The sequence below is a fragment of the Thalassophryne amazonica genome, chromosome 14 (genome assembly GCF_902500255.1).
Source record: "Thalassophryne amazonica chromosome 14, fThaAma1.1, whole genome shotgun sequence".
In the NCBI taxonomy this organism is placed as follows: Eukaryota; Metazoa; Chordata; class Actinopteri; order Batrachoidiformes; family Batrachoididae; genus Thalassophryne; species Thalassophryne amazonica.
The window spans coordinates 50,133,963-50,710,678 of record NC_047116.1 but is presented as its reverse complement, the minus strand read 5'-3'; the positions used below and the strand labels follow the sequence as shown (position 1 = coordinate 50,710,678).

General features: G+C 42.1%; 2 protein-coding genes and 1 long non-coding RNA gene across 6 annotated transcripts; 1 reads left to right on the top strand and 2 right to left on the bottom strand.

The window, feature by feature from the left end:
- The first annotated feature begins 168,922 nt into the window (after positions 1–168,922).
- slc39a10 (solute carrier family 39 member 10) lies at positions 168,923–254,154 on the top strand. 4 transcript variants are annotated; one of them, XM_034186141.1, is made up of 11 exons: positions 168,923–169,096; positions 223,986–225,047; positions 225,123–225,236; positions 230,066–230,243; positions 241,790–241,965; positions 242,243–242,425; positions 245,301–245,409; positions 245,512–245,823; positions 247,328–247,408; positions 250,086–250,276; positions 252,476–252,628. In XM_034186141.1, exons 1-11 carry the CDS (start codon positions 169,010–169,012, stop codon positions 252,626–252,628), a joined length of 2,646 nt encoding a protein of 881 aa, XP_034042032.1. In that variant the 5' UTR covers positions 168,923–169,009. The 4 variants fall into 4 exon arrangements, with proteins under 4 accessions (XP_034042032.1, XP_034042031.1, XP_034042033.1 ...); XM_034186142.1 differs by adding an exon at positions 202,971–203,052 and having other exon boundaries at positions 168,997–169,096; positions 223,986–225,236; XM_034186143.1 differs by lacking the exon at positions 168,923–169,096 and adding exons at positions 195,731–195,741; positions 202,971–203,052 and having other exon boundaries at positions 223,986–225,236.
- On the bottom strand, positions 240,038–240,897 carry LOC117524382. The gene is made up of 2 exons (XR_004564759.1): positions 240,824–240,897; positions 240,038–240,217 (listed from the first exon to the last, which is right to left on the bottom strand). It is a non-coding gene; the product is annotated as an uncharacterized LOC117524382 (long non-coding RNA).
- A 17,398-nt stretch (positions 254,155–271,552) lies between the features above and the next one.
- On the bottom strand, positions 271,553–560,811 carry LOC117524084 (dynein heavy chain 7, axonemal-like). The gene is given in 66 exon segments (XM_034185816.1): positions 271,553–271,768; positions 280,624–280,727; positions 281,016–281,193; positions 294,498–294,650; positions 299,562–299,792; positions 308,891–309,028; positions 315,969–316,154; positions 316,810–316,971; positions 319,814–320,014; positions 329,945–330,106; positions 330,299–330,475; positions 330,635–330,727; positions 349,567–349,761; positions 350,031–350,157; positions 350,352–350,687; positions 350,795–350,928; positions 353,247–353,437; positions 372,696–372,850; positions 376,112–376,275; positions 377,990–378,175; positions 379,705–379,885; positions 381,977–382,323; positions 382,654–382,984; positions 388,971–389,200; positions 389,480–389,725; positions 390,346–390,578; positions 390,581–390,971; positions 391,962–392,181; positions 397,499–397,625; positions 398,528–398,696; positions 398,838–398,993; positions 402,195–402,392; positions 407,036–407,257; positions 413,791–413,922; positions 416,512–416,688; positions 424,629–424,811; positions 429,278–429,427; positions 430,293–430,541; positions 431,560–431,658; positions 434,716–434,928; positions 439,671–439,798; positions 440,833–440,935; positions 445,133–445,301; positions 448,419–448,528; positions 448,737–448,949; positions 454,472–454,612; positions 457,222–457,420; positions 461,218–461,411; positions 474,347–474,533; positions 480,149–480,516; positions 490,042–490,182; positions 492,460–492,639; positions 492,761–492,907; positions 493,028–493,252; positions 501,835–501,913; positions 505,432–505,550; positions 523,036–523,041; positions 532,538–532,810; positions 536,961–537,119; positions 537,250–537,430; positions 543,561–543,680; positions 554,156–554,281; positions 554,776–554,848; positions 556,183–556,363; positions 558,294–558,345; positions 560,504–560,811. Coding segments are annotated over 66 exon segments (11,811 nt in total). The 5' UTR covers positions 560,707–560,811; the 3' UTR covers positions 271,553–271,561.
- Between the last annotated feature and the right edge of the window lie 15,905 nt (positions 560,812–576,716).

Sequence of the window (576,716 nt, the reverse complement as noted above, 5' to 3'; positions counted from 1 at the left end):
CGCCAGATGCCTGAAATACTTCATCTGGTTCCTTTTGATGGGAAGAAGCATCCCCTCTATTCCCAGTCCCTCCTGGATATTCAAGCTTCTCACCCTGTCCCTGAGTGTAAGCCCAGATACCCAATGCAGGAAGTTCATGTCTGCCGCTTGTATCCGTAACCTTGTTCTTTCAGTCTTTACCCAAAGTTTATGACTATAGGTGAGGATAGGAGCATAAATTGACAGGTAAACAGAGTCTTGCCTTCTGGTTGATGTCTTGCATCACCACAACAGTCCAGTACAGCATCCACAGGATATCAGAGGCAGCCCCAATCCATCTACTAATTTCACATGCCAACTTATCCCCTCTCATGAACAAGACCCAAAGATACCTGAACTCCTCTATTTGAGTCAATAATTCTTGAGTGACCAAGAGAACAATCCACCCTTTTTTGACAGAGGACCATGGTCTCTGATTTGGAAATGTTGATGCTTATCCCAGTCATTTCACACTCTGCTTCCAACCCACCCAGTGTGTATCGGAGGTCACTGATGAAGCACGCTGAATCGACACTTTATCATGCTGGAGAGATTTGTGTGATCCTGGGAGCTATGTTGGCTGGAGCATTAGTTTCTGGTATTGCCTCTCTTGGGCAATTCAAAATGGATACAACACCTTGCCTGGATTGTGGAAACAGGGGCCTCTTCCTGGAGCCACACCTGGAAGAGGAGCTTGCAGTTGAGTGCCTGGTGGCTGCCGTGAGCCTTGGTTGAGCTCAGCCTGAAAAAACTACATTGTATCACCTCCATATGAGCTCCATGTGGGCTCGCCATCTGCAAGGATAGAGTAAAGGGTCTGGTGCGCTCTTCTACTAGCAGTGGGCAGGGACAAATCCCACACATTCAGACAAATCTAAATTTCTCCAGTCTAAATGTACAGTAATGTACAGTAATGGAATGCCAAGATTAGAAGAAGTAGTACGTTCAATGTATGTAGGCCCTGACTCCCATTCTACCCGTGCTTATCCATGAAGGGGATGAGAGTCTACAACTCCCCTGGATGGGACACCAGTCCATCATAGGTTACTCCCCCAGCCAAAGGTGATACCCATTTGCAGTTGGCAGGACAGGGAATATGAACTGTCTTGTCCAAAGGCAGAGACAGCTAGTGTGAAGTACACAGTAGGAATTAAACCCAGGTCTACACTTTTGTTGTACAACTCCTACCCCACAAAGTCACTTCTGCAACAGGGATACAGTTAGACAAGTTGATAAATATCAAAGGAACCTTCAGGACACTGACATTAAAATTCACAATCACTCTACTCTTGTACAAGGTGATCGAATAGGTTAAATCACAAGGACAGGCAATAAATGAACAGGGTGTCAGAGTTAGCAACCATCAAACCAGTTACTGGGACAATGGCATAGACCGACTGTCAAGGCTGACACACAAGACTGGCAAGACACCAAGGTTCTGAAGTGAAAGTATAAATAGTGAGGGGGTGAGCTGATTGATAGCAGGTGTGGCAGTCAGGTAACTGTAATTGAATGAGGCAGAGGGTAAATCTGAACAATTTTGCAGAGGGGGGGAAACTTCAAAGAGAAAGACACAGGCATGTAAATTAGGATTTCAAACATGAGTGTACCTACAACTCACATCATACTTAGAAATAGCTTTGCTGTTGCTAATTAATGTACCTGGCAAAGCATCAATGAGATATTGCTTTCTGTTTGTTGAGTACACAATTACAACAATTAGAGACACAGTATCATATATGATCTCTTGGTCTTATTTTTATTTCTGGGTTTTTATTTATTTATTTATTTATTTATTTATTTATTTGACATTTATTATTTCAGACAACAAGCTTTGACTCAGACCTGGTTTGTGATTAATGACCTTGGCAGCACTATTAATGGCACATTACTACTTGTGCCAGCTGGGAGGCATCACTGCACAACACTAAGAGAATGGAGAAGGTTCGGGGGAGTGAGGTTGAAGAAAATTAAGTCTCCAGACTGTGGTCTGCAATGCATTATGGGACTCTCGGTCACTGCGCACTGCCAGGAGAGGCATTAATCAAAGAGATGCCAGAGAGCAGGAGAGCAGCCTTACTTGCTACATATTCCCACCTTCCCCACCAGTGATTGATTGGTATTCATTATCCATTGATTTGAGCTTTTTCTTTATAATCTCTTGTCTCTAGTCACATCAATGGCTTCAAATACAATCGTTAATGTGAGTCAGGGACAGGAATCCTAAGAGTGAAGTGGAACAAGTTTGACGAAGAGCAGGAGTGGGCATGACAACATCACTTCAAAAAGGGTAATAGAAGCTCTCATGAATCAAACAACTGAATGCTATCTTATGAATCACATCTATGTCATAGTACAGCTGAAAAGGCAAGTAAAAATGTTGAAGACCTGGTCTGAAGCTCAGACTGGACTGTTTCAAATATCTCCATCTCTACAGTGACTTATCAGTCTAAATCCTACAGACAAAATTGGCAGACTGGGTGATGGTTTTCATCACAGGTGTCTGTAATAATAATTATTTAAATTTTTTCAATAACCATGCAGTAACAGTAGAGACACCCTCACCACGCTATCAATACCTGCTAATTCATGTAACTAAATGTAATTCAAATACATTTGTGCTAATACATACAAATTAAATAATAATAAAGTTTCTCTCAATGGAAATACTGGAGCACAGATTTCTTAGGGCCCCTTCACACATAGTGCGAATTTGGTCAAAGTGTGCATGAACAAACAGTTGCCCCAAGGCGCTTTATATTGTAAGGCAAGGCCATACAATAATTATGTAAAACCCCAACGGTCAAAACGACCCCCTGTGAGCAAGCACTTGGCTACAGTGGGAAGGAAAAACTCCCTTTTAACAGGAAGAAACCTCCAGCAGAACCAGGCTCAGGGAGGGGCAGTCTTCTGCTGGGACTGGTTGGGGCTGAGGGAGAGAACCAGGAACAAGACATGCTGTGGAGGGGAGCAGAGATCGATCACTAATGATTAATGCAGAGTGGTGCATACAGAGCAAAAAGAGAAAGAAACAGTGCATCATGGGAACCCCCCAGCAGTCTACGTCTATAGCAGCATAACTAAGGGATGGTTCAGGGTCACCTGATCCAGCCCTAACTATAAGCTTTAGCAAAAAGGAAAGTTTTAAGCCTAATCTTAAAAGTAGAGAGGGTGTCTGTCTCCCTGATCTGAATGGGAGCTGGTTCCACAGGAGAGGAGCCTGAAAGCTGAAGGCTCTGCCTCCCATTCTACTCTTACAAACCCTAGGAACTACAAGTAAGCCTGCAGTCTGAGAGCGAAGCGCTCTATTGGGGTGATTATTCAAAACCTTATAAGTAAGAAGAAGAATTTTAAATTCTATTCTAGAATTAACAGGAAGCCAATGAAGAGAGGCCAATATGGGTGAGATATGCTCTCTCCTTCTAGTCCCCGTCAGTACTCTAGCTGCAGCATTTTGAATTAACGAAGGCTTTTTAGGGAACTTTTAGGACAACCTGATAATAATGAATTACAATAGTCCAGCCTAGAGGAAATAAATGCATGAATTAGTTTTTCAGCATCACTCTGAGACAAGACCTTTCTGATTTTAGAGATATTGCGTAAATGCAAAAAAGCAGTCCTACATATTTGTTTAATATGCGCTTTGAATGACATATCCTGATCAAAAATGACTCCAAGATTTCTCCCAGTATTACTAGAGGTCAGGGTAATGCCATCCACAGTAAGGATCTGGTTAGACACCATGTTTCTAAGATTTGTGGGGCCAAGTACAATAACTTCAGTTTATCTGAGTTTAAAAGCAGGAAATTAGAGGTCATCCATGTCTTTATGTCTGTAAGACAGTCCTGCAGTTTAGCTAATTGGTGTGTGTCCTCTGGCTTCATGGATAGATAAAGCTGGGTATCATCTGCGTAACAATGAAAATTTAAGCAATACCGTCTAATAATACTGCCTAAGGGAAGCATGTATAAAGTGAATAAAATTGGTCCTAGCACAGAACCTTGTGGAACTCCATAATTAACTTTAGTCTGTGAAGAAGATTCCCCATTTACATGAACAAATTGTAATCTATTAGACAAATATGATTCAAACCACCGCAGCGCAGTGCCTTAATACCTATGGCATGCTCTAATCTCTGTAATAAAATTTTATGGTCAACAGTATCAAAAGCAGCATTGAGGTCTAACAGAACAAGCACAGAGATGAGTCCACTGTCCGAGGCCATAAGAAGATCATTTGTAACCTTCACTAATGCTGTTTCTGTACTATGATGAATTCTAAAACCTGACTGAAACTCTTCAAATAGACCATTCCTCTGCAGATGATCAGTTAGCTGTTTTACAACTACCCTTTCAAGAATTTTTGAGAGAAAAGGAAGGTTGGAGATTGGCCTATAATTAGCTAAGATAGCTGGGTCAAGTGATGGCTTTTTAAGTAATGGTTTAATTACTGCCACCTTAAAAGCCTGTGTAATGAAAATAACTCCGACAGAACAATCGGAGAGAAAGAGTCTAACCAAATACAGGCATCACTGAAAGCAGCCAAAGATAACGATACGTCTTTGGGATGGTTATGAGTAATTTTTTCTCTAATAGTTAAAATTTTGTTAGCAAAGAAAGTCATGAAGTCATTACTAGTTAAAGTTAATGGAATACTCAGCTCAATAGAGCTCTGACTCTTTGTCAGCCTGGCTACAGTGCTGAAAAGAAACCTGGGGTTGTTCTTATTTTCTTCAATTAGTGATGAGTAGAAAGATGTCCTAGCTTTACGGAGGGCTTTTTTATAGAGCAACAGACTCTTTTTCCAGGCTAAGTGAAGATCTTCTAAATTAGTGAGACACCATTTCCTCTCCAACTTACGGGTTATCTGCTTTAAGCTACGAGTTTGTGAGTTATACCACGGAGTCAGGCACTTCTGATTTAAAGCTCTCTTTTTTAGAGGAGCTACAGCATCCAAAGTTGTCTTCAATGAGGATGTAAAACTATTGACGAGATACTCTATCTCACTTACAGAGTTTAGGTAGCTACTCTGCACTGTGTTGGTATATGGCATTAGAGAACATAAAGAAGGAATCATATCCTTAAACCTAGTTACAGCGCTTTCTGAAAGACTTCTAGTGTAATGAAACTTATTCCCCACTGCTGGGTAGTCCATCAGAGTAAATGTAAATGTTATTAAGAAATGATCAGACAGAAGGGAGTTGTCAGGGAATACTGTTAAGTCTTCTATTTCCATACCATAAGTCAGAACAAGATCTAAGATATGATTAAAGTGGTGGGTGGACTCATTTACTTTTTGAGCAAAGCCAATAGAGTCTAATAATAGATTAAATGCAGTGTTGAGGCTGTCATTCTCAGCATCTGTGTGGATGTTAAAATCGCCCACTATAATTATCTTATCTGAGCTAAGCACTAAGTCAGACAAAAGGTCTGAAAATTCACAGAGAAACTCACAGTAACAACCAGGTGGACGATAGATAATAACAAATAAAACTGTTTTTTGGGACTTCCAATTTGGATGGACAAGACTAAGAGTCAAGCTTTCAAATGAATTAAAGCTCTGTCTGGGTTTTTGATTAATTAATAAGCTGGAATGGAAGATTGCTGCTAATCCTCCGCCCCGGCCCGTGCTACGAGCATTCTGACAGTTAGTGTGACTCGGGGGTGTTGACTCATTTAAACTAACATATTCATCCTGCTGTAACCAGGTTTCTGTAAGGCAGAATAAATCAATATGTTGATCAATTATTATATCATTTACCAACAGGGACTTAGAAGAGAGAGACCTAATGTTTAATAGACCACATTTAACTGTTTTAGTCTGTGGTGCAGTTGAAGGTGCTATATTATTTTTTCTTTTTGAATTTTTATGCTTAAATAGATTTTTGCTGGTTATTGGTGGTCTGGGAGCAGGCACCGTCTCTACGGGAATGGGGTAATTGTTGGGAAGGTGTCGTAGCACGGACCCACAACAGGGGGCGCAAATGAACGGACAATGAGTAAGCCAAAGGTAACAATTTAATGTTGTGACAACACACAACTTAACACACAAAATTTGAAAAGTCAATCCACACCAGGTGACGTGTGGGCAGGCTCGAAGATAGGAGACCCCCAACGAGAGAGAAGCCGCGTCCCACACGGCTTCCACCACCAACGGCCTGAAGAACACCGGAGCCGCCAAGTCCCGTATCCCCAGGTGTCCTCTGTCTTCGGCTGTCGACCCTGGTACTGCTGGCAAAAAACAGAGACAAGATGAATGAGTGTAAGTCCGTACACTCAGTGGTCCACGGTCCGTACACAAGCAGGAGGGGGAGCCTCCACCTCCGAATCACACACTCGTGCAGCTCTTGAGTAACCACTTATCTGTTCAGGGAGTGAGGCGCAGTCGTCGTCGTCACGCCAAACGCCGAAGTCCCAGATAAGGCAATGTCCACAAGACTATGGCTGCAAATGAGATCACAATGTGTCAGTTAGCAGAGAAAGTACCTCTCGGTAGTCGATTTCTCAGTGGGGAGGTGGAGTTGCAGTCCGGCTTAAGTAGTGGTGTAGATGAGTGACAGCTGGGGTGATGAGTGACAGCTGTCACTTCCTCTGGGTCTGGCGCCCTCTCGTGCTTGGAGCCCGCACTCCAAGCAGGGCGCCCTCTGGTGGTGGTGGGCCAGCAGTACCTCCTCTTCAGCGGCCCACACAACAGTAATGAGGGGATGGCAGGGGGAGAGAAGCTGCAGAGAGGTGTGTAAGACTACAACTCTGCTTCCTGGTCCCAACCCTGGATAGTCACGGTTTGGAGGATTTAAGAAAATTGGCCAGATTTCTAGAAATGAGAGCTGCTCCATCCAAAGTGGGATGGATGCCGTCTCTCCTAACAAGACCAGGTTTTCCCCAGAAGCTTTGCCAATTATCTATGAAGCCCACCTCATTTTTTGGACACCACTCAGACAGCCAGCAATTCAAGGAGAACATGCGGCTAAACATGTCACTCCCGGTCTGATTGGGGAGGGGCCCAGAGAAAACTACAGAGTCCGACATTGTTTTTGCAAAGTTACACACCGATTTAATGTTAATTTTAGTGACCTCCGATTGGCGTAACCGGGTGTCATTACTGCCGACGTGAATTACAATCTTACCAAATTTACGCTTAGCCTTAGCCAGCAGTTTCAAATTTCCTTCAATGTCGCCTGCTCTGGCCCCCGGAAGACAATTGACTATGGTTGCTGGTGTCGCTAACTTCACATTTCGCAAAACAGAGTCGCCAATAACCAGAGTTTGATCCTCGGCGGGTGTGTCGTCGAGTGGGGAAAAACGGTTAGAGATGTGAACGGGTTGGCGGTGTACACGGGGCTTCTGTTTAGGGCTACGCTTCCTCCTCACAGTCACCCAGTCAGCCTGCTTTCCCGGCTGCTCGGGATCTGCCAGGGGGTAACTAACGGCGGCTAAGCTACCTTGGTCCGCACCGACTACAGGGGCCTGGCTAGCTGTAGAATTTTCCACGGTGCGGAGCCGAGTCTCCAATTCGCCCAGCCTGGCCTCCAAAGCTACGAATAAGCTACACTTATTACAAGTACCGTTACTGCTAAAGGAGGCCGAGGAATAACTAAACATTTCACACCCAGAGCAGAAAAGTGCGGGAGAGACAGGAGAAGCCGCCATGCTAAATCGGCTAAGAGCTAGTAGTTACGCTAAGCTAGCGGATTCCTAAAAACACGCAAAGTGAATAATGTGTAAATAATTTAGAGGTGATTCAGCAGAAGGAGTGCTTTAGTTAAGGCACGTAAAGATTACACTGGGAAACAAATCGTAATCTAGATAACTAGATCAATCTAACTGCGCAGATTAAACAGCTAACAGATACAGAAAAACACCGCTGTGCTCCGGAACAGGAAGTGACACAATACCGCAGTGAGAGCCAACCACCAGTAGAGGTGACTGCATATAGCTCATAAACCCCCAGTGTCACTACATTTATCCTATACTCATTTAAACCACAGCTGATTTTGGATGTCTCAAATCTCTCATCATGTGTAATTACGTATATGTCATAGTTAAGGATGATTAGTCCAATTTTATGTGAAACATCACCAGGAGAAAGAAAAAAAATGTGTCAAAACCGTGCTCATGTCTGGTGAGCATCTTCTGTAATTATATCATCCTGATCCCTGTCGATAATATTAATATCAGTTCCACACCTGCTGCTCTTATGGTTCTAATTCCAGCTTTTAGAAATAAGTTATTACAAATGTTTACCATGGATATTTTATCATGGCAAATATAAAATGTAAATATTAGAACTACACATTTTTAAAATGGTGAAACAACTAATTACACTGGGTTTTTAATGTTACATTCCCCAAGGCAGACAAATTACATTTCTCTCTGCAGCTTCCATATGCTTCCTGCATGAATTCCAAACTAAGTGGACCACAAAGGTCAAAGAGAAATGCATGATGCATCCAAATTATAGAAAATTCTTGCTTGTTCATTTGCTATAGAAGCCCACAAAAGCTGTGCTTGTCTTTCCAACACCAATTAAAAATCAATCATTTCTCTAATCAGCATTTGCTCATAAATCCTCCAGAAGGAACAACAGATTTATTTCTGTGTAAATAAAAACAGTACTTTTTATTATTGGAAAGCAGCGTAGCAGCAGATTGCAGATTTCTGTTGAACTTGTGTGTGGCTGGTCACTGGAGGGCGCTAGGGTGCGGCCCCCTCAAAAGATCAACAAAAGGCAATACAGCTGGCAAAATAAGCATTTAACAAGTCATCACACTGTTAAAAAAATTAAGTCTGTGAAACTAATAAGGAAAAACATAAAAAAAAATGTAAAAAGAAACCAATGGATTAGTGTTTAATTGGCAGCATAATTTGTAAAATGTGAAATAAAACTGAACTGTGAATTTAACAGTACAAATATGTTAAATAATCATATACCATTGTACAGTTTACAAATGACTGTAGAAAAACCATAATACAATAAACTGTACAACACAGTTTACGAGACATTCTTGTTAAAAAAATCTACTGTCATCTCCCAGGATGGTGAAGATGAAATGAGGGTGGACAATTGAACCAGACAATGATCCCAAACACACAGCCAAGGAAACTCTCAATTGGTTTCAGAGAATGAAGATAAAGCTGCTAGAATGGCCCAGCCAATTACCTGACTTGAATCCAATAGCAAATCTATGGAAAGAACTAAAGAACAGAGATCATAGAATGGGTCCACAGAACCTTCAGGAATTGAATATTGTTTGTGTGTCAGAATAGGCTTTCATTTAACACTTGAACACTTCTGTTTAACTTTGGTTAGCGAGAGTAAAGCCCACTTCCTGTTTTTGTCACAGGTCATATGAAAGTCTGTGGAATGTTGTAAACTTGATCTGAGGCTGAACTTTAATTTCCACATTAAACTTTCCATCAGAGATGCAGCTCTGTGCATCCTGGACCAATTGACACAGTTTTTCATGTTTTGTGATCTACTGTAAATGGACTATGGACAAATCACTCAGTAGAGGAGTTTCACTCGCCCACCGTCGTTCTACACGGAAAAACTACTGGTGCACGAACAGCCACCATGGCTTTTGTGTTCCAAGTCCAACTTCCATCTACTTTTGTCTTATTTCATCTGTGTGCTTTTGTGATCATTTCACTACTTGATACAAAGCAAAGATCAGCAGGAAGCACTCTTTGGAATCTTTATGGACGCTTCGAAGCTCTGAATCAAAAGGTTTTACTGGTTGAATTCAAAACAAGAAGTTGACTGTGAAGTAACTAAGATATGATACCTAGTAATTGATTGATAATGTGGTATATCACATAATCTGAAGACAAGATTGCAGCCAAAGCACTCTGGAGTAAAGAAAAGCTTTGAATTGAAGCTTTGAATCGTAGTTTCTCTTGCAGGCTGAATTTTCCCTGTCGTATATAGTAAAAATTGACCCAGAATGCATTGCTTCTTCAACAATCTTTTTGTTTGCTTGTTTGTTTGTTCATATTATTCCATCAGCCTAATTTATGGCCCCTAATTATTTACAATGCTAGGTGTCAATATGTCTAGGAGAAAGCTGTTTAAGTGATTTGCAAGAGTGGGACCATGAAGACTTGTACAAGAAGCTACGTCAAATTAGCAATCTCAACAGAACAGCTGTGGTGTGGACACAAGATTTGCTGTATGTTTGTGAGACTTAGGCACTAATCAGTGAACAAAGGCACCAAAGATGTCTTTGGTACCAGGTCTCTTCAAAGGATCCTTGGGTACCACAGGAATGACTTTGTATCAAAATAGTGGTTACTTTGAGACACCAAGATGAGGATGCACATGCATTCAGACTTGACTTGCCAAAATTAATTCTTTCAAGTCAATACTGGGATCAACATTCATGGTCATACCAAGTTTGGTAAAAATCAACAAAAAGACCCGGGAGGAGTAGGCCAACAGACAGGCAGACATGACCTCGACCTCAGTGATTGACATTTGGTAAGTCTGATTTTCCTTGTAAGTTTGACTTTCCTGTGTGCCACATTTGGTACAAATTAGAGTGAAAATTTTACTTTTTGACTTTTGACTCATAAACCTTGAACCCAGTGATTAAGCTTTGGCAAATTTGACATTGTCTGGGGAATTCCAGAACTCCCCCCATATGTTGACCAAATCTGGCGCAAGTCAGAAAGATCTTTTGGTCTTTGACTCCAATGACCTTGACCTTTTCTGAAACTAATCTTTTGAATACAATTTGGAGATTAAACTTTATCCACATACCAAGTTTGGTGGAAATCAGACAAAGTACCTGGGAGGAGGGGGAACAAACAGACAGCCAGAGAAATGTTGCTCAAATTATAGTATGATTTATGGTACTTTTTTGGTTTACATGAATGTATGAGGGACGACTGAAATGTTCTGTCTCCACTGCGATTATTTTAATAACAAACAAGATATTGAAGTGAAACTGGTACTATAATCATCCTTTACTAGACTATCACTACATCAAATGATTTTTGCATGCAATTTCAGGCATGTACAGAATCGTCTTCGATGCAACACATGCACACAGTAGTCGGTAAAAAATTGTGATGTACATGGACTTGCACTTAACCAATGTGCTGTAAATGAATTCTGCAGAGGGTTGTGCACCTGTGGACATTCAATGACAAATGAGTGTTGTCTATGGTTTTGTAATGGGGCAGTAGCAGCAGCGTGCTGTACAACCTCTGTCACCAGCATGGTGTACTGTCCTAAGGGTAAGGGAAACTGAAGCCTCAGAAATCCCTGAAGGTGGCTGTGGCATTGGGACAAAATCATTCAAAGAGGGAGCAGTGCAAAGGGGGAATAATAGGCACTGGCACAGCGAGCAAAATCACAGTGGTTATAACCAACCTGGTGAGTGTCTTTGCCACTAAATTCTCTCCTGATCTTGTTGCTGACACTCTGTGTGCCTACTTAACTGAGAAACTGGGCAAATCTGTGACGTGTTGAAAGATTGAGTCTACGCGCAACAGATTTAGTTTGTTTCATATCACTGCAGAGTGCAGTGAAGTTGCAGACATACTATCCACAATTCTGGCCATGGGGTGTGTACTGTAGGTGCACCGTTACTTTGAGGCACATAGACCAAAAATTAACGGCGTCCGCTCAGCCGTGGACCAGAGGCTGGTAACGCTACCCAGAGGAAGTGCTCTGAGAACATGTTTGTACCTGTAGCTTCACAGGAGAGTAATGGCCATGCAGATCTTGATGAATAAATGACTGGGATTAATATTGTATCATATAATGCACGAGGTCTGTGTGTTGGACACAGTGAAGCAGACAAAGCGCACCGCTTTGTGGTGGATAAACTGTTGGAGTCTTGTGATGTACTGTGTGTGCAAGAGACTTTTTTACTAGGCAGGATTTGGAGAGACTGAACAACCTACATAAAGTAGGTGCAGGTGAATCCTCTACCGACCTGAGCACCAGGATAATAAGGGGGAGGATAGCCGGTGGTGTTGAGATATTATGGCACAAAAACAAGATCAGCTGGTTAGTGTGGTCAGATTGGATGTGGACTGGGCAATGGGGATAAAGTTCACCTGCAGAGATAGGAACTTTATTGTCCTGAATATATACACACCATATGCGTGTCGTGAAAATGAAGATGAATTTCTTAATAGACTATCCTTTATTATGTCCTTCATACAAGATAAAACATCTACCTGTTTCTTTATTGTGGGTGATTTAAATGCAGATGTCTCTGACAACTCCTCTGTATTTGCCAAAACATTTACTACAGTTCTGTTGTAACAATCGTGTGATTCACTATAGTAAAACGCTTCTGCCTGATGGCAGTTACACCTATATCAGTGATGCATGGCACACTACCTCATGGTTAGATCATTGCATCTGTACAGCTGATGCTCATGATTCTATACAGGCCATTAAGGTCAATTATGAATTTGCCATCACTGATTATGTACCTTTCTCTTTTTCTGTGAACATGAACAGCATACCTGCCCTTTTGCCTGTAGATAATAATATAGATATGAGTAGAATAGCATGGCCTAACCTGTCTGAGAAAGAGCTGTTTGATTACTGTGAACAGACAAACACGCTCAGCAATGTGTATTTACCTAGAGATGCCATCTCATGCCTTGATATGAATTGTAAGGACCCTCAACATGGTGTTGAGTTATGTGCTATGTATGAGAGTGTTGTGAAGGCCCTCCTTACCTCTAGCAGGCCACTGTATGGAACTAGCTCACACAGTATCAAGCGAGGCTGGAATGGCTGTGTGGGAGAGCTGTATGCAGAGGCCAGAAGTGTTTTTAAAGCACAGGTTGACTCAGGTAAACCTAGATATGGTCCTTTATTTGAGTGTAAAAAACAGGCAAATGCAAACTTTAAATATGCTTTAAGATATATAGGAGAAATGAAAATACCATGAGGTCTGGCTCACTTGCAAGGAAGTTACAAGATAAGAATGCCAAGGATTTTTGGTAAGAAATTAAGAAAATAAATAACTGCAAAACATCACTTGATGGTGTTAAGCCCCTTTCACACCGGGCCCACTTCGAGGTGCGTCATGCGGTGTCATGACGACATACACTCAACAAAAATATAAACGCAACACTTTTGGTTTTGCTCCCATTTTGTATGAGATGAACTCAAAGATCTAAATCTTTTTCCACATACACAATATCACCATTTCCCTCAAATATTGTTCACAAACCAGTCTAAATCTGTGATACTGAGTACTTCTCCTTTGCTGAGATAATCCATCCCACCTCACAGGTGTGCCATATCAAGATGCTGATTAGACACCATGATTAGTGCACAGGTGTGCCTTAGACTGCCCACAATAAAAAGCCACTCTGAAAGGTGCAGTTTTATCACACAGCACAATACCACAGATGTCGTAAGATTTGAGGGAGTGTGCAATTGGCATGCTGACAGCAGGAATGTCAACCAGAGCTGTTGCTCCTGTATTGAATGTTCATTTCTCTACCATAAGCCATCTCCAAAGGCGTTTCATCCAAGCAGCCTCACAACTGCAGACCACATGTAACCACACCAGACCAGGACCTCCACATCCAGCATGTTCACCTCCAAGATCGTCTGAGACCAGCCACTCGGACAGCTGCTGAAACAATCGGTTTGCATAACCAAAGAATTTCTGCACAAACTGTCAGAAACCGTCTCAGGGAAGCTCATCTGCATGCTCGTCGTCCTCATCGGGGTCTCAACCTGACTCCAGTTCGTCGTCGTAACCGACTTGAGTGGGCAAATGCTCACATTCGCTGGCGTTTGGCACGTTGGAGAGGTGTTCTCTTCACAGATGAATCCCGGTTCACACTGTTCAGGGCAGATGGCAGACAGCGTGTGTGGTGTCGTGTGGGTGAGCGGTTTTCTGATGTCAATGTTGTGGATCAAGTGGCCCATGGTGGCGGTGGGGTTATGGTATGGGCAGGCGTCTGTTATGGACAAAGAACACAGGTGCATTTTATTGATGGCATTTTGAATGCACAGAGATACCGTGACGAGATCCTGAGGCCCATTGTTGTGCCACATCCAAGAACATCACCTCATGTTGCAGCAGGATGATGCACAGCCCCATGTCGCAAGGATCTGTACACAATTCTTGGAAGCTGAAAATGTCCCAGTTCTTGCATGGCCGGCATACTCACCGGACATGTCACCCATTGAGCATGTTTGGGATGCTCTGGACTGGCGTATACGACAGCGTGTACCCATTCCTGCCAATATCCAGCAACTTCGCACAGCCATTGAAGAGGAGTGGACCAACATTCCACAGGCCACAATTGACAACCTGATCAACTCTATGCGAAGGAGATGTGTTGCACTAAATGAGGCAAATGGTGGTCACACCAGATACTGACTGGTATCCCCCCCAATAAAACAAAACTGCACCTTTCAGAGTGGCCTTTTATTGTGGACAGTCTAAGGCACACCTGTGCACTAATCATGGTGTCTAATCAGCATCTTGATATGGCACACCTGTGAGGTGGGATGGATTATCTCAGCAAAGGAGAAGTGCTCACTATCACAGATTTAGACTGGTTTGTGAACAATATTTGAGGGAAATGGTGATATTGTGTATGTGGAAAAAGTTTTAGATCTTTGAGTTCATCTCGTACAAAATGGGAGCAAAACCAAAAGTGTTGCGTTTATATTTTTGTAGGAATGTCTGAATCGTGTGCGCAGCAGGGGGGCAGAGAGGAGGTGAGGACGCAGAGGAGAACCTGTAGACAGACTGTGTGCACTCTGATTTCTCTTCGAGTTTGTATGTCTTGTGCTGAGCTGCAGGTCTGCGCTCTGAGTTCTGTCATAGTTTATCTTCTCTGACCGTGAGTTGCGTCCAGGCGCGCGTGTGAACGAACCGTCCGTGAGAAAATGTGATGTCTGTATTTTGTGGACATGTCCTGTCTCTGGCAATCAGTCTGTTAGCAGGACTTTGGGCTTTATTCAAAAACAACTGTGAGAGAATTTAAGTTAAGAGAGAGCAGCTGCCTGCAGCCAGGCTGCAATCAGCATTTTTTTTTCATGCTTTTTGAGCATGTAGTTTTACTGCATTGTGTACACAGTAAAAAACAATCCTGCGTGATTTATACTCAGGAACGTGGAACACAGCAAGCGTTGGGTAACGTATTGTGAGGGTGTGGCTTCCAGTTGTGTTAAGTACTGTTGCTTTGCCCTGATTGTGTTGAAACTACTTCCTTTCTGTGTCGAGCACAGGACGCAGAAAAAATTAAACATGTATTAATGTAACATGTATTCATTTTTGGCGTCTGATTGGCTTCGTCCTTTACGTCCCTCGCGGTGTTCTGGGGTTGAGCTACATTGTTTCAGCACTAGGTTGCATCCATGTGGCGTTGTCATGACGCCACACGACGCAACTTGAAGTGGGCCCGGTGTGAAAGGGGCCGTAGTGATGTGAAAGGAATCACTAAGTAATGGCAGGAGCACAATGGTGAGCTATTCAACTGTGTCAAAAGTAACACCTTTGTAGAGGGTAACATACATAGTAGTGAGGATGTGATTGTCTCCCCACAAGAAATACACAATGCAATTATGATACTGAAGGACAACAAGGCATATGGTATTTGAAATATGCCAATAGGAAACTCTGTCCATTACTTTTTACGTGTTTCACTGTTTTTTTAATTCATGGTCTTTTACCTAATTCAGTGTTATCTATCACACTAGTACCCATCATTAAAGATAAAGCTGTTAAGATCAACTCTATGGAGAACTACTGACCTATAGCTTTAGCTAGTCCTGTCAAAGGTCTTACAAAGGATCTTACTGAATAGGTTGGAGGAGTTTGCTTTGACCTCTGACAACCAATTTGGTTTTAAACTTACACATGGCACTGACGTGCATTTTTGCATTAAATGAGATTTTAGACCTGTATAATAGACACAACACCACAATATATATTTGTTTTATTGATGCCTCTAAGGCATTTGATCATGTAAATCATGAGAAGTTGTTTTATAAGCTACACAACAAAAGAGTACCAAAGTATGGGCATCAGTCAATGTATGTGAAATGGGGTAACACTATGTCTGATGCATTTAATGTTGGTAATGGAGTCAGGCAGGGAAGTATACTGTCCCCTTACCTCTTTAACATCTATATGAATGAACTGTCAAAGCTGTTAAACAGTTGTAAAACAGGATGTATGGTTGGTGACCGCATAATCAGTCACCTGATGTATGCAAATGATTTGGTGGGCCTCTGTCCATACAGTGCTGGCCTTCAGCAGTTATTAAGGATATGTTCCTAGTATGGGTATGACTGACATTAAATATAAGGCCAAAAAGAGTAACATCACGATTGTTAGAAGTAAAGCCCCTTTCACATTGGCGTATTCGTAGAGCTACTCATTGTGGCGTATCGTCTATGCAGAGTTGAGCAGCTCTACACCCACTTTTAGCAGCTCTACATGAAGTTTTTGCTCCCTGCGCAGCAGTATGTTGAGGGCTACGCACGTAGGATGGAAGAAATTAAACATGTTTAATTTTCTTCGGCGTAGCACACTGGACACAGTTTTAAGCTGGTCTGCGCAGCACAGCATTACTGCATGCAAGTCTGTGCAACACAGCGCTTCTGTACACAACCAAAAACTGAGTGCGTCAGCTGGAGAACATGAGAACATGAGCACACAGCCCACAGCACCTGTGTGTTCAGAACAGGGAATCGAACCTCAACTCAGAAATCCAGAAACACAACGGAAACAGCAAGTCAGTCGCTCGCGCGCTCTCTCTCTCTCTCTCTCTCTCTCTCTCTCTCTCTCTCTCTCTCGCTCTCTCTCTCTCGCTCTCTCTGTGTGTGTCTGATCAGACCTGTGACTAAAATAAAAGCGCACTCTCTGCATGTCGGTGCACTCATCAAACGCCCTGATCGATCAGGTCTGATCAGACCTGTGACTTTAAAATAAAAGATCAAGATCAAGATTAGTTTATTGCCATTTGTAGTTAAAAAAAAAACACATAGGAAATGGTTGTGCAAAATGCTCAGTGCATCCCACACAAGAAAAACGACATTAGACAGACATGAAACAAATTATCACATAAAGACACGTTAACATAACACTAACACTGTGAAATACAAGATACAGAGATCAAGTTAAGTTAAAAAGTTAAGATCAAATAAATAAAATTAAATAAGGTGCTGTAGACTTAAGGTGCACTATTCAGGCTAATCACAGCTTGTGGGAAAAAGCTCCTAGCATACCGAGACGTCTTACACCTAATGGTGCAGTACCTTCTTCCAGAGGGAAGAAGCTCAAACATGACTCTTCCAGGATGGCCAGAAGGATCATTTATGATCTGAGAAGCTCGGTTTGAGAGTCTGCTTTTGTACAGAGCCTCCAGCACAGACAGATCACAGTTCACAATTTTTTGGGCTGAGCGGACCACCTTATATAACGCTCTCTTGTCATTGGCAGTAACGTTTCCAAACCAGACTGTGATGGAGCTAACAAGAAGACTTTCAATCGTGCACCGCTAAAAATTCACAAGGATTTTAGAGTTGATGGTGAATTCTCTAAGTTTCCTCAGGAAGAAGAGACGCTGACGAGCCTTTTTAACAATATTTGTGGTGTTTTTGTTCCAACTGAGATCATTGGACAACGTCAGCCCCAGAAATTTACATTCTTCCACAATTTCGACTTTTGAGTCCTCAATAACGAGAGGTGAATGGTTGTTATTTCGACCGAAGTCAACAACAAGTTCGCAAGTTTTAGAAGTGTTCAGGAGCAAATTATTTTCTTTGCTCCAATCCACAACTTTCTGTACCTCAGCTCTGTAACGAGAATCATCATTTGCACTGAACAACCCAATGATAGTTGTGTCATCAGCGTATTTAACTATGTGAATACTGTCATGGGAAGCCACACAGTTGTAAGTGTACAGAGTAAAAAGGATGGGACTAAGGATACATCCTTGAGGGGAACCAGTGCTCACAAACGTTTCATCAGAAAAACGGCCATTAATTTTCACTCTCTGAGATCTGTTGGTTAAAAAACCAAAAGCGCACTCGCTGCATGTCGGTGCGCTCATCAAATGCCCTGATCGATCAGGTCTGATCAAATCAGCTGACCTGATCGGAGCAACCGGAGGTTTAAGAGTTTAAGGAGTCACAGTGTTTCGTTTAGGGCAGCCTTTACCACAGCCAGACTCAGCATCTGTACACAAAGAAAGTGATCCACCAAGACAAAAAATAAATAAATAAATAAATAATAATAATGTTAAATGACACTGTTTTTGAGCCGCACCACACCTGCAGTAGAGAACAGAGCGCACTTCCACAGAGGCAGAAAATAGCACTGAATTGGTTTAATAGCAGCACGGTACACGCGACTGTGTGCACACATTAAAAAGCGAACACACGCAGCTGCAAGTATGAAATGAACACTGAAAAAAGTTGAGTATGCGTGCATTTCGGGCGTATTTAAATGAAACACAACGCTGCAATACGCAGCTCTACGAATACAGTGGTCCCTCCCTATATCGTGGTTCACCTTTCGCAGCCTCGCAGTTTCGCGGAATTTTTTTTTTTGTGTGCAATTTTGCATGCTTCTTTTTTTTTAAGAGCGCATTGTGTTCTGCGTCCTCATCAGGCGGGCCGGTCAGCATCACCGTGATTGCTCTCACTGCATCCGATACGCTTACCGAGCCCACAGACTCGGTACTGTGCTGCAGCGGGCCACTCACACCACCCCACCATCTGCTGTGCTTAGTTGCAGCCAAAATCTGGCAACAGGTCCAGAGACTACGCTCGCTGTTTTGATGCAGAGCGCTCCAGCAGCCCGCAAGGACAGAATTCAGCAGCGCTGCATGGTCTCGGTAACCGCAGCCGCAGAGCTCTGTGGCCACTGAGCGAAGTTTGCATCTCTTTAATGACTTGGATTCTTTGCAGGTTCCGCATCCGTCCCGCAATGGTACACCGGAGGCAGTGAGCGAAGGGAGAGCATGCGCATTGTGTTCTGCGTGTGTCTGTTTATAAGAATCTTCTCACCCAGAAGAACAAAAAAGCGCCAACAACTACCCATAACTGTGTTCTTCACTCGGAAAAAGACACCTGCACTGAGGTGTCTCTCAGTGGAAAAACACGCTGTGGAGCGGCGCCAGGATGAAGACGCACAATCAGAGGAACTGTGAAATACTGGTCAGTCACTATTAATAATTTCTTATGTGTCCAACCTCGTAGGTTGATCGTTAAAATTAAATTTGTTCGTTCTAAAAGCCATCATAATTATTTATAGGAAAACATTCTATTTTTATTTCTCAAACAAATGTTTGGGCCTGAAAACAGGTTTTGATCTTTGGTTTCATTCTATAATACTGGTCTTATTTTTCTACTAAGGTTTGAACTTTCAGAGTGTTTACACAGGAGAGAAAAGTGAGAAAATGTGTGTAGTGAGGGGTTTTACAGCCTTAAACATCTATAATAATTGTAAAAAAATAATGCTGACTACTTCGCGGATTTCACCTATTTTTAGAATGTAACTCCCGCGATAAATGAGGGAACACTGTACACCAATGTGAAAGGGGCTTAAGGCAGATAAGAAGTTGATGACTCCTGACTTCTCCCTGGCATAGTTGGGGCATTTTATACAAGATGACCTGTCTGATGACCGTGACGTTTATAGGTAGTATTGTATGATGTATTCAAGCAAATATGCTGATCAGAAAACTTGGTATGTGTTCGCCTTCTGTAAAAATAGCATTTTTTAGAGCTTTCTGTATCCAAATGTACACTGCCCATCTGTGGCAGCGATATAAAAGAAGCAGTTTACAGAAACTCAGAAACTCTATGTGGCATACAATGATGGTATGAGGTTACTGCTCAAAGTGCCCAGATGGAGTAGCACTAGCCATTTGTTTGTAAATGCTGATGTACCCACATGTGATGTTGTGCTCAGGAATCTTATGTATAGATGTATGAGTAGACTTACTGTGTCATGCAACAACATAACTGCAATGTTAGTGAATCCTGCAATGAGTACAGTCAGATTCACCTCAAGATTATGGAATCTCTGGCGTCATAGCTTATATGTGACTCTATGAATAATGTCACGTACTGTGTGGTCTCTTAGATCCTATTAACTTATTTATATTTTTGTATGTTTGTATATGTTTTTATTGTCCTTCTGTGTGTCTGGAATAAAGACTGATTTGATTTGATTTGATTCTATGGAGACGCCTGTGTGAATGTCAGTACAGTCGGGAGGTGGGCGAGGAGTTTCAAGGGTGAAAAGCCAGCAACAATGAGTCTGCAAGACCATGATCATAGTGGGGCACCCAGTAACAGCCACAGATGCATAGTATCAGGTGCAGATGTGATGGCATAGTCTTTGCATAATTGCTGGAACATGGTAACACTGTTAACTCCGACTGATGCTTTAAGCAGGTTTGTCGTGAAAATTCTTCTACATCGCAATGTTCATCCACACACAAGTCAACAAACACAAGATGCATTGCAGTGGTTCGAATCTTACCACACACACCACACAGTCCAAACCCATGGCCCGCCATCATTTTACTTTTTCCCAAACCGAAAGAAAACTTGAAGGGAACCATTATGCATCGCTCGTACCAGGAGAGGAGAAGACACCCAAAGTCTTTGTGACAAGATGCAAAAAATTGTGTCAGACTTGGCGTAAGTGTATGGAAACGGAAGGTGACGACATGGAAAAGTAATGACACTGCATGATAGTGAATATTCCAGGCTTTGAGCAGATATGCCATTCATGTATCTTTCTTGTTATTGAAATAATTGTGAAGGAGGCAGAACTTTTCTGCTGACCATCGGACCAAAATTTAAGGAATTCTTCTTGAACCTATGGCCCACCGCTTAAGCAAGGGTCTTGGAAGGCTGTTCTTTCATCTTCTGAGCCCTCCGATTAGCACACAAATGTGAAAATAAAAATATAACGCAATAATAAAATACCCTCAGCCGTATGAGCATTGTGTTCTTTACAGTTTGCAGCTGTTTAATTATTAAGATCCTATTGTTTTGCGTACAGTTTGTACATGTTCAATAAAGCCCTTCTATCAATCAATCAATCAATCAAAAACAATATTTACGTTTTCACGGAGTCTGCAGGAGGCCTTACAATGCATGAAAGGAAGTTGTGCAAATCATGGAATATTTGTAGATCACCCTGTATGCATTTGCTGGTAATAATGAGACAAATTTAACTCCATAGGAAGTTAGCTTTGAGTTAGCTTTGAGTTAGCAAAAGTTAGCGTGCACGCTAACAGCCGCGATTTTGCTTCAGAGGTGTTATTAGGTTCCAAAAACAGCATTTTCAATTTTAGAAATGTTTATTTCTCGCTAGCTTTTACATAATACATGAGATATATGTTACATAAATGCTATATATTATATGCTATATGAACACATAAAGAGATTTTAGACAGACCTGCCATTGATGTCATGGCACAGCTCTATTCTGTCACCCCCGCCGCTCAAAAAAAAAAAAAAAAAAATGAACAGATTGAAACAGAATGTGACTTTTTAACCTCTTAAAATAGGTCAAGGTTAGCAATCTTTGAACTTATCAAAGGTCTGTGTCCCAAGAATGTTCCCTGTGAATTTGAAGACTTTGGCAGAAATAGGACTGGACCAATGCTGAGCACAGACAGACGGACAGGCAGACGCAAAGCCTTCGCAATACCCAATGGCCATATTTGATGGCCTCGGGTAAAAAATAAAATAAAATTGTTTCTCCTTTTCAACAACCTGATTCGAACTGGCCTCCAGCAAAGCACTACCATAAGATACTTGTCAAGGAGTTTGTGAAGTGGAAATCAGATTGTCATGGAAACATTGATGACCCATTCATCAGATGTTATCAGTGGCACCATATCTTCTTTGTCTTGTTGAGTCAATACGAAAAAACAGCAGTGACATAGTAGCTGATTGATTTCACAGTTTTAAGAAAGACCAGCAACGGCTTTGTTCTGGCACACTTTTGTCAGGCTCCTGCTTTATGCAAGGGAGGTTCAGTCAGGATTTATTTCTCTCAGATTTTCTATTTTATAGCACCAAATTTTAATTTCAGATAAAACAATAATAAAAATCACAACTTCAAGAAAACATCTCTGGAGGAAGTGTTTGCTACTTGACATACACCTGAAATTTTACAGTTATTTGCTCAAAGTGGTCTCTTCTGTCATTTGATTATCATTTTTATTGCCACAGCACACCCTCCAACTCCATTAAAGTCAACTGCAATTGTCAGAAACCCACTTGGAATGAAATGAGTGGAACACATACAGGCATGAATTAAACATTATGGTGCACACCGAGTTAGCTGTGGGATGCCGCCTTCTAAACTGGAGATTCTGAGCACATAAATACCCACATTTACAGACATATTAGTAAATTAGAGCCACAGGCCCACATTTGAAAGAGCTTATTTTGAAATGCATGAGCTAACACTTTTGACATCTTGGTTGGGATGTGAGAGTCTTGCAGTGGCACTGTTCAAAAACAAACACTTGCTACAAAGCCTATGACGTGGATAAATTTAAATGACAGGCAGTTTAAAAAAAACAACATGAGCCTGAACTGGGTTTGTGATAAGGTTATAAGATGCTTATATTCATTAGTGTTTGCTCTGAAAATGAGCTCGCTACAGCATGTGATTCACTTTAAAAAAAATTGTAGTCATAGTGATGAGAAATCTTGGCTGCATCTCAAGGCTCATTTAATGTCTCCCTGGATGACAGAAGATTCAGGTAAATTAAATTACATTGTCGAATCCCAGATCTTGGTGGTTTTCAATGAATGTTTTTCAATTTAATCCTTTTATATAGCACCAAATCATAACATAAGTTGCCCCAAGGTGCTTCAAAAGGGTAAAGCTTATACTCCATCACACATAGCTGGAATGAGGCCCATTGGCGTCTGAATGACGACTCGATGCACATCTGAAAAGTGCCCAACTGCAGTACGAAAACGTTCTGACAGCCATCTGCTAGAGTCCACACAGTTGGTCAAAATCGACAGCCCCGAGTGTGATGCACATGTTTAAAAACCTCATATCTGATGGTGGTCCATGTGCAATCTGATTACCATCTGACCACAATATTCTGATGGCAGCAAAACAGGATCTGAAACTATTTGAGCACGTATGGGGGAACCTCAAGATGGATCTGGCACGACAAAGCCTGCCGGTATGTCCTGCATGCGCCACGTATAATAATGTCCACCTCCAATGACTCCAGAGAATCAGACTGTTTTATCTCAGCAGGCAGATTGTTCCACAGAACAGATGCATGATAGGAGAAAGCTCTTTGACCTGCTGCCTTCTTTTTAATGTTTGGGACACATAAGAATCCTGTGCCCTGAGAACACAGAACATAGGCAGGTACATAAGGTTTAATAAGGTCGGTGAGATAGGGAGGTGCTAGTCCATGAAGGATTTTGTATGTTAGTAACAAAATCTTAAAATGTGACCTTGCAGGGACAGGAAGACAGTGAAGGTCAAAATCAGGTCAAACTTCCTGTTTTTTAGTTGTGTATGTATAGTAAGTTGTTGTGACATCATACACGTAGATGTTTGTGATATAACATTCTGTGAAATTAAATCAAATGAAACAATAAAAGCTCTCTTTACATATAACATGTAAAGAGACTATAAGGAAACTGGTCAAAGAAAAGTGATCAACAGGCTTGTGAAATCATATTTAGAACTTTGTCATGTCACAACACCAGTTCTCAAACTACTGCCAAAAGAAATAGGGTCAAAGGAAGAATAAAGAATACTAAATCTGTTGTCCTTGTATACACCTTAGCAATCCCATAAGTCCACTTCTTCAAATATTTGAAAAGGATAAAAGGAACAAAAGTGATTAAAAGAAAAACATGATAAAATTAAAATGAAAGGGTTAGGAAAAGAAAAAGTAAAATAAAAGATCATTGTCATCAAAAGTCAAAGTAACCTGTTCTAAATTAAAGTGCTGGTTTTAGTATTTTTGTTTGTTTGTTTGCCTTAGTATTTACAAAGCTACATGATTAATTTCACACCAAATATTGGTGTGGAAGAATTATTTTGTTCTGTAAGAAGCAGAATAACATACTAACAGTGAGTTTTCTGCATTCCCCATAAACATACCTCAATAATAATGAATATGTATATGTATAGCCTGTATATGAACGAGCAAAGCTCTTCACCATCTAACCATGTCATTTAAATCCTTCACACTTTATTTTCAGTAAATGCTTCTGAGGAGCATTAGCATGACTAAAAACTTTCAGCTTCTGGGGCGTTGCCCCCAGAGCCCCATACTTACAGCCCTCTTAACCACCTGCTGCTTTAAGCATTTTTTAAAATGTAGATGTAAATTAATGTGCAAACATTTTTGCTGCTTTAATTTCATTTCATTAGTTTATAATGCTCCAAATCACAGCAAAAGCCATCTCAAGGCACCTTACACAAAACAATACAACATAAAATTTAAATAAATAATTAAAAATGAATTAAAAAATTCAAATACATAATTAAAAGCAGACGTAAAAGAATAAAACAGATTTAAAAACTATTCATAAGAAAGAGAATAAAGATGGGTATTCAGTCTTGACTTAAAAATGTGGACGGACTCTGACTGCCTCACGGTCGCAGTGAGGCAGTTGCTAGTTGACAGTAGGGCTGTACAATATGGCCAAATTAACAGATCCCGATATTTTCATATCAGTATGATATACAATATGACTATGATTTCACACAAAGTGCAGCAACAGTGAAAATTAAACATTCTTAAACAAAACAGTAATAATACCACACTCATTTTGCACTCATCATAAGGTTAGAATACAGTGCCCTCCAAAAGTATTGGAACACTTGGTATTTCATACATTTTACTTTGTTTATGCCATTTAAAATACAAGAAATAAAAAATATATAAAGAACAAAATTTTCTAAAAGTATCTTCCTCACACTCAAACTGAAAGCAAATCTCTAAAACTTGATAATACCTGTAAATACAGTAATAAGTTTTATTGCCAGTTTTCTTCAGACAAGTCAGGGGATGGAAACATGAACATTTCCAAGCCACTGAATATGTCTTGGACTTTATTTACATCAGTTATGAAGAAATACAAAAGTTTCTTTCACCAAAACATCAAATCTAGGCTTTAGGCATGTGAATCTCATCACTGACAACGATTTGATATGCACCTCGATACACTACCAGCGATACGATACATATAGCGATACATGACGATACTGACAGATACGATGCGAGACGATACACCCATTCCCGATTTGATGTGATTTGATGTATTGGATGGCAATTCAGTTCCTCACAATGCGCTACGATGCGATTTGGTGTGATACGATTGACGGGTACTGATAAGATTTTATCAATATTGATGCCATTATCAATTCTGCTTATTGATCCAATTCTTTCTTAATTCCCTTATCAATACCTCGTGAATTTTCTGTGTACCAAAAGCCTACTTTTAGTACACAGAAATTGTTGTTGACACAGGTTTTCTATGTCAACAACATTTTATTGAGTCTTAAAGTAAATAAATATGAAATTGGTAACTGGATACTTCATTTCTGGACATAAATACAAATCAATAAAATCTGTACATGGTCACTGGATCCTTGATCTCTGGATATAAATGAAAACTGTACATGATGGATCCTAGATCTCTGGACAGAAACAGAAATAAACAAAATCTGTAGTTTTTGTCAGAAGCATTTCCTTTCAGATATTATTGACACAAATGGTAGTTTGTTTGTATTATAACATTTGGAAGGAGGTGTCATTTGATTTAAAACAGTGATTCCCTCTGAAGTTATTAACTCAGACCGAACTTTGTGTGGCTCTTTTGAGCTGTGCACTTAGTCCCACAAAACAGAGGAAATTATTATTATTATTATTACTATTATTATTATTATTATTTCCTTTACCCGGTCGGCAACTTCTGGCTGAGCTCCTCAAACCGGCTCATGCCAGAGAACCATCACGTAAACCTCTGGTGTGGAACAGAGGACGATTCACGTTTCTTGCCCACAACAAGACAAGAGTCCCAGTTCGTGACTTTAATCCACACAAAGCTGACTCACAGTTGATGGCTTTAACTGGCTTTGAGATGGGTTAATGAAGACATTGCGGACCTGCCGCTGGAATTTAAGCAGAGAACCAGCGAACAGTGAGTTGAAGCGCTGCTTCCTTGCTTCAAGCTTCAAGCAGCCCCACTGCAGTCTGCAATCAACATAGAGAAATGATAATTTCCCAATAAATGTTAGGGATGAGCGAGGACACCATCTGTCTCTGTTCAACCATCTAAATTATCTGTATCCGTATCTGTACTCAGAGTGGGTGGTGCCTAAACCGGAAGTGGGTGTGATTTAGCCAGAAATGGGTGGAGCTTAAATTAGTACATTATTATCACTATAGAGAAATGATCATTTCTAGATAAACACTGGGGATGAGCGAGTACACACTATCTGTATCTGTGTCTGTTCAACCATCTAAATTATCTGTATCCGTATCTGTACTCGCAGTGCACGGTGCCTAAACCAGAAATGGGCGTGGTTTGCCCAGAAATGGGTGTGGTTTAAATTGATACATTATTTTAAGTCTGAAATGGATATAGATTGATCAGAATTTGCTATATTTATTTGAAAACTATTTACAGAACAGCCTCAAAATTGAGATTCAATGTTTTTGATCACAATAGTATGAATGAATGAAGGAAAGAATGGTTTATACGGACCACAGAAACACAAAACAAAGGAAAAACAAAAAAGAAAAGAAAAAATAACATAATATGCATACAACTTAAAATACAAGCTGCCATAAACCTACAGCATTCAAAACAAATATGCGGCTCAATACTTTGACAACTTGTATCTGGATTATACATCCAGTTTAATCTAGTCCAAAAAGGAGTGGGGATCTTTCTTCATCAGACCCATATGTATCTAGAGGACATCATTTCTTTATATTGATATGTAAACTGATTAATATTTAGACATTGTTTGAGTTCCTCTGTCAGATTATTCCATATTTTAGGGCCACAAATGGAGACACAGAAACCTTTCCTGATAAAACTCACAGTCTTGCCTCCAAGGCCGAAAACTGTGATAACCTTCAGTGCAGCTGCAAAACTGCAACGTTACATAAAGAGAATGAATAGAGTTTAGAGTTTAGGCAGGCTATCTGTAAGGCAAAAATGAATAATTTTGACATGACAATTAACATTGATAAAAAACATCAAGACAAAATAAGGAGTCATGATTGATGGGATGGGGTTGATCAAGTCCTTTTAGGTTGTTAGGGGAAAGGAATCAGGAACAGGGGTGCAAGTTGCATGTTTGCACCTTGATGGCGGTGTGTGTTGTTAACTGAACTTGGAAAGGGCCAATCCATCAATGTTCATAAGCTTCTTTCACAAGAGACCTCCACACAGAAAGAACTTGTGAAAGCTTGATGCAAATAAGATTATGATGAACAAACACAGTGTCTTCCCTCATCAACACCTTGGAATGGAGTCGTGTGAGGAAGTTGTCAAAACAGGATCTCAAAGGGTGATAGGTTGTGTTTCTCTCGTGTGCAAAATCTCATTTGCATCAGAACTACAGTAGAGGCAAGCATTTTACCCAGTTCAGGCTTGTTTCAGCAGTGCATTTTGCCAATTTGTTTTTCAGTGTGCCATTATCAGAGGATAATTTTTGTGGCACTCCCCATCTGGAAACAATGTCTGTCATTAAAGCCTTTGCCACTGCTTACATGTCCACTATCACAAGGCAGTATCTCTCCTCCTGCAGGGGTCATTTCAGTGAAATCTATCATAAGGTGTTGAAAGGGGCCTTGGGGGTGGGGGGGGGGGGGGGGTGATGCGTCCATGCAGAGATCAATGGAGTAGTCGCCTGAATTGTTTTGTGCACTGAATAAATATATTTTGCAAAAATCAGTTGCATAGGCCACAAAGCCTTCCGTAAACCAGATTTTTTGAACAAACTAGAATTTTTGAACATCAGCACACATCATTCCCCCTTGATGCTTAGATGTGTTTGCATCTAAACTCTGTTCATTTTCTTTATGTAATATTGCAGTTTTGCAGCTGCACTGATAAAACTCAGAGTCTCTCCTCCAAGGCCAAAAGCTATGATAACATTCATTGTTCAGCAAGAGTTTTCATGGGAAACTCAGTTTCATTTACTGGCAAATGTGTACGTGACTCGTTGCTGTACCACCCGCCTTTCTCTAAGGGTGGAATTGACATGACATGACACCATGAACAGCCAGATAACATCACCTTGCCTTTCTACACTCTGAATGGCTGCCACCATGTGCTTCCCAGCATTTCTCGCGTAAGTCGGAGGAAGCCACCGTGATCTATGGTGCCGATATGGTCGCTACCATAAACTGTATGGGTCAGTACCGAAAGTATTTCATGGCTGTCTGTTCATTTGAGCATTTTTCCTTCTGGGGAACTATTTTTTTTCCAGACAGCCTGAATTTTGATCATATTGGCAATGTCATCTTACACTCAACAAAAATATAAACGCAACACTTTTGGTTTTGCTCCCATTTTGTATGAGATGAACTCAAAGATCTAAAACTTTTTCCACATACACAATATCACCATTTCCCTCAAATATTGTTCACAAACCAGTCTAAATCTGATAGTGAGCACTTCTCCTTTGCTGAGATAATCCATCCCACCTCACAGGTGTGCCATATCAAGATGCTGATTAGACACCATGATTAGTGCACAGGTGTGCCTTAGACTGCCCACAATAAAAGGCCACTCTGAAAGGTGCAGTTTTATCACACAGCACAATGCCACAGATGTCGCAAGATTTGAGGGAGCGTGCAATTGGCATGCTGACAGCAGGAATGTCAACCAGAGCTGTTGCTCCTGTATTGAATGTTCATTTCTCTACCCTAAGCCGTCTCCAAAGGCGTTTCAGAGAATTTGGCAGTACATCCAACCAGCCTCACAACCACAGACCACGTGTAACCACACCAGCCCAGGACCTCCACATCCAGCATGTTCACCTCCAAGATCGTCTGAGACCAGCCACTCGGACAGCTGCTGAAACAATCGGTTTGCATAACCAAAGAATTTCTGCACAAACTGTCAGAAACTGTCTCAGGGAAGCTCATCTGCATGCTCGTCGTCCTCATCGGGGTCTCGACCTGACTTCAGTTCATCGTCGTAACCGAGTTGAGTGGGCAAATGCTCACATTCGCTGGCATTTGGCACGTTGGAGAGGTGTTCTCTTCACGGATGAATCCTGGTTCACACTGTCCAGGGCAGATGGCAGACAGCATGTGTGGCATCGTGTGGGTGAGCGGTTTTCTGATGTCAATGTTGTGGATCGAGTGGCCCATGGTGGCGGTGGGGTTATGGTATGGGCAGGCGTCTGTTATGGACGAAGAACACAGGTGCATTTTATTGATGGCATTTTGAATGCACAGAGATACTGTGACGAGATCCTGAGGCCCATTGTTGTGCCATACATCCAAGAACATCACCTCATGTTGCAGCAGGATAATGCACGGCCCCATGTTGCAAGGATCTGTACACAATTCTTGGAAGCTGAAAATGTCCCAGTTCTTGCATGGCCGGCATACTCACCGGACATGTCACCCATTGAGCATGTTTGGGATGCTCTGGACTGGCGTATACGACAGCGTGTACCAGTTCCTGCCAATATCCAGCAACTTCACACAGCCATTGAAGAGGAGTGGACCAACATTCCACAGGCCACAATTGACAACCTGATCAACTCTATGCGAAGGAGATGTGTTGCACTGCATGAGGCAAATGGTGGTCACACCAGATACTGACTGGTATCCCCCCCCCCCCCCCCCCCCAATAAAACAAAACTGCACCTTTCAGAGTGGCCTTTTATTGTGGACAGTCTAAGGCACACCTGTGCACTAATCATGGTGTCTAATCAGCATCTTGATATGGCACACCTGTGAGGTGGGATGGATTATCTCAGCAAAGGAGAAGTGCTCACTATCACAGATTTAGACTGGTTTGCGAACAGTATTTGAGGGAAATGGTGATATTGTGTATGTGGAAAAAGTTTTAGATCTTTGAGTTCATCTCATACAAAATGGGAGCAAAACCAAAAGTGTTGCCTTTATATTTTTGTTGAGTGTATGAATCCCTTATTTAAGGAGTGAGGAATAAGATTATAGTGATGACAAAGAAAATTATTTTTATGACTTAAATCTTTTTTTTTTTTTTTTTTTAACAGTGGTGGTACATCTTTCAGCAATGAGAAATTCTTCATAAAACTGAAATAACACCAATTTATTTTCTTGAAGGCTTGGTGTCTTATTTATGTGGTACAGTATTCATGCAACTTGTGAGACAGGAACATGGTGACTGTAGGCTCAGGGTTAAAGGAGCATAAGTGGGGATTTTCATGTTATGTTTTATATATATATATATATATATACATACACACACACACACACACACACACATTTCAGTAAATAAAATAAAATCACATCTTCAAACTTGCATGGGATACAGGTACAGTTACTAAAATGCCATGTAATAGTAATGAATAGTAAAATACTTCTGCTCAATTAAAATTAATTTTAAAAGTAATAGTCTAACAAAGGTATATTAAATATTAATATTAACTAAATATTGAGCTTTGGAAAGCTTTCTCATTTAAATTTTTTTCTCTCATCTCATACATGTGCAGTGGATGCTGCAGCTGGCCACATACAGCAATTGGAGCATTTGTATTAAGGTTTTTAAAATGTGCAGACAATTGTACTTGAAATTATATAGATGAATTCATTTCAATCCTAACTACAGCAAAGCTCAGCAAAAAAATGCTCTGAAAACCCAAGCAATCACCCAACTTTGAATCCTTGTGGAAGGAGCCACTCGCAGAATGAAGGAGTATCACATCTTGGAACACACTCTGACTTTGTCTGGGAACACACTCTTCCTCTGACCTTGTCTGGGACAGTCAACCAGCTGTGGACCAAATGCTGTGTGATGCCTAACTTCCAGGGACCACATATTTTTTTGTCTTCATTCAAATATTACAGTGTGCTACCATATCTCACAGCATTTCATGATTCAGCATCAGAAAATATACATTAATCTACTGGTTCATGATATCGCCACATTTTAAAACCGGGAGCACAAATTGTCTGATTCATATTGATTAGGCTTGCATCTCGGATGTGCTTTCTGGTAAATTGTAGCTGAACAATCGGGTCTTCTTTTTAAGAAAATCCTCCTCTATACCATTTCATCAGGAAGGTGGATTTTATATTGTTAATTAATTTATGTCAAGCTCTAGAGATTTGCTTTCAGTTTGAGTTTAAGGAAGATAACTTTAGATTTATTTATCTAGTTATGTCACTGATGTGTCACTCAGACAGCAAAATTAAGAGGTTATTTAAAAATAAATCATTCAGACAGCAATTTTAAGAGGTTACACAATGGCATGTTGGTGAAGGGAACAGAGGTGATGAGGAAGTAATGGGTAGATATGGTATCAAGGATAGGAATGGGGAAGGACAGATGGTAGTTGATTTTGCAAAAAGGATGGAAATGGCTGTGGTGAATACCTACTTTAAGAAAAGGGAGGAGCACAGGGTAACATATAAGAGTGGAGGAAGGTGCACACAGGTGGACTACATTCTTTATAGGAGATGCAAGCTAAAAAATCACAGACTGTAAGGTGGTAGCAGGAGAGAGTGTCACTAGACAGCATAGGATGGTTGTTTGTAGGATGACTTTAGAGGTCAAGAAGAAGAAGAGAGTGAGAGCTCAACAAAGGATCAGATGGTGGAAGCTGAAGGAGGAAGACTGTTGTGTGAAATTTAGCGAGCAGGTGAGAGAAGCACTAGTTGGAGGGGAAGCAATTTTGGACAACTGGAAAAGTACTGCAGATGTGGTGAGGGAGACAGCTAGGGCAGTACTGGGTATGACATCTGGACAGTGGAAGGAAGACAAGGAGACTTGGTGGTGGAATGAAGAGGTCCAGGAAAGCATAAGGAGAAAGAGGTTGGCAAAAAAGTTTTGGGATAGTCGGAGAGATGAAGAAAGTAGACAGAAGTACAAGGAGATGCGGCGTAAGGCGAGAAGAAAAGTGGCAAAAGCAAAGGAAAAGGCATATTACGAGCTGTACAAGAAGTTGAATAGTAAGGAAGGAGAAAAGGACTTGTACCGATTGGCCAGACAAAGGGACAGAGCTGGAAAGGATGTGCAGCAGGTTAGGGTGGTAAAAGATGCACATGGTAATGTGCTGACAAGTGAGGACTGTGTGCTGAGAAGGTGGAGGGAATATTTTGAAGAGTTGATGAATAAAGAAAATGAGCGAGAGAAAAGGCTGGATGATGTGGTGAGAGTAAATCAGGAAGTAAAAGAGATTAGCAAGGACGAAGTGAGGGCTGCTATGAAGAGGATGAAGAGTGGAAAGGCAGTTGGTCCAGATGACATTCCAATGGAGGCATGGAAATGTCTAGGAGAGATGGCAGTAGAGTTTCTAACCAGATTGTTTAATAAAATCTTGGAAAGTGAGAGGATGCCTGCGGAGTGGAGACGAAGTGTGCTGGTTCCTATTTTCAAGAACAAGGGTGATGTGCAGAGCTGCAGTAACTACAGAGGCATAAAGCTGATCAGCCACAGCATGAAGTTATGGGAAAGAGTAGTAGAAGCTAGGCTTAGAAAACAGGTGAAGATCTGTGAGCAGCAATATGGTTTCATGCCGAGAAAGAGCACTACAGATGTAATGTTTGCTCTGAGAATACTGTTGGAAAAGTACAGAGAAGGACAGAAAGAGTTACATTGTGTGTTTGTGGACTTAGAAAAAGCTTATGATAGGGTGCCAAGAGAAGAATGGTGGCATTGTATGAGGAAGTCTGGAGTAGCAGAGAAGTACGTTAGGGGAGTGCAGGACATGTACAAGAATAGTGTGACAGCGGTGAGATGCGCAGTCGGAATGACAGACTCATTCAAGGTGGAGGTGGGATTACACTAAGGATCAGCTCTGAGTCCTTTCTTGTTTGCAGTGATGATGGACAGGTTGACAAATGAGATCAGACAAGAGTCCCCATGGACTATGATGTTTGCAGATGACATTGTGATCTGTAGTGAGAGTAGAGAGCAAGTTGAGTCTAGTCTGGAGAGGTGGAGATATGCTTTGGAGAGAAGGGGAATGAAAGTCAGTAGAAGCAAGACTGAGTACATGTGTGTGAATGGGAGGGAGCCCAGTGGAATAGTGCAGTTACAAGGAGTAGAAGTGGTGAAAGTAGATGAGTTTAAATATTTGGGGTCAACTGTTCAAAGTAATGGAGAGTGTGGTACAGAGGTGAAGAAGAGAGTGCAGGCAGGGTGGAGTGGGTGGAGAAAGGTGGCAGGAGTGATTTGAGACTGAAGAATATCAGCAAGAGTGAAGGGGAAAGTTTACAAAACAGTAGTGAGACCAGCTATGTTGTATGGTTTAGAGACAGTGGCACTAACAAAAAGACAGGAGGCAGAGCTGGAGGTGGCAGAGCTGAAGATGTTGAGATTCTCTTTGGGAGTGACAAGAATGGACAAGATTAGGAATGAACATATCAGAGGGACAGCTCAGGTGGGACGGTTTGGAGACAAAGTCAGACAGGCGAGATTGAGATGGTGTGGACATGTGCAGAGGAGGGACCCAGGGTATATAGGGAGAAGGATGCTGAGGATGGAGCCACCAGGCAGGAGGAGAAGAGGGAGACCAAAGAGGAGGTTCATGGATGTGCTGAGAGAGGACATGCAGCTGGTTGGTGTGACAGAGGAAGATACAGAGGACAGGGTGAGATGGAAACGATTGATCTGCTGTGGCGACCCCTAACGGGAACAGCCGAAAGACAAAGAAGAAGACACAGGTTTTATACAGAACAGAGGAGTAAATTACCTGTATTTCTTTCAGCGCGAGTGTCTTCACGTTATATCTCATGAATTAACAGCTGCCTGCTCGCTTAAAATCACTGAGACACGTATATATAAGGCAACCCAAATTAAACGAGAAATGTTGCTTTTAACAACCTGGACCTCATTTCTGGCATAAAATACGGTTGTTTACTCACCGATATAACTTTGATGTCATTTGGAGTCTGTGGTTCAGACGATGTTGCAGTTTACAATCTTAGTCAAACATTTTTCTTCTTCTACTAAGGTGGATTAGAACGTCTTGTGGTGGTACACAGCACCAACTACTGTACAGGAGAGACCTAGTAGTCAATATGGGCCACCGATTTCAAAATGCAGCTCTCTTCAACCAGACGTGCAGTGCTGTGACATGTCAGTCATCTGTGTCCAATCAGATTTCAGGGGAGTCCAGTGCAACGCTGGCCTCCACTCTAGCTCCACCCAAGCCAGGAAGTGTTCAACATTTGACATTTCCTGTTTCAGTGTGGACCCCAAAATTTGGCACGTTTCAGTGTGAACTTGCCACTGAGTTCCCGAGAGATTCCGTGAGATCTCATCTGTCAATCCAGGAAGTGTCGATCCAGGAAGTGTTTGACATTTGACATTTCCTGTTTCACTGTGGACCCCAAAATTTGGCACTTTCTGTTTGGGACTCCCTGTACCATGAGCGAGCTTTGCGCCGGCGCGCGGTGCTTCACTCATTTTAGTGTGAAAGCATTCAAACCATTTTATTATTCTCATCAGTAGGAGAGTCTTATGCTGTACTAATGCATTGATACTGCAACCCACCAAACATGATGATGAATGTTAGCTGTAAGAATCGCCTATAATGCACAGTGATGAATTATAAGTTAGAGCCCAGATGTGTTCTCGGTATGAATTTAAACCTCTCAACAGAATCACAGTCTTATCTCAGCAGGCAGGTTATTCCAGAGGAAAGTAGTATGATAAGAGAAAGCCCTGCAACCTGCTGATTTCCTTTTCACCTTTGGAATGCAAAGTAGGCATGCATTTTGAGAACTCACAACAGAGAAATTGAGCCAGTTCACATTTGCAATGGATGTTCCAATTTGACCACCAACAATCGAGGCTTAAAAATTCATGGATATGACATAAGCAAGTACATTTATTAATAACCCTAATTTCACATAACATCTGGATGGGGGTAGATAGGTAGTATTCAGGAGGTATGGATGGGGTGCCTGGGTGGTCACCAGGTGGTGGTACCCAAAGCAGATCTATGAGGTACTAAACTTTTATGACTTCCTAAACATTCATATTTTACAAAAAATAAAAAATAAATAAATAATCAAAATAAATAAATTATTCCCATGGTCCTATTTAACACATTTTACACAGTTATTCATGTTACTCATATGGATACTTCATTTTCAGTACAGTGACACTTTAGATGGCCCCCAGTGTTGATACAGAAATGAGTTCAGAAATGGAATCGTTTGCTGTTTCCTCAAAATGTGGCAGCTTTTATTAGCCTTTACAACCCCAAATTATGTAAACTTAGTACAGTAGGGGAAAAAATGCATTGGTGCTTAATTTATTTTTACTTCTATTTCATTGCAGGGGGTATGTACCTAAGATACTTCATGTTTTGTTTGGTCAACTTCATTTCATTTGTTAATATGCATCCATTACTGCATTTCAGGCCTGCAACACATTCCAAAAAAGTTTGGATGGAGGTAGTTTGGGGCTATTAAAGAGGAAAAAGAAAAAGAAGAAGAGGACAAGGAAGACAAAGAGAGATACGTGGACAAGGACAAAGAAGAGCAAGAAGGACAAATGTTTCAAATGAAATTCAAGCAAATTTGGTGGACCATGTGATCAACCACGGCCTCACACTGAGGGAAGCTGCACTCTAAAAAAGGTGCTGTCAATGAGAAAAACTGATGTAACAATTTGCATATATATTTTTTCTTTTGTTATTTCAATTTAGTTATTTCATAATACCACAAGACGTCTCTAGTTACGTAAGTTGAAATAACTTTACGTAGTGAAGTTACAGTAAAATAACTTAAGAAACTCTATGCAAATTGTTTCATCACTTTTTCTCATTGAGACAGCGGTTCATTTTTTAGAGTGTGGAACAAAGGCTCAACTCAAACCTCACCCACCACACAGTGGGTAGTACTGTCAAGTGCAATAATATGTATATGTCACTGACATGTCATTTAGGTCTTTCGGACTTTTTTGGAGTAAATGCTTCAGGGGAGCACGACCATCCGCACCTTTTTATAATACTAATACAGTTTTTTTTTTTCATTGCTAAAACACTAAACCCTGTTGTGTAACAAAATACTCAGTTGTCTAAACCCACTGATTGAATCAGTCACTCTTTTGGCAAAACCATAAGCACTTTTCACCTGTTTAAACACAACTTACCAACACATTTTCATTGTGATGCACCTGTTTTGCATAATGGTCAGCACAGAGTTAAAAGTCAAACATAGTTAAAGCACTGGTATTACCGGTTGAAAACAGCAACACAAAATTGATCACACTTGTGTCCAATGATGTGAGGAACATACAGGATAAGCCAGTTCAGAGAGAACTGGTTTGTGAGGCACCACAATGGCTAGGAATCTGACAGGAGGAGTTCGTGGTTGAGGTGGTCGAGGTGGTCAACGAAGACAAAGAACAGTAATATCTGATGAAATCAGAGCTACTGTGATTGACCATGTTCTTGTCTACAGTACGAGCATGAGGGAGGCCAGACACAGGGTCCAACAAACATCAGTAGATTCATTGTGTCCACCAACAGATAATTACCTTTTCTGACATTATATGTAAATGTTGACAGGAATTACTGTATGACTATACTATATACTGTACCACTATAAGTAAATACAAGTTTCTTTACATCACTGTGCCAATGTACTGTAGTATTGTAATGGAGGGTTAGTCTAACTGTTTGTACGCCTAGTAATCCATGTATATTTTTGTACTTTATTTTTACGCAGGCTTACCATATACATTTGTTTGTTTTTGTACTGTATATTTGCTACGTGTAAATTCACAGGATTTCTGTTATTTGTACTTTTTTTTACTATGTACAGTACAAGTGCTAAATGCACAGGTTTTTTTGTTTTGCAACATGCATTTAGCCTACGGTGAATAATAAACATTTATTTCTACAGTTTCATGTCCTAAGCATTGTAGTTTCTATTTTTCTATGTCGTGTTTAGAGACTGCTGAGTAGTGTTTTTAATTTTGATCGACTCGGGACATGATTTGACAACATAGTTCCATTTTGAGCATAGATTGAACTATTTTCAGGTGAAAGTTTGATTTTGCAAGAAGGGTCTGGGGTTTTATGTTCACAGTTTAGAGAAAAGGAGAGCGGCTTTCGTTTTTTGTGTCTTAGCAATTGAGAAAAACTGTAATAATAATGCATTTTATTTATATAACACTTTACACAGTGCTAAAAGACACTTTACAGAACAGAGAAAATAAAGAACAAAGCAATTTATTATAGAAGGATAAAAAAAAATAAAATAAAATAAACAAAATTATGAAATCATATCTTGGACAATGACCGGTCCAAGATGGCAGCTGTATTTCTTGCACCTCAACAACCAGTGCAGCATCTACTCTTCATAAAATCTTTGTTCGTCTACCATCGGTTTGTGGCTTTTTACGGCATTTTACGACAATTTTGTCCGGTCTGTGGCTTTTTCCCCACTGGGCAGATTTTTTTTTTGTGCCATTTCCGGATTGTTTTGTACCATTTCCAGTTAGTGCCTTCATCTACTCCAGTTTGTGCCTTTTTGTTTCTACCTATCCAAGATGGCGCCACGTGAAGGCACCCTGGTATTCTGGTGCTCCCTGTTTTGTCTGTTTTTGTGCGTAAATCGAGTGTCATCGTGCTCCTACACCCGCGAGGAGCTTCTAAACTTCAGATCATCAACACCCAAGGACATTACGCCAGTTTTTTTAGTGCCTGCAGCTGAACTGGTTCACTTTTTGGCCAAAAGAGTGAGACGCCGGCGGAGAGGAAAAACGAGCTGGAGCTCTCGTGCGCCTCAGACGAAGGGGCACGTGCACGCCCCTACCTGGGATATTTCTCTCCAACGTCTGCTCACTCCACAACAAGATGAATGAGCTGGCACTGCTGATGAAGAATAGAGATTTCTCCTCATCTTGTGTACTGTGCTTCACGGAGACGTGGTTAAATGCACAGACACCGGACTGCGCGCTCCAACTAGAGGGATTCCAACTCCTCCGCGCAGACAGAGACCGAGCACTCTCTGGTAGAAAAACTAGAGTGGGAGGACTCTGCTTCTATATCAACAACGCCTGGTGCTCACATGTGACTGTGATCTCCCAACATTGCTGTCCCTCTCTGGAATATCTCCTCATAAACTGCAGACCGTTCTACTCTCCACGTGAGTTTAACTCTTTCATACTTTGCTCTGTGTATATTCCACCGAGCTAAAGTGTGGAGCAATGAAGCTGTGGAGGAGCTATGCGCGTGCTTGGCCACCACGGATTGGGATATGTTTGAGGCTTCAACAGACAGTCTAGATGACTACACGGACACTGTGACGTCATATATTCATTTCTGCGAAGACAGCATCATCCCACAGCGCACCAGGGTGAGATATAACAATGACAAGAACTGGTTCACACCTAAACTCCGGCAGCTCCGGCAGCAGAAAGAGGTGGCTTTCAGAGAAGGAGGCAGAGACAGCTATAGAGGTGCAAAGTACAGATTTAGCAAGGAGGTGGCAAAGGCTAAATCCATGTACAGTTCATGTCTGCAGCAAAGGTTCTCTGCCAATGACTCAGCCTCTGTGTGGAGGGTGTTGAAAGCGATTACCAGCTACAAGCCCAAAGCACCTCGTTCTATTGACGACCTGAAGCTGGCCAATGACCTGAACGTCTTCTATTCACACTTTGAAGACAAGGACTCACACCTCCCCACCCCCCACACAACTGGATATTCAAACACCCTGGACCTCCCCCCTCTCACCGCTGCCCTCCCCCCTCCCCCCGTTGCCCTCTCCATCCAAGAGGAGGACGTGAGAAGACACTTCAAAAGGCTGAATCCACGTAAGGCCCCGAGCCCAGACTGTGTCTCTCCTGCCACCCTGAGACACTGTGCTGATGAGCTGCCCCCAGTCTTCACGGGGATCTTCAACACCTCCCTGTAGTCATGCCATGTTCCAGTCTGCTTTAAGTCCTCCATTATAGTTCCAGTCCCCAAGAAACCATGCATCACTGGACTTAATGACTACAGGCCTGTGGCTCTCACGTCTGTAGTCATGAAGACCTTCGAACGCCTGGTTTTATCCCACCTGAAGTCCATCACCAACCCCCTCCTGGACCCCCTGCAGTTTGCCTACAGAGCCAACAGGTCTGTAGACGACGCCATAAACCTGGCCCTGCACTCCATCCTGCAGCACCTGGACTCCCCAGGAACCTATGCTAGGATCCTGTTTGTGGACTTCAGCTCTGCATTCAACACCATCCTTCCGGCTTTGCTCCAGGACAAGCTTTCTCTGCTCCACGTGCCTGACTCCACCTGCAGGTGGATCACAGACTTCCTGACGGACCGGAGTAAGCATGTGAGGCTGGGAAAGAATGTCTCGGACACTCGGGCTCTCAGCACAGGATCTCCACAGGGCTGTGTCCTTTCCCCTCTGCTCTTCTCCCTGTACACTAACTGCTGCACCTCCAGCCACGACTCCGTAAAGCTCATCAAGTTTGCGGACGACACCACCCTCATCGGACTCATTACGGATGGGGATGACTCTGCCTACAGGAGGGAGGTGGACCGGCTGGTGACCTGGTGTAGCAGCAACAACTTGGAGCTCGACGCCCAGAAAACAGTGGAGATGATCGTGGACTTCAGGAAAGCCACAGCCCCCCAATGTACTTTGGTTTTAATTGCACTCCTCCCACTGCACTGTTTTTTTCTGTTCCTCTTTCTTTCTGTTTTTCTGTTGCACACAGCCTTTCATATTTCATATGTAATTTTTTATCTTATATTTTGTCTTAGTTTGGCACATATTGTATATTTTATCTTAGCATTTTATATTGCTCTCTGTTTAATGTTGCACCATTATATCGAAGCAAATTCCTAGTCTGTGAATCCTGTTCATTGGCAATGGCAATAAACTTCTTCTGATTCTGATTCTGATTCTGATAAGAGCGAGCTTCAAGGCCGTTCGCTCGTACCATTCTGATGTTACTGTACCATGTATGTAAACTATGGTACTGTAAACACTTGTTTTCAATGTTTAGAATTTGAACTATGCAGTGCACTATCTTTCTTTAGATATTTGTAAGAAATTTCAATTTGTAAAAAATAAATAAATAAATAAATAAATAAAAACAGGGAAAGAACACTTTTGTTCCAAACTACTGTAACTTTCAGCTCTTGTTTGAGAAAAAGTAAATAAAAATATATTGACTTCAGTGTTTTGTGTAAAACACATCAGTGTGTTGCTGTTGATTTGAAAGTGTTTCAAAGTGGTGCATGTGCATCTCATTTTGTTGCTAGAATGACATTTTTAGAAGAGACTTTTAGGTTTTGATTGTAGGGTTTCATTTTGACAGAGCTGTGAGGGGTTTTACAAGTGTTGTGTCTTATCTTGCTTGTGTGTAGAGTGTTGACACAGTGAGCCAGATTTTGCAAAATGTGTGTAAAGCCTCTGTCCCACTGAATAATGAAGACTGAAGAAGGAGCCACGCATGGGTGTGGGGTGATTATTTGAAGAATGACCCACGTTTTCATCTTAACACGTATCCACTATGAAGGCGCCACTATGTGCCTCTCTGTACCCCGCATGTGCCGCGTAGCAGCCTCTAGTGAGCCACGACCGACTTGTCATTACAGCCTCGAATGGCTCACATCAGCCACACTAAGCCACGTAGTGCCATGATTGCGCCATGATAGCGCCATGATAACGCCATGTTGGCGCACGTTTAGGCATGAGTTTGGTCCAAACCTCCAGCCCTCCCACACCTGGTCCCTTCAAAGTGTGGGTTTTCAATTCACAGATTCACAGCAGCATTTAAAGATGTCCCTTCTTTTTCTTTTTTTTTACGCAGTCCAAAAATAGACACTCCATCACAGTTCCGCAGTTGTGTGCTGTGCGCCAGGCTGCAGTCCACCTGTAATGCACCAGAACAGCTAGACCCGAACCATGGGTTCCTGGAGAGCCGCCTCTGTGCTCCTCGCTGGCTTCGCGGCTCTCTGGCTTTTTTTTTTTTTTTTTTTTTTTTTTGCGGCTTTAAACACACAAAACTTTATGTTTGTCCGTTTATTTCTGCAAAAGCGCTCTTTTGCGCGCGCGCGCGCTGCTGTTGTCCTTTCATGGACAACCGCCTCGCTGCTCTTTCTGGCTTCCGTTCCATCCATGGCTTGCTGGCTTTATTTTTTCCCTGGCTTTAAACACAATCATTTTTACAACGTGATTCCACTTTTGACTTTGTGTTCGTCTGTTTATTTCTGCAAAAGCGCTCTTTTGCGCGCGGTGCCGTTCTGCATATAGAATGAGGTGACCGTTTTATTATATACACCTGTGGATCATTTTCAATATATATATTTCTTTATTTCTTCCGCAGCTTACAAGTCACCATGATACAACTTTTAACTTTGTGTTATGTCTTCAAAATCGCTCTTTTGCGCGCTCTCCACCTGTGTTGCCGCACAGCTCCTGCTCTTAGCTGCTCCACTGGAGTTATCATCTTCCATGGCTTTAAACACACATCCACTTTCACGCAGTCACCCAAATTTTAACTTTGTGTTCATCTAATATTGACTTTTGTGAGCTGTCGTTCTGCCTAAATGCTCGTTTGAAGCGTGATGAGGAGTCACTACTGCCTCAGTGCGCACACACAGCGGAGCTCATGTGATACATTAATTCCAGAAGTGATTACAGGTATTTTCGGCATCCAAGGTTTGACAGAAAATGATTAATCCGCTACAAAATAATTATTTTATATAGAGTCCAGCGCACAGAGCAGATGGAATTTGGTGCGCAAAGAGGAGACCCGCTCCAAAAATAGCCTCTCAGGTCTTGCCTCAGTGCGCACACACAGTGATCCATTAACAAGATACTAAATCAACATACTTTTACATACAACAGACATCAACATACAGACATACTTTTATAGCAAGGAACTGTTTTATCAAGCTATAAAAAACATTAAAAATAATTACCTTAAGCTGCTCAAAATACATCCCACATGGAGCAGGAAAGAGAGGAAAAAAAGTGTCCAGATGAAACAGTCCTCTGTGATGCCAGAAGTGATTAGAAGTGTTTTCAACATCCAAGGTTTGGCAGAAAATGATTAATCCACTACAAAATATATAGAGTCCAGTGCACAGAGCAGGTGCGAGCCGCTCCAAAAATAGCCTCTCATGTCCTGCGAAGGTGCCAGGCGCACGGATAATGGACTTTTAGCAGACTCGTAAGCACCACGCAAATGCCTCTAAGCCGTCGCAGTAACTCGGAACACAAACTGCGCCACGCTGTTGTTGCTAAATTTTGAACATCTTGAAATTAGCGCCACGCTCAGAGAGGAGCCTCATTAACTGAAGATAATGCCTCTAAGAGCCACTCTGAGCCACTATACTGCCACGATAGCTCACGAAACAAAAAAAAAAACAGGGTGCGTGACTCCTTCTTCACTCCTTCTTCACTCGGCGGGACCAAGGCTTAAGCAATCGGCAAAAACTGGAATCAGATCTGGAATAGGAGCCCTCCTGAAATTTACCCTGTATTCATCATGTTACAGTTTTTCTCAAATGCTAAAACACAAAAGCCAATCCTCTAAACCAAATGACCAGTTGTCTAAACACATGTACTAAATCTAGCCATCATTTGCCAATATCATAAACACATTTCACATGAAGACACAATTCACAAAACACAATCCCCCGTTCTCATAAATCTAAACACATTTTTCCTTGCTAAAACACAAGCTGCAAAAGAACTCTGCTCATATTCTCAAATGAAAGCTCATGTGATGCAAAATGCTTGCCACAGTCAGCAATATTTGAACACAATGAACACACCTGGTGTCATTCATTACACACAATGACTCAAAATTGAAGACACATGTTGCCAATGCTGTGACCACATGTATAAAAGCAAGTTCAGAGTGCACAGTTTGCCGAAGATTCCAAACAAACACAATGGATGAAGGCAGAGTCAGGGGAAGAGGAATTCAAGTCACAGGAGGGAGAGGAGCTGGCCAACGAGGAAGAGGAGTTCAAATCAGAGAAGGAAGAGGAGCAGGCCAACGAGGAAGAGGAGTTCAAATCAGAAAAGGAAGAGGAGCAGGCCAATGAGGAAGAGGAGTTCAAATCAGAGGAGGAAGAGGAGCAGGCCAACAAGGGAGAGGAGAAGGTCCAGGAGGGAGAGGAGAAGGTCCAGGAGGAAGAGCAAGACAACCTCGCACCATCATTACGGACGAGATGCGAGCAACAGTCATTGACCATGTCATTGTCCATGGCATGACAATGGGTGAAGCAGGACTAAGAGTCCGTCCAAACCTGAGTAGGTTCACCGTGGCCACCATTATCAGGGCATTCAGACAACACAACAGGTGTTGTACTCTATTGCTTTCTTTGTCACAATACAGTTTTACAAGCCTGTGAAAGTAGTCTATTGGTTCCAAATCAGTTGTTATTGTAAAACATGTCAATTGACAACACATGTTCCTTTCTTTAGAGTTGAAAGAATGCCACATAGAGGTGGAAGGGTTGCCATATTTACAGCGGCACAAGAAACCCTCAATGTGGATATGGTTCATGAGAATAACCTCATCAGACTCCGGGAGATCAGAGACAAAGTCATTGCCGACAATGTCAACTTCGAGAGCATTGATGATGTCAGCTTGGCCACAATAGACCGAGTTCTCCGGCGCCAAAAGATGCAGATGAAACAGGTCTATAGGGTTCCCTTTGAGCGCAACTCTGCGCGACACAAAGACCTACGTTACGAGTATGTGCAAGTAAGTATACATCCATGTTCACAGTACAGTTAGTGGACATACTGTGTTGCTCAGTGGCCTACAGTACTTCTGGACAATACTGCGCTACCTGATTGACTGTTGTTCTGAACACCTGTGCACTTTCACATTTTCACAGAGGATATTACAGTTGGACGCGATGGCCAGACCTCATGAGTACCTCTTCCTGGATGAGGCTGGCTTCAACCTGCAGAAACGAAGGCAAAGAGGCCGTAACATCATTGGCCAAAGAGCCATCACTGAGGTTCCTGGCCAACGGGGGAGTAATATTACTCTTTGTGCGGCCATGAGTTCGGAGGGGTTTGTCCATCGGCATGCTGTCCTTGGGTCTTACAACACCCAACGTCTCCTCACCTTCCTAGAGGAGCTAAGAGACATCCTCCTGGACCGCCACCAACACCATCCTGTGCCCACACATCCCATTTATGTGATCATTTGGGACAATGTCAGCTTCCACAGAACAAACCAAATCAGAGATTGGTTCACCACCAACAGTAACCAGTTTTTAAACGTCTGTCTGCCACCCTACTCCCCTTACCTGAACCCTATAGAGGAGTTCTTCTCATCATGGAGATGGAAGGTTTATGACAGACAACCATACACTAGAGCAGGGGTAGGCAACCTGTTCCAGAAAGAGCCATGAGGGTGCAGGTTTTCTTTGCAGCCACTGACTCCACCAGGTGATTTCACTGATTAACTGATTCCATCTGCTCAAAGTGATATTAATCAGTAAAATCACCTGGTGGAGTCAGTGGCTGCAAAGAAAACCTGCACCCTCATGGCTCTTTCTGGAACAGGTTGCCTACCCCTGCACTAGAGAGAACCTCCTAAGGGCAATGGAGCTGGCCTGTGTTGACATCCCAGTGGAGGCCTTCCAAGGATGGATTTGCCATTCCAGGGCGTTTTTCCCGCTGTGCCTGGCAAGAGAGAATATAGCCTGCGATGTGGATGAGGTGATGTGGCCCGATGCAGCTCAGCGACATGATGCCGCACAGTGATTGTGGTGTGTGTGGTGTGAATAAAGTAAATAAAACAACTTCACACCCTGAACATGTTTTCAAGGGTACTGTTGTGTGCAATAGATTCTGTTTTTGCATTGAGTTGTGTTACAGTAGTGTACATGCAGTATTTTCTATAGATTTATACTCTTCATATGAAACTCACAAATCTAAATGCCTAATCCTCTACAGAGATTTAAGAAGATCCGTTACTGTAAAGTTTCTAGAAATATGCATTGGCAATTATGAAACAAAGAACCTTCTCACAAACTGAACATTGTGTTTTTAATTGTTTTGCTGTAGTGTGTAATGATGTGTATAGTGTTTACATTTTTGAAAGCTTCGAGCTGCTCTTTTGATGTGAAAGTTTGAGTTTTGAAGTGCGAAGGTGTGGTTGTGTTTGTGTAGCTTTAGAAAAGGGTGTTGTGTTTAGACATTGGGGGGCATGGAGGAAACGTTTGTGAAATGTGTTTTAGCATTTGAGAAAAACTGTAATTGAAAAAATTCAAAATGGCAGACGTCCGATTGAAAATATCATATACAGTAGTGTTCAGAAAAATAATAGAGCTATGTGACTAAAAAGATTAATCCAGATTTTGAGTATATTTCCTATTGTTACATGGGAAACAAGGTACCAGTAGATTCAGTAGATTCTCACAAATCCAACAAGACCAAGCATTCATGATATGCACACTCTTAAGGCTATGAAATTGGGATATTAGTAAAAAAAGTAGAAAAGGGGGTGTTCACAATAATAGTAGCATCTGCTGTTGATGCTACAAACTCAAAACTGTTATGTTCAAACTGCTTTTTAGCAATCCTGCGAATCACTAAACTAGTATTTAGTTGTATAACCACAATTTTTCATGATTTCCTCACATCTGCGAGGCATTAATTTTGTTGGTTTGGAACCAAGATTTTGCTCATTTACTAGTGTGCTTGGGGTCATTGTCTTGTTGAAACATCCATTTCAAGGGCATGTCCTCTTCAGCATAAGGCAACATGACCTCTTCAAGTATTTTGACATATCCAAACTGATCCATGATACCTGGTATGCGATATATAGGCCCAACACCATAGTAGGAGAAACATGCCCATATCATGATGCTTGCACCACCATGCTTCACTGTCTTGACTGTGACTGTGGCTTGAATTCAGAGTTTGGGGGTCATCTCACAAACTGTCTTGCCCTTGGACCCAAAAAGAACAGTTTTACTCTCATTAGTCTACAAAATATTCCTCCATTTCTCTTTAGGCCAGTTGATGTGTTCTTTGGCAAATTGTAACCTCTTCTGCACATGTCTTTTATTTAACAGAGGGACTTTGCAGGGGATTCTTGCAAATAAATTAGCTTCAGACAGGCATCTTCTAACTGTCACAGCACTTACAGGTAACTCCAGACTCTCTTTGATCATCCTGGAGCTGATCAATGGGTGAGCCTTTGCCATTCTGGTTATTCTTCTATCCATTTTGATGGTTGTTTTCCATTTTCTTCCACACGTCTATGGTTTTTTGTCCATTTTAAAGCATTGGAGATCATTGTAGATGAACAGCTGGTCAACTTGAGAAATTGGTACCGGAGTCTCACCGGAAAGTCGAATGAAGAACAGCCAAACACAGATGAGAAAATGACAGAGCCTAGAGTCTTCGTAGATCAGGTCAGCTACATTGTCAAAGCTGTCAATTGTGGTACTTGCCTTTTCAGACTGTCTGATGTCCATTCTCTGTATGTGACTCCTGACATCCTTGTAGGTATGTTCCATGATCTGGCTGTGTTCCATCCCTTAGCAGACATCTGGGTTGCCTTTGGCATAGGCAAACATTTCTGTTTTTACAGCATCAACACTATATGCGCCAGCCTTGTAGAGCAATGGTCACGCTCACTGGCAGTCTTTCATGCATTGTCGGGATGCGATACCACATCTGCCTTCAGTGAAAAGGGCAAGAAGTAAGTCTGGCAGGTCTGGCAGGCTTACCCAGATGTCACAGAGACATTATCCTATCTGGCTGGTCATCCCTTCGAGCTGTTCACTGTGGACTTGGTACATTTACTACATACTCTGTTTGGGACTCCGGCGAGGCGGTCGCATCTCCTCCTCTCTCCTCTATCTCTGCTCCAACCTTCAAGTCCCCTACTTCACCAGACTGTGAATTCTTCACACTATATTGGATTAACAATGGAATTGATCAGCTGGTCTCTGAATGCTACTGACACCATTTTTTCAACAAGGAAATCAGGGCCGGGGGACCCTGCATGCCCAGATGGAACCTACCCTGCGGTCTATGTTCTTGACTCCTGGGAGACATGGTGTGTCACATGTTTTGTGCCATTCTCTGTGGAGGACATCAAGGATTTATTTATATTTAGTTTCATTGTTCCTACAATGAAACCAAACTGGTACTTATTGGTTTATGTGCTGCCCTGACCTACCGGAAAATTGGCAAGACAGCTGCCACCAGAACCACGATCCCTCACTTGTCCGTCATGATTAATGAGTTGGGCCAGGCGATACATTCTAAGACTGCATTAACCTTTGAACTCAGAGGCAAAATGGATAACATCTCGGAGCAAATGCACACCTTGCAAAGGAAGATGTCGGAGACCAGGGAATTGGATCTGGTTGTTTACGTTGAAGCTGTAAAGGTGTTTTTCAACCATAAACATGGCAGGCTTATCAGCCGCTGAAGGACAAAATGTCCCGTTGTTTTCCTCCAGAAGAATTTCTATGGCCTTGGTGAACATTCTGCTGCCTTCTTCTTATCTTTTCCAACTTACACACGGACAGAAACTGACTCATTTGACTCACACATGGACAGAGACTGAAGGCATGCTTCCACCTCCCCCCTTCTGTCCTCATCCCACACTCCATCCCGGCCTCCACTCACGCCACTCCTTTCCCCCTCCGGGGTGCTGCGCAGTTTTAGCTGCTGTAGCCCCCCCAAGCTGTTGGCGGCGCAACTACATATTGCTGTGGCTCCCCCACACTCACATCGTGTCAATTCGGATAATGGACTGTTTCAAGTTTAGTGCACATAAACAATGTCAAATGCATATGTGTTGTCTTAATTCTGATGTGTGCCATTATTATGGTAAACAAGTAATAATTGTGGATTAATTGCTGTACCTTGTCTGTGGTAATTTGAGTGTGGACGTAATCTTGTTGCACTCATGTAATGACAATGACTACAAATCTCATCCATCCATCCATCCATTTCCAGAAGCTTGAGTGACTGATGATTCTTCTCTACAACAAAACCAGTCCACTCAGCAGCGTGAATGAGCTAAGGAAAGAACTATTCTGCCAGAAGAATAGATCAATGGAGAAGCTACCACCAACCCAAAATGCTGTTTAAGCATGTCCAATGGGCAGTGTCCCAGGCTGGTATATGGACAACAGGTACAATGACAGAACAAGATGTACCATCTCCAGAGGGGTTTGCCTGAACCAAGGCTGACGAATTGTGGATGCCAGTCTGGCTAACAATTCCTGAAGTCTCTAGAGTTTTCAGAGAGTTGATCAAATGCTCATGCAAAGGGGACTGTTCTCAAATGTGGGAAAGCTAATCTGGACTGCTCACCATATTACAAGTGCAACTCGTAGTGCTAAAAACTCACCCAAGATTTCGAACATTTGGGGAAGATATTCAATTCAAGATTCGCCAACATCGATAATATGTAGAGTGTGTGCATGCAGCGACCAACATTTTGTTTATGGACTTTAGTATATTTGCTGCTGTGTACCATTCTCAAGTTCATTTGACATGTTAAACAACATAAGCAAGGTTCCATGAGGTCCAAGATAAAGGTTATAAATGAAAGTTCCTGTTCCCTGACATCAAAGGTCAAGTTTTTGAATAAAAGTTCACACCTGACAGCATTCCAATGCCCAAAATCAGAATCCTTGCCTCCATCCACCCCCACCCCCATTTTGACACCAGTCTGACTTTCTTAGGACTTCTGTGAGTGGAAATATATGATATTTTCAGTTGAGTGTCGGCCATTTTGAATTTTTTTGATTTACATTAATGCTGGGCAAAATTCACGAGGGCTCCTATTCCAGATTTGATTAACAGGTCCCAACGAAGCCTCATGCCAAATTTGGTGCTTTTATCCACCACGTAATGATTATTTAATTTAGCCACCAGACTATTAAACTACGTCCTGTGTGAGTTAGTGGGTCATTGCCAAATGTCGAACTTCATCAGTACAATGGTGCACTCTGCTGAGCTACGTTGACCTGTGATGGAAACAGGAAATTAGGACCCCTGTCAGCCAGTCATCCACTTCATGTCATAGTGTGAATGGGTCCTTCCTTACTTTGGAAAACCTTTGCCAGGTACTACAATATAGAGTTACATTCACAAATGCCACTTAAATCTTTACTGTGCAACAAAAAAAAGCCTTATGTTAATGTTTGGAGCCCAACTTCTCTGGAATCTGGGGTATCTGGGTTGGACCATCGCACAGTGAAAATGTGTGTTGTGGTAAGATGAATCAGTATTCCAGAAGAAAATGGATGCAGTGTTCTCCAGAAAAGACGAAGAGGACCATCTAGCTGTTACCAGCAACAAGTTCAAAAGCCAGGCTTTGTCATGGTATGGGGTTTTGTCAGTGCCTTTGGCAAAAGTAGTTTCAACTTCTGTGATGATAGCATTAATGACATATTAACTGGGATATTAGTGTAACATATGATGCCTTAAAGACAACAGCTTTTCACGCGACACCCATGCGTTTTTCAACAAGACAATGCATAACCACATTCGGCACACATTACAAAGGCATGACTGTGGAAGTAATGAATAAAAAGTGGTGTGAGAAGGAATGGCAACATTACAAAGTGTTAAATGCCTTTGGTTCACACCTTTTTTGAAATATGTTGCAGGCTTTAAATGCAGGAATGGATGTAAACAAGCAAATTAAATTTTGTTTACCACACAAAGCATGAAATAACTTGAGTTCATACTGTCTGCAATGAAACTGTCAAAGTAAATGTAATAATCACTGCCATATTTATTATTATTAGTAGTAGTAGTAGTAGTAGTAGTAGTAGTAGTAGTAGTAGTAGTAGTATTTCCATACTGGCATTCCATACTGGCACTGAAAATGGCATAAATATGTCAATTTGTAACATTTGTTAAGCTTTGTATCTTTTTTTCTGAGCACATCTTGCTCATTTTACCAGAAAAAAAATCTTTTATAAGCAGTTGTTTCTCTGTTCAAATGCATTTGCCGGTGCAGATTCTCTCTCTGGCTCTGAACACACATCTTTACATCTTTTCTGGCATGCTGCCCACAGGGTGCTAAATAATTGCCATCTAGTTGTTCCTATAAATTTTTGCACTGAAGTGTGTGCTGCAATAAAAGCATCCATGTTGTTAGCCAGAGCTAATCTGTTTCCCTATAATTTAATCCTACCAAAGACAGCAAACATTGAAATATAGCTAAGACAGGACAGGCAAAGTGTGTCACACAGACCCAGGTTGGCAGTTTGCCGCTTAATGAAGTCATTACCCTGACACAGCCATATTTGATACCAACAAAATAACGGCTTCATTAGAGGAAAACATTACAGCCTTGTAAGCAAGAATTTCCATGCACATGTTGGTGAATATTGTCCGACCATACAACGCAGCAAAGCTTCAGCAGCAGTAACAACCATAAATACCCAGTTTGTGTTAATGTCAAAACACAAATGAGGGCACATCTGCACACAGCTTTAATGCTGCCACATTTTCAGATGAGAAAGGAAGGAATTACCATCACATTATTCACTGACTTTTAATCGAAATTTATAATCATTACTCCAAAAACTAGGCATTTGTCTCTATGGTAGCATGATTATTTGAAACCTTTTTACCCAATCTTCACAAAATGTAATGGCATCTTATCAAGAGAAAAAAAAACCTCGCTTTTGTTGTTGACCGATTGACCTTAAGGTGCATTTTACCAAATTTTATGCAATTTCAGGAAAAGGTTGCTGGCTTGAAACCCTACCTCCTCCGCCCTGCCACTGCCAGTTGGCCTCTGTTTGACCAGGGGTAGGCTCCACCCCTGCCTTCTTCCAATGGCAGGATTCGAGACACCATTCTTACTGGGACCTCCCTGACAGACTGTTCTAACATTCTGTACAACAACACTATGATTAAATCTTTGTTTCTAGTCTCTTGAGTCTTAATGACAGAACTATCAATTTTGTCCAGTGAAAAAGTCAGTTTAGTTTTGGTGCTGATTGGGTTCTGAAAAAAGTTTGTTGATTTTTTTTTTTCAATATGTAATGGTAATTGCAAAACTAGAGACCTCTAACAGCACTAAGACCTCTAAGAGCACTGATGAAAGTAACAGCAGACCAGTCTCTGTGTTTGGGTTGAAGAAACTGGCGACATGGTCGGTAACACAGGAGTGGGTTTGGTACACCATTAATCATATCAATTAGCAACAGTAAAGCAACAACAAAATGAGAATCCAATGAGGCCAAAATGCTGAAGAGTAAAATGCTGGGAATAAACGTAAGAAACTTGTATACAGGAGACAATCTGGCAGTAAAGTGAGAAAAATGTGATGGTTCAATAGCGTGTAATCCACTCACTCACTCATCTTCAACTGCTTACTCCAACCAACGGTCGAGGGGGCTGAAGCCTATCCCAGTAGTCGTAGGGCATGAGGTGAGATACACCCTGGACAGGATGCTGTCGAGGCTGTCGCAGGGCCACATGTAGACAAACAACCACATTCATACCCGCATGCACACTTACGGACAATTTAAAGTTTCCAGTCCACCTAACCTGCATGTCTTTGGATATGGGAGGAAGCCGGAGCACCCAGTGGGAACCCACGCAAACACGGTCAGAGCATGTAAACTCCACACAGAAAGGTCACAGGTGGGAATCGATCCTATGACCTTCTTGCTGCGAAGCAACAGTGCTAACTGCAAATCCACCGTGCTGCCCGTGTGTAATTCAGTTAATCTGGAAATAAGCATGCACATGAACCCAGAAACCAAGTGCCCAGGAAGGAAGCTAACGACATATGCTAGGAGCAGGACCGTCAAAATAAATGCATGAGGAGAATAACAACATAGAGGAGATATCAATAGGAGTCAGAGATAACTAACACCAGAACATGCATCATGAGACAGTATAGAGCAGTATCATGATCTAATGCTTGTGCATTCAGTTTCCATGGTTTTTGAACTCACCACACCACTCCCTTCGTAGTTTCCATGGGAACCCCATGCAACTCATTACTGACGTATTCTGTGAAGTTACTTGCACTCTGTTAACTAGTAAATTCTTCCTCTGCCTCTTGTGACAATATCATAAGGACGACAATGGAAATAAGTTTTAAGCCTTCTTGTTATCCTCTGTAATTTTTGTTTCATGTACATTTTATATGTACTTGTTATTTTTATTGGCAAAAATTTTAAATAAATTCAAAATCATTACCATCTCCCACCCCCCACCCACACACCCAAAGTTCATCCAGATTTGATGTCATATGTTCCTGTTGTCTAGTCAGATCATTACTGTCCTTATTTTAGGGTGGGGTGGTGGTGGGGGGGGGGTCATTGTTATTTTCTATTATCCACCTAGGCATTGTGCATTTAAGTCCACCTTTCTTAAAATCTGTCATTAAGATGCTGCTTTTTCCCCATTTTAAAAAATTTCTGAAAAGATTTCAGCCACCTGTCATGGGTCATGTTTTGTCTCTGGTCCTGTTGAATAATGTTCTAAGTTATTTCTGCTGATTTCTCCTCCCTGTTACCTGTTAGTTTCCTCTCGTGGTATTTGTTGGTGTGTTCTTATTGTGATCACTCTCTTGTATTAGTTTGACTACTGTGATGGGTCATGTTTTACCTCTAGTCCCGTTTTTGTCCACATTAAAGTCACTTTGAGTTATTTCTGATCGTTTTCTCTCCATGTCATTTGGCTGCTTTCACCTCTTGTGCTCTTATTTTGATGAATTAATTCACTGTTAGTTTTTACTTCTGGGGTGTTGGTCTTTGTGTTCGAAGGCCCTCTTCCTTCTGGGTGCAATTGCTGTGCATGTTTTAAATATGCTGTGAAAGTGTCTCCGAGGTGCCAGATTGTAGTATTAAGTTCTGCTTTGCTCTCTCGTCTTCTCAGTCTTGGTGGTTAATGACTCTGTGTTCCTGACCTTGCTATCTTTCTGGAGCTCTGTTTTTGCTTACTGTCTTTGTGACTGTGTTTTAGTGTTTCTGGACTCCACATTATCAAACCTTGCTGCCATTCCAGACTCCTGTTTTTGTCTGCTGTGTCAACTGTGTGAAATAAAATCTCCTGCTTCAGAGCGTCATTCCTTCCCATCTAATCCCGAATAGCAAATTGGGGCATGTTTTTGAAGCATCATAGTAACTTCTTGATCCATCATCATTAATTTTGAAGAAACTTGGTATCTGTAGTAGTTGTGGCCATCATCAGCACCAGATTTTAAATCGGAAGCCAATTGTTGAACATTTCAAAAATTTAATCCCGATTCTCGAAATCGTTGATAGTACGCAGTAACTTCCAGGTATTCATAGTCTTAACAGTTTCAATCATGTTCGAACTCCTTTAAATGGGGTATTTATAGTGAATATGTCTTGAAGCTTATTTGATCATTGTCCATTGGGGTAAAAAATTGAAGCCAAAGCAGTGTTTGTTGCAATTTTTTTCAAAGTTGAGCAGCTCAATCACGTTTGGCCAACGGCGCAGCACCTTTCTTTCATTTAGTGGCCTCTTTAGTGGTGCTGATACCTTGTTCTCCTTTACTGCTGAAACTGAATAGGTTGCCAGGTCTGCACTTTATAAGCCCACCTGTCAGGAGGGTAGCCTGCAGCTGCTAGTATGGGGGGATTAAGCCTTTTCATCCCGTTTTTGCACTTTCTTGGATCGTGAACTTTGCCCTGTGACTGAGATTAGCAGCGGGGAGGGCTGGTGTGCGGCGACCGAACCTGTGGTGGTGGAGGCTACAGGTGAGAATTGTTTGGTAATTCATAGTGGCCATACTGGGCCACGATAATCAACATGGCACCACCCAAGAAAACAGATAAACTTGAGGAAAATATAGAGGAGATAAAGACCTCAATAAACCGGATATCAAAAGACATGTCTAATTTAGACAAGCTGACGGTGGAGATTAAAGAACTCCAAAAGTTGGTTAAAGAGAAGGACAACATCATTAAGAAACTTCAACAACGTGTAGATGAACTTGAACAATTCACTAGAAAAGATTATGTTATAATATCTGGACTAGAAACTAAATATCGGACATATGCAAGGGTAGTGGATTTTGGTGGAGCCAATGGGGAGGATGCACCACCTGAAGAACGACAATCATTGGAACAACAATTAACAAACTTTTTATATCAAAAAGGTGTTGTCATCCATCAAGACACGATATCAGACTGTTATACTATTCCATCTAAAGATAGAAAAAATAAACTATCTAACATTGTTATACGATTTACAAGCAGAAAATATAAAAATGAATTATTAAGACAGGCAAAGAATTTGAAAGGAACGAGTGTCTATATAAATGAGCATCTAATGAAAAAAATGCAGATATTGCTAGGGAAGCAAGACTACTAAAAAAAACAGAAACACGTTGTTGGTACATGGGTCTGGAATTGTAGGGTGTGGATTAGAGTGAAAGAAGGAACAAACGGCATACAAATCAAAAACATGGAGGACCTTACCAAATTCAGACCTGAATAGACAATCAAATATGACGTCTGTTGGTAATTTGACCAACAAAAAATCAGATTAAACATGGAAACAGATGATAACATATATGACATAGACATTAATATTGACGAAAGTATATTTGACTTAAAAACGATTGGTTGCGAGTATTATACGGAAGAACAGCTAAATAGTGAAAAAATTGCAGAAGATACCCTGTCACTCATACATATAAACAGCCGAAGCATGTATTGTAAAATGTCACAAATAAAAGATTATTTAAATCAGTTTAAAAATAAATTTATTATTGTTGCAGTCACTGAATCTTGGCTTAAAGATGATCTCATGGCTGATGTTCAAATGGAGGGATATGAGCTGTATTTTGTAAACAGAGGAGATAAAAAAAGGCAGAGGTATTGCTCTGTACATAAAAACAGATCTGATATGTACAATTGTAGAAGAAATGACAATTATGGATGATGTCATAGAAATTGTAACAGTGGAACTTATACATGAAACATCTAAGAATATTCTAATCAGTTGTGTATACAGAGCACCTGACTCATGTGTTGTGAAATTTACAGATAAAATAATAGAGTTATTCCATCCAATGAAAAACAAAATGCTTTATATGTGTGAAGACTTTAACATTAACATAGAAAACTCCAGTTGCCAAAGAATAAGTGATTTTGTGAATTCAATGTATAGTTTGGGGTTATTCCCCTTGATAACAAAACCAACCAGAATTACATCGCAAAGTGCAACAGTAATCGACAATATATTTACAAATAGAACAGATGAAATTATCAAGAATGGGATCTTGATGACAGATGTTAGCGATCATTTACCAGTTTTTTCAATATTTAAATATAAAAATAGGTACAAGAAAAAAACTGTTATAAACTTTAAAAGAGATAAGTCAGTAAAAGCTTTAGAGGCATTAAAATATGACCTTAAAAATCAAAATTGGGAAGAAGTTTATGTCAGTGATGTTAATAAAGCATATAATTCATTTATGAAAATATTGATGAAATCATATAATAAAAACTGTAAATTAATAGAAATTAGTAAGAAAAGAGTAAATAAACCATGGCTGACAAAGGGAATAAAAAATGCTTGTGCAAAGAAAAACTATTTATACAGGTGCTTTTTAAAAATGCAAACAAAGAAAACAGAACACAGATACAAAAAAAATATAAAAATAAACTATTGACAATAATTAGGAAACAAAAAAAAAGATTACTATAGTGAACAATTAAATAAGAGTAAAGATAATATGAGGGCAACATGGGGAATTATAAAAAGTGTGATTGAAAGTGATGGAGCGAAAGCAACTTTTCCAAATTACTTTGTCAAGGAAAATAAAAAAATATATGACATAAAAGAAGTTGCAAATGGGTTTAATGATTATTTTTCAAATGTAGGATCAAGTCTGGTGGGAAATAAACCAATAGTAGAAGATAAATTACATACACTTGTAAATACGGTCAATAGTATTTTCCTGGACAGTGTGGAAAAAGATGAACTAAGAAATGTTGTAAAAAAAAAACTGTGTAAGCAAAATATCCACTGACCATGAAGATTTAGACATGATGACTGTAAAAAGTATAATAGAAACTGTTATTGAACCATTTACTTACATTTGTAATCTGTCTCTGTCAACAGGGATTTTTCCAGACGACATGAAAATTGCCAAGGTAGTCCCATTATATAAAAATGGAGACAAACATAATTTTTCTAATTACAGGCCAGTATCATTGCTTCCACAGTTTTCTAAAATTATGGAAAAAGTTTTTGTGACAAGGTTGGATAAATTCATTGAGAAACATCATATTTTAAATAATGCTCAGTATGCTCAGTAGTTCGACAGCTATGGCAATTATGGAATTAATAGAGAAAATATCAACAACAATAGAAAATAATGATTATTTTGTAAGTATTTTTATTGACCTGAAAACGGCTTTTGATGTTATCGACCACTCAAGATTGCTTTACAAGTTACAACAATATGGAATAAGAAGTATTGCACATCAGTGGGTAAAAAGCTACTTAGAAAATAGAAAACAGTTTGTTCAGATAAATAATACCAAATCTGAATTGTGTAACATTATTTATGGAGTACCACAAGGATTGGTACTTGGACCCAAACTGTTTATTTTGTATATTAATGATTTTGTGAATGTATCTAATGTGCTTGGCAGCATTTTATTTGCTGACGATACAACACTGTTTTACTCTGGATCAGATATACAGGAAGTAGCACAAGTGATAAATACAGAGTTTAAAAAAGTTAAATATTGGTTTGATATAAACAGATTGTCACTAAATATTAATAAGACATTTTATATTGTTTAATGACAGAGTGAAAAAAAATAATGTGTCATTACAAATAGATGGAATGGATATACAAAGGGTAAAAGAAATGAAATTTTTAGGAGTCATGATTGATGAAGATCTTACATGGAAGTCACACATAAATTACATAAAAGGGAAAATAGCGAAAGCCATTGCTGTTTTGCATAAAGTAAAATATTCATTAAATAGTTATGGTTTAACATTGTACAATTCATTGATTGTTCCATATTTAACTTATTGTGCAAAAATCTGGGGATCAACATATACAACTTATACACAACCTTTATTTATTCTGCAGAAAAGAGCTTTAAAAGTGATTAGCAACAGTGGTTTTAGAGATCCATCTAATCCATTGTTCATTAAGTATAGGTTACTTAAATTTCATGATTTAGTCGATTTGAAAATATTACAAACAATGCACCAAGCTAATAAAAATACTTTACCAACAAACATTCAAATTATGTTTGAAAAAAGAGTAAGTAGTTATAAATTGAAAGGAATAGAAGTCTTTATAAAACCAAGATACAGAACCAAAGTAAAGGAACGGAGTATTGCAGTAAATGGTGTAAAATTATGGAACAATCTCAACAAAGAAATTAAAGAATTAAGGTTGCTTAAGTTATTTATAAAACGTATTAAACTAGATGTATTAAGTAAGTATGAAACTATGAAATAAGTCAGTGGGCTGTGAGAAAGTCAAAAAATTGTAATCTGTTAATAATGTTTAAAATGTTTTAAGTTTAAAATGTAACCTGTCAGAGATGTAATCTACTAATTAATGGTCATAATTATGAAATAAGTCAGTGGTATGTGACAAGTCAAAGAAATGCAATCTGTTAAATAATGTCGAATAATGACGCTGGATATTGAAAGATTGTATTGTAGAAAGGGGCAGAAAACATAAGACTTGTTCTTCTCTCTGCTCCTTTTCATTCAGGTGATTTGTGATGCTTTATTTCTGCTTTTCTGTTTTGTTTTGTTTTTTCTTTTAAATGAATGAAATAAATATTAAAGAAAGAAAGAATAGCCCTGTTACTGAACTTATTCTGTATGTTTCACAGTTCTGCTGCCTAGGTCCTTGAAATCATTAACTGAAGTCTTCCTGGTTCCTGATTAAGTTTTTCTGCATCTCCAACCATTCCCTCTCAGAGTAGCTGAGGATATTTCGGACTGATTTCTGTGTACCGGGCCCAAGCCAAATTGCCCAACGTTTTCTGCCTGTTGTTTGCTACTGTAGCTAGAGGTGGCGCCTCTGGAATGAGCTTCCCTGTGCCCTTCGTTCTCTGGATTGTATAGATACTTTTAGAAGGCAACTAAAGATGCATTTCTTTAAGTTAGCTTTTTAGCCTAATATTGTATTTTATTGTTTTCGTATGTTATTTTTAGATTATTTTTGTATGCCATGTGCAGCGCTTTGTGACCCTGGTCTGTGAAAGGCGCTTTATAAATAAAGCTTACTTACTTACTTACTTAGCTAACAACTCTGCTGGACAGTAAAACCTTTTCAAACTGTATACATTGTGGTTCACTGCATTAGGGTCCTTGACTAGAACATTACACTTTCTACCAGAGGTGGGAGTAAGTCACTGTCAAGTCATTCTCAAGCATTCACTCTGCAAGTTTCAAGTCAGTTTGCAAACAATTAGTGATCATTATGACTTGAGACTTGACTTGGGATTTGCTGATTCCTGACTTGACAGTGACTTTGTCCCACCTCTGCTCTCTACCAAATGAATGCTAGTTTTGATCAGGATTCATATTGAGAACCTGGGTTCTTCTTTTTTTTAAAATGTTGACATACAATATCAAGATCGGGTGCACATCTGGATTTTGATAACTTTTTCAAAAATTAATTAGCTTGGTGAAACCGCTTTAAATCTCAACTAAAAACAGAGGTGATGTTTACGAAGTTGCTGTATTGGAGGAAAAATGTATAAACAAACAATGATTATTAACCCAATGCAAAGGTCTTCTTGTTGACCCCAGTAGAGGTATACTCTCTGAGTGCCCCATGACTTATTACTGGGATTCTACATTTATCTTGTCACACTGCTCATTATAGATAGCTGTATAATTGTGTATAATTTTTTTATTTATAATGCAATGATTAATAACGTCAATTATGTATCATCTTACTAACATACATGACTGATTAGCGGACCCATTTTACTGTAATTAAGATGCGTTAATTAACAATAGACAGGAGTTGCCTTTGCAGTCCAACAAAAGCTTGCCATAAAAGAACACATGAATCCGCTCTGCTCATTCAGAAGATGTAAACAACATACCACTCATACCTCTCTCTAATGGTCACGATTTTGCCCACTAAATTTCAGGCTGTGATTTTTGTGTGCATCTCACATCTCATATTATTCCTCCACTTCTCCAAGGTTCCCACCTTGGTTTAATACATCATTCATTAAATTATAAAAAGCCATTAGTGTCAAATTTGGAACCTGCAAACTCTTTCTGGTGTCTCCTTTTGCATATAAAGCACAGAGCACCGGCTTTTATGCACAACTAAATATCAATGACAGCCCTTGTTACGCTTGATGGATGAGCTTTATAATTAGATGGTGCCACTGCATTTGAATATTAATGAAGGTTGTGAATCAAGTCCTGCCTCTGCACTGCCAATTTTTGAGTTGTCTCAGATTGGTCGGTGCTGTGACTGAAAGAAGACCTTCACACAAGAATAAACGTTGTGGTCCCTGATGCTGAAAATAAAGTCCTAAGTATCTATCTCACATTCTCATGAATGTTCTTTTTGCTCAGCCTTGTGAAAAACTATATCGTCACCAAGATTATCCCCAGGACCCATCACCATTCATAGACTTGGTGGTATTGTAGTCACAAATGATTTATGTGGGAGTGGGGATTAAAATTATCATTAACAGTTGTGAAGAAGATGCATCTTGAAGGCAAGTCTGGGCATTCGTGAAGATTTGGGTCCAGTCATGCAAGAAGACTATACGCAACTGGACCACAATGGAGTCTTGATGGTGTCCTGCTAAATTGTGAACCCTATTCCAAAAGTCATTGTCTGAGAGGTGGGGTACACCCTGGATAGGACACCAGTCTCTCACAGGGCTGACATGTGCGCAGACAATACATTCAGACCTATGGCTAGTTTATAGTCACCAGTTCATCTAACCTGTATTAGTACAGGACCTACAACCCCATTTCCAATGAAGTTGGGACGTTGTGTAAAATGTAAATAAAAACAGAATACAATGATTTGCAAATCCTCTTCAACCTATATTTAATTGAATACACCACAAAGACAAGATATTTAATGTTCAAACTGATAAACTTTATTGTTTTTGTGCAAATATTTGCTCATTTTGAAATGGATGCCTGTTCTGCTCTACTCACATAGTGGTAATTTAAATTTATTGTTTCCCAGTTCTTGGTAGGGCGAGCACCCAAATTAGATCAACAGCTATGGGTGGAGCCCGGACAGTGAGACAATGCCCTTCAGGAACAGTTCATTTAAAAAAAAAGCCCAAATTAAATGTTTTGTGATGTGTTTAAAATTACACCTGTGTAACACCTGTTCACAATAAATAAATCAAGACAAAAATATAAAAAAAGAGAAAAAAACAGATTATCAAACAGGTATTCAGTTCCAGATTTGCATTTAGAAACACATGTACAAAAATCAGATAACAGATCTTTTGTTTGTTCGTCTCTTTGCTGTTTTCTATTATCAAAGCCAAATGAGGAAAACATCCATTTAACATTTTTATGTTCACCTACATCAAAACCAAAAACAGAAATTGATTAATTTAATATTCTCAAAAATCTGTTCTCCACAAGGTAATGTACCCTGTACGGGTAGACACTAAGGTATTTAAAGGTGTACGACCATTCAAAATTGAGTTTCTATGGAAGAGAGAAAACTGACCCACCTTTCGTCAAAAAAGTGACAGCTGCCAATCAAAATCGGCCACGTCACTAAGCCCCGCCCCCTCTATGACGTCATAGCCAATCAGAATCGATGACGTCACTATGTCCCGCCCCTAAGCCCCTCCCCTAGTCCCGCCTCCAAGCCCCGCCCCTTATGACGTCACAGCCAATCATAATCGATGACGTCATTATGCCCCGCCCCTAAGCCCCGCCCCTGATCCCGCCTCCGAGCCCCCGCCCCTTATGACGTCACATCCAATCAGAGTCGATGACGTCAGTATGCCCCGCCCCTAAGCCCCGCCCCCAGCTCCTCCCCTAGTTCCGCCCCTGGCTCCTCCCCTAGCCCCACCCCCAAGCTCCTCCCCTAACCCCGGCCAAGCACCGCCTCCAAGCCATACCTCCCCTCCCACCCAGGGTCTAATATTTTAATGTCATTTTATTTCATGAATTAAAGAACGATTAAAAATACCTAGATCTTTTTAATGTATTAAAGAATTAACTAATTCTGAAATAATTAAACATAAATCACTGTCTATTATTTAATGACCCTTTAATATCTTTAATTCTTAAATTATTACGTTTCCTTTTCTGTTTTTTAATTCGTAAATTAAAGAATACCCGTCTCTCTCGGCTGTAAGTCTTTGCAGCAAGACGGTCAAATACCCACGCATAGAGCCGCTCGCGGAAACATGACCCCACGGCTGTAAAACCTGTTGCAGACGCTGTGTCTGTGTGAGTGCGTGTGTGTGTGCGTGTGTGTGTGTGTGTGTGTGTGTGTGTGTGTGTGTGTGTGTGTGTGTGTGGCGGGACACCCGCTGAGCGGAGATGCTGCCCCGAGGTGATGAACCCGAAGAACAATAAACAATGCTCCTTATCACTCACGCCAGATGATGTTTTCTTTTAAGATATTAGCCGATCGATCATGGGGCGCGGGACACCCGCTGAGCGGAGATGCTGCCCCGAGCCCGAACAATAAACAATGCTCCTTATCACTTACGTCCCTGGGAACGAGTCAGTGAGCATTTCCACTACGACCGGTGAAGAGTGAAGATGCCTGGACCCCCAGCTATGGGTATAAAATAGAATAAATTTGCGGAAAAAATCCTGGAAAACCATGTTGTTTAATTAAGTTTTCTTGTCTTCGAGCAGAGTGCGAAAACCGCATCAGCTTTCAGGGTAAGTGATTTAAGTAATCTGTTTGATAGAAATGAGTGTTTTTAAATGATGCACGCCGTCTGAAACTGTTTTTTTTTATTTTTTTTTAGACAAAACCACGCAGACGGTCCAGAGCGCGTTCGGACCCGTCCTCGGTAATATATTTGAAATAGTACAGAATATCCGCTTGCGAGGGTGATGCTTTGTATTCATTTATTTATGTTAATTCTAGAAATCAAGTCAGAGCCCCCTGAAGAAGTTCGAAGGCTGGAAGCCCCGACTTCACCACGCAGATGTAAGTACAGCGATCGAGATTAAATCACGATTAAAACTCTGGAATAACCCGATTTTTTCTGTCACAGCCCATGGAGAAGCGGGTCAGTGGGAGAGACCCGTAAAACGATCCGCGGATGTACACGGTAAGGAGTCGGAGTTTATGTATTTATTTATTTTAAATATTTAATAACTAACGATTTTCTCTTTTTTCAGCACGCGGTGGAGGGAGACCGTCTATTTTCCACAGAGACGCAAGGCTCGAAGATATTCTGAGCTGGGATTAACCTCATCACGCAACTTTCTTGAAAATGTGTAGTCTGTTTTTATTTTTTTATTTTTTCTCTTATTCCGATGGAACGGGAGAATTCATTTTGAAGAGGTATATTAACTGAATTTCTTGAGGTAGATTCTTCCTGCTACAGATTTTAAAAGATGGAAGGAGAGAATTCACATCGGGAAAATAACTTCGGACGTGTATTGGATTTAAACGCTTCAATAATCGACTCAGCAGGGAGCGCTCCTGGAGCAGATGGTCCATTACCCGAGGCGTTAAATTCGCCGCCTCAAAATAACATCGAGTCCGGAGAGAGACTTTTAAGCCGTGTTCGTTTAACACCGTTAAATGAGGCTCTTAACAATTTAGCGGCTGAACGAGAATCGGAAGAAATTAACCCCTACATCATTTCTGCGATTAACGCTATAAATTCGACGGTCCAGTCTGATACTGAAGAGCCCCCTGACCCCCCGCACACCTCACCTCCAGACGAGTCCGGTCCCGCGGCGTTGAACCAGGTACGTCTGACTCCGTTAAATAACGCCGTAAACCTCCTCGCGTGTGAAGTTAATCCTCACGTCCAATCCGCGGTGGATGAATTAAATCAAACGCCTAACGACGCTCGCGCTTTTTCACCTTTAAGAAGTCCCTCCCCGCGCAATGCGCGCGGAGAAGAGATTTTAAACAGAGCTCGTTTAACCCCGATAAACGCGGCGATCTCTGTTTTGATGGAAGACGGAGATGATGCACGACCGGGACCCAGCCGACACTCTCCCATGACGGGTGGTGGGGCTGCTAACGTCATCAGGAGACCTGCTTTTAACAATATCGAAATCAGGCTGCCTCTCAATTTCCAGCGCGCCGACGAAATTCCCGACTACGCGGAATTTTACCGTAACGTCGTTGGGGCTCTTCATAACTCGGTCGAAAAGGCTTTAACACACGCCAGGGCCGGGGACTTTATCCAAATGGAGATTCGTGGGGACTCAGTCTACAACGAGGCCGCTTTGATCAGCTCATATAACGACGCTGGCGATGTGACGGGCTTCCAAAATCTGTTAGAACGATTGATACAATCAAATTCCAACGTTTTAGCCGACGAGTCTCTGGAATTAGTGGTTCAAGTCATCCGCAACCAGAACGGCGCGGGGAAGCGCAGAATAGATGACCTCCTCCATCACGAGGTTCTGAGGAAAAAATCCAAATGCCTTAATATCGTGTATAATCCTGACAACAGTTTATGTTTCGCGATAAACCTCGTTCAGTTATTGAATCCTCATCTGAGTACGCACGAGGCGGAGCAGCGCGGACTGGCGTTACAAATAGCGTCGGATTAACGGAAGCTACGCCGGTATCTTTAGAGCAGGTGGGAAAATTTGAAAACGCTCTGGGTTGTAAAATTGTGGTGTTTTTCAGAGCCGAAGGGGAGAGAAAGCTGACAAAATTCCAGACAGGAATACCGGCGCAGCAGAAAACTCTTTTCGTTTTTCTGTTTAATAATCATTTTTACGGAATCATCGATTTAAAGAGATTTTTGGGAGTGAAATATGTATGTAAGTTTTGCTTTGAGGGGTACAATAACCACGCCTCCCATAATTGTCCGTCATATTGTAAAATTTGTGAATCCACGCAGTGTTATGAGAAAAATAACCCTGTATTCTGCAGCGAATGTAACAAGGAGTGTCGCTCTCCCACCTGTTACAGCCTGCATAAACAGCCGAAGTATCGTCCTTCCGCCGGTAAGTTCGTTAATGTGTGTGATAACAGAAAAAAATGCTCTCGATGTAAACGTGAGTATTACATAGCGTTTTCTAAAAACAGCGCTCCGCACGTGTGTAAGCAGAAGAGGTGTCATATATGCGGCGAGGCTCTCCAGGAGCCGAGCGAGGGTCACCTCTGCTATATGACCCCGCTCAAAGCTGAAGAGACGCATTCAGAGAAATACGTTTTTTATGATTTTGAAACGTATGTCGATAATAACGGGGAACACGTACCGTTTTACGTCAGCGCTGTAACAAAGACGGGTGATTTTTGGAGCGCATGGGGGACAGACTGCGTAGCCCGCTTCTTTAAACATTTTAGAACGAGAAAATTCAAAGAATACGTGTTCATCGCTCACAACTCAAAAGGTTTTGACGGCTATTTGCTTCTAAAGTATTTAGTCCAGCAGGGCGTAACCCCCGCTGTGATTATGACCGGGAGTAAACTATTACTCATGACAGACGCCGCCTTTAAACAGAAATATATAGATTCGTTATCTTTCCTTACAATGCGCTTATCTCAGATGCCTAAAGCCCTGGGGATCCGGCTGAAAGACGAAATCATCCGCAAAGGTTACTTTCCGCACCTGTTCAGTTCAGAAAAAAATCTGAACTATGTCGGTCCGTACCCTGACTCAGCGGCTTACGGGGTCGCAAATATGTCAGAGGGAGAAAGAGAGGAATTTAACGCGTGGTACGTGCGGAAAAAAAATGCAATTTTCGATTTTAAAGCCGAGGCCGTTATGTATTGTGATAACGACACAAAAATCTTGGCTGCAGCCTGCTCCAAATTTATGTCTGAATTCATCGCTGAAACACTCGTGGATCCTTTTACCTGCGTTACAATCGCCTCGGCGTGTATGAAAGTCTTCCAAACTAACTTTCTTGCTCCAAAAACGCTGGCGATCCCCTCCGCCGACAATTATAGAACGAGGCATAAAAAATATTCGGACGTGGCCGTGCAATGGTTAGAATGGGTTGCTGAGACGCAAAACATTATCATCGATCATGCTCTAAACAGGGGCGAGAAAAAAATAGGAGGTTATTATGTTGATGGGTATGCTCAGATTGACGGCCGGATAAAAGTGTGGGAGTTTCTCGGATGTTTTTACCACGGGTGTGCAAGGTGTTTTACACAGCATGAAATAAACCCTCTCACAAACACCTCATTTGGAGAGCTCCACGCAGCGTGTCAGAAAAAAATAGCCTTTCTGCGGGCTATGCCGGGCGTCACCCTCAACGTAATTTGGGAGCATCAATGGCTTGAAATGAGGCTGAGGGATGAGAGCGTTCGGTGTTTCCTCGCCCGCAGGGGGTTACCGCCGCCCCTCGAACCTCGCGACGCTTTATACGGCGGTCGGACTTGCGCGGCCCGTCTGAGGTACACGGCTGAGCAAGATGAGACGGTCTATTACGTCGACGTGACCTCGCTGTATCCTTACGTTAACGTAAATTTCACATATCCCACGGGGCATCCGGAAATTATAGAGAGAAATTTCAGAGACCCCAGGACTTATTTCGGGCTCATCAAAGCCATCGTGTACCCGCCCCAGGGGCTAAAATTCCCCGTCCTCCCACACAGAACTCCTCACGGTAAACTGGTGTTTACTCTGTGTCGCACCTGCGCTGATGAAAATAATCAAGCTGCAGCGTGCACACACAGTCAGCAGCAGAGAGCTCTGTCTGGGACTTGGACGACCCCGGAATTCCACAAAGCTCTGGATACAGGCTATGCTGTAGCTAAGATTTTTGTGTCGTTATCACAATACATAACGGCCTCGGCTTTAAAATCGAAAATTGCATTTTTTTTCCGCACGTACCACGCGTTAAATTCCTCTCTTTCTCCCTCTGACATATTTGCGACCCCGTAAGCCGCTGAGTCAGGGTACGGACCGACATAGTTCAGATTTTTTTCTGAACTGAACAGGTGCGGAAAGTAACCTTTGCGGATGATTTCGTCTTTCAGCCGGATCCCCAGGGCTTTAGGCATCTGAGATAAGCGCATTGTAAGGAAAGATAACGAATCTATATATTTCTGTTTAAAGGCGGCGTCTGTCATGAGTAATAGTTTACTCCCGGTCATAATCACAGCGGGGGTTACGCCCTGCTGGACTAAATACTTTAGAAGCAAATAGCCGTCAAAACCTTTTGAGTTGTGAGCGATGAACACGTATTCTTTGAATTTTCTCGTTCTAAAATGTTTAAAGAAGCGGGCTACGCAGTCTGTCCCCCATGCGCTCCAAAAATCACCCGTCTTTGTTACAGCGCTGACGTAAAACGGTACGTGTTCCCCGTTATTATCGACATACGTTTCAAAATCATAAAAAACGTATTTCTCTGAATGCGTCTCTTCAGCTTTGAGCGGGGTCATATAGCAGAGGTGACCCTCGCTCGGCTCCTGGAGAGCCTCGCCGCATATATGACACCTCTTCTGCTTACACACGTGCGGAGCGCTGTTTTTAGAAAACGCTATGTAATACTCACGTTTACATCGAGAGCATTTTTTTCTGTTATCACACACATTAACGAACTTACCGGCGGAAGGACGATACTTCGGCTGTTTATGCAGGCTGTAACAGGTGGGAGAGCGACACTCCTTGTTACATTCGCTGCAGAATACAGGGTTATTTTTCTCATAACACTGCGTGGATTCACAAATTTTACAATATGACGGACAATTATGGGAGGCGTGGTTATTGTACCCCTCAAAGCAAAACTTACATACATATTTCACTCCCAAAAATCTCTTTAAATCGATGATTCCGTAAAAATGATTATTAAACAGAAAAACGAAAAGAGTTTTCTGCTGCGCCGGTATTCCTGTCTGGAATTTTGTCAGCTTTCTCTCCCCTTCGGCTCTGAAAAACACCACAATTTTACAACCCAGAGCGTTTTCAAATTTTCCCACCTGCTCTAAAGATACCGGCGTAGCTTCCGTTAATCCGACGCTATTTTGTAACGCCAGTCCGCGCTGCTCCGCCTCGTGCGTACTCAGATGAGGATTCAATAACTGAACGAGGTTTATCGCGAAACATAAACTGTTGTCAGGATTATACACGATATTAAGGCATTTGGATTTTTTCCTCAGAACCTCGTGATGGAGGAGGTCATCTATTCTGCGCTTCCCCGCGCCGTTCTGGTTGCGGATGACTTGAACCACTAATTCCAGAGACTCGTCGGCTAAAACGTTGGAATTTGATTGTATCAATCGTTCTAACAGATTTTGGAAGCCCGTCACATCGCCAGCGTCGTTATATGAGCTGATCAAAGCGGCCTCGTTGTAGACTGAGTCCCCACGAATCTCCATTTGGATAAAGTCCCCGGCCCTGGCGTGTGTTAAAGCCTTTTCGACCGAGTTATGAAGAGCCCCAACGACGTTACGGTAAAATTCCGCGTAGTCGGGAATTTCGTCGGCGCGCTGGAAATTGAGAGGCAGCCTGATTTCGATATTGTTAAAAGCAGGTCTCCTGATGACGTTAGCAGCCCCACCACCCGTCATGGGAGAGTGTCGGCTGGGTCCCGGTCGTGCATCATCTCCGTCTTCCATCAAAACAGAGATCGCCGCGTTTATCGGGGTTAAACGAGCTCTGTTTAAAATCTCTTCTCCGCGCGCATTGCGCGGGGAGGGACTTCTTAAAGGTGAAAAAGCGCGAGCGTCGTTAGGCGTTTGATTTAATTCATCCACCGCGGATTGGACGTGAGGATTAACTTCACACGCGAGGAGGTTTACGGCGTTATTTAACGGAGTCAGACGTACCTGGTTCAACGCCGCGGGACCGGACTCGTCTGGAGGTGAGGTGTGCGGGGGGTCAGGGGGCTCTTCAGTATCAGACTGGACCGTCGAATTTATAGCGTTAATCGCAGAAATGATGTAGGGGTTAATTTCTTCCGATTCTCGTTCAGCCGCTAAATTGTTAAGAGCCTCATTTAACGGTGTTAAACGAACACGGCTTAAAAGTCTCTCTCCGGACTCGATGTTATTTTGAGGCGGCGAATTTAACGCCTCGGGTAATGGACCATCTGCTCCAGGAGCGCTCCCTGCTGAGTCGATTATTGAAGCGTTTAAATCCAATACACGTCCGAAGTTATTTTCCCGATGTGAATTCTCTCCTTCCATCTTTTAAAATCTGTAGCAGGAAGAATCTACCTCAAGAAATTCAGTTAATATACCTCTTCAAAATGAATTCTCCCGTTCCATCGGAATAAGAGAAAAAATAAAAAAATAAAAACAGACTACACATTTTCAAGAAAGTTGCGTGATGAGGTTAATCCCAGCTCAGAATATCTTCGAGCCTTGCGTCTCTGTGGAAAATAGACGGTCTCCCTCCACCGCGTGCTGAAAAAAGAGAAAATCGTTAGTTATTAAATATTTAAAATAAATAAATACATAAACTCCGACTCCTTACCGTGTACATCCGCGGATCGTTTTACGGGTCTCTCCCACTGACCCGCTTCTCCATGGGCTGTGACAGAAAAAATCGGGTTATTCCAGAGTTTTAATCGTGATTTAATCTCGATCGCTGTACTTACATCTGCGTGGTGAAGTCGGGGCTTCCAGCCTTCGAACTTCTTCAGGGGGCTCTGACTTGATTTCTAGAATTAACATAAATAAATGAATACAAAGCATCACCCTCGCAAGCGGATATTCTGTACTATTTCAAATATATTACCGAGGACGGGTCCGAACGCGCTCTGGACCGTCTGCGTGGTTTTGTCTAAAAAAAATAAAAAAAAACAGTTTCAGACGGCGTGCATCATTTAAAAACACTCATTTCTATCAAAACAGATTACTTAAATCACTTACCCTGAAAGCTGATGCGGTTTTCGCACTCTGCTCGAAGACAAGAAAACTTAATTAAACAACATGGTTTTCCAGGATTTTTTCCGCAAATTTATTCTATTTTATACCCATAGCTGGGGGTCCAGGCATCTTCACTCTTCACCGGTCGTAGTGGAAATGCTCGCTGACTCGTTCCCAGGGACGTAAGTGATAAGGAGCATTGTTTATTGTTCGGGCTCGGGGCAGCATCTCCGCTCAGCGGGTGTCCCGCGCCCCATGATCGATCGGCTAATATCTTAAAAGAAAACATCATCTGGCGTGAGTGATAAGGAGCATTGTTTATTGTTCTTCGGGTTCATCACCTCGGGGCAGCATCTCCGCTCAGCGGGTGTCCCGCCACACACACACACACACACACACACACACACACACACACACACACACACGCACACACACACGCACTCACACAGACACAGCGTCTGCAACAGGTTTTACAGCCGTGGGGTCATGTTTCCGCGAGCGGCTCTATGCGTGGGTATTTGACCGTCTTGCTGCAAAGACTTACAGCCGAGAGAGACGGGTATTCTTTAATTTACGAATTAAAAAACAGAAAAGGAAACGTAATAATTTAAGAATTAAAGATATTAAAGGGTCATTAAATAATAGACAGTGATTTATGTTTAATTATTTCAGAATTAGTTAATTCTTTAATACATTAAAAAGATCTAGGTATTTTTAATCGTTCTTTAATTCATGAAATAAAATGACATTAAAATATTAGACCCTGGGTGGGAGGGGAGGTATGGCTTGGAGGCGGTGCTTGGCCGGGGTTAGGGGAGGAGCTTGGGGGTGGGGCTAGGGGAGGAGCCAGGGGCGGAACTAGGGGAGGAGCTGGGGGCGGGGCTTAGGGGCGGGGCATACTGACGTCATCGACTCTGATTGGATGTGACGTCATAAGGGGCGGGGGCTCGGAGGCGGGATCAGGGGCGGGGCTTAGGGGCGGGGCATAATGACGTCATCGATTATGATTGGCTGTGACGTCATAAGGGGCGGGGCTTGGAGGCGGGACTAGGGGAGGGGCTTAGGGGCGGGACATAGTGACGTCATCGATTCTGATTGGCTATGACGTCATAGAGGGGGCGGGGCTTAGTGACGTGGCCGATTTTGATTGGCAGCTGTCACTTTTTTGACGAAAGGTGGGTCAGTTTTCTCTCTTATGGAAATCCAAGAATTCTAATAGTTTACAGTGCATCCAGAAAGTATTCATAGTGCTGCAGTTTTCCACATTTTACGTGACACCCTTATTCCAAAATGGGTAAAATTCTCTCTTTTTTCCTCAAAATTCTACACACAATGCCTCATAACAACAATGTGAAAAGGTTTTTCAAAGATTTTTTAAATTAATTAAATTTTAAAAAACTAAGAAATTGCAGCATGTTGGCTTAGTGGTTAGCACTGTTGCCTCACAGCAAGAAGGTCATGGGTTCGATTCCCTCCTGTGGCCTTTCTGTGTGGAGTTTGCATATTTTCCCCATGTTTGTGTGGGTTCTCGCCAGGTGCCCCGTCTTTCTCCTGCATCCAATGACATGCTGTTATCTGTTTACAAAAACAATGTTTTTAGATTTGGAAGTGTTTATTTCTTGCTAACTTTTACAAAATATATTTAGATTTATAAAGACATGCAGCCATTTAACAAGTGTTTTCTGCCATGTTGGATTATTTTGTTAAACGGGGCAACCAGGACACATCACCATGCATCTCATATCTATTGGCTTGTGTTATGTGCTTCTCGGCATGCCTCTCACAAGTCAGGGGAAGCCCCAATGTGGTCTATGATGTCACTATCATAGACTGTTTGGGTGACTACCATAAGTAGTTCAAGGCCATCTGTTCATTTGAAATGTTCCCCTTCAGGGGAACTTTTTTTTTTTTCTAGACAACATGAATTTTGATTATATTGGCAATGTCATATTATGAATCCCCTATTTAAAGGCTAATTAATAAAATCATAGTGGCACCAATGAAAATTCTTTTTGTAAATTAAAATCTTAAAAATCTGAAAGGCCGTACAGCTTTAATAGAGGAATATGTGTCCTCAGCCTATGACACGAATAACTTTACTTATTTACTGTCTCCTCTTGATACAGTTAATTGGGAAAAACTTTTTTTTTCCAATTACTTTGTCTTTGAAATTTTTAAATTCATATCATGCTGGAGAAATTTGTTTTCACTCTGAGTTTTAAGGGCACAATTTTAGAAATTCTAACATAGAGAAGCCTTTTCAAAAATTTATTGTCACAAAAAATAGGCTCAAAAATTCCCAAACCCTTGTGTGTCACTGTGTATTTTTATAGCAGCTTATTTAAAAAAAATACTTTCATTTCAATCTTTGTTGTTTGTTTGTTTGTATATTTGTTTGTTTTTTCCTGTAGATCCAAAAAGCTGTGCTAACCACCAAGCCACTGTGTTGTCCCACAAAGAAACAGTCAGATGGAAATTAACTGCATTTCTATAGCGCATTTCCATCGAATGCAGACATTCAAATTACTTTGCGGTGATCCATTCACCCATTCATACACACACTCACACACTGATGTCATGATTTCATTCAAAGTGCTCAACTGCACACCGAGACAACTTTGGGATCAGAGAAAGCTGACTCGACTCACTTTAGGGATTCAAGTCCTTATGAGTCACTTGCTGATTTTAAAGTTTTACAAACTGTTTGAGTCACTTGTGATAATCTACTGCCTATGATTTGTACTGTACTTTGTGTTTGAATTAATGGTGTAATAGTGCACAGTGTAACTAGTGATTATTCAACACTGAAATCAAAACACTAGGACAAATAATTCACTGCGATGCTCAAAATATTTAACTCTCTGACATGACGTGAAAAGTACAGTACAAGTAAAGGAGGCGTGATGAAAAGAAAAATATGAACATACATCGACCTGCAGTTACAATAAACAAGCATCAGCTAATCAGAAAAGACAACTGGGTGTTTCTTGAACTACAGCAAGTTCATCAATCCTCACTTCTCTGAACAAAACTGATTAAAGGAGCTGAGGCCTCTTTCATGGTGGTGAACCGGAAAGTTGTCTGGGTCACCCGAGAAGTATGAAGCAAGCAAATCTAAAATCAGGAGACTAAAACATGGCCTTTTTTTTTCCAAAGAGTTGTCTGTGCTTATTAAACTCTCGCCACCTTCCTGTATTGAAGGACTGACCCGAGGGGCAACAGTTACCTGAACTTTGGAGACAGAGAGGATGTGTTTTATGTTCAAAATGTAACGTTATTCCTTCCACGTAACCATGCTAAAGTGGAAATAATTCCACTCTTGAGAGAACGATCACATTCGTTTTTATGATACATATATCAGACATTCCACAGAGTTAGTGCAGTCCAAATTTTAGGTCACAGCACAGAGCTGGAGGGATAAAATATTTAGCCGGTTTGTTCTCGCCTCCTCTGTATTCATTACTTATTTATTCTGGCCAAAAATGGTTGCATGACTTACAATGTGCAGAGAAGACAGTTGCCTCCCAATGGGCCAAAACATATTGTGGGTTAGAGAAGCCATATCTTTCTGCCTTGTTGTGTTCACCAGGGACATGCTGGAACTATTCTTTGCCAAACTTGGTTCATACATAATAAATAGAGTATATCTTTATCTGGAACTTGCATTTATCAAGCATGATACACATTTTTTTTCATCATAAGAGCTATGATGGAGTTTTAAGAAACTTCTGTTTGTCAAGGTTTGAAATTCCAACTCAGGAAAAGGATGGTACACTGATTTTTACCTGAGGCCATCAAATATGGCCATCGGGTACTGTGAAGGTTTTTCGTCTGTCTGTCTGTCTGTGCTCAGCATAAGTCCAGTCCTATTTACTGCCAGACTCTTGAAATTCACAGGGAACATTTGTGGGGCACAGACTTTGGACAAGTTCAAAGATGGCTCAACTTGATGTATTTTAACGGGTTAAAAAGTCACATTCTGTTTCAATCTGATCCCTTTTGGTTTTGAGTGACGCAGGTGACAGCCAATCATAGTAGAGCTGTACCATGACGTCAGTCGCTGGTCTCTTCAAAACCGCTTTGTTTTCTGTGTTTATATTAGAGGTGGGTGATACCGGGAATTTTGGTATTGATCCGATACCAAGTAAATACAGGCCCAGTAGCGCCGATATCGATACTGATACCAATACTATTTAAGCTTCATACATCCAAAAGATCCAAAAGACCTAGGATAGAATTTCGCCAAACATTGTACGTGACAACAAAATACTTTATTATCACAATCAACATTTTTGTTTAATAAATATCACTCAACACAACTGAGTGGGCGGGCCAGGCTGAGCCTACCTGCATGGCTGTTGACTGGCGCCACTGAGCCACGTGACGGTGCAACAACAAAAGATCAGAGGGGGGAGGGTGTGCTGCTCTGTGTTGTGTGACACAGCGCAGCGCTGCTCTTACAGAGTGTAGACTTTGATAAATCTGCGTGCGCAGCAGTCAGTGCGTGCGGGAGAGAAAAAAGCTTGAGTATCGATCTTTTTACACAAGGATCGTTCAGTATCAATACCAGCTTTGGTATCGACATTATCGATATTAGGATCGATCTGCCCACTTTGAGTTTATATACGTGTTTCTCATATATTATGTAAAAGCTAGCGAGAAATAAACACTTCTAAAACTGAAAACACTGTTTTTGGAACCTAATAACACCTCTGAATTTATTTATAAAACGTTAGCATGGTGACATCAGTTCCTGGTGTAGCTGCTTGCTAACAGCTTAGTTTCTGGTATATTATGTAAAAGCTAGCAAGAAATAAACACTTCTAAAACTGAAAACACTGTTTTTGGAACCTGATAACACCTCTGAATTTATTTACAATATGTTAGCATGGTGACGTCAGTTTGTAGTGTAGCTACTTACTAAAGGTTTTGTTTCTGGTATATTATGTAAAAGCTAGCAAGAAATAAACACTTCTAAAACTGAAAATGCTGTTTCTGTAACCTGATAAGACCTCTGGAGTCATTTACAAGACATTTTGCAGATGTTAGCTTGCACGCTAACTTTCACTAACTCAAAGCTAACTTCCTATGGAGTTAAATCTGTCTCATTACCCCTCTGGGGCCGACGCCATCGTATATGACGGCTTAGATCAAGCTTTACTAAATTATGAATAACTTTTTAATGATATGAGATAGAAACTTACTTTTTTGCTGAAAAGTTAACTCTGCTGACTTTTGACCATCCATCGGCCATCTTTGTATTCCTCACAGAAGCTGTGTGATGACGTGTGCAATGTGAGTGTCCAATCGGAATTGGTTCACCGTCACATGGTTTTCCAAAATCCAATCGTAGGGTAGATTTACCTCACGTGAAAAGCCAAAGATCGTTTCAGGCATGATATGTTACTAGTTGACCTATTTGAATAGCCCCCTGGGTGCTCCAATGAGTACATACTATTGAGCTCCAATGTGCCCTGTGCCATTACACACAGCAATCAGTGAAAGCAGACGGAGAGCCTCTGATGACAGTCTCACGTGCTCACACAAAGAGTGTGTAACCATCAGGATTTCGCCACTAGTTTGCATGTGAATGTTACTGGATAACTCTGTTGCTTTCTCAGCATAAAGCACTATTTACCATATCAATGGAGCAAGGGGAGGGCTGCTCCTCAGACTGTAAGGAGCCAAAGTGGGCCAAAGTGTGAATGAAAGCTGCTTTAGGAGCAGCACAGAACACTCCAAAACACAGCAGAAGTAGAAGTTTGTGATGTAACCTTTGTGTAATAGCAGACAGAAATTGCTTTGAGATGAAGACAAACAAAATGCATAGACCATTTTGTATATATTGTTCAAAATGTGCATTTGTGTCTATTGTTTGAACCTTTTTGTTGTACAGTCTTTCACACAAGACCTCAAATTACCTTTATAAAGTGTCAAAAACAGTTGTTTATTATAGTTTGCTATGTATTTTGAATAAATGTGTGTGGAAAATTATTTTTCCGCTTTACTTTGTCCTTTCTTATTTCTGATTGTAACCCTGTATTACACTTATAAAACACAACAAAAGCATACATATTATGAAAGCACAGGTTGTCCTGAAAAAAAAGAGACATAAAATGTGATTGTGGGATGCAGGGAGAGCTGTTAACAGCAATAATAGATTATTTATGCCAGGCGAATGAACTGTCCAAAAAATGCCCTCAGACCCCAGAGGGTTAATAACTGCAAATACAGAGGGTGACTACAAATATTCCTTGATTTGCACAACATGAACAAATGATTATTTGCAAATCTGCAAATTATAAAGAACACAATAGTCATAAGGCCAAAGGTATTTTAGCACTGCGTTATATTAGAGTCTATCATTACTTGCTCTGTTTATTTATTTTTTGTTGTTGTTTTTAAGTTTCTGGCACTTAGTCAAAACTCAGTCTTTTCATTGCAATGCAATAATCCAGTGCAGCTATATATTTTATTAAAAGGTGGTCGAGAGGTGGGACTTTGGTCAACAAATTATCCATTACAAATTTGGGTGAGTTTGTACTGTTGCCCCACCGCCAGAAGTTCTGAATCTGACCTGGCACTTCCTGTGTGGAGTTTGCTTTTTCTCCCTGCGTATATATGGTTCCCCTCTGTTCCTTCCATCTCCAAAGACATGCAGGTTAGGTGAATTGCAAACTCTTAAATTGAGCTTAGGTGTGAGTGAGTGTCTGAATGGATTGTGAGTGCATGTGAATGGATGGATGGATGTGAGGCATCATTGTAAAGCACTTTGAGCTTCTGTTTCAAATGGAAAAGCCCTATATAATTGCAGTCCATTTATCTGATAAGTATAAACAAAAGATCATTTGTTTGAAAAGCCTGTAGGTGCACATCGGCAAATGTGTACGGAGTGATACCTGAACATCAAACAAAGCTGTCCATCAACTACATTAGTATCTTAACCATCCAAGATCCGAAGTGTTGGAGGAAAAAACTAGCTCTGCCTTTGTAGAAAGAATCCCAGTCTTGCTTGTGTCATTATTATGTTTCTGCTTTAGGCATTATCATTTCTGACATACTGTGATGTGCATCGTCCTTAAAGATCTGTTCACTCAGACAGTTTCTTTGGTGGATGGCAGATAACAGGATAAGCAGCCAAACAGAGACAGAATGGGTGCAGGACAGCTTTAGATACAACAGACCAAAGTAAAGTGAAGAATTAAAGTTCACCATAAATTGGGATACATCATAAATTAGGCGTTGACTTGCTGTGAAGTGTGCACTTCTGACCCAGGGATGATTTAATGAAGTCTACCCACTCTGCAGTCCCCTTCAAGCTGTCCTTTATTCTCACGCACACAAAACAATAATGACAAAAGATGCCCACACACAGAAGAAAGATGGAGGTCATAAAGAATGTAGCTGCAGACTGAGCTCAATTAAAATGCTTTTTCGTGTTAAATTTACTGGACTAATTTGATGGAAATAAGGCAGTTAGAATGTGTCACAATTCAATGCGGACCTGATGACACTGAACACAACACAACTGCATGTGTATCTACAGTTTTAATGTGAGGTTTTTCACACTGCTGCCGTCACTATAGCTGTGTGTTCTCTGGTTTGTACTGCAGAATGTGCGCTAAGTATCTAAAGTTGTGTAAAAGAATTTTAACATACAGTAGGATTTACCATGTTTTCTAGAATATGTCACGTTTTTGTACTAGTTTGGGAGGCCCTACAACGCATATGTATATGTAACAAAATAATGCTGAATTATTGTACTATATTGCATTCTCATCTGTAGCCACAAGGTGCAAACTAATATTCCAGAGTGATTTATAGTCCAGAACATATGGGAGTGTGAGAAGCTGACAGTGCCATTGTGAGGTTTTGCTAATGTTATCGAAGTGATAAGATGCACCTAAAAACAATTTGATTGATTTAGTGTAATAACATACACATAATGGTGTCGGCTAAAAAAAAAAAAAAAAAAAAAAAAAAAAAAAAGCTGAATAACTTCTCTTTCATGTGCACAGAAATGGCCACTGCAGCCAAACTGTACCAGGGTGAAACAATGAGAACCTGCCTGTGTGATGTCATGTATCTTAATATCTTGTCAAACATGTCATCACTTTATCACTTCCCATCTGTATGCTTGTGAGACTTGGATGCTACCCAGTGACCAAAGGTGAAACTGGGTGTGTTTGATACTGGGTCTCTTCACAGTATCCCTTGGTATTGCTGCAATGACGTGTGTCACTTTGGGAGGCTCTGATAATCACTTGGATTATGGGTGAATATCAGCTATGCCATTTTGGCCTTGTGGTGCATTTCTCTGGACAGATATTTTAAGGTCTAGGACTCCAGCAACTGGAGAAGGCCAAGGGATGCACATTTCACCTGGCGGAAGCAGATGAGTGGCTACTTTCAAGAGCTGGAGATGGGACAGTTGTATGTCTTGGTGACTTCCCTTGCTCATGTCCTTCTTGCATGGGCATTCAGTTTTTGAGAACTGCCTATTCCAGACACATTTACTATACAGTACTATACTGTAACATTTTATTTATTTATTTTATCTAAAGTAAACTACTGGCAGCTAGACGTGCCAGTGTGAAACTGTTATTCTACACTGTTATTGTCAGTGGCTTCTGGTGCTAAAAATGTTAGCACCAGGAAACAAAATAAAAAAGCACTTCATACATGTATGAAAATATGTGTTTCCATTATGGTCCATTTAAAAATCAAATGACAAAAAAAGTAATAATAAAATAAACTAATAATAATAACAACAACAACAACAACAATAATAATAATAATAATAATAATAATAGTGTGTAAGAGTATATGATCGTATAGTATATCATCGTATATGATCCCCAGGACCCTTGATTGGACTAAGCAGTTGACGATGAGTGTGTGTGTGTGTGTGTGTGTGTGTGTGTGTGTGTGTGTGTGTGTGTGTGTGTGTGTGTGTGTGTGTGTGTGTGTGTGTGTGTGTGTGTGTGTGTGTGTGATAACAAGAACCTAAACAATTTATAAATATATCAAGACAGCAAATTAACATTTTAAATAATTACATAATTAACAGGAAATGATAGCATTTTCTTCTTCTAAAACCTGTTGAGGTCTAAGGTTCTAAAAACATTCTGGTCTCGCACACCATTCCAACTCATTATAGAAACTTTGCATAGTTGCTAGTATATATGGATATAGATAGATAGATGGATACAGTAGTATTCAGAATAATAGTAGTGCTATGTGACTAAAAAGATTAATACAGGTTTTGAGTATATTTCTTATTGTTACATGGGAAACAAGGTACCAGTAGATTCTCACAAATTCAACAAGACCAAGCATTCATGATATGCACACTCTTAAGGCTATGAAATTGGGCTATTAGAAAAAAAAAATAGAAAAGGGGGTGTTCTCAATAATAGTTGCATCTGCTGTTGATGCTACAACCTCAAAACTATTATGTTCAAACTGCTATTTTAGCAATCCTGTGAATCACTAAACTAGTATTTAGTTGTATAACCACAGTTTTTCATGATTCTTTAACAACATTGCACAATTCATTCACATTTCTTGGTTTTGCTTCATAAACAGCTTTTTTGATGTCACTCCAAAACATTAATTTTGTTGGTTTGGAACTAAGATTTTGCTCGTTTAGTAGTGTGCTTGGGGTCATTGTCTTGTTGAAACACCCATGTCAAGGGCATGTCCTCTTCAGCATAAGGCAACATGACCTCTTCAAGTATTTTGACATATCAAAACTGATCCATGATACCTGGAATACAATATATAGGCCCAACACCATAGTAGGAGAAACATGCCCATATCATGATGCTTGCACCACCATGCTTCACTGTCTTCACTGTGAACTGTGGCATGAATTCAGAGTTTGGGGGTTGTCTCACAAACTGTCTGTGGCCCTTGGACCCAAAAAGAACAATTTTACTCTCATCAGTCCACAAAATATTCCTCCATTTCTCTTTAGGCTAGTTGATGTGTTCTTTGGCAAATTGTAACCTTTTCTGCACATGTCTTTTATTTAACAGAGGGACTTTGCAGTGGATTCTTGCAAATAAATTAGCTTCACACAGGCATCTTCTAACTGTCACAGCACTTACAGGTAACTCCAGACTGGCTTTGATCATCCTGGAGCTGATCAATGGGTGAGCTTTTGCCATTCTGGTTATTCTTCTATCCATTTTGATGGTTGTTTTCCATTTTCTTCCATGCGTCTCTGTTTTTTTTTTTTTTTGTCCATTTTAAAGCATTGGAGATCATTGTAGATGAACAGCCTATAATTTTTTGCACCTGCGTATGTTTTCCCCTCCCCAATCAACTTTTTATTCAAACTACACTGTTCTTCTGAACAATGTATTGAACGTCCCATTTCCCTCAGGCTTTCAAAGAGAAAAGCAAGTTCAACAGGTGCTGGCTTCATCCTTACATAGGGGACACCTAATTCACACCTGTTTGTTCCACAAAATTGACGAACTCACTGACTGAATGCCACACTACTATTATTGTGAACACCCCTTTTCTACTTTTTTTTACTAATAGCCCAATTTCATAGCCTTAAGAGTGTTATGTGGGCTGCTGAAGAGGAGGTACTGCTGGCCCACCACCATCAGAGGGCGCCCTGCTTGGAGTGCGGGCTCCAAGCACGAGAGGGCGCCAGACCCAGAAGAAGTGACAGCCGAAGACAGAGGCCACCTGGGGACTCGGGACTTGGCGGCTCCAGTGTTCTTCAGGCCATTGGTGGTGTTGTGTGTTTAGTTGTGTGTTGTCACAACATTAAATTGTTACTTATTGGCTTATTCATTGTCCGTTCCTTTGCGCCCCCTGTTGTGGGTCCGTGCTACGACACCTTCCCAGCAGGATTTCTCGGCCATTCGTCATGGATTCCGAGGGGCGTCAACCCGAGCTTGAACGGCCAATGGAAGAGCCAGGAGCGCAGGCGTCAGCAGGAGGCGTGTTGAGTGAGCTGCAGCAGATTTTAACCGCCTTCACGGCTCGGCTAGATTTGGTGACCGAGCAGAATGTTCTCCTTAACCGGAGGGTGGAGGCTCTCACCGCCAGGGTGGAAGCACGCGATCAGGGCACTGCTGCAGCCACTCCTCTTGCTGGTCCTGGGGCCCGTAACAGACGTTCCACTGGTCATTCAACGACCCCCCCCGACCGTCCCCTGAAGCATACATAAGCCCTCCGGAACCGTATGGACGCTGTGTTGAGACGTGCGCAGACTTCCTCATGCAGTGTTCGCTCATCTTTTCACAGCGTCCTGTCATGTATGAGTCAGACGCCAGCCGGGTGGCTTATGTTATTAATCTGCTTCGAGGAGAGGCACGCGCCTGGGCTACGGTGCTTTGGGAGCAGAATTCACGGCTCCTAACGTCTTATGCTGGGTTTGTACGGGAGTTCAAACAGGTTTTTGACCATCCGAACAGAGGCGAGACCGCTTCGAGCGTGCTGCTGTCAATGAGACAGGGGCGTCGCAGCGCAGCCGAGTATGCAGTCGACTTCCGCATCGCGGCAGCGAGGTCCGGCTGGAATAACATTGCGCTCCGCGCCGCCTTCGTAAATGGACTGTCTCCGGTCCTGAAGGAGCACCTGCTGGCTAAGGAGGAACCGCGGGATTTTGACGGGCTTGTCGATTTGGTTATACGCTTAGACAACCGTTTGAATGAGCATCGTCGGGAGCAGGCCGGGGGGCGTGACCGGGCACGAGCCGTCCCTCCCCCTTCCGGTTCCGAAAGGGTGACGTCGTCCCCACGCTTCACTGCCAGAGAGCTCCGTGTGGCTACAGCTCCCCCTGCTGAGGAAGCTATGGACACGAGCAGGGCCAAAGTAAAGACAAACGTCAGACAAAGGAGGCTGGCCCGCGGGGAGTGTTTTGTCTGCGGCTCTTGTGAGCATATGCAGAAGGACTGCCCCAAACGGTCAAAACTACAACGCCCGTCCTTAGAAACTGGGCTAAGGGTGGGCCATAACACGCACGCGGGGAAACCCCGCAAATCTGCACGAATCCCAGTAACGATCCTTTGTGAGGATTTAACCCTTCATGCCCCAGCACTGGTAGACACGGGGTCGGAAGGGAATCTGCTGGATAGCAGATGGGCAAAGGAAGTAGGGCTCCCCCTGGTGGCTCTGCCGTCACCATTGCAGGTGCGAGCACTAGATGGCACCCTGCTTTCGTTAATCACACATCAGACACAGCCTGTGACCTTGGTTGTGTCTGGAAATCACAGGGAGGAGATCGTGTTCCATGTAACACCTTCTACCTCCCAAGTGATTTTGGGATTTCCATGGATGGTGAAGCACAATCCCCGGATAGATTGGCCGTCCGGGGTTGTGAGGCAGTGGAGCGAAACCTGCCACCTGTAGTGTTGAGGATCCTCGGTTCCTCCCGGCATGACGGCTAATGAGGAGGTTAAAGTCCCCCCCAATCTATCGGCGGTGCCAAAGGAGTACCACGATCTTGCTGACGTCTTCAGCAAAGATCTGGCACTCACTCTTCCCCCGCACCGACCGTACGATTGTGCCATCGATTTGGTCCCGGATGCTGAGTACCCGTCCAGTAGGTTGTACAACCTCTCACGTCCGGAACGCGAATCAATGGAGACCTACATCCGGGACTCTAGCTGCCGGGCTGATCCGGAACTCCACCTCCCCGATGGGTGCTGGTTTCTTTTTTGTGGGCAAAAAGGACGGCGGACTCCGTCCATGCATTGATTACAGAGGGCTGAACGAAATCACGGTTCGCAACCGATACCCGTTACCTCTGTTGGATTCAGTGTTCACGCCCCTGCATGGAGCCCAAATTTTCACAAAATTGGATCTTAGAAACGCGTACCACCTGGTTCGGATCCGGAAGGGAGACGAGTGGAAGACGGCATTTAACACCCCGTTAGGTCACTTTGAGTACCTGGTCATGCCGTTCGGCCTCACTAACGCCCCCGCGATGTTCCAAGCTTTGGTAAATGACGTCTTGCGGGACTTCCTGCATCGGTTCGTCTTCGTATATCTGGACGATATACTCATCTTTTCCCCGGACCCTGAGACCCATGTCCAGCATGTACGTCAGGTCCTACAGCGGTTGTTGGAGAACCGGCTGTTTGTGAAGGGCGAGAAGTGCGAGTTCCACCGCACTTCTTTGTCCTTCCTGGGGTTCATCATCTCCTCCAACTCCGTCTCCCCTGATCCGGCCAAGGTTGCGGCGGTGAGAGATTGGCCCCAACCAACAAGCCGCAGGAAACTACAGCAGTTCCTCTGCTTTGCAAATTTCTACAGGAGGTTCATTAAAGGCTACAGTCAGGTAGTTAGCCCCCTGACTGCCCTGACCTCCACCAAGGTCCCCTTCACCTGGACGGATCGGTGCGAAGCCGCGTTCAAGGAGTTGAAACGCCGGTTCTCGACTGCACCAGTTCTGGTGCAGCCTGATCCTGATCGCCAGTACATAGTGGAAGTGGACGCCTCTGACTCAGGGATAGGAGCCATGCTGTCCCAGAGCGTGGAGGCTGATAAGGTTCTCCATCCTTGTGCCTATTTTTCCCGCAGGTTGACCCCAGCTGAACCGAACTATGACGTCGGCAATCGGGAGCTCCTCGCGGTGAAGGAGGCTCTTGAAGAGTGGAGACACCTGCTGGAGGGGGCGTCGTTGCCTTTCATGGTTTTCACGGACCATCGGAACCTGGAGTACATCCGGACCGCCAAGTGGCTGAACCCCAGGCAAGCCTGCTGGTCTCTGTTCTTTGGGTGCTTTGACTTCCGGATCACATACCGCCCCGGGACCAAAAACCAAAAATCGGATGCATTGTCCCGGGTGCACGAAGAAGAAGCCAAGGCGGGGCTGTCAAACCCCACCGAGACCATCATCCCCGAGTCCACTGTCGTGGCCTCCCTCACCTGGGACGTGGAGAAGACCATCCGGGAGGCCCTGGCAAGGAGCCCGGACCCGGGGACCGGCCCCAAGAACAGAATGCACGTCCCACCAGAGGCCAGAGCTGCCGTATTGGACTTCTGTCACGGATCCAAGCTCTCCTGTCATCCCGGAGTGCGTAGGACCGTGGCAGTGGTCCAGCAGCGCATCTGGTGGGCGTCACTGGAAACCGACGTTCGGGACTACGTCCAGGCCTGTACCATCTGCGCCAGGGGCAAGGCAGACCATCGGAAGACCTCGGGACTCCTCCAACCCCTGCCGGTGCCTCACCGCCCCTGGTCTCACATCGGCCTGGACTTCATCACGGGCCTCCCGCCGTCCCAGGGCAACACCATCATTCTCACGATAGTGGACCAGTTCTCCAAGGCGGCCCACTTCGTGGCCCTCCCGAAGCTCCCGACGGTCCAGGAGATGGCGGACCTCCTGGTCCACCACGTCATGCGGCTGCATGGGATACCATCGGACATCGTATCAGATCGTGGTCCCCAGTTCTCTTCACAAGTTTGGAGGAGCTTCTGTAAGGAGCTGGGGGCCACTGTGAGCCTCTCGTCCGGGTACCACCCCCAGACAAACGGCCAGGCAGAGCGGGCTAACCAGGAGTTGGAGCAGGCCCTTCGCTGCGTCACCTCCGCGCGCCCGGCGGACTGGAGTCACCATCTGGCCTGGATCGAGTATGCCCATAACAGCCAAGTCTCGTCTGCTACCGGCCTCTCCCCTTTTGAGGCATGTTTGGGGTACCAGCCCCCATTGTTCCTGCTGGTGGAGGGAGAGGTCGGTGTGCCCTCGGTCCAGGCCCACCTCAGGAGGTGCCGCCGGGTGTGGCGGACCGCCCGCTCTGCCCTGTTAAAGGCCCGGACGAGGGCCAAGACCCATGCGGACCGCCGGCGTTCCCCGGCCCCCACATACCAGCCCGGGCAGGAGGTGTGGCTCTCGACAAAGGACATCCCTCTCTGTGTGGACTCCCCTAAGTTGAAAGACAGATACATAGGACCATTCAAAATCCTCAAAATCATCAACCCGGCCGCAGTGAAGCTCCAACTCCCAGCTTCACTGCGGATCCACCCTGTGTTCCATGTGTCCCGCATCAAGCCACACTACACCTCGCCCCTCTGTGCACCTGGACCTACGCCGCCTCCTGCCCGGCTCATCGACGGGGAGCCTGCTTGGACAGTCCGCAGGCTCCTGGACGTCCGTCGTAAGGGCCGAGGGTTCCAATATCTGGTGGACTGGGAGGGCTATGGACCTGAAGAATGCTCCTGGGTGAAGAGGAGCTTCATCCTGGACCCGGCCCTCCTGGCCGATTTCTACAAAAGACACCCGGACAAGCCAGGTCGGGCGCCAGCAGGCGCCCGTTGAGGGGGGGGGTCCTGTTATGTGGGCCGCTGAAGAGGAGGTACTGCTGGCCCACCACCACCAGAGGGCGCCCTGCTTGGAGTGCGGGCTCCAAGCACGAGAGGGCGCCAGACCCAGAAGAAGTGACAGCCGAAGACAAAGGCCACCTGGGGACTCGGGACTTGGCGACTCTGGTGTTCTTCAGGCTGTTGGTGGTGGAAGCCGTGTGGGACACGGCTCATCTCTCGTCGGGGATCTTCTATCTTCGAGCCTGTCCACACGTCACCTGGAGTTAATTGACTATATATATTTTGTGTGTTTAGTTGTGTGTTGTCACAACATTAAATTGTTACGTATTGGCTTATTCATTGTCCGTTCCTTTGCGCCCCCTGTTGTGGGTCTGTGCTACGACACCTTCCCAACAAAGCGTGTGCATATCATGAATGCTTGGTCTTGTTGGATTTGTGAGAATCTACTGATACCTTGCTTCCCATGTAACAATAAGAAATATACTCAATACCTGGGTTAATCTTTTTAGTCACACAGCACTACTGTTATTCTGGACACTACTGTGGATGGATGGATGGATGGATGGATGGATAGATAGATAGATAGATAGATAGATAGATAGATAGATAGATAGATAGATAGATAGATAGATAGATAGATAGATAGATAGATAGATAGATAGATAGATAGATAGATAGACGGACGGACGGACGGACGGACGGACGGACGGACGGACGGACGGACGGACGGACGGACGGACGGACGGACGGACGGACGGACGGACGGACGGACGGACGGACGGACGGACGGACGGACGGACGGACGGACGGACGGACGGACGGACGGACGGACGGACAGACAGACAGATGTCTATCTCGGCTTTCAGTGCTTACCAGTCGAGTGAGTATAAAAGAACTTGTGGAGAGCTGAACATGTCCCAACTTGTCCTCTAACACTCTGAAACGGAGGTGTTCCTTTGTCTCGCTTCATCAGCGAATCGGTCGTGACGCGCGAAGCCTCCGCGCGGCTTTCCATGACAAAATCTCTTGTTAAAAGTGAAATCTGCCGGAAAATGGCTGATGTCCAGGTCTTGTGATAACCACAGAAAGAGCACACGACGGTCTCGTATCCACAGAGCCATCAGCTTAGAAATGATCCAGTGGTTTGTGCCGCATCGTCGCAGCTCGCAGCGCGGCGCACCGACTGTCCTTTAAAGGGGTCCTTAAACCTGTAGTTAAAGTCCTTATTCTCTGTGAAACCCGTAAAATTTTCACTGAAAGCCAGATAAATTTTTCGAATGGTTTCCAGGTGGCAGTCTCTAACAGCTTCTGAAAAAATTCTGATGGAAAAAAAGTCCTTTTCATTCCGCCATTTCCAGACAATGAAAATCCGACGAGGGGGCGGGACCACTCCTTCCACAAGGCGTGCTTACAGGCGAATGACGTCACCGACAGGCGTGGAAAAACTCACGCATGCGCACGAGGGTTCAAGCATGTCTGACGTAAAAACATATGAATGAAATCCATATAGTTTTTGAAAAAAATAAAAAGGTACGATACTTTACGGACAGACTTCGTAGATAGATCGATTGATTGATCGATCGATCATGGGAATGTTGTTGCACACTGACACACAGTCTTTGAAAGATCCTTAGTCTGGTTTGATGGCTGGGAAATCCTAGATCAGGGGTAGGCAACCTGTTCCAGAAAGAGCCATGAGGGCGCAGGTTTTCTTTGCAGCCACTGACTCCACCAGGTGATTTCACTGATTAACTGATTCCATCTGCTCAAAGTGATATTAATCAGTAAAATCACCTGGTGGAGTCAGTGGCTGCAAAGAAAACCTGCACCCTCATGGCTCTTTCTGGAACAGGTTGCCTACCCCTGTCCTAGATGATTGCGGGCCAAGGACCTGATGCAGCTTTCATGCTCTTTCATAGCCGTTGGGTTATAAGACATCCCCTCCTCTGCCTGATTCACCACTGAGGACTGCTTGTTTCACAAAACGGCTAAAGGGCTCACGTTCAGGGTTCCTGTTGGGCCTTCATAGCAGCCACAAGGCAGACAATTTCCCAAACGTATTTCACCCCAACAGGCAATCCAACTACTGTTCAGAAATCTGTCTAAATCTGTGTTAGTGAGCACTTCTCTTTTGCCAAGATAATACATCCCACCTCATAGGTGTGGCATATCAAGATGCGGTTTAAATCAATTCACTTCAATTTATTTCATTTATATAGCACCAAATCACAACAAAGTTGCCTCAAAGCGCTTCACACAAGTAAGATCTAACCTTACTAACCCCTAGAGCAAGCACACAGGTGACAGTCGTAAGGAAAAACTCCCTCTGATGATTTGAGGAAGAAACCTCAAGCACACCAGACTCAAAGGGGTGACCCCCCGCTTGGGCCATGCCACTGACACAGTAGAAAATCCAAATATACAGGAAATTTTGGGAGTCCATCCTGGTGCACAGGACAGGAGGCCTGCAGAAGAAGACACCCACTCTCACCTCTGGATGGAGTCGCACCTCAAACAGAGAGAAAAAAACAGAATCAGGTGGCAGAAAGACAACAAAAACATTATAAGTTGTCAGCATTAAGCAACAAGAAAAACAGAAGAAATACTAAGGTGATCGCCGGCCACTAGCCCTAAGCTTCACTAAAACACCCAGACTTTAAGGTGCATTTACACATAACCAAGACACGTTACGAATGTCATTTTTCTGTCATTCGTGACACATTCCTGACATTCTTAATGTGACTTAACGCATCTGAATATGTTTCTTAATAGTGCGTGTTGGTGCATGATATTCTTGATATTCGTGGAGCATGTTTTTGCCTGTCAAAAAATCTTCCACGAATGTCACACACCACCCTCATTTCGTCTCATGTCGTGGAGGTCGCAACTAAGCATATTGATCCGTCTTGATGAGTAGTGATCCTTAATAGAACGTGACAACATTTGTAGTGGTTCCTGTGATGGTTCTTGGAGCCCAAACTGTCACGCGTTATTACAAAGTGACACGGGAACTGTCAAGTTTTGACACGACTTGTAACGCGGCGTCGCATTTCACTGCGCACCACGACGAATCAGTTTTCTGTCACGTGCGCACAATTAAACTCAGCTCCAAATGTCGTTCCACAGTTCCTGCTGAAGCTCCTCAGGATGCTCCTGAAGGTGTTCCACCTGCTGTTGTTCCACCTGCTGAGCAGGAGAACAAGTCTGAACCAGAGGGGCGAGAAGAGCCTCACGTGCAGCCAGACATCTCTGCACCTCCTCCAGTCCGGCGGAGGAAGAAGCGCACGCACAATTAAACCCTGCTGCACCACATTTAGTTTGATTGCTGACACCAAGTTGGCTAAAAGTCTAATTTCAGTGCTCTTCAGCGCGCTCCTGCAGGTGTTCCACCTGCTGCATGTGCCTGATGTTTGGGAAAATACACGAGACGAGAGCCGCATGAAGCCACACATCTGGCTCTGTCCTCCTCCTCCTCTCTGCGCCACTCCATGGCACAGAGCCCAACTACGCATGCAGTCACAAAGTTCTTCTGAAAAACTGGAGCGATCTGAATTCGGTTGGATGAATATGGGTGTGTGTGTGTGGAGACAATTCACCTCGTTCACAACGTGACAGAACTTAACGATGCGCTGTTACGCGCAATAGCGCGCAACAAAGCGGAACACTATTGTTGACCGTGTATAATGGTTCCTGATAATTCTCCAGCAACACGTCCCATTAATCGAACGTGTGGTAACAGGTTGCAGCAGTTCCTGAGGACAGCTGACGCCTCTGCCCCGAATCATCACATTCGTGATCAGCGGCCAAGAATGTATACTTCGTGGCATTCGTGACTTGTTGTTGTTATGTGTAAACGCAGCATTAGATAAATTTGAGGTGGCTTAAGTGTGGCTTAAATCTGGTCTCTACAGAATCTGTCTGTTTTATTGATGCAGGGAGATCATTCCACAAAGCAGGTACACGATAAGAGAAAGCTCTGTGACCCGCAAACTTTTTATTCGCCCTAGGGACAGAAAGTAGTCCTGCACCCTGAGAAAACAGAGCCCGGGCCAGTACGTAGGGTTTAATTAGGTCAGCTAAGTAGGGAGGTGCTAGTCCGTGAATAATTTTCTAGGTTAATAGCAGAACCTTAGAATCTGATCTCACAGAGTCAGGAAGCCAGTGAAGAGAAGCCAAAATGGGTGTAATGTGTTCAAACTTTCTACTTCCTGTCAAAAGTCTGGCAGCAGCACTTTGAACCAATTGGAGACCTCTAACGCTGGACTGTGTTAAACCAGAAAATAGAACATTGCAATAGCCCAATCTAGAAGAAATAAATACATGAATCAGGGTCTCAGCATCAGCCATAGACAGGATGGGACAAATCTTCGCTATATTTCGCAGGTGGATGAAAGCTCTTGTCATAATTTCTCTAATGTGGAGGTCAAAGGACAACATCAGATCAAAAATTATCCCAAGGTTCTTGACTTTGGCAGTGTGATGTATGACACACGAGCATAGGCTAAATGTTAGCTGGTCAAATTAATGTTAATGTCTCAGTGGACCAAGAACCATCATTTCAGTCTTGTCAGAGTTTAAAAGTAGGAAATTGCTAGACATCCAGCTTTTCACTGATGCAAGGCAATCTTCTAAGGATTTTATGTGGATGAGATTGCCAGTAGTTATCGGCATGTATAACTGAGTATCATCAGCATAGCAATGAAAGGCAATTCCACAACCCCACAATATGTGCCCAAGGGGTGCTGTATAAAGGGAGAAAAGCAGGGGGCCAAAGACAGACCCCTGTGGAACACCAAATTTCATGTCACTAAAGGTTAGAGGTCGTGTTATTGGACAAAACACAGTGAGAACGACTGGTCAGGTATGATGTCAACCATGCAAAGGCATTTCCAGTAATCCTAAAATGATTCTCCAGCCTAGAATATGTTAATCCACAGTATCAAATGCAGCACTGAGATCTAACAGCACGAGAACCGTAGTGGCATCTGGATCCATTGCATTCAGAAGATCATTCACCACTTTAGTGAGAGATGTCTCTGTGGAATGATATTTTCTAAAACCAGACTGCCGTGGCTCAAAACAATTATTCTCAGTCAGGTGGTCCACAAGCTGCTGTGAAACCACCTTTTCCAGAATTTTAGAGCAAAATGATCGGTTTGATATCGGCCTATAGTTTTTCAATATACTAGGGTCAAGATTAGATTTCTTTAGTAATGGTTTAATCACTGCAGATTTGAAACATGTAGCAACAGAACCAGAGGTTAATGAGAGATTAATCAAGATGATTCTATCATTATTATGATGATGATTATTTTTATCCTTACAATGATGATGATGATGATTATTATTATTATTATTATTATTATTATTGATATTAGTGTCATTATGATGATGATGATCATTATTATTATTAATATTATTATTGTCATTATTGTTGTTGTTGTCTACACTTTCTTGATGTGTTGACGTGTACACAAGCAAAATTACTACAACAACAAAAGGTCACTGTTCAAATACTTATGGACTTGACTGTATGAATGAAAGGCACTGCAGTGGTGTTTACATCTGTAAATGTGACAACAAAATTGATTACTGAAATCCAAATGGCATACGACGTAATTTCCGGTAATGTCTCAAGGTTTTTTAATTTACAGAGATGGCACGTGCACTTTTCCTCTTTCTACACTTACTGCTTTCTTTTATTCCCCCACTTTTCTTTCCTGACTTTGTGCACATTTTAGATTGGGCCGATCACTCTGTATTTGTATGCGATCCACTTGACCTTTCAGTGAAATAACTGAGTTATCTGTCTTCACTTTGTGTTTTGGACTTTTATTAATTAACTCAGAGGGCCTGTTGCCTCCAATCTAAATGTCATCTGACATCATCAAAAAGGAAGGAAATTCCATTGTATGCTTGAGGACCTTTAAAACAGGTTTTTGTTTTCTTTTCTTTTTTTTCCATTTCCAACTGTGGTGAAGCAGCTTTTTCTTTGGAGGGTACTTTGGCACAGCCTGCCTGAGGCAAAGCCGCTTCTCTGGACCAACGAGAAAATTACAATATGAACTCTCTTTGACATCTCCTGGCTCCTGTTGGGCGAGCTTCCTAGAAAGGGATTAAGCCTCCCTCCAGACTAAAGGGGTCTTTGAACCCTTATTAAGGCAAATATTCCAGGTTTAACCTCAGATTAACATTGTTTTACAATGGAGACTTGAACTATTTACTCTTTTTTTTAGTCATCGCCAGCCAGAGAATGACTTATTGGCAAAAAGAGGGGGAGAAAAGTTTCACTTAATCAAACAACACAAATTAGATGCAGAAGAATAATTGCACCACAGAAGGTCTTAACACCAATACATTGTTTCTTCTATGAGTTACAATTTGGCAGCTTTGGAGAACAACAATGGTGTCTAGTTTCCTTTTTGTGACTTCAAATGTATTCTTACTGTATCCATCAAAACCTCAAAACCAGTTTCAGTTTTTGTTTTCTTGTTCTACATCTTTATCCCATGTTTGAGTGGAGTCATGAATAACAACTTAATGTAAGATTGAACTGTTTTGGGGAACTGTGTCTTGCTCAACAAGTGGCCTTTTACTTATTGTGTCAAAGGGCCATAGTTGATCAGTCATCTGTCTGGTTTGAGTAAAGCCCCGTTTAAACATAGACGGTTTTGTCGGCGGGTAGTATGTAGACCGAAGTTCGCGGTAGTTCCGGCTGTTTTCACGGTGGAAAGGGGCAGAGCATTTCGCCGGTGTTTTGACCGCCGTACTAGCCGCAAATACGCGGATAAAACGCCGCTAAATCCGCCGAATAAAGCGGTGTTTTGACACCGCAGCATCCGGCACACGTCAGGCAATGGAGGTTAATACACAGTTCTATCCTTTACAATCGCAGGTTAAGACGCGCGTGAGAATGGTGGTGTTCTGCTGCCGCCGATAATGCCCTGTGTACCGCTGGATTTATCCAGGCAAATCCTGCGTAACTCCAGGAACCTTTGCATATAGGCACCGCCCCCAGAGTATAATAGGCTGAAGCCTCTGTCACTGCAGGGGGAGGGAGATTATACTCAGCCTTTTCTTCTCCTTCCTTTTTCCCCTCCTCAACGTGTTGCTCCGTCTCCACCACAGGGCTACCCTCTGCTTCTGAACCAGACCTCTTGGTAAGTCCTTGCCGCTGCCAGTTTTCTTTTAGGAGGCATACTGGAGCTTCTCTGCAAAAATATCTGGAGTTGGCCGCGAGTGGGAGGCCTGCATGCAGCGCGATAGCGTTTTTATATTGACCGCCGCCTATCGTCCGTTTGGAACGTCGTTAACTGGGAGGTGGCATTTAGAACAGCGTACTGTCCGCTAGCGCCGCCATTTTGTCTGCCTCTGTCACCGGTTAAAACGCCCTTGAGGACGCAGATGTGGGCTCTATCGCCGTTTTACACGCCGTTGATTAGGGATACAACGCCGGCCGCCAATTACGGCAGTGTAAACTGCGGCACTACAGGAAGGGGCAGGATGAAACGGCGATTAAAAAGTATCAAACGCCGTTGTTCACATTGTCTCCGTCATCACGCGAATTCTCCAGGAGCGCTCCCGGAATTATTTGACATGTTGAATAATTTTTTCGACGATTCCCGGTAAAGCCAGAACTAAGCCACGACCTCCAGAGCCGGCGTTAACAATGGTGTGTGATCCTTAAGATGGCCAAAAACTCTTACCGTCTATGTGTAAACGGGGCTTAACGCTTTACTTGAAGGTATGAGTACTGCAGTCCCTTGCATGTTTGTGCATATATATATATATATATATATATATATATATATATATATATATATATATATATATATATATATATAGCCACAGTAATTAAGCAATCGACACCTAACTTGCTATGGTGAGTTGGGGAGTCACTGGGGCCCTTAGGTTGAAAGTGTACGTGTGTGAACACACACACACACACACACACACACACACACACACACACACACACACACGGTCAGCCTTGTAATATTAGATCACGACCCGCTCAGTGGAGCCCTTATTTTCGCAGTTCACATGGTACTCAGGTCAGGTAGCAAGTGTCACACTTTACTTAATAAGTAGTAGTGGCTAGCTAGGGTGCACTTTAATTATAATCCAAACAAGCCAACGCGCGCTGCATGCAAATTAAGGCACAGGTTTTTTCAGTTAAAATGTACCTGCTGTGTACAGCATACCAGTGATATGACATGCTATCACCTTTTATCATCATTCACTTGAGTCCCGTGAATGTCACAAATTGTTCTATGAAAATTAATGATGACAACATACACACAATGCAGTGCAACTTACTACACCTTAACCAAAGTGATAAGAAATATACAATGACATGGCTAAAATTCTTGTTTAGTACCCATCCGAATAACTGGTTGTCAAGGTTTGAGTTTTTGTTTGATTTCCTGTTTTATTTTGTTCTTTTGTTCTGTTTATGTTTGCATTTCATTGGTTTTGGTTTGTTTATTCTCTTGCTGGGAGTTTTCTGCTTGGTTCTGTCTGTCTCTGTTTCTCTTGTCTTTCTCTTGGCTCTTGGTGATGGGATTTTGCTCTCTCTCTGGCCACATCCTTGTTCTGGTGCTTTCCTTGCACACCTGTTTCTGATTTGCAAATTATCACCTGAGGTTATATAAGCTCACTGGGCGTGTTTGTCCCTCACCAGTTTGTCATGCCTTGTACCTTCATACCAGCTTTGTTCCTGCGTTCGTGTTCCTGCCTGCCTCATAGTGTGTACCTGACCTCCAGCCTGTTGCCTCGACCACGCCATTTGCCTGATGTTTTTTGTACTGCTGCTTTTTATGGACTGTTATTCGTGTACCAACCTCTGCTATCCACCTCAATAAAGCCTTCTAAAAACCAGAGCTGTTTGCACGAGTCGTGCATTTGTGTCCAGCAATTCCTGACCATCCAGCCTGATATTGGTAACTCTGCTAATATAATATAAAGCTGACCATGTGTGTGTGTGTGTGTGTGTGTGTGTGTGTGTGTGTGTGTGTGTGTGTTCGCTATGCACAACCACATTAATTAAGCAATTGACACCTAACTTGCTATGGTGTCTGGGGCTCTTATGTTGAAGGCGTACGTGCATGAACACACACTCATGGTCAGCCTTATATATTAGAGCTACTCGCTCACTGGAGCCCTTATTTTCTCAGTTCACGTGATACTCAGGTCAGGTACCAAGCATCACACTTTACTTACCATGTAGTAATTGCTTGCTAGGGTGCACTTTAATTACAATCCGACCAGGCCAACATGTGCCACATGCTAGTCAAAGCACGCATACGTATGTGCGCTTTAATTACACACAACCCACTCACTGCAGTCCTTATTTTTGCAGTTCATGTGCTACTCAGGTCAGGTACCAAGCATCACACTTTAATTACTATATAGTACCAGCTGGCTAGGGTACACTTTAATTACAATCCAAACAGACCAGAGCGCACCATGTGCCAATTAAATCGTGTGTTGTTTTTTTTATGAAAATACACCTGCTGTGTATGGGATGCCAGAGTATTGCAGTGATATGACATGCTATCACCTTTTATCATCATTTACTTGAGTCTCATAAATGTCACAAATTGCTCTTTGATGATGACAACATACACACAATGAAATGCAACTGACTACACCTTAATTAAAATATATAATGACATGGCTAAAATTCTTCTTTATTACCCATGAGTAGAACGGGTAACTCAGCTAGTGTATATCTGAAAACCTTTCAGTGAAATAACTCGGCTACACCTCGTCCAATATAACTTTTCTTCATCCAATATTTCTCTATGTTGGACGACTTGCCATCCATCAATTGTTATGTTCTCCACCCCCCTCCCAAATTAAGCAAACAACAAAGACTCAAGTAAATTAGATCAATTTATTTTGCTGTGAACAGCATATGAATGCTTCTAAAACATCAGTAGCGTGCTTGTCTACCTTCTTAGTGTTTCTGGCATCCTTGGAGTTCAATATTTCCACCAGTTCCTCCTCTGTGAACTCAGCAAACCTCGCTGGCAGACGATTTTCTGCTGTTGTTGACATGTTTGTTGCCATTTTTTCAACCAGCGTCTGTCAGCAAGTTCCTGACCTCCACTATGTCATTAGTGATGCCATGCCATGCTCTGATTGGCTAGATGTTGGCAGTAAGCATGACAAAATACAGGTAAATGATGGACAGAAAGACTAATCTGTGATTGGCTATTGCAATCTGAGTGGAGAACAATATATATATACACACTCAACAAAAATATAAACACAACACTTTTGGTTTTGCTCCCATTTTGTATGAGATGAACTCAAAGATCTAAATCTTTTTCCACATACACAATATCACCATTTATCTCAAATATTGTTCACAAACCAGTCTAAATCTGTGATAGGGAGCACTTCTCCTTTGCTGAGATAATCCATCCCACCTCACAGGTGTGCCATATCAAGATGCTGATTAGACACCATGATTAGTGCACAGGTGTGCCTTAGACTGCCCACAATAAAAGGACACTCTGAAAGGTGCAGTTTTGTCACACAGCACAATGCCACAGATGTCGCAAGATTTGAGGGAGCGTGCAGTTGGCATGCTGACAGCAGGAATGTCGACCAGAGCTGTTGATCGTGTATTGAATGTTCATGTCTCTACCATAAGCCGTCTCCAAAGTTGTTTCAGAGAATTTGGCAGTACATCCAACCAGCCTCACAACCGCAGACCACATGTAACCACACCAGCCCAGGACCTCCACATCCAGCATGTTCACCTCCAAGACGTCTGAGACCAGCCACTTGTACAGCTGCTGAAACAATCGGTTTGCATAACCAAAGAATTTCTGCACAAACTGTCAGAAACCGTCTCAGGGAAGCTCATCTGCATGCTCGTCGTCCTCATCGGGGTCTCGACCTGACTCCAGTTCGTCGTCGTAACCGACTTGAGTGGGCAAATGCTCACATTCGCTGGCATTTGGCACGTTGGAGAGGTGTTCTCTTCACGGATGATGCCAAGGAGATGTGTTGCACTGCATGAGGCAAATGGTGGTCACACCAGATACTGCCTGGTATCCCCCCCCAATTAAACAAAATTGCACCTTTCAGAGTGGCCTTTTATTGTGGGCAGTCTAAGGCACACCTGTGCACTAATCATGGTGTCTAATCAGCATCTTGATATGGCACACCTGTGAGGTGGGATGGATTATCTCAGCAAAGGAGAAGTGCTCACTATCACAGATTTAGACTGGTTTGTGAACAATATTTGAGGGAAATGGTGATATTGTGTATGTGGAAAAAGTTTTAGATCTTTGAGTTCATCTCATACAAAATGGGAGCAAAACCAAAAGTGTTGCGTTTATATTTTTGTTGAGTATATATATATACGTATATATATATAGTTGATCTCTTTGATAGTGCCTATTCGCTCTTCGGTTTCACCGCCAACATTGCAAAGACTAAGATCCTTCCGCAAGACGCCCAGGGTCATCGCTCTCCAGACACCAGCATTGTACGAATTTGTGATAAAGTTCTGAAAACCATGGAAGCTTTCCCCGATCTGGGAAGCTACCTGTCCAGTGATTACAGTGTCCAGAAAGACATCGACAATGGGATTTGTGCCACACATGCTGCATTTGGGAGCACCTGAAGGATTCTGAGACCATGAGAAAGACATTTCTTTGGTCTGATGAGACAAAGATTGAACTCTATGGTGTGAATGCCAGGCATCATGTTTGGAGGAAAAGGCACCATCCCTACAGTGAAGCATGGTGGTGGCAACATCATGTTGCAATGTATAGAGACATATATAGAGAGATAGAGAGAGAGAGAGAGAGAGAGAGAGAGAGCTAGTGTTATGTAGTGAAAAAAAATAACAGTTGTGAGAGACTTCGGGCCACATGTTGTTTTTGTTCCTCTTGGGGTTTTATAGGTGCAGACCAAATTTGAACTCAATCAGATAAGATTTAGAGGTCCCCCAGAGTGATACATTTTCCTCTCCCTTCACTGGCAAGGCAACGTCACCCTAATGGGAGAAGACTCTGATGCCATTATTTTTCTTATACAGGTATATGTGATGGTTTCTAATCACAAAAGGTGGTGGTTGATTGGTCACCCAGAGGAGAACATGACTGGAATTATTGGATTACTACATTGCTGGTTTGGGGAAAATTGTTGCTAAACAATGTCTAGTTACAATAAAATTTGGCACAGATCTTTTATTTTATTAGTGGAACAAGAACAATATGTGGCACAAACATTTTGAACAGGTCTAATACAGTAGTGTTCAGACTAATAGTAGTGATTAGTAGTAAAAAGATTAATCCAGGTTTTGAGTATATTTCTTATTGTTACATGGGAAACAAGGTACCATTAGATTCAGTAGATTCTCACAAATCCAACAAGACCAAGCATTCATGATATGCACACTCTTAAGGCTATGAAATAGGGCTATTAGTAAAAAAAAGTAGACAAGGGGTGTTCACAATAATAGTAGTGTGGCATTCAGTCAGTGAGTTCGTCAAGTTTGTGGAACAAACAGGTGTGAATTAGGTGTCCCCTATGTAAGGATGAAGCCAGCACCTGTTGAACTTGCTTTTCTCTTTGAAAGCCTGAGGGAAATGGGACGTTCAAAAAGTAGAAAAGGGGGTGTTCACAATAATGGTAGCATCTGCTGTTGACGCTACAACTCAAAACTGTTATGTTCAAACTGCGTTTTTAGCAATCCTGTGAATCACTAAACTAGTATTTAGTTGTATAGCCACAGTTTTTCATGATTTCTTCACATCTGCGAGGCATTAATTTTGTTGGATTGGAACCAAGATTTTGCTTGTTTGCTAGTGTGCTTGGGGTCATTGTCTTGTTGAAACACCCATTTCAAGGGCATGACCTCTAACAGCATAAGGCAACATGACCTCTTCAAGTATTTTGACATATCCAAACTGATCCATGATACCTGGTATGCGATATATAGGGCCAACACCATAGTAGGAGAAACATGCCCATATTATGATGCTTGCACCACCATGCTTCACTGTCTTCACTGTGAACTGTGGCTTGAATTCAGAGTTTGGGGGTCATCTCACAAACTGGACCCAAAAAGAATAATTTTACTCTCATCAGTCCACAAAATATTCCTCCATTTCTCTTTAGGCCAGTTGATGTGTTCTTTGGCAAATTGTAACCTTTTCTGCACATGTCTTTTATTTAACAGAGGGACTTTGCGGGGGATTCTTGCAAATAAATTAGCTTCACACAGGCGTCTTCTAACTGTCACAGCACTTACAGATAACTCCAGACTGTCTTTGATCATCCTGGAGCTGATCAATGGGTGAGCTTTTGCCATTGTGGTTATTCTTCTATCCATTTTGATGGTTGTTTTCCATTTTCTTCCACACGTCTCTGTTTTTTTTTGTCCATTTTAAAGCATTGGAGATCATTGTAGATGAACAGCCTATAATTTTTTGCACCTGCGTATAAGTTTTCCCCTCTCCAATCAAGTTTTTAATCAAACTATGCTGTTTTTCTGAACAATGTCTTGAATGTCCCATTTTCCTCAGGCTTCAAAGAGAAAAGCATATTCAACAGGTGCTGGCTTCATCTTTAAATAGGGGACACCTGATTCACACCTGTTTGTTCCACAAAATTGACGAACTCACTGACTGAATGCCACTACTATATTGTTAACACCCCCTTTTCTACTTTTTTTTACTAATAGCCCAATTTCATAGCCTTAAGAGTGTGCATATCATGAATGCTTGGTCTTGTTGGATATGTGAGAATCTACTAAATCTACTGGTACCTTGTTTCCCATGTAACAATAACAAATATACTCAAAACCTGGATTAATCTTTTTAGTCACATAGCACTGCTGTTATTCTGAACACTACTGTATATATATTCTCAATTGCTTCTCATGTTCCTGTTCCTGCCCTTGACTGTTGGACTGCTCCCTGTTTTTGGACTGAACTGTATTATTTGGTAAAATGTGGTTAAAAAAAAAAAACATTACATTCTGTGTGTTCACTGTCTGCATTTTGGGTTTAGTTGATACAAATCATGACAGGGAACAGCTGAAAACACACATATGAACTGAAGGTCTACACCTCTGTATAGCTATTATTATGATTTTGAAATGCTGTGTTCAAAGGACAATTTTGTAGATGTAAATTGTTTAGCTTAATGAGATAATTTTAAATTTTGTTGCTATAGTGGTAACAATTTATCACACTTGTTCTTCAACATTCACCTTTCTTTTAATTTTCTTAAATATTGACAACAAATGATCCCCTTTGTAAAATCTACTTGAAATGAATGGAATTCATCTTCATTTAGTGTGCCTTATGGATGTGAGTGTGGCAGGAAAAAAATAACTGGAGCAAAAGAGCTGAACAAAAATGGAAATACGATAATAAGATGGAAAATCATTTTCAGATTTTTTATTTGCTTGGTACATGTTCGAAAAATTATTTGTGTGTGTCCGCCCACGCATAAGAGTTTCATGTCTCGAGTTGGTCACCATCTTCCGTCCGCTTCATCATAATTCCCCTCTCATCTTAAATGGCATTCTTGGACCTATCTTCTTACGCGTTAGAAGTTTAGCTTTGACCTTTTGGAAATTATTGATGCCTCCATGCTGACATCTCCACTCTCCTTCTGAATCAAAGTGAATAAGTATTCCCCTAGCATTTTTATGCCTGGCTGCACATCACATGAAGAATGAAATATGATCTTCTTATTCAATAACAGCATTGATGCTTGTGGCCAAATACGCTTGTGATCTTTTCAAATTAAACTAATGAATTGTGACAGCACGTGGCAAAACGGATTTGAGATGTCACGGTAAAGGCGAGTCATGGCCATCTGAGCAACATTTTCTGTAACAAATGTGACAACAGACTCGTAAAATTATGATAATGATTGGGTAGTGCAATAAAAACTGTATGTATCAAATCAGCTTTTGTGCTGCTATGCTGCACTGCAGGCAATCAGTAACGATGAGAAAGAGAAGAGCCTCTACAACAGCAGCAGTGTATGAGGAGGGCTTTTTTTTCCTGCAAACAAAAGAAAGATAAAGATGAAATTTTCCAAAATGTGAACGATTATTCTGTCATGGTTGCTGAGCTGCAATCTGTCCTCCTTGTGAAGACTGTCACACCTGTAAGATGAGAATGAAACTGCAAAGAGACCTTTAGTGCCTTACATCATGTGAACATTTATACGATTATGACGGCGGTAATACAAAAAGTATGTTTGATAAATTCAAGAAGGACCCATGAGAATGCTTTGTGTGTAGTTTGTATTATGTGCGATGAACGTGTATGTTTTGGGATGTGCGCATGCCGCAAAGGACAACAAGAATGCCAGCACACATGAAATCAAAGAGGAAGAATAGAGAGCAAATGAACAAGGGATAAAGAATGGCACTCCGAGTGACACATCTCATAAATAATTCTGTTTGATCTCCTGAGAAACCTGGTCGAGGCGGGTGTCAGGAAAAATAAGTGCTTCGGATTGAAGTGGTGAGAGGTCGATGTAAAAGGAAACGGAGCGCAGAAATGTTCCTGAGAGTTACTTGGATTCCTCATAGAAATGACACAATGATCAGCTCAGATTAACGTCTGTGCAGCACTAATTAACTTGGACATATCCACAGCACCAATGGGCAGTGATGCCGGCAACGCATTACTTATTAACTTACTTTGTAACGTGTTACTATTATTTTTGTATTGCGGGTCAATTTCAGCATTAAACTTGGCCCGTGGGCAGGGGGTCGGGTTTGACTGAACTGCCCACTTTCAGCGAGCTACAAGCTTTGCAGCCGCGGTTTTCTGCAGCAATGACGACAAGTGCTCATCTTTCAAAACGCAATGACAACAGCACACCTGCACTGAGCTTTACAAAGACATTTTCATGCTTTTTCCCCTTTATTTAGAACTCTGAGCTCCTCCATGTCTGCTCGCTAAAAACAGTTGATCCGCGATGCGTCAACAACTAACACTTTTTTCCACTCAAATGTGCCTAAACTCTCTGAGGACATGATGTAAGAAAGCACGATAATTCTTTCTTACCTGTCAATCTTGTTGTGTTTTCTGTATAAACGTTATCCATTCTCTGTGCTCAAACGTCAAAGAAGGGGTGAATCCAGATGGGAAGGGGGCGTGGGGCTGGGCAGGGATGCGCACCCCCCCACCACCACCACCACAACACCCCTTGATTAAAGGTCCAGTTTTGAAGCCTTTTTTTACTACTACTAATAATAATACTATAATAATAATTTCAACTACTAAAATGTTAGAAAGAATTTAATAGTTACATTTATAAACAATGTACTGCAGGTTAGAAATTGGAAGTTTTACTGTTACAGTGCCGTCAACAGTTAAATATGAGGTCTTTATTTTACAGAGTAAAATCAAGTATTTATATTCATTGAAGTCAAGAAAGGGTGACTATAAAGTGACTATTGGAAAAACTGTTTTTTTTTTTTTTTTCAATTTTCAATTTATTTTCATTTATATAGTGCCAAATCACAACAGAGTTGCCTCAAGGCGCTTCACACAAGTAAGGTCTAACCCAGGGGTGCCCAAATTCAGTCCTCAAGATCAACCTTCCTGACACTCTTAAGCCCAGGTTACACATAGACGGTTTTGTCGGCGGGTAGTATGTAGACCGAAGTTTGTGGTAGTTCCGGCTGTTTTCGTGGTGGAAAGGGGCAAAGCATTTCGCCGGCATTTTAAGCGCCGTACTAGCCGCAAATATGCGGATAAAACGCCACTAAATCCGCCGAATAAAGCGGCGTTTTGATGCCGTAGCATCCGGCACACGTCAGGCAACGGGCGTTAATACCCAGTTCTGTCCTTTACAATCACAGGTTAAGACGCGCGTGAGAATGGCGGTGTTCTGCTGCCGCCGATAATGCCCTGTGTACCGCTGGATTTATCCAGGCAAATCCTGCGTTACTCCAGGAACGTTTGCATATAGGCACCGCCCCCAGAGTATAATAGGCTGAAGCAGCTGTCACTGCCTCAGCCTTTTCTTCTCCTTTCTTTTTCCCCTCCTCAACGTGTTGCTCGTCTCCACCACAGGCCTCTCCTCTGCTTCTGAACCAGACCTCTTGGTAAGTCCTTGCCGCTGCCAATTTTCTTTTAGGAGGCATACTGGAGCTTCTCTGCAAAAATATCTGGAGCTGGCCACAAGTGAGAGGCCTGCATGCAGCGCACTAGCGTTTTTATACTGACGGCCGCCTATCGGCCGTTTGGAACACCATTAACCGGGAGGTGGCGTTTAGAATGGCGTACTGTCCGCTAGCGCCGCCGTTTTGTCTGCCTCTGTCGCCGGTTAAAACGCCTTTGAGGACGCCGATGTGGGCTCTATCGCCGTTTTACACACCGTTCGTTAGGGATACAACGCCGGCCACCAATTATGGCGGTGTAAACTGCGGCACTACAGGAAGGGGCAGGATGAAACGCCGATTAAAAAGTATCAAACGCCATTGTTCGCGTTGTCTCTGTCGTCACGCGAATTCTCCCGGGCTCCCGGAATTATTAGACATATTGAAGAATTTTTTCGACGATTCCCAGTAAAGCCGGAACTAAGCCACGCCCCCTAGTGCCGGCGTTGACAAAGGCGTTTGATCCTTAAGACGGCCAAAAACTCTTCCGGGACGCTTCCAGGAGCTCTTACCGTCTATGTGCAAATGGGGATTTAGTTGTCTCCCTGTTCCAACACACCTGAATCCAATGAAAGACTCGTTAGCAGGCTTTTAATGAACCTTTCATTGGATTCAGGTGTGTTGGAGCAGGGAGACAACTAAGAGTGTCATCAGGTAGATCTCAAGGACCGAACTTGGGCACCCCTTGCCTAACCTTACTAACCCCCAGAGAAGCAGTGGCAAGGAAAAACTCCCTCTGAGGAAAAAAACCTCAAGCAGACCAGACTCAAAGGGTTGACCCTCTGCTTGGGCCATGCTACAGACAAAAATTACAAAACAATTCACAAAATGAATATACAGGAAATGCTGTTGGTGCATAGGACAGGAGGGTCTCCAGCACAAATACCACACCCATGTCTGGATGGAGCTGCACCTTAAACAGAGAGAAAAAAAAAACAGAATCAGGCATCAGAAAGACAAGAAATACAGTATAATTTGTCAGCATTAAACAACAAGAAAAACAGGAAATACTAAGGTGATCACCGGCCACTCATCCTAAGCTTCACTAAAAGACCCAGAATTTAGGTAAAGTTGTTTCCTAATAAAATGAATTAAAGTGTTAAGAAGATGGATAATTTAAACACGTTCCCACCGCACGCATAGTCTCTTCTTAAACTACACGCGCATCTTAACTCACTTACATTCGTTACACTCACTCAATATGCACAGGTGTAATTTATGTTTTATGTATGTCGTACTTGTGTCTGTCTTTTCAGAGAGCCTTTTCAATATGTAGTATCAGAATTCTTTTTTCTTTAATATGCATCCTCTAAAACTGGTGTCATGGAATGTACGTGGCATTCGCTCACAGGCAAAGAAGGTAAAAATCATGAATCACGTCACAAAACTAAATGCAGATATTTGTCATCTACAAGAAAGACATCTATATCTAAAGCAGAGGAAAATTTACTGACTAGCCCAATATTTATGCAGTGTTTTTCAGCTTGTTATAACAGCAGACAAAGAGGAGTAAGAATATTAGTTCATCGAAGAGTTCCATTCATTCTTAATAACTCTGTGATGGATTCTGAAGGTCGGTATCTAATAACCCAGGCAACTATTTCCAGTGAAATATTTACAATTGTTAATTTATATGCTCCCAACAATGATGACCCAACCTTTTTTCATACATTGTTTTCACAGATCTCTAATTTAATGGCCAACTCGGCAGTCATCATTGGAGGGGACTTTAACGTCGCTTTAAACCAACTTTGGTTTGGTGGATAGTTGGCGAATCAAACATACATTGACAAAGGAATACACATTTTTCTCTCCTGTATATCAGTCTGATTCTAGAATTGACTTGTTCCTCTCTAGAGAAGCTTGAATCTTCGACTGGACTGGGTTGCTTGACGCAAGGATGTTTCACTTCTAATCACAGAAGTTTCCTCAGCAAAATTTCTTGCTCTGGTAGTCTGACTTCTATCTTGACTCTTGTAGAGAAGAATAACAGAAGCCAGCAAAGCTGGAGTTTTAAACCTAACCAGACCCCTACTACCGAGAGGCAGACTGCTATTGGCTAGTGGCTAACAATTACCTAGTTAGCACCCTCCTAATGGCAGGGAAGCTGTCCCTCCTAATGATGGGATTGACACCTCTCCTGACGCCTCTACTGACGACATGAATGACTCATTACCATGAACAAAAGACTGTGTCACTTAAAAAAGCAGTAATTAGAGGGAAAATTATTTCATATTCTTCTTACAAAAATAAAATAGAGCATTAATTAGAAAATGGTTTTGAAGAAAAACCATTGGACCTTGAAGAAAAAATTAAACATTTAACAAATAAATATGCTGCGGATGCAAGTGATCTTGTCTGAATTAAATAATGAAAAATTCCAACTTGGCTATATTATATAAAAATACAGTTCCTCATTCAACGACTTAGATATAATAATTTCAACATAATAATAAATCAGGTAAATTTCTGGCAAATCAACTACAATGCAATAAGGAAAAATCAAGGATAACATCTATCAGGGATGAAGCTGGAAACTATACACAGTCGCCACAGAAAATTAATCAGATATTTAAGAACTACTACAGTAATCTATATTCATCGGAGAATACACCTAATCCAGTAGATATCCAGTCATTCCTTGACAATCTAAACCTACCTCAGCTATCTAAAGAGCACACAGATACATTAGACACACCTGTAACTATCATAGAACTACATGCAGCTTTGAACAAAATGTATAATGGCAGGGCTCCGGGCCCAGATGGCTTTCCTCCTGAGATCCTGAAACATTTTTGGCAGATACTCTTTAGGACTGTTTCAGAAATTTGGACTAAATGTCAGATTCCCACTCATATGAATACTGCAGCAATAAAACTTACATTGAAACCAGAAAAAGACCCTACTCTGACCTCTAATTACCGCCCGCTATCAGTAATAAATACTGATATAAAAATCATTGCTAAGGCATTGGCATCCCGCTTAGAAAACATATTGCCATCAATAATACATAATGAACAAACTGGGTTTATTAAGGGTCGACATTCTACCGATAACATCAGAAGACTTCTCAATCTCATTGACAAATTAGAGTCCTTCATAAATTTGATTTTGGAGAATTATTCATTGGATCACAACTGTTGTGTGGGCCGCTGAAGAGGAGGTACTGCTGGCCCACCACCACCAGATGGTGCCCTGCTTGGAGTGCGGGCTCCAAGCACGAGAGGGCGTCGGAGCCGCTGGAGGTGACAGCTGTCATCCATCAACACCAGCTGTCACCCATCACCACCACTATAAAGACCGGACTGCAACTCCACCTCCTCGCCGAGAAATCTTCTACCATACAGGTAATTTTCTCTGCTGACTTAAATTCGAGTATTAGTCTGATCTCTGTTTGCAGCCGTTTTCCTGGGACGGATACCCTGTCTGCGGAGTTGGCGTTTGGTGTGGACTGCGACGGCTTCGCCTCACACCCCACCCAGATAAGTGGTTATCTCAGGAGCTGCATGAGTGTGTGATTGGAGGTGGAGGTTCTCCCTCCTTAACTGAACACAGACTGTGGGATTACTGAGTGTGCGGACTCACACTCATCCAGAACTGTTTGTTTTCTGCCAGCAGTACCGGGTCTGACTGCTGAAGACAGTGGCCACCTGGGGCGTAGGGCTTGGCGGCTCCGGTGTTCTTCAGGTCCGTTGGTGGTGAGGCTTGTGTGGGTTCCGGCTTTTCTCTCACCGGACGTCTCCTATCTTCGAGCCTGCCACACGTCACCTTTTGTCGGATTGATATAACACATATTTGTATCTGTCTATATTACGTTGTGCACCTTCACAACATTAAATTGTTACCTTTTGGCTATTCCATTGTCCCTTCATTAACGCCCCCTGTTGTGGGTCCGTGTCACGACATTTCCCCAACAACAACTCTATATAACTCACCAAAGGCCACAGTCACAACTAATGAGATTACCTCTCAAAGTTTCACATTGCAAAGAGGGACTAGACAAGGCTGCCCACTCTCACCACTATTATTTGCAATATTTATTGAACCACTTGCAGCTGCAATATGTCAGAATGCTAACATCAAGGGTATCAACTCTTCAATATCTGACCACAAAATCAATTTACAGTGAGGAAAATAAGTATTTGAACACCCTGCAATTTTGCAAGTTCGCCCACTTAGAAATCATGGAGGGGTCTGAAATTTTCATTTTAGGTGCATTTCCACTGTGAGAGACATAATCTAAAAAAAAAAAAAATCCGGAAATCACAATGTATAATTTTTTAATCACTTATTTGTATGTTACTGCTGCAAATAAGTATTTGAACACCCACCAACCAGCAAGAATTCTGGCTCACAGAGACCTGTTAATTTTTCTTTAAGAAGCCCTCTTATTCTCCACTCTTTACCTGTATTAATTGCACCTGTTTGAACTTGTTACCTGTATAAAAGACACCTGTTCACACACTCAATCAATCACACTCCAACCTGTCCACCATAGCCAAGACCAAAGAGCTGTCTAAGGACACCAGGGACAAAACTGTAGACCTGCACAAGGCTGGGATGGACTACAGGACAACAGGCAAGCAGCTTGTTAGAAGACAACAACTGTTATGATTATTTATTAGAAAGTGGAAGAAACACAAGATGACTGTCAATCTCCCTCAGTCTGGGATTCCATGCAAGATCTCACTTTGTGGGGTAAGGATGACTGTGAGAAAGCTCAGAACTACACAGGAGGACCTGGTCAATGACCCGAACAGAGCTGGGACCACAGTCACAAAGATTACATTAATAACACATGATGCTGTCATGGTTTAAAATCCTGCAGGGTCCCCCTGCTCAAGTCAGCACATGTCCAGATCCATTTGAAGCTCACCAGTGACCATCTGGATGATCCAGGGGAGACATGGGAGAAGGTCATGTGGTCAGATGAGACCAGAATAGAGCTTTTAGGAATCAACTCCACTTTCCATGTTTAGAGGATGAGAACAACCGCAAGAAAACCATCCCAACCGTGAAGCATGGGGGTGGAAACATCATACTCTGGGGGTGCTCTTCTGCAAAGGGGACAGGACGACTGCACCGTATTGAAGGGAGGATGGATGGGGTCATGTATTGTGAGATTTTGGCAAACAACCTCCTTCCCTCAGTAAGAGCATTGAAGATGGGTCATGGCTGAGTCTTCCAGCATGACAATGACCCCAAACACACAGCCAGGGCAACTAAGGAGGTGCTCTGTAAGAAGCATTTCAAGGTCCTGGAGTGGCCTGGCCAGTCTCCAGACCTGAACTCAGTAGAAAATCTTTGGAGGGAGCTGAAACTCCAAACCTGAAAAATCTAGAGAAGATCTGTATGGAGGAGTGGACCAAAATCCCTGCTGTAGTGTGTGCAAACCTGGTGAAAAACTACAGGAAACATTTGACCTCTGTAATTTCAAACAAAGATTACTGTACCAAATATTAACATTGACTTTCACAGGTGTTCAAATACTTATTTGCAGCAGTAACATACAAATAAATTATTTAAAAAATTGTACATTGTGATTTCCGGATTTTTTTTTTTTTTTTTTAGATTATGTCTCTCACAGTGGACATGCACCTAAGATGAAAATTTCAGACCCCTCCATGATTTCTAAGTGGGAGAACTTGCAAAATTGCAGAGTGTTCAAATACTTATTTTCCTCACTGTATATCAATCAATCAATCAATCAACTTTTTTCTTATATAGCGCCAAATCACAACAAACAGTTGCCCCAAGGCGCTCCACATTGCAAGGCAAGGCCATACAATAATTATGAAAAACCCCAACGGTCAAAACGACCCCCTATGAGCAAGCACTTGGCCACAGTGGGAAGGAAAAACTCCCTTTTAACAGGAAGAAACCTCCAGCAGAACCAGGCTCAGGGAGGGGCAGTCTTCTGCTGAGACTGGTTGGGGCTGAGGGAAAGAACCAGGAAAAAGAGATCGATCACTAATGATTAAATGCAGAGTGATGCATACGGAGCAAAAAGAGAAAGAAACAGTGCATCATGGGAACCCCCCCACAGTCTACGTCTAAAGCAACATAACCAAGGGATGGTCCAGGGTCACCCGATCCAGCCCTAACTATAAGCCTTAGCGAAAAGGAAAGTTTTAAGCCTAATCTTAAAAGTAGAGAGGGTATCTGTCTCCCTGATCTGAATTGGGAGCTGGTTCCACAGGAGAGGAGCCTGAAAGCTGAAGGCTCTGCCTCCCATTCTACTCTTACAAACCCTAGGAACTACAAGTAAGCCCGCAGTCTGAGAGCGAAGCGCTCTAATGGGGTAATATGGTACTACGAGGTCCCTAAGATAAGATGGGACCTGATTATTCAAAACCTTATAAGTAAGAAGAAGAATTTTAAATTCTATTCTAGCATTAACAGGAAGCCAATGAAGGGAGGCCAACACGGGTGAGATATACTCTCTCCTGCTAGTCCCCGTCAGTACTCTAGCTGCAGCATTCTGAACCAATTGAAGGCTTTTTAGGGAACTTTTAGGACAACCTGATAATAATGAATTACAATAGTCCAGCCTAGAGGAAATAAATGCATGAATTAGTTTTTCAGCATCACTCTGAGACAAGACCTTTCTGATTTTAGAGATATTGCGTAAATGCAAAAAGGCAGTCCTACATATTTGTTTAATATGCGCTTTGAATGACATATCCTGATCAAAAATAACTCCAAGATTTCTCACAGTATTACTAGAGATCAGGGAAATGCCATCCAGAGTAACGATCTGGTTAGACACCATGCTTCTAAGATTTGTGGGGCCAAGTACAATAACTTCAGTTTTATCTGAGTTTAAAAGCAGGAAATTAGAGGTCATCCATGTCTTTATGTCTGTAAGACAATCCTGCAGTTTAGCTAATTGGTGTGTATCCTCTGGCTTCATGGATAGATAAAGCTGGGTATCATCTGCGTAACAATGAAAATTTAAGCAATACCGTCTAATAATACTGCCCAAGGGAAGCATGTATAAAGTGAATAAAATTGGTCCTAGCACAGAACCTTGTGGAACTCCATAATTAACTTTAGTCTGTGAAGAAGATTCCCCATTTACATGAACAAACTGTAATCTATTAGACAAATATGATTCAAACCACCGCAGCGCAATGCCTTTAATACCTATGACATGCTCTAATCTCTGTAATAAAATTTTATGGTCAACAGTATCAAAAGCAGCACTGAGGTCCAACAGAACAAGCACAGAGATAAGTCCACTGTCCGAAGCCATAAGAAGATCATTTGTAACCTTCACTAATGCTGTTTCTGTACTATGATGAATTCTAAAACCTGACTGAAACTCTTCAAATAGACCATTCCTCTGCAGGTGATCAGTTAGCTGTTTTACAACTACCCTCTCAAGAATCTTTGAGAGAAAAGGAAGGTTGGAGATTGGCCTATAATTAGCTAAGATAGCTGGGTCAAGTGATGGCTTTTTAAGTAATGGTTTAATTACTGCCACCTTAAAGGCCTGTGGTACATAACCAACTAACAAAGATAGATTGATCATATTTAAGATTGAAGCATTAAATAATGGTAGGACTTCCTTGAGCAGCCTGGCAGGAATGGGGTCTAATAAGCATGTTGATGGTTTGGATGAAGTAACTAATGAAAATAACTCAGACAGAACAATCGGAGAGAAAGAGTCTAACCAAATACCGGCATCACTGAAAGCAGCCAAAGATAACGATACATCTTTGGGATGGTTATGAGTAATTTTTTCTCTAATAGTCAAAATTTTGTTAGCAAAGAAAGTCATGAAGTCATTACTAGTTAAAGTTAATGGAATACTCAGCTCAATAGAGCTCTGACTCTTTGTCAGCCTGGCTACAGTGCTGAAAAGAAACCTGGGGTTGTTCTGATTTTCTTCAATTAGTGATGAGTAGAAAGACGTCCTAGCTTCACGAAGGGCTTTCTTATAGAGCAACAAACTCTTTTTCCAGGCTAAGTGAAGATCTTCTAAATTAGTGAGACGCCATTTCCTCTCCAACTTACGGGTTATCTGCTTTAAGCTACAAGTTTGTGAGTTATACCACGGAGTCAGACACTTCTGATTTAAAGCTCTCTTTTTCAGAGGAGCTACAGCATCCAAAGTTGTCTTCAATGAGGATGTAAAACTATTGACAAGATACTCTAACTCCCTTACAGAGTTTAGGTAGCTACTCTGCTCTGTGTTGGTATATGACATTAGAGAACATAAAGAAGGAATCATATCCTTAAACCTAGTTACAGCGCTTTCTGAAAGACTTCTAGTGTAATGAAACTTATTCCCCACTGCAGGGTAGTCCATCAGGGTAAATGTAAATGTTATTAAAAAATGATCAGACAAAAGGGAGTTTTCAGGGAATACTGTTAAGTCTTCTATTTCCATACCATAAGTCAGAACAAGATCTAAAATATGATTAAAGTGGTGGGTGGACTCATTTACTTTTTGAGCAAAGCCGATAGAGTCTAATAATAGATTAAATGCAGTGTTGAGGCTGTCATTCTCAGCATCTGTGTGGATGTTAAAATCGCCCACTATAATTATCTTATCTGAGCTAAGCACTAAGTCAGACAAAAGGTCTGAAAATTCACAGAGAAACTCACAGTAACGACCAGGTGGACGATAGATAATAACAAATAAAACTGTTTTTTGGGACTTCCAATTTGGATGGACAAGACTAAGAGACAAGCTTTCAAATGAATTAAAGCTCTGTCTAGGTTTTTGATTAATTAATAAGCTGGAATGGAAGATTGCTGCTAATCCTCCGCCCCGGCCCGTGCTACGGGCATTCTGACAGTTAGTGTGACTCGGGGGTGTTGACTCATTTAAACTAACATATTCATCCTGCTGTAACCAAGTTTCTGTTAGGCAGAATAAATCAATACGTTGATCAATTATTATATCATTTACCAACAGGGACTTAGAAGAAAGAGACCTAATGTTTAATAGACCACATTTAACTGTTTTAGTCTGTGGTGCAATTGAAGGTGCTATATTATTTTTTCTTTTTGAATTTTTATGCTTAAATAGATTTTTGCTAGTTATTGGTGGTCTGGGAGCAGGCACCGTCTCTACGGGGATGGGGTAATAAGGGGATGGCAGGGGGAGAGAAGCTGCAGAGAGGTGTATAAGACCACAGCTCTGCCTCCTGGTCCCAACGCTAGACAGTCACAGTTTGGAGGATCCCAAAAAATTGGCCAGATTTCTAGAAATGAGAGCTGCTCCCTCTAAAGTGGGATGGATGCCGTCTCTCCTAACAAGACCAGGTTTTCCCCAGAAGCTTTGCCAATTATCAATGAAGCCCACCTCATTTTTGGACACCACTCAGACAGCCAGCAATTCAAGGAGAACATGCGGCTAAACATGTCACTCCCGGTCCGATTGGGGAGGGGCCCAGAGAAAACTACAGAGTCCGACATTGTTTTTGCAAAGTTACACACCGATTCAATGTTAATTTTAGTGACCTCCGATTGGCGTAACCGAGTGTCATTACTGCCGACGTGAATTACAATCTTACCAAATTTACGCTTAGCCTTAGCCAGCAATTTCAAATGTCCTTCGATGTCGCCTGCTCTGGCCCCCGGAAGACAATTGACAATGGTTGCTGGTGTCGCTAACTTCACATTTCTCAAAACAGAGTCGCCAATAACCAGAGTTTGATCCTCGGCGAGTGTATCGTCGAGTGGGGAAAAACGGTTAGAGATGTGAACGGGTTGACGGTGTACACGGGGCTTCTGTTTAGGGCTACGCTTCCTCCTCACAGTCACCCAGTCAGCCTGCCTTCCCGACTGCACGGGGTCTGCCAGGGGGGAACTAACGGCGGCTAAGCTACCTTGGTCCGCACCGACTACAGGGGCCTGGCTAGCTGTAGAATTTTCCACGGTGCGGAGCCAAGCCTCCAATTTGCCCAGCCTGGCCTCCAAAGCTACGAATAAGCTGCACTTATTACAAGTACCGTTACTGCTAAAAGAGGCCGAGGAATAACTAAACATTTCACACCCAGAGCAGAAAAGTACGGGAGAGACAGGAGAAGCCGCCATGCTAAAACGGCTAAGAGCTAGTAGCTACGCTAAGCTAGCGGATTCCCAAACAGGGAATCCGACACTAGACAGGCTGTGGAGCAGCACAGGTAACGCACGACAACAGTGCTAAAATAAAATAAAAATCCACTAGACAGGCTGTGGAGCAGCACAGGTAACGCACAACAACAGTGCTAAAAAATAAAATAAAATAAAAATAAAAATCCACTGGACAGGCTGTGGAGCAGCACAGGTAACGCACGACAACAGTGCTAAATAAAAATCCACTGGACAGGCTGTGGAGCAGCACAGGTAACGCACGACAACAGTGCTAAAAAAAATTAAATCAAAATCAAAATCCACTGGACAGGCTGTGGAGCAGCACAGGTAACGCACGACAACGGTGCCAAAACAAAACAAAAAACCACTAGACAGGCTGTGGAGCAGCACAGGTAACGCACGACAACAGTGGTAAAAAATAAAATAAAAATCCACTGGACAGGCTGTGGAGCAGCACAGGTAACGCACGACAACAGTGCTAAAAAAAATAAAATAAAAATCCACTGGACAGGCTGTGGAGCAGCACAGGTAACACACGACAACAGTGGTAAAAAATAAAATAGAAATCCACTGGACAGGCTGTGGAGCAGCACAGATAACACACGACAACAGTGCTAAAAAATAAAATAAAAATCCACTGGACAGGCTGTGGAGCAGCACAGGTAACACACGACAACAGTGGTAAAAAATAAAATAAAAATCCACTGGACAGGCTGTGGAACAGCACAGGTAACGCACGACAACAGTGGTAAAAAATAAAATAAAAATCCACTAGACAGGCTGTGGAGCAGCACAGGTAACACATGACAACAGTGGTAAAAAATAAAATAGAAATCCACTGGACAGGCTGTGGAGCAGCACAGGTAACACACGACAACAGTGCTAAAAAATAAAATAAAAATCCACTGGACAGGCTGTGGAGCAGCACAGGTAACACACGACAACAGTGGTAAAAAATAAAATAAAAATCCACTGGACAGGCTGTGGAACAGCACAGGTAACACACGACAACAGTGGTAAAAAATAAAATAAAAATCCACTAGACAGGCTGTGGAGCAGCACAGGTAACACACGACAACAGTGCTAAAAAAATAAAATAAAAATCCACTAGACAGGCTGTGGAGCAGCACAGGTAACACACGACAACAGTGGTAAAAAATAAAATAAAAATCCACTGAACAGGCTGTGGAGCAGCACAGGTAACACACGACAACAGTGGCAAAAAATAAAATAGAAATCCACTGGACAGGCTGTGGAGCAGCACAGATAACACACGACAACAGTGCTAAAAAATAAAATAAAAATCCACTGGACAGGCTGTGGAACAGCACAGGTAACACACGACAACAGTGGTAAAAAATAAAATAAAAATCCACTGGACAGGCTGTGGAGCAGCACAGGTAACACACGACAACAGTGGTAAAAAATAAAATAAAAACCCACTGGACAGGCTGTGGAGCAGCACAGGTAACACACGACAACAGTGGTAAAAAATAAAATAAAAATCCACTGGACAGGCTGTGGAACAGCACAGGTAACACACGACAACAGTGGTAAAAAATAAAATAAAAATCCACTGGACAGGCTGTGGAACAGCACAGGTAACACACGACAACAGTGGTAAAAAATAAAATAAAAATCCACTGGACAGGCTGTGGAGCAGCACAGGTAAAAATCCACTGAACAGGCTGTGGAGCAGCACAGGTAACACACGACAACAGTGCCAAAAAACAAAACAAAAATCCACTGAACAGACTGTGGAGCAGCACAGGTAACGCACGACAACAGTGCTAAAAAATAAAATAAAAATCCACTGAACAGGCTGTGGAGCAGCACAGGTAACGCACGACAACAGTGCTAAAAAATAAAATAAAAATCCACTGAACAGGCTGTGGAGCAGCACAGGTAACACACGACAACAGTGCTAAAAAATAAAATAAAAATCCACTGAACAGGCTGTGGAGCAGCACAGGTAACACACGACAACAGTGCTAAAAAATAAAATAAAAATCCACTGAACAGGCTGTGGAGCAGCACAGGTAACACACGACAACAGTGCTAAAAAATAAAATAAAAATCCACTGAACAGACTGTGGAGCAGCACAGGTAACACACGACAACAGTGCTAAAAAATAAAATAAAAATCCACTAGGCAGGCTGTGGAGCAGCACGACAACAGTGCTAAAAAATAAAATAAAAATCCACTAGGCAGGCTGTGGAGCAGCACGACAACAGTGCTAAAAAATAAAATAAAAATCCACTAGGCAGGCTGTGGAGCAGCACGACAACAGTGCTAAAAAATAAAATAAAAATAAAAACGAAAGCGTTAGCAAGCTAGTTAGCTTGCCAACGCTGATGAAGGTTAGCTGATAAAAGTGCTCCGTCGCGATGCTTCGACCGTTAGAGGTCTTCTTTAGGCGTTGGAGCACGGTGAAAAAGTAAAAAAAAGTTAAAAAAAAGTCTTGAAAAAGACTGTTAATTCAAAGAACTCAAACAGCTCAGTTCAAACAGCTAACAGATACAGCAGAACACCGCTGTGCTCCGGAACAGGAAGTCAAACTGTATCATACTGTATCTCCTAGAACCCCCAAAATCACTACAAGAAGTATTTAAACTGATCACTACTTTCTCACAAGTATCAGATTACTCTATTAATTGGTCAAAATCAATGATACTTCCTTTAACCGAGGATTCATGGAATCCTTCACCCCAAGACCTTCAACCCAGACTTCAAGATCAATAAAACAACTCTGTGTCAGCACATGGGAGCAGAAAGGAATCACACACTTTCATCACCTCTTTCAAAAGAACAGGTTTGTGTCATTAAATAAGTTTATTTTAATAACTCCGAAGAGGTTTGGAATTATAGGAGGAAATTTTATTCATTACCATCAAGTAAAGTATGCAGTGATGACAAAATTTCAGATGTATCAGTGCCCACCACAAACACCTACATTAGTGACAGACATTAAGAACCTCCTCCCAATAAAGAAAACCTTATATAAGGTATATAAGTTAATATCATGCGTGGACACTGCTTTACATTTATCCAGTTTAAAATGGGAGATGGACTTCCTCCTCACCTCTGACCCTGACCACTGGACACAGATTTGTAAAAACACATTTTCAATGACAAAAAATACCAACCTACATCTCATCCAATACAAAATTCTTCAAAGAACACACATTACACAATATCACATGTATAAAATGGGCTTCTCAGACTCTGATGTTTGCTCACAGTGTGAGCTAAATGCCACCGATACCTTTTTTCATGCCCTTTGACTTTTTGCACCTGTTCAGTGTTTTTGGTCAAAAGTCACTGAAAATTATCCTCCATCTCGGGATATAGAATCACAATCAGAATCGCCTTTATTGTCATTGTAATTTGCATTACAACGAGATTTGAGTGCAACTCCAAAAAGGTGCTTTCCGTGGTGCGAGTAATTTTTAGCCAAATAAAAGATAATAAAATTTAACAATAAACTGTTCAGAGTATATGTACAACTAAATAAACATAAGATAAGGTAAAATAAAATAAAGTCTGGACCAAGTAAAATAAACGTGTCTGCTGCTCAGCACCCCCCCCCCGTGCCACGCTGTGATGCAATACATCAGGATGCTCTCAATGGTGGCTCTGTAGAACAACACCAGCAGCTTCTCCTCCAGATTGTTTCTCCTGAGCACCCTCAGGAAGTGGAGTCGCTGCTGGGCTTTCTTCACCACCACTGTGGTGTTGGCAGTCCAGGAGAGGCTGTCAGAGAGCTGCACTCCCAGGAACCTGATGGAGCTGACCCCTTCCGCACAGTCCCCTTGGATGTAGAGCAGAGCTGGGTCAGCCCTGTCCTTCTTGAAATCCAGGATTATTTCTTTTGTTTTTGTGGTGTTCAGCGGCAGGTTGTTAGCCATGCCTGTATATAGAGGGGGTTCAACCGAAAACCCCGAGAATTATGCTGATTTTTTTCTGATCTGGATATCAGCGTTATTTTCTTTTCATTGAAAATAAGCAACAAGCACTAACTGTTACACAGCTGTTATCACACACCCTCAAGTTTCAATTTCCTCTGCCAGAGTAATCTCTTAAGTGATGAAAGGGGAAACTGCTAGATAAACTTTTCCCATGGGGGTTGAGAATTTTTGCTCCCTGGTCCCTATCCTCCTCTGATATCAAACAGATTAGTAGGCTTGTAAATACCCATGTAGACACACAATTACACTTGTCTGGTTTGTAAAAACATGTTTGTATGTATAAGATGAGAAATAAAGGGAGCTTCTCCTTCCTGTTGCAAATACTGTAAAGGTGCAAATATTCGCGTGGGATTTATTATGCGAATTTCATGAGTTAAACATGGTCGCCAAATTAAATATCGCTATTTTAATACATAACGTACATATACGTACATATTCATAATGTAAACGTGAATATTAATACCGCTAAATACGAGGTCTGTTAGAAAACTATCCGACCTTTTAATTTTTTGCAAAAACTATATGGATTTGAATCATGTGTGCTTGCATCAGCCAAGCTTGAACCTTCGTGCGCATGCATGAGCAACCGACAGGCAGGTATAAAGTTTGCATTAATGTTATCTTGGTTCTTCCTGGGTGGTTCTTATGGCAACTGATCCAATCCCAAGCAAGGACTACTTGTATATAAAAATGTATTTCCTAAAATGATACATTTGGGGGTTTCAATTGAAATTTATGTAGCTTTTTACCCCTAGAAATCCTCAAAAAGCTTCTGCTTCGGGCCCCTGAGCCCCCCACAAGGGCATTGCCCCTCGACCCCACCAGGGGTCCTGCGGCCCACTGGACCCCCAACTCAAGGATTTGAACCCCCCCTTTCACATTCCTATATATGGCCCTGTTAGCTGAAGACCACACTGACAGTTGATTGACCTCGTCTCTGTAATCAGACTCATCCCCCCTGAGATGAGCCCAATCACGGTGGTGTCATCCGCAAACTTAATGATGGTGTTTGTGGGATGGGTCGGAGAGCAGTCGTGCATGTAAAGGGTGAACAGGAGGGGGCTCAGTACACATCCTTGAGGGGAACCGGTGCTAAGTGTGATGGTGGAGGAAAGTTGGGGGCCAAGTTTGCCAAGTTTCATGGACTGTGGGCGGTTTGTGAGGAAGTCCTTGATCCACTGGCAGATGGGGTTGGAGATGGACAGATGTGTCTGTTTCTGGACCAGGATCTCTGGGATGATGTGGTTGAAGGCTGAGCTGAAGTCCAGGAAGAGCATCCACACATAGCTCCCCTGGTGCTCCAGGTGGCTCAGCGTGGTGTGGAGAGCTGTGGTGATAGCGTCCTCTGTGGAGCGGTTTGCCCTGTAGGCAAACTGGTGGGGGTCTAGAGTGGGAGGCAGACAGGCTCTGATGTGCTGAGAGACCAGTCTTTCAAAGCACTTCATTCCCTTATCTCCTAATTTATGTTTACTTGGAGACACTACAGTTACTGAACTGCCAACCAAACAATCTAAAACTATACTTGTAGCACTGACTTGCCCGCACTCCCTTCCAGCTCCTCCCTTGTGGGGCGTGGGTGCGCATCTGTGCTGGGGGGGGTGCTGGGCAGCTGGTCGGCCTGCCTGTGGGGGCCCCGGTGCCACGTCGCAGGGCTTCTGGTCCTACTGGGTGGTGGGGGTGGTAGTGGCGGGGGGGGGGGGGGGGGGGAATTGGGCAGCCATCGTTCCTTTTCATGTTGGGTCTGAGTTGGGGCCACTAGGCGGTGGTGGGTGAGTTTTGGAGGCTCCTGCTGGCTGTGCTGGGGGAGTCTTGGGTGTTGGGGGAGCCTCATCTGCTTCCTGGCCTGGGGGATTGGGTCTCACCTCTTGTTTCACCCTCATATGGCTCGGTGGTCCCTGCCCGCATTTTGGGTTCAGTTGCAGTGGCTCCTTTGCCCCCCCATCCCCGCCGCTGCTCGCTCCTCCCTTTGGGGGCCGTGGTCCAGGTGGTGTGGTTCGGGCCCCCACCCTTTTGATGGGCCCATGCCGGCGCCCTGTGTGCTTTCCTTGGGTATAGGGTTGCTTCCTGTGCCTCCATGGGGGGAAGTGGGGAGTGGTGTGGGGGGGGTAGGTTCCAGCACTGCCGGGTCATACCCCTGGTGGTTCGTCATGTTGCTCCATGACCCTTTTCTGTTGTTGCGTGCAGTCAGCCGTATGGCTTCTGACATGCTGAAGTGGTCCATGTCATATGGTAAGGTTCTGTACTTTTGTCTAGGCCCAACACACCAACCACAGTAGTGATCGGATATTTAGGTGTCATTTGGGTGTCTGTGTATGGATGGTTGTGTGTTTGTGGCCGTCACCACAATTCGGTTTTGGGTGCTCACAAGGGGACCAAGACTCTGGTGTCCTAGATTAGGGTATGGATGCTGACTAATTACACAACAGACTGTTGCTGTCATTACTTGTTCATGTGTGGTTGTTTGTCCCCGTAAGGTTTATGGTTAGGGCCAAAACTCCTCTGTGTCTCACTTCTCATCACTTCACAGCTATTGCCTTCACCACTTGTCTTTCGTTCTTGTCTGTCTTCCTGTTTTTTTGGTGGTTGGCCCTTCCTGATAGAAGTTGTCGGTTGGCTTTGAGTAGGATGGAGTAGGCTGATCGGGACGGGTGGATGGGGGTCACACCCACACACCACGTTCACTCACGCACTACATACCTTCTGTCTTGCAGGAATAAATTGCATATATGTGTATTAATGTACATAAATGGTTCTGCCAGTGTGGCATTTACCATTACTATATATGCAGACAGGGGAGGAAAAATAAATAAATAAATAAAATGTATTTAAATAGTAAAAAGCGTAGAACTATACTGTCAAGACTCGAGGATGTATGGCACAAAAATGTGGGAGGGTACAAAATGCAGACTTGAGGGCCAGATGTTATAAGTAAAAAGATAATTTTTATCATATTGTCAAGCAGGGATACGGTACACGGGAAGGCAGGCAGCGAAGCAGAGGTACAGATAAGTGCTAGCCAAAAACATGGTCGAGAGACAGGCTGGGTTCAAAAACACTGAGATACTGTATCAAAGACAGAGGCAAAAACAAGGTCCGGTAAACAAAGAAAGGTTGATGTTATGTGTCGGACGCGGGCGGAGAACCGACCAGCGTTTGAAGGACCCAGTATAAAATAAGCAGAGCACGGTACAAAGGATAACAGAATTTAATAACATAACAGTGAGTGCTGAATAATCACAAATGAGTGCGCGGTCTGGCGAGGTGGAATTACGGTGCGCTCCCAGCAGCACAAACGGTCCGGAGCCAGAACAGTTCAGACCCAAGGACCCCGCCGACACCCCCCAGGTGGCCGCGACCAACCGAGTTTGTGAAAGAAGAAACCATCATGTGAGTGCACCACTCCACACACAGAGAGACCACTCAAAGGTGTACATAAACAGCAAACACTTCCTGGCTTAATCACCAATCAGCTTCCCACCCTGCAGGCATGGAACACCCAGTTCAATTCTCCACTGCAGTGGAAGCTGATTAAACGACTAACATAACAGCTCAATATAATAAGGTGTGAGGGACACCACATTTACTGACTGTACTCATGTTTGTCACAAAACCTAAAGTACCTCAGGAAGTGTGCTGACGAGCATGAGACCTCACCCCCTCCTCTTTCACAGACCATGGCATCAAACCTGGTACGGTCTCTGCATCCATGATGATGAGATGGCTCTCTAGACGACGATCTCACCCGTCTGGTCACAAGGTCGAGTCTCTGGCAAATACACACTGTGTACTCCAAACTTAAATGCAACCATGCCCCAATCCATAAAGATGCACCACAGCTGTGAGTCCTGACGAGCTGCACATGACCAGCCTCAGGTGATCAGGGTGAGGTCCTAATAATTCAGCCACAGTCCTGAACGCATGCCACCTGGAAGGAAAAACAAAAGACAGAGAACAGAAGACAGAAACAAAAGGCAGCCAGGCACCCCAGCCATACAACAGCACCCCACCCTCACGGGAAACCTCCCGGCGACCACACAAACCTGGCCCAGGAAAAACACCCCCCTCCAGGGGCCATGGCTGGAAACAGTATCTGCATTCATCTTCCAACTGAATCTTCATTTAACAGAACTGTTGACATCTTCACCTCTGACTGCATCTTTGCCTTTGTTTCTGTCATTCAATTTGCACAGGTATGGCCAGGAGATCTTGAACCTGTGCGGTCAGCCTTTGTCCGACCATGTTTAAAGTCTGATTAGTCATAAAACAAAAAAGACAAACACAAACAACCAAACCACCACCCCCCTCCCCAGAGGACCGTCCCATCAAACCCCGGGAAGAGGAGAAAAGAAAAACACCACCCAAACTTAAGCTTGCAAACAAAAAACGCTAACACCCCCCCCCCCCCCCCCCCCGGACGACATGTAGGGACCAACACGGCCCCGGCCGTCTATGGCTAGATGGACCCACAGCCCTTTCCCCCCCAGAGGACACCACAGTCACACCCTGAGGGCGGAAACTGGGGGGAAAAACAAAAGAAAAAAAAACATACAAACAAAACAACCCCAACCCCACCCCCTCGGCGCAGTGGAAACTGGAAGTACGTCCAGTGTCACCAACCATGACTATACCCCAGAAGTCAACCGGGAGGAGTGGAACAGCGGTAATGGCAGACGGCACAAAACGGCGCCACCCCTCCGACTTCCAAACCAGCCACCAGCTGTGGGTATATTCCACTGCCCCAAACCTCAGCTACGCCGATGGCATACGGCTCAAAGGCGCGCTGAAGCCGGAGGTGGAACAGGGAATCAACAACAAAAAAAAAACTACACCCCGAAACCCCCTCCCGGGTGCAGAGGTTATCTGGGAAACGCCCAGCATAACCAAACTGCACCACTCCAGCAACGCCGACAACCTACGGCTCACACGGCTGGAGCCAGAGGAGAAGAGAGGGCACAACAAAAACAAAAAAAAAAAACAAAGAAAAAAGAAAAAACAACCCAATTACCCCCCCCATCACCCCCCAGAGGACCGTCCCATCAAACCCTGGGAGGTGAAACCAAAAGAAACAAAAAGAAAGACTAACAGACCAACACAAGGTCACCTGAGTCCTGTCCATACTCCAGACAGCCTGCAAGGTCACGACCCCAGAACACTAAAAGTGCAGAACATCCCACACAAAAACCTACTCAAAAAACCCCCACAAAAAATAAACCAACACAAAACTAATAAGTGAATTATACCGTCAAGCTCAAACAAATGGAACACACCTGTTCCACCTTAAGAGCTATGACGGTAATGTGACTCAGTCACCAACAGGGGGAGCCAAAGTGCTAAAAATAAAAAACCCCTTTGGTAACCGAGAAAACAACTCATGCTGCTTTCCCTGTGCGCAGCTACGTGTAACACACAACCAAAATGTGCTTCAACTAAATTACGCTGGAGCTGACACAACAGACGCAGTAGCTATCTTCACCCGGGGAGACGGGGCTACAACTGTAACAACAGGAAGCCCAGCGACCCGTGCCACAGAACTCCGCCGTGCACGTTCACCCATTACAGACACACTCATGCAGCTCCCGTTTTACCTCTTATCCGGTCGAAGTGTGACGCGAAGCCGTCGCTATTCACACTCCACAACAACCCACGGATAAGGCAACAACACAGGAACACGGCTGCAAGAGAGCTCAAATCACTATTCAATAATGGGTTCTCCGACACGCACCATCCGGGCGGAGAGCACCCGAAAACTGATCCGGATAACTTCTGATGTCTGCTGCCGCCTTCCCGGCGCAGTACCGCCTCTGCTACCGCTGGGTCCGTGATGTTTTGGCCAGAGACTACTGTTATGTGTTGGACACGGGCGGAGAACCGACCAGCGTTTGAAGGACCCAGTATAAAATAAGCAGAGCACGGTACAAAGGATAACAGAATTTAATAACATAACAGTGAGTGCTGAATAATCACAAATGAGTGCGCGGTCTGGCGAGGTGGAATTATGGTGCGCTCCCAGCAGCACAAACGGTCCAGAGCCAGAACAGTTCAGACCCAAGGACCCCGCCGACACCCCCCAGGTGGCCGCGACCAACCGAGTCTGTGAAAGAAGAAACCATCATGTGAGTGCACCACTCCACACACAGAGAGACCACTCAAAGGTGTACATAAACAGCAAACACTTCCTGGCTTAATCACCAATCAGCTTCCCACCCTGCAGGCATGGAACACCCAGTTCAATTCTCCACTGCAGTGGAAGCTGATTAAACGACTAACATAACAGCTCAATATAATAAGGTGTGAGGGACACCACATTTACTGACTGTACTCATGTTAGTCACAAAACCTAAAGTACCTCAGGAAGTGTGCTGACGAGCGTGAGACCTCACCCCCTCCTCTTTCACAGACCATGGCATCAAACCTGGTACGGTCTCTGCATCCATGATGATGAGATGGCTCTCTAGACGACGATCTCACCCGTCTGGTCACAAGGTTGAGTCTCTAGCAAATACACACTGTGTACTCCAGACTTAAATGCAACCATGCCCCAATCCATAAAGATGCACCACAGCTGTGAGTCCTGACGAGCTGCACATGACCAGCCTCAGGTGATCAGGGTGAGGTCCTAATAACTCAGCCACACAGCCACTCAGTCCTGAACGCATGCCACCTGGAAGGAAAAACAAAAGACAGAGAACAGAAGACAGAAACAAAAGGCAGCCAGGCACCCCAGCCATACAACAGTTGAAACACACTGAGGCAAAAACAAGACAAAATCAAGAGGCTGGAACATGGATACATGGATCGCAATGAACTGGCAGGGGAATGGAGAAAGTGAAGGAAGATACACAGCTGGGGTAATTAGGTTAACAAGGTGCACATGTGGAAGAAAATTCTAGAAGGGGGGTGTGGTCGGTGAAACCAAGAGGAGGGAGGAGATGCAAGAGAGTGAGGGAGTGATCAAGGCAGACAGACAAAGATGAAACAGGTAGGTGCAAGAGTGTAAGTGAACACACAGGGAAAACAGAGACAAAGATGAAACAGGTAGGTGCAAGAGTGTAAGTGAACACATGGGGGGAAAACAGAGACAAAGATGAAACAGTCAGGTGCAAGAGTATAAGTGAAGGACATACAGTGGGGGTAAAAAGTATTTAGTCAGTCCCTGATTGTGTAAGTTCTCCTACTTAGAAAGATGAGAGGTCTCTAATTTCAACATACGTACACTTCAACTATGAGAGACAAAATTGGAAAAAAAAAAATCAAGGAAATCACATTGTAGGATTTTTTTTACAAATTTATTTGTAAATTATGGTTGAAAATAAGTATTTGGTCAATAATAAAAGTTCATCTCAATACTTTGTAACATAATCTTTGTTGGCAATGACAGAGGTCAAACGTTTCCTGTAAGTCTTCGCCAGGTTTGCAGACACTGCAGCTGGTATTTTGGCCCATTCCTCCACGCAGATCTCTAGAGCAGTGATGTTTTGGGGCTGTCGCTGGGCAACATGGACTTTCAACTCCCTCAACAAATTTTCTATGGGGTTGAGGCCTGGAGCCTGGCTAGGCCACTCCAGGACCTTGAAATGCTTTTTACGGAGCCACTCCTTCGTTGCCCAAGCGATGTGTTTGGGATCATTGTCATTCTGAAAAACCCAGCCATGTTGCATCTTCAATGCTGTCACTGATGGAAGGAGGTTTTGGCTTAAAATCTCATGATACAAGGCCCTATTCATTCTTCCCTTAACACAGATCAGTCATCCTGTCCCCTTTGCTTAAAAACAGCCCCAAAGCATGATGTTTCCACCCCCATGCACATGTCACAGTAGGTATGGTGTTCTTGGGATGCAACTCAGCATTCTTGTTCCTCCAAACACGACGAGTTGAGTTTTTACCAAAATGTTCTATTTTGGTTTCATCTGACCACATGATATTCTCCCAGTCCTCTTCTGGATCATCCATATGCTCTCTGGCAAACTTCAGACGGGCCTGGACATGTACTGGCTTAAGCAGGGGGACACACCTGGCACTGCAGGATTTAAGTCCCTCTCTGCATAGTGTGTAGCCTTTGTTACTTTGGTCCCAGCTCTCTGCAGGTCATTCATCAGGTCCCTCCGTGTAGTTCTGGGATTTTTGTTCACCATTCTCATGATCATTTTGACCCCACGGGATGACATCTTGCTTGGAGCCCCAGATCGAGGGAGATTATCAATGGTCTTGTATGTCTTCTATTTTCCTACAATTGCTCCCAGAGTTGATTTATTCACACCAACATGCTTGACTATTGTGGATTCACTCTTCCCAGGCTGGTGCACATCTAAAATTTTCTTCCTGGTGTCCTTTGACAGCTCTTTGGTCTTGGCCATGGTTGAGTTTGGAGTCTGACTGTTTGAGGCTGTGGATAGGTGTCTTTTATACAGATAACATGTTCCAACAGATGCCATTAATACAGGTAACAGGTGGCGGACAGAAGAGCTACTTAAAGAAGAAGTTACAGGTCTGTGAGAGCCAGAAATCTTGCTTGTTTGTGGTTGACCAAATACTTTTTTTTTTTTTCTCATTTTGTCTCTCATAGTTGAAGTGTACCTATGATGAAAATTACAGACCTCTCACATTTTTCTAAGTAGGAGAACTTGCACAATCAGGAACTGACGGAGAACAAAATCACTTACTACTAAGGTAACAAACTAAACACATGGCTGAAGTCTAAAAGATAATTAACATAGCAAAGTAACCTATAGATAAACAGCATAATTGCATAACAGAAAACAAATCCAAGACAACCGTATAAAGTATAGCACAAAAAAAAGAACAAAACAACGAAAGACTACATAATCAGAAGCAGAAAATAAACCCAGAAACAAAAGCATAATACAATGGAAAAAATAATAACTGGACAGAGACTACAACTGAATGAATCACATGACTAAAGTATGAAAAACAGAAAACACAAAATACACAGGAAACAAAACCAGAGACTACAGAATACTGATCAGAAAATAAATAATGAACTTAGAATGAAACTAAGGACTAGAAAATCATACTGTGGAGAGTGGAAATAAGAGGAGTGACCACCCCTAGCGGCCGAAATATGACATACTATGCCAGTATGCTAGCCATACGAGAGGGAAAATAAGTGCATCTAAAGTCTGGACTTGAAAGACTCCACAGAATCTGACTGCTTTATTGATGCAGGGAGATCATTCCACAGAACAGGGGCACGATAAGAGAAAGCTCTATGACCCACAGCACAGACTTCTTATTCACCCAAGGGACACAAAGTAGTTCTGCACTCTGAGAACGCAAAGCGCGGGCCGGTACATAATGTTTAATTAGGTCAGCTAGGTAGGGAGATGCCAGTCTGTGAACAATTTTATAGACTAGTAGCAGAACCTTAAATCTGATGTCACTGGGACAGGAAGCCAGTGAAGGGATGCCAAAATGAGTGTAATGTGGTCGAACTTTCTGCTTCGTGTCAAATGGCTGCAGCATTTTGAACCAATTGGAGAGCCCTAATGCTGGACTGCGGTAAACCAGAAAACAGAACATTGCAGTAGTCCAATCTAGAAGAGATAAACGCATGGATCAGGGACTCAGCATCAGCCATAGACAGGATGGGATAAATCTTATCTATATTTTGCAGGTGGAAGAAAGCAGTCTTCATAATATTTGTAATGTGGAGGTCAAAGGACAATGTAGGATCAAAAATTACCCCAAGGTTCCTCACTTTGTCAGTGTGATGTATGATACACGAGCCTAGGCTAAGCGTTAACTGGTTAAATTGATGCCGATGTCTCACTGGACCAAGGATGATCATTTCAGTCTTATCAGAGTTTAAAAGTCGGACATTTCTAGACATCCAACTTCTCACTGATGCAAGGCAATCTTCTAAGGATTTTATGTGGATGAGATTACCAGCAGTTATTGGCATGTATAATTGAGTATCATCAGCATAGCAGTGAAAGGTAATATTGCCCAATATGTGCCCAAGGGGTGCTATATAAAGGGAGAAAAGCAGGGGGCGTAAGACAGACCCCTGTGGAACCCCAAATTTCATGTCACTAAGGTTAGAGGTAGTGTTACTGTACAAAACACAGTGAGAATGACTGGTCAAGTATGATGTCAACCATGCAAGGGCAATCCCAGTAATCCCAAAATGATTTTCCAGCCTATCAAGTAGAATATGATGATCCATGGTATCAAATGCAGCACTGAGATCTAACAGCACAAGAACCATAGTGGTGTCCGAATCCATTGCAAGCAGAAGATCATTCACCACTTTAGTGAGAGCTGTCTCTGTGGAATGATATTTTCTAAAAGCAGACTGCAGTGGCTCAGAGAGATTATTCTCAGTAAGATAGTCCACGAGCTGCCGTGACACCACTTTTTCCAGAATTTTAGAGCAAAATGACAGATTTGATATTGTCCAATAGGTTTTCAATACACTAAGGTCAAGATTAGGTTTCTTAAGCAATGGTTTAATCCCTGCAGATTTGAAATATTTAGGAACAGATCCAGAAGTTAAAGAAAGATTAATAATTTCCAGCACAGTCAGCCCAAGAGTAGGCCACAGTTTTGTTTAACAGTTTTGTTGGTATAGGATCAAATAAACAGGTTGTGCTTTATGTTGACATTACGATTTTCATCAGCATGCCTAGAAAGATACTCTCAAATTCTATAAGTCTAGGTAATACCTCGGTAATGGCGCCCACCTCAATAGTAGGGTGTAGTGGCTGGGTTAAGGCATGCTGGGGTATGTTTAACTTAATGTCTTCTACTTTCTTCTCAAAGTAATTCAGGAAATCTTGTGCTGTAAAAGGAGAGTGAACTACAGGTGGTTGTCCATGAATAAGTGTTGCCACCGTGTCGAACAAGAACTTTGAGATATGCTTGATTTTGTTGATCAAATCAGAGTAATAGGGCCGCTTTGTAGCCAGTAATGCATGCTTATAATCTAAGACAGCATCACGCCACGTAAGGTGGAATACTTCTAATTTTGAACTATGCCATTTCCGTTCTAGACCTCTAGCCTTATGCTTGAGGTCATGCAGGTAATCACTGAACCAAGGTGAGTTTAAACTATCTGAGTTTAAACTATCCACAAGACTGATTGGGTATTTGCCAAATGTGAAGCTAAGACATCAGGCAATCTAGCTTCGAGTTCAGTCTTAGTTGAGTTGATGCATCGCCGTAGTTGTTGTTTCACTAAACACGGCAGCAAAACTGTAAACTTAATAAGTGAGTCAGAGACCACTGATGTAAGAGGCATGATGTCCCCATTACCATCACAGATGCTGGCTTTTGAACTTTGGGCTGGTAACGATCTGGATGGTCATTTTCCTCTTTTGTCCAGAGGACACAATGCCCATGATTTCCAAAAACAATTTGAAATGTGGACTCATCAGACCACAACACACTTTTCCACTTTGCGTCTGTCCATTTCAAATGAGCTCGGGCCCAGAGAAAGCAGCAGCATTTCTGGATGTTGTTGATTTATGGCTTTTGCTTTGCATGGTAAAGTTTTAACTTGCACTTGTAGATGTAGCGACGAATTGTGTTGTGAATTGTGAATTGTGTTAACTGACAGTGGTTTTCTGAAGTGTTCCTGAGCCCACGTGGTAAGATCCTTTACACAATGACGTTGGTTTTTAATGCAGTGTCGCCTGAGGGATTAAAGTTCACGGGCATTCAAAATTGGTAAATTTTTTAACTTTTGGCAAAAAAAATATCTATTTGTAAAAAAAAACAAATTGTTTTCATATCTCAAAAACGTGATGTGACTTGCAAAAACTAACATCAGATTCATATTCGGTGCCCCAAAATTAACCAAAATCCATTCAAAAACCCAAGAAAGATCTCAGAAAAATCGTGTTGTCCAGTATAATGCATACATCTTTTGTTGTCTGTCTTTCACAGGGCTCTTTGTTTGATGTGACCTTGAGTACCCTGCTGCCAGCCTGCAAATGCCATGACAGTTTCACTGCCTACGAGTGAGTGATAAACACTCTTGAATTTTAAATCCTTTCTGCAGCATCCTCCTTAAGACCAAGTGAGCAACATACTGCGTAGTCATCATTTATTTTATTCAAGGCTCCAGAATATAAAGGGATATTGTTCAGTACAATAGTATTATTAAGGGCTTGTATGTTTATATGTATTTCAACGGGGGACGAGTTGTCACAGTATCTGTATGCAGATTATAGTGGTGGGCCAGTCTGGACTAAAAGGTCCAGGGCTGAATTTTTGTATCAGACCAGCCCTGTATCCACAGGCACATTAACTTTCATGACAAATGTATACAGTCTTTCAGGGACCCATAATGCAACACACATCTGGAGTAGTTCCAGTGGTTACAGTCTCATTTTTGGCTGCATCAACTGGAGTTAACATTAAAATTAGCATTGTTTTAACATAAAATTTAAGTGTAAAAAAAACAGTACTTGAAAAAAACATAAGTAAAGTCACTAGCAGATTTTGTCAACGAATTGTATGAATGAATTTAACTCTGTATAAGTCTTTCATTATATTGAAGTTGTCTTTTCCTTTTTGATTATTGCACACAGCAACACCTGTATTGTTTTGGAAAGCTTTTAAAGACACAACAAAGTGAATGCTTGCTGAGACAGGAACTATTCCTCGCACACAAGGAATTACAAATCTTCTAAAGACTTCGTGGGGGAACTAGCTACAGAGACCAAAACTGTTCTTTATTTTTGTTTTGTTTTTTGTTTGTTGTTTTTTGTCCCAGGCTGTAAACATGTTTATTTTTGCTATAAAGTTGTACCTTTTACCCATAGGCGTAGGAGGTGGGGTCTATTTGGGGGGGGCGACACCAAATTTGCCCGAATTTCAGAAACCCCCATGACTGTTTAAATTACCATATACTATATATATACCCATATTTATATTTATATTGGTGACCCAATAGCAGTTTGATTGTTTACATTAATTGCGAAAATAAGTCTGACAATATTTTAGGTCATTCTATTCTGTATTCAGAGTCTACATGGCCCATGCCCGAATTTCCCAGCCTATGTGCTCGAATCTGAGCATTTTGCAGAGCCCGCGAGTGCAGTTGCCCCCCCCCCCACACACACACACCTCCTACGCCTATGCATTTACCATCTCTGGAGAGTGACATTTTTAGAGCCAATCTCTAGCTGCCATTCAGTGACCTGCAAGATTTGGCATTTCTTACTGAGCTCTTGCTTGCCTCTACTGGTGGTTGGCTCTCACTGCGGTATTGTATCACTTCCTGTTCCGGAGCACAGCAGTGTTTTGCTGTATCTGTTAGCTGTTTAATCTGCGCAGTTAGATTGATCTAGTTACCTAGATAACGATTTGTTTCACAGTGTAATCTTCATGTGCCTTAACTAAAGCACTCCCTCTGCTGAATCACCTCTAAATTATTTACACATTATTCACTTTGTGTGTTTTTAGGAATCCGCTAGCTTAGCGCAGCTACTAGCTCTTAGCCGGTTTAGCATGGCGGCTTCTCCTGTCTCTCCCGCACTTTTCTGCTCTGGGTGTGAAATGTTTAGTTATTCCTCGGCCTCCTTTAGCAGTAATGGTACTTGTAATAAGTGTAGCTTATACGTAGCTTTGGAGGCCAGGCTGGGCGAACTGGAGACTCGGCTCCGCACCGTGGAAAATTCTACAGCTAGCCAGGCCCCTGTAGTTGGTGCGGACCAAGGTAGCTTAGCCGCCGTTAGTTTCCCTTTGGCAGATCCTGAGCAGCCAGGAAAGCAGGCCGACTGGGTGACTATGAGGAGGAAGCGTAGCCCTAAACAGAAGCCCCGTGTACACCGCCAACCTGTTCACATTTCTAACCGTTTTTCCCCACTCGACGACACACCCGCAGAGGATCAAACTCTGGTTATTGGCGACTCTGTTTTGAGAAATGTGAAGTTAGCGACACCAGCAACCATAGTCAATTGTCTTCCGGGGGCCAGAGCAGGCGACACTGAAGGAAATTTGAAACTGCTGGCTAAGGCTAAGCGTAAATTTGGTAAGATTGTAATTCACGTCGGCAGTAATGACACCCGGTTACGCCAATCGGAGGTCACTAAAATTAACATTGAATCGGTGTGTAACTTTGCAAAAACAATGTCGGACTCTGTAGTTTTCTCTGGGCCCCTCCCCAATCGGACCGGGAGTGACATGTTTAGCCGCATGTTCTCCTTGAATTGCTGGCTGTCTGAGTGGTGTCCAAAAGTGGGCGATTTTAACATCCACACAGATGCTGAGAATGACAGCCTCAACACTGCATTCGTTACAATGGGTGGAGCAATTCTCACAACTGGAACCGGGTCCACACATATCGCGTGAATACCACATGATCTAGATTGTATCGTGGTGTTTGTGTTAGGCCATGTAGCTAAACTAATTCAAAATGGAACAAACAAAAACAGATCCTTGCCGTTGATGGTTTGCCCTATTTTTCTTTATCCACCCTGTTGATTCACCACAATGGCATCCTGTTGCTGTGCCTTCTCGTGCTGATAAGAAATGTGGAGACTTACTGGCAGTTACAAGAAGATAAGAGTGGTGTGAACACCATTCCTGGAAAATGGAAACTTAACCTTATATAGCCTTAGCATAGCACAGTGACACATTAACAGTACCTCAAACTGTTAAATCAATTTGAACCATTTAAAAGCTTTTCATATCAATGGATCTGAAATTTAAATGCACAAGAAGGTGCCAGCTTTTCCTCACACTGATTCAGAACTGATTCACAGTCTTGAAAAAAGTATTTTCCTGTTCTTGCACAACATAATAGATTGTACACTTTTACCCAAAAATACCTTCTTCACCATGCAACAGAAATGAAACTTGATTCGCTTTGATCAGCCCTGGTATGTGCAAACCTGAGAGTTTTGAGCACCTATGATTATGATGTTTCTCTGCAGGGAGTCTTTGAACGTGTGTTTGTTCTTCCCTGAAAGACCTGTGAGAGAGATACAGCAACACCTTTGGTATTGACAGAATGGGCTGTGGCTGGATTGAAGAAAATGTCAGCAATGTGAGGAATGAAACACACTCCTATGTAGGAAATCATCTTGTTTCGTGTGAAGATTCTGCAAAATAAACACATTGCAGGACCAGTTCATCTATTTTATGGTTAATAAAGAAAAGCTATTGTGCTATCTTTTAGGATTTTATTACCAGTTAAGGGTTTAAAACCCCTAAGGATGTTGAATTCTTGTAAATCTTACTGGCAACATTAAGTAACACTCTCCAGAACATCCCCTGACATTAGCTCAGTCAAGCAGACCCTGCTATAATTTACTGGTAATTAACTATACTCTCTTTACCTTACACGAAACATATCCATGTCTGTAAGGGATTAAAAATTTATATGGCAAGTTATTAGGTTTGGAACTTTCATAAGCCTAAATCTCACTGGCTCAAGCAGTAGGTGATATACAGATAATTAGTGACATTAATGATGATATAAATATTAAATGAAGCTCACATACACACACAGCCAAACAATATTACAGTAACCTGCAAGGAAAATCCAATGAGACAAGTTAAGCCATCAGATGTGTAATTTAAAGATTGAACATCTAACCAAGGCCTTTATCAATATTATATGAGTGATATTGCAATTAATATAACTACTAATGTAAGTGCTCGTGCACGTGCAGACCCTGCACCGATTTTCAATATGAACTTGATCATTTTAAATAAATGCACATTTCTAAACCATCCAGCAGGTAGCAGAAGAGCACACACAATCTGTTCCTTTTCATGCAGAGTCCATTTTTTTTTTTTCAAAACATGGGTGTTTGAAAGTTTTCTGAACTGTGTGGTGGAAAAGGTTCAAAGAAGAGCTACTAAGCTGGTACACAGCAAATTTTGCAGAGTAAAATATACTCTGCCAGGTTAACATTTGGTACCAGTCTAAAGAGAGTAAAATACACTCTATTACAGAGTGAAATCAGCTCCACCATCTTGTCAAATCAAGTGTTTCTACTGCAATAGCAGACTGCAGTCTCATTTGAACCCTCCATGATATTGTGGGATTTGACCACTTACGGAGACAGCTTAACTTCACACGGATAAATGGTGTACGGTTTAGTTTTCGACTGCAATCACCGAAGCAGTCGCGAAAAGGTTTTTTTTTTCGGTTCCCGGTGGAGAAGAAAAGGCGAGGAGGTGGGAGATGTCATGTTGGTAAGTGTTAGCCTGGCTACTTAAAAAGATGGCAACCTAGGATGTAAGTAATTAATTTAATAGTTTTCTGCAGTTTACTGTGCGTTCAAAGTATTCACAGCGCTTCACTTTTCCACATTTTGTTTTATTACAACCTTATTCCAAAATGGAGTCAATTCATTTTTCCCTCAAAATTTTACTCACTACACCCCATAATGACAACATGAGAAGAGTTGGGTTTTTTTTTTATTTAGCAAATTTATTAAAAATAAAAATCATATGTACATAAGTATTCACACCCTTGTTGATGCTCCTTTGGCAGCAATTACAGCCTCAAGTCTTTTTGAATATGAAGTCAAAAGCTTGGCGCACCCATCTTTGGGCAGTTTTGCCCATTTCTCTTTGCAGCACCTCTCAAGCTCCATCCGGTTGGATGGGGAGTGTCAGTGCACAGCCATTTTCAGATCTGTCCAGAAATGCTCAATCAGATTCAGGTCTGGGCTCTGGCTGGGCCACTCAAGGACATTCACATTGCTGTCCTGAAGCTACTCCTTTGATATCTTGGCTGTGTGCGTAGGGTCATTGTCCTCCTGAAACATCACCCCAGTCTGAGGTCAGGAGCGCTCTGGAGCAGGTTTTCATCAAGGATGTCTCTGTACATTCCTGCATTCCCTTAATCCTGACTCATCTCCCTGTTCCTGCTGCTGAAAAACATCCCCACAGCATGATGCTGCCACCACCATGTGTCACTGTAGGGATGGTGCCTGGTTTCCTCCACAAATGATGCCTGGCATTCATGCCCAAGTGTTCAATCTTTGTATCATCAGACCAGAGAATTTTGTTTCTCGTGGTCTGAGAGTCCTTCAGGTGCCTTTTGGCAAACTCCAGGTGGGCTGCCATGTGCCTTTTACTAAGGAGAGACTTCCATGTGGCCACTTTACCATACAAGCCTGATTGGGGGGATTGCTGCAGAGATGGTTGTCCTTCTGGAAGGTTCTCCTTTCTCCACAGAGGAATGCTGGAGCTCTGACAGAATGACCATTGGGTTCTTGGTCACCTCCCTGGCTAAGGCCCTTCTCATCTGATCGCTCAGTTTAGATGGGCACTCAGCTCTAGGAAAAGTCCTTGTGGACTCGAACTTCTTCCATTTACAGATGATGGAGGTCACTGTGCTCATTGGAACCTTCAAAGCAGCAGAAATGTTTCTGTATAGGGTCTACAGACAATTCCTTTGACTTCATGCTTTGTTTTCACTCTGACATGTACTGTCAGCTGTGGAACCTTATGTGTAAACAGGTGTGTGTCTTTCTAAATCATGTCCAATAAACTGAATTTACCCCAGGTGGACTCCAGTTAAGCTAGAGAAACATCTCAAGTATGATCAGTGCAAACAGGATGCACCTGAGTTCAATTTTGAGCTTCGTGGCAAATGCTGTGAATACATGTGATTTCTTTGTTTGTTTTTATAATTTAGATCTCATAAAACGTTTTTCACAGTGTCATTATGGGGTGTCATGTGTAGAATTGTGAGTGAAAGAAATTAATTTCATCCATTATGGAATAAGGCTGTAACATTAAAAAAAATGTGGAAAAACTGTAGCGCTGTGAATACTTTCCAGATGCACTGTATTTAAAATAGTGGTATAAAGTGATAGTTGTGAATGAGGCTAAACTTGCTTTTTTCCTTTTCAATTCAGAATTTCCCATGAGCCAAACAGACTTAAAACCCATAAAAATTGAGCAACTGAGTCTAGCAAGATATAACTCACAAGGACATGTACGCAGGAAACTCCAATTCCGCATGTCGTTGAACATTAATATGTAGATAACGTGATTACAGTTTGGTTTGTCTTGTCATACTCAATCAGGACATTTTGATTAATTATTATCCCTATTTCTGTGTTTTAGGGGAAACCATAAATGCAGAATAATACTTATGTGAAGGAATCCTGATGACTGATGAATGTCGGATAGACAAATCACTGCCCGAAATGTATTCAGTACTGTGCACCAATGGTTCATATCACACTCTAATGCAGTTACCACAGTTAGTTAGTAATATTAGTTAGGATCAGAGTTTGACAGCCTCTTTCTTTAAAGTTCTGCACTGTGCACTCGCAAAGTTCTGTGATGCCCACTGTACAGTGTGATTTCACAGAATCAACCAAGGGATTCAATTTTCCAAATTATCTTAAATGAAACATTCTTGTAACATTTAAATTTATGATATGTTTCGATTTACAGATTGATACTGAGGAGCAACTTTTAATAATACTTTTGATGAGGCCAAATCGTTTATACAGACATGATCACATTGACTACTACAGGAAAGAAAACAACCAACAAATGGATGTTGACGACAGTATCATGACCATGTAGTGAAAATACCTAACTGCTGGTGTAATGTTGCCCATTTGTTGCGCTCCTCGATCGATCGAAGACGTCTCCGAGTCGAGGTTTGGTGTTGTTTGGAAATTGGAATAGTGTGTGTGTGTTATCACCTTAGCACATACAGCAGCAAACCAGAAGGGAAACAAGCAAGTGCACTACTTTCCCCAACCTCAACCCCATTAAAGGAAATGAAAAATCCCCGACCATTCCTTAGGTAGGTTTACAGGTGGCTAATGAGCTGATATATAAAACTTGTCACTGACCCTCTCACTCACTTCCAACCATTTCCCTCCAGTTTTTTTTCCCTCCATCTCTGGCTGTGATCCAGGATGGAGAACAGCCAGGTCTGCTGAGGTGCCAACAACGCTCTATCAGCCAGCCGCACAAATACACACCATAGACTGTGTGATGTCACTATATGGTGTGTGACGTTACCCATAGGTTTTCTATAGACGTTCAGAATACCCGATTTGAAGCCCATATCCGGGCGTCACCATCTTGGCAGCAATGGCAGCGCTAAATTTGGCTCCATCACGGCAAACCCATAAATGACAAAAAGGTGGCTTTGTTGTGTGAAAAAAGAAGCAGCAGTGACAAAGTGAAAAATCTTGGGGTGATTGTCAATGCCATATTGTCCTACACATTACAGAAATCACCAGGGCTGCTTTTATCCACCTCCGTAATATTGTGAGGCGTATTCCTATCCTGCTACAACTGACTCTTGGCTCACCAAGACTGGATTACTTTATTTTCCTGTTCTCTGGCTTTCCGCAGTCCAGCATTCGTGGTCTCCAACTGGTTTAAAATGCCACTGCTAAAACTTTGACAAGAAACTGAAAGTTTGACCATATTAGCCTGATTCTGGCCTTCCTTCATTGCCTTCCTATCTCTATAAATTTAAAGTTTTGTTATTAACTTACAAAATCCTTCATGGACCTCTCTCCCTAGCCGACTTAATTAAATCTTACGTACCAGTCTGCGTTCTGTGCTCTCAGGATGCAGGATTATTATATGGCTCTAAAGTTAAAAAGAAGTCAGCAGGCCACAAAGCTTTTTGTTATCCTGCAGCTGTTCTGTGGAACAATCTGCCTGCTGAGATATAACAGTCTGATTCTCTGGAGCCATTCAAGTCTAGATTAAAGACTCATCTATTTTCCCTATCGTAAGACTAGCATACTTGTGTAGTATTGAACCATTTTTCCTCTCCCTTTAAACTGTGTCATTAACAACTAGCTGATTACCTGCCCCAGCGTGGGTTTGATTCAGAGAGTGAAATGAAAGCTTCATCTTCACCAACAAAGCTCTCACCTCCCTCCTATCCCGGATTCCAGAGAACTGTTAGGGTGAGACTAAACCTGCCTGAAGAAGAGACAGTTCATTTACAGCACCTCATGATACACCATGTTTGTCTGTCCATCTGGTGTGAAAAGAAAGACACTCTCAGGGGTTCCAATTTGTGAGGCTGCTACAAAGAACATGCCCTCTGAAAAACAAGGTTCAGAGAGATCCATGCCAATGACTTTGGGAGTCTGGCCTTGAGCTTTGTTGATGGTCATGGCAAAGTACGGTTTGACAGGAAACTGAAGCCTTCTGAACTGGAAAGGTAGGTTGGATGGACTCGTTGGTACTCGAGGGACAACAACTTCACCTTTGTATGGGCAACAGGAAATGCTGCTTTGATGACGTTCTGGTGCAACTGCTGAATTGCACTGGGGCGTCAATAGCCTATGTCATCCCCGTTGAAGTATATGTGTGCCATGTTTGGCTCAATTCCAAGGTCCTGTTTGGACAGGAGAGGGGCACACACACACACACACACACACACACACACTTAAACCTGTCAAGAATGTGTACATGTGATACATGTGATTCACTTGTGCACATGTGTATCTCAGGAGCAATCTGTCCTATGCTTCCCAACATGGCTAATGATATTTTAGTGTATTCAGTCGTGACTTTTTTTATTGGGATGATTTCAGGTTGCCCTACATGCTAACATTATATAACTCTTTAGCCTGTGACAGTTTTAATGTTCAAACTAATTACACGAGCGATTAAAATATTTTTTGTCCTAAGTGAAAAGTTAAACCCTAAAATATCTAAAAAACAGGCCCCACCTTCAAAAATGTCAGACTTCCCTTTTAATTTGACTCTTGTTATACACATTTTTAACATGTTGTATAACTCCAGTAGGCTTTTTTATCAAATCAAAACATTTGGGACAGTATGGAAAATGTTCATAAAAAGCCTGCAGTGATTGTTACTTGCACCAGCCTTTCAGCCAGTCCATTTGAAGCCAACAAAGTTGGGGCAGAGGTTATTTTTCACCCCCGTTTGTCTGTCTGTCTGTTTGTAAACAACCCGGAACCCACAGTTTTTTATATATCGTTATGAACTTTTTACTGAAGCTTCATATCCTGATAGGCAAGAACTGATTCAATTTTCAAGGTCATAGGTCAAAACTGGGAAAATTCTTGGAAAATTGAAAAAAAAAAAATCCCTATCTTTAGCACTGAATGAATATTCAAAAATTCATAATTCTGTCAAAAAAAAAAATCAAATTTCTTTCATATTTTTTTGTGGAATTGTAAACTAGTGTTGGTGGAGGTTTGCGCTCTACAAACGTGGAGCTCTCATTTAGGTCTGTAATTATGCACGATAGCTGAGCAAACCCTGATGGCCTCTGGGTGCTACAAAAGATATACTTGTTGTCGTCATAAAAAAATAAATAAAGCCTCACCTTTTTAACTACCTTGTGATAAAAAGTGGTAATTCTATCATGAGCACCACATCTTTCATCTTTCATGTTAGGCCATAGCTGTGTGAGCCAAAGCTGTGTCAGGTAGATCGCCTCTGGACTATAACTGCTGTAGCTCCTGTGTGGGAAATATTACCTCAGTAATCTGCAGCAGGAGGCATTTCAGCAGGAAATGGCTCCCTGTGCTGGGTAATATATATATATACACCAGGGCTGAGTCAAAGCCATAAGTCAGTGCAGTCGTTCTCACTGTTCATCCCCTCTGCTGGAGCTGGGTACCGGCTAAATGACAGCGAAAGCCACAGTGGCACTGCTTTATGACCAGCTGAGACCCTTGGGGCACCATGACCTGAGTGCTAAGTGCGAACATGGCTGCCAATCACCGTATATTAATCTGGCTGTGATCGGGACAGACTGCCTGGATGACAGGGAAAGGTGGAGTGCAGCTGGACAGTAGAAAATAGTGGTGGTTCAGACAAATCACACTCAGCCATACAAACAATGAGTAAAGGTGAATGTTCAACAGACTGTTCTCTTCCATATGGGTTAAGATATAATGCATAATTAAACACATTTATCACTTGGAGCAGTATGCATAAAATTGACTACTTTGAGATCCAAATAAAAATTAAAGATGGGCTTATGTGGAAAGGTCAAAAGTTAATCCAGCAGTTATCAGCACGACTTTCTCCACTGCACAAATATGTTACTTAGGGTGCTTTAATACCAGAGCTGCACCAACTATTAAATTAATCAACAACTTTTAGAACTGATTAATCATTTTAAGTATTTTTTAAATGCTAATTCTTTGATTTCAGCATCTTATATGTGAATATTTTCCAGTTTATGTTATTAGCGGTTTTACTCCTATCTGGCAATAAACTGAATATCTTTGGGCTGTGGACAAAACAAGACATTTGAAGAATCTGAATACGAATGTCTCCTTATTGTCAGTGCAAAGTACATTGAAATTACGTGAGCAGCTCTCCTAAGGCCAAAAAATCTAACAGTTGAAGACGTTACCTCAGGCGCCGACTTTTTCACCTTTTTTTTTTTTTTATTTTATTTTATGGACCTAACAACTTGTTGTCTAATCGGGAAAGTAATGAATCAATTGTGAAAATAATTATTATTTGCACCCTCATTTCACACAGACCTTGTTTGGCCAAAACCATTTTGGACTTTTCAGTTTGTTGCAAAGCAAAATAGCTGATGTGAGCAAAAGGCGTGGTCTTCATCTGGATCAAAGTGAACCATGGTTGGTTTGTTTGCAGTGTGAAAACACCTTTTTGGTCTTTTCAACCAATTACAGGAATTTGAAGTTGGTTATCATCACACATTAAACAGCAGAAGAGGGACAGACCCAGAATTAGCAAGAATGAGCTGTTGTGTCTGAGTGTGACCACTAGAGGCGGTCACACACTGGGGCTGCCATGCAGAGAGCAGGCAGATGGGGCTGACGGGGCAGATGAAAGCAAGTGAGTGGGTAACACCATTCAGTTGTTCTTATACTGACCGGTAATAAAGTTGCTTGGTCCTAGGCAGCCTTTGTCATTCTTCACCCAGACATTTAAACCTGTTTTCATGGCGGAGAAGAGTCCACCCTTAGCAAAAAGTAGTATATTTAAAGTTCATTTTATTAAGTATGTTTCAGTATAAGTATAGCAAGTATACTACAGATCGTGTACTGTTAGTATACTAGAAAGTACACAAATTTAATACTTTTTGGACTAAATTGGAACATTTCAAGTTTATAAAAGTATATTTTAAAGTTTGTTTTAAGTTTACAAAAGTACACAACAAGTACACTCATCTATATACTATCAATGTACTTGGTATATCCCTCTTGTATGCTTAAAGTATACCACACGTACACTTATCAATGTACTTGATATATCCCTCTCCTATGCTTAAAGTATACCACAAGTGCACTTATCAATATACTGCCATTGTACTAGTTGTATACTTTGAGTCCCTATTTTTAGTTTATTATCATATACTTAAAGTATACTGTTATACACATTGGTTATTTCACTATTTTACTTTTTATACTTTAATTTTGCTTGGCATATTACTTGTAGCTTACTATTTATATACTGAAAATATACTCCTTAAAGTATTCTTAAAGTTTACTCATACTGTATGTACACAAGACTGTGATGCATTTAAAAAAAAATCACAAGACAGAATGTTGAAAACAAGTTTGATATATTTTCAAACATTTCAAAAACAAAGACCTATGAAATCAAGTTCTTCCTTTGTGGAGAAAATTAAAGGAAAAAGTACATGTAAAATGTAAACATAATGGTCTCTCCAAGATCAAGTCCTTATTTGTAAAAATGTAAACATAGTGTCTTCAACTGAGAACTAAAGTCCTTTCTTGTCAAAAAAGGTAAAAGCAAAGTGCAAACATTTGGAACCAAAAATAAATAACTACATAGAAAAAAAAACTGTACTTTTATGACTTTCAGTTACTTGAGTCAATGGCTTGACAGTATATCTTGCTCCAAGTGCATAATAGTGTTAGTACTTTGTGGCAGAAGACATAAAAAGTATACTAAGTATATAGTTTTAGTATTAAAGTATAAGTGTAAGTCTTAGTATGAATGTACTTGGACTTAGACTTTTGTTTATACTTTCAGTATAAGCAAGTATACTTCACTATACTATTGCTAAGTATATAAAATATAGTTTATAACAAGTCACCTTCAAGTATACTTCCTCAATTTTAGTAAAAATAAGTTACTACTCAGTCTACACTTGAATAAACTTCTTTTTGCTAAGGGCAGCTGAAACACTGAACTCCGTTTGAGACAAAAAAGGAGCACAGTTTCGCCCCAGCTTTGTTTGGGCAAGACTGTGCTCCTTTTTCGGTTATCGGAAAAAAGGAGCACAGACTGGATAAACAGGCTCACACTAAACTGGTCTTCAGCAGACAGAGTTGTACCAGAGAGCGTGGAAGAACTGTGTGAGAGATACACAGAAGTTGTTCAAACCTACCCTGGGGAAGGTAAAAGGTATGAAGGCAAAACTACATGTGACACAAGGGTTTACTCCAAAGTTTTGTAAGCCATGACCCGTGCCTTATGCACTTAAAGATTCAATGTAAAAGCAGATGAACAAAATGGAATCAGAAGGGATTCTAACACAAGTGAACTACAGTGAGTGGGCTTCACCCACCGTAAACATACCGAAAATGGACAATTCTGTAAGTATATGTGGTGACTACAAAAATCAATAAACCCTTGGTTGGACGTAGATCAGTACCCCATTCTAAAATCACAAGATTTATTCACAAAGTTGGCAAATTCTCCAAACTTGATTTGTCACAAGCATATCAGCAGGTGGACCTCGAAGAGTCAAAACAATATTTAACTATTAACACAGATAAGGGCTTATACAAACTGAACAAACCTTATGCCATGGCATAAGGGAAGCTAGCGCACCTACCATTTTTCAAAAAACTAATAGATCAAGTTTTGCAAGCTTTAGACGGATTGATATGTTACCTAGATGACACACTGATTAAAGGCTGGAACCACGAGCAGCACATGAGAACTTTGGAAGAAGTGTTAAAAAGGTGACAAAGTCACAACCTTTGAGTGAACATGAACAAATGCACTTTCTTCCAGCATAGTGTGTCGTATTTGGACACGTGATTAATGCAGAGGGACGTGTGAGGCTATTTCCAAGGCCGCGACCCCAAGTAACATGACTGAGTTGAGAGCCTTCCTCTCATTAAGTTATTAAAGGAATTTCATACCAAACTTGTGTACCGTGATAGCACCCATGACAGAGTTGCTATGTAAAGATGTCAAATGGGAGTGGTCAGACTTGTGTAACAAGGCTTTTGAGGAAGCAAAGAAAGAGCTAATTTCAAATAAAGTCTTTGTACATTTCAACTCAGAGCTACCAGTCACATTGGCTTGTGATGCATCACCCATAGGGGTTGGTGCAGCAATTTCTCACCAAATGCCAGACGGAGGGGAGAAACCAATTGCTTTTGCTTCACGTAAGCAGAGAAAATTTACTCGCAGATTGAAAAAGAAGCATTAGGTCTAGTTTTTGGGGTAATGAAATTTAATGAATACTTGTTCCAACACAAGTTTACTTTGATCACAAACCATTACTGAAAATCTTAGATCCAAAAACAGGAGTTACTCTGTTAGCAGCAGCTAGGATGCAAAGATGGTCATTCAATTTAGCTGCCTACTCTTATCAGATCCAGTACAAACCATCAGAACAACATGGAAATGTAGATGCATTATCCAGATTGCCAACTGCAGATGATGGTTTTCCAAGGTCCAAATCCTAGTCTAGTTTCATCCCTGGATAGTCTGCCTATCACAGCAAAGCAGACTGCATGTGAAACTGAAAAAGTTTCAATACTGGCGAAAGTGAAACAGTATGTTTTGTCAGGATGGCCAAAACATGTGGAAACTTCAAAAGCAGTGCATAAGTGCTGAAAGGCAGCAGAAAACTGAGCAGCAATAGAGGAGTTCATAACCCGACGACGCCAAGCACGGGCACAGGGCTGCACTGCAGCCTGTACCAAATCAATAGAAAATAAAAAAGGAAAGTGATCCAAGAGTCCACGATCACAAATTTCCAGATCAGTTACCAACAGACCACAGGAAAGGCCCAGATCCAGCGTGTGGCCACAATCACGTGAGGAACCAATTACAGACTGAACCAAATTAAAAGAATCAACAAGACTTAAAAAGTCTCTTACCTGTGCCCTATCAGGACAACATAAGTGAATATTAAAATCTCCAAAAATTAAAACGTGATCATAATTAGGCATGACCTCAGCTAAAAGACCAAAAAGTCATTAAGAAAATTCTGATTATACTTGGGAGGATGATAGACAAGAGCACAGAGAACAGGATTAGTCTGACCCAGCTCAAATGAAATACATTCAATCCTGGGAAAGGAGGACTGTAACAAACACTGCTTGCATTCATAAACCTTTTTAAACACAGCCGCTGTGCCTCCACCTCTCCCAGAAATCCGGGGAGGTTAAAATAGCAACAATCCACTGGTAAAAGCTCAACGAGAGCACCACAATCCCCAGTGCTTAGCCACGTCTCAGTTAAACATAAAAAATCCAGATCACAGGAGCTAAAAAAGTCCAAAAGAATAAAAGTTTTGTTTGCCAGTGATCTGGCATTTACCAGGCCAACCCTGGCTTAAGCTGGGACTGGAATTGAAGCATTGATGTCAACGAGCTGAGGAACCTGGCAAAGCAGACCCAGATTCCAAGAGCGCCGCTGACGTAAATCAATCTGGGGAAGATGCGGACAGCCATGCCGACAGTCCTCGAAGCCAACCACAGGCACCATGCAGGCTTCGACCGGATCCACAAGGCGCCAGGACAGCACAGATCCCACCAGAATTCTGCGCACGGATCGTCCAGATGCCAAACAAGCCAAACAAAACTTCAGCTTCACCAGCCGGCCACTTTGTCTCCTGCGGCGGCGACTGTGCTTTCGGCCCAAAGGCAGTGCAGGACCCCGGCACAGAAAACCCGGAACCTCCGATAAGAATGGGAGCAGAAACTTCTGGCTACCTGCTGACGACAGCACCGCAACCTGGACCGAGGATTGGAGATGCATCAACGTTTGGTGACCATACACCAGCAGACACTCAGTTTCATAAATCACATAAGTTAAAAACAATAAAATAACAAACATGCTGGAGAGCAACAGACGAGCAGCCACACACAACGGCTCCATCTTGCCATCCCCAGGATGAAACACCCATTTAAATCTGTTATAACATGACAAGCCACAGGAGCATATGAGGAGAGAAAGAGAAAAAAAAGTTTTTAATTGCAATTTGGACAGACCAAGAATAAAAGTCAACTTGAAAAGATGCATAATACTAATGGTAGTTACCTGCCAAATTGACAGCAACCCTACATCAGATGCATGCACGTCTCCAAACCAGTCAATGTCAGCATAGAGAGAATGGCATTTCAACTGGCTGTGGCAGATAGGTGGTTACTTTTAAGAGGTGGGGATAGATGGGTTGTCTGTCTAGGTACAGTTGTATGCAATAGTTTGGGCACCCCTGATGATTTCCATTATTTTCCTTTATAAATCATTGGTTGTTTGGATCAGCAGTTTCAGTTAAATATATCATATAGCAGACAAACACTGATATTTGAGAAGTGAAATTAAGGTTATGGGATTTACAGAAAGTGTGCAATAATTATTTAAACAAAATAAGGCAGGTGCATAAATTTGGGCACCCCAACAGAAAGAAATGCTTCCTATAACTTCCAATAAGAGTCTGGATTCTGGTTGAAGGTATTTTGGACCATTCTTCTTTACAAAACATCTCAGGTCTGTTGGTTTCCGAGCATGGACAGCCCTTAAAATCACACCACAGATTTTCAATAATATTCAGGTCTGGGGACTGAGATGGCCATTCCAGAATGTTGTACTTGTTCCTCTGCATGAATGCCTTAGTAGATTTTGAGCAGTGTTTAGGGTCATTGTCTTGTTGAAAGATCCAGCCCTGGCGCAACTTCACCTTTGTCACTGATTCATGAACAATTGTTCTCAACAATCTGCTGATATTGACTGGAATCTATGTGACCCTCAACTTTAACAAGATTCCCAGTACCTGCACTGGCCACACAGCATGATGGAACCACCTCCAAATTTTACTGCAGGTAGCAAGCATTTTTTTCTTGGAATGCTGTGTTCTTTTGTATCAGCCATGCATACCACCCCAAATAACTCAATTTTGGTTTCATCTGTCCACAGCACCTTATTCTAAAATGAAGCCGGCTTTCCAAATGTGCTTAGCATACCTCAAGCGACTTTGTGGTGTGTGCACAGAAAAGGCTTCCTCTGCATTACAGCATCATACAGCATCTCTTTGTGCAAAGTGCGCTGTACAGTTGATCGATGCACAGTGACACTATCTGCAGCATGATCATGTTGTAGGTCTTGGGAGCAGATCTGTGGGTTGACTATGACTGTTCTAGCCATCCTTCACTTCAGCTTATCTGAGATTTTTCTTGGCCTGCCACTTAACTAGTATTGTGCCTGCAGTCTTCCATTTCTGCACTATGTTCCTCATAGTGGAAACTGACAGCTGAAATCTCTGAAATAGCTTTTTGTATCCTTCCCCTAAACCATGATGTTGAAGAATCTTTGTTTTTCAGGTCATTTGAGAGTTGTTGCCACGCATTAGAAGAGATGCAAAGAGGGGAAACATTTGCAAATGGCCACCTTAAATAACCTTTCTTGTCAGGTCTGGATGACGGATTTGGCTGGATGCAAATGCAGGACTCAAACAACTGGCTCTGTAGGTAAAAGCAGTTTACTAGAAGAGTAAGCAGGGTCTGGTACACAGTAAAGCAGTCCAACAAGAGTAACACAAACAGAATCATCAGGTAGAAGGTGTGGTCTAGGATACAGGCCAGTAGTTGAACACACTTGAGGCTAGCAGGTCGAGAATACACAACAGAGCTGGAGAGAAGGCACTAGGCGCATCAATCTGGTGAAAAAATGAGGCAAACTGAAGAGCTTATATACACCCAGGTCATGAGGTGCAGATTGAGAGCAGGTGTTTGTGGAACACCCCAGAAAGAGGGTGTGGCCAGGGAGAAGGAAATGCCCACCACCAGCAGACAGAGACAGACAATAGAGAAAGTGACAGACAGACCCAAGCAGGAAAAACCCCAGCAAGAGACAAAACAAAACAATCAAACCAAAACCAGGAAAACAGCAAACAGAACCCAAAGCCTGACAGTATCCCCCCCTTAAGGGCCGACCCCAGACGGCCCAGGAGCTGCAGGATTAGCCACATGAAAGGCATGAACAAGATCAGGGTCCAACACAAAACGGGAGGGAACCCAGGACTGCAACTCTCCTAGTCCACCAAATATTGGAAGCCACGGCCCTGGCCGCGTGAAGCAAGCAGCCGGCAAACCGTAAAAACCAGACCTCCATCCACGCACCGGGTGGCAGGAGGGGGGAAAGCCGGAAGGCACAGCAGACTGGACCGATACCGCTTAATATGGCTAACATGAAGCGTGGGGTGAATGCGCATTGAAGCAGGTAACCAGAGCCGAACTGAAACAGGATTGATGACTTTAGCTACGGGGAAGGGACCAACGAACCTGGGAGCCAATTTACGAGGAATCCCATGGAGCAGGAGGTGATGCATCGACAACCACACTTTCTGACGAATAGTATAGGCCGGAGCGACCGTTTGCCGACCATCCACCGCGGCTTTATAAAGAGCCAAAGATCAGGCGAGCGCCCGCCAAGCCCACTCCCAGGTCCGTTGGCACCTAATGATCAAACTGAAGGCAGATAGGACCGGAGATCACAGAACTGCAGGGGTAAACAAAGAAGGTTGATGACCAAAAACCACATAAAAAGGCGAATACCCAGAAGAAGCTGACGGTAAACTATTGTGTGCTAATTCAATCCAAGCTAATTGTGAGGACCAGGTAGACGGGTGTTGTGAGCACAAAATACGCAAACCTTTTTCCAGCTCCTGATTAAAATGTTCTGTCTGACCGTTGGCCTGGGGATGGTAACCGGATGTGAGACTGGAGGTGGCCCCAAGGAGATGGCAGAGTTCCCTCCAAAACCCCGAGATGTACTGCAGACCCAGGTCAGAGACAATGTCCTGTGGAAATCTATGAATATGAAAAACATGACTAAGCATCAGTTCAGCCAATTCCTTGGCAGTAGGCAACTTAGGTAATGGCACAAAGTGACACATCTTGGACAGTCTATCAACAACAGTAAGGATTACTGTGTGTCCTCTTGAGGGAGGCAGTCCAGTGACAAAGTCCAGGGAAATATGTGTCCATGGCCGTCTAGGGATTGATAAAGGCAGTAACAATCCGGCGGGAGAACGAGTGGAGGACTTGTGCATGGCACAAGTCTGACAGGCATTGACAAATTCAGTTATATCTTTCACCATACAAGGCCACCAGAACCGCTGTTGCAAAACAAATATTGTCTTCTTAATACCTGGATGACACGAGAAACGACTACAGTGGCCCCACTCGATAACTTACCCCCTAAGGAGGGCTGGAACAAATAACCTATCAGCTGGACAATTGGTAGGTATGGTTTCATTTTCTAGTGTGGCCCGCACACGAGATTCAATTTCCCAAGTGACCGCAGAAACTAAACAAGTGGATGGTAGAATATTTCCCGGGTCTGCAAGTGTATTGGGGTCATCATATTGTCTTGACAACACATCGGGTTTGCCGTTTTTCGACCCAGGATGATAAGTGATAATGAAATCAAACCTGCTGAAGAATATTGCCCAACGGGCCTGACGGGCATTCAATCGCTTGGCAGAACGCAAATAAGCCAAATTCTTGTTGATCGATATAAACGATAAATGGCATCTGTGCCCCCTCTAGCCAGTGTCCCCACTCCTCCAAGGCCACTTTGACCGCAAGCAGTTCCCGGTCACCGATGCAATAATTACGTTCCGAGGCAGACAACTTGGGAGATAGAAAGGCACAAGGGTGTAATCATCTGTCTGTAGGACACATCTGTGAAAGGATTGCTTCCAGACCAATATCCGATGCATCGACCTCAGCCACAAACTGGTGTGGGGGGTTCAGGGAGGAGTAGCATGGGGGCGGTAGTGAACCGTTGCTTTAGGACCCTAAAAGCCTCATCACATTCCGGAGTCCACTTGAACGCCCATAGTGACGAGGTCACATTGTACAGCGGAGTGGCTACAGAACTGAAATTTCGAATAAATTTCCAATAGAAATTTGCAAATCCCAGAAATCTCTGGATGTCCTTACGGCTTCCGGGCACTGGCCAATCCCGTACCGCAGCCACTTTATCGGGTTCCATTTGAATCTTTCCCTCTGATGATGAAACCCAGAAAGGTCACGTAGACTTATGGAAATCGCAATTCTCAGCCTTGACATACAGCTCATTCTGCAAAAGGGCTTGTAATACAGCCCGTACGTTTGGTATGAGTCTCAAGGTCAGGAGAAAAAAAAAAATCTAAGTATCATCTAAGTACACAAATAGTACAAACTTATTCAAAAATTCCCATAGCACATCATTAACAAGGTTTTGGAAGATGGCTGGCATATTAGTGAGCCCAAACGGCATTACCAGATATTCGTAGTGCCCAGACGGAGTGTTAAACGCCATCTTCCATTCGTCGCCCTGTCTGATCCGAACCAAATGGTATGCATCACAGAGGTCCAATTTAGTGAATATTTTGGCTCCCTCTAATGATTCGAAAGCAGAAGACATCAATGGTAATGGGTAACAGTTCTTTACAGTTACGTCATTTAAACCACGATAGTCAATACAGGGCTGAAGTGTTTTATCCTTTTTCGCCACAAAGAAAAACCCCGCCCCTGCTGGTGATGATGAGGGCCGAACTAAGCCTGCGTTCAACGATTCCTGTATGTACTCCTGCATGGTGGTGCATTCAGGTGCGGACAGAGTACAACTTCCCTTGAGGCGGACTAGCCCCAGATAAATCAATGGTGCAATCATACGCATGATGAGGTGGGAGTGACTTAGCTTTCGCTTTACTAAACACAGGTGCTAAATCGTGATAACAAGGTGGGACCCCGGCTAGGTCCGACTGAACGGGTGCAGGCTGTGGCTTGTGGCTGGTTAAACACTTTCCAGGACAAGAGGGTCCCCATTCAACAATCGTACCATTAACCCAATCGAAATTGGGGCTGTGCTGTTGCAGCCAGGGGTGCCCTAGTATAACAGAGTGAGTCATATTATCCAATACGAGAAAGCTGATTGTTTCTACATGGTTCTTATTGACTGTTAGACAGACTGACAGAGTACGACAAGAGATCTGGCCAAGCTCATGTCCATCCACCGCCCTGACCACCAGAGGTCGCGATAGGCAAAATAATTTAAGGTGCAGGGATCTGGCGAGAGAAAGTAACATCAGATTAGCATCAGATCCAGAATCCACGAATGCTTGCACCATCTTAGTGTCTTGATCAGATTGCAATTTAGCAGGGATTACATTCTGAGAGCTTGAAGCAAAAATAGAGCTGTGACTCACCCGCACTGAGGCTTGAGGCTTAGCCGAAGCACCCCTGATTGGACAACATGCAATTAGGTGACCGGATTGGCCACAATAAAAACAGAGTCCGTCGTTTCGTCTCCGCTGTTGTTCCTCCTGGGTCAGATGCATGCAGTCAAGCTGCATTGGTTCGTCGGTCCTGTGATGAGTGGAGGTGGCGTCAGAGTGCTGACCCGGTGTGGAACTTGGGTGCGAGATGAAGGCACGCCGGGGCAGGTGATGTGGCTTGTGATGAGGACGTTCTGCCAGGCGTCAGTCGATCTGGATTGCCAGGGCGATCAACTCGTCCAAATCCTTGGGCAACTTGGCGGCGATAAGCTGGTCTCGAATCTCGGCTGCCAGTCCCTGAAAAAACACATCTAGAAGGGCGGCTGAGTTCCACTCACTCTTGGTGGCCAGGATCTGGAAATCCACAGTGTAATCAGCCACTCTGCGAGTTCCCTGCTTGAGCCTCAATAGAGAGCGCACCGCCTCGTGCCCTGGTGAAGTGTGCTGAAATACCTGCAGGAGTGCTGTGGTGAATGCACTAAGGGAGAAGCAAGATGGCGAATGACGGCTCCACTCCGCAGTAACCCACGCCGCAGCCCAGCCCGACAGATGAGAGATTATGTATGCTATCTTCGTCCAATTGGACGGAAACATACTGGGCATAAGTTCAAAATGTAACTCACACTGCGTGATGAAAGGCATTACGTCACCTGTCTCTCCGGAGAATTGTTCAGGGCGGGAAAGCTGAGTACAGATGGGCGCTTCTGGTGCAGAGGTCGAGATGGCGGCGGGCAGACGTGACGCCGGGGAGCTGGTGTTACCCTTTGCTGGGTCCGGGCTGGTCTGAGTTTCAAACTTCAATAGGAGGAGGTTTAGCTGAGAGCTCACGGAGGACATAAAAGCGTCCTGTCGCTGAGTTAGCTCACCGAGACCAGCGCTGAGAGCGGTGAGCCAATCCCTTTGCTGGACAAGCTGCTTATTATGGTGGTGTACCGCAAGCTGAAAAGGCATCCAGTCCGCTGCGTCCATTGTTGGCCAGATTGATCTGTCAGGTCTGGACGACGGATTCAGCTGGACGCAAATGCAGGACTCAAACAACTGGCTCTGTAGGTAAAAGCAGTTTACTAGAATAGTAAACGGGGTCCGGTAAAGCAGTCCAACAAGAGTAACACAAACAGAATCATGAGGCAGAAGGCGTGGTCTAGGATACAGGCCAGTAGTTGAACACACTTGAGGCTAGCAGGTCGAGAATATACAACAGAGCTGGAGAGAAGGCACTAGGCGCATCAATCTGGTGAAGAAATGAGGCAAACTGAAGAGCTTATATACACCCAGGTGATGAGGTGCAGATTGAGAGCAGGCGTGTGTGGAACGCCCCAGAAAGAGGGTGTGGCCAGGGAGAAGGAAACGCCCACCACCAGTAGACAGAGACAGACAATAGAGAAAGCGACAGACAGACCCAAGCAGGAAAAACCCCAGCAAAAGACAAAACAAAACAAAATAATCAACCCAAAGCAAACAGTACAGCAAACAGTGCCCCCCCCCGCCCCCCGCCTTAAGGGCTGACCCCAGACAGCCCAGGAGATTGGATTAGATTCACCTGTGTAAGGAGGTCAAGGGTCAATGAGCTTACAAACTAATTTTGTGTTCCATTAATTAGTGCTAAATGTATTCAAATCAATAAAATGACGAGGGTGCCCAAATTTATGCACCTGCCTAATTTTGTTTAAAGAATTATTGCACACTTTCTGTAAATACTAGAAACTTCATTTCACCTCTCAAATATTTATAAAGGAAAATCATGAAAATTATCAGGGGTGCCCAAACTTTTGCATACAACTGTATCTGCCATCCTGGTCCAAAAGTGGTTCTGTAGTGTTGTGGACGCAGCAAGGTGTGGCACGGACACATGCCCAGACCTGACCTGTTAAATCTGTGCTAAAGAAAAGAAGACACTTCTTAAGTCAAAAGGTGATCTAATACTAACAAAATGTACATAAAAATGAACATGTGAATATAATTCTTCACAAAATCATGTGCAAGTTGGTGATGAAGATTGGCATAGAACACTTCTCTTGGGGTTTCGAAAGAAAAAAATTGTGGAGACAATTTGTTTGTGGGTTGAATTCAAGATTGTGATGACAAAACACCACATTCATTCAAAAATAATTCACCCAACTATCTGAACTGAAACCATGAGTTCTCTTCATCTTTAGGCTTTGTGATTGCCCAGTGTGTTTTTCAGCATCAGGAACCTCACCCTCTTTACCCAGCCTGTACCACACAAAAATCCTGATTAACAAACAACCTCCAGCATGAACTGCTCAGATACACACACCCCTGCTCAGATACATATCACACACAGCCTACACACATTGGGCTGTGGATGGAACCATACAGACTAAAGACTAAACTATACATTACACCTGCCTACTTCAACTGCACTAGGTATTTAGATTTAACATTGTGGATACTTTTTTGCATATTGTATTTTTGTATATTTAATAAGGAGAAGTCAAGGGCAATGTCATGATACATTGTATCATGACAATAAAGTGATTCTGATTTTGATTCTTTATACAACAAAACCTCATTGGAGCAATCCAGTTTGCAGCATTAAAAGAAAATAGTATACAAATAATGAATGATTATGAGTTCAAGGGTATGAATATTTCATGAGGTGAAAGATGGAATGTACCATTCAACTCGGCTTCGTCTCATTGAATGGTACGTTCCAGCTTTCAGCCTTTGAAAGAATGTAAAAACATTCATTATTTGTTTTATATACTCGCTAAAATAGATCCTTGTCATTTGATATTATATTAATTTATACACAACAGAAAAGGGACTTACATTTTGATGTGCATCACTTTTGCTTTCACATCAACCGTCCAACACAAATTTTACATAGGAGTCCAAAATTCTTCTCAGTTGGTTTGTGTGTGTGTGTGTATGTTTTCGAAGAATTAGCACCGTCAATTAACTCGTTCAAATCATTGTCCGTCAGCCAAACAGACACCACCATGTTTAGCTAGTGTGGGTGGGGTTTGCAGCATGCAATGGTACAAAATGTATGGAAGAGTAAGATATGTACATGACAGTTTGTTATTGCACAGAGTCTTTATTGCACTGGTTGCTGGTGTTGTGATTTTCTGCAGTCTGCCCACAGCTTTGGGGAAGAAGCTTTTTCGTAACCTGTTTGTGCGTGTGCTGGGAGTTCTCGATCTACCTGAGGAAGGAGGTGTAGAGGGGGTTTCCATGGTCTGAAGGATGCCGTCTGATGTCTGTGGCCCATATGAGGAGGTGCCTCAAGTGGATGTGGCTCATCTTTTGGAAGGGAAAGCCACCAATCCTCTCAGCATCTCAGGGTCTGTTGTGTCTAGAGGTCCTCAGGAACAACAGTCTTTGCTGGGTTTTCTTGATGATGCAGGTGGTTTTCAGGCTTCAGATCAGGTCCCCAGTGATCTGCACTCCCAGAAACTCCAGACCCACTCCACCTCCTCCTATTGATACACAGCCCAGTGTGGTGTGTTTGTTGTTCTTCCTGAAGTATATTGTGATTTTTGTTTTCTTTGTGTTGAGGATGAGGTCACTGTCCTTGCACCAGACTGTCAGCATCTTGACTTCCTCTCTGTAGGCAGTTTCATTATTTTTGGTTATATGTCTCCCTATGGTTGTCGTCAGCAAATTTGATGAGGGTGTTGGAGTTGTGTGAGGAAATACAGTCATGTATGAAGCGAGAGTATAAGACTGGACTGAGAATGCAGCTTTGAGGAACACAAATGTTGAGAGTGACGATGGAGGAGGAGTGGTGGCCAATCTTGATATACTGGGGTCTGCTGAAGAGAAAATCTTTAATCCAGTGGCATGAAATGGGTCCCAGACCCCAGACAGAGGGCCAAAACTGAACTGCCGGAGGTAGTTGTTGTAAAATAAGCTCACCTTGAGGTAACACTATCGGGTGAATCATGTACAGATCAGCAACGTCTGTCACAATTGTATTTTGAGACTCACCCACCGTAGATCATAGTCTGGCACTGTAACACCATCATGCCCACTCTATGAAGTTTAGGTTCAGAACCTGTTAAAACAGCCACAGTTACATGATTTTGATCCAATTCATTTGGAGGGTTAAAAGCTAGAGTTGTTTTAGAAATCAAGTAACCATTTGAACACTTGAACAGCCAGCATGGTTTTTCATCAGGATTGCAAACAATCCAGCTATGAATGGTTGTATTCAACTAACATAACAACAGATTAATAGAACTGTTATTAGTAATTAGGAAATAAATGTCTAATTCAGAGCCTATCAACATCGGTTCTGCCACAGGGCCCCCTTAAATTTCAACTGCAGTTATCTGTAGAGTGGTTAACATCTTTTGAATCTAACAGAAGCTGGTGCCTGGTGAGACTCATCTCTTTAGAAGAGTTATGAGTGGAAAAAGTTTTCTCTTTATACATGGTCATTAACTCTGAACAGTGTTCCATGATTTTCCTTCGATGCTCTAACAGCTATTAAACAGGTATTTCTAATGTTAATCTTACATTTTGCAGAAATCTGTGAATGATAAAGAGCTTGTTACCATCTGCGGATAGGCCTGCGTGGTTGTCCCATAGAGTTGTAAACCAGTGATTAAACTGTAGGGAGTGACTCTTTGCTGCATGCAGGGAACAATTTGTGAAAAGTTATTGCATTGCCTAGCACATTTATATAGTGATACCATCTTTAGCTTCACCTTCAATCCATACAGTCATTACAGCCAAATCATGTAATCAAATAGATGTTTGACGTGATCTGATGCATTCTGTAATCCTCTCCTTCGTAAATACACATTTTAGGCTGTAGTCTGTGGCTTAGGTTCACCTTTGAGTTACGGTTTGTTTTTCTTTCTGCTTGCCTGCCGGTGAGTCTCTTATCTGCCTTATTCACAGACATAGTCAGACACAGGAATCGCGTCTCTTCTACACTGTACAAATTATCAGGTTGACTCAACTTAAAACTTCAGTTCAACTGCTGCCTTAAAACATAAGGAATTCAACTTCAAGAAGATTCGACAACCATTTGAAAATGCACATTGTTAAGGGCCCCTTCACATATAGCGCAAAGTTTGATTGACATCTGGTCGATTACGGCGTAACAGCGCAAAACAGTTCAAAATTACTGCACAATGAAACATTGCGCCGATGGGCAGACATGCACGAACCCAGTGCAAGAGTTCGTGCACGCACCGGTGTCTTATGAGCAGGAACAGTGCGAGGTGCAGCACATGGCGCGGCTTATGTGGAAGAAATAAAAACCAGCTGGTATGTGTGGAACCACATCGCGCCACTTATGTGGTATAATTTTTAAAAAATGAAGAAAAAAAACACACCACCCAAGATGTGAACTTGTGCCTTTCAAAAGCTCTGATTCCTAGTCAGTGACTTTACCACTGAGCTACAGAGCTGTTCTTTGAAAACTGCGGGAAGCTGCCTCATTTCAGGAAGGACATGGAAGTATTACAAAAAAAAAAAAAAATCCAACACCATATAAAAAACAGCGCATTTATCAAGCGAGTAATACAAATTTGATCCGTCTGTTCCTCTGGTGATGACCCATGCATGGTCACAGACATACAGTCATGAAATGACATGAATAAGAAGCAGTGTGCTTTGATCATGTCCACATCTACTGGTCAGGTGCATCCAGTCGGCCGCGGGCGTGTCCTGCCTGATACACGTCTTGTGGACGCCGCGCCACAGCACAGACACTGCATCATGTGGAACAAAGCTCATGTGAGTGACGATCAGAACACGTCCACTGCATGTTCTGATCTGATAGTCCGTTTCAACCTGGCAGACTGTCAATGTCCGCTCCATGTGCACGCTTGCTGGTTGCAGCTTGTCAGCACCGCGATATATGTTATTTATGTCCACGGAAATACAGCAATCAGACACACGTGCCTCACAGAAGACAGTTGTTAGTCCATGACTGTCCAAACACAGTAGGTGTTTTCTAGCTGTTATGTCCATAATGACAGATCACCACAGCTGCTTCTGTCATACCCACACCTCCTGTCAGTCTCAGTGCACACACCGAAGCCACAGTTGTGTGGAACTTGACAAATTTCTCTGCCAGTATGACAGTGGTTGTCTGCAGTCTGCTGTCATGTGAAGAGTGCGACTGGCCACACATTTTCTAAGTGCCATGCAAGCGGTATTAGATGTTCGTGCGTGCCACCTGGACACCTGACACGAGAGGGCGCATGGGTTCGCACAGCGCACACTTTGTCTTTCAGGTGCTTGTGTGCGCAAATAGTTATAGCAACAGCTGTACGAGGCTTTGGATGCAGCTACGAAATTACACGGTTTGGATACAATTCCTACTTCATGCGCACTTAATGCGCGATTCGAAAAAATTTGCACTGTGTGTGAAGGGGCCCTAAGTTATGCTGACACATTTACACTGACATTTAAACTTACATTTCACTGAAGTGGCTACAACCTTGAGTTGAAATGCAGATACTTCATGACATTAAGGTGAATGAAGTTATGGGAACTCATTATGCTAACTGGAAGTAAATGATAGAAACAAGTTATAGTAACTAATTGAGCTTATCACTTTTACAGTGTAGAGTTTCCAGCAGAATGTGTCTGTTTTCTCTAACTGTCTTTTCTCTTCTCTAGACCTCTGCTTGTTAGGTTTATCTACACAGTTATGGATACTGTCAAAAGGAAAATCCTGAAAATCCTCATTACATACGCACACGCTCAAACAACACCCTCTCATTGCACATTCACTCTCACATACTACCAGCTTTCCAGTCTGCCAGCTGAACTCGCCGGAGCTGAGGGTCCAAAAACATTCTCATGTCTCTTAGTCGGCTATCTGCCTTTCTCTGTTTTCTGCAGCTGCTGTATTTACATTTTCCACAAAACCATCTACCTCCTTGCTGGATTTCTCCTTCTCTGTCTATCTTTAATAGTTTCAACATTGCTGTTCACACTAAACACACACTCTCACTGTTAGTCAGACACTCAACAACAACAACGGACAAGCCGCTTTAATAAGTCTCACAGCATTGTCTGAAATCTTTTATTATCATTAAAATTTCACCAGTGACCACACAGTTTAAAAGACCAAGTGAATAATCTTATTTCACTCGTAATAGGCGCCAACGGTTCTGTGCCAGAAGCAAAACAGAAACCAGCTCTCCCCACTTGTTTGTACTCATCGGGCAGGTCTTGAATAACAGAAGCAAGAATTTTTCATCTCACCCTGAGAAGTTCCCCTAGTGTGAACCTTACATCGGGCAGGTCTTTATTAACAGACATAAGAATTTTTCACGTCACCCTGAGACATTCCCCTCGCGTGAACCTCATTTCAGACTGCTGTATTCATGTGGCCACCTCTTAGTTACGTTCTGTGTAGCCCCCCTCACTTGACTGCTATCTGATCTTTCGCAGACTCATTTGAAATCACTATTCTGCACAAATATCCCCATAGAACCATCATAATCTGCGTAGCCCCCCTCATCTGACTTCATCAGGCTACTATCTGATCGTTGTCAAACACATCTGAAATTGGTGACTGTTTTCTGTTTCGTTGAAACAGAAAACAGGTGCACCTGGAGAAGTCCCAACAGGTACCGCATGCAAATATACCTAGAGAGCCTTCTAGCTTTCCACACTCAGAGAGTCGTGTTAAGGACCTCTCCATAATTTAAACATAATCAAAATACAAACATGGCCTTTGGCTAGTCCAGGCCATGATCAGATGTTTAGTTGTGAATTTGGAGAAATACAACGTGTTATATCAACAAAGACAAATGCTAGTAGGGGATGACCCTGGCCAGGTACTTTCAGTACTTTCTGCCCTGACAATATGAGGCAAACATCAAATATTCCTCTACAGGGAGGTTCTAGAGGTTTTTGTCACAAGGCTCACAAGAGTCCCCTCCAATGAACCAAATATTTTTTCAGGAAACTTGGGGTATCTTAATAATCTGACTGTGGTGGGTTGTATGCCACTTCCCTGTTTGATCACTGCTGTGTGCCAGTTTCACAGGGGGTCTGTGTTTTTCAGGCACCTTAACACTTGCGCAAATTTGATCCTCGCATTGCTGTGCAATTCGTCGTGCCAATGCATCCCGCTTTGTTCAGATGGACGCTGTGCTTTGTCCTGCTTGATGCCACGCTATATAAAATAATCATTTTGTAGCCAATGATGCATTTGCTCTCAGAACTTGGCTGATGAAACCATTCCCTCATCGCTCCCAGAATGACAGAGAAATTATCTACAGCTGCAGGTTGTCTTGTATGCATTGTGCGGTGGAGAACGCATTTGGAATCTTGTCTCAAAGGTAAATTATTTACAATATTTATTTTGTAATAGATTGGTACAACAGTTGCATTTTCATTCCTTCTTATGGGTTAGATAATGTATTTGTAAAGTTATGATTATTAAAGATGTAACATCTACATGTGGCTCATCTCTATGTAGCTCTACTGGTGGTTGGCTCTCACTGCGGTATTGTATCACTTCCTGTTCCGGAGCACAGCGGTGTTTTGCTGTATCTGTTAGCTGTTTAATCTGCGCAGTTAGATTGATCTAGTTAACTAGATAACGATTTGTTTCACAGTGTAATCTTCACGTGCCTTAACTAAAGTACTCCCTCTGCTGAATCACCTCTAAATTATTTACACATTATTCACTTTGTGTGTTTTTAGGAATCCGCTAGCTTAGCGCAGCTACTAGCTCTTAGCCGGTTTAGCATGGCGGCTTCTCCTGTCTCTCCTGCACTTTTCTGCTCTGGGTGTGAAATGTTTAGTTATTCCTCGGCCTCCTTTAGCAGTAATGGTACTTGTAATAAGTGTAGCTTATTCGTAGCTTTGGAGGCCAGGCTGGGCGAACTGGAGACTTGGCTCCGCACCGTGGAAAATTCTACAGCTAGCCAGGCCCCTGTAGTTGGTGCGGACCAAGGTAGCTTAGCCGCCGTTAGTTTCCCTCTGGCAGATCCTGAGCAGCTGGGAAAGCAGGCCGACTGGGTGACTGTGAGGAGGAAGTGTAGTCCTAAACAGAAGCCCCGTGTACACCACCAACCCGTTCACATTTCTAACCGTTTTTCCCCACTCGACGACACACCCGCCGAGGATCAAACTCTGGTTATTGGCGACTCTGTTTTGAGAAATGTGAAGTTAGCGACACCAGCAACCATAGTCAATTGTCTTCCGGGGGCCAGAGCAGGCGACATTGAAGGAAATTTGAAACTGCTGGCTAAGGCTAAGCGTAAATTTGGTAAGATTGTAATTCACGTCGGCAGTAATGACACCCGGTTACGCCAATCGGAGGTCACTAAAATTAACATTGAATCGGTGTGTAACTGTGCAAAACAATGTCGGACTCTGTAGTTTTCTCTGGGCCCCTCCCCAATCGGACCGGGAGTGACATGTTTAGCCGCATGTTCTCCTTGAATTGCTGGCTGTCTGAGTGGTGTCCAAAAAGTTAGGTGGGCTTCATAGATAATTGCCAAAGCTTCTGGGGAAAACCTGGTCTTGTTAGGAGAGACGGCATCCATCCCACTTTGGATGGAGCAGCTCTCATTTCTAGAAATCTGGCCAATTTTCTTAAATCCTCCAAACCGTGACTACCCAGGGTTGGGACCAGGAAGCAGAGTTGTAGTCTTACACACCTCTCTGCAGCTTCTCTCCCCCTGCCATCCCCTCATTACCCCATCCCCGTAGAGACGGTGCCTGCTCCCAGACCACCAATAACCAGCAAAAATCTATTTAAGCATAAAAATTCAAAAAGAAAAAATAATATAGCACCTTCAACTGCACCACAGACTAAAACAGTTAAATGTGGTCTATTAAACATTAGGTCTCTCTCTTCTAAGTCCCTGTTAGTAAATGATATAATAATTGATCAACATATTGATTTATTCTGCCTTACAGAAACCTGGTTACAGCAGGATGAATATGTTAGTTTAAATGAGTCAACACCCCCGAGTCACACTAACTGCCAGAATGCTCGTAGCACGGGCCAAGGCGGAGGATTAGCAGCAATCTTCCATTCCAGCTTATTAATTAATCAAAAACCCAGACAGAGCTTTAATTCATTTGAAAGCTTGACTGTTAGTCTTGTCCATCCAAATTGGAAGTCCCAAAAACCAGTTTTATTTGTTATTATCTATCGTCCACCTGGTCATTACTATGAGTTTCTCTGTGAATTTTCAGACCTTTTGTCTGACTTAGTGCTTAGCTCAGATAAGATAATTATAGTGGGCGAGTTTAACATCCACACAGATGCTGAGAATGACAGCCTCAACACTGCATTTAATCTATTATTAGACTCAACTGGCTTTGCTCAAGGTTGCTTGCTAGGTTTAAGGATATGATTCCTTCTTTATGTTCTCTAATGCCATATACCAACACAGTGCAGAGTAGCTACCTAAACTCTAAGTGAGATAGAGTATCTCGTCAGTAGTTTTACATCCTCATTGAAGACAACTTTGGATGCTGTAGCTCCTCTGAAAAAGAGAGCTTTAAATCAGAAGTGCCTGACTCCGTGGTATAACTCACAAACTCGCAGCTTAAAGCAGATAACCCGTAAGTTGGAGAGGAAATGGTGTCTCACTAATTTAGAAGATCTTCACTTAGCCTGGAAAAAGAGTCTGTTGCTCTATAAAAAAGCCCTCCGTAAAGCTAGGACATCTTACTACTCATCACTAATTGAAGAAAATAAGAACAACCCCAGGTTTCTTTTCAGCACTGTAGCCAGGCTGACAAAGAGTCAGAGCTCTATTGAGCCGAGTATTCCTTTAACTTTAACTAGTAATGACTTCATGACTTTCTTTGCTAATAAAATTTTAACTATTAGAGAAAAAATTACTCATAACCATCCCAAAGACGTATCGTTATCTTTGGCTGCTTTCAGTGATGCCGGTATTTGGTTAGACTCTTTCTCTCCGATTGTTCTGTCTGGGTTATTTTCATTAGTTACTTCATCCAAACCATCAACATGTCTATTAGACCCCATTCCTACCAGGCTGCTCAAGGAAGCCCTACCATTATTTAATGCTTCGATCTTAAATATGATCAATCTATCTTTATTAGTTGGCTATGTACCACAGGCTTTTAAGGTGGCAGTAATTAAACCATTACTTAAAAAGCCATCACTTGACCCAGCTATCTTAGCTAATTATAGGCCAATCTCCAACCTTCCTTTTCTCTCAAAAATTCTTGAAAGGGTAGTTGTAAAACAGCCAACTGATCATCTGCAGAGGAATGGTCTATTTGAAGAGTTTCAGTCAGGTTTTAGAATTCATCATAGTACAGAAACAGCATTAGTGAAGGTTACAAATGATCTTCTTATGGCCTCAGACAGTGGACTCATCTCTATGCTTGTTCTGTTAGACCTCAGTGCTGCTTTTGATACTGTTGACCATAAAATTTTATTACAGAGATTAGAGCATGCCATAGGTATTAAAGGCACTGCGCTGCGGTGGTTTGAATCATATTTATCTAATAGATTACAATTTGTTCATGTAAATGGGGAATCTTCTTCACAGACTAAGGTTAATTATGGAGTTCCACAAGGTTCTGTGCTAGGACCAATTTTATTCACTTTATACATGCTTCCCTTAGGCAGTATTATTAGACGGCATTGCTTAAATTTTCATTGTTACGCAGATGATACCCAGCTTTATCTATCCATGAAGCCAGAGGACACACACCAATTAGCTAAACTGCAGGATTGTCTTACAGACATAAAGACATGGATGACCTCTAATTTCCTGCTTTTAAACTCAGATAAAACTGAAGTTATTGTACTTGGCCCCACAAATCTTAGAAACATGGTGTCTAACCAGATCCTTACTCTGGATGGCATTACCCTGACCTCTAGTAATACTGTGAGAAATCTTGGAGTCATTTTTGATCAGGATATGTCATTCAATGCGCATATTAAACAAATATGTAGGACTGCTTTTTTGCATTTACGCAATATCTCTAAAATTAGAAAGGTCTTGTCTCAGAGTGATGCTGAAAAACTAATTCATGCATTTATTTCCTCTAGGCTGGACTATTGTAATTCATTATTATCAGGTTGTCGTAAAAGTTCCCTGAAAAGCCTTCAGTTAATTCAGAATGCTGCAGCTAGAGTACTAACGGGGACTAGAAGGAGAGAGCATATCTCACCCATACTGGCCTCTCTTCATTGGCTTCCTGTTAATTCTAGAATAGAATTTAAAATTCTTCTTCTTACTTATAAGGTTTTTAATAATCAGGTCCCATCTTATCTTAGGGACCTCATAGTACCATATCACCCCAATAGAGCGCTTCGCTCTCAGACTGCAGGCTTACTTGTAGTTCCTAGGGTTTGTAAGAGTAGAGTGGGAGGCAGAGCCTTCAGCTTTCAGGCTCCTCTCCTGTGGAACCAGCTCCCAATTCAGATCAGGGAGACAGACACCCTCTCTACTTTTAAGATTAGGCTTAAAACTTTCCTTTTTGTTAAAGCTTATAGTTAGGGCTGGATCAGGTGACCCTGAACCATCCCTTAGTTATGCTGCTATAGACTTAGACTGCTGGGGGGTTCCCATGATGCACTGAGTGTTTCTTTCTCTTTTGCTCTGTATGCACCACTCTGCATTTAATCATTAGTGATTGATCTCTGATCCCCTCCACAGCATGTCTTTTTCCTGGTTCTCTCCCTCAGCCCCAACCAGTCCTATCAGAAGACTGCCCCTCCCTGAGCCTGGTTCTGCTGGAGGTTTCTTCCTGTTAAAAGGGAGTTTTTCCTTCCCACTGTCGCCAAGTGCTTGCTCACAGGGGGTCGTTTTGACCGCTGGGGTTTTTACGTAATTATTGTATGGCCTTGCCTTACAATATAAAGTGCCTTGGGGCAACTTTTTGTTGTGATTTGGTGCTATATAAATAAAATTGATTGATTGAACATCTCATCATAATCTCAATTTCAAATTCAGATGCAGAACATGCAGTAACACATGGTGTTTTTGAATAGGTTGCGCAATGTTCATGACTAGTTCACAAAATTAATGTGTGCCAGAAGTTTTGAACATTTCAAAATTTTCTTTGCGCACTGGCACGCAGCTGCGCCCAGTTTACACAGTTTATGATGGGTTTACTCATCGGCAGGCCAGATTGCATGCCAGTGCAGGGATCAAATTCATGCAAGTGTCAAGGTGTTTAAATAAAGTGTTAAAAAAATATCTCTCTTCTGTCTTGTCATGCTATAGGCTTCATTTTATTATCATCTCTTTTTGCCTTAAGTTTTATCATGTAGGGGTGCACTCTTGACTTTGCAAGAAAAATGACTTATAGTCATTTCAGCACCGCCATGAATTAGACAGCTGCTCCCATCCTTCTGAGACGATGATGAGGTTTGTTGGCTGCAGACTATGGTGCACATGCGATTCAGAGCTGGGGTGTTAAATCTAGATTCTTGATCTCCTAAAAAAAAAAAAAAATTAATACAATAGCCCAAGTCATTTAATTGATTCTAAAATCCAACACACTGTTGGAAAATATCTATATAGACTAAACCTGTTCAAAATGTCAAATGTTACAAAATCTTTTGGGCCATATGTTGTTCTTGTTCCACTAATAAAATACAGTTGTATGCAAAAGTTTGGGCACCCCTGATAATTTTCATGATTTTCCTTTATAAATCATTGGTTGTCTGGATCAGCAATTTCAGTTAAATATATCATATAGCAGACAAACACAGTGATATTTGAGAAGTGAAATGAAGTTTATAGGATTTACATAATGTGTGCATAATGTGTGCAATAATTATTTAAACAAATTTAGGCAGGTGCATAAATTTGGGCACCCCAACAGAAAAAATACATCAATATTTAGTAGATCCTCCTTTTGCAGAAATAACAGCCTCTAAATGGTTCTTATAGCTTCCAAAGAGAGTCTGGATTCTGGTTGAAGGTATTTTGGACCATTCTTCTTTACAAAGCATCTCCAGTTCAGTCAGGTTTGTTGGTTACCGAGCATGGACAGCCCGCTTAAAATCATACCACAGATTTTCAATAATATTCAGGTCTGGGGACTGAGATGGCCATTCCAGAATGTTGTACTTGTTCCTCTGCATGAATGCCTTAGTAGATGTTGAGCAGTGTTTAGGGTTGTAGTCTTGTTGAGAGATCCAGTCCCGGCGCAACTTCAACTTTGTCACTGATTCATGAAGATTGTTCTCAAGAATCTGCTGATATTGACTGGAATCCATGTGACCCTCAACTTTAACAAGATTCCCAGTACCTGCACTGGCCACACAGCCCCAAAGCATGATGGAACCACCTCCAAATTTTACTGTAGGTAGCAAGTGTTTTTCTTGGAATGCTGTGTTCTTTTTCAGCCATGCATATGTCCAAATAACTCTATTTTAGTTTCATCAGTCCACAGCACCTTATTCCAAAATGAAGCTGGCTTGTCCAAATGTGCTTTAGCATACCTCAAGCAACTCTGTTTGTGACGTGTACGCAGAAAAGGCTTCCTCTGCATTACAGCATCATACAGCATCTCCTTGTGCAAAGTGCGCTGTATAGTTGAACGATGCACAGCGACACTATCTGCAGCAAGATCATGTTGTAGGTCTTTGGAGGAGGTCTGTGGGTTGACTATGACTGTTGTCACCATCCTTCACTTCAGCTCATCTGAGATTTTTCTTGGCCTGCCACTTCGGGCCTTAACTAGTACTGTGCCTGCGGGCTTCCATTTCCTCACTATGTTCCTCACAGTGGAACTGACTGCTGAAATGTCTGAGATAGCTTTTTGTATCCTTCCCCTAAACCATGATGTTGAACAATCTTTGTTTTCAGGTCATTTGGGAGTTGTTTAGAGGCTCCCATGTTGCCACTCATTAGAAAAGGCCACAAATGCAAATGGTTGCAAATGGCCACCTTAAATACCTTTTCTCATGACTGGATTCACCTGTGTAAGGAGGTCAAGGGTCAATGAGCTTACCAAACTAATTTTGTGTTCCAATTAGTGGTAAATGTATTCAAATCAATAAAATGACAAGGGTGCCCAAATTTGTGCACATGCCTAATTTTGTTTAAAGAATTATTGCAGTTTCTGTAAATACTACAAACTTCATTTCACGTCTCAAAAATATCAGTGTGTTCATCTGCTATATGATATATTTAACTTAAATTTCTGATCCAGACAACCAATGATTTATAAAGGAAAATCATGAAAATTATCAGGGGTGCCAAAACTTTTACATACAACTGTAAAAGATCTGTGCCACATTTTACTGTAATCGGACATTGTTTAGGGGTCCCCCACAAAGCAGCAGTTTTCCCCAAACAATCAATGTAGTAATCCAGTAATTCCAGTCATGTTCTCCTCTGGGTGACCAATCGACCACTACTTTTTGCTATTAGAAGCCATCACATGTACCTGTAAAAGAAAAATAATGGCAGAGTCTTCTCCCTTTAGGGTGACGTTGCCTTGCCAGTGGAGGAAGAGGAAAATGTGTCACTCTGGGGGACCTCTAAATCTTATCTGATTGAGTTCAAATTTAGTCTGCACCTATAAAACCCCAAGTGGAACTAAAAGATGTGGTCCGAAGTCTCTCAGAACTTTTATTTTTATTTTTTCTATTTTATCTGTCTGTGGGTGGTCATGTGCACGTGCATGATTGCGCACAGATCCAAACCGGTGTCAACAACCGAACGGTCCCCCCCCCAAAAAATTGGTCCACCCTGACTTCATGGCGCATGCGTATGCATCACTGACCGCGATGGGCTTCATATAGGCTTTTCCAAACATCCCCCCAAAAAAACAGTCCCCCTGCCTTCACTGTGCAACATCACTTTGGAGCGTCAGCAGCGATTCACCGATTAGCGCCTCGCTTCTGCTTAAAATTGCACTCCAGTCATCATCTATCTCAGCAACAGATATCTGAAGCTTTTGTACAGCAATCATTTCCACCTAAATTTAGCATTATTTCATCATAAAAGATGGGGGAGCAATCAGAGCGCCACAGCAGTGCATCTGAGACTCTCTACACCCAAAGTGATCAAATGGAATAATGTGATTATTAACCATCAGATGACAAAGTAAAACCCCTTAAATCATTCTGAAGTCAGTTTTAAGCAGAAACGAGGCAGTTTTAAACAGAAATGAGGCGATAATCAGCGAATCGCTGCTGACACTCCGAAATGACGCATGCGCAGTGAAGGCGGGACGGGGCGATTTTTAGGGGGAATGTTCGGTTTGTGACACCGGGTCTCTGTATAAAGCCTATGACGCAGGCTTTTTCCAGTATATATGCAGTGGGTGCAATCTGCGTTGTCTTGTTATGACTCTGCCCATTTGCTCCCCTCAGAATGCGAACTCACGATCCTTGGCATGGGAGTCGGACTCTCTAACCAGAAGGCTAAAACCCAGGGCTCCCACCTTGTGGCCAGAGAAACCTTTTGAACTGTTGGGAGTGAGGTTTACTAACTACATATGCACAGCGGCACCTGCTGGCCTCCGTTACATATATACAGTCTATGAACATTGTACAGCCCCCCCCCCCAGCAGCTCTTATTTGAGGGTTCTGCAACAGAAAATGCACCTCCACCTCATTCAGCATAGGTCTGGTCTACTTTGGCCACATGTGAGTGTGTCACTACCCCTTCACAGTGTTGTAGTTGGACAGAGAAGCATTTTAATCAAAAGATAAACAAGCATTAAGCGTTCCACTGAAAGTCACAGAAAATCATTCACAGTCCTCAAACTCTATCTCATCAGCACTCCCTTTTATGCCACTCAAATGAGTAATAACAACTTGCATGCAGCTGTTCAAACAGGTCTTCTACTGTCATAATGTATAATATATTGATTGTATGTGCAATATTATCAACACTATTTGGTTCAATAATTCCGGCTAAGCTGCTACCCCATATTACTAGTTGTATATTCTCTGGGTCACGGCAATGTCACTGAAGTGCCTCGCTGGCGTAAAAATACACAGCTGGCATCTTGGAGATCCCATGTATATTTGCGAGTGTTATTTGCTGTTGAATTGAAACATTGGCTACAATGTAAGAAAAGAGCATCAAACAGACGCCACTTAAACAATCCACCCCAGTTTGACTGTTTTCATGCCAGCTGCCGTTGTGCCCGGATGTGCAGAATAGAGGCTTATATTTCATTTTCTTCTTGTATCTTAATTTTCTTATGAACTGCTGTTCATGTTAACTTCTGTCGTTGTTTCTATTTTCCTTTGGTATTAATAAAGTCTTCTAATTGTTTATATAACACACACACACACACACATATATACATATATGTGTGTGTGTGTTCTTGAGGTCCGTCATCCAGACATATAACCTCTCGGGGCAGGTTTTGTCAGTGAACACATCGCCAAACTCAGTACAAGTTGATGTAATTTGGTCACTTATCAAAGGGGTCAGACTTGTCAATGAAGTCAATTTAATGTACAATGGGTTCATTTCAGGTCAGCTTGGTGTATAAATCTCACCTTTCCAGGCAATGATAGCTATCAGCTGGATGACAAAAGAAAGTCAGAGACAAAACCAAACCAGCAGATTTCAATAGAACAGCATACAGCCCGAGCTAAATATACATACATATATAACCTTAGGAACGATTAAGCTCCATAAAAACAAAATAGCTTATCATCCTTGACGTCATAAAAAAGTGATGAGGCAGGCATTTTATTATTATTATTTTGTTAGAAACATCTTGCACACATAAGCGACAGTAGCCTAAAAGTTTCACTGCAAAGCAGCCTTCAGAACAATTAGCCCCCACCCCCCAAAAAAAAAAAAAAAAAAAAAATCGACATTAATGAGGGATTTTACTGCCATAATTTTGGTTTATGTATTTTATTTTACATTATGCATATTTTACATGGCATTTTGGAGATATTTTTTTGCCACCTAGCACTCGGTAAACTTCAGCCGTCGTCGGCCACAGCATACTTGCCACCTAGCACTGACATCCCATTTTCCGAATGGTTTGTGCTGACACTGCGCACTCAACCCATGCGTTAGTCTCACCCCACTACAACTCGAACCCAACACTTGGTCCTAGCAAGCACTGAAGACACTCTGAAGCCCCCGTCACATATAGCAAGGATGTGCAGGAACCAGCCCGACAGCAAATAGTCCCATAATCCGCCGCAGTCGGGAGGAAAAAAGCCATGGTCAGCAGTGTCAGAACGCATTCAGATTCCCTCGTCCACACCTGCACAATGGCGTCCAAAGTGCATGTAGACAACAGGTAGATGACACAGACTGCTGTCAGGCGGCCATAAAAGGTGCTGAAGACTGCCCGATGTCCAAACGCCTGGATGGCAAATACGGACCGGAGTGGGAGGGAGCGCTGTGTTCCTCACACACGTGCGCAGTGCGCATGTGTGGGTGGTGCAGATCCACCCCGTGCACATGCGTGGGGCTGCAATTATCACTCAGCCATGTGTGTGTGTGTGTGTGTGCATAACGATGCATGAGCCACTAAGTGTGCGCGCGCCACTGGAGAGCTTTGCTGAAAGTTTGCTGGCAGTGGGCCAAGCAGTCCCATGCGTCAGATTGAGCTTTTTCCAGCGAACTTTAATTTATTTTTTCTTTTTTGCTCACTTTAGGAGCACAACACAATTTTGGACACCGCAATGGCTGGATTATCACATGGGATTTATTTTTGCATGGTTCATTCCAGCACGCAGCAGCTGGGTGCGAGGATTTTAACCACAGGCTGCGGTCCGCCTCCACGTCCGCCCTGTGAAACACTCCTGGGCCATTGTTGGAGGTGAGATTCATGTTTATTAATGCTGTCATGGCCTGGCACACCAGTTCCATATCATATCTCCTACAGAGTTAGAAGTTGATCATATATTTTTGCGGTCAGATCTGTTCAGCAACGAGCCTGACACGTGCAATGATGCGTTACTGCACACCACGGAGAGGCACAGCTGCTCCTGTTGGAGACAGTAGTTCACATTATTTAAGTCACCCATGGGAAGAAATGGACAAATATCTGTACTGTACGATCTGCTGTGGATATAACAGCCTGTTCAGATTTGTGGCAGTGTGCGCAATTAGCACACGGTGCTTTCAGTTTCATAGCTGCTGTTCACATTCACTGAACATAATAAACATTCATAATTATTGTCATGATGAAGTGTGCCACACACATTTTAAGAGTTCCTTTGCATGCTCCTGGGGGTGGACATTATTATACGTGGCACATGCAGGTTATACCACTATGCTTTTCCGTGCCACATCCATGTCGAGGTTAAATGGACTGCATTTATATAGCTTTTTTCCATCTGCATCAGACATTCAAAGCACTTTACAATTATGCCTCATATTCACCCCAGTGTCAGGGTGCTGCCATACAAGGCGCTCACTACACACCGGGAGCAATAGGGAGCCTTGCCCAAGGGCCCTTGGTGAATTTCCAGTCCGGCAGGGATTTGAACCCATGATCTTCTGGACTCAACACCTTAACCACTAGACCATCACCTGGCATCGCCAGCTGCCGCTTATTTACATATATATGTATATAAACGATTTGAGCGCATATGAGGGCTCAAATCATTTTGGATCCTGTTTTTTCCACCATCGGAATCCATAAATTGCAGTCAGATGGTCCTCAGATTGCACATGGACCGCTGTCGGGTAGGTGTCCGATTTTGACGGCACCCAGAGGGTTTTGAACATGTGTATCAACGATTTTGACCAACTGTGTGGACTTCCGCAGATGGCTGTCAGAACGTTTTTCTGAAACCCGACACTTTTCAGATCGATTTGTCATTCTGACGCCATTCTGCCTGATTCTGGCTGTGTGATGGGGGTATGACAAACATAAGAATTCACTTGGATGAATCCAGACTCTGCATATAAATATGGAGCACAATCTCTGATTGTTTCCCCCACCATATTAGAGCTATGCAGTGAAGAATGAAACCAGTTAAAGTCCAATGATCCCTGTGACAGGTGTAGAGCCTGACCGATATATCGGCCGGCCGATATTATCGGCCGATATAAGCCCTTTTCAAAGTACTCACTATTGGCTGAAATTTTGCGGACAGAACGCCGATAATTTCTCATAAACAGAACAGTTACTGAAATAATGTTTGTGTCTGCAATGTAAAATGTCCATGCACCGTTTGTCCAGTAGATGGAGCTCTGACTCCATTCAACTGACTGCTGCTTACACCCCTGCTTAAATATGTTCATCACCGGCCCCCGTAGCTCACCATCACACTGCACTGATTGGCTGACAAAAGCATACAAGTAAGTTTATAAGGATCTATATCCTTATCCTGAACCTATATGTAAGTTGCAGCAACAAGAGGTACAAGATCAGATGTATTTCACAACTCTTTTTTAGGATATGTATTTGCTAATTTCACAAAGGTTTAATTCTTGAACTTGAATTTTTGAACTTGAAAATTCTTCTGTTATAAAGTTAATCAATATGAGGACAAAGCTTCAGCTTTTAGCTCATACCTTTTTGTTAAGGGTCAAAAAAGAACATTTTATTCATTTAAAAAAATAAATAAATAATATCGGCTGATTTATCGGCTATCGGCAAATCAGCCAATTTATCGATTATCGCATTTTCTTTCATCCAAATATCGTTATCGGCATCGGCCTCAAAAAATCCATATCAGTCGGGCTCTAGATAGGTGTGCCTAATAAAGTGGATGGTGAGCGTGTATCGTTTGACACAGACTAAAAACGTCATAAAAATGAAGCCCCCAAACGCTGACGTAGTTTATTATTACCACGTTCTGCATATATCCTGCTCTGACGGTGGTTTTTCCGTGTTCTGTGTGAAGGGGAAGTTTTTCTTCCTGCTGCTGAGACCTCGTCACTTCACACACAGCTGGTCATGTGACAAACCAGACACAATGTGGCGCAAAGAAGCTGCTTTCAGCACACTGCGCACATAGCGCAGACAGTGCGCGCATCTGTGCCCGCAGTGTGCAGAATGTTCGTAGCAGCCGTTGGTGAATGCCTGATCTGTGTACGTCGGACGTAAGCGGCACGGCAGCATTTTGGTACCGAGCGGAGAGGAGCTGCACACGGCACTCGAGTGAGGTAACGCTTTAAAAAAAAAAAAAAAACAAAACAAAAAAAACCCTCATTTGTTTTCATTCACTCCCACAACATGGACCTGAGTGGCGGTACCGACAACATATCCATGATATTAGCGGCTATTTTGTGGTTTGAGACGGCGGGTGCTGTCGTAGTGCTTTGCGAGGCTGGAAGCTAATTTACCTCGGCGGCGTGTTGAGGCAGTTAGCCTCACGGATTGTAGCTTCTTCTTTTTGTAGCTAGCCTTAGCATTAGCACGTGTCAGAGGGGCGGATGCGAGGGGACAAGCACGCTAAGTAGTTACTTAGTTTGTGATTAAGTGGCTTTACCGAGGCCCGTTTGGTGCTTGTGTGCTGGTTTGTAGGAACGGTTCAGTGTCGGGGAACTGACCTTTTCACGGATAACCGCGAGCAATGCATTGTGGGGCTGTTCGAGGACGAACAATCCAAACTGGCTTCTTTAAAAAATATATAAAAGTGTTTAAAGTTGACTTTCTGTTGAAAAATTAGTGATCTTCAGTCGGTTTCTCCACCTCTTGTAGTAAGAAATGTTTTTGTCAGTGAGTAAACCATGTAGTGTTGCTCTATCTGTTGGGGGGAAAAGTGTTTCAGTGACCCCATTGTTACAGATAAACCACACAAACTCAAACTGTGTGTGTGTGTGTATGTATGTGTGTGTATATATATATATATATATATACACACACACACAAGGTCTGTCAATAAAGCAACGGTCCTTTTTATTTTTTTCAAAAACTATATGGATTTTATTCATATGTTTTTACGTCAGACATGCTTGAACCCTCGTGCGCATGCGTGAGTTTTTCCACGCCTGTCGGTGACGTCATTCGCCTGTGAGCACTCCTTGTGGGAGGAGTCGTCCAGCCCCTCGTCGAAATTCCTTTGTCTGAGAAGTTGCTGAGAGACTGGCGCGTTGTTTGATCAAAATTTTTTCTAAACCTGTGAGACACATCGAAGTGGACACGGTTCGAAAAATTAAGCTGGTTTTTAGTGAAAATTTTAACGGCTGATGAGAGATTTTGAGGTGATTCTGTTGCTTTAAGGACTTCCCACGGTGCGAGACGTCGCTCAGCGCTCTCAGCCGCCGTCGTCAGCCTGTTCAAGCTGAAAACCTCCACATTTCAGGCTCTATTGATCCAGGACGTCGTGAGAGAACAGAGAAGTTTCAGAAGGAGTCGGTTTCAGCATTTATCCGGATATTCCACTGTTAAGGAGATTTTTTTAATGAAAGACGTGCGGACGGGTCCGCGCGTCGGCTCGCAGCCGCCGCGACGCTCTTCCACAGGAAAAACACCTCTGTTGAAAGCCTTAAGGACAAGTTGGAACATGTCCTGCTGTTAAATAATTTCTCATATACTCACTCCACTGAAAGCCGTCAAAAGCTGCCTGGATTTTACAAATGGTTATCAACACGGAGGTGTTTTTCCTGTGCCGCCGCACCGCGTCGGCTGCGTCCCGACGCGCGGACCCGTCCGCACGTCTTTCATTAAAAAAATCTCCTTTAACAGTGGAATATCCGGATAAAATACTGAAACCGACTTCTTCTGAAACTTCTCTGTTCTATCACGACGTCCTGGATCAATAGAGCCTGAAATGTGGAGGTTTTCAGCTTGAACAGGCTGACGACGGCGCCTGGGAGCGCTGAGCGACGTCTCGCACCGTGGGAAGTCCTTAAAGCGACAGAATCACCTCAAAATCTCTCATCAGCCGTTAAAATTTTCACTGAAAACCAGCTTAATTTTTCGAACCGTGTCCACTTCGATGTGTCTCACAGGTTTAGAAAAAATTTTGATCAAACAACGCGCCAGTCTCTCAGCAACTTCTCAGACAAAGGAATTCCGACGAGGGGCTGGACGACTCCTCCCACAAGGAGTGCTCACAGGCGAATGACGTCACCGACAGGCGTGGAAAAACTCACGCATGCGCACGAGGGTTCAAGCATGTCTGACGTAAAAACATATGAATGAAATCCATATAGTTTTGAAAAAAATAAAAAGGACCGTTACTTTATTGACAGCCCTCGTATATGTGTGTGTATATATACACATACATACATACATATATATACACATACATACATACATATATATACACATACATACATATATAAAATCATTCATCTTTAACTGCTTACTCCAAGTAACGCCAGTCTGTCGCAGGGCCATATAGACGAACATTCACACCTACACGCACACAAACGGGTAAATTTCTAGTTCACCTAACCTGCATGTCAGGATGTGGGAGGAAACTGGCGCACACGTGTTGTGGGTGTGTGTATAAATTTGACCCAATCTGAACCAGCAGTAAGGATCTAAAGCGTCGCATCCAAAAACTTATCACAAATTGTCCACCCTCATCACTGCCCTGCAGCAGCTGGTGGAGGAAGAAGAAATTATTTTCTGCACTGACTATTCCTGGCCCATAAAAAAGTGGACTGGCTATATACACCACGGATGGTGCATATTGCACGATACGGATGCGTAATTTGCACCCTCTGGTGTATATTATGCATCCGTGTCGTGCAATTACACCACCTGAGGCAGCATATTGCCTTTTGGGACGGTGTGGGCAGTTCATGTGGTAAGAAACTTCAAAATACTGCAAGTTTGGATACAATATTGAGCTGTGACATCTGATTTTATCAGAAGGCTTTTCGAATTTGACCCAGGAAGAGCACAGGTAACCATATTGCATTTAATATTATACATTAAATTTGTGTAGATGAGGGTGGCGCAAATAGGAGTGTACTAAGTCCTAATTTACACGTCAGTAGTCTATATAGCCTTTGCCCCCAAGAACTGTCAAATCAAAATTTTCAGGGCTCACCTGTAATATTTTGTGGCAATTGTTTTTTCAAAGCTGAAGAAATAGATCTACTAATGTTGTGTAGGGCTGAAACGATTAATCGAGTAATTCGATTACAAAAAAATGTGAGGCGAATTCTTTGCTTCGCTTTGTTTAAAGCTGTAGTACACACGCCAGGCCTGTGGTTGGCGCTGTAACGCTCCCACAAAAAACCGAGAAGGTGGCTGTAGAGCATGCCCATAATGTATGCGCTAATCAATGTAGCAGGCAACACTACAAGATTACAAAACCAGACAATGAGTAAAATAAAGCCTTTTATGAGAAAGGGTCTGTGCTGATTGTCTGAAATGGACTTATGTATTTAAAGTGAAGCAGTGTGTTTATACTTTTTTTTTTTTTAAACACTGTTTGCTCCACTGGCTGCTCTCCACCTCCGCAGATGAAGTGAAAGGAAGTGCACTTTAAATGAATCATATTTAACTATTCAAAAAAAAAGCCTATATTTAGATTTGATAAGAGTTTATCAACAGGCTGTAGAGTTAAGTTATCAGTGTAGCTGTTGTGGAAACGTAGCACTCCACAGCTGTTTTTTCAAAGGCTTTGTTATTCGCCAAGTATCCACAGAAAACAAGGAATTCAGTTGACTTCAGTTTGAGCTGTACTCTGTACAGCATGTATAAATATACACTAAACACTGAATAAATCACAGTAATAAAAAGTGCAAATGAAATGTGCAATAAGAGAAAACAAAAAGAATGTCCTGTCCGCAGAATGAAGATTTCACAGAGCACCTGGGCTTATGGTTTGGCAAAGCTCCAAAACTCTTAATGTGAGAAAAAATTAATTACCTGGGAAAACCGAGAGAGAGGGAAAATAAACATAAAAATCTGCATGATGACACAGCAACATTGTGCCATTGCTGAGGGAGAGCCCTGCCACTACTGATATTGTTTAAAAATACAAAAGTACATTTAACCAATCAATAGAATACTCAATTACAAAAATATTCGATAGCTGCAGCCCGAATGTTGTGCTTCCTTTGCTTCATTTAATGACATGAATTTTAAACTGTGCGTACCTTGCTATTTTTTCGGCAAACGCAACAGGTTGCAGCTTATGTCAACAGTGTAGGAACTATTTCCTTTTTGTGACATCACTGGTAGAAGCAGTCGCTCCCTCAGCAGTCAAATTACTGGTATATTGTCCGTCGGCAAGTGACCCGGCCTGTAAACAAGGCAGGTGTTTATTTTTTTCCGGTGGAGTTTTGACCCGATAATTAAATGAGGCAGGCCTGTATTAATGGGCAGGCGTATATATGAGGTCTGTCCATAAAGTATAGGTCCTTTTTATTTTTTTCAAAAACTATATGGATTTCATTCATATGTTTTTATGTCAGACATGCTTGAACCCTCGTGCGCATGCGTGAGTTTTTCCACGCCTGTCGGTGACGTCATTCGCCTGTGAGCACCTCCGTGTTGATAACCATTTGTAAAATCCAGGCGGCTTTTGATGGCTTTCAGTGGAGTGAGTATATGAGAAATTGTTTAACAGCTGGACATGTTCCAACTTGTCCTTAAGGCTTCCAACAGAGGTGTTTTTCCTGTGGCGGAGCGTCGCGGCGGCTACGAGCCGTCGCGCGGACCCATCCGCACGTCTTTCATTAAAAAAAATCTCCTTTAACAGTGGAATATCCGGATAAAATGCTGAAACCGACTTCTTCTGAAACGTCTCGCACTGTGGGAAGTCCTTAAAGCGAGTGTCACCTCAAAATCTCTCATCAGCCGTTAAAATTTTCACTGAAAACCAGCTTAATTTTTCGAACCATGTCCACTTCGATGTGTCTCACAGGTTTAGAAAAAATTTTGATCAAACAAAGCGCCAGTCTCTCAGCAACTTCTCAGACAAAAGAATTCCGACGAGGGGCTGGACGACTCCTCCCACAAGGAGTGCTCACAGGCTAATGACGTCACCGACAGGCGTGGAAAAACTCACGCATGCGCACGAGGGTTCAAGCATGTCTGACGTAAAAACATATGAATGAAATCCATATAGTTTTTGAAAAATTAAAAGGACCTATACTTTATGGACAGCCCTCGCATGTGTGTGTAGCCCACCACCAAGAAAGGAAAAAGTTTCAGTTCCTTGAGTGGCCACTTGAGGGTGGTTCCAAAAATAAGCAGGTTCCCATTCAAGTCCATTTTAAAATGAGGATGTTGACATCATCTACAGAGAGGATAACAGTTTTATTTATAACCCTTGCAGGGTACTTTTGTTAGTCCTACCCTCTGGTCCAAATTCATTGGATCAGCAGTGACGCAGCAGACTCTGGAAAAAAATCCAGAATACTTATTTTCCAAAGCTGAGGGCATTCGGCAAGCTCAGCTGTGCACTTGGAGCGCACCGCTCTGTTCAGTAGGCTCAACGCTGCACAGGGAAGAGATGACTGCTTTAGTTTTTGAGCGTTTTCTGTCAGTTGTTTGGGTCCAGAAGTGTGGTGAGCTACAGGAAGCAGAGCACAAGGGTGTTTTAACAGGCTGCAAGTCATGCAAGTGCTTTTACCTCCACTCAGACTGATTTTACTGTTACTGCATCAAAATGAACACAGTTGTCACTTAAAACAAGTCAGCACAGCATGACATGAAATCACAATTAAGCTGCGGTTCGCATGTGTGCTGAACTGTGGGAGCCAGTAGAGATCAGCTATGACCCGTTACACCACTAGTTTTCGCCAGTGTGGGCAGTCAGTATTACGGACGATGACAAAAACAAAGTTTCATAAAGATAAGACTTTGCAGAAATGCCGAAAAGCTTGTAAACATCAAATCATTTACTCTAGTGTGGCCAGCATTAAAGACAAAAAAGTATCTCATGTTATTACCCATTACCTAAAATTGAATTATTTGGGGTAAACTATCCCATGCTTTTACAATAACATGGGTGAAATTATTCTTGTATCAAAATATCTTTAGATCAGGCATTGGTCTATAAACCTACAAAATAATCAGATTTTAAGTTTTTCTTAATATGAAAAAAGTCTGCTCCTTTCTTAAATCCACTACTTAAAAAAAAGAAAAGAAATCAAATAATCAGGGTTTGCATTAGAATTTGTGGCCACTGAGTCCTGGGACACACTAGGTATTGGAAATGTGAGTCCCAAGGCCGAGCACTGAGTCCCAGCACCCCGAGATAGCCGTAAAAGCAACGAGGTGTGTCTAAGATTATGTACTTTATATTTGAAAAGACAACATGAACAAAAGTAAATCCATGATGCTATAGGGGTGCCGGTCTTTTGAAATGAAATAGGAGTTACATCTAGTTATTCTTTGCATGTTCAGAATTGGCTGGAATGTGAAGCAAAATAAAAATAATTCAAGATTTATATATATATATTTTTTTATGTATTCTAAGAGCCACAACTTGAGCCAATTTAATTTAAATGATGCACACTTCATATTTCATTATTTTGTTATACACTCAACAAAAATATAAATGCAACACTTTTGGTTTTGCTCCCATTTTGTATGAGATGAACTCAAAGATCTAAAACTTTTTCCACATACACAATATCACCATTTCCCTCAAATATTGTTCACAAACCAGTCTAAATCTGTGATAGTGAGCACTTCTCCTTTGCTGAGGTAATCCATCCCACCTCACAGGTGTGCCATATCAAGATGCTGATTAGACACCATGATTAGTGCACAGGTGTGCCTTAGACTGCCCACAATAAAAGGCCACTCTGAAAGGTGCAGTTTTATCACACAGCACAATGTCACAGATGTCGCAAGATTTGAGGGAGCGTGCAATTGGCATGCTGACAGCAGGAATGTCAACCAGAGCTGTTGCTCGTGTATTAAATGTTCATTTCTCTACCATAAGCCATCTCCAAAGGCGTTTCAGAGAATTTGGCAGTACATCCAACCAGCCTCACACCCGCAGACCACGTGTAACCACACCAGCCCAGGACGTCCACATCCAGCATGTTCACCTCCAAGATCGTCTGAGACCAGCCACTCGGACAGCTGCTGAAACAATCGGTTTGCATAACCAAAGAATTTCTGCACAAACTGTCAGAAACCATCTCAGGGAAGCTCATCTGCATGCTCGTCATCCTCATCGGGGACTCGACCTGACTCCAGTTCGTCGTCGTAACCGACTTGAGTGGGCAAATGCTCACATTCGCTGGCATTTGGCACGTTGGAGAGGTGTTCTCTTCACGGATGAATCCTGGTTCACACTGTCCAGGGCAGATGGCAGACAGCGTGTGTGGTGTTGTGTGGGTGAGCGGTTTTCTGATGTCAATGTTGTGGATCGAGTGGCCCATGGTGGCGGTGGGGTTATGGTATGGGCAGGTGTCTGTTATGGACGAAGAACACAGGTGCATTTTATTGATGGCATTTTGAATGCACAGAGATACCGTGACGAGATCCTGAGGCCCATTGTTGTGTCATACATCCAAGAACATCACCTCATGTTGCAGCAGGATAATGCACGTCCCCATGTTGTAAGGATCTGTACACAGTTCTTGGAAGGTGAAAATGTCCCAGTTCTTGCATAAGACAAAACTGCACCTTTCAGAGTGGCCTTTTATTGTGGACAGTCTAAGGCACACCTGTGCACTAATCATGGTGTCTAATCAGCATCTTGATATGGCACACCTGTGAGGTGGGATGGATTATCTCAGCAAAGGAGAAGTGCTCACTATCACAGATTTAGACTGGTTTGTGTACAATATTTGAGGGAAATGGTGATATTGTGTATGTGGAAAAAGTTTTAGATCTTTGAGTTCATCTCATACAAAATGGGAGCAAAACCAAAAGTGTTGCATTTATATTTTTGTTGAGTGTATTTTGTCATTTGTTATGTATGTCATAATGTTTAAAATGTTAAACACTATATTCATCCAATATAAATGTGTTTGCTGCTGTGTTCAAAGATCAACAAACAGCAGCTTTAATCTGTGTGCAACAACGTGTCTGACTTTAGCACCGTGAGACAGTTTAAATATAAACTCATTCTTTCATTAACTGTTTTTTAATTGGATTACAGCTCTTGTTATTCTCGTTGGATGAATTTACTGGGCAGCATGTTTGTTTATTTCTTTTTTGACTGCGACATGTCGCTTTCAATAAAATAAATCCCTTCAGCTGCTCCCTTGTTTTTACTCAGGGTTGCCACAGCAGATCCAAGGTGGATTTGCATGTTAACTTGGCACAAGTGGTGGGTTTTAAACCGGGAACCTTCCGCACTGAAAAGAAGTACACTTAACCACTTGGCCACCACCTCTGCCTCCAGCCCACCTTCACTATTTTGTCAATTTTAAGTTTGATTTTTGCACAGATTAATCAGTTATGTAGCATAATGATTAGTGTTGTCTTTTTAAAGGCACAGTGATTAAACTCAAATGTGGTTCGGTACGCTTTGGTGTCCCAGGGATGCCATACATATGCTGCTTCCAGCCTTGTTAATTTTGCATGAGGACGGTGTAAGCCCAAATCCTGAAATAATGTTAGTTTTTTTTTCTGCTGTTGAAATTTTACATTTATGTACAGGGCCGTATATAGGAATGTGAAAGGGGGGTTCAAATCCTTGAGTTGGGGGTCCAGTGGGCTGCAGGGGCCCTTGGGGGCCGAGGGGCAACAGACAGAAGGGATTTCGAGGGGTAAAAAGCTACATAAATTTCATTTGAAACCCAAAATGTATCATTTTAGGAAATACATTTTTATATACAAATAGTCCTTGCTTGGGATTGGATCAGTTGCCATAAGAACCACCCAGGAAGAACCAAGATAACATTAATGCAAACTTTATACCTGCCTGTCGGTTGCTCACGCCTGCGTATGAAGATTCAAGCTTGGCTGATGCAAGCGCACATGATTCAAATCCATATAGTTTTTGCAAAAAATAAAAAGGTCGGATAGTTTTCTAAGACCTCGTATTTAGCGGTATTAATATTCACGTTTACATTATGAATATGTACGGATATGTACGTTATGTATTAAAATAGCGGTATTTAATTTGGCGACCTTGTTTAACTCGTGAAATTCACATAAATCCCACGCGAATATTTGCACCTTTACAGTATTTGCAACAGGAAGGAGAAGCTCCCTTTATTTCTCAGCTTATACATACAAACATGTTTTTACAAACCAGACAAGTGTAATTGTGTGTCTACGTGGGTATTGACAAGCCTACTAATCTGTTTATCAGAGGGGGATAGGGACCAGGGAGCAAAAATTCTCAACCCCCATGGGAGAAGTTTATCTTGCAGTTTCCCCTTTCATCACTTAAGGGATTACTCTGGCAGAGGAAATTGAAACTTGAGGGTGTGTGATAATAGCTGTGTAACAGTTAGTGCCTGTTACTTATTATCATTGAAAAGAAAATACATAACGTTGATATCCAGATCAGAAAAAAAAAAAAAAAAAATCAAATCAGAATTCTCGGGGGGGGGGGGGGGGGGGGGGGGGGTCGGTTGAACCCCTTGAATCTCCTCTATATATGGGCATGTTATCGGTCCTTAAGTGCCTCTGTTTTGAGGGTGTTTGTCGGGAAAATGATCACTTCTGTACGTTGATTGCAGACCCTGCAGCGGGTCTGTAGTCAACGGCTTCTGCAGCACCGCTCTGCTTTGAAGCTTGAACCAACGAAGCAGTGCTCAGACTCGCTTCGTTGGTTCTCTGCTTTGCTGCTTTTCAAAAGTGGCAAATCTGCTTCTTAACCCCTCTCAAAGGCAGTTAAGGACATCAATCGTGAGTCACTTTTGTGCTGATTAAAGTCACTAACTGGGACTTTTGTCTTTGTGCAGGCAAGAAACAAGAATCGTCCTCCCTTCCGTTTGACCAGCTCCAAACGCTGCTCTGCCGAGTCAAGTTAGAGTCTGGCCGGAATTAATAACGTTAAAGTGAATCGCTGTTTTAAATCAAATGACACCTCTTTCCAAATGTTGTAACACAGACAACAAATGACAGACAAAAATGTTTTTTTCCCACCCAAAAGGAGACATTCTGCATTCTTTATGAATTACGCTGATGCGCAGCGCAGCCGCTTAAGCTCAGCTTAGAGGTATTTGTGTCATTATCTGAAAGGAAATGCTTTTGACAAACTACAACTTTTTTTCATTCTGTTGATGTCCAGAGATCAAGGATCCAGTGACCAATTTCATATTTATTTAGTTTAAGACTCAAAATGTTGTTGACATAGAAAACCTGTAAAGTCAACTTTTAGTACACAAAAATTCACAATAGGTATTTATAAGGGAATCAATACGGAATCGGATCGATAAGTGGAATCGATGATGGCACAGTTAGATAAAATCTCAATGCCCATCCCTAGACTGGCTGCACTGCATGATATGCATGCGCAGCTGCTTTAACCTCCGCTGTGATTATCATTTTAAAAACAAGTCACTGACACAAAATCACACTTGATAAACTGTGATTTATATGTGTGCCGAACCGTGCGGGACAGTCCATACGGATCACGCTAAATTACCTATTACACCATAACTGCTTTAATTTTCCTTTTCTGCCAGATATTTGCAGTCACTGGGCAAAAAAGTCAATGTTTTTGTATTGTTTTCCTTGTAATAAACACTGTTAAACTGATTTTGTATCACGGATTTTTGCTCACATTGGATAAAGTGTCCCGTCCGATTGCAGTGTGTTTCTATTAAATGCCCCTCGCATGTGGGACCGGAGTCATTTCCCCAATTAAAAGCCCGACCGTTTATTTTTTCAAATTGTGCTCAAACTCAAATCAGACACTGCAAAAGGCTGTGATTTGACACTTTTCTTCTTTCACTCCATCTGCTGTCATATTTTAATAGTTTTTGCATTGTGCACGCTGATTACATTTTGATAATGGATCAAATACGTTTGGCAGAAAAAGTTTTTCAGAGGAAACTTGGACCCGGTTATTAAATGAGGCGGAGGTCCTGATTCAGGATTCGCCTTAGATGTTTGAAAAAAAAAAAAAAAAAAAAAACACTAACCTAATTTGTACCTTGAAAGAATTAAATTGCAACTAAATAAATCATAGTGTAAATTTGATAGCTTAACTATTTTTAAACTCGACTGAACAGTCATAGGCTAAACCGGATGTTTTTGTATGTTTTCCATATAAATCAGATTTTGTGTAACAGATTTTCGCTCACATCAGATGAAATGTCCCGTCCGATCGCAGTGTATTTCCATTAAACAAAGTACAAAGTAACAGAGGTACAAAATTAAAGTTCAGCTCTGACACTCACTAATTGGAGGAAAGTGGGACCGGAGTCATTTCTGTGATTTAAAAAAAATGTCCGATTACTTTTTCTCACACCGTGCTCAGACTCGGACCTACAGCCTGATGTGCACCTGTTAAATCAGACACCACAAAAGACTGATTTGACACTTTTCTGCTTTCATTCCTTCATCTGCCATCATATTTTAATAGTTTTTGCAGTGCCCATGCTGATTACATTTTGGGATCAATACATTTGACAGAAAAGTTCCCAAATTTACAGCACAGTCAACAAAAAATGAAATTGTACACCTTACCTCTGATTTGGAGGTGATTGTAGAAAGAAAAGTTTGAGTGAAATTAATCCATAAAGCATAATCCAGCGACGGAGAACTTTAAAACTGTCATGCACATCATTGCATGACACGGAGTTACAGAGCTGCAGAAGCATAAATCGGGCTTTAAATTAAATAATCATGAATTGTAAATTTGATAGCTTAACTATTTTTATATTTATTTTGATAGTACCTGTCCCTGGATGTGTCGCTGTAGGTGTTAAAGGATTATAAAAAAACAAAAAAAAAACAAAAAAACAAAACAAAAGGTTCATTCAGTAGTTCAGCACAGTTGAACCCAAAATGGTGCCATGTTCTGAGTTGATGCTACTCTCAATCAAGCGACTATTAAGCAGGTGACAATGTAGGTTCAACCCCAGCTGTTTGTAATTTTCCAAAAGAATCAAGTAGCTGGCAGACACATGTGTGAGATGTTTCATAGGCAAACAAAGTTGCTATTTTTTTTACTGATATGGTGCATTAACGTTAATCACTTCATCCTCATATATGAAACTTAACTTGGGTAGTAGGAATACAGTTGTATTTGCTGTTTAGTTTGGCTAAATAAACTAACAACCACTTTCATCTATGAAAGTGGTTGAAAGTCACTCGACTTTGTAACCAAGAAAACATGACTTCAAATGAATGCCATTTACTTTGTTTGGTCTTTTTCACTTAAACAGTTATGAAAACTGCCCAGCACAGATTTCAATTGTCCAAAAGGACATTTTTCAATATTTGCCCAGCATTGCATAACCCAACGATGATGTGATCCATAGAAGGCAATAAAGTACTTTCATTTGGAAAAACAGGAATGTGTGGGATTTTAGCGTTAAAAATATTTGAATAGTAGATGGCAGTTTTTCTGTGGTCTGCTGACTTGTCAGTTATTCTAATTCTGCAATAAATTCTTGCAGGGTGACACTAGATTATGTACATGTTTTATTCCCATGAACACCTCCCATTCTTCATCAAAATAGTATTTCTGCCTTTGTTATGCTGCTTTTGTTTTTTTTTTATGTGTTCAAGAATGACAAGTTCATAGTCTAATTCATCATTCATTTAAGTTTATTTTGTTTGTATAGCACCAAATCACAACAATGCTGCCTCACGGTGCTTCACACGACTAAGGTCTAGACTTATCAACCCCCCTGATGCAGCATACAGGTGGTAAGGAAAAACTCCCTCTGGTGTTTTTGAGGAAGAAACCTTAAGCAGACCAGACTCGGGGGGGGGGGGGGGGGGGGGGGGGGGGGGTCACAGCTTGGTCCATTCAATGTTTCGTAGTTGTGAATCTCAGTTTTGCGGTCAGTGACTCATGCGAGAGATCTGCTTCAGCAGAGTTCCGGTGTTAGACCGAACCGTCTGCCCTAAAAATTGGTCCGCCCTGCCTTCACAGCACATGCGTCATTTCAGACCACAGCAGCACATCTGAGACGGACTCTCTACACCCAGAGCGAGGGAGGACTCCCACCAGACTAAACCCAGTACTAGGCCCAGATGTGAGCTTCTAACCAAAGTAGCACAAAAGAAAAATGCTAACTGCTCTCAACCCCAACTGGCCCAAACCAAATTTCCCCATACAAAACTGGCTATCAAAGTAACCTACTGAAACTACAGCAAACAAAGTTAATTACAAAGTAGGTCAAACTACAAATGCAAAACCACAAAATAAACAAACTAACCAAAATTTAACCCAAATATTAAGTTAAATTAGATGAGCCCCCACATGTAACAAGCCTGGCTCAACAGCAAGTCACAACCCAAACAAACTAGGGAGGGGGAAATAACTCAAAAGGTTCAGGCCAATTAAAATAGTTTATTTAACAAAATAATAAAATGCAACAAATACAAGGCATGCAAATGTAAGTAAAAATCAGTGGTGTATGCAGTGCATGAAGGCGCATGAATATGTAGGTGCAAATGTGTTGGTGTGTGAAAACCAAAAGTAACAAAAAATGAACTGAAGACAAACCAAATGGGTTACCTGGTGCGGAGAGAGCAGAGAGTGAATGAGCACAGCACAAACAATTTAACAGCACAGGTGCCACCACTCAAGCAGCCCCACCCCTGCCTGCCATGGGGAGCCTCCCACAACAGGCAGGGGAGGGCTGTGACACCCCCCTCCTTAAAATGAGGGTACTACTCTCATCCAAACAGGCCTACGTACATAAGACCCAACCAAAAAAATACCCGCGCATACAGTACTTTCTGCACCCTTCCACCAGCTGTCCGTACCTCCACCCAGCAGCCCTGGTACCTGGGGAGCAGTTTAAGAGCAGGAGGACAAATAGTGAGGCAAAAAGGAGCAGAGAAACACATTAGGTTAAAGGAGCACGGGAAAGAGCATCAGCAATAATGTTATCTTTACCACTGATGTCTTATGTCAAGAGTGTACGGTTGTAAAAACAAAGCCCAATGCATAAGGCGCTGGTTGGGATTCTGCAGAGACTTCAAAAAGGTCAGTGGATTATGATCAGTGAATACAGTCAACTGAGTCGACCCGGAACCTACATAGACCTCGAAGTGCTGTAAAGCCCAAATGAGGCCCAAAGCCACTTTTTCCATTACAAAATAATTAAATTGATACTTATTAAATTTCTGGGAGAAGAAACTTACAGGGCACTCAACATCATCGTCCTGTAGAAGTACAGCACCTGCCCCAATCTGACTGGCATCCACCTGTAATTTAAAAGGTTTACTAAAATTTGGTGCTGCCAACACCGGAGTGGAACACAGCAATGCCTTAACCAAATCAAAGGCCTCTTGACATTGTGGGGACCAGAAAAACTCAACCTTGGCTTTCAACAGGTTGGTCAGAGGGGCAACTACCACAGAAAAGTTTTTGCAGAAGGAGCGGTAGTACCCGGCCATCCCAAGGAAGCGCATAAGCTCCTTTTTAGTAGTCGGAGGAGGAAACAGCTTTACGGCCTGTATTTTAGCCTCCATGGGACGGACAAAACCTTGACTCACCACTTTACCAAGGTAGGTGACTGTGGCTCTGGCAAACTCACACTTTGCCAAGTTTACAGTCAACCTGGCCCACACCAGCGATCAAACAAGGCTTGCACTCTCCGGACATGCTCCTCCCAGGAATCCGAATAGACAACCACATCGTCAAGATACACTGCACACCCTTCTAGGCCAGAGGCTACACGGTTCATCAGCCTCAGAAAGGTGGCGGGAGCATTCTGGAGTCCAAAAGGCATCACTGTGTATGAAAACAAACCAGATGGTGTTATAAAAGCAGCAATCTCACATGCCTGTTGAGAAAGTGGAACCTGCCAATATCCTTTCAAAAGATCAAACTTACATACTTGGCAGACCCTACCTGATCAATACAGTCCTCCATCCTAGGCAGGGGATAGAGATCTGCTTTTGTAATGCCATTTACTTTTCGGTAATCTACATGGTCGAAAAGTAGAGTCTGGCTTTTCAACAAGCAAACAAGGTGAAGCCCAATCAGAATGGGATGGTTCTGCAATACTATTATTTAACATATACTGTACCTCAGAATCCAACTGTCGCCTCTTCTCAGAAACCCTATAAAATTTTTGTTTAAAAGGCTTAGCATCTCCGATGTCTGTCATGTTCAATTAAATGAGTTTGAGTATCAGAAAATAAAGCTGGATACTTTAATTAGCCCAACTAACTGAGTATGCTTCTCAACATCCAAGTGGTCAACTAAAGTACCAAGATTTTCCAAAGTCTGCGAATTCTTTAACCGACCTCTCAAAATCTCATCTGCAGCCAAAGCTACCTCTTCTCCCCCCTCCTCACGATCAAGACCACCAGGGGCAGTAACAGGCACAACAGCCAACGCTGCCCTCTCCACATGACCAGTATCCCTCTGATCGATCAATCAATCAATTTTTTTATATAGCGCCAAATCACAACAAACAGTTGCCCCAAGGCGCTTTATATTGTAAGGCAAGGCCATACAATAATTATGTAAAACCCCAACGGTCAAAACGACCCCCTGTGAGCAAGCACTTGGCTACAGTGGGAAGGAAAAACTCCCTTTTAACAGGAAGAAACCTCCAGCAGAACCAGGCTCAGGGAGGGGCAGTCTTCTGCTGGGACTGGTTGGGGCTGAGGGAGAGAACCAGGAAAAAGACATGCTGTGGAGGGGAGCAGAGATCGATCACTAATGATTAAATGCAGAGTGGTGCATACAGAGCAAAAAGAGAAAGAAACAGTGCATCATGGGAACCCCCCAGCAGTCTACGTCTATAGCAGCATAACTAAGGGATGGTTCAGGGTCACCTGATCCAGCCCTAACTATAAGCTTTAGCAAAAAGGAAAGTTTAAGCCTAATCTTAAAAGTAGAGAGGGTGTCTGTCTCCCTGATCTGAATTGGGAGCTGGTTCCACAGGAGAGGAGCCTGAAAGCTGAAGGCTCTGCCTCCCATTCTACTCTTACAAACCCTAGGAACTACAAGTAAGCCTGCAGTCTGAGAGCGAAGCGCTCTATTGGGGTGATATGGTACTACGAGGTCCCTAAGATAAGATGGGACCTGATTATTCAAAACCTTATAAGTAAGAAGAAGAATTTTAAATTCTATTCTAGAATTAACAGGAAGCCAATGAAGAGAGGCCAATATGGGTGAGATATGCTCTCCTTCTAGTCCCCGTCAGTACTCTAGCTGCAGCATTTTGAATTAACTGAAGGCTTTTTAGGGAACTTTTAGGACAACCTGATAATGAATTACAATAGTCCAGCCTAGAGGAAATAAATGCATGAATTAGTTTTTCAGCATCACTCTGAGACAAGACCTTTCTGATTTTAGAGATATTGCGTAAATGCAAAAAAGCAGTCCTACATATTTGTTTAATATGCGCTTTGAATGACATATCCTGATCAAAAATGACTCCAAGATTTCTCACAGTATTACTAGAGGTCAGGGTAATGCCATCCAGAGTAAGGATCTGGTTAGACACCATGTTTCTAAGATTTGTGGGGCCAAGTACAATAACTTCAGTTTTATCTGAGTTTAAAAGCAGGAAATTAGAGGTCATCCATGTCTATGTCTGTAAGACAATCCTGCAGTTTAGCTAATTGGTGTGTGTCCTCTGGCTTCATGAATAGATAAAGCTGGGTATCATCTGCGTAACAATGAAAATTTAAGCAATACCGTCGAATAATACTGCCTAAGGGAAGCATGTATAAAGTGAATAAAATTGGTCCTAGCACAGAACCTTGTGGAACTCCATAATTAACTTTAGTCTGAAGAAGATTCCCCATTTACATGAACAAATTGTAATCTATTAGACAAATATGATTCAAACCACCGCAGCGCAGTGCCTTTAATACCTATGGCATGCTCTAATCTCTAATAAAATTTTATGGTCAACAGTATCAAAAGCAGCACTGAGGTCTAACAGAACAAGCACAGAGATGAGTCCACTGTCCGAGGCCATAAGAAGATCATTTGTAACCTTCACTAATGCTGTTTCTGTACTATGATGAATTCTAAAACCTGACTGAAACTCTTCAAATAGACCATTCCTCTGCAGATGATCAGTTAGCTGTTTTATAACTACCCTTTCAAGAATTTTTGAGAGAAAAGGAAGGTTGGAGATTGGCCTATAATTAGCTAAGATAGCTGGTCAAGTGATGGCTTTTTAAGTAATGGTGATCAGAATCTCGAATGGTTAGATTTCAATAGATTCACGTGATACAGTTTAGAAGTTTTCCTATGTCCAGGAGTTTCAATGAGATAGTTTAGATCAGACACTTTTTGCAGAACTGTATAAGGACCAAAATACTTTGCCTGAAACGGAGAATTAACCAACAGCAAAAAAAGCAAGTACTCTGTCCCCAGGACAAAACTCACACAATTCACATTCCCTATCATACTTTTGCTTCATTTTCTTTTGAGAAAACTCAAATTTTTGTTTTGCAAGTTCACCTGCTCGGTACAACTTAAACCCATTGACAAAAGCAATCAAGTTTTGTGGTGGCTCCTCAGGTAAACAACCCTCCTGGAGAACAGCTAGAGGACCCCACCTTATGCCCAAACACTAAGTCATTAGGGCTAAACCCTGTACTTTGCTGCACTACCTCACGAGCAGCCAACAAAAGCCAAGGTAAACCCTCTTCCCAATCAGCAGATAGTTCAGTGCAATATGCACGGAGCAACGACTTCAAAGTTTGATGAAAACGCTCTAATGCTCCTTGACTCCGAGTATGATACGCTGTTGACTTGTTATGCTTAACTTTTAACTGCTTCAGAATCTGAGCAAACATTTTGGAAGTAAAATTTGAACCTTGATCTGACTGAATGATCCTCGGAATACCAAATGTAGAAATAAACTGAATCAAAGTTTTAACTACAGACTTTGTAGTGATAGTACGCAAAGGAAAGGCAGCCGGATATCTAGTTGCTTGACATTACTGTCAGCAAGTAGCTATGACCCGATTTCGAATGTGGTAAAGGCCCAACACAATCGATGAGATGCTCAAATGGCTGACCAATTGCCGGTATCAGATACAAGGGTGCTGGCTTAGCAACTTGATTAGGTTTACCAGTAAGTTGACAAGTATGACATGTTTTAATAAACCTTGATACGTCCCTCTTTAAGTGTGGCCAGAAAAAAATGACGTAAAATTCTGTCATAAGTTTTCCGCACCCCTAGATGACCAGCCACAACACCATGCGATGTCTGAAGGACCTTACCACGCAAGGAGGTCGGTACAACTATTTGAAAAACTGCTTCTCCCAAACCTTGATCATTATGTGGAACATATTTTCTAACCAACAGTCCATCAAGAAGAAAACATTGAGCACTATCCCTCACTGCTACTTCAGGAACAAATATCAAAAATTTCAACCAAAGATTTGTCACCCTTTTGCTCTGCTATCAAGGAATCTCTAGAATTTGTCAAGCTTCCAATTTGAAGATCAGCTGGCAACTCAAGATTATCAGGCCGGCTCTCTGCCTCCTTATGCCGAGAACCAGCACGAGTAGTAACACAACTTGGGAAAACATCTAGACTGCAATTTGTGGACCCACCAGCAGAGGGCACGGTTAACTCCTTGAAAATGTTAGGCTTGCCATCCGCCCACGCTTTCCCCCCTGCCAGATCATTACCCAGAATCATGTGGACACCATCCACCGGCAATCTGGGTCTGACACCAACCACAACATCACCCTCAACCAAACCACACACAAGATTGACTTTATGTAAAGGGGATGAAAAAGGAACTAAACCCATTCCACGGATTAGAACACTTTCTCCCCTGCCAGATCATTACCCAGAATCATGTGGACACCATCCACCGGCAATCTGGGTCTGACACCAACCACAACATCACCCTCAACCAAACCACACACAAGATTGACTTTATGTAAAGGGGATGAAAAAGGAACTAAACCCATTCCACGGATTAGAACACTTTCTCCCCTGCCAGATCATTACCCAGAATCATGTGGACACCATCCACCGGCAATCTGGGTCTGACACCAACCACAACGTCACCCTCGACCAAACCACACACAAGATTGACTTTATGTAAAGGGGATGAAAGAGGAACTAAACCCATTCCACGGATTAGAACACAACTTCCTGTATCTGACAATTTTGAAAATGGCAACACAGACTCTAAAAGAAAAGAATCCAAAGCTCCTGTGTCCCTCAAAATTTTAATTGGAACTTGTTGATTCCCATCTAACAAAGACACAACACCATGGGAAATGAAAGCTGAAAACTCCCCCTGGGTAGATTCAGAACCAGCCTTACCCTGTTGGTGGTAGCGCTCACCCTGGTGGACAGGTGTGGCAACAGGACTTGTAACCGGAGCTGCCATCACAGCCGGCTTTACTTGTTCCGACCTTTTGGAGCTAAGCAAAGGACAATCTTTTTTCCAGTGTCCCTCATCCAAACAGTATCTACAGGTATTTGCATTAACTGGTCCTTTTGATCCCATCTTAGCAAACGTTCGCTGAGGTTTTTGGAAAGAAACCCCAGGCAGTGGTGCCTTATGTTTTAACATAGACTCAGTTTTATTACGACCTTCCCTATTTGAGTCAAAACGAGTTTTATGGGTCAACACATTCATCTGCCAGAATAGCTGCTTCCCCAGGAGACTTGACTTTCCGTTCGTTAACATATGTGGCAACAGAATCCGGTACAGAATTTTTTGAATTGCACCAACACAATTAAATTAGACAAATACTGTAAAGTAACCACTTCAGCAGCTGTAGACCATCGACTAAAGGCATTTGACAAGTCCCTTACAAACTCAGAATAAGTCTGTGAATCCTGTTTCTTCCTGTACCGAAAACATTGACGATATGCTTCTGGTGCCAGCTCGTAGACTTTAAGGACTGCTGCTTTAACAGTAGCATAAACCTTACTATCTGCAACATTTAATGCTGAAAAAGACTCCAATGCTTTCCCTGTAAGCACACACTGTAACAAAGTAGTTCTATCCACATCTGACCAGGCCCGAGCATCAGCAATGCGTTCAAACAATATAAAATACATATCTGGATCTGATTCATCAAATTTAGGTAATAAATGAAGATTCTGTGAAACATCAAACTGAGGCTCCCTTTCAACCCCTGGTCTATTGCCACTTCTCAGCCTTTCCAGTTCTAGCTGCATCTGCAACAGCTCCCGCTGCTCCTCAAAAGTTAACATGACTGGACTAGGCTGAACCGCTGCCCCTTGACTGGCACCCGACAGAGAACACCAGTGTCCAAAAGACCTTGTTTTAATGAATCCCTAACCGTTTCCTTTGACTTCCTATCCACTATACCAATTTTGTAATGCTCTGCAATCTCCAATAACTGTTCTTTTGTGCACAATTCTAAAGCCAACTCTGAAGGTGACTGAACAAAACTAGCCAACATGGAGGACATCATGTCAGAAAGACCAACCAAATTAACCAAACAAGTTTCGAAAACTCACCCGCTGCCCCGACTGGGTTATTGGTAAAAAGCCCCACTCCACTAAACTCAAGAAAAAGCTAACTAACTGCCCCCTACTCTTCGTGCAGTCTGGCGGGAGGTTTTTAATCACCAGTGACCCTAAAGGTCACTGTACCAATGGGGCTGTGAGCTCCTGTACATGCAGCCACCCACAGGATCCCACGGACGTTACCCCGAGCCGATGAAAGGGGAGAGGGGAGCTCTACCCACCTCGCTGCCACCTACAAAAAAACACCACGAGCCACCTATTGTGACCCGCTGATAAACCTAACAGGGGAGGACTCCCACCAGACTAAACCCAGTACTAGGCCCAGATGTGAGCGTCTAACCAAAGTAGCACAAAAGAAAAATGCTAACTGCTCTCAACCCCAACTGGCCCAAACCAAATTTCCCCATACAAAACTGGCTATCAAAGTAACCTACTGAAACTACAGCAAAGTTAATTACAAAGTAGGTTAAACTACAAATGCAAAGCCACAAAATAAACAAATGAAACAAAATTTAACCCAAATATTAAGTTAAATTAACTTTAAATTAGACGAGCCCCCACGTGTAACAAGCCTGGCTCGACAGCAAGTCACAACCCAAACAAACTAGCTGGGAGGGGGAAATAACTCAAAAGGTTCAGGCCAATTAAAATAGTTTATTTAACAAATAATAAAATGCAACATAAATACAAGGCATGCAAATGTAAGTAAGAATCAGTGGTGTATGCAGTGCATGAAGGCGCATGAATATGTAGGTGCAAATGTGTTGGCGTGTGAAAACCAAAATTAACTAAAACAAAAAATGAAGTGAAGACAAACCAAATGGGTTACCTGATGGGGAGAGAGCAGAGAGAGTGAATGAGCACAGCACAAACAATTTAACAGCACAGCACAGGTGCCACCACTCAAGCAGCCCCACCCCTGCCTGCCATGGGGAGCCTCCCACAACAGGCAGGGGAGGGCTGTGACAACAATCAGATGACAAGGTAAAGCCTCTTAAATCACTCAAAAGTCAGTTCTAAGCAGAAACGAGGCCATTTTAAGCAGAAACGAGGCAATAATTGGCGCGTCATTACTGACGCTCTGAAATGACATAGGTGCTGCAGCAGCTGCTGTGCGCTCTTGATTCGTCCGCCATCTTTTATTATTAAATAATGCTGAATTTATGTAGAAATGATTGTTGTACAAAAGCTTCAGATATCTGTCGCTGAGATAGATGATGACTGGAATGCAGTTTTAAGCAGAAACGGTGATAATTAGCGAATTGTTGTTGACGCTCAGAAATGACACTACTGAGCTCTGAAATGATGCATGCGCAGTGAAGGTGGGAAGAGCGATTTTTTTGGGGGTGGGGGGGACCGTTCGGTCTGAAACACCAGTTCAGGGCACAATGTAAAAAATGTCGTTAAGTGTTGACAACAAGACAACATCGGGGTACGGCAGTAGTTCATCACAGGTGCTACACCTCCTCTGGATAACCCTCTCAACTTGGGAGAATGTGGCATCATCATAATCACCCGTGAATTCGCCGGATCAACGCTATCCACGTCCTTGTTAGTCATTGTTTACATGCGCTGTGAGACACCAGAACTCTGCTGGCACCGTGGTGCATTCTGGGAAGCGTAGGGGGCCACCAGGGACATTATGGGAAACGTTAAAGTACTGAATTATAACAATACCAAATACTGAACAACATCAAAACTGGAATCTTTTTGAAAAAAGCTGGCACACTTTTTTTTTTTATAACTTCATACAACTTATTGTGGAAAAGGTGTGAAGTCGCCATTACAAATATAGCTTTATTCTGATTCTTGTAAGATGCTTGGGATAAATGTGTCAGCTAAATGGATCTAATGTATAAAATGGCTGTAATACTTAAATGGTTATTGTGATAGTTTGTTAAAGTCCTTCAATTAATACTACAACCCCTGGCAATAATTATGGAATCACCGGCCTCAGAGGATGTTCATTCAGTTGTTTAATTTTGTAGAAAAAAAGCAGATAACAGACATGACACAAAACTAAAGTCATTTCAAATGGCAACTTTCTGGCTTTAAGAAACACTATAAGAAATCAGGAAAAAAAATTGTGGCAGTCAGTAAGGGTTACTTTTTTAGACCAAGCAGAGGGAAAAAAATATGGACTCACTTAATTCTGAGGAATAAATTATGGAATCACCCTGTAAATTTTCATCCCCAAAACTAACATCTGCATCAAATCAGATCTGCTCATTAGTCTGCATCTAAAAAGGAGTGATCACACCTTGGAGAGCTGTTGCACCAAGTGGACTGACATGAATCATGGCTCCAACACGAGAGATGTCAATTGAAACAAAGGAGAGGATTATCAAACTCTTAAAAGAGGGTAAATCATCACGCAATGTTGCAAAAGGTGTTGGTTGTTCACAGTCAGCTGTGTCTAAACTCTGGACCAAATACAAACAACATGAGAAGGTTGTTAAAGGCAAACATACTGGTAGACCAAGGAAGACATAAAAGCATCAAGACAGAAAACTTAAAGCAGTATGTCTCAAAAATTGAAAATGCACAACAAAACAAACGAGGAACGAATGGGAGGAAACTGGAGTCAACATCTGTGACCGAACTGTAAGAAACCGCCTAAAGGAAATGGGATTTACATACAGAAAAGCTAAACGAAAGCCATCATTAACACCTAAACAGAAAAAAACAAGGTTACAATGGGCTAAGGAAAAGCAATCGTGGACTGTGGATGACTGGATGAAAGTCATATTCAGCGATGAATCGCAAATCTGCATTGGGCAAGGTGATGATGCTGGAACTTTTGTTTGGTGCCGTTCCAATGAGATTTATAAAGATGACTGCCTGAAGAGAACATGTAAATTTCCACAGTCATTGATGATATGGGGCTGCATGTCAGGTAAAGGCACTGGGGAGATGGCTGTCATTACATCATCAATAAATGCATAAGTTTACGTTGATATTTTGGACACTTTTCTTATCCCATCAATTGAAACAATGTTTGGGGATGATGAAATCATTTTTCAAGATGATAATGCATCTTGCCATAGAGCAAAAACTGTGAAAACATTCCTTGCAAAAAGACACATAGGGTCAATGTCATGGCCTGCAAATAGTCCGGATCTTAATCCAACTGAAAATCTTTGGTGGAAGTTGAAAAAAATGGTCCATGACAAGGCTCCAACCTGCAAAGCTGATCTGGCAACAGCAGTCAGAGAAAGTTGGAGCCAGACTGATGAAGAGTACTGTTTGTCACTCATTAAGTCCATGCCTCAGAGACTGCAAGCTGTTATAAAAGCCAGAGGTGGTGCAACAAAATACTAGTGATGTGTTGGAGCGTTCTTTTGTTTTTCATGATTCCATATTTTTTTCCCTCTGCTTGGTCTAAAAAAGTAACCGTTACTGACTGCCACATTTTTTTTTTCCTGATTTCTTATAATGTTTCTTAAAGCCAGAAAGTTGCCATTTGAAATGACTTTAGTTTTGTGTCATATCTGTGATCTGCTTTTTTTCTATAAAATTAAACAGCTGAATGAACATCCTCCGAGGCCGGTGATTCCATAATTTTTGCCAGGGGTTGTAGAAGTCTATAATACCCAGCACATTTTGATTGGTTCATTTCAATTCCATTCTGGTGGTGTACTAAGGCCAAATTACTAAATTACACTGTGTTACACTGTCCAATTACTTTATTGCAATTGCCAAGTGGTTAGTGAACTTAGTTTCAGTGCAGAAGGTCCCCGGTTCAAAGCCCATTTCTGTCACTTTTCTCCATGTAATGTGAGTTGTCCGGAAGGGCATTCAGCGTAAAATGTGCCAAATCAACATGCAGGTCCACCTTGGATCTTGCTGAGTGGGGAGAAAAGAGGGAGCAGTCAAAGGGACTTACTTACATTCCAAAAATCGATGGCCTTTCTGTGTGGAGTTTGCATGTTCTTGCCATGTTAGAGTGGGTGCCCTGCAGGTGCTCTGGTTTCCTCAGGTTATGCCCTGTTTACAGCGGACTGAGACCCATATAAGACCTACAAGACCATGAGACATTGTCAGTTCTCACAAGTCTTGGCTGGTCTCCAGTTTGATTTGTTATTTGTGTTTACACCAAGCGTGCATTTTGACTGAATTGTGTGAGTGAAATATTTGTTAATATCTGCAGTCGGTGCTGCCCATGTAGAGTAAATTGAGAGTGTTACGACCAGTAGGATTGGGTTGGGACCTGTAAGAGTTAACAAGACCGATGTATCATTTAACCAGTCGCACAAATGCTGCGAGTGGTATAAGTAGTTCAATACACTTGCGCAGCTGTTGGAGAGTGATGGCGACCAGGAGCGATCTTTGTTCCGACCGTGGAGCCCCACTGTGCCCAGCCTGCAACCCCGGTGACAGCCAGTGAGAGTGACGGCGAGCAGAAGCCATTTTCCGATCACACATCGATCGTGGACTCTGTGTAAACAGGGTGTTAGGTGAATTGGAGACTCATTGAGCGTGAGAGTATGGTTGCATCTGTTTATATGTAGTCTTGCAATAGACTGGCATCATGTCCATGGTGTATCCTGCCTCACGCCCTATGACTGCTGGGATAGGCTCCAGCATGCTCCCCCAATGACCCTTACTTGGAGTAAGCGGATATAGAAAACAAATGAATTGAAATGGATTTGTCCAAGGCAGAACAGCAGGTATTAATATGTCTGGCTCTACTGGATAAATATGATCAGCCCCTTATAAGCTGTAATGGCCTGAAATACACAAATAATGTTTTGAGGACTGCAAGTTCTTAGTCAAGATACACAGTGTGACAAAGGGATTCAAAGCGATTTTGATATACTTGGGTTTAATATCAGTATGTCCTTGGTACACAAACAACAGTGCCCTGAGTGGCCTACAGGACCCTGTGATTAGAAACAAGCCTTTACAAGCAACCATCTTTATTTAATGTTGTGGCCATTTTGCATGTTAAAAAATGTCCAAAATAGGAGTTTCACTGGTCCTTACCTCTGTTTATTAAAACTCCAAATTTGGAGCAGAACAGCACTTTTTATGGGGTAACAGAAATTTTGCAGCCTCGCTGACTGACTCCAATAATTCTGCTTGTTCTGGTAATGTCATGCAACAAGGATTATAGATTAAGAAATTCATGTGGAGATTTGCATTGTGTTTAACTGCCTACATAGCTGCTTAAATAATGCATTTGTTCTCTGGTATCCAGCCTGTAGAGTTTATAGGATTTACATTTCAATAGGTCCACTTCTCTGACTTGTTTGGACATACTTTGTCCTCGGCTGACTCATTAATTCCAAGTAAGTGATTTGATTTTGAGAAAATGTGGTTAAAAGTCAAGGTCACAGGCCAAAACATATGTATATGTGTATTTACTGTTGAGTACATGCAGTCTTGTATACTATTACTTGGACCATGACATATCGGGTATGCAATATGATGTTACTACATTGGGAATGATTACAGTGTCTGTACAATCAATCTTTACACAGCTTGTTAGAATTGTGTTGAAGTGTACATACTATGGACGGAGCGCCACATGAGGAGGGGAATGAAAAATAAAGGGGTGAACCATAGAACTGCCAAATATGCAACAAACATATTCCTGTTTGGCAACTGGCAAGGATCACAACAGAAACCAACACGAAACCAGCAGAAACCAACACGGTTAAATACAGTAAAACATATGAGGTCTGTTAGAAAACTATCTGACCTTTTTATTTTTTTTAAAACTATATGGATTTGAATTACGTGCGCTTGCATCAGCCAAGCTTGAACCTTCGTGCGCATGCGTGAGCTTTTTCACGCCTGTCGGTTGTGTCATTCGCATGTGGGCAGGCTTTGAGTGAGCACTGGTTCAGCCCCCTCGTCGGATTTTCATTGTCAGGAAAATGGCTGAGCAATTGGAGCAGCGCTGAATCAAATTTTTCCAGAAACGGAGAGACAGCCAGGTGGAAACCATTCGGAAGATTCAGACGGCTTTCGGTGAAGATACTCTGGGCGTCACACAGATTAAGGATCATTACAACCGGATTAAAGATGGCCCACAGCGGCGCAGGGTGCGCCGTGCTCCGAGCGGCCATCGACAGGCTGAAACGACCAGATCATTTCCAAAGTGAAGGCTGTGTTGATCCGGGACATCGTCTGACTACCAGAGAAATTGTGGAAGAGGTGTACATCAGCACTTTTGCGGCACATTCCACTGTTACAGGAGATTTTGTAATGAAAGACGTGTGGAGGAATTCGCGCGTCGGGACAGAGCCGCTCATGGCGCACAACAAAAAGCACGTCCGTGTTGGAAACCGTTCGAAAGATTCAGATGGCTTTCGGTGGCTTTTCAGTCGAGTGAGTATCCGAGAAATTGTGTAACAGCTGGGCATGTCACAACTTGCCCTGTGAGACTTCCAACACAATGGTTTCCACCTGGCTGTTGCTCAGATTCTGGCAAAATTTGATGCAGTAGCATTGCTCCAGTCGTTCCGTCTTTTTCCTTGAAATGAAAATCCGCCGAGCGCACTCCACATGTCCTCACACAAAGGCTGCTTACCAGAAAATGATGCAGTTGACAGGCGTGAAAAAGTTCACGCATGTGCACGAAGGTTCAAGGTTTGCTCATGCAAGCACACGTGATTCAAATCCATCAGGTTTTTGCAAAAAATAAAAAGGTCCGATACTTTTCTAACAGACCTCATACGTTTTATTGTACTGCAAAGCTGAAACACTCACATTGGATGAAAATACAAACTTTTTGAATCACCTCAAAAGAAATGCAAACTGATTTTGTAAAATCAGAATATTTGGTCAAAAATCTATATCACAATAAAATGTGACGCACGAATGATAATGGTTTTCGGTAGGGCTGGGTGGTATATCGGTATTTTGAGTTAGTAAAGTCCCTTCAGCTGCTCCCTTGTTTCGGGTTGTTACAGCAGATCTAAGGTGGACCTGCATGTTGACTTTGGCACAAGATGGCCTTCCTGACATTACACGGCGAATTGGCAGTGTTGGGTTTTTTTGAACCCCGAACCTTCCACTCTGGAAACAAGCACACTTAATCACTTGGCCATCTTCCCTGCCTATCGATATTATGAGTTATGCAAAATATTTTAGGAGATATGTAAATGGGACAATACTGTAATAGCGATATATCTTTGTTGTTTGATGGCTGTTTTTCTTCTTTCAGTAAAAGTAGTTTGCTCCCTTCTCATCTCAGAGCCCAGCTCTCTCACCCACTCAACCCCGCCCCTCTCACAAATCTTTCCAGCAGCAGGAGGCAGACATGATGCCAGTCAGTAATGTGGAAGCAAAAAAAAAAAACAAAAACATTTCTTTAATTTGCAGATTTAGATTTAGGATTTCAGATGAGGAGCAAAACGACATTATCCGCAGAATTGTATCAAAAGCAGTGATTCATGTTTCAACACAGCTCACTTCGACACATTTATTTTGAAAAGAACACATCAAAAAGCTCTCAAACACATCCTTATACACAGTACTACATTTCCAGAACTCCCCCCATCATGTTAACTTACCCTTTTCTTCCAAAATATGAAACAAAACGTGTACCAATCCACATCACCTTGAGCTCTGGAAAATGCCGACGTTTTCATGAACCTAAAAAAAAAAATCACTGATTAATCAAGAAAATAATGATTGAATCGATTTCAATCAATTCAATCAATTTTATTTATATAGCGCCAAATCACAACAAACAGTTGCCCCAAGGCGCTTTATATTGTAAGGCAAGGCCATACAATAATTACGTAAAAACCCCAACGGTCAAAACGACCCCCTGTGAGCAAGCACTTGGCGACAGTGGGAAGGAAAAACTCCCTTTTAACAGGAAGAAACCTCCAGCAGAACCAGGCTCAGGGAGGGGCAGTCTTCTGCTGGGACTGGTTGGGGCTGAGGGAAGAGAACCAGGAAAAAGACATGCTGTGGAGGGGAGCAGAGATCAATCACTAATGATTAATGCAGAGTGGTGCATACAGAGCAAAAAGAGAAAGAAACACTCAGTGCATCATGGGAACCCCCCAGCAGTCTAAGTCTATAGCAGCATAACTAAGGGATGGTTCAGGGTCACCCTGATCCAGCCCTAACTATAAGCTTTAGCAAAAAGGAAAGTTTTAAGCCTAATCTTAAAAGTAGAGAGGGTGTCTGTCTCCCTGATCCGAATTGGGAGCTGGTTCCACAGGAGAGGAGCCTGAAAGCTGAAGGCTCTGCCTCCCATTCTACTCTTATAAACCCTAGGAACTACAAGTAAGCCTGCAGTCTGAGAGCGAAGCGCTCTATTGGGGTGATATGGTACTATGAGGTCCCTAAGATAAGATGGGACCTGATTATTCAAAACCTTATAAGTAAGAAGAAGAATTTTAAGTTCTATTCTAGAATTAACAGGAAGCCAATGAAGAGAGGCCAATATGGGTGAGATATGCTCTCTCCTTCTAGTCCCCGTTAGTACTCTAGCTGCAGCATTTTGAATTAACTGAAGGCTTTTCAGGCAACTTTTAGGGACAACCTGATAATAATGAATTACAATAGTCCAGCCTAGAGGAAATAAATGCATGAATTAGTTTTTCAGCATCACTCTGAGACAAGACCTTTCTAATTTTAGAGATATTGCGTAAATGCAAAAAAGCAGTCCTACATATTTGTTTAATATGCGCTTTGAATGACATATCCTGATCAAAATGACTCCAAGATTTCTCACAGTATTACTAGAGGTCAGGATTTATGAAACTAATTTTTGAACCAAATTATGGTCAACATTTTCTTTTTTGTGCAAGTGCAGTTTTCAGTAGAAATGCTGAATAATATTTTACTGTGAATTAGTTTTTCATGTGTAACTGTTTGTGCAGCACATTTTCCTTCATTTGTAATCAAAAGGAAGGTCAGGGATAACACTGGTGGGGGTTGTTGATCAAATTTGGACATGTAACTCCAGACTACACACCGTTTTATCTGGTCTGATTATGATCAAGGCAAAAATTGAAAATCTGGTCTTACCTCGGCTAAAGGTTAGACTCAAAGCCACACACACAGTTTGAGTGAGCAGCTGGGCAGATGGATGCTTCTTGACACAGCTCACTGATCAAACACGTAGACTCGCACACATTCCCTCTTCGTGCTCCCCTCCTCCCTGTACAAATTAGTTAAATCACTTGACTCAAAAGCCTCAGAACATTCAACTTGTTGTGGAGGCTAGCTTTTATCTGGACCTCTTGTATGTGAGAGCAAGATGTACTGTTCTGATTTTGTCTATGCAAGTAGAGGTAAGTGTCACTCTGCATTTTGATGGCGCATTTTTATTTCCTTGCCAACTATATGCAGTAAACAGCACATCCACCTGATCATTATGTCTGCGGCGTCTTTGTAACCTTGTGATCCTTCCCTAGTTTGCACTTGGATGACTGTGCTTACAGGCTACAGGACATCAGCCGTGCATCTGTATCTTGCCTCAGTCATCTTGCATATTTTGTTTTTCAACTGTTTGATCTTATCTTGGGAATTAATGTCTTAAATATGGTACCTCTAATGAGTCGCATTTCATGGGCCTGAATGACACAGTGGCTTCAGCCCATTAAGCAGTATCATGCTTAATGGGTTGGTTTCAGACTTGGTGTGCATGTGCAGCACTCATCCATTAATTTATCACTTCCATAGCCATTATGTGAGGTGGCATATTTTAATATACTTTAGGCTGAAACGATTAGTCGAGTAACTCAAATAATTTGATTAAAAAATGTTTGAGGCAAATTCTGTGCCTTGAAGCTCTGTTTAATGTTGTAGTACATATGCCAGGCCTGTGTGTGGCACTGTAATATCCCTTGCGCATAAGCTGTGTAAGAGCTAATCAGTGTAGCGCCAAAAGCTGCAGCTTTCCAGAGTAAAGTCTTTTAAGAGAAACACGGTCCATGCTGATCATCTGAAATAGACTTTCTGCGCATTTAAAGCGAAGCAGTGTGCTTGTCTGTTTTTAAAAAACATGGTTTGGTCTGCTGGCTGCTCTCTGCTCTACGTGGGGAGTGAATATTGACCTGGCGGCCGGGTACCCACAGTTGACATTTCCTAGTCACCCAGCCGCCAGCTTCTGTCTCTCTCTGCCCGGTGTGAGGGGCTCAGCTCTCCACTCACACCAGGCGAGTCACAGCTCCATCCCCAGCCACACTGAAACAATCTCTGAAAGAAGATCCTCTCAGCGGAATTCCACTCTTTTCTTCTGTGTTTTGCTCAGACTCGCACTGAGTGTTTCACTTTTTCATTTTTGCTTTTTTGGGCAACACACAACACTTCACAAATATGGTAACTTAAAAAAAAAAAAAACGGTGACTGCAAGTCTTGCATATTCAACCTCCAGCTGAAATGCATCTACTGAATCGCAGAGAAAGAAGGGATAAAAAAATTCACGCAGGACCCACGTCCACCAGCCTTAAAAAACAAAAAAAAACAAACCAAAAACACTTAAAACTGGTTAAATTTTACAATTTGGGTGGGAAAAATGAATCAGAAAGCCACACCCCATCGCCATTTTAGCAAAATATCAAAACTCCAGAGCCTAGTTTTTCACAGGCTGTGCTCACGAACAAGTGCAGCCTGACTGACTGAGGATTACAGTGATCACATGAGCTTACTGTCCGGTGTCAGGGGAGTGCTGAGTGTTGTGGGCTGGGGTGTTTGGCTGGCTTGGTTTTTGTTTCTGTTTCTCCCACCAGGTGGTATGCATTCAGGACTGAGTGGCTGAGCATTAGGACCTTACCCTGAACACCTGAGGCTTGTTATCATGTGCAGGTCATCAGGACTCACAGCTGTGGTGTATTTTGTCTTGATCAGAGATTGCTGCATTTAAACCTTGAATGCACAGTGTGTGATTGCCAGAGACTCGACCTTGTGAGCAGACGTGTGAGATCGACGTCAGGAGACAATCTCACCATCACGAGCGCAAGGACCGCTCCAGGTTTGACGCCACAGTCTGTGAAGGAGGGATTGGGTGAGGTCTCACGCTCTTCAGCACACTTCCTGAGGTAATTTGGTTTTGGTGACTTTTAGGAAGTAATGACAGTGGATTTTGGTGTCCCTCACACCTTGTTGTATGAGCTGTCACATTATGCTAATTGTGTAATCAGCTTCTGCTGCAGTGGAGATTTGAACTGAGTTGTTCCGTGCCTGCAGGGTGAGAATCTGATGTATAGATTTAAGCCAGAGGAAGTGTTTGCTGATTGCGTGCACCTTTGAGTGTGTCTCTCTGTGTGGAGTTGGACTCACCTCATGTTTTCTTTCTTCACAGACTTGGTTTGTCGCGGCACACCTGGGGGGTGTCGGCGGGGTCCCTGGGTCCGAACTGCTGTGCTCCGGACCGTTGCGCTGTTGAGAGCGCGCCGTGTTTCACCTCACCAGACCGCGGACTTTTTAGTTGTTTAGCACTGCACCCCACTGTTATGTTATTAAATTCTGTTATCTTTTGAACCGTGCTCTGCTTATTTTATGCTGGGTCCTTTCAAACGCTGGGCCGGTGCTCCGACCGCGTCCGAAAACATAACACTGAGCTCCTGACAACCAGGTAAGATCCAAACTTGTAAAGACGTGCAAAATAATTACCCAGGATTCTCATTCTCATTACACAATTGTTTCTGAGCATGCGCGAAATGCTACTTCCGCATTTTTCCCAGCACTTTTCCAAAAGGAGACATGTCTGTTAACATCTCAAAACTGTCTTCTCACAAAGAGTCGAAACATGCTTTCCATGGGTTTCTTGTTGCTGATGAGGAATAAGAAGGAGGCTCCTGCTCAGAGAACTGTAGGTCTCAGTGACCTCAGACTGTACCTGCTTGTCTTCTTTATCTACTTTAACACAAGAGTATCCTCCTATGTGCACCAGTTCTATCCGCTTATAACATTTGGGGTCAAAATTTAACGTAATATCAAATAAAAAAAAAAACATGTCTAAGTAATTGCCTGAGCAGTTGGTGTTCTTGTTTTCAGATGAGAAGTTCCTGGTTTCAATCCCACCCTTGCCTATATGTAAACTGGAGTTGCACCAAGAACGCATACAGCATAAAATTTGTGCCACACCCACATGCAGATCCATAATGGACCGTTGAATGAATTACATCCTGACGTGCAGCGCAGCGGCTGCAAGAGCTCACCTCAAGGGGCTATGGATGTTAAATTTGTCCCAATACTTAAAATGAAATGATTTTGACAAACTACAGGTTTTGTTTATTTCTGTTAATGTCCAGAGATCTAGGATCCACCATGTACAGATTGTATTTGTTTTTATTTATGTCCAGAGATCAATGATCCATTGACCAATTTCATAAATATTTAATTTAAGACTCAATAAAATGTTGTTGACATAGAAAACCTCTAAAGCCTACTTGTAGTACACAGAAAATTCACAGGAGGTATTGATAAGGGAATTGATAAAGAATCGGATTGAGAAGTGGAATCGATAATGGTATTGATATTGCGGAAAAATCTTATCAATATCCATCCCTACTCATACGGCAAATTATTTTATGCCACACACAAAACCCTGCACAAACAGGTATCAAAAATCAGCAATGGGAGACTGCCCTATGAAGAATTTACCTTTTTAATTTGGTTTCTGATTCCAGTCTTTGACAAATGTTCTTATTACTCATGTTAAAGCACATGTGCTTGCTACAGACAGTGCTATCATAATGAATGTTATTAGGCCGACTGCTGTCATTTTTAGCCGTGTAACGATACACAAAAATGGCGGTTTGATATGTACCTCAGTTTTGAGGTCAAGGTTCGGTTCATTTTGGTACAGTGTGGGGAACACAATGCAAAACCTAAATTTGCTTGTTGTTTAACCAACAATTTATTGTAACAATACAAACAGGAAAATAAAATAATTGCAAAGTGCTGCCTGGTAATAAGTTAAATTTTAGTGAAGAAAGTTGCTCTGCAAGCACTTTGTGCCTCATCAGTGTTATTTGCCACTGCCTCCATGCGATCTGGCTGCACACGTGATGAAATCTCAAGAAAAGAGTTGAATTACTCAGTTTCTCTGTTGGAGCAGAGACACCGTGTGCGCACGCTGGATGGTGTGCACATCAATTTATGTGTAGCACTTCGGGGGAAAAAAGCATTTACGGTACGTAATTTAATTAAAAGTTAAAAACTCTGTCTAACATCTTTCTGTGTAAATATCTTACAGTATGTTACAATGTGGAGGCCCGCGGCTTATTTATGTACATTTTCTTTTTGAAATTGGTTGGTGCAGCTAATATTCAGGTGCGCTCTATAGTCCCAGAAATTTCGGGTAAACGCACGCAGCGCGAACCCACCTGTGCACAGCCCTGTACTGAACCGAACGTCCTGTACCGAAAAGGTTCAAATACATGTATCGTTACACCCTTAGTCATTTTTGTGTGCATGTTTCTGGATAATGTGCCATGCTGATTCTGATGTCAGCAGATTTGCCGGAGACCGGCTGCGCAGCTGAAGGACAAATTCCAATGAATAATTGCTTTTCATGAGAGGATTACAAATTTCAAACTGTCAAAGTAACTATCTTTGTTGATGACAGGTTTCACTTCTTGTGTTTTTCAGGATTGGGGTGGTTGTACAAGACAAAAGCACTGTCTGCAAGCATGTGACATATGTTCGCTTGTTGGTGTTGTAGACAGTTGAGGTAAGCTGTACTGATTTCACATTCTGCCTGCTAATGTTGGAAAAAGGCTTTGCATCCTCACCAGTGAATACTGAGCAAGTAGAGTGTGGTGAGGTGAAAATAATAAAATTATTTCTATAGAGGTTCCTTCTTTTGTGATCTTTAAAAAATTTGACAGCTGAAATTTTTCATTTGTCACTAAGGACCATTTTCAGGATAACTAAAAGTATTTGTCAAATCTGTCCAGAATTCATTGTGAAGAGGAAAAAACATATATTGTGTCAGTGTATGTTATCATTTATACTCAAAAAAATATAAACCAAAAGTGTTGCGTTTATATTTTTGTTGAGTGTACTTCTGAAATGTGGTGCCACTACTTTTTGTTGCACGAAGACAAACTCTTCATTAGCTAATGAGTAGTTTCGTATGAGGCACAAAGAACAAGAGTAAAGTGCTTCATCACCACTAAACAGATGAAAACAATCAAGGAAGACTTGTGCATGTTTACCTCACTAAATGTATGCAACCTTTTTAATTGATCATACATTCTTAAAACATTTGTTAGCTTTCCTTTATCATAGTTGTCCCTCTTATTGTATTCAGCTGTCCCACAAAGTGCAATAAGTGGAGTGCAAAGTTATATGAAGGTTATTCTCTCTCTTTATTCAAGAGCATGGTCTTTCAATTTGAGAGCATGATTTATTAATTTTGCTCATTCTCAAAGACCCAGCATGTCCTCCTCGTTCAGATTTTCTTCTTTTTTGTGTTTCATAGTGGTTGGCATCCAGCTTAATGATGCATTACTGCCATCTTGTGCTCCAGAATATGGATGAGTCTGTACCTCATTCAGATCAGTAGGAGCAGCTTGCAAAACAAAACAAAAAAGCACAACTTATAGGTCAGAAACCGGGTAATTGAATACCTTTGTCTCAGCAGATCAAAGGTGTTCAATATGTTTTCTCATAATCTCTGGACACAGTTGCTGTTTACCACATGTAGCATTCAGCAGGAGGTTGTCCATATCAGACACATTCTCACCCACTAGAAATACTCTGTTACTTTAGTACTCTTTGCTGTCACTTGCTGTGCTTTCAGTTTAGTCTGATTACTTCAGTGTTGGCCCTGTCGCTGCATCATCTTGAATGAAAATTTGTTAAAAGTTCCAAATCTTGACAATTCTTCATATTCTTACTGGTGTCTTTGTAGAAGTGGCCCTTCTTGTTCTTGGATAATTGTATTTTCCAGGCTCATACCAGTTGCTTTCAAAAACACCATAAGTACACCCACTTGCTCGATGGGAATCCTCTTCACAGTGAGGGCCTTCTCTTTTCACATGGTTGGTTAATTAGACATTGCGTGGACAAGTTCAGGAACACGGGCTTGTGGGAAAGGGCTTACTTTTCTTGCAAACCTTTGACGTGTCTGTTCTTCTATTAGAATTTGTTGAAAGGTGAAAAACTGCTTTTGTGTGATTTTTATCATATTTTAAGATCTTATCTTTTGCATTCTCTGGAAACCATGTGTTTGTTTTGTAAATACACTCCACTGTTCATCTTCACATTTGCACTAAAAATCATGCAGGACCAGTTCTACAAGATTTTACAGTTTGTCAGTTTGACCTTATAGTTTTGTCTTTCTGTTTGGAAAAATGGTGAATACTGGTGAATCTTGGATGTACTGAGGTTACAGTATAGGATCTGTTTTACAATCAGGGTTCAGAAGTGGATTTTAAAGAAAGTTTGGCTTAATGAAAGGTAGAAATAACCAGCCAAGTTTAGTTTGCACATACATGGATATCTACCTATCCCTATCAGCAGCAATGGTCATTTGGTTGAGATACCCATTGTAACCAGCAGAACTCTAATTATACCAGTTTTTACGAACATAGTGTCATTTCCATGATGTGTAATTTTGGTGGGCTGCCCTAGAACTATTATTTATTTAGTAGGTAACACTAAATGGACTAATTTCCCTAGAAAAGCCTATTGTTATAACCATCTAACGCTCAGGATCATTGCCCGGTGGGGAAACAACTGAAACAGGCATTCAAAAATAGAATGTGTTGTCTGTCAAAAATGTCCTCTCTGGAAATAGAGTGCATTTCAGACCCAATTATCAGTGTTATGTGAATAATAATATTATGTTTGAAAGAGGTAATCACTATCTGTGATGCCATGAAAGGATGTGCACCTAATTCATTCAAATATTGAGGTTGTAAACTCTCCGTCTGTCAAAAAACCGTACTCTCCGGAAATGCTTATAGTCCATCACTATTTGAGAATGCAGAACACAATAGCAGTTGTATACTCTGAGTACATAGTTGCACTAATCTAATACCCCCGTCACACTAGAGGTTGAATGCCGTCCAAATGAAAGTTTGACCCACATTCCAGAAGTGTTGAGGTGCATTCAAGGACGTCGGACAGCATTCTGATAGCAGTCTAAACAGTCCGGCAGATTCCTGTGGCCGCCCGAATGTTTTGCACATGTACAAAACAGTCGAGGTGGAAAAAATATTGAACGGCTGTTGGAGTGCAGTCTGACCACAATGTGACTGAAAACAGCATTCTGATCACATTCGAGGGGCCGTTCAAAATGATCTGCCAATTCTGATCCTGGACCAATGAACCGACCATGCCTGAATGCTCCATGAGTGCACCTCGAGCGCTGCTGGAATATATTTCCTCCACCCGAAATCGGACCTCACTCGTACGGTGATGTACACTCAACAAAAATATAAACGCAACACTTTTGGTTTTGCTCCCATTTGTATGAGATGAACTCAAAGATCTAAACTTTTTCCACATACACAATATCACCATTTCCCTCAAATATTGTTCACAAACCAGTCTAAATCTTGATAGTGAGCACTTCTCCTTGCTGAGATAATCCATCCCACCTCACAGGTGTGCCCATATCAAGTGCTGATTAGACACCATGATTAGTGCACAGGTGTGCCTCAGACTGCCCACAATAAAAGGCCACTCTGAAAGGTGCAGTTTTATCACACAACGCAATGCCACAGATGTCGCAAGATTTAGAGTGGAGCGTGCAATTGGCATGCTGACAGCAGGAATGTCAACCAGAGCTGTTGCTCGTGTATGAATGTTCATTTCTCTACCATAAGCGGTCTCCAAAGGCGTTCAGAGAATTTGCAGTACATCCAACCAGCTCACAACCGCAGACCACGTGTAACCACACCAGCCCAGGACCTCCACATCCAGCATGTTCCCCCCAAGATCGTCTGAGACCAGCCACTCGGACAGATGCTGAAACAATCGGTTTGCATAACAAAGAATTTCTGCACAAACTGTCAGAAACCGTTCAGGGAAGCTCATCTGCATGCTCGTCGTCTCATAGGGGTCTCGACCTGACTCCAGTTCGTCGTCGTAACCGACTTGTGTGGGCAAATGCTCACATTCGATGGCGTTTGGCACGTTGGAAGCCTTAAGGACAAGTTGGAACATGCCCTGCTGTTAACAATACCATCTCAGATACTCACTCAACTGAAAGCCACCAAAGAGCCGCCTGGATTTACAAATGGTTATCAACAGGAGGTGTTTTTTCCTGTGGCGGGCGCGCCGCACGGCTGCGAGCCAAACGCTCCAATCCGTCCGCTCGTCTTTCATTAAAAAAATCTCCTGTAAACAGTGGAATGTCCGGATAAACTGCTGATTTCCGACCTCTTCTGAAGTTCTCTGTTCTCCTCACGACGTCCTGGTCAAAGAGGCTTAAATTTGGAGGTTTTCAGCTTGAAACAGGATGACGACATCGCCTCGGAGCGCTGCGCGACGTCCCGCTCCGTGGGAAGTCCTTACAGCGAAACAATCCAAAATCTCTCATCAGCCGTTAAAATTTACACCAAAAAACAGCTGAATTTCTCGAATGGTGTCCACTCGGATGTGCCTCACAGTTTTTGAAAAAATTTTGATCAAGCACAGCGCCAGTCTCTCAGCAACTTCTCAGACAATGAAAATCCGACGAGGGGGCTGGACCACTCCTTCCACAAGGCGTGTTCACAGGCGAATGACGTCACCGACAGGCATGAAAAAACTCATGCATGCGCACAAGGGTTCAAGCTTGGCTGATGTAATCACACGTGATTCAAATCCATATAGTTTTTTAAAAAATAAAACTGTCGGTTTCTTTTCTAATAGACCTCGTATACGTAGACAGTGTATATACACACACCCTAAACATGCCTAGGCATTGTCTGACAAAGACATTTAGATTTCTAAAATAGTACACAGTGTGAATGTGCACCTCACAGCTTGGTATCTCAAAGTAAAACTTGGTACACCAGTTCACGTCACTCATGCTGTGTGCAAGTTTCAACATTGGGCGCTGGTTTGTGTCGTGGATTTTGTTTGACAGGATTTTGAAATTCTGGCCCATGTTTTTCAGTAATACGGTAACTTCTCATTTTATTCCGTTGGAGAAACTGGCTCGCTATAATTTGTGTCTGTGTGGACTCTCCTCAGCAGACCATCAAGCTGGTCTGTACAGAGCTGACAGCAGACCTGAAAGTAGTTGCTGCATAAATGGAGCTTTGTCAGTTCATGCCTGAATTCCCCAAACTGCTGGAGGCGCTTCTTTCTTTTTTGCTTTCTTTCAGTAGCATTTGTGTTCCGCATTTTTCTGTGGCATAGGTATGTCTTGGTCAAACATACCGACTTTTTGGCTGAGCCACTATCTTTTGGGCAGATCAGCATCGTGGTGACTTAAAATCTCCACTACCCCAGTTAAAAGCACAGTGCAGACTGTGCCCTATGTGAAGGGGTCCACGCTTGCCTGCATTGAACCCTGTGGTAAATGGAATCACGCACCACATCCTGTGCAAAATGTACATTTGACCTTCATTCTCCTGCAAAGGAATCTGCATAATCAAATACGTCTCTCCAGTGACCTCATGACTCCATAAGCTCTTCCTGGCCATCTCACAATCTTAAAAGCCATGAACCACGAGATGTGAACATCACTGGAAAATACAGTGGGGCAAATAAGTAGTTGATCCACTGTCGATTTTGCAAGTTTTCCCACCTACAAAGAATGGAGAGATCTGTAAGTTTTATCATCGGTACACTTCAACTGTGAGAGACAGAATCTTAAAAAAAAAAAAAAAAAACTGAAAAATTACATTGTTTGATTTTTAAATTAATTTGCTTTTTATTACATGAAATAAGTATTTGATCACCTATCAACCATCAGGAATTCTGGCTCTCACAGACCTGTTAGTTCTTCTTTAAGAAGCCCTCCTATTCTGCACTCTTTATCTGTATTAATGGCACCTGTTTGAACTCGTTACCTGTATAAAATACACCTGTCCACACATTCGATCAATCACACTCCGACCTATCCACCATGGCCAAGACCAAAGAGCTGTCTAAGGACACCAGGGACAAAACTGTAGACCTGCACAAGGCTGGGATGGGCTACAGGACAACAGGTAAGCAGCTTGGTGAGAAGACAATAACTGTTGGCGTAATTATTAGAAAAGGGAAGAAACACATGATGACTGTAAGTTTCCCGGGTTTTGGGCTCCATGCAAGATCTCACCTCCTGGGGTAAGGATGATTCTGAGAAAGTCCAGAACAACACAGGAGGACCTGGTCAATGACCTCAAGAGAGCTGGGACCACAGTCACAAAGATTACATTAGTAACACACGATGCCGTCATGGTTTAAAATCCTGCAGGGAAGCAAGGTCCCCCTGCTCACACCAGCACATGTCCAGGCCCGTTTGAAGTTCATCAGTGACCATCTGGATGATCCAGAGGAGGCATGGGAGAAGGTCATGTGGTCAGATGAGACCAAAAAAAGCTTTTTGGCATCAACTCCACTTGCCGTGTTTGGAGGATGAGAACAACCCCAACACCATCCCAACCATGAAGCATGGGGGTGGAAACATTATTTTTGGGTGTGCTTTTCTGCAAAGGGGACAGGATGACTGCACCGTATTGAAGGGAGGATGGATGGGGTCATGTATTGTGAGATTTTGGCAAACAACCTCCTTCCCTCAGTAAGAGTATTGAAGATGGGTCGTGGCTGGGTCTTTCAGTATGACAGTGACCCCAAATACACAGCCAGGGCAACTGAGGAGGGGCTCCGTAAGAAGCATTTCAAGGCCCTGGAGTGGACTGGCAGTCTCCAGACCTGAACTCAATAGAAAATCTTTGGAGGGAGCTGAAACTCCAAATCTGAAAGATCTGGAGAAGATCTGTATGGAGTGGACCAAAATCCCTGCTGCAGTGTGCAAACTTGGTCAAGAACTACAGGAAACGTCTGAGCTCTCTAACTGCAAACAAAGGTTTCTGTACCAAATATTACGTTCTGTTTTTCTAGTGCATCAAATACTTATTTCATACAATAAAATGCAAATTAATTATTTAAAAAAAAAAATCATACAATGTGATTTTCTGTTTTTTTTTTTTTTCTGTCTCTCACAGTTGAAGTGTTCCTACGATAAAACTTACAGACCTCTCCATTCTTTGTAGGTGGTAAAACTTGCAAAATGTGGATCAAATAATTATTTGTCCCACTGTACATGAATCTCTCTAAACGTTTGACGCTTTCTCTGTGTACTGATACACTTCCAATGGCCAAGTCCAGGAATCCATTGAACGCCTGCATCATCATCTTAATTCAGGACATTGACAGTCCAACTCCTTACTCATCTTGTCAGGTACAACAGTCGGTGCATCCATTGATTCTGCAACAGTCACATGAAGTCAAGATCATTAAACCTAGACTTCAGTGCTTTTTTAAAGGAAAGCTTTACTGCATTAAAGGGCAATACTGGTATGATAAATATGAAGATCATGTCCATTTTGTTATTTTATATCTTCTTTGACAGATGCACTTCATAGCATAAGTATCTTTTTCTACAGTGTCATACCAACAGCTTTATTTTGCAGCATTTTCTTCAGTTTTTTTTTTTTTCATCAAGTAAATCTGCATTGTGGTATTCACCTTGCTGGAAGAAGCACACTCAGATACAAGTAAGATGTTTCTGTGTAGGAGTGTCACCCAGTCATGTAGAATATGAGGTGATCATTTGAGCTTGCACTTTGATCAAAGAAATTAATTTGAAAGCAGCCGTCAGGAGTCAAGTATGTCTGATGTGCCTTTTAAAGTGGCTGCAAACTGGGCAGATGCTGGAATTACAGGGCTGCTTTCTATCCATTTCAAGTATGAGATAAAGCATTAGTTATGTGGATGCTTTCCTGCTTTGAAAAGCATCATCTGACATATTGTGTAAGCATGAATGACTTTTCCTCAAAGCTCCTGAGCAATAAGTAAGCAAGTAAATGAATAACATCAGCTTTGAAAATTTTCAGTTTCCCAGGTAGCAGCCTGTTAATTGTCTCATCAATGATAGGATTATTACTTTAATGGTGTCTAAAGCTTGTTTTATAGTGTGTTGTTTTTGCTCTGTTCTTATCAGTGAATGCAGTTAATTCATTGTCTCTCACTCAGAAAAACTAATTACATCAACTGTGTTGAATTTGTTTCGGTGATTGCAGTGTAACTTTATTAGGGCAAACCCATTACATACTGAATATATACTGTTGATCTCAGGAGTTGTCTTCCCGTTAAACAAAAAAAAAAATTGTAAGTCTATGAACCAAAGTCATAAATGAGAATTTGTTTTAAATGGCTTAATTCTTGACAAATGTTTACTAAAAAAAATTCTGATTTTGGGTTCCACCTCAAAATGGTCATTCCTGAAATGGTTGGAACCAAATGAAATACCCAGTTAATAATGTTCCATTGATTAACCATATGTACATTATCTGTTGGATTTGACCAAAATGTCTCTTGATACAGGCTATATTTTACTCTGTGTTCTCTCACACAAATGCTGGTTAGATTATACCGAGCACATACAGTAGACTGGAGCTAGCCAACTATTTCCAACATTATTTCTCTTTGCATATTTGCCTGCCTACCAAAATCTTTAAGGTACCTAGCACAGTATTTGCCTCCTCTGCTGGGAAATGGGGAAACCTCGCCACATTTTAGTTTTAACTGCCTGCCGTTGGTAAATTTCTCTCTGCGATACAGACATACATAATGCTTAAGGGAAGACAGGAAGTGAACTTGGCACCAAATTATTGCAAACACAAAATATTTTCATTTGTAATAAGAGAAAAAATAATGCTACTCACCCACTACCATTATTTCAAATAATTGTTTCTGTTCTGGAACATTAGATTTTCACATTCTGGGTGTTTTTGGTTTCTTGACTCAGTTCATAGCTTTGGTAGAAAACCAAAAGAATTCTGAGTTCTGTGTGCATTTAAAATTGATTACTTTTGTTTAATATTGTAGCTCGTGTAACAACTGTCAAAGTAATGCAGATTGTCTTTTGTCTTATTTGCCAGTGTTGGAGAACATTGGCTCTGTTGCTGTTTTGAGGGTGTGCATGTATAATTAAATGGCCTGTGGTTTTGACCCATCCTATCTGCTCTGAGGTCATAGGTCACTACTGTCTCATGTTTATAAACCATGTGTTGTCGGCAGCTGTGAATTTCCTTGTAATCACACATCGTTTCCCACTCTGGACACTGCTTGCTCCTCAGACAAGCTGTATTTCACATACAGCACATTCCAGGTGACACAGCGGTAAGTAGTCTGCTTCAACCTTCCCCAAGGTAATTTTAACGAAGAATGAAGTCACTTCCAGTAATCAGTTGTGTGTTATGGATTTTATGTGTGTGCGTGTGTGTGTCTCTGCAGGATTTTGAAAAGTTGGCTTGTGTGGAGTCTTTTTAAGGCGGCTCTATTCTTTGTGGTTTTGTTTGTTTTGTTTTTTGTATTTTGTGACAACATTTGCATGACAGTAAGCATCATTTACTGCATTTTGGTCGACATATTGCCCATAAAACAATTTTATACAAGCTCTTAATCTTGTTATATGTGGGTGGGACATCCATAATGAGCTAATCATTATTCTAAGACCTTATCTGCAAGATGATCAAGGTTTTAAAGAATAACCAAAGTGTTTGATTTGGGCAAGCCAAGTAACAAACATTTTCACATCTGAATTCTCTGTAAAATATGAGTATGTTCATGTGTAGAATATGGCAGTAGAATTGTAGTTTTGTGTTTAAATGATTTTACATCTCATTAGCCATCTGAAGCATATCTGCTGCCTAATATCAATCTGATGTCAGTTTTGACACTGGTCTTGTCCGGTGTGAGTTTTTGACTTGGATGGCTGTCATTGGTTTTTGGATATTCGGATGCAGGCAGTCTGTTGATGGTCTGCACAGAATGGATCTGTTTGTTTATGATCTGCATGCTGTAAAGCTAGTATACGCTTTGCTAACAAGCTAGCTGCCCAGAGGTCTATACGCATCTGTGCCTGTTACCCTAACCCCTCTTTAGTGTTCTGCACCTCCTCCGCTCAACCATCCAAACAACCACACACGCTTCATGAGACACCTGATGAGTATTACACTGGTCAACACGATTTTTCTTGCATGGGGTTTTTCCAACGAATTTTGGGTAATTTGGGGGCACTGAATTCGAATCTGGTGTTAGTTTTTGCCAATCACATCATCTTTTTGAGATATGAAAACATATTTCTTACATCAAGCATTGAAGCAAAAGCTGCAGTTTCTTTGGCGCCATTTGGTGTTTCAACGTTTCCCATAATCCCCCTGTACTTCCCAGAATGCACCGCGGTGCCAGCAGAGTTCCAGCGTCTCACAGTGCATGTAAACAATGGCAAAGCAAGGATGTGAATGGCGCAGATTCAGCGAGTTCACAAGCAATTATGATGATGACACATTCTCTCAAGTTGAGAGGGTTATCGAGAAGAGGTTTAGTGCCTGTGATAAACTTCTGCCGTGGCCTGAAAAAAAAGAGGTGGGCTTCATAGATAATTGTCAAAGCTTCTGGGGAAAACCTGGTCTTGTTAGGAGAGACGGCATCCATCCCACTTTGGATGGAGCAGCTCTCATTTCTAGAAATCTGGCCAATTTTCTTAAATCCTCCAAACCGTGACTATCCAGGGTTGGGACCAGGAAGCAGAGTTGTAGTCTTACACACCTCTCTGCAGCTTCTCTCCCCCTGCCATCCCCTCATTACCCCATCCCCGTAGAGACGGTGCCTGCTCCCAGACCACCAATAACCAGTAAAAATCTATTTAAGCATAAAAATTCAAAAAGAAAAAAATAATATAGCACCTTCAACTGCACCACAGACTAAAACAGTTAAATGTGGTCTATTAAACATTAGGTCTCTCTCTTCTAAGTCCCTGTTGGTAAATGATATAATAATTGATCAACATATTGATTTATTCTGCCTTACAGAAACCTGGTTACAGCAGGATGAATATGTTAGTTTAAATGAGTCAACACCCCCGAGTCACACTAACTGTCAGAATGCTTGTAGCACGGGCCGAGGCGGAGGATTAGCAGCAATCTTCCATTCCAGCTTATTAATTAATCAAAAACCCAGACAGAGCTTTAATTAATTTGAAAGCTTGACTCTTAGTCTTGTCCATCCAAATTGGAAGTCCCAAAAACCAGTTTTATTTGTTATTATCTATCGTCCACCTGGTCGTTACTGTGAGTTTCTCTGTGAATTTTCAGATCTTTTGTCTGACTTAGTGCTTAGCTCAGATAAGATAATTATAGTGGGCGATTTTAACATCCACACAGATGCTGAGAATGACAGCCTCAACACTGCATTTAATCTATTATTAGACTCTATTGGCTTTGCTCAAAATGTAAATGAGTCCACCCCCCACTTTAATCATATCTTAGATCTTGTTCTGACTTATGGTATGGAAATAGAAGACTTAACAGTATTCCCTGAAAACTCCCTTCTGTCTGATCATTTCTTAATAACATTTACATTTACTCTGATGGACTACCCAGCAGTGGGGAATAAGTTTCATTACACTAGAAGTCTTTCAGAAAGCGCTGTAACTAGGTTTAAGGATATGATTCCTTCTTTATGTTCTCTAATGCCATATACCAACACAGTGCAGAGTAGCTACCTAAACTCTGTAAGTGAGATAGAGTATCTCGTCAATAGTTTTACATCCTCATTGAAGACAACTTTGGATGCTGTAGCTCCTCTGAAAAAGAGAGCTTTAAATCAGAAGTGCCTGACTCCGTGGTATAACTCACAAACTCGCAGCTTAAAGCAGATAACCCGTAAGTTGGAGAGGAAATGGCGTCTCACTAATTTAGAAGATCTTCATTTAGCCTGGAAAAAGAGTCTGTTGCTCTATAAAAAAGCCCTCCGTAAAGCTAGGACATCTTACTACTCATCACTAATTGAAGAAAATAAGAACAACCCCAGGTTTCTTTTCAGCACTGTAGCCAGGCTGACAACGAGTCAGAGCTCTATTGAGCTGAGTATTCCATTAACTTTAACTAGTAATGACTTCATGACTTTCTTTGCTAATAAAATTTTAACTATTAGAGAAAAAATTACTCATAACCATCCCAAAGATGTATCGTTATCTTTGGCTGCTTTCAGTGATGCCGGTATTTGGTTAGACTCATTCTCTCAGATTGTTCTGTCTGAGTTATTTTCATTAGTTACTAGCCAAACCATCAACATGTCTATTAGACCCCATTCCTACCAGGCTGCTCAAGGAAACCCTACCATTATTTAATGCTTCGATCTTAAATATGATCAATCTATCTTTGTTAGTTGGCTATGTACCACAGGCTTTTAAGGTGGCAGTAATTAAACCATTACTTAAAAAGCCATCACTTGACCCAGCTATCTTAGCTAATTATAGGCCATCTCCAACCTTCCTTTTCTCTCAAAAATTCTTGAAAGGGTAGTTGTAAAACAGCTAACTGATCATCTGCAGAGGAATGGTCTATTTGAAGAGTTTCAGTCAGGTTTTAGAATTCATCATAGTACAGAAACAGCATTAGTGAAGGTTACAAATGATCTTCTTATGGCCTCAGACAGTGGACTCATCTCTGTGCTTGTTCTGTTAGACCTCAGTGCTGCTTTTGATACTGTTGACCATAAAATTTTATTACAGAGATTGGAGCATGCCATAGGTATTAAAGGCACTGCGCTGCGGTGGTTTGAATCATATTTATCTAATAGATTACAATTTGTTCATGTAAATGGGGAATCTTCTTCACAGACTAAGGTTAATTATGGAGTTCCACAAGGTTCTGTGCTAGGACCAATTTTATTCACTTTATACATGCTTCCCTTAGGCAGTATTATTAGACGGTATTGCTTAAATTTTTCATTGTTACGCAGATGATACCCAGCTTTATCTATCCATGAAGCCAGAGGACACACACCAATTAGCTAAAACTGCAGGATTGTCTTACAGACATAAAGATATGGATGACCTCTAATTCCTGCTTTTAAACTCAGATAAACTGAAGTTATTGTACTTGGCCCCACAAATCTTAGAAACATTGTGTCTAACCAGATCATTACCCTGACCTCTAGTAATACTGTGAGAAATCTTGGAGTCATTTTTGATCAGGATATGTCATTCATCTTATTCACCCATCTTATCTTAGGGACCTCGTAGTACCATATCACCCCAATAGAGCGCTTCGCTCTCAGACTGCAGGCTTACTTGTAGTTCCTAGGGTTTGTAAAAGTAGAATGGGAGGCAGAGCCTTCAGCTTTCAGGCTCCTCTCCTGTGGAACCAGCTCCCAATTCGGATCAGGGAGACAGACACCCTCTCTACTTTTAAGATTAGGCTTAAAACTTTCCTTTTTGCTAAAGCTTATAGTTAGGGCTGGATCAGGTGACCCTGAACCATCCCTTAGTTATGCTGCTATAGACTTAGACTGCTGGGGGGTTCCCATGATGCACTGAGTGTTTCTTTCTCTTTTTGCTCTGTATGCACCACTCTGCATTTAATCATTAGTGATCGATCTCTGCTCCCCTCCACAACATGTCTTTTTCCTGGTTCTCTCCCTCAGCCCCAACCAGTCCCAGCAGAAGACTGCCCCTCCCTGAGCCTGGTTCTGCTGGAGGTTTCTTCCTGTTAAAAGGGAGTTTTTCCTTCCCACTGTAGTCAAGTGCTTGCTCACAGGGGGTCGTTTTGACCGTTGGGGTTTTACGTAATTATTGTATGGCCTTGCCTTACAATATAAAGCGCCTTGGGGCAACTGTTTGTTGTGATTTGGCGCTATATAAATAAAATTGATTGATTGATTGATGTTGTCTTGTTGCCTTCGCTTCACGAGGTGTGTTTACATTGTGCCCTGAACCGGAACTCTACTGATACTGACCTCTAGTGTGAGTCACGGGCCACGAAATGGCGCGAGATTCACAACTGCGAAACACAGAAGAAACAGTATTATGGCTCATGTTCACATTTTGCAAACCTGGTTTAAAAACTATGCTTTTGAAGCTGCTTTTGACATGATTTGTGGTGACAAACTCGTGAGTGAATGAGCAACTTTTGCGTAATCCATTAAAAGGAACATGCAGATTGCAAAAAAAAACCCTGATGTTATAGAGGAAATCTGAGCTCAGGTTCAGATTCAGCAAAATTACCCTAAATCAGTTCTCAAAGTCCATGCAAGAATTTTTTTTTGGGGGGGGGGGCAGTTATTTTTCAGGAATCATGTTGCTGCTTTGGGGTTTTAGACTGGATTTAAAAAACAAAGTAACGCTCCATAATTCTCAGTTGAGAACTTGCTGTCTTCTGGAAGGCTATCGGTTTTGGTTATCAGATCTGTTATGCTAAAAGTAGCAGTTCAGGTGTTGTGTATGTGTTGGATTTTATGGTTTGTGATGTGTGGCTGAGGTTTCTCTGTCTCTGTCTCTCTCTGTCTCTGTCAGAGCTGCTGCTGACCCTGTTTTGCTGAATGTCAATACTGTGTTGTAATCGCGCTTTGTTGGGGCCAGTATTGGTCACCATTTTGTGGTCATTCACATTTCCACACCAAATCCTATTGATCTTGAATATTACTACATAAAGCTCCTGCTTCATAAGGCGTAGGGATGGGAACTGATTATTGATGTTGACGCCATTATCGATTCTGCTTATTGGTCTGATCCTTTATTGATTTCCTTATCAATTCCTGATCAGTTTTCCATGTGGAAAAATGTTATCCTATGCAGGTTTTCTGTATTGATGCAGTTGTTCTGGTAGATGCAGAATTTGACCTTATGGCATCACATCTGACATCATTATACATGGGTTTTTGCAATGTAGAACGCTCACAGAAACTTCCCTGCAATGATAAGAATTCTGCTAACATCTGAGGCATATCATATAATCCTGATGGATTGAAAAATTTGGAACTGGTTCTCAACTGGAACTGGTTCTTGATTCCCATCAAAACCCTCCATGGTTATGCAAGAGAAAGAAGTTTGACTTGGTATTCAAAAGAAATAACAGCTTTAAAAACTAAAGCTGGTTTTTGATGTGTTGGAACGGGCTGTGCTACAACTACAACTGCATATCGGCTGAATTTTTGAGCTCTTGATTAGCCATGTTCAGCGCCGAGTCCTCCCGAGCATGCCCATCACATGACAAAAGTTAGGAAATTGTAAGTTTTTTTTTTTTTTTAGTTTTTTTTTTTTTCCCTGGAGCTCTGTGGACTGCCACCTACCTCTGCCCCATCAGTGCTTGTCTTAAGAAGGCCCGGTGCAAATCCATATAACTACTTGGTGTATAGTCTGTCTTTAAGTCATGATATCTCAGGGTCATTCTTTCTGTGCCAAATACGAAAATTTGACTGCAGGATGCATCAAGCCTGCACAGGATTTCCTTATGCTCCAAGGCATCTGGGAGTCCAGCTGAGCTTCTGAAAAGTTTAGAGTTCAATGTTCAAACTGGCACAAGTATAACTGACCTTTCCTGACGTCCTAGTGTATGCTGAGCAGCATGCCGATGACTGACGTGCTTGTTTATGATTATGTTGGATGATAATTAAATTATTGCCAAATAATTAGTACTATGAGTGGACCGATATGGATTTTTAAGGGCCGATACCGATTATTTACAAGGTTTGGAAGTCGATACAGATACAGTAGTGTTCAGAATAATAGTAGTGCTATGTGACTAAAAAGATTAATCCAGGTTTTGAGTATATTTCTTATTGTTACATGGGAAACAAGGTACCAGTAGATTCAGTAGATTCTCACAAATCCAACAAGACCAAGCATTCATGATATGCACAATCAAGTTTATGAAATTGGGCTATTAGTAAAAAAAAAAAAAAAAAAAGTAGAAAGGGGTGTTCACAATAATAGTAGTGTGGCATTCAGTCAGTGAGTTTGTCAGTTTTGTGGAACAAATAGGTGTGAATCAGGTGTCCCCTATTTAAGGATGAAGCCAGCACCTGTTGAACATGCTTTTCTCTTTGAAAGCCTGAGGAAATGGGACGTTCAAGACATTGTTCAGAAGAACAGCGTACTTTGGTTAAAAAGTTGATTGGAGAGGGGAAAACTTATACGCAGGTGCAAAAAATTATAGGCTGTTCATCTACAATGATCTCCAATGCTTTAAAATGGACACAAAAACCAGAGACGCGTGGAAGAAAATGGAAAACAACCATCAAAATGGATAGAAGAATAACCAGAATGGCAAAGGCTCACCCACTGATCAGCTCCAGGATGATCAAAGACAGTCTGGAGTTACCTGTAAGTGCTGTGACAGTTAGAAGACGCCTGTGTGAAGCTAATTTATTTGCAAGAATACCCCGCAAAGTCCCTCTGTTAAATAAAAGACATGTGCAGAAGAGGTTACAATTTGCCAAAGAACACATCAACTGGCCTAAAGAGAAATGGAGGAATATTTTGTGGACTGATGAGAGTAAAATTGTTCTTTTTGGGTCCAAGGGCTGCAGACAGTTTGTGAGACGACCCCCAAACTCTGAATTCAAGCCACAGTTCACAGTGAAGACAGTGAAGCATGGCATCATGATATGGGCATGTTTCTCCTACTATGGTGTTGGGCCTATGTATCACATACCAGGTATCATGGATCAGTTTGGATATGTCAAAATACTTGAAGAGGTCATGTTGCCTTGTGCTGAAGAGGACATGCCCTTGAAATGGGTGTTTCAACAAGACAATGACCCCAAGCACACTAGTAAACGAGCAAAATCTTGGTTCCAAACCAACAAAATTAATGCCTCGCAGATGTGAAGAAATCATTAAAAACTGTGGTTATACAACTAAATACTAGTTTAGCGATTCACAGGATTGCTAAAAAATTTTAACATAATAGTTTTGAGTTTGTAGCGTCAACAGCAGATGCTACTATTATTGTGAACACCCCCTTTTCTACTTTTTTTTTTTTTACTAATAGCCCAATTTCATAGCCTTAAGAGTGTGCATATCATGAATGCTTGGTCTTGGATTTGTGAGAATCTACTGAATCTACTGGTACCTTGTTTCCAATGTAACAATAAGAAATATACTCAAAACCTGGATTAATCTTTTTAGTCACATAGCACTACTGTTATTCTGAACACTACTGTATTTGAGGATGATAGTTTCCTGCAGTAAAAGGTGTCAAAACTTTGTTTTGCAGCATACATTTCATTCACAGAAGCTTTCAACATGACTTTCACGCAAAAAGTCCAAGGCTACAAATAACATTATGAAGTGCTCCAGTCTGCACACTGCTACCTTCTTCTGTGCCCGCCTGTGGGACAGCAGCCTTCAGCACTAACAGGCTGAACTTGTGACATCTAACAAATCAAGTAGTGCTGTGCGCAGAACCTTTGGGGGGAGGTGATGATTTAGTGGTTAAGCGATGGGCTTCAGCCCAGAGGATCCTCGGTTCAAACCCCAGCCACACTTGAAAATTGCTAAGGGCCCTTGGGCAATCCCCTAGTTGCTCCTGGTGCATAGTGACTGCCTTGCATGGCAGCACCCTGAGTGCTTTGAGCTGCTGATGCAGATGGAAAAGCACTATATAAATGCAGTCCATTTACCATTTGTTACAAACAAGCAGCAATTCATATTTTAAAAGAGTGGTATGGGCTAACAGTCGATCAGTGCCTGAAGTCATGGGCCCTTCTCACACATCATTGGGCACAATACATTAAAGTAAATCAAGATTTGTAATGTTTTGTAATCTACTGTAAAAGACAGCTTGAGGCAATTTAACTTTAATATGACATATTTCTGTTATATTTCACGTAACTTTACATTAAGTGCAGGTCATAAATAAAGTTTAAAAGGTTAAAAAGACCTTAATATTTGGTGGACATAAATCCATTGAGTTGTCAGGCAGTTTTTCTGTCATCTTGACAGGTTTTTTTGTTTGTTTGTTTTTTAAATTTTAAGTGGGATTGTGTTAGTTCTTTCTTCTTTTTTTTTTTCTTTTTTGAAAAATATAACCCCTTTAATAATTGTTTTATTTGAACAAGAGTTGAACCTGGACTGATTTCATTGTAAAGGATAAAACCTGGATGAAAATATTTCTGAATCATAGTTTTCTAGAGTTTCCTGTTGCACTAAGTGAAGCTGTGTGCTGAAGACTGATGGTTTATGATCGTTAAATTGCTGCTTTAATGAGCGTGGAACACAAAAGTTCACTGTTCATACAAATGAGATCATGTGATCATTTTTGTAAACGGTTTGTAAACACTTGAAAACTCTTTACTTTTGTTTTAATGTTAAAATGAGTGAACCACCTCCTCCTTTCCTCTCCTCTCGCTCAATTCAATTTCAGTTTCAGTGGAGCTTTTGTTGAGATGGGAAACATATATTTACATTGTCAAAGCAAGTGTTCCATAGAGTTAAAAATCAATCAATCAATTCCAAGGGGCCAAGTACAATAACTTCAGTTTTATCTGAGTTTAAAAGCAGGAAATTAGAGGTCATCCATGTCTTTATGTCTGTAAGACAATCCTGCAGTTTAGCTAATTGGTGTGTGTCCTCTGGCTTCATGGATAGATAAAGCTGGGTATCATCTGCGTAACAATGAAAATTTACGCAATGCTGTCTAATAATACTGCCTAAGGGAAGCATGTATAAAGTGAATAAAATTGGTCCTAGCACAGAACCTTGTGGAACTCCATAATTAACCTTAGTCTGTGAAGAAGATTCCCCATTTACATGAACAAATTGTAATCTATTAGATAAATATGATTCAAACCACCGCAGCGCAGTGCCTTTAATACCTATGGCATGCTCTAATCTCTGTAATAAATTTTATGGTCAACAGTATCAAAAGCAGCACTGAGGTCTAACAGAACAAGCACAGAGATGAGTCCACTGTCTGAGGCCATAAGAAGATCATTTGTAACCTTCACTAATGCTGTTTCTGTACTATGATGAATTCTAAAACCTGACTGAAACTCTTCAAATAGACCATTCCTCTGCAGATGATCAGTTAGCTGTTTTACAACTACCCTTTCAAGAATTTTTGAGAGAAAGGAAGGTTGGAGATTGGCCTATAATTAGCTAAGATAGCAGGGTCAAGTGATGGCTTTTTAAGTAATGGTTTAATTACTGCCACCTTAAAAGCCTGTGGTACATAGCCAACTAATAAAGATAGATTGATCATATTTAAGATCAAAGCATTAAATAATGGTAGGGCTTCCTTGAGCAGCCTGGTAGGAATGGGGTCTAATAGACATGTTGATGGTTTGGATGAAGTAACTAATGAAAATAACTCAGACAGAACAATCTGAGAGAAAGAGTCTTACCAAATACCGGCATCACTGAAAGCAGCCAAAGATAACGATACGTCTTTGGGATGGTTATGAGTAATTTTTTCTCTAATAGTTAAAATTTTATTAGCAAAGAAAGTCATGAAGTCATTACTAGTTAAAGTTAAAGGAATACTCGGCTCAGTAGAGCTCTGACTCTTTGTCAGCCTGGCTACAGTGCTGAAAAGAAACCTGGGGTTGTTCTTATAAAATAAAAATGAAGATGTACGTACATACAGTTAACAATATTCTACAGTAAATAAATGTGTAAACAGGAGATATGGGATTGAAATAATAGTAGAAATTGTGCTTTCAGTGTAATAGCATACTATCCTATAAAATGTGTTATACAAGATAAATTAAAGGATTATTTTATCTATTAAAGGATTATCTTATCAAGTGACATCTCCCGTTTTGGGTTTACAGTGGTTTATGTCCGTTGCTCCTTTTCTTGTCACAGCAGCTCACAAATCTTGCTGCTGTGTTTGCACATTGTTGCACTTCACCTAACAGATATGGAGGTTTTTCAGTGTTGGTCATGGTCTCAAAGTCTTTTTGGCTATCTGTAGAAAGTACGTATTTCTGATGTCTTGGTACACCTGGCAGGTGGTTACGAAGTACAGCTTGGTCTGCACGTTGTGTTGTGAGCAGTGGGTGCACAGTCTGGCTTCTCTGGGGAGCCAGGTCTGTGGTGGCCTTTCTCCATGGTGAGACTGTGCTCACTGAGTCTGTACATGGTCAAGTATTTCCTGAGCTTTGGGGTGGTCATAGTGCTCAGGTATTCTGCCACAGAGTACTGTGTTTAGGGACAAATGGCATTCCAATTTACTCTGGTTTTTGGTTGATTTTGTCCAATGCATCACATAGTTTTCTTTTTGTTTTCTTATAGTTTGGTTTCGTCTAATAGGGTTTGTGTTTGGTGGCTCTGCTTGTATTTGTGGAGAGACCAGAACCAGCTGGCTGAAGGAGCATCTCTCTACAGTCTCTTAATTGCTCTCTTTTGAACTTCAATAATTAGTTGGTGTGCACAGTCTCAGTTTTGTGTTTGTCCCATTTTGCAAAACCTTGGTTGGCGAATGAGCCTCAGACCTTGCAACTATAAAGAAAAATAATACATTTTATTTGGAGGCCCCTTTCAAGTCACCCAAGGTCACCTTACAAAAAGTAAAAGCATAAAAGATCACAATGATTATTAAAACAAAACATCAACATAATATCAAGTGACAGTCTCCAGTTAGAGGTCATATGTCAGTTTAAACAGATGGGTTTTGAGTTGAGACTTGAATGATGTGATGGAGTTAGATTGTCTTATGTGTGGGGGGAGGGAGTTCCGGAGTCTGGGTGCTGAGCAACTAAAGGCTCGGGCACCCGTGGTACTGAGGCGTGAAGTGGGAATGGTAAGCAGACCAGCAGAAGTTGAGCGAAGGGTGCGGGAGGGAGTGTACTCATGCAGGAGATAAGAGATGTAGGTGGGGGCTAGGTTATGGAGAGCTTTGTCAGTGAGGAGAAGGTTTTTATAGTTGATGTGGTATTTTACAGGGAGCCAGTGAAGTTGGATGAGAACAGGGGTGATGTGATTTGGTACGGGTGATGATCCGGGCAGCCGAGCTCTGGATGAGTTGCAGTCTGTTAAAGAGTTTGTTGGGGAGTCCAGAGAGGAGGGCGTTGCAGTAAAAACAAAATGAGTTCTATATTCCAATATTTTGAGCCAGATCTCTACATCCCACCCCCCCCACTGTACTCCTTCCTGTTGCTCACACATCTTTGCAGTGTTCTTCTCCTTTTAGCAAACTTGGGGCTTTTTGGAAACACGAAGCCTTTTAAACTAAAATAAACCCTTAATTCTCGAATGTAACAGCAGCTCCAGACACAGGAGGAGCTCTGGGTTATTTAACGAAAGATTTTGATAGAGTTTTTCTTCTTTCACTCAGGCAGACAGAGACATTGCTTTCAGCTGTGCTTTGTTCTGCTTTGAGCTGCCATTACACAGCGCTGTGGCCTTACGGAATGCTAAAGTCGCTGACTGGCGATATCCTTTTAAAAAATGTTGGCGGGAGTGTGGAAATTGGCAACCAGTGAGTCACCACATACAGAGCTGCAAAAATATACTGTCATATCGGCATATCTGCCAGTATAAATGGCCTTTACCAATATCCTCAGAAATACTGTATATCTGCACCGATAATCGGCCCGGCCAATAATCTGTTGACCCCATGTTGGCACCAAAATGATTCCTTAATGTTTAATCATCGCATTCTAATTTAAATAAATTGTCTTACCTACAAAGTATGACTGTTTTTATTCTTTGATTTACAGGTACGACTGTTTTTTCCCTCCCCGCCCCAGGCGACTGCGACTACAACTCTGGCAACAATGCGGGTCCATGTGCACACAAAGTTTTGTTTCCTGTGTGTGCTCACCTTCCTCTTCCATCAGTGCACCCACTGCCACGAAGAAGGGCGCCATCAGCACAGTGGGCACCACCATACTGACCACGGTCAGGCCAACAGTGACATTCAGATTTCTGAGGCTCCATACATGAGAGGAGCCACTCTACTCCCAGACTCCAGGAGTTCCCAAGGAGACATGCTTGAAGAGCAGCATTTTTATATCCGACAACTCTTCAAGCGCTATGGCCAAAAGGACCGGCTGGATTTCCAAGGATTTCAGAATCTTCTGTTTAGCTTGGGTCTTGGTGAGGTGAAGGTGGTAGGCCTGGATCACAAGCATTTTGGCCATGATCATGTAGCCCATCTTGACCTGCTGGATATGCAGGAGGGCCTTCATTCACATTCATCTACTAATGAAAACCAGAGCTATGAGCATAGACATAAACATAGCCATCCACGCCACATGAACAATGCCCACCATCCTCACACAGATCAAGTTTCTACAAACTGCAACAAGCAAACTACTGATGCCAGTCCAACTGCTTTTTCACTTCCAGAACATGAACACAATTATAATTATGATTCTCATGACCCAAATCACAAGCGTGATGCAGACCATGATTATGATGCCACTAAGGACAGTGACTCATGGGCTCATGGACATGGCAAAGAGCACACGCATGAGTATCCCAAAGACCATCCTACTCAGTCTTATCACGGCCATGATCACAGTGGTCGTGAATACAAACACCACGGTCATCTCCATCATATGCAGATGAGCACAGATGTTCCTGGCAGCTCTCGGGAACAACTGGACTCTGGCCACATACAACCATCCCTCGACCTTGGGGAGCAGCATACAGAGGGTGCAGCTGCTCCAGTCCCAGCTGCTACTACCATCAAGCCCCCTCCCGTCCCTACAGATATTAAACCCAAAAAGCTGAGAAAGCCGACAAAGGTCAGGGGGCACCGAGGCCGAAACAAAACTACCTCTAGTCTCACACCATCATCTGACCACAATGACCATGAACACACTCATGATCATGAAAACAAACATGGCGACAGCCATTCCCAGAAGCAAAAGAGAGAAGCACCAGTCGGACCAGCCACACCCACGCTGTCGCCAGCACTTTCTTCGTCTGGGCACCCAGATGGCGTCTATCACCAGCATGAAGAGGTAGGCTCCTTTAAAGTTTTGCCATCTCTGGCATATGACAGGTTCCTTAACAGGAGTTCCTTGTACAGAACAAATAAATAATCAAACCATGCAGTTATGGTATTTGATAGTTGATCTAACAAGGTGTGCAGTTTCTGAGCAAGGCTCATTTTCATTAAATGATCAAAAGTGAATGTTATGTTACACATAACTAAAACTGCTTTTGGCAAACAACTGTAGGGATCCTAATATTAATAATTTTGTGATGTTTCCATACATCTATGTTAACACTTGTCAATGTGGTGCTTGAATTTTTCCAGTGATTTCTGCCATAGAATATCTCCAGGATCAGCACGTTTACACCATCCTTGATGCTTGTTGCTTACTGTTTATTATATACAGTCAGGTCCATACGTATTTGGACATATCATTGCATTTTGGGCTTTCTACACCACCAAGTGCAGTTGAACTGAATCAATTCATGTGCTCTTGTACCACAGACATGTAATTCTAATTCATGGAGTTTAACAAAATCACAGCCATTGTTATATACACTCAGTCCATTTTCAGAGGCCAGGGTGGGAAAAAAGCTAGTTCCAAGCCCCTGAATACATGTTGGACTTCATTTACACAAGTACGAGGTTTGTGAGAAAAGTATCCGACCTTTTTATTTTTTTCAAAAACCATATGGATTTGAATCACGTGTGATTGCATCAGCCAAGCTTGAACCTTCGTGCGCATGCGTAAGTTTTTTCACGCCTGTCGGTTGCGTCATTCGCCTGTGAGCAGGCTTTGTGTGAGCACTGGTCCACCCCTGTCGTCGTTTTTTTATTGCAAATAAATGTCTGAACAATTTGGAGCTTTGCTGCATCAATTTTTTTCCAGAAACTGTGAGAGACCTCCAGGTGGACACCGTTCGGAAAATTAATATGGCTTTCAGGGACGATTTTATGGGGATTACACAGATTAAGGAGTGATCCAGACAGTTTAAAGACCGCCCACAACTGCTGAGAGCGCGCCACGCTCCGAGCGCCGATCGACAGGCTCACACCCCGCTGAAACAACCAGATCATTTCCAACGTGAAGGCTTTGTTGATGCGGGACGTCGTCTGACTTTCACAAAAAGGCAGAAGGCATGGATATCAGCACTTTTTTGGCACATTCCACTGTTACAGGAGTTTTTTTCATGGAAAGAAAAGCGGAGGGACGCGCCACGGAGCCGTTCATTACGCGGCACAAAACCACCTCCGTGTTGGTCTCACAGGACGGCTTTCAGGTGGATTTCAGACGGTTGTCGGTTGCTTTTCAGTCGTGTGATTATTCGAGAAATTGAGCATGAGCTGGACATGCCCCAACGTCCTGTGAGGCTTCATCACGGCGTTGCTTTGCGCCATGCGGCTCCACCGCGACGCGCGGAACTCCTCCGCACGTCTGTCTCAATGTGCCGAAAAAGTGCTGATGTCCACGTCTTTTCACAATTCCTGTGCTAGTCAGACGACATACCGGATCAAGACAGCGTCCAGTTTACTTGTTACAGGAGTTTTTGTCATGGAAAGAGGAGCGGAGTTCCGCGCCTCGTGGTGGAGTAGCATGGCGCAAAGCAACGCCGTGAAGCAACGTCAAAGCTCCAAATCGTTCAGACATTTATTCGCAATAAAAAAAACGACGAGAGGGGTGGACCACTGCTCACACAAAGCCTGCTCACAGGCAAATGACGCAACCGACAGGCGTGAAAAAACTCACGCATGCGCACGAAGGTTCAAGCTTGGCTGATGCAATCACACATGATTCAAATCCATATGGTTTTTGAAAAAATAAAAAGGTCCGATACTTTTCTCACAGACCTCGTATTTAAAGTGTCCCTGCCACTATGACGTTTTTACATATTCTTGAAGATTAAAAAAAGTTTTTTCCACGTTGTCTTTGTTTTTTTTACCATAAAATTACACTGAACAAGTATTTAGATGTTTCGTTATCCATCTGAGATTATGAAATTTCCGCCTCTGAGTTGACCTACTTTTTCGCTGCGACGGATGTGATGTCATTCGAGTAGATGTCTCGCAGCGCCGCTCTGTTTACCAACATGGCAGACACGGACAGCGAAGGCATAGTGCGCGATTATAGCGAAGATTTAAGTGACATATCGATTGTTTTTGAAGAAGATGAGGAAGTTTCTGATGAAAGAAAGCCACAGTAAAAATAATGGGTGGCTCCAAACCAGCCGAACGTGACAGAAAGAGGATGAAGTGCAGCTGTCAGCTGACAGCAGCAGCGCTGAGGAGGACAATATAAGCTGCTGAATGGTTTGTTCACTCACCACCTCTTCTTATAAACTATCATTTATTCCTGGCACGGTGTGTTTGTGTGTGAAAAAAAAATATCTGAGCAGCACAGCGTGCTTAAACTCAGGAGTTTGTTCTAAAATCACTGAAAATAAAGTTTCTGTACATTCTGTATATATTTCATCATTTATAAGTCAGTTTCTTGTGATTGCTAATTCTTCATTTTTTATTCAAAGCAAATGATTGCAAATCTATCTGAAAAGCTGTAGACCCACATGGGATGGGGGAAAAGATTTCTAAATAAAAGAAAATTTTACTTCAATATCTGTTGTCAAATTTTATCAGGCATAATATTGTAGAAAAATGTTTCTGCTAAATGGAGACTTTCCTGTCTAAAATGCACATACAGAACATCTGTAATTATAAAGTGTATCACATCTAATGTACTTTGAATGAACATAAGTCTGAACAAAAAACAGTCTGTTCAGTTTACATACATATGTACATTTGGAAAACACAATGTCAATGTTCTGTTTTTTTTTTTTTCAGGTGCTCATGTGAACACAGTCAGCCGATGCCACTCGTGATCAAGTCTCGCTGTTGCATGGAAATTTCTGCAGTCTTGGCGGAGATGCAGCGTGGTGGCAAAAATCCTCAATGTGTCACACAGCTGGCTAGTTTCTCGATTGTTTGTTTGGATGCAGATGTCCTCAGAGTGGCACACTATGCCTACATGATGCTCCACAGTACGAGTCAGCACATGAAATAGAAAGTTTCATTTACATGGTTTATAGAAAAAAGTAAAAAAATATTCAAATACAAAAAGAATGAACTGTTGTTCAACAGTGGACATGCACCTAAGATGAAAATTTCAGACCCCTCTATGATTTCTAAGTGGGAGAACTTGCAAAATCGCAGGGTGTTCAAATACTTATTTTCCGCACTGTAGCTAAATTGATTCTGTGTATTAACAGTTATCAGACTGCTTTAATCTAATTTAGCATGTAATGTTTGCCTTTAGTTTCAAGTTGCCTCTTGTATCACACATTAAAGAGACTTCCTGCATATTTTAATGTTTAATGCATGTGCTGCTAGTTAGACTTGTCTGTATTCTCTGTATTTGTTTTTTCAGTTTGCAAGATGTTTTCTGATGCAAAGGCCTGTTGAATTGATGCAAATGTTTTTTGCAGTTGTAGGTGTTTTCTGCTTTTGCTGGTGTTGTCTTCATTTGGATGTGTTGTGGCCTATGTTGGCCACCATAGTAAAGGACAAATGTTAAAGTCATGATGGAAGTTTTCTAGGAATTCCCGGAAATATGGGTTTTTACCTACGCTGTGAATGTTTCCGGGTTGTTTTTGATAGCATAGGTCAGAATTTATTAATGTTCCACACCCAATGAACTCCAATAAACCACCAGTAAACTCGAAAGAAGAAGGGTTATTTTTGTTCTCCTGGCCTGCGTGGGATTTAGTCTGTGGTCTGTTTGGATTATGTTTGTATTTGTACAGTTTGGAAATGTCTCTGATGATACGTCACAGTGGATATTAAGTCTCATTTTCACGTCCTAATCAGAGACAGAAGGATAAATGTAACGCGCCGCCGCTCAACCACACATCAGCGAAAGAGAGACACTGTTACAAATTTTAAAATGAGCGCCGTGTCAGGTTGAAATTACAAACTAAACGGATGAAGCGAAGTTCATCATAAGTTCAAATGGTGCTGGTTCAAGCAGAAGGACCAAAACGCCGACCAGACTTTTTTTTTTTTTTTTAATACAGAAAAGTTAACACTCCCGGTAAGTCTTTGATCTCATTATATCATGTTTGTGATGGAATTCATTGTCATTTGACGTGATTCAAGTTATTTCAGACAAATCAAACAATGTCTTTGGGATGAATTTACTTCAGACTGCCTACAATGTGCTATGTTAGCCTGCTAAATCTGCATTGTATGCTTTCTTCTGTTACATGGACGGGAAATATTCATGTGGAGGAAAATATGATAAATGTTTAACATGCTGGTAGAAGTCAGATATTGATGTGAAAACATTTGTGCGTCGTTTTGCAGAACGCTTAAGTTGTGAGTATCCCAGAGACGCTGACATCAGCACTGGATGGAAAAGTCCGTGTTATAAATGTTATCCCATTTATAGAAGTAAATAAGAATCTAATTTAAACCTAAATCAGTTTTCCTGAGAACTAAATGTTATATTGGTGACTTCATGAAAAGTAGATGCAGCTTTATTTGTATCAAACTTTAGTTTATTTAAAGGCACTATCAGTTGTTATAAATGCACAAGTTGCTGAACTCAAATGTTTAGATAAATGTAGAGAGAGAACAGTAATAGTCCAATGCAAATATGAGGTCTTATCAAGTAATTATAACACCGTATTCTAATCCATGTGACAGAGTGTATTATAGTTTTGTCGTGTCCTTATTGTGACAACTTGTATCGTGACAGTACAAGTTGTGCAAAAAGACTTTGGGTTTGTCATTTTAGTCCATTCCTCTGTTGTTGCATGGTCACTGGTTTCTTTTCAAACCTTACTGTCTCCTTCCTCCTGCCAGTGTTTGAACCTGACACAGCTCCTCACCGACTATGGCCTGAACCCCGAATCTGTCATCTCGCCCAGCCAGTTCACCTATCTATGTCCAGCCCTGCTCTACCAGATAGATAGCCGTGTCTGCATCCTCCATTACCACCAGATGGATGTGGAACAGGAAGCCTTGGAGCCTGTCAGCTCTGGTAAGACCCAAGTAGTTCATTGATCTGGTGCATTTGTTCTGACAAGACTTATGTGAAATGCAGCAACAAATGGGCCTCAAAGTTTTTGTATTTCCTGCTTTTATGTGTACAAACAAAATGACACTTATGCTTTCCACTTGGTCTTGTCTTTGTGGAGTTTGCATGCTCTCCACTTGTTTGTGTGGGTTCCCTCCAGGTGCTCCAGCTTGTTCCCACTTCCAAAGACATGCAGGTTTGGTGAATTGGAAACTTTAAATTGACCATAGGTGAGAGTGGATTAAGCAGTATATTCCAGTATAATAAGGCGGTTTGTTTACCCGTGCTTTTCTCTTGATCATATAAGAAAAACTACTCTGTAAAAATTACTCAACAGGCTCATATGAAATTTGACAGAGGTCTCAATTATGTACAGTTAAGTCTTGGCTGATTTCAAGAGAGTTTCAGAGTTTTGTCCAGTAATTCACCTTGCATAGACTTGGCAGGACAGTTGAGACCTTTGTCAGCTACTGCTGACTACTTGTGTTCTCATGAATTTGCTTCGCAAAAAAGGCATTTTAATGCCAGACCATTAGCAGTGCTCTCAAAGCACAGTAAAGAGCTTTATTATTATTATTTAATGGAATAAAATAATCTAAAAACGTAAATGTAATAATAACAATATGTAAAACTTTCAGTGCACTGGGAACTGGAAAAAAACAAACAAATTTAATTAAAAAGAAAATAGTGCAATAAATTAATGGAGGCCATGAGAAAATACAATTTTGAAGTAAGTGGTTAAAATTGGGGCAGATTTAAGTACTGGACAGAGCTGGTTCCATTTGCTTTGGTCTGCCCATGGTACCACTCTCCAAAGGTTTGCAGCTTTTGTCTGTCACACCACCTGGTTCATGTGAGTGGAATACAAAAGGATTTTCATTCAAGAAAACACATCAAATCTAGGCTTGAGTCTCCCATGTGCCCGCTGGCAAAATTACACATCTTATTTTGAAGAACATTCTTCTGTGTGTGTGTGTGTGTGTGTGTGTGTGTGCGCTGCAGCTGATCATCTTTACGTGATGATCACAAAGGTGGCAGTGCAGTAGTCCAGTTTGTTGGAAACCAAACGTGTGTATGACCTCTTTTACGTTTGGTTGAAGTTTTGATGCTCAGTACTGATTTTAAAAGATAAAAGGGTGATTTTTGTTCTTTGTTTTGGTGCGATTACTAAAATTTATATGTGGGTCAGTTAAAATGGCAAGTTCTCCAAGTGAGTATTGACCTTGTGCTATTCTGTGTTGTTGCCAAAACACAGTATTTATCCTGTCTTCTTTGTAACTTGGTTTTGATAATAAAACCATGTGAGTCATGCAGTGAAGTATCCAGGAGTCATCTTTATAGGTTTTGTAAGCAATTCCGCTCTCTTTAAGGATTTGGCCTGAAGGGAGTGTACAGGTTGTAAAATAAAGCTCATAAAGCAATATAAACTTACTACAAAATCAACCCACAGAGTACACAGTTGTGGTCAGACATTCACGTGCACTCATCATGGACACAAATGTTGTGATAGTATTGGACTTTTAATGATTTGTTGTTGTTTTTCTGGAGCAAAATGACTGGACAATATTTTTCTGTAATAGAGTGGAAAAGAAGAAATTAGTATACATTTTATAATTAATTTTGAGTTTTCTGATATCAGCACATGGTCACAGTTATACATACAGCACACCTAATACTGGGTTTTAGGTTTACAGTTGTCCCTTTTAGAACAGACGTCTTTCTTGAACAGTAGCCTTTCGGTCTATGGTGGCATAAATATCACGTGACTCTATGCAGCAACACTGGTATTCCAGCAGCATCCAGTTCATGGCAGGTCTGTGCCTTGGTGGTTCCTGGATTACAAGTTACCCTTCAAACTAGCTTCACTACAGTGAAGAGTGACAGTTTAGGTCACCTTCTAAGTCTCAGCAAAGTGGCTACACCCTCCAATAACTTGTACTTTTGTACAATTGTACAGATAATGGCGGAATCTGCACCTGTTTACTTTTGTAAATCTGCAGTCCTCTTAGATTTGCACAGAGCTTCTTCGGCTTTACTATTGATTGAGTGCCATCAAACAATGCCTTTTTGTGTTGGCACAGGTGAACTGGAGGCCATAGCAAGTTAAAAGACATTTTGGAACTTCGTGCCACTGAATTAATATTCAAAGTTTTGGATGCCTTATCAAAAACAGCATTTTCAAAAATAACAGTGCTCTGATAATTTGAACTGCAAATGAATCAGACAACACACAAAAAAACAATCAGATTAAAACATTCACATCAATAAATGTTAGCATGTACAAAAACTCAAAATTGAATAAGTAGAACCAGTTGTAATTACTTATGCAGCATGGAAAAAAACAAAAAAACTTGGTGTAATGGCTGGCTGATAGCCTATTCTACATCATAGGACCACAATAAGCAAAGGTTTGTTATGATGTTGTTTTCCAAAGTCAGCACAGAATCTCAAACAAGTCAGCAGGATAACATATCCCCAACCAGGGCTCAAACTGACAACCTTCTGCATAGAAGGCCAGTGCTCTAACCACTGAGCCATCACACCACTCATTCTGTAGGAATAATTAACATGTATCAATCTAACTGCTGGGGAACAAAACACCATTTGAACCGGGTATAAAAAATGCAATATATGCATTTGGATGGTTAAAAAAAAAGTGTTTTCACACTTTGTTTTCATGGTTTGAACTTTGGCTGGAGTATGACTGAATCATCATTTTTACAATAGCTTGCAAAGCACGTCACGTCGAGGAAGCATCATTGTCAGTAATGGTCAACATTCAAGTAAAATGTCATGTGATGTTATGTATATTCAGCATTCATCTTTTATGGTGGGCTGTTTTGGCTGCTTTTGTGAACTCTAACCCTTGCTAGTTTTGCACCAATAATGGAATCATGCTGTCAAAGCAGCAATCACAGAAGATTAGTGATGGGAAGAGAGACATTTCTGAGCTGTAAGCCCTTTCAATCTATAATTATTAAACACAAACTGCGGTTTGGACGCACCTGTATCACATGGGCTTCCCGAAATGCCATGCCACCTCAGAAAACAACCGTAAAAATGACAATGAGGAAGACTGTGTGAACAAATCAAAAGAGCTGAATTGCACATCATTAGCGGAGGAACTGGATTCCCTGCCATCATGCACCAACGTCGACCCATAGGCGTATCACACTGCAGCGCTACCTCTTATTTACCTCCTGCCAGCATCGGTGGGGTGTCTCAGAAAATAGTCGACCATTTGTGTGCATCCCCCACTCCCCTCTCTTTTTGCGCTGTGCCAATTAGGAGAGCCTAAGCGACACCCTGGGCCATTTTTCTGAGCAATGGCTCACAGGAGAACCATAATTGGAGAGAAGACACAGACCAGTGGGTCTCCTTCTCTCTTCTGCTACCTTATCACTATCCTCTATCGTCCCTCCACAACCCCTGCACGTCTCCTATTGTTACATACGCATATACACACAAAAACGCCCATTTGCATAAGGGTAATGAGACAGAGAAGTAGATGAGCTGGTGTACGTGTTAAGGACCTGCAGTGATGTACCATCTCACTCAAATAGTTACCTCTCAGTTACACAGTGTTCTGCCTGATGCAACAAATAAAATAAAATAAAAAAACACTTTCACAGCACTTTCTTGTAACCTATATGATGAATTTCAAAGAAATCTTACACAAATGTTCAGCAGTAATTTTAGTTGTGCATCTGCCATTGCTGTGATGTTGGATGACTTTTGAGTCAAAGGAAGCCATTTTGTGTTAAACCCATTATTTCCTAACCTTGTAAGTTAGCTTAAGTACAAAAGAGACTGACTTCTGCTGTAAACAAGGATATGATGATCAGTACAGGATTTTTCACCCAGGCATATACCTGAGCTATCTCTGCCTTTCAGAAGTAACCACTGAGCTGCAGGAACCAGGTGGAAGATGGGCGTCCTCTTTGCCTTTTCCAGCTGCTGGTGTCCTCAACACAGACACCTGCATGCTGGCCCATGCCACAGAAACACCCCACTTTGCACAACAGTGAGGACATCAGCAGCTGGAGAAGGCCAAGGGAGCACCAACCTTTTACCTGACTTCTACAGATCAGTGGTTATTTGCAAGTGGTAGGGATGGCTCAGTTGTCTGCCTGGATGAAAAGTCCCTGTACTGATCAATATATCCCTGTTTATGTGAGCAGCCGATTATACCAAGGTATCTACATGCTTTATCGTGAACTGATTTTTTTAAATTTATTATTATAATTACTATTATTATCATTTAAATAGACGTTTATTGACTTAAATCGACTTTTTAAATTTTTATTTATTTGACTTATCTAAATGAGACTATACAAATAATATCATTACTTATAATCTTTATTGACATGTCAAAACATATAATGGCCCAGTCACACGGACTTAAAAGGCAACGAAGCCCAAGTGAAACAAGAAATCTGGACTTTCGTTGACTTCCATTGGCATTGTTTAACCTTCGCCCAGCTTCATTCCTGCAGCCAGCGCTTTGTCAGTTTTTAAACTTTTAAAAAATTTGAACGACGGCCAACGAAAACCTCAATTCGTCAGTATTTTGTTTTGCTGTCATTCTTGACTTTATCGTTAGTTTTTGTAACGTTAGGGTTTAGTTTGACTTCGTTCGACCAGCTGAATGTTTTCACACAGTACAGAAGCCGGTTTGTGAGCGCTGCTGCTGCTGCCGCTGCGTTCATGTACCGTCAGAAATTACAGTACAGACTCAGCCTGTTTGCTTGGATTTTTTAATCTGGGTGGGGATCAGCTTCAATGGGCTCAGGCACCTTATATAGGCCAGAATTAAATTTTGTGTGGATACAATTTATTATTTTGCCACAAGCAACTGCTAAATTTGAAACAAAAAAGTTGTGTAATTTCCAATGGTACTTGAACGCAGCATCAGCGACAGCAGCAGCTCCTGCATGTGCTTATTGTTTTTTATTAAATATAACAATATGAGTGTAGGAATGACAATCCAGCCCTTATTTACATGTGGCAACAGGTAGATGATTCAAATGATTATATAAAGAGCTGTTCTGGAAGGCAGAATTCACATTGTGGATCAGTGGCAGCTCATGGAATAACCGCACGTGAGTCAATGCACGTTCACACGGAAGAATCAGTTTACTGCTGTGATATATTCAATCATCTTTACGCTTATATTTATTCCCCCTTTTGAGAGTTTTCTGTTATAAGTCAATATATATGGCTTAGTAACGTAATACAGTGATACAGCAGCACCACAGCCTTTGCTGTTTTTTTTTTTTTAAATTGGAGCAAGATGTAGTGCGCAGCATGCCGACAGACAGTGAGGATTCTGATGATGAAGGAGATGATCCCTCTTTTGTTCTGGACAAGGAACCAGAGCAGGTGGAACTACCAACGTGCGCACAGATCTCCACAGCTTCTGTTTGCAGTTCTTCCAGGACTCAGGATAGTGTGATGTAATGTTCACATGATCTATACGGTACATTTTCTCTTTCCTGTTTTTGTTGTGGCTTCAGAGGACACATTAACCAATCAGAAAGTTCGGGTTAATTGACAAGCTTCCAAAACACTGAGTAGTGGGCATGTAATCAGCACTTAAGTATCAGGGCTTGTCACCTCTGTGAAAATATCTTCCTCAGGAGAAACTCCGATTTTGTAAGTGGACTTTGGAGAGGTTTGTAATGTTTTTTTAATCTCATAGCTAATTAAAAAGACTGCGGCGGCTCCATTCAGTGCGAACAGTTTACATACACCTCATATAAGAGGTGCAGAGTATGATGAATGATGATCATGGTGAAGTTTAGTGGAATAGCATTTCTGCATTTACTATTCAGGTAAAGGCTTACTTTTCCCCATTTTGAACAGAGAAATATGCAAAAAGTGATTTGATGGTAAAGTGAGAGTGGCTCCAGGGCAGTTTTATGTAATTATGTTCATAGCCACTGACCATCGGACAACACATAAAGAAAACAAAACATGAATATCACGTGCAGGATGGAGTCCTTTGGAGACGAGGGTCCATCAAAGTTAGTCCACAGACTGCTGCTTTTATATTAAGACGCTCCTAAAAGGTCAGTGCACATGCACTAAACAATGCTTTAAAGAACTATCAAAGTGTGTCATCAAGCTCATATAACTGCACATAGAACTGTCAGATATTTCTTTTATTATCAGGCATTCAGAAAGATGGCATGCAGTACAACAGTTACAGAGCATGAGTTTGTTGTGACGCGCTCAGATAGCACGTCGTCTAAAAGGCCTCACTGAAGTCAATTGGCTGTAAGATGGGCATTACATGCACACAGTTTTTTGGTCAATAGATGTCCAATGCCTGAATGTCAAGCAGTGAAGGGCCGAGTACCGGGTTAGCAAACACAGCACCGGTGTTAGTGTGACATTTTAATTTCATACTACATTAAACATTTTGTCCTCTGCAGCGAAAGAATTATAAACTTTTCCTCCTTTGGTCTTGTGCTGTTTGAAAACACGTTCCTCACTGACAGGGGACCTGACAGTTTAAATGATAGTGTACGTTTCTGACTTTTTCTCTTCTGCTTCATGTGTCCTGTCTGCAGCCTTGAATGAAAAATGAGGCAAGTACAATTCTGCTGAAATATCACTTCACATTTTGTGCTTTGGGCATCGTGTCATCACAAGGACACATGGATTGAAAGCCCCTGGGGGAAATTTTTGCATGTGATCAGGATTGGAAAATACCTTTGAACATCATCCAAAAACCGGGAAGCTGTATTTTTTTTTTTTTTTGTCAAAACCAAAGAAACTAGTTGACTGGAGAATATGGGCTTATATGATTCAGTCACTTTCAATTTGATGCAATCCTTATTGCATCCAAGAAAAACCAAAATTTTGAATTTCCAGGTTATTTTTGTTTTTGTACAACCTCAAGTTAGAAAAAAACTGGGACTATATCAAAAATGCAAACCAAAGAAAAAACTAAATACAAACAAAGCCTAAAACCAGCGGTGATCTTTATTCTGATCTATATTTACTTTGATTTATGTTTAATTTCAGACAGGATGAATCCAAGATATTTCATATTTTCTCAGGTCAACTTCATTTCATTTGTTACTATACGAGGTCTATTAGAAAAGTATCCGACCTTATTATTTTTTCAAAAACCATATGGATTTGACTCACGTGTGATTGCGGAATTCCTCCGCACGTCTGTCTCAATGTGCCGAAAAAGTGCTGATGTCCACGTCTTTTCACAATTCCTGTGCTAGTCAGACGACGTCCCGGATAAAACACAGCGTCCAGTTTGGAAATGAACAGCACATTCCACTGTTACAGGAGGTTTTGTCATGGAAAGAGGAGCGGAGGCCTTGGGCGTTGCGGCGGTGCCGCATGGCGCACACCAACGCCGTGATAAAGCCTCACGGGACATGTTCTGGCATGTCCAGGCACATCCACAATTTCTCGGATAATCACTCGATGGAAAAACCACCCACAGCTGTCTGAACGCTATCTCAAAGCCGTCCTGTGAGACCAAAACGGAGGTGTTCCTTTGTCTCGCTGCATCAGCAAATCGGTCATGATGCGCGAAGCCTCCACTCGGCTTTCCATGACAAAATCTCTTGTTAAAAGTGAAATCTGACGGAAAATGGCTGATGTCCAGCTCTTGTGATAACCAGAGAAAGTGCACACGGTGGTCTCGGATACACAGAGCCATCCATTTAGAAATGATCCGGTGGTTTGTGGCTCTCGATGGCGGCACGGAGCACGGCGCGCTGAGCGTCCTTAAAGCTGTAGTAACAGTCCTTATTCTCTGTGAAGCCCGTAAAATTTTCACCGAAAGCCAGATAAATTTTTCGAATGGTTTCCAGCTGCCAGTCTCTAACAGTTTCTGAAAAAATTCTGATGGAAAAAAAGCCCAAATCATTCCGCCATTTCCTGACAACGAAAATCCGCCGAGAGGGTGGACCACTCCTCACTCAAAGCCTGCTCACAGGCAAATGACGCAACCGACAGGCATGGAAAAACTCACGCATACGCACGAGGGTTCAAGCTTGTCTGACACAATCACACGTGATTCAAATCCATATGGTTTTTGAAAAAAATAAGGTCGGATACTTTTCTAATAGACCTTGTATGTCCATTCCTACATTTCAGCGTGCAGCACATTACAAAATAACACCTGAAATGCTTTATTCTTTGCTATCTTTAATGCCAACACTTAAAAGGTGTTCTTGAATTGAGGATACCAACGGGTAAAGCATTTCAGGTGTTATTTTGTCCCATTTATCCTGCAAAGATGTGCAACACTATGGGGTTGTCATTGCTGCATTTTTCATTTCAAAATTCTCCACACATTCTCTGTTGGGGACAGGTCTGGACTGCAGGCAGGCCAGTCCAGTACCCATATCCAGTTCTAGCACAGCCATGCCTTTGTAATGTGCAGAATGTGGTTTTGCATTTTCTTGTTGAACAATGCATGGATATCCCTGGAAAAGATGTCATCCTGAAGACGTATAAAAAAAATGTTCTTTTTGCTTTTTCACTCGGGGCAACCAGAGCAGATCTGATATATGTCTGCATGTTGGTTTGGCACAATTTTTGCACTGGATACCCTTCCTGACACAACTCCATGTTGTTTGAAGAATGGATGTGGTCTTAAACTGGGATGCTTTGGAAGCAAGCATATTAGCTGCTTTGCCACCACGCCGCTCACCTTGAAGGCACCATTTGTTGCTTGAAAATTTTAATGTACTTTTCTGAATTAATGGTGTTAATGCTGCCATCACTGAAGTGTAAATCACCTTTGTCAAGGGCACTGATGCAACCCCACATCTCAAGGATGATCAGTGGAAACATGATGCACCTGAGCTCAGTGTTTTGCTTAAAAGCAATGAATGAATACCGGGTTAGCAAACACTTATGTACAAATACTTATGTACATGTAATTTCTAGTTTTGTTTTGTTTTTAATAGATTTGCTAAAATCTCAAAAACAAAAGTTCATACTGTCATTATGGGGTATTGTGTGTAGAATTTTGAGTGGAAAAATGAATTTAATTCATTTTGGAATAAGGCTGTAACACAACAAAATGCAGAAAAGGTGATGGCTGTGAATAATTTCCAGATACACTGTATTTGTCACATGAAAGTTGTAGTTTATGCAGTGCAATAGTTGTGTACAGGTCAGGTTACATCTGTGAAGGTGAACAGGTGCTGTGCGATACAGTACCCACCACACTGCAAAACCACCCTGGGTCTTGATTGACAACGACCCATGCAGACAGCCGGTCCATCCCTGCTTCTTGACAGTGGCCATTTATCTGCTGCATCAGGTGAAATGAGTGTGTGTTGAGTTTTTCCAGCAGCCAGGGTCCTCAGCACTGAGGCACCTACCCACTGTATCATAGACAGAGAACTGCACAGAATAGTGTTGAAGCTGATTATAACACTTACGGTGCTTTCTTGACCCTTTTACAGTATTTGGAAGTGGCAATATATTTACCTCTACCATATGTACCAGCAGGAAGGGGAGAAATGGGCCGGATCAAACAGATTATAGATTCATAAGAGCCTAGGGGTGTATCATCATAAGACATAAACAACACTTTGATTTAAAGTGAAGAATTATTTATATAGAATTGATTGTCATTGAACTCATGTGAACTAACAATACAATGTAAAAAAAAAAAATAAACGAGAGCGCTCTTTACCCAAAATAAAATAAAATATACCTGGGCATAGTCCTTTAGTCTTTTTTCAATGTCTGTTGTAGTCTGTTAAGTGTTTTTTTTTTTTTTTAAGAGGTTCGTTCAGTGTTCAATGTGTTTGTAACCAGTCGGGCTACAAGCTACCAGTTCAGTTGACTCTTTGGGCTGGGGCTCACCATCCAGTACTGGAATTCTTGATCCTTTCTTCCCTTGCACGTCTGCAATTCGAACTTTGAGCTAAACCATAAAACCTGACCTATGGATAAGGTCAGAATAAAGTAGCTTAAAATATGTACTATAGAACTACAATACCCATAAACTACTGTGTACATTCATTTTTCAAAAATAAAACATGTTGTACAACATTTTGAATTCCTAAGGTTTACAATTACATCATTACCATATCAATATACCAAATAAAATAGTTGGAATGTGGTAATACAGTAATCATACTAGTTCCATTGTTTGGAGTGCATTTATTTTTGATACACATCAAAAATAACACAACACACCTTTAAAGTGCATTTGGAATACTTGTTGGCTTCTCGATCTAATCATATGTACCAAAAGATTAGGAAAGTGGCAGTGAATTGCACTTGTAGTTTTCCAGCTACTGTTCCCAGTGCAAAAGAACTATGTTAACAGCTTAGCTGATAGACTGTTGCTTCAAAACGAGCAGAAATATACAACCTTTTACAACAAAAACATAAAACGTTACATTGTACCTTTTAGTTACATTGCTGATTTAATTAACCAACACACAGCTAATCATTTTGGCCTAATAAAATGGCATTTTTACAGTGAAAAAGCTAGCGGAGATTAGCATGCTATGTTAGCACAATTCATTGTGTAGGGGACTCACCGATACAGGGCACAATGTGCTAACAAGGCTACGGGGTTTCCAGAGGCTTCCGTGGGCACTCGGCACTTCAGTATCTTAAGATTTAACAAAGGCTTTGTCACAAATATGCACCGTATGATAATTCAGGCAGTTATAGCATTGGTTTGTGCTTACCAAGCAACAATTGTATCAATAGAAAAAAAAAAGATTTCCACACGTTAGCTCTTACAACACACGAGCAGGGAGTTCTCTGATCAGCGTCTGATGAGAGACTGAGTAAGGCGCAGCATTGTGCAATGCCCCGTGCCTCAACCGTTGACCTTATTGGTTAATATCACACCAGACTTAACTGCTATTGGTTGCTCAGTGTGTCAGTCAAAACAACATTTTAACTTAATCTTACAACTTTTTAACTCTTTTTAGCATGTTTATGTCAACATATTTATAAACTTATATTTCTTTGTTATTTTATCACTATTTATGCTCTTGTGATTTTTTTTCTTTTTAACCAAGTGTTTATGAATATATTTTTTAATCTCATTTTTAACACTGGGTTACACCATGTTCCCTCATGATGCAGTAGCACAAATCATCCGAGTCTCCCTAAGTAGCCTAGTTTTGATGCAGATTTATTCCAGTGACACTCCCAGATTCTGTGGAGGGACATGTTGTTTTCCATCAAAATAGACTTTGTGTTTGACTTTGTGTTTGTAGTGACTTTATCCTCATAAAACAGCCCCACAGTGGAAACATATCTGATTGACTTGTTCAAGTGCACATTTGCCAGCCTGGTCAGCCGTTGCACATATGACCCTCCGGTTGAAAGGTTGCCACCTCTTCTGTATGCCTGCACCTCAGGTTCTTGACCAGACTGTCTGTCTGAAAATTGTCTTTGTGTTTGCATCGGTCATCATCAGCACTGTACTCAGATGACCAGCAGTAGGAACTCAGGACCATGATTCATGTTTATTCCTGTCTTGTCTCCAGTGTGGGTGTGGGTCTGGGGTTTCGTGTCCATCTCCATCATCAGCCTGCTGTCTCTGCTGGGTGTTGTGCTCGTGCCCATTCTCAACCAGTCCTGCTTCAAGTTCCTGCTCACCTTCTTGGTGGCCTTAGCAGTGGGCACGCTCAGTGGAGACGCTCTCCTCCACCTGCTGCCGCATGTGAGTACACAGCCACAACACGGCTTGTTTCCATCAGTGGTGTAAAAATTAAACATAGTCATTTGTGTTCCAAAAATCATAAGGACATTGAAGTGAGACCTGCTCTCATTTGAAAAAGACTTTTGAAGACAATTATGTCATAGTAATCAATATTTTAACTTTGGCAAAATAATTCAGAACTGTGACTATTTTATAATCAAAACCCAAATGGTAACAAATCAGTAATTTATTTTCTTGTAATCCTTCTCTCTGTCATCTTTTGTCCTTCTTTGTTCAGTCTCAGGGGCAGCATAACCATGACCATGACCACGACCACAACCTGGCTGAGATGAGCCACGACACAGATTTGGTAACAGATTTTGATGGCGTGTGGAAAGGTTTAACAGCACTGGCTGGCATCTACCTCCTCTTCATCATTGAACACTGTATCGGCATGTTTAAACACTACAAAGACCAAGCGGTAAGAGAGTAGACCACACCAGGAACTAAAGTTTTACAGTGTTGCAGCTACCCCATCCTTTTTTCTTTTTTTTTCTTCTTCTTCTTTAAAGCTGCTCTTGGCTATCCATGGTGCCATTACACACCATAATGGGTTGTGCCTCATCTGATGTCCCCAAGCAGCATTCAGTGTGAAATTCTCCAGAACAGTTGAAGGTTTTTTTTTTTGTTTTTTTTTAATCCAGACAGATTTGGTCAACACTTCATCTTCAGCTCTTGATATTTCAGGATAATGTTTTTGTGCTCGGTGTGAAAATTAAACACACAGGAGTGTAAAACCTGCACTGAGTCCCTTCCAGAAAAAGCAGTAGGTGATGCTCGGGACAACCTGATGCCAGTCAGTAAAGGGACTGCATTTATATAGCCCCTTTCCATCTATATCAGAAGCTTAAAGTGCTTTGCAATGATGCCTCACATTCACATAGACACACTCATACACCGATGTCAGGGTGCTGCCATGCAAGGCACCGGGAACAGCTTGGGCATTAAAGACCTTGCCCACGAGTCCGTAGTGATTGTCCAGCCAGACTGGGGTTTGAACCGAGGATCCTCTGGTCTGAAGCCCACTGCTTAACCAGTAGGCCATCGCCTCCCCAGTACAAATGATAATGTCTGATTGAGTCCAAGTGTGTGAGTAATGCAGGTCCAAGTCTGGAGTGATTGTGCTCTGGACATTTTCCATAGTGTGCCTTTCCTGTTTTATCATGCCTCCTGCACGCTCTAACCACAGACCCCCTCACCTAAACCACAGTATTTCCAAGGGGTGAGTATGTGTCTGACATGGACTTTTTCCTGTTGTGTCCTCCTCCTGTGTGAAATGGTAATTCTCACAAATGTCAGGGGTTTATACACGTAGAACTTTGTACACGTAAGCGGCAAGGCCGAAAACCAACATTGAATGCCCGTGATCTTTGATCCCTCAGGCGGCACTGCATTAAAAACTGACATCATTGTGTAAAGGATCTTACCGCGTGGGCTCAGAAACACTTCAGAAAACCATTGTCAGTTAAAACAGTTCGTCACTACATCTACAAGTGCAAGTTAAAACTCTACCATGCAAAGCGAAAGCCATATATCAACAACATCCAGAAACGCCGCTGCCTTCTCTGGGCCCGAGCTCATTTGAGATGGGCAGACGCAAAGTGGAAAAGTGTGCTGTGGTCTGATGAGTTCACATTTCATATAGTTTTTGGAAATCATGGATGTTGTGTCCTCAGGACAAAAGAGGACAAATACCATCCAGACTGTTACCAGCGCAAAGTTCAAAAGCCAGCATCTGTGATGATATGGGGGTGTGTATCACACATCTGTGATGGCATCATCGATGCTGAAAGGTACATCCAGGTTTTGGAGCAACACATGCTGCCATCCAAGCAATGTCTTTTTCAGGGACGTCCCTGCTTATTTCAGCAATACAATGCCAAGCCACATTCTGCATGTGTTACAACAGCATGGCTTCGTAGTAAAAGAGTTGCGGGTACTAGACTGGCCTGCCTGCAGTCCAGACCTGTCGTCCCATTGAAAATGTGTTGCGCATTATGAAGCGCAAAATATGACAACAGAGACCCCGGAGTGTTGAACAACTGAAGTCATACATCAAGCAAGAATGGGACAGAATTCCACCTACAAAGCTTCAACAATTAGTGTCCTCAGTTCCCAGATGCTTATTGACTGTTGTTAGAAGGAAAGGTGATGTAACACAGTGGTAAACATACCACTGTCCCAAACCACTTTCCCAAAACACACAAAACTAAAACCAGACTAAAAACAGTTATTAGAGAAAACAAGTAAATTTTAGATCTTCATTCAGACCAAAAGGTTCCAAAGTGCCTAAAGTGTAAATCCAAAATACTTCTCTACATAAGAGTTTTTTAATAATATCACCACCTCTGGGTGGAGCTATGATTCTCTCAATCCCCCAAAATTTTAAAGACGCTGGAGAGCCATGACCGGCCTGTTTATAGTGCCTTGCCATGGCATAAGTTAAATTCTGAGTACAGATTGCTGTTTTATGTTCAGCTATCCGTAATTTAAGTTGACGTTTTGTTTGGCCAATATATGCCAATCCACAAGGACATTTTAACATATATACTACATGAGTAGTATTACAATTGATAAATGAAGAACTAGGATATTGCTTACCAGTGCGAGGATGAGAGAAACATGACGCATTAGTGGAATTTGAACAATGTGCACAATTACCACATCTGAAGAAACCTTTTGGTGGGCTGGAGGGCCAGGCAGTTGAGACGGGAATGCTCATATCTGAATGAACAAGTCTATCACGAATATTTCGGGCACGCCTAAATATAAATTTAGGCGGTTCAGCACAGATGTCTTTAAGTGTGGGATCACTCTTCAGAATGTGCCAATATTTATAAATTATGTTTTTTATTCTTCCCGCAAATGGAGTATAGCAGGTAGAAAAAAACAATTTAGATGTTGAAGAAGATTTAGATTTTTCCTTAAGTAAAGAGGCACGATCAATATTTAGAGCTCTATCCCATGCTTTACCAATATCAGTTTTACTATAACCACGTTGTTCAAACAGAGTTGCTAGATAGGCTGCTTTTGACATGAAGTCCGTGATAGAACTACAGTTTCTTCTAACTCACAAGAACTGACCCACTTGTCTTTGTGGTGTATTCAATTGAATATAGGTTGAAGAGGATTTGCAAATCATTGTATTCTGTTATTTACATTTTACACAACGTCCCAGCTTCATTGGAATTTTGGTTGTAAATACATTTGTTGTTTTCCCACCCATAATCTTAAATCCAGGTAAGAAATTCTTAACTTGTCTGTAGAATGAACATAAAAATGTGTTTACCACACAGGGTATGACAAAGGTGACTGTGGAAGGCAAGATTGGCAGGAAGCTGTCAGATCACAAGTTAAATCGGCGCTCTGATGCAGAATGGCTCCACCTGAAGCCTTTGAATGAAGGTAAAAGCTGTTCAGTTGTGTCGCATCTGCAGCACATATTTAACCTGAGCCTGACTGGAAGGAGTCCGTGGCTGTCACCTTAACCTGATTTCTGCTTTCAAGATCCTGACAGCACGACTGTTTCCTGTGACAACAGTCACAACAACACGCAGCTCACAGAGCTACAAACTCCCGACTCTCCGACCAACACAACGCCGCTGGCACCTGCGGAGGCAAGACATACTCGCCATCACTCACCCGTGAAGGAGAATGGACACAAGGCCAAGAAACACAGACACAGGCACTCACACGGCCACGCCCATGGTGGGAACTGCCACTCAGACCAGGAAATGAAGGACGCTGGGATAGCCAGCATCGCCTGGATGGTCATCATGGGTGACGGCATGCATAATTTCAGTGACGGTTTAGCCATAGGTAAGAAAATTGAGAACTATACCTGGGCCTGATTTCACAAAGCAGTCTAACCTCTCAGTCTACTCAACTTAACATAGTCGACTACAGTTAATCGTTCAACGTAATCCGTCTAATCACCGTTTCACATTGATGGCTAAACTTGTAGATTGCCGTCTTACGTTAGTCGACGGTTTTCACAAGCATAACGGCCTCGCGTGTGCCTTTGCTAAGAGACGACTCTAATGCTCAAAGGTTTTGTTTACTTCCGGGTTGTTGTCATGAACTATCCAGCCTTTGTTTCGTTAACTGGCTTTATTAACATTTACGGACACATATGAACTGCAGAATGACGTGATTAACACTTAGCCTAGCAGTTTCACTCTTCAGTTTCACTCTTCAGTTTCTTCTTCTACACTTCCATCAAGCCTTTTTGTGCACACAACGCTGCTCAGCGTAACAGTGTCACCTGGTGGCTAATGTGAGAAATGTCACAAACATCCTGACAGTCGTCTGTTGCAATCATGGCCAAAAGCAGAGGGAGCTCTCCTTTTGAAGGAATATGAGCGGCATGGGGTGCTCTTGAGTGTTCCATCAAGTGGTGGTACATGATAGCTGCTATCTTTTGAGGTACTGTAAGACACTGAAGTTTTGTTGACTAAAATGAGATTAGCCTCCTCTGTACCAGGCTAAAACTTTTAGTCGGGTAACGCGAAACTTTAGCTGATTAAGCACTTTGTGCAACGACTAATGTCAAAAAGTTAGTCAACTAAGTGACTTTATTCAACTAAATAAGATTAGACTACTTTATGAAACCAGACCCTGATGATTTAAACCGATTTGTCATGGCAGCTTCTGATGAACATCTTTATCTAGTATAAAGGAATAATCTAAATCATTCAGTGATGCATTCTTAATTTCATGGTGGCCATTCCTAAGATAATGAACATTTTTAGTCTCCACATCAGTTTGCTGTCTTCAAGTCAATCATTTAAGTTGACTTTAGTTGCTTTAGTTCCTATTTAGAGGCTGTGATTGGTTCATTGTTTCTAAATCAGAATCTTTGGATCCTCCTTTGACTGTCTGTTGTGCATAATATGAAGTGCGCAGTGCATGTGCATTTGGGTTGTTACCAACTTTGATATTACCCATAATTTGCATAAAATAAGTTGCAACATGCAAAGAACGTGTATATAGTCAATTAATCACTGGCATATTTTGGGAGTGTTCTATCTATTATTTCACTACAAGGTGCGCTTGAACCAGGTTAATTACTCTATTGATGGTGAAATCAGAATTGAGGATTTTTTTTGGCGAGTTAGCAGATGAAAAACCAAAGTATTGAAGCATTGTGATTTGCGCTGCACTGTGCTGAGTGAAAGATGCGGCCCTTTGTCTTCTGCAAATACTACTCTGCAGCCACATTTAACAAAATATTCAACCATCCCCAGAAAGAGTGTCATTAACAGGACTCATTTTCTCTTTCAGGCTTTCTATGACCTGTTTATTTGATTTGTTCCCTGCACAGGTGCAGCATTCAGTGCAAACCTGACAGGAGGCATCAGTACGTCAGTGGCTGTTTTCTGCCATGAGTTACCTCATGAACTTGGTAAGAAGAGTCTGTTGAATCATCATCAAATTATCTACTGCAGCACTTTGCTCATTCAGCACTTTGAAAAACTGTATTCTGTGATGGCACATGATCTGTTTTCAAGCTGCAGGTTATGTTTAAACTTACAAACCTTTTGTAACATTTGGTCTCTTGACACCTGTTAGAAACTATCAATAATCATTCTGTTCTTCACTTGGGATAAACGCACCTTTAGCAGATAAATGGGGTTCATGTGATAACAGCAAGGTGGCTCGTCGGCATGTTCGCCAGTGACGGCGGCGTGTTGTAGCTGGCTGCTCGGTGCACCGAGACGAGGCGCATCCAGCTGCTGCTGAATTCATTTACATTCACTCTGTTCTCTCCAAAAGCATTTTTCTCATTCTTCATATATTTGATTCAGCAACAGGGAATGTGTGTGTGTGTGTGTGTGCACGTGCGCGTGTTTAAGTAGCACTTTACACCACTGTGCATGCTTGAGTTTGTGCATGTCAATGAAGAGCGAGGTGACAGAAATATGAGAGATGAGGAAAATCCACCAGATCACTACTAATGATGTGTCTTGTTATGGTGAAGTTTCCACAGCTTGTTTGTGCGGCTGATGAATAGGCTGGTGTAGAGTGCAAGCTGCACCAAGAAGGCCGTAGTTCTGCCTGAGTGCTCCCCCTGGTGGTGACTATGTGCATCCTGCGGAGTTTGTGTTTGGGTACAGCTATATGGCTAAGATGAATCCATTCATTTTCTTTAAAAGCTTATTCCAGTTAAGGGTCACAGGAAGACTAGAGCCTATTCCAGCAGTCTTGGGGTGAGGGAAAACGCGACCTCCACATAAGTGGGAAGCGATCCCACAACCTCTTTGCTGTGAGGCAGCAGTTAGAAACAACTTATCCACCATGCCACTCCTTTTTACCAACATGAATACATTTATTTTACCAAGCAGACAATGCTGAAAACCACTGGCTGTTGGAAAGGGTATTATGATGTAGTTTGTGCTCCATTGTCATTGTTTACACTGCTGTCAAGCATGACTGGGACCCCCATCAGCATTTCGTCACATTAGCTCCAAGAGAGAGAGACAGAGTGGCAAGCTGACAATCATTTTCAATCATTGTGGGCATTTTATAGTGACAAAGCCAAGGTGCTGTGCTGCCAACTGGGAACACAGCCGAAGTGGGCAAGATGTCTAATTTTCTGCAAATACTAAGCTATGTGACCCAGCAACTGCAAGTCCGAGTGATGGCAGCATGGCATGTGTTGGTTGGTTGTTGGTTATTTGGTTGGCAGTTATTTCCTATTGGTAGTAATACAGTAATAATACTATTATAGCTACATATATATTTGTGTGTGTTTGTATTAAACTGTCAGATAAATGAGAAGGAACAATTTAAATCTATTGCCATTTGGGTTGTTTGTATTTTACTATTATTGTTGATAATATTTTTATGCAATTTTAAACTTTATTAGAAAATTAAGGAAAATTAAAGGGTTTGTAAAATTTATTTTGAATTGCCTCCCATGACCCACCGGCAGTATCCTCGCAGGCCACCAGGGGGCTACAGGCCACACTTTGTGATTGGTTGTTGTGTCGGTATTGTTCTCATAATCATCTTTTTCAGTAAAATGTCAACGTTGTTAACTGTGGTGGTGGTTGAGTTAATGTCTGTGAGGCGTCGTGTTTCACAGGAAGGTTTTCATTCTGGCTGAAATGTACTTCACAACTTTGAGGAAATAGATGTTTCCAGATGGCTAACTTTAACACAAGTCTTATGACGAGTATACGTGAAGAGATATGAAAGTTCGTTCTTGTAATTTCGCATTTCCTGCTGATTTGGCACCATGCCCCGCTTCCCCCCACCCCCTGATGGGAACGCTCGTCAGACAAAGCCAGCAGTTTTCCGTGTGCACCTCTCAGCCTGTCCTAAACACAAAATCCATCCCCGCGTGGCAGCTGGAAGGCAAAAATGATGATGATTATGAGGGTTCTTTAACCACCCATAGTGAAGCTAATTGGCGGTGATGGCTGCGCTAATTGCAGCAGAGAAGGCGGCGGCAAGCATATCTAATGGAATGGAAGCAAGGAGGGCGGAAACGGCAGAGTGAAGCTGAAGTGGGAAGAAGGCCAGTGAAGTAAGGTGTATCGTTTCTTCCTCTCCCTGCTCTTTACCCGCCCCCTCCCCATCCTCTGGATTTGATTGATGGATGGGAGGCGAGTGCTAATGTATTCATTGTGGTAATTAGCGAGGAAAAGAGGTTGCTTGTTACACCATGGAGGAAATGTAGGCCACCTCCTTCTCAGTATTCATCTCTCTCTCTCGGCAAATTCAGGGCGTTTCCACTGAGACTTGGGCCTCTTCCCGCATTTGGCCCGGCAGTGATTGAAGAGGCTGAAGAGGCTACGGCGTGCATGTATAATCAGAAGCGCATCAGGAGGGAGTTAAGAAATATTTCATCCAGCTCAGAGCCAGCCAGCCCTTCCAGGTGACACGCAGGAGAGTTTGTTTTGAGCAAGTTAACCTCCTCACCAAAACTACGCTCACACGGATACAAGAATAAAGTCTTTTGAAATGTAGTAAGTTGTTCGCCGAGGCAAACAACTTAGCAAAGTACACACTTGTGTGTGACGTGTAGGAATGGGTTCGATGGTTCTCCATCATCATGTGTCTCTGCTGGCTAACAGGTGACTTTGCAGTGCTGCTGAAAGCAGGAATGTCGGTGAAGCAAGCCATCGTCTACAACGTGCTGTCGGCCCTCATGGCCTACGTCGGCATGCTGATCGGCACGGCGGTGGGCCAGTACACATACAACGTCACCAACTGGATTTTTGCCATCACAGCGGGAATGTTCCTCTATGTTGCGCTGGTGGACATGGTAAGTGTCACTCAAGAGCATTACCGTCCTCATTTACAAAACATAAGGGTGCCAGCTGTGACCCCGGGTGGGATTATTCTGTGTGTCTGTATGTTTGTTTATCATCACTGTAAAGTGAAAAGAACCGTAGCTGTACCAACCAAACATCACATCGTGGTTGTACTGGATGAGGCGTACACATGAATTATGCTTTGGGTCGAAGGTCTGAGGTCACACAGAGTAAGGGGAGAAAAACTGTCCACTGATGCCTCCTTGTTCTGAACAGTAAAGGTTCCCCCCGAATATTGCCCTGTCTGTGCCATCAGGCCTGCAGGTGTCCTGATCCAGATTACAGATTTTGTGGCCATTTAAATTTAACATTGAAACTCCCATTTGATGTATATTTTACTTTATATCTTAATCAAACTTGCCTCTATCACTCAGGGCTGTGAAAAGTCCACAGATACGTGGAATTCCACAGATATCGTCATGCGTGGGGGGGGTCTAGTGTTGTACTCTGCCAATGGTCTGTAATCCTGATAGTCACCAAGTTAAGAAAATGACTATGGCAAAGTGTTCTTTTTTTTACAACACCGTACAAGTGTTATAAATCTGCGGACACTAATATGCAGTGATCTGTATACAGATCATACAGTATACAGATATACAGATCACTGTCCACGGATCCACGGAACTCCACGGAGTACTGCTTACCTCAAAGCGTGGCTGTTATGACAGTTGTCGTAAAGCGAGACTGGTTGGTTACTACAGTGACACTGTCGTCTGTGGTGTTCCGTGTCTGCTGCATGTGGTACTTCTGTTGTGTCTAATTAAATGCACTGAATTCTTAAACTAAAAGTAGCATGTGGGCATTGCATATTTTATAGCTATCAAGTTTTTAAAATAATTATTTTGCGGTATATTTGTGTCACGGAGGGAAGACAGCGAGAAAGATGGTGTCAAAAAGTTGGATAAGGAATCAAGAATCCGTGGAATTGACGCTGGCTTGAATTTAAAGTCGTCTTCATGAACACGTCCAAAAGAAACAAAACGGGAAAAGCGAATGGCATCTTGTACCATCAGGAAACATGGTAAGAAAATAAACATTGTACTGTTTAAACAGGATTTCAGACAAGATTATAAGTGACTTTTTTGTTAATGTAGACTTTCTTTTATTGGAAAAAAAAAGACAGTAGCTTTTAATAGATTTACATGATTTCACACAAGAATATAAGTGACTTTTTACGATAAGGTATGTTATTGATATTTTACCATGATTTTCAAAATATTCTACAAGCTTTAACTGTGGTTTTTGAAATGCTTTAAGTCTTTTCAGTCTTCATGAATTTTGTATAGTTTAATTGTTCTGCATTAATGTTTGATTTGGTTTACAATTAAAAGCAAAATCATTCCAGTTCCGACTTCCACGTCATATTCTGTTACTTCAACATTATCATTGACAGTTAAAATGAAAGGTTGAGTCTAGGATCATTTAAATATGCACTTCTTTTGAAATTTTTTCTTCCAGGATATGATGAAAATGTGTCATTAGATAAAAAAATGAATTTGGCTTCTGTGGCCTCATGGGCCCCAGACTTCTTGCAAATTTTCCTTGGCTTTTACAATTTTCATTTCACAGCTTTGATCACTCTCATATTTGAAACTGAGGTGCAGACTGGTACTCACTAATCTGATCCTGATTGTGGATTTTCTGGACATTTGAATTTAATGTTGAAAACCCCATTTTGTGTACATTTTTCATTATATCTTAATCAAAAGTGCCTCAATTGCTCTCATTTGTGGCAATGAGGTGCAAACTGGCATAAGTTTGATCTGCATCTGATGCGTAGCCGTTAACATTGAAAAGACCTTTTGAGCTATATTTTGTATTATATTTTAGTTTATGAAAAGTCACTTCTAACAAGACCTTGACCTTGAAAAATTTTTCCAAGGTAAAAATTAGTGGAAAACGAAACTAGCGTTGGCAGAGGTTTGGGCTGTATGAGTGCAGTGCTTTAGTTTAGTGCTGGTTTTTACTTCATATGCATGAAGATTGTGCTGGAAATAAGACAGGCCACCTATTGTGGTTTATGTATTATTTTATTTAATTATAACTACAAACAAAGTGCACAATTCCTCACTATGTGTCGTGCAAAGCCGTTCTGAAAATCACCATACAGGTATATGCTCTAACAAGGGCCTGTGTGTGCTGTTTTGTAGTTGCCTGAAATGCTTCATGGAGACAGTGAAGATCACAAGCGCTGCCAGCTGGGACACTTCTTCCTGCAGAATGTGGGCATGCTGACTGGGTTCGGCATCATGCTGCTCATCGCCATTTTTGAAGACCGCATTGTTTTTGATTTTGGTTTTTAGTGGATTTGGAGCAGCACTGGGATTTTGGAAAGTTGTTCAGCGCTACTTGGTCTTCATGTGCTTTGTTTCATTCAAACTGTAGTGCCCTACATGCATCCATTCCAAATGTACAGTGGCAGCTTCTGCACCACAATCTTGATGGTGATGTTTACATTCTGCTCATCTACACGTCTCCATCAGTCTGCTGCTTCCTGCAAGTCCACAAAGACCTCCGGAAAGCCCTGTTCATCCCCAAACAGCACCACCTCCCCTCTGAAGGGTGCAACAACAGTCAGCTGTGCGCTCATTCATGTAGAGAGGCACCTCATCGCTTATCTGTCATCAGCAGTTGCTTGTGTCGCCATCTTGCTGCTACGTCCGAGTACCATCAGCCTCGCCTGTGTGATGTGCTTCATGTCAGCGTCTAACATCAACACATCGTCAAAGATCCTGTGTTTGCACCACCACCTTCTTAAACACACTGATAGTGTAGCTCCCCCCCCCCGTCAGTGTCAGAGAGGTGCAGCAGTGTCAACCCGTCAACACGGTGTGTAGTGCCCAGTATAAACTGTTCCCGTGACTCCACATGGAGCGTTGCTCCTCAGTAGCTCAGTGTTACTTTTGCTGCAGTTTTCTCCTCTAATTATTGCCAGAATTCTGTTTTATTATCTCGTCTGATCTGTGGGAATATTAAACCCGTGTCCTTTTATGGTGTTAAGTGACACAGCTGCCAAAGCATTTGAGCAGTTAGCATTGAAAGCTAATTGAACTCACCTTGGTTGCTGGTAAATATCAGAATCATCTGACCACGTGGTAAACGGTTTAACTGTCACCAAACAAGTCATATCCTTGTTAGGCATTTATATTTTTATCTTACTTTGTATGCATCAGCATTTTGGAAAATGTGAATTCTGATTTAAGATATTTGTCAGGATGCCTTGTCAAAGAAAAGGTGCTTTGTCCAATCAGACCGGCCTGCTGTGGACGTTGGCTTTCCGTAAACTACTCTGTTGTCACACAGTGCAAACACTGTTGTACTGTAAATAAAATATTTAAGGTGTCAGTAGCTCATGAGCTGGAAGCTTTGCCCCCTGCCAATCATCCTGCTAAAGCATTATGGGAATTCTCATGTCAAAGATTCCAGTCGATTGTATGTCCTGACATTCCGAGACAAACCAAGCAGAACAATCCTCTCGATACTTTCTAACGTAGATGTTGCTTGCACTCGTAATGGATGTTTAGTCACAAAGCAAAGATTGCCAATTTGTTTTTTATTATAAATATTCCTTTTTTAATGGTCACTTTGCTGACTGTGCCAAAAGTAGCCATAGTGTAGATTTGACTCTTCCTTTGATTAAACTGTAGTTAGAGCGCGATTCCACCTGGCTGTTGTTTGACCAACATGTTAAGGTGGTGAGTCCGGCTTCACGCCGGCGCGCACAGGTACATGTGACTTCATGTCGCGTCACTGTGTGATATCCATCCTCTCTGCCCGCACCGCGTGCAAATCATCAGTCGTGCAAAATGAATGTAATCGGCCTGAACAATTCATGCATGAAGCATGACTGAAATGTGCAAACATTGTGGTGAGTGTGAAAGGTGTTTTTTTTTTCTTTGTATTACAGAATTTGTACAATTTTGACAACCTTTGTTTCTTTGTAAATGAACTCATGATGATGCTCTTTGAGGCACAGAGTTACTCGTCTCTTTCTTTTTTGTTAATAAGCACAAATAGCTGGACATGACAAATATATATTTTTACATGTATTTTAATGTTAATGTGTAATTAGATGCAAACAATCCCAAATGAAGTTGGATTAATTAGTTCACAACCAACATCATTTTGAGGATTACATACTTCTCCCCACCTTTCCATATTTTTATATCCGCCAATGAAGTTGCAAGAGGTTATGTTTTCACCCCGTTTGTTTGTTTGTTTGTTTGTGAACAGCCTGGAGCCCACAATTAATTATTCATATATGGTTATGAAATTTTTACTAGAGGTTCATAGGCAAGAACTGACTCAGTTTTCACGGTCACAGGTCAAAGCCAGGAAAAATCTTGGAAAATTGGAAAAATCGAAATCTTTAACATAGGATGGATTTTCAAAAAATTCATAACTGTCAAAAAAAAAAAATCAAATTTCTTTCATATTTGAGAGTGTTATGTAGGATGATATCCTTTATCGACTGACGAACTTGGATCCGGATCTGATCCAGGTTCTGGATTTTGTGGACATTTAAGTGTTACATTGAAAAGCCCATTTTTATGTACATTTTTATGTACAGTTTGATCCGTATCCGTATTACTGATTTTGTGGATATTTGATTTTAACATTGAAAAGCCCTTTTGATCTATATTTTGTATTATATTTTAGTTTATGAAAATCCACTTAACTGGACTTTGACCTTGAAAATCTTTTTCCAAGGGTAAAAATTTGTGGAATTAGAAACTAGTGTTGGCGGAGGTTAGTACTCTAGGAGTGCAGTGCTCTAGTTTTTCTTCTTTCTTTCTTTCTTTCAAGTGTTGAAGTTCTCTTGCTGTACTTTTACAAACTCTGTGCTCCAAAGAAGCTTCTGCTGCTTCAGCGCTCACTGGGCAAAAATATTTGAAGATGAAGGTTCATGATTGTTTTTTGTTTTGCTGGATGTAAAATAGTAATGTGACGTCGCTGTTTGCCTGTCTGTGCATTCTTTTCATCTACAAATGAAATAAACTTACCAAGGCCCTGAGATCCAATCCTGTTCTGATATTGTTTTTCCTCCACCCAGCTTTGTTGGGTGGAGGTTATGTTTTCATCCGTTTGTTTGTTTGTTTTTGAACAACCTGTAACCAACAATTTTTCATATATCATGAAATTTTTAGAGGATTCATATCCTGATTGGCAAGAACTGATTCAATTTTCAAGGTCATAGGTCAAAGTCAGGAAAAATCTTGACAGTTGGAAAAATCCCTACCTTTAACATTGAACAAATTTTCAAAAGTTCATAACTGTCAAAAAAGATATCTTAATCAAATGTGCCCCAATCACACTCATATTTGAATGTGAGGTGCAGACTCACTGTCGCCTGAAGTTTGATCCATATTGTGGATTCAAAGAATATTTGATTTAACATTGAAAAACCCCCTTGATCTATCTTTTGTATTATATATTAGCTCATGAAAAGCCACTTCTAAAAAGATTTTGACCTTGAACTTTTTTCCAAGGTAAAAATTTGTGAACTTGGAAACTAGTGCTGGTGAAGGCTTATGTGTTACAAGTGTGGTGATATAACTCATAAATGTATTTCAGACATCAGTTTGAATGATTGTTTTTTGTTTTTTACAGGAGTTTTAAAAAAATCTAATCAAAAATCACTGGTGCTGTACGAAAAAAGAGCTGGCTTGTTCTAAAGCTAGTTAGCTAGTTGAACCTCCTTTGAAATGTTATTTTTAAGTCCCCACACACAAAAAAAAATGTAGCCAATGGTGAAAATCTCATCATACGGTAATAGTTCTTTTCCCACATGTAGTGGGGGTGAGGCAGTACTTTTAATTAGATTGTTGAATAAACGTTCATGTGTTCTACAAGTTCTTGTGATGAATTAGGATGAACATGTTGATTAGTTAGCTGACTGACTGAGGTCATCAGAAACTAGCTTGATAATTAATTCTTGGTCATTTCTAATATTGGAGAGAATACTGAGAGACCTTATGTCAAAAACTGATTTATGGCCCTGTCAGCCAATCAGAATTGACTACATCACTAAGCCCCGCCCTTATGACGTCACAGCCAATCAGAATATATTACATCACTATGTCCCACCCCTCCACTGGTCCCGCCTCCAAGCCTCGCCCCTGGCTCCTCCCCTAGTCCCGCCCCCAAGCTCCTCCCTTAGCCCCACCCCAAGCTCCTCCCCTAACCCCGCCCCAAGCGCCGCCTCCAAGCCCTACCTCCCCTCCCACCCGGGGCTAATATTTTAATGTCATTTTATTTCATGAATTAAAGAACGATTAAAAAATACCTAGATCTTTTTAATGTATTAAAGAATTAACTAATTCTGAAATAATTAAACATAAATCAGTGTCTAATATTTAATACCCCTTTAATATTTTTAATTCTTAAATTAAAGCACGTCCTTTTATGGTTTTTAATGCCTCAATTAAAGAAGGAATAAAAAATACCGTATCTTATGCATAATTATGGGAGGTTTTCTTCAATTTAGTGATTAAACACGAATATTTTAATACGCCTTTAATATTTTTTAATTCTTAAATTAATGCGTCTCCTTTTCTGTTTTTTAATTCTTAAATTAAAGAAGCGTTAAAAATAACCGTCTCTCGGCTGTAACGGCTGTCTTTGCAGCAAGACGGTCAAATACCCACGCATAGAGCTCCTCACAGAAACATGACCCCACGGCTATAATACCTGTTGCAGATGCTAACTGTGTGTTTCGGAGGTGTGTGTGTGTGTGTGTGTGTGTGTTTCGGAGGTGTGTGTGTGTTTCGGAGGTGTGCGTGTGTGTGTGTGTGTTTCGGAGGTGTGTGTGTGTGTGACCTGCGCAGCGGGTGTGTCACGCCGGATGGTCTTTTATAACATAGTAGAGAAGCTTGAATCTTTGGTTGAAGCTTGAATGTTTTATTACATCCGATTTCCTGATGACGGGGTCATTCGCTGGGCTTGTTTGAAGACGGAAAAACAAAGCTTATTCTACGGGTCTTTTTACAAGGTGTCTGGCCTGGAGGGACGTGGTCGAAGGCCGAAAAAACTTGGCCCCTCTTTCTACTTAAAAAAACAAACAACAAAAAAAAAACTCGGCCGTAGCTCCTCCCCCGCATGCACGGGGATTTTTATAAAAAAAAAACAGCGGACCACATCTCATTTAAGCATCGGACGACAAACCAGCATGACCTCCTCAACCTCCCCCATCGCACCGGCCGATGACATCGCTTGTGACTGCGCGCTCGCCTGTGGAAGAGACCCGCCATCCCCGGGGCAGGCCTGGACGAGATCCGCCGAGCCGGTCGTGAACCAGGACCGGCGCCAGAAGGCTTCACAGACCCGCGGCGGGTACGAGACCCCGTGGGGAATTCAGCTCGAACCGGTCTGGGGCGAGATCCATCCTTCTCACGCGCTTTCTAGCCCGGGAGGCGTGGGCTCTCTTCCCGCTGTCACGGAGGTCGCGAGTCTGGGGGAGGCACAAGACCTCGAGCGGGCTGAGAAATACGCCACATCTTACGCATCAAACCGGCCAGACGGGTTCCTGTCAGAGGAATTCCTGAAAACGGTGAAAGTCGGCGTGGCCCACTTACTTTTGGCTGTGATCAAAAGTTACAGACAAAAACTCTGTTACGGGTGTGAGATCGATCACCCCAGCCAGCGCCAGCACGAGTGCCTGGACCCGTTAAATGAATATTTCTTTACCGGACATTTTGAGAGATTAATGGTGAGACTCTGGAGACCGACCTTCATTCCGGCTGTGGTAAAACTCCTAGCCCAGCGCTTCCTCAACCCATCGGCGGTGAGGGTCCAGGGGGCGGTAGAAAACATCCTCACTGAGCTGAAATACACTGATAATTTTGAAGCAAAGATCAACGAACTGTACACGTTTCGGTGAAGACGCCGATCTTGACCTGGAGGGGATGGTAGCCGTCTATAACCCAGACGACTGAAGAAAAAAAACCTGCATTTTTTTTTAATATCATTATATTGTTTACAGTCATGGGTAATTGTGTGATGAGTCTCTTTCAAAGCCTGCGGGAAGTTTATATTATACGTGGACTCTCGTATAAGCTGGAGCGGGCAGTCATTCGCAGGCTGGAGACCCCAGACACCCCGCCTTCATGCGTTATGGAGAGGGTCTTCGACGTTATCAGACGTCGCCCCGGACCCGGAGTCTGGACAGAACATATCTACAACACGGGTCTCCATTCATCTGAAAAATCTCTGTACAACGTATTACTGAAAATCTCTGTTTTGACCACCGACGATTTTACACGGTGTAATCCGCTGCACCTGCTTACATTATACACACTGTTTGTGGATGTGATGGCGTGCCGGGTGAAACAGCTGGAACTGCCCAGAGGGGAGATTGTTCCTACACTTTTACAGCTGAATACTGAAATAAACCGTAAATGCGGGGGAGATGTATTACTGAGAGTTTTCCAGTTTTGTACGTGAACGTATACTTTTTCCTTCATGTATGTTGTGTTTAATAAACATGAACGTATACTTTTTTCCACCACGTATGTTGTGTTTAATAAACATGAACAATTGTTTTTTCTCTGTGTGACTTTAATGAATGTAATAAAACATACATTCTAAAACTCAGACGGTCAGTGTTCTTTCCAATAATATTGTTGAAAAAAAGGGTGAAATGTTTTCAAATCAAATTTATATAGCGCCAAACCACAACAAACAGTTGCCCCAAGGCGCTTCATATTGCAAGACAGAGTCATACAAACGAGGTTTTGGTGGAAAAAGGTTCTCGTATGAATTAATGCGGGGTTTTAACACGGTCTTATTAAAAGGTCGAGGCTGATCTGTGAGCGCTCTCCACAGTACTGAATCAGAGTTCAATTTAACGTTTCCAAGAGCGCCTATTTAAAACAAAAGACTAATATTTATGTTCGCTAAAACAAAATTGTTTCAAAATTTGTACGGGGCATCCACCCTACGCAGGAGGCCTGCGAAGTTTAAATATAAGGTCGGAGATATAGTCAGGGTCTCCAAGCTCAGGGGAGTTTTTGATAAAAAAAAATATGAACAAAGTTTTACGGATGAAATGTTCACGGTGTCAGAATGTATACAACGTGCGCCGCCTGTTTATAAATTGAAAGATTATGACGGCGAGATCATTGAAGGTTCATTCTATGAACCAGAATTGCAGAAGGTTAAAATAGCAAAAGACAGACCGTATCAGGTTCAAGAAATTATTCGTGAACGTTTTACCAAGGGGAAGAAATTTGTATTTGTCAGATGGAAAAATTGGGCCGAGAAATTTAACTCCTGGGTTCCCGCGGACCAGCTGATGGCCGTATAAACATGAGAACATCTATCTTCAACCGACATATGAGAAATGGATCGAGATCTGAAACACAGATTTTATATGACTCTGCCTTCAAACACCAGCCTAAAAGTATTCCCGGACAACACAATTTCATGCTACCAGGTGGACTTGGCTCGACACCTGGATCTAGAGGGTGACTGGGATGTGGCGCTGACGGAAATTTCTTATCCGCACACCTGGTTAAATATCCCGGAAAAGCCTTGCTGTACGTTTCAGGTGAAGAAAATTACGGGCTTACCGCCCAAGAACAAACTCGCCGTTCACTCGCAATTTTTTGACACGGAACTTTGAGGTTATTGCAGCGCGGATAAACCCTCATTTGAAGACTATAGATCCGAAGCTGACTTTAAAATATGACGATATCCAGAAAAAGTTCTGTGGGAAGGAGACGGTACCTGCCAGGTATATTTTGAAGCCCCGACGGCGTACATGCTGGGGATACAGCCTAATCAATGGCTGAGATGTGGACCCGGGGTCACGAGCTCTCCCCGCTACCCCGATATAAAAGCCGGCATGTATCACCTGTTCTGTTATACAGACGTTGTACAGCCTCAGGCGGTGGGCAACGTTTTTGCTCCTCTCCTCCGAGCGTTCGAAATTGGAGGTCGTTTCGGGGAAATAATTACAAAGAAATTCAACCCCGCTTATTACATCCCGGTCTCCAAAAGACATATTGAGACGATACGCATCGAAATCAAAAGCGATCAAGATCGACCGGTGAATTTCAGATACGGTAAAGTGGTTGTGACATTACATTTTAAACCGGCAGGATAAAAAAAATGTCCGGGGCAGCGCACAAAGCCGACATTTATAGATTTGTGCCTTACTATGAAAATCAAGTCGGGAACGGCCTTCACGGCTTCCACGGCGCTCCTGTTATGTGCGGGCTCGGGAACATATTTTCGAAACTGTTCAAATTTGTGTCGCCGCTGATTAAACAAGGATACACGATCGCCAAACCTCACCTGAAAAACGCCGCTCGAAGCATCGCTTCCGACGTAGTGAGCCGCATTGTTGAGAGGGCCGGACGGAGTCAGGAACCCGAGCAGCAGCGGGGGTCCGGGATCATGGTGCTCTCAAGAAGGCCCCGGAAACGCCCCCTGGGGAAACGGGTCAAAAAGCGAAAGACCTCCGGAAAAAGCAGAACAGTTCGAAGGAAGCATAAGAAGAGGAGGTTGTCCGGGGATATTTTCTCTTAAACAATGTCTCTTTTGCGAAATAATTCCCCCGAATGCACCATGAGCGAATTGGATTTATTCGCCGTCCCCGGGACCCAGCTGTCCATCGAGCAAAGCCAATACGTTGAGGTCAGCCCGTTATCAGCCCTGACGGACACGGGCCCTATCGAGTTTTTTATCCCCGGAGACCGTGAGAGGTATTTAGACCTCAATAATACGCTGCTTTATCTGCGATTGAAAATTACAAACGCCGACGGGACTGACCTGGCTAATGACGCCCGCGTGGGCGTAATAAATTACCCTCTCAATACAATTTTCTCGCAAGTCGACATGACTCTGGGTGACCGTCTGATTTCCCAGTCCAGCGCGACGCACCTGTACAGGGCGATGATTGAGACGCTGCTGAACTTTTCGCCCGCTTCATTGAAATCGCAGTTCACGGGCGGTTTGTTTTACAAGGACACCCCGGGTCAGCACAATTCGACCGCTGTGGATGACGCGGGCCCGAATAAAGGCCTCGTGAGCAGAGCGCGCTTTAGCGCCGAATCGCGTGAATTTCAAGTTCAGGGCCCGCTGCACACGGACATATTTTTCTGCGAGAGGCTTCTTCTGAAAAATGTTGATCTAAGAGTTAAATTAATTCGAGCCAGCGATGCTTTCTGCCTGATGGGGCTGGCGGCCTCCACTTTCAAGCTGAAAATTCTGGGCGCGTCCCTATTCGTTAAGAAAGTCACCGTATCCCCTGCAGTGAGATTGGGTCACTCCGCAGCTCTCATGAAAGGGAAGGCCGTGTACCCGTTATCACGAATCAACGTTAAGACGTACGTGATCCCCAGCCAGGATATGCAACCAGGAGAACCTGTTTTTAGGAACCATGCCCAAATATACGGTTCTGGGTATGGTGAATCACAACGCATTCAGCGGGAGAAGAGATCTGTCCCCGTTTGAATTTGCACACTATGACCTGGAGTACCTCGCACTCAGTCAAAATGGGAGACAGCTGCCGGCTAAAGCTTTCCAGCCTGAATTTAACAACGGACTCTCTGTCAGGGAGTTTTACAATCTCTACACAGCAACCGGGCGACACCTCAAGGACCTGCCTCTCTGTATAGACCGGGAGGATTTTGCACTCGGCTATGCGCTGTACGTCTTCAATTTAAACCCGGAGGAGGACAGCGGCGCTCTGAGCCCCGTCTCCACAGGGACCCTGCGACTTGAGATGAGATTCAGAGTCGCGACTCCGCATACCACCACGCTGATAGTGTACGCGTGTTACGATTCTCTCCTGGAGATTAATTCCAAGCGACACGTCCTCGTGGATTTTTACTGATGAACACCCTGGAATTGGACGCTGTTATGAGGGGCTTAATAGGAGACCTGTTCGCCGGTGTTTTCGCGTCTGACGAGTTATTCTGGATCAAGCCGGACCCTCCCGTATATTTCATTGTAAACACCCACCCTAGACATTTACCGGGGGAACACTGGTTAGCGCTCACCGTTGGAAAAAAATGGTCGAGCCACATTTTTTGACTCGTTCGGCCTCAGCCCGGACTTTGAATACTACCCTAAAAGCATCCTGCGATATCTGGAGAATCTCCCAGATGTTAAAAACATTCTGTATCACAACAAACAGCTTCAGCACGAGTTATCAGACGTATGTGGACAACACTGCGTGTATTATCTGTATAACAGAGCCACTGGGAAGTCGTATCAGGACGTGGTGTCTTTATACACCGAAAATACTATCGCAAACGATGATTTGGTTTCTGATTTTGTGAAAAGATATCGTTATTGCCTTAAGAAAAGCTCCAATACCTCCTGTATCCAGTTAGCAGGGCCTTTGCATGAGTTTAAATATTGTCACGGCTTGTGTTAACCAGCGTTCCTATTATTTTATGTTTTTCCATGTGAAAATGTAACCCCCGTCTTAGAACTCTCTCCCGATCATACCTTCAAAGTTTTATCGCGTTTGCATAATTTAAACCCCTGATATTAAGTGTAGAAAGAAATGTTGACTTTTGACCTTTGATTTTTTTATGTGTGTTTTTTCGCCTGAAAACGGGATGGATATGTAAGAGCGGCCTCCCGATCATACCTTTAAAGTTTTATCGCGTTTGCAGCCTTTAAACTCCGTTATTAAGCGTAGAAATAAGCTTTGACCTTTGATTTTTTTGTGTTTTTTTGTGAAAAATGTTCCGGATGTGTAGAAAACGCACCCCCGATCATACCTTTAATGTTGTTCGTTTTTTGCATTGTTGTTATTAAGTAGAGAAGTGTTGAAAGTTGTTTTTTAAACCATATGCCGAATAAAAGTGATGAAGGCCGGAGATGAGTTTCAGTCTGTGTTTTATTAGTAACAATATACAAAAACGTGTCTGACTGCGATGTATTTTAAAAAATCTTGATCATAATATCCAGTCTTCTTAAGTTTCTTCCTGGCCGGCGAATCGGTTAAAAGAAGGGTTTTTAAGCTTCTGAAACTGCTCGCGGGCTTGCGGGTTTGATACGCACGCCACCGGAATGTTCCGCTCCTGTAAAATATTGAGGAACTTCAACCAGCCTGTAGGGGGGCTCGATTTCTTGAACGAGGATCCGAGATGTTTCGTAAGATCTATGGCGTGAGACCCCCTCACGACTTTCCCCTTGTAAATAAATTCCCCCGACGGACTCCAGCGCGTATCACCCATCGACAATTTCCTCATAATATATTCAGCGTTTCTACGCTCTCTGGAGGGGATATTCTTCAGGATCTCTGTCACAGTCTCATCCAGCTCCTCCTCCTCCTCCTCAGGTTGCTTAGCGACGCGAGTCTCTTGCGGGGGTGAAACGCGTGATTCGAGTTCCCCCTGTTTGATCAGGGTTAAATAGCGCTGCAGCAGAGCCTCATACTTTTAAATTTTTTCATAAGGGGAGTGAGTACGTTCCTCCAGCACGGCCCACATTCGCGAGTCTAAATCATTTTCCGCCGTTTGTCTGATGTTATTTCCGCTCGGCGGAACGGAATGTCTGAGTTGAAGCATCTGTTGAGGAGTCAGTAAAAACATCTTTTGCGCCGCTTTGAACGCCATTATCCTCTGGGTACTATTAGACTTGTTATAACGGGCAGGGCCGCGGCGAGCAGAGGCAGGAGAAAGCCGCCCGTCTAAATCCCCGCTTCCTTTTGTAACTGGTTTTTCTGTCGGCCAGAAGACGTAAAACTCTTTTTCGTTTTTTCAAGGCACGGAATTGAGAGTCGCTCAAGGCGATATTCCCCTTTAATATATTCAAAGCGATCTCGGATAAAGTTTTCAGAAGCTCCGGCCTGCAGGTCTTCAGGCTGTGGTGACGCTCCCTCGACCCGGCTCTGATTAGCGCTTTAAGAGCGGGGGCGTTCCTTTTTAAAAGAGAGCTCATATCCGTTTATCTTTCTGTAAATAAACCGCGGGCCACTCGTGCGGGAGTAATCCCGATCTCAGTCTGAACTGATCTGGACACTCCTGCGTGCAATCCAGTAATAAATACCCGTAAGGTACGCTCGTAGCATCATCAAGAGCCTCCAAAAAAAAATTGTTTTCTGCCGGGAAACATTTGCTGAGCCAGAATGTTCATCTGTAACTTGTCTCTGGGGTTTTTAAACAGCACCATATAATTACAATTCAAGCTGATGGTTCGACTGTATTTCCCTTTATGAAACACGTTCTGTGTGATCATGATGACGCTCATATTCCGGTGATGTCTGTACTGGGTGAAAATTCTTACAACTTCAGGATGATCCGTTGCTTGAAAGATGAGATCGTCCAAAATAACCAGATGGCTCTGACCTTCAGGGAAAAGGCTGTCGTCCAGAAATGAGTCAGGGAGTCCTCTTACAAATTTAATATTTTTATTCTTCAGTTCAGAATACAGAGGTTGTTCAGACGTATACAGCCATACAATGTTGTCAGGCACATATCTCATAGCGTGGCTACAATTTTCCAGCAATGTTTTCACAAACACAGTCTTTCCCGAACCACTCGGTCCAACGATGAGACAGGAGAATGGGAGCTGAAGTCTGGGGTCAAACTCCACCGTATTTCCCGAGTGAGTCATGTTTCAAAATCCGAACGGTTCGGTTTCCCCGTCCTTTAAAAGACGCCGCTTGTCATACATCACCCTGAAGGATTTTTGAAATGACACATTTGTCAAACTGAAACTGCTTTTATGACGTTTAATTCCCTGCTGCGGTGTTTTGATAGATGCAGCGAGGGCGGGGTCTTTTTTATAACCCTCGACCAGATCTTTGACGCTGTCAAAGTTTATTTTCTGACAGCTCTCGTGGGTTTGAGTGATCCCCTTCACACGCATGACCGTTTTACCTCGTATGGTTTTATATGCGTAACTTTTAGGCCCCGCTGCTGCAAACTCTGTGATGACGTCGCCGTTCAACTCGTCGGTGAGCTGCCCCAGATAATTACCGGTAGGCAGCGGGGTTTCACCCCGCCTACAAACGTAAATCAGGCTATCGGTATCATAATACAGAATCCTGTCAGGATTTGCCACAGCCTCCATAAAACCGTAGAAGGTCAAATGCGCGTACGCCGTTGTAAACGCTGTGATGAAAATATTGACGGCTTTACCCGGTCGGCTGACGTACCGCGGGCCGTACCTCCATTGAACCATAGCCGCCTGACTGCTGAGGAATGTTAGATATGTGACCTCGTACTCTTCAGAAAACAGATACCTGAACAGATCGTCAGCATTTTTAACGAGCGCAGTCTGCGTTAGATTTGACCTCTGGGCGAATTTCCCCCAGAAGGAGTTGAGGCAGATCTTAGCCGTCTGTCGTTTTGCCGGATTGTGACTGATTTTTTCTGGGTCTAAACGAATCTTCTGATTCAGCCAGTAGTCCGTGATATATTTTTCTCTGCTCTCGGGGTCTTTATCAAATTCGGGAGGGAAACCGGAGGCTTCCTGCTTCTGTTTTAAGAAGGTGTTTATGTACCCCTCAAAGATTTTATCACTTTTTTCCTCAAAATGCCAGACTTCAAAAATCTTAGCTACAACGTAGCCTGTATCCAGAGCTTTGTGGAATTCCGGGGTCGTCCAAGTCCCAGACAGAGCTCTCTGCTGCTGACTGTGTGTGCACGCTCCCGCTTGATTATTTTCATCAGCGCAGGTGCTACACAGAGTAAACACCAGTTTACCGTGAGGAGTTCTGTGTGGGAGGACGGAGAATTTTAGCCCCCGGGGCGGATACACGAGGGCTTTGATGAGCCCGAAATAAGTCCTGGGGTCTCTGAAATTTCTCTCGATAATTTCCGGATGCCCCGTGGGATATGTGAAATTTACGTTAACGTAAGGATACAGCGAGGTCACGTCGACGTAATAGACCCTCTCATCTTGCTTAGCCGTGTACCTCAGACGGGACGCGCAAGTCCGACCGCCGTATAAAGCGTCGCGAGGTTCGAGGGGCGGCGGTAACCCCCTGCGGCTGAGGAAACGGCGAACGCTCTCATCCTTCAGCCTCATTTCAAGTCACTGATGTTCCCAAATTACGCTGAGGGTGACGCCCGGCATAGCCCGCAGAAAGGCTATTTTTTTCTGACACGCTGCGTAGAGCTCTCCAAATGAGGTGTTTGTGAGATGGTTTATTTTGTGCTGTGTAAAACACGTTGCACACCCGCGGTAAAAACACCCCCCGTCAATCTGAGCATACCCATCAACATAATAACCTCCTATTTTTTTCTCGCCCCTGTTTAGAGCGTGAACGATGGTAATGTTTTGCGTCTCAGCAACCCATTCTAACCACTGCACGGCCACGTCCGAATATTTTTTATGCTTCGTTCTATAATTGTCGGCGGAGGGGATCGCCAGCGTTTTTGGAGCGAGAAAGTTAGTTTGGAAGACTTTCATACACGCCGAGGCAATTGTAACGCAGCTAAAAGGATCCACGTGTGTTTCAGCGATGAATTCAGACATAAATTTGGAGCAGGCTGTAGCCAGGACTTTTGTATCGTTATCACAATACATAACGGCCTCGGCTTTAAAATTGAAAATTGCGTTTTTTTGCGCACGTACCACGCGTTAAATTCCTCTCTTTCTCCCTCTGACATATTTGCGACCCCGTAAGCCGCAGAGTCAGGGTACGGCCCGACATAGTTCAGATTTTTTTCTGAACTGAACAGGTGCGGAAAGTAACCTTTGCGGACGATTTTGTCTTTCAGCCGGATTCCCAGGGCTTTAGGCATCTGAGATAAGCGCATTGTAAGGAAAGATAACGAATCTATATATTTCTGTTTAAAGGCGGCGTCTGTCATGAGTAATAGTTTACTCCTGGTCATAATCACAGCGGGGGTTACACCCTGCTGGACTAAATACTTTAGAAGCAGATCGCCATCAAAACCTTTTGAGTTGTGAGCGATGAACACGTATTCTTTGAATTTTCTCATTCTAAAATGTTTAAAGAAACGGGCTACGCAGTCTGTCCCCCATGCGCTCCAAAAATCACCCGTCTTTGTTACAGCGCTGACGTAAAACGGTACGTGTTCCCCGTTATTATCGACATACGTTTCAAAGTCATAAAAAACATATTTCTCTGAAAGCGTCTCTTCAGCTTTGATCGGCGTCATATAGCAGATGTGACCCTCGCCCGGCTCCTGGAGAGCCTCGCCGCATATATGACACCTCTTCTGCTTACACACGTGCGGAGCGCTGTTTTTAGAAAATGCTATGTAATACTCGCGTTTACATCGAGGGCATTTTTTTCTGTTATCACACACATTAACGAACTTACCGGCGGAAGGACGATACTTCGGCTGTTTATGCAGGCTGTAACAGGCGGGTGAGCGACACTTCTTGTTACATTCGCTGCAGAATACGGGGTTATTTTTCTCGTAACACTGCGTGGATTCACAAATTTTACAATATGACGGACAATTATGGGAGGCGGGGTTATTGTACCCCTCAAAGCAAAACTCACATACATATTTCACTCCCAAAAATCTCTTTAAATCGGTGATTCCGTAAAAATGATTATTAAACAGAAAAACGAAAAGAGTTTTCTGCAGCGCCGGTATTCCTGTCTGGAATTTTGTCAGCTTTCTCTCCCCTTCAGCTCTGAAAAACACCACAATTTTACAACCCAGAACGTTTTCAAATTTTCCCACCTGCTCTAAAGATACCGGCGTAGCAGCCGTTAATCCGACGCTAATTTGTAACGCCAGCCCGCGCTGCTCCGCCTCGTGCGTAGTCAGATGAGGATTCAATAATTGAACGAGGTTTATCGCGAAACATAAACTGTTGTCAGGATTATACACAATATTAAGGCATTTGGATTTTTTCCTCAGAACCTCGTGATGGAGGAGGTCATCTATTCTGCGTTTTCCCGCGCCGTTCTGGTTGCGGATGACTTGGACCACTAATTCCAGAGACTTGTCGGATAAAACGTTGGAATTTGATTGTATCAATCGTTCTAGCAGATTTTGGAAGCCCGTCACATCGCCCGCGTCGTTATATGAGCTGATCAAAGCGGCCTCGTTGTAGACTGAGTCCCCACGAATCTCCATTTGGATAAAGTGTGTTAAAGCCTTTTCGACCGAGTTCTGAAGAGTCCCAACGACGTTACGATAAAATTCCGCGTAGTCGGGAATTTCGTCGACGCGGTGGAAATTTAGAGGCTGCCTGATTTCGATATTGTTAAAAGCCGGTCTCCTGATGACGTTAGCAGCCCTACCGCCCGTCATGGGAGACTGTCGGCTGGACCCCGGTCGTGCATCATCCCCGCCTTCCATCAAAACAGAGATTACCGCGTTTATCGGGGTTAAACGAGCTCCGTTTAAAATATCTTCTCCGTGCGCATTGCGCGGGGAGGGACTTCTTAAAGGTGAAAAAACGCGTGCGTCGTTAGGCATTTGATTTAATTCATCCACCGCGGATTGGACGTGAGGATTAACTTCACACGCGAGGAGGTTTACGGTGTTATTTAGAGGAGTCAGACGTACTTGGTTCAATGCCACGGGACCGGACTCGTCTGGAGGCGGGGTGTGCGGGGGTCAGGGGGCTCTTCAGTATCAGACTGGACTGTCGAATTTATCGCGTTAATCGCAGAAATGATGTAGGGGTTAATTTCTTCCAATTCTCGTTCAGCCGCCAAATTGTTAAGCGCATCAGTTAGAGGTGTTAAATGAACACGGGTTAAAAGTCTCTCTCCGGACTCGATGTTATTTCGAGGCGGTGAATTTAACGCCTCGGGTAATGGACCATCTGTTCCAGGAGCACTCCCCGCTGAGTCGATTATTGAAGCGTTTAAATCCAATACACGTCCGAAGTTATTTTCCCGACCTGAATTCTCGCCTTCCATCTTTTAAAATCTGTACCAGGATGAATCTACCTCAAGAAGATCAATTAATATACCTCTTCAAAATCAATTAATATACCTCTTCAAAATGAATTCTCCCGTTCCATCGGAATAAGAAAAAAAAACAGAATACACATTTTCAAAAAAGTTGCGAGATGAGATTAATCCAGCTCAGAATATCTTCGAGCCTTGCTTCTCGGTGGAAAATAGACGGTCTCCCTCCACCGCGTGCTGAAAAAAAAGAGAAAAACGTTAGTTATTAATTATTTAAAATAAATAAATACATAAACTCCGACTCCTTACCGTGTAAATCCGTGGATCGTTTTACGGTTCTCTGCCGCTGACCCGCTTCTCCACGGGCTGCAACAGAAAAAATCGGGTTATTCCAGAGTTTTAACCGTGATTTAATTTCGGTCGGTGTACTTACATCTGCGTGGTGAAGTCGGGGCTTCCAGCCTTAGAACTTCTTCAGGGGGCTCTGACTTGATTTCTAGAATTAAAATAAATAAATAAAAAGCAGCACCCTCGCAAGCAGATATTCTGTAATATTTCAAATATATTACCGAGGCCGGGTTCGAACGCACTCTGGAGCGTCTGCGTGGTTTTGTCTAAAAAAAGACACAGTTTCAGACCGCGTGCATCATTTAAAAACAGTCATTTCTATCAAAAAAGATTACTTAAAGCACTTACCCTGAGAAGCTGATGCGGTTTTCGCATCTGCTCAAAGACGAGAAAAACTTAATTAAACAACATGGTTTTTCAGGATTTTTTTTTTTTTTTTTTACCGCAAATTAATTCTATTTTATACCCATTGCGGGGTCCAGGCGCCTTCACTCTTCACCGGTCGTAGTGGAAATGAGCGGTGACTCCTTCCCACAGGGGGACGTGACTGAGAAGAAACTTTGTTTTTTTCCGGCTTCATCACCTCGGGCGGCATCTCCGATCAGCAGGTGTCCCGCAGGCCCTGATCAACCGGGTAATATCTTAAAAGAAACTGCATCTACCGTGAATAAGAATAAGCTTTGTTTTTCCGTCTTCAAACAAGCCCAGCGAACGACCCCGTCATCAGGAAATCGGATGTAATAAAACATTCAAGCTTCTCTACTATGTTATAAAAGACCATCCGGCGTGACACCCCCGCTGCGCAGGTCACACACACACACACACACACCTCCGAAACACACAGCTAGCGTCTGCAACAGGTATTACAGCCGTGGGGTCATGTTTCCGTGAGGAGCTCTATGCGTGGGTATTTGACCGTCTTGCTGCAAAGACAGCCGTTACAGCCAAGAGACGGTTATTTTTAACCCTTCTTTAATTTAAGAATTAAAAAACAGAAAAGGAGACGCATTAATTTAAGAATTAAAAAATATTAAAGGCGTATTAAAATATTCGTGTTTAATCACTAAATTGAAGAAAACCTCCCATAATTATGCATAAGATATGGTATTTTTTATTCCTTCTTTAATTGAGGCATTAAAAAAACCATAAAAGGACGCGCTTTAATTTAAGAATTAAAAATATTAAAGGGGTATTAAATATTAGACACTGATTTATGTTTAATTATTTCAGAATTAGTTAATTCTTTAATACATTAAAAAGATCTAGGTATTTTTTAATCGTTCTTTAATTCATGAAATAAAATGACATTAAAATATTAGACCCGGGTGGGAGGGGAGGTAGGGCTTGGAGGCGGTGCTTGGGGCAGGGTTAGGGGAGGAGCTTGGGGGCGGGGCTAGGGGAGGAGCCAGGGGCGGGACTAGGGGAGGGGCCAGGGGCGGGGCTTGGAGGTGGGACTAGGGGAGGGCTTAGGGGGCGGGACATAGTGACATAATTGATTCTGATTGGCTGTGATGTCATAAGGGGCGGGATTAGGGGCGGGGCTTAGTGACGTGGTCAATTCTGATTGGCTGACAGGGCCATAAATCAGTTTTAAACATAAGGTCTCTCAGTATTCTCTCTAATATTAAATAAATAAAATGACCCATTAGCAGCTTAAGTTTTTTTTTTTTTTTCCTCCTGCTCAACCCTGACTATAAACCGGTTTAAACCTGTTTTTAAAAACTTCAAGTATGTTTCACATTGGTTCAAGCCAGATATATATTTTTTTACTGGATGCAAACAGCAAGAATAAAATGTCTTTAACTGAACTGAACGTGTCTAAATCCCATAATGTGGTTTTAAACTGAACATGCTGATTTGATGGTTGTTGAACCAGTTTAAAACTGTCTCTAATTAACAATAAAGTTGTTTATATTAGATTTAAAAAGATGAACTGTTTGATCTGTCAAGAATGAGTCATTTTAAAAGAAACTATTGAGAAAATGTTGAACAGTTAACCTTTATTACATTCTACAGAACATCTTCGAACTTTTATATTGAAGGCAGGTCAGCTAGCCAAATTAAACTACTATTAAGAACTAAGTTGGCAGAGCAGGGCCACGCCCCGTCTGATCCAGTGCTCAGCAGGCACGTCGGTGTGAAGTGTCATGGAAATGACGTAATTGGTGGAGTGTCCGGTGGTGGACAGCGTGCCGCGCCGCTCACTGGTCTTGTAGACAGGTGACACGTAACACAGCTTCTGAGGAATGTCCTCTTGTCTGATCGGCTTCAACCACATCTGATGGACAGAATAAGGGGTGGAAGGAGGAGGAGCAAATAAGTCATGATTTCACTTCATTTACAACATCACTGGAAAAAATGAACAGGGAAATTTGGTGTGGTGGTTCCAATTAATCATTCTTGATAATATATACTGCATGTATGATGATATTTTGATATTCTGCACAAATTAAATTTATATCTTATGCCTGATATCTAATGTCTGAATGTTTCTATGCATAGCAAACCACATAATTACATGCATAATGGAGGAAATCTCAAGGCACATTGAAATTTGATTCAGTTAACTTTGTACAATAACCACTTAACCAAATTAAGAGGTAAAATATTTGTTGCGATGCAAGGGCGAGTGTACAAGAGCTGTGCTTCAGTTTGTACTTATCAGAATAATTAAAACAGGTACGCGCGTTGTAATAACGGTGAAACTTTGATACATAGTTGATTTGCTAACACTCCAAAAACTGCAGAAAATACTGCATGTGATATCTGTTCTCATCTTGTGCACAGGTAGTAGTATTAGGTCACATGTCAGGAATCACCCTGGATGTGTGACCATATTGCCTAAGTCGAGATCCACCATTGACAGTCAGGAAAAACAGACATACTATGTGTACAAGACACCAAGTTGAAAGACCAGGAGCATAGAACAATTCTACCATGGTTTGGATAGGAGGAGAAACGGTGTCTGAGTAATCATGAAGGAAGAGTGCTGGAGGTGAAAAGAGTGTGTGACAGGGTGAAGAGTATGAAGTTGGAAATTGACTAAGTGATGATGAATGTCATCAGTGCATACGTATACTGTATATCCTGTGAGATGCAACCTGAAATAAATTGGAGGTTGTAAGGTGATGGCAGGAGAGAGCATCACTAGAAAAAACATCAGATGGTAGTTTGTAGGACAATTTTGGAGGTGAAGTAGAGGGAAAGAGTCAGGGCCAAACCAAGGATCAGCTGGTGGAAGTTGAAGGAGGAAGAATGTCATGTGAAATTCAGGGAAGTGGTGAGACAGCCACTGGTGAACAAGGAGACTTGTTGGTAGACTGAGAAAGTACAGGAAAGTATAAGGTAGAAGAGGTTGTCAAAAAAAAAAAAAAGAAGACTGAAAGTGACATGGAAAGCTGCAGTAACTACAGAGGCATAAAACTGATCACCCGCAGCATGAAGTTATGGGAAAGAGTAGTAGAAGTTCATCTTAGAAAAGAAGTGATCTGTGAGCAGCAATATGGTTTTGTGTTCCAAAAAGCACTACAGATGCAATGTTTGCTCTGAGAGTGCTGATGGAGAAGTACAGTGAAGCCCATAAGGAGTTGGATTAAGTGTTTGTGGATTTAAATAAAGCTCATTATATGGTGCTAAGAGGAGAGAAAAATAGAAAAAAAATCTGCACTGAGTCCATCACTGCTTCCATGTGTGTTGCCTTGGACATTACACTATATCTCAGGAAGTGTTGGCCATGCGTCTTAATTGTACTGTCATTTTATTCCAATAATCTGCTGAGGGAGCATCTTGCAGCACAGAAGTTTGAGCACCGTAGCAAAATTTGCCTGGTTAACTCACTAATTGGAACTTTGGGGACAAACTTATAATATAATAGCATAAACAAAGACAAGTCTCCTTGGGCCATTAGGAAGCCTCGGTTATGCAAAAGCGATAAACTGGGCCACTCAAAAAACACATCTTTAAAAGAGAACAACAGTACAATGAGGAAAAACTGCTCCGCTCTGTGAACATTTACATTTCAAAGTCAAAAACAGCCGCTTCTGCTGTTTTCCCTCCTCACAAATAAACAGTTTTAAGTGGCACACTTGTGAAAAATCGATTCTGCTAATAACGTGCTCTGAAAAGCCTCAGTTCTAAAACGATTTTTGTGCATTATTCATAAAAAACAGCAAACAGAGAAGTTGATCAGTCATTCAACGGGCTGCTGGCTGTTTCCATCAGTGTTGATTGTAGTTCATCATAAACAATGCCAGTAAAGGGTAGTTCATTAATTAATTAATTTTTAAATGTTATGCAGGTTTGGCTCCAAAGAAAAAGGAGTGGTGAATGTCCTCGGTGTGCACACTGTCCTGAGAGACTCACAGGATTGGTTTAGTTGACTTGATGACCTGATACCCACAGAAACTCATAGCAGCAGAATGAAGCTCCACCACATAACATGTCGGGATACACTTTGACCATAATGATGTTTTCACCGTGTAGGTCCAGCTAATCTGAGAAAAATGCTTGTCTTGACTGAGCTGTGACCCATCAACTACACAGAAACAGTAAAATGACACAAATCAAGAAATAATATCCACCACACTGAGCCTGACCTCCTCAACCCTGAACTACGACCTCCACAGACAAACAAGTGTGACATGTAATGCAAAGGCACATACTTATAAAGTTTGGTGCTAAAAATTCAACAGTTCTCAATTTGTTGTACTCCAACATGTAAATCCTCCTGGTGATGAGTGAAAACCATGCTTAGGTTGCATGTGATAAACAAATCTAGAATATCCTTTACGCTGAACTATCCTGATCAGTGCAGTCATGAAGTATTTCCACAAATGACTGGAATTCCGTGGACTTATGGTGGGCATTATTACATCAACATGGCACGTTGGCTTAATGCAAATCACTGAAATACTTTCATTTCTGTCAAAGATGAATCTGCATTAAGATTCTAATTCCTAAGATACACGCTGTGGTCTTGTTAAGGGCACTTTTATTTGGTCCCTCATCAGGGACAACAATGTTCCAATATTAAACCCTTCCCTTGGACCAAACCTCATAAACAAAAGGCAAGTTGGCCAACACAGTCTTCATACTTATAAGTGCTGTGTTTATGCTCCAAGGTTTACAACGTCAGGATCCTGTTAAACTAGTCTAGTCCTGAGGAGAGTTGTGTTTGTCTAACCAAATCTGACTGACATACTACGTCAATCCACAACTCATTCCGTAGTGGCAAATAAAACTACTGTATGCATTTATGGGTTAGTTACACCCAATATATTTTCATGTGCAATGCATTGTCATTTTGGCCAACACCTGTCAATGTGTCTACTCTGTGCTAACACTATGTAACAAATTTTTATTTTTGTTTTGTTCCTGGGTACACAGTGTGTTTTCCTAACCTGTTATGCCTTAAATAAATAGAAAATAGCTGTTATTCCACAGAAACTTTGCTTCTGTGATCAGGACAATGATATTTTGAAATTTGTCTGTTTTCAAGAATATTCTCGATTCACCTTCACTACTACTGAGTAGACTTCTAGAATATTCTTTAACTGCTAAGTTCCCAGAATTATCTAGAAATTTCAAGAAACTTTTAGAACTTTCTAGAATGTTAAAAAAAATAAAATCAAAGTTTGTGCTGAATGTAGTCATTTTTCCATAGACTTTAGACATAAGCAGTTGAAATATAACACTTAGAAGCCAGGAACAAAAATTGTGTTACATAGTGAATCAGAAAGTTGATGGTGCCATTTTTACTTTGCCCCCTGGAGGGGGAGAGAAGTATTGTTTTTAGTGGCTCTGTATGTGTGTCCGCACTTGATAATACCTGCAGCGGAGTGTAACTGATGAACTGATCAACAGATCTTCATGACCGAGTCGCTAGACCAATTGATATTTATCTCTGCCAAGGAGGTTATGTTTTCAGTCGCGTTTGTTTGTTTGTTTGTTTGTCTGTCTGTCAGCAGGATAACTCAAAAGGTTTTAAACGAATTTTGATGAAATTTTGTGGAGTGGTTGGAAATGACAAGAGGAACAAATGATTACATTTTAGTGGTGATCCGGATCACGATCCAGATCCAGGAATTTTTTTAAAGGATTCTTCACCATTGCGGGATAGGGGGAATTTTGACATTCTAGTTTCTAACTCCACAAAAACAAGGCAGAAAGGCTTGAAAAAAATTAGGGTGTAACATAGTCAAATGTTCTATCAAACAACAAAGTTTGGTGATGATCGGATCCGGATTCCGGATCTGGTGATCCAGAATATGCAAAAATATAGGGAAAATAGAAAATGTGTCAGTGTGAGGTGACAAATGAAGCTAGAGATGCACAACTAACACCAAATTGTAGCTGACTCTGTACTGATTCAGTAAGGTGTCATCAGATTTGATGTAGCTTCAAATGTTATGGAGCTAGATCCAGAAGAAAACCACCATTACCGAAAAATCGTTTTTATACAATGACCTTTGAACTAATCAAATCAAAATCAAATCAATTTTATTTATATAGCGCCAAATCACAACAAACAGTTGCCCCAAGGCGCTTTATATTGTAAGGCAAGGCCATACAATAATTACGGAAAAACCCCAACGGTCAAAACGACCCCCTGTGAGCAAGCACTTGGCGACAGTGGGAAGGAAAAACTCCCTTTTAACAGGAAGAAACCTCCAGCAGAACCAGGCTCAGGGAGGGGCAGCCCTTGCTGGGACTGGCTGGGGCTGAGGGAGAGAACCAGGAAAAAGACATGCTGTGGAGGGGAGCAGAGATCAATCACTAATGATTAAATGCAGAGTGGTGCATACAGAGCAAAAAGAGAAAGAAACACTCAGTGCATCATGGGAACCCCCCAGCAGTCTAAGTCTATAGCAGCATAACTAAGGGATGGTTCAGGGTCACCTGATCCAGCCCTAACTATAAGCTTTAGCAAAAAGGAAAGTTTTAAGCCTAATCTTAAAAGTAGAGAGGGTGTCTCCCTGATCCGAACTGGGAGCTGGTTCCAGAGGAGAGGAGCCTGAAAGCTGAAGGCTCTGCCTCCCATTCTACTCTTATAAACCCTAGGAACTACAAGTAAGTCTGCAGTCTGAGAGCGAAGCGCTCTATTGGGGTGATATGGTACTATGAGGTCCATAAGATAAGATGGGACCTGATTATTGAACTAATAAAGACATAAAAGTGATTCCAAGTTCTAGTGGTATGTTTTCATGGTCAAGGATGTCAAATATACAGGAAAGAAAAGTGTATGTATCACAGTTTTGGTTGTAACACTGAATTGTTGAATACGAGGTCTGTGATGAAAAAAGCGGTCCTTTTTATTTTTTTCAAAAAATAAATGGATTTGATTCATATGTTTTTACGTCAGACAAGCTTGAACCCTCGTGCGCATGCGTGAGTTTTTTCACGCGTCGGTGACGTCATTCGCCTGTGGGCAGGCCTTGAGTGAGGAGTGCTCCACCCCGCCCGTCGGAATCGCTTTGTCTGAATAGCCATTATGGACGGCACGCGTTGCTTTATCAACATTTTTTCTGGACCTGTGACGGATATCCGAGTGGACACTATTCGAGAAATTAAGCTGGTTTTCGGTGAAAAGTTTAACGGCTGATAAGAGATTATGGGGTGTTTCTGTCGGTGTAAGGACTTCCCACGGAGCGGGACGTCGCGCAGTGCTTCCAGGCACCGTCGTCAGCCTGTTTTGACCTGAAAACATTCTAATTTAAGGCTTAATTCACCCAGGACATCATGAGAGAACAGAGAAGATTCAGAACAGGCCGGCATGAGGACTTTATGCGGACATTCCACTGTTTAAGGACATTTTGTAATGAAAGATGTGCGCGCAAATTCGCCGAGTTGTTTTCGTGACGACTCGGCGAATCTGTGTACGCTGCGACAGGAAAAACACCTCCGTGTTGAAAACCATTTGTAAAATTCGGGCGGCTTTTGATGGCTTTCAACAAGTGAGTAACTGAGAAATTGTTTAACAGCTTGGGCATGTTCCAACTTGTCCGTTAAGGTTTCCAATGGAGGTGTTTTTCCTGTCGCGACCCCCCGCAGTCGGGTCCGGCCCGACATGCGACTCTGCCCGCACGTTCTTTCATTACAAAATGTCCGTTAACAATGGAATGTCCGAATAAACTCCTCATGCCGACTTCTTCTGAAAGTTCTCTGTTCACTGATGACTTACTGGGTCAACAGAGCCTGAAATGTGGAAGTTTTCAACTTGAAACGGCGAGACGCTGCCGCCTCGAAGCGCAGATTGCCGTCAGGCGCCGTGGGCCGTCCTTAAAGCGACACTACCAGATCAAAATCTCTCATCAGCCGTTAAAATTTTTACCGAAAACCAACTGAATTTATCGAATGATGTGCACTCAGTTGTGCCTTACAGTTTTTGAAAAAATTTTTATCAAACAAAGCAGCAGTCTCTGAGCCATTCCTAAACAATGAAAAAACGACGAGAGGGTGGGCCACTCCTCACTCAAAGACTGCCCACAGGCGAATGACGTAACCGACAGGCATGAAAAAACTCTTGCATGCCCACGAGGGTTCAAGCATGTCTGATGTAATCACATGTGATTCAAATCCATATGGTTTTTGAAAAAAAATAATAAGGTCCGTTACTTTTATCACAGACCTCGTAGATCACTGTGCCAAGGAGGGAATCTCTTTAGGGTCAGTGACCCTATGGCCTTGGCGGAGGTTTGCACTCTCTGAGTGCTTTTAGTTTGATAATAAAATATATTCGCATATATATTTGAAAAATGTTTGTATAATGTTTTTTTTATAGAAAAAAATAATTTTAATATTTTTTAATGTTCACAAAGTATTTGATAAAAATGGTTTTGTTAATTGTTATATACCACTTTTTGTGTGAATGGGAATAAGCCTGCCATCTCTGATAGCCTTATTGCTGCTGAGCTTTAGGCGTTAAATGGCACAGGTCACACTTCTGCAGGGGCCAAATTTGAAAATTCGAAAACATGTTGTGACATAATGTTCTAGAAAAAGTATAGTTTGCTCTCAGTGCTATATATATTTTTTAAATTATTATTATAAATTAAAAGGTCAAATTAAATTGGAAAATATGGCAATCAAAAAATAGAACTAAAGTTTTTGTAAAAGCTACTACCCTACTTGTGTAAAAAATAAATAAATAAAAATTGGTTCTAAATATTAATGTAGCATTCACAGAGGACCCACATTCAGCTCCACTATTTGGGCTGTTGGTTTGGTTTGCATATGATTCACTTACGGTGACGGAGTCATGTGATATGATACACTTTATTGTCCCTTCTGGGAAATTTGTCTTGGACTCCAAGAGCTGCACAAATAAAACTGCCATGACATAATTACATAACTCATGCATATTGCACATAACTTGATACACACACCAATATTGCACATACCCATTTTGCACAGATGGCTCATACATATTGCACATATCCCTAATACACATATGTGTATTAGGGAGTGGCACATTTCCAGGGGCCACAAATGCCCCAAGCAAACCAAACCCATCTCGAGAAACAGACCACGGGCTGATTAAAGTGCCACTAGTTGCTGTTGACTGGGTGAAGTTGATATATCTAACTAGCTGTGTGAAGCTCAGTCTTACACCCTGAGACTACAAATGGTTCAGGAACTACAGTTCAAGTATCTAATCGTTGGTATTTGACAACAAGAATGTTCCTGAGTTTTAAAAAGTGGACTAAAGCCTGATTCACACAGAATTCAGTTTACATGGGGAGGTGGAGTCATGCTGTTTTACCACAGGATAAAATAATAATATTTGGGACAACAAAACTCAATACTGGTATGAATGATTGCCATGATGGGAACTGCTACTCATTAAACAGGCCTGACACACCACCGTCTCTCCTCAAAAATAAATAACCCTGGGCTGAATACAACAGCTTTGTCTCTGCAGTTTGTTTCTGTCATCTAGCTTCCGCCCAGTTACGATCAGCTTCATGTTTGTTTTTGTCTCCTGTTGTTTGGGCTGCATGCAGCAGTGCGCGTTCAGATTTCTTTGCATGCAGAGGTGCGCAACCTGTTCACAGTGCGCTCTATCTGTGTGCCAAAAACAGAGCAGGTGTTCCAAAGACACACAGTGAGGAAACACACAGAGGTGAGGTGCTGTCATGAACATGATCACATGATTTCATAGCCCTGATGCGTGAACAGACTGATACAGAAACTGTATGTAAATAAAACTCAGGCATCAATGTACTCTGCTGCTGGTGTGACGACCATCTTCAAAATGCCTCTTTAAGCTGCTTCATACTTGAAATAAATGGCAGAAAATCCTGTTTCCAGAGAATAATGTAAATGGTGTGTGCATTCACACAGGATTAATATAAACTGAGGAAATATCTATAGATTATTTTTACAGAACATAAGAGGTGCAAGAATCTTTAGCAATATGTAAATGCTAAAGTCGCAAATTGAGTTTTACAGGTGACATGTTAGCGCAGCCGGTAAAACTGATATTTTTGACCGTAATCCAGCATTAACGTCCGCAAAGCATCGGACACAAGGGGGTTATTCCCTAATTGGTAATTCCCATTCTAATCCAATTCCATCGTTTGCACAGTTTATTTGTCTGTAATTCGGTCGATGAAGGTTACCATAGCAATAGCATCTTCATGCCAAACTGCAAATTCTGTGAGCAGACCTTTCTCCATCTCGTCAACTGCACTGAGTAATTCTGTATCAGAATGCACATCAATACTTTCATATGATAGATTAAATTCACCCATTTTGGCATTGTCATCGCTGCACTAGCTTCTCTCACTCATAGCTGACAGCACCATTATTGACATCTGCGTAGCAACACAGTCAGGGCGCAGAGTAATACATGAAATGTGAAACGGTCGACTATTTTGCCACCGTCAATGCGATATTTTATGGTCTTTAATTTCACACGATTAACCAATCAGATTTGCGGAACAAATGTAACTGGATTAGAATACAAAATTAATCTCATTTGAATAGAGCTTTATTCATAAATTTACTGTTGGCTTGATTGTTCTTGTAAAATATACATTCGTTTATCGTATGATGATCTTGAAATCCATCTGAAATCAAATCTGGAACAAGAGAATGATTTGCTTCAGTGTGTCGGCGTGTTGAGCTCCTCACCACAGGCATGGTGTCGTGCAGCACTTTGGGAAAAGATTCCGCAAGCCGTTTGGTCTCTCTGTCCCAGCGGGCACCATCAAGGAAAAGTCCTCGAATGTACACACCTGAGTGTCACACACAAACAATTCAACACAAAGTGAACAGGGATCTCAAGTCAAATGAATAAATAAAAGTCAGTTTCTGTCTGCAAACATGAACGTTATATTAAATTCTACAGATACACATCTTTAAGATGTCAGGAACAACATCATTTACTGTCTCTAATTTGCACAGACTGAGTTATTTGTTACTATTTGAACATGCATCTCTTCAGTCTCCATCCAAATCTCACTGCATTACAACAAACACCATCCTCCTTGATGTTCTCTACAGTCCTCGCTTCATTCTCGTACCATCCTCTGGAGGCGCGTTGTACTGCTTATCTTCCAGCACCTCAAAGTCGAAACTTAGTGCGTCAATCTGGATGGTGTGTTTCCTGGCATAGTTTTGCTGTGAGCCCGTTAGAAATGCCTGGGTGAAGTAGAATCCTGACAGCCAGAAAACTGCCGGCGTCCCCTTATCGTACCAGTCCTGAACACAAAACAGGACAAACAAAATCAGAATCAGAAAAGTTTTATTGCCATATGAGTGAAAAAGTTCACATTAGGAAATTGCTGCGGTACTTGGTGCTAACATAAAAAAATAATAATAATAAAAAAAATAGAGCAGTAAAACAAGTAATATATAATAAAACTTTACACTATAACAATGTTACAAAATGTCGTATGAGCTAAGATAAATAAATGGTGACGAAAAATGGTGATAAATGGTGGCGACAGTAACAATGTTGTTGAGGTGGCTCACAGCAGAGGGGAAAAAAACTGTTCTTATGGCGGGAGGTTCTGGTCCAAAGGGACTGTAGCCTCCTGCCTGAGGGGAGGAGGTCAAAAAGGCTATATCCAGGGTGAGAAGGATCGGATCTGAATGCCCCAGTGTCCTGGAGATGTACAGGTCCTGAAGAGATGGAAGGTTGCAGCCAATCACCTTCTCAGCAGAGTGTACAATGCGCTGTAGTCTCTGTATGTCCCTGGTGGTGGCTCCAGCGTACCATATGGTGATGGAGGTGGTGAGGATGGACTCCATGATGGCAGTGTAAAACTGCACCATGATCCTTGCTGGCAGGTTGAATTTCTTCAACTGCCGCAGGAAGTACATCCTCTGCTGGGCCTTCTTGACAACAGAAGTAATGGTGGACTCCCACCTGAGGTCCTGGGTTAGAGTGATTCCCAGGAAACAGAAGGTGTCCACTATGGTGATGGGGTGTCTGCTAGGGTAATGAAGGGGAGAGGGGCTATGTTCTTCCTAAAGTCCACAATAATCTCCACTGTCTTCTCTGTGTTCAGCACCAAGTTGTTATAGCTGCACCAGGACACCAGTCGTTGGACCTCCAGCCTATAGGCGGACTCATCCCCATCAGAGATGAGTCCGATAAGGGTGGTGTCATCTGCAAACTTGATAAGCTTGACAGACTGGTGATCAGAGGTGCAGCAGTTGGTGTACAGGGAGAAAAGCAGAGGAGAGAGGACATAGCCCTGAGGAGTACCGATACTGGTTGTCCGGGAGTCCGAGACATTCTTCCCCAGCCTCACGTGCTGCTTCCTATCCTTCAGGAAGTTGGCAATCCACCTGCAGGTAGAATCAGGCACGTTCATCTGGGAAAGCTTATCTTGGAGAAGATCTGGGAGGATGGTATTGAAGGCAGAGCTGAAGTTCACAAACAGGATCCTAGCATAGGTTCCCAGGGAGTCCAGATGCTACAGAATGAAGTGCAAAGTCAGACTGATGGCATCATCCACAGATGGCGTCATCCACAAAATTCTTTAGAACTAAAACCAGCTCATCCAGCAAGAGGTGGAATAGGATTCAGACTGGTTGTACTGGACTGTCGATTGGATTCAGGAAACATCCACAGAAGCCTGTAACTCCTTTAGAATTGTCATGGGTGTCTTGGTGGCTTCCCTCACTAGTCTCCTTTTCATGCATTGAACATGTTTATAACAAACTGAGAGTGGAAATCCACATAGCTAAAGCTGATCTTGCTGCAGCTATTGCTAAAGTAGAGGCTAATGCTAAAGCTACTAGCAGCACTGTACAAGACTTGGAATTAGCATCAACTACCCACTCTAATAAGATTGCCTCGCTGGAACAAGAAGTTGTGAAAGTTTAGAGTCAGCTTCTCGAAGAAATAACATCAGAATCACTGGTATATTAGGTCGAGAGGGGACGAAACCTAAAGACTTTATTGCCAACATGCTAAAAGATGTTCTCGACTTGGAAGTAGCACCTCTAATTGACAGAGCACATCGCTCTAACAGACCACGGCCAAATGCTTCTGAACCACCACAGCCATTCATTCTACGTCTACACTACTATCACACAGTAGAGGACATTCTGAGAAAAGCAGCAAAGGTGAGACATCTGTGGTTTCAAGACAGAGCCATACGCATATTCCCGGATTACCCTCCAGCCATAGCTAAATGGAGAGCGCTATTCAACAGACCCAGAGGTCTTCTACGAGATAAGCCCAGGGTGAGATACGTCCTGCTTTACCCAGCGAGACTCATCGTGACCCATGACAGTGTTCAGTCCTCATTCACTGACCCACAACAAGCTGAGGAATACGCGGAATGCCTCCTCTCATCCCCGCCACCCCCAGGACCAAGCCGAGAGAGATAAGAGAACATCCGCTGCTAAATCATAAATAATGCAACTTCTCACGAACAAGACCCTGTTTGTACGGTAAACAGCTCCACTGCAGCGTTGAAAACTCTGAACTGAGAGGGTAAAACCTAAAACATTAAGAAAGTATTTGTTTAGTCTGAGATGTTTATTTTTATACACTTTAACAACTAATACTTGATATATTATGTATGTGTGTGTGTGATACACGAGGGCTGTCAATAAAGTAACGGTCCTTTTTATTTTTTTTCAAAAACTATATGGATTTCATTCATATGTTTTTACGTCAGACATGCTTGAACCCTCGTGCGCATGCGTGAGTTTTTCCACGCCTGTCGGTGACGTCATTCGCCTGTGAGCACTCCTTGTGGGAGGAGTCGTCCAGCCCCTGGTCGGAATTCCTTTGTCTGAGAAGTTGCTGAGAGACTGGCGCTTTGTTTGATCAAAATTTTTTCTAAACCTGTGAGACACATCGAAGTGGACACGGTTCGAAAAATTAAGCTGGTTTTCAGTGAAAAAAAAAACGCCGCGACGCTCCGCCACAGGAAAAACACCTCTGTTGAAAGCCTTAAGGACAAGTTGGAACATGTCCTGCCTGTTAAACAATTTCTCATACACTCACTCCACTGAAAGCCATCAAAAGCCGCCTGGATTTTACAAATGGTTATCAACACGGAGGTGTTTTTCCTGTGCCGCCGCACCGCGTCGGCTGCGTCCCGACGCGCGGATCCGTCCGCACGTCTTTCATTAAAAAAATCTCCTTTAACAGTGGAATATCCGGATAAAATGCTGAAACCGACTTCTTCTGAAACTTCTCTGTTCTCTCACGATGTCCTGGATCAATAGAGCCTGAAATGTGGAGGTTTTCAGCTTGAACAGGCTGACGACGGCAGCTGAGAGCGCTGAGCGACGTCTCGCACCGTGGGAAGTCCTTAAAGCGACAGAATCACCTCAAAATCTCTCATCAGCCGTTAAAATTTTCACTGAAAACCAGCTTAATTTTTCGAACCATGTCCACTTCGATGTGTCTCACAGGTTTAGAAAAAATTTTGAACAAACAACGCGCCAGTCTCTCAGCAACTTCTCCTACAAAGGAATTCCGACGAGGGGCTGGACGACTCCTCCCACAAGGAGTGCTCACAGGCGAATGACGTCACCGACAGGCGTGGAAAAACTCACGCATGCGCACGAGGGTTCAAGCATGTCTGACGTAAAAACATATGAATGAAATCCATATAGTTTTTGAAAAAAATAAAAAGGACCGTTACTTTATTGACAGCCCTTGTGTGTATATATATATATATATATATATATATATATATATAGGTGAAAGTCTGAATTTAGAAAGTTCAAATCTTCATCTGATAATTTTGGTAGATGACAATTGTCTAAAAAAGCTTTCATAATTGGGGGGTCAATGTTGCACTTTGATGTGTAGAAATCAGAGTAAAACTTTAAAAATCTTTCATTAATGTCTTTTGGCCTGCTTTTCAGACTTTCACCAAATTGAGATACAAAAAGCCATCAGTTCTCTTAAGAGCGGCAAAACACCAGGCCCCGATGGAATACCAGTTGAACTTTTATAAAAAATTTAGTAATATCCTTTCAACATTCCTGCATAGAATGTATAAACAAGCACAAGTAGACGGAACATTACCAACAATGCTAACAGAAGCAATAATTACAGTAATAACCAAGAAAGGAAAAGATGAGTCAGAGGTGGGTTCATATCGACCCATCTCACTTCTAAATATAGATGGAAAATTCTATGCTAAAATTCTTGCTAACAGACTATCACCCTTAATGGATAAACTAATACACCATGATCAAACCGGCTTCATGCCTAACAGGAGCTCAGCTTCAGATCTTCACAGATTGTTTGATATTTTATATACTGACAGGAAAACACACAAAGATCTTGCTATTCTTACTCTCGACGCTGAAAAAGCATTTGATCAGATTGAATGATACTACTTGTTTGAAGTACTTAAACGATTTAATCTTGGTGGCAAATTTATAGATATATAAAGACACAAACCCGACAGCTCGAATACGCACAAATAACAACCTATCCACCTCCTTTCGTCTGTACAGAGGAACTTGGCAAGGCTGCCCGTTATCCACCCTCATATTTGCATTAGCAATCGAACCACTTGCGCAAAGCATTCATCTAGATCCTAAAATACATGGCTATAAAACCAAAAACACAATAAATAAAATTTCCTTATACGCAGATGATATTCTTTGATATTGCACAAATCCAAAATGTTCAATTCCAGTGGTCTTAGATAAAATAAATTTATTTGGCAAATTTTCTGGTTATCGTATCAATTGGGCGAAAAGCATAATGATGCCTGCCCAACCCATCCCTAAATGGTAAATGGACTGCATTTATATAGCGCTTTTCCATCTGCATCAGACGCTTAAAGCGCTTTACAATTATGCCTCACATTCACCCAGATGTCAGGGTGCTGCCATACAAGGAGCTCACTACACACCGGGAGCAATAGGGGATTAAAGACCTTGCCCAAGGGCCGTTAGTGATTTTCCAGTCAGGCGGGGATTTGAACCCAGGATCTTCTGGTCTCAAACCCAACACCGTAACCACTAGACCATCACCTCCCCTAAAATCAATTCTAAACCAGTTTCCTTTCAAAATTTCAACGTATGAATTTACATATTTAGGCATAGAGGTCACAAGACAATTTTTATCCCTCATTCAGGCAAATTTTTCACCTCTATTGGAAGAACTAAAGAACAAGATTGAATTTTGGAAAACACTACCAGTCTCACTACTAGGAAGAATAAATGCTATAAAAATGATTTTTCTAGAACAAATTTTATATCTCTTTCAAAATATTCCTATATTCTTAACCAAATCTTTTTTGTTAATTGACGGTATTATTCAACCCTTCTTATGGAATTACAAAACTCCTAGAATAACTAAATAATATCTAACAAAACCTAAATTATTGGGGCCTAGCCCTTCCAAATTTTATTATGTATCACTGGGCATGTGCCATTAAGAACATATGCTTTTTTTACCAAAGTTCCTGATACTCCTCCTACCTGGCCTACTACCTACCTATAGAACAAGATGACTGCCATCCATTTTCTCCCGCTGCCATAGTTCTATCCCTGACTCCAACAGACCAGTCACAATTCAGTAAAAACCCGATCATAGCTAACTTAGTTAGAACATGGAAACAAATTAAATCACACCTGGTCAATGACCTGAAGAGAGCTGGGACCACAGTCACACAGATTACATTAGTAACACATGATGCTGTCATGGTTTAAAATCCTGTAGGGCAGCAAGGTCCCCCTGTTCAAGCCAGCACATGTCCAGGCCCATTTGAAGTTCACCAGTGACCATCTGGATGATCCAGAGGAGGCATGGGAGAAGGTCATGTGGTCAGATGAGACCAGAATAGAGCTTTTTGGAATCAACTCCACTTACCATGTTTAGAGGATGAGAACAACCCCAAGAAAACCATCCCAACCGTGAAGCATGGGGGTGGAAACATCATAGTCTGGGGGTGCTCTTCTGCAAAGGGGACAGGACGACTGCACCGTATTGAAGGGAGGATGGATGAGGTCATGTATTGTGAGATTTTGGCAAACAACCTCCTTCCCTCAGTAAGAGTATTGAAGATGGGTCATGGCTGGGTCTTCCAGCATGACAATGACCCCAAACACACAGCCAGGGCAACTAAGGAGGGGCTCCGTAAGAAGCATTTCAAGGTCCTGGAGTGGCCTGGCCAATCTCCAGACCTGAACTCAATAGAAAATCTTTGGAGGAAGCTGAAACTCCAAACCTGAAAGATCTAAAGAAGATCGGTATGGAGGAGTGGATCAAAATCCCTGCTGCAGTGTGTGCAAACCTGGTGGAAAAACTACAGGAAACGTTTGACCTCTGTAATTGCAAACAAAGGCTACTGTACCAAATATTAACACTGATTTTCACAGGTGTTCAAATACTTATTTCCAGCAGTAACATACAAATAAATTATTAAAAAAATCACACATTGTGATTTCCTGATTTTTTTTTTTTTTTTTTTAGATTATGTCTCTCACAGTGGACATGCACCTAAGATGAAAATGTCAGACCCCTCCATGATTTCTAAGTGGGAGAACTTGCAAAATCGCAGGGTGTTCAAATACTTATTTTCCTCACTGTATATATATATATATATATATATATATATATATATATATATATATATACAGTAGTGTTCAGAATAATAGTAGTGCTATGTGACTAAAAAGATTAATCCAGATTCTCACAAATCCAACAAGACCAAGCATTCATGATATGCACACTCTCAAGGCTATGAAATTGGGCTATTAGTAAAAAAAAGTAGAAAAGGGGGTGTTCACAATAATAGTAGTGTGGCATTCAGTCAGTGAGTTTGTCAATTCTGTGGAACAAACAGGTGTGAATCAGGTGTCCCCTATGTAAGGATGAAGCCAGGACCTGTTGAACATGCTTTTCTCTTTGAAAGCCTGAGGAAAATGGGACGTTCAAGACACTGTTCAGAAGAACAGCGTAGTTTGCTTAAAAAGTTGAAGAGGGGAAAACCTATACGCAGGTGCAAAAAATTATAGGCTGTTCATCTATAATGATCTCCAATGCTTTAAAATGGACAAAAAGCCAGAGACGCGTGGAAGAAAATGGAAAACAACCATCAAAATGGATAGAAGAATAACCAGAATGGCAAAGGCTCACCCACTGATCAACTCCAGGATGATCAAAGACAGTCTGGAGTTACCTGTAAGTGCTGTGACAGAAGACACCTGTGTGAAGCTAATTTATTTGCAAGAATCCCCCGCAAAGTCCCTCTGTTAAATAAAAGACGTGCAGAAAAGGTTACAATTTGCCAAAGAACACATGAAGGAATATTTTGTGGACAGAGTAAAATTGTTCTTTTTGGGTCCAAGGACTGCACAGCCACAGTTCACAGTGAAGACAGTGAAGCATGGTGGTGCAAGCATCATGATATGGGCATGTTTCTCCTACTATGGTGTTGGGCCTATATATTGCATACCAGGTATCATGGATCAGTTTGGATATGTCAAAATACTTGAAGAGGTCATGTTGCCTTATGCTGAAGAGGACATCCCCTTGAAATGGGTGTTTCAACAAGACAATGACCCCAAAAACACTAGTAAACGAGCAAAACCTTGGTTCCAAACCAGCAAAATTAATGCCTCACAGATGTGAGAAAATCATGAAAAACTGTGGTTATACAAGTAAATACTAGTTTAGTGATTCACAGGATTGCTAAAAAAGCAGTTTGAACATAATAGTTTTGAGTTTGTAGCGTCAACAGCAGATCCTACTATTATTGTGAACACCCCCTTTTCTACTTTTTTTTTACTAATAGCCCAATTTCATAGCCTTAAGAGTGTGCATATCATGAATGCTTGGTCTTTTTGGATTTGTGAGAATCTACTGAATCTACTGGTACCTTGTTTCCCATGTAACAATAAGAATCTTCTCAACTCGGCTTGCAAAATTATCCTGTTAACACACTGTGTCCTTTGAATGTTACTGCATATGTCGCACACAGACAAACACACACATAAATTCAAAATACATATCATGGTTAAGTAAGCAGCTGACACACTGGAAGTATTTGCTAACTAACTACAGCTGAGCCTTGAATGCTGGCAAAAATCCCAAGTGATTTTGGAACACATGGCTCACTACCAAACAAAATAGACATGCATGCTTGCTGCGTTTGTGGAAAACAAGGCTGAAAACATATTCATACTGACACCCCATGAAATATGAAGTTATGCTTGTCAGATCAAATACCTTTTTTTTTTAAAATAGTTGCCACTGTCCTTTAAGGACAAGCATCAGTTGAGACGCCTGACTTTCATGTTCACCGTGTGCTGACTTCAGGCAAGTGCGAACAAATTATTTTCACTGTGCTGAATGATTATAAACATGGACTATTTCACAAATGCTCATAATGAGGAAGACATTCTACGGAATGATGAACAGGACACACATGACACTCACACACATTACCTGCACAAACCCTACTCGTGACTGAAAGGAATTATGATGACTGGAGCTTTGGAATGCCACAATGTTAACAAAGCGGCTTTGTGTAACTTAGTATGCAACAGCTAAAATGTAGAGCTCAGCTCATTTCTCTTAAATGTGATACCACTTGTTTAACCAACATCCTGCGATGGAAGACAGCTGGCTGCTATGAAAGGTGCACTGAGGTGCATTGATACTGGCAAGAAAACAAACTAACCAGTCACAACAATGACTCATATGTTTAGTGCAGATACTAAATAGCAAGTAATTTCACAGCTGGTCATCTTTGACAGTGGTTCAGCAAATTTATGAGGAACGTAAAAGGGATAATCTATGGTTGGAAAAATCAAGTAACCGGCCGGGGGTCCGGGTCCCGCCAAGGAAGGCTTCTCAAAGCTCTGAAATGCATTTTGCTGCATTTTAGAGCAGTAAACTGAAGAAATTAATCAGACTTGCATGAGGTTTCGAGAAAATTTTGTTAAGTACAGCAGTCTGTGTATTTATTACCTGCGCCAACGAAGTTGGAAAGAGGTAAGTAGGTTATGTTTTCGCCCGTTTGTTTGTTTGTAAACAGCCTGCAACCCACAATTTTCATATACCGCTGTGAAATTTTTACAGAGGATTCATATCCTGATAAGCAAGAACTGATTCATTGTTCAAGGTCATAAGTCAAAGGTCAAAGTCAAGAAAAATATTGGAAAATTCCTTATCCTTTAATATTGACTGAATTTTCAAAAATTCATAACTTTGTCAAACAAGATCAAATTTCTTTCATATTTCACAGCGTTATGAAAGATGTATCCTTTATCGACTGACAAAGTTTCATGTGGATTTGATCCTTCTTCTTCTTCTTTGTCTTTCGGCTGTTCCCGTTAGGGGTCGCCACAGCAGATCAATCGTTTCCATCTCACCCTGTCCTCTGTATCTTCCTCTGTCACACCAACCACCTGCATGTCCTCTCTCAGCACATCCATGAACCTCCTCTTTGGTCTCCCTCTTCTCCTCCTGCCTGGTGGCTTCATTCTCAGCATCCTTCTCCCTATATACCCTGGGTCCCTCCTCTGCACATGTCCAAACCATCTCAATCTCGCCTCTCTGACTTTGTCTCTAAACCGTCCCACCTGAGCTGTCCCTCTGATATGTTCATTCCTAATCTTGTCCATTCTTGTCACTCCCAAAGAGAATCTCAACATCTTCAGCTCTGCCACCTCCAGCTCTGCCTCCTGTCTTTTTGTTAGTGCCACTGTCTCTAAACTATACAACATAGCTGGTCTCACTACTGTTTTGTAAACTTTCCCCTTCACCCTTGCTGATATTCTTCGGTCACAAATCACTCCTGCCACCTTTCTCCACCCACTCCACCCTGCCTGCACTCTCTTCTTCACCTCTCTACCACACTCTCCATTACTTTAAACAGTTGACCCCAAATATTTAAACTCATCTACTTTCACCACTTCTACTCCTTGTAACTGCACTATTCCACTGGGCTCCCTCTCATTCACACACATGTACTCAGTCTTGCTTCTACTGACTTTCATTCCCCTTCTCTCCAAAGCATATCTCCACTTCTCCAGACTAGACTCAACTTGCTCTCTACTCTCACTACAGATCACAATGTCATCTGCAAACATCATAGTCCATGGGGACTCCTGTCTGATCTCATCCGTCAACCTGTCCATCACCACTGCAAACAAGAAAGGACTCAGAGTTGATCCTTGGTGCAATCCCACCTCCACCTTGAATGAGTCTGTCATTCCGACTGCGCATCTCACCGCTGTCACACTATTCTTGTACATGTCCTGCACTACCCTAACATACTTCTCTGCCACTCCAGACTTCCTCATACAATACCACAACTCTTCTCTTGGCACCCTATCATAAGCTTTTTCTAAGTCCACAAACACACAATGTAACTCTCTGTCCTTCTCTGTACTTTTCCAACAGTATTCTCAGAGCAAACATTGCATCTGTAGTGCTCTTTCTCGGCATGAAACCATATTGCTGCTCACAGATCTTCACCTGTTTTCTAAGCCTAGCTTCTACTACTCTTTCCCATAACTTCATGCTGTGGCTGATCAGCTTTATGCCTCTGTAGTTACTGCAGCTCTGCACATCACCCTTGTTCTTGAAAATAGGAACCAGCACACTTCGTCTCCACTCCTCAGGCATGCTCTCACTTTCCAAGATTTTATTAAACAATCTGGTTAGAAACTCTACTGCTATCTCTCCTAGACATTTCCATGCCTCCACTGGAATGTCATCTGGACCGACTGCCTTTCCACTCTTCATCCTCATCATAGCAGCCCTCACTTCTTCCTTGCTAATCTCTTGTACTTCCTGATTTACTCTCACCACATCATCCAGCCTTTTCTCTCGCTCATTTTCTTTATTCATCAACTCTGCAAAATATTCCCTCCACCTTCTCAGCACACACTCCTCACTTGTCAGCACATTACCATGTGCATCTTTTACCACCCTAACCTGCTGCACATCCTTTCCAGCTCTGTCCCTTTGTCTGGCCAATCGGTACAAGTCCTTTTCTCCTTCCTTACTATTCAACTTCTTGTGCAGCTCGCAATATGCCTTTTCCTTTGCTTTTGCCACTTCTCTTTTCACCTTACGCCACATCTCCTTGTACTCCTGTCTACTTTCTTCATCTCTCCAACTATCCCAAAACTTTTTCGCCAACCTCTTTCTCCTTATGCTTTCCTGGACCTCCTCATTCCACCACCAAGTCTCCTTGTCTTCCTTCCACTGTCCAGATGTCATACCCAGTACTGTCCTAGCTGTCTCCCTCACCACATCTGCAGTACTTTTCCAGTTGTCCAAAATTGCTTCCCCTCCAACCAGTGCTTCTCTCACCTGCTTGCTAAATTTCACACAACAGTCTTCCTCCTTCAGCTTCCACCATCTGATACTTTGTTGAGCTCTCACTCTCTTCTTCTTCTTTACCCCTAAAGTCATCCTACAAACAACCATCCTGTGCTGTCTAGTGACACTCTCTCCTGCTACCACCTTACAGTCTGTGATTTCTTTTAGCTTGCATCTCCTATAAAGAATGTAGTCCACCTGTGTGCACCTTCCTCCACTCTTATATGTTACCCTGTGCTCCTCCCTTTTCTTAAAGTAGGTATTCACCACAGCCATTTCCATCCTTTTTGCAAAATCAACTACCATCTGTCCTTCCCCATTCCTATCCTTGATACCATATCTACCCATTACTTCCTCATCACCTCTGTTCCCTTCACCAACATGCCCATTGAAGTCTGCTCCTATCACCACTCTTTCATGCTTGGGCACACTCTCCACCACCTCATCTAACACACTCCAGAAATCTTCTTTCTCCTTCATCTCACAACCTACCTGTGGGGCATATGCACTGATGATATTCATCATCACCCCTTCAATTTCCAACTTCACACTCATCACCCTGTCAGACACTCGCTTAACCTCCAACACACTTTTAACATACTCTTCCTTTAAAATGACCCCAACACCATTTCTCTTCCTGTCCTCACCATGGTACAACAACTTGTACCCACCGCCGATGCTCCTGCTCTTACTTCCCTTCCACTTGGTCTCTTGCACACACAATGTCTACCTTTCCCCTCTCCATCATATCAGCCAGCTCTCTCCCTTTACCAGTCATACTACCAACATTCAAAGTCCCCACTCTCATTTCCACCCTTCTAGTTTTCTTGTTCTCCCGCTGTTCGCGGCAATGTTTTCCTCCTCTTCTTCGTCGTCTTCGCCCAGCAGCAGCCCAATTTCCACCGGCACCCTGTTGGGCAATAGCACCGGTGGCGGACGTTGTTAACCTGGGCTGCGACCGATCCGGTATGGGAATTCGATTCTGAGTCTGCATAGTTCGGTTGGCTTGTTTTACGCCGGATGCCCTTCCTGACGCAACCCTCCTCATTTATCCGGGCTTGGGACCAGCACTCAGAATGTACTGGCTGCACACCCCATGTGGCTGAGTTTTCATGTGGATTTGATCCATGTCATCACTCACGTTTGTTTCTCATTGCTGACCTGGTTTTTGTTTCCAATCACTCATCTACTAATATAAGCAATAGGTTAGTTACCATTTTGTTGTGTTTTATTCCTCTTTGCCGGTGTCCCACAGCACACTATACTGAAGGTTCTTGACATGGAGAAATACTTCCACCTGGTGGACATTTTCCATTAATGCAGGCTCCACCAAAAGCTCCAGTCTTTGATATTTTGCTCCCCTTTAATCTGACAACACCTGATCTTGCACTGTTAATAAAATAATAATTATAATAATACTGGCTTAGTGGTTAGCACGGTTGCCTTACACCAAGAAAATTTAGTCATGTAACAGAATATATTTGATCCATGATCCATATGGACTGACCTCCCATTTTGGCAAAAGCAATTTTTTTTATTCACTGATACTTTTCATGTTGCAGTTTTATACAATAGCTAAGTATTTTGTTTAAAAAATTCTCTAAAAAAATGGACACCTTTTTTCCCTCCCTGTAGAGCTTTATCTATGTTCGCAGACAAGATTGCGGCACCTTCCCCAGTAGGGGGAAGGCCGTCCTGCATCAGCAAGCCACGGTGGCCCCAAAACGAAGGCCAGTTATCAATAAAAATAAAGTCTTGCTGTTGATTGAATTATAATCCAACATGTACACCAAATGGGCTTTTCAATATTAATTTCAAATGTCCACAAAATCCACAATCTGGATCAAACTTTGTCAGGTGATAGTGAGTGCCAGTCTGCACCTCAGTTTCAAATATGAGAGTGATGGGGCATGTTTGATTAAGATATAATGTAAAAATACACATTAAATGGGGTTTTCAATGTTAAATTTAAATAGCCACAAAATCTGCAACATGGATCAATTCATGTGGATTTGATCCATTATTTATTTATTAATTCGACGTGGTACTTTGAATTACAGATTATTTTTTCATGTAAGTTAACTTTGTAGCACAGTATAAAGGTAAACGAATAACTCTTCTTTTTTGTTCTGTAGCCCACAGTGTCTTTGATAAAAGTTCAGTTTACTTAGCAGTCCAAAATAACAGCTTTCACCTTGGATGTTGACGTGATGGTGGATTACTGCACCTGTAAGAATTGGAGTCGTTCTAAGAAGTCGCTGACGTAGCTGCCCAGGGGTTTGAGGCTGGGGTAGGACTTCTTCATCCACATGCCTGGGACACGACCCTTCAAGATGCTGTTGACCACTTCTTCCAGCTCGGCAGACATCACCACCAGCCCCTGTGCAGAAACGTGCATAAAACTGCCGTCATTCATGTTCATAAAGACATTAAACAATTAACAACAACTGTGGTGAGCGTCACTCAGTTTTGGGGAGAATAAACATTGGTGATACAGCTGTACCCCTGTTCCAACATGTGTACGAGTGCATCACTTGAAAAGCCCCTTGTGGGATTTGATGACAGGCAGGCACATAATGGGAACTCTTATCGCTCAGCATGGCGCCTTTGATATGGAACAGACAATGTCCTCGTATGCTCTTGTGATGACCTGATTACTCTTCAATCTCACGAGAGGGACCCATCTTCATTTAATCTATTTTTTTTCTTTTTTATTTCTAAGGAAAAGTCATAAATTAACGATTTCATTTACACGATAAAAACTGACACAGCATTTGTATTGCAGCCACATGTGTTTGTTAGCTGGTTAATATCTTACAGTTTATGGAACACTCCAAAAGTAATAAGCCAACTTTCCCAAAATGTGAGAAAACATGTTGGCCCGAACCTGTGAGAGAATCAATTATGTTCTGGGGAAGGTTTTGTACAGCGTTGGTAAAGCCAGTGAGTTCTCAAAAAGTGACTGTACATTCTTCTGAAAATGTCACAAGTCCAAGTCTCTCCAAATGTAGCCACAGCCAAATCAGAATGCTTACTGTGCTTCAGTTTTGCCATATTTCAGGAGAGGCTGTACCACACCATTTTCTCCATTCCTTGAAGCAACGTCCAGCCAATATTGTGCTTGTGATCACATTTAATTATTTGCAACAGGCAACATGGTTAGGGCTATATCACCACCTGTTGCTTTGACATGTTCTTGACAGCACTTGACAATAGGTTTTGCATTTACATTTAGACAAAGATATTTTTAAAACAGTGCATGAATGGGAAAAAATGGAAATAAAAAACAATAAATAAATAAAAATGAAAATCCGCATGTAGAAAAATGCCTATGTATGTCTGGATCTGGCCGAAGCCTGGAAGTCTACACTTCAATCACATCTTGATTTTGTCATTTCAATTCTACTGTGGTGTACAGAGCCAATGGACCTGACTTATTAAAATGATACTTAGGACACCTTTAAATGATGAAGAGTCAGCACTTATAGTACCTGATTCGCTTCATGAAAATATTTTATTATTGCAATTGCTTGTCAACACTCTCACATTTTATTTAAGTAAGAATGTTCAGACAATTTTTTTTTTTTTTTTTTGCTGAACCACTCATGAAGAAGAAACATCCAACACTAAACTGCCATACCCTTTTCATCATACTGTATTACATGCAGAAGCAGTCAAAAGTTTCAACACACTTTCCCATACAGTGAGGAAAATAAGTATTTGAACGCCCTGCGATTTTGCAAGTTCTCCCACTTAGAAATCATGGAGGGGTCTGAAATTTTCATCTTAGGTGCATGTCCACTGTGAGAGACATAATCTAAAACAAAAAAAAAAATCCGGAAATTACAATGTATGATTTTTTTAATAATTTATTTGTATGTTACTGCTGCAAATAAGTATTTGAACACCTACCAACCAGCAAGAATTCTGGCTCACACAGACCTGTTAATTTTTCTTTAAGAAGCCCTCTTATTCTGCACTCTTTACCTGTATTAACTGCACCTGTTTGAACTTGTTACCTGTATAAAAGACACCTGTTCACACACTCAATCAATCACACTCCAACTTGTCCACCATAGCCAAGACCAAAGAGCTGTGTAAGGACACCAGGGACAAAATTGTAGACCTGCACATGGCTGGGATGGACTACAGGACAACAGGCAAGCAGCTTGGTAGAAGACAACAACTGTTATGATTATTTATTAGAAAGTGGAAGAAACACAAGATGACTGTCAGTCTCCCTCGGTCTGGGATTCCATGCAAGATCTCACTTTGTGGGTTAAGGATGATTCTGAGAAAGCTCAGAACTACACAGGAGGACCTGGTCAACGACCTGAAGAGAGCTGGGACCACAGTCACAAAGATTACATTAGTAACACATGATGCTGTCATGGTTTAAAATCCTGCAGGGCAGCAAGGTCCCCCTGCTTAAGCCAGCACATGTCCAGGCCGGTTTGAAGTTCACCAGTGACCATATGGATGATCCAGAGGAGGCATGGGAGAAGGTCATGTGGTCAGATGAGACCAGAATAGAGTTTTTTGGAATCAACTCCACTTACCATGTTTAGAGGATGAGAACAACCCCAAGAAAACCATCCCAACCATGAAGCATGGGGGGTGGAAACATCATACTCTGGAGGTGCTCTTCTGCAAAGGGAACAGGACGACTGCACCGTATTCATGGGAAGATGGATGGGGTCTTGTATTGCAAGATTTTGGCAAACAACCTCCTTCCCTCAGTAAGAGCATTGAAGATGGGCCATGGCTGGGTCTTCCAGCATGACAATGACCCCAAACACACAGCCAGGGCAACTAAGGAGGGGTTTCGTAAGAAGCATTTCAAGTTACTGGAGTGGCCTGGCCAGTCTCCAGACCTGAACTCAACAGAAAATCTTTGGAGGGAGCTGAAATTCCAAACCTGAAAGATCTAGAGAAGATCTGTATGGAGGAGTGGACCAAAATCCCTGCTGCAGTGTGTGAAAACCTGGTGAAAAACTACAGGAAACATTTGACAGGAAATGTTTGACCTCTGTAATTGCAAACAAAGGCTACTGTACCAAATAGTAATATTGATTTTCACAGGTGTTGAAATACTTATTTGCAGCAGTAACATACAAATAAATTATTAAAAAATTATACATTGTGATTACTGGATTTTTTCTTTTTTTTAGATTATGTCTCTCACAGTGGACATGCACCTAAGATGAAAATTTCAGACCCCTCCATGATTTCTAAGTGGGAGAACTTGCAAAATCGCAGGGTGTTCAAATACTTATTTTCCCACACTGTATATACTATGATTTTGTGGGATTGTTGTCTCTACTAGTTTCAAGACTCTATACACTCTTCCAGTTTTAACTGGCAAAAATAGTGCAACGGGCATTGTAGTTCACCTGGATGATACAAGACATCACAGTTTCAGCTAGAAAAGTGAGCATGGCCAAACTCCAATGGTTGTATCAAGGTAAAAATAAAATAAAAAAGAAATCTTAAAAACCTGTCAAATATGTGTTGGAGCTACCTACTAGCTACCCATGTACCGCATTTCAGCTCATTCTTCTTCTTTTTCTTTCAGCTGTTCCCATTAGGGGTCGCCACAGCAGATCAATCGTTTCCATCTCACCCTGTCCTCTGTATCTTCCTTTGTCACACCAAACACCTGCATGTCCTCCCTCAGCACATCCATAAACCTCCTCTTTGGCCTCCCTTGTCTCCTCCCACCTGGTGGCTCCATCCTCAGCATCCTTCTCCCTATATACCCTAGGTCCTTCCTCTGCACATGTCCAAACCATCTCAATCTCGCCTCTCTGACTTTGTCTCCAAACCATCCCATCTGAGCTGTCCCTCTGATAGATATGTTCATTCCTAATCTTGTGCATTCTTGTCACTTCAAAAGAGAATCTCAACATCTTCAGCTCTGCCACCTCCAGCTCTGCCTCCTGTCTTTTTGTTATTTCAGCTCAATATCTTTAAAAACTGCTGACTCTAGGCTTTAAAAATGGCTCCAGGTGGCATGCTCAATATGGCCGCCATGTTTGACACTGGACTGGAATGCCTCGAACAAACTTTGGTGTCTTTACAGGATGGAACATTTATGAGCTTGCTGATTGCTCAGATAAACTTTGGTGTCTTCATGGGTAGGGAAAAGCACACCAAATTTCAGCTCCATTGATTCAGTGGTTTTGGAGAAGATTTTAAAGTGACGGGTAGCACGGTGGCTTAGTTGTTAGCACCGTGGCCTCACAGTGAGAAGGTCATGGGTTCAATTCCCACCTGTGGCCTTTGTGTGGAGTTTACGTGTTCTCCCTGTGTTTGCGTGGGTTCTCCTCGGGTACTCTGGCTTTCTCCCACATCCAAAGACATGCAGGTTAGGTGAATTGGAAACTTTACATTATTCATAGGGGTGTGTGCGGGTGTGTGTTTGTTTGTCTATATGTGGCCCTGCAACAGACTGGTGTCCTGTCCAGGGTGTACCCCACCTTGCGCTCTATGACTGCTGGGTTAGGCTATAGCCCCTCGCGACTAAGTGGTTGAAGATGAGTGTGTGTTTAAAGTGACAACTAGAAAAGTGGGCATGGTCACAAGGGTCATATCAATGTCAAAATTGAAACTTTCACATAACCAGTCAGAAATATATTTTGGCTTGATGACAGCTTCCCATGTAGCAAATTTCAGCTCAATTGCTGCATAAATGGCTGACAAATGGCTATCTATATATGAGATTTTCAAGATGTGAGATATTTGAAATTGGACTGGAATGCCTTGAACAATGTTGTTATCCTCATGGGTAGGAATACGTATTCTTAGTTACAACTTCACTGATTCAGTGATTTCTGAGAATATGTTTAAAGTGACAACTGGAAAAGTGGGTGTAATCACAGTCCAGGAGTCACATCAAGGTCAAAATTTAAAATTTTGCAAAACCTGTTAGATCTGTTTTAAGGCTTGCTGATTGCTACCCATGTACCAAATTACAGCTCAGTTGCTGTATAAATGGGAGACAAATGGCTATATATGTGATTTTCAAGATGGCCACCATGGCAGCCATATTTGAAATTGGATTGGAACGCTTCGACCAAACTTTGGTGTCCCCATGGGTAGGAGGAACATGCACACCACGTTTCAGCTTCATTGGTTCAGTGGTTTCTGAGAAGAAGATGTTTACACCTGCTGTCACTGATGGACAGGCAACCCACAGCATAAGCCCACCAGAGCTTTGGTCCAAGTGAGCTAAAAATGTAATGTGAACTTTTTTCCACATTTGGCTACTCTCTGCTGGCTCTACGTGTACCTTTGTGGCCTTCTGAATGTTAATGGAGGACTCTCGGATGGTCTGGAGCAGTGTGTTGAAGCGACCCATCTCCTGCACCAGCACGGTGTTCATGCTCTGATGGTAGCTGGTGGGAAAGCACCGCATCACCGCCTCCAAGTCGTAGTCCTGAGGAAGCTTGCTCAAGATGTCGGCTGCCACATCAAAGACCATGTCATCTGGGGATTTGGCATCTGAGCGTGATGAATGGGACTGATCAGAGAGAGAAAGAAAAAAGGAGGGAGGAGATGAGAGGATTAGACGAGAAGGGGTGGCAGGGCTTGTATTTTTGATCGGCTTGACAGTTTTTGGAAATGGAACTTTTGCTAACTCTGATTTGTCAACTTATCTATTCCCTTTTAATATCTCTTTTTCCTCTACTGCTATTTTCATCCTTAATGTTAAAAGTTTCTGACTTCACACCTGGTACATACTCCAAGCCACTATTGTTAACATATGATTTGATGATTTGTGAAATTAACGTGCTTGTATTTAATAATAGGTTAGTTGATGTTTCTGGAATGATACATGTAGGAGGCTGGGGGTGGGGTGGGGTGGGGGGCAACTGCTATTATTAATTCTGCCTGCTGTGGATTTGTATGTCGGATAATTGGCACTTGAAGTTTACTTTGAAAGGCATATTTGCATATTTATTACAAATTCTTCCACCCTTCATTAAATAATCATGTCCACACTCAGCTCCACCAAGACAAAATAAAATAAAATAAAATAAATAAATAAAATAATCTCTGGAGCTGCCATTGCTGATATCTATCACATCACTTAGCACTTGATTTGATCTCTTTCTAAATCAAGCCTCCAGTTGCAACAGTCAAGTTTAAAATGATTGGAAATTCTGGAAAAAAAAACAAATCATGCATAATCACCCGAAATATATCATCACATCAATATTTTGAGTGTGCTATGCTTTTTCTTTATATTTGAGTTACTATTTCTGCATATGCACCTCAGCAGAGGATCTTGGTGTGCATTTTTTACCTACTTATTTTTATTCCAACACAAACTTAACATTGATTCGAACAACCAATCACAATAATAATCATTGGCTCTAATATGTAAATCTCCAATTTTCTCCTCAGTCCACCTTGCACCATTTACCTACTTGATGCTCAGTCACTCTACCAGCGGTAATGGATAATCATTGGCTAATGGCATCAGGGTTACAGTAGGGGAATGACAAATAGTGGTTTCATTCAATTTGAAGGTTCTCCCTGTTTATCGGTCATTAAGACTGATGAAACCGTATTAGATGCTAATAAAGTTCACACATGACTGAAGCCATTATTAATCTTGTTGAATGCAGTTTATAGGAATAAATGTCAGACTCCGCTGAGCTTTAATTTTCGCTTGCAGTCTGGAAGTGGTGATGGCCCTGGAGATAATTTTCAGGCCTACAGCTGTCAGAATATGTTTTAGTATGTAAGATAGCGTACTGTATGTGCATACTAAGAGATGGCATAAGCACAGATATGGAGCACGCGCATGACACAGTTGTTTGATATGGAACTCACATATGGAACTTGATTTTTGACATCAGACAAGTTACACTTTTGTCTTGTGAGAGCTTTGCTCTGCAGGTAAAAGTAAATATAATGGTATAAATAAGCATGTCTTTAACTCTGCAGAAGATCCAGGAAGTCTGTCATCCATCTTCAACAAGGTTTTGATGTGAAGCTTTTTAGAAACGATCAATCAGGGTAGACATACGCACATCACCAGGTGCAAGGCTACTGTGGTGAACATACAACAAAAAAAGGCCAGGCTGATATGCCTGGCCTGCATACGACATGCCATGCAAATGTTGCAAACACAATTAGTAAACAATGCAACCTCATCTTGCCAGTCTTTCAAATGGGTTACCGGTGCAAGCAACACGCAAATGTAGAGTGCATGTGCTGTGTGTGAATGGTTGTGGCAACAGCTTTATGAGGCATTTGAGGCGGCTCTGATTTTTCATGAGTGGGATCCGCCAGAGTGGGAGTGCCTACGTGCGCCAGTCAGCTTCAATCATGTTATGAGTGAAGGAGCCCTAAAAGAGGCAATATGCAAAGTCAACTAGCATCACCTTGATGAGAGCCAGAGCAAATGTATTAATTACATGAAAATTATTTACCATGTGTATTTTTTATTTCTCAGTCTTTATTCATTCAATTAATAGTGGTGTGAACAAACTGTAGAATGAGTCTAAACTACTGTTTAATTTAATTTGTTCATTTAATTATGTATTTACAAGTGAGGAAAATAAGTATTTGAACACCCTTCAATTTTGCAACTTCTCCCACTTAGAAATCATGGAGGGGTCTGAAATTTTCATCTTAGGTGCATGTCCACTGTGAGAGACATAATCAAAAAAAAAAAAAAAACGGAAATCACAATTTATGATTTTTTAATAATTTATTTGTATGTTACTGCTGCAAATAAGTATTTGAACACCTACCAACCAGCAAGAATTCTGGCTCACACAGACCTGTTAAGTTTTTCTTTAAGACGCCCTCTTATTCTGCACTCTTTACCTGTATTAATTGCACCTGTTTGAACTTGTTACCTGTATAAAAGACACCTGTTCACACACTCAATTAATCACACTCCAACTTGTCCACCATAGCCAAGACCAAAGAGCTGTCAAAGGACACCAGGGACAAAACTGTAGACCTGCACAAGGCTGGGATGGACTACAGGACAACAGGCAAGCAGCTTGGTAGAAGACAACAACTGTTATGATTATTTATTAGAAAGTGGAAGAAACACAAAATGACTGTCAATCTCCTTCAGTCTGGGATTCCATGCAAGATCTGACTTTGTGGGGTAAGGATGATTCTGAGAAAGCTCAGAACTACACAGGAGGACCTGGTCAATGACCTGAAGACAGCTGGGACCACAGTCACAAAGATTACATTAGTAACACATGATGCTGTCATGGTTTAAAATCCTGCAGGGCAGCAAGGTCCCCCTGCTCAAGCCAGCACATGTCCAGGCCCATTTGAAGTTCACCAGTGATCACCTGCATGATCCAGAGGAGGCAAGGGAGAAAGTCATGTGGTCAGATGAGACCAGAATAGAGCTTTTTGGAATCAACTCCACTTACCATGTTTAGAGGATGAGAACAACCCCAAGAAAACCATCCCAACCGTGAAGCATGGGGGTGGAAACATCATACTCTGGGGGTGCTCTTCTGCAAAGGGGACAGGACGACTGCACTGTATTGAAGGGAGGATGGATGGGGTCATGTATTGCAACATTTTGGCAAACAACCTCCTTCCCTCAGTAAAAGCATTAAAGATGGGCCATGGCTGGGTCTTCCAGCATGACAATGACCCCAAACACACAGCCAGGACAACTAAGGAGGGGCTCCGTAAGAAGCATTTCAAGGTCCTGGAGTGGCCTGGCCAGTCTCCAGACCTGAACTCAATAGAAAATCTTTGGAGGGAGCGGAAACTCCAAATCTGAAAGATCTAGAGAAGATATGTATGGAGTAGTGGACCAAAATCCCTGCTGCAGTGTGTGCAAACCTGGTGAAAAACTACAGGAAACGTTTGACCTCTGTAATTGCAAACAAAGGCTACTGTACCAAATATTAACATTGATTTTCACAGGTGTTCAAATACTTATTTGCAGCAGTAACATACAAATAAATTATTAAAAAATCATACATTGTGATTTCCAGATTTTTTTTTTTTTAGATTATGTCTCTCACAGTGGACATGCACCTAAGATGAAAATTTCAGACCCCTCCATGATTTCTAAGTGGGAGAACTTGCAAAATCGCAGGGTGTTCAAATACTTATTTTCCTCACTGTATGTACATTTTAATCATCATCTGGTCTTGGTATGATGAACATTTTTGGGAACCAACATGTTTACACTAGCTTTAGTTCTGTAAAGCTAATGTTCTCTTATTCGGTGTTTTTGAGCCCAAAAAAAAAAGTCCAAGGTTAATTTGGATCATACAAGTTAGTGGTTACCAGTTATTTGCAGCTTCAACAAAATGTTTTAACTGTTTATTGGTTTAGCATGGTCACAGTTAACTTTTCATTTAGTGGATTAACTTTTTGGTTAGCTGAGCCCACAGCCTAACAGCCCTAACATCACAGAGTTATTAACACCCAGCACAGTGGCTTAGTGGTTAGCAGTGTTTCCTCACAGCAAGAAGATCATGGGTTCGATTTCCACCTGTGGTCTTTCTGTGTGGAGTTTGCATGTTCTCCCCGCATTTGTGTATGTTTTCTCCGGGTGCTCCAGTTTCTTCCCAAATTTAAAGACATGCAGGCTAGGTGAATTGGAAACTTTATAATTGTCCAGGTCTCCCTTGCAAAAGAGGTCTCAATCTCAAACGTGGTTAAATAAAGATTAAATTAGACACCAGTCACACCTTGGCCATTTAACCAGCGTATGCTGAGCTTATTAAAAATGCTGGCATATGCTGGAGTACGTGTAATAACTTATGGCGAAGTTTTGTTCAAATTAGGAGCATGTTGAAGCACACTGATATACATCATAATATGGTGAGTACATCGAAAAATTTTGGCCATGCATTATTTTCAACGTATGCCAGTGTATGGCTCATACGTCCCACATACGCAGACCATACGCTGTCGGTAAGTTATGCAATTGTTGACACGTTTCTTGTAAATTACTCATAAGTTGAAATACGTTGCTTGATGCTGTCCATTGATTGGCTGAATAACTGAAACATGCAGCCATGTGAACAGTTCAGACTGTTACAAATAAATCTATTAAATCTATTCACACACAGAGTAAATATAAATTCTTAATCTTACCTGTTTGTTTCAGATTCGTCATCACATCATGCCAAAAATGTGTCCACAAAAAGCACCCTGATTTTGGAAAATGACATGTTAAAATACTTTAGTTCCTTGTCGTAGCTGAAGAAATGTAGCTTTTTAAAGAAGTTCCTCTGTGTTTTGTGCGTTTCTCAGCTTGAACCAGAAAATGCCAGCACTTTGTCCCACAACAAGAATATTAACTTATTTTAAAAGTTAAGAGTCACAGCGCCTCATTTATTCATCTTAGAGTTTATCACAGCCATCAGTCGATTCTTCAGCATTCTGCATGCGATGCACATAAATCCCATGATCCACCAAGACAAAAAAAATAAATAAAAAAATTTAAAATATGTTAAATTACTCTGTTTGGCCTCTGTAAATGGAGAGGTTACATGACAGCATACGCATGCTCAGTGACATGCCTGTCAATATTTACATGTTCCACCTGCCAAACAAAAGCATTCTGTGGGCGGTGAAAACAGAAATCAAGCCAGACTTAACTGTTCCAACCCGTACCATACCGTGCAGTACTGACCCAAACCGCTCCGTGGAAATGGGGCTGTTAGCATACACTGGCTAAATTGTCAAGGTGTGACAGCTGCATAACGTATTTGATGTATCCAGCGTATTAGGCGCATTTTTCATACATCGGCCTATGCTGGCTACCTTGTCAAGGTGTGACAGGGCCTAAAGTAATGATATAAGAAGTAGAGATTGCTTTTGTTGAGATATCATGCCATAGGTATTAAAGGCACTACGCTGCGGTGGTTTGAATCATATTTATCTAATAGATTACAATTTGTTCATGTAAATGGGGAATCTTCTTCACAGACTAAGGTTAATTATGGAGTTCCACAAGGTTCTGTGCTAGGACCAATTTTATTCACTTTATACATGCTTCCCTTAGGCAGTATTATTAGACAGCATTGCTTAAATTTTCATTGTTACGCAGATGATACCCAGCTTTATCTATCCATGAAGCCAGAGGACACACACCAATTAGCTAAACTGCAGGATTGTCTTACAGACATAAAGACATGGATGACCTCTAATTTCCTGCTTTTAAACTCAGATAAAACTGAAGTTATTGTACTTGGCCCTACAAATCTTAGAAACATGGTGTCTAACCAGATCCTTACTCTGGATGGCATTACCCTGACCTCTAGTAATACTGTGAGAAATCTTGGAGTCATTTTTGATCAGGATATGTCATTCAATGTGCAAATTAAACAAATATGTAGGATTGCTTTTTTGCATTTGCGCAATATCTCTAAAATTAGAAAGGTCTTGTCTCAGAGTGATGCTGAAAAACTAATTCATGCATTTATTTCCTCTAGGCTGGACTATTGTAATTCATTATTATCAGGTTGTCCTAAAAGTTCCCTGAAAAGCCTTCAGTTAATTCAAAATGCTGCAGCTAGAGTACTGACAGGGACTAGAAGGGGAGAGCATATTTCACCCATATTGGCCTCTCTTCATTGGCTTCCTGTTAATTCTAGAATAGAATTTAAAATTCTTCTTCTTACTTATAAAGTTTTGAATAATGAGGTCCCATCTTATCTTAGGGACCTCATAGTACCATATCACCCCAATAGAGCGCTTCGCTCTCAGACTGCAGGCTTACTTGTAGTTCCTAGGGTTTTTAAGAGTAGAATGGGAGGCAGAGCCTTCAGCTTTCAGGCTCCTCTCCTCTGGAACCAGCTCCCAATTCGGATCAGGGAGACAGACACCCTCTCTACTTTTAAGATTAGGCTTAAAACTTTGCTTTTTGCTAAAGCTTATAGTTAGGGCTGGATCGGGTGACCCTGAACCATCCCTTAGTTATGCTGCTATAGACTTAGACTGCTGGGGGGTTCCCATGATGCACTGAGTGTTTCTTTCTCTTTTTGCTCTGTATGCACCACTCTGCATTTAATCATTAGTGATTGATCTCTGCTCCCCTCCACAGCATGTCTTTTTCCTGATTCTCTCCCCTCAGCCCCAACCAGTCCCAGCAGAAGACTTCCCCTCCCTGAGCCTGGTTCTGCTGGAGGTTTCTTCCTGTTAAAAGGGAGTTTTTCCTTCCCACTGTCGCCAAGTGCTTGCTCACAGGAGGTCGTTTTGACCGTTGGGGTTTTTCCGTAATTATTGTATGGCTTTGCCTTACAATATAAAGCACCTTGGGGCAACTGTTTGTTGTGATTTGGTGCTATATAAATAAAATTGATTTGATTTGATATCTCCATAAACAACTACAATATTTATATCTGTTCTATTTAATTAATGCTGCCTGCTATAATTTATTGGAAGGCAATAAAATATTTAAAGTTGGCAAGGGTACTGAAAAAAACATGCCGGAGACTAGAGGGAACTATGTGTGAGCACACTCGAAGCTGTGCACACTTGTGAGATGGTATTATTGTGTTTATATGTAAATGTGCCTTAGTATCATATATGTCCTGCAGTCTCTATTATGTGTGTATGTGCGTGTCCTGCATGCCATTTGAAAATCTACCAAGCGAGTAATTTTAACTGAGCATCTGGGATGTTGGGCCAGTGGGTGTGTGTCGGTTTTAATGACTGTCCCAAAGCTGGTGCTGAAAGTTCACATTTAAGTGTCTGACATGCTTATTTCGCGATTTAGGGCCCCTTCACACATAAGACGATTGAAGCTGACTAGTACATGAAGAAGGAATTGCATGCCATTCATGAAAAATCGGAGCCGCCTCAAACGCCTTGTACACCTGCCGCTACAACCATTCGTGCACACAATTGTCCGAAAGACAGTAAATGCCCTGTGCATGCACGAACACACACGAACATCTAACACCATTCACTGGACGCATAGAAAAGGTAGGGCTATTCGCTCACCTGGTTCGATACTAGAGAGCTGGCGATCACATTCGACCTGTCTGTGAAAAGTGCCACATGAAAGAGGCGTAACCTAGCAATGCACATGGGTGTGACTGTGCCGACCCCCACACCCAAACACACACACACACAAATGGCGTGTGACACAATGGAGTGTGCTCCCTACCACCACCAACACACACACACACACACACACACACACACACACACACACACACACACACACACACACACACACACACACACACACCATGAATCCAACATTGTCAGCTGTGGCTGAAGGTCCCAGAGTCTGGTGCAGGACCAGCTGACCGCTACATACTGCAGCTCAGCTGGAGAACACACAGTGCATATGTGTGAGTGGGCGCTCATGCTTTCATGAGAAACGGCCAGCATCTAAGCGCATGGCACGGTGTGAAGCCGCCCATCTGGCTGATGTCATTTCCACCACGTAAATTGAAGTTTATATGACACACAAAAATAGTTTAAATTAAATCAAACAAATAAGAGTGAACGCATGAACTCATTCTTGTGTGATGGCTTTGCTGTGGACACACAGTGACTGTCAGCAGACTGCCGACTGACTGACAGCTGGACATGACCATGCATGCAAGGTGTTACATGACAACATAGACATCAGACAGATGCAGGACAAGCACATAATAATACATACATGAAATTAAAATCACAGAACAAAGCAACAGTGAGTGAGCCTTTTTTTTCTGTGAGGTCTGCCAAGATCTGCTGACAGAGGTGGCCGTGTCCCCCTGCGACATGCAGCTGTTCAAATTTCTGTGTTCGCAAATCCCAGCTCGGGAACACCTGTAGTGGCTTGTAGAATATGAAGTCACATATCCTACAAGAATGCAGCATGTCGGCATACTGTCCTCGCGTGGGAATAAACTAAAACATATCGCTGCAGTTGACCGTCATGACAGCACGCCGCAAAGCTGCTGAATATTGTGCCATGCAAGAAATCACCCCATGGGATGCCCCCGCCAGGCACGTGTCACTGTGGGATTTCCCCACATTGTAAAATAATTCAAACACATATCACATTTGCAGCAGATCACAGCTGATGTGTTCACGACGCGAGCGCTGGCTCTTCAGGAGATGAGAGCATCAGGCAATTCATGTAAAACATGAAAGAGAACAGTAATCCACGTCTTCATTACTTCCTGGCGTACGTCTAGGTGGAGGCTAAATCCACTCTTTATAACAGGAATTAAGTATTATAAATTGTAGTGTTTTTATTTTTTCCCTCGCTGCTGTGTGCGCAACTTTCCATGTGCTCGACTGTGTTTGTGCACGCCAACACGAGAGTGCATGAAACCATCGCCGTGGTTTCGTGCACACCTGTCCGAACGTGCATTTCTCGGACAGCAGGTGGAATGTTTCGTGGTTCCCCATTTCGTTTTTGGTTTGTGGATTGTCTTCCGGTTTCTGCGTCTTTCGTATTATGCATGAAGGAGCCCTTAACAATGTCAAAAAACAATGTGCTTATGGGATCATGATGAAACCTCTATATTCATCTGCAGAATTGTTAAAAATTACACAAAAGTTGAAATTTCGAACATTTACAAATCTGTGCATACCTGGCATTGTGTATACCAGCTATTGGAAAGCAGCTAATCAATAAGGTCCAGGTGACTTTACCTGTGTGAGCAGGATGCTGTCAAACAGCAGCTGTGTCTCAGCTTGATCTTTGGTAATATCTGCATTGGCATTCATGCCGAAAATCTCTGGCGATGGGTTGAGTGGCAGCGATTTGGTGTATTCGATATAGCTGTCGTACTGTAAAAGATGCAAAAGAGAGAGGGGAAAAAAAGAGAGAGGGGAAAAAAACAGAAAGTGGATGACCTTTTTTAACACAATATGCAGAAACATATCAAGTAATAGCGCTCATTGAAAAAACAAGTCGACTCCTCAGATTGCTGACATTTATTATAATGACTTTGTAAATGTGACTTCATGAATAAAAGATGTGGTTGGAAGGGAGGGTGCAGCGCTAAAGAACAAAATGCCAAATAAAATGGAGCACACAATAGATTGCACTTGTGTTAACAAATACATCAACCCACACTGATGGTGGCTGCCTGCTGTGCCCTGTTACACACATTTTATCTCCTAATGACTTTTTAAAGGTAGCTCAAAAACACTACCAAGCAAGTGCAAGTTGTATAATACATTTTAGTCGAAAAAAAAAAACACGTTAACTCAAGAGTTTGAGCTTTTCTTGAATTTTCTGCATAGATTTTTTGTAACTGATAGGCATATGGTCAAGATGCTTCAGCTCTGCTGTTCTAAATGGAGGAAAGCCCCACTGAGAGAGAAATACAAACCTTAGAAATGATTTATTGCCAATGGATGTCGTTCTAAAGTACCAGAATCACAGACAAAAACACCAGCTCCCATTAGCCATTCCTCCTCACCCCTACATCTTACTCTGCATCAAGAAGGAAGTTCTCTTAAATCACTTCAACATAGCATTCACTAACAAATCTGTGAGCATAAGCAGTTACTTCATGAAGCCTGTTGTTTCTTCACTGGGTGCCCTCTATCCACACTGGACTTCATGGCTCTTACTGTCTCAGAAGAGCCAATACCATCCTAAAGGACTTATCCCACCCTGGTGTAAGCTACTGCCATCAGACAGGCGGTACAGGGCCATTAAAGCAAGTACTGTACATATAGATTAACAAGCAGTTTCTACCCAACTGCTGTTCTAGCTTTGAATGCTACTGGAACTAAATAGCCATGTCACATGCTACACTTCAAAATGAGTGTAATATCTGTTTATGTGCAATATCCACTGCCACTAGAATATCCAGTTTTGTACATATTATATATATATATATATATATATATATATATATATATATATATATATATATATATATACACACACAATCTCTTTTTTGCTACTACATACTTTTGTTTTATTTGCGCTTTGAACACACCTTTTTCATTCTGTTAAATGTTATATTTATTTTCTTCTGTTCCTCAGACCTTTTATGGCTGTGTGCGGTTTACACAGGTTTATATTAGCAATGAAAGGCTTGCACCTTACTTGTTACAATGACAATAAAGAATCTGTTTCTTAACATGACCAAAGCTGTAAAAAAAAAAAAACAGGTTCAGGTGGTTCAGGTAACTTTATTTCTACCTGTAGGGAGATTTGTCTTGTAGCAAACAGAAAAGGGCGTCCATGTTAGTCAGGCACAACAATAACAATAAAAAACTTCACACATAGTGCGAATACATACAACTCAGGGTGACTCATGGCAGTAGAGCTCGTATGAGCACACCACAAAACATTGCGCCGACTGGCAGGCGTGCACAATGCTGGTGTGACAGTTCGTGCACACAACGGTGTCTTTTGAGCAGGAACACAGTGCAAGCTGCTGCAGCTGCTTGCACTGTGTTCCATAGAACGAGGTGCACCACATCGCGCCACTGTTGTGGGAAAAAGTAAAATATAAAAACAGCTGGGGGAGGTGTGTGTGGATCGGGCGGTCTGGGCGGCTTTGACTGAGCTGCTGCCCCCGCGACCCGACTCTGGATAAAGCGTAAGAAAATGGATGGATGGATGGATGGATGGATGGATGGAAAAAAACAGCTGTGTAATTAGTGAATATCACTGGGTTGATATAAATAATACATTAAAGGGGACGCAATACAGAACCCCGTGGTTAAATAACCTTGGTTAAATAAAAAAAAAAGCCACTCACAGGATTTGAACCCACACACTCTGATTACCAGATGGAAACTTTACCACTGCACTACAATCACTGTATTGTAACAGGAGCGTGAAATGGTTAAAATCAACAAGCAGATAAACATATTTTCTAAAAAAAGAAAAAAAGCACTGTGATAACTGACCAAATGTTTGGTACGGCGTATTTCTGCTAATACATGACTGAAAGTGGCATATTTGTCATACTGTCGGCTTGTCCTGGTCCTGCGGAGCACCGCTTGCAGCCCTCATGGCCTGACACGTGTGTCAGATGTGACATTCTGATCGCCTGCTGTGTGTCCAAATGGACTGATGGTCTGTTTTTATGTATTTCCAACAAGCAAACACAAATGCGTGTCCGTCAAAACATGGGACCTGTGCTGCAGCTGTGATGTCCAGAACCAGAGCTGTCTCAACATCTGTGGGCAGCCAGCCACACCCCCCTGCTGTCCTGGGGGGTGTTGAGCAGGGAACACACGTACATGTATTGTAGAGGGAAACGACACTCTGGCATGCCACATGTGCAATTTTACAGTTGTGCGGGCACTTAGACAAATTTCACTGCCAACTCGACAATGATCGTCGGCTGACTGTTTTTGTGATGATAGTGCAAATGGCCAAACATTTTCTAAGTGCCAAACGAGCGGTGTTAGATGTTCGTGTGTGTCAGTTGGAATTTGGCCAACACTTGCCGCAAGAGGGTCCGAATGGGCTCTCACAGTGCACACTCTGTCTTTCAGCCACTGGTGTGTGCACATAGTTGTAGCAACAGGTGTACGAGGCAGCTATGATTTTACACGTTTTGCACACTATTCCTGCTTCATGCGTACTTTATGCGCAAATCGACCAAATTCGCACTATGTGTGAAGGGGCCCTAACAAGGAACATATGCAAAACAAAAGTGTGACAGACACAACCAGGCACTCACAAGCTTACCAAAGGAATAAAAACAGGCATCAAGAGACACCAATAAAAGACCACCAACATAAAATCAATGTGCAAAAGGCAAATAAATATATAAATATGTGCAACCCCTAGTAAGATTTATTCAAGTGCACAATTGCCGCTGGAATAAAGCTACTCCTGTAGCGTTTTGTGCTACACCTTGGGACTTTGAACCTACGGCCAGAAGGAAGGAGCTGGAATTCGTTAGCCAGAGGGTGGGAATCATCACTATCTACTGTAACTGTTTGGTGTACAGGGATTCTAAACTCAGCTGCGACTCACCAACCAATCAACCGACTGGACCATTTAATAATCTGACCCAGTCTGTTCCTGTCTTTCAGTGTCAGACTGCCAAACCATGCCACCAAAGGAAAAGATAAAAGAGATTCAATAAAAGCTTGATAAAATAGTGTTAACATGGTTCGGCTGATGTGGAAGTAGGACAGCTTCCTGAGGCAGAACAAGTGCTGGTGCCCCTTCCTGTACACCACCTCACAGTTTGCCTCAAACTTCAGTGAATTATCAATGATAGTCCCAAGGTATTTATAAGTTTGCACAATTTCAACTGGTTGGCCATTAATTATTGTTTTGTCAGGTGTGCTGGCATGCTTCCTAAAATCAATGACCGTATCTTTAGTTTTTAATGTACTGAGCTGAAGAAGTGAGTCCTCACACCATTTAACAAAGTGGACGACTATCGGACCGTGGCCGTTCTCATTGTCCCACAGCAGACTGGCAATCACTGTGTCATCCGCGTATTTTAAAATGAGCCTGTTTTTAAAAGTGTTCTGACACATATTGGTATAAAGAATAAATAACAAAGGTGAGAGCACACACACTTGTGGCGAGCCAGTAGAAGAACACACTTTATTTGATAAAAGCTCATTCACTCTGACTTTCTGTGTTCTGTTTGTTAAAAAGTCTAAAATCCAGTCCACAGGATTATTGCTTAGTTTTAAATATTCTAAAAGTCTTTGGGTTAAAATACAAGGTTGAATTTGTTAAAAGCTGAAGAGAAGTCAATAAATAAAAGTGGGGCATGACATCCACTTCCCTCCAGATGTCTAAAATCAGATTAATCAGAGTGAGTGTGGCATCCTCCACTCCTCTGTTAGGCCTGTAAGCAAATTGTAAGGGATCAAGTGCACGCCTAATGCTTTTTAGGATTGATGTTAAGGCAACAGGCCTAAAATCATTCAAGGTTGTGGGATTGCTGGATTTAGGAAGTGGGACCACAACAGCATCTTTCCACACTTTGGGAACATGCTGTGTTTCCAAGGACTGATTAAAAATATGATAGAAAACTGGGATCAGCTCTTTTGCACAAGATTTGAGTAAGTGGCCGCAGATATTTTCTGGACCATGACTCTTGTTTACTTTTGTGCTAAGGAAGGCTTTTTCAATATCCTGTTGGTTAAAGGAGAAATGCCGGGGGTCACGGAGCTTGAGCCCAAGTTCCTGGGTTTCCTTGGTAAAATCGGATGTGTTAAAATGATTATAAAAACAATCAAGAGCATTAGCTAGTTCAATATCTGAGATGAAACTATTTAAAGTGATGTTTGTGCTAAGTTTCATATTTTGGAGGCCCGAAATAGCCTTCATACTAGACCAAACTGACCCAAGGTTATGAGAAGCCATCTTATTCTCCAGCTCACACTGGAGACTAAAAACTAACCTTTTATTTTCAAGCAAATGTGCACACATCTATTAATTTTTATTTGTTGCAGAGTTGACGCATGCCCTGCATGCTCTACACACCAGGTTATATACAAGTAAATACAGATGTGTCTGCAATGGTGGTTTTGATTCGTAGGACTTTATCATATGACTTCTGGCTTACTTTATTTTGAAGTCATTCGTTCCAATCAATCAGCAATATTTTGCACATAATGCACCTAACTGGTGCTCTTGTGCTAAAACCAAATGATGCACAGCAGAAAACAGAGGGAAACACTTCTCAGGAGGAAACCAAATGAAAACAGCTTGTAGGGAAACACTTTCCTCCATGTCTTCTATTGTGCATTTTTATTAGTATTATTATTATGATTATTTGCAAACAAGAATATCTGAGAACCACATATGTACACCGCTGCTTTAGATGATCCATCTAGGCTGCTTGGTTGTTAAGATGGTTTTTCTGATCATACAGTAGTGTTCAGAATAATAGTAGTTCTATGTGACGAAAAAGATTAATCCAGGTTTTGAGTATATTTCTTATTGTTACATGGGAAACAAGGTACCAGTAGATTCAGTAGATTCTCTCAAATCCAACAAGACAAAGCATTCATGATATGCACACTTTAAGGCTATGAAATGGGGATATTAGTAAAAAAAAGTAGAAAAGGGGGTGTTCACAATAATAGTAGTGTGGCATTCAGTCAGTGAGTTCGTCAATTTTGTGGAACAAACAGGTGTGAATCAGGTGTCCCCTATGTAAGGATGAAGCCAGCACCTGTTGAACATGCTTTTCTCTTTGAAAGCCTGAGGAAAATGGGACGTTCAAGACACTGTTCAGAAGAACAGCGTAGTTTGATTAAAAAGTTGATTGGAGAGGGGAAAAGTTATATGCAGGTGCAAAAAATTATAGGCTGTTCATCTACAATGATCTCCAATGCTTTAAAATGGACAAAGAAACCAGAGATGCGTGGAAGAAAACAGAAAACAACCATCAAAATGGATAGAAGAATAACTCTAGGATGCTCCAGGATGATCAAAGACAGTCTGGAGTTACCTGTAAATGCTGTGACAGTTAGAAGACGCCTGTGTGAAGCTAATTTATTTGCAAGAATCCCCCGCAAAGTCCCTCTGTTAAATAAAAGACATGTGCAGAAGAGGTTACAATTTGCCAAAGAACACATCAACTGGCCTAAAGAGAAATGGAGGAATATTTTGTGGACTGATGAGAGTAAAATTTTTCTTTTTGGGTCCAAGGGCCGCAGACAATTTGTGAGACGACCCCCAAACTCTAAATTCAAGCCACAGTTCACAGTGAAGACAGTGAAGCATGGTGGTGCAAGCATAATGATATGGACATGTTTCTCCTACTATGGTGTTGGGCCTATATATCGCATACCAGGTATCATGGATCAGTTTGGATATGTCAAAATACTTGAAGAGGTCATGTTGCCTTGTGCTGAAGAGGACATGCCCTTGAAATGGATGTTTCAACAACAATGACCCAAAACACACTAGTAAATGAACAAAATCACGGTTCCAAACCAACAAAATTAATACCTCGCAAATGTGAAGAAATCATGAAAAACTGTGGTTATATAACTAAATACTAGTTTAGTAATTCACAGGATTGCTAAAAAAGCAGTTTGAACATAATAGTTTTGAGTTTGTAACGTCAACAGCAGATGCTACTATGATTGTGAACACCCCCTTTTCTACTTTTTTTTACTAATAGCCCAATTTCATAGCCTTAAGAGTGTGCATATCATGAATGCTTGGTCTTGTTGGATTTGTGAGAATCTACTGAATCTACTGGTACCTTGTTTCCCATGTAACAATAAGAAATATACTCAAAACCTGGATTACTCTTTTTAGTCACATAGCACTACTATTATTCTGAACATTACTGTATTTTCTTTGACCTTTGTCCAAACTTCTCCAAAATCTAATAACCCATCTAGGTTTATTGGTTGATGAGATAGACAAAGAATGGTATTTTTTGGACCATGTTTTCCTTGAACCCTACCAAATTACTTCAAAATCTAATCACCTCTAGACATCTATCCAAATAATATTCCACCAAGAACATCTATCCAGCTGTTTCTGATTTATCTTTTCCACAGACACACAAAGACACAAACTGATGTGCAGGGTAATAAGTTACATATCAGAGTCCACAAATGTGGAGACGTTTCATTTTTTCTTATTATTTTGCACGGTTATTGTCAGCTTGAGTGCAGAAATATTTGTAGCCCCTCTGATTGTCTCTTATAATCTGATAAAGTGATAAAATGTGTACAGGATTTTGGGGCTTCCCATCAAGACAATATCAAGCTGTGAAAGATAAATCCAAAAGCATGTTTTTCCCCTTTGTCTTACATCGCCCTCAGCTGGTGCGTAGTAGAGCCCACTGGTATCAAACTTGTAGTCCAGGATGTTAAGGATCTCAGGTGTGTAGAAAATAGAGAGGATCGTGCGCAGTGTGCGTCTGTCCCAGTCATCTGTCACACGGCCTCCATAGTTACATTCACCAGTCATATAGCGGATGGCATCAAATGGCACTTCCTGCCAGAAAAATAAATGTGTTGTGCATGAAAATGTCTTCAGTTACATCTAACTGTAATACGAATACTATACTGTCTCATATCGATTTACATTGTTTTTCATGTGTTAGTTCATGAGCACATTCTGAAATAGGAAAAAAGTTAAGATTCATTTTGCACATCTAATAAGCAAATACCAGATAAAGACGTCAATAAATGAACTGATTTCCAGAAAATGCAAATAAATAAATCAATAATAAAAACTTAACTTGATGTACTTCGATAATATTGGAGTCTTTGGTCTTCTTTACAGTCAGTGAACAAACCTTTCATTGGCTGTAAATGGTCCAGCCCACCTCATCACCTTACATGAGTATTCTACGATCGGGAAACACTGAACTACACAAATGGCACACTGGTTTGTGCAAAAGTCATAATCAGAATGAACTCACTTACATGATGAATACTTTGAAATATAATTTCACACAGGTAACTTGAATGGAATTTTTGTACAATCAAACCTCTGAATGCGATACCTAATTCTGGACTGCTGTCCATAAAAAACAGTATTTTATTAGCTTATAAAAACAGCATGGAAGAACAGTACATTGTGAGATTCACTTTAAATAGGTGTTAACAATAACACTGATACCCTTATTTTATCTCAAATGTCGTACCTGGTATTGTCCCAGGAACATGTGTAGCTGCTGTACAGAGATCCGAAGGTCGGTCTCATTGAACTCATATGGGATGTTCCATCCCAAAGGTCCAAACTTCTTCCTCTCCTGGATCAGGGCATGGAAGAAACACAGGCCATACAGCAGTCTCTTGAACACAGCCTAAGGGGTGAAGAAGCATACACAGACACATACTGTAAAAACACACACATATATATACTATATAAACACACAGACAACTAAGCAATCAAAACAGAATCAAAACAGACAAGATGGAGAATTCTCCACATAATTGTCCATGAGGTGGAAAATTAAATCCATTCACAACTAAAACAATGAAGAATATGATACAATGATACACAATGACACCCACTTGTGAAAATACTACAAACATATAAATGGCAAATGTATTGCATTTATACAATACATTTATACAATGTCTTCAAATGAATGTAAAATGGCATTGCAGAGTATCCAAATAGGTTTGGAGAATATGCAAAATCAGTTAAATATGGACCAAGTGTATATCATGTTCTGTGACATTTTACATAAGGAAATGGGTAGTCCTCATATATTAAAAAAGACAAAATGGTATTATAAAGTGAACCAACCTTTTTGGAATAAAGAACTACAGGCTCTTTGGATGGCTTTGCGGATAGCTGAGAATAGTTTCCTTAAGTGTAAAGATCTAAATGTAAAAATTGCTTTAAAAAATTAGTTTCAAAAATGTCAACAAAAATTTGACCAAAAGCTAAGACTTTTTAAAAGACGTTTCAGAAGAGGACAGTCTCTCTTAAATTCTAAACTGTTTTGGAAAGAAATTAATAAATTAGGGCCAAAGAAAATAAAATCAGTTCCAATGGAGATAATAGATAATGGAGATTCTTGCTTTGAAACAGATAAGATTTTGTGAAAATGGGAAAATGATTATCGAGTCCTCTATGGAAGCGATCAACATTTGTAATTTTGTGAACAATTTTTAAGTCAAACTTATGAAACCAAACTTAAATTGGAGAGTGAGCTATCAGATGTTATACTTTATCAAAATGATATGTTGAATTATGATATTACTCTCGAGGAGGTACAAAAAGTTGTGAGTGCTGCTAAAGCAAATAAAGCAGTGGGAGTTGAAGGGATTCCTAATGAAGCTCTCAAGGCACCCTCGTTAATTCAATTTCTGCAGGGTCTTTTTCAATCCTGTTTTTCAACTTCTATTGTTCCATCAGAGTGACATCAGTCAATAATAAAAACCTACACCAAAATCTTCAAAGGCTGACCCAAGAGAACCACTCAACTATAGAGGTATCAGTTTGGTAAGTACAGTCTCCAAACTCTATTCCGCTATCCTCAACAACAGACTGAATCAGTATATTGAAGCACATAATATTCTAGCAGATGAACAAAATGGCTTTCGAAAAGGTAGGGCTTGCATTGACCATATATATGTTCTATCATCAGTGGTAAGGGCCAAACTATATGAAGGAAAACATACATTTTCTTGTTTTATTGATTTCCAGAAGGCTTTTGAGTGGGTTAACAGAGACCTGCTGCAGTTTAAATTATTAACATATGGCATTTCAGGTAGATTTTATAATGCAGTCAAATCTCTGTATAAAGCCTCAGCTGCATGTGTTCAGGTGAATAATTTGAGAACTGGCTGGTTCCCCACTCCATTTGGAGTAAAACAAGGTGATGTGTTATTTCCTACGTTATTTGGTTTGTATATAAATTATCTAGGAGATGAAATCAAAGAAGCCAACCTTGATATCTATATTGATAATTTAAATCTAAGTATCTTGTTGTAGGCAGCACAGTGGCTTAGTGGTTAGCACTGTTGCTTCACAGCGAGAAGGTCATGGGTTCAATTCTCGTGGCCTTTCTGTGTGGAGTTTGCATCTCCCCGTGTTTGCGTGGGTTTCCTCTGGGTGCTCCGGTTTCCTCCCACATCCAAAGACATGTGGGTTAGGTGGACTGGAATCTTTAAAATTGTGCGTCGGTGTGTCTGTGTTTGTTTGTCTATTTGTGGCCCTGCGACAGACTGGCGTCCTGTCCTGGGTGTACCCCGCCTCACGCTCTATGACTGCTGTGATAGGCTCCAGCTCCCCGCGACCCTTAATTGGACTAAGCGGTGGAAGATGAATGAATGAATGAATATCTTGTTGTATGCTCATGATATTGTCTTGCTGGCAGAATCTGAAGTGAATTTACATAAAATGTTGAATATTTTGAATGCATGGTGTAAAAAATGGAGTAATTCACTTCAGAAAGAAATGTGAACAAAGATGCACATATAATTTTATGTATGGACAGATATCTTTACCATTTACAAGTTCATATCAATACCTTGGACTGGTTTTTAATGAATTTATGTGTTTTAGCGAGGAAACTAAACACCTATCAGAATCTGCTGGGAGAGCTCTAGGATCAATACAGAGTAGAATGAAAATTTTACCGGATATAGGTTTCTCTGTGTTTACAAAGCTGATGATGCTTATGATGCAATGGTTGGTTGTATTTTGTTTTATGCTGCTGGTGTGTGGGGCTTTGAGGAAGTCAAACATATTAGTAGTCTTCAAAACAGAGTGGTTAGATGCTTCTTAGGTGTTCATACTGTAAGTCCATGCGGGCTGGGCACCAGTGGTGCATGACACTTTAATAAAAATCAATCAATCAATCAAATATACATGATTTTGCATCTGTTGAAGATGCTCAAAGCACTTATAACAAATAAAACATTTTTATAATGATGCACCACATTCACTCATCTTCACACACCAACATCAGGTTGCTGCCACACCAACAAATGCACACTGGGAGCAACTTGGGGATTAAGGCCTTTGCACAAGGGCACCTTACTGATTTTTCTGTCTGATCGGGGAATTGATCCTGTGATGCTCTGGTCAATAGCAGCTTTAGCCCCCACTTCTCAGACAAAATAGTGCAGCTGTAAAGACTAAAGGAGCCACACAACACATGACATCCACACACATGGACACACACTTACTGCTTTGCTGCAGCTGCCAAAGAACTCGGGATCTGAAATAGGGTCCATTTGAAAGGACCGTATAATGTTTGCACGGAGGCCTTTGGGTGCTTCATTGGTCATCTTCACACCATTCTGCAACACTGCCACAGGGAAGGTGGGAGACGGGTAACTCGTCAGCCACAGCCTGAAGTCTGGGTGTGTTGTGTCTACCGTCAGCTCCTGCACAGAGTCACACAGACAAAGAAATTTCATCTTAGCTGATATACTGTGACTCAGGTTTGGGCAGTCTTTACATGTTGGGGAAAACATGAAGAGGTGGTGGATAGAAAATAGACAGTCTGTCATGCAACTTTTCACTAAATACATGAGCCATGCTATTAAACTGCTGGATGATTCAGGTTTCATTTAAGTTTTTATTGCATTTCATTCATTTGTATGATAATACAAATAAACTATAGTCTTTGAGCAAATGTGCCAAAACTGCATAAAAAATCAAATCAAATCAAATCAATTTTATTTATATAGCGTCAAATCACAACAAACAGTTGCCCCAAGGCGCTTTATATTGTAAGGCAAGGCCATACAATAATTACGCACTTGGCAACAGTGGGAAGGAAAAACTCCCTTTTAACAGGAAGAAACCTCCAGCAGAACCAGGCTCAGGGAGGGGCAGTCTTCTGCTGGGACTGGTTGGGGCTGAGGGAGAGAACCAGGAAAAAGACATGCTGTGGAGGGGAGCAGAGATCAATCACTAATGATTAAATGCAGAGTGGTGCATACAGAGCAAAAAGAGAAAGAAACACTCAGTGCATCATAGGAACCCCCCAGCAGTCTAAGTCTATAGCAGCATAACTAAGGGATGGTTCAGGGTCACCTGATCCAGCCCTAACTATAAGCTTTAGCAAAAAGGAAAGTTTTAAGCCTAATCTTAAAAGCAGAGAGGGTGTCTGTCTCCCTGATCTGAATTGGGAGCTGGTTCCACAGGAGAGGAGCCTGAAAGCTGAAGGCTCTGCCTCCCATTCTACTCTTAAAAACCCTAGGAACTACAAGTAAGCCTGCAGTCTGAGAGTGAAGCACTCTATTGGGGTGATATGGTACTATGAGGTCTCTAAGATAAGATGGGACCTGATTATTCAAAACCTTATAAGTAAGAAGAAGAATTTTAAATTCTATTCTAGAATTAACAGGAAGCCAATGAAGAGAGGCCAATATGGGTGAGATATACTCTCTCCTTCTAGTCCCTGTTAGCACTCTAGCTGCAGCATTTTGAATTAACTGAAGGCTTTTCAGGGAACTTTTAGGACAACCTGATAATAATGAATTACAATAGTCCAGCCTAGAGGAAATAAATGCATGAATTAGTTTTCAGCATCACTCTGAGACAAGACCTTTCTAATTTTAGCGATATTGCGCAAATGCAAAAAAGCAGTCCTACATATTTGTTTAATATGCGCATTGAATGACATATCCTGATCAAAAATGACTCCAAGATTTCTCACAGTATTACTAGAGGTCAGGGTAATGCCATCCAGAGTAAGGATCTGGTTAGACACCATGTTTCTAAGATTTGTGGGGCCAAGTACAATAACTTCAGTTTTATCTGAGTTTAAAAGCAGGAAATTAGAGGTCATCCATGTCTTTATGTCTGTAAGACAATCCTGCAGTTTAGCTAATTGGTGTGTGTCCTCTGGCTTCATGGATAGATAAAGCTGGGTATCATCTGCGTAACAATGAAAATTTAAGCAATGCCGTCTAATAATACTGCCTAAGGGAAACATGTATAAAGTGAATAAAATTGGTCCTAGCACAGAACCTTGTGGAACTCCATAATTAACCTTAGTCCGTGAAGAAGATTCCCCATTTACATGAACAAATTGTAATCTATTAGATAAATATGATTCAAACCACCGCAGCTCAGTGCCTTTAATACCTATGGCATGCTCTAATCACTAATGCTGTTTCTGTACTATGATGAATTCTAAAACCTGACAGAAACTCTTCAAATAGACCATTCCTCTGCAGATGCTCAGTTAGCTGTTTTACAACTACCCTTTCAAGAATTTCTGAGAGAAAAGGAAGGTTGGAGATTGGCCTATAATTAGCTAAGATAGCTGGGTCAAGTGATGGCTTTTTAAGTAATGGTTTAATTACTGCCACCTTAAAAGCCTGTGGTACATAGCCAACTAATAAAGACAGATTGATCATATTTAAGATCGAAGCATTAATTAATGGTAGGGCTTCCTTGAGCAGCCTGGTAGGAATGGGGTCTAATAGACATGTTGATGGTTTGGAGGAAGTAACTAATGAAAATAACTCAGACAGAACAATCGGAGAGAAAGAGTCTAACCAAATACCGGCATCACTGTAAGCAGCCAAAGCATTTTGCGCTCTGATCTCAAGTAGGGCTGTCACGATTAGGAATTTCTGGAGACGATTAATTGTCAGACAAATAATTGCGATTGATGAATATATTGTCTATTTTTTTTTCTTTTTTTTCCCCCTTCTTTATATTCTACTATTGTAGTATAATTACACAACTCTGGAAGAATGTTTTTTTCTGTGAGTGGAGAAACAAGAATGGTGCAACATTTTTATTTTTGTCTTCATTTTAAATACAGTCCCAACTTTTTCTGAATGGTGGTTGTTTCTGTTGCATTTCTGAAATTGTTTCTCCTCATTAGTCACGTTTTGTGCTTAAACACTGCATTAAGCCCATATTGAACAAATAAATACCTTTGGAAAGTAACAGCTGTTAAAGTTCAGAGTTCTCACCTGCTTTTTGTGATCTGTGCATCTGAACATTACCACAGCTTCTCCATGTCAGGGTTTTTTTTTTTTTTTTTGGCTCAGTTCATTCATATATTCTCATTTTTTAAATATGTTTTTAAAGATATTTGACCGTTTATTTCATTTCATGATCTCATAAATTCAGCATACGATGCGCACATGGTGTGAACAGGACGGTAACGGCAGAATCACACCTTTAGAGAAAGTTCAGAGAGAAGTAAAAGCAGCTTCATGTTTTGTTTTTTTTTAACATGTTTACTCGGGTTAAAATCCTCTCTCTGCTCCACGTTCGCTGCGCACTGATGGTTCTCAGACTGTAACGTGTCGCGCCTGCATTCAGGAATCTACCTCACGCACCCCCTCCCTCCCAGTCTGCAGCCTGTTGACTCCGTGCACGTGCACGCGCACACACACACACACCGACAGCTCCACATTTTAGACGGCTTTTGAAGCCTCCATGTTATTGTCCCACCTTAAGACGAGAGCGAGGCTGCAGCACAATGACGTCAGATTGAGTCGTTTTATGCTTTGTGGATAAAATAAATAATTCACGGTAATCGCGAATATGAAAAATAATCTCGATTGACGAATATTGTAATAATTGTGACAGCCCTAATCTCAAGTGTTTTTTTTTAGACGTGTCGACACTTTTATTCACAATAATCTGCCACTCTAATATTCACGGAGCGCAGAGGCTGCCTTCAGCAAACCCAGTTGTGAGCGAGAAGGCCCAAGTCTGACCACGGTGACATCAACGGAGGTCAGGCCGCCTTCCCCGCACACCTCCATAGCCAACTGTAACCATGGAGACGCACAACGCTATGTGCGCAAGTATGTCTATTATACTATAGTACAGCGCTTTGCTGCCATCTACTGAAATAAAAGAGCATTACATCATCTGCCACACTATTACAGCACATACACCCGATTATGATGTTATTTGATAATTGCCCACAGCACCCCTGACGATCGATCACGGCACCCTAGGGTGCCGCGGCAACCCGGTTGAGAATCACTGCATTAGAGAACATAAAGAAGGAATCATATCCTTAAACCTAGTTACAGCGCTTTCTGAAAGACTTCTAGTGTAATGAATCTTATTCCCCACTGCTGGGTAGTCCATCAGAGTAAATGTAAATGTTATTAAGAAATGATCAGACAGAAGAGAGTTTTCAGGGAATACTGTTAAGTCTTCAATTTCCATACCATAAGTCAGAACAAGATCTAAGATATGATTAAAGTGGTGGGTGGACTCATTTACATTTTGAGCAAAGCCAACTGAGTCTAATAATAAATTAAACGCAGTGTTGAGACTGTCATTCTCAGCATCTGTGTGGATGTTAAAATCGCCCACTATAATTATCTTATCTGAGCTAAGCACTAAGTCAGACAAAAGGTCTGAAATTTCACAGAGAAACTCACAGTAACGACCAGGTGGACGATAGATAATAACAAATAAAACTGTTTTTTGGGACTTCCAATTTGGATGGACAAGACTAAGAGTCAAGCTTTCAAATGAATTAAAGCTCTGTCTGGGTTTTTGATTAATTAATAAGCTGGAATGGAAGATTGCTGCTAATCCTCCGCCTCGGCCTGTGCTACGAGCATTCTGGCAGTTAGTGTGACTCGGGGGTGTTGACTCATTTAAACTAACATATTCATCCTGCTGTAACCAGGTTTCTGTAAGGCAGAATAAATCAATATGTTGATCAATTATTATATCATTTACTAACAGGGACTTAGAAGAGAGAGACCTAATGTTTAATAGACCACATTTAACTGTTTTAGTCTGTGGTGCAGTCGAAGGTGCTATATTATTTTTTCTTTTTGAATTTTTATGCTTAAATAGATTTTTACTGGTTATTGGTGGTCTGGGAGCAGGCACCGTCTCTACGGGATGGGGTAATGAGGGGATGGCAGGGGGAGAGAAGCTGCAGAGAGGTGTGTAAGACTACAACTCTGCTTCCTGGTCCCAACCCTGGATAATCACGGTTTGGAGGATTTAAGAAAATTGGCCAGATTTCTAGAAATGAGAGCTGCTCCATCCAAAGTGGGATGGATGCCGTCTCTCCTAACAAGACCAGGTTTTCCCCAGAAGCTTTGCCAATTATCTATGAAGCCAACCTCATTTTTTGGACACCACTCAGACAGCCAGCAATTCAAGGAGAACATGCGGCTAAACATGTCACTCTCCCGATTGGGGAGGGGCCCAGAGAAAACTACAGAGTCCGACATTGTTTTTGCAAAGTTACACACCGATTCAATGTTAATTTTAGTGACCTCCGATTGGCGTAACCGGGTGTCATTACTGCCGACGTGAATTACAGTCTTACCAAATTTACGCTTAGCCTTAGCCAGCAGTTTCAAATTTCCTTCAATGTCGCCTGCTCTGGCCCCCAGAAGACAATTGATTATGGTTGCTGGTGTCGCTAACTTCACATTTCTCAAAACAGAGTCGCCAATAACCAGAGTTTGATCCTCGGTGGGTGTGTCGCCGAGTGGGGAAAAAACGGTTAGAAATGTGAAAGGGTTGGCGGTGTACACGGGGCTTCTGTTTAGGACTACGCTTCCTCCTCACAGTCACCCAGTCGGCCTGCTTTCCCGGCTGCTCGGGATCTGCTGGAAGGGAACTAACGGCGGCTAAGCTACCTTGGTCCGCACCGACTACAGGGGCCTGGCTAGCTGTAGAATTTTCCACGGTGCGGAGCCGAGTCTCCAATTTGCCCAGCCTGGCCTCCAAAGCTACGAATAAGCTACACTTATTACAAGTACCATTACTGCTAAAGGAGGCCGAGGAATAACTAAACATTTCACACCCAGAGCAGAAAAGTGCGGGAGAGACAGGAGAAGCCGCCATGCTAAATCGGCTAAGAGCTAGTAGCTATGCTAAGCTAGCGGATTCCTAAAAACACACAAAGTGAATAATGTGTAAATAATTTAGAGGTGATTCAGCAGAGGGAGTGCTTTAGTTAAGGCACGTGAAGATTACACTGTGAAACAAATCGTTATCTAGTTAACTAGATCAATCTAACTGCGCAGATTAAACAGCTAACAGACACAGCAAAACACCGCTGTGCTCCGGAACAGGAAGTGATACAATACCGCAGTGAGAGCCAACCACCAGTAGAGGCAAGCAAGAGTATGGACATGCAAAATGGACATGATGAAAAACATTTTAAGCTTTAGCATAACATTATGATCAACTACCAGCAAATACACTAATAACACATGTTCAGTGACACAACTCAAAAATATATAACTTCTACTCAAATATATATTTAATTTCTAGACAATCTTACTTTTATTAAAAAAAAAAAATTTAGTCTACCCAAAATGAAATTCCTGCTGATGATTGTCATACAAGAAAACAAATCAAATCTAGGCTCAAGTCTTATGTGCATTCTTGCAAATTAGCTGAAATTTCACATCTTTTTAAGAACGTCCCTCTGAGCCACTCCAACATGAAGCTGTGACTGGTCTCTAATCAGAGCTACAGAAACTACTTTAGAGTTGTTGTGGGTGTCTTGGTGGCTTCCCTCACTATGTTTCCTTCTTGCATGGTCCAGACAGTTTTACTTTTTACATGTTATAGACTCACTACATAAAACCTAAAATGTTTCAAGCATTTTTTTAATTTTGATAATTACAGTCCCTAGTTTTAAAAAAAAAGAACATGTGAATCTCAAAATATTACAATATTTCATTTTAAGTTTGAGTAAGTCACTATTTCTGCAGTATAAACACCATGAATGTCTGAGCCTGGTACAGCATACACAGCCGCAATCATAGGGAAGATTGCCGACTTGACATTTGTCCAAAAGACACTCACTGACACCATCCACAAGGAAGATAAGCCACAGATGGTCATTGCTGAAAAGGGGGCTGTTCACAGAGTGCTGAATCAAAGCACCTTCATGGACAGTTGACTGGACAGGAAAAAATGCACAAGCAACAGGGATGTCTGCAGCCTTGGGAAGACTGTCAAGCAAAGCCAATTCAAGAACGTGGGGGAGCTTCACAAGCAGTGGATTGAGGCTGGAGTTACTGCATCAAGACAAACCACCCACAGAGGTGTCCAGGAAATGGGCTACAAGTCTCATGAGTGTCAAGCCACTCATGGACGAGAGACAATGTCAGATGCATCTTGGGCAAAACAGAAAAAGAAGTGGATCATTGCTCAGTGGTTCAAAGTTCTCTGTTCAGATGAAAGTAAATTTTGCATTTCATTTGGAAATCAAAGTCCCAAAGCCTGGAGGAAGAGAGAATCACAGAATACAAGTTGTTTGAAATCCAGTGTGAACTTTCCACAGTCAGTGATGATTTGGCATGCCTTGATCCACTGTGACATTTGAGCGTCCGAAGAGACAGCGAGAGAGAAAAGATACAGGTAAGCCCTGTTAACAGGACACATGTGTCCTGTCAGACAGACGTGACATTCAGATTGCCTGAAGGGTAATTTCCGTCAAAACACAGTACGTGTTCTGCAGCTGTGACGTCCAGCACCAGAGCAGCTGTTGACAGCCAGTCATGCCCAGTCTGTTCAGTGTACAGACCAAGGTGTCACTCTGTGATCAGATGAGAGTCGCCTAGCCTGCAGTGGGGCACGCGAAACATGCACGCACATGTTGGGGGGGAGCATGCAAAACACATGCACAAATGTTGTGGGGGGAGCCAGCACCACATGTGTACTCGGCAACTCCACAGTTGTGGGGGCACTTAGGCAAATTTCACTGCCAGCTCGAAAGTGATCACCTGCTGACTGTTTTCGTGCTAACGGCGTGAATGGCCACACATTTTCTAAGTGCCAAGCAAGCGGTATGAGATGTCCGTGTGTATCCCATGGAATCTGGCCAACACCTGCCGCGAGAGGGTTCAAATGGGCTCTCACAGGGCATACCCTGTCTTTCAGCCACTGGTGTGTGCAAATAGTTGTAGCAACAGGTGTACGAGGCATTGGAGGCAGCAGCGACACGTGTACGAGGTGTTGGATGCAGCTACTATTTTACACGTATTGCATACTGAAATACTGATGGTTGCTTCATGCGCAATTTGAGCACATTCATACTATGTATGAAGGTACCCTTAACAAAACCATCTACCAGAAGATTTTAGAACACACTTCCATCTGTTGTTATGGAGATACTGATTTCCTTTTCCAGCAAGACATGGCACCTGCCGACAGTGCCAAATACAGTATACAGTACCATACTATTTGAATGATTGGTGCAAATCAGTGACTTAGACAGTTAGGCTGTTTCCAGTGGGTAAAGTTCCCTTGCTTCTGCTCATTCTCCATGTAATATGGTGTTGTGTCAGGAAGAGCATCTGGTGTAAAACATGTCAAATCCACATGCAGATCCACCTCGGATCTGCGGTGGCGACCCAGAGTGAAAACAATAAAAAAGCCGAAGGGACTATACTGAGTCTATTTAATTACCCACGGCCTCTGACAATGTCAAGACAGCAATAATGGGTGAGTGGGCTTGACAATCCTGGAAAATAACTCAAAACTAATAAATGCTACCATCTTGTAATTCAGCAAATGAAAACGATACAGGTGAGCCCTGTTAACTCGTGCATATACAAGTTGCGATTTGGCTTTACTCGCGGTCAAGTTGTGGACCCTGAAAATGTAGACTGTATAAAAGTTCATTTTGATTTGACTGTTTTAGTGAGGGATCATCAGTGTAGCCGATTCTGGACAATGATTCCCTCTGTCTTCCTCCTCGGCTGCTGCTGCTCTCATACACGTGCTTATTACACATGTGGTGGGCGCATGTGTGACAAGCGTGTGGAGTGGGTTTGGAATCTTCCCCCTTCCCCTCCAGCTGCTGCATGCTAGCACGAAAACCCCTCTTTGGACATGACTCTTTGAATCCTTATTGCCGGTGTTGTGCCAAATTCAGCACAACACTGGTTCAGATTTGACCGGAATTTATACACCTGCTTGCCACACTAAACTAAGAGAGCGAGAGAGAAAATAAGCAAGAGAGAGAGCAAGCGAGACAGAGAGCGAGTGAGAGAGAGAGAGACAGCGAGAGAGAAAGCAAGCGAGACAGAGAGAGAAAGCAAGTAAGAGAGGTAGAGCGAGCAAGACAGAGAGCGAGCAAGAGAGAGAGACAGTGAGAGAGAAAGCAAGTGAGACAGAGAGTGAGAGAAAGAGAGAAAGCGAGCGAGACAGAGCAAGCGAGAGAGAGATGGAGAGGGAGAGAGAGAGAGACAGTGAGAGAGAAAGTGAGCGAGACAGAGCAAGCGAGAGAGAGATGGAGAGAGAGAGAGAGAGAGAGAGAGAGCAAGGAAGACAGCGGGAGATGGAGGTAAGCTGATTTTAAGTTTTTTGTTCAAACTTCGATTTCAAATAACTCGCGGTCCGATTTTGTGGATCACAACTTGCATGAGTTAACGGGGCTCACCTGTAAAATGTGGACAATTACATCTGGTAAACACTGATAAATCGGATGAATTATAAAAGCAATTTTGTTTTGCTTAATGATTAATGGATGCTAGAAAACATAAAGCTGTGGCTGAAGTCACAGTGGGTACATTGTATGCTCATTGTTGTGCTCTGCACAGCTACCAAATTAATCAGTCAACCACAGGGAGAAACATGATGCCGACTATTTAGGCAGGAAAAGTAATATAAGTAATAAAAGTAATATAAAAATAGACCAAACGTGACTGGGGAAGGTACCGCTACTTTTGCCAGTGCCACACTCAACAGGCTGCACTGGAATGTTCTGTTGCATTCATAAATCATGGATGACTGCCATGTTCCTCATCAATCAAGAAAATTTACTGAAAACCTATACTAATAAAAATACGGGTACTGAATACAGAGTTATTGAATGCTCTTCACCCTGCTGCAGCAAATTCCAGACTCCTGACTTTGTGGAGTGCATCACTGCAGCTTTTTGTACAGACAGTACAGCTTTTGCAAGGTTGCATGACAATTATTCTGTAACAGAACTAACATACCTATGACAGTTTCAAAACCTTTGCAAAAACTGAGTTCATATCAAAAGCCACTGTGCTAAATGGAGACTCAGTATGTCACCTATTGTTTAGAAATGTTCCAGCTGATTTTGCGCCCTGTGGTGCTGAATCACAATAAAACACAAGTGAATGAACTAGGAGTCAGTGCAGGGTCTGTATGAGCACTAAAACACATGTTGCCTGTTCTGAAATGGTTGTGATTTCTTTTTCTACAACTTGAAATAAAGCTCAAAGTCTACACTTCAAGCCCACTTTGACTATTTAATTTAAACTTCACTGCAGTGATGTGCAGAGGAAATATACTAAAAATTGTGCAATGTCCAAATACTATTTATTTAGGACACTTTTCCTGTGTATGCAGTTTCGAACCTCACAGACTCTCTCCAGTGTGGGCATCCAAGACGTAGCCAAGTGGCAGTTCTGGAGGACCACCCAGGTGCCCTCTTTAATGCCTGTCTCAATCATTTGCATAGCAATTGGACCCTGGCCTTGGCCCAGAGAGAGGGAGGTCAACCTGTCACCGGTAAAGCCCTGGAAGATAAGAACAACCACACACACTTAATGTTGCTCCATTTTGAACAAGAAGTAAAAATCTATTTTAATCCTTTTGCCACCTGTGTGGAACCTGAGGAAGACACCATGAAAATGTAATTTCTTTTTTCTTTTACAGTTTGTACACACAGCAGGCTTCAAAGCTGTTGTAACTGGTTGCTGTATCTGTACCTTTTCAGCTCCAAACTTGAGCAAAGCAGCCATGGGGTCGGAGCCGGGGGAGAGGATGAAAATAAGAGGGGCACAGCAGTGGCTGTCAACAAAGGCCTTACTCAGGTTGAAAGCTGGAGCTTCGATGAAAGGGCGACCCAAATTTTCAGAAACAAATTCCTGCACCATGGGAATGATCTGGTGGACAATGTATCAGTATATTACTGGACTGTCTTCAGTGAATGTGGGGTAAAAAGCAATCCTTTTAAAATAAACTAAACCTTTTTAAGAATGTATCAATCTAAAGAAAAGTGACATATACAGAGTTAGTTTAGTTTACAAAAATAAACAACTGACCTTGTCTGGTCTGAGACAACGAATCACCAACATCTTCTGAAACTTGTCAAGCTTCTCTTGCCACTCACCAGGGAAGGGCATCTGATGGGGGCTCTGTCAAGAAGCAGAGCATAGTTTATTCTGTAATCCTACATGATTTTTCATTCGCTTTTAAATATTTTTATATAATGGCTGAGTGGATCCTGGTGACAAGGATTATTTGTTCCTTTTGTGTTCCATTGCATTTAGTGTGCAAATATGGCCCATTTACCGTGTAAATTTGGTTCCATATGTTTTGTACTATTGCAAGTTTGTGTTACAATTCTTGTAACAAAAACACAGACACACACACAAAAAAAAACATCCACTATGCCATCTGGAGGCATGAAGAGCTGTTAGGATGAAAACCTGGACAAATTTCTGATGTGATTTTTTGCTGGACTAAGTACACAAAGTCTTTTTTTTTAAGTATCACAGAATACATCTGTTTTTCCAAGTTGACTGAGAACAATTTTGGACTCCTATTTAAAATTTGTGTTGGACTGTTGATGTCAAAGCACCAGTGACGCACACCAAAATGTAAGTCTCTTTTGTGCTGTTTATAAAATAATATAATATCAAATGACAAGGATCTATTTTAGCTGTTACAAAATACAAACTAGAAGCACTCAGAGAGTGCAAACCTCCGCCAAGGCCATGGGGTCACTGACGCCATAACATCTACATGCCGTGGAATCATTGAACCTAAAAAAGTCTAACAATGATGTTTGCTCAGTAGTAAAAAAAAGTTTCATCTGCTGTGACTGGACAGCATGTATCTTTAGCGCTTGGCATCACAGTTTATTGCAACTTGCACCTTTCCCAGAAGCTACTGTCATCTGAGCACTGATATTGATATTGCATGTGCTTATAGACAAAAACAAATAAGAGACAAAATTCAATTTATTATTCAGCTAAACTGCAAATATATGAATTTTTTAACATTTATGAAACACTTCTCTAAACAAGGCCATAGCGTCACTGACCCTAAAGAGATTCCCTCCTTGGCACAGTGATCTATTTCTTTTTGTCTCTTTCTCCAAAATTGTATATAATAATCATTAGATTATTAATATATAAACAAAAATAAATTTAAGAAATATTACAATTTGAAAACAAATGCACCCAAACGTGATGACAGCTGCAACTGCTTAATGCTAACTTTTAACATTGAAAATGCCATAGACATGCTAACGCGTTAGCATCGGGATCTGGATCGGGATCCGGATCACCACTAAAATTTAATCACTTGTTCCTCTTGTCATTTCCAACCACTCCACAAAATTTCAACAAAAATAAATTTAAGAAAAATTCCCCCTTTCCCGCAATGGTGAAGAATCCTTTAAAAAATTCCTGGATCCGGATCGTGATCCGGATCACCACTAAAATTGGATCCGGATCGTGATCCGGATCACCACTAAAATTTAATCACTTGTTCCTCTTGTCATTTCCAACCACTCCACAAAATGAAACTGACCTTTGTCACCATTCTTGCTCCTTTTACCTCATTACTCCATAACATTCAGTCACAAAGTATCCAAACTATACCTTTTTGGAATCTTTATGATTAGGCAAATAATGTGGTGTAGTTTTCACTATGATTGGAGCATCTTTTAATTTTGACCCCTGTGTAATTCTTCAACTGACCTCTACCTGGCTGCCTATTGAAAATTCAAGTGGCCAGTCATTTTTTTTTTAGAGTTAATGTCTATGAAGTATTTGTGCCAAATTTGATGCTTGTATCACCATTTGCAGGATTCCACTCTAAATATTCTCTTATCTGCTACACTATATATGAAATGTAAGATGCTGCTCCTCAGTGTTTCTCAATTGGCCTCAAAAGTATTGGAACACTTGGTATTTCACACATTTTAATTGGTTTATTCCATTTCAAATACATTTTTTCTTCTAAAATTATCTTCCTTAAACTCAAATTGAAAGCAAATCCTACAACTTGATATAAATTAATTAAAAATATAAAATCCAACTTTCTGATGAAGTGGTGTACAGGAGGATTTTCTTACAAAGAAGACCCAATAGTTCAATTTGCCAGAAAGTACATCTGAGATGCAAGCCGAGATTTGATGTTTTGGTGAAAGAAACTTTTGTATTTCTTCATAATTGATGTAAATACAGTCCAAGACATATTCAGTGACTTGGAGATGTTCATGTTTCCATCCACTGACTTGTCTGAAGAAAACTGGCAATAAAGCTGATTATTATTTACAGGTTTTATCAAGTTTTAGGGATTTGCTTTCAGTTTGAGTTTGAGGAAGATCATTTTAGAATTTTTTATTCTTTATATTTTTTGTATTTCTTGTATTTAAAATGTCATAAACAAATTAAAATGTGTGAAATACCATTTTCCAATACTTTTGGAGGGCACTGTATCCTTACCTTATGATAAGTGCAAAATGATGTGGTATCATTACTGTTTTGTTTAAGAATGTTTAATTCTCACTGTTGCTGCACTTTGTGTGAAATCATAGTCATATCATACTGATATGACAATAATGAGATACAGTAATTTGGCCATATTGTACAGCCCTACTGTCAACTAGCTGAAAACTTTCAATATTAATTTACATCCATCCATCCATCCATTTTCTTCCGCTTTATCCGGCGTCGGGTTGCGGGGGCAGCAGCTCAAGCAAAGCCGCCCAGACCTCCCGATCCACACACACCTCCCCCAGCTCCTCCGGGGGAACCCCAAGGCGTTCCCAAGCCAGCCGAGAGATGTAATCCCTCCAGCGTGTCCTGGGTCTTCCCCGGGGCCTCCTCCCAGTGGGACATGCCCGGAACACCTCTCCAGCGAGGCGTCCAGGGGGCATCCGGAAAAGATGCCCGAGCCACCTCAACTGATTCCTTTCGACGTGGAGGAGCAGCGGCTCGACTCCGAGCTCCTCCCGAGTGACCGAGCTCCTCACCCTATCTCTAAGGGAGCGCCCAGCCACCCTGCGGAGGAAACTCATCTCGGCCGCTTGTACTCGCGATCTCGTTCTTTCGGTCATGAGCCAAATCTCATGACCATAGGTGAGGATCGGAACGTAGATCGATCGGTAAATCGAGAGCTTTGCCCCCCTACTCAGCTCTCTCTTCACCACGATGGTCCGATACAGCGACCGCATCACTGCAGATGCTGCACCGATCCGTCTATCGATCTCACGCTCCATCCGTCCCTCACTCGTGAACAAGACCCCGAGATACTTAAACTCCTCCACTTGAGGCAAGGACACTCCACCGACCTGAAGAGGGCAAAGCACCTTTTTCCGGTCGAGAACCATGGCCTCGGATTTGGAGGTGCTGATTTTCATCCCGGACGCTTCACACTTGGCTGCAAACTGCCCCAGTGCACGCTGAAGGTCCTGATTTGACGAAGCCAACAGAACCACATCATCCGCAAACAGCAGAGACGAGATTCTGTGGTTCCCAAACCAGACCCCCTCTACACCCTGGCTGCACCTAGAAATTCTGTCCATAAAAATAATGAACAGAACCGGTGACAAAGGGCAGCCCTGGCGGAGGCCAACGTGCACTGGAAACAGGTTTGACTTACTACCGGCAATGCGAACCAAGCTCCTGCTGCGGTCGTACAGGGACCGAATAGCCCTTAGCAAAGGACCCCGGACCCCATACTCCTGGAGCACTCCCCACAGGGTGCCCTGAGGAACACTGTTGAACGCCTTCTCCAGATCCACAAAACACATGTGGACTGGTTGGGCAAACTCCCATGACCCCTCGAGCATCCGATGGAGCGTGTAGAGCTGGTCCAGTGTGCCGCAACCAGGACGAAAACCACACTGCTCCTCCTGAATCCGAGGTTCGACTATCGGTCAAATTTTCCTCTCCAGTACTCTGGAATAGACCTTACCGAGGAGGCTGAGGAGTGTGATCACCCTATAGTTGGAACACATCCTCCGGTCCCCCTTCTTAAACAGAGGGACCACCACCCCGGTCTGCCAATCCAGAGGCACTGTCCCCGATCGCCACGCAATGTTGCGGAGGCTTGTCAGCCAAGACAGCCCCACAACATCCAGAGACTTAAGGTACTCAGGACAGATTTCATCCACCTCAGGAGCTTTGCCACCGAGGAGCCTTCTAACCACCTCAGTGACTTCGGCCCGGGTAATGGATGAGTCCGCCTCTGAGTCCCCAGTCTCTGCTTCCTCTTCGGAAGACGTGACGATGGAATTGAGGAGATCCTCGAAGTACTCCTTCCACCGCCCGACAACATCCCCAGCCAGGGTCAACAGCTCCCCACCCGCACCGTAAACAGTGCTAGTGGAAAGCTGCTTCCGCCTCCTGAGGCGTCGGACGGTTTGCCAGAATCTCTTCTAGGCCGACCGATAGTCCTCCTCCATAGCCTCCCCGAACTCCTCCCAGACCTGAGTTTTTGCCTCTGCGACCACACGGGCTGCGGAACGCTTGGCCTGCCGGTATCTGTCAGCTGCCTCTGGGGTCCCACCTACCAACAAAGATAAGTAGGACTCCTTCTTCAGCTTGACGGCATCCCTTACTTCCGGTGTCCACCACCGGGTTCGGGGATTGCCGCTGTGACAGGCACCAGAGACCTTGCGACCACAGCTACGAGCAGCCGCATCGACAATGGAGGTGGAGAACATGGTCCACTCGGACTCCATGTCTCCAACCTCCCCCGGGATCTGGGAGAAGCTCTCCCGGAGGTGGGAGTTGAAGACCTCGCTGACAGAGGGTTCCGCCAGTCGTTCCCAGCAGACCCTCAGGATACGTTTGGGCCTGCCAGGTCTGACCGGCTTCCTACCCTCCCAGCGGATCCAACTCACCACCAGGTGGTGATCAGTCGAAGGCTCTGCCCCTCTCTTCACCTGAGTGTCCGAGACACGTGGCCGATACGACTACAAAGTCGATCATCGACCTCCGGCTCAGGGTGTCCTGGTGCCAAGTGCACTTATGGACACCCTTGTGCTCGAACATGGTGTTCGTGATGGACAAACTGTGACTAGCACAGAAGTCCAACAACTGAACACCACTTGGGTTCAGATCGGGGAGGCCGTGCTTCCCGATCACCCCCATTCCAGGTCTCACTGTCGCCGCCCACGTGGGCGTTGAAATCCCCCAGGAGAACAATGGAGTCCCCAGTCGGAGCGCTATCTAGTACCCCTCCCAGGGTCTCCAGGAAGGTCGGGTACTCTGCACTGCCGCTCGGCCCGTAGTGTTGTGTGGGCCGCCAGAAGAGGAGGTACTGCTGGCCCACCACCAGAGGGCGCCCTGCCTGAAGTGCGGGCTTCAGGCATGAGAGGGCGCTGCCGCCACGGACACAGCCGGGGGTGACAGCTGTCACTCATTAGCTCTTGACAGCTGTCACCCATCTACTCTACAGCATCTCACTCCATAAAGACCAGATGTCATCTCCACCTCGTTGCCGAGATATCGTACTTCTATGGAGGTAACTTTCTCTGCCTGTATTAATTGATTCCAAGAGCTATTGTTTTGCAGCTGTCAACCAGAGGACCGGCGTGGGTCGCGACTGTTTCGTCCTACGTCCGTCAGATAAGTGGTTAAACAGACGCTGCACGAGTGTGTGTTAGAGGTGGAGGTGGCATTCCCACCGTTGTTGTTACGGGGTGTACACACACCCACACTTGACTGTCTTTGTTCTTCGCCAGCAGTACCAGATCCGACAGTCGGGGACGGTGATCACCTGGGAATTCGGGACTTGGCGGCTCCAGTATTCACCAGGTTCGGTGGCGGCGGAAATCGTGTGGTTCCGGCTCTTCTCAGGACAGACGTCTTCTATCCTCGAGCCTGCCCACACGTCACCTTTGTGGATTGACTGTTATCAGATTCTGAGATTGTCTGTGTATTTGTTGTGCACCTTCACAACATTAAATTGTTACTTTTTGGCTCATCTATTGACCGTTCATTTGCGCCCCCTGTTGTGGGTCCGTGTCACTACACTTTCACAACAGGATATCTCGGCAACCGTCATGGATCCCGAGGGGCGTCACCCATCTGTTGGACAGCCAATGGAAGAGCAGGGTGCACAGGCGTCTGCAGGAGGCGTGCTCGGTGAGTTGCAGCAAATCCTCACCGCCTTTACCGCTCGGCTGGATTTGATGTCCGAGCAAAACGTCATCCTTAATCGCAGGATGGAGGCTCTCACCGCACAGGTGGAAGCGCGCGATCAGAGCGCTGCTGCAACTCCTCCTCCTGCCGACCCGGTGCCGGGTATTAACATTCCACTGGTCGTTCAACAAACCCCCCCACCATCCCCTGAAGCATACATAAGTCCCCCTGAGCCGTACGGGGGTTATGTGGAGACGTGCGCGGACTTTCTGATGCAGTGTTCGCTCGTCTTTGCACAATGACCCGTGATGTACGCATCTGACGCCAGCAAGGTGGCTTATGTTATTAATTTGCTTCGGGGTAAGGCACGCGCCCGGGCTACGGCGCTCTGGGAACAGAACTCACGGTTGTTATCAGCATACACTGGGTTTGTGGGCGAGTTCAGAACAGTGTTTGATCACCCTAACAGAGGAGAGACCGCTTCAACAATGCTGCTGTCAATGCGACAGAGGCGCCGGTGCGCAGCCGAATATGCAGTCGACTTCTGCATCGCGGCTGCGAGGTCCGGCTGGAATAACGTTGCGCTCCGCGCCGCCTTCATAAACGGACTGTCATCGGTCCTGAAGGAGCATCTGGTAGCTAAGGAGGAACCGCGGGATTTAGATGGGCTTATCGATCTCGTTATACGGTTAGAGAATCGGTTGGAGGAACGCCGTCGGGAGCGAGGCGAAGGACGTGGCCGGATACGCGCCGTCCCTCTCCCTTCCGGGTTCGAAAAGGGGCCGCCCTCCCCACGCTCCACAGCCGCAGCGCTCCGTGGGGCAACAGCTCCCTCTGCTGGCGTTGTTAGGGAGACGCACAGGGCCAAAATGAGGAGCCTGGTCCGCGGGGAGTGTTTTCTCTGCAGCTCAAAGGAGCACATACAGAAAAACTGCCCCAAACGGCCACAGCAACAACCGCCCTTAGAGACTGGGCTAAGGGGGGGTCAAAACATTCACGTGGGACACACACAGATTGCCACACGACTCCCAGTTACAATCCTGAGCGGGGATTTAACCCTTCAAGCCCCAGCACTGGTGGACACGGGGTCAGAAGGGAATTTGCTAGACAGCAGATGGGCAAGGGAGGTAGGGCTCCCTCTGGTGGCGCTTCCTTCGCCATTGCAGGTGCGGGCACTAGATGGCACCCTCCTCCCTTTAATCACACACAAGACACAACCAGTAACTCTGGTGGTGTCTGGAAACCATCGGGAGGAGATTGAGTTTTTTGTAACTCCTTCTATGTCCCGCGTGATTTTGGGCTTCCCATGGATGTTGAAGCACAATACCCGGATTGATTGGCCGTCTGGGGTGGTGGTTCAGTGGAGCGAAACCTGCCATCGGGTGTGTTTAGGATCCTCGGTTCCTCCCGGTTTACATGCTAAGGAGGAGGTCAAATTCCCTCCCAATCTGTCAGCAGTGCCGGTTGAGTACCACGATCTTGCTGACGTCTTCAGCAAGGATCTGGCACTCACCCTTCCCCACACCGTCCGTACGATTGTGCCATTGATTTGGTTCCAGGCGCTGAGTTCCCGTCCAGCAGGCTGTACAACCTCTCATGACCTGAGCGCGAATCAATGGAGACCTACATCCGGGACTCATTAGCTGCCGGGCTGATCCGGAACTCCACCTCCCCGATGGGGGCAGGTTTCTTTTTTGTGGGCAAGAAAGATGGCGGACTCCGTCCATGCGTTGATTACAGGGGGCTGAACGAGATTACGGTTCGCAACCGATACCCGTTGCCATTGTTGGATTCCGTGTTCACCCCCCTGCATGGAGCCAAAATCTTTACTAAGCTGGATCTTAGAAATGCGTATCACCTGGTTCGGATCCGGAAGGGAGACGAATGGAAGACGGCATTTAACACCCTGTTAGGTCACTTTGAGTACCTGGTCATGCCGTTCGGCCTCACCAACGCCCCCGCGACGTTCCAAGCCTTGGTTAACGACGTCTTGCGGGACTTCCTGCACCGATTCGTCTTCGTATATCTGGACGATATTCTCATCTTTTCTCCGGATCCTGAGACCCATGTCCAGCATGTACGTCAGGTCCTGCAGCGGTTGTTAGAGAACCGACTGTTTGTGAAGGGAGAGAAGTGTGAGTTTCACCGCACGTCTTTGTCCTTCCTGGGGTTTATCATCTCCTCTAACTCCGTCGCCCCTGATCCGGCCAAAGTTGCGGCGGTGAGAGATTGGCCCCAACCAACAAGCCGTAGGAAGCTGCAACAGTTCCTCGGCTTCGCTAATTTCTATAGGAGGTTCATTAAGGGCTACAGTCAGGTAGTTAGCCCCCTGACAGCCCTGACCTCTCCAAAAGTCCCCTTCACCTGGTCGGATCGGTGCGAAGCCGCGTTCAAGAAGTTGAAACGACGGTTCTCTACTGAGCCAGTTTTGGTGCAGCCCGACCCTAGCCGCCAGTTCGTGGTTGAAGTGGACGCCTCTGACTCAGGGATAGGAGCCGTGCTATCCCAGAGCAGAGAGACCGATAAGGTTCTTCACCCGTGTGCCTACTTTTCTCACAGGTTGACCCCGGCTGAACGGAACTATGACGTCGGCAATCGAGAACTCCTTGCGGTGAAAGAGGCTCTTGAGGAGTGGAGACACCTGTTGGAGGGAGCGTCTGTGCCGTTCACGGTTTTCACTGACCATCGGAACCTGGAGTATATCAGGACCGCCAAGCGGCTGAACCCCAGGCAAGCCCGCTGGTCACTGTTCTTCGGGCGTTTTGACTTCCAGATCACCTATCGCCCCGGGACCAAGAACCAGAGGTCGGATGCCTTGTCCCGGGTACACGAAGAGGAGGTCAAAACTGCACTGTCGGATCCACCGGAGCCCATCCTGCCTGAGTCCACTGTCGTGGCCACCCTCACCTGGGACATGGAGAAGATCGTCCGGGAGGCCCTGGCACGGAGCCCGGACCCCGGAACTGGTCCAAAGAACCGTTTGTACGTCCCACCAGAGGCCAGAGCTGCAGTCTTGGACTTCTGTCACGGTTCCAAGCTCTCCTGTCATCCAGGGGTGCGAAGGACCGTGGCAGTTGTCCGGCAGCGCTTCTGGTGGGCGTCTATGGAGGCCGACATCCGGGAGTACATCCAGGCCTGCACCACCTGTGCCAGGGGCAAGGTAGACCATAAAAGGTCCCAAGGACTTCTCCAGCCGCTACCTGTGCCTCATCGCCCCTGGTCCCACATCGGCCTGGATTTCGTCACGGGCCTCCCGCGTCCCAGGGCAACACCACCATCTTCACAATAGTGGACCGATTCTCCAAGGCGGCCCACTTCGTGGCCCTCCCGAAGCTCCCAACAGCCCAGGAGACAGCAGACCTCCTGGTCCACCACGTCGTCCGTCTGCATGGGATACCCACCGACATCGTCTCTGATCGTGGTCCCCAGTTCTCCTCACACGTCTGGAGGAGCTTCTGCCTTGTTGAAGGCCCGGATGAGGGCGAAGACCCATGCAGACCGCCGGCGATCCCCGGCCCCTGCTTACCAGCCCAGGCAGGAGGTGTGGCTATCCACGAAGGACATCCCCCTCCAGGTGGACTCCCCGAAACTCAAGGACAGATATATCGGACCATACAAGATCCTCAAAGTCCTCAGTCCTGCCGCAGTGAAGCTCCAACTCCCGGCTTCACTGCGGATCCACCCGGTCTTTCATGTTTCAATGATCAAACCTCACCACACCTCACCCCTCTGTGCTCCCGGACCGGCGCCGCCTCCTGCTCGGATCATCGACGGGGAGCCGGCTTGGACGGTGCGCCGGCTCCTGGACGTCCGTCGGATGGGCCGGGGGTTCCAGTATTTGGTGGACTGGGAGGGGTATGGACCCGAAGAACGCTCCTGGGTGAAGAGGAGCTTCATCCTGGATCTGGCCCTCCTGGCCGACTTCTACCACCATCACCCGAACAAGCCTGGTCGGGCGCCAGGAGGCGCCCATTGAGGGGGGGGTCCTGTTGTGTGGGCCGCCAGAAGAGGAGGTACTGCTGGCCCACCACCAGAGGGCACCCTGCCTGAAGTGCGGGCTTCAGGCATGAGAGGGCGCTGCCGCCACGGACACAGCCGGGGGTGACAGCTGTCACTCATTAGCTCTTGACAGCTGTCACCCATCTACTCTACAGCATCTCACTCCATAAAGACCAGACGTCATCTCCACCTCGTTGCCGAGATATCGTACTTCTATGGAGGTAACTTTCTCTGCCTGTATTAATTGATTCCAAGAGCTATTGTTTTGCAGCTGTCAACCAGAGGACCGGCGTGGGTTGCGACTGTTTCGTCCTACGTCCGTCAGATAAGTGGTTAAACAGACGCTGCACGAGTGTGTGTTAGAGGTGGAGGTGGCATTCCCACCGTTGTTGTTACGGGGTGTACACACACCCACACTTGACTGTCTTTGTTCTTCGCCAGCAGTACCAGATCCGACAGTCGGGGACGGTGATCACCTGGGAATTCGGGACTTGGCGGCTCCAGTATTCACCAGGTTCGGTGGCGGCGGAAATCGTGTGGTTCCGGCTCTTCTCAGGACAGACATCTTCTATCCTCGAACCTGCCCACACGTCACCTTTGTGGATTGACTGTTATCAGATTCTGAGATTGTCTGTGTATTCGTTGTGCACCATCACAACATTAAATTGTTACTTTTTGGCTCATCTATTGACCGTTCATTTGCGCCCCCTGTTGTGGGTCCGTGTCACTACACTTTCACAACACGTAGGCCGAGACAATGGTGAGAGACCTGTCCCCGACCCGAAGGCGTAGGGACGCGACCCTCTCGTTCACCGGAGTGAACTCCAACACTTGGCGACTGAGCTGGGGAGCAATAAGCAATGCGACCCCAGCTCTCCGCCTCTCCCCACGGGTGACGCCAGAAAAATGAAGCATCCAGCCCCTCTCCAGGAGTTGGGTACCAGAGCCCAAGCTGTGCGTGGAGGTGAGCCCGACTATCTCTAGTCGGTATCTCTCATCCTCCCGCACAAGCTCAGGCTCCTTCCCCCCAGCGAGGTGACATTCCACGTCCCAACAGTCAGGGGCTGTGAGCATGGACCGGGCCGCGGGCCACCCGCCCTCGACCGCCACCCAATCCTCTCTGCACCCGATCCCCATGGCCCCCTCTGCAGGTGGTGAACCCACAGGAGGGTGGGCCCACGTCACTCTTTCGGGCTGAGCCCGGCTGGGCCCCATGGGCTAAGGCCCGACCACCAGGCGCTTGCGCGCGAGCCCCAACCCCAGGCCTGGCTCCAGCGTGGGACCCCGGCTCCGCCATACTGGGCGACGTCACGGTCCTTGATCTTTTACTGGTCATGGAGGTTCTGAACTGCCCTTAGTCTGACCCGTTTGCCTTGGGAGACCCTACAGGGAGCACAAAGGCCCCAACAACATGGCTCCTAGGATCATCCGGGTACGCAAACTCCCCCACCACGATAAGGTGGCAGCTAGAGGGGGAGACTAATTTACATCTACATTAAAAAAAATGCTTAAAGTGGCAGGGAGTTAAGAGGGCTGTAATTAGGGGAGTCAGCTGAAAGGCAAAAAAAGAAAAATGCTTAAAAAGGCAGGGAGTCTGGGGGAGCAAGGTTTTAGCCATGCTAATGCTCCCCTGATGCATTTACCCAAAAAAAAAAAAAAAGTCTGAAGGACCTAAATGAGACGGTGAGATGCTGAAGAGCTTCGCTCGTTCATGTCCGTGACATATACATATTACACACACTTTTACAAATATTGGTGGAGAATTTTTTTGGCTTGTTTGTCTACTTGTTAGCAGGATAATTCAAAAACACATGAATACATTTCATTTAAATTTGGTTCCAGTGTAGGACTTTGGTTCAGGAACAGGTGATCTGATGTGGTAGATGCGTAATTAGGATTTGTTCAATTCATACATTTATCGTTTAAGTTCTGTGTTATCTGTACTTAGCAGGACATCGCCCCCATGTGCACTTCAGCCTGTTAGGACTGTTGGACCTTGACGGAGGTGAGTGCTTGCTCGTTTGGTACATAATGTCAGCACCTCTACTCCAATACTAAAGCCTTGTCCACTGAAATGAACACAAGCCAGCAGCACAGAGGAGCCGTTAACCCAAATCCTGTTTGTAATTAGGGAATTCATTGTCATTGTTACTCCTCAAGGAAGGAGGATATTTTCATGTTCCTTAATTAGGTTATACCAATCAATCAATCAATCAATCAATTTTATTTATATAGCGCCAAATCACAACAAACAGTTGCCCCAAGGCGCTTTATATTGTAAGGCAAGGCCATACAATAATTACGTAAAAACCCCAACGGTCAAAACGACCCCCTGTGAGCAAGCACTTGGCGACAGTGGGAAGGAAAAACTCCCTTTTAACAGGAAGAAACCTCCAGCAGAACCAGGCTCGGGGAGGGGCAGTCTTCTGCTGGGACTGGTTGGGGCTGAGGGAGAGAACCAGGAAAAAGACATGCTGTGGAGGGGAGTAGAGATCAATCACTAATGATTAAATGCAGAGTGGTGCATACAGAGCAAAAAGAGAAAGAAACACTCAGTGCATCATGGGAACCCCCCAGCAGTCTAAGTCTATAGCAGCATAACTAAGGGATGGTTCAGGGTCACCTGATCCAGCCCTAACTATAAGCTTTAGCAAAAAGGAAAGTTTTAAGCCTAATCTTAAAAGTAGAGAGGGTGTCTGTCTCCCTGATCTGAATTGGGAGCTGGTTCCACAAGAGAGGAGCCTGAAAGCTGAAGGCTCTGCCTCCCATTCTACTCTTACAAACCCTAGGAACTACAAGTAAGCCTGCAGTCTGAGAGTGAAGCGCTCTATTGGGGTGATATGGTACTATGAGGTCCCTAAGATAAGATGGGACCTGATTATTCAAAACCTTATAAGTAAGAAGAAGAATTTTAAATTCTATTCTAGAATTAACAGGAAGCCAATGAAGAGAGGCCAATATGGGTAAGATATGCTCTCTCCTTCTAGTCCCTGTTAGTACTCTAGCTGCAGCATTTTGAATTAACTGAAGGCTTTTCAGGGAACTTTTAGGACAACCTGATAATAATGAATTACAATAGTCCAGCCTAGAGGAAATAAATGCATGAATTAGTTTTTCAGCATCACTCTGAGACAAGACCTTTCTAATTTTAGAGATATTGAGTAAATGCAAAAAAGCAGTCCTACATATTTGTTTAAATATGCGCTTTGAATGACATATCCTGATCAAAAATGACTCCAAGATTTCTCACAGTATTACTAGAGGTCAGGGTAATGCCATCCAGAGTAAGGATCTGGTTAGACGCCATGTTTCTAAGATTTGTGGGGCCAAGTACAATAACTTCAGTTTTACCTGAGTTTAAAAGCAGGAAATTAGAGGTCATCCATGTCTTTATGTCTGTAAGACAATCCTGCAGTGTGTGTCCTCTGGCTTCATGGATAGATAAAGCTGGGTATCATCTGCATAACAATGAAAATTTAAGCAATGCCGTCTAATAATACTGCCTAAGGGAAGCATGTATAAAGTGAATAAAATTGGTCCTAGCACAGAACCTTGTGGAACTCCATAATTAACCTTAGTCTGTGAAGAAGATTCCTCATTTACATGAACAAATTGTAATCTATTAGGTAAATATGATTCAAACCACCGCAGCGCAGTGCCTTTAATACCTATGGCATGCTCTAATCTCTGTAATAAAATTTTATGGTCAACAGTATCAAAAGCAGCACTGAGGTCTAACAGAACAAGCACAGAGATGAGTCCACTGTCTGAGGCCATAAGAAGATCATTTGTAACCTTCACTAATGCTGTTTCTGTACTATGATGAATTCTAAAACCTGACTGAAACTCTTCAAATAGACCATTCCTCTGCAGATGATCAGTTAGCTGTTTTACAACTACCCTTTCAAGAATTTTTGAGAGAAAAGGAAGGTTGGAGATTGGCCTATAATTAGCTAAGATAGCTGGGTCAAGTGATGGCTTTTTAAGTAATGGTTTAATTACTGCCACCTTAAAAGCCTGTGGTACATAGCCAACTAATAAAGATAGATTGATCATATTTAAGATGGAAGCATTAAATAATGGTAGGGCTTCCTTGAGAAGCCTGGTAGGAATGGGGTCTAATAGACATGTTGATGGTTTGGATGAAGTAACTAATGAAAATAACTCAGACAGAACAATCTGAGAGAAAGAGTCTAACCAAATACCGGCATCACTGAAAGCAGCCAAAGATAACGATACGTCTTTGGGATGGTTATGAGTAATTTTTTCTCTAATAGTTAAAATTTTATTAGCAAAGAAAGTCATGAAGTCATTACTAGTTAAAGTTAAAGGAATACTCGGCTCAATAGAGCTCTGACTCTTTGTCAGCCTGGCTACAGTGCTGAAAAGAAACCTGGGGTTGTTCTTATTTTCTTCAATTAGTGATGAGTAGTAAGATGTCCTAGCTTTACGGAGGGCTTTTTTATAGAGCAACAGACTCTTTTTCCAGGCTAAGTGAAGAATACTGTTAAGTCTTCAATTTCCATACCATAAGTCAGAACAAGATCTAAGATATGATTAAAGTGGTGGGTGAACTCATTTATATTTTGAGCAAAGCCAATTGAGTCTAATAATAGATTAAATGCAGTGTTGAGGCTGTCATTCTCAGCATCTGTGTGGATGTTAAAATCGCCCACTATAATTATCTTATCTGAGCTAAGCACTAAGTCAGACAAAAGGTCTGAAAATTCACAGAGAAACTCACAGTAACGACCAGGTGGACGATAGATAATAACAAATAAAACTGGTTTTTGGGACTTCCAATTTGGATGGACAAGACTAAGAGTCAAGCTTTCAAATGAATTAAAGCTCTGTCTGGGTTTTTGATTAATTAATAAGCTGGAATGGAAGATTGCTGCTAATCCTCCGCCTCGGCCCGTGCTACGAGCATTCTGGCAGTTAGTGTGACTCGGGGGTGTTGACTCATTTAAACTAACATATTCATCCTGCTATAACCAGGTTTCTGTAAGGCAGAATAAATCAATATGTTGATCAATTATTATATCATTTACTAACAGGAACTTAGAAGAGAGAGACCTAATGTTTAATAGACCACATTTAACTGTTTTAGTCTGTGGTGCAGTTGAAGGTGCTATATTATTATTTCTTTTTGAATTTTTATGCTTAAATAGATTTTTGCTGGTTATTGGTGGTCTGGGAGCAGGCACCGTCTCTACGGGGATGGGGTAATGAGGGGATGGCAGGGGGAGAGAAGCTGCAGAGAGGTGTGTAAGACTACAACTCTGCTTCCTGGTCCCAACCCTGGATAGTCACGGTTTGGAGGATTTAAGAAAATTGGCCAGATTTCTAGAAATGAGAGCTGCTCCATCCAAAGTGGGATGGATGCCGTCTCTCCTAACAAGACCAGGTTTTCCCCAGAAGCTTTGCCAATTATCTATGAAGCCCACCTCATTTTTTGGACACCACTCAGACAGCCAGCAATTCAAGGAGAACATGCGGCTAAACATGTCACTCCCGGTCCGATTGTGGAGGGGCCCAGAGAAAACTACAGAGTCCGACATTGTTTTTGCAAAGTTACACACCGATTCAATGTTAATTTTAGTGACCTCCGATTGGCGTAACCGGGTGTCATTACTGCCGACGTGAATTACAATCTTACCAAATTTACGCTTAGCCTTAGCCAGCAGTTTCAAATTTCCTTCAATTGACTATGGTTGCTGGTGTCGCTAACTTCACATTTCTCAAAACGGAGTCGCCAATAACCAGAGTTTGATCCTAGGCGGGTGTGTCGTCGAGTGGGGAAAAACAGTTAGAAATGTGAACGGGTTGGCGGTGTACACGGGGCTTCTGTTTAGAACTACGCTTCCTCCTCACAGTCACCCAGTCGGCCTGCTTTCCTGGCTGCTCGGGATCTGCCAGAGGGAAACTAACGGCGGCTAAGCTAACTTGGTCCGCACCGACTACATGGGCCTCGCTAGCTGTCTCCAATTCGCCCAGCCTGGCCTCCAAAGCTACGAATAAGCTACACTTATTACAAGTACCATTACTGCTAAAGGAGGCCGAGGAATAACTAAGCATTTCACACCCACAGCAGAAAAGTGCGGGAGAGACAGGAGAAGCCGCCATGCTAAACCGGCTAAGAGCTAGTAGCTGCGCTAAGCTAGCGGATTCCTAAAGACACACAAAGTGAATAATGTTCAAATAATTTAGAGGTGATTCAGCAGAGGGAGTGCTTTAGTTAAGGCACGTGAAGATTACACTGTGAAGCAAATCGTTATCTAGTTAACTACATCAATCTAACTGCGCAGATTAAACAGCTAACAGATACAGCAAAACACCGCTGTGCTCCGGAACAGGAAGTGATACAATACCGCAGTGAGAGCCAACCACCAGTAGAGGCCATTAAAAGATGACACATTCTTGGGTGGAATTTCACATTTCTGAACTGCTGCAAGGCTAAGCAACTTAATAAAGAAACAAGACAGGTGCTCTGCTATGAAACTGGAAGGAGAGTAATGAGGGAGAGGAAAGAATGTACCAAGAAAAGCAGACACAAGCAATGGAAATGTGAAGGAGAAAGAGGTGGAGACACACAAATTAAGAACCAGTGGGTACTGGGTCAGTGCAACAGTCTGATTAATTTGTTGAACAACTCCACTTGTTCAACAATCGTGCAGAGAACTTTTCAAGAGTTATTTCCTGCAGTTTGCTTGTTGAGAGAATTCTAGCCGTGTGTGTTGGCAGGTGCTTTGTGAGGGATACACCTATTTAGTGTCTCTTGGGGATTCTCTGTGTGTACGGGAGTTGTGTTAGCAAGTGTGAGTCAGTGTTGGTGTGCTTGACTGAACAGCTGGTCCAGCATCAAGACTGAACAAATGGGAATTGTGCAACTGCAACAACCTAAATTTAATTAGATAGATGTGCTATTGCTGATTCTGTTGATTACATATCAGAGACGGCGTGTAAGTGACAAGATTGAGACAACCATGTGTTGCTGCACAAACCTTGATTAAACAGCTGTTCTGACATTGAGATTTCAGTGTGAACTGGAACAAAATGCACATAATTAAATGGAACATTTGCATTCCTTGTAGTGTAAAACTGCAGGAGAACAGGTGTCCATATGTTGCTTATGCATGCATGACAACCTGGCTTGAAGATGAAACTTTGGAAACTTGTTTTATTGTATGGAATTATCATGAGTCAAAATTGTAATCTGTGTCACAATATTAAAATAACAGAAGTTGATTTCCACTACTCTGTAAAGGAAAATTACCTTAATGTCAAATGTAATTAAATATAGGAGAACTGAAATGCCAGGAATATTACTTTTACCAAAGTGCCAAAAGATCAAATACAAAAATGTAAGTCAGGTCATAAAAAGAAAGTCCAGTCAGGTCTGATGCTGCACTGCACCACATCCATGACACCACGGAACTACCTTGGGTTGTAGATGGCAACCACCCAGACAGACAACTGGTTAATTTCTACATCTCCAAACCATCTATCTGCTACAGCCTGCTTTTAGTTTTGGTGGCATCTTCAACACTTGCACATGCACGCTAGAGCATACACAGGGAAATGTACCACAGTGCCAAAATGCCAAAGCTGATGCACCTTCACCATGAAATTGACACTCCACATCAGTAGCCAATCGTTTCATGCAAAGTCATTGAAAGTTGACTTCTTTGTTGGTTTATTACCAGGATTAATCCAAATTTAATGAACTGATTTTCACAAGCTTTGCGAAAAAGATGAGCTTTTTCTGAGAAAGATTCAGGGTCACGCTGGATACAGTAAAGACAGTCGCATCTTTAAATAAAATAGTTTTACTGCAACATTGGATGTTCAATTAATGAATACATATTCACAAAGCCTGGTTAAAATGGATCCAGATAAAGAGATGAGGTAGTGTGTATTTACAAAGTAAGTAATTACAGAAAAAGAAGGATAACCTGTTGTATATCTGTAAAAACAGCCATAGCTAAGAAGTGCTAAAATAAATTATTTAATTGGGAAATGGGCAATTATATTACAAGTCATTTTCATTAAAAGAAACAGATGGTCCTGTATTTTTGAGTGTGTCTGCAAAATAAGCAGAGTGAAGAAATTTAATAATACATTTATTTGTTTCTTTTCCATTGCAATGTGAGGTTTTTGACTGTGCATAAGGCATGCATTCCAAAGAGTACCTGATTTTAGTTTTGGTGTGTCAAAGTTCATCTTTGTTCACTTTGTTAAGTCTTGTAACAACTGTGATTTCATCTGGGACTTGACATACCTGAAGTCTAAATTAAGGTAGCACACTCAAAAAGAAAAAAAAAAAAAAAACAAAGAAAAAAACAAACAACAACAACAACCAAAAACAAACAATGAATTAGGCCCAAACCTATGTACCCATGAATACCCTTAGTGCTTGTTGTGCCCATAACGACATCATTGATATGAACAGTAGCCCTTGTGCTCAAGTGATTGCTATCATGTATCGAACAGTAGGATAAAAGCAACCAGATGTTTTACAAATGTAAACTCCTTGTTTTTCCTTCACCTTGTAGGGAGGTGATGGTCTAGTGGTTAAGCAGTGGGCTTGAGACAAAAGGATCTTCAGTTCAAACCCACGTCTGGCTAAAAAATCACTAAGGGCCCTTGGGCAAGGTCCTTAATCCCCAAGTTGCTTCCAGTGTGTAATGAGCACCTTGAATGGCAGCACCCTGACATCAGTGTGTGTATGGGTGAATGCGAGGCATCAATGTAAAGTGCTTTGAGCTTCTGATATACATGAAAAAGCACTATATAACATTTGTTTTTGCCAATTATGCAATACATACAGGTTTTTACACAGACAAGTCACTCATCATTATAGCACGCACCATACTGTCGTAGACCACCTTCCAGTCATCTCTGAGGTGAACAAAGTCATCACGCAGGCCTTTGAAATTGTCCATCTCATCCAGGCGACAAATTTCATCCCAGGATTTCTTGGGAAGCCAACTGCAGGGATTTGAATGATGATTGTCCAGGCCCACACCGCCCGTCAAAAGGAAGCACCACTCCCACTCATCCACCTAGTTGACATCAGTTACAATTATGTTGCCAAGATGAGAAGTTCCCAGAAGTTGAAACAGATTGAAGGGTTGAATAATTTAAACCTCATATTTGAATTAGTTTGACAAGCACATGCAACATGAAAAAAAAATGCAATTTTAGAGAACAACAAAAATACAAAACAAAGAAGTCTGCTTGGCTAATCACTTATTAGCTGTATTCTGTGTTGTGAAGTAATTCCCATAGACTGTAGGTACTGTAAACTGCGTGAGTCTGTGCACACTCATACCAGCTTGTCATGTATGAGCAGATTGACACTGAGGCAGAAAGAAAAGAGCAGCTTATCCTTCTCAAACAGTGAGCGACACACATTGACATAGAGGGAGTAGGTGAAGTGGTCTCTCAGGATCGCTAGTCTGCACAAGATACACAATTCAGCATTTTAGTAACGTGAAGGTTTCGTGCAATTTGTACAACACTTCAAAATTTCCAATCAGTTACAGAACATAAGAAGTATTATTTAACACAAAATTATTTTATGTATTTTCCAAGAGAACCTCCACACAGTGGCTACGACTAATGTTTTGATATATTTTTCAAACCTGCTTACCTCTGCTCCAAGTCCTCACTTTTGTCCGAGTTCTCAATGGACTTGATGAAAAGGTTAATAAACCAGGTCAGGGAGTACTGGTACATTGGCTCGATATTTGCCAAATCAGCAATGGAGAAAAACAGGACAGCTGAATGCACAGCAATGGGCGTGTAGCCCATGCGAGTTTCATCAATCATCTTCTCCGTCACCTCAGCAACAGCCTGTTTCTCTGAGATTTCATTAGAAAGGACTTTGGAGCAGGAGATGATTTTGACAGCTGTTTCATCCTCCAGGATATTTCCTTCACAACAGGAGAACACCTCTAACATCTTGTCCTCTGTCTCCTTCAACTGTCTGTAAAAACAAAATACAACTTAACATCAGTGTGCTCCATGCATAGAAAAGGCATTTTCTGAAATGAATTTGTTTTTATTTATGTATTTTCCCCTGGTCTGGCCTACTTTTTATTCTCTACTCCTTGCAAAATGAGAACCTGTTTCTCTTCCTCTAGGTCAGGCCTTTCGCGGGCCACCACAATGCCTAGTAACTGGTCCTGGATGCCCTCTGGTGTAATCATGAAGTTCAATAAGGTCACCTACAGCACAGAGGAAGATAGATAGAAATGTGATATATTGTAACGTACAAAACACAGTAGACATACTGCAACAAAATCCCACACTGTGTTATGTACCTGTGTGGGAATTCATGAGTACTTTCTGTCTTGCTCAATAAATTCTCAGACGTTACATTATATATTGAGAATCCCCCCCGCCCAAAACTAATATCACAATTAAATATACTAATTACTCCAGCACCCGTAAGATACAGGTGCACTGTGTTTTATGTGTAGCTGTGTGTGTTTTTACCACAGCTGCACTCATCTTGACCCACACTTACCCAGGGGTTAAAAGCGTATATCTCCTCTCTACTCACTGCCCTAATAAACGAGTGCACTTCTCCAAGGCCTAATTCTATTTCTATTGATGCTGCAAGCCCGCTCAGCTGGTGGTAAAGACTCAGAGCCCACATAAATCTCCCATTTGTCCTTTTCACACATCCACCTTCCTGATTTGGTTCCTTTCATCCCTTGAGGCCTGTAGGGCTACTTTGGTAGAGGCTTGCCCTCTTGTATTTGAAAGTATTGCATTTCAAATGGGTTTAATGGGAGTAATGGATGCTATGCTATGCTATGGGAAGTAGCTAAAGAGAGCCAGTTGTGAAAAATGAGCTGAATACATCTGATACCCACCCATAAAGTGCAGAGTCCAAGAAATAGATGTTGAAATGCAGTCATCAATAATGCTTGCCAAACCCTTGCCTGTCTGTAATGCAGTTTCATTTAATGCTTCTTTTCTTACCATTTTTTTTCTTTCTGAGATTGTGTTCCATTTGGGACCAGTGAACAGTAAGTCATAGAGTTGCTGCTTGCTTGCATAGAGAACCAGAGATCTGTGATCAAGCAACAAAATGATACCCCACACACTGCCATACGAGTTGCTTGCATGTATTATATCTCGGTGGTAGGAGATCTTTGTGACAAAACACCTGAATTAAAAGGTCAACCGCTTTACATGCAATTGACAAATACAATGTATTAAAAAACAAGAAAAGGATGAGTCGTGTTTACAAAGTCAACATCATTCATTATGATGGATAAATTAAATGCAAATGTCCATTTATCACTTGTTGAAGATGCCAGACCACAATTTTCCTTCATGCACATCCTCGGAGGGTCTGCTATCCTTGTGTGACGTTTCAATGAAATCCACCACGTTTAAGGAGGAACTGCATTTATGATGTCAATATCACGTGTTGCACATCTTAAAAACAAAAGTTCAACTATTACCTCTTGAACCTATTGGACAGGACTCTTTTCCTTTTAGCACATTTTCATATGATGTGCTAAAAGGAGAGGTTGAAAGGAGTTGTGTTTAGAAAATTCACAGACAAGTGGACAAGGTGATCCCGATATACCCCCAAAATTTTGGTTTGCAGGGGTATAAAATACATGTGCTGTCATATGCACAGTTTGATGTAATAAGTAAAAATCAATAGCAAAATATTGGGTTTACCTTTGTTCAGAAAAAAAAATTCTTCTGCTTCACTTACATACAGACTGGCCAACCCTTAAAGTTTTTCAGACACATCAAGAAAGCTAGGTATGGGGGTGTACTTGCATAATATATCATGGTGATTGACAATGACAGTCTGCATATGTTACAGGGTTTTGTTTTTTTTACTCAGGCGTTGAAGATAGATACATTTCAAGCCATTGCCACAGCATCATTAGTCCACACACCCACATAGTGTCACTGTCCAAGGTGCTGAAATCTGCCTGGACCTGTCATCCACAAGAATGGAAATGGTGCTGTGGTCTGTGCAAGGGAGTGGGAACATGGGAACAGTGTCTTCTGTGGACTTGTGGCATGCACCAGCTAGTTTTCCATTACTTTACTGAATCCTGACAAGCTGTCATCCGTAGCATCAGCTCCGATACCACAGACACCTTCACCATGGATTCACTGTTTTTTTTTTTGTGTTTTTTTTTGCATGTATAAGTGTATCCTCAATGTCACTGCCACCCCTTTTCATACATCATAGGGAAACATCAGTTACAACATGATGGACATGTGGTATATTTTTGAGTATGAATTAGCACGCAGGTTCCTTATTACTGATGAATCAAACAGGTGGACCAAGCCAAGGGATGTTAATTTAACATCTGGCTATGATAGAGATGGTTCCTTACAGGAGATAAACATGGACCACAAACATGTCAGGGTGGTTGCCAGTTAGAACCCTAAGTGATTCCGTAAAATGGCAGATGTAGCAGTGCTAACACATGCTCCCAAAACACACCTGATCCCAGCATATTAATGAATGCATCGTTCCCAGAGTCAGTTTTCAACTTACCTTGACAGAGGTCTCAGGCAGATAATGGGGGTTGCGTAACTTGGTGGTGATGTAAAACCGAAAATCTGGGGAATATTCAATGGTTGAGTCTCCCAAATGGATACACATGGAACCACCCTGTTTGAAAGTCTGTTTCAGAAGCAGAGGTTGCAGGATGGGATCCAGCTCCTCCCCAACATTTTCCAGTAGTACTACAAGGAAAAACACACAATACTTCAATAAACATACAGTACCACAATAACTTACTAGACTCATTTCTCAGATCTTTTTTGTGCCTTATAAGATAAGATAAAACTTTATTGATCTCACAGAGGAGAAATTCACATGTTACGTCAGCTCTTAAAAAACACACAAGATGGGTGCAAGTAGAGGAAAATGTTCATGTGTTCAGGATAAGCAATAATAATAATACTTGTAACAGTACAATAAAATAAGAAAATGAGGTAGAAATAGAATATATATATATATATATATATATATATGTATAAAGGAAGCCGGTCAGACCTGGCAGGCCCAAACGTGTCGTGAGGGTCTGCTGGGAACGACTGGCGGAACCCTCTGTCAGGGAGGTCTTCAACTCCCACTTCTGGGAGAGCTTCTCCCAGATCCCAGGGGAGGTTGGAGACATGGAGTCCGAGTGGACCATGTTCTCCACCTCCATTGTTGATGCGGCCGCTCGTAGCTGTGGTCGCAAGGTCTCTGGTGCCTGTCGCGGCGGCAATCCCCAAACCCGGTGGTGGACACCGGAAGTAAGGGATGCCGTCAAGCTGAAGAAGGAGTCCTACTTATCTTTGTTGGTAGGTGGGACCCCAGTGGCAGCTGACCAGGCGTGCCGCAGCCTGTGCGGTCGCAGAGGCAAAAACTCAGGTCTGGGAGGAGTTCGGGGAGGCTATGGAGGAGGACTATCGGTCGGCCTCGAAGAGATTCTGGCAAACCGTCCGACGCCTCAGGAGGCGGAGGCAGCTCTCCACCGGCACTGTTTACGGTGCAGGTGGGGAGCTGTTGACCCTGACTGGGGATGTTGTTGGGCGTTGGAAGGAGTACTTCGAGGATCTCCTCAATCCCATCATCACGTCTTCCGAAAAGGAGGCAGAGACGGGGGACCAAGAGGCGGACTCATCCATTACCCAGGCAGAAGTCAACGAGGTGGTTAGAAAGCTCCTCGGTGGCAAGGCTCCTGGGGTGGATGAAGTCTGTCCTGAGTACCTTAAGTCTCTGGATGTTGTGGGACTGTCTTGGCTGACACGCCTCATCGCGTGGCGATGCTGTTTAAGAAGGGGGACCGGAGGGTGTGTTCCAACTATAGGGGGATCACACTCCTCAGCCTCCCCGGTAAGGTCTATTCCAGAGTACTGGAGAGGAGAATTCGACCAATGGTCGAACCTCGGATTCAGGAGGAGCAGTGTGGTTTTCGTCCTGGTCGCAGCACACTGGACCGGCTCTACACGCTCCATCGGGTGCTCGAGGGTTCATGGGAGTTCGCCCAACCAGTCCACATGTGTTTTGTGGATCTGGAGAAGACGTTCGACCGTGTCCCTCGGGGCACCCTGTGGGGAGTGCTCCGGGAGTACGCGGTCCGGGGTCCTTTGCTAATTGCTATCCGGTCCCTGTACGACCGCAGCAGGAGCTTGGTTCGTATTGCCGGGGAGTAAGTCAAACCTGTTTCCAGTGCACGTTGGCCTCCGCCAGGGCTGCCCTTTGTCACCGGTTCTGTTCATTATTTTTATGGACAGAATTTCTAGGCGCAGCCAGGGTATAGAGGGGGTCTGGTTTGGGAACCACAGAATCTCGTCTCTGCTGTTTGCGGATGATGTGGTTCTGTTGGCTTCGTCAAATCAGGACCTTCAGCGTGCACTGAGGCGGTTTGCAGCCAAGTGTGAGGCGTCCGGGATGAAGATCAGCACCTCCAAATCCGAGGCCATGGTTCTCGACCGGAAAAAGGTGCTTTGCCCTCTTCAGGTCGGTGGAGTGTCCTTGCCTCAAGTGGAGTTTAAGTATCTCGGGGTCTTGTTCACGAGTGAGGTACGGATGGAGCGTGAGATCGATAGACAGATCGGTGCAGCGTCAGCAGTGATGCGGTCGCTGTATCGGACCGTCGTGGTGAAGAGAAAGCTGAGTAGGGGGGCAAAGCTCTCGATTTACCGATCGATCTACGTTCCGATCCTCACCTATGGTCATGAGATTTGGCTCATTGGCTCATAATTGACCGTGCTAGTTCTTCTAACACACACACACACACACACACACACACACACACACACACACACACACACACACACACACACACACACACACACACACACACACACACAAAAAAAGTACTCCGCCATAAGCCATCTGGAGGCATGAAGAGCTGTTCGGATGAAAACCTGAAAAGCTGATGTGATTTTTCGCTGGACTGAGGAAGTAAACAAAGTCTTTTTTTTTTTTTTTGGAAGTACAAAGTCAGTGTACAGCATCACCGGACTACATATCACAATTTGGACTCTTATTTAAACTTTGTGTTGGACTTGAGCAGCAGTGGAACACCAAAATGTAAGTCCCTTTTCTGTTGTTTATAAATTAATATAATATCAAATGACAAGGATCTATTTTAGCCATTATATAAAACAAATTATGAATGTTTTTACTTTCTTTCAATGGAACGAATATGTTGCCTCGTTGAATGGTATGTTCCAGCTTTCACCTCATGAAATATTCATACCATTGAACTCATAAACATGCATTATTTGTATAACAATATTTGCAAAAATGCTGAATATCGGTGCCAATCATCAGCCCGGTCGATAATTGGTTAATTTACATTTTTCTTCCGAAATTTGAACCTAAAAGCGAAAGCATTCCGAATCACATTTGTGTTGAATTATTGCCCTGTATGAAATCAGACTGCATTTGAATTTAGACAGATAATGCCACCAACGTATGAAAAAAGTTTACATTTTATGTGAATTTTATATAAAATTTCATGGATGAAATGGCTGCCAAATAGCAACACTGCATACAATGATTTCAAATCCATAGAGAGTGAGATTTTATGAAATGCTGTCATTTGTGTGAAAATCAAACAAACTTAAAGTGAACAAAATAGTGAAGGCAGTCTGGCTCCTTATGCCGTGCAACATAAAAACAAACAAAGTCACAAAACAATGCACTGCACAGTAAATTCATCCAATGCAAGTGTGGACATGTAATCCAATTCATAAACATTTAATGAAAAAAGAAAGGTCTACATGTACACTCTTTTTCGCGGTGCTAAAGTAGCTGACAGCAGCTCTCTGCAGCTCACAGATTAAAGCTACATTTTGCGTACTGGAGCAAACGCTATGTCCATGTAATATTAATGTGCTTGTAACCTTTTAACATTATTTATGATGCATAACATCAAATGGTATGAAATGTCTCATCCAGTGACAAATATTTTTGCAGACAGAAATCATGTTACTGGAAATGGTGAGTGATTCTATTTTATGTTTATTTACATGCAATGGTAACCCGATTTCTAGCACCAAAACAGTTCATCCACATGAATAAAGGTGTTTTTTTCAGTAAAGATTTGAAAATTTTTCAAAAACGTAACTCATACCAAATCATGATGTCTAAACAGAGGTGTGAACCAAGCCATGACTTCTGTGTACTGTAACACCACTAGTGTGTGTGTCTGTGTATGCGTGCGTGTGTACAAAGCTAAGGGCCCCTTCACACATAACACGACTGAAGCTGACTGGGGCACGAACGAGGAATTGCATGCCACTCGAGAAAAATCAGAGCCACCTCTAACACCTCGTACAGCCATCGCCACAACTATTCGTGCACACAAGTGGTCGAAAGACAGCGAATGCCCTGCGAGTGCCCACTGACCCCTTTCTTGGAAGATAATGGCCAAATTCCAGGTGCCACACATGAACATCCAATACCACTCGCAGGGCACTTACAAAAAAGGCGTGGATATTTGCCCTCCTGGCACGATAGTAGACAGCAGGCGACCACATTTGAGCTGTCTGTGAAAAGTGTCTAAGTGCCACACGAGTGTGGCATAACCTACCAACACACTTGTGGCGTGCCAGAGTGTTGACTCTCCCCTCAACACATGTGGTATGCGTGTGTATCGTGCGTGTGAGCATGGCGCCCCCCCCCCCCCCCCCATATATCGCTTTTGCCACAGGTTGGAGCGGCCTCTCAGCATGCACACCAGCAGGCTGCTCCATGTGAAAAGGACCATCTGATCATGTGACCACTCAGCTGGCTATCTGAATGTCACGTCACCCATGTGAACTATGGTACACATGACGCGGTGTCTCTCCATCGGCGCACCCCTCGCTGTACATGCGCACAGGGCCTGCTGGATACACCAGGCCAGCAGATGTGAACATGATAAACACGCACTGCTTCATTCATGTCATTTCATGACTGTACGTCTGTGACTATGGGTCATCTACAGAGGAACAGAAGGATCATACTTGTATTGTCTGCTCGATAAGGGGGATTCAATAAATTGTGGTGTTTTTTTAATGGTGTGTGGGTTTTTTACCTCCGCCAAGGAGGTTATGTTTTCGGTCGCGTTTGTTTGTTTGTCTGTCTGTTTGTCAGCAGGATAACTCAAAAAGTTTTGAATGGATTTTGATGAAATTTTGTGGAGTGGTTGGAAATGACAAGAGGAACAAGTGATTACATTTTAATGGTGATCCAGATCACGATCCGGATCCAGGAATTTTTTAAAGGATTCTTCACCATTGCGGGATAGGGGGGATTTTGACATTCTAGTTTCTAACTCCACAAAAACAAGGCAGATGGAGCAGCTCTCATCTCTAGAAATCTGGCCAATTTTATTAAACCCTCCAAATCGTGACTATCCAGGGTTGGGACCAGGAAGCAGAGTTGTAGTCTTACACACCTCTCTGCAGCTTCTCTCCCCCTGCCAGCCCCCCAATACCCCATCCCCGTAGAGACGGTGCCTGCTCCCAGACCACCAATAACCAGTAAAAATCTATTTAAGCATAAAAATTCAAAAAGAAAAAATAATATAGCACCTTCAACTGCACCACAGACTAAAACAGTTAAATGTGGTCTATTAAACATTAGGTCTCTCTCTTCTAAGTCCCTGTTAGTAAATGATATAATAATTGATCAACATATTGATTTACTTTGCCTTACAGAAACCTGGTTACAGCAGGATGAATATGTTAGTTTAAATGAGTCAACACCCCCAAGTCACACTAACTGTCAGAATGCTCAAAGCACGGGTCGAGGAGGAGGAGTAGCAGCAATCTTCCACTCCAGCTTATTAATTAATCAAAGACCCAGACAGAGCTTTAATTCATTTGAAAGCTTAATTCTTAGTGTTGTCCATCCAAATTGTAAGTCTCAAAAACCAGTTTTATTTGTTATTATCTATCATCCACTTGGTCGTTACTGTGAGTTTCTTTGTGATTTTTCAGACCTTTTGTCTGACTTAGTGCTTAGGTGAGATAATTATATGGGGTGATGTTAAAATCACCCCCTATAATTATCTGACCTAAGCACTAACATCCACATAGATGCTGAGAATGACAACCTCAACACTGCATTTAATCTATTATTAGACTCAGTTCGCTTTGCTCAAAATGTAAATGAGCCCACCCACCACCTTAGCCACACTTTAGATCTTGTTTTGACATATGGCATAGAAACTGAAGACTTAACAGTATTCCCTGAAAACCCCTTTTTGTCTGATCATTTCTTAATAACATTTACGTTTACTTTAATGGACTACCCAGCAGTGGGGAATAAGTTTCATTACAGTAGAAGTCTTTCTGAAAGCGCTGTAAGTAGGTTTAAGGATATGATTCCTTCTTTGTTATGTTCTTCAATGCCAGATACCAACACAGTGCAGAGTAGCTACCTAAACTCTGTGAGTGAGATTATCTCGTCAATAGCTTTACATCCTCATTGAGCACAACTTTGGATACTGTAGCTCCTCGAAAAAGAGAGCTTTAAATCAGAAGTGCCTGACTCCGTGGTATAACCCACAAACTCGCAGCTTAAAGCAGATAACCCGTAAGCTGGAGAGGAAATGGTGTCTCACTAATTTAGAAGATCTTCATTTAGCCTGGAAAAAGAGTCTATAAAAAAAGCCCCCCGTAAAGCTAGGACATCTTACTATTCATCACTAATTAAAGAAAATAAGAACAACCCCAGGTTTCTTTTCAGCACTGTAGCCAGGCTGACAGAGTCAGAGCTCTATTGAGCCGAGTATTCCTTTAACTTTAACAAGTAATGACTTCATGACTTTCTTTGCAAACAAAATTTTAACTATTAGAGAAAAAATTATTCATAACCATCCCAAAGACATATCTTTATGTTCGACTGCTTTCAGTAATGCTGGTATTTGGTTAGACTCTTTCTCTCTGATTGTTCTGTCTGAGTTACTTTCATTAGTCACTTCCTCCAAACCATCAACCCCATTCCTACCAGGCTGCTCAAGGAAGCCCTACCGTTAATTAATGCTTCGATCTTAAAAATGATCAATCTATCTTTATTAGTTGGCTATGTACCACAGGCTTTTAAGGTGGCAGTAATTAAACCATTACTTAAAAAGCCATCACTTGACCCAGCTATCTTAGCTAATTATAGGCCAATCTCCAACCTTCCTTTTCTCTCAAAAATTCTTGAAAGGGTAGTTGTAAAACAGTTAAGTGATCATCTGCAGAGGAATGGTCTATTCGAAGAGTTTCAGTCAGGTTTTAGAATTCATCATAGTACAGAAACAGCATTAGTGAAGGTTACAAATGATCTTCTTATGGCCTCAGACAGTGGACTCATCTCTGTGCTCGTCGTGTTAGACCTCAGTGCAGCTTTTGATACTGTTGACCATAAAATTTTATTACAGAGATTAGAACATGCAATAGGTAGTAAAGGCACTGCGCTGCAGTGGTTTGAATCATATTTATCTAATAGATTACAATTTGTTCATGTAAATAGGGAGTCTTCTTCACGGACTAAGGTTAATTATGGAGTTCCACAAGGTTCTGTGCTACGACCGATTTTGTTCATTTTATACATGCTTCCCTTAGGCAGTATTATTAGAAAGCATTGCTTAAATTTTCATTGTTACACAGATGATACCCAGCTTTATCTATCCATGAAGCCAGAGGACACACACCAATTAGTTAAACTGCAGGAATGTCTTTCGGTCATAAAGACATGGATGACCTCTAATTTCCTGCTTTTAAATTCAGATAAAACTGAAGTTATTGTACTTGGCCCCACAAATCTTAGAAACATGGTGTCTAACCAGATCCTTACTCTGGATGGCATTACCCTGACCTCCAGTAATACTGTGAGAAATCTTGGAGTCATTTTTGATCAGGATATGTCCTTCAATGCGCATATTAAGCAAATATGTAGGACTGCTTTTTTGCATTTGCACAATATCTCTAAAATTAGAAAGGTCTTGTCTCAGAGTGATGCTGAAAATCTAATTCATGCATTTATTTCTTCTAGGCTGGACTATTGTAATTCATTATTATCAGGTTGTCCTAAAAGTTCCCTGAAAAGCCTTCAGTTAATTCAAAATGCTGCAGCTAGAGTACTGACAGGGACTAGAAGGAGAGAGCATATTTCACCCATATTGGCTTCTCTTCATTGGCTCTCTGTTAATTCCAGAACAGAATTTAAAATTCTTCTTCTTACTTATAAGGTTTTGAATAATCAGGTCCCATCTTATCTTAGGGACCTCATAGTACCATAGCTGTTGTGGCTGGGGTGCCTGGCTGGCTTTTGTTTCTGTCTTCTGTTTTCTGTCTTTTGTTTTTCCTTCCAGGTGGCATGCGTTCAGGACTGGCTGTGTTGCTGAGTTATTAGGACCTCACCCTGATCACCTGAGGCTGGTCATGTGCAGCTCGTCAGGACTCACAGCTGTGGTGCATCTATATGGATTGGGGCATGGTTGCATTTAAGTCTGGAGTACACAGTGTGTATTTGCCAGAGACTCGACCTTGTGACCAGACGGGTGAGATCGACGTTTAGAGAACCATCTCATCATCATGGACGCAGAGACCGTACCAGGTTTGATGCCATGGTCTGTGAAAGAGGAGGGGGTGAGGTCTCACGCTCGTCAGCACACTTCCTGAGGTACTTTAGGTTTTGTGACTAACATGAGTACAGTCAGTAGATGTGGTGTCCCTCACACCTTATTATATTGAGCTGTTATGTTAGTCGTTTAATCAGCTTCCACTGCAGTGGAGAATTGAACTGGGTGTTCCATGCCTGCAGGGTGGGAAGCTGATTGGTGATTAAGCCAGGAAGTGTTTGCTGTTTATGTACACCTTTGAGTGGTCTCTCTGTGTGTGGAGTGGTGGACTCACATGATGGTTTCTTCTTTCACAGACTCGGTTGGTCGCGGCCACCTGGGGGGTGTCGGCGGGGTCCTTGGGTTCGAACTGTTCTGGCTCCGGACCGTTTGTGCTGCTGGGAGCGCACCGTTCTTCCACCTCGCCAGACCACACACTTATTTGTTTAGCACTCACTGTTATGTCATTAAATTCTGTTATCCTTTGAACCGTGCTCTGTTTCCTTTATGCTGAGTCCTACTTCAAACTCTGGTCGGTTCTCCGACTGCGTCTGACACATAACAGTAGTCTCTGGCCAATACATCACGGACCCAGCGGTAGCAGAGGCGGTACTGCGCCGGGAAGGCGGCAGCAGATGTCAGAAGTTATCCGGATCAGTTGCTCTCCGCCCGGATGGTGCATGTCGGAGAACCCATTATTGAATAGTGATTTGAGCTCTCTTGCAGCCGTGTTCCTGTGGTGTTGCCTTATCTGTGGGTTGTTGTGGAGTGTGAATAGCGACGGCTTCACGTCACACTTCGACCGGATAAGAGGTAAAACGGGAGCTGCATGAGTGTGTCTTTAATGGGTGAATGCGCACGGCGGAGTTCTGTGGCACGGGTCGCTGTGCTTCCTGTGGTTACAGTTGTAGCCCCGTCTCCCCGGGTGAAGATAGCTACTGCGTCTGTTGTGTCAGCTTCGGCGTAATTTAGTTGAAGCACATTTTGGTTGTGTGTTTACACGTAGCTGCGCACAGGGAAAGCAGCGTGAGTTGTTTTCTCGGTTACCAAAGGGGTTTTTTATTTTTAGCACTTTGGCTCCCCCTGTTGGTGACCGAGTCACATTACCGTTATTGCTCTTAAGGTGGAACAGGTGTGTTCCATTTGTTTGAGCTTAACAGTATAAGTCACTTATTAGTTTTGTGTTGGTTCATTTTTTGTGGGTGTTTTTTGAGTTGGTTTTTGTGTGGGATGTTCTACACTATTAGTGTTCTGGGGTCGTGACCGTGCAGGCTGTCTGGAGCATAGAAAGGACCCAGGTAACTTTATGTTAGTCTGTTAGTCTTTCTTTTTATTTCTTTTGGTTTCACCTCCCAGGGTTTGATGGGACGGTCCTCTGGGGGGTGATGGGGGGGTAATTGGGTTGTTTTTTCTTTTTTCTTTTTTGTGCCCTCTCTTCTCCTCTGGCTCCAGCCGTGTGAGCCGTAGGTTGTCGGCGTTGCTGGAGTGGTGCAGTTTGGTTATGCTGGGCGTTTCCCAGGTAACCTCTGCACCCGGGAGGGGGGGGGGGGGGTTCGGGGTGTTATTTTTTTTGTTGATTCCCTGTTCCACCTCCGGCTTCAGCGCGCCTTTGAGCCGTATGCCATCGGCGTAGCTGAGGTTTGGGGCAGTAGAATATACCCGCAGCTGGTGGCTGGTTTGGAAGTCGGAGGGGTGGCGCCGTTTTGTGCCGTCTGCCATTATCGCTGTTCCACTCCTCCCGGTTGACTTCTGGGGTATAGTCGTGGTTGGTGACACTGGACATACTTCCAGTTTCCACTGCGCCGAGGGGGTGGGGTTGGGGTTGTTTTGTTTGTATGTTTTTTTTTTCTTTTGTTTTTCCCCCCAGTTTCCGCCCTCAGGGTGTGACTGTGGTGTCCTCTGGGGGGGAAAGGGCTGTGGGTCCATCTAGCCATAGACGGCCGGGGCTGGGTCTGTTAGTCATGAGGGGGGGCGTCTCCTGGGGTTTGATGGAACGGTCCTCTGGGAGGCGCTGGGAGTCCCCGTGGGTGACTTTGGATCCCAGAGGGACTTCGGCTGTGGTTATTACTCCTGGAGCTGGCGGGATGTCCTCTGGGGGGTGTTGGTCCCTACATGTCGTCCGGGGGGGTGTTAGCGTTTTTTGTTTGCAAGCTTAAGTTTGGGTTGTGTTTTTCTTTTCTCCTCTTCCTGGGGTTTGATGGGACAGTCCTCTGGGGAGGGGGGGGGGGTGGTTTGGTTGTTTGTGTTTGTCTTTTTTGTTTTATGACTAAACAGACTTTAAACATGGTCGGACAAAGGCTGACCGCACAGGTTCAAGAACTCCTGGCCACACCTGTGCAAACTGAATGACAGAAACAAAGGCAAAGATGCAGTCAGAGGTGCAGACGTCAATAGTTCTGTTAAATGAAGATTCAGTTGGAAGATGAATGCAGATACTGTTTCCAGCCATGGTCCCTGGAGGGGGGTGTTTTTCCTGGGCCAGGTTTGTGTGGTCGCCGGGAGGTTTCCCGTGAGGGTGGGGTGCTGTTGTGGCTGGGGTGCCTGGCTGGCTTTTGTTTCTGTCTTCTGTTTTCTGTCTTTTGTTTTTCCTTCCAGGTGGCATGCGTTCAGGACTGAGTGGCTGTGTGGCTGAGTTATTAGGACCTCACCCTGATCACCTGAGGCTGGTCATGTGCAGCTCGTCAGGACTCACAGCTGTGGTGCATCTATATGGATTGGGGCATGGTTGCATTTAAGTCTGGAGTACACAGTGTGTATTTGCCAGAGACTCGACCTTGTGATCAGACGGGTGAGATCGACGTTTAGAGAACCATCTCATCATCATGGACGCAGAGACCGTACCAGGTTTGATGCCATGGTCTGTGAAAGAGGAGGGGGTGAGGTCTCACGCTCGTCAGCACACTTCCTGAGGTACTTTAGGTTTTGTGACTAACATGAGTACAGTCAGTAGATGTGGTGTCCCTCACACCTTATTATATTGAGCTGTTATGTTAGTCGTTTAATCAGCTTCCACTGCAGTGGAGAATTGAACTGGGTGTTCCATGCCTGCAGGGTGGGAAGCTGATTGGTGATTAAGCCAGTAAGTGTTTGCTGTTTATGTACACCTTTGAGTGGTCTCTCTGTGTGTGGAGTGGTGGACTCACATGATGGTTTCTTCTTTCACAGACTCGGTTGGTCGCGGCCACCTGGGGGGTGTCGGCGGGGTCCTTGGGTCCGAACTGTTCTGGCTCCGGACCGTTTGTGCTGCTGGGAGCGCACCGTTCTTCCACCTCGCCAGACCGCGCACTTATTTGTTTAGCACTCACTGTTATGTCATTAAATTCTGTTATCCTTTGAACCGTGCTCTGTTTCCTTTATGTTGGGTCCTACTTCAAACGCTGGTCGGTTCTCCGACTGCGTCCGACACATAACAATATCACCCCAATAGAGCGCTTCGCTCTCAGACTGCAGGCTTACTTGTACTTCCTAGGGTTTGTAAGAGTAGAATCGGAGGCAGAGCCTTCAGCTTTCAGGCTCCTCTCCTGTGGAACCAGCTCCCAATTCGAATTAGGGAGACAGACACCCGCTCTACTTTTAAGATTAAGCTTAAAACTTTCCTTTTTGAAAAAGCTTATAGTTAGGGCTGGATCAGGTGACCCTGAACCATCCCTTAGTTATGCTGCTATAGACTTAGACTGCTGGAGGGTTTCCCATGATGCACCCAGTGTTTCTTTTTATTCACCTCTTTTTGCTCTGTATGCACCACTCTGCTTTTAATCATTGGTGATTGATGTCTGCTCTCTTCCACAGCATGTCTTTTTCCTGATTCTCTCCCCTCAGCCCCAACCAGTCCCAGCAGAAGACTGCCCCTCCCTGAGCCTGGTTCTGCTGGAGGTTTCTTCCTGTTAAAAGGGAGTTTTCCTTCCCACTGTCGCCAAGTGCTTGCTCATAGAGGGTCGTTTTGACCGTTGGGGTTTTTCTGTAATTATTGTATGGCTTTTGCCTTACAATATAAAGCGCCTTGGGGCAATTGTTTGTTGTGATTTGGCGCTATATAAATAAAATTGATTTGATCTGATTTGATCACTGTGCCAAGGAGGGATTCTCTTTAGGGTCAGTGACCCTATGGCCTTGGCGGAGGTTTGCACTCTCTGAGTGCTTCTAGTTTTTATTTATTTTTTTAATCACAGCGCAGCAAACAAGGTCAGTAGGCTGAGTGAGTCCAAGTGAGGAGAATTGTAGATATCCCACTGCACAGGCTGGTGCTGGTAGAGCTGCAGAGGAGGGGGAGACCCGCTGTCGCTCGGTGACAGAGATTTTCACTTTCAGTCGCTAAACATCAGAAAAGTATCCAGTAACGGCAGGAAAAGTAGCTAGATTTGTCGCTAGTCGCTTTTGAGGAAATAGATCATCAAGAGGGTTTGGAAAGTTGACAGATTTAGCAAGAAAGTCGTCAAGTTGGCACCACTGAATGTAAACACACGCAACGCGAACTCACCCATGCACAGCCCTGTACCAAACTGAATGTCCCATACCGAAATGGTTCAATACAAATACATGTATCGTTACACCCTTACCTGTCACACATAGCAAGAATGTCCAGAAACCAGGCCGACACAGCAAATAGACTGCATTTATATAGCACTTTTCCATCTGCATCAGACGCTGAAAATGCTTTACAAATAATGCTCACATTCACCCCGATGTGAGGGTGCTGCCATACAAGGTACTTACTACACACAGGGAGCAACTACGGGATTAAGGACCTTGCCCAAGGGCCCTTAGTGATTTTCCAGTCAGGCTGGGATTTGAACCGGGGATCATTTGGTTTGGTCTTAACCACTAGACCATCACCTCCCCTTTTATTTCTACCATTTACTTTTACCTGCAGAGCAAAGCTCTCACAAGACAAAAGTGTAATTTGTCTGATGTCAAAAATCAACTAATGTGAGTTCCATATCAAACAACTGTGTCATGCACGCGCTCCATATCTGTGCTTATGCCATCTCTTAGTATGCACATACAGTACGCTATCTTACATACTAAAACGTATTCTGACAGCTGTAGGCCTGAAAAATTATCTCCAGGGCCATCACCACTTCCAGACTGCGAGTGAAAATTAAAGCTCAGCGGAGTCTGACATTTATTCCTATAAACTGCATTCAACAAGATTAATAATGGCTTCAGTCATGTGTGAACTTTATTAGCATCTAATACGGTTTCACAAATATGGCCATAATCCGGATACAGTCGGGAAGGAAAGTCGTGTGTAGACTGTGGGCGGATCCCGTCCAGACTGCCTCATCCACACCTGCATGATCACATCCAAAGCGTATTTCGACAACTCTTAGACAACACAAACTGCTGTCAGACGGCCATAAAAGGAACTGAACACTGCCTGATGTCCAAACTTCTGGATGGAAAAAACGGGACCGGAGTGGGAGGGAGTGCTGTGTCCTCTCTTTGCACAGGAACTGCCGGTACTGGACATCGGAGTACAACCAATGTATGGGCCGGACTCACTCATATGTGTCAAAGCCGGAATTGGTGCGGTCACCCACCCACCCACTCATACATGATTCTCTCAGCCACTCGAACCCTTGGCGCACTGACTTGAGCAGGACATAGCAATGGCAGGATCACTGCTGATAACTTTTATTAGACACAGGAATTACAGTGATCTGTAAAATAAAAATAAAAAGCACCACACCGCTTTTTTTCAGACCTGCCGGGCATGCCGGTGATGATATTTTTGCCTCATGCATTTATTATTTTTATTAGATATAGCAATATGAGTGTAGGAATGACATTCCAGCCCTTCTTTCCATATAGAAACACAGGTTATGCTGTGTTGATAACTTTTATATAACGGCTGAGTGGATCTTTGTCATTTGATTGGTGCTCTGCATGTCATGTGACAGGGATTATTCATCCCATTTGTGTTGTGTTGCATTTGGTTCCATTTAGAGTGCAAAGTTGGTTCCATAAAAGTGTGCTGTGGTCTGATGAGTCCACATTTCAAATTGTTGGACGTTGTGTCCTCTTGACAAAAGAAGAAAAAGACCATCTATATTGTTACCAGCGCAAAGTTCAAAAGCCAGCATCTGTGATGGTATGGGGGTGTGTTAGTGCCCATGGCACATCTGTGATGGCACCATCAATGTTGAAAGGTACATCCAGGTTTTGGAGCAACACATGCTGCCATCCAAGCAGGGGCGTCGGACTGGGGGGTAAAGGGTACTATGTACCGAGGGCCCAGAGCATGGGGGGGGGGCCACAAAAAACTGCCATTAAATACATTTTTGTGTTGCATGTTATTAATGTCCATGCAAATGTTGCAAAACATAATTCTGCTCTAACAATAATACTGAAAGATCTCTGAGGGCCCTTCCACCCCTGCACATTTGTACAATGGTTTAGTCCAGGCGCACAGGCGACACCCCCCCCTCCACCACCACCACCACCACACACACACACACACACACACGCACACACACACACACACACACACGCACACACACACACACACACACACACACACACACACACACACACACACACACACACACACACACACACACACACACACACACACACACACACATCCCAAACAGGATCTGACAGAAAGAGGAGGTGTTTAGTAGTTGCACCATTTTCTAGAAAAATGGTGCAATTTTGTGCATTCCTGTATATTTTAACATACGGGAATGCACCAAATTGCACTATTTTCTAGAAAATGGTGCAATTTGGTCCCCCAGACCCCCAACTCAATATTGCTCCCCCAACTTTAAAAAGGGTTCTGACTCCCAGGTGTGAGCCAAGGTATACATGATTTAGACCTGGTTTGACTACGCATTAGAAATTTGGTGTTTGCGTTAATAAAAAAGAACATAACAGTTTGGGTCTTCAATGTGGCTAGTACCTAGGGCCCAGAATTTGGTGCTACGCCTCTGCCTCTGCATCCAAGCAACGTCTTTTTCAGGGACTGTTGAACAACTGAAGTCGTACATCAAGCAAGAATGGGAAAGAATTCCACCTACAAAGCTTTAACAATTAGTGTCCTTGGTTCCCAAATGCTTATTGAGTGTTGTTAGAAGGAAAGGTTATGTAACACAGTGGTAAACATACCACTGTCCCAACTATTTTGAAATGTGTTGCAGGCATCCATTTCAAAATGAGCAAATACTTGCACAAAAACAATAAAGTTTATCAGTTTGAATATTAAATATCTTGTCTTTGTGGTGTATTCAATTGAATATAGGTTGAAGATGATTTGCAAATCATTGTATTTTGTTTTTATTTACATTTTACACAATGTCCCAACTTCAATGGAATTGGGGTTGTATATAAAATAAATAATGAATGTTTTTACATTCTTTCAGTGGAACAAATATTACATTTTTTTGCTAATTATGGGGAGAAGGACTAGGGATATAACTTTCCAACAACAATATTTAAATTCAGCAGGTCAAATTACATAGAAATATAAGTTGTATTTTCTCATCCAAAGCAAACAGCACGACACTTCTGACAAATTTGATGAAGTGGACGGCCATTTTGTTTTATGCAAATTTGGGGTGAAGGAGTAAAGCCACAGCTTGCCAGGAACAAAAACCGAACTCAGCATGTCAAAATACACGGAAATAGAAGTTTTATTTTCTCTTGTAACGCAAACACAAGCAGACATTTACAGTGGTCGGCACACTTCCGATAATCCGATAACAGATAATTATCAAAGACAATGTTTTCTTTATCGGATTATCTTTTTAGATAACTTTAAAAACCATTATCAGACCAATTACCTTCCAATTAATCTTTGTCCAATAACTTTTAAACCAATCAATAAAATAAACAAAGCTGAACAGTGACAAGCATTTTTAAAATTAGTTTAGCACTCACCTGTTAAAAATTTTGTAACAAACGCACAGCTATAACCTTTGCTAACAGAAAAGAACCGCTTGTATAAAAGGATCTCAATCATCTACAAACAAAAGAAAAACAGCCCCAAAAGAGAAAAAAAACAAACATTTCTTTTAACACCATACTAATAGGCTGCCGATATCACCTAAGTCATCCAGAGGCATACGTTTTTAGCTTATGGTTCAAATTTTAACCAAGCAAATTTTGGACAAGTTATTTAAAATTACTGTCATGTCTGAAGTTTTATTAAGTGAAAATATCAGATATATGTTTTAGTTTTAAAGTAATGTGCTAATTTTTAAGGTTTTGTGAGCATATCCTGTGACCCACAATGCATTTTGGGTAGGATGATGTAATCTCAGTACATCATGACAGGACAAATGCATTTCAGACACTCTGTTCAGGCTCCACAGACAACAGCATTAAACTCTAGTGCCTAAAACTCTCTTGAATATATTCTCTGCGTTTATAGATGTTGGTTTTATTTGCGTTTGTTAATTTCCAGGCATTTTAAATGTAGCAGACAGGGATTACTGTATCTGGAATTTTGTTTTCAAGGCCTCTATTGCCATCTACTGGTCAGTAGTGTTCACTAAGCATGTGGGAACCAGTAGATAGCAGTGTTCTATTTATTTTGACCCCGGTTATGTCAGATGATTGTCAAATCAACTTTATGGCTTTGCAAATGGCTTTTTTTGTGTGCAATGAATGTATACATTATACAAGTTTCACTTTTTTAATGGAATTACAACCTTATTTCTATTTCAAATTCTCCCATTTTTTGCATCCAGCCTTATTTCCTTTAGAAATTTCCTTGACAAATAATATCAGTCTATTAGGACGTCAGGTTATGTGTTACACATATACATGTGTGTGTATATATTTTCCAACTTATTCCCATTGATGAAACTTTTCATTTTCTGCCTGAAAGCTTATTAGATGAGTGTGTTCAGGGCTCCGTTTGTTTACAAAATACACACGTGTTACAGACCTTGAAATCCAACAACAGGGATTGATATTATCCAAAGATTTATGAACATACAAATTAACATGCTTACACTTTATCATGATTTTCTCCGTTGTGAGATATAAAAGTGTCTTATCGTAGCGTTCATGTGTATATGCATTATAACGCAGCGCACGAGCGACGTTACGATATTCTTCAGAACGACAACGTACGCAACATGCATCCAGCAGCAGACACGCTGCTGTCATAGACAACTGCCTGTAAAGTTTTTTGGCAAGTTATAACTTTCTAAACAGCGTAATTTGTAATGAAAGCCACTTCATTTGTGCGGCTCTTTCGGCGCCATGTTTGTTTTTTCAGAGACAGCAATAAGCTCCTCCTACCCCTCCAAACGGAGGGATTTGTAGCCCTTCGCCTTCCCCTCGGCCTCGCTCCAAAAAGAGGCACTTTTACCCAGAATCCTTTGCGATCTGTCTGTTTGTTACAAAACCTCAGAATTAGTGCATTATTCAACATTAAAAGATATATGTTATATTTTAACTTTGTAAAAATGACATAACTGACATTAATGGAGTTATTCTATCGGTATTAATGTTATTTATAATCAAAACCATAAGTCAGCATGACTTTATTTTTCAAGACCTGTGCCTGACCGGAGCATCATAATTGATAGAGAGTTGGCTTTATGGCTGCTCTCAAAGTGCTTCTGTGATGGGAGCTTTGTAGTAAACACGAGCTTCCAGCAGGGGCAGAATGTTAAAAGAAAAGTGTGGTCTTATTGTTGTGGTCTGTTTTTATTTTTATAATTATAAGCTATTAAATTTGTTCTACTAATAGTTATAGATGTGTCAAGAAGTAATATTGGAACTTATCGGTTATCTGTGACTTCCGATACATTTTTGGGTGGTTTATTGTTTTATCTTTATCGAAGATAACTTTTCAATTATCTATTATCGAAGTTAATTTTTTGGTTATCTGTGCCCACCACTGGACATTTGAAAAGCTTCATGAAATGAGAGGCCATTTTGTTTATGCAAATTACAGGTGCAATTTTTGAATTCGGCAGGTCAAAATGCATAGGAATCAGTCTACTGTCTGCTTTTAACAGAAAATGGCTTGGGCACTTTATACAAGCTTCTTTTCTGAAAAAGGAACCTTACTATGGATAATCTTTTTATATGCCGTGGTGGACAGTACTTTTGCGGGTTGGTATTGTCAGCACACAGCGCAGGTGGGGCAAGAGGAGCTTCCCTGGCAGTCGCCTCCCTGCGCTGTGAAATGCATCTGAGGCTGTAAAGGAGGTGAGTTCATGGTGTCATGGGCTGACAAAACAGTTCCACGTCCTACCTCCTATGGGGTTAGATGGTGATCAGATAATAACGTATATTACAGTGGTGAGATCTGTTCAGCTCTGAGCCTCTGACGTGTACATTGTGTGGCAGCAGTGCTGGTGCCACAGATATGATGGACACAATATTTCACATTATTTATGTACTGTAAGGCCTATTATGAATATAACAACCTGTTCAGATATGCGTGTGGCATACACTGTGCCATGCATTGACCTGTAGTGGCACATGATGCTTTCGGTTTGATTCCGTGCTGGTAACATCCATTGCACATGAGGAATGCGTGCCACATACATGTTATTACATATCAACATTTTCTTTGCCCTCCCTGGCCGGGGTCCAGTCGAGGTGGACATGTGTGGCACAAGCAGGACATGCCGGCAGGTGTTGCTGTGACGATCCATGTCAGAGTTCAATCAACCACGATCAGATCATGTCAAATGCTGTTATGAAAAAGTCAGATTATGTAGAATGCGATGACGTACAAACGACACATAGACCGCTGCCAGATGTGCATCCCATCTCGACAGCACCAAGAGTGTTTTGAACATGTGCAACACACTCAGGATAGCTGAGCGAATGGGACCAAATATGTAGACTGCTCAGGGACTGCCGTCCGTCCGTCTGCAAAACTACACTTCAATTCTTCCCGACTGTGGCCGGATGTGTCATTCTGACGCCATTCGGTCTCAGTCGGCGTATGTGTGACGGGGTATAAAGAAGAGCTATGTCTTATCATGTGTCATGAAAGGACAAAGCTCCAACCTGCTGACCTTTCCTGGTACACAGACCGATCTCTGTGGGAAAGTACAAGGCGCTATAACTGTATCAAATGTCATAAATGTGATATGCTTGACTTAATGTCTGCTGGAAGGAGGATCCTCCAACAAAATCTGCTTTGGGCTTCATTTTATGGGAGGGTAGCCTTGCATAACATGAAACGCATTTTGCTCAACTTTGCTCACCCGATGAACAGGAAAGATATAACATTTAACTGCTAAAACAAAAACAAAACAAACAAACAAAACTTGATACTCCCTGCATAGCCCCTGAATGTCTATGTGAAGGTTTGTAACAATTTTGAACAATAAATGGTTCATTGAAAAGGAATGATGGTCTGCAATAAAAAACATCTGTAGCTTGCTTTCCTCCCACAGACATCTACACCTCCACAAAAACGTGCTTACCTGGAGTGCCAAACTGGATGCAGTTCTCGAGTGTGCGAACGAAGTCAGAATCACTTTGTTTAATGACATGTAGGTTGTTGGCTTTCTCCATGTTTTTCACCCACTTGTTGGCCTGGCCCTGGGGATCGATCATTAGAGGCCATCGCCTGGCATTACTACAAAAACAAACACACACAGTGGAGGAGGATGTCAGCTGAGTCCCAGATACATATCACAACAGCAGGAGGCTTAAGATGTGCAGTTCAGCTTTAGGCTAAACTTTCATTCTCATCACTACTGGCCAGAATCCATTTGGCACAGGTCTGAGATCACTATGTCCCATAAAAACCACATATGACATATGCTACATAATAACAAGAGTTATCAGGAGATAACATATCCCCCGGTCCCCACAAATCAGTAACACAGTGTCAGGGATCACCCAAGTGCACGCTTATGCTAAATATGAATGAAACTGATCAAATGGTTCCTGACATTTCAAGCTACCAAGGGTGGCAATGACAATATCTTGAATATCTCGCTGTGACCTTGAAATTGACCCCAAGATTTTTGAGATATCACACTAACAAGGGAAAATGGATGGACAGACAAACGGGAAAGCTGATTGCAATAGCCCTCGGTATAAAAAGCAGCAAAAATGCTTTTGCCCTTCCTTTAATGGAAAATTGAAATACGTTCCAGTTACAAATCTCATTCCTTGTGGAATGTATTATCAATCATAATGTCATACACTGTTGCAAGTTGACTGATGTGCTTTTAAGCTTATATTCATCTAGCATTCAATAAGCATTCATGGGTGTGTCTCTTCTAGCCAAAAGGAAACCTCAATTGTATTTATTTATCAGATTGTGGGAGTAACTGAGGAAAAGTACTTTTTAACACAAGGCAATCTGATCTTGGACAAATTATCTTCAGTCAATGAAATTCTCATTTTAAAATGTATTTTGCATTTGTTTTGTATAATGTGAGATTTTGCGTAAACATCTGACAAGTATAACAAATTTTCAATGAGGCATTAAGGAGCTGAAACAAACCTTTCAGGTTTTTTTTTTTGTTTTTTTTAGTTTTTAGGACTTCATATTTTAACTTCTTTGTCACTTCATCATAGAGTCAGTTATAATCACAAATATTACATGTTTCGGGGTGATGTTTTGCTTGACATTGACTTTTGACCAATCTGTTCCAAAAGTTAATCATCTGGAGACATTAATGCAAGCTAGATTTGCACCAAGTTTGGTGAAAATTCAACCAGCCATTTTTTAAAGTAATTTTAGTCACACTTACAAAGAACTATAATAAACTGTTCACTTCATGAGGGTGAAAATTGAAGAAATCAGTTGGGGTAAACTGTATACTTTTTATTTGTATTGTATTATTATATGCAAAATGTCTTTAAAATATATGCCTTCAAAAGTGGACTTTTACGTAAGGGGGGGGGCTGACCCCACACTCCTCTGAGTTCGGAACTGTACAGTGCTTGTTAGAAGGACAAAAACCAGACATGATCAAACCAGACATACTAAGTGACACTAAGTGCATGCTTTTATAACATGCACCAAGGCCCTACTGGTGAAGCAGAAGCAAGAACTGACAGAGTGATGCCTGCTTTCACACCATCAGCACCACATGAGGGTGAGACTGAAAGTGTACTTATTGTGATTTCTCTAATTAAAATGTTCTTGGTGCATATTTGAAGAAGAAAGGGTAAATATGCTTTTAAGCAAATCACCCACCTTAGCTTTGCTGGTAAAGCAGCAGCAAATCCTGACAAAACAGTCTCTTCATTACGTTGCCACCGCGTTTATGAAAAGAAGCGAGACGAAACGTGCACCAATTTGTGAAACGTGTTTAATTTATCCAGCGCAATCAATTAAAAAAATACTTTGAAGGGACATTCCTAGCAATAACATTTAAGAATTACAGTACACCCATTTTACACACCGTCCCTCCACTTTCAGATGACAAATTATATATAAGGATTATTGTTAATATAAATCATCACTTTTACAACCAGGTTTCTTTAGACAAGTCGGACTGGATACATGAGATTACAGAATATGCAAGACTTCATATACTCAATCAGCCATAGCGTTGTGCCCATGTCCCTAATATTGCATAGATCCCCCTATTGCCACCAAAACAGCACAAAGTATAATCATAAAGGCCACCAAAACAGCCCTGACTGTATAGGCATAGACTCCACTAGACCTCTGAATGCATGCTGTGGTATCTGACACCAAGATGTCAGCAGCAGATCCTTTAAATCCTGTCAGTTACAAGGTGGGGCCAGACTTGTTTGTCCAGTACATTCCACATAACCCTATCATTAATCCAAAGGTTCTAATTCGTTGGACCAGTTTTGTTTGTACTGACCACTACAGACCAGGAACATCCCACAAGAGCTGGCATTTTGTAGATGCTCTGGCATCATTGTCCAGCCATTACAATTTGGCCCTTGTCAAAGTCACTGAAATATTTATGCATCACCGTTTTTCCTGCTTCCAACATATCAACTTCGAAGACAAAATATTAACTTGCTGTTTAATATACCCCCCACCATGTGCCACTGTAATGAGATAATATTGTTATTCACTTCACCTGTCAGTGATCACAATCTTATAGATATGATAGATATTTATGAGAACCATAAAGATTATATAGCCATGTGACAGACTGCTGTCCTGTCTGTGGTGTTCCCTGCCTCATGCCCTATGACTTTGGGGATAGGCTGTGCTCCCAATCCCCCCCATGACCCTTGCTTGGAGTAAGCGGATATCGATATCAGAATCAGAATACAGTATTAATCCCACGGAGAATTTTGTGCCATGTGCTCAGTGCAAAATAGCAAGTAGGAGAGAAAAGAACTTAAACTAAGTTAAGTAGAATTTTAATTACACAACAGTACAAATATACAATCTAAACAACAGATCCACAATATAAACAGGATGTAGAAATGAAAAATGAGTCTAGTAGAGTCAGGTCTTCTGACACCGAGAGGGAGGAGTTATAAAGTTCGATGGCCACAGGCACAGGCAGGAATGTACCACTCAGTGGTGCATTTAGGTGGAATGAGTCTGTCACTGAAGGTGCTCCTGTGTTCCACCAGGACATCATGTAAGGGATGGGAACTCTTGTCTTATTGTAACTTGGACAGCATCCTCCTGTCTGACAGAGTAGACAAAGTGTCCAGTTCCATCCCAACAACGTCACTGGCCTTCTTGATTAGTTTATTGAATCTGATGGCGTCCAAGACTGAAGCCGGTGATGGTCATCATGGTTTGGTTAATCTCATAATAAAGTCTATTGTGGCAACACAGCTATCATCATCTACATCTCCAATAAGGAGCACTTCATATCAGTTTTAAGATTAAGAATACATTTTAAATTTAAAAGACAGGATTTTCTTGAATACTTACGAAATTATGATTCCATTATCTATGGAAAAGCTGTCTGACGGCAGGTCAGCGATGGTCCATGCACGGATCTTAACTTGGTCACCAAGAGAGTTCATCAGAGACATGTTGGATGAACATGGAATCGCTTTGCTTTTGCAAAGTTTCATCCATTCATTTGTCTGATCCTGAAATGGAACATTTTTATTATCTATGTCTGAATTCACATGAATTTGACTGCACAACACACAAACACAAATGGCACTTCATGCCTTGGCTTTGGCAAAGTACAGGCATGTACACTAAACAAAAATGCAGTGAGTGAACAGATAAATTAATAATTGCCTAGATGAATGAATGAAAAAGCCCATCCCCTCAAGTTTGCAAAATACAATGTACAATCAGATAAAACAGAATCAGCAGAATATTTACAGGAATAGACAGTTTTACATGCACTGCACAGGGAGGGATCTGGTGAACTTTGATGCACTAGCTTAATGGAAAAAAGCAACTTTATTTTGCTTATGTGATATTCCATAGATGTATCTGGCACCTGGTAGAAGATGAGTGCCTGCTGGATAAATGACCGAGTAGTTGCAGTTGTGCTTAACAGTCAGAAACAGGATGTTTCTGCAGCAATAAAGTATTATATCAAGGAAGCAAACTGTTGTTTTGTGATTTTTTATTTATTTATTTATTTTTCCTTTGGTGTGATTATGATTGAAAACTCAAATAATACTGTCATACCTCCACACAAGCCAACAAAACGGATTTATATGCACCAAGCCATGAAAGCAAAAGAACACGAGGAAGGTGGTCATGCTCGGTACCAGAGTTACTAAGTCTGCTTAAGCATGAATACACATATTTGGGCATTTTGGTCATATGAATTCATTTGAGGGTGATTGGAAATAAGCTGCAGTTTTTTGGGCTTGTTTTAAAGAATATAGTGGCTTGAAAGGAAAATCTAAACATGACTGATCTTTTAATCTTTAAAAGTACAGGTGCTAATTCCTCCTAAAGCACTGCCTGACACTGTGTGGTTACAGCCTCACATTAATATCAGCCTGTAGTGTAAGTCGTCCTCCAGTTTAATATGTTTTTAACATGTTAACAGTGAGGTCATAACATAATATAAATCAGTGTGTGATGATCACTGTTACCCATGATTGTGATACAGCATACAGTTTGCTGACATAACGCACAAGAACTGAATCATGTGTTGTGTGCAAAAACATCCGTAGCACATTTGTATAAATTTAGCACAACAATGGTACTTCCAGAAAACCACCTCATAATGTCATGGCATTTACAAGAACATTACAGGCTCCATGGAAATGCAAGGGATTACCTAAGTATGTCACTGTGAAAAATCCACCATGGTTGGAATGAATCCGTAGCACAATGCTACAATATTCTAGTTCAACATGGACACTGTAAGTTTGCTTTGCCAGAGGATCCTAGGTTTGATTCACTATCAAACTGGAAACTTGCTGAAGGTGCCCTTGAGCAAGGTCCTTAATGCGTAAGTTACTCATGGTGTGTCACTGTGCACCTTGCTTGGTAGCACGGTGACATCGCTGTGTGTGTACATGTGCTTTGACACTGCTTTGCAATCTTGTGTCTTCCTCACGAATATGCAAATATATGCATAAACACCTTCCACATTTAATCAGCTCATCTACTGCCCGCGAGGTACCTATGCTGCAAGTACAAAATGTGTACCATATGTTGTTGGTGTTATCTTCTTCACAGTAATGTGTCCATGGACAGACAGACACACAAGAATGATGGCATAATGTCACGCATGCTAAATTCATAGTGCTGGGACAGAAAAATGAGTGGTGATTGATGAGGACGTACTCAATGCAGTTTTGAGTACTCTGAGTGCTTTCAGCTGACCTGTCTGTAGCTGGAAGTAAAGGCTCCCAGGTAGGCTACGATAGCCGCTGAGATGAGGATATCCCCAGTCAGGTTGTTGTAGAGCTCTCCGAGAGCAAAGGAGTTGTCATGCCAACGTGTTTTCTCACCACCAAGGCCTCCAATTAGCTGCTCAGCTCGCTCCAGCTTCTTCTTGCATAAATCCACCTGAAACGGTGTCATTGAATTGGAAATCAGAAACTATTACTGTGGCTTTTCACATGAAAAAAATTTAAATGTTGGCCATTTTGGCACACTGTGGTCTGTCTGGGATGAAAGCTGCCTACCCTTTAAATATTTTTTTTGTCATTGGTTGTGACTAAAATATGAGACAGCTGATGCACCGGTCCATCTTTCGCCCCAGTCTCGACCTTGTAACAAATATGGAGTGCTGCTACATAAGTGTGGAAATATAAAAGATGGATAATTTCCACAGCATTTGACACTGCAGCGGAGTAACTTCATAGAATGTGACACTGTATTTGGAACTTTTTTTTTGAGAAAGTCGTATCATTTTGATTTGATATGGTGTTTGTATAAGCCGCTTCCCTCCCTCTAACAATGAACAGTTCTCCTGACTTCTCAAGTACGCAACCTGCCACCCTCATAAATAAGCTGTGTCTGCCTGTAATGTCAGTCTTACTGTATATTCTGTGTATTATTTACTGTTGTTTGCTCTCTGCCATGTACTGCATCCTGTGCATCTTTTGGCTTTGTGCCATAGGAGAATTCTTGGTCCAAAAGAGCACAAATGCTTCATTCTCTCACAATAACAATTGTGTTCCATGCCACATACTTATTTAATTTTAAAGCATTAACCTGTGCTGTGTCAAAGAAAAATATGCAGAGGAGAGTTGCTGATATGAACATGATGACATGATTTCATAGACTAGGTCCATATTATGTCTGAACAGAGTGACACAGGACTTGAATATTATAATAAAAAAAAATAAAAATAAATAAATAAAAAATACTCAAGTGTGAATGTTTAAACACCATCATTGCAGGGTTGACTGTCTTTTATGAATATACTCTGTACTGTGTGAACAAGGTTAAGTAACCCATTGTCTTTTCTAACAAGTCAAATTATATGTCGCCTCAGAGAAGGGCAATGTAGTTGTGAGCTGAAGCAAAATTAAGGATTTGGCTGATTTACATTTTGTTAAATACATAGAAGCTTTGGAAGCCATTTCTGAAAAATGACTTTTTTTGCAGCTGAAGACCAAGATTCCTTTTGAATGTTGCTTGTCCTGGTTGTGATACATGCCATTTCTCAAAAAGCCACCGCAACGTAGAAGTGTTGCTCCCCTGTCGTTTGAGAAGTACTCTGTGTGCCAGCAATAAAGTGTACCTCTTGGAAAATTATGCAAATAAATAGCAGGAGGAGATAACAGCGTGATTAGGTATATGCACTGCACAGAGTTGATGAAGGTTCCCAGAATTGGCACTGGTGCGCTGCTGTTTGTCTATGTATTATAGCTGCAGGCTGTGGAGGTAAAAACCATTGTGAATTAACCTCTAGTCTACATAAAGTTCAATAACATACAAACAGCAAAGGTTTAATAAAAAGGGCACTGATAATTTGCTCTGTGCTTTCTTGTGTCCAAATGTGTGTGTGATTTAATGCAAAATGAGAGACTATAATATACTATGCAACACCATCCACACAAACACACACACACAGAATCAACACAAACCTCAGTCTCTAGGTCGGCTTTCTTCTTTTTATTTGCATCCAAAGTCTGCTGCAATTTTGCAAGTTTATCTTGTACTTCTTTGAGGTCGGCCTGCTCTTTCTGCAGGCTCTCCATGGCTACATTCAGCTTTCCCTCAGCTTTGGCCAGCTTCTCCTTTTTAGGAGCCACCACTTTAGCCGCTCTGATGGGCAAGTAATGCATTTTAAAAGAATTTTTAAGAACACGCATTTACATTGGATCAATTTAAATGTTGTTCCAAACTAAATACTGTGTCATCACTGTAGCTTTGCTACATGGAATGTAAACAATGGTGCAATATGCAAAGATAAAAGGTACATTAAATAAATACTACAGATCATAGTATGCCATTGTAGGAAAACATTTTAAATATAGGAATACTTGAAATATTGTTATAGTGACAATAATGAAGCATTTTCCCTGTAAATGCACAGCACACCAATACATTTGGATTATTTACTTTAGTGTAGACAGCCTTTTAATAAAAATTACGAGTGATACCCACGTAACACCTATGTAACACTTTTCATGAGTAACACCACATACAACCCCTGGCAAAAATTATGGAATCACCGGCCTCGGAGGATGTTCATTCAGTTGTTTAATTTTGTAGAAAAAAAGCAGATCACAGACATGACACAAAACTAAAGTCATTTCAAATGGCAACTTTCTGGCTTTAAGAAACACTATAAGAAATCAGGAAAAAAAAATTGTGGCAGTCAGTAACGGTTACTTTTTTAGACCAAGCAGAGGGAAAAAAATATGGAATCACTCAATTCTGAGGAAAAAATTATGGAATCACCCTGTAAATTTTCATCCCCAAAACTAACACCTGCATCAAATCAGATCTGCTCGTTAGTCTGCATCTAAAAAGGAGTGATCACACCTTGGAGAGCTGTTGCACCAAGTGGACTGACATGAATCATGGCTCCAACACGAGAGATGTCAATTGAAACAAAGGAGAGGATTATCAAACTCTTAAAAGAGGGCAAATCATCACGCAATGTTGCAAAAGATGTTGGTTGTTCACAGTCAGCTGTGTCTAAACTCTGGACCAAATACAAAGAAAATGGGAAGGTTGTTAAAGGCAAACATACTGGTAGACCAAGGAAGACATCAAAGCATCAAGACAGAAAACTTAAAGCAATGTGTCTCAAAAATCGAAAATGTACCACAAAACAAATGAGGAACGAATGGGAGGAAACTGGAGTCAACGTCTGTGACCGAACTGTAAGAAACCGCCTAAAGGAAATGGGATTTACATACAGAAAAGCTAAACGAAAGCCATCATTAACACCTAAACAGAAAAAAAACAAGGTTACAATGGGCTAAGGAAAAGCAATCGTGGACTGTGGATGACTGGATGAAAGTCATATTCAGTGATGAATCTCGAATCTGCATTGGGCAAGGTGATGATGCTGGAACTTTTGTTTGGTGCCGTTCCAATGAGATTTATAAAGATGACTGCCTGAAGAGAACATGTAAATTTCCACAGTCATTGATGATAAGGGGCTGCATGTCAGGTAAAGGCACTGGGGAGATGGCTGTCATTACATCATCAATAAATGCACAAGTTTACGTTGATATTTTGAACACTTTTCTTATCCCATCAATTGAAAGGATGTTTGGGGATGATGAAATCATTTTTCAAGATGATAATGCATCTTGCCATAGAGCAAAAACTGTGAAAACATTCCTTGCAAAAAGACACATAGGGTCAATGTCATGGCCTGCAAATAGTCCGGATCTTAATCCAATTGAAAATCTTTGGTGGAAGTTGAAGAAAATGGTCCATGACAAGGCTCCAACCTGCAAAGCTGATCTGGCAACAGCAATCAGAGAAAGTTGGAGCCAGATTGATGAAGAGTACTGTTTGTCACTCATTAAGTCCATGCCTCAGAGACTGCAAGCTGTTATAAAAGCCAGAGGTGTGCAACAAAATACTAGTGATGTGTTGGAGCATTCTTTTGTTTTTCATGATTCCATAATTTTTTCCTCAGAATTGAGTGATTCCATATTTTTTTCTCTCTGCTTGGTCAAAAAAAGTAACCGTTACTGACTGCCACAATTATTTTTCCTGATTTCTTATAGTGTTTCTTAAAGCCAGAAAGTTGCCATTTGAAATGACTTTAGTTTTGTGTCATGTCTGTGATCTGCTTTTTTTCTACAAAATTAAACAACTGAAAGAACATCCTCCGAGGCTGGTGATTCCATAATTTTTGCCAGGGGTTGTAGTTCAAAGAAGAGTACTTACTTGTCATAAGCATCCATGGCACAAACCCATTTGCACAAGCCTTCAGCTGCAGCGGATGCAGTTCGAATCTTTTCTGGTACAAACTCTGGGTTGGTAATGTATTGGCTGCGGATGATGGACATGAACTGGGGTGGGATGTTGTCTTTATCATATTCTTTGAGGCCCTGCAGAAACTTCATGTCCCCCAAAAGCTTCTTGGCTGGGCCCCAATAATCCAACACCTTTTTACCGGAACCTAAGGGATCAGACACGCGATCCGGCTTGATGCCTTTGAGAATGCAGATTGACTCCATCACAAGCTTGACAGCTGAGGGTGGATTTTTCATTGACTTCACCAATGTGATATCCTACAGATAACAAGTGTGTAGTTTAACATAAAAACTGTATCTTCACAATGTCACTCTTAGTTATAGTATAAAATGGGTGACTGTATTTATTGGCAACTAAACTTTCATTTCATAAAAAGAAATTAAAAAGTACAAAAAAATGAGTTGCAATTAGAGATTAAAAAAGCCCTTTCCACCTATATTATTAAACAGATATTTTGCAGAATGACTATACAGTATAACACTAAAATTACTCTCCAAAACATGATTTTTTTTTTGTTTGTTGTGCTCTTCAGTGCTCTTATATCTAATGTTCACAATATAGGTAAACAAACACAGAAGTCTTTGTACCGCAGGAGTGAGCGTGTTCAAAGCTTGCAGCGCTGATTCCAGAATGGGTTGGGCTTCAGCCAGATCAGCATCACACTCATCCTTGATGACCTTGGCAGCCATAGCTTGTTTGGTGGCCAAAGCCTCATTCTTTTTCACCACCTTTTCCGTCTCAGCCACATCTGCAGATTCTCGCTCTATCACCACCATCATCTTATCGACCTCCTGACCGGCCACAATCAGTTCTGGCTGGAGGGCTTCGAGTTGCACTTGCATGGTGGACACATCCTCAGCTGCTGCCTCCAGCTTCTCAAGGCCCACCTCGTACCGGCATTTCTGCTTCATCACCTCACTGAACAACACAATGAGATGTTGTGGGGGAGAAGTAAGTTATTGTGTCGGACAAATATAAATACAGACTGCAGTACAGTGAAATTGCTTTCCATTAAAAAAAAAAAAATCCCAAATCATTCCACATTGTATTACAGTAAAACAAGAGCAATCTGAATTCTGACTTCCGCCAATCCGGATGCGGATCACATCCAAAATTCAGTGGTCTTTCATGCCTCAATATCTATCTGTGGTACAAATTTGGTGAGAATCCGTGAAGTAGTTTTGATGTAATCCTTCAAAGACTATATAAAGTGAAATCTTGATCCAGAATCCAGATCCACGTCTGGATCGCCTCCAAAATTTAATGGAGTCTTCCATGGCCTAACATCTATTTGTGGTGAAAATTTTGTCAAAATCTGTGCAATAGTTTTGACATAATCCTACTAACAGACAGATAGACAGACAAATAAATAAATAAACGCTGATGATTTTATTGTATCCTTAGCGGACGTAATAACACAACGGAATTCTTAATCAATTATTCACTTAGACACAATTGTAGTTTCATAAGAAGTAGGGATAAACTCTTAAAATATCACTTAATTGTAAAGCATTAATACAAACAAAAGCTGAATGAATAGGAATTTTAAAAATATGTCTATTCATTTGTTTTAATCAACACAATCTGACAAATTGAAATCAGAAGAGCTATATCTTTTATAAGACATTACATTTGCTAAGGAGATGACAGTTTCACTTATGAATGTTGTTGGATTTGTAATTTGACTTGTCTGACTGCCATGAAATTTGTTATAAACTGATGGAATGTCCTTTGTGCAACTTGGTTGATATGATATATGATATACTGTTAGCATAAATCAGGGCAGCATGATGGTCAAGGGGTCAGTGCACTTGCTATCAAAACAGAAGGTACCCGGTTCAAGACCACCAGTACTCATGCTCCATGTAATGTGGAGTTGTGTTAGGAAGAGCATCTGGTGTAAAACCTGTGTAGATCTATATATGATCTACTGAAAGACCTTACTTACATACTATTAAAGCCCTGACTCATGCAAGTGATATATACAGACAAGTGGTAAGAAAAAGAAACTACTAAATATCTGTACAGATTCATATTTTTTTTTCACTCTCATCAACATTACAAAATAAGGTATTTTTCAGTGGATTCATCAAGTTAATTTGAAATAATGCATATACATCAAAAAGGGGTAAACTGAGGAGGCTATGGGTAGTTTTGTTATTGATTTAAATCAAATCAAATCAATTTCATTTATATAGCGCCAAATCACAACAAACAGTTGCCCCAAGGCGCTTCATATTGCAAGGCAAAGCCATACAATAATTACAGAAAAACCCCAACTGTCAAAACGACTCCCTGTGAGCAAGCACTTGGCGACAGTGGGAAGGAAAAACTCCCTTTTAACAGGAAGAAACCTCCAGCAGAACCAGGCTCAAGGAGGGGCAGTCTTCTGCTGGGACTGGTTGGGGCTGAGGGAGAGAACCAGGAAAAAGACATGCTGTGGAGGGGAGTAGAGATCAATCACTAATGATTAAATGCAGAGTGGTGCATACAGAGCAAAAAGAGAAAGAAACACTCAGTGCATCATGGGAACCCCCCAGCAGTCTAAGTCTATAGCAGCATAACTAAGGGATGGTTCAGGGTCACCTGATCCAGCCCTAACTATAAGCTTTAGCAAAAAGGAAAGTTTTAAGCCTAATCTTAAAAGTAGAGAGGGTGTCTGTCTCCCTGATCTGAACTGGGAGCTGGTTCCACAGGAGAGGAGCCTGAAAGCTGAAGGCTCTGCCTCCCATTCTAGTCTTACAAACCCTAGGAACTACAAGTAAGCCTGCAGTCTGAGAGCGAAGCGCTCTATTGGGGTGATATGGTACTATGAGGTCCCTAAGATAAGATGGGACCTGATTATTCAAAACCTTATAAGTAAGAAGAAGAATTTTAAATTCTATTCTAGAATTAACAGGAAGCCAATGAAGAGAGGCCAATATGGGTAAGATATGCTCTCTCCTTCTAGTCCCCGTTAGTACTCTAGCTGCAGCATTTTGAATTAACTGAAGGCTTTTCAGGGAACTTTTAGGACAACCTGATAATAATGAATTACAATAGTCCAGCCTAGAGGAAATAAATGCATGAATTAGTTTTTCAGCATCACTCTGAGACAAGACCTTTCTAATTTTAGAGATATTGCATAAATGCAAAAAAGCAGTCCTACATATTTGTTTAATATGCGCTTTGAATGACATATCCTGATCAAAAATGACTCCAAGATTTCTCACAGTATTACTAGAGGTCAGGGTAATGCCATCCAGAGTAAGGATCTGGTTAGACACCATGTTTCTAAGATTTGTGGGGCCAAGTACAATAACTTCAGTTTTATCTGAGTTTAAAAGCAGGAAATTAGAGGTCATCCATGTCTTTATGTCTGTAAGACAATCCTGCAGTTTAGCTAATTGGAGTGTGTCCTCTGGCTTCATGGATAGATAAAGCTGAGTATCATCTGCGTAACAATGAAAATTTAAGCAATGCTGTCTAATAATACTGCCTAAGGGATGCATGTATAAAGTGAATAAAATTGGTCCTAGCACAGAACCTTGTGGAACTCCATAATTAACCTTAGTCTGTGAAGAAGATTCCCCATTTACATGAACAAATTGTAATCTATTAGATAAATATGATTCAAACCACCGCAGCGCAGTGCCTTTAATACCTATGGCATGCTCTAATCTCTGTAATAAAATTTTATGGTCAACAGTATCAAAAGCAGCACTGAGGTCTAACAGAACAAGCACAGAGATGAGTCCACTGTCTGAGGCCATAAGAAGATCATTTGTAACCTTCACTAATGCTGTTTCTGTACTATGATGAATTCTAAAACCTGACTGAAACTCTTCAAATAGACCATTCCTCTGCAGATGATCAGTTAGCTGTTTTACAACTACCCTTTCAAGAATTTTTGAGAGAAAAGGAAGGTTGGAGATTGGCCTATAATTAGCTAAGATAGCTGGGTCAAGTGATGGCTTTTTAAGTAATGGTTTAATTACTGCCACCTTAAAAGCCTGTGGTACATAGCCAACTAATAAAGACAGACTGATCATATTTAAGATCGAAGCATTAATTAATGGTAGGGCTTCCTTGAGCAGCCTGGTAGGAATGGGGTCTAATAGACATGTTGATGGTTTGGAGAAAGTAATTAATGAAAATAACTCAGACAGAACAATCGGAGAGAAAGAGTCTAACCAAATCCCGGCATCACTGAAAGCAGCCAAAGAGAACGATATGTCTTTGGGATGGTTATGAGTAATTTTTTCTCTAATAGTTAAAATTTTATTAGCAAAGAAAGTCATGAAGTCATTACTAGTTAAAGTTAAAGGAATACTCGGCTCAATAGAGCTCTGACTCTTTGTCAGCCTGGCTACAGTGCTGAAAAGAAACCTGGGGTTGTTCTTATTTTCTTCAATTAGTGATGAGCAGTAAGATGACCTAGCTTTACGGAGGGCTTTTTTATAGAGCAACAGACTCTTTTTCCAGGCTAAGTGAAGATCTTCTAAATTAGTGAGATGCCATTTCCTCTCCAACTTACGGGTTATCTGCTTTAAGCTGCGAGTTTCTGAGTTATACCATGGAGTCAGGCACTTCTGATTTAAGGCTCTCTTTTTCAGAGGAGCTACAGCATCCAAAGTTGTCCTCAATGAGGATGTAAAACTATTGATGAGATAATCTATCTCACTCACAGAGTTTAGGTAGCTACTCTGCCCTGTGTTGGTATATGGCATTGGAGAACATAAAGAAGGAATCATATCTTTAAACCTAGTTACAGCGCTTTCTGAAAGACTTCTACTGTAATGAAACTTATTCCCCACTACTGGGTAGTCCATCAGAGTAAATGTAAATGTGTCAGACAGAAGGGGGTTTTCAGAGAATACTGTTAAGTCTTCAATTTCCATACCATAAGTCAGAACAAGATCTAAGGTATGATTAAAGTGACTCATTTACATTTTGAGCAAAGCCAATCGAGTCTAACAATAGATTAAATGCAGTGTTGAGGCTGTCATTCTTAGCATCTGTGTGGATGTTAAAATCGCCCACTATAATTATCTTATCTGAGCTAAGCACTAAGTCAGACAAAAGGTCCGAAAATTCACAGAGAAACTCACAGTAACGACCAGGAGGACGATAGATAATAAATAAAACTGGTTTTTGGGACTTCCAATTTGGATGGACAAGACTGAGACAAGCTTTCAAATGAATTAAAGCTCTGTCTGGGTTTTTGATTAATTAATAAGCTGGAGTGGAAGATTGCTGCTAATCCTCCGCCTCGGCCCGTGCTACGAGCATTCTGGCAGTTAGTGTGACTCGGGGGTGTTGACTCATTTAAACTAACATATTCATCCTGCTGTAACCAGGTTTCTGTAAGGCAGAATAAATCAATATGTTGATCCATTATTATATCATTTACTAACAGGGACTTAGAAGAGAGAGATCTAATGTTTAATAGACCACATTTAACTGTTTTAGTCTGTGGTGCAGTTGAAGGTGCTATATTATTTTTTCTTTTTGAATTTTTATGCTTAAATAGATTTTTACTGGTTGTTGGTGGTCTGGGAGCAGGCATCGTCTCTACGGGGATGGGGTAATGAGGGGATGGCAGGGGGAGAGAAGCTGCAGAGAGGTGTGTAAGACTACAACTCTGCTTCCTGGTCCCAACCCTGGATAGTCACGGTTTGGAGGATTTAAGAAAATTGGCCAGATTTCTAGAAATGAGAGCTGCTCCATCCAAAGTGGGATGGATGCCGTCTCTCCTAACAAGACCAGGTTTTCCCCAGAAGCTTTGCCAATTATCTATGAAGCCCACCTCATTTTTTGGACACCACTCAGACAGATAGCAATTCAAGGAGAACATGCGGCTAAACATGTCACTCCCGGTCCGATTGGGGAGGGGCCCAGAGAAAACTACAGAGTCTGACATTGTTTTTGCAAAGTTACACACCGATTCAATATTAATTTTAGTGACCTCCGATTGGCGTAACCGGGTGTCATTACTGCCAACGTGAATTACAATCTTACCAAATTTACGCTTAGCCTTAGCCAGCAGTTTCAAATTTCCTTCAATGTCGCCTGCTCTGGCCCCCAGAAGACAACTGACTATGGTTGCTGGTGTCGCTAACTTCACATTTCTCAAAACAGAGTCGCCAATAACCAGAGTTTGATCCTCAGTGGGTGTGTCGCCGAGTGGGGAAAAACGGTTAGAGATGTGAACGGGTTGGCGGTGTACACGGGGCTTCTGTTTAGGACTACACTGCCTCCTCACAGTCACCCAGTCGGCCTGCTTTCCCGGCTGCTCGGGATCTGCCGGGAGGGAACTAACGGCGGCTAAGCTACCTTGGTCCGCACCGACTACAGGGGCCTGGCTAGCTGTAGAATTTTCCAAGGTGCGGAGCCGAGTCTCCAATTCGCCCAGCCTGGCCTCCAAAGCTAGAATAAGCTACACTTATTACAAGTACCATTACTGCTAAAGGAGGCCGAGGAATAATTAAACATTTCACACCCAGAGCAGAAAAGTGCGGGAGAGACAGGAGAAGCCCCCATGCTAAACTGGCTAAGAGCTAGTAGCTGCGCTAAGCTAGCGGATTCCTAAAACATGCAATGTGAATAATGTGTAAATAATTTAGAGGTGATTCAGCAGAGGGAGTGCTTTAGTTAAGGCACGTGAAGATTACACTGTGAAACAAATCGTTATCTAGTTAACTAGATCAATCTAACTGCGCAGATTAAACAGCTAACAGATACAGCAAAACACCACTGTGCTCCGGAACAGGAAGTGATACAATACCGCAGTGAGAGCCAACCACCAGTAGAGGTAGAGATTTAGAAGTGTTTAGAAGTTGAAAGCATGGAACAACATTAAAAACAGTATCATAATACATGTTCACTAAATGTCTAAAGCAAGTGCCCATATAATTGATCTCACCCTCTTTTTGCCTTCAGCAGGGTCTTGAAGGTGGAAATGAGTTCCAGGTATGACGTTGGGGTGACATAGTTGTGGCGGTCCAGCTCATTTAGGAAGCGGTGTGACAGCTCAATGGTTGATGTGTGAAAGTACTTGCACATGTCAATACAGCCCACTCGAATCTCATTCGTCATCTCAATTTCTTCCAGGAAATGACAGGCCACTGCCTCCAGCGCATCCTCAGGCCAGCTCTGACCAAGAATGAAGCGTAGTGTGAGCTAATGCACACATGGTATTCTACTCTGTGCTTGAGTCTAAAAGAGGTATTATTAGCAACCATGGAACAGAACGCCAGCCTATAAAGATTCAGATTATGGGGGACTGCTTTGGGCATAGAACTAGAACTAAAACAAAAACACTTCTTCGAATTTTGATAGTCACTCAAATAATAACATAAATATTTCAGTAACTCATGCACTGTATATCTGATTTGTAATAACAACACTGTATGGCAACTGGAACTTACACACCTGGAACCAGTCAATGGTGCAGCAGTTAATGAGTGCAGGAAAACGTCTCAAGCGGCTCCGAAAGGTATCTCCAATAGGACTCATTGCTAACACAACATGTAGTTGTGTGCGACAACGATCTAAAAACATGTTGAAAAGTGCCAAGGGGCTGCCATCTGTTTGTTTTTCACGTTCACGTTGCCTGTCCAAAACACGCATCCGCTCACAGATTTCCTGCTTCTCATCAACTGCAAACAGGTTCGGTACCTAGAAAAGAAACCACAGAATAACATGATAATCAGCAGGTGTGATATATTAAACAGAATGCAAGCAATAACAAACAAAACACATCCTTCAACATTTTAGAACAGATGTTTTTCTGGCCACACGCTACCTCTATCTATAAATTAAAAGCCAAGTGGCCTCTGTGTACATGTATGCTTGTGTATGTCTTCGCTCATGGAGAAACTGTGGAGAGCTGACATTTTCCCTTTACTATGAATGCCACAAAAATGGAATGTTGACAGGACTAATGTTTTTGGAGAAATTAAGGATATTAGGTAACAGTGAACAATTGATGTTGATAATTAAATTCTGGACTCACACCTCATTGATTCAAGAATGAACGCCACCAAAATGGAACATTGATACAACAAATATTTTTGGAGAAATTACAGATATTAATGGCCGTTGATAACTGCATTCTGGACTCACATGCCATTCCAAATAATTATAGAAACTTTGCTTAATTTATTACCACCCTTGAAAAATGTTAGCTACCTATTTTATAAACACTACCCAATCTAGAGCCCATGGATCCCCACAGGTAATGCGCTAGTCAGTCCATTTATTCTTGAGCATAGTTGAAATATATTTTGATCCTTTACCTCCCCGGTGTTGAGCAGGTTACCAACGTCCTCCAGGAATGACTCCTGTTTGATTTGCGTGTCTGTAAACAGGAAAACACCATGAGCTTCGTCCTGGGTTGATTTCTTCATGATTGCCTTCAAGTCATCATGCCATTCAGTGGTTCCATAGGTTTTACTGATTTCCACCTGGAAAAGCTGTGCTTCTGCCATGTGAGCAGCTAACCGAGTAAGGGACTGACGTCCACTCCCACGACTCCCACCAGGAGGGCATGGCCATTCGGTTGCTTTAGGATGCGGGAAATGCGGCACACATGCTCAATAGCAAAGCGGAAAAGAACCAGGTTCATTGGTGTTTTGCTGATGTTGTTGAATTCTTCAAGGTGGGACTCCACCACCTGTCGAAGCTGGTCTAGGTTGTGCACCTCACGGTAGTTGCGGTCGTTACCCTTAGGGTCATGAAAATTGCAGAACATAAGGCTACGCAAGTCATCGTCAGTGACTTTTCCATCTTGGTCCTGGTCAAGATGATGAAAGAGTTCATGGAAGTCTTCTTTAAGATGAGTTGCAGTCACCTCCTGTAAATGGTTCACAAGCCATGTCCTGTCCGTGTCTTGGACTAAGCGGTCATAATATACCCGCAGGACCTGAGGAATTTAAAAATAAATGACATTTGTTGAAACAACCAATAAGACTTACAGTCTCCTTAACATGCTATAATATTTTCACTTAATTTACTAAAAAGATACAGTATTTACAAAGTCAACAACAAACCCCTTTAATACTGAATTATGAAAGAGAGCACATTATAACCTTGCTTTTAACCCCTTAACGCCTGAATTTATATAGCTGTATATAAAAAATGTTTTGTGTGTGTTTTTGCCTTTAAGTAGATGGTAAATAATGTTGAGATTATTAATTACACTTTTGCACAAAAAATAAATAGTAATTTTGGTATTTTGGTAATAATTTATGTTATAATGTTATAATAATAATAATGGTATGTTGCAAATTTGCGACAATAGGCATACTGGTCAATTTGGTATGTTGCATATTTGAGTCAAATATTGTAGCATGTATGCGACAATAGGCGTTAAGGGGTTAAATATCATAATAGCTCATTAGCATGACACCCGCAGGAAAATGTTACTGACCACCTGATCAAATAATTTGATCCATCACTGTGTCATTCCCTTTGGTAGACAATAAGTGAAAGAAGCCACAAGAAATATAGTAGATGTAATGCCAAATATGACCAAACCTTAATACAAGAATAATTATTTAAATAAAAACAATAAATAAAAAATAAAGTAAGCCTAGCATCCAAATCTTTATTATACTGTTCTTGAAAATTATTGTGACACCCCACACTGGACAATAATGTTTAAGGGACACAAGCATACTCATAGACACAAAAGTTAATTCACAACAGCCTCTTCCTAACCATGTTAAGATACAATATATAAATACAGCTTGTGCTAAAAAAAAGTTGCAAAAATTTTTTATTTTATTTATCTGACAAAGTTATTGGTGAAAAATGACTATGATTTTAGTCTGAATTCAATTAAATTGCATTATAACTTGGACTATGTTATTTACAATGTTCAACCGCTGTACTATGCTGTGTTAAACATTACCTCATGCACCCAGAGTCTTTTGATCGCAGAAGGTTCATCTGCAGTCTCTGGCCGAGACAGGCATACACCCTGAATAACACGGGAAAAGTCACGCAGGTTGAAGAGGTAATGGGACTTTGCTGGGGTTGGTAGCAGGTTTTTAGATGCCTCCTGGTACACTGACATGGTGCTGTTAACGATCTGAGTGGTTAGACCAGAAAATGCTTTTGGGAATCCGTACCTAAACATGAAAAGGCTGGTCAGTTGATTTATTTCAGTTACCGTATTTACTGGACAATATGTCACATACACACACACACGCACACACATATATATAGATAGTGAGGAAAATAAGTATTTGAACATCCTGCGATTTTCAAAGTTCTCCCACTTAGAAATCATGGAGGGGTCTGAAATTTTCATCTTAGGTGCATTGACCAGGTCCTCCTGTGTAGTTCTGAGCTTTCTCAGAATCATCCTTACCCCACAAAGTGAGATCTTGCATGGAATCCCAGACCGAGGGAGAATGACAGTCATCTTGTGTTTCTTCCACTTTCTAATAAATAATCATAACAGTTGTTCTCTTCTACCAAGCTGCTTGCCTGTTGTCCTGTAGTCCATCCCAGCCTTGTGCAGGTCTACAGTTTTGTCCCTGGTGTCCTTAGACAGCTCTTTGGTCTTGGCTATGGTGGACAGGTTGGAGTGTGATTGATTGAGTGTGTGAACAGGTGTCTTTTATACAGGTAACAAGTTCAAACAGTTGCAATTAATACAGGTAAAGAGTGCAGAATAAGAGGGCTTCTTAAAGAAAAAATAACAGGTCTGTGTGAGCCAGAATTCTTGCTGGTTGGTAGGTGTTCAAAATACTTATTTGCAGCAGTAACATACAAATAAATTATTAAAAAATCATACATTGTGATTTCCGGATTTTTTTTTTTAGATTATGTCTCTCACAGTGGACATGCACCTAAGATGAAAGTTTCAGACCCCTCCATGATTTCTAAGTGGGAGAACATGCAAAACCGCAGGGTGTTCAAATACTTATCTTTCCCTCACCTGTACTTGTATCAAACTAGTTTGGGACAACATATATTCCAAAGTGACTTGATACATTAAAAAACACTGCATTATCATCTATGGCCACAAGATGGCAGTGTCTACATGTGTGACAAGCTGCTACTGTACAGTGAGCACAAAAAGATTCCTTGATTTCAAGTAGCTACAGTATAATATCAAAACTTATTGGAATGTGTTTATAAATATACTGAATGAGGTACTCAGAGCAGAGGGTGGAAGAAAAGCATCATTAAGCCAGATGCCAAATGCCATTAAAAATAGAACTGAATGAGAGAGATGTTCTGTGTCTTTGAGAGCAAGTAAATTTAAGAAATCATGCTCTCAAGCTGAAATATAACTTTCATATTTCTCCATACAACACTTGCTTGTACAGTGTGAGACAACAAGAACAGCAATGGCAGGTCAGCAAGGCAAGTGCAGAGTTTTGAATCCTTTAATTAGAATGCACCTCGTATGCTTGAGGTTGTTGAGCTTAACATTTAGTAACATTTTGTTTGTTAGCTTCTCATCACTAATGTGATTTATACATTATAAATAAATAAATAATGTGCAGCGTTTTCGAACATTTAATTACATTTCACATTTAGATTTCAGTGACAAGAAGCAGTTTACTGCTTCGTACAACATTAATGAACTTGTAAACGCAGTGTTTGAAGTATAAATACAGTAAATAATGTACAGTTTTCAAACATTTAATTACACTGAATGCTTACCTCACCTAGATATGCGTACAAATTTATTAGCCTCCCTCTGAAGGATTTATCTAGCTTGGACAAAGAATTTTTTCAAAATTTTCTTAAGTCCTTTTTATCCCTCGCTGGCGAAGGCCCAAGGGGGATTACGCCACCTGGGATTTCCATCTGTCTGTCTGTTTGTCTGCCCATCCATTGCAAAAAGGGCATATCAACTCCTCTCTCACTTTTAGCAGGAATTTTGTGAAACTTTGTACAAGTCCTTGCTATAGGTTGTTAATATGCATATTATTATATTGTTCGAGTTCGACCCACTTTACCAGAGTTCTGGCCCTTGATTACAAATCTCGACTTCGTCAGTTTCACGAGTGAGTGCCTGCAATGAAATCAACTCCTCTTACATTTTTAGTAGGAATTTTGGGAAACTTCATGCAGTTCTTTGCTATAGGTTGTCAATATGCATACTGTAATATTGTACAAGACTGACACATTTTGACAGCGTTATGGCCCTTGATTAATAAACCTTGACAATACCAAAAGTTGGGAATATGCATATTATTATATCATTCAAGTTGGGCCCATTTTACAGGAGTTATGGCCCTTGATTAACAAACCTAGACACTGCCAGTTTCATCAGATGGTGCCTGAATTCTGAATAAACTCTTCTCACATTTTTAGAAAGAATTTCAAGAAACTTGATACAATTCCTTGAAATGTTATCAGAATCTAGCAAGCACTGCTACTAAAGCAGCATTTGCCATGTGCTCTCAGAGTACACTTGTTTAAAAACTGTACATGGAAAACAGACATGCTTCAGTATGTTTGTACTAACAATTATTTTAGAAGGACTGTATGTTAATAAGTCATACCGAAGTATTAGTAATAAGTTGTATTTGTCTGATGGTGTACCCCTTCATGCAACAAGAAGGAAAATTAACTTAATCGGTGCAATATTATTTTATAATACAAAGATCGTGTATGGTGTATGTGTCAGTCTTGTACAATATAACAATATGCATGCTATCAATCTATAACAAGGCAATCAGAGAAAGCAGACTTCATCCCATTCACACAACTAACGGATATGGCAATTATGAGATATTCTGTGAAAATTTTCTTATCTGATGTTCAAATTTTCTTCTTTATATTAAATTTAACTTTCATCACCAATGGTCATTCTGGCACAAATATAACTCATGTAAACTGTCCTATCACATAAGTACTGGTTTATGAATGATGAACTGATTACAATTGTACAATCATACTAACTATACATTCATAAAACAATTGTATACATACGGTGCATCCAGAAAGTATTCACAGCACAGCACTTTTTCCATATTTTATGTTACAGCCTTATATTCAATAATGGATGAAATTCACTTTTGCCCTCAAAATTCTACACACAATACCCCAGAATGACAATGTGAAAAGGTTTTTTTTTAAGATTTTTGCAAATGTATTAAAAGTAAAAACTAAGAAATTACATGTACATACATTTTTGCAAATGTATTAAAAGTAAAAACTAAGAAATTACGTGTACATAAGTATTCACAGCCATTGACATGAAGCTCAAAACTGAGCTCAGGTGCATCCTGTTTCCATTGATCATCCTTGGGAGTGGAGGTGATGGTCTAGTGGTTAAAACATTGGGCTTGAGACCAGAGGATCCTCGGTTCAAATCCCAGCCTGATTGCTCCGGGTGTGTAGTGAGTACCTTGTATGGCAGCACCCTCATATCGGGGTGAATGTGAGGCATTATTTGTAATGCGCTTTGAGCGATGCAGATGGATGGATGCAAATTCAGTTAATGGGACATGTTTTGTAAAGGCACAGACCTTTACAAATCCCACAGTTGACAGTCCATGTCAGAGCACAAACAAAGCATGGTCACAGGAATTGTCTGTAGACCTCTGAGACAGGATTGTCTCAAGGCATAAACCTGGGGAAGAGGACAGAAACATTTCTGTTGCATTGAAGGTCCCAATGACCACAGTGGCCTCTTCAGGACTCTTCCTAGAGCTGGCCACACGTCTGATCTGAGCAATCAGGGGGGAAGGCCTTAGTCAGGGAGGTGAGCAAGAACCCGAGGGTCACTCTGTCAGAGCTCCAGCATTCCTCTATAGAGAGAGGAGAACCTTCCTGAAGGACAACCATCTCTACAGTAATCCACCAATCAGGCCTGTATGGCACAGTGGCCAGACGGAAGCTACTCCTTAATAAAAGACACATGGCAGCCCGTTTGTGAAAGGGCACCTGAAGGACTCTCAGACCATGAGAAACAAAATTATCTGGTCTGATGAGACAAAGATTGAACTCCTTGATGTGAATGCCAGGCACCGTGCTTGGAGGAAATCTGGCACCATCCTGACAGTGAAGCATGGCGGTGGCAGCATCATGCTGTGGGATGTTTTCAGTGGCAGGAACTGGGAGACTAGTTAGGACTGAGGGGCAGATGAATGCAGCAATACACAGAAATATCTTCAGAGACAGGTTCATCTTTTGTCCTTGAGTGGCCCAGCCAGAACCAAGACCTGAACTTCTCGGGAGAGATCTGAAAATGACTGTGCACTGAAGCTCCCCATTCAATCTGATGCAGGTTGAGAGGTGCTGCAAAGAAAAATGGACAAAACTCCCCAAAGACAGGTGCATCAAGTTTGTTGCATCATATTCGAGAAGACTTGAGGCTGTAATTCCTGCCATACTTATGTGGTTTCTTAATTTTTTTGTATTTTTTATTTTTAATAGATTTGCAAAAATGTAAAAAAAAAAATCATGTTGTTATTATGGGGTATTGTGAGTAGAATTTTGAAGGAATAAAAATGAATTAATTTCATTTTGGAATAAGGCTGTAACTTAACATAATGTGGAAAAAGTGAAGTGCTACAAATACTCTCTGGATGCACTGCATATGGATTGATCCACTATTATCCCTCAAAAAATATAAGTAAAAATTATTATTATTATTATTTAATTTTAGGGTGAAAAAAAAATCTTTTTTTTTTTGTCTTTTTTTTTTTTTTTGGTCAATTTTCAATTTTCCAATTCAGCTACTGGTCCGGTAATACATACATATCTGTGGTTTCGATTGGCTAGTTACACTCCATTGCATGTATTACCAAATGTGGCCACACACACAAGCTGACACACAGAGCCACTAAAAACAATACTTCACTCCCCCTCCGGGGTGTGAAGTAACAAGGATTTGTACAAAGTTGTAACAAGCATTTCAAAATGCAGGCACCCAACCATGAACCTGACAGAGTGTAGATTTGTTAATCAAGGGCCATAACTCTAGTATAATGAGCCCAACTGGAATGATATGAAAATATGCATTTTACCAACCTAGATCTTGTAGCAAATTTCATGAAATTCCCCCTAAAAGTGTGAGAGGAGTTAATTTCAGTATGCTATGCTTTTTGGAACGGATGGAAGGAAAGACAGACAGACGGATGGATGGAAATCGCCATGACATAATCTCCCTTCGAGCCTTTGGCCAGCGGAGGAGTGATATCAATTACTTTTACTTTTCCTGTGCCAATTTCACAAAGTGGAGGGTGATGATTTGTGAATACTCAATCTGTGACAGTATTTTCAGTGGCATTAGGTTATGTTAGAATAATTTTCTACAATGCATTGACACAATATGTCAAAATGTCAATAAAACTGAAAGTAAAACCAACACCTTCTTCCATTAGAATTTAACTGATTGTTTTTAATGTGACCTGGAAGGAAAATTTGATTACTACTTTGAACCAACATTCCTAAAAATGCATGCACTACAGTTACCGTATGGTGAAATGCCAGTCTACGATTCTGGAAAAAATTGTCTTCATGGTGTTTTCATTAAAATCACTGATGGTAATCACGTTGAAGTGGCGTAGATAACGAGGTGTGATAGTGTTCCTCCCACCACCTAAGCAACAAGCACAGACAGAGGTGAAAACCCCCCAAACAACTGGTCTGGGACACTGACATCAAACATAGTAGATGCACACATACTTAGATGCTGTCAATGTTTTTTTTTTTTGTTTCTATCACAACATAATGGAGTAAAGGTCCACAAATTAAAGCTGAAACTCTGCACCCCAGTCTTATATTCACTGCTTGCTTTCAACTTAAATATGCTCTGGTAGCTAAAATTACATGAAACTTGATCAATGTCAAAAATATTTGTGATTCTAAGTGAATACGTTTCAGCTGACTGTTCATGTTACTGTGATTTAGTGCTCTGATTTTTGTTCTTGGTACTAGTATCCACACACACTCTGCCATGTAGCACAATTATTGACAGAATGAAAGGAATCAGGGGGCTGATGCTGAGGCTGATTTCTTTTTCTGTTAATGTTAGAGTGTGAGATTAGTGTTTATAAAGAGTTTGTGTATCACAGCACATAGTTACATAGTGTTACACATAGTGTTAACGGTGTGTGCAGGGTTGAACCGGTTTTTCCCTTTGTGGCTGATGCAGAGTTCTGCTGTGAGGAGGAAAAAGATTATTTGACTATGTGCACAAAATATATAATTAATTCCAATGTTTGATTAGTTTATGTGCTCAGAATATGCATCCTCTACAGAGCAATGTGCACCCAGACACACCCCAATTAGATTTGCACCATGCAATTTAGATCGTGCAATACAGAACCTCAAATTTGTACCCATCTGTCTCTGAAAAACTGACAAACATGTCACTGAGGTTAATTGTTGCATGCTCTGAAGATGTTGTAGCAACAATAGATTCCTCACCATCAAGTTCTTCAGTGTCTGTGTTATTCAATGGAAGGATTTATCAAGCCAAGACACCAAGACCGGACTTACCAGGTGGTCCCATAGCACATATTATTTGGATGTCCACTAGTTTGATCATATTGCAGTCCTTCAGGTCATACCAATTCCAGTGGTCCAGCCACTGGCGCAGAAGCTCCACGGGGGGTTGGGCACCATAAACTTCTCTGGCTGGCATGTTTACATCATCCACAAATACAACCTGATGACACACACAATGAAAACAAAAATGATGTACACATTCAAAAATGGATTTTTATATATAACATTACTGTTACGTGTTACAGTCTTGGAAAAGAACACTGAGCAAATAAATATGACAAGATGAATATCATAAAATTACCATTTTCTTCCCCATAGGAGGCCCGAATATTCCTTTGCATCGCTTGTCTAGCTTGGATAAAATAATGTTTTGGGTCTGCGCTGCTGTACTTTGTGCTGAAAAGTTGATAAATAATGGACTGTATACATTCTTCTCCAGACAATTCAATAAGAAGTCCTGAACAAAGGAAGAGCGCAAGAAAATACAAGCACAGATTACCGTCAAATTTCACAATGTGGATGTATATTATATTTTATACTGCATATTATAATGAAATTAATAGATAACACACTCATAAAATTACATATGCCAATAAATTGTTTCATGAACTGACTTTGTCAAGTATACTGAAAGACATTCATTCATAACTGAAATATCAATATACTTGAATATGATGGGAGTACTGAGTACACGACCACATTGTTTGTTTTTCCTCTGTCTCTCCACTTGTTGTCAAGGTGGGGATACCTGATTTTAATGGTCTAAATTTTATTTACAAATGTGTAATAAATGTGTTCATTCATTGAATAATTATTTACACAGTGTTTGCTTTCAAATTTTGGTCACATTTAAGATAATAAATAAACAGTACCAATAAAAGTGCATATAAAGTTACACCTTTCCTGTGTCCTTAAAAGCTTAAATTGTATGTACAAGTGATACTACTAAATGCTTGAATTTTGCACTACGGTTCCATTGTTAAAAGAAAATTGCATGGCCAACAGGACCTGCTTTGTGCAGATGTCAAAATAGGCAGTGTAACTGTACTGGCTAATACACATACTGATATTTTTTTTTCATGGCCAAATCATAAGCTGGTCACCATCTACTTTTTTCATAGAAACCCTTTTGCGATCGTGTCCTCGTGTTTAAGGTAAAAGAAGGTGGTGCATCATATTACAGAAAGACATCATATTATAGAAAGGCTTTAACCTACACATTATTTAAATACTTCAGAAGAAAAAAAACACATTTTAAGGGGACAGCTTTTCTACAGCTTTTACTTAATTCAATACCAGTTAAAATCTCAGGTCTATAGCCAGAATCTGAAATGGGGATGGTGGGTTCTTCACTAGTGAAAGTGGACCTTTGTCAGCAGGGGGTTAGAAAATTTGGGGGTTTTAATGTCCAGGGATGCATTCTGGAGGGTTTTTTGATGACTATTTTCTCAACCAGACCCCCCCCAATTTAGTTGTACTGCTTAATGTGGGCTGTATTTTCTTTTGCACATTTTCACCATTTCTTTTTTCATTTAACCAAAATTGATATCAGAACCTACATATTTGTCTGATAAGATTAATAAGCACAAGAGGCGTAATAATTTTCATCCTTTTGGCTTCTGTCTGTTGTGTGGGCCGCTGAAGAGGAGGTACTGCTGGCCCACCACCACCAGAGGGCGCCCTGCTTGGAGTGCGGGCTCCAAGCACGAGAGGGCGCTAGACCCAGAAGAAGTGACAGCTGTCACTCATCCTCTGCACCAGCTGTCACTCGTTCATCATCACCACCATAAAAGCCGAACTGCAACTCCACCTCCCCGCCGAGAAATCGACTACCATTACCAAGGTAATTTCTCTGTGAAGTTAAGACTGTGTATCTGTCTAAACTCTTCTTTGCAGCCGTTTTCCTATCGGTGAGACTCGTCTGTGGAGGTGGCGTTTGAGGTGTTCAGCGACGGCTTCGCAACAGCTCCCATCCAGATAAGTGCTCAAACAGGAGCTGCACGAGTGTGTGCTTGGAGGTGGAGGCGCTTCCTCCCTCGTTAACTGTGGATTTACTGAGTGTGCGGACTCACACTCACTCATCATATTTCTGCTTTCTGCCAGCAGTACCAGGGTCGACAGCCGAAGACAGAGGCCACCTGGGGACTCGGGACTTGGCGGCTCCGGTGTTCTTCAGACCGTTGGTGGTGGAAGCCGTGTGGGACGCGGCTTCTCTCTCGTCGGGGGTCTTCTATCTTCGAGCCTGCCCACACGTCACCTGGTGTTAAATTGACTGTGCAGATTACAGTACGTTTCGTTGTGTATTATCGCAACATTAAATTGTTACCTTTTTGGCTTATTCATTGTCCGTTCATTTGCGCCCCCTGTTGTGGGTCCGTGCTACGACACCTTCCCAACACTGTCATCCTAACTGACCTGATTTTAAAGCTAGAACCCCAAACATCCCACTTTAGTTATGCAGAAATGTTAAATTAATGAAACTATTTTTATATGGCTCATCAATTAAACTTAGTCCAGAACTGTAGTAAAACATGATTTAAACATTTTAGTTGTTAAAATTATTATTATTATTATTGTTATTATTAGTAGTAGTAAGAAAAATGTCTTCAAAAGTAGACCTTATTGTTGTGTTGGTGTTGTGGAGGGCGCACGTCTCCCCACAACACCCTCTTTCCATTTGGTTACACCCCTGGTTTCCCATCTCTGAGGAGCAACAATCAAGAATTTGTGTATTTATGTAGAAAGTGCAACCTGAGAGGTAAGGTTTTATGAGCACATTTTACGTCATGCCCTCCTCAAAAAGTTTTTAGACATATTTTGGGTAAAAAAAAAAAAGCAGGTCTGCAGCTGTGTTTTTAATTTATCCACAGCAAGGACACTCACAGAGACACTCGGAGCAGACTTTGAAAGAAAAGTAAAAAAATATGTTTATAAATCTCTACACTCTGCTCGCCGTGTCATCACAATGTTGTGAGACATCTACATTCAAACACACTGCCCTCTCCTCCTCCTACAGAGTGCAAACAGGACACAAAAGACCAGATACAGGGACTAGCTGACAGCAGCGAGGAGAAAACAAACAAACAACAACAAAAAAAAACAAAACGGAAATGTTATTCTAAAAATCGTTTTTTGAACATTTTGAACTCAGCGCATGTCCCTGGAAAGCGGCAAATGTTATATCTTGCGTCCAACCTTGATTTTCAATCAGGAAGTCAATGTGAACCCTGCCTTTCTTCCAATTGACAGAAATCAGTCATAGCGATGGAGAACTTTAATCCCTGTAAAAATTGATTTTTGAACATTTTAAATGCACTGCGCATGTGTCCCTGCCTTTGGCAGCCCAAATGATGGAATCCGTCATAGGGACAGAGAACATTAATCCCTGGGTCATTTTGTTACGGCCATGTAGACAACACCTGTGGATTCACCTGTGGAACATCAGATCATCCGGCTATAAAAAAACTCTTTATAAAAGTCGAAAAAGTATTTGGCAAAATCAGCAGATGATAGGTAAAAATCATGACTTTATTGTTTGAAAGATGCATATCATACCCCTGGAATGTGTAAATGTTTCATATTTGACTCTTCAGTTGAGCTTAAAAACATTTCTGCTTTCCAATCACGATAACCCGTATGTACAGATTCCACTTCTTACCGTAATGTAAACACTCTTGCCAGTACCCGTTGGGCCGATGAAAATCGTGGGCTTTTGATGGGTGATGAGGAGTTCCATCAGAGCCATGTAGCGCACAGTGTTCTCCGTGGGGACAATTATCTCATTGAACTGCATGTCTTTTTTTAAGGGTTGAATGCACTTCAGCTCATGTGTCCACAACTCCCACCTGCCAGGACCCTGCAAAAAACAATAGAAACTGGAAAGTTGGATTGTAGCACTAAATAAGGACAGACAGTCACCCTGCATAAACTGTCACCAATGACAATGTGTACCTAGTCTGATGCCACATATTGTTTGCAGCGACAGTTTATACCGAATTTGCTGTTACACCCATGAGACAACATTGATGTCTATTTATGCCAAAAGCAGTCAAATATTGTCTTTCTTCAAAGGCAAAAAAAAAAAAAATCTTAAAAATTCCGTTAAAAATATTAAGTAATACATTAATTTTCTATACCTGCTTAATAATAATAATAATTTCCTTTATTTGTCATTGTACATACAACCCCAATTCCAATGAAGTTGGGACGTTGTGAAAAATGTAAATAAAAACAGAATACAATGATTTGTAAATCCTCTTCAACCTACACTCAACAAAAATATAAATGCAACACTTTTGTTTTTGCTCCCATTTTGTATGAGATGAACTCAAAGATCTAAAACTTTTTCCACATACACAATATCACCATTTCCCTCAAATATTGTTCACAAACCAGTCTAAATCTGTGATAGTGAGCACTTCTCCTTTGCTGAGATAATCCATCCCACCTCACAGGTGTGCCATATCAAGATGCTGATTAGACACCATGATTAGTGCACAGGTGTGCCTTAGACTGCCCACAATAAAAGGCCACTCTGAAAGGTGCAGTTTTATCACACAGCACAATGCCACAGATGTCGCAAGATTTGAGGGAGCGTGCAATTGGCATGCTGACAGCAGGAATGTCAACCAGAGCTGTTGCTCGTGTATTGAATGTTCATTTCTCTACCATAAGCCATCTCCAAGGCGTTTCAGAGAATTTGGCAGTACATCCAACCAGCCTCACAACTGCAGACCACGTGTAACCACACCAGCCCAGGACCTCCACATCCAGCATGTTCACCTCCAAGATCGTCTGAGACCAGCTACTCGGAAAGCTTCCTGAAACAATCGGTGTGCATAACCAAAGAATTTCTGCACAAACTGTCAGAAACCGTCTCAGGGAAGCTCATCTGCATGCTCGTCATCCTCATCGGGGTCTCGACCTGACTCCAGTTCGTCGTTGCAACTTCGCACAGCCATTGAAGAGGAGTGGACCAACATTCCACAGGCCAATATTGACAACCTGATCAACTCTATGCGAAGGAGATGTGTTGCACTGCATGAAACAAAACAAAACTGCACCTTTCAGAGTGGCCTTTTATTGTGGACAGTCTAAGGCACACCTGTGCACTAATCATGGTGTCTAATCAGCATCTTGATATGGCACACCTGTGAGGTGGGATGGATTATCTCAGCAAAGGAGAAGTGCTCACTATCACAGATTTAGACTGGTTTGTGAACAATATTTGAGGGAAATGGTGATATTGTGTATGTGGAAAAAGTTTGAGATCTTTGAGTTCATCTCATACAAAATGGGAGCAAAACCAAAAGTGTTGCGTTTATATTTTTGTTGAGTATATATTCAACTGAATACACCGCAAAGACAAGATATTTAATGTTCAAACTGAGAAACTGTATTATTTTTGTGCAAATATTTGCTCATTTTGAAATGGATGCCTGCAACACTTTTCAAAAAAGTTGGGACAGGGCAACAAAAGACTGGGAAAGTTGATGAATGTTCAAAGAACACCTAATTGGAAACACGTGAGTGTTTGCTTTACTGTAAAACTTTGTAAAAACCTAGTAACTGTTAGAATGGCCTAAGTAGTGGGTCACCCCTCTGAGTCTGGTGTGCTTTATGCTTCTTCCTCAATATCATCAGAGAGAGTTTTTCCTTACCACTGTCACCTGTGTGCTTTTCTAGGGGTTAGTAAGGTTAGACCTTACTCATGTGAAGCGTGCTGAGTCATCTTTGTTGTGATTTGGCGCTACATAAAATGAAACAGACTGAAACTGAAATAAATTGAAATCTAATGCATGTTTCTACATTATGGATCTCATAGAAACAAATACAGTATTATTGTCCCTACATTGTAGATCTTACAGCAGCAAAACCAATCTTATTGAAAAGTACATCGTGGTCATGCGTCGTGAGGTGGGGGGAATTTGTGTCACAGGGTCAAAAATGACCATTTTCCAATTTTTTAAATATATTATTATACAGGTAGAGGTGCATAGAAAAATGGCATGGGGTGGTTTATTTACTTAATATTAACCCTTGTGCGGCCACTTTTCAAACACGGGGGGGCAACAAAGAGAGAGAGAGTGAGGGAGAGAGCAACAGAGGGAGAGATAGAGACAGACAGCATGAGAGAGCACGACAGAGAGAAAGAGCGAGCGACCTGCTGTTTCTAGATTTCTGAGGTGAGGTTCGATTCGCTGTTCTCAGCACACAAAGGCACTGTGGGCTGTGTGATCATGTGATCATGTTTTTCAGCTGAATCATTCTGGATGCAGCACTCAGTGTTTGGAGGTGTACAGGAGCGCCGTGTTGCACAGACTTGCATGCAGTAACGCTGTGCTGCGCAGACCTGCTTAAAACTGTGTCCAGTGCTCTATGCTGAAGAAAATTATACATGTTTAATTTCTTCTGTCCTACGCGCGTAGCCCTCAACATACTGCTGCATAGGAAGCAAAACCTCGATGTAGAGCTGCTAAAAGTGGGTGGAGAGCTGCTCAACTCGGCATAGACGATACGTCACAATAAGCAGTCTATGAATACGCCAGTGTGAAAGGGGCTTTAGGAGCAGATCTGTCAGACTGTGTAACAGCTTCTTTTCTTGAGAAGCCCAGGTCCTAAACACCTTGCTGCCACTATAGCTCCCTGGACTCTGTTGTCCAAGCCCTGCTCTGACTCTTTCCTCCTCAGACATTCTCTAGCACACCCCCTGAAGAAAACACTTTAACCACTGCAGAAATTGCACAATTTTAGTATATTTGCACATATTAGATAATGACCAAATGACATCCATCCATCCATCAATACTCACTATAATTAAGGGTCATGGGGGTGCTGCACAAAAACCTTTAATTATGAGCAAAAAAAAGTTTTAATTACACATTTTTTGTTATTTAATTACTTATTTCATTGTTTCATCAGTATCATATCAATTTATGGCTATGGATTTAAAGTGAAACATCAGTGAGACATGGACGTATTCTGCTTATGAACTTATATTTCCTATGGACTAATACTTCTTATGGACTTCTTTTACATCTTGATAACCTGGTAAGTGCTTTCATTTTTATTTATTTATTTTTGTGAAGTATACAAACAGCCCAACAAGGCATAATGTGAACACTGACTCCAGACGTGTGATGCACAGAACAAAACATCTGTTTTATTTTAATTAGTTTGTTTCTGTGCTGGACAAAAGTGACTGCATATAAGTCATCCTATTTCAAAATGATGACAAATGCCTCTCCATTAATTATGGTATAAAAGTGAACATCAGCGAATGAAATAAATTAAAATAAAATAAATTATGAAATAAGCAAAGTAGTGTGAGTGAGTGAATGAATGCATGAATGAATGAATTAATAATTGGTGACTCTTGTCATTTTATTAAATCAGACAAATTTGGGAATCTAGACTGACTGAGACCATGTTCACTCAAAATGTAAAATCACACATTTTCCTTTTGGACATATATTAGAATCTAACTATTTTTTTCATATATAACACTTTGTTTGAGAGCCAAAGACTTTGGTAAACCCATTTCTAACACCACAACAGTTTGTCCACATGAATAAAGGTGTGTTATGAAAGATTTGAAGAATTACTAAATATAACGCAGTGCTAAAATACCTTCGGCCATATAAGTATAACAATAGGAACCAGAATGTGACAGTTTGACCTCTTTAAATTGGTCAAGGTTAGCCATCTTTGAACTTGACAAAGGTCTGTGTCCCAAGAATGCTCCCTGTGAATTTGAAGATCCTGGCAGTAATAGAAATGGACTTACGCTGTTGGCCATATAACAATAGGAAAAAGAATCTGACCTTTTGACCTCTTTAAATTGGTCAAGGTTAGCCATCTTTGAACTTGACAAAGGTCTGTGTCCCAAGAATGCTCCCTGTGAATTTGAAGATCCTGGCAGTAATAGAAATGGACTTACGCTGTTGGCCATATAACAATAGGAAAAAGAATCTGACCTTTTGACCTCTTAAAATTGGTCAAAGTTAGCCATCTTTGACCCTGACGAAGGTCTGTGTTCAAAGAATATTCCCTGTGAATTTGAAGACCCTGGCCATAATAGGACTGGACTTATGGTGAGCAACAGGCAGATGGATAGACAGACGCAAGGCCTTCACAATAACCGATGGCCATATTTTGCCCTCGGGTAAAAATGCATTTCAAATTTGCAGATTTAGAGCCACATTACACCTTGAAACAGTGTTCTATACAGATATAAGTCTCACATTCACAAAGCTGAGGTTATTCTGAACATTTTGATATGCAACATATGGACATGATATATACAGTTACCTTAAAAGATATGGTAAAATCAAGAAAATACCCTTTGGACTCCAAGGATTAAGACACATATTCAAAGAAAACATTTTGCAAAGCAAAAATAAATAAATAATAATAAAAAATAATAATAATAATTTGAAAAGTGTCTGTTAAGTGTGTAATAGGAATATATAGCTCCAGTTCTACTTGTCAGGTGCCTACCTCTTTAATGAAATGATACTGGTAAATTGTTCCCTCAGTAGGTAAAGGCACAGTCAGTTTTTTAGATGGAGGTTGTACTGTGGCCAGAATACCATGGTTAGTTCGGGTCTCCTCAGTCAAGGGGCCATTGATTATTTCTCTGACTAGAGCATCAAACATTTCTCTGCCTGGGTCATCAGAGCTGGCACCCACTGACCACACCAGACAGAAGACAAAGATGCCCTGCGAAAGAAAAAAAAAAAACAACGTAATTTCAATATATGCCCCAGGCTTTATATAGGACTTAAAATGTAAGGAAAAACATGAATGTGTTTTTGCTGTTGAGGCACTTATCATTCAAGACATCTCAACTATCTGCATCTGCCACTTAAAAGTACCTTTTTTTTTCTTTCAAATTTGATTTTAGCCATTTTCACTGGAGTGCATTTCTGCCCAGAATGTACGTAAAAGATCAATCCACTAAGTATTACTGAAGGTAGCTGGTGCTGTACTTGGTTGTGCAACTCTTAAGAAAACCCAAACCAAAATAAACAAGGGTGCTGTGAGAGCACAAAATGTAGCAAGCACTTGTTGTGCTTGCTACATTTTGATAACATTTCAAGATATGTGATAGCTGATATCAGAAAGCAGACACAAACTCATGACACTGTGACACTGGCAGTGTCAAGGCTTGTTAATCAAGGGCCATAACTCTACCAAAGTGTGTCAATCTTGTACAATTTACAATATGCATATTGACAACCTAACTGCATGAAGTTTCCAAAAATTCCAACTAAAAATGTGAGAGGAGTTGATTTCAGAATGCAGTCACTCACTCGTGAAACTGACGGAATCTAGATTTGTAATCAAGGACCAGAACTCTGGTAAAGTGGGTTGAACTCAAACGATATGATAATGTGCACATTACCAACCTATAACAAGTACTTGTGCTTGTACCAAGTTACACGAAATTCCTCCTAAAAATGTGAGAAGAGTTGATTTCAGAATGCAGGTACCCACTCATGAAACTAACAGAGTGGAGATTTGTTAATCAAGGGCTATAACGCTGATAAAATGGGCCCAACTCGAATGACATGACAATATGTGCATCATCAACCTATAACACGGACTTGTACAATGATTGCAGAAAATGTGAGTTAATTTCAGAATGTTTATACCATTTTTGGGATGGATCGATGGACAGACAGACAGATAAGACAGACAAACAGACAGACGGAAATTGCCATGACGTAATCTCTCTTCGGGCCTTCGTCCAGCGGGAGATAAAAACTGTTGGATAGCTCAGATTTCATGAATGTCTATCGTAATTTACATACCCAAATCTTCTGGAAAATAAACTTTGAACTATGTACCTCAAAATCTTGAGAAAATGGAGCCTGAAAGATGTTTTGATGACTAAGATGGCTGTTTAATCAGTGTACGTTTTACATTAACAATTTGTTTTAGAAAAACCTGTCTGTCAAGGTAATAGATATGAGACACAGCTGGCAAATAATACAGTAAAGGTAGAGCCTCTTCATACATGACACAAAGTTGGACGAAAGAAGCACAAACCAGCCAAAAAAGGGCAAAAAAACAAAAAAAAAACAAACAAACAAACTGGGGAGCCGCAAAACATTGCACCTGCTGTTGGGAGGGACACACGGTCGGACAGGCGTGAATGATCGCACGGCGATGGTTTCATGGACACTAGCATGCGCACGCATGAACACAGTGCGAGCACGCGGAAGGTGTGATACCACATCGTGCACAAACAGCAGCAGCAAATGTACATAAATCAATGAAAAATTGTAAGCACAAAATAATGAGGGAACAAGGAAGTAATGAACTGACGTGGCTGACTTTTACTGCCTTTTATTTGTTACATGACTGACCTGTTGCACCCATATACATCAGCCTGCTCCGTGAGTCCCTCTGTCCAGTGTGCTCTGAGGCATTCGCTGCCAACGTGCTGCAGATGTGATATGTGGTTTTATTTATTTCCATGTGAGGAGAGTGTCGTGAGATGTGATTCTGCATGTCACAATATATATGTCATATAATGTGTTCCCCACCTGGGACCAGTGGGCACCTGCTGCTTGCTGCTGACACGCCTGGAACAACTCTGGAACAACTCAGAGTTCACAGAAAAAAGTCTCAACCTCTGACCCTTTGTCCTGTCTTGTGTATTTGTTATGTAAATATGTATTTATTTATTGTATAGATTATTTATTTGCCTCCCCTTCTCTGTTCTCTGTGTTTAACACGCTGTGTGCACTCTGACACTTGCAGCTGACAGTGAGCCGCTGGACTGCGTTCAGCTGACATGCCCACTGTGTCCACGGCAGTATGAGCAAAGTGATCACACATGAATGTGTTCACGCCTTTCCCCGTGGTGGGAGTGACATTAGCCTGGCCGGCTGATAACACAGGTCACACCGTGCCATGTGCGCTGAGAAGTGGCTGTGATCTTGTTTGTACGTAATTATCAGCAAATCATGAGAGCATGAGAGCCCACCCACACATGTGCATTGCACACAGCGGTCAGCTGTTCCGGCATGGACATGCCAGCCATCCATATGCGCACTGTGCTAGGCGTCGATCACACGCCGGCCACCTGGGGGGGGGCACACGACACACTCACACACACCACTTGTGTTGCGGGGGGCACACTGCCCACTCGCATGCCATTTGTGGTGATGGTGGGGCACACGCACAGTCCCACGCCATTTGTGTGGTAACACACTCATGGGGCACTTTAAAAAGGTGGGGCCATTCGCACATCTAGCTCGAAAATGGTCTGCCTGCACTCTATTTTCATGCTGGGAATGGCCCCACCTTTTCTAAGTGGTCCATGAGTGGTGTTGGATGTTCGTGGGTGGAACCTGGACTCCCGCCGATGCCAGTCGAGAGTGGGTCGAATGAGTACTCGTACGGCATTCGCCGAATGTCGGCCGCTGGTGTGAAGGCTGCCTTGATCGCATCATTCGGCCACAATTCAACATGGCCAATGACTTTATGCAGCATATCATGCTGCGGCATGATGTGTCAGACCTGCATATGACATTCCATGTGGATGCTGCGAACACGATCAAATGGCAGTGTGACCTCATCTTGCACGCCGTTCGAATGTGTTTCCGGTGCGAGCAGCACACAAAAATAGAGCGCATGTGCTGTGTCCAAATGGATGTGGCGACTGCTGTATGAGGGGTTTGAGTGCGGCTCCAATTTTGCATGAGTGGCATGCAATTCCTCCTTCGTGAGCTAGTCAGCTTCAATCGTGTTATGTGTGAAAGGGTCTTTAAGGATAGCTGGAGAAGTACAGCTCCATAGATAAAAAAAACAGTTGGAGTGAGTTTACAGCCTAGTTTCACATCACAGTGATAGTTATATGGTTGTGAGACTGCTAAATCGAAGTTTTAAGTTTTTCAGGACTGCCAAGCCTTTGCAGGATAACAAGGAGCAGCTCATGATTAACACAATCAAAGGCTTTCATAAAGTCAACAAATATTACATGTAAATCCCTTTGGTGTTTGCTATTTTCCATAATTTTACATAACGTAAAGATACAGCTGAGCCCCATTAACTCGCGCACGTGTAAGTTGCGATTCGGCTTTACTCGTGGTCAAGTTGTGGATGCTGAAAATTTCGACTATCTATAAAAGTAAATTTTGATTTGGCCATTTTTGGCGGGTGCCTGTGTGGCAGGCACATGTATAAATTACGGTGTCACTGACCGAATGGTCTTCCCTAAAAATTGATCCACCCTGCCTCACTGGGCATGCGTCATTTCGGAGCGCTAGCAGCAATTAACCGATTATCGCCTTGTTTCTGCTTAAAACTCGTCGCTGACCTGCAGCAGCCAGAGGAGGAAAAAAAGATCCTGAAATCACTCCAGATGAAGATATCATCACCATCCAGGAAGGAATCATGCTTCACATCGTCGAAACTATTATAAGTTTTTTTGGTCAACTTAAATCAACTCGCGGTTTCACATAACTCATGGACCGATTTTGTGGAACCCAACTCACACCAGTTTACAGGGCTCACCTATACCATCAAATGTACTTCTGCATTATTCAGATCAAGATTGTGCATAAACCCATTCAGCAAGGACCAGAAGCCTATGGAGGACGACGTTTGCAAAATCTTTCCCAACATGCGGCAGTTCCTGTTCAACGTATGAGCAACATAAACAACAGAATGGAAACCATGGTGCTAAAGCCCCTTTCACACTGGGCCTGCTTTGAGTTGCTTCATGCAGCATCATGATGATGCAGGAATGTCTGCATCAGGTGCACACAGTAGGGGGGCAGAGAGGAGGTGAGAATGCAGAGGAGGATCTGCAGGCAGTCTGGCTGCAGCCAGTCTGTGCACTCTGATTTCTCTTCTAGTTTATATTTGTTCTTGTGCAGGGCTGCAGGGCTGCAGGGCTGCAGGGCTGCAGGGCTGCGCTCTGATTTCTGTTCTAGTTTATCTTTCTTCCTTTGACCGTGAACGAACCATCCGTGAGTAAATGTGGAGATATCTGGAGTTATACTTGATGTGGACATGTCCTGTCTCTGGCAATCAGTCTGTGAGCAGGCCTTATGTCCTTTTTTGTCCTTTATTTAACACAATTATGAGAGAGTTTGAGGGGAGAGCGAGGAACTGCCTGCAGCCAGCCATTTTTTTCTTTCAATTGCTCACATGTGCGCGCGTGAGCGAATCATCCGTGCGTGGACTGGAGATGTCCTGACTTTTTATTGGATGTGGACATGTCCTGTCTCTGGCAATCAGTCTGTGAGCAGAACTTTTATGGATTTTTTTTAACCTCCTAGGGCCTGGCATCCACATATGTGGACATGACATTTTTGGTTGTCTAGTCCATAAACTAAGTTTTGTTTCATGAGAACCTCCGGGTCTTAGGAGGTTAAACACAGTTGTGAGAGAAGAGCAAGGAACTGCAGCAGCAGCCAAGATGAGCATTTTTTTTGTGCTCTTTGACCGTGTAGTTTTACTGCATTGTGCACACGGTATAAAAACAATCCTGTGTGATTTATACTTCAGAAACAATGGAACACAGCAGGAATCATAAATTGGCGTTGGGTAATGTATTGTGAGGGTGTGGCTTCCAGTCACATTGAGTACCGTTGCTTCGCGCTGACTTGCGTTGAAACCACTTCCTTTCTGCATCCTGTGCTCGACGCAGAAAAAATTAAACATGTTTCATTTTTGCTGTCCGATTTGATTTGTCCTTTGCATCCGTCACGGTGTTGTGGCATTGAGCTACATTGTCTCGGCACTAGGTTGCATCAACGTGGTGTCGTCATGACGCCACATGACGCAACTGGAAGTGGGCCCAGTGTGAAAGGAGATTAAGTATTTCAAGAAAAGTTTTTTCCACAAAAAAATTTGTATTACCCACATTTGTTTGGCAACATACAGCATATTAATTATAATGCATATAAAATTCTATTTACAGCAATTACATGAATTCCTACAAACTAGATAGATACTTTTTTCCACCAAGATGTATTTGTTGGATTGAGGGAAAGGAAAAAAAAAACAGCAGAAACACTGTAGGAATGAGAAAATGAGGCTTAGCAACCTCGTGATAGCTCCTGCTGTTAAAAGGCTGATTAATTCAATGCTTTGATAATGACTAGCTCAGAAATATGTCAGAGAGGGTTGAAAGGAATTCATCAGTGCAGTGTGCCACCAGGGGATAACAGTAGTGCTTTCAAAAGATATGATTCAGAAGAAAAAATCTAAATGAGCTCATGCAGGGGGCAGAAGAAAGGGCTCATCTGCTAAAACTTTGCCACTCTTTGTGTGTCTGTATGAAAGCCGATCTGTTCAAAATATCACATTTATGGGGTGAAAATGGCAGATTTACGTATCTCAGTTTTCTGCTTTCTAAGATGAAGAGGTTTTTGGCAGATGCGACTTTCAAGTGCACAGTGACACAGGAAACACTGCCAATATTCAATCTTGTTTTTGCAATAAAAAAACAAAACAAAACAAAAAAACATTCTTTGAGATAAACTGGGAAACTGTAGCCTCAATCACAGCTCAGACCAACATTATAGATAGCAAACTTGGTTTTAATGAAGAAATGAAAGCCTTCACTATTGATTTCAAATACTTTCCACCTGGTCCTTTCTGTGAGGAGTTTGCAGTTTATTCTGCCTCTCGCCCAAAGACCGCTGGAATAGGCTCCAGCTCCCTCATGAGCCTTAATTGGAATCAGCCATGAGTATAAACTTAAATGTCAAATAATTTTTGTTGTGCTTACGAGCCAGGCACAGAACTTGCCTCTTGACAATGGAGTTGGCTTGGACGCTAAGTACAACAGTTGCAAGGTGAGTTGTAGCTACAACTCCCTGACAACTGTAGCTCTGTGCTGACACATTCTATTCCAAATACCTTCTGGCAAACTGTAGCCGAAATTCACATCATTTTTTTGAAGAAAATTCTTCTCTCTGGTTGAATCAGAGAAAACTAAACAAATAAAATAAAATAAAAACTTTGTCCTCCCTTATCACTTTTTTCTGATGTCAAGGATGATAAACTAATGTTTTTTTTGTTTTGTTTTTTTTTCAGTGGGGTCTTAGCTATGTACTATACTGTTGTTGCCACTGTTGTGCAACTCTACTTTGACACCATTGACTTATGTCAAAATATATCTTAAATAAGTATTATTTAAAGTGCAATATGGTTCTTCTGATCATTACTATCCAACTGCTCTTGTCGTTGATGTTGCTGGTCACATTAATAACATTAAAGGTACAAACCTCTAACCAGGAGTAAATATCACTTTCTTTCATCTGCTTCATCTTGTCTTCCTCATGAAATTCATCCATCATACAGTCCATCAGATTCATAAGGGATTTGACAAGATTGGTGTCAGAAGTTGGAGACAGCTCCTAAAATCAAGCACAAGTCAAACCACATCAAATTTATTCGCTTTATTCCAACTCCAAATCAGAAAGAGTCAGGAAGATATGGAAAATGCAAAATGCAAAAACACCAATGGTCTCTCTCTCTCTCTCTCTCTCTCTCTCTCTCTCTCTCTCTCTCTCTCTCTATATATATATATATATATATATGTATGTGTATGTGTGGTAAGTTCTTTCAACTTTTCCCTTTTTCACTTGGGGTCACCACAACAGATTTAACATGAACCTGTATGTTGATTTGGCACAGGTCCCCTTTCTGACGCAACTCCACATTACATGGAGAATGGGCAGGGGTGGGTTTGAGCAAGAAACCTTCTGCTCTGGAAGCAACCACTCTTCCCATGAGTTAATCCTTATATTTAGAATAAATTGTCCTTGTCACAACTTTTTATGGAATGTAAAAACCAACACACGTTACAGTAAGTTGTGTGTTGGTTTTTACAAATCAATAAACCAGCCAACGAGTGATGAGTGGAGGCTCAGTTTCCCATAATGTCTTTTGGCATCTGTGTGCTAATGCTCAAACCTTCAGGATTAGCACATTACTTTAAAACTAAAAGATATGTGCAATATTTTCACTTTGTAAAAATGACAGCGTTGACATTAATGTCAATAAACTGCCCGGAATTAGTATGGTTTATAAATCAAACTGATCAAATCAAACATCAACTCCCTTGCTTTTGATGTCTTCTGCCACACGTCTGGGGCACTGTATGTTGAATGTAAATGACTTTTTTTTTCTGCTGGGGTATGTTTGAGCTCAGTTCCTCACAGCTGTCTGACTGCTGCAAAATATGTAATAGACAAGAACTATCATGTATGATTTTAGGGTTTGCAAACGTTTTTGACCATTCAGCAACTATGCCAGCCAAAAAACTTTAGCGGACTGAAAGTTAGCAGAACTAAATTTAGCGAAAGCTAATTGGTCCGCTGATGGTTTTCAAAGTTAGCTGAAAAGCTAATCCACTAACAAAGAAGTTATCTTTGCTAATTAGTCGTTAGCAGATTAGCGGAACTGTTCCCACCACTGTGTACAACTTACCATATGTCCTTTCCTTAGCCTTTGACACTTCTTTTTTCACCTTACACTGCATTTCCTTGTAGCCCTATCTACTTTCATCATCTTTCCGAGTATCCCATTTTTTTTGCCAACCTCTTTGTTGTGTGGGCCGCTGAAGAGGAGGTACTGCTGGCCCACCACCACCAGAGGGCGCCGCCGCCCCACAGGAGCAGCCTCGGTAACAGCTGTCACCCATCACCTGAGACAGCTGACGGCAATTATCACTGGGGTATATCAGCAGGACGGCATCTCCACCTCATCGCCGAGATATCGTTCTACCTGGAAGGTAATAATCTCAGCTGACTGCTTGACAGTAACCTTTGTGATTTTGTGAGTGATTGCAGACTTTTTTCTCCAACGAGAGGTGGAGGTAGCTTCCCTGCCGTACAGGTTGCTGGGTGCAAACGCGCCCACGTTAATTGTGTTCTTGTTCCTCGCCAGCAGTACCAGGTCCGACACGCGGAGGCAGTGGCCACCTGGGAGTTCGGAACTTGGCAGCTCCAGTATTCCCGGGGTCCTGTGGCGGAGGAAACCGTGTGGTTCCGGTTCTACTTTGGAGAGGCGTCTCCTATCTTCGAGCCTGCCCACACGACACCTTTGTGAATTGACCTTTGTCCATTGTTGTAATTTGTTGTGTTTGTTGTGCACGTTCGCAACAGTAAAGTGTTATTTGACCTATTCCATTGTCCGTTCATTTGCGCCCCCTGTTGTGGGTCCGTGTTCCTACACTTTCCCAACACTCTTCCCCTTTATATTATCCTGAAGATCTTCATTTCACCACCAAGTCTCTTTGTCTTCAATTCCTCTGTCCAGATGTCACATTCAGTACCTTCCTAACTGTCTCCCTCACTCTCCATCTGCAATAGTTTTCTAGATGTTTAAAAATGTGTAATCACCATGACAAAAATCAGTTAATATTTGGTTCAAAACTCTGAATGTGTTCCTCCACCCAGGATTCACTTCAGCCAACTCTGAGTGACAGTGAGGAGCGCTAATAATGACATCTTCCATCTAAGTACTACAGTCAGAGCCTACACGTAGATTTGGACAGGTTAAATGCGAAGGGAGAAGCAAAGATTATAGTAGAGATATTGAACGTCAGTGAGCAGTGAAGCAGCAGTTTTTGGACAGCAGAGAGTGAACAGATCATTTTGACACACACAATTGCAAGGGGGCCCAAGAGAAGGCTGAAAATACTCATATGATAAGGTTATAGACTATCAACAATGGCATCTTGTTCTGAATAAATCTGCAGTGACTTTTATAATGTAAAACTTTGCAACAAATTGTGGATGGTTAATTAGTTACATGATTCAATACAGTAAAAATGTGCTTTACACATGGTCTATAATGCAAACTCAAGCACAGTATGTGAACTGTATTTAGGACCAAAATGCTTTAGATATACAGTACAGTCATGAATTCATCGGCAAACCACTCTCAACAGGAAAAAGCAGACAATGTTTTTCATGATGGTGGCTGTAATGGTTTAGTACCTTTGTGGCCTTCCGAACAAGCTGTAGACAGGCTGGCAAGACTCGATCAAAAAGGGAAATGATGAAGTCCTTCTGCACAGCAGAGAGTGTGGTGGGCAGAGTATTAAGCCAGGACAACATAAGGGGCTGCCAGCCCATCATATGGGGCTCCATGTAGATCATACCACAGCGAGACACCTGCCACATAAACACAGATACACCAACCAAAAAACAAACATATGAAACCCATCTGAAAACATTACTAATGCAGTCACACTGAAGTTACAAATAGTACTAACTATTCCATGTTACATGTTTATGAAGATTCTCAGTCACCTAAGCAGAAGATATCCAACCATTTAGTTAAAAGCCAATGGATTTCTTGCACAGGTTACAAGATGTTTCACCATTCATAGAAGTGATACGAGATATTAGTTTGCCAGTTCTCAAGGGCAACACTGACATAGCTATTGTTCACCTGAATGACTCTGTTTAGTTATTGGCCGGAACACTCCTACTTTGAAGAGAATATGTGAGGCCACCACCTTCAACCAATTTTGAGAATTAGTCTCTTCCGAGATCCATCCCGTGGGTTGAAATGTAGGTTTTAAAAGGTACCATAGTTGCTGCATGACATAAGGGTAACTTGCCTTCTGGCTTCACTTCCGCACAGCTCAACAACCCTGTTACAGCTTGATAGCCTATTCAAATAGCTTTATCCAGTCATATTTTTTTCTGTCATCACACACAAAACAGAAAATATAAACAACATATAAAATCCCCTCCCTACATCACCACCTTATCGTGGTGGAGGGGTTTGTGTGCTCCAGTGATCCTGGGAGCTCTGTTGTCTGTAGCATTAGTTCCTGGTAGGGCCGCCCTTGGCAATTTGGTCCCAGGTGAGGAGACAGGTGAGGTTCAAAAAGACTCACTATGTTTGACAAATGTAGGGATGGAGTCACCTCGCCCAGATTAGGAAGACTGGGGCCTTCTCCAGGATTCAGGCCTGCAGGGGGTTGGGCTTCCAGGTGAGCATCTGGTAAACCGGGTCTACAACCGTGGGACTTGGTTGGGCTTAGCCCGAAGAAACAATCCATGTGGGCTCACCACCCACAATCAGGGTGTAACTGGCCTGGTGCACTGTTTTTTGGGCAGTGGCAAGGGCAAATGCCCACACAGACTGGCACTCAATTATGATACTTGGTTCATCAAACATGGAATGTCACCTCTCTGGTGGGGAAGGAGGCTGAGCTTGTGCAGGAGGTTGAGCGATACAAACTAGAAATACTTGGGCTTAACTCCAGGCACAGCATGGGTTCTGGAACCATACTCCTGGAGAGGGGCTGCTGGACTCTCTCTTTATACAGAGTTGCCCATGGAGTGAGTTGCCAGGCGAGTGTGGGGATACTCACAAATCCCCAGCAGAGTGCCATTATTTTGAAGTTCTTCCCAGTGACTGCATAGACTGCCTCTATGTGACTTTGTGTCACAGAGAAGAATCTGACTGTTTGTGTATATGCACCAAACAGCATTTCAGAGAAACCAGACTTCTTGGAGACTGTTATTGGGATTCTGGAAAAGGTTCTTGCTGGGGACGTCTTAGTTCTACTAGGGGCCTTCAATGCTCATGTTTGCAAAGCTGAAGAAACAATGAGGAGAGTATCTGGAAGGATCGGCACACTTGATCTGAATCGAAGTGGTGCTTTGTTGTTGGATTTCTGTGCTAGTCAGGGATTGTCCATAATGAACACCTTGTTTGAGCACAAGGGTGTTCATAAGTACACTTGGTACTAGAGCACCCTAGGTCAAAGGTTCATGATTGAATTTGTAATTGTGTCATCAGACCTGTGATGGTGTGTCTTGGACACATGGGTGAACAGAGGGGCTGAGCTGTCAACTGATCATCACCTGTTGATGAGTAAGGTCAGATGAGTAGGGTGAGATGGCAGGGATCATATAAGTAGGGTCAGATGGCAGGGAAAGATACCGAACCAACCAGACAGGATTAAACATATGGTGAGGGTTTTTTTGGGAATGTCAGTAGAAGTGCTTCTCCAGATGGCCTTCAACTCACATCTCCAAAGGAACTTGTCTCAAATCTTGAGGAAGCTCGGGGACATGGTAGCAGAGTGGTTCATGTTCAAGGTCTCCATTACTGTGGTGACTGCTTTAAGCTGTGGCCAGGCAGTTGCCAGCGCTTGTCATGGCAGCAACTCAAGAACTCACTGGTGGACACTTGTGGTAAGGGAAACAGTCATGCTGAAGGAAGAGGCCTTTCATGTCTGGTTCATGCAGGGGTGCCTGGAATCAGTGAACATGTACCGGCAGGCAAGAATGGCTGTGGCTTCAGTGGTGGCTGAGGCAAAAACATGGGTGTGGGAGGAGTTTGGAGAGGCCATGGAAAATGGCTTCCGGTTAGCTTCAAAGTGGTTCTGGCAAACTCAGGAAAAGGAGGCCATTCTTAGCCCAGGCTGTGTTCAGCAAGGGTGGAAAGCAACTAAACTGAAGTGAGGATATCGTCAGACGGTAAAAAGAAGACTTTGAGGATCTCCTCAACCCTACTGATACGGCCTCCGGAAGTCACTGAAGTAGTCAAAAAACTCCTTGATGGCAAATAACCAGGGGTGGATGAGATTCATCCTGACATGCTGAAGTCCCTGAATGGTGTAGGGCTGTCATGGCTGACACACATGTACAATGTTGCATGGAAGTCAGGGACAGTACCACTGGATTTGCAAACCGGGGAGGTAGTCTTTAAAAAAGGGGACTTCTCACACTTCTCAGCCTCTCGGAAAGCCTATGCCAGGATACTAGAGAGGAGACTTAGACCATTACTCGAACCTTGGATTCATGAGGAGCAATGTTAGTCCCATCCTGGTTGTGGAACAGCTGACCAGCCCTTAACCCTCACAAGAATATTAGAAGGGTCTTGGGAGTATGACCAACCTCCAGTCTATATGTGTTTTTTGAACTTGGAAGAGGCATATGACTCAAGGTGTCCTGTGAAGTGCAGTGAGGGAGTATGAGGTACCACAACTGCTGCAACACATGATGTGGTCTCTATATGACCAAAGTAGAAGCTGTGTCCGCATTGTTGCCATTACATCTGACCTGATCCTGCTGGGTGTTGGACTCTGCCGAGGCTGCCCCTCTTGACAAATTCCGCTTGCAATGTTCATGAATGGGATTTCAAGGCATAGTCAGGGACTGGATGGTGTCCAGTTTGGTGACATTAGAGTTGCATCTCTGCTTTTGGCAGGTGATGGGGCTCTGTTGGCTTCATCAGGCAGTGCCCTCTGGTGTGCACTGTGCGGGTTTGAGGCAGAGAGTGAAACGAATGAGATGAGAATCAGCTCCTCCAAATCAGAGACCATGGTCCTCTGTTTGAAAAGGGTGAAGTGTTGAAGAATTACCGGCTTACTGCTTCAATATATGGCTGTATATAGTATATGTAGCAAATGCGGGCAGCACGGTGGCTTAGTGGTTAGCAGTGTTGCCTCACAGCAAGCAGGTCATGGGATAGATTCCCACCTGTGGCCTTTCTGTGTGGAGTTTGCATGTTCTCCCCATATTTGCGTGGGTTCCCTCCAGGTGCACCGGCTTCCTCCCACATCTAAAGACATGCCTATTAGGTGAATTGGAAACTTTAAATTGACCATAGGTGTGAATGTGTTTGTCTGTCTATATGTGCCCCTGTGACAGACTGGCATACTGTCCAGGGCGTACCCAGCATCACGCCTTATGACTGTTGGGATAGGCTCCAGCCCCCCCGTGACCCTTAACTGGTGTAAGGTACAGAAAATGGATGAATGGATGTAGCAATTGCACTATTAACTGAATACAACACTTTTTCAAAAATGATAGCTATTATAACACTGTTCATACACTAAAATAGGAATTGCAGCAAAACAAGAGAACACCAGTCAACAAAAATATAAACGCAACACTTTTGGTTTTGCTCCCATTTTGTATGAGATGAACTCAAAGATCTAAAACTTTTTCCACATACACAATATCACCATTTCCCTCAAATATTGTTCACAAACCAGTCTAAATCTGTGATAGTGAGCACTTCTCCTTTGCTGAGATAATCCATCCCACCTCACAGGTGTGCCATATCAAGATGCTGATTAGACACCATGATTAGTGCACAGGTGTGCCTTAGACTGCCCATAATAAACGGCCACTCTGAAAGGTGCAGTTTTATCACACATCACAATGCCACAGATGTCGCAAGACTTGAGGGAGCGTGCAATTGGCATGCTGACAGCAGGAATGTCAACCAGAGCTGTTGCTTGTGTACTGAATGTTCATTTCTCTACCATAAGCCGTCTCCAAAGGCGTTTCAGAGAATTTGGCAGTACATCCAACCAGCCTCACAACCGCAGACCACGTGTAACCACACCAGCCCAGGACCTCCACATCCAACATGTTCACCTCCAAGATCATCTGAGACCAGCCACTCGGACAGCTGCTGAAACAATCGGTTTGCATAACCAAAGAATGTCTGCACAAACTGTCAGAAACCGTCTCAGGGAAGCTCATCTGCATGCTCGTAGTCCTCATCGGGGTCTCGACCTGACTCCAATTCGTCGTCGTAACCGACTTGAGTGGGCAAATGCTCACATTCCCTGGCGTTTGGCACGTTGGAGAGGTGTTCTCTTCACGGATGAATCCCGGTTCACACTGTCCAGGGCAGATGGCAGACAGCATGTGTGGCGTCGTGTGGGTGAGCGGTTTTCTGATGTCAATGTTGTGGATCGAGTGGCCCATGGTGGCGGTGGAGTTATGGTATGGGGAGGCATCTGTTATGGACGAAGAACACAGGTGCATTTTATTGATGGCATTTTGAATGCACAGAGATACCGTGACGAGATCCTGAGGCCCATTGTTGTGCCATACATCCAAGAACATCACCTCAAGTTGCAGCAGGATAATGCACGGCCCCATGTTGCAAGGATCTGTACACAATTCTTGGAAGCTGAAAATGTCCCAGTTCTTGCATGGCCGGCATACTCACCGGACATGTCACCCATTGAGCATGTTTGGGATGCTCTGGACCGGCGTATACGACAGCGTGTACCAGTTCCTGCCAATATCCAGCAACTTTGCACAGCCATTGAAGAGGAGTGGACCAACATTCCACAGGCCACAATTGACAACCTGATCAACTCTATGCGAAGGAGATGTGTTGCACTGCATGAGGCAAATGGTGGTCACACCAGATACTGACTGGTATCCCCCCCCAATAAAACAAAACTGCACCTTTCAGAGTGGCCTTTTATTGTGGACAGTCTAAGGCACACCTGTGCACTAATCATGGTGTCTAATCAGCATCTTGCTATGGCACACCTGTGAGGTGGGATGGATTATCTCAGCAAAGGAGAAGTGCTCACTATCACAGATTTAGACTGGTTTGTGAACAATATTTGAGGGAAATGGTGATATTGTGTATGTGGAAAAAGTTTTAGATCTTTGAGTTCATCTCATACAAAATGGGAGCAAAACCAAAAGTGTTGCGTTTATATTTTTGTTGAGTATATATATATATATATATATATATATATATATATACATACAGTAGTGCTCAGAACAATAGTAGTGCTATGTGACTAAAAAGTTTAATCCAGGTTTTGAGTATATTTCTTATTGTTACATGGGAAACAAGGTACCAGTAGATTCAGTAGATTCTCACAAATCCAACAATCCAATCTAACATTCACGATATGCACACTCTTAAGGCGATGAAATTGGGCTAATAGTAAAAAGAAGTAGAAAAGGGGGTGTTCACAATAATAGTAGTGTGGCATTCAGTCAGTGAGTTCATCATTTTTGTGGAACAAACAGGTGTGCATCGTGTGTCCCTTATTTAAGGATGAAGCCAGCACCTGTTGAACATGCTTTTGTCTTTGAAAGCCTGAGGAAAATGGGACGTTCAAGACATTGTTCAGAAGAACAGGGTAGTTTGATTAAAAAGATGATTGGAGAGGGGGAAACTTATACGCAGGTGCAAAAAATTATAGGCTGTTCATCTACAATGATCTCCAATGCTTTAAAATGGACACAAAAACCAGAGACGCGTGGAAGAAAATGGAAAACAACCACAAAATGGATAGAAGAATAACCAGAATGGCAAAGGCTCACCCACTGATCAGCTCCAGGATGATCAAAGACAGTCTGGAGTTACCTGTAAGTGCTGTGACAGTTAGAAGACGCCTGTGTGAAGCTAATTTATTTGCAAGAATCCCCCGCAAAGTCCCTCTGTTAAATAAAAGACGTGCAGAAGCGGTTACAATTTGCCAAAGAACACATCAACTGGCCTAAAGAGAAACGGAGGAATACGAGGTCTGTGATGAAAAAAGCGGTCCTTTTTATTTTTTCAAAAAATAAATGGATTTGATTCATATGTTTTTACATCAGACATGCTTGAACCCTCGTGCGCATGCGTGAGTTTTTTCATGCGTGTCGGTGACGTCATTCGCCTGTGGGTGTTATGTTTCGGACGCGGGCGGAGAACCGACCCAGCGTTTGAAGGACCCAGCATAAAATAAGCAGAGCACGGTTCAAAGGATAACAGAATTTAATTAACATAACAGTGAGTGATGCTAAACAACTAAACAGTCCGCGGTCTGGTGAGGTGAAAACACGGCGCGCTCTCAGCAGCGCAAACGGTCCGGAGCCACAGCAGTTCGGACCCAGGGACCCTGCCGACACCCCCCAGGTGGCCGCGACAAACCGAGTCTGTGAAGAAAGAAAACATGAGGTGAGTCCAACTCCACACAGAGAGACACAACTCAAAGGTGCACGCAATCAGCAAACACTTCCTGGCTTAAATCTATACATCAGCTTCTTACCCTGCAGGCACGGAACAACTCAGTTCAAATCTCCACTGCAGCAGAAGCTGATTAGACAATTAGCATAACGTGACAGCTCACTAACACAAGGTGTGAGGGACACCAAATCCACTGTCATTACTTCATAAAAGTCACCAAAACCAAATTACCTCAGGAAGTGTTCTGAAGAGCGTGAAAGCTCACCCAATCCTCCTTCACAGCCTGTGGCGTTAAACCTGGAGCGGTCTCTGCGTCCGTGATGGTGAGATTGTTCTCCTGACGTCGATCTCACACGTCTGCTCACAAGGTCGAGTCTCTGGCAATCACACACTGTGCATTCAAGGTTTAAATGCAACAATCTCTGATTAAGACAAAATACACCACAGCTGTGAGTCCTGATGACCTGCACGTGATAACAAGCCTCAGGTGTTCAGGGTGAGGTCCTGATGCTCAGCCACTCAGTCCTGAATGCATACCACCTGGTGGGAGAAACAGAAAACAAAAACCAAACCAGCCAAACACCCCAGCCCACAACAGTGGGCAGGCCTTGAGTGAGGAGTGCTCCACCCCGCCCGTCAGAATCTCTTTGTCTGAATAGCCGCTGCAGACGGCGCGCGTTGCTTTATCAACATTTTTTCTGGACCTGTGAGGGATATCCGAGTGGACACTATTGGAGAAATTAAGCTGTTTTTTGGTGAAAAGTTTAACGGCTGATGAGAGATTATGGGGTGTTTCTGTCGCTGTAAGGACTTCCCACGGAGCGAGACGTCGCGCAGCGTTTCCAGGCGCTGTCGTCGGCCTGTTTCGACCTGAAAACATTCTAATTCATACTACTGTATGAATGGAAGGTGAAAAAGTCATGGTATAACGTAAGTGGACACATTTCTACTCCCGAAGAGTTACAAAAATGAGAACTATTCATTCCTGCTGCAACAAAATGCTGTAAGAAAATTGACAATTGTGTTCAGAAACTGCATGTTTTACCTGATGAGTCAAAAACATGAATGATTTATAGTATATCCCCTGGTGGGCCTTGGAGGTACTGCACACGGCCATGAGGGGTACTTAAAAAAATAAATTGTCTTTGGATTTTTCAATTTGGAAATAATTCATGTTAGCTTCATGTATTGCTCAAAACTGTGATTTTAGGTTTTGGTGGGCAGGGTTCAAGATGGGATGCTGCATTCTTCAGGAATTGACTGACCTAGAGAATAAGAACCATCACTGCTGCAACAAGCAAGGCAACCGGAAGCTGAAGACAACCTGAGCTGATTTGTTTAAAATTTAAATAAAAATGCGTCTCACCGTGGCTGGTGATGCCACCTCCAGGTCCATGGGCTCGAAGATGAGGCTCATTTGTGGTGACATCTGAATGATCTCACCGCTCATCAAACACAGCTTCTTGTTGTCGTCCAGTACAGTATTCATATTCTCAATCCACACCGCGTCCACTGGGCCATCAAAGATGAGCCACTTTCTGTCTGGAGTCTGAATTATAACAAGAGAAATTACTCCCATGCCTCAGAGAAACATTTGCAGCTTATCTTGGCTAACAAAGGATGGGTCATGCTGAAACCAAATTAATTTGAGTGTTACTGTATAGAGACCAACAGAGTATAATATTTTATTTTAAAAATTAAATTCAAATTAAACCTTCCAGTGGTTTAGACCTATCAGCTCTGAAATGCATGATCTAACTGCCATGTACTCGTGGACATCTGGAGTTTGGAAGAAAAACTCAAATGTACACAAGAAGGTTTCAACAGTTCATCAAGATATTGCCTTCTCCTTTCTCATAAGCACCCATTCTCTACATTTTTGCAAAAAGAAAACCTACATCACAACTAACCACAGAGTGTTATACACAAACAGGGGTGGTTTTTGGTGGCTTATTTCTAGTGGGAAAGGTTCCCGGTTCAAGACCACCCTTGCCCATTCTCCATGTAATGTGGAGTTGTGTCAGGAAGGTCATCTAATGTAAAACTTGTGCCAAATCCACGTGCAGATCTGCCGTGGATCTGCTGTGGTGACCCCTCATGAAACAAGGGAGAAGCCAAAGAGACTTAATTTTTTCTCCAGTAAACTACCATCAGTGATTGATTTTTTTGATAAATTAACTATAAATTAACACCTACACAATTGTAAAGGGTCATTGAAAGCGAGGATCTACTCTCTGTTTAAATGAACAAGCAAGAATTATGCTTTAAATCGATTTGTTGTAATACAAACAAATAGAGATGAGGCCATCTGGTGCATGAAAGAAAGGCCAGTATGCTGTAATACAATCATCAGTGTTGTCACAGAGGAGGGAAAACACATTTTGTATGCAGAGATTAGTACCTCAAAAAAAAAAAGAAGAAAGAAATCATTTAGTGAAATGTGGCACACGAGAAGCAAAACAAAGACTTTCACCCAGAAAGAAAAATGACTGTTTTAAAAACCGAATTAAGGCAAGCACTGTTCTTTGTTTCAATTTTCATTGCATCAGTATGTAATGCTGGAGCTGTCATGAATACTCCTCACAGTCCTTATTCATAGCCTAAAAACAATTTGTAAAGTGACAACTTCATATATAGAGGCAATTCGTGAAATGACAAGTTCACTTGAAAACAATTTCAGAATGGGGCAAACAAATAATTTTCCATCATAACATGCCTACACTGCCATCTGTAAATTGGCTATGTGTCTAGTGTGTGTGTGTGTGTGTGTGTGTATGCAATGTGTGTGTATGAAAGGGAATGATTAAATAGCAAAATTTAACAAGACAGGAAAATGTTTGTTTACTCTGTCACCCTGTCCTTTCTTTTTACCAGTTTACTTGGAATGCCATGTGTATTGTACAAGGAGACAGTCATAAATTGAGAATGGCTGTACTCAGATGACTTTTTAGAAACTACGACAGACTTGATAAGAGTAGACAGGATAAAGTGAGGTCAAAATGTTCCAATCTGACATGTAAAAGAAACAATATAAAGTCAGGTCCATAAGTATTTGGATAGTGACAATTTTTATTTTGCCTCTGTACACCAACACAATGGAGCTGAAGCAGTGTTTTGCAGCTTTAATTTAAGGGGATTAATAAATATATTGCAGAAATCATTTAGGTGTTATATATATATATATACGAGGTCTGTTAGAAAAGTATCCGACCTTATTATTTTTTTCAAAAACCATATGGATTTGAATCACGTGTGATTACATCAGACATGCTTGAACCCTCGTGGGCATGCGAGAGTTTTTTCACGCCTGTCGGTTACGTCATTCGCCTGTGGGCAGTCTTTGAGTGAGGAGTCGCCCACGCTCTCGTCGATTTTTCATTGTTTAGGAATGGCTCAGAGACTGCTGCTTTGTTTGATAAAAATTTTTTCAAAAGCTGTAAGGCAAAACTGAGTGGACACCATTTGATAAATTCAGCTGGTTTTCGGTAAAAATTTTAACGGCTGATGAGAGATTTTGGTCTGGTAGTGTCGCTTTAAGGACGGCCCACGGTGCCTGACGGCGATCTGCGCTTCGAGGCGGCAGCGTCTCGCCATTTCAAGTTGAAAACTTCCACATTTCAGGCTCTGTTGACCCAGGAAGTCATCAGAGAACAGAGAACGTTCAGAAGAAGTCGGCATGAGGAGTTTATTCGGACATTCCATTGTTAACGGACATTTTGTAATGAAAGAACGTGCGGGCAGAGTCGCATGTCGGGCCGGACCCGACCGCGGGGGGTCGTGACAGGAAAAACACCTCTGTTGGAAACCTTAACGAGCAAGTTGGAACATGCCCAAGCTGTTAAACAACTTCTCAGTTACTCACTTGTTGAAAGCCATCAAAAGCCGCCTGAATTTTACAAATGGTTTTCAACACGGAGGTGTTTTTCCTGTCGCTGTGCACACAGATTCGCCGAGTCATCACGGAAACGACTCGGCGAATTTGCGCGCACGTCTTTCATCACAAAATGTCCTTAAACAGTGGAATGTCCGCATAAAGTCCTCATGCCGGCCTCTTCTGAATCTTCTCTGTTCTCTCACGACGTCTCGGGTGAAATAAGCCTTAAATTAGGATGTTTTCAGGTCGAAACAGGCTGACGACGGCACCTGGAAGCGCTGCGTGACGTCCCGCTCCGTGGGAAGTCCTTACAGCGACAGAAACACCCCATAATCTCTCATCAGCCGTTAAACTTTTCACCGAAAACCAGCTAAATTTCTCAAATAGTGTCCACTCGGATATTCCTCACAGGTCCAGAAAAAATTTAGATAAAGCAACGCGCACCATCTCGAGCAGCGTGTGAAACAAAGGAATTCAGCCGACAGGGCTGGACCACATCTCACTCAAGGCCTGCCCACAGGGAAATGACGTCACCGACACGCGTGAAAAAACTCACGCATGCGCACGAGGGTTCAAGCATGACTGGTGTAATTGCACGTCATTCAAATCCATATAGTTAAAAAAAATAAATAAAAGTGTCGGTTTCTTATCTAATACACCTCGTATATACACACACAACAGAATACACAAATTAACTTTAAAACATATCAATTCTTTTCCAGACAATTTTTCTTTAGAAACCCTGGATGAACATAAACATTTCATGTCCTGGGCTTCATTTACCCCAAGAGATACGATGGTGGGTACAGTTCAGCTAATTAGCAAAGCTAACTTTTTCATCCGCAAAGCTTTTCAGCTAACTTTAAAAACCATACACTAAATTTAGTCTCATTAACATCTTTTTGGAACAAAGTTTATTGTTCAAAAAGGTTTGCCAACTCTAAAATCATACATTTATTCCAGTCAGAGCTTATACATTAATCTAAGAAGCCCAATTACTCTATGCATCACTACTCTTAGCTTCATAGTGGAGTAGAGCAAAGAAGGATTTTCTTTCACCAAAACAGATCAAATCCAGGCTTGCATCTCAGATGTACCTTCCGGCAATTTGTAGCTAAACTTTCAGGTCTTCTTTTTAAGAAAATCCTCCTCTATACCATTTCATCATGAGGATGGATAAGTGGTGATACAAAATGCAAAGCTTGCACTGTGCATAATTTCTCCAATCACAGCCACGTAAGCCTATAACGTCTTCTGGGTTGTCTGGGTGTCTGGTGGCTTTCCTCACTCTTCTACTTCTTGCACAGTCACTCAGTTTTTGAGAACTGTCTACTCCATGCAGATTTACCATAGAGTGCCATACTGTTTCTATTTCTTTGTAATTGATGTAAATAAAGTCTGAAACATATTCAGTGGCAGCTTTACCATCAGAGAGCCACGTCCACAACTACCACAAAAGACTCCAAGCTGTCACTGATGTTAAAAGGTGCAATACATGTTATTAAGAACAGAGGTATGTAAACTTTTGATCAGGGTCATTTGGGTAGTTTGTATTGTCATTATGATTTAAAAAGAGTAAACCTGATTGTTTGACAATAAATGGCTTCACCCAACCACTAACCGTAAGTGAAAAAAAAAGTTTTTGTGTTATTGTTCATATTCTCTGAAAAATGGCCAAAAAAAAAAAAAAAAAAAGAATTCCGCCAGGGTATGTAAACTTTTGAGCACAACTGTAATTGCTCATGGTGTAAATGTTTTAGTGGTTTAACATTACCAGAGTTAACTTTACAACTGTCATATTAGCAGTTTATAGAAGCCAACTTTTAGGTTAGCTGTGCCCACCACTAAAGAAACACAACCAGTATGGTAAATTTGTCTGACATTGATGGTTATCAAAAACAGGGTAACCATGCAAGCAGCCTACTGAGGGAATGCACAACCCATCCATCACAACTGTGAATGTTGTTACAGGCTTCTGTGGATGTAACTGAAGCAACGGTGCACCTTTTGCCTGTTGCATTACCAGTCACACAACTTCATGGTGGAGTGGGACACTGACTATATGGCTGGCTGACTGATTGTGCATAAACATAAAACTGCTTGACACAGACCACTGTCCCACAGATGGGCATACATCTTACCTGGGAAGAGGCGAAGGCTCTGTAACTGACTGCAAGGATGCCATCAGACCACTCATGAGAAATGGGATCAAACTGGCCGTACAGTTGGCCCATGGTGATGGATTTAGGGTTGATGACTGTGGTCTGTACCTTGTTCTCTTCCATCAGACCCTGTTATAACATGCATTCACACAAAACCCATAAATATATGGCATTGCTATTTGAAAAGATCCCAGTGAGCATGATGAGCCACTTATCTGAACTCTCTTCCTCTACTTAGACTCACAAACTGCCTTAAAGATCACTGTCAGCATGACAGAACTAAGGAGCAAGAGCAGCAAAAACTGCAATAAACTGCTTTTCAAAGGCCGTGTGTCAGGAAAAAAGGATGAGAAACAGTGCTGCTGGAAGAAAAAAAAAACAACTACAAAACAAAACCATGAGAGGGAGAAAAAGGAGGGTGTACATGATCAGTGGATGTGCAGCGACAAGGATGACAATGATAAATCTGGTGTTGCCAGGCATTCCATCAGCTGGCCTTCATCTGTCTCTTTGGTAGGATGCCTTTCGACCCTCACAGCCATGTAAATACAACAAGCCAGTTCTGCTCCTCACTGGGAGATCGATAACTACTAAACAAAGAATACAGCTCTGACAAATCGGATGGATGTGTTTACTGGGGACAAAGGTGTACTCAGACAAGCCTTGAATATTTGGTGTAATACATATTTTGCTTGACATGAAGGCTTATGTGAATTTTTGCAAACTGAGCAGCTTCATGTGCCAAGGACAAAAGGAACCTGTTAAAACACGTTAATAAACCATAATTCAAGAATTGCACAGTCATCATTCTGACAATATGGCTGTTCCAGAAAAACGGTCCTGGTTAATACATGGTGGGAATATAAACACAAACATCAACGACAGCTACAGTTCTCCTTATCTGTTAACAATAATGCCCATCTCTGTTCTCTCCCAATCGTGACTGGACATGCAACATGCATTTTTCGTGTTACTACAGGGCATCCCACAATACCTTTTCACAGACATCATGAAGAGCTGCTGCCAGTACACGGTAAGCACTGGTCTTGCCTCCAAAGGGCTCGCCCACCAACATAAAGCCATGCCGCACAATCATCATCTCGTAGATCTGCAAGATCTTCTCAACAAAGAAATCAGTAACTTGTAGATTCATGCGGTCGCAGTTTTCTTTAATAGCCTCCAGAAGAACATGGTAGTCTCGTTGTGGAAGTTGGATCCCCGGGAAGAGATCAGACGTAATACCCTGAAATGAAAGACTAGTTTCAAAATAAAAGTAGAGATCTGTGAGAATCCCCCCCACAGCCATATGTGTTATTGTTTGCATGTATTATGAACAAGTGGTCACTTTGAGCAGGTGGAATCAGTTAATCAATGAAATCACCTGGTGGAATGGGTGGTCCTCTGAGCCCTTTCTGGAATGAGTTTGAGACCTTTGGTTTAAGCATTGACATATACGACGTGCAGTGTTGGACACACAGCGCTATCACAGTAGCTAACATTTAGGTTAGCTGTGCCCAACATTGATGATGTGTGATTGGAATAATTTTCTTTTGTGCACATCTACACACAGTGTGCTACCACTGAAATCCATCAACTGGTTTCAGATCAGTTGCACTTACAAGACTTACTGACAGATGGCCAAAAAAAAAAAAAAAATGGATTATTGGGAGTGTAACTGTGAAATGCTTTTTTACAAAGACGTGCAAAATACCACATAAATGATGTAAAATAAAAAGGTATGCGTATGCAAAAATTTTGATTCAAATATACGTTTGTTAATCAGCACATTAATTTAGTTATATATCATTTTACATTCATACATTCCTACATATAAACATATTAATAATAAACTAATCTTCAAAAATATGGAAAAAAATCTTCAAACAATCCTAACATCTAATTGGCACCAGGCATATAAATTTAGGCTATTGTAGGTCACCTTCACTGTAATATGTACCCACACACAGACACATAAATAGACACAAGCATGAAGACGTAAAGGCTACTCTCCTATGTTTATAATGGAAAGACCTACAAACCTCACAGCTGCACATCCTCATCTTGAGAGGACAGCTGACAAGCAATTAAGAAAAAAACAAAATCTCAAAGTTGATGCCAACATTCACAGCTGTGTGCACAGCACAAAACGCATTTCCACATTCCACTGAATCTAATCAGACTGAAACTTAAATTACTCATGGATGTTGTAATTCCACGTTAACTGACTGGAATTAACAGGGTGACTGACACTCGGCACCCACCTCAAACAGCTTTAGGTCGTGTGCCAAGAATTTAGGTAGATTGACATCAATAATGGATCGCAGCAACAGGGTGTCTTCATTATCCTCTGGAAAACTCAGCTACACCAAAACAAACCCACGAAGAAGGAGGCGGAGCAGAGAAGAAAAAGACAAGAAAACATACAAGAATAACTTTTACTTTTGAGATGAAATGTGTATCTGTACTTCTCTGAAGGAACTCTGATGAAGGCTCAGGTGTCCCAATTGTGTTTCTATAGAATCTGATAAAAAACCAGACGAGAAGAAAACCCATCTTCCATTTACATAAAACCGCCATGTTATTCTTTAAATCTTTATCTTTGAAAGCTGAAGAAAAGGTTCTTCCTTCTATTCTTGTACCATCAGTGCATTTTGCTCAACGTTTTGTCATGCTGTGCCTGAACAGTTAAAGGCTCTTGTGGCACAAACGTTTCAAGTACTACGAAGAACATGTTAACTGTTAGTGCAAAATGGTGCATAAAGTACAAATAGCATCTCTGATCTTTCAATATACAGCCCTAATTTATGCTTCTTTTGCTACTTTTATTAATGATTTTTTTTATTGAATGAATTTATTTATTCGACACAGAATAACAACTCAGACAAAAACAAAACTCATTAAAAAGAACAACTTACAATGAACCCGTGTGGCCGAAAGGGTGAAGGCAGAAGCTTATAAAAACCCTCCCCTTATACCATAAAAATAAAAGGTATACATATACAAATATACATATACGAGGTCTGTTAGAAAAGTAACAGACCTTTTTATTTTATGCAAAAAATATATGGATTTGATTCATATGTTTTTACATTAGCCAAGCTTGAACCTTCGTGCGCATGCGTGAGTTTTTTCACGCCTGTCGGTTGCATCATTCGCCTGTGGGTAGGCTTTGAGTGAGCACTGGTCCACCCCTCTCGTCGTTTTTTCATTGCGAGGAAATGGCGGAATGATTTGGGCTTTGTTCCATCAGAATTTTTTCAGAAACTGTTAGAGACAGGCAGCTGGAAACCATTCGGAAAATTCAGATGGCTTTTGGTGAAAATTTTATGGGCTTCACAGAGATTAAGGAGTGTTACTACCGCTTTACGGACGGCCCACAATGGCGCACGGCGCGCCGCGCTCCGAGCCGCGATCAACAGGCAGAAACCACCAGATCATTTCTAAACGGATGGCTGTGTGGATCCGGGACCATCGTGTGCAATTTCTCTGGTTATCACAAGAGCTGGACATCAGCCATTTTCCGGCAGATTTCACTTTTAACAAGAGATTTTGTCATGGAAAGCCGCGTGGAGGCTTTGCGCGTCATGACGGAGCCGCTGATGGAGCAAGACAAAGAACTCCTCCATTTTGGAGTGTCAGAGGACAAGTTGGGACATGCCTATCTCGGCTTTCAGTGGCTTACCAGTCGAGTGAGTATAAGAGAAATTGTGGAGAGCTGGGCATGTCCCAACTTGTCCTCTGACACTCCAAAATGGAAGAGTTCTTTGTCTTGCTCCATCAGCGAATCCGTCGTGACGCGCAAAGCCTCCGCGCGGCTTTCCATGACAAAATCTCTTGTTAAAAGTGAAATGTGCCGGAAAATAGCTGATGTCCAGCTCTTGTGATAACCAGAGAAATTACACACGATGGTCCCGGATCCATACAGCCATCTGTTTAGAAATGAAATGGTCGTTTCAGCCTGTCGATCGCGGCTCGGAGCGCGGCGCGCCCTCATCCGCTGTGGGCCATCCTTAAAGCGGTAGTAACACTCCTTAATTTCTGTGAAGCCCATAAAATTTTCACCGAAAGCCATCTGAATTTATCGAATGGTTTCCACCTGGCTGTCTCACACGGTTCCTGAAAAAATTTTAATGCAACAAAACGGCAGTCGTTCAGACATTATCCTGACAATGAAAAAATGACGAGAGGGGTGGACCAGTGCTCACTCAAAGCCTCTCCACAGGCGAATGACGGTTCAAGGTTCAAGCTTGGCTGACGTAAAAACATATGAATCAAATCCATATATTTTTTGCATAAAATAAAAAGGTCTGTTACTTTTCTAACAGACCTCGTACTCATAACAATACAAATGTGCACAAACAAAAAAACTCAGTCAGTGCACCAGAATTTCAAAGCACAACCAAATGAGCAACAGTGCACAAACCCAAGCACAACAAAATGGTAAACCTAATTCTTCAAACTATAATGGGTAATTATATTTTTGTAAAGCCTTTTAAAGCCAACTAAGGTAACAATTAATGTAATATTATCAGGAAAATTATTCCAAATATTAACACCTTTAATGGAAACACAATGACTTTTTACAGTAGCTCGGATCTTTAGTTTCTCAAAAAGTAACATCCCTCTCAAATTGTAGCTGGAGTCCATCATTTTGAACAGATCCTGGACATGTTGAGGCAAAAGTTTATTTTTGACTTTATATATACTTTGTATTGTGATGTAATCAACCAAGTCCCAGAATTTCAAAATTTGTAAACAAGCAAATAACGGATTTGTTCGCTCACAATATGGTTTATTACTATTACTTCTTATAGCTTTCTTTTTCAACAGAAATATTGGGTTAGTATTAGTTCTATATGCATTTCCCCAAACCTCAACACAATATGTCATATATGGAACAAGTAATATATGATACAAAATGGCCAAAGAATGTTGGGACAGGAAGTCTTGTGTTTAATGCATAATTGCAATGACTTTTGACATTTTAGATTTAGCATAATTAATATGTTTTCCAGCTTACTTTCTCATCAATATAAACACCAAGAAATTTTGTATCTTACAATTTCGATATCATGTAACAATAAATTTCTGATTTCTAATAAATTTCTGCTTAAGTTCCTGGACTTATTACCAAATATGATACACCTAGTTTTACCAAAATGGAGTGATAATTTGTTTGATTAACACAGAATAAGTGTTTAAAAAAGTCGACAACTCAGGCTCTTATCTGACTGTTTTTCCTAAAACCTTATGAGAAAAGATTGTTTCTTTCTTTCAAACAGTGTTATAATAATATGATCCACGTATAAGAAAATGAACAGCATATAGTGGCACTCTGGTTGAGGGAACATTTCTGACATGGACTGCGGTTAATAGCAATGACCCTATACTATCAAAATGAATCAACTTTGATGTACCTTGAGGTTTCCGGCAGCAGTCAGCACAGACTTGACAGCCCTCATTCCATAGTCGTAATGATGTTGTGAAGACAGCTGCTCAGAACATAGTCGATAGGTAGCCACGATTTTTACAGACAGGGGCCTTGCTGTTACAAATCCACACGAGTAGAGCACAATCTCTGCGATCACTGCATAGTCTGGCACCATCATTGCCACAGTCCTGAACAGAGCCTGGTGTGATGGGACAGTATTACTAAAGAGAAACTGGCTATTCTGTTCAAATATGTGTATTATGAGATAGTTGTGCTTGGATATAACTACTGCATGCAGTGTTCCAGCCAGCTTTTAAAAGGGGCAGGGTGGAACCAAGTATTTAGGGCACTAAATGAAAGCAAAATTAAGCACCAGTGTTTATTGTCATTTAATCTTGTCAGTTTTTCTGTAGACACATTACATTGTAGATATTTGCAAGGCTGCATTAACAATTTGATCTTTTCATCACATAAGCAGTATTCTTTCTGTGGTGAAATTTCAACCGGGGAAAAATAGCATCCTCCCATGGATCAATGGCATTTTTTTATTTCTGATTTATTTTATGATTTTTTTTCATCTGATGAGATAAAAAAAATTACATAAATAAATAAACTAGAAGCACTCGGAGAGAGCAAACCTCCGCCAAGGCCATAGGGTCACTGACGTCACATGGAATACCCTTTGGCAAAGAGACTTCTTCCACGTCGTTTCACGCATCTACCGTCATGTTTCAGATCAAGTGGTTAATCCTCTGGGGTCCGAGGGCATTTTTTGGACAATTCACTCGCTTGGCATAAATGTTTTATTATTGCTGTTAACAGCTCTCCCTGCATCCCACAATCAAGTTTTATGTCTCTTTTTTCAGGACAACCTGTACTTTCAAAATATATATGCTATAGTTGTGTTTTATAAGTGTAGTAAAGGTTTGCAATCAGAAATAAGAAAAGAAAAAGTAAAAGGGGAAAATAATTTTCCACAGACATTTATTCAAAGCACACAGCAAACCATAATAAACAACTGTTTTGACACTTTATAAAGGTAATTTGGGCTCTTGTGTGAAAGACTGTACAACAAAAAGGTTCAAACAATAAACACAAATGCACATTTTGAACAATATATACAAAATGGTCTATGCGTTTTGTTTGTCTTCATCTCAAAGCAATTTCTGTCTGCTATTACACAAAGATCACTTCACAAACTTCTATTATGAAGATGACTGTGTGTTTGTTCTCTCTTGCTCTGAAAGCAACAGTCACACTTCGGGGCTTATTCAGTTTAAGGAGTGGCCCCTCCCTCTTGGTGCACTGATATGGTAAACAGTGCTTTACGCCCGAGTGAGAGAGCTTGCCACAGGCTTATCTAGTAACATTCACAGGAAAACTAGTCGAACAATCCTGATACTCACACACTGTTTGAGCACATGAGATTGTATGAGAGGCTCTCCGTCTGCTCCATCTGCTCACTTTCACTTTCGCTGTGCGTAATGGCACAGGGCGCATTGGAGCAGCCACGGGGCTATTCAAATGGGCCAACTAGTAACACATCACTCCTACAAACAGTCTTTGGTGTGTCACGTGAGGTGAATCTGCCCTACGATTGGATTCTGGAAAACCATGCGACGGTGAACCAATTTCGAATGGACACTCACATTGCTCACGTCATCACACAGCTTCTATGAGGAGTACAAAGATGGTGGACGGTGGGTTGAAAGTCCATGGAGTTAACTTTTCAGCAAAAAAGTAAGATTCTATCTCATATCATTAAAGAATTATTTATAATTTAGTAAAGCTTGGTCTCAGCCGTCGTATACAACGGTGTCGGCTCCAGAGGGTTAAACCCTTAGATCTTCAGCAATTGTATTTATAAAGAGAAAATGCATGAACTACACAAGTTTTTTTTTTTTCTTTTTCTAATAAGTTTATTCAATGAGGAGAAACAAATGCTAAATTATTGTTGTAATGCTAAATTATTGTACTATTGTTGTGTGGGCCGCTGAAGAGGAGGTACTGCTGGCCCACCACCACCAGAGGGCGCCCTGCCTGGAGTGCGGGCTCCAGGCACCAGAGGGCGCCGCCGCCTCACGTGAGCAGCTACGGTGACAGCTGTCACCCATCACCTGAGACAGCTGACGGCAATCATCTGTGGGGTATATCAGCAGGACGGCACCTCCACCTCATTGCCGAGATATCGTTTCTACCAGAGAGGTAACGTATCAAAGCTACGGAGTGTATCTTTTTGGATTTGTGCTTAGTTTGTGGATTACTGTTCCAACGAGAGGTGGAGGTAACTTCCCTGCTGTTCGGAGTCCTGGGTGCAAACGCGCCCCCATCTAACTGTCCTTTGTTCCTCGCCAGCAGTACCAGGTCCGACACGCGGAGGCAGTGGCCACCTGGGAGTTCGGGACTTGGCGGCTCCAGTATTCCCGGGGTCCTGTGGCGGAGGAAGCCGTGTGGTTCCGGTCTTACCTTGGAGAGGCGTCTCCTATCTTCGAGCCTGCCCACACGACACTTTTGTGAATTGACTGTTGTCCATTGCTGTGATTGGTTGTATTCGTTGTGCACATTCACAACAGTAAAGCTTGTTATTTTGACTTACTCCATTGTCCGTTCATTTGCGCCCCCTGTTGTGGGTCCGTGTTCCTACACTTTCCCAACAACTATTATTGCCTTTGTGACCCGTCTTCATGAAGTTAGATGCAAAAATGTTGAAATTGGCCCTATCCTGCAATGATAAAGAATCCTTAAAAAAATTACTGGATCTGGATCGTGTTCCGGATCATTACCAAAATTTAATGACTTCTAAGTTAGGCCAAGATACACCCCTGGTAAAAATTTCATTGAAATCCGTTGAGCATTTTTTGAGTAATCCTGCTAACACCCAACCAACCAACCAACAAACAAACGGACGCGACCGAAAGCATAACCTCCTTGGCGGAGGTAATAAACATGCTAAAGAGATGAGAAAAATGTTATATTCAATCTAAAGTAATCAACAAGAAAAGGGTAAAGATTAATTCAGCACCTTTATTTGTTGAAATTGTGTTTTTGCAAAGCTGTATCTATTTTTCACTGCTCTCCAGGTGGAATTAATCATCTACTCACAGTGTCACTCAGGGTTCTAGTGCACCCAAGTGTAAGTTCAACTCCAGACACGCTGACAGTGCATGTCCACACAAAAGGAGGCTAGGCCTTATGTGGCCCATGGGGAGCACACTGCTGCTGTCTGACAAGTATCACAAGGTTTAGTACTTTTCCTCTAAATAACTCTTGGACTTAATAGGGCAGATGTCTGTTGTGAGGAGCATATATTGAGGAAGAGTTTTCACAAATTGCCAAAACAGAGACACTGGCAGGATGGACTGAATTTGGGCAGGGTATAAGCATGAGAAAGCTGGGTGCAGATGCAGGAGGGCAGGGTGCAAGAGCGGAGAAGGGCAGGGTGAAAGACCACCAGAAATCAGACTAGCTGAAACACAGATATGAACAGTTAAGCAACAGTAGGAGTGCCGGAAAAAATCGATTCACGTCCGAATCACGATTCTTATTTATTACGATTCTGAATCGATCCAAAATGTCCAAGAATCGATTTTTAAAAAGCATTTTTTTTTAACATTTTGTTGCTTACTCGCTGCATGTACTGCTTGTCAGGCAACGGCTTCCGTACTACAGCGTCCCCGTGAGGGGAGGGTCCGGCATGCTTCAAACATTCGTGAGCTACAGCTTAGCATGGCGGACGAAGAGCTCCAGCCAACACCGTCTTTGGGCGCATTTTGGATTTTATTATTTGCTGCATAAGAAGGAGCTTGACATGACTTATGTAGTGTGCAAAATCTGCAAAATGAAAGTCAAGTACTTCAGAAACACTTCAAATCCGCAAGCCCACATGCTACGTCATCACCTGGAGCTAAAAGAAGCAGAGCAGTGGTATCTGCCGACTACTGACAAGCGCTTGGCTAAACTGCCAGCCAACTCTGAATGAGCAAAGCAGATAAGTAAATTTACATCTTTAGAATCACTTGATTAACCTTGTAAAGCTGCATTTTCTTAAACATAAACATTTTTTAAGTAATATAACTATTTCTCATAGGTCTTTGAATCGAAAATCGATTCTGAATTGAATTGTCACCCCAAGAATCGTAATCGAATTGAATCGTGAGTTGTTGTACGATTCACATCCCTAAACAACAGTGTCCTCAACTAACTTTCTCATCAACCTGATAACAAGTAAATAAAACAATTTTTGATTCTGCTTTTATAACTCAACCTCTACTGCTTTTTACTGAAGAAAAAATGTTTAAATTATTTTGCATTTAAACCATGTGTCTATGGAGGAGCTCTATCAAAAAAAAGAGAGGTAAAATGAGACAAAATTATGATTTCACCAAGAAAAGAGCAAACATTTGAGAAAAGCACATCTATGTGTGTGTGTGTGGTCATGTGTGTGTGTGTATGTACAGTAGTGTTCAGAATAATAGTAGTGCTATGTGACTAAAAAGATTAATCCAGGTTTTGAGTATATTTCTTATTGTTACATGGGAAACAAGGTACCCGTAGATTCAGTAGATTCTCACAAATCCAACAAGACTAAGCATTCATGATATGCACACTCTTAAGTCTATGAAACTGGACTATCAGTAAAAAAAAAAATAGTTTCCCATGTAACAATAAGAAATATACTCAAAACCTGGATTAATCTTTTTAGTCACATAGCACTACTATTATTCTGAATACTACTGTAAGCCTATAACTTCTTCTGGGTGTCTTGGTGGCCTCACTCTTCTACTTCTTTTGTGTGTGTCTTGGGGGGCTGGGGTGTAGCACAGCAGAATTGTATTTAATTTATCCTGTCCTTACATTCAATTGAAGACCACTTAGATTTTTTCTTGTGATTCCACTGAGGGTCCTACATCCAAAGTTCCAAACGGAAAGAGAAAATGGTACCTTAAGGTTGTCTGGTAACTCGGAGCGTCCAGCATAGCCTGGATTCATGGTAATGAACACAGCACAGGAGGGGTCGAGTTTTAGTTTGGTCCCTTCAAACATTAACATCTCAGTTTTGGCAGCAATCCCTGCAAAAGTAAAGCAGAATGTCAAAAACGTAATATTCTCATATTTAAAACTCTATATTCTCTCACTCACTCACTCTTCAACCGCTTACTCCAATTAGGGGTCACAGGGGGCTGGAGCCTATCCCAGCAGTCATGGGGTACCCCCTGGACAGACGCCAGTCTGTCGCAGGGACACATATAGGCAAACAACTACATTCACAACTGCACACAAAATTTAAAAGTTTCCAATCCACCTAACGTGTGTATTTGGATGTGGGAGAATAGAACCCCACATCACCCACAGAGAACCCACACAAACATGGGGAGAACACACAAACTCCACACAGAAAGGCCACAGATGGGAATCGAACCCATGACATTCTCATTGTCAGGCAACAGTGCTAACCACTAATCCACCATGCAGCCCTCTATATTTTCTACAAAACTGTATTTATAAGTACAGTCAGGTCTGTGAGCAACTGGACACTGACTCATTTTCTGTGATTTTGCCCCTGTACCCCATCAAAGTTAAAATGAAACAATCAAGATGTACTTGTAGTATCGACCTGGGGCATTAATTACAAGGGTTTAACAAAAATATTGCATTAACCATTTAGCTTTTACAGCCATTTGTACACAAATACAAGATTTTTTTGAACAAATCATTTTAACAGCCAGTTTTCTTTTGTCAAGTCAGTTTTGTTCATGTAGCAATAGCTGTTACACGAACAATCCTGAATCACTGAATATGTCTTGGACATCATTTACATCAATCATTAAGAAATACATACAGTATGTTTCTGTATGGTATGGTGTCTAGAGAAAAACTGTGTGGCTGTGCAAGGAGGAGACAAGGTGGTAAACCACCAAGACAGCTCTGGAAGAGCTATAGTCTTCTGTCACAGTGGAGTGGAGAAACTGTGCATAGTGCAATTTTTTGTGTGTTGCACCAAGAGTTACAGCTTCATAGTGGAGTGGAACCAAGAAGGATTTTCAGGATGTATGTAAGGATGCATCTATATTTGGAGTTCATATGAGAAAGACGTTTTACTCACCTCTCTGTATGGTGAGAATCTGTTGAGCCACCACAGACAGCACCTCTAAGTCAATGCGGTTGAATTCATCAAAGCAGGCCCATGCTCCACAGGACAAAAGACCCTGCCAGAAAATCAAACATTATGTATTTATTCCTGTTGGAGTTAATATACAGTTATCCAATTAGCAAAACTGACACATCCTACAAAAACAACAGCCATCATCTCAAGAAAATGAAGGAGCAGTGTGTGTGTTTGGGGTCATTGTCATGCTGGAAGACCCAGCCATGATCCATCTTCAATGCTCTTACTGAGGGAAGGAGGTTGTTTGCCAAAATCTCACAATACATGACCCCATCCATCCTCCCTTCAATACGGTGCAGTCTTCCTGTCCCCTTTGCAGAAGAGCACCCCCAGAGTATGATGTTTCCACCCCCATGCTTCATGGTTGGGATGGTTTTCTTGGGATTGTTCTCATCTTCTAAACATGGTAAGTGGAGTTTCAAACCATGACAGCATCACATGTTACTAATGTAATCTTTGTGACTGTGGTCCCAGCTGTCTTCAGGTCATTGACCAGGTCCTCCTGTGTAGTTCTGAGCTTTCTCAGAATCATCCTTACCCCACAAAGTGAGATCTTGCATGGAATCCCAGACCGAGGGAGATTGACAGTCATCTTGTGTTTCTTCCGCTTTTATATACGTATATATATACACTCAACAAAAATATAAACGCAACACTTTTGGTTTTGCTCCCATTTTGTATGAGATGAACTCAAAGATCTAAAACGTTTTCCACATACACAATATCACCATTTCCCTCAAATATTGTTCACAAACCAGTCGAAATCTGTGATAGTGAGCACTTCTCCTTTGCTGAGATAATCCATCCCACCTCACAGGTGTGCCATATCAAGATGCTGATTAGATACCATGATTAGTGCACAGGTGTGCCTTAGACTGCCCACAATAAAAGGCCACTCTGAAAGGTGCAGTTTGTTTTATTGGGGGGGGGATACCAGTCAGTATCTGGTGTGACCACCATTTGCCTCATGCAGTGCAACACATCTCCTTCGCATAGAGTTGATCAGGTTGTCAATTGTGGCCTGTGGAATGTTGGTCCACTCCTCTTCAATGGCTGTGCGAAGTTGCTGGATATTGGCAGGAACTGGTACACGCTGTCGTATCGCCGGTCCAGAGCATCCCAAACATGCTCAATGGGTGACATGTCCGGTGAGTATGCCGGCCATGCAAGAACTGGGACATTTTCAGCTTCCAAGAATTGTGTACAGATCCTTGCAACATGGGGCTGTGCATTATCCTGCTGCAACATGACACAATGGGCCTCAGGATCTCGTTACGGTATCTCTGTGCATTCAAAATGCCATCAATAAAATGCACCTGTGTTCTTCGTCTATAACAGACGCCTGCCCATACGATAACCCCACCGCCACCATGGGCCACTCGATCCACAACATTGACATCAGAAAACCGCTCACCCACACGACGCCACACACGCTGTCTGCCATCTGCCCTGGACAGTGTGAACCAGGATTCATCCGTGAAGAGAACACTTCTCCAACGTGCCAAATGCCAGCGAATGTGAGCATTTGTCCACTCAAGTCGGTTACGACGATGAACTGGAGTCAGGTCGAGACCCCGATGAGGACGACGAGCATGCAGATGAGCTTCCCTGAGACGGTTTCTGACAGTTTGTGCAGAAATTCTTTGGTTATGCAAACCGATTGTTTCAGCAGCTGTCCGAGTGGCTGGTCTCAGACGATCTTGGAGGTGAACATGCTGGATGTGGAGGTCCTGGGCTGGTGTGGTTACACGTGGTCTGCGGTTGTGAGGCTGGTTGGATGTACTGCCAAATTCTCTGAAACGCCTTTGGAGACGGCTTATAGGTAGAGACATGAACATTCAATACACGAGCAACAGCTCTGGTTGACATTCCTGCTGTCAGCATGCCAATTGCACGCTCCCTCAAATCTTGCGACATCTGTGGCATTGTGCTGTGTGATAAAACTGCACCTTTCAGAGTGGCCTTTATTGTGGGCAGTCTAAGGCACACCTGTGCACTAATCATGGGTGTCTAATCAGCATCTTGATATGGCACACCTGTGAAGTGGGATGATTATCTCAGCAAAGGAGAAGTGCTCACTATCACACATTAGACTGGGTTTGTGAACAAGATTTGAGGGAAATGGTGATATTGTGTATGTGGAAAAAGTTTTAGATCTCTGAGTTCATCTCATACAAAATGGGAGCAAAACCAAAAGTGTTGCATTTATATTTTGTTGAGTGGATATATATATATATATATATTATATATATATATATATATATATATATATATATATATATATCATACAGTGGCTTGCAAAAGTATTCAGTCCCTTGGTATTTCACACATTTTAATTTGTTTATGACATTTCAAATACAAAAAGTAAACCAGGCTTCTCAATATAAAAATTTCTAAAATTATTTTCCTTAAACTCAAACTGAAAGTAAATCTCTACAACCTGGCATAAATTAATTAAAAATATAAAAGCCAAGATGATGGGTTGCATAAGTAATCAGCCCCTTTGGTATAATACCTGTAAATAATCAGTTTAATTGATACATGAACATTTCCAAGTCACTGAATATGTCTTGAACTTTATTTACATCAGTTATGAAGAAATACAAACAATATGGCACTCTATGGTAAATCTGTGTGGAGTAGACAGTTCTCAAAATTGAGTGACTGTGCAAGAAGGAGAAACAGTGAGTAAAGCCACCAAGACACCCAGAAACCCAGAAAAAGTTTTAGGCTTCTGCCCCGCTCCCCGGGGGCAGTAAATCATCTTTATATTAAAAGCGTGAGTGTGTGTCCTCAGTTCCCAAATGCTTATTGAGTGTTGTTAGAAGGAAAGGTGATGTAACACAGTGGTAAACATATGACTGTCCCAGCTTTTTTGAAACATGTTGCAGGCATCCATTTCAAAATGAGCAAATATTTGCACAAAAACAATAACATTTATCAGTTTGAACATTGAATATCTTGTATTTGTGGTGTATTTAATCGAATATAGGTTTAAGAGGATTTGCAAATCATTGTATTCTGTTTTTATTTACATTTTACACAACGTCCCAACTTCAATGGAATTGGGGTTGTAGTTCTTTCCATATATTTGTGTTGGTTTCAAGTCAGGTGATTGGCTGGGTCATTCTAGAAGCTTTATTTTCATTCTCTGAAACCAAGTTTGCTTGGCTGTGTGTTTGGGATCACTGCCTTGCTGAAATGTCCTCACTCATTTCATTTTCATCATCCTGGTAAATTTTTCTCTAGAATGTCTCTGTACATTTTCCCATTCATTCTTCAATACATTTTACTTTTTTACATTCAATAGGTTTTTTCCTGTGTCATTTCACATTATTACACATAATTTATGGACATCTATGGTTTGATTTATTTGTCTGTGCAGATTACTTGGGTTGTTACCGACATCTGATGAAAATGTCATGTCAATAGCACCTTTAGAAACATATTTACTCAGAAAAATGTTGACGTGTTCAATTATTTTACTTGCTGTATATATTCTTTATGATATGAGCTGTCTGTGACTCACACGAAAGTGATATATACAAACAAGAGGTTAAAAAAAAGAAAAAAATGTATTAGTTAGAAATGAATGAATGCATTTGCTCAGTCTTGAGCAATTTAGTTAGATTATTAAAATTATTTTCCATGTGCATTTTTATTTCTTAATATTTTTATTTGTTTTTCACACTATCAGCACTGTGAATAAACTGTATCTTGAATGAAAACTACTGTTTAATTTCATTTGTTATGCTTGCAATGCTCATTGCATGAAATTCATTATCACATTTGGTACCTTAAGCTATATGCATTCATTAGTAACTGCAGATAGTGCCTTGACTGATTTGCTACAGACTAACAAAAACAAAAACAGACATACAGTTTCACCTGGCTTAAACTCAAATGTTCCCAAAAGGGAGCTTTGGAATGCATATTTGAAATTGCCCCATTTTGACTTATTCTTCAAAACTTTTCAGCAGAAATTACAGAGATCACGAACATACATTATGTATTAAGTATTATTTATGTATTAATACGATACAATAACTATCATAACATGCATGCTTAAGAATATTTGAAAGGCTTTTTGTGTGTTTTTAAGGTTTTTGGACTTGTACGCATATGGTAATTTTGGATGTATGTGTGTTTTCATTCAAATGTGTAATTGTACTGGCACACAAGGTTTCCTGTTACCCACACATACCATTTAGTATACAGAAAACTTTAAAGAACTCACTTTAAAGAATTTGCCGAGAGCAATGTAGTCCAGTCCATCAGAGCAATTAAAGACCACACACTGCTTAGCAACAGCTTTGGCCAAATCTTTAGTTGTCTCAGTTTTTCCTGTGCCAGCAGGACCTTCAGGGGCCCCTCCTAAATGTAGATGGAGGGCTCCAAACAAAGTGCTGATGAGTGGAAAAGAGTGCAAACAAAGCACAATTAATACCAAAAGCCCTATCACCGGTTGTGTTTTTCCTCAGTGTGTGTGGCTTTATTAACATATACATAACACTGATCCAACTCAGCCTGTTGAAAAAAAAAACATTTAACAAAACTTTTAAATAACTAAAAGCCTCACCGCATGGAAGCTTGTTAAAGCTGTGTGATTAATGACAAGTCACATGCACTGCTTAGATACATATCTGAGACCAGTTTTCAATGTACTATAAAGCAGTTCTGATAAAGCCAGAGCACATTTACATTTTGGCCTTAGTGAAACATTAACATTTGTTATCGTGATCATACATGATGAACATTACAGTAACATTTACTGTCTATGGGGATGTTGTAACATTCCATTCAGTGACACAGCAACAGCTAGAACATTCATTATGGACCCTTCACACATAACACAAAGGTGGCGAAAGAAGCAGGAACTGGTCAAAAACAGTGGGGAAAAAAAAACAAAACGATTTGGCGAATGGCGAAAAATTCCACCTGCTGTCGGAAGGGACAAAAAATAAAATAAAATAAAACACCACAGTTTCTAATATTTAATTCCTGTTATACAGACCGGACTATACAAGTATCATCTTCCTGTTCCTCTGTACATGACCCATGATCATGGACATAAACACAGTAATGGACTGACATGAATGAAGCCATGCGCTCATATTGTGTCCACATCAGCCGGCTCCACGAGTCCAGGTGTCCAGCACGCGGCGCCCCGAAGTACACTGCATCATGCGGACCATAACTCACGTGGTGGACGTGACAGCTGGATTGCCAGCTGAGTGTTCACATGATCAGACGGATTTTTTCACATGGGGCAGCCTCGCTGGTGATGTTTTCGCTGATGCACTCGCTGCTGCCCATGTTGCGAAGGTAATATGTGTTTTTTATGCATTTCCACGTGAGGACAGCATGCCGATGCACGTGTCTCACGGTGGAGTGTTGTGAGGTCATATCCTGCATGGCAATGATATGTGTTCTCCAGATATGACTTGCAAGGACACAGGTCTCAACAACTGCTGCTCACATCTATGGTCCAACTCACAGTTAACAGAAAAAAGTCTCACTCCCTGTTCCTTTGTTCTGTGATTATTTATTTGATGTATTTGTTATGAAAATATGTATATTGTTATTGCTGTATTTATTTATTTCTCTTGCATCTGTCTGTTCTCTGTGTTTTTAATTTAACACGTTGTGTGCACTGACTCACTGTCAGTTCCAGCTGACAATGAGTCGCTGGCCGGCGATCAGCTGACAAGGCCTGTGTGTCCACACCGCTATGAGCAAAGCGATCACATACGAATGAGTTCATGCCTTTCCCCTTATCATATGTTTTTATTTATTTTCCACTCTTTCTGTCTGTCATGTGGACTACAATTTATGTGGTGGAAATGACATTAGCCTGGCTGGCCGGCTCACAGCTTATTTCGCACCGTGCTCAGACGTGGCTGCCCGTGCCCCCCCCATTTTATCTTGTCTGTACGTAATTATTAGCAAATCATGAGAGCATGAGAGTCCGCCCACACGCGCACTGCGTGGAGTGTTGTTCATGGCACGATATATGTTCTCCAGCTGAGTTGCAAGTACACAGCGGTCAGCTGTTCCAGCTGGACATGACAGCTGTCTAGATGTGCACTGCGATGGACAGAGATTGCACTCCGGCCACCTCGGCTGCTATTGACAATGTTGGATCATGGCGTGTGTATGGGGGGAGGGGGGATGATGACATACTCCTCACGGCATTTGTGTTGTGCTGGGGAGGAGGGGAGCATACTTGCATGATATTTGTGTTGCTTGGTAATGGCATACTCCTGGGGCACTTAGAATATGTGGGGCTATTCGCACAGCCATCTCGAAAGTGGTTGCCTGCACTCTATTGTCGTGCTGGCTGTGCGAATAGCCCCTGCTTTTCTAAGTGAGTGGTGTTGGATGTTCGTGGTTGGCGCCTCAACTCTGGCCGACTCTGGCCGAGAGTGGGTCAAATGGCCATTTGTCCGGGATGTGCCAACATTTGGCACTGGTTTGAAGGATGCCTCGATCGCGCCATTCGGCCATGGTTCGACATGGCCAATGATTTTGTTCAACTCTTCGGACACTGCATGATATGTCCGACCTGCATTCGTCATGCCATGCAAATGCTGTGAACACAATCAGATGGCAGTGCGACTTCACCCTACCGCTGTTCGAATGGGTTTCTGCTGCAAGCAGCATGTGAATGTAGAGCGTATGTGCTCTGCCCGAATGGTTGTGGCAAGTGCTGTATGAAGAGTTCGAGGTGGCTCCGATTATTCACAAGTGCTCTTTGACACTTTGACACTCGCCCTGCCCGACCTCTACGCTGGTTGCAGTTGGTCTTAGATGCCCAGGTGAGATGTAGAGACTGGTAATTGGTATCTCTGTCACAGACCAAGTGACGGGCCAGACAGAAGTCAATGACGTATTTGAAACAGTGACTGAACTCTCTGTGATATTGGTGGAGAGGATGACCTTCCTGTATCCAGGGACAGGTGAGAAAAACACACCATTCTGCCAAGTGGCATACTGGCCTCCTTCGTGCGCCAGTCGGATTCAATCGTGTTATGTGTGAAGGGGCATTACATGGGGTTTCAGGTGACGCCAAGCACAAGAATAAAAAATACAGCTGCACGCAGCAATGTTGGTGTCAAGCAAGACATGGGAACTTGTTGTGACCATGTGAAAAGCATGTCAGCAAAATCTGTCAAAACAGTTTATAGTCACTGAGCAAGGATGGGGTATATTGGATTTCATACGTTACAATATCACTCAGATATGACTTCACTTTCTGTTTGGAGGTTTTACCACTGACATGAGCTGTGATGGGCAAATGGTATCAAAATCCAAAATGGGCAGCAGCAGAGATGGAGCAGAAAGAAGGAAAAGGGAGGAGAAGGAAGAAGGAGAAGAATTAAGCAAGTAAAAGAAGATGAGGGTTATTAACATACTTTGATGTCACAACCCTCTTTGATATCTTGGACAATGCATCTCAAGCAAATAAAGTCAGCAAAATACCAGACAGAAAACTGTTAATTGTGCTCATGTAGCAGCTTTACCGGTAGCAACGATCAGTGAGTGGGGTAATGACCAGACGTGGACTGTTGCCCAGATACTCATAGCCATATGGTAAACCAGCATTAATCATTTTGGTCTGGAGGTGGTTCTCCTGCAGAGGGTACAATGTTCTAAGGTAAAAAAAAATCAATGTATACTACTTGTAGAAAATGTACTACAACAGCATACTCCATGTATCCATGCTATAAATAGTGTTTAATTTGACCAATATTTTGTGTGTGTGTGTGTGTGTGTGCAATCCAATTGAGGTATCGTTCAATCCCAATTACTACCATTTCTGCATAGTCTCCTTTACATACCACCCAGTAGTAGCGCAATTGACTGAGCCACTCAAAGTCATTCTCGTCACTTATGTTCTTTTGGACAAATGTGGCCAGCACATCTCTCGCATGGACGTCCAGCACAACCAAAGCTCCAAGAGTCACCCGATTCTGCTTGGACAGCTTGCCACGTACAAGTGTCACAATGTCATCAATCTGTTGGTTGTTCTGTTGCAGGTAGTCATTTAGGGCCTGAAAGAAAGTTACTGCATGAGAATTTAACCCACAAAATCCATACTTCTGGACAATACCAATATTATCTCCATTGAACAACAAATGAAAGATAAGAATAGTCATTAAGCTCTTCTCTCACCTAACCTGTGTATAGTTACATAGAGACCTTTTGACAAGCCAATTCTGCCAAAATGGCAGGTCAGAAAGCAAAGACTTTTTACTCTTGAACGTATAATGAAGAAGGCATTTACATTAATGTTGTACCAAATAAAATTTACAAATCTTGGAAAATGAGTCTGGATCATTTACTGTTACCATTCGTGGATTCAAAATGATTTTTGGCACACAGGTACATGACATCAGGATTTAATAAAACCCAGTTATCATCAAAATAAACCTATTTCCTACCTGACTCTTAAGGGCCCTGACAAAGGGCATGTTCGGGGTTGGATTCACTTGAAGCAAAATTTTCTCCATATTATTAAATCATTCAGGACACATATTTCTGCAGTAAAATAATGCATTCACAGGATGCTTTCAAAACCAGATCTTTTTTTGGATATAAACCAGGTGTGTCTGCTAATGACCAAAAGGTATTCTCACTTCCTGAGACAGACTGATTTATTTTCATAATTTGTCATGAGAGCAGGATAGACCACCCACATGTGCATTGTGTGGAGTGTTGTTCATGGCACGATATGTGTTCTCCAGCTGAGTTGCGAGTACACAGCAGTCAGCTGTTCCAGCTGGACATGACAGCTGTCCAGATGTGCAAAGGTAAGTCCCTTTGGCATATCCCTTGTTTTTCCCTATCGGGGTCGCCACAGCAGTTTTGAGGTGGATCTGTGTGTTGAATAGGGCAGCGCAGTCGCAGGATTTGCCCACATCTGGGGACAGCCGACACAAACACGGGAGAGAATCCCCGAGCAGAGAGTCAGAGTTTCAGCACAAACCATTCAGCCCAGCTTGGTAAACATAAAACCATACTCGCTATCACCAAGCAGATGTACCAGTTTAAAATGGTTTCTGCTGAAACTCCATCCACCAAATGCTTTGTGCTGACACTCCCACACTCCACCTGGGGATTAGTCTCTTCCCACAAACAGTGTAAAATCTAACAGGAAAATTTTGAACTGTTTTGTTTTCGGCTTCAATCACCAAAGCAGTCATGAAAAGTGCAGTTTTTTCGGTTCCCAGTGGAGAAGGGAAGACAAGGCAAATGGGACAGGCTGTAACAAGAGTAGCTGCATTCTCACGTCTGCACAACCGCCTCGACACGTTTGAGGTCTGGGTCATAAACAAACTGCAATACATGCCCACTTTCCACCGCATCGTAACTTTTTCTTTGCATTTTCACTTTGATGCATGTAATTTGCCCAAAAACTCAGAGAAAGTGCCATGTTTCTGTCCCTGGAAGTAGAGAAATTAGGTCATACATGTCATTTTACCCATTTAACGCCTGCCCTCAAATGAGACTGTGCTGCCCAATAGAGGAGACCGCTGCTGTTGTTTACTTCTGACTTTCCCATACATGCACACAGAATGGTAGGCAGAAAACTCTGGACTCCAAGCAGATGCAGTGAGAAAACGCATTGGAAGATGACTTCAGACTACTCAGCTCTTGATCCCGAAGATCAAAAGCGATATTGTGAGAAATTTAAATCTTGGAGACGAGGACCATGAAGGCTTTCAAGTGTTTGGAGGTGTACAATTATTTTATCAGTGGTCACATGAGGGAATGCTGTTATCACCCTGCTGCTGCAGATGTTAATGTTTGTCTGCTCTTTCTACTGTCTGGTCTTGGTGGCCTGAGTGCAGTGCAGTAGCACGACGTGCTTTGAACTTGAGGAACTTTTTAAACACGGTCCAAAAAAGACACTCCCGCACAGTCCGGCTGGTGTGCGCATCGGTGCATCAGGCATGCAGTGTTATGTGTCGGACGCAGCTCGGAGAACCGACCAGCGTTTGAAGGACCCAGTATAAAATAAGCAGAGCACGGTACAAAGGATAACAGAGTTTAATAAACATAACAGTGATGTGAAAAATATAAAAGTGCGCGGTCTGGCGTGGTGGATTGCGGTGCGCTCCCAGCAGCGCTAACGGTCCGGAGTCAGGACCGGTTCGGACCCAAGGACCCCGCCGACACCCCCCAGGTGGCCGCGACAAACCGAGTCTGTGAAAGGAGGAATCATTATGTGAGTCCACACTCAACACACAGAGAGAACGCTCAAAGGTGCACAAACAGCAAACACTTCCTGGCTTAATCACTAATCAGCTTCCCACCCTGCAGGCATGGAACACCCAGTTCACAAAACTCCACTGCAGAGGAAGCCGACTACACGACCAACATACAGCTCAATATAATAAGGTGTGAGGGACACCACATTTACTGACTGTATAAATGTTAGTCACAAAATCTAACGTACCTCAGGAAGTGTGCTGACGAGCGTGAGACCTCACCCCCTCCTCTTTCACAGACCATGCATCAAACCTGGACGTTCTCTGCATCCACTGATGATGAGATGGCTCCCGAGACGATGATCTCACCCGTCTGGTCACAAGATCGAGTCTCTGGCAAATACACACTGTGTACTCCAGTCTTAAATGCCACCATGTTCCAATCCATGTAGATGCACCACAGCTGTGAGTCCTGATGAGCCGCAGGTGATCAGCCTCAGGTGATCAGGGTGAGGTCCTGATAAACTCAGCTACACAGCCACTCAGTCCCAAATGCAAGCCACCTGGAAGGAAAAACAAAAGACAGGACAAAAGACAAAAAACAAAAAGGCAGCCAGGCCCCCCCAGCCATACAACATGCAGTTCATCTTTGTTGACAGAGTCATTAATTGGAGCAGTTCTGCATTAAGAAAAATAATGGAGGAATAACAGTGAGCCAAAGGTTTTTCTTTGACAAGAAAAAAAAGAAAAAAAGAAAAAGACTTATTGAGTGTTGTTAGAAGGAAAGGTGATGTAACACACTGGTAAACATACCACTGTCCCAGCTTTTTTTAACATGTGTTGCAGGCACCCATTTCAAAATTATCAAATATCTGCACAAAAACAAAGTTTATCAGTTTGAACATTAAATATCTTGTCTTTGTGGTGTATTTAATTAAATATAGGTTGAAGAGGATTTCCAAATCATTGTACTGTGTTTTTATTTACATTTTACACAATGTCCCAACTTCACTGGAATTGGGGTTGTGCATTTTAACAACCTGAAAGCCACCAGACCAGCTAGAACTAAACCGTGTGTTCCTGGACAGTCACCTCTGCGTTTCTTCTCGCAGGCCTTATTTCTTCTGCGGCTTACATTCATACATTTCACTTTGTGTATGTGCGTTTGTCTGCAAAATCGCTCTTTTGCGCACTCGCATTCTGCATAAATGCTCATCTTTAGGAATGATAAACTGTGTTTGATCTCACAAGAATGAACTGAAAATCAGATCATTGTTAGTTTGCAGCCCTCATAATAACTTCAGCTTATTGCCTAAATGTGGAGCTCCACAGAGAAAACCAAAGGAAAAAAATTAAAGAGTGGGTTTAATGTGATGAGTTGAAACACAGGATGAGCACATGTGACCCCATCTTCCACCTGTACTGGACACTTCTGACCCAAACCACATCTGATCCTTGAGACTAAATTCTTGCGAAGTGAAAATCTTTAAAATGGATTGTCATCCATCTGGATGTGATGTGTTAATGGGTTTTACGGCGCTGAGCTGATCTGTCAGCGTGTGATGGATCACCGAGTGCACACGTTGAACAATGACAGTCAGCGGCTGAATAAGAGTTTTCTGCCTACCAGTACAGCCCCCGCACTGGTGTACTCCAGTGCGTAACATCATCGCGATGCCTTCTATTGGCAGAAGTATTACGTTGGATGCCCTTCCTCATGCGACTTCATATTGGAGAATACGCAGGGGTGGGGTTTGAACCAGGAACCTGCCACACTAGAAACAAGTGTACTTATCTGCTTGGCCACCACAAAACACCATGGATTAAATGCTGTTGAAAATCGCTGTCTGTGCCTAAGATATTTTGGCCATTTGTTTTTTGTTTTTGTTGTTTGTTTGTGTGTGTGTGTGTGGGGGGGGGGGGGGGGGGTGCTCAAGATACAAACCACAACATTTTAAGCAGGAAAATCACAAAAAGCAAGAAGCACACTCTGTGACTGAAAATCTCTGCTAGGAAAACAATGTCCAACCATAATTACAACCACCAACAGATACACTCGTGACAGGCAGTCGGATTCCAAATTTTTAATCCACATCAGGTCCTCTGTGATATCACAAGATGAGAATGTTTATTAATGGGATAAACACAAAGCCTATCATGTTGTGCTAAGAAATTATTTTGAGGCAGGTTCAGATCACCACTATAATTTATCAAGGTTCCTTTGATGAAAAGACCTGCAAGCTTTCATCATAATTCGTAAACCACTTCCTGGGTTTTAGCGTTCATAAAACAGACAAACATGAAAAATAACATGACCTCCACCCTCCTCTCTTGGTTGGTGAAGGTAAAATAATCTGTGGGATGCACCATGCAACAGCCTTCAAGCTTAACCAAATATGCTTTGTGCTGGCAAACAGGATTAAAACCCTTTGAATAACTATGTCATATAAACAGATGGTTGAAATGAACTGAAATCTCTAATAAAACATCCTTATTTTGAAATAGAATACATCAACCTTTTTTTTTTTTAAATTTTGGAAACAGAAGTTTCAAAAGATGCACTAATGCCATGACACCTTTGTTTATTTGTAGATGTGTTAAATCTCATTCACACTACAAAAAGAACAAAAAATGGAATGTTTGAGTTTTTTGTTTTTAAAGCAAATAAGTCTGTGAATTTGCTCTCATAATATGACCCTTAGTGTGAGGACAACTGCTTTGTCTTTCCACAGAGTCCAGTCAAAATCCAAAATACTATACAGGTATACTCCATTTCTGGTGGACTATACAAGAGCCGTAAACGTGTACCATGTAAGCGCTACAGGCAATGATCAAATACTGCAAATACTGCATGAGACTTTGTACTGAAGGAAACTGAGTATTACAGCATTTAAACCATGTCCATCTGTAGCCTAAATAATTATCTACAACAACAAAGAAGCTGCATTCTTCTTGTTGTCTATAAATTAAACCATTGTAGTAAGGAAAGCAAAGGTGGCAAGATGGTTGAAAGATCTAAACAGCTTGGCTCTCAGAGCATTCTGAATGAAATCCTAAACGACTGTAATTTCAATACACACAGATTTTACACTGTCCAGCTGCTATGAAGACTGAAATTACATTTATAACATATGAACACTGTCACCCAACAAACTTAAGTGTCACAATGCATTTAAAACTCAAATAACTACAATTCAAAATACAATTCAAAATACGCTATCTACTCTCTCTCTCTCTCTCTCTCTCTCTCTCTCTCTCTCTCTCTCTCTCTCTCTCTCTCTATATATATATATATATATATATATACACACACACACACACACACAATATTTAGTATGTTGATCTAATACAATATAGATTACCTTTTGTCCTGAAGCTATTGCTTCATGGATATTCTTGGTCCAGTAGACCTGTGAGACACACAGAACAGCCTGACCTGGCCAAGCACGCACCCAGTTTATCCTCAAATCCTTTGGATATGCCTCTATTGCCTCTACAATCACCTGGAATGAGAAAATGTCCATTATTTTCAAAAGGCTTCTGCATCCTGGAACACATCTAATTGCTACCCGGAGGAGCCTTAAATATGAGGAAATTCTATAAACGTTCTGGACCCTATCCTACGCCAGACCAAAAAAACAACAAATAAACAACAATAAAAAACTAATAAGCATACAGCAGACCACAAATGTCATGACTACAGTAGTTTCTGACTGTGGCACCCACATTAATTATCAAATGTCCTTGATCTCATCAGTTGTGGTCCTAGAGTGATTTACTCCCCGGGCGAAACCCCCTGCGTGCCCCCTCCCGCGCACACTAACGTCGCCACCACCTCCGCCCCACCACCCATGACAACAATAACTTCGTCCAGAACACCCACAATCCCACAAATTAACTCAAGAACAAATTTCCAGTTTTAATGACTACTGCAATAACAAACACAAAGAAATTGGCACAGTCTAATGTGTCATCATCCATGGACTTATCTGCAATGATCATCTCAAAGTTTGCAGGAGGGCATCATAATTTTTTGCCACAGTGCTCACTATCCGTGATGTGAAATTCCATCGAGTAGGAGCATTTTTGGGCAACCTTGAGCAGCCTGCAGACTCAAGAAAAGACATCCTCTTTGTGGATTTTGAGAAAAATGTGGCAAAGCCAGAGAGTGATGCAAAAAATATTCTGCACTCAGATAAGCATTTAGCCCCCTGAGACAGAACCAGATTCAGTCTGTGTGCATAGCAATGCACAAACATTGCACTGGGGGCTATTGCTTTAACTTTGGCCTGCAAACCATTGACAGCTGAAGCCATGACAGCAGCCATGGCTTCTTCGTAAGGAAGACTATCAAATGGCTTCGCCAAAATCCGGTCCACAACATTCAAATTGTCTGCCATTATGTGCAGCTTGCTACCTAGCTAGCTCGCTAGCTGGGACTGGCGCGAGGCTAGTGTGAAGTTTGTCCGCCTGTGAGTGCTTTGTGACGGTGAAGGAGCTCAGCAGCACCCGCTGCTCAGTAGGGACAGAAACTGTGACAGAAGTCAGAAAGAGTGATAGAAGTCAGTCTCCAAACACAAGCAGCTACAAAAAAACACCAGAAATAGAAGCTTGATTTGTCGCTAGTCGTTTTTAACAAAGAAAATGCCGCTAAGAGGATTAGGAAAGTCTCCGGTTCAACTCAGAAAATAATGAAAATGCTCCCACGGATGTTTACACCAAAAGATCGCTGATTCGCTCATTTTGCAATGACTCGTCTCGTTTCGCTGCAGTCTTTGCTTCGCTACTGTTTATAGCACTGTGAAGCTGCGGGAATGAGTGAGAGGAAAGCCGCCATGGGACGGGAAAGTGGGGGCGCCGCTCTGCCGTAACGTAACGCCCCTGGATCTCATAGATGTGCTGGTCTTAAAATGAGGTGTGGTGAGGGGTAGTGGTGTTTGGTGATGCTAATATCTTTGCAGGAGAATGATATGCTAAGTTTTTAGGGTCCAAGTGCTGCCTGTCTTGCTGTATGGTTGTGGGACTTGGATGTTACATAGTGGCCTAAGGTGACTGGATGGCTTTAGTATCAGGTCTCTTCAGAGGATCCCTGGATTCTGCTGGGATGACTGTGTCAAATGAGTGGATAGTAAGGGAGATTCAGATGACAAGTGCACCTTGCATTGTGAGGAAGCATCAGCTACAGCATTTTCGCCATGTGGCACGTTTCACTGTGCATGGTCCAGCATGAAGGTGCCTTAATGTCAAGGACCCCAGTGGCTGCAGAAGCCCAAGGGAATGCTCACGTTTCACCTGACTTTAACAGATGGATGGTTACCTTGGAGAGGTGGGGATGGACTGGTTGTCTGCCTTGGTATTTGCCATCCACGACCCAAGGCAGTTCCATTGTGTTGTTAATATGGCGACGCGTGACACCAGTGCATGCTTTCACACTTGATTTGATCACATATAAACATACAGTACCATACAAGCCAGCATTTTTTTTTTAATTAAGGGAAGCCAGAAACTAATTGAAAAGAAGTCTGGCAGATCTCCAATGAACATCTCTGAGTTCAAAATTGGAAATTCTATGGCATCCAACGTTTCAATGCAGCCAAACAAGGCCTCTCTAATTTTGCAATGTTGGAGACAGTACCTACATACACAGACATGTAAATCTGCATATCATGAACCTATCGTGAAAGACATTTCCATGGCAATGTCCAATCTGACCCAGAGGAGCTAATTTAAAAAAAAAAAAAACACTGTACTAAGCCTAAACCAGAACCATGTGGTACTCCATACTTCCCCATGGAAAAATTGTGACCTGACAATCAAGATCTCAACCATGAAACTAAATGTGTGATGCACTTTAGACTGTGCACTACTGTATGACGGTCAAGACCGGGCCTTCTGTATGAATATCTATGAGAAAAATCAACTTTAAAAAGGTGAAGTTTGCCAAGAATAACAAAAAAGAAAATTGTGTAAACTGTGATTCAGCAAGCTGTCGAATGAAAGGTCATTGGTGTAAAAATGTTATTTATAAAACAGACATTTTCCTGAACTGGTAAACATTTTTTAGATGATGGAAACTCAAAAAAATCCTAACAGTCTTGGTAATCCACAACACCTTGTGCAGGGAGGCAATCATCCCGTTCTCTAGTTCCAGAAGCCACTGCTCAACCTGGCCTCTTGCTTTGGAGGTGGAAACTATATCCAGCAACTGCACCATTTCACCCTCACTGCTCTCCATATGGGTGATGTCCAGCACATCAGTGAACACAACTTTAGCAATTCCCTCAAAGCACTTCTTCAGATGGGGCTGCACACTGGTGAAGAGGAAAACAAAAGTGTAACAAAAGGATTACGGTGCACCCGATATATTCATAGTTCAGCCATTTTTTAGTAACCTGTAGGTCATCTTTTTGACAGTACAACAAATCTATCATTTTACTCAGTGTAGCTATAGAAATATTTCAGAGTGGCGGTGTTTTTTGCTAATACTTTAGTCCTTTAAATCTATTTATAAGCCTGCTATTTATCGACAGTACAGTGCATCCAGAAGCACAGCACTTTACTTTTTCCACATTTTGTTCTGTTAGAGCCTTACTCCAAAATGGATCAAATTCATTTTTTCCTCAAAATTCTACACACAATACCCAATAATGACAATATGATAATTTATTGCAAATTTATGAAACATTAAAATCTAAGAAATCACATGTACATAACTATTCACAGCTTTTGCCAAGAAGCTCAAAATTGAGCTCAGGTGCATAATCCTTGAGGAGTCCACATGGGGTAAATTCAGGTGATTGGACATGATTTGGAAAGGCTCACACCTGTCTACATATAAGGTCCCACAGTTGACAGTGCATGTCAGAGTACAAACCAAGCATGAAGTCAAAGGACTTGTCTGTAGACCTCTGAGACAGGATTGTCTGGAGGCACAAATCTGGGGAAGGGTACAGAAAAAATTCTGCTGCTTTGAAGGTCCCAATGAGCACAGTGGCCTCCATCATCTGTAAATGGAAGAAGTTCAGATCCGCCAGGACTCTTCCTTGAGCTGGCCACCTAGGGGGAGAAGGGTCTTAGTCAGGGAGGTGACCAAGAACCCGATGATCAGTCAGAGCTCCAGCATTCCTCTGTGGAGACAAGAGAACCTTCCAGAAGGACAACCATCTCTGCAGCAATCCACCAACCAGGCCTGTATGGTAGAGTGGCCAGACGAAAGCCACTCATTAAAAAAGGCACATGGCAGCCTGCCTGGAATTTGCCAGGTAGGCTGCCAGAAAACCAGGTACCATCCCAACAGTGAAGCATGGTGGTGGCAGCATCATGCTGTGGGGATATTTTTCAGCGGCAAGAACTGGGAGGCTAGTCAGGTTTGAGGGAAAGTTGAATGCAGCAATGTACAGAGACATCCTGGATGAAAACCTGGTGCAGAGCACTCTTGACTTCATACAGGGACAACGGTTCATCTTTCAGCAGGACAATGACAATAAGCACACAGCCAAGATATCAAAGGAGTGGCTTCAGGACAACTCTGTGAACATCCTTGAGTGGCCCAGCCCTGAATCTCATTGAACATCTCTGCAGAGATATGAAAATGGCTGTGCAGCAATGCTCTCCATCCAACCTGACGGAGCTTGAGAGGTGCTGCAAAGACGAATTGGCAAAACCACTCAAAGATAGGTGCACCAAGCTTATACAACCCCTGGCAAAAATTATGGAATCACCGGCCTCAGAGGATGTTCATTCAGTTGTTTAATTTTGTAGAAAAAAAGCAGATCACAGAAATGACACAAAACTAAAGTCATTTCAAATGGCAACTTTCTGGCTTTAAGAAACACTATAAGAAATCAGGAAAAAAAATTGTGGCAGTCAGTAACGGTTACTTTTTTAGACCAAGCAGAGGGAAAAAAATATGGAATCACTCAATTCTGAGGAAAAAATTATGGAATCATGAAAAACAAAAGAACGCTCCAACACATCACTAGTATTTTGTTGCACCACCTCTGGCTTTTATAACAGCTTGCAGTCTCTGAGGCATGGACTTAATGAGTGACAAACAGTACTCTTCATCAATCTGGCTCCAACTTTCTCTGATTGCTGTTGCCAGATCAGCTTTGCAGGTTGGAGCCTTGTCATGGACCATTTTCTTCAACTTCCACCAAAGATTTTCAATTGGATTAAGATCCGGACTATTTGCAGGCCATGACATTGACCCTATGTGTGGTTTTGCAAGGAATGTTTTCACAGTTCTTGCTCTATGGCAAGATGCATTATCATCTTGAAAAATGATTTCATCATCCCCAAACATCCTTTCAATTGATGGGATAAGAAAAGTGTCCAAAATATCAACATAAACTTGTGCATTTATTGATGATGTAATGACAGCCATCTCCCCAGTGCTTTTACCTGACATGCAGCCGCATATCATCAATGACTGTGGAAATTTACATGTTCTCTTCAGGCAGTCATCTTTATAAATCTCATTGGAACGGCACCAAACAAAAGTTCCAGCATCATCACCTTGCCCAATGCAGATTCGAGATTCATCACTGAATATGACTTTCATCCAGTCATCCACAGTCCACGATTGCTTTTCCTTAGCCCACTGTAACCTTGTTTTTTTCTGTTTAGGTGTTAATGATGGCTTTCGTTTAGCTTTTCTGTATGTAAATCCCATTTCCTACAGTTTGGTCACAGACGTTGACTCCAGTTTCCTCCCATTCGTTCCTCATTTGTTTTGTTGTGTATTTTCGATTTTTGAGACATATTGCTTTAAGTTTTCTGTCTTGACGCTTTGATGTCTTCCTTGGTCTACCAGTATGTTTGCCTTTAACAACCTTCCCATGTTGTTTGTGTTTGGTCCAGAGTTTAGACACAGCTGACTGTGAACAACCAACATCTTATGCAACATTGCGTGATGATTTACCCTCTTTTAAGAGTTTGATAATCCTCTCCTTTGTTTCAGTTGCATCTCTCATGTTGAGCCATGATTCATGTCAGTCCAGTTGGTGCAACAGCTCTCCAAGGTGTGATCACTCCTTTTTAGATGCAGACTAACGAGCAGATCTGATTTGATGCAGGTGTTAGTTTTGGGGATGAAATTTACAGGGTGATTCCATAATTTATCCTCAGAATTGAGTGAGTCCATATTTTTTTCCCTCTGATTGGTCTAAAAAAGTAACCGTTACTGACTGCCACAATTATTTTTTCTGATTTCTTATAGTGTTTCTTAAAGCCAGGAAGTTGCCATTTGAAATGACTTTAGTTTTGTGTCATGTCTGTGATCTGCTTTTTTTTTCTACAAAATTAAACAACTGAATGAACATCCTCCGAGGCCGGTGATTCCATAATTTTTGCCAGGGGTTGTAGCATCATATTCAAAAAGACTTGAAGCTGTAATTGCCGTCAAAGATGCATCAACAAAGTATTGGGCAAATGGGTGTGAATGCTTATGTTCATGGGAAAAATGAATTTACTCTGTTTTGGAAAAAGGCTGTAACATAGCAAAATGTGGAAAAAGTGAAGCGCTGTGAATACTTTCCAGATGCACGGCATCTTTCCGTGATGCAGCTGTACTAAATTTCATGCAAATGGAGCCTTAAGCTCGCTAAAGAGGAAAATCTATGGTGACACTTTACAATGTGTAAAATAGTAGATTATATAAAGCTGATTATGAAATACTCTTCTCCATCATTGACAGGGGAAGGGTATTGCTCCATCTTTTCAGACCACAGACCACTAAACCAATAAATTACAAAAAGGTAATCATCTAGCTCCCCAAATATCCAAAAACAATAAGTCTGCTGACCACTCAAACAGTATGTGGAGTGCCAAATTGCCAAATTTGCCAAACATGCCAAATTGCAACCTAATATTGAGAGCATTACAAATAGCATTGTTTACTCAGTCTGTAAACAGATGGTGTTATGTAGTCAATTTTGGAGTTGTTTTGAAGCAGTCTGAGAAACACTGTTTAAGTTAGAATATGATTATTGAAAAGGTGGTATTTTATGAACATACTCACAGACCACTAGTGGGCTGATCAGGGACCACCAGTGGCCAGTGGACCACTCTTAGGACAAACTACTACATAGTATTTCTAGGTGATTACCTTGTGGGGTCTTTGGTTTGAGAAAGGATATCCAGTAACTCATCATTAGAAAGGAAGAAGAACCGCGGGAAAAAGAGACGCTTCTTCTCCAGGTAGTTGTTAAGACCTTTGAGGATCATCTCCAAAAGTTCATTGGCCTTTTTTAGTTTCTCTAGCATCTGGTCAATGGCTATCACTGCCAACACATGCTTGTCCTATCACAGATAACAGAGAATATGTTAATATCAGTTTACTCCAAAGCAACCATTTCTGAGGTCAACCACCAAGATTGGCAACTGTGGTAATTTGATAAACAAACCATACAAATCCATGATTAGACTCATCTGAATCAAAATACAGAAATGGGTATGTTTTACAATACTCGATTATTTTACCTACGGGGACCTACTCAAGCACAAGATTTAGTAAGGGGGTCCAGCTTTGTTTAAAAATTACACAACCAACCAATAATTTAGTATACATTTTTTTCCCTTTGTTTAGATTTAGTTTTCCTCAAGGTCTGACTAACATTTACAACATGCAGAACACCCTGGATCTGTTGTGGAAACCTCAAGTGAAACAAGGGGGAAGGTGAAGGAATTTACTTACTATTACAAGTATATAAATACTGTAACTTTATGAAAATAAGGAAGCAGTGCTGCAACGCAATGACAACATTTACCAATTATGAACTACAATTGGATTAAATACACTACGTCCAAATGTATGCTAGGCTCTGGTCCTTTCTCTGTCCCTGACCAACACAGCATCTCGACAGCAGCCCACTGCTCCTAGTGATTAGCTTGTGTTTAACTGTAATTAGGATGGGTCAAATTCAGAGGACACATTTCGTTGTACGCGTTCATGTATGTAGAACGACAATAAAGGCCCTTCTTAAAAAAAAAAGACAGAAAAAATAAAGGATGCCCCATTTTCCTTTTATTATTGAGAAGTCCCCAATTTGATTTAAAAGCAAAGATGACAGACAACTACTGACAGAAAACTTTTCATTTTGAACTCGTCTGAAGTTCACAACATGTATGTGCATATTTATAACATCGTTGCTGAGTCTGAGTTCTCATTCATTGATTCGTTCATTTAAGAACCACTGTGCTTCTCAAATGAAAGAATCAATGAATGAGAACTTATGAATTTATAAATGACAACATTTTTAATCCTGCAATGTAATCTGTCGGACAACACTGGATGAATAGTATGTATGCAGTTGAGTATAAATGGAGAATAGGGAATAAATAATGAATAAAGAGGGGAGTAAAATGACAGATGTGGAAACTAAAATACTGGGCCATCTGTGGATCTTGAGTGACTCCCAGTGGACACAAACTGAAATCTCTCCATTTGCAGTTTCTGTGTAGGAAAACAACCCAATAGTGTATTTTTTTTTCTCATTCACACTAGTCTCTGGTGGCATGGACAAAGACAATTCCAATTTTATGCGCTGCTGATCAATGTTATAGACAAGGTGAAGGGCTGTGTGGTTTGCTAGATTTTGATGTAATATTATGAACCTCATAAGAAGGCTATTTTTTTGGTAACAGGGTTATATTAGATTGTGAATCAACACCAACAACCTCGACCAAATGCAAGCAAGTAGCAAATAAAAGTTTAATAACATTGCATACATTGATGAAGTACAATTTTTATTTATACAATAAATAGGAAAGCAACATGTTTTTAATCTCAGTTAGGACACTTAGTCATGCAAAAGTACAAATTTAGTTGTGTTATCATCAACAGGATAGTTATTCAAATGAAATGCTGTTTTTTTTGTTTCATATTTGCATTCAATTTGGACTATACTGTACAAACTGATTTGTATTTACTGATTAAAGAGCATAAATAAATTTTCTACATAAAGAAACCTGAATTGATTTAAAATTTTGAGTTAATGTGCTTAAACAAAACAAAACAAAAAAAAACACAAAGCGCATGAATAAGTTTCATGAACACTAAAAATAATAATAGTAAGCCACAAAAAAAAAAACACCAGCAGACCATTCACTGAGCTGTTATTTGTATGCCCTGCATGCGCCAGGACACTTTGTGCAAGAATCCGGTTGTTAAGCGCCAATGTAACGCATCACGTGATAAATCTGTTTCCGGGTCCAAAGACCTCCAAGTTTACAATTAAAGTTACGTCTGTTTGATCCTTTTAAGGATCTACAGTTTAAGTTTAGTTTGTGTTTACATTGTGCGCAAACCTCCGTCCCTCCCTTCACCGCATTCGTCTGGTTCTATGGTCAGAACACTTAATAAAACTTTTTTTTGTTTTACTTTACATATTTTATTATGAACAGGTAAAATATACATGTCTGTTTGTTAATAAAAAATTATTTATTAAAATAAACAGGACGTTAAAGTGCAACTTCACTTTCTCCCCGAACGACATGAACAGGAAGCGATCGAAGCTCGCAGCAACTCCCATTGAAAATAATGGAGAAACAACCTGAGCGTCCGACATTTTTACATAAAACAAACGCAGTAATAACATCTAAAAACCCAGTTAATATATCCAGGAGAGTTTTAGGCACAATATACAAAGAGTTTTATGTTGCGATGTTAATGCTGTTGTCCCTGTGCAACGGTAAGTGCAGCCTGATCAGATCGTCTCAGTGCAGTTCTCAATGTTAATGACAGCGTGCCTTTTTTGTTTGGAGCCGGAAGTTGAAAATCACATGATGTGTTACGTCACACTTAACAACCAGATAAGATTGGTCATTCATCTTAGAACTCATTGTCAACCATCAACTACAACCTAAGTTGTCAAGGTCGACATGAACTGATGGATGAATAAGATACGTAATTTTACTATTCATTTATTTATTTAATAATGATGATCAACAGTTCACCAATAATTAAGGAAATAATTGAAGAGTTCAGATGTAAAACCCAGTATCTCCAAAACCATAAATTTGTGTACTTGGCTGTCAAGGGCACCATCAGTTTGCAAAGTATGAAAGAATTTGAACAAACTGTTTTCATTTTATTGATGAAAGTCTGCGTATTTCCGAATATGGTTTCCTTTGAAACTCCATTTTCAACTGTATTTTTCTCCATAAAAAAAACAAACACTTACCGGGTTTTGCATCTGAACTCTTCAATTGTTCTTTGCAGCCCTTTATTTAGATCCTATGAACTTGATCGTATTGGTTCAATGCGCCTAACTGACATTTGCAACCATTTGAGACAGTCTCAACATTACTGCTCTACTGTACAACAGATGGACCTATTTGCAAAGAGATACAGAAAAAAAAATCTCAATATAGCCTTATTGAGACAAAAGCATAACAAGGAAGATTCTCAGTTATCCACGTCATATATAAACCAGCAAAGCCAAAAGCAGTTTAAACTGCTTGTTGTGGTCTTCAAGGCATTATCCAAGTCATATCTTCAGTCTAAATTATACTGGATTAGAACCCAAGTTATAAAGGTCAAGAGTTGGTGTGTCTTTTGTAATAACCAAAGCGGGAAAATGAGGTGCCCAACATGTTACTTTTGGCCTGGACATTAACTAAGGCCACCTTGACCCAAAGAGTCTCACTAGCTGTGCTCCCAGTGATAAATATCTGAAGTGGCCTTGATTATCTTGGAAAGGAAAGATAAACAAGGACTGAAAGTAAGCCATGTCCTAAGTGGATGACCCAGCAAAGAAAGGTTAAAAACATCAAGACAAGAGTTTACATTTTATCTTCATCTTAAGAATAAAGGACATATTGAGATCAACTATATCACATTTTAAAAAGGGAGGGTAGATTGTCTATACTAACTGAATAAGAATTTGACATAAAAAAAGTGGCCTTTGTCACATGATGAAATGTAAACCTTTGTCTAACTTTTATATGATATTTTGGATTCATGGCTTCCTCACTGGTTGACAGCCTTTCAGGCCATGGTGATCTGAGCATTCTCTTAAGGTGGATGATGATTGCTGTCTGAAGCATCCAATTCCACTGTCACTTCCTCAGTTGTGATTATGAGGTTTTGAGGTCCTTCAGAACAAAACCTTGTTAATTCACTCACTGCTCATCTTCAAACTCTTATCCAGGATTGGGTCATGGGGGCAACAGCTCTAGCAGGGTACCTCAGACTTCCCTTTCCCGGGCCACACTGATCACCTCTGACTGGGAGATCCCAAGGCATTCCCAGGCCAGTGTGGAGATAGAATCTCTCCACCTAGTCCTGGGTCTTCCCTGGGGTCTCCTCCCAGATGGACGTGCCTGGAGGGAGGCACCCAGGGGGCATCCTTACCAGATGCCCGAACCACCTCAGCTGGCTCGTTTCAAGGTGAAGGAGCAGTGGCTCTACTCCAAGCTCCCCACGGATGACCGAGCTTCTCACCTTATCTCTAAGGGAGCTTGTTAATTCCTAGGTGTTAATTTGGGCCTCGCTCCTCAAAAACTGTCGATAATTCCCAACCTTTGTATATTGCTGTTTAATGGACTGTACAGTTGACTGTGCTACCGTAAATCTTTTATGGTGAAGATGTATGTCGACAATACCAGATTACAGACAGGAATTTACTTGTTACCTTCGCTCAAATTCTAATCAGTCTTTGGTCAGATGTAAAGCTATTGTCAGAAAAACTGCAATTGTTATATATAATTCTATAAGAAGGAACTGTGCAAGTTTTGGCAACACAATGCACCACACCCCTTCCTCCTAATATGCACATTTTACAGTAGGAAGCACACTTTTTCATGTGTGTGTAGGCTCTCCATCCCTTGGTGACCTCATTTTCTTTGTGACTTGGCACAGCCCTGCCCCTTCCAGACAAAATCCATAATTTCTATTTGATAGTGCAGTCAGGCTGAGCTTTCTGGAGGACACTGCCTGATATTGATGTGTCCCATTTCAGGTCTACTGAGGATGCCAATTACCCTTTTGAAAACTCTTTGAGGATACTGGTGCAACATTTACTTTCTCTCCTCATTTTAGTGCTTCTGTCCCACTGTATCTTTCCAGTGTTTAAATTGAATAATCTCTGGTTCACCACAACAGTTCAACACGCTAAACACAGAATTATGAATAATGACAGTTCAATTACAAACTCTGAAGTCAATCAAGTAGCCTCAGTAGTGCGAGAGAACAAATAATCCCAGTTCACTAAAACAGACCGAACTTTCTCACTCAGGGGGACATGTTAATGTGACCAAACATGGAAGCTTCTTGTTGCCTTGTCTGTCAGGGAACAAACTACTTTTGTGAATTGTTCAGCCAGGACACAACCCCTGAGTAAGTGCCTGAACACTCAAGTCTAGTTATTCCACGTGCATGGCAAATACGAGGTCTGTCCGTAAAGTATCGTACCTTTTTATTTTTTTCAAAAACTATATGGATTTCATTCATATGTTTTTACGTCAGACATGCTTGAACCCTTGTGCGCATGCGTGAGTTTTTCCACGCCTGTTGGTGACGTCATTCGCCTGTGAGCACGCCTTGTGGAAGGAGTGGTCCCGCCCCCTCGTCGGATTTTCATTGTCTGGAAATGGCGGAATGGAAAGGACTTTTTTTCCATCAGAATTTTTTCAGAAGCTGTTAGAGACTGGCACCTGGAAACCATTCGAAAAATTTATCTGGCTTTCAGTGAAAATTTTACGGGCTTCACAGAGAATAAGGACTTTAACTACAGGTTTAAGGACCCCTTTAAAGGACGGTCGCTGCGCCGCGCTGCGAGCTGCGACGATGCGGCACAAACCACTGGATCATTTCTAAGCTGATGGCTCTGTGGATACGAGACCGTCGTGTGCTCTTTCTCTGGTTATCACAAGACCTGGACATCAGCCATTTTCCGGCAGATTTCACTTTTAACAAGAGATTTTGTCATGGAAAGCCGCGCGGAGGCTTCGCACGTCACGACCGATTCGCTGATGAAGCGAGACAAAGAAACACCTCCATTTCGGAGTGTTAGAGGACAAGCTGGGACATGTCCAGCTCTCCACAAGTTCTTTTATACTCACTCGACTGGTAAGCACTGAAAGCCGAGATAGACATGGCCCAACTTGTCCTCTAACACTCTGAAACGGAGGTGTTCCTTTGTCTCGCTTCATCAGCGAATTGGTCGTGACGCACGAAGCCTCCGCGCGGCTTTCCATGACAAAATTTCTTGTTAAAAGTGAAATCTGCCGGAAAATGGCTGATGTCCAGGTCTTGTGATAACCAGAGAAAGAGCACACGACGGTCTCGTATCCACAGAGCCATCAGCTTAGAAATGATCCAGTGGTTTGTGCCGCATCGTCGCAGCTCGCAGCGCGGCGCAGCGACCGTCCTTTAAAGGGGTCCTTAAACCTGTAGTTAAAGTCCTTATTCTCTGTGAAGCCCGTAAATTTTCACTGAAAGCCAGATAAATTTTTCGAATGGTTTCCAGGTGCCAGGTCTCTAACAGCTTCTGAAAAAATTCTGATGGAAAAAAAGTCCTTTTCATTCCGCCATTTCCAGACAATGAAAATCCGACGAGGGGGCGGGACCACTCCTTCCACAAGGCGTGCTCACAGGCGAATGACGTCACCAACAGGCGTGGAAAAACTTACGCATGCGCACAAGGGTTCAAGCATGTCTGACGTAAAAACATATGAATGAAATCCATATAGTTTTTTGAAAAAAATAAAAAGGTACGATACTTTACGGACAGACCTCGTATGCAATAAGCTGACCCCTCAGAAGTAAGGTTACCCTTACAACTGCATGCTGTCAAGACCATCTAATTTAGACTGTCATGTACAGTTTCACTGTCCTTAGCATTTTCGTGCTACAGCCACACACCAAGGATTGATGATTGCTTTAATTGAGAGTAAATAAGTAATTAAGAGTATAAACACTCACCGGACACTTTATTAGGTACACCTTGCTAATACCAGGTTGGACCCCCTTTTGCCTTCAGAACTGGTTTATTTCTTTGTGGCATAGATACAATATGGTGTTTGAAACATTCCTCTGAGATGTTGGTCCACACTGACATGACAGCATCACGTAGTCGCCGGTTCAACCACTCTGCCCATTCTCCTCTGACAACAAGGCATTTTCTTCCACACAACTGCTGCTCACTGGATATCTTCTTTTTTTTCGGACCAGTCTCTGTAAACCCTAGAGATGGTTGTGCATGAAAATCCCAGTAGATCAGCAGTTTCTGAAACACCCACACCAACCCATCTGGCACCAACATCCATGCCATGTTCAAAGTCACTTAAATCACCTTTTTTCCCCATTCTGATGCTTGGTTGGAATTTCAGCAAGTCATCTTCACAACATCTAGATACCTAAGTGCTTTGATTTGGTGCCATGTGATAAGCTGATTGACTATTTGTGTTAACAAGCAACTGAACAGGTGTACCTAATAAAGTGGCTGCTGAGTGTACGAGGGCTGTCCGTAAAGTATAGGTCCTTTTTATTTTTTCAAAAAACTATATGGATTTCATTCATATGTTTTTACGTCAGACATGCTTGCACCCTCGTGCGCATGTGTGAGTTTTTCCATGCCTGTCGGTGACGTCATTCGCCTGTGAGCACTCCTTGTGGGAGGAGTCGTCCAGCCCCTCGTCGGAATTCCTTTGTCTGAGAAGTTGCTGAGAGACTGGCGCTTTGTTTGATCAAAATTTTTTCTAAACCTGTGAGACACATCGAAGTGGACATGGTTCGAAAAATTAAGCTGGTTTTCAGTGAAAATTTTAACAGCTGATGAGAGATTTTGAGGTGATTCTGTCGCTTTAAGGACTTTCACGGTGCGAGACGTCGCTCAGTGCTCTCAGGCAGCGTCATCAGCCTGTTTCAAGCTTAAAACCTCCACATTTCAGGCTCTGTTGATCCAGGACGTTGTGAGAGAACAGAGAAGTTTCAGAAGAAGTCGGTTTCAGCATTTTATCCGGATATTCCACTGTTAAGGAGATTTTTTAATGAAAGACGTGCGGACGGGTCCGCGCGTCGGGACGCAGCCGACGCGGCGCGGCGGCACAGGAAAAACACTCCGTGTTGATAACCATTTGTTAAAATCCAGTTGGCTTTTGATGGCTTTCAGTGGAGTGAGTATATGAGAAATTGTTTATCAGCTGGACATGTTCCAACTTGTCTCAAGGCTTCCAACAGAGGTGTTTTTCCTGTGGCAGAGAGCGTCGCGGCGGCTGCGAGCCGACGCTGCAATCCGCCCGCACGTCTTTCATTAAAAAATCTCCTTTAACAGTGGAATATCCGGATAAAATGCTGAAACCGACTTCTTCTGAAACTTCTCTGTTCTCTCACGATGTCCTGGATCAACAGAGCCTGAAATGTGGAGGTTTTAAGCTTGAAACAGGCTGATGACGCTGCCTGAGAGCGCTGCGCGACGTCTCGCACCGTGAAAAGTCCTTAAAGCGACAGAATCACCTCAAAATCTCTCATCAGCTGTTAAAACTTTCACTGAAGACCAGCTTAATTTTTCGAACCGTGTCCACTTCGATGTGTCTCACAGGTTTAGAAAAAATTTTGATCAAACAAAGCGCCAGTCTCTCAGCAACTTCTCAGACAAAGGAATTCCGACGAGGGGCTGGACGACTCCTCCCACAAGGAGTGCTCACTGGCGAATGACGTCACCGACAGGCGTGGAAAAACTCACGCATGCGCACGAGGGTTCAAGCATGTCTGACGTAAAAACATATGAATGAAATCCATATAGTTTTTGAAAAAAATAAAAAGGACCTATACTTTACGGACAGACCTCGTATATGACAAGGGAGGATGTGCGTACAACAATTTTTCTCTGTTGTTTCACCACTTACAGCTTTGTTATAGAGCAGGCAGGCCTCAGTTCAAAGACAGGTTTTCAGGTAATGGAGCTATAAAGTTGGTTGAACAGAACCACTGTGTGTGAAGAGACTATACATGATGCAGCTAAACATCATATATACGTAGAAACACCTCTCAAAAGTGTCCATGAGCTACGCATAACCCCAGCATAATATGCCCATTGGCCTAGAAGGCTTGAAGCCAAGGCTTATATTAACCAGGATAATGGCCTTCACAACCAAAGGGGAAAGCAGCTGATGTGCCAGAGCCTTGCCTGTGTGAAATAAAGCACAGGAGCCAAAAGGAGATTGCTCTTCATGAATACATTCACCCTGTACAAATAAAAGTGCAAAGCTCTGGAAAGAGAGCATAAACCAAGTAATCCATCTTACTGTGTAGCAAATGGGAGGGTGTGAAAACTGAATAATCAATTCTATTCAACAGACATAAGATGATAATCTAATCATTGACACAAAAGCAGTACTAAAATATAGCAATGCCTTCCCAAAGTCTGAGAAAAACTGCAGATAGTAAGGGTGCATTAGCAACGCATGCAGTTTACCTACTTGTTTTGTTGCTGTCACTGTGGACAATTTGATTGTTTTGAGGAAAAGCACTTTGGGTGCAACTGCATTCGAGGGCTTAAAAAGCAACCTATGTACCCATCAGTGACACCAAGTCTTGCTTCACTTTGGACAGGACTGCTGCACTCTTTCTGACACTATTGGCTTGCTGTGCCAGTTAAAGATTCTCAGAATTAATGAGAGGTTCTGTTCCTTCTCCCTGAAGAATGTGAAGGATATGAACCTGAGCAGAGCAAATGCGTAAATTGGAAAGTCTGACAGAGGATATGTGAACAAATCTGCTCCGAGCAACACATCTTTCTCTCACACAGTGAAAATAGTAGAGGAAATTATATATCATCACACATGTATTATTTCGGGGAAAGGAAAAAGCTAAAAACAGATAAATACAAGGTCTGTCAATAAAGTATAGGTCCTTTTTATTTTTTTTCAAAAACTATATGAATTTCATTCATATGTTTTTACGTCAGACATGCTTGAACCCTCGTGCGCATGCGTGAGTTTTTCCACGCCTGTCGGTGACGTCATTCGCCTGTGAGCACTCCTTGTGGGAGGCGTCGTCCAGCCCCTCGTCAGAATTCCTTTGTCTGAGAAGTTGCTGAGAGACTGGCGCTTTGTTTGATCAAAATTTTTTCTAAACCTGTGAGACACATCGAAGTGGACACGGTTCGAAAAATTAAGCTGGTTTTCAGTGAAAATTTTAACGGCTGATGAGAGATTTTGAGGTGATACTGTTGCTTTAAGGACTTCCCACGGTGCGAGACGTCGCGCAACGCTCTCAGGCGCCGTCGTCAGCCTGTTTCAAGCTGAAAACCTCCACATTTCAGGCTCTATTGATCCAGGACGTCATGAGAGAACAGAGAAGTTTCAGAAGAAGTCGGTTTCAGCATTTTATCTGGATATTCCACTGTTAAAGGAGATTTTTTTTTAATGAAAGACGTGTGGGCGGATTGCAGCGTCAGCTCACAGCCGCCGCGACGCTCCGCCACAGGAAAAACACCTCCGTTGGAAGCCTTAAGGACAAGTTGGAACATGTCCAGCTGTTAAACAATTTCTCATATACTCACTCCACTGAAAGCCATCAAAAGCCGCCTGGATTTTACAAATGGTTATCAACACGGAGGTGTTTTTCCTGTGCCGCCGCACCGCGCCGGCCGCGTCCCGACGCATGTCTGACGTAAAAACATATGAATGAAATCCATATAGTTTTTGAAAAAAATAAAAAGGACCTGTACTTTATTGACAGCCCTCGTACCTCCTTAGACATAGTGTATCCGGAAAGTATTCACAATGCTTCACTTTTTCCAGATTTTATGTTACAGCCATATTCCAAAATAGGGTAAATTCATTTTTCCCCTCAAAGTTCTACTCACAACATCCCATAATGACGACATGAAAAAAGGTTTTTTTTTGTTTTTGTTTTTTTTTTTGCAAATTTATTAAAAATTAAAAACTAAGAAATTATGTATACATATGTATTGACACCCTTTGCTCAATACTTTGTTGATGCACCTTTGGCAGCAATTACAGCCTCAAGTCTTCTTGAATATGATGCCACAAGCTTGGTGCACCTGTCTTTGGGCAGTTTTATCCATTCCTCATTACAGCACCTCTCAAGCTCCATCAGGTTGGATGGGAAGTGTCAGTGCACAGCCATTTTCAGATCTCTCCAGAGATGTTCAATCGGATTGAGGTCTGGGCTCTGGCTGGGCCACTCAAGGACATTTACAGAGTTGTCCTGAAGTCACTCCTTTGATAGCTTGGCTGGGTTCTTAGGGTCATTGTCCTGCTAAAAGAAGAACTGTCCCCTCAGTCTGAGGTCAAGAGCACTCTGGAGCAGGTCCAGGTCCAGAATCCAGGATGTCTCTGTACATTGCTATATTAATCTTGCCCTGAATCCTGACTAGTCTCCCAGTTTCTGCCACTGAAAGACATCCGCACAGCATAATGCTGCCACCACCATGCTTCACTGTAGGGATGGTGTCTGGTTTCCTCCAAAAATGACTCCTGGCATTATCAGCATAGAGTTCAATCTTTGTCTCATCAAACCACAGAATTTTGTTTCTCATGGTCTGAGAGTCCTTCAGGTGCCTTTTGGCAAACTCCAGGTGGGCTGCCATGTGCCTTTTACTAAGGAGTGGCTTCTGTCTGGCCACTCTACCCTACAGCCCTGATTGGTGGATTGCTGCAGAGATGGTTGTCCTTCTGGAAGGTTCTCCTCTCTCCACAAAAGAATGCTGGAGTTCTGACAGAGTGGCAATGGGGTTCTTGGTCACCTTTCTAACTAAGGCCTGTCAATCCCGATCGCTCAGTTTAGACAGTGGCCAGCTCGAAGAAGAGTCCTGGTGGATCCAATCTTCTTCCATTTCTGGATAATGGAGGACAAGATTTGTGTCTTGAGACAATCTGGTCTCAGATGTGTACAGACAATTCCTTTGACTTCAATCTTGATATGTGCTCTCACATGCACTGTCAACTGTGTGGGACCTTATATGTAAACAGGTGTTTGCCTTTCCAAATCATGTCCAATCAACTGAGACGTACCCCAGGTGGACTCCAATTAACCTGCATAAACTTCTCAAGGATGATCAGTGGAAACAGGATGCACCTGAGCTCAATTTTGAGCTTCATGGTAAAGGCTGTAAATACTTATGTACATGTGATGTCTTAGTTTTTAAAATCTCAAAAAAACTGTGTGATTAAGGGGTATTGTGTGTAGAATTTTATTTAATCAATTTTGGAATAAGGCTGTAAAATAAAATACTTTCCAAATGCACTGTATATTGATTGAGTGTAAGATAAAAAAAATTGTGTTACAAACATGCAACTCTATTTTTTCCACATATTCTGTGACCAAACAATATTTATTTATGATGAAGTGAACAGAACAAAGTTATTAAACTTTTATGGCATGAACTTTAACTTTTTCTCATAATCACTGTTGGGCATGTTATTTAAAAAAAAGATATTATACTTACTAGTTACTTCTCCCAAAAACTAGCTGAGGTAGTAACTGAGTTACAGCATTATTAAAGTAATTAGTAGAACAATCAAACACAATAGATGCTCTGTAACTTTTGATATTTATTGCACCTCAGCAGTGCTCAACTGGCCATCAAAAATCTAAAATTACTTGTAAATTATGCTTGTACACATGCACATTCTTGCCTTTCAGCTCAATGAGGGAAGGTAATGTCTGTAGTATCAGCTGAAAAACACTAACGTGTCTCTCTGCCATTTGTGTCTTAGCGAGTGTGTGTGTATGTCTGTGTGTGTTTGTATTTGTGCATGACCTCCTGCCCACCTCTGCCTCTAGTTGGCTTACCATGAAATTTTACTCTTCTTTAACCAATCACCATCATTTTTGCAGATGTCCACCCCCCCCCCCCCCACCCCACCCCCATCAAAGAAAAAAGAGAGAGCCTGCAGATGAAAAGGGGTTCAATGAGCGGAATTACTGTCAGTAATGGCAATGCCTTTATAACAATGAAAGCAGTAATTAGTTAGATCACTCATTACTTAAAAAAATAACACCATAATTAATGGCGTTATTCCCATCAGTGCTCATAATGGTAAAGAAAGTTTTAAAAATTCTGACTCCACCCCTTTTTTGGATCAATTTCAAAAGTTGTTGGATTGTGTCTAGGGCCACCAAATTAGAGGAAAACTATTTCAGTAGCTTTTGCATAACTCTGCTTACAGACAAACAAACAACACTGAAGACATTAACTTCCTTAGCAGAGGTAATTATGTCAACCTCAGGCAAAACAACATTAAGCCAAATCAACACTTACCAGGGAAACTTGTTTCATTATCTCCCTCCAGGTTTTTTCAACAGCTATATACCGACGTCCATCCTCAGGCATCTTAGCCATGATATCTGGGGAGCTGAATATGGGCTCCAGGTACAACCAAGTGGACTGCACCTTCAACCACTCATCCAGAATCTCTTGGAGGAGCAGCAATTTGCCCTCCCATTCTCTAGAAGAAAAATTGAAGTTGTATGTGATTATGTATTATCGCCACTCTCACATGATATCAGGGATTTTTCATTCTTTATTCCTTTTTTTAAACCACAGACAGTTCATTTATTAAAACAAATTTGTGTGAAGACCCACTGGAAAATGTTCTGGTGTACTCCCACAAAACACTACTGTGAATCAAAGTTAATTTTCTAACAAGCTGATGCAGTGTAAAGGCAGGGAGCTGATATCAAGCAGCACATCTAGTAAACAGTGCAGAATGGGGTGAGATCATGGAGAAGTCAACTGACTATTTGTTCCTGCTTTCACACACACTGACATTTGTAGATCAGACCGCAAGGTTTTGTAGTTGGCGAGCCAGAAGGTTAATAAAGAGCAACACACCTATAGCAGTGTGTAAATAAATAATATGATTTATCTGCTGCTTTATTACTCTATGATGAACACCAGAGCATATTTAAAAATTTCTGAGTGCGAGATTGTCTGAAAAAATACTTTGATTGGTTCTGATGTATAAATCCAGAGGAGAAACAACAGGGGGGTAAAAAGAAATTACTTGATACAAAAAATAAATGCCACGAATGCTCGATGTGAAAGTCTTAAAAGTGCGTGTGTTACAAAAATGTCAATCTGCAAATGTGTAACACAAATTTCAAGTCACCTCTGGTTTAATTTATTTCTTAAAATTGGTGTTTTTTTTAATCCCCTGACCCGCCCCAACACACACACACACACACACACACACACACACACACACACACACACACACACACACACACACACACACACACACACACACACACACACACACACACACACACACACACACTTTCAATTCAGTTCAATTTACAGACTACACCTGAGCAAGCACTTTAAGCCTGGTTCACAGCAAGATTTTAAAATTGTCTGTAGGTTTCCAATACCTGAGAGACCACACACGGAGATAAAAAATCATAGACCTAACAGTTTTTGGTTGTACGCGTACAGTGTGTGGTGTGCAGCCACACGGTAAAGACAACACACCACACATGAACAGATCTCACACACGAACATTCCCAGGTCAGAAAGGAAATGTCGCAAAACCTCATCGAGATTAAACGTGACTTCAGAGTAAACAAACATAGTGGACGAGGAAGAAGGAATGGAGATAGTTTGTGGACTATTTCTAAAGGAGAAAAAAGATAAAAAAAAGAAAGAAAAAGAAAAGGCATTGTTTAAAGGAGTGGAGACAGTGACCACCGGACTTTCTGGTGCGTCATAAGAGCCGTTTTGATTTTGGATTCCGCTCCGTGCGTCCATCACCTCACTTTCTGATTGGCTACACATCCCATTCAGCAGGCTGCGTGCTCGTTTGTCGTCGGGGTACACCATACACGCTGGGATGTCGGGCCAAGAAAATCCAACATGTTGAATATCCATGATTTGAGGTCTGAGCACTCCTGACGTCCTTCCGAGCAGACTAGAGCACTCTTCACCACACATAGCAGGAATATTTGATAAGATTATCTTTAGAGCCATCACGACAGTCGGGGCGGAAGAGGAATATCCGAAATCGGCATAATTATCTTGCCATGTGAACCAGGCATTCGTGTGCTATGTGTGAGTCTGATCCTGTCAGATCTCAGAAGCTAAGCAGGGTGGGTCATGTTTAGTACTTTGATGGGGGACCTCTTTTGAACACCTGGAGCTGTGTGTGTTTCTCCAGGTCAAACTGGAGTTGCATCAGGAAGGGCAAAACATGTGCCAAATACCAATGCGGATCTGGCTGTGGCCGCTGTGGTGACCCTGAGCCAATGGGAGCAGCCAAAGGGACATTATTTACATATTGCACTGTATTTCTAAACTGTTGCCAAATTATAATAGGCACAATTTAACAATTAAAAGCTACTACTCCAATGATAAAAAGGTCTTGAGAAATGGCTGGGTGACCATAAAAAATACTAACACAAATTCCACCATTTGAACTCCCTGTACAATGTGTATGTGACTGATTGAAGTTTATTTAAAAAAAACACAGTAAAAACTCACAAACAAGTGTATCTCTGGGAAAAATGCGATTCCTTTTTTTTCTCCTCATACCTTATCTCTACCTCTAAAGGTTTGATGAAGGGTGAGCCCCTCATGGTTTGTGTTTTCACAATGTGATCGTCCATTAACATCTGCACATCGTCCAACGAGGACAGGATGGTGGCTCCATGTGTGGCCCTAGAATATGGAATAACCTGACGGATGAACTCAAATGATGTCCAAATATCAATCAGTTTAAAAATCAATATAAAAAAATGATGTTTTCAAGATATGTATCTAATGAAGTACGATGAGTTTTGTGTTGTCAGTTGTAATTGAGAACTTGTTCAGTAACATTCATTTGTGTATTTATATGTGTATGTATGTAAAGTAGTGTTCAGAATAATAGTAGTGCTATGTGACTAAAAAGATTAATCCAGGTTTTGAGTATATTTCTTACTGTTACATGGGAAACAAGGTACCATTAGATTCAGTAGATTCTCACAAATCCAACAAGACCAAGCATTCATGATATGCACACTCTTAAGGCTATGAAAATGGGCTATTAGTAAAAAAAAAGTAGAAAAGGGGGTGTTCACAATAATAGTAGTGTGGCATTCAGTCAGTGAGTTCATTAATTTTGTGGAACAAACAGGTGTGAATCAGGTGTCCCCTATTTAAGGATGAAGCCAGCACCTGTTGAACATGCTTTTCTCTTTGAAAGCCTGAGAAAAATGGGACGTTCAAGACATTGTACAGAAGAACAGGGTAGTTTGATTAAAAAGTTGATTGGAGAGGGGAAAACCTACATGCAGGTGCAAAAAATTATAGGCTGTTCATCTACAATGATCTCCAATGCTTTAAAATGGACAAAAAAACCAGAGACGCGTAGAAGAAAATGGAAAATAACCTTCAAAATGGATAGAAGAATAACCAGAATGGCAAAGGCTCACCCGCTGATCAGCTCCAGGATGATCAAAGACAGTCTGGAGTTACCTGTAAGTGCTGTGACAGTTAGAAGATGCCTGTGTGAAGCTAATTTATTTGCAAGAATCCCCCGCAAAGTCCCTCTGTTAAATAAAAGACGTGCAGAAGAGGTTACAATTTGTGAAAGAACACATCAACTGGCCTAAAGAGAAATGGAGGAATATTTTGTGGACTGATGAGAGTAAAATTGTTCTTTTTGGGTTCAAGGGCTGCAGACAGTTTGTGAGACGACCCCCAAACTCTGAATTCAATCCACAGTTCACAGTGAAGACAGTGAAGCATGGTGGGGCAAGCATCATGATATGGGCATGTTTCTCCTACTATGGTGTTGGGCCTATATATCGCATACCAGGCAGGTATCATGGATCAGTTTGGATATGTCAAAATACTTGAAGGGGTCATATTGCCTTGTGCTGAAGAGGACATGCCCTTGAAATGGGGGTTTCAACAAGACAATGACCCCAAGCACATTAGTAAACCTGCAAAAGCTTGGTTCCAAACCAACAAAATTTATGCCTCGCAGATGTGAAGAAATCATGAAAAACTGTGGTTATACAACTAAATACTAGTTTAGTGATTCACAGGATTGCTAAAAAAAGCAGTTTGAACGTAATAGTTTTGAGTTTGTAGCGTCAACAGCAGATGCTACTATTATTGTGAACACCCCCTTTTCTACTTTTTTTTTACTAATAGCCCAATTTCATAGCCTTAAGAGTGTGCATATCATGAATGCTTGGTCTTGTTGGATTTGTGAGAATCTACTGAATCTACTTGTTGTGTGGGCCGCTGAAGAGGAGGTACTGCTGGCCCACCACCACCAGAGGGCACCCTGCCTGGAGTGCGGGCTCCAGGCACAAGAGGGCGCTGCCGCCTCACAGGAGCAGCCAGGGTGACAGCTGTCACTTATCACCCACGACAGCTGTCACCAATCATCTGATCTTCAGTGGTATATCAGCAAGACGACATCTCCACCTCTTTGCCGAGATATCGCTCTACCGAGGAGGTAACGTACTCAGCCGATTTTGTTGTCTTCCTGACAGGAATACCTGTTGCTTTGCGTGTTGGACAGCAGATATTTTGTTTCCTTTTTTCTGACAAGAGGTGGAGGTGGTTTTCCCACCATACGTGTTGCTGGGTGCAGACGCACCCACATCTAACTGTTTTTGTTCCTCGCCAGCAGTACCAGATCCGACAAGCGGAGGCAGTGGCCACCTGGGAGTTCGGGACTTGGCGGCTCCAGTATTCCCGGGGCTCGGTGGCAGAGGAAATCGTGTGGTTCCGGTTCTGCTTTGGACAGACGTCTTTTATCTTCGAGCCTGCCCACACGACACATTTTTGTGAATTGACTTCATTGACTATTATTGTAATCTGCTGTGTTTGTTGTGCTTATTCACAACAGTAAAGTGTTATTTGACTTCCTCCATTGTCCGTTCATTTGCGCCCCCTGTTGTGGGTCCGTGTTCCTACACTTTCACAACACTACTGGTACCTTGTTTCCCATGTAATAAGAAATATACTCAAAACCTGGATTAATCTTTTTAGTCACATAGCACTACTATTATTCTGAACACTACTGTGTATATATATATATATATATATATATATATATATATGTGTGTGTGTGTGTGTGTGTGTATGTGTGTATAATTATATATACAGTATATGTGTGTGTGTAATTATGTATGTATGTGTAGGTGTATGTTGGTGTGTGTATATATGTATGTAAATATGTATGTAGACAAAGACACGGTGTTCACTAGATATGTTTATGATAATGGGATTTGAGTTTGTGTTGTTAAATGTGTTTGTAGCATGGCCCAAGCAGAGGGTCACCCCTTACAGTCTGGTCTGCTTGAGGTTTCTTCCTCAATACATCAGAGGGAGTTTTTCCTTACCACTGTCGCCTGTGTGCTTGCTCTGGGGGTTGGTAATATGTATACGAGGTCTGTTAGAAAAGTATCCGACCTTTTTATTTTTTTCAAAACCATATGGATTTGAATCACGTGTGATTGCATCAGCCAAGCTTGAACCTTCGTGCGCATGCGTGAGTTTTTTCACGCCTGTTGGTTGCGTCATTCGCCTGTGAGCAGGCTTTGTGTGAGCACTGGTCCACCCCTCTCGTTTTTTATTGCGAATAAATGTCTGAACGATTTGGAGCTTTGCTGCATCAATTTTTTTCCAGAAACTGTGAGAGACCTCCAGGTGGACACCGTTCGGAAAATTAATATGGCTTTCAGGGACGATTTTATGGGGATTACACAGATTAAGGAGTAAAACATGTGCCAAATACCAATGCGGATCTGGCTGTGGCCGCTGTGGTGACCCTGAGCCAATGGGAGCAGCCAAAGGGACATTATTTACATATTGCACTGTATTTCTAAACTGTTGCCAAATTATAATAGGCACAATTTAACAATTAAAAGCTACTACTCCAATGATAAAAAGGTCTTGAGAAATGGCTGGGTGACCATAAAAAATACTAACACAAATTCCACCATTTGAACTCCCTGTACAATGTGTATGTGACTGATTGAAGTTTATTTAAAAAAAACACAGTAAAAACCTCACAAACAAGTGTATCTCTGGGAAAAATGCGATTCCTTTTTTTTCTCCTCATACCTTATCTCTACCTCTAAAGGTTTGATGAAGGGTGAGCCCCTCATGGTTTGTGTTTTCACAATGTGATCGTCCATTAACATCTGCACATCGTCCAACGAGGACAGGATGGTGGTCCCGGTCTCTCGGTAGTCTACGATGTTTAATTTCATGTTACTCCATTCACTGATCATTTTCTCTATGGCCTTTTCAAGAGAGAACTCCTTGCTAGCTGCTTCACTGATGACTTCAAAGCTGCTCAGGTGCTCTTCCAACTTCATGGATAAGAAGTGAGACATGCAGTCCTGGTTATGTCCTGGATGCAAAGAGAAGCCTACAACCTCTGACAGAGCCTCCCAGTGGCGGTCGCGCAGGCCTGGGTTGCACAGAACCTATGAAGAACAAATTAGTTTTTAAAGAGTTATTTTTAAAATTCACTGGAGCCATTTCAAAATGTTATCTATTCCAGATAAAGGCCAACATTTTCTGTCATAAAAATTGGTTAATAAAATTTTGATTGTTTGACATTCCAATGTCCACCACTCATATACATCTACTGTGTAACAAAATGAGAACCCATTGAGATAACATGTTATTGATGCAGTGCACAAGTATTCACGATGCGCAATGGATCAGTTTATCAGATACAGTATGTACACTTCTCAGTAAACAACTACTTGTAGTGCTGTAAGCCATATGTATAAAAAAATGCTTGAAAAAGTTTTGTTTAGTAGCAGTGAGTTTAGAATATATAAAATGTTCACTTTCTGAAATAGCTGACAAAAAATATTGAACTATTTTATGATATTCTAATTTTTTGAGATGTACTCGTATTTAACACTGTGGGTGCAAAATAACCAAGTTGTCACTTTAATGGGGCAGGAATATATCAAAATTATGAAGAATCATGCACTTTGTGACCAGTTCTTGAAATTTTGCATGGTGATAGGTGCACTGCAGCTTCTATTTGCACTAGAACCATGTGTAATACCACTTTTCCATTGTTTTGGGGGGCAAGAATTCCATTTCTGATGTCATTTTTCTGTTTCATGGTCATTTTCAAGGTCAAAGGTCAAATGTAAGGGGAATTCTGACAAAAATGACCCTAAAATGCACTTGCATAGATACAGACAGATGATGTTGGATTCTAGACCAGTGTTGAGCACCTGAGGGTTTATCTTTTAACTCCTGGCTAACCTTATTCCCACTTTAGAAACAGCTGTAGTTTATGACAGTCAATATACCAGTGCTATAATAATGAAATTGTCACCAATGTGAGTCTGTAGATTTACATGGATGCCAGATGCAGTATGGCTACCAGCAAACCTGCTTGCTGTAACTTGTTTTGGCATTGTAATGTAAAATGTGGTTATTTAAGCGGCTGTTTATGGGGTTTTCATGTCATATGTGCTCCATTAGCCCATGTCATTTCTCATATGCAGTGGAATCCAAACCTGAAACTGATTAGGTCCAAGAAGATCTGTTTTACCTAAATAACATGCAGATAAGTTCCAGGATTATTCTTGGAACCATAGAATTTGTTTAAGATATCCGAATATTTGTAGCATCAGAGTTTGAGATAGAGCCCACTGTAGATTTAACCTATAAAATTAATCTGTCAATATTTTATTGTCATTTTTATTGTCATTGTCATGTTCTCAGAATTTGTGAACATCATATGCATAGCTGAATCATATTCCTCTTTTATACTGGACTTATTGTGCTGAAGTTTGGGGCAACAATTACAAAACTACATTGCAACCATTATTCATTCTTCAAAAAAGAGCATTAAGGACAATTCATAATGCAGGTTATCAAGACCACACCAACCCACTGTTCATTAAATCTCAAATATTAAAACTTAATGATATGATTTCAATTAATGTACAAAGTGAAAAATAAACAAGTGGAATTTAGAATTCAAGAATATTTTACTGAGAGAGAGGGAAAATATAATTTACAGGGCTTGTATAATTTTAAAATTGCTGGCGCTCAGATGACCAGGAAAGGTTTCTGTGTCTCCATGTGTGGCCCTAGAATATGGAATAACCTGACGGATGAACTCAAATGATGTCCAAATATCAATCAGTTTAAAAATCAATATAAAAAAATGATGTTTTCAAGATATGTATCTAATGAAGTACGATGAGTTTTGTGTTGTCAGTTGTAATTGAGAACTTGTTCAGTAACATTCATTTGTGTATTTATATGTGTATGTATGTAAAGTAGTGTTCAGAATAATAGTAGTGCTATGTGACTAAAAAGATTAATCCAGGTTTTGAGTATATTTCTTACTGTTACATGGGAAACAAGGTACCATTAGATTCAGTAGATTCTCACAAATCCAACAAGACCAAGCATTCATGATATGCACACTCTTAAAGCTATGAAAATGGGCTATTAGTAAAAAAAAAGTAGAAAACGGGGTGTTCACAATAATAGTAGTGTGGCATTCAGTCAGTGAGTTCGTTAATTTTGTGGAACAAACAGGTGTGAATCAGGTGTCCCCTATTTAAGGATGAAGCCAGCACCTGTTGAACATGCTTTTCTCTTTGAAAGCCTGAGAAAAATGGGACGTTCAAGACATTGTACAGAAGAACAGGGTAGTTTGATTAAAAAGTTGATTGGAGAGGGGAAAACCTACATGCAGGTGCAAAAAATTATAGGCTGTTCATCTACAATGATCTCCAATGCTTTAAAATGGACAAAAAAACCAGAGACGCGTAGAAGAAAATGGAAAATAACCTTCAAAATGGATAGAAGAATAACCAGAATGGCAAAGGCTCACCCACTGATCAGCTCCAGGATGATCAAAGACAGTCTGGAGTTACCTGTAAGTGCTGTGACAGTTAGAAGATGCCTGTGTGAAGCTAATTTATTTGCAAGAATCCCCCGCAAAGACCCTCTGTTAAATAAAAGACGTGCAGAAGAGGTTACAATTTGTGAAAGAACACATCAACTGGCCTAAAGAGAAATGGAGGAATATTTTGTGGACTGATGAGATTAAAATTGTTCTTTTTGGGTTCAAGGGCTGCAGACAGTTTGTGAGACGACCCCCAAACTCTGAATTCAATCCACAGTTCACAGTGAAGACAGTGAAACATGGTGGGGCAAGCATCATGATATGGGCATGTTTCTCCTACTATGGTGTTGGGCCTATATATCGCATACCAGGCAGGTATCATGGATCAGTTTGGATATGTCAAAATACTTGAAGGGGTCATATTGCCTTGTGCTGAAGAGGACATGCCCTTGAAATGGGGGTTTCAACAAGACAATGACCCCAAGCACATTAGTAAACCTGCAAAAGCTTGGTTCCAAACCAACAAAATTTATGCCTCGCAGATGTGAAGAAATCATGAAAAACTGTGGTTATACAACTAAATACTAGTTTAGTGATTCACAGGATTGCTAAAAAAAGCAGTTTGAACGTAATAGTTTGAGTTTGTAGCGTCAACAGCAGATGCTACTATTATTGTGAACACCCCTTTTCTACTTTTTTTTTACTAATAGCCCAATTTCATAGCCTTAAGAGTGTGCATATCATGAATGCTTGGTCTTGTTGGATTTGTGAGAATCTACTGAATCTACTTGTTGTGTGGGCTGCTGAAGAGGAGGTACTGCTGGCCCACCACCACCAGAGGGCACCCTGCCTGGAGTGCGGGCTCCAGGCACAAGAGGGCGCTGCCGCCTCACAGGAGCAGCCGGGGTGACAGCTGTCACTTATCACCCACGACAGCTGTCACCAATCATCTGATCTTCAGTGGTATATCAGCAAGACGACATCTCCACCTCTTTGCCGAGATATCGCTCTACCGAGGAGGTAACGTACTCAGCCGATTTTGTTGTCTTCCTGACAGGAATACCTGTTGCTTTGTGTGTTGGACAGCAGATATTTTGTTTCCTTTTTTCTGACGAGAGGTGGAGGTGGTTTTCCCACCATACGTGTTGCTGGGTGCAGACGCACCCACATCTAACTGTTTTTGTTCCTCGCCAGCAGTACCAGATCCGACAAGCGGAGGCAGTGGCCACCTGGGAGTTCGGGACTTGGCGGCTCCAGTATTCCCGGGGCTCGGTGGCAAAGGAAATCGTGTGGTTCCGGTTCTGCTTTGGACAGACGTCTTTTATCTTCGAGCCTGCCCACACGACACATTTTTGTGAATTGACTTCATTGACTATTATTGTAATCTGCTGTGTTTGTTGTGCTTATTCACAACAGTAAAGTGTTATTTGACTTCCTCCATTGTCCGTTCATTTGCGCCCCCTGTTGTGGGTCCGTGTTCCTACACTTTCACAACACTACTGGTACCTTGTTTCCCATGTAATAAGAAATATACTCAAAACCTGGATTAATCTTTTTAGTCACATAGCACTACTATTATTCTGAACACTACTGTGTATATATATATATATATATATATATATATATATATATATATATATATGTGTGTGTGTGTGTGTGTGTGTGTATGTGTGTATAATTATATATACAGTATATGTGTGTGTGTAATTATGTATGTATGTGTAGGTGTATGTTGGTGTGTGTATATATGTATGTAAATATGTATGTAGACAAAGACACGGTGTTCACTAGATATGTTTATGATAATGGGATTTGAGTTTGTGTTGTTAAATGTGTTTGTAGCATGGCCCAAGCAGAGGGTCACCCCTTACAGTCTGGTCTGCTTGAGGTTTCTTCCTCAATACATCAGAGGGAGTTTTTCCTTACCACTGTCGCCTGTGTGCTTGCTCTGGGGGTTGGTAATATGTATACGAGGTCTGTAAGAAAAGTATCCGACCTTTTTATTTTTTTCAAAACCATATGGATTTGAATCACGTGTGATTGCATCAGCCAAGCTTGAACCTTCGTGCGCATGAGTGAGTTTTTTCACGCCTGTTGGTTGCGTCATTCGCCTGTGAGCAGGCTTTGTGTGAGCACTGGTCCACCCCTCTCGTTTTTTATTGCGAATAAATGTCTGAACGATTTGGAGCTTTGCTGCATCAATTTTTTTCCAGAAACTGTGAGAGACCTCCAGGTGGACACCGTTCGGAAAATTAATATGGCTTTCAGGGACGATTTTATGGGGATTACACAGATTAAGGAGTGATCCAGATGGTTTAAAGACCGCCCACAACTGCTGAGAGCGCGCCGCGCTCCGAGCGCCGATCGACAGGCTCAAACCCCGCTGAAACAACCAGATCATTTCCAACGTTAAGGCTTTGTTGATCCGGGACGTCGTCTGACTTTCGCAAAATGGCAGAAGGCATGGATATCAGCACTTTTTCGGCACATTCCACTGTTATAGGAGTTTTTTTCATGGAAAGAAAAGCGGAGGGACGCGCCACGGAGCCGTTCATTACGCGGCACAAAACCACCTCCGTGTTGGTCTCACAGGACGGCTTTCAGGTGGATTTCAGACGGCTGTCGGTTGCTTTTCAGTCGTGTGATTATCCGAGAAACTGAGCATGAGCTGGACATGCCCCAACATGTCAAATCAAATCAAATCAAATCAATTTTATTTATATAGCGCCAAATCACAACAAACAGTTGCCCCAAGGCGCTTTATATTGTAAGGCAAAGCCATACAATAATTACGGAAAAACCCCAACTGTCAAAACGACCCCCTGTCAGCAAGCACTTGGTGACAGTGGGAAGGAAAAACTCCCTTTTAACAGGAAGAAACCTCCAGCAGAACCAGGCTCAGGGAGGGGCAGTCTTCTGCTGGGACTGGTTGGGGCTGAGGGAGAGAACCAGGAAAAAGACATGCTGTGGAGGGGAGCAGAGATCAATCACTAATGATTAAATGCAGAGTGGTGCATACAGAGCAAAATGAGAAAGAAACACTCAGTGCATCATGGGAACCCCCCAGCAGTCTAAGTCTATAGCAGCATAACTAAGGGATGGTTCAGGGTCACCTGATCCAGCCCTAACTATAAGCTTTAGCAAAAAGGAAAGTTTTAAGCCTAATTTTAAAAGTAGAGACAGTGTTTGTCTCCCTGATCCGAATTGGGAGCTGGTTCCAGAGGAGAGGAGCCTGAAAGCTGAAGGCTCTGCCTCCCATTCTACTCTTACAAACCCTAGAAACTACAAGTAAGCCTGCAGTCTGAGAGCGAAGTGCTCTATTGGGGTGATATGGTACTATGAGGTCCCTAAGATAAGATGGGACCTGATTATTCAAAACCTTATAAGTAAGAAGAAGAATTTGAAATTCTATTCTAGAATTAACAGGAAGCCAATGAAGAGAGGCCAGTATGGGTGAGATATGCTCTCTCCTTCTAGTCCCTGTCAGTACTCTAGCTGCAGCATTTTGAATTAACTGAAGGCTTTTCAGGGAACTTTTACGACAACATGATAATAATGAATTACAATAGTCCAGCCTAGAGGAAATAAATGCATGAATTAGTTTTTCAGTATCACTCTGAGACAAGACCTTTCTAATTTTAGAGATATTGCGCAAATGCAAAAAAGCAGTCCTACATATATTTGTTTAATATGCACATTGAATGACATATCCTGATCAAAAATGTCCTGTGAGCTTCATCATGGCATTGCTTTGCGCCATGCGGCTCCACCGCGACGCGCGGAATTCCGCTCCTCTTTCCATGACAAAAACTCCTGTAACAGTGGAATGTGCCGTTCATTTCTAAACTGGACGCTGTCTTGATCAGGTATGTCGTCTGACTAGCACAGGAATTGTGAAAAGACGTGGACATCAGCAATTTTTTGCCACATTGAGACAGACGTGCGGAGGAGTTCCGCACTCCTGTAAAAACTCCTGTAACAGTGGAATGTGCCGAAAAAGTGCTGATATCCACGCCTTCTGCCTTTCTGTGAAAGTCAGAAGACGTCCCGGATCAACAAAGCCTTCACGTTGGAAATGATCTGGTTGTTTCAGCGGGGTTTGAGCCTGTCGATCGGCACTCGGAGCACGGCGCGCTCTCAGCAGTTGTGGGCGGTCTTTAAACCGTCTGGATCACTCCTTAATCTGTGTAATCCCCATAAAATTGTCCCTGAAAGCCATATTAATTTTCCGAACAGTGTCCACCTGGAGGTCTCTCACAGTTTCTGGAAAAAATTGATGCAGCAAAGCTCCAAATCGTTCAGACATTTATTTGCAATAAAAAAACGACGAGGGGGTGGACCAGTGCTCACACAAAGCCTGCTCACAGGCGAATGACGCAATCGACAGGCGTGAAAAAACTCACGCATGTGCACGAAGGTTCAAGCTTGGCTGATGCAATCACACGTGATTCAAATCCATATGGTTTTTGAAAAAAATAAAAAGGTCGGATACTTTTCTAACAGACCTAGTATATGTATGTATGTATGTACAGTATGTATATATGGGGTGGGCGTTTATAAGCTTTGCTTCTGCTCACCCCTTTTTTTGGTCACACGTCACTGTGGAATTGTCTTGTGTATCAGTTTTGTTATTGTCAAGTTTGTGTGCCAAAATAAATAAGTTCAAGTTCAAGTTCAAGTTAATCAATGTTGACGACTCTGTAATTTTTGACTCTCTGAAATATAAAGGTACATATCAGATGCATGTGTTAGTATCAAACATATAATTGGATCATTTTAGTTTAGGTTCACATTACTATATGCCAGATAATAGGTTTTGTATTGAATAAATACAATTTCAAAGTAAAGCCAACTTGTAATTTTGTATTGTAGAAATACTGTAATTTATATCCACTGAAATGAGAACTATAAAACTAAAGGAAATAATTTTGATGGACCAGAACAGTTACATAGTCCCCAAGAGTATCTGCAAACTGGTGTCCTAATATATGATTATTTACTGCTACATTTTGTATGTTTTGTGCCAATTTCAGCACTTTATTAAAATTCTTAGTAAACAGGGACAATAAGGTGTGCAAGAACTGGAAAGATGTCCAATACATGGGTCTAGAACCCAACATCATATATCTATATCTATGCAAGTGCATTTTAGGGTCATTTTTGTTCAAATTTCCCTTAAATTTGACTTGATTTTTGTGTTCGAAGAAGTCATCTATGTCAGCCTCAGGCCGTGCTTGCAGGGACAGGTGATGAGTGCTGTATTTGCCTTTGCTGATCTTAACTTGTTTGCACCCTTTTTTAGATCAACTGGTGGCCAATTGCTGAATGTATACAAATTGGCTCTTGGGATGACATCAGATAAAAGCTTGCATGCTTTTTCAAGTCTGCCTCGCACAAATTCTAAGAACATGACAATGACAATAAAAATGACAATAAAATATTGTCAGATTAATTTTATAGGTTAAATTTAAGCCTGTTTTGGCGTCCCTGCACTGGCTTCCAGTTGCTGCAAGATCGGATTCTAAAGTACTGTTATTAGTTTATAAAATTGTTCATGGACTTGCACCTCCCTATCTGGCTGACCTGGTAAGCCCCTATGTACCGGCTCAGGCTCTGCGTTCTCAGGGTGCAGGACTTCTGTGTGTTCCCAGGGTGAATAAAAAGTCTGCCCGTCACAGAGCTTTCTCCTACCATGCTCCAGCTCTGTGGAACGATCTCCCGGCACACATTCGGCAGTCAGATACTGTGGAGACTTTTAAGTCATGTTTAAAGACTCATTTGTTTTCCCTGTTTTATCATTAGTGTTATGATGTGTTTTTATTCTTGTATTCTTTTATGGTCATCTTTTTACTGTGTTTTAAATTTTAATTCAGTTTTTTTTGTTGTTGTTGTTTTATGTTGTGTGAAGCACCTTGAGATGAGTTTGTCGTGAAATGGCGCTATATAAATTAATAAATTCGATTTTGATTTGATTTGAAATTTACAGTGGGATCTATCTCAAACTCTGATGCTACAAATATTCGGATATCTTAAACAAATTCTATGGTTCCAAGAATAATCCTGGAACTTATCTGCATGTTATATGGGTAAAACAGATCTTCTTGGACCTAATCAGTTTCAGGTTTGGATTCCACTGCATATGAGAAATGACATGGGCTAATGGAGCACATTTACCATGAAAACCCATAAACAGACCCTCTAATAACCACATTTTACATTGCAACGCCAAAACAAGTTACAGCAAGCAAGCTTGCTGGTAGCCATACTGCATCTGGCATCCATGTAAATCTACAGACTCACATTGGTGACAATTTCATTATTATAGCACTGGTATATTGACTGTCATAAACTACACCTGTTTCTAAAGTGGGAATAAGGTTAGCCAATAGTTAAAAGATAAACTCTCTGAGCCCAACACTGGTCTAGAATCCAACATCATCTGTCTATGTCTATGCAAGTGCATTTTAGGGTCATTTTTGTCAGAATTCCTCTTAAATTTGACCTTTTACCTTGAAAATGACCTTGAAACAGAAAAATGACATCAGAAATGGAATCCTTGCCCCCCAAAACAATGGAAAAGTGGTATTACACGTGGTTCTACTGCAAATAGGAGCTGCAGTACACTATTAACTTTTACTGGCAGCAGCCACAGTGAATTTTGTGCAAACAGGCCTCTAGAGGGCAGTCTCAACTCGCTTGCGATAGTTTTTGAAAACCTTGTGTTTTGAAATTCAAAACCTGGTCACAAAGTGCACGATTTTCTCGAATTCCCTCCCAGATACTCCACTAATCTTTCTTCATAGGTGCTTGATAGCACCCTGAAAGTTTAATTCCACAGTACACGTTAGAGGTCTTGACCTTTTTCCAAGTTGTATGAATACTGGATCATTGGTAAAGCTGCCTATATCACAATTTAGAACTTTTAACAGCAATGTTATTGTGCAACCTTACATTGTGCAGGCATCAGCATATCTTAAGTCATAGTAATTGAAGATAAAACAGAAACTCAAGCGAAGAACAATATTGTAAAATATAATTTATTGCTAATAAGAATTTTCAGTCTGCATTTTTTTCAGTTTTGATGCTGCTTCTCTTGATTTTGTGATGATCTTACCTGCAACAGTGGGATGTGTTCTTTGAAGTTTTCCACCTTTGCCTTTACACTACTTGCTATGTTCAGGGCCGTAGGCACATCACTGAAATCTTTTTCCAGCTTGTATAACAAGCGCCAAATGCTGCCAATATCCTCCTCTACCTACACAGATAAGTTTTGACATTTCAAACTTCAGAAACAAATAGCATTACCAATTCAACCAATACTTTAAAATGCTTAAATATACAACAAAACAGCATTGTTTTTATACTGAAACTGTAATGGTACCTTGCTAGAATGGTCCCATGCACTGCCAGTTGGGTAAAGGTAACAGTGGGTGGTGCTCATGCCAACAAATTTAGGGCCTAATTTATGAAGATTCCAGATAATGATAGCACTTATCATCTGAGATCTTCTTAGACCTTAGTCACACGTAGGTTTGGACCACATGCAACTGTGCTATAAACTGTGTGGGCCCAAACATTTGTGTATTGCAGTGACACTTCTGTTGGTGATTTACAAAGACTAATTGGGGTGGTAATGTGATGTAGACAGTCTGGGACCACAGTTGCAAGGATTACATTAATAACACACTACGCCATCATGGTTTAAAATCCTGCAGGGCACGCAAGGTCCCCCCTGCTCAAGCCAGCACATGACCAGGCCCGTTTGACGTTCACCAGTGACCATATGGATGATCCAGAGGATCCATGAGAGAAGGTCATGTGGTCAGATGAGACCAAAATAGAGCTTTTTGGCATCAGCTCCACTCGCTGTGTTTGGAGGATGAGAACAACCGCAAGAACACCGTCCCAACCATGTACATTTTTTCTGCAAAGGGAACAGGACGACTGCACCGTAGTGAAGGGAGGATGGATGGGGTCATGTATCGCAAGATTTTTGCAAACAACCTCCTTCCGTTAGTGAAGCCCCCATCACACATAGCAAGAATGTGGAGCAGCCATTCCGACATGGAAAGTATTGCCATTATCTGACGCAGTCGGGAGGAAAAGAGGCGTGCCAGCAATGGTCCAAACGCATCCAGACTGCCTTGTCAACTTCCGCAGATGGCTGTCAGAACATTTTGAAACTGAAATCCTACACTTTTCGGATGTGTGCCGATTCGTGACTCCGATGGCACTCTGCATGATTCCGGCTATGTGTGACAGGGGTATAAGGGCATTGAAGATGGTTCGTGGCTGGGTTTTCCAGCATGACAATGACCCAAAACACATTTGCACATTTGAAATCTTGGCATTAATTTATTGTGCTCGACAGACTGCTGTTACAGCAGCAGAGAGGCTGCCCTGTCCTCGAACACATAATAAAAATAAATAAATCATTAATTCATTGTAAACGTGGGGCATACAGTGAGCGAAATGAGTATTTGATCCACTGTTGAAACTTGTGCAAGTTTTCCCACCTACAAAGAATGGAGAGGTCTGTAATTTTTTATCATAGGTACACTTCAACTGTGAGAGTCAGAAGCTTAAAAAAACAAAACAGAAAATCACACTATGATTTTTAAATAATGAATTAGCATTTTATTGCATGAAATAGGTATATGATACAATAGAAAAACAGACCTTAATATTTGGTAAAGAAACCTTTGATGGCAATTGCAAAGGGCAGACATTCCCTGTACTTCTTGACCAAGTTTTCACACGCTGCAGCAGGGATTTTGGTCCACTCCTCCATATAGATCTCCAGATTTTCAGGTTTCGGGTTTCAGCTCCCTCCAAAGATTTTCAATTGAGTTCAGGTCTGGAGACTGGCTAGGCCACTCCAGGACCTTGAAATGCTTCTTACAGAGCCACTCCTTAGGTCCTCTGGCTGTGTGTTTTGGGTCACTGTCATGCTGGAGAGCTATCAGCATCTGCAAAGTTTCCTTTTGACCTTCATAAGTCGTATCGTATATGCAAAGCTATCCTATTTGCATGTCCCTTTCACAATTTTGAATTAACTGAAGGCTTTTCAGGTGGACAAAACCTAAACTGCACAATCATGAAGGCAAATGTGCTAAATGGACAAAACGTGTTATGTTGTGCATTTGAAAGACGCAATCCTCAGTGCATGGTGTTAGTAAATCAGCATGCTGGCATTTTATTTTATTTTTTGTTTATTATGTTTGTGCACGTTTTAACATTTAGTAAATGAGGCCTTTACTGTGTACAAGACCCTTCAGTTTCCTATTTAGTGATAATGCCACTTGCTTAAAAAAATAATTAAACAAGAGTGCTCTGAGAGCACAGTATCCCCTGGTAAAATGGGCCCAACTCAAACAATATTATAATGTGCATATTACCAACCTATAGCAAGGACTTGTACCATGTTTCATGAAATTTATTCTAAAAGTAGAATGTCTATACCCTTTTTCTGAGGGAGGGACAGACAACAAACAAACACTAAACTCAGTAATAACGTTATTACTGCTTTTACCATGTCTGAGTTGACACCAGACAGCGGCCCATGGAGCCACTGCTTGCGCTTGTTCTGAAAATCAGAAGCTGTTTCATAGAGGTGTAAGAAAGGTGAAAGCCTGTTCTGGATTTTCTTGCGCTGTGGGTACTGGGAAACAGGCCAACCATAGACCTCCTCCTCCTGGTTAATATCATTGATCTGTTCACAAACATAAAACGTACAGAAGTGAACAGAAGGGGGAAAATAGATCAAACTGAGATGGTAGATAAACAAATAAAAATGTATCTATTTTTTCTGCAGCACAGAAGCTCGGTTGTACCTTTTCCATTGCCAACTCCAATTTGGCATTGATGTCCTGGGCTTTCTTCAAGTATCTGCTGAGATGTGACAGTTCACCAAAGTTGCAAAACTCCTCCACCTGTTTTTCGTATGTCTTCAGCTCATTAATAAAGCGCTCACGTGAAAACTGCAATGAATATACACATAGAAAGAAATGCAGTGTTTTCTATCACACATCTTTTGTTGTTGGTGTTGTAGTTTGATGTAAAAATATTCAGACTAGTGCAATTTAAAAGATAGCACTGACCTCAAGGGCACTCTGATACTGCTCTGTCTTCTGATTGACAATCTGTTGATGTTGCTCAAAGATAGATGGCATGCGCATGTGCCGTTTAATGGGCTGCACATTAAATTCCAAATCTGATTCAGAGAAGGTGACAAAGCCCATCAAGAAACACAAACATCTGTCGCAATCGGTGAGTTTGTCTTCCAACAGTGGCATCTCTGTGGTCTTCACCTTGTTTACATAGGCCTGAAAGACAGGTACAAGGTACGGTGCATCCGGAAAGTATTCACAGTGCTTCACTTTTTCCACATTTTGTTATATTAAAGCCTTATTCCAAAATGGATTAAATATTTTTTCCCCTCAAACTTCGACACACAATACCCCATAATGACAATGTCACAAAGTTTTTTTTTTAAATAAAAAAAAAAAAATCACGTGAACATAAGAATTCACAACCTTTGCCATGAAGCTCAAAATTTAGCTCAGGTGTATCCTGTTTCCAATGATCATCCTTGACATGTTTCTACAGATTAATTGGAGTCCACCTGGTGTAAATTCAGCTGACTGGACAAGATTTGGAAAGGCAAACACCTGTCTACATATAATGTCCCACATGTCAGAGCACAAACGAAACATGAAGTCAAAGGAACTGTCTGTAGACCTCAGACAGGATTGTGTCGAGGCTCCAACAGTGTACAGAAGTGTACAGAAATGTTTGTTTTTGCTGCTTTGAAGCTCCTAATGAGCACAGTGACCTCCATCATCCATAAACGCAAGAAGGTTGGAGCCACCAGGACTCTTCCTAGAGCTGGCTGACGGTCCGACCTGAACAATCGGGGGAGAAGGGTCTTAGTCAGGGAGGTGACCAAGAACCCGATGGTCACTCTGTCAGAGCTCCAGCATTCCTCTGTGGAGACAAGAGAACCTTCCAGAAGGACAACCATCTCTGCAGCAATCCACCAATCAGGCCTGTATGGTACAGTGGCCAGATGGAAGCCAGTCTGTAGTAAAAGCCACATGGCAGCCCGCCTGGAGTTGGCCAAAAGACACCTGCACTCACAGAAATATTTAACCCTAACTTTTAAGATTTATGTAATTTTATTACATGACAAATTCCCATTTACTTTTTTTTTTTAGATAATTTTAATACAAACCTACCAAATAAACCTTACATGATGCATATTCATTACTGTAATAAATCCAATTTATTTGAAATGCATAATCCTCAGCTTTATGTATTTAGTATTAATAAAATATAATTACTCTAAATCAATAATAATGACAGTATTGCAGGACATCTCATTTTGGGAGGAAAATAACATTTTGTGTGTACTAGTTTAGTGCTTGTATTACAACGTTTGGAAAGAGGTGTCATTTGATTTAAAACAGAGTGTTGAAGTTATTAATTCCAGTTGGACTCTAACGTGACTTGGCAGAGAGCGGCAACAGAGGACGATTCTCGTTTCTTGCCTGCAACAAGACAAGAGTCCCAGTTAGTGACTTTAATCTGCACAAAAGTGACTCACGATTGACATCTTTAACTGACTTTGAGAGGGGTTAAGAAGCAGATGCTGCTTCTGAAAAGCAGCGAAGCAGAGAACCAACGATGCAGCGGGTCGGAGCACAGCTTCATTGGTTCATGCTTCAAAGTGGAGCCGCGCTGCAGAAGCAGTTGATTACAGACCCGCTGCAGGTTCTGCAATCAACGTAGAGAAATTATCATTTTCCCAACAAAGACCCTCAAAAACAACAGCCGCTCTGAAGGACCGATAAGGGAATCGTTAAGCAAAAAGGCTATTGATATCAGTGGATCTAATTTCTTAATTTCTTAACAATTATCGAAAAGAACCGGTTCTCGATACCCAACCCTAGTCAGGATTGAGGGAAAGATGAACGCAGAAATATACAGAGACATCCTGGATGAAATCCTGCTTCAGAGCGCTCTTGACCTCAGACTGAGGGGACAGTTCATCTCTCAGCAGGACAATCAATGACCCTAAGCACACATCCAAGCTATCAAAGGAGTGGCTTCAGGACAACTCTGTAAATATTCTTGAGTGGCCCAAAAAGAGCCCAAATCTGAATTCAATTCAACATCTCTGGAGAAAGCTGAAAATGGTGCTGCAAAGAGGAATGGGCAAAACTGCCCAAAAATAGGTGTGCCAAGCTCGTGGCATTATATTCAAGAATACTTAAGGCTGTAATTGCTGCTAAAGGTGCATCAACAAAGTACTGAGCAAAGGGTGTATATACTTAGGTACATGCGATTTCTTAGTTTTTTTTTTTTAATAAATTTTCAAAAATTAAAAAAAAAACTTTTTTCATGTTGTCATTATGGGGTGTTGTGAGCAGAATTTTGAGGGAAGAAATGAATTCATGCCATTTTTTAATAAGGCTGTAATATAACAAAATGTGGAAAAACCGAAGCGCTGTGAATACTTTCTGGATGCACTGCAAAAATACACTGTTATACAGTACTTATATATTGCCAAGATTGACTAAATATTGTACCCCGCCTCATTGACTAGTGTACCCCGCCTCGTGCTCTATGGCTGCTGGGATAGGCTCCAGCCCCCCGCGACCCTTAAATGGACTAACCGGTAGAAGATGAATGAATGAATGAATGACTAAATATTAAAATGGTTTCCCAGGACAGTGAGCATGAACATTTTAAATATATCTAGGAAAGAAATAGAACACTGGCAATTAAAAAGAAAAAAAAAACAAAAAACAACCCAACTACGTCTGTATGAATGATTAAGAACACAGCTTAAATGCAAGAATCAGAAAGAGAAATGTAAACCAGCTTTAATTTGATATCCACTGACATAATTTCTATTTTCATAAAATTAAACAAATAACATTTTCTTACAATCCCTGTCCAATAAAAAGCAGTTTTGTTGATTACAATTGTATGTAATAATTATGTTTTCTTACCTGAGGATTGTAACTAGTACAGTATAGTGTAGTGTGCTTTTACTATAACTGATATACACCTGTTAATAAAATGAAAATATGAGCAAAAGAAAAAAAAACATTCCCACCTTTATCGTATACATCGTCACATAACTGACTCAACAATGGTACAGTGTGAGGACCAAGAGTAACACTATGAAGTTATTTTGAACTAAAATAACATCTTGAAAATTATTTTGATGGTAAAAGTAACATAGAGAATAGTGTCACTTCTATTCCCACTCTGCACCTTGGACACCTTTTCCAACACAATGCAACTTTGGTGGTGTGCACATGATCTCCCTCAAGAAGTGCTTTATGACACTTCATGTCACACCAACAACTATGGGCCTTCAGGTACCTGTAAGAAGCTAGCTCAATAATCTCAGTACAGAAATCATGGCAGAGACAAAAGGACTCCAAAGAACACCGACAGAGAAGCTAAGAAGATTAAAAACAGAAAGTAAGCGAGAGGCCAGAGAAGTGTAAATCTTACACTGGTGTGATAGGCAGTGGTGGGCACAGATAACCAAAAAATTAACTTCAATAACAGATAATCAGATAACTGAAAAGTTATCTTCGATAAAGATAAAACAATAAACCACCCAAAAATTTATCAGAAGTTACAGATAACCGATAACAGATAAATTCTAATATTATCTCTGGCACATTTACAACTATTAGTAAAACAAATTTAATAGCTTCTAATAATATTAAAAATAACAACAGACCCAAACAATAAGACCATACTTTTTTCTTTCAACAGTCTGCCCCTGCTGGAAGCTCTACACAGAGGCACCCTGAGACCCAAACAATGAGACCACACTTTTTTTCTTTCAACATTCGAACCCCTGCTGGAAGCTCTTGTTTATTACAGCCCTCCCAGCACAGAAGCACTCTGAGAGCAGCCGTAAAGCGAGTCCTGCATCAATTATAAAGAGCCGGTCATGCGGAGGTCTTGAAAAATAAAGTCATATTGACTTGGTTTTGTTTTATAAATAACATTAATACCGATAGAATAACTCCATTAATGTCAATTCTGTCATTTGTACAAAGTTAAAATATAACATATATCTTTTAATGTTGAATAATGCACTAATTCTGGGGTTTTGTAACAAAGAGCCAGATCGCAAAGGATTCTGGGTAAAGGTGCCTGCTAAACACTGATTGGTGCCTGCTAAACACTGATTGGTGATTGATTTTTTTTTTTTGCATTCTTTTTTTTTTTTCATTTTTTTGCATTCTCTCTTTACAAAATTCATTTGATGTTGTAAAACATACTTTACACTGTGCAAGATGATTTTTCATGCAGGAATTTTTTGGACCAAGTTTCAGGTTAATCGTGCGTCCTGCATCGTGTAGTGTTCATGGAGTATCAAGCTGCAGTCAACATCTGACGATCACCTCCTGATCGGTGATCGTATGGTCGAATGAGAATCAAACCTGTTTGATATATTATTGTGGTCGGCCGTCGTGAGGTTATCCTGCTGCTGAAAGCTACAAGCAGCATCCAACCGTTTGCACTGTACCTGTGCAAACACTGCAGAGCTGTCTTGTAATATTATTATTATTATTATTATTATTATTATTATGCAGTTGTTTTGTTTTTAAACTTCATTTGTAAAAAAAAAAGCCATTTGCAACGCAAAAATTTGATTTGACAATCATCTTTCTTTCTTTAATATTTATTTCATTCATTTAAAATAAAAAAAACAGAAAAAACAGAAATAAAGCATCACAATCACCAGAATGAAAAGGAGCAGAGAGAAGAACAAGTCTTATATCTGACATAACCAAGGTCAAAATAAACAGAACACAGCCATCTACTGGTTCCCAGACATTGCCATGAACAGTAGATGCTAGATGGCAGTAGAGGCTTTCAAAACAAATTCTAGATAATCCCTGTCTGTTCACATTTAAAATGCGTGGAATTTAACAAACGCAATTAAAAAAATCAACGTCTATAAATGCAGAGAATATATACAAGAGAGTTTTAGGCACTAGAGTTTAATGCTGTTGTCCTTGGAGCCTGAACAGAGTGTCTGAAATGCATTTGTCCTGTCATGACGTACTGAGATTACATCATCCTACCCATAATGCACTGTGGGGCAGAGCATGTGCTCACAAAACCTTAAAAATTAACACATTACTTTAAAACTAAAACATATATCTGATATTTTTACTTTATACAACTTCAGACATGACAGTAATTTTAAATAACTTGTCCAAAATTAGTTTGGTTGAAATTTGAACCATAAGTTAAAGATGTATGCCTCTGGATGACTTGGGTCATATTGCCAGCATATCAGTATGATGTTAAAGGAAATAGTTTTTTTTTTTTTCTTTTTGGGGCTGTTTTTTCTTTGTCTGCAGAGGATTGAGACGCTTTTTATACAAGTAGTTCCGTTTGTAAAGGTTATAAATGTGTGTCTGGTACAAAACTTTTAACAGGTGGGTGCTGAACTAATTTTAAAAATGCATGTTGCTGTTCAGCTTTATTTTGTTTGTCAGTTTAAAAGTTATCGGACAAAAATTCATTGGAAGATAATTAGTCCGCTGATGGTCTTTAAAGTTAATCGATAATCCAATAATGAAAACGTTATCTTCGATAATTATCTGTTATCGGATTATCGGAACTGTGCCTACCACTGGTGATAGGTATAGTATTCAAAACACTGGTGTAAAAATGAACTGCACTTTTATGTATAGTTGCTCAAAAATAAATAAATAAATAAAGCGCATAATAAGGCTGTCTACTGTACACCCAATTTGAGGATTTCTGTCAAATCCAGTTCAAAAATGGTGTATGACAGTGTTCTGAAAATGTGTGCACTCTCTAAGTCTAGTCCTTAAAGTGCAAATGGGACTAACCTGTTTAAATTAAAGTTAAGCATTTCTCAATTAGAAATAAGGTGAGAAGCTCAGTCATCCGTGGGGAGCTCTGAGTAGAGCCGCTGCTCCTTCACATTGAAAGGAGCCAGCTGAGGTGGTTCGGGCATCTTGTAAGGATGCCCCCCTGGGAGGTGTTCCAGGCACATCCATCTGGGAGAAGACCCCAGGGAAGACCCAGGACTAGGTGGAGAGATTATATCGCCACACTGGCCTGGGAACATCTCGGGATCCCACAGTCAGAGGTGGTCAATGTGGCCTGGGAAAGGGAAGTCTGGAGTCCCCTACTGGAGCTGCTGCCTCCATGTTTTGAAACACAAGGTTCGGTCAGATCGGCACACAGAAATGATCACACAGACTGCATTTTGCTAGAATAAAAAGGCGTATATTTATTCCCCACAAAAGCAGTTACATCAAACACAAGTGGTTGCAGCGCATTTTTCTCTTACCGTGACGCCTTTAAGGTGGAGAGCCAACACCTTCAGCAGAGTGCGCCTGTCAACCGGCTGGGCGTTCGTACGTTAACCCGCAGCAGACTCTGTTGAAGCATGGTTCTACTCCCTTTTTTCTAGTGTGTCCGCGAAGGGAGGGTGAGTGGCCAACTCAACCTCCCTGGCGCACATAATTTCTTTAATCAACAGGCATCTGAAAGTTATTTTCTCTCTCTTACAAAGACATAATAAAAGCAGCTCTTCGCTCCCAGTTCCGAATGATCCCAGCATGCTTCACTCCCAGTCGTTAGTGGCTACAAAAAACAAAGTCGTGCTATCAGTGTAATAATAACAAGTACATCCAGCTCTTCGCTCCCAGTTCAGACTGACCCCAGAGTGCTAAAACAAAATTAAATAACAAATACATTCTCAGGGTTACTTTAAGACAGGTGCAAAACAGCACAATAACATTTTATTATACACTCCATGACCTGATCCCAGATAAGCAGTTGAAGATGAGTGATGAGTGGTGAATGTCAAATGAGCTGACTATTCTGAATAAATAAAAAATGATGAAAATATTGATGTATTGTGTTTCATTTTTGGTGCCATACTTATTATTGAAGTCCATGTACCATAAGTCCTAAAAATACTGTAAATAAATTCAACATACTGCGGAGCTTACGATAGCCCTGATCTAATCATACGGTTTCACAGATCATTTACAATCAGTGACGTCTGCAGAAAGCACATCGCACCATCAAAGATAACAGCCACCGACACACCAGCTATTCTCCCGGCTATGGTCAACCAAGCGATACAGGAGCTTGGCTGCAAGGCCCACAAGACTTAAGAACAGTTTTTAACCACCAAGTCATCACACTCCTCAGCTCCCATACACACAATACCTCACTGTACTGGACTTACACTAAACACTGACAATTCATACAAGACACTTTATCACATTTTATTGCACTGATCACTTTATCACAGATTACCTCATCGCATTGAATTTGCACAGACTCCAGTCAAATTGTACCTGACATTTTCACAATGTGCAATATAGCTACTTTTGATTACTTTCTTAAATTTCCTGTTTAAGCTTTTATTACCTATGCCTTTTTATACTCTTCCTGCCCTTTTCAAAATTTAGTTCATTTTATTCTATACTTTCTATTTTAGACTGTCTTTAAGACAGCGCTGAGTGACTACTACCTGGGACAGTTAATTACACACTGCACCAGAGTGACCTGTGGTTAGAACTGGGGCTTATTACATAGAATGTATATAGCATGTACTGGACAGAGCCTGCGTGATCTCACCCATTGGTTTTCTACAAAGACCAAGAAAAGCCAAAATGACTCTTTTGTGGGCGTCGCAACTGGACAAACTGTTGGACTTTATGGACGATGCCAGTCACCCTCAACACACCGTCATCAGCAACCACAGGAGCCTCTTCAGCCACAGACTGCTCCTTCCCAAGTACAGGGCCAACAGAATGAAAAACTCTTTTGTCCCTCAGGCCATCAGACTGTACAACTCCTCACTCGGCGGGAGGAGGAGTAACGGGAAGACAGAGGACAGGAATGAGAGGAACAGTAGTAGCCAGTAAACCAGTATTGATCAGTATGTCTGGTATTTATATTGTGTATTTATACTGCAAACTGTTTTTCTTTTTTTACTTTCAGTTTTGATACACTGTGTGCTTCTTACCCCATGTGCTTGCTACACAATGCTGCTGGAACTTCAATTTCCCTGAGGGAGTCTTCACAAGGGATCAATAAAGTTCTTTCTTTCTTTCTTTCTATCTATCATACTGATTCATGATGAACTCATAAAACATTAGGGGTGGAGCATGGGTAGTTCTGTGTGTGACAGAAAAAGGCTGAACACAACACCCCCTCCGGAATCCAAAACATAAGCGAACCTCGGTTTGGGTGTTTATTAATTCATATTTTTGGGCACTGTGCGGTGGTCCTCATAAGGGTTTAGCTTGGTGTGGACAGTAAAAGTTACCCGCCACATATTTCCTCAGTAATCATGCATTAAGTGGACCGACTAACAGCTGCTAAAAGTGCAAACAGTTAGCTTACAACATTAAATAAGACGAGAGTTTTAGTGTGAATATTGCAGCAGCAACGTCTTAGATGATCCTTTAGGACATTTCAATGCACATAAAGCCATATTTTCCAGGTGTTTATAATAAAATACTCCAAATGAACACAAAGGAAAGGGTCGATGGACACAGTCGCTGTCAATCAAAGCCGTGGCCACAGCCACAATTATACAGAATTTTATTTATTAAAACATCTTAAACTAAGACATTTGAAAAAAAAACTTAAGACATTTGTACAGTTGTTGTGGAGGAGGAAACTATCAATAGAGACCAAAAGTGTTTTTGTACCAGGCCTATAAACATTTTATTTCTGTTTTAAAATGGGATGCTACGGGAATGTGCTCTGTTTTGGAGCCAGCCTCAAGCAGACAGTCAAGGAACTGCACATCCTGGTTGAGTTCAAAATGCAAGCTTGAGTGTTGCCACTTGGTTATTACCTTAAGTTCCATCAGTTTGTATGTGTCAGGTGGTGTGCTCAGTGCCTTCTCTGCAACTGCTTCATATTCAGCAGAAAGCCTACAAGAGGGGGAAATTTTACATTAGTGTCATCATAGTTTCATCATACCTTTTGCAAATCATTGTATTCTGTTTTTATTTACATTTTACACAACGTCCCAACTTCATTGGAATTGGGGTTGTACATGCATACAGAGATCAGTGGACATCCAAATGGTGAAAAGCAGAGGCTCTGACAATGGAATAATAGTGATGAATTGGTGATCAAAGCCAAGTCAATCATAGAAAGAACATTCTCCAGAATTCATTTATTATGTGGTCCAGAGGTCCTGAGCATCCTCCACATTTCCACAGTTCCCCGTAGCGCTCACATACCCCAGTACTGCAAGGATTTCAGAAGATCAGATAGGTGGCCAATGGTTGGACAGAAGGGACATACAGTGCATCTGAAATGTATTCATAATGCTTCACTTTTTCCAAATTTTGCTATGTTAAAGCCAAAATGGGTGAAATTCATGTTTTCCCTCAAAATTTGACACACAATATCCCATAATGACAATGTGAAAAAAAGTTTTGGAGATTTTTACAAATTTATTAGAAATTAATAAAATGAATATTAAAAAGAAATCACATGTATGTAAGTATTCACCCTTCAGCCTTTGACAAGAAGCTGAAAATTGAGCCCAGGAACATCCTGTTTCCACTGATCATCCTTGAGAATTTCCTTCAGCTTAATTGGAATTGTCTGCAGAACTCAGACAGGATTGTCTCAAGGCTCAAATCTGGGGAAGTGTACAGAAATGTTTTTGCTGCTTTGAAGCTCCCAATGAGCACAGTTGCCTCCATCATCCATAAACGCAAGAAGGTTGGAGCCACCAGGACTCTTCCTAGAGCTGGCTGATGGTTTGAACTGAGCAATCAGGGAAGAAGGGTCTTAGTCAGGGAGGTGACCAAGAACCCGATGGTCACTCTGTCAGAGTTCCAGCATTCCTCTGTGAAGAGAAGAGAACCTTCCAGGAGGACAACCATCTCTGCAGTGATCCACCAATCAGGCCTGTATGGTACAGTGGCCAGATGGAAGCCAGTCTGTAGTAAAAGCCACACGGCAGGCCACCTGGTGTTTGCCAAAAGGCACCTGACAGACTCTCAGACCATGAGAAACAAAATTCTCTTGTCTGATGAGACAAAGATTGAACTCTTTGGCATGAATTCCAGGCATCATGTTTGGAGGAAACCAGACACCATCCCTACAGTGAAGCATGGTGGTGGCAGCATCATGCTGTGGGGATGTTTTTTCAGCAGCTGGAACTGGGAGACTAGTCAGGATTGAGGGAAAGATGAATGCAGCAATGTACAGAGACATCCTGCATAAAAACCTGCTCCAGAGCGCTCTTGACCTTGGACTGGGGTGACAGTTCACCTTTCAGCAGGAAAATGACCTGAAGCACACAGACAAGATATCAAAGGAGTGGCTTCAGGACAGCTCTGTGAATGTTCCTGAGTGGCTCAGCCAGAGCCCAGACCTGAATCTGATTGAACATCTCTGGAGAGATCTGAAAATGGATGCGCACCGATGCTCCCTATCCAACCTGATGGAGTTTGAGAGGTGCTGCAAAGAGGAATGGGCAAAACTGCCCAAAGATAGGTGTGGCAAGCTTGTGACATCATATTCACGAAGACTTGAGACTGTAATTGCTGCCAAAGTGTCATGCTTCTGTACTATTTGGGTTCCTGTCTTCGTTCCCTTTTCTTTTCCTTCAGTTTAGCCCATTCTTGACTTTGTTTTGTTTGCTTGGCTGCTTGTTTATTTTCTTGTCTGTTTCTGATTATTCATGTTTATGTATTATTCTGTGTTCCTGGTCTTGGTTCTCGTGTATTGCATTTTGGTTTAGTCATTCATTGCTTTTCTTTGTCACTAGTTTCATTCTTGGTCATCTTTTATTTTTAGTCATGTATATTACTTTAGCTTTCACATTCTTTACATCATGCTTACTCACAGGTTTTGCTTATTTTTCACCTTCAGTGTTTAGTATTTGATTATGTTCTTTGTGATTGATTTCTTATTAGTATTTTGTATTGTCACTGCATTTATTTCTACATTTTATTCAGTGTCAGCTCTGTTCCAGTTCTGTGTTTATTTTTATTGATCTCCTGGTTTTCCACTTTGCTTAGTCACATTATCTCGTTTTTTTCCCCCTTTTGCTTTGCTCATGTTTATTATTTCCTGCCTTAAGCATGTCTCATTTTTCTCTGTTGATTTTCCAGTCACTTAGTTCTTTTGGTTTGCTTCCATTGCATTTTCTTCAGTCATTCTTTTGCACCTGTTCCTCATCTGCAAGCCATGGCCCCCTTTCCAGATCCTTCGTTCTCACGTGCACCTTGTTTTCCTGTCACCACCTTCTTTATTTAAACTGCATCTGTTCATTCCCTCACTGCTCGTTTGTCGATGATGCTCATCACTTACCAGCGCTTTGCCTCGTTCTGTTTTTGCTCTTGCTGTGTTTTGATTCTGCTCTGTTTACCTGACCCTGTTTTTGCCTCAGCTCTGAAAACCCAGTTTGCTCGTGTACTGACCCTGCTAGTTTTTGACCACGTCCTCTGTCTCGTCCTGTCTGGTACTTTTGCACTGCAGACTGTCTTCCTGTTGCTGAACCCCTGTCTGTAATAAAGACCATCTTTTTACTCATACGTCCTGTTTGAGAGCCTGCATTTGTGTTCAGCCTCTGTCTGTGCCTCGCCTCCGCTCAGCCTTGACACAAAGGTGCATCAAAATAGTATTGATCAAAGGGTGTGAATACTTATGTACATGTAATTTCTTAGTTTTAAATTAAATTAGCAAAAATTAAAAAATCACATCATCATTATGGGGTGTTGTGAGCAGAATTTTGAGGGGAAAAAATGAATTTACTCCATTTTGAAACAAGGCTGTAACAACAATATGTGGAAAAAGAGAAGTACTGTGAATACTTTCCAGATGCACTTGTAAGAAGGTCTAAATTGTATTGGCAGTGCCTAGGTCCTGGTTGCTGGTAGTCTGCCTCTTTATCACTAAATTGACCTCATACAGAGAACGCAGAAATCAATCTGCCACAATGAACAGTTCACAGTACCTTACTAAAAGAGTCAACTAACAAAGTGTTTACATGTCCATGTTCAGCATATACAGTATAATGGAACAGAATTTTTTTTTATTTATTTAACCAGGTTAGTCACATTCAGTTCAAGACCTCTTTTGCAAGCGAGCCGTGAACAATTATAAAGTTTCCAATTCACCTAACCTCCATGTCTTTAAATGTGGGAGGAAACAGGAGGACCCTGAGGAAGCCGCTGCAAACACAGGAAGAAAATGCAAACTCCACACAGAAAGGTCACAGGTGGGAAACAAACCCATGACCTTCTTGTTGTGAGGCAACAGTGCTAACCACTAAGCCACCATGCTGCCAATAGAATAGAATAGAATGCTCTTTATTGTCATTATACAAATGTAAAAGGAGATATATATTTTAAATATATCTTACTCCCAGTCATAAGGTGGCAAACAACATGAAGGAGATTCTATGAATAAGTGGTAAACTGACTTTTTGTTGAATTCTTGATAGTCTCGCAGCATCTTTGACACCAGGTTGTTTTGCAGCTCCTGAGCACACTTGGCAAGAGACTGTAACAGCTCATGGGAGTGAACTTCAAACATTCCAAGGGGTATTTCCTGAAGCCAAAAGTATTGTTCAGTAAGAAAGTAAAAATGTTTCACATGTACAGTGATATACCCATATAACCAAAATAACAGTAACCATAGTCTTTGTAATTAACTCAGGTTATAAGAATCCTGATTTAACAATCACATTTTCTGATGATACAAGACTGATTAAAAGCCATTTCTTACAAAAAGTATTTGCATTGACATTTTGCAGCTAGATAATTCATCAAGTGGCAGTTAGTCGTAAGCAACCTTTTTAATAGTCTACAAAACCTTGCGACTTGACTGAACCTACAGAACTATCTATGAAAATTCCTGATTATTTTATTACAATTGAAATATAGTCAATGTCACAAGTACTTGGATGATGATGCAATTTGGCAATTTTGCATCCCTACACCACAGTGGAGGTGACACAAAACAATTGAGATGAGCTTATAGACTGTTTGCTTAAATTTAACAAAAAATAAAATTACACACACACACACACACATAATAGCCAACTGGCCTCTGTATGTGTGCGGCATGTGTATAGCTTCAATCACACAAAAACTAGTCAGTTTAGTTAAATGACATGTTGCCGTTACCATGAGTGAAAACAGTATTGCTTTTCATGTCTTCTGCCACTGTCTCTGTGCGTGTGTAAAAATTAAAAGCACCTGCTTGCAGCAGTGTGCAAAAAACCAAAGAGCTCTGCATGCATGTGACTGGGAAGAGCTGACATTTGTCGTTTAGTATGCTTCTGTATTTTGGGTCATGGATGAACTCTGAAAACGGAAAGTTGATAAGACTAACGGGTGATTCTTTAACTACGGCACTATTGGCCTTGTAAATGTAATTTCCACCACACCATTGCCTTACAATTTAAAGTGCCTTGGGGCAACTGTTTGTTGTGATTTGGCGCTATATACATGTGCTCTGATGTCACTGTTTATCTCCATAGAAACTACCAAAACAATCTTTCATACAAACTGTTTAAAGGGACATTACAGTGTTGTGGTGGAAATTAAAGCAATAGTGTGGGACAACTACATTTTGTTTAAAAAAATCACAACAGTTGTATGACATTGAATACCCCAATTATGTTTTGATTATTTTACTGATATTTTATTCAGAGATATTTTAAAACATTAGAAAAAACGTTTCTTTACCATTCATTTTTATCATTGAAAATCAAAAGTCTGGGTGTGGGACAAGCACAAAACGGCAATATTTGCATATAATGATGCTGAAAAAAGGTGAAAAAGTCATCATAGACTACTAGAACAAATTTATTAACACACTTTCATTGTAAAGATAACTATAAAAGTGTGAAATTTCCCCTTTTTTCTGTTTTTCATACATGATCAAAGGACATAATAAGTGCCTGTAGTCTAAGAATCACCCTAATATTTTTGGAGGAATTGGCAATTTTACAGTAGCTAACCAGTTTTGGTTTTGGGGTTTTAAATGTTGTTATTGTGGTTCATGTTAGTTGTTGCTAGTGTTATTGATTCAATGTGTTTTTGTAGTTCAAATGGTTTAGTCAGTTTAGTTAAGTGTCATGTTATCATTACCAGGTATGAAAAGAGTATGGTTTTTAATATCTTCCTCCACAGTCTCTGTTTGTGTGTGTAAAAAAGGAAAAGTATCTGCTTGCAGCAGAATGCAGAAAAAACAAAAGGCTCTACATGCAGGCGACTGGGGACAGGTGACATTTCCAGTTGGTATGCTTATGAATTTTGGATGAACACTGCCAAAACGAAATGTTGATAGGACTAATGTTGTTGGAGAAGCTACGGATATTAGCTAACATTGCTAATTACATTCTGGACTAACATGGCATTCCAGTAAGGGGTGGTAAATCATCATTATATTAAAAGTGTGAGTGTGTGACTTCATTTAGTAAGTTCAGTGGAAGTACATTATACAATTGTAAATACATAAAAATACCTGGATGACACAAGAAAGTGAAAACACTTATGTCCATTAGTAAGTCCCTTTGGCTTCTCCCTTGTTTACACTCGGGGTCACCACAGCAAATCCGAGGTGGATCTGCATGTTGAACTGGCACAAGTTTTACGCCGGATGGCCTTCCTGATGCAACTCCACATTACATGGAGAAATGTGGTAGGGGTGGGGTTTGACCCCGCAACTTATTTCCATTGTCAGCATTTAAAAATCAAATAACAAAATAGAAGTAACAACAAAATATAATAATAACCATAATAATAATAATAATAATAATAATGTGTATATGATAACAACAACCTAAACAATTTGTAAATACATTAAGACAGCAAATTAACATTTAAAAAATTAAATAGTTAACAGGAAATAAAAGGGTTGAGTTTCTCTTCTAAAAATTGTTGTGGTCTAAGGTTATAAACATTCTGGAATCACACACCATTCCAGCTCCTTATACAAACTTTACTTAATTTATTACTACCCTTGAAAAATGTCACCTTGCTATTTTATAAACACTACCCAATCTGGAGCCCACTAATATATATACATATACACATTGAACAAAAATATAAACACAACACTTGTTTTTGCTCCCATTTTTCATGATAAGACTTTATTGATCTCACAGTGGAGAAATTCATGTTACGTCAGCTCTTAAAAAACACACAAGATGGGTGTGAGTAGAGGAAAATGTGCATCAAAACAGCATGTGCAAGGATAAGCAATAATAATAATACTTGTAACAATACAATAAAATAAGAAAATGAGGTCGAAATAGAATATGTATGTGTGTGTGTGTGTGTGTATATATATATATATATATATATATATATATATATATATATACACAGTGAGGAAAATAAGTATTTGAACACCCTGCAATTTTGCAAGTCCTCCCACTTAGAAATCATGGAGGGGTCTGAAATTTTCATCCTAGGTGCATGTCCACTGTGACAGGCATAATTTTGATTACTGCATAGGTGTGCAAAAAAAAAAAAAAGTCCGGGAATCACAATGTATGATTTTTTTAATAATTTATTTGTATGTTATGTTACTGCACCTGTGAAAATCACTGTTAATGTTTGGTACAGTAGCCTTTATTTGCAATTACAGAGGTCAAACGTTTCCTGTAGTTCTTGACCAAGTTTTCATACACTGCAGCAGGGATTTTGGTCCACTCCTCCATACAGATCTTCTTTCAGGTTTGGAGTTTCCGCTCCCTCCAATGATTTTATATTGAGTTCAGGTCTGGAGGCTGGCCCGGCCACTCCAGGACCTTGAAATGCTTCTTACAGAGCCCCTCCTTAGTTGCCCTGGCTGTGTGTTTGGGGTCATTGTCATGCTGGAAGACCCAGCCAGGACCCATCTTCAATGCTCTTACTGAGGGAAGGAGGTTGTTTGCCAAAATCTCGCAATACATGACCCCATCCATTCTCCCTCCAACACGGTGCAGTCGTCCTGTCCTCTTTGCAGAAGAACACCCCCAGAGTATGATGTTTCCACCCCCATGCTTCACGGTTGGGATGGTTTTCTTGGGGTTGTTCTCATCCTCTAAACATGGTAAGTGGAGTTGATTCCAAAAAGCTCTATTCTGGTCTCATTTGACCACATGACCTTCTCCCATGCCTCCTCTGGATCATCCAGATGGTCACTGGTGAACTTCAAACAGGCCTGGACATGTGCTGACTTGAGCAGGGGGACCTTGCTGCCCTGCAGGATTTTAAACCATGACAGCATCATGTGTTACTAATGTAATCTGTGTGACTGTGGTCCCAGCTCTCTTCAGGTCATTGACCAGGTCCTCCTGTGTAGTTCTGAGCTTTCTCAGAATCATCCTTACCCCACAAAGTGAGATCTTGCATGGAATCCCAGACCGAGGGAGATTGACAGTCATCTTGTGTTTCTTCCACTTTCTAATAAATAATCATAACAGTTGTTCTCTTCTACCAAGCTGCTTGCCTGTTGTCCTGTAGTCCATCCCAGCCTTGTGCAGGTCTACAGTTTTGTCCCTGGTGTCCTTAGACAGCTCTTTGGTCTTGGCTATGGTGGACAGGTTGGAGTGTGATTGATTGAGTGTGTGAACAGGTGTCTTTTATACAGATAAGTTCAAACAGGTGCAATTAATACAGGTAAAGAGTGCAGAATAAGAGGGCTTCTTAAAGAAAAATGAACAGGTCTGTGTGAGCCAGAATTCTTGCTGGTTGGTAGTGGATCAAATACTTATTTGCAGCAGCAACATACAAATAAATTATAAAAAAAAAATCATACATTGTGATTTCCGGATTTTTTTTTTTTTTTTTTTAGATTATGTCTCTCACAGTGGACATGTACCTAAGATGAAAATTTCAGACCCCTCCATGATTTCTAAGTGGGAGAACTTGCAAAAGTGCAGGGTGTTCAAATACTTATTTTCCTCACTGTATATAGACTGCATAATAAAAGCATGTGCAGCACACACCACACCCACACACGTACACATCATCTTTTTTTTTTTTTTTTTTTTTAGAAAAAGAAATTAATAATTGTCAGTGGGTGCACTGTTGTGAAAGTTTTAAGTATGTTTTGGTATTAGCTTTAAATTCACCCAACAAATCACCGTTTCTTATGTTGTCTGGAATAGCGTTCCACTGTGTGACAGCTTTAACGGAAAAGGCTGCCTGCCCAAATGCTGAATAGCGACAGGGTAGTGTGCAGTTATGTAAGAAAGCTATGCTAGTGGACCTTACAAAGCCACTGAAACAGGCAAAGTCACATGAACAGGTGGGAGCCAAGCCTTTTAAGATTTTGTAAACTGTACATAGTTTTGAAAATATTCTGAAATTTTCAAAAGTTAATAGATTGTGCTTATGTAGTACGTTACAGTGGTGATACCTCAATGGCTTTTTGTCAAAGATTTTCAAAGCCTGTTTGTACAGGGATTTGAAAGGCCTAAATGCTGTTAGGCTTACCTGCCCCAGCAGGTGATACAGTACGAAATATGTGAAAGAATTAGAGTATGCAGAAATATCTTAGCAACCTCTGAAGACAGAGAGAACCTAATATGTCTAAAAAAAAAGCTAGATTGTATTTAATAGTTTTTGTAATTTTTTGAGGTGCTTCTTATACCTCAAATTTGGATCCAGTAGCACACCAAGATATTTGGATTCAGTGACGGTCTCAATCTGATGACAGTAATAATCATAGTGTGTACGAGGTCTGTTGGAAAATTATCCGACCTTTTTATTTTTTTCAAAAACCTGATGGATTTGAATCACGTGTGCTTGCATGAGCCAACCTTGAACCTTCGTGCGCATGCGTGAATTTTTTCACGCCTGTCGATTGCATCATTTGCTTGTAAGCAGCCTTTGTGTGAGGATGGGTGTAGTCTCTCGTCGTTTTTTCTTTGCAAGGAAATGGCGGAACGACTGGAGCAGCATGACTGCATCAAATTTTGCCAGAAACTGGGCGACAGCCAGGTGGAAACCATTCGGATTATTCAGACGGCTTTCGGTGACAATGCTATTGGCATCACACAGATTAAGGAGCGGTACAACCGGTTTAAAGATGGCCGCATGATGGTGGAGAGCGTGCCACGCTCCGGGCGGCCATCAACATGCTGAAATGACCAGATCATTCCAAAATGAACGCTCTGTTGATGTGGGACCGTCGTGTGACTATCCGAGAAATTGTGGAAGAGGTGGACATCAGCAATTTTTTGGCACATTCCACTGTGACAGAAGATTTTGCCATGAAAAGAGTTGCAGCGAAATTCATGCAGATGGCTTCGGCACGAAGCTGATGGCGGAACAAAAGCGCTACCGTGTTGAAGTCTCACAGGACATGTTGTGACATGCCCACCTCTTCCACCATTCGGAAGATTCAGACGGCTTTCGGTGGCTTTTCAGTCGTGTGACTATCCGAGAGATTGTGGAAGAGGTGAGCATGTCACAACATGTCCTGTGAGTCCTATGTGTCCTGTCCACCATTGTGCGGCCGTCTTTAAACTGTTGTGTGGGCCGCTGAAGAGGAGGTACTGCTGGCCCACCACCACCAGAGGGCGCCCTGCCTGGAGTGCGGGCTCCAGGCACCAGAGGGCGCTGCCGCCTCACAGGAGCAGCCGGGGTGACAGCTGTCACTTATCACCTACGACAGCTGTCACCAATCATCTGATCTGCAGTGGTATATCAGCAAGACGACATCTCCACCTCTTTGCCGAGATATCGCTCTACCAAGGAGGTAAAGTACTCAGCCGACTGTGTTGTCTTTCTGACATTAATACTTTGTTACCTTGTGCGTTGGATAGCAGACATTTCTTCCGACGAGAGGTGGAGGTGGTTTTCCCACCATACGTGTTGCTGGGTGCAAACGCACCCACATTTAACTGTTTTTGTTCCTCGCCAGCAGTACCAGATCCGACAAGCGGAGGCAGTGGCCACCTGGGAGTTCGGGACTTGGCGGCTCCAGTATTCCCGGGGCTCGGTGGCAAAGGAAATCGTGTGGTTCCGGTTCTGCTTTGGACAGACGTCTCTTATCTTCGAGCCTGCCCACGTGACACATTTTGTGAATTGACTTCTTTGTCTATTATTGTAATCTGCTGTGTTTGTTGTGCTTATTCACAACAGTAAAGTGTTGTTATTTGACTTCCTCCATTGTCCGTTCATTTGCGCCCCCTGTTGTGGGTCCGTGTTCCTACACTTTCACAACAGGATATCTCAGCCAACGTCATGGACCCCGAGGGGTGTCAACCGGCTGTTGAACGGCCAATGGAAGAGCAGGGCGCACAGGCGTCTGCAGGAGGAATGATCGGTGAGTTGCAGCGAATCCTCACCGCTTTTACGGCTCGGTTGGATCTAATGACCGAGCAGAACGTCCTCCTTAACCGCAGGGTGGAGGCTCTCGCCGCGCAGGTGGAAGCGCGCCCTCAGGGCGCTGCTGCGGCTCCCCCTCCTGTCGATCCTGTGCGCAACAGTGACGTTCCACAGGTCGTTCAACGACCCCTCCCACCTTCCCCTGAAGCATACATAAGCCCTCCAGAGCCGTACGGGGGTTGTGTGGAGACGTGCGCGGACTTTCTTATGCAGTGTTCGCTCGTCTTCGCACAACGTCCCGTCATGTACGCGACTGATGCTAGTAAGATAGCTTATGTGATTAATCTGCTTCGCGGTGAGGCACGCGCTTGGGCTACAGCGCTCTGGGAGCAAAATTCACGGCTCCTTCTGACATATGATGGGTTTGTGAGGGAGTTCAGAACAGTGTTCGATCACCCAAATAGAGGAGAGACCGCTTCAGCCGTGCTGCTGTCAATGAGACAGGGGCGCCGGAGCGCAGTTGCTTATGCAGTCGACTTCCGCATCGCGGCTGCGAGGTCCGGCTGGAATAGCACTGCCCTCCGTGCCGCCTTCGTAAACGGACTGTCGTTGGTCCTGAAGGAGCACCTGGTGGCCAAGGACGAACCGCGGGATTTAGATGGGCTTATTGATCTCGTTATACGATTAGACAATCGGTTAGAAGAATGCCGTCGGGAACGAGACGAAGGGCGTGGCCGGGCACGCGCCGTCCCTCTCCCTTCCGGTTCCGCCCTCCCCACGCTCCACGGCCTCTACGCTCCGTGTGGTTACAGCTCCCCCTGCTGATGAAGCTATGGACACGAGCAGGGCCACATTTAGGCCACCAGATAGACAGAGGAGGCTGGTCCGCGGAGCGTGCTTTGTTTGTGGCTCAATAGAGCATCAAGTGAGGGACTGCCCCGAGCGGTTAAACACCAACGCCCGCCCCTAGAAACTGGGCTAGGGGTGGGCCAAGACATTCACGTGGGACATACCCATATTGCCACACGACTCCCAGTTACAATCCTTTATGAGGATTTAACCCTGCAGGCCCCAGCACTGGTGGACACGGGCTCTGAAGGGAATCTGCTAGACAGCAGATGGGCCAGGGAGGCAGGGCTCCCTCTGGTGGCGCTTACTTCACCTGTGCAGGTGCGGGCACTAGATGGCTCCCTACTCCCTCTAATCACACATAAGACACCACCAGTAACTCTGGTGGTGTCAGGGAACCACCGGGAGGAGATCGAGTTTTTTGTGACCCCTGTCACCTCCCGTGTGATTCTCGGGTTCCCCTGGATGTTAAAACACAATCCCCGGATCGATTGGCCGTCCGGGGTAGTGGTTCAGTGGAGCGAGACCTGCCATTGGGTATGTTTAGGTTCCTCGGTTCCTCCCGGTTCCCAGGCTAGGGAGGAGGTCAGAGTCCCGCCCAATCTTGGGACGGTGCCGGTGGAGTACCATGACCTTGTGGATGTGTTCAGTAAGGATCTGGCGCTCACCCTTCCCCCGCACCGTCCGTACGATTGTGCCATTGATTTGGTTCCAGGCGTTGAGTTCCCGTCCAGCAGGCTGTACAACCTCTCACGACCTGAGCGCGAATCAATGGAGACCTACATCCGGGACTCTTTAGCCGCCGGGTTGATCCGGAATTCCACCTCCCCGATGGGTGCAGGTTTCTTTTTTGTGGGTAAAAAAGACGGCGGACTTCGTCCATGCATTGATTATAGGGGGCTGAACGAAATCACGGTTCGTAATCGATACCCGTTGCCCTTGTTGGATTCCGTGTTCACGCCCCTGCATGGAGCCCAGATATTCACTAAGCTAGATCTTAGAAATGCGTATCACCTGGTTCGGATCCGGAAGGGAGACGAGTGGAAGACGGCATTTAACACCCCCTTGGGTCACTTTGAGTACCTGGTCATGCCGTTCGGCCTTACAAACGCCCCCGCGACGTTCCAAGCATTAGTTAATGATGTCTTGTGGGATTTCCTGCACTGATTCGTCTTCGTATATCTAGACGATATACTCATCTTTTCTCCAGATCCTGAGACTCATGTCCGGCATGTACGTCAGGTCCTGCAGCGGTTGTTGGAGAACCGGCTGTTTGTGAAGGGCGAGAAGTGTGAGTTTCACCGCACCTCTTTGTCCTTCCTGGGGTTTATCATCTCCCCCAACTCCGTCGCTCCTGATCCGGCCAAGGTTGCGGCGGTGAGAGACTGGCCCCAACCCACCAGCCGTAGGAAGCTGCAACAGTTCCTCGGCTTTGCAAATTTCTACAGGAGGTTCATTAAGGGCTACAGTCAGGTAGTTAGCCCCCTGACAGCCCTGACCTCTCCAAAAGTCCCCTTCACCTGGTCGGATCGGTGCGATGCCGCGTTCAAGGAGTTGAAACGGCGCTTCTCGTCTGCACCTGTTCTGGTGCAGCCCGATCCTAGTCGCCAGTTTGTGGTTGAAGTGGACGCCTCGGACTCAGGGATAGGAGCTGTGCTTTCCCAGAGCGGAGAGGCCGATAAGGTCCTTCACCCGTGTGCCTATTTTTCCCGCAGGTTGACCCCGGCCGAACGGAACTATGACGTCGGCAATCGAGAACTCCTTGCGGTGAAAGAGGCTCTTGAAGAGTGGAGACATCATCTGTTGGAGGGAACGTCCGTGCCATTCACGGTTTTCACTGACCACCGGAACCTGGAGTATATCAGGACCGCCAAGCGGCTGAACCCCAGGCAAGCCCGCTGGTCACTGTTCTTCGGCCGTTTTGACTTCCGGATCACCTACCACCCCGGGACCAAAAAACAGAGATCGGATGCCTTGTCCCGGGTGCATGAAGACGAAGTCAAAACGGAGTTGTCGGATCCACCGGAACCCATCATCCCGGAGTCCGCTATCGTGGCCACCCTCACCTGGGACGTAGAGAAAACCGTCCGGGAGGCCCTGGCACGGAGCCCGGATCCCGGAACTGGGCCGAAGAACAAACTTTACGTCCCACCAGAGGCCAGGGCTGCAGTCCTGGACTTCTGTCACGGCTCCAGGTTCTCCTGCGTAGAACCGTGGCAGTTGTTCGGCAGCGCTTCTGGTGGGCGTCCCTGGAGGCCGACGTCCGGGATTATATCCGGGCCTGCACCACCTGCGCCAGGGGCAAGGCTGACCACCGCAGGGCATCGGGACTGCTCCAGCCGCTGCCTGTGCCTCATCGCCCCTGGTCCCACATCGGCCTGGATTTTGTCACGGGCCTCCCGCCGTCCCAGGGCAACACCACCATCCTCACGATAGTGGACCGATTCTCCAAGGCGGCCCACTTCATGGCCCTCCCGAAGCTCCCTACTGCCCAGGAGACAGCGGACCTCCTGGTCCACCACGTCGTCCGGCTGCATGGGATTCCAACAGACATCATCTCCGATCGCGGTCCCCAGTTCTCCTCGCAAGTCTGGAGGAGCTTCTGCCGGGAACTGGGGGCCACGGTGAGTCTCTCGTCCGGGTATCATCCTCAGACCAATGGGCAAGCAGAACGGGTCAATCAGGAGGTGGAACAGGCCCTGCGCTGCGTGACGGCCGCGCACCCGGCGGCCTGGAGTACCCATTTGGCCTGGATCGAGTATGCCCATAACAGCCAGGTGTCTTCAGCCACCGGCCTCTCCCCTTTTGAGGTGTGTCTGGAGTACCAGCCCCCGTTGTTTCCGGTGGTTGAGGGAGAGGTCGGTGTGCCCTCGGTCCAGGCCCACCTGCGGAAGTGCCGTCGGGTGTGGCGCGCCGCCCGTTCTGCTTTGCTAAAGGCCCGGACGAGGGCAAAAGCCCATGCAGACCGTCGGCGGACCCCGGCCCCTGCGTATCGGCCAGGGCAGGAGGTGTGGTTGTCAACAAAGGACATTCCCCTAAAAGTGGACTCCCCTAAACTGCAGGATCGTTACATCGGTCCCTTCAAGATCCTCAAGGTCATCAGTCCAGCCGCAGTGAGGCTTCAGCTTCCGGCCTCACTGCGGATCCATCCTGTTTTCCATGTGTCCCGGAAAAGCCGCATCACACCTCACCCCTCTGTGCTCCGGGTCCGGCACGCATCCTGCCCGGATCATCGATGGCGAGCCGGCTTGGACTGTGCGCCGGCTCTTGGATGTCCGTAGGATGGGCCGGGGCTTCCAGTATTTGGTGGACTGGGAGGGGTACGGACCCGAAGAACGCTCCTGGGTGAAGAGGAGCTTCATCCTGGACCCGGCCCTCCTGGCCGATTTCTACCGCCGCCACCCGGACAAGCCTGGTCGGGCGCCAGGAGGCGCCTGTTGAGGGGGGGGGTCCTGTTGTGTGGGCCGCTGAAGAGGAGGTACTGCTGGCCCACCACCACCAGAGGGCGCCCTGCCTGGAGTGCGGGCTCCAGGCACCAGAGGGCGCTGCCGCCTCACAGGAGCAGCCGGGGTGACAGCTGTCACTTATCACCTACGACAGCTGTCACCAATCATCTGATCTGCAGTGGTATATCAGCAAGACAACATCTCCACCTCTTTGCCGAGATATCGCTCTACCAAGGAGGTAAAGTACTCAGCCGACTGTGTTGTCTTTCTGACATTAATACTTTGTTACCTTGTGCGTTGGATAGCAGACATTTCTTCCGACGAGAGGTGGAGGTGGTTTTCCCACCATACGTGTTGCTGGGTGCAAACGCACCCACATTTAACTGTTTTTGTTCCTCGCCAGCAGTACCAGATCCGACAAGCGGAGGCAGTGGCCACCTGGGAGTTCGGGACTTGGCGGCTCCAGTATTCCCGGGGCTCGGTGGCAGAGGAAATCGTGTGGTTCCGGTTCTGCTTTGGACAGACGTCTCTTATCTTCGAGCCTGCCCACGTGACACATTTTGTGAATTGACTTCTTTGTCTATTATTGTAATCTGCTGTGTTTGTTGTGCTTATTCACAACAGTAAAGTGTTATTATTTGACTTCCTCCATTGTCCGTTCATTTGCGCCCCCTGTTGTGGGTCCGTGTTCCTACACTTTCACAACATAAACCAGTTGTACCGCTCCTTAATCTGTGTGATGCCCATAGGATAGTCACCAAAAGCCGTCTGGATAATCCGAATGGTTTCCACCTGGCTGTCGCCCAGTTTCTGGCAACATTTGATGCAGTTGCGCTGCTCCAGTCGTTCCGCCATTTCCTTGCAAAGAAGAAAACGATGAGAGACTACACCCATCATCACACAAAGGCTGCTTACAAGCAAATGACGCAATCGACAGGCGTGAAAAAATTCACGCATGCGCACGAAGGTTCAAGGTTGGCTCATGCAAGCACACGTGATTCAAATCTATCAGGTTATTGAAAAAAATAAAAAGGTCGGATACTTTTCTAACAGACCTTGTATATGATAACAAGAACCCAAACAAACTATATATACAATAAATTAACATGAAAAAAGTGTGTAATTAACAGGAAATAAAAGGGATGAGTTCTAAAAACTCTTGAGGTCTAAGGTCTATAAGGCCCCATAAAAAAACAAACAAACAATAGTTTATCATCCTTGATATCAGAAAAAAGTGGTGAGGGCGGGCCGATTTATTTATTTTTTCTTAGAAACAGGTACATACGTCATTTTAAACCTGAAAAAAGACACATATAGAACCTGCATACCAAGTGACGAACTGAAAATATCAGATTTTTTTTTAATGAATCTTGTTTCCATGTTGAATACAGTCAGTCTACTGCACACTAGTAGCATGATAAACATGCATACTATGTGTGAGTGACACGGAGCAACTGACTGTGTGTTTGTCAATGACCGTCTTTGGCCAAAGCATACTCGCCACCTCGCGGACGTGCTGGTTCTTGCACCAGCTGTACAGCCATCAATGAATTTTGCCAAAATTAAATAAATAAAATAATAAAAATTGATATGGCCTGATTTCAGCATGCGGGCAGGGATGATAAGCTAATGGGTTTTGTTTTTTTTTTTGTTTTTTTTATGGGGCCGAAGGTTCTAAAAACATTATGGACTCACACTCCATTCCAAATCATTATAAAAACTTTACATAATTTATTTCTACTCTTGAAAAATGTCAGGTACCTATTTTATAAACACTACCCTATCTAGAGGCCATGGATCCACATGGGCAATGTGCTAGTTAACCCTTTACAGTGGGGGAAATAAGTATTTGATCCACTGTCATTGTTGCAGGTTTTCCCACCTACAAAGCATGGAGAGGTCTGTAATTTTTATCATAGGTACACTTCAACTGTGAGAGACAAAATAAAAAAAATAAAAAATCCAGAAAATTACATTGTATGATTTTTAAATAATTAATTTGCATTTTATTGCATGAAATAAGTATTTGATCCCCTACCAACCAGTAAGAATTCTGTCTCTCACAGACCTGTTAATTTTTCTTTAAGAAGCCCTTCTATTCTTCACGCTTTAACTGTATTAACTGCACCTGTTTGAACTCGCTACCTGTATAAAAGACACCTCCCCACACACTCAATCAATCACACTTGTAGCAAAATATTTATTAGAGCCTCCACATGGGGACCATAAAGATGTAACCATTTAGTTAAATCCAGATCGGCTCACACCGGAGCACCATAAGAGGGTAGTGAATAAGCATTTAAACTCCCAAATTGAATTAGATTGGATTAGGCCCCATCTGATGAGTCACCAAAATAATTAACAATTTAGGGTTTAATACTTATTATTTAATTATTATTCAGGGCACCAAATATTTATAGCATAGGTATTTTAATTTAAACATTCATTAATTTATCAGTCTCAAATTAATTAATCAGTCTCAATTTAATTAAATCAGTTTCTGGTCTGAAAGTCTGAATTCACAATATGATTAACCACAGGTTTCTTTCTGAACACAAAATGAACCACAGCAGAAATATTTACAATTTATTTACAATTATACAGAAATGAACAGTTTACTGGCATTTTTGTGGACAGTGATTAAATAAGTTCATTGACGGAAACAATTTTCTTACTCACTCATGAGATGTTGAAAGAGAGAGAGAGATATAGCTTAAAGACTTTAAGTGAATAAATATGTTAGAATTTAATGATGAAATTGCAAGCCAATTATTAAGAAAAATCTTAAACAAACATATGAATATGTTTAAAAGGAAGAATAATAATAAGGAGGAGCCACTTTGTATCCATTAACAACAAACCCTTTTTCTGGAACCTTTACTGGGTCACTTAGCTGGTCCGTTGAAATGGTGGTTCGGAGGATCCATCTGTCCGTCCGTCCATCCATCCGTCCGTCCCTCCGTCATGCTCACTTGGGTCAAGGGGTTAACTCAGCGGTCTCCCCAGGTGATCCCAAAGGCTTGTGTCAGCTTTACCGACAGGATGGCTGATGGTTTGAAATCAGCACCCAGAGGCGGAAGGTGTTTGTTGAAAATGGTTTCTGGTAGCTTTTAAAAAGTTTGTTGGAGCCAGATTAAAAATCTTTGTGAATTTAGGAAAAAGTTAAAACTTTAAAAGCGCTGAAAAAACAAAATAGCCGACAGAAAAGGAGAGTCGCTTTTCTGTAAATTCGCTATTAATTTGAAAAGTTCAGCTCGGAATTTCTCTTAAAAATTCAAAAGACTTGATGCACCTTAAAGCGTCAGGTTAAAACTTTGTTAAAATGATCAAAAATTCAGGGACTTCCGCTTCCGCCTAATGGAGTGAACAGTATGCCGCGGCAGCTCCGCTTGATAATAACTGATAAAAACACTTTGTAAGAGCAGACAAAGCCTTATTCATAGCCCCGTGGTTTTACAGTTCAAAATTTGACATGACAACCAAAAAAGAAACTCGTAAATACACTCAGAAGACCATACAACCAACTCCGATTCCTCTGGTTAGCACCTCGGCTAATGCCGAGGTGCTAGCCGGAGGAGTCAACCAACACGACAACCAAACCAACACGACACCAGAAGCTAGCAGCATGGAGGATCCCAAACAGGCAACCAGAGAGCAGGAGGACGGCGCTGCCCTAACGGTACGTACTTTACAAGAAGAGCTGAGAAGCCTCCAAGAGGGAATATCGGCTGATATGAATGCACAAGTGAACAAAATGAAAATGGAGCTTCAAGAGGAAATAGTCTTACTCCGTCAAGAAACCAAAGCCGACACTGCCGCACTCAAATCAGAACTTTCTCAACAAATACAAACACTAGCACAGAGCTAACGTTAGCCACAAAGAGGCACAGGCCTAATTCATATTTTGACTAAAACATGACTAAAATATATACTCTCTTTTATTAGGTGTTGATGCATTTGAAATTTAAGTAATGTCAGTGCCCAGATAGAGACTTTATGAAAATAAGATTGTGATAATTTTTTTGGATTATTGCTTGTTTCCCCCCCAACAGCAACCATGCCGGCTTAGAGTTTTTTGAATCAGTGAATCCTCCATCTGATCAGTGGGTTGAGTGTGTGCCTGCAGTTGATTCACATCAGCCCGATTATCCCGAGGTTTGTACTATAATGGTTAAATAAGTTTGTGTAGTGTCTTGTGCCAGTAGATTCTAAAATTCATGTTCAGCAAGCAAAATATTTAATATATAAACATTTCTGGCAAGAAATACTCTGTTCTATTTGAGATATAATTTGAAAATAGAGTAAAATCTGTCAGTAATGAAGTTGTATATGCTAACTTTCCTTCCTTAAAGAAATAATTTACAGGCCCTGTTACTCAATAAACATATTTATTTATTGCTGATATAAAGTTTCAGAATTTCTTATATAAAAAATTCTGTGTCCCTTGCATAATGTTTCATTTGCATAGTGTGTGCATACTGTCTATGGTACCATACACTTGAAACAGAAGGACTTCTATGCTGTACTGCTGAGGTTTACCACCTTATCTGGGGTGGAAAAACTGACCTGTGCCAACAAAAAAATTTATTTTTTGAGATTCTTTTGGAATAGACCTGAATAAGCACCAGAATGCATTTGAGATTTCACATTTTTCTGGGGGACAACCACCAGACCCCGCCAGGGCTTTTTCAAGATCTTTCAAGTTTTTTTTCCATAGCTCACTTTCATCACTCAGTTCATTCACAGATTTGTCCGTGCTCATGATGAAAGGTCAACAGCATTGGCTTAATCATTTGTGAAGCATAAGATTTAATAAAAAAAAGTGGGAGCTTCTGTATTAAGGTTGTAACATGTGGATCTATACATTTTGTGTTCCAGGAGAAGCAGAATGACATCATTCACAGTATCGAACAGCTGAATGACAAAGTTGATGCACTGCATCCTTGGACCATCCCTGAAAGTGTCGGTTCCCAGACATACCAGGAGAGAGAACAATGTAGACGCTGCTGACATGATTATCCGAAGGTTGGCCAGCTAAACCAGAAGTGTGTGCTTGAACCAATTACAAGCAGTGCCTGGAAGTAATGGGACTTCCAGTAAAGTCACTCAAAGACGTGAGTTAATGTGTTTTCTGTTTGTTAGATCCTCTTCACTTCAATAAAGTTTTGCCTTTTTTTTTTTTTTTTTACATAGTGTATTATAAACATGCTGTATTTATGGAAACTAGTAACTAAAGGGCCTTTCACACTGCATGCTTTATACGCGTCAGGCAACAACTCCCAATGTGTCGTCAGTCATGTTGTGTCAACGCCTCCCTACACCCTGACGCGATGCATGCATCAGGGGGGTGGAGATTTTCACTCTGATTTTTTTTTCCAGAGGAAAGCTGAATGATCGCCATGTTGTATATGTGTCGATGAACCAAGAAAAAGCTTTAATATAGCAATTTGATTTCGCAATCAAATTAATTTTTGGGTTAAAAAACATTTGCAAGGATTTTTCTTCAGAAAACTGCTCTGTATAAATGAGCAGTCCTGTGACACGTTTCTGTTTTGTAGAGATCAGTGGTTTCTTCCATGAGTCTTCCATGTTTGGACCCAACACGTTTCTATTGGACAGTGCGAAGCTTTGTCACAGTTCAGAGTGCCAAAAGTTGGATTGGGTTGAACTTTGAACGTCATTCTGTTGACAAGCAGGAATGCGCACACTCCTGGTAGAAGCATCTGTTTAGCTCAGCTTTTGACGCGACACTTCTAACGCCTGTAAAAAGCTATGTGTTTCATTGAAAATAATGCTTTTTAAACCGATTTGTGATGCCTCTGACACTTCCAAGCATGCGGTGTGAAAGGCCCTTTACACAAATAGTATTGGGTACAGAGGATTAATCATTTTTGTCTGATCTGCATTCACCTGTGTGGTATACCTCGCTGATAACTAACCTGAGAAAAATTCTGCAAGCAAATAAACAGCTTGTTTAAAATATAGGGCCTGTCCAATAAGGAGTTGAGTTGAATACCAGTTATGACCATGCCGCTCAAATTATACAGTATCTGAACAGGAAAGTATATATAACTGCTTATGACTAACAATGGAAATGTTCAACTTGCAGCTCAAGAGTGCTAATGACTTGATGGTGAGGACAAGTGAACCAGGCACCAGAGGAATGCCCTAATCAATGTCTTGACTGCATACAGCCCTGGAATGGAACAAGGGAAGAATACGGTAACGAGCATTGTCAGGGGCTGCTTGTACGCTACAGCTCCCCTTTATCTTTGGCAGTGCTTCAGCAGTCAGGGCAAGTCAGGAACCGTCAAAGGCAGCCTTGCCAGGGACGTGCCACAAATTTAGTTGTTATGGAGGCTGCAATAAATATCACAATCATCATTTCTACAATTGTGCCATAATCCGAAGATGTCCTATCCAAGCATAAGAAGTATAGACGGGACCATCCTGAACTTCTTCCTGACCCAGATTACAGGTTTGAGAAACTAACAATCTTGCAAATCTGTCTTTTTTTTTGGGGGGGGGGGGGGGGTGACACCCAGTCACAGTAGAGAGGCACCGTGACGTCTGGTCTCTCTCTGGCTGCTAATGCAACATGGCAGAATCCGCTACAAAACAGATTAATTTCCGTGTAAATCTAACATGTCTATCATATATTATGTAAAAGCTACTGAAAAACACTTCGAAAACGGAAAACGCTGTTTTCACAACCTGATAACACAAGACATCTCGCAGACATCAGTGTGCACACACATCCTGCAGTCGATGGTAACTTCCACATTTTTCAGAAGCTCATGCATGTGCACACGCATGATCTCCTTTGGATGCCATTAAAATGTCATTGAGTTTATCCTACAACACCAATATAAACATACAGAGGCGAATATATTAGAGATACATAGATAACACAATAAAGGGCATATATACGAGGTCTGTCCAAAAAGTATCGGACCTTTTTATTTTTTGCAAAAACCATATGGATTTGAATCACGTGTGATTGCATCAGCCAAGCTTGAACCTTCGTGCACATGCGTGAGTTTTTCACGCCTGTCGGTTGCGTCATTCGCCTGTGAGCAGGCTTTGTGTGAGCAGTGGTCCACCCCTCACGTCGGATTTTTATTGCGAATAAATGTCTGAACGATTTGGAGCTTTGCTGCATCAAATTTTTCCAGAAACTATGAGAGACCTCCAGCTGGACACCATTCGGAAAATTTAGATGGCTTTCAGCGACGATTTTATGGGGATTACACAGATTAAGGAGTGCTCCAGCCGGTTTAAAGACCGCCCACAGCGTCTGAGAGCGCGCCGCGCTCCGAGCGTCGATCAACAGGCTGACACCCCGCTGAAACAACCAGATCATTTCCAACGTGAAGGCTTTGTTGATCAGGGACGTCGTCTGACTTTCACAAAAAAGGCAGGCGTGGACATCAGCACTTTTTCGGCACATTCTACCGAGAAATTGTGCATGAGCTGGACATGCCAGAACATGTCCTGTGAGGCTTCATCACAGCGTTGCTTTGCGCCATGCGGCTCCGCCACGATGCGCGGAATTCCTCCGCACGTCTGTCTCAATGTGCCGAAAAAGTGCTGATTTCCACATCTTCCGCAATTCCTGTGCTAGTCAGACGACATACCAGATCAAGACAGCGTCCAGTGTTGTGAAAGTGTAGGTACACGGACCCACAACAGGGGGCGCAATGAACGGACAATGGAGAAAGGTAAAGAACAAGTTTTACTGTTGTGAGATGAGTCGTATGACCAGATCGATGAGCCCATCTAAGTCCCGCGGTTCGTCCTTCGCCACCAGGTGCTCTTTTAGGACCAGTGACAGTCCGTTTACAAAGGCGGCGCGGAGGGCAGTGCTATTCCAGCCGGATCTCGCCGCCGCGATGCGGAAGGCGACTGCATAGGCAGCTGCGCTCCGACGCCCCTGTCTCATTGACAGTAGCGCGGTTGAAGCGGACTCTCCTCTGTTGGGATGGTCGAACACCGTTCTGAGCTCCCGTACAAACCCATCGTATGTATGAAGGAGCCGTGAGTTCTGCTCCCAGAGCGCTGTAGCCCAAGCGCGTGCCTCCCCGCGAAGCAGATTTATTACATAAGCTACTTTGCTGGCATCAGTCGCGTACATCACGGGACGCTGTGCGAAGACGAGCGAACACTGCATCAGAAAATCCGCGCACGTCTCCACACAGCCTCCGTACGGTTCTGGAGGGCTTATGTATGCTTCTGGGGACGGAGGAAGGGACCGTTGAACGACCAGTGGAACGTCACTTTCACGCGCAGGGTCCTCGGGAGGGAGAGCCGCAGCGGCGCCCGGAGGGCGCGCCTCCACTTGTGCGGCGAGAGCCTCCACCCTGCGGTTTAGGAGAACGTGCTGCTCGGTCATTAAATCGATCCGAGAGGTGAAAGCGGTGAGGATCCGCTGCAACTCACCGATTACCCCTCCCGAAGCCGCCGACGCGCCTTGTTCTTCCATTGGCCGTTCAACAGCCGGTTGACGCCCCTCGGGGTCCATGACGCTGGCCGAGATATCCTGTTGTGAAAGTGTAGGTACACGGACCCACAACAGGGGGCGCAATGAACGGACAATGGAGAAAGGTAAAGAACAAGTTTTACTGTTGTGAGATGAGCACAACTAATACAACAATTAACAATTGGAGGTGTAAGCCGAAATCTGCTGGTGTCGTGTGGGCAGGCCCGAAGGTAGGAGACGTCCGTCCTAGTCGAACCGGAACCACCCAGATCTCCTCTGCCACCGAAACCCAGAAGTACTGGAACCGCCAAGTCCCGAATTCCCAGGTGGCCACTGCCTTCGCTCGTCGGATCCGGTACTGCTGGCGGAAAAGAGCACAAACACACAGGTAGGGATGCGACCGCACCCAGTAGATGGAGAGGGGCGAAGCCGCCTCCACCTCTTGTTACACTGAAGCAGGAAAGGGGAGTACTTATCCAAACACTTGGTCTCCAATAGTCCGCTGTCCTGAAAGGTTTATCAAGTATTGTCAAAAACACAGAATATGCTGCAGAGGTGATTACCTTAAACTCAAGGCGATATCTCGGCACTGAGGTGGAGACGCTGTCCTGCTGATATACCTCCGTGCTGAGTGCAGTCAGCTGTGTCCAGTAATGGGTGACAGCTGTCACCCTGGCTGCTCTCGTCGGCGGCAGCGCCCTCTGGTGCCTGGAGCCCGCACTCCAGGCAGGGCGCCCTCTGGTGGTGGTGGGCCAGCAGTACCTCCTCTTCAGCGGCCCACACAACAGGACCCCCCCCTCAACGGGTGCCTCCTGGCGCACGACCGGGCTTGTCCGGATGGCGTCGGTAGAAGTCGGCCAGGAGGGCCGGGTCCAGGATGAAGCCCTTCTTCACCCAGGAGCGTTCTTCGGGGCCGTACCCCTCCCAGTCCACCAGGTACTGAAAACCCCGGCCCATTCGACGGACATCGAGGAGCCGGCGCACGGTCCAAGCCGGTTCCCCGTCGATGATCCGGGCAGGAGGTGGTGCCGGACCCGGGGTGCAGAGGGGTGAGGTGTGATGGGGTTTTATCCGGGAGACATGAAACACTGGGTGAATCCGCAGTGAGGCCGGAAGCTGAAGCCTCACTGCGGCGGGATTGATGACTTTGAGGACTTTGAAGGGACCGATGTATCGTTCTTGGAGCTTGGGGGAGTCCACTTGAAGGGGAATGTCCTTGGTGGACAACCACACTTCCTGCCCAGGACGATACGTGGGGGCCGGGGCCCGCCGCCGGTCTGCATGTTTCTTCGCCCTCGTCCGGGCCTTCAACAAAGCAGAGCGGGCAGCACGCCACACCCGACGGCACTTCCGTAGGTGGGCCTGGACCGAGGGCACACCGACCTCTCCCTCGACCACCGGAAACAAGGGGGGCTGATACCCCAAGCACACCTCAAACGGGGAGAGGCCGGTGGCTGATGACACTTGGCTGTTGTGGGCGTACTCGATCCAGGCCAGGTGGGTACTCCAGGCCGTCGGGTGCGCGGCTGTCACACAGCGTAGTGTCTGCTCCAATTCTTGGTTGGCCCGCTCTGCTTGCCCGTTGGTCTGGGGGTGGTACCCGGACGAAAGGCTGACCGAGGCCCCCAGTTCCCGGCAGAAGCTCCTCCAAACGTGTGAGGTAAACTGGGGGCCGCGATCGGAGACGATGTCTGATGGTAAACCATGCAGACGGACGACGTGGTGGACCAGGAGGTCCGCTGTCTCCTGGGCCGTTGGGAGCTTCGGGAGGGCCACGAAGTGGGCCGCCTTGGAGAAACGGTCCACTATCGTGAAGACGACGGTGTTTCCCTGGGACGGCGGGAGACCCGTGACAAAGTCCAGGCCGATGTGGGACCAGGGGCGATGAGGCACGGGCAGTGGCTGTAGCTGCCCTGAGGTCTTTCTGTGGTCGGCCTTGCCCCTGGCGCAGGTGGTACAGGCCTGGACGTAGTCCCGGACGTCGGCCTCCAGGGATGCCCACCAGAAGCGTTGCCGGACAACTGTCACGGTCCTTCGCACCCCAGGGTGACAGGAGAGCTTAGAACCGTGACAGAAGTCCAGGACTGCAGCCCTAGCTTCTGGTGGGACGTATAGTCTGTTCTTTGGTCCGTTTCCGGGGTCCGGGTCACGGGTCAGGGCCTCCCGGACGGTCTTCTCCACGTCCCAGGTGAGGGCGGCCACGATAGCGGACTCCGGGATGATGGGATCCGGGGGATCCGACGGTTCCGTTTTGACTTCGTCTTCGTGCACCCGGGACAATGCATCCGATCGTTGATTCTTGGTCCCGGGACGGTAGGTAATCCGGAAGTCAAAACGGCCAAAGAACAGTGACCAGCGGGCTTGCCTGGGGTTCAGCCGCTTGGCGGTCCTGATGTACTCCAGGTTCCGATGGTCAGTGAAAACCGTGAATGGCACGGCTGTTCCCTCCAACAGATGTCTCCACTCTTCGAGGGCCTCTTTCACAGCAAGGAGTTCCCGATTGCCGACGTCATAGTTCCGTTCAGCGGGGGTCAACCTGCGGGAAAAATAGGCACACGGGTGAAGGACCTTATCGGTCTTCCCGCTCTGGGAGAGCACCGCTCCTATCCCTGAGTCCAAGGCATCCACTTCAACCACTAACTGGCGGCTAGGATCGGGCTGCACCAGAACTGGTGCAGACGAAAAGCGCCGTTTCAACTCCTTGAACGCGGCTTCGCACCGATCCGACCAGGTGAAGGGGACTTTTGGTGAGGTCAGGGCTGTCAGGGGGCTAACTACCTGACTGTAGCCCTTAATGAACCTCCTGTAGAAATTAGCAAAGCCGAGGAACTGTTGCAGCTTCCTACGGCTTGTGGGTTGGGGCCAATCTCTCACCGCCGCAACCTTGGCCGGATCAGGGGCGACGGAGTTAGAGGAGATGATAAACCCCAGGAAGGACAAAGAAGTGCGGTGGAATTCACACTTCTCGCCCTTCACAAACAGGCGGTTCTCCAACAACCGCTGCAGGACCTGACGGACATGCCGGACATGAGTCTCAGGATCCGGGGAAAAGATGAGTATATCGTCCAGATACACGAAGACGAACCGGTGCAGGAAGTCCCGCAAGACATCGTTTACCAACGCTTGGAAAGTCGCGGGAGCATTAGTGAGACCGAACGGCATGACCAGGTACTCAAAATGGCCCAACGGGGTGTTAAATGCCGTTTTCCATTCGTCTCCCTTCCGGATCCGAACCAAATGATACGCATTCCTAAGATCAAGCTTGGTGAAGATTTTGGCTCCATGCAAGGGGGTGAACACCGAATCCAACAAGGGCAACGGGTATCGATTGCGAACCGTGATTTCGTTCAACCCCCTGTAATCAATGCATGGACGAAGTCCGCCATCTTTTTTACCCACAAAAAAGAAACCAGCACCCATCGGAGAGGTGGAATTCCGGATCAACCCGGCAGCTAATGAGTCCCGGATGTAGGTCTCCATTGATTCACGCTCCGGCCGTGAGAGGTTGTACAGCCTACTGGACGGGAACTCACTGCCTGGAACCAAATCAATGGCACAATCATACGGGCGGTGGGGAGGAAGCGTGAGAGCCAGATCCTTGCTGAACACGTCAGCGAGGTCATGGTACTCCGCCGGCACTGCCTTCAGATTGGGCGGGACTCGGACCTCCTCCTTAGCTTGGGAGCCGGGAGGAACCGAGGAACCTAGACACTCCCGATGGCAGGTTTCGCTCCACTGAACCACTACCCCGGACGGCCAATCGATCCGGGGATTGTGTTTTAGCATCCAGGGAAAACCCAAAACCACACGGGAGGTGGCCTGAGTCACAAAGAACTCGATCACCTCCCGGTGGTTACCTGACACCACCAGAGTTACTGGAGGTGTCTTATGCGTGATTGGTGGGAGTAGGGAGCCATCTAGTGCCCGAACCTGCACAGGCGAGGTAAGAGCCACCAGAGGGAGCCCTATCTCCCTGGCCCATCTACTGTCTAGCAGATTTCCCTCAGAGCCCCTGTCCACCAGTGCTGGGGCCTTCAGGGTTGAATCCTCAAACAGGATCGTGACTGGGAGTCGTGTAGCAATGTGGGTGTGTCCCACGTGAATGTTTTGGCCCACCCCTGGCCCAGTCTCTAGGGGTGGGCGTTGGAGTTTAACCGCTCGGGGCAGTCGTTTGCCAGATGCTCAATCGAGCCACAAACAAAACAAGCTCCGTGGGCCCGCCTCCTTTGTGCTCCAGGTGCCCTAAATGTTGCCCTGCTCGTGTCCATAGCTTCGTCAGCAGGGGGAGCCGTAGGCGCACGGAGCGCAGGAACAGAGGAGCGTGGGGAGGGCGGAGCTCGATCGGAACCGGAAGGGAGAGGGACGACGTGTGCCTGGCCACGCCCTTCGCCTCGTTCCCGACGGCGTTCTTCTAACCGGTTGTCGAGTCGTATGACCAGATCGATGAGCCCATCTAAGTCCCGCGGTTCGTCCTTCGCCACCAGGTGCTCTTTTAGGACCAGTGACAGTCCGTTTACAAAGGCGGCGCGGAGGGCAGTGCTATTCCAGCCGGATCTCGCCGCCGCGATGCGGAAGGCGACTGCATAGGCAGCTGCGCTCCGACGCCCCTGTCTCATTGACAGTAGCGCGGTTGAAGCGGACTCTCCTCTGTTGGGATGGTCGAACACCGTTCTGAGCTCCCGTACAAACCCATCGTATGTATGAAGGAGCCGTGAGTTCTGCTCCCAGAGCGCTGTAGCCCAAGCGCGTGCCTCCCCGCGAAGCAGATTTATTACATAAGCTACTTTGCTGGCATCAGTCGCGTACATCACGGGACGCTGTGCGAAGACGAGCGAACACTGCATCAGAAAATCCGCGCATGTCTCCACACAGCCTCCGTACGGTTCTGGAGGGCTTATGTATGCTTCTGGGGACGGAGGAAGGGACCGTTGAACGACCAGTGGAACGTCACTTTCACGCGCAGGGTCCTCGGGAGGGAGAGCCGCAGCGGCGCCCGGAGGGCGCGCCTCCACTTGTGCGGCGAGAGCCTCCACCCTGCGGTTTAGGAGAACGTGCTGCTCGGTCATTAAATCGATCCGAGAGGTGAAAGCGGTGAGGATCCGCTGCAACTCACCGATTACCCCTCCCGAAGCCGCCGACGCGCCTTGTTCTTCCATTGGCCGTTCAACAGCCGGTTGACGCCCCTCGGGGTCCATGACGCTGGCCGAGATATCCTGTTGTGAAAGTGTAGGTACACGGACCCACAACAGGGGGCGCAATGAACGGACAATGGAGAAAGGTAAAGAACAAGTTTTACTGTTGTGAGATGAGCACAACTAATACAACAATTAACAATTTGGAGGTGTAAGCCGAAATCTGCTGGTGTCGTGTGGGCAGGCCCGAAGGTAGGAGACGTCCGTCCTAGTCGAACCGGAACCACCCAGATCTCCTCTGCCACCGAAACCCAGAAGTACTGGAACCACCAAGTCCCGAATTCCCAGGTGGCCACTGCCTTCGCTCGTCGGATCCGGTACTGCTGGCGGAAAAGAGCACAAACACACAGGTAGGGATGCGACCGCACCCAGTAGATGGAGAGGGGCGAAGCCGCCTCCACCTCTTGTTACACTGAAGCAGGAAAGGGGAGTACTTATCCAAACACTTGGTCTCCAATAGTCCGCTGTCCTGAAAGGTTTATCAAGTATTGTCAAAAACACAGAATATGCTGCAGAGGTGATTACCTTAAACTCAAGGCGATATCTCGGCACTGAGGTGGAGACGCTGTCCTGCTGATATACCTCCGTGCTGAGTGCAGTCAGCTGTGTCCAGTAATGGGTGACAGCTGTCACCCTGGCTGCTCTCGTCGGCGGCAGCGCCCTCTGGTGCCTGGAGCCCGCACTCCAGGCAGGGCGCCCTCTGGTGGTGGTGGGCCAGCAGTACCTCCTCTTCAGCGGCCCACACAACAGTCCAGTTTAGAAATGAACGGCACATTCCACTGTTACAGGAGTTTTTGTCATGGAAGGAGGAGCGGAGGAACTCCGCGAGTCACGGTGCAGCCACATGGCGCAAAGCAACGCCGTGATGAAGCCTCACAGGACATGTTGGGGCATGTCCAGCTCATGCACAATTTCTCGGATACTCACACGACTGAAAAGCAACCGGAAGCCGTCTGAAAGCCACCTGAAAGCCGTCCTGTGAGACCAACACTGAGGTGCTTTTGTCCCGCGCCATGAGCGGCACGGTGGTGCAATCCTCCGCTTCTCTTTCCATGAAAAAAACTCCTGTAACAGTAGAATGTGCCGAAAAAGTGCTGATGTCCACGCCTTCTACCTTTTTTGTGAAAGTCAGACGATGTCCCAGATCAACAAAGCCTTCACGTTGGAAATGATCTGGTTGTTTCAGCGGGGTTTGAGCCTGTCGATCGGCACTCGGAGTGCACCGCGCTCTCAGCAGCTGTGGGCGGTCTTTAAACCAGCTGGAGCACTCCTTAATCTGTGTAATGCCCATAAAATCTCTCTCTCTCTCTCTGAGGTCTCTCACAGTTTCTGGAAAGATTTGATGCAGCAAAGCTCCAAATCATTCAGACATTTATTCGCAAAAAAAATCCGACGAGAGGGCTGGACCACTGCTCACTCAAAGCCTGCTCACAGGCGAATGACGCAACCGACAGGCGTAAAAAAACTCACGTATGCGCACGAAGGTTCAAGCTTGGCTGATGCAATCACACGTGATTCAAATCCATATCGTTTTTGCAAAAAAGTATATATATATATATATATATACATACGAGGGCTGTCAAAGTATAGGTCCTTTGACACCATGGGACTGCCTTGGGTCCTGGATGGTAAACACCCGTAATGATTGCAGTGGTATCTAAGGATCCTCCAAAGAGACAGAGTATCAAAGACATTTAGTTGTCACCTGAGGTCCAAGTCTCAACCATATGTCAAGACCTTAAAGACTTCGACCTTTGTACACCTGCAGACGTTTTGGCATTGGCAAACACCTCAAGAAGCTATTCTCAGGTATCATTCGATAGCAAATGCTGAGGACCCTGAAGTATGAATGTCACAACTAAGATAAGTGAATGTCTCTACAAATTTAACATTGTGATGATGTACAGAGGCCAAATTATAAAAACTGTCATTGTCCAACTACTTATGGAGTTGAGGTAGAGCACTGTAATTCAATGATGAAACACACAAACATAAAATTAATTAAATGGACACTGTCTGAACATGAAATTCTGCACATCAATTCTGAGTGAATAACTGCAGAATAATCATTGTCATGTCTTCACAGTATATAGGACATAATCGATTAAGAGATCAATTTAGGTAGACTAAAAATAATTTAGATTTCCAGGTTTTTGCTTTACACTTCTAATTTTCATTTTAACTCTTTCTAAATATCAACAGCTGCTTACTGTTTTCCTGACTGTGAAGAATGAATCCTGAATTAGTATTTCTGGTCAACTCCATCAAACATATATTTAATGAATACCTTGCATGCTGTGTTGTTGATCTGGTCAGCAAGATCCTTGTAGTGTGTCACTTCTCGCATGAGTTCCTGGAATGAATGCTGCTTATGGAGGAACTGCTCAACATCTTCCTCTGCACGTCCCGACACTAGTGCGGCATATTTATTGTACTGATGGATGTAATCCTTAGTCTTGATGGACTCATTCCAGATAACCCTGCGTATCTCTTCCTGCTGAAGCTGCAGGATCTCTGGCAGGATGATAGGCTTCAGGGTGCTACCTGACTCCCCACTTGACTGGCATCACATGAAGAAAGGCAAAGACCCAAGTTAAAAAGTCATTTTTCCCCCATCTTTTTTTTTGTGTACATTACTAAAAGTATAGTCTGATTCAATGATTGAATACAATTATTTTAAAATTTAAAACTCAGCCTTTAATAACATGCTTACAAGAAATGAACATTTGAAATCTTGGCCTGAAACACAGCATTACGCATTACGGCTACGTTGCATGTTGATTTTCATTTCGAAGCCTGTCTTGCAAGCAGGCAGTATGAACGACAGGATCATGTCCCAGAAGCGTCTGTTACCGACCACCAATACACAGAAAAATGATGTACAGACTGGAATTTTGACATCACACCAGCAACATTAAATAAATAATACCTTTTACTGGATTTTCGATTACTGAGAAAAAATACTCTGACTATACAAAGAACTTTTTAAAATTATTTCAGTGAAAGAAAAAGTCACATGTCTGCTGTTCAGGTTAAAGAAGTCACTTTCTCCTCTATATGACTGCTCCAACCCACACGTAGCTCTGTGAATCAGAATCTGGATTATAAAAATAATCTAAAAGGACAAAGATGATGGTGAGTCTTCATGTACTAATGGAGCCATTTATAGTTTTAAGTTTATATATTAAACCATTCAACACAAGGTGCTTTCAAGCCTGTACACACACACGCACACCTGAAACCCAAACTGAATTGCACTGTGTAAAACAGCCACAGGAGATAAGAGTGTGGAATAAAATCAAAGACAACTAATGTGGACAGCTTGTGCAGTGATACACCACAAAGGCAACCAGTGTTGCCACAGTTACTTTGAAAAAGTAATCCAATTACTGATTACTGATTACTCCTTGAAAAAGTAACTTAGTTACTTTACTGATTACTCAATTGTAAAAGTAACTAAGTTAGATTACTAGTTACTTTTTTAGCTACTTTCCCCAGCTGCCGACAACAACCCTCTGCCACCTCAACATGACAATGATACTTGTTTTGCCAAAACTCACCCTTTCTTGACTTCAATGAAAATAAATACTTGTTTTATAAAAAGTAAAATAAAGACCTCTTTCTTGACCTCATATTTAACTGTTGACAGCACTGTAACAGTAAAACTTGCAATTTCTAACCTACATTGTTTATAAATGTAAGTATTAAATTCTTTCTAACATTTTTCTAACATTTAAATTCTCTCTAAACATTTTACTTGTCAAAATTATTATTATTATAAGTAGTATTAGTAGTTGTAGTAAAAAAAAAAAGGCTTCAAAACTGAACCTTTAATCTAGGGTGTTGTGGGGGGGCACATCCTTGCCCCACGCCCCTATTCCATCTGGATTCGCCCCTGCTTTGGCGTTTGAGCACAAAGAATGGATAACATTTATTTATGCAGAAAACATGAGCAGATTTACAGGTAAGAAAGTTTTAGTGCACTTTCACATCATGTGGTCCTCAGAAAGAGAGTTTAGGTGCATTTGAGTGGAAAATAGTGTTAGTTGTTGACGCGTCGTCGAGGATCAGCTGTTTATAACAAGCAGATACGGAGCGGCTCAGCTCAGAATTCTAAATAAAGGAGAAAAAAAGCATAAAAATGTCTTCATAAAGCTCAGTGCAGGTGTGCTGTTGTCACCGCGCTTTAAGAGGTGAGGACGAGTCGTAGCTGCTGCAGAAAACCGCGGATGAAAAGCTCACAGCTCGCTTGAAGTGGGCAGTTCAGTCGAACCCCGACCCCCTGCCCACGGACCAAGTTTAATGCTGCTATCGACCCACAATGCAAAAATAATAGTAACGCACAATAACTTGGAATGACAGTGTGTTCCAAGCCTTAGAGTGCCCACAGTGTACTGGAATACACAACACTGATGAGCACATTTCCATATTGTCACAGATCAAAATATGAATTATTTACTCATATATAAATAATGAATGTTTTGTTCAATGGTACAAATATTCCATGAGGTGAAAGATGGAATGTTCCATTCAACGAGGTGAAGCAGAGTTGAATGGTAAGTTCCAACTTTCACCTCATGAAATATTCGGTCCATTGAAAGAATGTAAAAACATTCATTATTTGCTTTATATAATGGCTAAAATAGATCCTTGTCATTTGATATTATATTATTTTATAAACAACTGAAAAGGGACTTCATTTTGGTGTTCATCATTGATGCTTTGACATCAACAGTCCAACACGAACTTTAAATAGGAGTCCAAAATTGTTCTCAGTCAACTTGAAAAACAGATGTAGTCCGTGATACCTCCAAAATAAACAAACAAACAAACAAAAAAGACTTTGTGTACGTCCTCAGTCCAGCAAAAAATAGCATCAGAAATTTGTACAGGTTTTCATCCTAACAGCTTTTCATGCATCAAGACGGCTTATGGCGTAGTGGATGTTTTTTGTGTGTGTTACAAGAATTCGCAATTAGCTTGATCAAATCATCATCCATCAGCAAAACAAACTCCGCCATGTTTAGCTAAACGATGCCCCCACTAGTGTGTGGACGGGGTTCGCAGCATGCAATGGTACAAAACATATAGAACCAAATTTGTAGAGTAAATGGAACCATAATTGCACACTAAATACAACACAACACAAATGGGACGAATAATCCATGTTACGTGACATACAAAGCACCAATGAAATGACAAGGATCCACTCAGCTGTTATATAACATGTAATACATATAAAAGATAAAATACCACATTGCGAATTCGAATTTTTTTTCTGTAGGGACTATTTCAACTGTTGTACTCCTAACAGTGGAAGGGACATTCAGAGTGCAACACCCACACCTTAAGCCCTGGTCAGACTGAATAATAAAGCCATGAATAATGAGCCGCATATGTTTTTGTCAGAAATTTCAGTGATTAGTCGAATAATGAGCCACGTATATGATGTTTTTCTGATAGAATTGCAGGAAACAGATCATTATTCATTATTTGGTCTGACCAAGGCTTTATGTGTGTGTCAAATGCTAAAATTGTTTGTGATTCAGTGATACCACAATATATGGCTCTGTTAATTTTGCAAAGATTTTGGTTCAGTTTAGAAAGCTGTTCTCTGGGAAATCCAGGAAAATTGTAGAATCCCCACCAAGTTGTTGGACATCATATCCATCCAATACACTTGTATTTTGAGTAGGGGCAGAGTCTCTGACTTTCCCCAGTGACTTCTGGTGTTCAACAGGGATATTATCTGGCTCCTACACCGTTCAATGCTTGCATGGACTGGGTGTCAGGCAGGGTTGTGGACAACACTGGATAAGATGCCTTTGTCTGTGAGGAAGGTTGACAGACCTTGGCTTCACAGACAATGCTGGGATCTCTGCAGAATTTTGAATCAAATGAACATCTACTGGGGGAGATTCAGATAAGAAGCATCACATGTATTGTGAGTAAATGTGACCTACAACATTACGGCCATGTGGCACATTTCTCTGGGTATGATTCAGCACATAGGTGCATGGAAAAGGCCAAGGGGACAAACATTTTTCACCTTCCTGTGGCTGATAGATGGCTACTTCTTAAAGGTGGAGATGGATTAGTTTTTGTCCTGGGAGGTTGCCACTCAGGAACTACTACAGTTCTGTAGCATAACGGATCTGTTGATGCCTGGCCCCAGCACATGCTTTCAGACTTGACCAAGTATTTCTTCAAGAGTTAAACAGTGACTTTCAGTTTAACAATGTCTCCCAATGTCAAAGAAAGGTGATTATGACTTAATATTAGTGTGTAACAGCAAGTGAAGGCACATTTTTAACACATACCTCAAAACAGGCATTCTAAATGAGTAAGACCTTTCAAGGTCATCCAAGCGCAAATGTTATTTGACAAGTATAAAAGAACTGCATGACATCATATTAATGAATAATAGTAACCACAGGCATCTACACCATTCTAAATGTCCACTATGTGAAGGCACTGTGCCAAACATTTGATCTTGGCCCGTGACCTTGCCTTTTTAGCAATTTTTCTCAACTCTCACTCATTTCATCAAGTTTGGTTCAAATCAGATGAAATGACTACAAATTATTTTGATCATTATAAGACAAAGAGTTGGTCCCATAGGACCAAAAACAGGACCATCCCATGTGTTGCCATGCACTATAGACATATTGCTAATGAGGTTAATGACTGCAATACTTAGGCTTTCTTACCAAATCAGGGAAGACCTTAGTGTCTACACGTGGCACCACACTGACGCACTTCAGCATGGAGTCACAGACATTAAGAAGGGCTTCCTCAACCATTTTGAAGTCAGGCTTAATCTTGATCTCACCATCTTCCAGGATGAGATGTAACACAAATCCTGGGTGCTTGTAGGCACCCACTGATTGCTAAAGTGGTGACAAACAAATACAGAGTTCACTATAATGGTATTTTCATTGTCCATACATATGCAAATACTGTACATTAGCCTGACATTTGGTGTAAATATTCTCTTACCTGTTCTTTGGAAATTAGCTGTGTATAGTCTTGCATGGAGTCTATTGCTAGGCCCTGCAGCTGGTGTGTCATCAGTCCAGCCAAACAGTTCAAGAAAGACTGCAGTTTTGTGATATTTTCAACGGGCACCACCTTACGTTTGATTCCAGAAAAACAAATATTTGTCACCTCTGGAACCCACCTGTTGCATGCAGAAAAGATTATGAGTCACAATACTATATGGTTACCATGTTAAATTCTATTTTCAACTTAGCTACATGGGGTGTACAAGCCAGTGTATTTTGAGTGCTGCTCAAAAGGCCGGAAAAAATGAGAAGAGCTGCATGAAGAAAGGCATCCTGCAGAACATTTTTCTAAATTAAACATGTAGATCACAAATCCAATTTCCAAACTGGATCAGTCAAGGCCTGGATGAACAAAGACTGTCACTGGTACTGTTATCCAGTTGGGTACCAGCGGACATTGTGGTATTGTTGGGTAAATGAGGTGAAGAGGCACGTTTAGTGGCAGCAGGAGATAAGGAAAGTTAGAAGGGTGGAAGTCAGAGCAAAGACTTTGAATGTTGGCAGTATGACTGGTTAAGAGAGAGAGTTTACTGACATGATGAAGAGGAGAAAGATATACCTTTCTCCTCTTCATCATGCTTCATCATACATACACTATATCTATAGATAGATATAGTATACACTATATCTATCTATAGATATAGTGTATAGTTGTACATACACTGTATCTATAGATAGATATAGTGTATGTACAACCCACCAAGTGGAAGGGAAAGACAGGAGAAACACACGTGGGCTCGACCTGTTCAATCACGGTGTGGATGAGAGGAGAAAGGTTCTTGGAGCAATTCTGAATGACAAAGTGATGAGTGTGAAGATGGAAACTGAAGGGGTGTTGTTGAATATAATCAGTGGCTATGCCTCAAAAGTGTGGTGTGAGATGGAGAAGAAACAATATGTCTGGAGTGAGTTACTTCAGATGCAGATTGCCGTAAATGTCAATGGGCCTGTATGAGAAGGGACCAGAGATGATGAGGTCATAGGTACATATGGTATAAAGGAGTGGAATGTGGTAAGACAGATGGTGATGGATTTTGCACAAAGTATGGAAATATAGAGAAAGAGAACACCTTGTGGTGAGGAGCTGGCCTGCCAATAGGTATATCTGGGTCCGAATCCCACTTTTGCTGTCCATCTGTGGCCTTGTACAAGACACTTAATCTGTATTGCCTCAATCCACCCAGCTGTAAATGGTACTAGCCTTGGCTGGGGAAATAACTTGTAAGAACATGTGAAAGATTGGCGTTCCGTCCAAGGGGAGTTGTAGATACGGGCATTCAGGACCTATGTCCGACTTTCCCTAACAAGGCCCTGCTGCCTTGTACCGTGCCCAGATCCCCACCCCACCCCCCACCCCCCCACTGGCCTTTACTCACACTACACATTCTGGCCTCCGAACATGTTTATGTCATAATGACATGACTTTTGTTTTCAAAATGAGCATGGTCTCATAAGGGCTTCCCAGGTCTCTGTAACAAAACCAGCCAAATTAAAACTCAAAACTAGGACTCACCCCCGCCCCGCCCCAAAATAAAAACCTTCAGCCCAATACGAGAACTCAAACTGGGTGAATTGAAAATTAATGACTCATGTTCCTTTTGACTGAAAATATATTTAAACTTTCTTCAAAATATACTCATTGGCCACTTTATTATGGTGCGTTTACACATACCGACAACAAGTCACGAATGCCATGAAGTATACATTCTTGGCCGCTGATCACGAATTCAGAGCAGAGGCATCAGGAGTCCTCAGGGACTGTTGCAACCTGTTACCATGCATTATGATTAATGGCACATATCTCTGGCGAATTATCAGGAATCATTACACACGGTCAACAACAATGTTGTGCGCTGTTGTGCGTAACAACAGATCGTTACGTTCTGTCACGTGAATCAGGCGAATTGTCTCCACACATCCTCCATATTCATCCTACCGTCAGCTGCTGAACAGTTCGCTCCACATTGTTCCTCAAAATCCAGATGAATCCACCGCAGAAGAACTTTGTTACTGCATGCTTAGTTGGGCTCTGTGCCATGGAGTGGCGCAGAAAGGAGGAGGAGGAGACAGAGAGAGCCAGCTGTCTGGCTGCACACGGCTCTCCTCTGGTTCAGACTCGTTCTCCCGAACATCAGGCACAACAGCAGGTGGAACACCTGCAGGAGAGTGCTGAGGAGCACTGGAATGAGACTTAGCCGACGTGGCATCACTGTCCTTCTTGCGGTGCAGCAGGGTTTAATTGTGTGCACTTGAGAGAAGTGATTCATAGTGGCGCACAGTGAAATGTGACGCTGCGTTACAATTCGTGTCAAAACTTGACTGTCAATTCGTATCAGCACGTGACAATATGGGCTCCAAGAACCATCACAGGAACCACTATGAATGCTGTCACGCTCTATTAAGGATCACTACTTATCAATACACATCAACACGCTCAGTTGCAAATTCCACAACATGAGACGAAATGAGGGTGGTGCGTGACATTGGTGGAAGATTTTTTGACAGCCAAAAACATGCTCCACAAATATCACGCACCTACACGCACTGTTAAGAAACCTATTCAGATGCGTTAAGTCACATTAAGAATGTGCCACAAACGACGGAAAAAATTACATTCATAACGTGTATTGCCTATGTGTAAATGCAGCATTAGGTACACCTGTTCAATTGTTTGTTTACACAAATAGCTTATCAGTCAATCACATGGCAGCAACTCATTGCATTTAGGTATCTAGATGTGGTGAAGACAACTTGCTGTAGTTCAAACAGAATGGGGAAGAAAGTGGATTAAAGTAACTTTGAACGTAGCATGGTTGTTGGCATCAGCTGGGCTGGTCTGGATATTTCAGAAACTGCTGATTAGGGGTGCGTGATATATGCGGTAGACAGTATAAATGATATAAATTTAGCCTACGGTAGAGATTTGCACTCAACTGACCAATCGCGATCACGCTTGTTGATGACGTCATGGGCCGAGCCGATCCAATATGGCTTCCAATACCAACGTAACTCACGGATCAGAAATTTCCAATATAAACTGCAGAGTTTCCGATCCAGGAAAAGACTGTGAAATGTCTGTGAACCACAAGTGCTGCTCTGCTGTTCTGTCTGCTGCAGAGTGTGTGTGTGTGTGGGGGGGGGGGGGGGGGGGTTATGAACTGAGGTGAATGTCCCTCACTGAGACATTCGAGCAGTCTCTTCCGCAGTTAGCAGCCAAGCATTGAGGAGTTCTGCCGCTGACATGTCCGCTGAACACCGCAAAGCAAACACAGCAACGTGCAATGTTTACAAAGCCGTTATTTATTTCAGCAGATGCTCCGGGAGGAGATGAATGTTCTATCGGGACCTGAATCAAACATTTGAGAAAGCATCTAAATAACGTAAGAATTTTTTAACTGAGAGGAGAAAGACAAAATCAGCCAGCAATGACGATTTACCCAGACTGACTTCAAATATGAGTAAATTAAGTACTTTTATTTATTTTTTGATGGTTTCTTGTGTTTTGGAAATGAGGAAATGCCTCCGTCCTGAAAATGGTTCATATATTTGGAGCGGACGTGCCATCTGGTGTTCAAGAGATGAAACTTCAGCCACTGACCCAACAATAAATACATGTACTTAATTCTTTCACCAAAAGATCAAATCTAGGCTTGCATCTTAGATGTACCTTCTGGCAAACTGTAGCTGTAGTTTTAAGATCTGCACAATAAATGTTCTCAAAATTATCTTTGTTTTTTAGTTGTTGTTTTTTATTTATTCATTTATTTTTATCAATTTAGCTTTGCTAAGGGACTATATAACCCATTCAGAAACACATCCATTATAATTTTTACACTTACGTTTATGTCACGATATATACAGTTACCGTGAAGGGATGAAATTTATACCGCAATATGAATTTTAGGTCATATCGCCCAGCCCTACTGCGATTTTCATGCACAGAGAATGATCCGAAAAAGAGAAGATATCCAGTGAGTGGCAATTATATGGACAAAAATGTCTTGCTGATGTCAGAGGGCTTCAGAGGAGAATGGGCAGACTGATTGAATGGGCGAATGTGTGATGCTGTCATGTCAATATGGACCACAATCAGAATCTTTGTCATTGTACAAAAAATATAATGAAATTGCATGCAGTGCCATTCAGTGCAAAAGAGCCATCTATGTACAAAGGTAAAGAAAAAAGTAAATAAATAGAACCACACACACACTCATTTTCAATTGCTTATCCAAGATTGGGTTGGGGGGCTAGAGGCTATCCCTGCAGTCATAGGGCATGAGGCGGGGTACACCCTGAACAGGACGCCAGTCCGTCGCAGGGTCACATATAGATAAACAAACACATTCACACCTGCACACACACCTATGGAAGTTTCCAATTTGCAGAAACTGCATGTCTTTGGATGTGGGAGGAAGCCAGAGGACTTGGAGGGAGCCCATGCAACCATGGGGAGAACATGCAAACTGCACAGAGAAAGGTAACAGATTGGAATCGATCCCACATGGCCTTCTTGCTGTGAGGCAACAGCCATCCGTGGGGAGCTAGGAGTAGAGCTGCTACTCCCTCGAGTTGAAAGGAGCCAGCTGAGGTGGTTCGGGCATGTGGTAAGGATGACCCCTACACGCCTCCCTAGGCAGGTGTTCCATCTGGGAGGAGACCCCGGTGAAGACCTAGGACTAGGTGGACTAGATGTTGTCCCACGACCCGAACCCAGATAAGCGGTTGAAGATGATTATATATATATACGAGGGCTGTCAATAAAGTAACGGTCCTTTTTATTTTTTTCAAAAACTATATGGATTTCATTCATATGTTTTTACGTCAGACATGCTTGAACCCTCGTGCGCATGCGTGAGTTTTTCCACGCCTGTAGGTGACGTCATTCGCCTGTGAGCACTCCTTGTGGGAGGAGTCGTTCAGCCCTCGTCGGAATTCCTTTGTCTGAGAAGTTGCTGACAGACTGGCGCGTTGTTTGATCAAAATTTTTTCTAAACCTGTGAGACACATCAAAGTGGACACGGTTCGAAAAATTAACCTGGTTTTCAGTGAAAATTTTAACGGCTGATGAGAGATTTTGAGGTGATTCTGTCGCTTTAAGGACTTTTCACGGTGCGAGACGTCGCGCAGCGCTCTCATGCGGCGTCATCAGCCTGTTCAAGCTGAAAACCTCCACATTTCAGGCTCTATTGATCCAGGACGTCGTGAGAGAACAGAGAAGTTTCAGAAGAAGTCGGTTTCAGCATTTTATCCGGATATTCCACTGTTAAAGGAGATTTTTTTAATGAAAGACGTGCGGACGGATCCGCGCATCGGGACGCAGCCGGCGCGGTGCAGCGGCACAGGAAAAACACCTCCGTGTTGATAACCATTTGTAAAATCCAGGCGGCTTTTGATGGCTTTCAGTGGAGTGAGTATATGAGAAATTGTTTAACAGGCAGGACATGTTCCAACTTGTCCTTAAGGCTTTCAACAGAGGTGTTTTTCCTGTGGCGGAGCGTCGCGGCGGCTGCGTCGCGGCGGCTGCGTCGCGGCGGCTGCGTCCCGACGCGCGGACCCGTCCGCACGTCTTTCATTAAAAAAATCTCCTTTAACAGTGGAATATCCGGATAAAATGCTGAAACCGACTTCTTCTGAAACTTCTCTGTTCTCTCACGACGTCCTGGATCAATAGAGCCTGAAATGTGGAGGTTTTCAGCTTGAACAGGCTGATGACGCCGCCTGAGAGCGCTGCGCGACGTCTCGCACCGTGAAAAGTCCTTAAAGCGACTGTCTCACCTCAAAATCTCTCATCAGCCGTTAAAATTTTCACTGAAAACCAGCTTAATTTTTCGAACCGTGTCCACTTCAATGTGTCTCACAGGTTTAAAAAAATTTTGATCAAACAACGCGCCAGTCTCTCAGCAACTTCTCAGACAAAGGAATTCCGACGAGGGGCTGGACGACTCCTCCCACAAGGAGTCCTCACAGGCGAATGACGTCACCGACAGGCGTGGAAAAACTCACGCATGCGCACAAGGGTTCAAGCATGTCTGACGTAAAAACATATGAATGAAATCCATATAGTTTTTCAAAAAAATAAAAAGGACCGTTACTTTATTGACAGCCCTCGTATAAAGGTGTACCTAATAAAGTGGTTATTGAGTGTACATTCATTTATTACAGATTGACATCAAGTTTACAGTTACTATCAGTTTAATTATTACTGCTACTTACATGCATGTGGGTGTTGCGATATTTTGTACTCACTGATTGAGAAGGATGTTTATGGCATTATCGATGTGTCTTGTGATAATTTGCTGAAATACATGAAGCTCCATGGACTTGTCCCTGTTATGGAACTCCTCTACATCTACCAGATGCAGCTGCCTGCAAGTATATGATGCATGAAGGTGAGAGAATGACAAACCTATGACGATAGAAAAACATCTGCATAGGAGTTATGGGCCTTTCACATTGAATGCGTCGGATATGACAGACAACGCCTCCCAATGCGTCAGAAGCGTCGCATCGGACGCGGCAATGGAGGCGGAGATTTCTACATCACACTCTGGCTTTTTCCAAAGCCCAAAAAAGCTACGCAAATGGCATCTTGGCTTTGCATTTGTCGAACCACAAAAAAAGGTTAAAAAACAGCAGTAGAATGAGTCTCCCATCATCCTACAAAGCGTCTTATTGAAAATAATGCTTTTTGGAGCGATCCGCGATGCGTCTAATGCACTCAACGCTTGCGGTGTGAAAGGCCCATAACTGAGTGAATGGGTTCATTACTGCATGAAATTCACTGATCACGCTGTAACTGTGCCCGGTATTTTAAAAGCTTTTTATATAAACATATTTACATGCTGCTCATTCTGAGCACAAAAAAAGACAATTTTTTGGTGGGGGGAGGGGGGGAGAGACACTCTATTAGAGACTTTACGAGAGACAAGAAACATGAAAAGATAGGGGGCTTTTGTAGTCTTTGTTAAGCCTCCGTCACACATAGCAAGAATGTGCAGGAACCAGGCCAAAACGGCAAAAATTGCCATAATCGGACAGTCGGGAGGGAAAGAGGCATGGTCAGTCTTGTCAGAATTCATCCAGATTACCTTGTCCACACCTGCACACTGGCATCCAAAGCGTATGTGGATAACAGGTAGATGACACGGTCTGTCGTCAGAGGACCATAAAAGGCACTGAAGACTGGCTAATGTCCAAACATCTGGATGGCAAACACGGGACCAGAGTGGGATGGAGCACTGTGTTCCTTCCTGTGCACAGTCCCTGCCGGTAATGGACACTGGAGTACAACCAATGTATGGGCCGGACTCATGCCATATGTGTCAAATCTGCATCTGACGCATGGTGTGACTGCTTGGCCCACTGCCAGCAAACCTTCAGGAAAGGTGTTCAGTGGCATGCGCGCATGTGCACCCCACATGCACCCTTAGTGGCTCATGCAGCAGTTATGAACACACACATGCACACAGCGGAATGATCACGTGCAAGTGTGAAAGCACGCGTGTGTGCGGGGTACACATGCACGCGTGCCACTGGACAAAGTTTGCAACCATCACACCATGCGTCAGATGCACTCTTTGCAGCGAACTTTAATTTCTTTTTTGCTTCCTTCAGGAGCACAACGCAAGTCTGTACATGGTGATGTCAATTGGATTATTACATGGGATTTAATTTTTGCATGGTTACTGGACCATGGACGACTCAGCTCCTCATCTAGAACTGCCACCTGTACTCCAGTTCTATGTGGGCTGCGACCACCTGATTTCACCGCAACCGCAACTCTGTCAACCTCCAAAACTGTACTCACTATTTGTGCAGCATTAGTTATGTGACACCTTCCTGGTACAATAAATCCTATTGTATTTTCATTCAGTCTCCCTGCTTTGGGGTCCAAGCCTGGTTTTCGGGTCAGAACCATAACAGTGAGATCCGTTCAGCTCCATGCCTGATGTGTGTTATGACACATTACTGCGCATGAGACCATGGGGAGATGCAGCAGCACACGGTACTTTCAGTTTCATTGTGTGCTGTTCACACCCACTGTATATGATGAATGTGTGCCACATATATGTGATTACATATCAACATTTCTTTTGCCCTCCCTGGCCAGGGTCCAATGGAGGTGGACATGCGTGGCACAACAAGCCGGCAGGCTTTGCTGTGACCGTTCAATCTCAGAGCTCAATCAACCACGATAAGATCGTTTCAGATGCTGTTTTGATGCCGTCAGAATATGCAGACTGTGATCAGATGACGCAAAAACTGCATACAGACCGCCATCAGATGTGCGTCACATCTCGATGGCGCCAGTTTTGAACATATGCAACACACTCAACACAGCTGAGAAAATGGGACCAAATATGGAGAAGCTCACAGACTGCCATCCACTGGTCTTAAGACCGCACCTCAATATTTCCCGATTGTGGCCGGATGTGTCATTCCAACACAATTCAGCCTCAATCGGCGTATGTGTGATGGGGTATTACCCTTCTTGTCAGAAGGTTGATTCTCTTCTCTTATGCATACACCCCACCCTGTGGAAGAACTCCTGTGTGGTCCTGGTTCCCAAAACACCGCACCCCACGGAACCGGCCCACTACAAACCAGTTGCCTTGACCTCCCACCTCATGAAGACCATGGAACGGCTCGTCCTGTCTCACCTCCGCACTGTGGTGAGTGATCCTGGATCCTCTGGACTCTCTAGAGGAGGTGGCTGAGAGGATGGTGTTAGCCAAGTTCAAATCCATCATGGACAACTCCTCTCACCCTCTGCACCGGACTGTAGTGGAGCTGAACAGCTCATTCAGTGACAAGCTGAGGCACCCTCAGTGCAAGAAGGAACGATACCGCAGGTCGTTCCTCCCTGCTGCTGTCAGACTGTACAATAACACTGTGAAATAACCACATGCAATAATATGACCACAAATCATGTGAAATATTAATATGTCCACAAATCATGTGCAATAACACCTCGTTTACAAATCCCTGCACTAATGTCACCTTATCACATCTAAATTACACTTCACATATTGTAAATAAGATGCTCCTATCTCTTTTTCAATCCCAATCATGTTTATATATGTGCATATGTACTTATATATGAGGTCTGTTAGAAAAGTATCCGACCTTTTTATTTTGTTCAAAAACCTGATGGATTTGAATCACTTGTGCTTGCATGAGCCAACCTTGAACCCAGAAACTGGGCGACAGCCAGGTGGAAACCATTTGGATTATTCAGACGGCTTTCGGTGATGATCCTCTGGGCATCACACAGATTAAGGAGAGGTACAACCGGTTTAAAGACGGCCGCACAACGGTGGAGAGCGAGCCATGCTCTGGGCGGCCATCAACATGCTGAAATGACCAGATCATTTCCAAAGTGAACGCTGTGGTGATGTGGGACCGTCATGTGATTATCCGAGAAATTGTGGAAGAGGTGGACATCAGCACTTTTTCGGCACATTCCACTGTGACAGAAGATTTTGCCATGAAAAGAGCGGCGGCGAAATTCATCGGCACGAAGCTGATGGTGCAGCAACAGCACCTCTGTGATAAAGCCTCACAGGACATGTTGTGACATGCCCAGCTCGTCCACAATTTCTTGGATAGTCACACGACTGAAAAGCCACTGAAAGCCGTCTGAATCTTCCGAATGGTGGACAAATCCACAAGACCAAGCATTCATGATATGCACACTCTTAAGGCTATGAAATTGGGCTATTACAACCCCTGGCAAAAATTATGGAATCACTGGCCTCGGAGGATGTTCATTCAGTTGTTTAATTTTGTAGAAAAAAAGCAGATCACAGATATGACACAAAACTAAAGTCATTTCAAATGGCAACTTTCTGGCTTTAAGAAACACTGTAAGAAATCAGGAAAAAAAATTGTGGTAGTCAGTAACGGTTACTTTTTTAGACCAAGCAGAGGGAAAAAAATATGGAATCACTCAATTCTGAGGAAACAATTATGGAATCACCCTGTAAATTTTCATCCCCAAAACTAACACCTGCATCAAATCAGATCTGCTCGTTAGTCTGCATCTAAAAAGGAGTGATCACACCTTGGAGAGCTGTTGCACCAAGTGGACTGACATGAATCATGGCTCCAACATGAGAGATATCAATTGAAACAAAGGAGAGGATTATCAAACTCTTAAAAGAGGGTAAATCATCACGCAATGTTGCAAAAGATGGTTGTTCACAGTCAGCTGTGTCTAAACGCTGGACCAAATACAAACAACATGGGAAGGTTGTTAAAGGCAAACATACTGGTAGACCAAGGAAGACATCAAAGTGTCAAGACAGAAAACTTAAAGCAATATGTCTCAAAAATCGAAAATGCACAACAAAACAAATGAGGAACAAATGGGAGGAAACTGGAGTCAATGTCTGTGACCGAACTGTAAGAAACTGCCTAAAGGATATGGGATTTACATACAGAAAAGCTAAACGAAAGCCATCATTAATACCTAAACAGAAAAAAACAAGGTTACAATTGGCTAAGGAAAAGCAATTGTGGACTGTGGATGACTGGATGAAAGTCATATTCAGTGATGAATCTCGAATCTGCATTGGGCAAGGTGATGATGCTGGAACTTTTGTTTGGTGCCGTTCCAATGAGATTTATAAAGATGATTGCCTGAAGAGAACATGTAAATTTCCACAGTCATTGATGATATGGGGCTGCATGTCAGGTAAAGGCACTGGGGAGATGGCTGTCATTACATCATCAATAAATGCACAAGTTTACGTTGATATTTTGGACACTTTTCTTATCCCATCAATTGAAAGGATGTTTGGGGATGATGAAATCATTTCTCAAGATGATAATGCATCTTGCCATAGAGCAAAAACTGTGAAAACATTCCTTGCAAAAAGACACATAGGGTCAGTGTCATGGCCTGCAAATAGTCCGGATCTTAATCCAATTGAAAATCTTTGGTAGAAGTTGAAGAAAATGGTCCATGACAAGGCTCCAACCTGCAAAGCTGATCTGGCAACAGCAATCAGAGAAAGATGGAGCCAGATTGATGAAGAGTACTGTTTGTCACTCATTAAGTCCATGCCTCAGACACTGCAAGCTGTTATAAAAGCCAGAGGTGGTGCAACAAAATACTAGTAATGTGTTGGAGCGTTCTTTTGTTTTTCATGATTCTATAATTTTTTCCTCAGAATTGAGTGATTCCATATTTTTTTCCCTCTGCTTGGTCTAAAAAAGTAACCGTTACTGACTGCCACAGTTTTTTTTTTCTTGATTTCTTATAGTGTTTATAAAAGCCAGAAAGTTGCCATTTGAAATGACTTTAGTTTTGTGTCATGTCTGTGATCTGCTTTTTTTCTAAAAAATTAAACAACTGAATGAACATCCTCCGAGGCCGGTGATTCCATAATTTTTGCCAGGGGTTGTAGTAAAAAAAGTAGAAAAGGGGGTGTTCACAATAATAGTAGTGTGGCATTCAGTCAGTGAATTTGTCAATTTTGTGGAACAAACAGGCGAATCAGGTGTCCCCTATGTAAGGATGAAGCCAGCACCTGTTGAACATGCTTTTCTCTTTGAAAGCCTGAGGAAAATGGGACGTTCAAGACATTGTTCAGAAGAACAGCGTAGTTTGATTAAAAAGTTGATTGGAGAGGGGAAAACCTATACGCAGGTGCAAAAAATTATAGGCTGTCCATCTACAATGAGCTCCAATGCTTTAAAATGGACAAAAAACCAGAGACACATGGAAGAAAATGGAAAACAACCATCAAAATGGATAGAAGAATAACCAGAATGGCAAAGGCTCACCCATTGATCAGCTCCAGGATGATCAAAGACAGTCTGGAGTTACCTGTAAGTGCTGTGACAGTTAGAAGACGCCTGTGTGAAGCTAATTTATTTGCAAGAATCCCCCGCAAAGTCCCTCTGTTAAATAAAAGACATGTGCAGAAGAGGTTACAATTTGCCAAACAACACATCAACTGGCCTAAAGAGAAATGGAGGAATATTTTGTAGACTGATGAGAGTAAAATTGTTGTTTTTGGGTCCAAGGGCCACAGACAGTTTGTGAGATGACCCCCAAACTCTGAATTCAAGCCACAGTTCACAGTGATGACAGTGAGGCATGGTGGTGCAAGCATCATGATATGGGCATGTTTCTCCTACTATGGTGTTGGGCCTATATATCGCATACCAGGTATCATGGATCAGTTTGGATATGTCAAAATACTTGAAGAGGTCATGTTGCCTTATGCTGAAGAGGACATGCCCTTGACATGGGTGTTTCAACAAGACAATGACCCCAAGCACACTACTAAACGAGCAAAATCTTAGTTCCAAACCAACAAAATTAATGTTTTGGAGTGGCCTGCCCAATCCCCAGGCCTAAATCCAATTGAGAACTTGTGGGGTGACATCACAAAAGCTTTTCTGAAGCAAAACCAAGAAATGTGAATGAATTGTGGAATGTTGTTAAAGAATCTTGAAGTGGAATAACAGCTGAAAGGTGCCACAAGTTGGTTGACTCCATGCCTCGCAGATGTGACGAAATCATGAAAAACTGTGGTTATACAACTAAATACTAGTTTAGTGATTCACAGGATTGCTAAAAAAGCAGTTTGAACATAATAGTTTTGAGTTTGTAGCGTCAACAGCAGGTGCTACTGTTATTGTGAACGCCCCCTTTTCTACTTTCTTTTACTAATAGCCCAATTTCATAGCCTTAAGAGTGTGCATATCATGAATGCTTGGTCTTGTTGGATTTGTGAGAATCTACTGAATCTACTGGTACCTTGTTTCCCATGTAACAATAAGAAATATACTCAAAACCTGGATTAATCTTTTTAGTCACATAGCACTACTATTATTCTGAACACTACTGTATGTGTGTGCATATGTGTATGTGTGTATGTATGTATGTATATGTATGTGTCAGTGGAGGACATAGATAACCAAAAAATTAACTTTGATAACAGATAATCGGATAACTAAAAAGTTATCTTTGATAGCATTAAAAGCGACAAAAGACCCAAACAATGAGCCTGCACTTCTATGTTTGAAGATCCTGGCCCCTGCTGGAAGCTCTTGTTTACTACACAGCTTACGGCACAGAAGCAAGCTGAGCGCAGCCACAAAAGCTAGCTCTCTACCAATCCCAATGCTCCGGTCAGGCGGAGATCTTGGAAAATAAAGTCATGCTGACTTATGGTTTGATGTGAATACTGATAGAGTAACTCCATTAATGTAAATTCTGTCATTTGTACAAAGTTAAAATATAACATATATATTTTAATGTTGAATAATGCACTAATTCTGAGGTTTTGTAACAAACACAGACAGATCGCAAAGGATTCTGGGTAAAAGTGCCTCTGCTAAACACTGATTGGTTCAGTCATTCATTATGTAAACCAACACGTTAATGTGACGTGTGTCGTGTGTTGGTGTTTACAGATAAATGTGCTTTTGGAAAATATTCCATTTTTTATTTGTAAAAACAGGCATTTTTACGGACCCCTGGAAGTGTCAGTGCAAAATGTTTTGCATGTGGAGTGAATGTGCACACGTTTTATTAGTGCCGTGCGCACGTTTGATGATGTTGTAAAACGTGCACTCAATATTGTCTTGACACATAAATGTTGACTATACACTGTGCGAGTTTTGACCCTGGCCTCTGTAACTAGGTTTAAGGATATGATTCCTTCTTTATGTTCTCCAATGCCATATACCAACACAGGGCAGAGTAGCTACCTAAACTCTGTGAGTGAGATAGATTATCTCATCAGTAGTTTTACATCCTCACTGAGGACAACTTTGGATGCTGTAGATCCTCTGAAAAAGAGAGCCTAAAATCAGAAGTGCCTGACTCCGTGGTATAACTCACAAACTCGCAGCTTAAAGCAGATAACCCGTAAGTTGGAGAGGAAATGGCGTCTCACTAATTTAGAAGATCTTCACTTAGCCTGGAAAAGAGTCTGTTGCTCTATAAAAAATCCCTCCGTAAAGCTAGGACATCTTACTACTCATCACTTATTGAAGAAAATAAGAACAACCCCAGGTTTCTTTTCAGCACTGTAGCCAGGCTGACAAAGAGTCAGAGCTCTATTGAGCCGAGTATACCTTTAACTTTAACTAGTAATGACTTCATGACTTTCTTTGCTAATAAAATTTTAACTATTAGAGAAAAAATTACTCATAACCATCCCAAAGACATATCGCTATCTTTGGCTGCTTTCAGTGATGCTGGTATTTGGCTAGACTCTTTCTCTCCGATTGTTCTGTCTGAGTTATTTTCATTAGTTTCTTCCTCCAAACCATCAACATGTCTATTAGACCCCATTCCTACCAGGCTGCTCAAGGAAGCCCTACCATTAATTAATCCTTCGATCTTAAATATGATCAATCTATCTTTATTAGTTGGCTATGTACCACAGGCTTTTAAGGTGGCAGTAATTAAACCATTACTTAAAAAGCCATCACTTGACCCAGCTATCTTAGCTAATTATAGGCCAATCTCCAACCTTCCTTTTCTCTCAAAAATTCTTGAAAGGGTAGTTGTAAAACAGCTAACTGATCATCTGCAGAGGAATGGTCTATTTGAAGAGTTTCAGTCAGGTTTTAGAATTCATCATAGTACAGAAACAGCATTAGTGAAGGTTACAAATGATCTTTTGGCCTCAGACAGTGGACTCATCTCTGTGCTTGTCCTGTTAGACCTCAGTGCTGCTTTTGATACTGTTGACCATAACATTTTATTACAGAGATTAGAGCATGCCATAGTTATTAAAGGCCCTGTGCTGCGGTGGTTTGAATCATATTTATCTAATAGATTACAATTTGTTCAGGTAAATGGGGAATCTTCTTCACAGACTAAGGCTAATTACGGAGTTCCACAAGGTTCTGTGCTAGGACCAATTTTATTCACTTTATACATGCTTCCCTTAGGCAGTATTATTAGACAGCATTGCTTAAATTTTCATTGTTACGCAGATGACACCCAGCTTTATCTATCCATGAAGCCAGAGGACACACACCAATGAGCTAAACTGCAGGATTGTCTTACAGACATAAAGACATGGATGACCTCCAATTTCCTGCTTTTAAACTCAGATAAAACTGAAGTTATTGTACTTGGCCCCACAAATCTTAGAAACATGGTGTCTAACCAGATCCTTACTCTGGATGGCATTACCCTGACCTCTAGTAATATTGTGAGAAATCTTGGAGTCATTTTTGATCAGGATATGTCCTTCAATGCGCATATTAAGCAAATATGTAGGACTGCTTTTTTGCATTTGCGCAATATCTCTAAAATTAGAAAGGTCTTGTCTCAGAGTGATGCTGAAAAACTAATTCATGCATTTATTTCCTCTAGGCTGGACTATTGTATTTCATTATCAGGTTGTCCTAAAAGTTCCCTGAAAAGCCTTCAGTTAATTCAAAATGCTGCAGCTAGAGTACTGACGGAGACTAGAAGGAGAGAGCATGTTTCACCCATATTGGCCTCTCTTCATTGGCTTCCTGTTAATTCTAGAATTTAAAATTCTTCTTCTTACTTATAAGGTTTTGAATAATCAGGTCCCATCTTATCTTAGGGACCTCATAGTACCATATCACCCCAATAGAGCGCTTCGCTCTCAGACTGCAGGCTTACTTGTAGTTCCTAGGGTTTTTAAGAGTAGAATGGGAGGCAGAGCCTTCAGCTTTCAGGCTCCTCTCCTGTGGAACCAGCTCCCAATTCGGATCAGGGAGACAGACACCCTCTCTACTTTTAAGATTAGGCTTAAAACTTTCCTTTTTGCTAAAGCTTATAGTTAGGGCTGGATCAGGTGACCCTGAACATCCCTTAGTTATGCTGCTATAGACTTAGATTGCTGGGGGGTTCCCATGATGCACTGAGTGTTTCTTTCTCTTTTTGCTCTGTATGCACCACTCTGCATTTACTCATTAGTGATTGATCTCTGATCCCCTCCACAGCATGTCTTTTTCCTGGTTCTCTCCCTCAGCCCCAACCAGTCCCAGCAGAAGACTGCCCCTCCCTGAGCCTGGTTCTGCTGGAGGTTTCTTCCTGTTAAAAGGGAGTTTTTCCTTCCCACTGTCGCCAAGTGCTTGCTCATAGGGGGTTGTTTTGACCGTTGGGGTTTTTCCGTAATTATTGTATGGCTTTGCCTTACGATATAAAGCGCCTTGGGGCAACTGTTTGTTGTGATTTGGCGCTATATAAATAAAACTGATTTGATTTGATTTAAAGTAATCTAAAAAGATAATCCAATAATGAAAACATTATCTTTGATAAATATTTGTTATCGGCTTATCGGAACTGTGCCCACCACTGGTATGTGTGTGTGTGTGTATATATATATATATATATTCTATTTGTACCTCATTTTCTTATTTTACTGTACTGCTACAAGTATTATTATTATTGCTTATCCTTGCACACGCTGTTTGATGAACATTTTCCTCTACTTGCACCCTTCTTGTATGTTTTTTAAGAGCTGACGTAACATGTGAATTTCTCCTCTGTGAGATTAATAAAGTTTATCTTATCTTATTAGACTGCACCTAACAATTATTTTTTTATTGATTAATCTGTTGATTATTTTTTCAATTAATCGATTAATCTATCACTTTGTTTTTTTTTGCTTAATCTATTAATATTCAATTGCAGGGGTGGCTTTCAACGGTGAATCTTTTTCTTTGGAAATAAGTGCAGTAACCGCTTGACCACCATGCTGCCTGACATGTCATTGTGCAGTTGCGTCAGGAAAAACAACCAGCATACAACTTGATTCCAACTGATATGGTAACAATGCCATTAACACAAAACAGCAACAGAAATGCATGTGTCGAGGTCCACTTACTTGAAAGACACCTGCCAGAGGTTCAGTGCCTGCTGCATAATTGGGCTGATACCGTGAAGATTATCTCTGATCTTCATTTTGGCCTGGAGAAAGGATTTATTCCACGGTTTTGGCATGACTGCAATCCTGCCAGTGAAATATAAGAGGGCTAGTGAAAGTCTTATTTATTTATTTATTGGCAAAATAACCCAAAAATGTTTTCTGCAAATTAAAACCTGGCTCAACATGTATGTTAGGGCCCTGTCCCACTGGCATTTAGGAGGATTTGCGTATGGATTGCGCACAAAATTGGCCCATATTTGCCAAACATCCGCAATATCCATGTAACATGCCTGTATGAGTCGGCCGTCATCCGAACACGCCCGTGATCATCCACAGAGACACGCATGTCTGAAGCCAGGATTTTTGAGCTGTTCAAAAATCTGAATGTGGATGACATCCGCCTTACATGCCCCATATATACTCAATTCATACACAATACATACTCACTCTATGCACTGTATATCTGCCGTTAACCGCTGATATTGTCCATGCTTGTGCATCAGCCCACCCCCTCTTCCCAGCAGAATTTCAGATTGAGAGCCCTGGGCCCTTTGATGGGAGAATGGGGTATTACTTACTCGGCTCTGTGGGGCAGTAGGCTTTTCACTTTGTCCTCTGTATTTTCTGGTATGCCTCTTAATATATAATTAACTGTAAGCACAAATAAACCATCATTTCATTAACATCATCCTATGAATCAAGACGGTTTAAATAATATGAAGGAAGTTACAAAAACTGCACTAAGAGCACATAAAACAAAGGCAGTTTGCCATGTTAGTATGTACATTTTATAACTGAATAATATACAAATAATGAATGTTTATGAGTTCAATAGGATGAATATTTCATGAGGTGAAAGATGAATGTCCCATTCAATGAGGCAAAGCTGAGTTGAATGGTACGTACCAGCTTTTACGTACCTCACTAAATATTCATTCCACTGAAAGAATGAAAAAACATTATTTGTTTTATATCACGGCTAAAATAGATCCTTGTCATTTGATATTTTATTAAATTACAAACAACAGAAAAGGCACTTACATTTGGTGTTCCACTGGTGCTAACAGTCCAACATGAACTTTAAATTGGAGTCCAAAATTGCGATGATGTAGCCCGTGATACCGTGCACTGACTTTGTGTACTTGCAAAAAAAAGAAAAGAAAAAAAAGACGTCATGTAGTTCCACAGTCCAGCAAAAAATCATGGCAGAAATTTGTCCAGCTTTTCATCCTAACTTCATCCTCTTCATCCTAACAGCTCTTCATGCCTCCAGACGGCTTACAGCGTAGTGGATTTGTTTTTTGTGTTAGAAGAATTAGCAGTGTCAGTTAATTCCTTCAAATCATCGCCCATGTTTAGCTAAACGCTGCCCCCGGTACTGTGAGCATGCGCGGCGGTCGGGGCGTGCAATAGCATATTTCATATAGCTCCAAAATTACACGCTAAAAAAGAACTATTGCATGGTCAATGAAACACAACGGCAAATGGTATGAATAATCCATGTCATGTGACATACAACTCACCAATCAAATGACAAGGATCCACTCAGTCGTTATATAATGCAAATTATGTTGCAGTTTAAAAATCAAACATATTTAAGTCATATCTGAACATCCCACTAATGAAAACTGACAACCTGGTCTCACGGCAAGTCGTGATTCAGCAGCACGAAATATACATTAATCTATTGATTCGTGATATTGTGATGAAAAAATGCCTCATTTTCGTCATGCAGCACAAATTCATTCTAATTCATTCCATGATGAGTGCACGAAATTAAAAGTGAAGCGGGGGGGGGGGGGCAGTTATGGTTAGGGTGGGGGGAAAGAGTAACATTAGGTTATGATTAAGGTTAGGGTCAGGGGTAGGATTAGGGTTAGGAATAGTGAGTTAAAAAAAACCCCGTCACGAAAATTTGACTCATTTTGTCACGGGAGCATGAAATAAAAAGTGAGACTGGGCTGGCACTGAAGACATTCAAAGACCTTTCGCTGTCTTCACACTGCGTATGTAATCATCTTTTGTCTCATTAATCAGCGGCGGTAACACAGCAGTCCACTGCTTCAAATCGCAGGACACTCTTCTCAAAATATTTTCCACCCATGAGTCTTGCAATGGAGCGAGAGACTCCAGGTTAAAACCATGCTGGATGTAGTGTTCATATTTCTGAAAGGACAAAAGAGTTTCAAAATAAATAAACAAACAAACATTTGTGCATACATCTCTGGCAGAAAATGGCAGTGTACATTATTCTGATGAGGGAACAAATACGAGGTCTGTTAGAAAAGTATCTGACCTTTTTATTTCTTGCAAAAACCTGATGGATTTGAATCACGTGTGCTTGCATGAGCCAACCTTGCACCTTCATGCGCATGCACAAAGCTGCTAACGGCGGAGCAAAAGCAACTTTGTGTCTCACAGGACATGCTGGACTCCGAAAAATGATGCACACCTCTTCCACCATTCGGAAGATTCAGACGGCTTTCGGTGACTTTTCAGTCGTGTGACTATCCGAGAAATTGTGGAAGAGGTGAGCATGTCACAACATGTCCTGTGAGACTTCAACACGAAGGTGCTTTTTCTCTGCTGTCAGCAGCTTCGGCACGAATTTCACAGCCAAATCTTCTGTCACAGCGGAATGTGCTGAAAAAGTGTTGGTGTCCACCTCTTCCGCAATTTCGAGGATAGTTACACGATGGTCCCGCATCACCACAGCATTCACTTTGGAAATGATCTGGTCATTTCAGCATGTTGATGGCCGACCGGAGCGTGGCTCGCTCTTCACTGTTGTGCGGACGTCTTTAAACTGGTTGTACCACTCCTTAATCTGTGTGATGCCCATAGGATCGTCACCGAAAGCCTTCTGAATCATCTGAATGGTTTTCACCTGGCTGTCGCCCAGTTTCTGGCAAAATTTGATTCAGTAGCGCTGCTCCAGTCGTTCCGCCATTTTCCTTGGAATGAAAATCCGATGAGAGACTACACCCGTCCTCACACGAATGCTGCTTACCAGCAAATGATGCAATCGACAGGCGTGAAAAAATTCACGTATGCGCACAAAGGTTCAAGGTTGGCTCATGCAAGCACACGTGATTCAAATCCATCAGGTTTTTGCAAAAAATAAAAAGGTTGGATACTTTTCTAACAGACCTCGTACAGCTTTATATATGACAATTGTTAGCTTATTGTCAAATTAAAATGGATTGGATTCAAAAATGTAAGGCCCCTTTAATACAGAAACATACTACTATTTTCATTAAGGTAAGTCCCTTTGGCTGCTCCCTTGTTTACACTCGGGGTCGCCACAGCAAATCCAAGGTGGATCTGCATGTTGAATTGGCACAGGTTTTACGCCGGATGCCCTTCCTGACGCAACTCCACATTACATGGAGAAAATGTGGCAGGGGTGGGATTTGAACCCGGAACCTTCTGCACTGAAACCAAGCGCATTAACCACTTGGCCACCACCCCTACACTAGTTTCATTAAAAACAATAATTAATTTTTAGATAGAAATGCTATCAAAACTTTGAAACATTTTAAAAACATGTATTTGTCATATGCACTGTAACAAACGGGAAAGCAGATTTTTCCATTTCAGTGTAACCTTTGAGTATTCACCTTAATTTTGTAATTGTGTCCATTAGCAGATGTCAGGGGAACAAATGTCTGAATGTAGAATTATATAGTTCAGTGTCCAACCATTCCCTTTCCTTGGTTCCCACTGACTTTAGTTTGTCATACCATGGATGTATGTGGAGCAAGTAAAATATTATCAGCACCATGTCCATCTAGTGGCTTTTAAACCAGTGCATGCTGCGCTGGTTTAAAAGCCACTGTTTTCTTTATTTGCTCAATTGTGTTAGCTTGCCCGCACTGTGCATATAGCAACTGCAACCCATAGAAACCAAGAAAACAAAGCTGTGTTTACACAGCTGATATAGGATCATATCAAATATCTTTTAAAGATTATGTCAAAGAATGACATGGTCAATGTTTTCATTGTGACTGCTTACACAGAAAAACAGAGCCATGGAAATTATATTTAGCATTACATCACTGTGGTATAAATTATGATAGTAAATAATGAATTTCACCTTGTCATCCTTCACCATCACTGTGGTCCCATCAGGGCTTGCCTCTTCCTTCCTAAATAGCACAATAAAGAAATCAAAAAGAAAGGGAAAGTTGTTAATTATATAATTTCTAAATTAATATAAACACGTCAAATGCTTGACTACTTTTAGGTGGTCGTCATCATTTTAGGGGAGCGGGGGGCTTATATGTACCGTAGTTTAGTTTAACCATTATTTTTCTGATCAATGGCAAGTGACTTTATGTTTTAATGTACTAGACAGCGCACCCACATTTGAAGCCATATGTTTACATACACAGTGGCTAACAACTTTCTAACTCAATTTTCTCCAAATAAACACATTTCACTTCAGCAAACAATGTGCTTGTGAAGTCAATTCTAATCTCAATTTTATCTCCATATTAACATCTTTAAAAACAGTTACAAGAAAAATTTACTTAAGTTTTGAGTCGTGTCAAATTTTCAGTGGGACAAACATTTTCCGGCTGACTCTTCAAACAGCATGGAAGATTGCAGAAATGAAATGACTAACTGGCATAATTAGAGGTAAAATGGAGAACCTGTAACTGAATTTAATCGCCTACTTGTGGAAACAATATTAAGTTTATGAGTAATACAGTATCTTGATGGCAAACCTAAAAATCAAGTTATGTAGAGGGTGCAAGTCCATTTCAGGTGTGTATGACTGTATACTGCAATTTATGCAGCAGCGGTAAGGTGAGGATTTGCATTTCTTCATGAATAGTTACCAGGGACAGCTGGCAAAAATGCTGGCAGCTGTCATTAATGGCCTCACACCGCTAAGCCCTCCATATCATTTACTACCCCGATACACACACACACACACACACACACACACACACACACACACACACACACACACACACACACACATATTTATTTTTATTTATTTTTCGTGCATTAGTTTTGTGTTTGTGATGTTGGGAATGCGTGAGGTATGTGATTTGACCTTTGAATTTATCCAGCAGCCCCTGCGGCGCTTAAACTCGAAACTGGCTTATCAGTAGCCGACAGAGTAATCCCATGTGGCCATGTCTGAGTCAATACTAAAAGTTAGTGGTAACTTCCATGAAATGTTTTAGCGGTTTATCTGTTTAGCGTTATGAAAGTTTACTTTTCAGTTAGCATATTATTGCTTATCCAAGCTATCTTTTTGGCTAGCTATGCCCAGCAACGGTCAGGATCCCGACACATGACACAAAGACGCTTGTGTTCACACAAAATTTTAATATACGGAACCTGAGGTAATTTCTATGGATCATTTCAGAGAAAGTAAAAGGTGCCCACTGCATGCATGTGCACTGTCCATGTAGCACATTCCAATGCAGCAAAATACTGCTGATGTCTGGTAATCATAGATTCACCCTCTTCAAGCAAATCAATTATACTGTACCATACAAGCCCACCTGTCGTATGTATAAAAACAGATGTGTTTGGATGTTTTTATTTGCATACAGACTATTTTGCACGCACAAAGCAAGTGAGCCAAAGTAGCACAGTGTGTTGTTCAAATATGTCACACGCCTCCATACTTGATAAATGGCAACAAACTCTAACACAGATGCTTATTTTCATACAAGATTAATATAACCTGAGGTCATTTCTATGGATCATTTCACAGAAGGTAAAAGGTGTGACTGAATGGGATGGGCGCAATTCGTATGGTACATTCCAATGCAACAAAAATACTGAGGATTTCTGGTAATAATTACTTTACCTCCTCTCTCTATATAAAGCCTGTATTGCCCCAATAAATTATGCAATAAGGGATTAATCAATCAAAAGTAGTGTGTGTGTGTGTGTGTGTGTGTGTGTGTGTGTGTGTGTGTGTGTGTGTGTGTGTGTGTGTGTCTCCCTATCTTGTCCAAATACCACCTTGGAATTGAGTCAAACTTGGCACACATATAATTTGACATACAGGGAGCAACACAAGCTATTAAGCACTTTAGTAGTAGCAGTAGCATAGTAGTAGTAGTAGCTGCCTCTCCTTGAGGCAGTTTTAGTCACACCCTAACAGTTCTCTGGAATCTGGGATAGGTGGGAGGTGATATCTTTGTTGGTGATGATGAAGTTTTCATTTCAGTCTCTGGATCAAACCCACCCTGGGGCAGGTAATCAGCCAGTAAAGCCATATAAAGCTTGTCCACCAGAATAATATATGCAGTAAGGGAATTAGACAGTGACACTTACATTATGTGTCTGACCAACATCCTGCGTAATGCCTGCATATGCTCTGCATCTTGTGTGTGTCTGGTGCCAACATGCCCGAGGACTCTTGAAAGTTGTCCAATTTGTCTGTCCTGGTCAACACTCTGACCTGTGACCTGACGTGTGCTGGAAGGATGTCCAGTATGTCCACTTAGCATGCCTCCTAAAGGATAGAAGAGACACATATTGCTATACAGACTTCAGATGGTGTAAAATAAAATTATACTGTTTAAATGCTTCCCGAGGGATTCAGATGAATTCCAGTTTTTTCCATTTAGCTGAAGACCGCTAGCTCTTCTTTGGTGAAAAAAATTTAAAAAGATGAAGCCACCTTATTAATTATGAAGCCAACAAAACTGTATTTCATGTTTTGTGTGATCAACTTCTTTTCATTTTTTTATACATCTATTTCTGTATTCAATCCCTGCAACACATTCCAAAACAAGTTGTGACAGAGGCAGTTTCTTGAAAATACAAGGATTAAATCTTCACTTTTATAGACAGTTTTCTTGACACATCAGGGGATGGAAACATGAAAATTTCCATGTCACTGAATATGTTTCGGACATGCGTGTTGACCTGAACAGGCTCAGTAGTCTTTTCTGGTGATATCCCTCATTACAGTAAAAGCAATAGGCATTCAGAAAAGTCTATAAGTATATATTTAGAGAAATGCATCCAAAATAATCAGGAGGAATTTCACTATGCAGTGAGAACATGTTACCAATGTAGATTCAACACAATACCACTTAACCTACCTTTCGCAAATGCTCCAAGTCTCTCTGGTTTCTGGTAGAGTAAGGGATGCTTTATCCATGAAGCTATTATGTCCCTCCGCTGCCATGGGTTTGTGACCTTCAGGTTAAAGTTAACCATTAGTTCAACAAGGCATTTTTTTCATCACTGCATTCATCATACATCATGAGTGGCTGGTGAACAAACCATTTGGGGAAGCATTTAATAATTGTCCGAGACTCCGTAGCCATTAAACGGCTATGGAAAGCAATCAATGTACATCGATTGCTGGCTACCTATCCATCTGTTTCCGTAGCCGTGAAACCAGAATATCGGCAAATTATTTAACACAAACACATAATTCAAATATATATACATATAAACATTTTTATCTTTATTAATACAGAGTTCATAGTAACACAAGAGCTCTACTGTCCGAAGTGTTCATAGTGTCCATGTGTGCATGGAAATTTACTTTGAAGACAGCAGCTGTAGCAACTCTGGAACAGACAAACCACTGTAGACACTGCATTTCCCACTTGTCAGCAGTCTTCTTGATGAAAGGGAGTGGCTTGTTGGTCTTCCTCTTCTTGTTTGGTAGGCCGATGACTGTAGTGACAGCTCCCTTAGGTCGTCCTTGGATCTTTGGTGCGCCCATCAAACTGGTCCCAGCTGGTAGGCAGGATCAGTGCTGCAACATCAGTCCTGGAGTAGGCCATGTCATCCAGCAACTAGTCAGGGGCTGATGATGTTGAAGACTCTGGAACTGATGCAGGTACTGAAAGAGGCACAGGAACAGATGCCTCAGCAGCTGGAACAGGTGCCGATGCTGGATCAGGAACCATTATGAATTCTTCTCCTGCCTGTGTCAGCACTTCCACCACTGTTGCTGTATTGCCCTGTCGCCAGATGGTTGTCAGTTGTCTGATGACCACAAGGCATTGATGGAACTCCTGTATTCCACACTCTGAGGCTAGTGAGGCAAGCTGCTGGGTTGCTGTAGAATACTTCTGGAACTTCTCCTGCTGTGACAGGACCCATGGAGCAGCTTGACGTGACTGGGAGTGATTGATGACAGCAGGCCTCACCTCTGGTAGCTGATGACACTACTGGTAGCGAGTACAGGTACAGCATGTAGCAACTAGGTCCTCAGAGTATGGCTTCAATCCCAGCTGGTCGCGCAGCTGGAAGATGTGCTTACAGGGAAGGTGCAACAAGGTGTAGAACACAACACAGGTACATGATGTTGGTGTGATGAAGACCTGCCCCTGTGATGAATCAGCACTGTGTGGCTCCTGGGGGTTGTTAGGGTCGGCAATTAGCACTAAAGAGCTGATCTCTAGCTATGGCTGGATGAGCTTCATGGCATATGGTGTCACCAGCTGCTGAAATGCAGCTGCAGCAGCACCCTGGTTGACCTGCAGTGGTGCCTTCTGGAAGAGTTCCACAATCCGCTGGTTCCTGTCGTTGCGCAGGGTACGGTGACACCAAGAACTGCATGAATGAAGTCCTGTATCTTCATCTTGCAGGTTATCACTGACTTGATCTTGTTGAATCTGCTTGCCATTCTGTTGTTTATTCGCTGGTTGAGGGTGAAATGTTGATGTTTCAGTCCTTCAACCCACTCTGTCTTGATGGGGTGCCAGTTGGTGTCGAAGTATTCCTGGATGCTAGGGATACTGGCAGCTTGGAGGTCCTGTGGAAAGGGTCAGCTCCATCAGGCTCCTGGGAGTGCAGCTCTCTGACAGCCTCTCCTGGACTGACAACACCACAGTGGTGGTGAAGAAAGCCGAGCAGCGATTCCACTTCCTGAGGGTGCTCAGGAGAAACAATCTGGAGGAGAAGCTGCTGGTGTTGTTATACAGAGCCACCATGGAGAGCATCCTGACGTATTGCATCACAGCGTGGTATGGGGGGGTGCTCAGCAGTAGACAGGAGAGCGCTGCAGAGGGTGATCAACATGGCCCAAAGGATCACTGGTTGCTCTCTGCCCAGCCTGAAAGACATTGCCAGCTCTCGCTACCTCAGCAGAGCTGCTAGCATCAGCAAAGACACATCCCACCCCAGCAACCACCTGTTTGACCTACTACCCTCCGGCCGACGGTATAGGTCAGTCAAAACTAGGACAAACAGACTCAGGAACAACTTTCTCCCCACAGCAATCACCGCACTGAACAGTAACAAATCACTCTAATCCGTACCTTTCAAGTAAGTTTCTTGTACAATATCTGTAAACCATGTGCAATTTTCCCGTGCAATATGATTCCACAGTTGTATATAATTCTCATTTTACATTTTACTTGGTCCACATTTTATTTTATTTTACCTTATGTTTATATTAGTTGTACATATACTCTGAATAATTTACTGTTAAATTTCACTGTCTTTTACTTGGCTAAAAATTACTCGCACCACGGAAAGCACCTTTTTGGAGTTGCACTCAAATCTTGTTGTAATGCAAATTACAGTGACAATAAAGGCAATTCTGATTCTGATTCTGATTCTCATCGCAGCATTGGCAGGCAGCCTCAATCCTTGATGTCCTGAAGGGACTGCAGCATTGTCATCCTCTCATGTGCTGAGATCCCATCTTCTCTGCTGTTACCTCCCTCTTGAAGGATCTCAGGACATGAAAGAGGCAGATCTGCAGATCAGCTTGCTGGATCTCCTCCTTGAACACACTCCTCTCAGTCATGTCCTTGTCTGTCAGCACTACTCTGATGTCAGTCCACCGAGGATTGTGTGTCTTGAACAGCTATAGCATCCTCTGCAGAAGTGGCTTGTCTTCAGACACCACGAAGTAAGCAGCAGCCACCTCAGTCTCGCCGTTCCCATCCAGGACCATGAACAGGTACAGTGGTATCTGTACGTTGTTGACTTTGTGAGTCGTGTCACACATCATCAGCTCAGGGTAGAGCTGGAAGACAGTCTTCATTTCCTGTAGGTAGATTCCCTAGATAATGGACTCCTCTATGACAAATTTGGCGGTTAGTCCAGGGCAGGACTGCAGGTAGTCCTGAAGCCTGTCCAGCTCACTTGTCTCTGCTGTTGTTCCTGAGACCCTTTTCATCTGTTTGCCAATGTTGTGGATGTCACAGAGAAGGATCTTCTTGCCCATCTTCTCTTCCAGCTGACGCCTGACAAGTTTGCGGTTGGCATCCACATTCAGCATGTCCTGGACTGTGGACAGGTCACCATCACTGGGCTTCTGCTGTGAGGGATAATGTTGGTATACACCCTCTGTGACCTCATGGTTTGCCATCTGCTGTAGCACGAAGCTTCAACAGGAAGGGTCACTCTTGTCTGAATGTTGCCGTACAGCGCTCCCTTGATCTAGACTTGTGTTGGAGCCCTCCATGGATACATTAGATGGTTCAGCTGATAGTATTCAAGCTCAGGTTTAAATACCTATTAGGCATTCGTTTCAAAAATACCTGAATGGTGCTGGCATCTCTTTTCCAAAGCTGTGTGAAGTTAACTTTCTCATATTGTTTTTTTTTATTTCAAAGTCTTTACAACTATCAAACTTAGTCCCAATTTCAAGCATTTTACTGCCACTATCTTACTATTGTTTTAATCAAACTCTATAAACATCACTCTCAGTTTGATGTTAACTCCTTGAGATCACTGGAGCAAGTGTGATGACCCTGAGCAATGTGCCAGCTTATATACAGCATCACTGGTTGTTTGACAATTGTGATATTGCGAATACCAGTTGAGCTGCCTTTGATAAGCATTGACAAGTAACTGAGTGTTTGCGTATAATTATTACACCTTTTGATCAGCACTGGCAGCATTGACAAGTGTCATATTTTCATGTATGTCATATTTTTTTATCTACGTGCCATGAGCTTTCAGTATATAAATATATATTGTTATAATAGTTTCATGAATATGGAGAGCAGTGCTCTCAATAGTGGTTTAAGGCTACGGAATACGTTCCAGCTTTCACTGAATTAGGCATTTTTTCCATTGAAATAATGAAAAAACATTCATTATTTGTTTTATATCACGGCTAAAATAGGTCCTTGTCATTTGATATTTTACTAATTTATAAACAACAGAAAAGGGACTTATATTTTGGTGTTCCACTGGTGCTTAAAAGTCCAACACAAACTTTAAATCGGAGTTGAAAATTGCAATGATGTAGCCTGTAATGCCATGCACTGACTTCGTGTACTTACAAAAACAAAAAACAAAAAACAAAAAGACTTTGTGTCGTTCCTTTGTCCAGCGAAAAACCACGTCAGAAATTTGTCCAGCTTTTCATCCTAACAGCTCTGGATTTTTTTGGTTGTGTTACAAGCATTAGCAGTGTCAATTAGCGCCTTCAAATCGTCATCTGCCAGCAACACAAACTCTGCTATATTTAGCTAAACACCGCCCCCGGTAGTGTGAGCGTGTGGTGGTTGGGATGTGCAATAACACATTTCATATGGCACCAAAATCACACGCTAAAAAAGAACTATTGCACGGTCAGTGATACACAATGGCAAATGGTATGTGTAATCCATGTCACGTGACATACAACCCACCAATCAAATGACAAGAATCCACTCAGCTATTATATAATAGATTTATATACTATAGCTGTGATGATACAAACATTAAATAATGTTTGTATCATCACAGCTATAATACATAAATATATAGCAGTCCGTTATAAATATTTATAACGGACTGCTATATAGAATCTCGATTTTCCACATTAATATTACCGTATTTTCCGGACTATAAGTCGCACTTTTTTACATGTTTTGGCAGGGGGTGCGACCTATACTCCAGTGCGACTTATAAATGAAAAATATACCGGTAGATTCTCAATTAATTTACCATAATAAAACAATTTTACGTGACAGAGTCGCTCTATGTTTTAAAATGGCCACCGGAAACGGAAATGCAATGCATCATGGGCACTGTAGTATGGCAGCCGTCCTATAGGTCACGCTGGTCGCGATAACCAATCAGAGAACAGAACATTGGACGCGTATTCCTCACTTCACCCAGACAATGATTGTGAAACAGCGTGTGAAGCAGATGAACACGGTGTTTATTCCGGGAGGGCTAACAAAACAGCTTCAACCCTTGGATATCAGTGTGAGCAGAGTTGATGCTCAGAGCTGTGTGGGAGCACTGGGTGAGCGACGGCGGAGGATTAGCATCTGCACTTGGAAGGAGCTGGCTTCGACACCACAGGGAGGTCATGAGCTGCGCAGGTAGGTGCTGCATGGTTCGGCTCGCAATGTGGTCCGCAAAATGCAAACATATCCATAGGTAAAATGCAGCTCACAAGAGGGTGCTCAAGGCTTGTGTGACTGTTCCTGCGACTTCTGACTACCATAGAAAAATAAAAATTTCAACATTACTGATAACAAGACAATGGAGAAGACCAGAAAAAAAATGCCACCAAAAAGAAAAGCATACTCTGCAGATTACAAGTTGTGACTGGTGAAATATGCATCCGAAAACGGTAATCGAGCAGCAGAGAGAGAGTTTGGAGTGAGTGAAAAACTTGTGAGGGACTGGAGGAAAGCGGAGGTTACTCTAACCACCATGAAAAAAAGAAAAAAAGCTAATCGCGGGCTAAAAGCTAGATGGCCACAGCTAGAGGAACGAGTCCCCACATGGGTGCTCGAACAACGTGCAGATATTATCATCATAATATCATAATATTATCATCTGAACTTTCATGTTAAGTTAACATACCTGTATGTTCATGCGACTTATACTCCAGTGCGACTTACCTATGGTTTATTTTTCTTTGTAATGGATAAAGTGGCTGGTGCGACTTATACTCCAGTGCGACTTATAGTCCGGAAAATGCGGTAATCATCCATGCAGTCTGCGAACTGGGGCTAAGTCAGAATTTTTTTTTTTACTCTAAAATCTGACCATCATTTCTAGGACACTGCATGCTTCAGGTGTCAGAATTAAGTTCTCAGTGTGTCTCACCTGCAGAGCAACCTTGCAACTTATTTTATACCTTATACTAAATAGTTTGCATTAAACGGCAACTGAATTGTAGAATTAGTGGATAAGGAGCTGGCCTGCCAGTTTGTAGACCTGGGTTCCAATTTTTCACACGCTACCTGCATCCTTGGAAAAGACACTTAATCTGTATTGTCTCAGTCTGCCCAGCTGCAAAAGTGGGGACCAACATTTGTGATACAAGACACTTAGCTTAGTTCTTTTTTTTTTCATGTATGCTTTGTACCCGTGGAGAAGGTGCTGGCAGAGATGCTTGAACATCAGTGTCATCTGTATTCTTCTGCTTCTTTTTTTTCTTGGTGTGGGGCTGACTCTGTGGAAAGACAATTTATTATTCCAACTGTCAGAACACTGTTGACTGAACACTGTTTCATTTTAACGAAAAACTATCAGAAAGAAATTCCGACAGTTAACAATAAAACAGAAAAACCTGTGCGGAACAGTTGACTTGGTCACGGCCACGTCACTGCCACTTTACTTCTGCGTCAGGCCAGTTGCTGGTCTGAAAATACGCAGCTGTCAACATGCTTTACCATAGACATACATTGTGTATTTGGGAGTGCTATTTGCTGTTGAATTCCAGATTTAAGTAATTATTTGTTTGAATTTAGTTATAATTCTGTTGTTGGAACCTTAGTGTGGCCTTCAACTATTCAGAGGGTTTGGATAATATTGCCCAGGAGCGACATAAAACCAAATTAGCAGCAGCAGGACTGGCATCTTGTCTGTACCAACTTGAAGCTGGATGATGGAAAAATGATCCCACACAATGGCCAGATGTTTCTGTGAAGGCTCTCAGTTGTCCAGTTGGTTTCCATAGTAGAGAAGCTCGAATCTTCGAAGTAGAAGATTCAAGCTTCTCTACAATGGCCAGATGTTCAGTATATCCTGATATTTATTCCTATGTCATAGACACACCAGGTATTTTTTGTATTTTATATCATCTATGTCATGTATTCATTGAGAACTGGTCTACCTCAGGAGGGGCCATGCTGCTGATTATTTTCCCCCAAAGTAATATCAGTTATCAAGTTGTTCACCAGTGAATATGGCTTTATACTGAAGAGGTGTATAATATATCATTTATAATTTATAATATATATTCTGTAGGGTGTAAAAAGCCATATTCATTGGTAAAACAACTTGATAACGATTTTATCATATACTTAGTATAAATGATAAATGTTGTATGGTTTTCTGCAAGGTGTAAAAAGCCATATTCATTGGTAAAACAACTTGATAACGATTTTATCATATACAGTGGTGGCCAAAAGTATTGAGACAAAACAAAAAAGCAAATGTATATTTTACAGAGAATTCTAGCTAAAATTACAGCACATAACAATGTACATCTGTTATACAGTACTCAGTACTTCGTATGGAGTCCTTTGTTCTTCAACACCTGAGCAACCCGCTTTGGCATGGAATCAGGCGACGACAGTAATCTGGTGTGCTTGCTTGATTGTCTCTCGAAGTTCATGCACTGAGAACATTTTTTTGGCAGCAACGGCTTTCTTCACTTGGGTCCAACAATTCTCGATTGGGTTGAGGTCCGGAGATGACCCTGGCCATGGTTCCAAGAGCTGGATGTCCTGGTCCCTCAGCCAATTCTTCACCACTTTGGCCATGTGGCATGGTGCTCCATCTTGGAAATATGGTGGTCCCATGGAATTCAGAAAAGTAAGGAAGCTTTTCCTTTAGAAACTCCAAGTACTTCTGGAAATTGACTGTTTCTCCTGGAGCCAAAATGTGAAGTCCAGCTCACCCATGGCAGGAAATGGCACCCCAGACCATCACCTTTGGTGGGTTCTTGACAACTGGAATGGTGTACCGTGGTGAATACCGTTGGTCGTGTGGTCTCCGGATGGTTGCCTTGTAACAGTTGAACTGTAAGATCATTGCCTCGTCACTGAAGATAACTTTCTGTCAGTCCTCAGCAGTCCAGTGAACATACTGGCGGCAGAAGGCAATGCAGTCCTTGATATTCTTCGAAGACAGGTTTGGCTTCTTCACAGGTCATCGACTAGAGAGCTGGAATTCGGTATGTAAACGACGCCCGATAGTCCTAGTAGATGGGACGTGATCTTCTTGAGGCAGCTGTGCTTGGATAAATGAGGAAGATGCGCAGGGATCGAGTTTAATACATCTCCTGATCATGTTGTCAGTCGTCGTGGAAGTTACCCTTGCTCTACCGGTGTGCTTACTACACTACAGCTCCAGTGTCTTTGAATTTTTTCACTAACTGATAAGCAGAGACTTGTCATATTGATAGTAGATCAGCAATCGTCTTCGCGGAATGTCCGGCACAGCATAAAATGGCTACAGAATTGTGTAATTCACAAATTTTTGCCATTACTAGCTTGTTTCGAACTGGGGTGTGTGATCGTATTTCTTATATATATATACAGCAAAGCAAAGTATGATGCAATATTTCATCAGACACATTTACATCCAATCAGAGCACATGATGAAATATTTCGTTATACTTTGTGAGTAATATGATAGAGTGCTAATAAGCAATTAACTAAAAATTCGATTTTATCATGCTGTCTCAATACTTTTGGCCACCACTGTACCTATAAATTATAAATATTGTATGGTTTTCTGAAGGGTGTGAAAAGCCATATTCATTGGTAAAACAACTTGAAAATGATAAATGTATGTTTTTTTTTCTGAAGGGTGTGAAAAGCCATATTCATTGGTAAAACAACTTGATAACGATTTTATCATATACCTATAAATGATAAATGTTGTATGGTTTTCTGAAGGGTGTGAAAAGCCATATTCATTGGTAAAACAACTTGAAAATGATAAATGTATGTTTTTTTCTGAAGGGTGTAAAAAGCCATATTCATTGGTAAAACAACTTGATAATGATTTTATCATATACCTATAAATGATAAATGTTGTATGGTTTTCTGAATGGTGTAAAATGCCATATTCATTGGTAAACAACTTGATAACGATTTTATCATATACAGTGGTCCCTCGTTTATCGCGGGAGTTACGTTCTGAAAATAACCCGCGATAGGCGAAATCCGCGAAGTAGTCGACGTTATTTTTTACAATTATTATAGATGTTTTAAGGCTGTAAAACCCCTCACTACACAATTTATACACTTTTCTCAAACAGGCATTAACATTTTCTCACTTTTCTCTCCTGTGTAAACACTCAAAGTTCAAACCTTAGTAGAAAAAAAATAGAACGTTTTCCTATAAATAATTATGATGGCTTTTAGAACTAACGAATTTAATTTTAACAATCAACCTACGAGGTTGGACACGTAAGAAATTATTAATAGTGACTCATAAGTATTTCACAGTTCCTCTGACCGCGCCTCTTCGTCGTGGCGCCGCTCCGCTGTCCGGATTTGCTGATTATTCGGGTGGTATGAAAAATATTACCTGTCCGTGAAAGGGTGCATTGCTATTTATTCTTTAGTGTTTTATCCAATCATATTGGCGTATCATTTATAGGTATATGATAATGCATGATACTGATCGATGTGATGCATAATCCTCTTGGTGTGTCGTGATGGATTTTAAACAGTAAATGGACTGCATTTATATAGCGCTTTTCTATCTGAAGCAGAACCTCAAAGCGCTTTACAATTATGCCTCACATTCACCAATTCACACAAACACACCATTGTCATTGTGCTGCCATACAAGGCACTCACTACATACTGGGGGCAACTAGAGGATTAAGGACCTTGCCCAAGGTCCCTTAGTGATTTTCCGTTGATTTTCTGGCTAGGGTTTGAACCGAGGATCCTCTGGTCTCAAGCCCACTGCTTTGACCATCACTTTCCCAATTTTAATTTTATTTTAATTTTCTTTTTCGCTTTGGTGGTACAATGCTCGCACTGCCGAGGCATTAAAAAAAAAAAAAAAAAAACTAACAGTGGTGAAAACGAAAAAACTCGCAACAACTTAAATGTCAGCCACTGATTGTGACCCCAGCCGGCGTTGCTAAGGCCCCACAGACAGATGTGCGACCGAGTCAAGATCATGTAAGCAAAAAAAAAAGTGAGTTAATACCAACCTCGGCGTCCATGTCGTGTGTTAGTTCAAACAGCGTTCACCAGGAAAGAAGCGTCAACTTCTGTTAATCGATCCAAACTCGCGAGGAGATGATGACACACTCTTCGAAGCTCGCGCACATCCATCGAAATGAGGCAGGATTGAAATGACACTACCGGAAGTTTCACGGCGGCCATCTTGCTACACTCACAGTGGTTGTAACACGGGTTGTAAGAGACGAAACTGTGGCGCTTACTACTACATAAGCATGTTTCTTATACTAGAGCAGCAATGTAGCCAGATGTCAACGCCCAGGTATAAGACTATGCAGACATTTGTCATATACCGGTACACTAAGCCCAAACCTCCACCTGTCAAAAATTAAGCCCACCTTGAAATGGAAAAAAGTTGTAGTTCTTTGAATGGGTGCTTGCTGGTGGCTCCAAAAAGGAGCACATTGTCATAGAAGCCCATGTTAAAATGTCCAACTTTGGAGGAGAAATAACATGTTTACAGTCTGGTACAAAAAAGCCCCCCCCCCCCCCAAAAAAACAAAAAACAAACAAAACAGTTTTTGGTCTCAATTGTTGGTTTCTCCCTCCATGACAACTGTACAAGAGTGAACTATGTACAAGCCGTCATGAAAACCACCACCCAGTTCAACCATGGTTACCCTGTTAGCTTTAGCTTGTTCAGTAACTTTTTAGTTTGCTTATGATTCCTGAGGCCACGCAGGGTGTTGCCCATGCTTCACCTCTTTACCTGTTTGTGGGTAGGCCAGGATGTAGGTGAAGTAAGCACTGCCAAGCTATTCATACCCATGGCAAGGCTGCCATAGATTATTCTCTTACATGTGCAATAAAACACATTTTAAATATGCACATAAGAAGCCCAGTGACCCAAGCTATCAGTACACCAAATTTGGTGTGGATAGGATCAAAACTATCCATCCATCCATCCATCCATCCATTTTCTTCTGCTTTATCCGGAGTCGGGTCGCGGAGGCAGCAGCTCAAGCAAAGCCGCCCAGACCTCCCGATCCACACACACCTCCCCCAGCTCCTCCGGGGGAACCCCAAGGCATTCCCAAGCCAGCCGAGAGATGTAGTCCCTCCAGCGTGTCCTGGGTCTTCCCCGATTTCTGTAAACATCACACACATACGTGCACGCACAGTCAATTGTCAAATTATTTTATGCTGTGTCTCTTTGTTTGGAACAAGAATTACTGGTCCATCTGAACTCATGATTTGAAAGTTTTTTTTTTGTTAAATAAGTGAAATTCTGAATGAATTTTTTACAAAGTTCTGCTTTTATTCTTTCATCCATCCATCAATTTTCTATGCTCGCTTACTCCAATTAAGGATCATCGTGGTGGTGGTGGGGGGGCTGGAGCCTAACCCAGCTGTCATACATCTAGAAAGGTTGCACCCCTCAAGGCTGTGTGCTGGCTGTAGCTTTTCAAATGTGATATTCATAATTTGATATGGATGCAGATGCCTGAACTATCCAGCAGGTGTCACTGTTCACCACGTAACAAATAAGTCTGTGGTATTTTCTATGGAATTTGATATTCGGAAAATAAAGCCGCTATATCGATTGATGTGGTCGTAGTTCACCACATCTAATCAGTTTATCATTATTATCTACTCTTTTAAAATCAAAGTCAGAAAGCAATGCAAAAATTCAAAGGAGAATGAGCAAGAACCCAGAAATAATGCAACTTTAACTTCCAATCCTAAATCAGAAAACGCTGGGACGATATGAAAGCTGAAAAAAAAATACACAACGCAGTAATCCTCACATTTATTTTAACTTCTAGTTAATTACAGACCGCATGAACCCAATATATTTCATGCTTTCTGGGGTCAATTTAATTTCATTTGGCAATATACATTGATTCCTGCATTTAAGGCCTGCAAATTGTTCGAATTGATCAACTTCTAAATATAAACAGAGAGATTTTTTTAAAAAATTGATGTCATAATTACATTTAATAACAGCCAATTGTTCCCAAATGCTTACTTGATGAATCAGAATTTGTCAATCGCGTAGGCAGTCATTTACCCGTTCCATTGTTTAAGTGCATAAAAATAGGAGTAAACGGATTCGTGTACTGTGCTCAGCTTCTAAAAAAGAAATAAGCCACTGTCAAACAAATTCACAAATAACTGTGACCATTATTTTCAATTTTTTTATTTATTGGTTAAAGAATGGCTTACTTCAACAACTAAAACGTTATTTCTTGTCATACAAACATCGTTTCTACTCTGAAAGTATAAAAATAATTCTAGTCATAAATCATTGTCATTGGCAGTGGGTGTAGTAAGATGGCGCTGCGGCACTGATTTGATCAGTCTGGAGCCGCGGATTTGTGAATCAGTGCCTTCTCGGACAACATGACGACTGAAGCATAAATTGAAATTGAAATGAAATAGTGGAAGCAGAAAATTATAAAAGGTGCAAACACGTAAAAAAAAAGAGGAAAAAATATATAGTATTTTATATATATATACATATATATATATATATATATATATATATATATATATATATATATATATATATATATATATATATATATATATATATATATATATATATATGTATATATATGTGTGTGTGTGTGTGTGTGTGTGTGTGTGTGTGTGTATACAGTCTGTGGATAAGATCCACTTCTGCATAATTTTTTTTTTTTGGCATTTCAATATTCCTAAACATGTTAATCACTGTTGTTTAATTGTAACATTTGTGTAGTATTTGCAATGCTATTGGCTTTTCAACGTCATCGTATTTATATATACATTTAGACAGCAAAATATGCATATTATTTTATTTTTCTCAGTGAGGTGGTTGTCAGTGGTAAAAGTGTGAGCATTGTAATTATTTTGTAGGTAAACATTACCAGAAACATACACTGCAATGAAACAATGCACAGAGAAGATTCAGATATCTGCTGCCGCATGGCAATGTAGTCGCCAGGGGTCGCTGTTCGCTAATGCATTTTGTGGGGAAGCTGCTCAAACTGAACTCTCAGTTTAAAACTTTTTTTTGTTTTTGTTTATTGTTTTTTGTTTTTAAATCAGAAAGTATTTTTATTTATTTATTGACGATATTAGTCGAAAATTGTAAGCTGAAGGTGAATGATAATGATAACTGCTGTTTCCATTTCATTCATTCATTCATTCATTCATTTTTTTTTATAGGTGAGGTAGGCATTAATTTTTGGGGGGGAGGGGGGTAGTTTATTTTTAAGTGATGTTCAGCAAGTCAGATATCAAAGGAATAGTTTTGAAATATTAATATTTAAATTGATTTTGGATTTAATAGCTGATTTAAGATGTAGATGTTCCAGGAAGTGATTTTTTTTAATATCACAGTTTGTAGCACAAGTGAGAGAGACCAAGGAGTTATTATCAAAACCAGGTTTAAGACATGTTATGCGTTTATTAATCCAACATTAAAAATAAAGTGTATTTTTAAATTTATTAAGGAGTCAGTATGGTTCCAGATGGGAGTGCTTAAGTGGATAAAGTGGAGGTTGTGATGTCAATACAATTTCCATCACATTATCAAAATTGTTGAAATTGATGGAGCTTTGAAACAGTGCTGGTGTTTCATAGATTGTCTGATAAATGCTAAATTTTAAATCCAAATTTCTGCAAATCCTTTATTTCCCCAGGGTTTGACTGTTTAGAGTGGATTCACCTGTATTGTCATAGTCTTTTTAATAATGTAATGAATACATTTGGAGGCTCTAGCCATTTGCCTTTTTATTTTTCCAGTAGAATTTTGTCATACAGATTTGAAACATTTGAGCATTGCAAATGATGATTAAATTGGGATGACAGATAATTACTTATTTTTGGTAACACTGTAATTCTGACACTTGTTATTCTTCCTATGACAAAGGTAGATTCATAGAATGTGATAAATCATCGATTTGTTTTGATTTCTTGGGTGAAATTAAGAATGACTAACTCAGATGTTAACCCTAAAATATATCATATTGCCTCATCCCACATGCAGACAGTGCAAGGATTATTTATTTCATTTTATATATAAACTACTGATCCAGTAAGTTCATTCAGCTGCTCCCTTGTTTTCACAGATTAAGGAGTGTTACGACCGGATTAAAGACGGCCCACAGCGGCGGAGGGCGCTCTGTGCTTCGAGCAGCCATCGACAGGCTGAAACGGCCAGATCATTTCCAAAGTGAACGCTGTGTTGATCCGGGACGTCGTCTGACTACCAGAGAAATTGCAGAAGAGGTGGACATCAGCACTTTTGCGGCACATTCCACTGTTACAGGAGATTTTGTAATGAAAGACGTGCGGAGGAATTCGGGCATTGGGACGGAACCGCAATGGCGCGCAGCAAAAAGCACGTCCGTGTTGGAAACCATTCGGAAGATTCAGACGGCTTTCGGTGGCTTTTCAGTTGAGTGAGTATTTGAGAAATTGTGTGACAGCTGGGCATGTCATAACTTGTCCTGTGAGTCTTCCGTCTTTCATTACAAAATCTCCTGTAACGGTGGAATGTGCCGCAAAAGTGCTGATGTCCACCTCTTCTGCAATTTCTCTGGTAGTCAGACGACGTCCCGGATCAACACAGCCTTCACTTTGGAAATGATCTGGTCGTTTCAGCCTGTCGATGGCCGCTCGGAGCGCGGAGTGTCCTCCGCCGCTGTGGGCCGTCTTTAATCTGGTTGTAATGCTCCTTTATCTGTGTGACGCCCAGAGTATCCTCACCGAAAGCTGTCTGAATCTTCCGAATGGTTTCCACCTGGCTGTCTCTCACAGTTTCTGGAAAAATTTGATTCAGCGCTGCTCCAGTCGCTCAGCCATTTCCCTGACAATGAAAATCCGACGAGAGGGGTGGACCAGTGCTCACTCAAAGCCTGCCCACAGGCGAATGACGCAACCGACAGGCGTGAAAAAACTCACACATGCGCACGAAGGTTCAAGCTTGGCTGATGCAATCACACGTGCTTCAAATCCATATAGTTTTTAAAAAAAATAAAAAGGTCGGGACATCTTAGTGGATTTCCATAAATTTAGTAAAAATTATTGACAATCATGAAAAAAATCAAATATTTCATCAGTGTATTTGATTTGAGGCAGATCCCTGTTTTCCAGATTTTATGGATCAAAATATGAATTTTAAGAGGGTGTTTTAATGTGTGAGTGGAAGCTAACAAATTGGACTAGAAACATGCTGTTCTATATTTACGTCCGCCAAAGACGTAATAAAATTATCTGCGTTTATTTATTTGTCTGTCTGTCTGTTAGCAGGATTACACATCAAAACTACTACACAGATTCTGACAAAACTTTCACCACAGATAGATATTAGGACATAGAAGACTCCATAAAATTTTGTAGGTGATCCAGATCCAGATCTGGGATCAAGATTTCATTTTATATAGACTTTGAAGGATTACATAAAAACA

Coding starts and splice junctions, on each gene's coding strand:
- slc39a10 (XM_034186140.1), top strand. CDS start 169,010: ATGCCTGATCTGTGTACGTCGGACGTAAGCGGCACGGCAGCATTTTGG. Junction 225,237..230,065: donor TCTATCACCAGCATGAAGAG/GTAGGCTCCTTT, acceptor TCCTCCTGCCAG/TGTTTGAACCTGACACAGCT. Junction 241,966..242,242: donor TCCTCCACCTGCTGCCGCAT/GTGAGTACACAG, acceptor TTCTTTGTTCAG/TCTCAGGGGCAGCATAACCA.